At 43.8% G+C, this 576,716-nt stretch overlaps 1 protein-coding gene across 3 annotated transcripts; it reads left to right on the top strand.

Moving 5' to 3' along the window:
• The first annotated feature begins 291,692 nt into the window (after nucleotides 1–291,692).
• On the top strand, nucleotides 291,693–576,227 carry CCDC85C (coiled-coil domain containing 85C). 3 transcript variants are annotated; one of them, XM_069208292.1, is made up of 7 exons: nucleotides 291,869–293,574; nucleotides 455,007–455,083; nucleotides 469,636–469,674; nucleotides 518,650–518,754; nucleotides 547,719–547,814; nucleotides 555,710–555,808; nucleotides 569,183–576,227. In XM_069208292.1, the coding sequence occupies exons 1-7, from the start codon at nucleotides 292,875–292,877 to the stop codon at nucleotides 569,270–569,272; spliced, it is 1,206 nt and encodes a 401-aa protein (XP_069064393.1). In that variant the 5' UTR covers nucleotides 291,869–292,874; the 3' UTR covers nucleotides 569,273–576,227. The 3 variants fall into 3 exon arrangements, with proteins under 3 accessions (XP_069064394.1, XP_069064395.1, XP_069064393.1); XM_069208293.1 differs by lacking the exon at nucleotides 469,636–469,674 and having other exon boundaries at nucleotides 291,693–293,574; XM_069208294.1 differs by lacking the exons at nucleotides 518,650–518,754; nucleotides 547,719–547,814; nucleotides 555,710–555,808; nucleotides 569,183–576,227 and adding an exon at nucleotides 475,289–477,467 and having other exon boundaries at nucleotides 291,861–293,574.
• The last annotated feature ends 489 nt before the right edge of the window (nucleotides 576,228–576,716 follow it).

The following is a 576,716-nucleotide window of genomic DNA, read 5'->3' as shown; positions in this document are numbered from 1 at the left end:
CAGCTCATATTTCTCTTAGAAGATGCTGCTTATGGAAACATCTTCTTTCAGATCTTTACCTAACCACAGGTCTTCTTGCTTTCTCTGGCTGTCACTCTGTAGCAGGTCACAGGAAATGCTCATTCACTTCTTCTCATAGAAGTAACCTAAACAAATAACACAGAGGCATGTCAACAATGCAGCAAGAAGGGTATTTGCCATTGGCTGCTGGAGAAATAAAACCCAGAACCAACAACAGCTTAGAAACTGACTCTGAACACTGACATTCTTGAGCCCTAATAGTATCACGGTGTACTGCATCTATAACTGGAGCACAGGACCTCTGGAGGGGTGCATGATGCGATGGGTCATGTACAGCTAGAAGCGGAAGTTAAGTGATTACTGGTTCAGGATTCCATGAGAAGGATTTACATAGGCTGATGCTGAGGGAATATTAGGGTTTTGGCTGATGTGGTGTTGGTTCTACAGACTAGTGAAGTGCAGTCTGCCAAGAAGGATTATACCAGTTTGTAGTGACCCAGGATATTTTGGAAACAACTGTCATGCTGGTGCCCAGGATTGCCCGGTCTATAGTATTACATTTTTTGTGCATGTTCAGGATGGGGATTAGGGCTGGTCCTCCATTACCAATCAGATGCAGCAGGAGGCTAGAGAGGCCTATTTACAGTACCTCTCCTGGGTGCTTTTTCATGCACTGAGAAATTCCACTTCTAGAAAGAGGGCATTTCTTTGCTCTAAAACACTTTGGCCCTCATTACAACCCTGGCAGGAAAATGCCACCTACCACCGTGCTGACAGCCGCCAACATACCGTGTCTGCTGCGGTATTCCGTCTCGGGTATTATGACCCACTGAGAATTCTGCCACAATACAGACACCCACACAAGTCCGCCACACCAAAGGTCAGTGATAAAATGGTGATAGCAAAACCCACACCGTTACGCCAACAAGAATACGCCCATAGTATCACGACCCACGAATCACTGTAGCGGTCTTTCAACCTCGGTAAACCATTGGTGGTACACACCGCCGCGCTCAAAATACACACACTTACAAAACTACACCACATTGGACAATTCAAACTACACACACCTGACACACATCACACCTGTTGGAAATGGCCCTTTTTGCAGGGTTATCCCCAAACGTTTTGCCTTCTTCCACCTATTTTTCAGGTCTGTTTTTGCTGGTTTATTGTCTCTGCTCACTTTACCACTGCTAATCAGTGCTAAAGTGCAAGTTCTCCCCATACAAATTGTACTGTGGATTGGTTTATCCATAACTGGCATATTTGATTTACTAATAAGTCCCTAGTAACGTGCCCTAGAGGTGCTCAGGGCCTGTGAATCAAATGCTACTGGTGGGCCTGCAGCACTGGTTGTGCCACCCACATTAGTAGCCCTGTAAACATGACCCAGATCTGCCATTGCAGTGTCTGTGTTTGCAGTTTTAAACTGTCAATTCGACTTGGCAAGTGTACACACTTGCCAGGCCGCAACCTTCCCTTTTACTACATGTAAGGCACCCCTAAGTGAGGCCCTAGGTAGTCCCAGGGGCAGGGTGCAGTGTATGTTTAGGGTAGGACATATAGTAGTGTTTTTTTATGCCCTGACAGTGAAATACTGCCAAATTCGGTTTTCACTGTGCAAGGCCTATCTCTCTCATAGGTTAACATGGCGGTTGCCTTTAACTATCCTTAAAGCTCAGATTCTCTTTGAGAGCAGATAAAAATGTGGAGTTTAGGGCCTCTGAGCTCACAATTTAAAAATACATCTTTTAGTGAAGTTGGTTTTTAGATTGTTAATTTGAAAATGCCACTTTTAGAATGTAGGCATTTTCTTGCTTAATCCACTTTGGGACTCTGCCTGTTTGTGGAATCCCCGTCTGGGTCAGTTTGACAGTTGAGCTGTTCACACCTCTCCTCTAGACAGTGACACAAAGGGGGCTGGGGTGTAACCTGCATATCTTCATTAGCCATCTGTGCTGGAGGGGAGGGAAGGAGTGGTCACTCACACCTGAAAGGACTGTGCCTGCCCTCACACAATGCCGTCTCCGACCCCCTGGTGAGTGTCTGGGGCCTGGCCTGGACAAGGAAGGATCTTGAAAACACTTGAGACTTTGCTTTGAAGTTTGCCAACTTCAAAGGCAGAACTGGGTAAAAACAGAAGACCCAAAACCCCAGACTGGTAGAATCTTTCTGGAATCAAGAGGAACCTCTGCCCAGGAGAAGAGCTGAAGAGCGGAAGGAGGAGTACTGCTCCTTTACTGGGTTTCTTTGTGGACTGGCCTGCAGTTGCTGCTTTTGCCTGAAAAGAGTGCAAAGGGTGAACTTTGCTGTGTGTCCTGCTTGAGAAAATTCTCCAAGGGCTTGGAGTAGAGTTTGCCTCCTTTTGGAAGTCTCAGGGACACCAAAGACTTCAGTTTCCTCAACCTGCAGCACTGGGAACTGTGTGTTTTGTGCTGTTCAAGAGGAGAAACCACTGCAACGCCGCCAACGACACTGCTGGCCTGCACCGTGACCTGCCGACACCACACGGAGTCGCATTGCCCGCTTCGCACCGCAACCCTGGTCTCCCCGACGCCGTCATCGGACGACTTCACCGAGTCGCTGCTTGCACCGCGACCTGTGGGCCCCGCACTCTGGCATCGCCTGCTCACACAGCAGCCTGGGCAACCCCAACGACGGCACTCCTGCTGACACCGTCGCCGCTGCCTGCACCGTAGCCTGTGGACACCGCTCGTGAGGTACACAAAGCACCGTCCCGTCCCTCAGTCCTGGTCCACCGACACCAGCACCATCGACTTCTGTGTCATCACCAGACATCCTGCGTGCACCATGGTCTGTGGACACCGCTCGTGAGGGTCACGAAGCACCGTCCCGTCCCTCACCGCTGGATTGGTCCTACCGACGACAGCGCTTCAGCAACGATGACGCTGCTGCCTGCACCATGACCTGCGGACACAACACGTCGCACCGCCCCGCTTCACACCGCAGCCCTGGTTTCACCGACGCCGCTGGACGCCGTCACTGAGCCGTTGCCTGCACCGTGACCTGTGGGCACCGCACGTCACATCGTCCCACTTCGCACCGCAGCCACGATGCCATCCACGCCGGCGCACCTGACTTCATGAACCTGGAGTTTGATCTGCAACACGTGTGACTTCAAGGGCCCGACGACTCCTGCACCGCAACATCAGTGACGCCGCCCTCCGGAGCTCACCGCGAGGATCACAATGCCCTGCAAATCCAATGTACTGTTTGCGGGTGTTCCCGACACCATAGCTGTCCCACAACGCTGCGGCCGGCCTGAACTGTTGGTTTTGTTGATCACGACGCCGTGATAGTCCCAGGTGGAGCTATCGACCTCAAGGAACTGTAGTTTTGAGTAAATCTTGCATAATTCATATTTTTCTTACTGTATGTTGGGTTCTTATCGTATTTGGTCTTGTTTTATATAGATAAATATTGGCTATTTTTTCTAAAACTGGTGTGGTGTCCTTTTGTAGTGTATTCACTTATTACTGTGTGTTATGTGCAAATGCTTTACACATTGCTTCTTAGATAAGCCTGACTGCTCGTGCCAAGCTACCAAGGGGGTGAGCAGGGGTTATCTGAGCAGGTATCTCCTTTATCCTAACTAGAGTGAGGGTCTCTACTTGGACAGGGTGCAAACCAACTGCCAACTAGAGACCCCATTTCTAACAACACCCACACACTTACACCACTATAAAACACACACACATTACCCACAACTCCTGACAGCGAAAAATAAAAGATAGCTAGCAGAGAGATACAAGCCAGGAGCACCCACTCAATCAGAGGCACAGAACACCATCACCCATACACCATCCACGCACATCACAGCATACACCCCAACACATCACCCCACACATCACCCCACACATCCTCACACATATCAATCGCACCACATCCATGGCACCCCAAAGACACCCCAGGTTTTCAGAGGAGGAGCTAAGGGTCATGGTGGAGCAAATCATCCGGGTAGAGCCACAGCTATTCGGATCACAGGTGCAGCAGACGTCCATTGCAAGGAAGATGGAGCTATGGTGGAGAAGCGTGGACAGGGTCAACGCCGTGGGACAGCACCCAAGAACCAGGGATAACATCAGGAAGAGGTGGAATGACCTACAGGGGAAGGTGCATTCCATGTTTGCAAGACACCAGGTAGCAGTACAGAGGACTAGCGGTGGACCCTCACCTCCTCCCCCACAACTAACAACTTGAGAGGAGCAAGTCTTGGCGATCATGCATCCTGAGGGCCTCGCAGGACTAGCAGGTGGACTGGACTCTGGTAAGTCAAATCTTTACTACTATATCCACCCCACCCTACCTGCAAGCCATCACAAACTCCTACCCCTACCCTCACCCCATCACTCCACCACCTCACATATACACCACCATCACAACCCACCAATCCCAATACCAAGCCCTGCATGCTACACCAATGCATGGACACCCATCACAGATCTGCATGGACACATATCACCACAGCATGCCCAGTAGAGAGACTCACACAGTCCTCAAAATCACCACTCACACAAGGCCAAGCTGACAGGAAAATCACAATCATACAGGGAAACACACCCAGGCACAAGATGGCACTCGCAGATACATTAACAATGCATTTGCATCCTCACAGGACCCATACTCCACGTCACCGGAGAGGAAGTGCCAGCTAAATCCAGCACAACCCTGAAGAGGCCCACAGTGACAGCAGCAGCACGGCACGCCTGGATCACGATGACCAACCTGGCCCATCCGGGACCTCTGGACAGTCGGTTACCCTGCCACAGTCCCAAACCACCACAGAGCCTCCCCCCTCAGGAAACACCAGCACAGCACCCACCCAGCGGGCCTATGACACGTCAATCGGCAGTGTGTCGACCACTACAGAGACCCCAGGCAACCCCACAAACACAGGACGATCAGGGACCTGGGGTCAGTGGCAGTGGGCACACGGTTCAGGGGACAGAGGCACAGGACAACAGGGAAGCTGGGAGGATTGCTGTGCGACAGGGGGAGGACAGGCCCAGGGTACCCACTCTCCACTAGGCACTCTCCAACATCCTGGGAGCATACCACCATTCCCAGGAGACTATGGGCCAGATACTAGACAAGTTGCAGGAGACCCAGTGGCTGCAGGAGGGACAGTACCTGGGGATCAGGGATGACCTAACAAAAATCTACACCATCGTGGTCACCATTGCAGGGGTGCTGGCTGACATGGGCAAGACCATGAGGGAGGCAGTGGCACAACAACGGGCGCCTGACACTAGCCAAACCGAGGAACAGCCTTCCACCTCTGCCGGCGCTAGTGGACAGGAGGCCCCACCACAGGACCAACAGGCCACCAGCACCCTACCCCTGCAGAAGGAGAACCACCCCGCAAATGGTCCCTGCGATCCAGGTAGAAGCCAGAGAACATTGCCAAGACCCCCACCAGGAAATAAGACTCTCCTGATTGTCACCCTTCTGTCCCACACTATAACCCTGTCCACCTTGAACTGCCATTCCTCCCCTTCCTATGCCCCATTGGACAATGCACCTGTGATACCAAGAGACTAGACTCTACCCTGAACTTTTCTCCACCATCAGCCCAGCCCCTTGCAAATCCTCCTCTACTTTTGAGCACCTAAATGAACACCCTTGGAACAAATACCAATCTGGAGTCTGTCATATGATTCACAAATGTATTAGTACAACATTATCAAAGCATTGCAACTCAAATGTACAGTGAAATATACTTTAGGATGACTTTTGGTGGGCAGCAGTACATATAGCAGGAGCCAGAGTGGGGCACAGAGATCTGAAAATAGAAAATAGAGTTGCCAAAGGGTACAGTCAGTGTCCATAGACATAGGGAAATAAGGCTGCCTTGTACAATGTCCAACAGATAACTGAAAACTTTAAGTGAAGTTACAGTGTCTTACCTGTGTGTCATGGAAGTACTGCAGAATTATGTTGGTTCTGTTGTCAACATCTTCTTCCTCTGCCTCCTCTTCCTCACTGTCCACTGGCTCCACCACTGCCACAAGACCATCTCCAGGCACATCCTCCTGCAGAAAATGCACCTGGCGTCTCAAGACCAGGTTGTGCAACATGCAACATGCTACAATGATCTGGCACACCTTCTTGGGTGAGTAGTACAGGGATCCATCTGTCAGATGGAGGCACCGGAACCTGGCCTTCAGGAGGCCAAAGGTCCTTTCTATAATCCTCCTTGCACGCCCATGTGCCTCATTGTAACGTTCCTCTGCCCTTGTCCTGGCATTCCTCACTGGGGTCAGTAGCCATGAGAGGTTGGGGTAACCAGAGTCACCTGCAAATATCGAGGGACAACTGTTAGAAACACACTAACCCTTAGGGACAACCCCTTACCCAGACACCAACATATACTGGGTGCGGACCTTGGGCTCACCTATTAGCCATACCCGGTGCCTCTGCAGTTGGCCCATCACATATGGGATGCTGCTATTCCTCAAGATAAAGGCGTCATGCACAGAGCCAGGATATTTGGCACTCACATGGGAGATGTACTGGTCCGCCAAACACACCATCTGCACATTCAGAGAGTGATAGCTTTTTCTATTCCTGTAAACCTGTTCGTTTCTCCGGGGGGGAGGGGGATAAATGCCACATGTGTACCATCAATGGCACCAATGATGTTGGGGATATGTCCCAGGGCAAAAAAAGCAGCTTTCACTGTGGCCAAATCCTCCAACTGGGGGAACACAATGTAGTTGCGCATGTGTTTCAGCAGGGCAGATAACACTCTGGTCAACACGTTTGAGAACATTGGCTGAGACATCCCTGATGCCATGGCCACTGTTGTTTGGAAGGAACCACTTGCCAGGAAATGGAGCACTGACAGGACCTGCACTAGAGAGGGGGATACCTGTGGGCTGGCGGATAGCTGACATCAGGTCTGGCTCCAATTGGGCACACAGTTCTTGGATAGTGGCACAATCAAGTCTGTTGGTAATGATAATGTGTCTGCCCTCCATTGTCGCAAGGTCCACCAGGGGTCTGTACACCGGCGGATGCCGCCATCTCATATTCTGCTGTTGAAGCCTATGGAAGAGAACAGTGAGCAGAGGGTCATATTCACACATCTATTGCACTAATGATGATTTGTTTACTTTACAGAAAAAAACGTGAATCTGACAATCAGTTGCCGTGCCAATGGCTGCTGAGATGCATTTAGGTGCCATGGCCTGTGCCCCCCTGAAATGGCGGCTGCCTAACTTGTGAGGAGGGACAAGTAGAAATTAGGTAATTCCGCTGGCGTTGTGCGCCATTGCAGTAGGCGGTCGATGACTGCTGCGCAACTTCGCATTGGTTATCATTGGGCCCTATGGGTTCCAGGAGCTAATGGCGATGTACGCCAGCGGTAACGGTATGCACCGCCGCAGACGTGACCGCCATTTTTTATCTGTTCACTCACTTGCTCCCTGACCTTTAACAGGAGAGGACCTACACTGCAAGTGCTGCTGTGACCTGTGTCTGGAAGCGACCATGGGTCATGTGTCTAGGGAAAGGGCCCCTGCCTTCACTGCGGAGGAGTTGGAGAAACTGGTGGATGCGGTACTACCCCAGTACACGTTACTCTACGGTCCTCCAGACAAACAGGTGAGTACAGTGTAAGCATGATGCATGGGCCATGAATCTAGGGATTGCTGTGTGTGTAAGCCACATGTGGGGGGGGCAGAGGCGTCCTGGCCAGAGTGCAGCATGTATGGTGGTCAATGTATGTGCTTCAGGGGATGGGTGGGATCTGGTGGGCAATGAGTCTGACGGTCCGGATGGGTGACTAATTCCCTTTTCTGCTGCCTTTTCCCTGCAGGTTGCGCCCACCAGAAAACTGGTATTTGGCGTGCCATCGCCAAGGAGGTGCGGACCCTGGGGGTCTTTGACAGGCAGAGCACCCACTGCCACAAGAGGTGGGAGGACCTGTGCCACTGGGCAAAGAAGACGGCGGAGGCCCCGCTGGGGCTGGCTTCCCAACGAGGAAGGGGTGCCCGTCGCACCATGACCCCCCTGATGTTCTGCATCCTGGTGGTGGCCTATCCGGAGTAGGATGGGCGCTTGAAGGTATCACAGCAGTCACAAGGGGGTGAGTACTGAATCTGAAACCTGACTTTGCACTGTGTGTGCCCCTAGTCCAGGGCGGACATGGCAGGGTAGGTCCCTTGTTTGTCAGGCTCTGGAGCACTCCTACCCCAATAGTGTGATTGGGCATCTACTACTGGGCAGGGTCCTGTGGGTGTCTGGTGTGCAGCTGATGGCATTAGGCATTGTACCCCATGGGCTGGTGACTGTCTTAGTAAACGTTTGGGCATGGGCTAGTGCATAGGGCTGCTCCCTGTGTGTTGTGTACACCAACGGTAGTGGTGTTGCTGGCATTGACCAAGTCGACCCTCTGTCTCTCCCCCCCCTTTTTTGTTTTGCGACCTTGTCCTTGTGTGCATTAGCATCATCTGGCGGAGGAGCAGAGGCATCGGCAATGGAGGGAGCTGCATCCCACATGGGCCTGGAGGCCGAATCCACCGAGGGTGAGGGCACCAGTGGAACGGAGGAAGGAAAACACAAGCACCACACTTCATCTCACAGGGACTCACAAGCACTATACCCATGCAGACACACCAACATCCATTGCCTCCATTGTGTCCCCCTCTTCCTCGTCATCCACCTCCCTCCCAGTAGCATCTCCACTCACCTGCATGCACTACATCTTCATCTACTACCTCCATCACCAGCACGCCCATCACAACACACCCCTCACGAGCAGTCACCACCCCAACAACCATGCACACGTCCCCTGTGTCCTCTCCCACTGTGTCTGTGACCCCTCCTCCCAAAGTACACAAACACAAGCACCCACCCACCCAACAGCCATCCACCTCACAACAGCATCCAGCCCATGCACCTTCACCCAAACTCAGCAGACAGACACCTCCTACAACCTCTCCCTCTTCCTCCACTCCCAAACCCTCTCCATCTTCCCGCCCCAGTGTGTCTAAAAAACTTTTCCTGGCAAACATTGACCTGTTCCCTACCCCTCCCCCGTCCTTCCCCTCAGCCAGGGATTCCAGAACCCAGGCCAGCACCTCAGCCACCAAGTCGGCGTCCGCCATGGTACCTGCAACTCCCAGAGGCTCAAAGGGGGCACCCGTCAGGCAAGCCAGTGTGCCACCGACCCCTGCAAAGGGCCAAACCATTCCGCCACCTGCCAAGGTGAAGAAGGGGACAGTATGCGGCAAGGGCAAGGAGCACGACCCACCCAGCAAGGCCTCCTCCAAAACTCCAGCTGCCAGAGCCAAGGTCACAACAGCATCTGCCAAGGTGAGGAAGGGGCAGAAAAACCAAGGCAAGGCACTTCAGCCATTGGAGGCTGCAGGTGAGGGCCTGGTACCCACCAGCAGAACCGCCAGCCCTGCCACCCACACCGCGGGCAGCACCGCCAGCATCCCCGCCACTACCACCGCCGCAAGCACCGCCACCTGCACTGCCGTCTGCCACCACTACTGTCAGCAGCAGCATCCCCAGTGGCCAGCCGTCCGAGGCTGCAAGAGAAGGGCTGGTGCCTCCCTCCTCCACTGGCAGCACCAGCATCTGCACCACGGGCATCACCGCCAGCATCCCCGCCGCAAGCAACGCCGCAAGCACCGCCACCTGCACTGCTGACAGTGGGACCACTACCAGCAGCAACAGCCCCAGTGTGCGTCCGTCCGAGGCTGCAGGAGACGGGCTGGAGCCTCCCACTACCACTGGCAGCACCCCCACCAGCACCGGCACTACCACCTGTTTGGAGCCTTAGGCGCCGAAGGATGGAGTCTAGCCCTGCCTACATGGACTATCATGCTACCTCGTCACTGCATAGCTCGTGCCTCAGACACCCAGGTGAGGGAATGTTAACTGCCACACCCCAAGTGCTGCATCTCTGGGCACAAGGCTCCCTCCAGAACCAGAGGAGATATGCATCCACTCACCCTATCCTTGGCAGGATGAAGCAGACTGGGCACAAAGCCCCCTCCAGAACCAGTGGAGAAATGCATCCACTCACACCATCCTTTGCAGGATGTGGCAGACTGGGCACTATGAGACTGTGGCTTTCCACTCCCCAGGACCAAGCAGTGGGCACATCACCCACTTGAGAGACTAGAGAGACTGTGGCTTTGCATTCCCTAGGACCAAGCAGTGGGCAAACCACCCACTTGAGAGACTAGACAGACTTTGGCTTTGCACTCCCTAGGACCAAGCAGTGGGCCAACCACCCACTTGAGAGACTAGAGAGACTGTGGCTTTGCACTCCCAAGGACCAAGCAGTGGGCATGTAGCCCCCTCCAGGAGCAGTGGCATTATTCCATCTTCTGGCTGAGGTGCCCCCCCTTCCCCATCCCCCTGAGGTGCCTGTGTGTTTACGACCTGATGCCCCTGCAGTGTTCTCTCCGTATTGAGGCAGGAGTCAAGTGTGGGCTTGGCCCATGATTTCTGACCCAGTGGCCCACGGACATTTTGAAAGGACAATGTACGGCCTTATGTACATTTTGTAAATATTTGTAAATTCTGTTTTTATACTTGTTACGTATATCTGCCTATTTCTAATATACCACTGATTTGACTCTCTTCCTTTTGTCCTTGTGTTCTTCCAGGAGGTTACGGGGTGTAAATGTAATGTTGATGCATGTGTTTGTGTGTATGGTGTTGTGGGTGAGGGTGGGGGTGTTGCGTATGTGTGTCACTCTCTTTTTCCTTCCCCCCTCCCCTGTGTACTAGGTTCAGTACTCACCGTGGTCGTCGCCGCCTCCTTTGATATTCCTGGTAGATGAGGAGGTAGACCAGCATGGGCAGGACATGTAACACGGGCTCCATGGCGTCCTGGTTCTTCTTTGAGTGTCGAGAGGTGAGTGGTTTCCCTTCCAAACCGATTGATGGCATTGGTACCGCCCCGGAAAAGCTGGCAGATTGGCGGGTTGTAATGGGGTGGGCGGTACATTGTCTTCCGCCTGTCTGTTGGCGGTGACCACCGCGGTGTTTGTTGCTACCGCCGTGGCGGTCGGAGTGTTAAAGTGGCTGTCTGTGTTGCCGGTTTCCGACGTGATTAAATTTTTTTCCGCCAGCCTGTTGGCGGTATTACCACTGCTTTATCACCGACTGCCATGGTTGTAATGAGGGCCTTCGTGTGTCTTTTTTAAATTAGACTCTATTCAACACTGGAGGCTGGGGAGCACACTTGTGCATTCCCCAGTGACAGCCGTAAACCTTGGGCACGCAGCTGGAATGAAAGATCTCTGTCATTTGAGGGCCTGGCAGGATAGAATGAAGGGAGAGGTTTTTACACTTGGCCTCTAGAGGCCAGATCATGGCCCCACTAAAGATTAAGATCTGCATTCCACGGCCCCATGGCACACAGGACTAAAATTTAGGGTAGACATCTGTGGTTCAAAGAGATACTCTTTGAACCACAACCAACTTCAAAGGCACAAGGCAGAATAACTACTGGTGTCCACTAAGCAAACTAGAGATACACTTGCAGGAACGTGGGACCAGACCGCATGGTCAACACTGCCAGTGGAATCTGTTGTGCACAGGAGTATTTCCTGCCCTTGAAAGGGACCTCACACCCTCCCTATATTGTGGCTGGCCTTGGCAGACTGCCTTCTGCTGTGTGGCACTCTAAAGTGTGTTCTCCAAAGGCCTGTTAGGTTGCCCTCTGTTCTCGTTGGAGGTCTCAGGGAAATCAAAGACCTCCTGTGAGAGACCTACACATTCTACCGGTGTCATATGGAGAGCGGCGCCCTCCTAACCCTTACATCATCTGCTGGATTCCACCTGGTAGCAGCGGTGTTATCGGGGAACTAAAGTATTGTGCCTGGAGACCAGATTGCCTGCTGCGGACCCTTCAAAGTACTGCCTGCATTCAAGGAGTGTGGTCTTTCATTGTGGGGCCACGACATGCATAAGTGTCTTGTTGGTTGTGAGAAGATTCACCGGTTGCGGGACCCCACATGGCCCGTCTTGTCGATTATGCCATATTTCTCTCATGCGACACGCCAACTGCATGCTCATTGCGTGTGGTGTCCGATTCACTGGGTGCGACCTTCGGAGAAGGGGCATGCCCGGAGCAGTGCCACATTCCACCTCACGTGGCACCAATGAACTTGCGACTTTTGTGTGTGGCCGAAATTGTCTAGTGCAACTCAAGTCATTGTGCACCAGACATTTTTCCTAATTTCAACGAAGTGCGAAAGTTGGTAACTCTTCGTGTGTGTTTAGCATTGTCTGGTGCGACTCAAGTCATCACACACCAGACCTTCTGCTTCATTTAAAGGACGTATGAACATTGGTAACTTTCCATGAGCAATCAAAGTTATCTGGTGCGACTCCAGTCATCACGCACCAGACATTGTGCCTCATTCCAGGGAGATAAGAACACTGGTAACTTTCTGTGGGTGATTGGAATTGTCTGGTGTGACTCAAGTAATCACGGACCAGACATTGTGCCTCATTCTAGAGAGGTACGGCATTTGGTAATTTTTCGTGGGTAATCTGAATCTTCTGGTGCGACTCAAGTCATCACGTACCAGATGTTGTGCCTCATTCCAGGAAGGCCCAGAACTAGTGACATTTCATATGCAACCAGATTGTCTGGTGCAGCTCAAGCCATCACACAAGAGACGTTGTGCCTCATACCAGGGAGGTGCGGAATTCATAAATATTTGTATACTTGAGTGCATGGCCTGATTGAGAACTATTGTGACTTGTGTGTGTCCTACGGTGATCCTCCCCGTGCTTTGCAGACCTGGGCCCGCGCCGAAGGGCACAGAGTGGAGACCTTTGAGTGTACTTCCTGAGTGGTGGACAAACCTCAAGCTGTCGACTGTTGTCTGATTAGCCTGTTATCTTTCCTTACCCCCACTTTTCCCCTGGGACACTGAATAAGTGTGACATCGGCTGCGACGGCCTAGTATCTTGGGAAAGGTTTTTTCACCTCCAGCCTGTGGGGCAGGGTAGTAGGAATTGGTTGAAGGGAGGAGGGAGGTTTGGGCCCACAGAGTCTGCGAGTACAATGTCAACTGACCTGCTGGATATCACTGCACCGCATTAGGGTGCTGGGAGCGAGTGTGTGCGAGTCTGTGCTATTTGAGGCTGCCTGATATCAGTGATACCGCGTAGCAGTGTGGAGTGAGTGTGTGGGATTGATTGCCTGTAACCAGTGCTTAATTTGTAAATAAAAACGTGCCGGTGCCAAAAAAACCTCATCTTAAAAATGCGCCTGCTGCATTTAAATGTGCGAGCCCGGAATACTGAGGCAGCGTAATCCTGAAGCCATCTCAGGCCTCTTCAATCCATTTAAAGCTACTCCCTGCCCCTTCAACTCAGTCTGGAAGCTTTTTGCTTTCTCCCTTTGTGACGCTTTTTCGTTTTTCTCTTCCTCCATCTTTCCCATATGTGTCTTTTGGTCGCAGCAAATGCTTGAGACAGATGAATAAGCGCCAGCCCTGAAAAATAAGTGCACAAATTAAGAACTGCCTGTAACTAACTACACCGCACGGTGGAGTTGCCGTACACATTGTTTCTTTGCCACAAGACTATCACTTTTGACATTGGTTTTTACCTGTGCGGCCTAGGCCGTGGAGTTATTTAAAAGTGCTAGGATTATTTGTGTGTACACATTGCTGCTAACGTTGTGAACCAGGGTGCACCTTAGAAAAGTGGGATACTTGCTAGAGTGGCTCACGTGCTGACATTTTGCACTGCATGAGGATGCTCGGAGGGAACGCAGGATTCTTCCCAACTGTACATACTGCTAATATTGTGTTTAACATGGTTGGGCCTAGTACTGCAAGTGATATTTCTGAATGTGATTAATGCCCTGATTTACACGATGTTCATGTTGTGTTAACTAATGTGCGTGATGAATACAAACTTTCTTTACGTAAAACTTGTGTGAAGTCTTGTTTGTGACGCTCAGTGTATTTATTGTGTAAGAGTGCTGAGCCAAAGCTTTGCACATTGCCCCTGTGAGAAGCCTGACTGCTCATTGCCAAGCTAGCCAAGGGTGAGCGCAGGTTATACAGTGAGTGTAATCACCCACCCCTGAACCAGAGTGCTAAGTTCCGCATGGCTAGGACCTCAACTCAGCCAAACAGACTGTGCAGCATCCAACAGAAGGTCTTTGAGAACTTATGTAAGAAGTATCTACTGATAAAAATACAAGAATAAGAATGGTTGATGATATAAAAAGACTTTAGAAAATAGAATTAGAAATAGGTCTAGCTGAAAGACATACAGAGTTCAGTCCTCCACACCATTTGATTTTACCCTTGATTCAGAGGGCTCATGAAGGCTTCAGGAGATTTTAATAGAGATCCCTACCCTACTGGATTAGTGGATGCCCGAAAAGGCAACTCTTTTCATTTCAATTCAATTAGCTTTTTTAAAGTGCTCTAATCACCCGTAGGGTCTCAAGACACTGTGGGGTAGGTCCTCAAGATTCAGTTGAAGAGCCAGGTCTTAAGGTCCTTCTTGAATTGTGGTAGCCATGGCAGCTGCCTGAGGTGGAGAGGCAAGGTGTTCCAGCATTTTGCCGCAAGGTAGGTGAAGGATCTCCCTCCAGCCGAGGACTTCCTTATGCGAGGTACGATGGCAAGCCACTGCTGGGAGGAGCGGAGCAGTCTGGCAGGGGAGTAAAGGGTGATGCAGTGATTGATGTAGCTAACTCCAAGGTTGTGGAGGGACTTGTAAGCCTGTACAAGGAGCTTGAAGTTGATCCTCTTCTGGACGGGGAGCCAGTGGAGATCCCTCATGTGTCCCGTGATGTGTTCTCAGCCGGGGATGTTCAAGATGAGTCTGGAAGAGGTCTTCTGGATTTTTTGCAGCTTGCTCAGGCTCTTTTTGGTGGTTCTTGCATAGAGGGTGTTGGCATAGTCAAGTCTGCTCGTGCTCAGTGCGTGTGTTATGGTCTTGTGGCAGTCACTTGTAATCCATCTGAAGATCTTCCGGATGAGTCAGATGGTGTGGAAACAGATGTAGGCGACGGCGTTGACCTGTCTTGTCATGGTGAGCGTTGAGTCGAGGATGGTGCTGAGGTTGCGTGCGTGGTCTGTACGGGTGGTGGGGCTGCCAAGTGTGGAGGGCCATCAGGAGTCATCCCAAGCTGAGGAGGAGGGTCCCAGGATGAGGATCTCATTCTTGTCGGAGTTTAGCTTAAGGCAGCTCTCCTTCATCCAGGCAGCAACTGCTTCCATCCCGTCTTGGAAGTTCTTCTTGTGTACTCCTGTATACTGAAAACTTGTAGGCTATGTAGCTCAGACTGCAAAACTTTGCATCTATGGTTTTTGTATTGCTCTTGCCTTCGTGAGCTACAGAGTCGTAATAGGATGATCTAATCGTACTGCAGCTTATGAATTCTGTAATTCTGGTTTGAAATAAATAGAGTAGATGCAACACTTGCAAACTTTATGGAACTTGGAGCTAAATGACTTTTGAAAGATGATTTTTCCTAATTTATCATTATAATTTTTGTTATCAGTTCTGCACAAATTAACAAATTGGACCCTACTTCAGGCTGGACTTCAGTTAACTGTGTTACACAGTTTTTGATAGGGCGATTAACTTTTTTATAGGTTCTATGGCACTTAATAAGGTCTTGGATTACATTTTAGAAATGTTACCATTTAAAACTGTGTTGGTTCAATGTGTTTGTGCTTTTTTGGGTTTTGTATCCAATGTAGCAAACTCACAAGGAAAGAAAATAAATAAAACGTGCTATATACAGTACTTATTCACTTTTTAATTTCATGTAATTTTGATAAACTTGCTCAGACATTCATGAGATATTTCTCTTTGAAAAATATTTTGTGCGTTTTTTGTTTTCATACTACATTCATGTTGAATCTTAAACTCAGCAATAACATAGGGATCTCATTTTCCTGAGAACCCACTACCGGGCACTAGTTCTAAAGATGTTTGTGTAACCCACCAGGCTTTGGTTTTAATTCCTTCAGGACGTGGTTTATAGTACACTATGGAGATTGTTCCCTCTACATTCTCCCTTGTTACCATTTTTTCAATTGACAGTTTTGCTGCGGGTTTACACCCTGTTTAGTGGGAAAAAAACATTCATGTTTCGACCACAAAGAATGTTTAATTTACTATTTGGGAGTAAATTAAACTATTTTGTAGCAGATATTCTGAATAGTAAATGTATGTTTATACTGTTTAATGGAAAAGATCCTCACTCATGTTTCATCCACAAAGTATATTTAATTTACTATTTGGATGTAAATCAACGTATATTGCAGAAGATATTCTGAATTACAAATGAGTATACAGTATTTTAAAACAATGTGTTGGAAAACAAAATGAAGATACAATTAATTTATGTTTCAAAACTTACACAGCTTTAATCAATTCAAGATTCTTGCATACTGCCCATTTTGTTCTTGGATCTTAAGTTTCTTTGCTATAGTTTACATTTCTTCCATTGAGCTTCAGGATGTCAACATATGTTTCACACTCTTGTGGCCATGGACTCCCAGGGCTTTCTCAAGGATGTAGGTAAATTGGTAGGTATACAAGTTTTATCTTGATATGGAAAAAAACGATTTGGTCATAGGTACGCATAGCCTTTACCATGCAAATCGTTATCACACATATGCTTTTACTACTCGTGCCTTTACAACAAAATGGTAAGTATATGTCAGGTAAGTGAAACCCTTAAATGTAAATGTGTATGTATGTATACACATATACATTTAGGGGTTTATATCCAAACTGTCCTTTCACTTATCTAACGAAAGGAAAAGCCGACACTCCAGACTTATTTATCCAATTGATTTATTCTTCTTCCTTCATGGGCTGTATTATTTCGGCTGAAGATGATGGAAGAAGAATAAATCAATTGGATAAATAAGTCTGGAGTGCCGGCTTCTCCTTTCGTGAGATAAGTGAAAGGACAGTTTGGATATTAACGGGCCCTGCGCCCGCTGCTGAGCACCAACCCCGATGGCGGTAGCAGTCAGTAACTTTGGCTGACATAGATATATATATCTATATATATAGGAATATATATTGAAATATATCTATATATCTATATATATATATATATATCCCGGGGCCAGCAACATATTCCAAGGGGAGGGTGGCATGCAGCCCCCCTCCCCGAGCTTATTTCGACCCGGAGGACCCCATCCAACAGGCCTAGCAACATATTCTAGGGGCCAGGGGGAACGTGCCTCCCCTCCCAAAACCAATTTCAGCACCAGCGACCTCATTCTCTGGGGCCTGGCACCTTTAAGAGTGGGTGCCCTGGAACCCTCTCAGGGCACCCACCATACTGTTGTTTGGTGTCATGGGGGGAGCCTAAGAGCCCTGTGGCCCTAGCCATTTTCGTAAATCCTGTAGGCGCCGGCATTGCTCTTGCCCATAGGGAGCAGCTAAGAATGCTGCTTCTTGTGGGCAGGAGCAATATTTAGATCTATCTCCCTGCCGTATCACTGCTAAACAGATCTAAAGTCCACGCCCAGCAGGCAGGAGCATTTTTGAAGCCCCACCAGCTGTGAGTAGACTTGGTGTTTGCTCCTGCTTGGCAGGAGATTTAAAAATGCTCACGCAAAGCGAGAGCAAACACAGGCTTTCCCTGCCTGCACCGCGTGGGCAGAGAAACTGCTATGTCCCAGGGATGGGACTCTTGGACATAGTTACTGAGCCAGCACTGGCGATGGGCTTCCTGAACCCATTAAGTGCTTCGGGAGGGGGTGCCATGTGGCCCCTTCCCAATTTTGTGAATTTCCAGCCCTAGGAGAGGCATCTGCGCTGCCCCACTCCCTGGGCCGACTTTGTCCCCAGGGACAACATCTTCTGGGATCCATCGTTCTTTTTTGGGGAGGGGAGCACTTGGTTCCCACACTCTGACTGGTTTTGGCCCTGGGAACCCCATTCCCTAGGGCCCAGCACAATCTTTATGGGGAGGGGGGCACACACACACCCTCCCTGGGCTGATTTTGGCACCAAGGACCCCATCACCCAGGGCTAGCTGCAATTTTTATGGGGAGGGGGCCCGTGGCCCTCCCCCCTAGAGTCATTTCAGCCTTAGGGACACATTCACCTGGGCCCAGTAATATTTGTAGGGGGGCACATGTCCCCCCTCCCACGGCTAATTTTGGCCATAAGGACCCCTTCCCCTAGAGTCCAGAGCAATTTTTATTGGAAGGGGCAAGTGGCCGCCCTCCAGGGCAAATTTGGACACTGGTTACCCCATCCCCTGGTGCAATTTTGAAGAGGGAGGGGGCACATGGCCCCCCTCCCTGGGCTTATTTTAGCCCCGTAGACCCAATTCCCCAGAGCCTGGCACCATATTGAAGGAGCTTGGAGGACCGCTCCCCCTCCTCCAGGCCAATTTTGGTCTCAGGGACCCCATCACCTGGCACCATTAAGGGTTGGTGTCCTGGTGCCCACCCAGGACAAACACCACACTGTTGTTGGGGGAACCCCAAGGCCCTTGTGGCCCCAGCTCACTTCCTGCATCCAGCGGGAGCCGGTATTGCTCACGCTCACAGGGAGAAGCTAATAATGCTGCTTCCTGCATGCAGGAGCAATATTTAGATCTGTTTCCTTGACACTATGTCTTGGGGTGGGCACACTGGATATACCTGATGAGCAGACCTTGGACGTGGGTTCCCTCAGGGCATTAATGGCTCAGAGAGGGGATGTGTGCAGCTCCCTTCCCTTAAAGGAATTGGCCCTGAGGATGGGCTCCTTGGGGCTTCTTGAGGCATGGTGAGGGGAGCTGCACAGCCCCACTCACCATAAATAATACGATCACCCTGGGGGGGTCCCTTGAAACTTTAATGGCTTGGGAAGGAGTGCGCATGTCCCCCTTCCCCATACAATCTTTTTTGGGACGCAGGAGTGGGCTGTCTGGAGTCTCGTGGAAGCTCAGGGCGAGGCTCCACACAGCCCTGCTCCCCATTATGAACACAGCCCCAGGGTTAGGCTTCCTGGGGATTATAAGAGATAAAAGCAGTGCAACCCCTATTATTATTTTTTTCCAGTCCTTTGAGATTCTTGCAGGATCGTGGCATTTTTTGCGATTTTATTCTTGTTTGGCCCCTAGTGGGCTCCTTCTGGGTCCCCTCTTGCTGCCAAGGGGATCAGGGTATTCCTACCCTGCCCCCACATATCTTTTTTTATACTTTCAGGGCAGTGGAATATGGTTCTCATGTTCCTGGCAGCCAATAAGAGCACTCGCTGGAGTCTGACTCCCATGGGAGCTGGATGGCCCAACGGAAATAAAGCTCCCCCTTTTTAAATTAGCGCTCCCGCAAGATTCTCGGTGTCTCTCGTAAACCCAACTTCCAAAATATACAATTATTTTTTACCCTTCATTTGTTTGAAAAACTACTCAACCAATTTACCCCAAATCACAAAAAGCACAATCTATAGACCAAGATCTACCCTTCAGCTGAAGTTGGTTTATTTCCTTTCTGCAGTTTATGAAAAATGCATTGGCATTTTGTATTTTGAGACCCCCCGTTTTTCTCGGCCCCCACTTGACAAATCATTCCAGAAAAGTTTTGTGAAAAGTCGTTAAACAGGGCCAAAGTTATTTTATATGTAATATATATATATTACCTTATAGTTATAGTTAGGTCCTATCACAGGAAAAAAGCGTTTTTTGTTATGCCGATAACTTTGGCGCCGCTTGACGAAGCCTCACAAAATTTTCAAAGCTAGTTTGCTACTCACTTCAGTTGCAATTTTTGGGGGCCAAGAAAAAGGGTGGGTCCCAAAACGCATTTTCCCCATGCAATTTCCATAGGCATTTTTAGGCACAACTGCAGCACAAAACGATGGACAGAATTACACAGAATTTGGCAGAAAGCTACATTTTTGTCCAGAAATTGTGCTTTTTGTAATTTGGTGTACATACGTTCATTAGATTTGTAGGTATTAAAGCAAATACATATATAGATACCTAGGGATGTACATCTTGATGAGATCTGGTAAGTTGCCAACACTTCACTCAAGAAGTGTTGGCAGACATTTTTGGAACTTTGATTGAGCTGAGCCCCCCACAAAAAGTTTTAAAAAAGAAAAGGGGGAAGGGTAGGAATGCCCTTATGCCTGGTGGTGGGGTCCTCCAAGGACCCTACCAGGTCCAAAATACATTTGTTTAAAATTTTCGCTGCAATAATTGAAAAACTTTGCAAAAATTTCAAAACTAGTTTGCCACTCACTTCTGCTACTGTTTAGAAAGTTTCGGAATGATTCGTTAAGCAAGGGCCGAGAAAAAAGAGGGGGTTCCAAAATGTGTTTTCCCCATGCTATTTCCCATAGGGATTTTAGAAACAAATACAGCCCAAACAGCTGCATGGTATTATATCACATTTGGCAGAAAGATCTAGCTTTCTTAGATCTTGGTCCAGAAGTGTTTTTTAAGTAATTTGGTGTAAATCTGTTCAGTAGCTTTGAAGTTGTGGTGAGTTTGCAGATCATGGAGGAAAGCAAGGCCCTGATTGGCTGGTCACAACCTGAGAGCAAAGTTGCAGCTGCCCTTTTGTTTCCGGCATTGCCCTGGGGGTGTTGAACAATGAAAAACTGCCAATAGGGGGTCAGGATACAGGTATCCTGACCCCATAGGACAAATGGGGGGGTCCCTGAGGGATCCTTCGTGGGTCAAAATTGGACTACATTTTTTTGGGGCTAATCCGTGGATCCACCGGAGAGCTCAGCGTGGCTGCTCAGTGTAACTATGTGAAGGATTTGTGGATCCAAAATCCAATGGAAAAAAATACACCCACTCACACACCAAAACCTCCTTTTGGCTGTGCGCAGTGTGTGGTTGAAAGCATGCAGGGGAGTTGGCCGCAGGGACTGCCACCAACCCCCGCCACCCACTGCCAAATGCCGTGTGCAGCAGTGGTTGTATTAACGTACGGCAATTATATATTACTTTACTTTAAAAAAATACAAATTCACTGAAAAAAACAAAGGTTACATGGACATTATAGTTAGGATTATGTTTGACCCATACAAAACCATAGAAATTAGGCAGTAATCATTATACTTATGGTTATACTTATCTGAGAAAACTTTGGCTTCTGCAGTTGAGTAACTTTAGGCAACAAGTTATAGAAGTATTACTATAACTGGTGAATTTTTATGGTTTTGTACGGCTAAAATGTGAACCTAACTATAACATCCCAGTGACCTTTGTTTTTTTCAGTGAATATATATATATATATATGTGTGTGTGTACATGTGTGTGTGTATATATATATATATATATATATATATACATATATACATATGTGTGTGTGTGTATATATATATATATATATATATACATATGTATATATTCAAATTTGTATATTTCTGGCCGAGAAGTGTTCTCGATCAAAGAAGAGCTTGTGCAGGGGAATGCAGAGCTCTGATTGGGACTCAGCTTCAGCAGAGTCCTAGTAAAAAAGTTAAAAATAAATAAAAGGGTCAAGGTAGAAACATCCTGACTCTTAGCTCCAGTGGGGTGGGGGCCCAGAGGGGCCCCCCAGAGCAAAAAAATATATTTTTGTAATTATTTTTGTGCAGTAAATTTGCAGCAAAAAAATTATTAAAAACACCTTGTTTTTTTATTGGCCCCTGAGTGGGCCAGGTCCCGGGAACATTACAATTTTGTGTGGGGGAGGCTTCCTGGCACCCCCACAGCCCAAGAGACCATCACCTCCCCAGAGCTTACATTTTTTATTAGTGGGGGGGCCTGTGGCCCCCGCTGCCCCGGGGACCACCACTCCCGGGGCATCTATTATATGATATACTGGGGGTCTGCAGCTACCCGTGCCCCGGGGACCACCACCCCTAGGGCTTCCTTTAAAGTATATGTGGGTGGCCAGTGCCCCCCAGCACCCTAGGAACCACCACTCCCCAAGGCCTCTATTAAACTATATGCAGGGGGCCCACGGCCCCCCACGCCCCGGGGACCAACACCCCCGGGGATTCATTTAAAATATATGTGGGGGGCCTGTAGCCCCCACGCCCTGGGGACCACCACCCCCGGGCATCTATTATATCATATACTGGGGGTCTGCAGCTCCCTGTGCCCCGGGGACCACCACCCCTGGGGCTTTGTGTAAAATATATGTGGGTGGCCAGTGCCCCCCACGCCCTGGAGACCACCACCCCCCGGGGCTATGTAAATGTTGCAGGGGGGCCACACAGCCCGAATCATGGAGCCACCGATGGCCCTGGGGACTGCCATCCCCCAAGTCTGGCTCATGCTATGTCCTAACCCTAGGACATACCTGTTTGCTGTGGCTTGGCTGTAGCACTTCAGCTGCATCCAACCCACAGCAAACACTTCGGGTTTTGACAGCGGGACCTGTAAAGCAGGATTTGAGACATGTGTGGATGTAACAAATATAATGGATGTAGCCAACGAAGAATAATATTGACTTTCTTGTATAAAAGAACTCGAACTACATGATCCAGAATGCATTGGATCATAAAAATTTATTTATTGTCAACATGAAAGTAGGACTAACAGTCATGAACAAGACCATTGTGTCGAAACAACATTGACTGTTTATGAGTGAATAAACAGATAGTCCGCAACAGAGTGTTTCCCATTCTTCTTTGAGCTAAAAATAATTGGAGTTGGTCCATCCTCCCGGGGTCACCGGCAATGTGGAGTGCCACTTTGTGGTCTGTTTTTGTGACATAATTACGGTGTTAGTGGCACACCCGCCTCTCATGGAGGAGATCATACGCTAAACAATTTGCAAACGAGGAGCTGATTTTGAAGAGGAGGTCTTGAGAAAAAACACCAGACTTACGGGATTGGAGGATACCACAGGTACCTGAGATATTTTCATTGTTTATTCCTCCTCTGGCCTTCTATCTCCAAATTTCATGCACTAACGGTAAGCGAGGCATAGGGTTTGATCTTTCTCCGTGAGCTCATCGTTGCAGCCCCATCATGTAAAGAAACTTGCAATGAAACGCGGAGAGCTGCGCAGCAAAACAAGGGGCCGTAGAGAACATAGATTTGAAAGTTACATAGTAACGAAGAGGTTTAAGAAGGCTACATTCAAACTGTATGTGAAAGTCTTTGTCAGCAATTTAATAGAAGTTGGAAGTTAACCTGAAGTACAGCATACATATAAGATTTGTAAAAAAAAAAAAAAAAGCCAATCTAAATCGCGGACCGGATTGTGTTTAGAAAGTGGCTTGGAGCCCTCCTCTCCCCTCTCCCCTCCCCTCTGTTTTGGGACCTGTGACGGGCTGGTCGTATCCTGCCCGCACATGATCCGGACTTGTGCTGACGCTGCCGGGGCTGCTCCGGAACATCCCGGCGTCCCTACCAATGAGTGGCAGGCTTCGACACAGACGCGGGAAGACAGGAGGTCAAAAGGGTCGGCGTCAGGAACAGAAGAGAGAGAGGAAGACGGCGCGAGAGGAGGAGAAGACGGCGAAAGGACAGAGGATGAGGAGACCCAGCGAGACGAGTGAATTTTGAGGACCAGAGAGCAGTTCCTTCCCAACCGACGGGAAGTGATCAGCACAGTGGCAGACGGAGGCCCCAGCACCCCGGTAGCCCGGGAAGACGGAGCGCTGGATCCCGCCTCGCTTCTGGAGAAGCATGGCTGTTCCAGGTGTGTGAGGAAACTGCCCTGAGGGTCGGGAGGACGGGAGGGGGGAAGGATTGACGGGGGACATGATAACTGCACTGGGAAAGGTGGGGTGGTGTAAGAAAGAGCATTAAATTGTATATAATAGCACCAAGGCACCGCACACGGAAAAGAGCACTTAAAATATACAAAAGGAAGAACCAGGCATCATATAAGAAAGAATCTATTGTTGAATAAGAGAAGTGACAAGGACACAATAGAAAAACAGGGGAAAGCCGACCCTTAGGAGGCAGATCACAGAAGTAGAAAAGAGATTAGAGGAAGGTAAGATAGGAAAAGGCTGAAGCAGAATCATTGACAGAAAGGGGAAGAAAAGAGGAAAACACTGCAGTCCAAGAAAAACATAGGAAAGGAAAAGACACCAGGAAAGAAAAGAACGAAGCAGAAGAAGGAAAGTCAGGAGGAGATAGAAGAGGGGAAGATACAAAACGAGTGAATTAGAAATCACTTACCGTTATCTCTCTGTTTCTCTTCGCTTCCCAGGAAGCCTATGAGACAAAGGGAAACAAGGAGAAGAGTGAGAAGCAAGACCCTGTATAACATCATCAAACAAAATCCAGAACAAACAAAGAGGAGAAAACAATAACCACAAGAGCATAAATTCCAATATATATCAAATAAATACCACTTAAATACCTGACGACCGATTCCTGCGTGATTACTAACTGTCAATATCGCTACAGGACCGTAACAAATAAATTCATTTCAGAGAACAGGCGAAAGGAGAATGTGTGAATCCCACAGTTAAAAAACTAGAAAGCAATTTTCCTTCTCTCTCCTCCCGCCATCTGCCCGCTAACAACAAGTGGGGTATAATGTTTGTCCTTCTCCGGGAGCCGAGAATTGCAGCCTCACTAAGGAGAAAAGCTTCTAGCAAAACGCGGAAATCCACGTAGCAAATATAAGAGGCCTAGTGAACAAACAGTTACCAAACTTATTTTCAAGTGATAAATACAACAACAGATCACTTACACAATATAACACAAGATGCTTGCAGCAAGGAAATCTAAATGACAAAACGAGACAGAATCTTGTTTTTGAGCCATAAAATTGGTGAAAAAACAACAGCCAGTGCTCAGGATGCAATGGCAGAACTTACAGAAAGATAGTTGTTTTCCCAGATGGAGAAAAAAATCGAGAAAAGAGATTAATAAAAGTTGGGAAATTTTTACTTTGGAAACGTACTTGGAAGTAGATAGGATTCCAAGAGGTCTGAGAATATTTGTTTTGCCAACTCACCCGGAAACCCCTTCAGAATTATTACAGGAATGGGGACAGAACAACATGGAATGTTAAAAAAATATGCTAAGAATCCTCATTAAATATGCAAAAAAAGATTTGGAAATATTAGCTACTCAATTAAGAGATCTGGAAGAGAAGATATCACAATTAAGTTAGGATAAAGTAGACAAATGGAGAAAAGATTTAGACATGAAATTGGATAAACATGAAGATGAGGTCAAGAAACGCAAACAAAGGAAATACTTAAGAGATGAAAAAGACTATATAAAAGGGCAAATTTATACATGTTTAAGATGATTTCAAGCCCTAAAACAACAAAAAGATCAAGGCTATCTGGTGTCGGAACAACAGAGTAATAGTTCGGTATCATCATTCGAAGGTACAAGTGGATCAGAGACAGAAGGGAATGAACAAACATTGCCTTCATTGTCAAAGAAAACAACACTGGCGGAGGAAATGCAATTGGTTTTTGTAGACCGACAAATGAGAGGAAGAGGAAACAGAGGTGGCCAAGGGAGATACAAAGAAACAAACAAAAGAAAAAACAAACTGGAAGGAAGTCCAGGAAGAACGTATTCTCTCAGGAAGAGGAAAAACTAAACATGGAAAAGAAAGATTTAGTAGTAAATATATCAGACTACACCTTGACACCTATTGAGCACAAAGTACTGAATAAGGGCCTCTCCTTCTGCCTGGAAATACATTACAGTCATGTTGAGACAAAAATCGATTTATATAAATTCACCATAAAACTGAAACTTATGAAACTTCATATACAGAACTCAAAAAAAGAGAAAGATAAAACGGTGGAATATCAAACAAGGGAAATACATATTAATCAAATACCAGACCTCAGGACAATTTTGGAATTGCAAGATCATGAGGGAATTAGCAACAAAATTGTGATATAGATACAGATACACATAGACATAGTCACTTTAAACCGAAATCAAAACTCTGCTCAATGTTACCACCAGGAAATAAAATAGATCAATTTCATGAGCTGGTCAGAAAAGATTTGGAGAAACTGAAGAAAGGAGAAAATAATGAGAAGTTGGAAAAAAATTCTTGAGATGAAAGACGAGCAATCAAAACAATTAAAGATAACTCAACTATCATAATAAAACCTGCTGACAAAGGAGGCAACATAGTGATTTGGGATAATAAAGCATATAAGACTGAGGCATTGCGACAATTGAATGATACAGACAGCTATACTAAATTATCATTTAATCCAGTGATGACAATCAAAAAAGACATTGACAGAAAATTGAAACAATGGTATACAGATTTATTGATTAATGATGATGTGTTGAGATTTTTACAAGTTGAACATCCCATATTGCCAACAATCTACTTCTTACTGAAAATTCATAAGAGCTTGAAAAATCCTCCAGGCAGACCTATAATATCATCATGTGGTTCAGTGTTAGAAAATATTGCAAAATATATTGAAAACTATCTATCTCCCATGGTACAGAAGCTAAGTTTGTACATTAAAGATACTAGTGACTTACTACGTATTATAGATGGCATTACATGGCAGGAAGATTATTATTTGGTAACTATAAATCTAATAGCCCTGTATACATTGATACAACATGAAATAGGTGTGCATGCCATAGAAACTTTTTTGAAAGAGAGAAGGGTAGGAGAGTATGAACAATCGATGATGTTGATGGAAATGATAAATCTTTCCTTAAATAATAAAGTGTTTATTTTCGATAAACAAATGTACCAACAAAAATGTGGACCAGTGATGGGAGTGGCCTTCTCACCTAGCTATGCAAATTTAATGATGGGACGGTGGGAGAAAGAGATTGCCTGGACTGAACATTATGAGGAATATATGCAAAAGGTGGTACTATGGACAAGATATATCGATGATTTGTTCATCATTTGGAAAGGGAGTATTAAGGATTTTGAGAACGTCTTTAATATTTTAAATTGTAATGTTGTGGGTTTGAGGTTTGCATATGAAATTGACATGAAGTTAATTAATTTCTTGGACATACGTTTATATATGTAGAATAATCAACTACAGACAACTCTATATAGAAAGGAAACCTCTACAAATTCTATCCTACATGAATCAAGTTTTCATCCTCAACATATAATAAAAAAATACCCCACATGGGGAGTTCTTAAGATTAAAAAGGAATTGTTCCACCGAAAAATAATTTGAAAAACATGGGGAAAACATGAATAATAGATTCAGAGCAAGAAAGTGCAAATCAGGAGATATACACAGAGGTTTGAAAAAAGCGAGACAGAGAAACTGTAGTGAAATGTTAGCACAAATGCAACAAAATAAAAAGAAAGCTAGGACTAAAATGATACAAATATCTAAACCAAGGGTCATACTATCATATAGCAAGGAAAGTGGTAAAATCAGGAAACATTTTCAGAAATATTGGCACATATTGAGAGAGGACTCAGATATAAGTGAGAAGATAGGACCATCAGTATCCATTGCCTTTAAAAAGGCACAATCCATTAAGGATATGCTAGCACATAGCTGTTTTGAGGACACAAAAGATGGAGGGTGAAGAAATAATGATACATCAAAAAAATCACATGTGAAACTACATTTGTGGTATATGTTCTTGATTGTAAATGTCGACTAAAGTATTTTGGTAGCACCATCTGTCAATTAAAAAAGAGAATACTTGAACACATAAGAGCCTTAGAAAATAAAGATATAACGTATGCCATAGCAAGACACTTGAATAGGGGACACGAAGATTCTACATGGAAAAGTCTAAGATATTATGGGATAAACACAGTACCCCAACTACGCAGAGGAGGGTAATAGGATTCTAACATTAAGGCGAAAAGAATCGAGATATATTATGACACTGAGAACAAAATAGCCAAGGGATTTAAACCTTGATGAGGAAATATATGTACATATTTGATGATTAAATATTTATTGAAAAAGACAATTCAGCAATGATGTTTCAATGTGGTGAAATAGAGCATCAATGTAAATACCCATTTAGTGTTTTATTCATAATTCACAATCAATTAGAAACATGTGTGGATGTAACAAACATAATGAATGTAGCCAACGAAGAATAGTGTTGACTTTCATGTATAAATGAACTTGAACTACATGATCCAGAATGCATTGGATCATAAAAATGTGTTTATTGTCAACATGAAAGTAGGACTAACAGTCGTTAACAAGACCATTGTGTCAAAATGTGTTGACTGTTTATGAGTGAATAAACAGATAGTCAGCTACGGAGTGCTTCCCATTCTTTTTTGAGCTAAAAATATAGATATAGATATAGATATAGCTATAGAAATAGATATAGATATAGATACAGAGATTTAGATATATATATATATATAGATATAGAAATACAGAACCTTACATGATAAATATTTTACTATTTCATTGTAAAGGCATGCGTGGTAGAGGCATTTGTGTGATCTGCGTGGGAAAGGCAATGCGTGGTAAAGGTGTAGTGTGGTAAAGGATGCATGGTATGGGAATTTAATGGGAAATCTCACATTGTAAAGGCTGTTTCACCTTGGCATATATACCAGATAATGTGTTCAACATTGCACTTCTTTGCTGACTACTGCACAGTAATGATGTTAGGTGACATGCTAGTGGCAGGGGAGGTGGACTAGGCCAATGAAGACCCAACTGATCACAAGTGGGACCATTTTAACACTATCAGTAAACCAAAATCAACTATTTCAAAATATGTACAAGTAGTCCCCTAGCTACCGGATGCTATCCATTATCAGCTCTAGTACAGACCCAAGTCAGAATATTACTTTTCTCAGCACGTGCTCTTGGAATATCAGAGGTTACAAGAGTACGTACAAACCTTCAATATAGTTTGTCTACAGGAAACCTGGTAAAAAATACCAAATACCTGGCCTGATTATGCTGAGTATCACTCTCTGGCACTAAAGTGAGAGAAGGGTGGCTGCCCCATGGAGGAACAACCGATCCATGTCCAAAACCAGCTTGGGTTAACAGCAAACCTCTTAACTGAATCCAATGGAGAAATTATTATAGTAAAGTTTAAACCGCATATTGAGTAATATATTGGCATGAACCATCTCACCATCTGTGTGGTGCTGTCAAGCATATTTATAATATCAAATCTAAAAATAGAGCTACTATAGAGTATCTAACTGAATTCCTACATTTATTAAGACTAGCTAACTTACAATCTATCTGACTGCTAGTAGAGACTTCAATGCCAATATGCTTATTTGATCAGATGAAGAAGGCTGAATCGATACGGAGAACCAGCAATGTGGAATCCTAAGGATTGTTTTAACTTTACCAACCAAAAATACTAAGGACTGCTCCATATTAACCTTGCCTCTGAATAACCTAGGTCTTCAAACACTGAATGCCAGAAGTGTACACAATCAAGATGCCTCCTATACACATATGCTGCACCAAAGGTTGGCCACGCTTGACTGCCTGTGGGTATCAGGTCACTGGACCTTTATCATCTCAGTCTCTCAGACACCACCCCCAGGAACCACCACCATTGCTGCTGTTGACTACTGTAGGTTTCCAAAGGGGGTGGTGGGACCCGCTTTCATGGCAGCAACGTATTCTTCCACCTACTTCAAGGACTGTGTTATTCTGTCTGCTGGCTATCCATCTCTTGTAGGAGCTGCAGCAGCAGCTTGTGTCTGATGCATAGAGGCAGAATTACAGACCACAATGTCACTCCCTTATCCTGGGTGAAACAATGTCATCCTTCTCATCCCCTTCCTTCAGGATACTCTTTCCTTCGAGTGAGGTCGGTTGCATGGATGGTACATTCTCAGATGCACCTGTGGTGGTAGCTGGGGGTGGCAGGAACATTGGTAGTTGCATATGAAGGTGCAGCGGGCCTGAGCTTGTACCTCATGTGAGTTTTGTTTTGGATTGTAGATGACTTTTTTACTCATTCAGTATGGTTGCCATCTGTAAGAGGATTGGGTTGTAGTCAACTAGTCACATACTAGCTTAAAATTCTGCCCTACATCAATGCTGTATATTGCTATCTGTGGGAAATCACAAGTGGTCTATTGTTTAGCTGCATCATTCTGTCAATGAGTGGACATATGTACATATATAAAAATTCTATACCTATGACATATGCTGTACACAAGGTATAACACAGTGTATAACCAAGGCAGAGTGTATGCGAAGCTAACATTTACCATCTTTCCTGACTCAGGAAACCATGCTACATGAGTTGTTTTAGGCGATCAGTAAACCACTCACACTTGTATCTGTCAACTTACTGCATTTGACGCATGCCTCCTTACAGTTTGATGAATCCTTGACCTTAGTGACATGGTTTGACTGTGTACTGTGTTGGCAATGGTGTCATTCCTACCTTGTTATATGTGGCTAGGTGTTGTCCAATTTGACGACCCACTCACTGCACTTTGCATTATTCCTTGTGCAGAATGTGAGATTCATGGTAATGTTAATATTGCCATTGAAGCTAGTATCTCTTTATTTTGTTGTTCTACACTGTTGATACACCTATCTGTTTCTAATCCCTTCACCTGCTTCAGCTCATCCTTCAATGACCTTCAGGCTTATGCAATGGATATTGAAACTTGCTGTCTCCTCCCATGGTTGGAAGGTGCATTGTGGTCCATCCCCAGTAGCCAAGCTCTGCTGTCTGTGTTTGGAGAAGAGTTCACACAAATGCCTTTTGAGTTTGTTAAGCCATTTATTGCAGTCCTCAGCATCTTGTGGATTGAAAAACACAGCACTTATCTTGACTGTGATGTCTCTCCAGATCTTGCCCCATACTTTGACACTTGTCTGTCTCTTGATTGTGAGTCCCATGCACCTAGGCATCCCCTTTACAATCTTCTCTGATAGCACCGTAAGCTCCCTCTGGGTAAATCTATCTTTATTAAATCCTACCAACTCCATGGTGACAAGATGCAGTGGACTGCAGATCCACATTGTTGGAAAGTGGATTATTGGTAATGGCGGGTAAGTACCTACACTTAGCAACAGGCCACTAATGCCCACTTACATCCAGTTAGGTTTCAATAAATTATACCCAGGTCAACCGTTGGTAGCTTTGCAACAAGTATAAACAAGTGTATAAAGCATTTAAAAAGTACAAAACAGTAAATAGGTAAACACAAAACACAATAAAAATATAACACCAATTTTTAACAATAGATTATGGGGGTCATTCCGACCCTGGCGGCCGGCGGTTTGCTGGCGGGAACACCGCCAACAGGCTGGCGGCGTCCCGCCAGCTATTATGACCATGGCGCAAAAGCCACGGCCATACCGCCGGCCCCTCCACTTAACCGCCAGGTTTCCGCCTGCCGGTCATAATCCCCAGGGCAGCGGTGCAAGCACCGCTGCCCTGGGGATTATGAGTCCCCGACCGCCAGCCTGTCCGTGGCGGTAGACACCGCCATGGAAAGGCTGGCGGTAAGGGGATGCACGGGGCCCTTGGGGGCCCCTGCACTGCCCATGCACTTGGCATGGGCAGTGCAGGGGCCCCCAGGCGTAGCCCCATCGCGCATTTCACTGCCCGAATTTCGGGCAGTGAAATGTGCGACGGGTGCTACTGCACCCGCTGCACATCAACATTGCCGCCGGCTCTATTACGAGCCGGCGGCTAAGTGGATGTGCCATTTTCGCTGGGCCAGCGGACGGTAACGCTGTTACCGTCCGCTGGCCCAGCGGAAATGTCGGAATAGGGAGGCATGAATACCGCCGGCAATGGCGGTATTCTGTCTCCCCCGGCCTCGGCGGTCTGGAAAAAAGACCGCCGAGGTCGGAATGACCACCTATATTTTTTGTCTCTCAAATGACACCAAAACGAACAAAATCGGATAAGGGAAACCGGAGATCTACATTTTTAAAGAATGAATGTTTTTTAGCGCTTAGAAACGAATCTAGTCATCTGGTCACACCTCGATCAGGGCAAAGTCAAAGTTTAAGGCCGACCGTGATGGAGCCCTGCTTGGGAGGCCTCGGTCAAAAGTTTACCTTCGGACTTAGTCGTTTTCTTGAAGATTGTATTCAGCGGTAGGAAGTCACCAGTCTGATCCGACCTCCCTGGACCCCTTCCTCGGATATGCGTTGCAGGAGACCACGGTGAAGATTTCTACAGTTGGACTTTTTCGAGATGAAAATCTTTTAACAGGGCCAAACGTGAAAATTGATCTGACATCCCTGGAGCCCTCTTCGGATACACTGTGTGGAGGGTCCCGGTCAACTTTCTATGTTTGGACGTAGTCACTTTTCCGGAGATTTTCATCAGCAGGACGAACCTGCAAGTCAGGCCAGGTCGCAGCTGAGGCAAGCCAGCTAGAGTAGCTGCAGTGGGTCGGTCCCTCTATAGAGCTTTTTCCAAAAAGTTATTCAATTTTCTCCAAACTTCTGGATCTTCTTCCAGAAGGTCTTTTAAGGTAATTTCGGAGTTCACTGCTCACCCCAAGGTTCCAGAAGCTCTGAGTTGCTCCTTGAGGGTACGGACTACAACTCCAAGAATGCACCTGGCTCAAACTCCAAAACGGACACTGGGCAGTGGTCAGCTGGTCAGTTTCTTCAGGATCTGAGACAGGGGACTCTGGTTAGCAATTTTTCACCTGTAGCAAACAGGGAGTCCCTCCTTGAACCAGTTGAATCCAGGCAAAGTCCTTCTTGTGTTGAAGCCGAAGTGTGACGCTGGTGCAGTCCTTCAGAGTGCAGTGTCCAGGTGCAGGTCAGGGGTCCAGGAGGGCAGTCCTTCTTCTCCTGATGTTCTTCTTTGTAGGGATCTGATAGGGATCTGAGGTGTGGGTGCAGCTCTGCCATATTTATCCTTGCTCCTGGGTGAAAAACTGGGGGGGGGTGCTGGTTCTCTAATCAGATGAAGGGTGCTTCCCCCTATGATGACCACTTCCTGGGAAGTGTGGAAAAATCAATCCCAATGAGAAACATTCTTCAAAAATCCATCTTGGCTGAAAATGATTTTTGGAGGTTAGATATGGCTGAGCCCACCCACTGGTGTGGCTAAAAATCCTAAATACACCCCTTTCCTGCCTTCTCCTAATCTAATCAAGAGGGCACCTAATTGTCTAGGGTTGCAGGATGTGAGGGAGGTGTTGGGTTGCTCAAAATGTCCTTCCCTGCCTTTGAAGACCGGTTTGGCAGCCCTCCCCACTTCCTGCTTCCCCATCTGCTGAGGCAGATCTCCTCCCCCAGGCACATCCTTTGTGCTCAGCCCAGGCCACTTCACACCTCATCAAGGCAGCCTGGCCAGGCTGCCAGAGGCTCACCAATCAGAGAAGGGCACTACTGAGCTGAAGTTGGCAACTTTTCAGGTAGAGTTTAAAACTCTTTACATGAACTAGTTATGGTAACTCCAACAAGTGTAAGTTGTGGGATTTATTATAACAATTAATTTGATACCAAACTCGAGGTATCTGACACATAAGGGGGCTTTGTTAATTAAAATAAACTCTCCCCATTTGAGCCTATGGTGGCCATTTAGTACAGTGAGGGAAAAACAAATGTGGCTGTTTTACCTCACCAGGGCTTATAAAACTATTTTTATAAAGTCCCTGCTCATCGTTACATGGCACCCAACCATTGGGGCGCATAGGGCACTCCTTAGGGGTGACCTATATGTAAAAATAAGGTAGTTTAAGACTTTGGAAGTACTTTTAATTCTGAATTTGAATTTGCATATAACTTTAATTTAAAAGCATCCAGCAAGGAAGGCCTGCCTTTAAAATGACAGTGGACACCTCAGCAGTGCACCTATGGGTGCCCCACCTATGCTGGGGTCCCTAAACCTACATGCCCTACCATATACTAGGGACTTATAGGTAGGTTGACATAGCCAATTATAATTAGCCTAATTTGCATACTCATTTTACACAGAGCACAGGCCCTGGGACTAGTTAGCAGAACCCAGGGCACCATCAGAGTCAGGAAAACACCAGCAAAAAGTGAAAAATAGGGCTTAAAGGTTAGGGGGCCTCTACAATCAGCCCTGTTTTCCCACACATATGAAAGTCACTTGCCGTGGACTGAACTGAATGGACAAATCCAAACCAGCTGCTATAAGGAGCCCAAAACAGGAGCATTGTGGCTCTGTAGAGTTCAAACAGGCAATTGTTGTAGGGAAACTGATATATATAAAAACAGGACTCCTCTTGGTAAGGCAAAAACAGGTTTATTGTTATGACAGGGAGAGTAGCTATCCCCACACTGGTAAACAGCTGGTCTTAAATGGTTGTTCACAGACAGCGCCTTATATAGTTACATGAACAATGTTTTTTTACAAAAGATCAAATAATAGGTTACTCAGCAAGTACATACTTGTTACAAGGAAATCACATCACCTGTGTCCTTAAACTCCTAACTTTTTCTCTATGCATTCTTCATTGTAATTCTAACAATGCTTAGCAAATCATTTCTTTGCTTCTTTCATATGCCTGTGTGTGCATGTGTGTTTCATTGCTCTGTTCCCAAGACTTCTTATCAGATTCTGTGTCATTGGCTAACCATGTCTCCTGCTGACATTGTTACAGTCACATTTTCAGTTTATCAAGAACAAAGAATATGTGCTTGTGTGCTATGACCATAAATTTCTCTAAGCTTGCAAACACAGGTTTACCTCTAACTAAGACCTTGCGGATTATGCACACTATTTTCCAGTGAACTTTTCACTTGTCTTGCACCATTGTGGAACTTAGACCTACACATTTCTTTCACCAGGTATAACTCAGTGGCATTCGTCTCTGCAATGCAACTTCTTCACATTTCATTTCCTCTCTAACATTCCCCCATCTAGATGATATTTCAACTACAAGTTCAAATTCTAAGTCTGCACTTGGCACCAGATTATATGTATTACTCTGAACATCTACTATTCTTGTAGGTGTCCTCACTGTAAACATCCATCCCCCTTTATACTGATTCTTCTACAACATGCTATAATTAATTGAATACCACAACATTTCAACAACAGCGTCACAAGGGCTGGCAATAAAGCTTTTAACAGTCCCGACATCCAGGATGGTAGTAAAGTAAACTACCTGCTAAAATAGTTCTCTGGGGCACCTCCTTCATCTACGATTTTCTTCTGTAGATTGTGCAAAGTTTGTGTAGCCTCTGACAAAGTTACATTGTCCGCATCATTTGCTGGGACATAGGTATAATAAGCAGTTCCTATCTTGGCACATAACCCTCCTTCCATGGCCATCATAAGGTCAAGTACATAACGATGCTGCATAACCATCATTCATGTGGCAAGTTGCTCTTCCTTTATGGCATTAAATTAATCTTTTGGGGTATGGATTGTCTTCAGAAGTTCCCATCTAGTTATTTGTAGCCATCGGGCAGTTGCCTTTGCCTGAACAAATGGCAAATACTTCTAAGGAATAACTGAGCATTATTAAACAACCTGTACTCTTGGGGAACATCCTTCCAGGTGGTAGTGCCATAATATTATGCAAGTCTTCTACATCGGTGATGATGAAACAAAATCGTTGCACGTCTCATGGGGTGTTCATGTAGAATAGAAAGGTTGACTCCCGGGATTACCAAGGCAGGGGCGTGCAAAGTCACTAGTGAACAGAGCCCGCTCCAATTCAGCAGTAACTGAGCTTACAATAGTTATCCACACTGCCAATAATAGTCCATAATGCTGGAGGTGCCCCGCTGCATGTCAGTGTTTTCTATTGTGGCACTGCAGCTGATATTCTGTCCTACATTAACAATGATGTTTCCTCTGAAACATAAAGAAACAGACGTTAATCTCATGACTGTCTGAGAACTTACTCTACTATCCATCTAAGTGTATCATGCAACATTATCATTCCATATCCATGCAGACTTTTTTACTAGATCCTGACTAACATCAGTACCATTACATAAAGACATGGCCTTACAGGAAAATTCAATATCAGAATGCCATTGATCATGGGTATTCACTAAACCTGTAACTCAAAATCCGGACCTCTGAGTACAATCTGTGAGTAAAGGATTTAGTAAATAACATTTACACTTGGTGGGAGGCATGTTACTCCTAAAAACCCTAAACCTAAATCCATTTGTATCAATTCTGAAGTGTTAGGATGACCTGTTTTCTTCATTTGTGCTACTCACCCTTAATGTCTTGCCTGTCTGTAAGAATATATAAAACTTCTTTTAAGTAGTCATATTTTCTGGCATTAACTAGAAATGTTACTACTTTAACATGTTGGCTGCATTTGGGATTCAATCCTATAAAGGCATATATATAGACGACATAAAGCAGTGTTTAACGGTACTTCTTTAGTTAAGTGTAACCTATCTGATTCTGTGGCATGAGGAATTAATGGGCACACAAAACATGATGCATTGGTACTTTCTAATCCTATGTTTGACATGTATTGGTACCACATGTTATCTAACAACCTAGTATGAATACTATGAGATACATTAAGCAGTTCCCTTCATAGGTGTGTGATATTATAACTAAAATATATTTTACTACAAAGAAACAACAGTAGAAATGATAGTGTCAGAAGACAAAAAAGGAAAAAAGAAATCAGAAAACAGAAACACACAACTTTTATTTTGGTGGTTCAAAAAATTGTCCATAAGCAGAGGTGGAGGTGGTGTTTTTACAATCACAATCTTCTTCCCCCTCTGGTTTCATTTAAATCGCTGATGATGTGTGGTGTGATGCAGAGTGCATCCAAACATCCAATAGATTGATCCGTAGATTCCTGCCCTCTACCTTGAGGGAAGTGGGAGTGACCATCGTTACGGCAAAAAGACCTTCAAATTTTGGATCTTTCCATTTCCGGACAAAGTTCCTCACATACATCTTGTCATCTGTGTGCACAATTGGGAGGTCTACTGCAGCAGTGGCATACTTTTCCTCTCTTTTGGTTGCCTGTTTAGAAATGAACTTTACAGCTTTCATTAGCTTGGTGAGATAAACATATATTTCATCATTCAAAACTTCAGCTGTACTTTCTCCCTGTACCTTACTTCTAGTTCCAGGTATTTACACATTTATGACTTTTCCTGTCACCATCTGATGGGGTGTCAGGTAATGATCAGAGCTAGGTGTGTTTATAAGAGAGAATAGTGCTAATGCGAAGCAATACAACCATTTTTTGAGCAATGTGGAGCATAGCTTTCTGATCTTATTCTTCAGTAAGCCATTTGGGCGCTCTACAATGCTATTACTTTAGGGATAATAAACAGAAGATCATTTATGCTTTATCCCTAACATTGTTCTGAGATGTGTGGAAACTGCATTAACAAAGTGTGTGTTGCTATCAGATCTCTTCCCTTTTGGAATTCCCCAGAGGGGGACCACCTCATGAATCAGAAACATAGGAGCTGACTTAGCATCAAAGTGGATGCACAGTCATGTTTTGATCCATCAAGAAAAATGACAAACTACAACTATGAGATACCAATAGTTGTCACACCCTTCTATCATGTCCACAAAGTTGACATGGAGAGCCTTAAAAGGACCTTGTTGTCGTGGTATGTTAGAATTTATCACCTCCAATGTGGGACTTGTAGAGACTTGATGACAAACAGTACAGTTGTGAATGTACATGGTAAGCATATCATACAAGTTGTGAAAGAACCAATCTTGTTGTATTTGCATAGAAAAATTAGATATGGGCTGGTAAGTGCAATTGATCAAAAACTATCATAAGTAAAGACTGAGGCATCACTGGTTTACCTGTATATACTTGCCTATAAATTACATCGTTCCCTGACTGGGAGCATCCTCTAGTCTTCTATAACTGCTTCTCATGTGAAGGAGCAGCTTCCTGTAACTCTTGTTCAGCTGTAAAAATGCTGTCTCTGCATAATGGGGTGTAACATTATCTGTTGTAGATTTTGATTCAGACTCAGACGATGAGGAAGTCGGGGCCACTAAAACAGGGACATGTTGTGAACCTGATAGCACAGACAGGGGTGTGCGTCTAGCTGCATGTTTAGCTGCCCAATTTGGTAATGCACTTCCCCGTGACACAAAATACTGGATGTTTGTATGTGCTGAACATTTTACAACTGCCACTGCCTGTGATAAAGCAAGTGCCTCTATTAAAGCGTCTAAGTGATTCCTATGCATAACAGGTCTCCTGTCTGACTTCATGAAGCCTCTCCTGCTCCATCTCATAATGCTGGAATGTACAGTGGTAATTGCATAAGCTAAATCTGCTAAGATGAATCTGAATAGATTGTAATGACTTTTCGTACTCCTTGCTTAAGAGCCGCTATTAAGGCTATCAATTCTGCTGCTTGTGTAGAATAAGGTACTGGTAGTGTTAACTGCTCCATTATATGAATTGTGTCTGAGGAATCATGCTGTTGTGACCTTACTTCTGCTGCACCTGTAGAGGAACCATCAATAACATAGACAATACTACCAGGATTAGGATCTTCTGTTGCTTGACTAGATCAATTAGGAATATACATTGCACAGTAATGTGCATCATCCTTAGAATCTAATATAGGATGTGCAAAAAGTGTTGCAGGATTTACCATATGACACTTCACAACCTTCAAAGATGGTGGAGACAGTATCACTTCATATCCTGATACTCTCTGTGTAGTTGAAGTAGTCTTCACTTTCTGAGTGATGTCAAACACTACATGTTCTGCACGGAGTGTCAAAGGTGCCCCATGACAAATGTGGTGCTCTTCTGTACTGCAAAGGCTGCAATGGTAGGAGCTTGCTCACAGGAATAATGTCCTCTCATCGCTTAATCCAACGGTCCACAAAATAATGCAAAGGGTTTATAGCCTGGGGGATATTTCTGCATAAGAACAGCTGCAATCATTTGACCATTGCAATGACAAAAGAGATTAAACTCTCAGGAGTAATCAGGAGTCCCCAAAACTGGGGCATTCATTATCTCGGTTTTCACTTTTTTAAAAATCTCCCTCATTTCTGGTATCCACATTATCTTATCATCCCTGTCTTTTGCCTGTTTTAATAGAAGGCAGCAAGGTCCTATTAAAGTGCTGTAATCAAGACCCATCGTCGCACATAATTACAGAGACTGAGAAACATCTGCATTTCCTTAACAGTTTCTGGCTCAGTAATTGACGTACAGAGTCTGCTCTTTCAGGAGTTACTGGTCGACCAGAAGCTGACAATAACTGTCCTAAGTAATAGACCACCTCCTGACAATACTGAACTTTGTCTTTCTCTAGCTTGTATCCTCTCTGTGCGAGAATAACCAAAAGAGATATAGGCCCTCATTACAACCCTGGCGTCGGTGGAGAAATGGCGGTAATACCGCCAACAGGCCGGCGGGAAAAAATGGCATTACAAGCATGGCAGTGACCACCATGGTAAACCGCCACTTCTCCACTCCGACCGCCAGGGTGGTAACGACCGCTGGGCTGGAGACTTCGGTCTCCAGACCAGCGGCTGTCACTACACCGCCAGCAGTATCACAACCCCGCATACCGCCATGGATTTGGTGCGGTTCTGTACCACCACCAAATCCATGGCGGTAGGCACTATCAGTGCCAGGGAATTCCTTCCCTGGCACTGATAGGGGTCTCCACCACCCCCCTCCCCCACCCCTGAGTCCTACCCCCACACCCCTGACCCCCCTACCACCCCCCAAAGGTGGCAGGACCCCCCTCCCAAACCCCCAACATTGACACACACCCCCCCCACACACACAGACACTACTACTACACATACCCGCACACATACTAACAAACATTCCAACAGACACACACACAGTCATACACACATATATACAGACATATACAGAAATATGCACACATACAAACAGACAGACACGCACACATTTACAAAACACACAACACCCCCTGCATGCATACACGCACTCACACACCCCCTCTACACACTCACACCCCCATGCATGCACACAACACACAACACCCCCCCACCCCTCTCCCCTAACGGATGATCACCTTACCTGGTCTGGTGATCCTCCGGGAGGGAACGGGATCCATGGGGGCTGCACTGCCGCCAGCACCCCATCACCAGAACACCACCACAGCGAATCATGGGAGGTGAATCGGTGAGCTGTGTTCTGATGACGTGGCGGTGGAGATGGAGCAGCCTCCACTTCCCCGCCGAACGCCAGTATGGCTGCGGGTGGCTCTCCATCCGGAAAAGGATGGAGGGCTGCCAGCAGTCATAATACGCTGTGTGGAAAACCGCCTGCACTGGCGGTCTTCAGCACGGCGGTACCTCGGCAGTCCTCCAAAAAGACTGCTGAGGTTAAAATGAGGGCCATAGTATCTTTCTTACACTGTTGTCCTGTAGGACTGCAAATTAATATGTCATCGACATACTTCAAGAACGTACTGTCACACTGAAACTTTAACAGACTATTTTTCACATCCTGTTGAAAATGCTTGGGGATTCACAATACCATTGAGACAAGTGAGAATACAAATACTGAGTCCTGCGATAGGAAAGCGCTGTCAAATAATGATTGACTGGATGGAGAGGGAAGCTAAGGAAAGCCTTCTTGAGATCCATGACAGAGAAAACTTTAGCATCCTGAGAAAAATTTCTCAAAAAAATGAAAGGGTCAGGAACAATTGGAAATTCTAGTACCACTACATTGTTCACTGGACTCCGGTCCTGAATCATACGCCAACTATTACCCTTAGATTTCTTGACCTGATAAATCGGGGTGTTACAAGGAGGTACTCCAGGGTAAATTACTCCTTGCTCTAGCAATGCCCATATAGTAGGTGTGATGCCCTCAACTGCTTCTTTAGAAATGGGATACTGTTTCACTCTATGTAGGATAGCACCTTCGTTTAATGTAATTTTGAATGGAGTAGAGGTAGGAAAAGGCCTACATAATGGGCACCCTTAGTCCAGGAGGTGTCTGGTACTTGGGAAAGATCTGCATTTCTAACAGAATGAAAGGCACCACCTAATGTGTGTGTCCTCACTTCCAATATGTCCTTGACTGTATGTCACCCTGAAAGACTATAGCCATTTTCTTAGAGTCATCATCAAACAGTTGGTGATCCAGTATTTCCTTAACAATTTTACATGGCTTATTGAATATATCACTGAAGTAATCAATATATAAGAACCAAGGAAGATAAACTGTAATCGTATTTATTAGTCAAATTTTGATGGAAGGAAAGAAACTCCAGCCACTCCTGCTCTGCTCCTTCACCAACTGCCAACTCTCCACATTCCAGGCAGTACCGTTGTTGGAGCAGGGGCAGCTGGAAGATACCATGTTACACAATAAAAGTAAACAATGAGCAAGGAAAACAAGTAAAATTACACAAATTATATGATACATTTTAAATACATTAAAGTTTTATTTTTTTTATTTTTTTTATTCTTAACACAATACCACAATCACCTACCCATAAGACATGGTTGTAATCACAGGCTATCTGAGCACCATAGGTTGGTGTTATCTCTAAGGTCTCTGTTGCACGCCACTCACCTGAAACCCCAGGAGGTTCCGATGGGACGAAGATTATCCCAACTCCGTCTAAGGACTGCAGCAGATGCAGTGCTTAATTTGTGCTTGTTGTTTCCGGTGTTGAGCACCGGCACTTATTATTGAGGGCCGGGGCATATTCTTCTGCCTCAAGCATTTGCTGCGAGCAAAAGACACATATGAAAGACGGATGAAGGGAAAAACGAAAAAGCGTCACAAACGGAGAAATTAAAAAGCTGCAAGAGTGAGCTGAAGGAGCAGCAAGAGGTTTTATAAGGATTGAAGAGGCTCGAGATGGCTTCAGGATTTCACCACCTCAGTATTCCGTGTTCGCTCATTTAATTGCAGCAGCCGCATGTTTAAGAGGAGGGCTTTGGGCACCGGCAGCTTTGTATTTACAAATTAAGCACTGAGCATATGGCAGTCTTTGGTTAATTCTGCACCCTGAGAGGTCCCGAAAGGGAAGTGGGGAGGGGACAGAGAGAAAGAGAGAAATACCGTCTCTTCTATTGCTAACTCAGGATTGCATTGTTGGTTGTCTGGGTGGGTTATACGCAATAGGTGTTGCTACTGCTTGAGAATCTGTACATCAAGGTTCTGATAAGACCAAAGTCTAACAGAGCAGTCTATAGTGAGGAAACAAACATGGATTACCATTTAACTATTAACAGGATACAACTTTTAGCATATTCACAGAATTATTAATTGCCCTTGCTTTGTTCTTTTAAGGGAAGAAAAACACATAAGAAACATATTGTACCTGTATATGTTGTTTTGACAACCATGGGCGTCTTTATAAATTGCAGGCAGATGCACTTAGACCAATGGTTGAGTCTTAAATCACTATTTCAGTACAGATGGAAATTATGTTTTAAAAACAGACTTTCACAGTATCGTGCTGTAATCATTATATACTGGTTACTGTATAGCTCTGGTAAAACACATTCTGTCTGAACACAATCTCAATTGTAAAGGATGCTGCAAAAGTTGTAGTCTAAACCTGTAAATAATGCTGTCTCAATTGCAGTCGTAGGTACATATGACGCTGCCAAAGATGCAGTTTTATCTGTAAATGGCACTGCCAATTGCAGTCTCAACCCGTAAATGCAGTTGTCCAAGTTGACAGTTTTTCATAAATATCAAACTGGTTTTTACCTGATTGTAGAATGCAAGAGTACTAGAGTTGAGTCAGCCTTGGACTAATAATGTACTCAAACTGAGTCCATTTTCTCTGTTGTTCTCTCTCTTGCAGGAGCGTCGAAAGGAAGGAGTGGAGCTGAAGCTGCTGGGAGAGTCGGAAGGATCCGAAAATGGATGGGAACGCTGAGCCGCATCAGAAGCTGGAGTCTCAGGTAAGCGCTGGTCTCTAACGAGGCTAAGCAGTAATCTTTTTATGCGCACAGTTTAAAAAACCGCTGGAGGCACAGGTGCGGTTCTGCACTTGTAGGGTGCTGATGGCAGTTAACATGTGTTCAATCAAGGGAGACAGTGGCATGAGCCACTTGTACACGTTTGGCAAAATGTGACTCATGCCTTCTTCTTAGAAATACGTAACAGTACAATAGAATGTATATACACACCTAGCACTACCACCAGGAAATAAGGGTGCAGAATACAGCGTACACATAAAATATACAACAATAAGTGCCTACCACTGTCATGAGGGAATGGGGAGGCATAACTTAATCACTGTCCATAGGGAAACGTGATCAACAATACACATGGTACTAAATCAGCAATCTATCTTGGCACAGACTGATTAAAGGGAATGGGGACCACTATAATATTACTTATGAGCATCAATGGCGTTGGCTGTCCTGATGGCTAGAGGGCCCATGACAGTTTATTTTTGCAGTATCAACTCATTGTCTAATATTCAAGAATCTTTCCTTGTCGTCGGTAAAGAAACTTTGGGTAGCTGAACCTCCCTTCCCAAGAACTCTGGCGTTTTTGTTATTATTGTGCATACCTCCATGGTAAATGCTTTTACATCAATAAGTCAAGCTCTAATTTGATTTCCAGTAGAAGAATCTTCTGTTACATCCATGATCTTGGAAGGAGGAACTCAATGAGTAGAACAAACCATAGACCCATCAGGCTCAAAATGAATTTTCATGTTAAATTTAGCTATAACATGATCTCTTATAGATTAGCTGAGGCAGCCAGAGAGAATAGTAAAAGCCATCAATGTACTTCCCTCCTATTTCCATTTCCACTCATTTAGTAAACAGAATCCTCATTACCACCCCAGAGAATCCTTGTATGTCCATTGATCTGTTAGACATTGTAAGAGCTCCCTCTCTAACACAAGATCAGGTTGCTCCTGTGTCTATGAAGAATTCATACCTCTTATTATTGATAGCTACCATCACAGTGGCTTCCTCATATGGCTGTGCATCACTGACAATACTGGACACATGGGACTACTCTGTGGGCACATCCATTGCATATATCCTCCCACATAATTTGTTTTGAAGGGCTTCCCTTCACTTACAATCACACCTCCCTGTCCACTCGAGGTCGAGTTGCCATTGGGGTACTTGGCAACTGTGGTAGCATTTGTTGTACTTGAGGCATAACTGGTTGCTGCACATGTTGTCGTGGCATTTGAGGTACATATATTTTTTGCGGCTTTGACTGTGGCTGCACTACTGTATTCCCTGGCTGGCTGTAAAACCCTGTCCTTCCATTTTGTTCATTCATTCTCTTAGTCTTGCAGTCTTTAATGAAATGTCCATATCTACGACAATAATGACATGTTTGTTCCATCCTCTGGGGACCTATTCAGCCCCTTCATATACCTCCTCATCATCCTCTGCTACTTCCTTGTACCCTTAAACTATCCCGCTGTGGTGGGTACTGTTGTTGGGCAATCCCACAGACATTGTAGTCATCTCAGTGGTGGCTACTTCTAAAGCCCCTTCCATGTTTCTCTTTTTTTACCAACCTTTGCTGCACCACCTTGGCTGCTACCTTCTCTGTCACCTCCTGCTTGTTTCTCTCTTTTTCCTATTTTTTCTTATAAAAATGTATTATATGTGCCTATATCTCTGTCCAGGGTTTGGCTTCAAACTATATTACCAAGATTATCCTGCACATCAGAGCGTAAACCCATCTTCACCACATTATAAAACAACGGCATTTCCCTCTGTTACTTTTCAATCCTGACATATTTCCTGAATCTATTTTTCTTTCATCCTACTGAAAAACTGAACAAGGTCCTCATTCTGCTGCATTGATTGAGTCATGAGGGACCCGATACCTGGCCTTTCAGGTACATCTTACTCAGTTGATCCCAGACTACTGTCTGGACTAAATTGAATGGGGACTAATCACACCTAGTCTCAGTGAGGGTAACATTTCTCACTCCAGCCTTATGGAAAACAGTATCTGTCTCATCCCCTATAAGAAAGTTAAGTAAACTCTTTATGTCCCCTACTGCCAAGGTGAAGCCTGCAGTTTGTTTTTCAAAGGACTTAGTCCACTTCACTAAGTGGCAGTAACAACCTTTAATGATTCTTCCTGTCCATTTTTGGCCAAGGAACATAATGGGGCGGCCCAGGCCCCATATGTATCAGGGGCATCTAATATACAGGAATAACATGGTTTGGGGGTTGCGCTGTCTGGCATATTTTTCCCACACACGCAAAAATTTCTGCATATAGGGATAATCCCAATCTGGATCTCCCTCACCATAAACAATGCAATCCTCAGCATTTGCCATGTCACGTGGATCGAAAGACCCTTCCCGTGGCTATGGACTCATCTGCGGGACTAAACCTTTAGTCCATCCTGCTAAGTTATCCACATAAGGTACAACACTGTACCACCTATTTTCCCCTTCTGCAACTGTCTCACTAGGGTTGAGATCAGTGCAGCGTAGAACTGATTGAACACTCATCTGCTGCATTGGTCTATCATGTAATGTCAATCCTCTTATAGCTTCACATGATCCCATTCTGGGATCTGGTGGACCATGTGTTCCCTGAAATTGCAACCATTCAAGTTCTGTTGCTCAGGGTTTCCTAGTTTTAGAGAACACATCCTGCTCTCCTTCTCTGGTGTTGATATGATTACGCATCCCATAGTCCCTTGCATGGTTAAGATTAATAAGGGGCCTTTCTCAAGTGCTAATGTCATAAATAGGGTGCCTAGCCTCTGACAATTGGAGTATGTCACCCATGTTGTCTACACACCTATGTATTGAAACTACTCTATTTACCAGCCTCCCAAAACTTTCCTGAATCTGTCTTGACAAATTATCACAATATTTTTCTCTCCTTGCTTCCCTCACATTTCTTCTATTCTCACTTTGTGATAAACATTCCTGAATGTTGTCTGGTGAAACTATTAAACTCCCCTTCTACTTTTGCCAAGGTAGTAGTTTATCTTCAGTCATTCTAAAATCCTCTTCTCTTTCTTGGGGTACTGGAAGTCATGCCATACTAACAGTCCTGTCTACATATTCATTCCATCTAGCATCATCTACATCTCTCCGTTGCAGAGCAGACATCAGCTCCTTAACTACCCTTCCTGTTATATTTCTCTTCTGTAACAAATGCAAAGTTTCTGATGAAACACGCAACTGATCGTCACTGTCTCCTGGACCCTGCTCTTCATCTTTATCATGTTGGGGAGAGGGTGGGTCTAAATATAGTGTGAACTGTGCTTCTAATTGCCCAGAAAACTGAGAGTTACACACGCTTACTTGTTGTCTGGGAGTACTCGTGCATTTCGGTTTTGACATCTGTGGGGCAACAGTAGGGGATCCCTTCAGAGATTGTGAAATGGTCTCGATTTAAGGATTCTCAAATTCCACTGCAGTTTCCTGTAGCTGCACCAATGGATAAATACCAAGTACCTTGGGAGAAATATTCATAGAGTAAGATGGAGGTGGAGAGCAGACTGGGCACTAGATGTGTCGGCATTTGAGGAGTACTTAGACTTTTCACAAAAGACTCGCCTTAAGGCGAAGGTAGCTTCTCATTTCTGTAATTTAACTCCTGCATATTTACTCTTGAGCTATGTAACAATATATTCTAATATCTTGTCATCATTGCCCCTTCCTTTGGCCAAGTACACGTGTGTTTCTGAGTGGCCTTAAACCATTCCTTCCAATACTTTTGTAACCTTTTCTGATCACCTGAAAAGGTCTTTTCTTACACTGGTCCTCACAAATAAAAAAATCTGTCAATTTGTCTTTTCAGTCATATATTAAACATTACATATCACAAGAACATTACGCAACAACATCACTTTCAGGCCACCTTTCTATTTTCATGCACACAATCACATTCATCATCAACATATTTTAAAAATATAAACACTTCAACTACTTCTAAATGTTAATCACAATTGTTTTGACTATAAACTGTAAACTAAGTCAGTAGCAACTGGCTACTCCCCTAAAAAAGAGAGGATAACCCTCAAACCATGTGTCTCGTAGACGATAGACTGACATCAGGACATTAGGTCTAGGATGGTGATTTGAGTGTTCAGATCATATTTGTAGGTAACGATTACCGATCTCAGCCTTTCAGCCACCCCTCTATCTCAAAATATAGGATCATGTATTGGACTTCCAACTTCAAATAATGAATAACAACAGGAGTCTTCTTGGCAAGAAGAAAGTAGGCTTACTCAAGTGGCAGGGACAGTTGCTATCCCACACAGGTAAAGACCTGGTCTCAAATGGCTGTTCACAGACAGCCTCTAAATAGTTACATAAACAATTTGTTTTTACAAAAGATCAACCAATAACTTAGTCAACAAGTACATATTTTTTAGAAGGAAACCACATCACCTGTGTCCTCAAACTCCTAAACCTTTCTCTACTCATGTCACCATCACGTTTCTTTGAGACTTTGTTGCATGCTTCAGTCAACAGCATCAGTTGGTGTCACTGTCCCTGTGATGCTTGGTGGTGGCCCCCCCAGCATGGCTCCTGGAAGTGGTCAAATCTGTGTTCCTCTTTTCTGATGCATCGTGCAGCTCCTCTGGTGGCAGATGTTCATAAATTACTGGAGCCTCCGTCTCAGGTGCTGTTGACACAGCTCTGCATATTGTCCCATGAATCCACTCAGGATGTCTCTCTATTTTGACTGCAGTCCACATCAACAGGAACACGAGGTGGGGTCCCATCCATCTAGAAGTAAGAGTAACATATTTTATTTTTCTCACCATGGCCATGTCTCCAGCTTTAAAAGGGTGTGTGGGCTCTGAGGACAGATGTAAAAAGCTTCTTTTACCTGGAGATGGTGACGCCTCAAAACTGCTGGCAACTGTACAACATAGTCAGAAATGTTTTCATCAGTCCACAGCAGTGCTGCTTGGGACGCTGTGAAAGGCAACCTCACCCCCACCAACATAGGCAGCCCCATCAGCATTTCGTGGGGGGACAAAAAAGTTGTTCTGGATGGCGTCGCCCTTTTGGGATCCAGCACTAAAGGTAGAGAACAGGCCATTTAAGGCCTGTTGCATCAGCTGTCTTGCTAATCCATTTTCTATTGTGGAGTTCATCTGTTCTACCGGGCCTGAGCTTTAGGAGTGGTAAGCGGCATGCAGGTTCCACTCTATTTCCAAACAGTCACACATCTTTTGCACAACTGCAGCCAAAAACTCACCCCTCGTTGTTATTTATGCCCTGGGGGACCCCAAACCTAGGTATGATGTCTCTCATCAAGCATCGCACAACAGTTGTTGCATCATTCTACTTAGTGGGAAATGCTTTCACCCATTTTAAAAACTGATCCACACACAAGCAAAAATTTAAATCCATTCACTGGGAGTATATATGCAAAGTCAACCTGCAAGCTGGTAAAGGAACCCTGTGGTGCTGGCAAGTGATCTTGTTTTGCAGAGGACGACCCTTAGAATGTTGGGCACAGACAAGACATTGGGAACAGAATTGTGTAGTGAACACTGTTATCCTTGGTGCAGACCATTCCTGTCTAATTCTCACATTCATCTCCCCTTGTGTCATGTGTGTGGGTCCTTGCACATGCCTTGTAAGGGGAAGGAACATAGTGCGTGGGGCCACAGGCCTTTCATCACAGTGGACCCAAAATCCCTATTCAATTTGCTCACATCCAGCATCAGTCTGCACTCTTCCCTCATCAGGTGTTGCAGACCATTGTGCTTCCTTCACATCAACTAGCAGCAATTGTCTCTGAATGAACCAAATTTTCGGTATGCTTTTGGTCATTGAAGGCACCATCTGCACTGGTTGTAACATGCACTCTCATGCTGCTGTGTCGGCCATGGCATTACCTCTAGCTATCTTAGTATTAGCTCCACATGAGCATCACATTTTATTACCGCTATCCTCTGGGGTAGAAATATTGCTTTTAACAAGTTCTTTACTTAATGACCATTTTGAATGGGATGCCCTGCTGCTGTTATGAAACCATAATATTGCCACAGTGGGCCAAAATTATGGACAATTCCAAAGGCATAACGTGAGTCAGTGTAAATGTTAACAGTGTTCCTTTCAGCCAGGATGCATGCTCTTGTTACAGCATACTGCTCAGATTGCAGGGCAGATGTGCCAGGTGGCAGAGCTGTGCTTTCGACTATGGTGTCAACTGGTGCAACAGCATACCCTGCTCTGTAATCAGTGTCTGTTAGTCTGCTGGAGACACCATCAGTGTACCACTCATAGTCTGCCTTTTCTAATGGTGTCTGCTGTAAATCTGGTTTTGGTGTGGTGCATATTTCTACAACCTCAACACATTCTTGGTTAGGGGTATCATCAGAATTGCCTATTGCGGGTAGTAATGTTGTCAAATTAACAGGTGGGCATCTTTAAATGGTGATACTAGTGTTAGACAACAAGATGACCTCATAACCTGTGCACTTGGCAGCCAAAAAAAGTTGTATTGCTGCGGTTGACAGCAACAACTGTACTGAATGTGGCACATAAACAATATGGGAGCTACCCTCTCTGCCGTCACAGCTGCTGCAGTCACCGCTGTCAAGCAAGACGGATACCCAGTCGCTGCAGAAGGCAACGTCACAGAGTAGTATGCCACTGTTTTTTTACAAAGCCATGCTTCTGTGTCAGCACACCATTTGCAATGCCATTTTGCACTGATAGATAGAGATGGAAGGGCAGTTTGTAATCAGGCAGCCCCAATGCCGGCACAGTACACAATGTCTCTTTCAGTTTCTTGAAAGAGTCTGCAAGTTCATTAGTCCATACAATGTTGTTGGGCGCATCTTTTAATGTGCATTGTCTTAAGATAGCATCATAGGATCTGTATTCTGGTATCTACTGACAGCAGTAGTTCATCATCCCCAGGAATGACATCATTCCTTTCTTGGTGGAAGGGGGCTGCATACTCTGAATCATTTTTATTCTGTCAGGTGATATGTAGCATTTACCTTTGAATATCACATAACCCAGGTAAGTCACCTCTTTTTGGCAGTACTAGAATTTTGACAATGAGGCTTTGTGTCCTCTGTCCTGGAGGTGGTTTAGTATAGCTACAGTGTCTTTTTCACAGGCTTCAAGTGATGGAGATGCCACAAGGAGATCATCAGCATACTGCTATGCAAAGTTACCACCTTCCAGGTGTAGGCTGTCCAAGTCTCTCTTTACTGCCTGCGCAACGACCGTGGGACTCTCAGTGAAGCCTTGAGATAATTGTGTGAAAGTGTATTTAGTATCCTTTAGCATGAAGGCAAAGAGGAACTCATTCTCTGGATGGACTCTAATGCTGAAATATGCAGAGGAGAGCTCCATGATCAAAAAGTACTCTACAGGTATAGAAGATAATATAGTATTGGTGTCAGAAACAACAAGTGATAAGAGAACCACAATGTTGTTTATCTGGTGTAAATCCTGTATGAACCGGTATGGTCCTGTGTTGCCCTTGGGCAGTGGAATGATAGGACTATTACAGGGTCTAGTAGTCTTCTTAATGATACTTTGTTGTGAAAGAGACTCAGTCACAGGTTTTATTCCTTCTTCTGCCTGATGTGACAGTCTGTACTGATGCACATAAGGTAATTCTGCATTTTTCCTAAGTGCCACCTTATCGGGAGGGCGCGTTTTCAACAGTCCTGCCTCATTATTATGTTACGCCCAAACATATGAGTTCACTTGCTCAAGAACTTTGTTTTTAGTCAGCTCTAAAACCATATTCCTTCAAGCTTGCCAAAAACTGCAGTCCTGATCTTCCTGAGCATGCATTAGGTCCATCATCCCTCATCATCTCCCAACACAGACGCAACTACTAATGGAAATGTAAAGTCCTTAGTTCTAGGTAAGTCCTTAAGGCGTTTGACTAAGGGCCCCAAATCTTTAGGTTTGAAACCTGGTGCTACAGCTATAGAGTCATGTAGTTCTGAAGCTGGCACTTCCTCTCTTCCTGTGGTCCTCTATCAACATTCACTGCACACCCTTCCTTTCCCACATACAAGGTGTCCTTTAGTAACTCCATTGTCCAGTACACATGTTTGTCGGCCATATAAACATACCATTCAGGCACTTGCCTTGTGAAAAATGAGACAGTACATTGTACAGACCCAGGTACTAATGTTAATTGCACTAAATGAGTGACCAATTCACTATCAATGTCAGGGCTGTAGTTAGACAGTTCTACAAATATGTCATTATAGAAATTTCCCCGTAATCGAGTCCATTGATACTGTGTACACTGATGTGTAGTTGGAGAGATAGACAAGACAGGGGGAGCACATAACACAGAATCCTCACTTAGGCCCTTATCACAATCCTGGCGGTAAATCCCGCTTTCCGCCATGCTGAAGACCGCCAACATACCGTTGCAGCAGCGGAATTTCGCTACAGGTATAACGACCTTCATTTCGGAATCCGCCACAATACAGACACTAACACAAGTCCGCCACACCAAAGGTCAGTGATAAACTGGCGATACCAAAACCTACACCGTCACGCCAACAAGAATACACCCCACGAATCAACGCAGTGGTCTTACAAACGCAGGAATCCATTGGCGGTACACACCGCTGCGCTCAAAATACACACACATTTACAAAACACAAACACATTGGACAATTTAAAATACACACACCTGATACACATACACACACCACACCCACACACTCACACCACTATAAAACACCCACTCACATTACCCACAAACCCTTAAAATGACATTTTCTGGATCACAGGTGCAGCACACCTCCATAGCTAGGAAGATGGAGCTATGGCGGAGAATCGTCAACAGGGTCAACGCAGTAGCACAGCATCCACGAACACGGGATGACATCAGGAAGAGGTGGAACGACCTACGGGGGAAGGTGCATTCAGTGGTATCCAGACACCAGATTGCTGTACAGAGGACTGGCGGTGGACCCCAACCTCCTCCCCTACAACTAACAACATGGGAGGAGCAAGTCTTGGCAATACTGCATCCTGAGGGCCTCACTGGAGTAGCAGGAGGACTGGACTCTGGTAAGTCATATCTTATTTTCCAAATCCCCCCCCCCCACCTGCATGCCATCACATACCCCCACCCTTACTCTCACTCCCATCATTCCATCATCTCACATGTGTCCCACTATCACAACCCACACATCCCACACATCCCAATACCAAGGCCCTGCATGCCACACCTATGCATGGACCCCCATCACCAAAGCATGTCCAGTACAGATACCCACACAGACCCCAAACCAACTATCACAAAAGGGCAAACACAATTATGCAAGCACAGGAGTAGAGGGTACCTCACCCAATGCACAAAATGGCACAAACAGATACTAAAACTATGCATTTATACCCCAACAGGACCTATAGCCAACGTCACCGGACAGGAGGTGCCAGATTTATCCAGTCCCCCCACAGAAGAGGCCCACAGTGATGACAGCAGCTCTGCTCGCCTGGATCAAGATGACCAGCCCGGCCCATCAGGGACCTCTGGACAGTCGGTTCCCCTGCCACAGTCCCAACCCACCACAGAACCTCCCCTCTCAGGAAACACCAGCACAGCACCCACCCAGCGGGCCCAGCCCTCTGTCACCAGGATACGTCAATCAGCAGTGTGTCCACCACTACAGGGAACCCAGGCAAACCCACCAACCCAAGAAAATCAGGGACCTGGGGTCAGTGGCAGTGGGCACATGGTTCAGGGGACAGAGGCACAGGATAACAGGGAAGCTGGGAGGACTGTTGTGCGACAGGGGGAGGACAGGCCCAGGGAACCAGCACTCCACAAGGCACTCTCCAACATCATGGGAGCATACCACCATTCCCAGGAGACCATGGGCATGGTACTGGCCAAGTTTCAGGAGACTCAGCGGCTGTAGGAGGAACACTACCTTGGGATCAGGGAGGACTTGAAGTCCATCAATAACACCCTGGTCACCATTGCAGGGGTGTTGGCAGACCTTGTCACCTGACACTAGCCAGGACGATGAACAGCCCCCCACCTCCACCGGCGCTAGTGGACAGGAGGCACCGCCACAGGACCAACAGGCCAGTAGCACCCCACCCCCTGCAGAAGGAGAAACACCCCACAAACGGTCCCTGAGATCCAGGAACAAGACAGAGAACATTGCCAAGACCCCCGCCAGGAAATAAGACCCTCCTAAATGTCACCCTTCTGACCCACTTTGTCACGCTGTCCACCTTAAACTGCCATTGCTCCCCTTCCTATGCCCCAATGGACAATGCACCTGTGAGACCAAAAGAAAGACTCTACCCTGGACATTCCTCCACCATCACCCCAGCCCATTTCACACACACCCTCCACTTATTAGCACAGAAATAAACACCCTTGAATCACAAAACAATCTGGAGTCAGTCTGTGCTTTCACAAATGTGTAATTGCAACCTCTCTGAAATATAGCAATGTCAATTTACTTGTTCACATACCAATGTTACACAGTTGTAGGCTAGCAGTAAACATAGCAGAGGGCACAAAGTGGGACCCAGATCTGTGAAATGGAAAGTCAAAGTGACAAGCCAGGGTCCATACACAGAGGTAAAAAGGCAGATTTATGCTAGATCCTACAATAGTATGAGATGTGGGAAGCAGTTCCATCCTCTTACCTGTGTCTCACTGGAAGTATTGCATGATGATGTTGTTACCTCTTCTTCTTCTGCCTCCTCTTTTCACTGTCCACAGGCTCCACAGCTGCCACAAGACCACCATCAGGCCCATCCTCCTGCAGAAAAGGCACCTGGCGTCGCAAAGCCAGGTTGTGCAACATACAGCATGCCACGATGACCGGTCACACCTACCTCGGTGAGTAGTATGGGGATCCACCGGAATCTGGCCTTGAGGATGCCGAAGGTGCGCTCTATTATCCTCCTAGTTCGCCCATGTGCCTCATTGTAGCGTTCCTCTGCCCTTGTTCTGGGATTCCTCACTGGGGTCAGTAGCCATGACAGGTTGGGGTAACCAGAGTCACCTGCAAATATCGAGGGACAACTGTTAGACATCCTCCAAACATTAGGGAATCTCCCATACCCAGACAGACTTTAGGCTCACCTATTAGCCACACATGGTGCCTCTGGAGTTGACCCATCACACAAGGGATGCTGCTATTCCTCAAAATGTAAGCGTCATGCACTGAGCCAGGATACTTGGCATTCACATGGGAGATGTACTGGTCTGCCAAACACACCATCTGCACATTCATTGAATGGTAGTTCTTGCAATTTCAGTACACCTTCTCATTCCTGCGGCGGGGACAAATGCCACATGTGTCCCATTAATGGCACCCATGATGTTGGGGATATGTCCCAGGGCATATAAGTCACCTTTCACCGTGGGCAGATCCTCCACCTGAGGGAAAACAATTTAGCTGCGCATGTGTTTCAGCAGGGCAGATAACACTCTGGACAACACGTTAGAGAACATTGGCTGTGACATCCCTGATGCCATGGCAACTGTCGTTTGAAAAGACCCACTGGCCAGGAAATAGAATACTGACAGGACCTGCACTAGAGGGGGTTTTCCTGTGGGATGGTGGATAGCTGACAACAGGTCTGGCTCCAACTGGGCACTCAGGTCCTGCATTGTTGCACGATCAAGTCTGTAAGTGATAATGATGTGTTTGTCTTCCATTGTCGACAGGTCCAACAGGGGTCTGTACACCGGAGGATGCCGCCATCTCATCACCTGCCCCAGCGGATGTGCCCTATGGGGGAGAACGGTGAGCAGAGGGTCATACACCACATAGGTTTCACAAGGCTGTTTAGCACAATTGGTAAATTTTCTCTATGTGCCTTTGTCTGTCCGTATTCCTGGCCTAAATAGGTGTGACGCAGTTAGTTGGCCTGCCATGGCGGCTGCCTGACCTGTAAGGTGGGACAAGGGGAAATGAGGTAACTGCGCTGGCGTTGTGCAGTGTCGCGGTAGGCGGTCGAAGACCGCTGCGCAATTCAGCATTGGTTATCATTGCGCCCTATGGGCCAATGTACGCCGCGGACGTGACCGCCATTTTCTATCTGTTCCTTCACTTGATACCTGACCTTCAACAGGAGAGGACCTACACTGCAAGTGCTGCTGTGACCCGCGTCTGGAAGCAACAATGGCTACAGTGTCTGGGGAACGGGCCCCTGCCTTCACTGCAGAGGAGTTGGAGAAACTGGTGGATGGGGTTCTCCCCCAGTATACGCAACTGTACGGTCCTCCAGACAAGCAGGTGAGTAAACTGTGTGCATGGTGGATGGCACATGATTGTATGGAGTGTCGTGGATGGAAGAGACAGGGGTGGGTGACAGGCCAGCAAGTGAGGATGGTGTATGTATGTATTTCTCAGCCAGGGTTGGAGGTTTGTGGCCAATGTGTGAGAAGAAATGTACGGGGGAGTAACATCCATTCTTACTTCACTTTTCCTCTAGGTCAGCGCCCACCAGAAGAAGGGGATTTGGCGTGCCATCGCCAAGGAAGTGCGGACCTTGGGAGTCTACCATAGACGGAGCACCCACTGCCGGAAAAGATGGGAGGTCCTGCGCCGCTGGACCAAGAAGACGGCGCAGGCCCAGCTGGGGATGGCCTCCCAACGTGGAAGGGCTCGCACCATGACCCCCCTGATGTACTGGATCCTGTTGGTGGCATATCCTGAGTTAGATGGGCGCTTGAGCGCATCACAGCAGCCACAAGGGGGTGAGTACACTCTCATTCAGCTGACTCTGTGCGCTTGCTGAGGTGTCTGGGTGGGGGAGGTGGGCTGTGGGCTGTAGGTTCCCCTAGGCCAGGGCAGACGCGCAAAGGTAGATCCATTGATTTGCAGCCTCATTCCCAGTCCAACCTCAAAGGTAGTATTTGCCCTCTACACCTAGTCAGGCTCCTATGGGTTCCAGCTGTGCATGAAATGGTTCTCGACAGAGTCCCCCATGGGCATGTGCTTTTCCCCTGCCCTGTTAGTGCATGGCTTAGTGCATAGGGCTGCTCCCTGTGTGTTGTGTCTGCCAACGGTAGTGGTGTTGCAGGCATTGACCATGGGTCTTTTGTGTCTTCCCCCACTTTTTGTTTTGTCACCCTGCATCATCTGGCGGAGGAGCAGTGGCACCGGAGCAGGAGGGAGCTGCAACCCACATGGCCCTGGAGGGTGAAGTAACGGAGTCCGAAGGCACCAGTGGGACGGAGGGCGAGGGGAGCTCCACGATGGGGACAGGAGCAGAAACCAGCAACAGCCACTCCTCCTCTGATGGGAGCTCCCTTGCAGTGGCGGGCACCTCTGTGCCCACCGCATCAACAGGTACAGCCGCCACCCCCCCTACCAGCACCGCCCTCCCAGCAGCCCCTCATCGAGTTTCCCGTGCCCGCTCACCCAGGAGGATGGACATCTTCTTCACCCCATGCACCTCAGGCCCTGCCACAGTCAGCCCTGCTGCCCTCAGTGAGGAGGCTATTGACCTCCTGAGATCCCTCACTGTTGGGCAGTCAACCATTTTGAATGCCATCCAGGGTGTTGAGAGGCATTTGCAGCAAACAAATGCATACCTGGAGGTCATTCATTTTGGCGTGGCGGCCCAACAGAGAGCATTTCAGGCTCTGGCCTCAGCACTGATGGCAGCCATTGTCCCTGTGTCCAGCCTCCCCCCTCCGACTTCCTCTACCCAGACCCAATCCCCTGTACCTCAGCCTATCCTGTCGTAGTTTGTACTCTTGCTCTGAGCAAGACTGCTGGTTTAAGGATAATAGTACTTTTGTTTGTAGGCAACTGAGTCTTTTCTACAACAAGTCGCAACTGTTGTCCCAACCTTACCGGCTCACTAGCAGCACCTCACCAGAAATACAATAGTAAAAGGTGATTTACGGCAGTCGCTTACGCATGGACTCAAAGTAAGATATCTCAGGGTATGTCGTGGTTGAACAGAGATTACCCTTTTCTCACAGATATATTATGTCTCATACAAACACAGGCAATGACACAGATGCAGTAAAGTTATAATAGCTTTTTATTTAACATAACTGCAATTTGCGATAAGTTGCATGGACTGCAATGATTAGGATAATGAATATAGCTATTAACAGTATTGTGAGGAAGAGAGTCATTGTTATGAAGACCCCTACCATTTTGCAATACATGAAAAAGATATATAAGATGGAATATGCCCTATTACCCTCATGTGAATAGCCCTAACCTCCTACCTAAAGGAGAGCTTGGTTCGCTAAACCTAATCTGCCAAAGCCGTGTCCATGAGAGGAGCCCCCAACCCTCGTTACCTTGGAATGAGGTCTCTATCTTAGACTCCGTAGGGACACGAAGACTGGGTCAGCGTCAAGAAGACTGCAGCATCGGTATCAGCGATGGTGGTGATTCCCTCTGGTTTGAATCCCTCTGATTATCTGTCTAAAGTGTGATGTATTTATACAGATCTACAAGGTCCCCTGACGTAGGTGTATTCCAAAACAATAGATAACAGCCATGCTTGGGACGGCAATTAATATCAACAATCCCTCGAAAGTATAGAGAGGGAAAATCCCTAAGTGTGAACACCTACTGCTTGTTTGTCTTTGGTGCTTGATCTTGACGCCTTGGCACGGTGACACTGATAATGTAACTCATAACAAGTGGCCTAACTATAAACAAGGCAGCCATCTTAGAAGAAATAAATAATTTAATGGGCTAAGACAGAGCAAGCTAAGTAGGTTAGAAGTCACTAGGTGACGGGGGCACGAGTCTACAAGCCAGCGGCTAAGCTAACTCCTGCTATCCCATTAAAACAAACTAGGATTCACTACAATCCCAAGCACACCATCAGACCAGCATGCACACTCATCAACACACAAGAGTGGAGATGGCAAACCTAAGCACCACACATCCCACAGGCACTGACACAAACACCATCCCCATGCAGACACACCAACATCCACTGCCTCCACTTTGTCCCCCTCCTCCACGTCCACCTCCTCACTCCCTGTCTCGTCTCCACTCACACCTGCATGCACTACATCTTCATCCACTACCTCCATCACCAGCACACCCATCACCACACACCGCTCACGTGCAATCACCACCCCCACTACCATTCACACATCCCCTGTGTCCTCTCCCAGTGTGTCTGTGAGCCCTCCTCCCAAAGTACACAAACGCAGGCACACACCCACCCAACAGCCATCCACCTCACAACAGCCTCTGGCCCTTGCACCTTCACCCAAATTCAGCAGACGTACACCTCCTACAACCACTACCTCTTCCTCCACTCCCAAACCCCCTCCACCTTCCCTTCCCAGTGTCTCTAAAAAAATGTTCCTTACTAACTTTGACCTCTTCCCTACACCTCCCCCCGTCCTTCCCCTAGGGCCAGGCGGTCCAGGTCCCAGCCCAGCACCTCAGCCACCAGATCATCCAGCACAGTGGTCTCAGCAAGTCCGGTCACGTCGCGGGCGGCACCCATCAGGGCTGCCAGTGTGCCAACTAGCGAGGCCAAGGAGCAGGCTATTCTGCCACCTGCCAAGGTGAAGAAGGTACCCACATGCCGGAGGGAGAAGCCGCACCTACCACCAAGCAAGGGCTCTTCTAAGCCAAAAGGGGACAGTGGCAAGGGATAACAGCAACATCAAAGGTGGGGAAGGGACACAAGGCGAATAGCAGGTCAGGACACGGCATGGAGGCTCCGGCTGAGGGACCAGAGTCACCCCTTCTGTCAACCAGAACATCAACCTGTACGGCGGTGGACACCGTCACCTGCACCGCCACCTACATGTCTGCTGCCTCAACAACAGTCCCCAGCATCATCCCCAGTGGGCAGCCATCTGAGGCTGCAGGAGACGTCCTGCTGTGTCACTCCACAGGTGCAGACAAAGGCACCACCGGCAGCACCTCCGCCACAGACACCGCCGCAACCACCGCCACCAGCCCCGCGACGTGCTCAGGCAGTGCCACCACAGCTGACATGCCAATCATGCCCAGTGGCCAGCCGTCCGAGGCTGCAGGACACGTCCTGGACCCTGCACAGCGTACATGAGGCATGACACCCAGCACTGTTTGTACCTGCAGGTGGCAGGCGAAGTTGCAGCAGGGTGGAGTCTGTTTCTGCCTCCATGGAGTATCATTCTACCTGTTCCCAAGCAATCTCGTGGCACACACATCCAGGTGAGGGAATGGGACCTGCCACACTGCATGTGAAGCACTCTGGGCACAAAGCCTCCTCCAGAACCAGTGGGGATTCACATCCACTACCTCAATCCTTGGCAGGATGAAGCACTCTGGGCGCAAAGCCCCCTCCAGAACCAGTGGAGATTCACATCCAATACCTCAGTCGTTGGCAGGATGAAGCACTCTGGGCACAAAGCCCCCTCCAGAACCAGTGGAGACTGACATCCACTTGAGAGACTGTGGCTGTACACTCCCAAGGATAAAGAGGTGGGCAAACCACCCACTGTAGAGACTTGTGAGACTGTGGCTTTGCACTCCCCAGGATAAAGCAGTGGGCAAACCACCCACTGGAGAGACTTGTGAGACTGTGGCTTTGCACTCCCCAGGATAAAGCAGTGGGCAAACCACCCACTGGAGAGACTTGTGAGACTGCGGCTTTGCACTCTCCAGGACCAATCTGTAGGCATGGAGCCCCCTCGTGGAGCAGTGGCATCGTCCGTTCATCCAGCTGAGGCGCCCCCCTGAGATGCCTGTTTATTTTCCATCTGATGCCCCTGCAGTGTTCTCTCCGTTTCGAGTCAGGTATCTTGTGTGGGCTTCGCCCATGCATTTTGGGACACTGATCCACGGACAATGATTTCATTCATATCCAGACTTGTGTAGTTGGTGTACATATTTGTATATACTGATATTTGAATTTGGCCTATCTGATATTTCAATGATTACACTCGTTACAATCATTTAATTTGGTCCTTGCATTCTTCCAGGGGGTGATGGGGTGTATATGTAATGTTGCTGCATTTATTTGTGTGTATGGTGTTGTGGGTGAGGGTGGGGGTTGGGGTGTTGCATGTTGCGTGTTGCGTGTGCGGGTCACTGTCTTTTCCCTCCCCCTCCCCTGTGTGCTAGGTGCTGTACTCACCGTGGTTATCGCCGGCATCTTTGCTGCTCCTGATACAAGAGGAGGTAGACCAGCATCGGCAGGACCTGTAACTCGGGCTCCAAGGCGTCCTGGTTGTTCGTAAAGTGTCAAAAGGTGTGTGGTTTCCGTTCCAAGTACTGTTTCCGCAATGCTTTTGATGGCGTTGGTACCGCCCCGGAAAAGGTGGCGGATAGGCGTGCTGTAATACAGTGGGCGGAACCTTGTCTTCCGCCTGTCTGTTGGCGGTTACTGCTGCGGTGTTTGTCTCTACCGCCATGGCGGTCGGAGTGTTAAAGTGGCTGTCTATGTTGGCGGTTTCCACCATGGTTGTGATTCCATTTTTTTTACCGCCAGCATGTTGGCGGTATTACCACCGCTTTCACACCGAACGCCAGGGTTGTAATGAGGGCCTTAATGTACAAGCAGCCAGCACTCTATTTGCTTTTTCTAACCTGTATTCAGGCAATTGTAAGTAAATCCCTGTTGCAAGGTGGAATATTATGTGGTATGGCTGGGAGGTCTTACCATGTAATAGTCTCACAATACACATAAATGATCCTTGGATTCAACAGCAATAATCCTTAGTTCAGTCCTGGGAGTGTGTCAAAGAGCAGTCAGGTATTACTGGAGGAACATGTGTAAAGTATTTTACAGTACCATTATGCTGCATAAGCAATTAAAATGACACGAAAAAAATCCAACACCAATTTATAAAAATAGAGTATTTTATATACATTTAGGCACCCCAAAAAAACTTTTTATCATACATATAACTGGAGTTATGAATTTTTTAAGTTTTAAAAAGGGGCACATTTATCAGCCCCTAGCACCACTGGAGCGTCACTTTACATGACGTTCCAGTGGCGCTGTGCCCTGCACCGTATTTATAAGGTGTCATTAAGCCACTTTTTGTGGCTTAACACCAATTTGTAAATATGGACCCTTCACGCGTAGCACTTTGCGTGGAAGGGGCATGCAATGGAATTTGCTGAGGATGTGCTACAGCAGCACCCATTGCATTTTGACGCTGCCCAAGATTTACGTGTTTTGGTAAACCTGAGGCAGCACCAAAATCGAACACCATCCAAGGGTGGCATTAGAGTGGCAAAATTCACACCCGGGAGTGGGCGGGTCAAAAAAAATGACGTACGGCCGCTTTTGTGCCGTTTTTTAGCGCCTGGACAAGGCAGGCATTAAGGGACCTGTGGGCTCGGAAGGAGCCCAGAGGTGCCCTCCCATGCCCCCAGGGACACCCCCTGTCACCCTTGCCCACCCCAGGAGGACACTCAAGGCTGGAGGGACCCATCCCAGGGACATTAAGGTAAGTTCAGGTAAGTATTTTAAAAAAAAAAAAATTGTGGCATAGGGGGGCCTGATTTGTGCCCCCCTACATGCCACTATGCCCAATGACCATGCCCAGGGGACAGAAGTCCCCTGGGCATGGCCATTGGGCAAGGGGGCATGACTCCTGTCTTTGCTAAGACAGGAGTCATTTCTATGGGGGTTGGGAGTCGAACAAAATGGCGCAAATCGGGTTGAGGCGAAAAATTTGCCTCAGCCTGACTTGCCCCATTTTTTGACGCCCAAGCTCCATATCCCCCTACGCCGGCGCTGCCTGGTGTACGTCGTTTTTTTCCACGCACACCAGGCAGCACCGGCGGCTAACGCCGGCTAACTTCATTGATTAAATACGGCACCCGCATGGCGTTTCAGAATGGCGTTAGCCAGCGCTAATTTTTTTTACGCAAAACTGAGTTAGCGCAGTTTTGCGTCAAAAAGTATAAATATGGCCCTTAATATTGCGGTCGATGGTAAATGCTGCTTGTGACAAACTGTCACTTAGGGGTTGAGTTACTTTGTACCATCTCAGGTACAGGTCTTTGGGGGCCCTGGACCATGTTTTACTTGTACTCTGTTCCGGGACCCCAGGTGCAGAGGTAAATTCTGAACTGTCAGTGGGCTTTAAATCAGGGCATTGCGGTCAATGGGAAAAAGCACTCTTGTGACAAACGGGCACTTCTCGGTTGAATTACTTCTCCCCCTCACAGGTTAGAGGTCTTTGGGGTCCCAGGACCAGGGTTCAACAGCCAGTTCACTTTTACCTTGCTTGGTGGGTCCAGGTACAGAGGTAGCTGTGTGCCGTCACTCACTTTGAAATGGAGTCACAGGTGGTGTCAAAGTTTTTGTAGCACTTTACAATCGGTCACTTAGGGGTTGATTGCCAGTCTATCCTTGTAGAGTAGAAGTCTTTGGTGTCACAGGACCAAGGTTCAACAGTTGCATTTCTTGCTCGGTGACTCCAGGTGCAGAGGTAGCTTCAGCTGTCAATCACCGGGGACGGGTCATGCCAAAGATGCTTTTACTGCATTGTTGACCTCACCAGTTTGAGGATGCAGAAACACAGGAGTGGGGTCGTTGCTGAGGTCAGTTGCAGGTGCCGTGAAGTGCCCTCTTGCTGTAGATGCCAAATGAGGGGTCGGTTACCAAACTGGGGACCAACAAGCCTTGGTTGCAGTAAACGTAATCCAAAATTACTTCGCCATTTGGAGGTCCAAGGGAGTGCATTAGCAGCTCGAAACTTGGTGTGACCCCAACTACAACTCCCAGCATGCACTTCACCACTTTTCTTCGGGCTATCTCTCGGAGGGCCCAGTGGATGGTAATTCTTCTGGATCAGCACTTCCGTTTAAACCTGCAGTTTGCAGGGGACTGGTTACACCAGTCCAGGGGAGTCTGACTTGATTTCTAGCATCCACAGGAGTCCTCTTGCAGGGAGAGTCGAATCTTAGCCACGGACCCAAGTCGTTCATTCAGTTCCAGTATATGGTGCCACAAGGACTTAAGTATCCCTTCTCGAGCTTTGCGGCAGTGTCCTAATCCTGCTTTCGGTGATCACTTGCTTCTTGGTGTCCTTCTTTGTAATCTTGTACAAAACTGAGGTTCTTTTATCAGAGGTGCCCCTTAAATCCTAGATTTAGGGGCTTTAGGGGTGTGAGGGACAGTGACCAATGGGCTAGCTGTCCATGTGTATAATTCGCCCCTGGAGTGACAACATGCTGTGGGTGTATGTCACTATGTTACCCAGAATACTCTATTTCAGGGTACCTTCAAAATGTCAGAACTCTTCCTTGGCTGCACAGAACTCCTAGCCCACCCTAAAGGTGTGGCTAGCCTTTTGGGGGTGACACCTCCTGTCACCTGGGACAGGGCAGAAAGGGCTTTGCCCTCAACTGGGGGACAAGAGATTACATATCAAAGGCAGTGAAAGCCTTTGAGGTTTGCCATCTTGATTACTGTAAACACTAGCCATCCTGGGAGGGAGAAGGTGTGGCCTCCTTCCTGCCCAGGTTCTTTGTTTCCATCCTGGGGATGTGCGAGCATCACCAGCCGGAGGGTAGACTCTTGGCAGAAAACCGCTCGGGGGGACCCCGCCAAGGCACTGGGTCACTGTATCTTAGCGGGGCACTCATTGAGGCTAGCACCCCTGAGCATGTCAGTTCACCCTTGACACGAGAATCGTGTCAGGGATGAAAAAGCACAATATTTGTGTCCAAACATGACACAATTTGGTGGTACCATAATGGAGATGGCTATCTTGAATTTGCTTGGTAGCCAGCCCATGTTATTCTATGGACCGCCTGTCAATTACAGTAAACCTTGCTTTACAGGGTTACTGCAGGGATATATATGTATGAACATATATATCCACACCTTTAATATAATGAACTCTACCTCCTGGGCTTAGGACGACAACCTTAAGAGTGACTTACTTCCATTAAGGCAGTGGTGTGGCTCTGCAGCACATTGTGTGTGCAATGCTGTTCTTGAGCAGACAGGCTGTTCGGGCAGGGCTGCAATGGCAGTCCTGCAGTTGTATTTTTCCTTGGGTCACACAGGGCGGCACAATAAAAGGTTGTAGCCTGGGGGTCTCTCCTATCACCCCTGCCCTGGGTACCACTGGTACCATATACTAGGGACTTACATGGGGTGAGAAGTGCCTTGCCAATTGGGTGTACCAATTTATTGTTACCTTTTGAGGAAAGAGTACTGGCACGAGGGCCCGGTTAGCAGGTCCTAGAGCACTATCCAAGTCAAAAGCCAGCATCTAGCAGTTCTAATGGGGGCAAAATGTGTGTTGGGAGGGGCATCTGCAGAGAAGTCCAGTTTCCAATAATCCCATTTTGTGAAAAATATAGTGTTGCATTCACTTTACAGAAGAGGTCTCTCCCAGGCAAATTGATGGGACCATCTGGTGATAAAAGGAAATTATGGGTCATTTTATAGTCACCAACTGATATTGGTAGGGGTTCTGTTAACTCTTCATGCATCAGCATTCCATTCTCAGCTACAGTGGTCACTCTTTTGCCACTGCTGGTTCCTAACTTGTTTTGTACTGCTGATAGTCTCACTCCACTGTCAATCAAGAAATCAATCTCTTTACCTCCTACCTTAATAATCAGGTGTGTCTGACACCTTCAACATAAAGCACTGGGATGGGGTTTCTGCATTTTGGGTCACCATTCCTCTCTCAACGTTGTACTATGGTGATCTTTGTGGTACCCAGAAAGGGTTCCTCATGGAGTGCTGTGTCTGCTGGATGTCTCTGGGCATGGAGAGGGCTGATGGCTGGAGCTCATCCCTGCCAACCCTGTCATTCCTGTTGTTTCTATCAATTCATTTCCTGTCATTTCTCTCATTTCTGTCATTTCCCCAACTTTCTTTCCTATTATCTCTCCCACTATAACTTCAACAATTTCGTCTCCAGTGCCTGTAATTCCAGCAAACATAACACTGATCTCTACTCTTGTCTCTTCTCTGGTACCCATGTCATTCATCCTGTTTATGCTGCACCCCCATGTAGTTCATTCTCTCTGGGTTCTCCACTCTTTGTACTTGCTGCAACATCATCCCTTTGTCAGTTTTAGCTGTGCCCTTCTTAACGTTGAAAATACCATCCCTCTCCACATTTATCAGAAGGGTGCATAGCTCTTGATATCCTTTAGTAGACCAAGCAGGATGGTGCAGTTTACAGTTGTGGGCCACAGATGCTAACAACCCATTCATAAGGAACTGTGTGGCTAATACTTTAAAGGTCGCTGTTTTCTGCTGTACCCCTGCACTATTGTCCCATGCTTCATTATATCTTAAAATGTAATCAGCCACTGACTAACCTGTTTTCTCTAACATGGCATTAACCTGAAAAAGTCACCATGTTTCACTGCTAAGCCATTAGTTGTGTCCCCTATAGACTCTAACCAATTAATCATTCTACGTACTGTGATATCCATATCAGTAGTCAGTGTGGGCCAATCTCTTTCCTGTGGAATTAGAAACGCGCTTTTTACCAAAGACCACCTACTACCGTATCCTATTTTTAGTAGCATTTCTACATCTCTTGGAAGGTGGGTATAAGCACTGCATATTTTATGAAGCCATTCATAATATTTCACACTAGCTGCAAGCGGGCCCATCTTTAGTCATCTGAACCGCCTCTAGGGGAGTCCAAGGCTTAACATTGCTGTCTCACCCAAAACTAGTTTTGGTGCAGTTATTCTGGTGTTCATTAGTATTTCATCAGAAAATGTGATTTCACCCTTTCCTTTTTGCACCCGTGGGCGTGACTATGTCAGTAACACTCGTTTGGCATGTCAGACACCCTAGCTAAATCCCCTTCCAGGGATATATGAAAAAAAGGGTCACGTGTTTACTCTGGTAAAGCGAATTTCTGTGTGGGTGTTTTGTTCCTCTCATATTGTAAGTAAAGACCTGACAGAGATGGATTATTAGAAGTTGTTTGAGAAGGGGTTGAAAATGGGGTGCAGGTGGAGCAGCCCCTGTAGAATGCAGGCTTTGTCCCGGAGTCAGGTGATTGCTGTCATTGCTGTCTCTACAAAATGTGTTGTCTCCACCTGATATCCAAGAATTTAATTCGCCATTCACATTCAATCTCTGTCTTTTCCTTTCTTCCTCAACTAACAATAAAATCTCTCCTCAGTCAATGCATTTCCAGCTACTTGCTCACCATCTGTTCCTTCTCCTTGTTTGACATAAAGGACTTGAGGTTTAGAGGCGATGAACAGTCCTCAGTCAATGCATTACCAGCTACTTGCTCACCATCTATTCCTTCTCCGAGTTTGACATAAAGGCCCTGAGGCTTAGAGGCGATGAACAGTTTATTCAGTTTATGTCAATGTGTACTTGTCGGGGCATCCAAATACACAACAGAGCAACAGGAGCCCTTCTAGAAGTAGTGGCATTTGGAATTGCTTTAACCCTGCCTACTTCAGCTATTGTAAAGCCACAGTGTTTATACAGTGACAGAAAATGCTGCTCGGTTTGCACACAGTTACTTAACTCTAATAAACATTGGCTATCTGTTGTGAGCCAATAATTCTTCCCTAGTTGTAGTTCCTTCATGGGGCGTTGTGCACTCACTGTTTATCACTGTTACTGCGGAACAGTGGGGGCATTTCCCTGGCCTTTCTTCTTTGAAAGGATAGCTCTCTTACCAGCAGTTGAAAGCCACTGCTGCAATCACTCATATATTGTTGAGTCCCATTATGAGTCACCCGTAATTTTTAATATCATCTACCTCAAGAGAGCCAAACTTAGGCCAGTTCTCATTCCCAGTCCAAGTCCATAATAGCGCACAAAACGGGCTTGCACATTCTAGACAATTTGTCTCCTCAACAACCTGAGCTGCAGGGCTATCTGGTGGTAATTTAAAACCTTTCTCTTCTGCCAGCTGTTTAAACTTTTTTTTGTGTTTTTCTGCATACGAGGGCTAACTACCTTTCTGTTTCCTTGGAAATTGCCATTGCCTTTACTCACAAATTACATCCGGAAAAAAAAACACAACACATTGTATCCTACAAGAAAAAGGTTAGGCAGTGAAGAGAGAGAGAGAGAGAGAGAAAGAGAAAACCTCAACAGCTGTTGACAGCTCTGAGACAACACATAAACAGTTCACTTATCCAACTACTTCACATGTAATTCAAAGAAACATTGCAAGTAAAACACAGCTGCACATTACCATCAGCCAACATGTAATTCTAATACACAGTTATTGATCAATAACTTATTTCTTTTGTGCACATTTCAAAATAATGTCCCTGTGTTCTGGTGCAACCTGCCAATCAGATGGCTCCCCAACCACAACAGGTGAGGGTGCCTCTTGTGTTCCCAAAATCTCCTCCAGCACAGGGTCTCTTGCATGGGTTATGACCCCCCCTTGAAGGGATCAGCCACTCCCAATCAATTATTGGCACAGAGTAAACTCAAATTTTACTCCTCAACCCTCTGTTTCACTGCCAGAGAGGAGAAAAACAATCCTGTTTTACTCTATGCTTTGGAGGGCCACTGTGGCAAGGTACTCACCACACACCAGTGTGGCCCTCCACGCATCCGAGTCATGGCACCATTCATTGGGAAAAACTTTTCCAACCCTCCCCAGAGCAAAGAAAGAAAACCACCAGATACGGCAGTTGCCCAAGAACAGAAAAAATGTATTGGTATCAAGACCTGCTGGCCAGCAAGGAAGAAGGAGCACATCAGTGCTTTCAGACTCCTTCCTCTTGAGTGGCCAGCCTTTTTATTCTATAAATAATGCAGCACCAGCAGAAACCAAAAGAAGACCAATGCCAAACATGGGCAAACATATAGAAAATAGTAATGTAGCTGAGGCAAAATGAGCAAAAGGCACAGTGCCAAATATAACATATAGAAAATGTTGTACAAACAAAACATAAGAAACAGGTGTTACAGTGTACCCAGCTAAAAGAAGCTTTGACCTTGCTTGTGGATTGTCCGTTAGAGACAGGAAGGCCTGGGATTTTGGAGTGGTTTGTATGCACAGCTTTTGGAGGTGTCAGAGAGGTCGGTGTGTGAGCCTAAGTTCAGAGCTGGAACAGATTTGAGAAGGAGGGGGATGCTACTCTGAAAAGGGGACAGAGCACTTTGGAGAAGCTAGCTGTCAGCCCGTGAAGAGAGAAGTTTTTAGCAGCTGAGTGGATTGGGACAGTGTATGTGAGAATTGGAGCTAATCATGTATTACATACATAAATATCTATATGAATATATTTTCCTCCCAAAAGCATCTCTCTAGGTTAGTAAACCCGCCTGTGAACATTTCTGTATGTGTGGCAAGACAGAAATGAACACTATCCTCAAGATAAAGCATGTTGGGTTTATTTCTTATTTATCCAGTTCTTTAGGGTATCTATAAGTACTCTTCTCATTGCTTGGATTATGCCTTATTTGCATAAAGTGATGGTGCCATAGAGAGAGAGTGGCCTATTTAAAAAAATCACAAATTAACTCATCTTAGGTTTTCTCCTACAACTGGAGGGCATTCTCACCTTTTTGTCTATTCACAAAAATTCCCAGATCTACTTATGAAACTCTACTTAAATCACAGATTTCCATGAGGAGTTCCCTAGATTTACTTCAGATGATTGTTTAGGTGATAGACAGTCCACAAGAGAATATGAAACAAAAATGTGCACTAGCACATCAGTTTTATTGTACTTGAACACACCAACAAGAATCAGTTTTCCTGCGAGACAAACCCCTTTTTAATATCTCTAGAAGACACAGGGATATTTGGAAAACCTTCATACCCCATAAGTACTCTTCCTCCCTTATATTTTGGAGAAGGTAAGCACCTCAGTCCAGGTCAGTGTAGACACCCTCTCCAGTACTGAACTTGTCACCATTAAATAAATCATTAATTTCAGTTGTGTAAATTTAATGGATTCAAAACAAGAATACAACACCCTGAATGTATAAGACTATCACACAAAAGTCCAGGACTGGAAACAGTGTCCTTAATCACCTGGAGTGGTGTGATTACCCTGCATTTTGGAGTATGTCTACATGTGTAAATGGGATGGAAAAACATTGGGAAAGTATGTGAATACACACAAAATGTTGACTTTATGGGTGTTCAGTACTTTCCTAATGGGCACCCCTCTGGCAGCTATTGGGAACACCAATTTTCTACCTATAGATCTGCATTTACTGCAGCAGAAAATATGTCAGCCAGAAAATAATCTATACTATTATGTTCCACCTCTTCATCCTGATCCTGTGAATCAGGACATCCGGGACTCCAATGGATTCTTTTGAAAGCTGAGGTTGGACTCAGGAGAAGAATAGTGTCAATCAAACCTAGAATTTTCTGGGTGTGTTTGTTTGTATTTTTTTCATTGTCTCATTTGAATATAATAAGGCAAAACTATTTTATTGTTTCGTGCTAATCTCTTGATTGGTGTTTGTTAATCTGCTGTCTCTCCACACCGATATCTGAGTACTTTTGATTTGCATGATTTTCTTTTCTTACTCGGAGTTAGTGTCTCCAAGTTTGACATGTTTTGCATACACCCCATCACTTCATTCTTACATTAGTGCTTGATGGACTAATATTTTGCACTAGAACATGCACATCATGAGCTTCTTTCAAATTTGATGCACCCATTGCAAATTTCCCAGAACCACGACCACTGTGACACTTTGATCTCTGTTGGGCTACTCTCTTAGACCATCATCAGACTTTACCACGGGCTAGAACCATGGCAAGACTTGGTTTCTTAAATGCAAGCCCAAAACTGGAAACATGGCAGCCAGTTACACTGAGATATAAAATGTCTGCTGTCCATATGAAATTTGCATTTCTAGTCACAACAGGTTTGGATAACTGCTGGATTACCAAACACAAGGCCGATTTCTTGACCCAAAAGCAACCTAAGGTGCCTTATTTCTATATTCTACCTATGGTGCATAAAAACAAATTCCCTCCCCTGGGAAGACTCACGGTCCTGGGGATTGGCTCACTGTTGGAACCCATATCACAGTTTTAAGATTTGTTTCTTACGTCCTCTGGTGAGAAATAACCCAGCCTTCTTGGAGAACACCAAGGATGTTCCTAATCTGATAAGAAACTTTCCCTTTGATGATTCTAGTGAGTTGCTGATCAGTTTGGATGTTGAGTCCTTGTATACGAACATCTCACAGAAAACTACTTTGGCTGTAGTAGATAAAATCTTGGGGGACACAGAATGGGAATATATACCACCCGAGATTATATTCTGGAATTGGCCCATTTGGAATTGACAAGGAACTTCTTTGAATTCAAGGATGAGTTCTTCCTCCAGGTGCAAGGGCCTCGATGGGAAGAACATGTGCTCCCAGCCTGGCCTGTTTGTATATGCATGCGTTTGAGTCAGAATGTGTTCTAAAATATTCCAACCCCTTCAGAGAAAAGATTTGTCTCTAGAAAGATTACTTTGATGACGTCCTCCTCATCTGGAGAGAGTCAAGAGAAGACGCTGCGACCTTTGTGGGATGGTTCAATGCATGTAACCCTTTCCTACATTTCACAGCTACGATGAGCGGAGGAGAATTACCATTCTTAGACCTAATCCTAAGGGCTAAGGAGGGGTCTCTGAAGACTGAGGTTTTTCACAAGCCAGCAGTCTGCAATAGCCTCCTGAGGTTTTACAGCTTTCACCCACAAGCACAAAGGGAGAACTTCTTACCTGTGGGGCAGTTCCTGCTACTGTGATGTAACTGTTCTAATAATTATCCCAGCAAGTCGATCAAACAAGCTCTTAACAACACTAGGGAGCAGTTGCTAATGTCCTTTGAGAAGAGGGGAAAGAAAGACTGATCTGTGTGACCACCTTCAGTATCAAATAGACTGTAAAGGACTGTAGACAAATGCTGGGAGATCTTACAGCGGCCTTGAACTAGAGAGACCTACATTCTTGTTAGAGAGCCAAGAATATCAAGGACATTCTGGTTCAAACATGCTAGAGGAAAAAGAGAACATGGGGGGACCATATGACCCTTTGGAATTTACCTCCTCCGTGAGGTCACTCACCATGCTGTAGCTGTAGTGTCTGTCCCCTCACAAGAAGGATGAACAAGGTGGATGTGGGTCTGAGAACACCATGGAAGTTGAAGAATTTAACTAACTGCAACTCAAAAAATTTTGTCTATATGATCAGATGTCCATGCAGCTTGCGTTATATAGGCATGACTTCTAGGAATGTGAGGTCACTGATTGTGGAACATCGAACCCAAAAATACTGACCAGACCCTACGGCAAGAAAGGACATGGTGAGGATGAGATGCAGTGGTATGTGCTGGAGAACCTGGAGCAAACACACCTTGATATGGCAAAGCCCCTGCTAATTTTTGAGCACCGATTAATCTACTGCCTCTGGTCAGACCTATTTGGGCTCAATGATGGGTCTCATAGGGGGGACATAAAAACCTGACCATATGTCCAGAAGACTTTCCAGACCAAATAAATGGGCTGGAGAATCTCCTGTTCTTGGCTGCTATGGGCATTGGTGTATTGAACTGAGTCAGAAGAATGTTTGAGATCAGATGTTTGAGTAAGCCCTTGGTGCTCTAGTGATGATACCAGGAAAACCAGCAGGCAAAATTATTACAAAGTGTACTGTTCTGTACACCAATGTATGGGGACTTACAGCTTGGGGCCATTATTGTACTAAGCTTAGTGCATTTTAACAATTTAGCCGATGTGGAGATACAATAAAATTGCCCCCTCCCCCATCACTGGTAGATTTGATTAATATAAAGGTAGTGGTGATGTGCACAAAACATATGTTGAACTGCGTGTATCAGGTATATGTGTTGTTGAAATTAATCATGGTGGTAGCATGAAGTTAGTGGTGTAAATGCCTGTAAAACTAACTTTTTCAGAGAGAAGTGCTGTGGAGATCAATTATGAAACACAAGGTGATGAAATGTCTTTCTCATGTCGGTGGTGATCGTGAGACACACTATATATCAACTGATCCCCATACTAAGCTCTGGATGCCCCATATTGAAAAGGATCTGAATAGGGTATTTAGCCGCACTGATAAGGCATTTTGAGATTTCTCGGACGGCCAGGCGGCGGACTACATTGTCCGGCATCCTCTGAATGCACACATTGATGATGTGTATTACCAGGCAGCTGAGGGGAGTTGTTGCCTTCAGCATAGGGGACCATTTCTGGATAATACTTAAGGTGGGCACCTTGAGTTGCTCATTCCCAGTTCGGCACCGAGAGGGAATGGAGTAGGTCAACAGTACTGACGCACCTTTTGGAGTAGTGACTATAGGGGGCACTGTATATACAGCATGGTGGTGGAATGAGCACGGCAGTGCTTTTGGGGTGGGTGCCCTCAAGGTTGAGGATGTGAGCCTCTGCACTTTGTTGGATTGTGTTACACTTGGCACTTATATTACTATTACATGGTGCTACCTCTCACTGGGAGGTTGAACGAGCACGGTGGCCCGTCGGGAGCCACATCTATGGATCAGGAGTGTGCTTGTGACTTTTGGTCTGAATGGTTTGGATTTAATAAGATGTGCTAGATGTCGAATTAAGCATGTCGGGTGTATAAGAATTAGGACATGTGGTTGGGTTTGTGCCTGAATGTCTTACACTTAAATAAGATGTACTGGATGCCCACTCCAGAATATTGTGTCAAACACCATCATGAGGGCTTGTCGTTTTTTTGACCCTGTTGTTATTACTATTTGGTGCTTACCACAGTGGAACGCAATGCACTGAAAACAGTGGCGCTGGATAAGGGAATGTTTTGTGTGTGAAAAAACTTGGCTTTTGGCCATAGTCAAGACCAGGGACCATGCAACTCAGAACTATGTTGAGTGCATCATATACTTCTGTTCAAATAATCCTTTTTTCAGAGAATATGAAAAAAGGACCACTATGTGACATTCTTGAGAATCACTATTAATGCCTCTATTAATGCCTCTGCTTAAATGTTGTCCCGCAGGGCCATGTCCTTGGTTTGTGTCTTTGTCTCTCATATTACAGAGTTTGACTATAAAGGGCGTTGTCCCTTTCCTCGACCAGGAAGCTGATAGCCCCTTTAACTAGGGTAAGGGTGACTACCATGTGAACATCCTTATAATTAGGAGTATTATATGTAGTTGAAGGAGAGATATAATTCCTTCCAGTTGCTAGCAAGCATGTATATATAAAAACAAGGGGGGCATTACATGACTTGGGTCACTTGTCACTAGAGTTTCCAGTGAAGTGTGCAATGTCACATGTGGTCTGTTTGAGGGTACCCGACAATTAATAGAGATGGGTCCTCCAGATAGGTTTTTATGTTCCTACAGGTGGCTCAAGTAATTCTTGGTCTTAATTAAAGTAGGATTCTTCAGCTTTTGGTTCCCTTGCACTCAGTACTGGAGAAAAATATTCAGACTAGGTGCCAAGGTGGAGTAGGGATCCATCACCCGGATGAATGCCCAAGACCCATTAGGGCAGAATGGGCAGAAACATGTAGGCCTTACATTAGGTGACTTGAATCATAATATGCTGAGACATCACCTTCTACTGTTATTAACAATACCTGTGTTCTCCACTAATAAAGGTGCTAAGCCCAGGTAATACAAGGTATTTTTAGTTTAGTTGTCTGGATCCCAGTTTTTATCCAGTAGTTACCGTATTTATCGGCGTATAACACACACTTTTTCTCCCTGAAAATAGGGAGCAAATGATGTGTGCGTGTTATACGCCGATAAAATGTAATGGTTTTTTTTCCTGAAATGTCCTCTTAAAATGAGGTGCGTGTTATACGCCGGTGCGTGTTATACTCCGATAAATACGGTACTTATTAAGAACTACCTCCTGTGCTGAGTTATCAGGTGTTTGAGTCCATCCTGGTGACACTGTCCTACCAGGGTGGAGGGAGGAAGCCGATGATGAAGCATGACACTATTAGGTGTGTGAGGCTTTCTCTTCCATAAAAGGAATAACCCTTCTGTGGCCGTAATATGTACAATTAGACCTCGAGTGGAGGGGGGTTTGAAACAAAAACTACTATTGGGCTTCTCCTCTCTAGCAGTCACATCTGGTTGTGTGTTTTGCTGACCGTATGGCCCACTACTCACATTGTGAGGACTTGCATTGATGAGCATTGCCTACCTCTGGGAATGTAATTGTGATTCAGAATAAATCTATCCCTCAGTTCAATTACAAAGGGATTGGGGTACTTCTAATGTGGACACAGACAGCCGTGAGTCAGCATCCTATGCTTTCATTGTGGAGGGAAAAAAAATACTTTGCTTTTTTCACAATTTCTAGAGGGCTAGTCCTAAGCCCTCCAAAGCAACATAAGCATTATACAGCAAAAGATTAAGCTAATAAAATGATGTAAAACACTAAATATACACTCCTTAAACTGCACCAGACTTTCTCTTCCCCTCCGACAGACATAGCAAGAGGCCTATCAGGTGCGTTTCTGATACCATTTTTAGAAAGCTACACTGCGCTTTCACAATAGGGGCAGCAACACGGAGAATCATTCCACACAATCTTCTCTTTCATTATGTTTATTTTTTACTTCCAGTAGTGCGATTGATTCATGCTCCAGTGTGTCTAAGAAGGAGTCAGAAAATAACATCTGTGCTTCACAAAGGATGCTTCTGAGTCCTTTATGAAAACCAGGAAATAAAAAGAATATAATCTAGATTTTGGGAATTTTAATAAGAATCTTACAAGACACAGAAGAAACGCGTGTAGCAGAAAAACGCAACAATAGTCCCAGCAGCGATGCCATTTTAGAAATAAATGCACGCTGTCGTCTGAGGAAGTTTGGCTCCGTTATGATTCCGTCCTTGCTGCTCTGTTTCATGTCTTGCATCGTGCTGACTATGACCTGTGCTTCCAAAGGCAGGTCACAAATCACGTGGAACTTCAAACCCCGGCTCCCCTTTAGAAGACATGAGCCCTCTGTAAACTCAAATGGAGAATCCAAAATACACTTGAGCCACCTCAAAGTAACGGCCGAATTAATAATTGCCAGAGTCTGCCAGCTTAACAACGCACTAGATAGCCCATCCTCAGTTCCAATACGACAGGTACTACTAAGGGCATTCCTCCTACCAGCGTAAATTGCTGCAAACAAAGCCTTCCTGGTACAACTCAAAACAACAACGGAAAAACAGTAACTTAAAATGTATAAGAGGGTTTTCAGGCTACCCCAATATATCAGAAGCAGCATGTTCAGATTGGACTTGGCCTGGAGGGACAAATGTGGGATAACAATGGGCCTTCCTAAAATATTATTACAGGATCATCAAGACGCAGCCCAACACTTTAAAATCAACCATTCGATCCATTTTTGATTCAAAGATGAGCCCCTGGACTACTTAAAGAATTCACTTAATACCCTCCAAATAAATCACTCCATGCTGAATAAACTCCTGCTTTCACATGGAGCACTTAAAACCATCTTGAAAAAACAGACTAAATCACTGTCAATGTTATTTGACACGGTAAAATTAGAGTTCATTGGTGCTAGAAGCAGTAGCACTATCCTACGCCAACAACCATCCACACTGTTTGAATCCACAACCTTACCTTCGGTGCTCGATTGGGAAAGCTTGCCTTAAACAAATCATGGCTGCAAGGTTGATGGGCCACCAGATTAAATAAATTAACCCAAAATGACTCTCTCTTTCCATGATTTAATTGCAGGCTTTGTGGATACAAAACTGAGTCGTTTAACCACCTACTATATTGTTGCCCAGCATTGCAGAGTGCCCGAGGCACCCTGTTAAAACTGCTCTTTATAGGACAGGTGTAAGAACCTTCAATGAGGCCAGGACTTTTGTTTTTACAATGACGGGCCCATGTGACCTGGCCAAATTTGGCAAATATGTCAGCCTAATACATGAATTGCTTGAAGACTTCTATAAGACTGGCTAGAGCCCCATCCTCTGGCAAACCATTTGATGACAGGCAGTGGTTACTCCCAGAACTTGGGTATGTCAGACGCCGACTACTATTATTGCTTCCTAAATCACAGACTTTTATTATCTTTTGTATACTGAATCTTTTTTAATCTTCTGTACATGACTGGAAAAACGTATCTTTTTTAAATGTTGAGTCATCACTTGGCATCTCACACTTTTTGTGTGAGGGCACATGCTCCCTGTCCTCACCTCAGGCTTTTGTCAGAATAATTGCCCTTTAGGATCATCCAAGTCACTGTTAAGCACTTTATATGTCTGCTGCTAACTTTAGGCTTACTTTTTAAAGCATTAAATGCAATTGTTAAGCCATATGCTTTTCTTAGAAAATGGTTCATTTTAATGTACTTGATTCCTGCTCAACTCCTTTTGTCTTTCCACCAGTATTGTAAATATTTTAATTACTCATACGATAAAGAATGTTTACCATTGCCATTACTCAGTCACGGCTCGCACTTAACACAAGGGGCGAGGCGGGGCAGCATGCCAGCGGGGGGGGGGAATAATTAAATTAAATAAAAAATAGTAATAATAAAAAAAAAACACTTACCTCGTCCGCTGATCGCCACTCCATCCGCTCAGCTCCGTCTTCTCATTGCTGCAGGCACCGGCTCCCAGCCTGCCCTGCAGCCAATCCTGATGCTGCTCAGAGCAGCGTCAGGATTGGCTGGGAGCCCCCAGCTAGGGGGCTCTCAGGCAGACTGGGAGCCTGTGCAGGCTCTCTCCAGCCCAGCTACTGTGTTGCTGGGCTGGAGGGAGCCTTGTGCGCATGTGTGTTTGGCTGACCAGAGACAGCCGGCTAAACACAAATGCACTCTCCGAGGGAGTGCTGTGCACTCCCCCTCAGTGCACGTCACCCCGTGGCCCCGCCCCCTTTCCCAAAACACAATCATAAACACAGTTTCTGATCGTGTTTTGGGAAAAGGTTTGCATCTGCCGCTGCTGGTGGGGGGCGACGCTCCTCCGCCCCTTTGGAGGAGACGCCCCTGCCATTACTACCTTTGTAACAGTAATTCAACATTGGTAGTGCAAGAAAGATGGGCCTGATTTAAGAAAAGTGGCGCTGCACCGAGTACAGCTCCACTTTTCTTATGCCCATTCGCGCTCATCTAATGCCACTGTGTGTGCGCTGATTCTAAGATATGGTGCACCATGGTGGTATTTAGGGAAACTAGCATCAACATTTTTGATACTAGTTCGGAGCTTTGCAGGATTAGAGTAAACAAATGTTATGCTAATTCTGCAAAGCCCATTGTAAACAATGGTGTGCCTCCTTTTAACGCCTACTCTGAGCAGGTGTAAAAAGCGCTGAAAAAACTGATGCAAAGAAATCTCTTCGATTTCTTTGCGCCATTTTTTCTGTCCCCCTAAAAGGGGAATGCCCTCTTTGCATACATTATGCCTGGCGCAGGCATAATGTAGCGCAAAGGGTGACAAAGTGGCTCAATGTATGCATTGCACATCTTTGTAAATTTGGGGCAGCAATTTCGGCCTTGTTGGGCCACATTACTATAAAAAGAATTACGCTAATGTGGCAAAAAGAGGCGCCAGGGACTCTTAAATATGCCCTGATGTTTTTAAGCTTTCTTACATTATTTGTCTTACCAGGAATTCAGTGTCTCAGAAAGTTGGCAAAGATAAAGGACATTTCAAATTCATATATAGTTAAATGAGGGACCAGTTTATAAACTGTAAACTCCACCTTCAGATTCATACAAGCAAGTGTGGTGGATTATTATGGCACTTAGGCCCAAATTTATGCTTTTTGACGCAAAGCTGCGCCGGCGCTGGTTTGTGTCAAAATGTTACTGCCGGCTAATGCCATTCCTACGCGCCATGCGCGTAGGAAACGCATTATTTAAGGAATGACGTTAGCTGGTGCTGCGGACTGGTCAGAGTAAACAAAAATGTCTCAAACCAGGCAGCGCCGGCGTAGGGGAAAATGGGTTTTGTGCGTCAAATAATGGTGCAAGTCAGGTTTGAGGCAAAAATCATGCCTCAAACCGGACTTGCAACATTTTTTGATGCACAACCCCCATTGAAATGACTCCTGTCTTAGCAAAGACAGGAGTCATGCCCCCTTGCCCAATGGCCATGCCCAGGGGACTACTGTCCCCTGGGCATGGCCATTGGGCACAATGGCATAGGGGGGGGGCAAATTAGGCCCCCCTATGCCACTTTAAAAAAAGAAGAAAATAAATACTTACCTCAACTTACCTGTACTTACCTGGGATGGGTCCCCCCATACATGGGTGTCCTCCAGGGGTGGACAAGGGTGGCAGGGGGTGTCCCTGGGGGCAGGGAAGGGCACCTCTGGACTCCTTCCATGTTCAGAGGCCATGGAAGTGAGCCCACAGGTCCCTTAACGCCTGCCCTGACCCAGGCGGCTGTGTGCCGTTTTTTAAGGCCCGCTCTCTCCTGTGCGTCAAAATGACGTGGGAGTAGGCCTTAAAGTCATTTTTTGGGTGGGAACGCCTACCTTGCATGTCATTAACGCAAGGCAGTTTCCCGCATCCAAAAAATGACTCACACAGAGGAATATTGACGTCCGCTGGCTCGGGCATCAAAGTTTAAATATGATGCACGGTTTGCGCCGAATGTGCGTTCAAATTTTTGCCGCACATTTGGCGCAAACAGAGTGTAAATTTGCCCCTTAATATTTTAAAAATTCTGCGATATAGCATATTTGGCATCATTGGAGTATTGGTTTGGTGTAGAAAGGTACATGCTCCAGGAGGGTGGACCTGCAAAATGCAGTCGACACTCACAAATTCACAGGACTGAGGGACTCACTGATGTTTTGCAAGCTGCTTCCACCCTGTGTACATTTAGGCCCTCGTTACAACCCTGGCGGTAAATGCTGTCTACCGCTGTGCTAACGGCCGCCACATCCCATGACCGCAGCATTCACCCAAATCAACACACAGAAGTGGCTCAGGCAAACACAAGCACCACACTTCATCTCACGGGCACTCACACAAGCACCATCCCCATGCAGACACATCAACATCCACTGCCTCCACTGTGTCCTCCTCCTCCTCGCCCTCCACCTCCCTCCCAGTAGCGTCTCCACTCACACCTGCATGCACTACATCCTTATCCACTACCTCCATCATCAGCACACCTATCACTACACGCCCCTCACTGGCAGTCACCACCCCCACATCCATGCACACATCCCCTGTGTCCTCTCCCACTGTGTCTGTGAACCCTCCTCCCAAATTAGACAAAAACAAGCACACACCCACCCAACAGCCATCCACCTCATAACAGCATCCAGCCCATGCACCTGCACCCAAACACAGCAGAATGACACCTCCTACGACCACTCCCTCTTCCTCCACTCCCAAACATTCACCCTCTTCCCGCCCCAATGTCCCTAAAAAGCATTTCCTGGGAAACATTGACCTCTTCCCTACCCCTCACCCCCATCCATCCCCTCGGGCCAGGGTGGCCAAAACCCAGCCTAGCACCTCAGCCACCAAATCCACGTCTGTTGTGGTTCCTGCAGCTGTCAGAGGCTCAAAGGGGGCACCCGTCAGCCCAGCCAGTGTGGCACCACCCCCTTCCAGGGAAAAGAACATTCCGTCACCTGGCAAGGTGAAGAAGGGGACAGCATACAGCAAGGGGAAGGAGCCACAACCACAACCACCCAGCAAAGCCACCTCAAAGACTCCAACTGCCAGACCCAAGGTGACACCACCATCTGCCAGGGGCAGGAAGGGGCACAAACCACCAGCGAAGGGACTTCAGCTGTCCGAGCCTGCAGGTGAAGCGCTGGCACCTGAACCGCGGCCAGAACCGCCACCTGCACCACCGCAAGCACTGCCATCTGCACCGCCACCTGCACCGCCGCAAGCACCACTACTGTAAGCAGCAGCAGCCCCAGTGGGCAGCCGTCTGAGGCTGCAGGAGAAGGGCTGGAGCCTCCCCCCACCACTGGCAGCACTGGCACCTGCACTGCGGCCAGCACTGCCACCTGCACTGCCGCAAGCCCCGCTGCAAGCACCGCCACCTGCACCGCTAACAGTAGCACCACTGCCAGCAGCCCCAGTGGTCAGCCGTCCAAGGCTGCAGGAGAAGGGCTGGAGCCTCCCACCACCACTGGCAGCACCCCCACCAGCACTGACACTACCACCACTGTGCAGCCGTGGCCGCCAGCGGATGGACTGCTGCCCTGCCTCCATGGACTATCATGCATCCTAGTCACTGCAATTCTCATGGCTCTGACACCCTGGTGAAGGACTGTGACCTGGCACCCCCCAAGTGCTGCATCACTGGGCACAAAGCCCCCTCCAGAACCAATGGAGACAGGCATCCACTCCCCTATCCTTGGCAGGATGAAGCACACTGGGCACAAAGCCCTCTCCAGAACCATTGAAGGAAGGCATCCACTCACCCTATCCTTGGCAGGATGAAGCACACTGGGCACCAAGCCCCCTCCAGAACCAGTAGAGAAGGCATCCACATGAGAGACTGTGGCTTTGCACTCCCCAGGACCAAGCAGTGGGCAAGCCACCCACTTGAGAGACTGTGGCCTTGCACTCCCCGGTACCAAGCCGTGGGCAAACCACCCACTTGTGAGACATGAGAGACTGTGGCTTTGCACTCCGCAGGACCAAGCAGTGGGGAAACCATTCACTTGTGAGACTTGACAGACTGTGGCTTTGCACTCCCCAGGACCAAGCAGTGGGCAAACCACCCACTTGTGAGACTTGAGAGACTGTGGCTTTGCACTCCCCAGGACATCGCTGTGGTCATGGTGCCCCCACCGGGAGCAGTGGCGTTGTCCCATCTTCCGGCTGAGGTGCTCCCCCTTCCCCGTTCCCTTGAGGTGCCTGTGTGTTTTCGACCTGATGCCCCTGCAGCGTTCTCTCCGTATTGAGGCAGGAGTCAAGTGTGGGCTTGGCCTGTGTGTTTTGGCCCAGTGGGCCACAGGCATTTGTGAGTGGACATTTTCCCGCATTTTGTACATTTTGTATATTTTGTAAATACTGTTTTTTAAATTCTTTAAAAAAAAAAATGGGGATCAAGGTGAATTGAAACCGCACCTTCTTCCTTTATTATAAATATGCAATTTATGGCACTTTTCGGTGCACGGGTCGTGAGGGCCAACCCCCTAGACCTCAAATAGGCATGGGCTCCTAACATTGAATGATAGCTATGATGGATTAGATATTGTCATTGTGGATAAATAAAGAAAAAAAAGTTTTCATAAGAACTCTATTGAATTATGTGATTTTTGAAGAAATGTGATAATTTTGTGGATATCAATGGACACTTCGATGTGCTGGGTCTCCTTTTCACTGTTATTTAAATATTGACGTATTTCAAAGTCTTACTACTATCACACTCATTTGACTTCATTCCTTTTGTCTTTACGTTATTCCTGAGGGTTACGGGGTGTATTTGTGATGTTGTTGCATGTGTTTGTGTGTATGGTGTTGGGGGTGAGGGTGGGGGTGTTGCATGTTGCGTGTGTGTGTCACTCTCTTTTTCCTCTCCCCCTCCCCTATGTGCTAGGTGCAGTACTCACTGTGGTCGTCACTGCCGTTGGTACTCCTGGTATATGAGAAGGTACACCAGCATGGGGAGGACCTGCAGCTCGGGCTCCATGGTGTCCTGGTTCTCCCTTGAGTGTCAAGAGGTGAGTGGTTTCCCTTCCAAGTACTGTTTCCGCCGTGATTTTGATGACGTTGGTACCGCCCCGGAAAAGCTGGCAGATGGGCGGGTTGTAATGGGGTGGGCAGTACATTGTCTTCCGCCTGTCTGTTGGATACTGCTGCGGTGTTTGTTGCTACCGCCTTGGCGGTTGGTGTGTTAAAGTGGCTGTAAGTGTTGGTGGTTTCCGCCGTGGTCATGATTCCATTTTTGTTACCGCCGGCCTGTTGGCGGTATTACCGCCGCATTAACACCGACAGCCAGGGTTGTCATTAGGGCCTCAATATGGTGTGCCTTTTGTGTTTCTGCAACTATGACGTGGCATCTCTTTGGAATGATCCTACTGCATTCAATCTAGAAAGGCAGGGCCTACTAAAACAGTATTGCTACTTGCTATATTCTCCAGTGTGACTCCTCTGAGCTACTACTAAGTATGAGGGTTCTGGAAAACTGCATTTATTTTCAAGCTCACATGTCTCTTGCAAACAAGAATGTTAACCTATGCATTTGACAAAGTGTACGTCCATCAAACACTGAACTTCTCTCTTCAACTGTTTTCTAGGTGATCTGTTGTTCCAAAGACATTTACAGTCTTTATAACTGGAAACTGTTTGTTGTTATGTGGATGCACTCAACTTTTCAGTTCACTATTCATTCACTGCTTGTCACCACATACCATGCCCAGCCTGACATCCAACTGGCAGCCCTACTCCCCGTAGCTACTAAATTCACCCCTAAAGCAGGTCTTGTCCAGCGCAAACCCTGTTTCAAATTAAGGGAAGGGCAGAATCCACGTTTCACCAAATAGAAGGGTAGTATATGAAGGCAGTCTTCTGGCTTCCTTTCCTACACTAAGCTCTCTTCTCTTTAACATCATCCCCTTACCTCATATCTCACTTGCCCTTCCTGCCTCCTCATTTAATATCCAAGGTTTAACAACAATCAAGAGAGACCACCAGTCCATTTGCCCGAATCCGAATGTCAATTTTCCCATGCCCCCTCCTCTAGGTCACAGTAAGGGCAGGGCGTGGAACAACCCTCCCTGTTGTGCCCATGTTTCATTTTGCTTCAGCAGTATGTTTTCCCCTGATCCCACCTCACCACACGCATGTCTATTCTTCTCTTCAAGAGCAGTTGCTGTATGGTGCTTACCTTGTGTTTTATTTCCACATAAGTCTCTCTGTTATTGGTGCACTTGTATCATTGTGGATCCTCTGCATGTCCTTCCAGACTCCCTTCCACATCCTCCCAGACACTCACCTCCTCTTACTGGTCTTTCAAGTTTGTTTTTTATTTCACTTCCTGGACTTCTTTTTGTTTTTTTCACTTCTCAATCCTCTAACACAGTCTTTCAGCTCATGTGCCATATGTTTTCCACTCTGACTCCATTTTCCTTTTCTTTGTCACTTCTTTCTGCTCATTTCAATCCCATACTTCCTTCATGGTGGCGATAATTATAAGAGCATCCCTGACTCAAGAATCTAAGCATGGCCACGAGGATAAAAGTGTATATTAGCCCAATGTCCTTCGGCTTCCTTTTGACCCTTTAGATGGAAGAAGCTGTCCCTGGACCTGGGGGACCAGATCCTTACTTCAACTAACATGATATGTATGCCATTATAGTTCAAAGCAGCAGGTAATCAGTACACTCAAGAGGACACCCATAGGTTGCTATCTAGTCATGGCTCCATGGGCTTTCTCGACCACAATGAAAGCTGCCAACTTCTCAGAACCCAGTGAGTTACTCTTCCTGCCCCCCAGGAATCGTTCTCAATCTTTTCCTTCTTTATTTGCTGGAATGCCCATCACTCTTATGGTTTGTTTCTTTGATCATCTCTTTGTAGCTTTTGTTAGGAGCCTTAGGTGGTTTCTCTTGATGAAAAACTTTAGTCTGCAACCTAACCATCACTGTGGAGTCCTTAACCATGGAGAAATAAGCTTCCACTTCCTTCACTCTCTGAGGTATTTTTTCATCAAGCTCAAATCTCAAATTACTAAAAGTAGCCCTCATTGTCCCAGTCATCTTTTAGCCTCCATTAATCTCTGGTACTGCTTTTAGAGCCATTGCCATCTCCTCAGGTTCTTATGTTGTGTTGGATACTTTTTTTCCCTCCTTTCCTTGCTGTATAGGTGTATGATTGTCATCTGTTGCAGTGTTGAGTAGCATACAGTCACTCTAATCAGTTGGCAATGTATCCTGTTTGCTGTGGTTTACATGCCTGTTGATAAAAAATAAACTGAAATGTGGCTGACAGTAATTGCAAGTGGCAGACATAACTTGAAATATTCAACCCATCACTTAATTGTTTTTCACAGTGAGACAATGTACGTGTGTGTTTGATGCATGTGCCAGTAGCTCACTGATTGAGGTAGTTGGAAGAATGAGAGATAACTGTCTCAAACTAAACTCAGTCAAAACTGAGGTTCTTTTATGTCCTATCTCCTTTTGGAATCATCATGGTGGCCTTAAGACCTAGGCCCTCTTCCTTCTCCGGTCATAAAGGTTAGGAATCTGGGAGGACTTATGGATTCCTTTGAGTAACAGATTAATTAAGTTACCTCCTCATGTGTTTCTCCTTCTAAGAACATTGAGAAAGGTATTTTCTTTTATTCCGTTCAAGCTCCAAAATACAGTAATCACTGTGTTGTTGCTATCAAGGATAGATTACTGTAATGCCCTCTATGTGGGCTTTCAACAGTGGCTGCTGAATAAATTGCAGGCACTACAAAATGCAGTGGTACATCTTCTAAAGAGGATCCGTAAATTAAATTCAGTTTCTCAAACTACTGTTGAGTTGCATTAACTGCCTGGTAAAATAAGGGTTATCTTTAAGGCACTCTGTCTTGCTCACAAAGCCCTCTATGATACTGGTCCAGAATATCTTTGGAGGAAATTCCAGTGGCACACCCCAGGTGAATATTTTGCTCATCCCCTGCTAAAACTTTTGTAATGCCTAAAATCAACAAATAATCCTGGGGCAGCAGATGTTTTGTTGCTTCCACCTGTAAATTGTGGAACTTGCTGCTGTGTCACCCTAAAGCTCATCCTAATATTTTACAATTTGGAAAACTGCTCAAAACTCGGCTGTTTTCTTATTCTTTGTGTCAATAATACTCCTTTTGGATCAGTAAAAGACACTAGCGCCAAGATGCCATTGGGTATTAGCACAGTCTTTATATTATATCATATCATATCAAGTCTAGGGGTCACTCTCCACTCTTTGAGGATAGTGCAACAATCAGCAAAGGTAATGATTACTTAACTGCAACTATGAGTAAACACAGTGGCTGAGATTAAATTCCTTTGTTCACCCATCACTTTTTTGTTCTTCTGTTTTTTTGCTCATGCTTTGTACTCCCACGCAGTCTGCAGTTCAACTGTTGAGTGCAGAATACTACAGGGATCACCAATGATGTATGTGCACCTGATTAGTACAGTGCTCACTGTCTAGCTCACAGAAGTCTCATTTTGAGTGCTGCACACTGCACCAGGTCCCTCAATTCCTCTCAAGTACAAACCAGGAATTGTCCCAAGGTACTCACACTACTGATTCTTCCTTGGGCACCTCTTGCTCCAAATGCTGTCACCTGAAACAAAATTTAATACTACCCCTCTCTGCAGTTCCCTGATTCCAGGAAGGGTACAAGTATACTTATTTTCACCACCTGAGAACTGTACCTCATTCCCACCTCTGATTACTCCCCATGGACTCTGTCGCTGTGTGCTGTAAGTCCTGCCCTGCCACTGGCTTGTCCCAATTCATGATGTCTGAACCATCATCTGGAGGTGAATCTTTGATTCACGGAAGGAAGGCAGGTCTGGGGCGAGGTGACCTTTCACCTTCCACCTCTGGGGGGTAATATCGCACAACTACATTCCACCATTCCCCACACAGCTTCTTTCTTTTCTCTTTCCTGCCATCAGAGGCATTCACCTTTCAAATTGTATTATCGATAAGGTCAAGAGGAGATCCTTTTTGCTCCAGGTCCTTTATGTTGCTCCTGGTTACTGAACTAATTATAGGTTACTAGTAGCAAAGGAGAGCTTTGTGCTCTAACACAAACTCTGTTGGCGGCAAGCCATGATTCTCCCATTCCCTACTCTCTTGACATGTCCAGGAAGTATAGGGCACACTCGCCTAATAGCCATGCCTTCCAGTAATACAGACTTGCCATCTATTGTGAAACGCTGCTATGTCCATTATTGTTGAGTTATAGGTGTAGGTAGGACTCTAGGCAAAACAGTTGGTGATAATCACATAAACGTCACACACTACCTACACAGTGGTACTGCAATACCGTTTCCAACCACTGGGAATTTCAACATTTCTGCAGAACTTCGCATTAATTTGTTAAATTGTCGCAATAGCATGAAGAGGTTATGCGTTGGTGTCTTCTACTGAACATTGCTGTGAAATTTCATTTAATTAGAAAAACTTACTTGCATATGAGAAATTCTCTAATTTTGCCTTAGCGTTATTGTAACAGCTGACGCCCTCATGCTTGCTCATGTTAGCTATGGTTCCACATGATGTGCCACTTCTGACGTGTTGGCCTCACTTTTGTGGAATTTTCATTTCTCGTATCTATTTTTAAAGTAATTTGCTCCTTTCTCATGAGAACGCTTTTTATCTACAATGATCTAGTTGTTTTGGTTTCTATCACATGTTTTCCAATGGTGCTTGTAAGCAAAAACCCTATAAAGGTTCATTTTTGTTTTTAAAAAATTGCATTAGATGCTCACATGCGGCAGGAAAACTTTGTTGCTCAATCTTGTAAATTCATAGATTGTTTACTTTTCCTTGCTAAAATGTGTCCAGGGTTTCGTAGGCATGCAGGCAGATTTTCTTCCACATACAAAAAGGCAGACCTAAACGACCACACACACACAGACACACACGAGTGTGTGTACTCATGTACATTTACACACACATAAATATACACATATAAGCATTTGCATACACATACACACACACACACATATATATGTATATATATATATATATATATATATATATATATATATATATATATACACACACACACATCACACACCCTTAATCAATTAGTCTAAACCTTACATACGTTATAAGTAGCTGATTACCAACCTAATTGCATTAGTTTAATGTGTGCCTGGCCATGCAAATACCCCCACCCCATGTACTGTTCATGTTCATGCTGTCAGGCCTGAAGTAGAACTCCATAATTCAACACCCTTTCAATCACACCTCCCTCTGTGTCTAGACCTGCCTCTAACACTTTATATGACTTCCTAGGTCTGGAATGCATCACGGCTAAACACACATTTGTTAGTATGCATAAACTTGAATGGCTTTTGTTAGAAACGAGCACGCCTGTTTTATAGGCATAATGTTTCTTTCACGCACTCCAGTGTATTCAGTGCATGTATATTGACCACGTTAACATGCAGGAAGGATGGTTTTCCAGGTAACCTTATAGAAAAATATGGAAAAGACTTGCCAGATATGTCTATACAATTATATCACACTATGTTTACTTTGCATTTCGGCGTCAATAGAATGATTAGCTGTCTGTCCCTTAACTATGGCCTTGCTGCCATCAAACTTATGTCCGGCGGGATGAATAGCAGCTATAATTATTACTACCTCTCTTTACCACTTCTCTACGTGACATGGCGGGTGTGGACCATGCCTAGCTGGCCCTGTGTTTCACAGATGTGCACTAGCATGGCCTACCTCGCCCACAGAGCTCTCAGGTTTCCCCATTCTGCACGTGAAGAGCTCATTCAGTCCGTGTTAATTATTGTCCGTAATTTCTATGAGGGGTGATCTGGAATACGGGTACCAGAAGGCATAGTATAAACCTGGACTGGATAAAGTTCTCGAGCATGGAAGGGGAACTTGAGAACTGGTGCTGCAGTTAGGAATCTAATTGCGATACATGTCACGGCAACATGCTGTTCCCATATGTTCTGCTGCACTCTGTCCCTTGCACACCGGGTACACTTTCTCTAGGTTATTTATTGTAAGTGGATGTCAATGGCCTTTAGATGAGGGAGGGGCCATTTACGGGCCTGCAGGGGCAAGGTGTACATAGGCTGCAATAAAGCCCCCTTTCAAGCACATTCCCACTACGCTGAGGTCCTGGGGGTCTTGGGGAGATTTCATCTGAATGTTGCTTGTGTTTGTAGCAAAGCAGAGAAGATGAGGTGCATGTCAATTTCGACATAAGGCCAAAATGACTCTATGTTACCCGGACTTGTTTCCTAACTCTCACCCTTTTCGTACTAGTACCGGGTACCTACTTTGTATGGCCTAGCTTTACATGAGCCATGTATGAATTGTGCAATCTTGTTTTTTTTCTCTCTTAGCTCCAGGTGTTATGTGGGCGCAGCTGATACGTCCTTGTGTGATTGTTAACGTCCATAATCAATTCCACTTGTCTTTCTTGCGTCCAGCGCGCGCTGCACTGCGCAGGTAACATCTGCTGGCACCGTGTTATTTGGCAAGAATCTCAGTTAGGAAGTTTGCTTGTCTAGTACGTGTTTACACCAGGTGATGTGTATCAGAGCATTTAATGCTAAACCCACTGAGCTACTGGCTGTTTAAGGCATTCTCAAATAAATTACTTGAGAGCCCCTGATGGAAACGCTTGTGATGTAAAGCATTTGGGTCTTTTTGTGCGACATTTTATGAACGATGTGGACACAGCCGTACTTGAAGGTAGGAGTGGGAGTCGCAGGTTACACGGATCTTCGCAGAATGTGCATTAACCCACTAATGCTTCCTTCTAGCTAGTGCCCCTCCGGCCAGATTGATGCCTTTAAGGTCAGTGACATAGCGAGGACACAGTGGGTCCTGAGCAAACAAGAAAACAGGGCCTCTTACAACCCCCTTAATTAGTAAAAGACTGTCATAATTGGGGTGCAGCGGGCCCCTCACACTGCTGGGCCAAGGTGCCAGTGCACCTGCTGCACTATTGATAGCCACGTCCCTGAGGCGATTCTTCGCTTTTGTAAACACTAGAATCGTAAAATAATGCAACCTTTTTCAATGCAGCCCTCTGCAAATCAATTTGCGCATTACGCATGTCCACCGGAATGATGTACCGCACATTCAAGCGAAAACCAGGTACACAGATAAATCTTTTTTCGCTCTTCTCTTCCGCTTGACTTTGCCATCATTTCTCATTGTATTATGCAGCGCTGGGTGATTTAACGTTCCCTATCGGGAAGACAGTATTTTTCTTGCACGGAAACTAGAAATCCCAATACACAACTGCATTTGCAGTTAGATGCCAGCCCACATCACATCATGAATCACTCCCGTTTGCCTCCAGGCAGTGATCTTATAAATATGACATGCCAGCCATAAATATATACGAAGAAATATGTTTTTCAGATTTACTTGAGATACTGGGAAGCTAAATGTTGCTTGGATGGGGATTTTTTTAGCAACTGCATGCATCAACAAAAGGTTAGAGTCACAGAGACGTAGCTACCACTGGTGCAGCAGGTGCAGTGGCACCGGGGCCCGGAGCCCTAAGGGGGCAATTAAACTCTGATAATTGTTGTGTTTTGGTAACCCAACAGCAGTCAAAGGGACCATTTTCCTTGCCTGCACCAGGGCCCATGTTATCCTTGCTATGCTGCTGCAGAGCCACCTACTGTGTAACAGCTGTAACACATATGCCACCCTGGTAAATTATCCCCAGTCCCTAGTAATGTATATATATGTATACACTGAGAAAAACGGAGAGAAACCGAAGAAAGTTGGAGATAAAACATGTAAATCCCCATTATAAAAGCAAGCCCAGTGAAAGTATGGCGCACGGTGAAAGAGGTGGCCCTAATGTTCTACTTTATATTTGTTTATTGAGGACCTGGAACAAAGATGTTTTATTGGGCTTATGACTGCAGAGGAAGATAGTGATAATGTCGGAATACCAGAGTGCGTAAAGTGAGTCAGGTGAAACTGAAAGGCTGGTAGTGAATAGCAGCAAAAAATGTGTAGCGAAGGTTGACCAAGAGGACAGGAGACATTGTAAGATGATCACTGTGGACACATTGAACCTAACATGAGAGCCCAATGCCCACCCTGAGGCACCATGTGCACATGAGATCGACTGCGGAGACATTGTAGATGGGGCAACATTTTCAGATGAAGGGGTTGATGCTCGAGGGCTTACTACAAGTGCTTGGGCAGGAGGCACATCTATGGTTGGGAAGGAACTTCCAGCCTTGACAAGGTAGCACAGTAAAGGCAGCCAAGCTGGGTATTTGTGTCGAGGAGCTACCTATCCAATGTGAACCCGAGGCATAATAGCCGGTATCATGATTTGCCTTTAGTCTTGCAAGAGTGTTTTAAAAGTATTAAAAATTAATGCAATAACATGCAAAATTAACACGTAGGTATTAAGACGATAATGCTACTAAATTTGTAGAAATGTACTAGGCTGTCAAATTTACACATATTTGGCATGAATAGCTGGAGTAGAATTTTCTTGCAAAGCTGGCCAAGATTAAGGGCCTGAAATATTAAACTACTGAAATTTTGTAAAATCAATGGCTTAATGTAAAATAAGTTAGTTTTGACCTTCCCATAAGCATATTTTCATAGAATATAATAACAGTATGAAACATGTTTCTAGGCACACAAGGATTTAGTATATTACATGAATGAGTAACTTGTGTTTTAGGAGAGTGATGTAAAGTTTCAACATGATATTGTTGTTTTCTTAAGGAAAGTAATTAAGAACCCTCATGAATTTATGCAAAGTAGTTGATAAAAAATGAACCAATTAAACATTGGTGTCTATGGACTATTGTTCCTCTGGTGAGATGACGACAGAGTGTTCCTATTCCCATGAAGACACTGAAAGCTGATTGACTAAGGAAAGGAAGAAGCAAGTTGCTAAAGTCTAGAGATGTTGTTTTATATTAGTAAGTGTTCCTAGATGAGGCTGAGACTGTCTGTCTGCAGGACATTCTCTCCAGACCTGTTCACTTTCCTGCTCAAATCTATGCTGCTGTGAGACTATACTGACTTTCTTGACAATCTCTTTCTGGGAAGTTCTGGTTTTATTGATAACTGATATTTCATTTTGAAGCTTTATGTTTTGACTTCTCTAATTGGAGATCTTTATTGGTTCTGGCTGACACCTTTTTCTAGTCTTAAACCCATCTTTAATCTTAGAATAGGGATTCTTTCCTTTATGGAACACACTTAATGCATTTCAGCCCAGATTTACAAGGTTTTTGCACCACTGTAGTGCCAAAATGTTTGGTACAACAGTGGTAAAAAATTAGCACCCTATTTACAAAGTTGTGCTAGATCTGTCTAGCTCCACTTTACTGAACCTTGCACCATTTCTTTACATAGCGCCGCCTAACCCTGCACTGTTGAACGAAAATCATATGCAGGGTAGGCATTTCCCACTAAAAAGTGGCACTAGCCACCTAATGCCATATTTAGAAGCCAGCCGAAAAATCATGTGCGGATCAGAAAAACAGCGTAAATACCTACGAGCGCCAAAATTACAATGCCTGGTCAGACCAGGCGTTAAAATGGTGCAAAGGCACAGGTATAAAAGGAAAACAGATATTAAGCAAGCACTCTGACAACCACCAGAGAAACATAAACCTGTTACTGCTCCAGCTAGGCACGAGGAGAAGAAGACAGCAATGACGCTAAGCACTGCTAGCCTCAGCGCAGGACCCTCCATCACCACTACACCAACCACAAAAGCAGCGCAGGAGGAAAGAGCGAAGCTATCACAAACAGAAAACCATCCTTGGCTAAAGGGAGGAAACTGTCTTCAGATACTACCAGCTGAAGCCAGAGTCTATCGTGCAGCTGCTTCATGACATCTCACCTACAATTACACCCAGGATGCATAGGTCAACCAACATGGCACCCATGACAAAGCTCTTGGCTGTGCTGCACATGCTGGCCTCTGCACTTTCCAGTCAACTGTGGCAGAAATGGTTGGATTATCCCAGCCCTCCCTCTCAGCCCTACTGCCAAGTGTGTTGGATGCAATCATCTGCCCCCCTCCTCGCCATATCCTGTTTCCCAACACCAAGCAACTGCAGCAGGAGACCAAACAGGGAATTTATGGAGTTGCCGGCTTCCAATATGTGCTGGGTGCCATGAACTGAATGCATGTGGTACTTGCCCCTCCTGCCAAAGCCAAATACCTGTACAGGAACAAGAAGCATACGCATTCAATCAATATGCAGGCCATTGTGGACCACAAGGGATTATTCACCAATGTGCTGGCCAAGTATCCTGGAAGTGTGCATGATGCCTACATCGTCCTGTATTCGACCATCAACCAACACAATATGGAAATGGCCTACTAGTAGGTAATCAAACAGCTATCACTTAACACCTATAACATACAACACACATGGTGCAAACTATACACACACAACACTCTCCACACTTAATAGGGGCACATGGATCAACAATCAGCAACACACATGCAACATGCATCACAGGAAACTTCCAATACACATCTCCAACACATAAGGACCACTGTACAAGCCCCTAGTGCCACTTGAGTGTAATTGTCAATGATGCTCCCGTATAGCTGTGCCTACTCTGCACTCACAAGGTGGTGTTCAGCAACTCATTTGGTTCTTTAAGCAGGTGTGTCAACCTAACCGTATCACATGCATCCCTGAGTGTGTAAGGGCCTTATATTGTGTCATGATGTGGGTGTGCCACCACATAATATATTGCATATTGGCATTGGCAAACATATACAGCAATATGTACACCTGAGGCAAGACCATAAATTAAGCCCACCAAAGGAGTGCAAACAGTGTTGTGCAAAAAGGAGAAACACTCCCCCTTCAATTGTTTTGGATCTCCCAATATGTACAGCAGTCTACAGCACACATAGAATTAGCAAATTTCCAACTTTGATATGTCATGTGCAGTAAATGAAACATTCATAGACATAAGCAATCACCCCTGCAATGCAGGCATCATCGCATCAGGGTACTAGGGTGCCCATTTTGCAACTTGGCAGCTGAACAAGTGTCAGCACAGTTCCTGGGGGCAGCAATTCTCCCTATCTAGTAGTCACGGCTCACTGCTGATATGTCCCAGTGGTGTAGGGTGGGGCTGCAAGACAACTCCTGTCATATCCTGTGCCACAGGGGCTACTCAAAACCCACAAACATGCCAATACATCCCAGGCTACTATGGCACACTTTGCATGATGTCCACACACACACACACACATACCGCAGCATGTGAGTCAGGAAATATGGAAAATAGTCATTTGGGCAGGGAAAGAGTACCATGCTAAAGGCAGGTGTGCTTTGCAGGCTACACACAGGGTGCAACACCTGTCCTATGGCACAGAACACACACAAAGGGATCAAAATCACACAACATGGCTCTTTGGTAGGTCACATGTTACAAGAAAATTCATCTAAATAAATCTACATAACACACATCATTCATGAGTGAAATGTAATAGCATTCAACTAACACAATCCCCATGCCGCTGAGGCTGGACACTCAACTGGAAGGGGTTCCACAACACACCAATATAATCATGTATGCAAACAGGAACTCACACAACGTGAGAAGTAAGTCTGATCCTGTAATTCATGCACCAATACAGTGCGAGGCCAATCGTAAAGATTCACAAGGGCAAGTCAAACATTGTCTCTCCTCCCCCATTGACGTGAACCAGGGATATGGCATCCAACCGTGGGTGATGACCCCTTTTGCCAACCCACAAATGGACTCTGAAAAGACGTATATTAACGCCCACAAAAAAAGACCAGGAACGTGTTGGAGAGGACATTTGGAATTCTAAGAGGCTGCTTCAGATGCCTTGATTTATTTGGAGGCAAACTGATGTACTCCCCACCACTTGTGTGCAAAAGTATAGTTGTGTGTGCCATATTGCACAATATATTTGTGAGGACCAATGTCCCTTTGGAAGAACAGGTGGAGGTCCCCAAGGAGGAGGATGGGGAGAATGATGCCCCACCACCTGAAAGAAGACTTCTTAATAATGCTTCTGTGGCACGCAGAAGGGCAGTGTTAGTGCAGATTTGCCAAAATATAGCCCCTATGCACTGTTGCTGTAAATACATCAGTTTTCCTCACAGCTGTCTTGGAGTGATTTTAGACATTAGTATGCAACAGTAACACATCCACAAGTCTGAAACCATGACACAAAGACTCACATACTCTAGAAGTCCCAAAATACACACACAATGCACTGAGGAAGGAATGTGCAAGTGAAGGTGACGCTTCAACATCGTTATCACATAGCTATAATCATATCACACAGGTCTGGCAGAATAAAACATGACAGCAGAAAAATTTAAGATCAAAGTGATGAATACCATTCATAGGTTAGGCAAAGGTAGGACAGCAGTAGGCAGTGCCAACATCAGTGGGTCACTGTGAGCTATATGACAAATCAATGTCTGACTGGCACTATCACGGGTGAAAAATACCAACACACCCTCAGTGGCAACCACATGCGACAAATAGTGACTGAAATACAGAGGACACAACACCTCAAAGTCTAGCCCTTTCACACTCAAGTCAATTGTCATCTTTCATGTATGTAAAAGTATATTTAATGTTCCAAATCCTAGGAAATATGCAGGTGGCACACAGGACACAGACATATTACCACAGGCATGTTGCATTCATATCTGTCAGAACTAATCATACATGCAATTCACACTCATTGCGCATTTGACAAAGGATGTTGGCTGCAGCTGTGTGGGAGTACACATGTAAAACTCACACATTTTGAAGGACATCTGAAACACTCCTCTACTCAACTGGCCCAGCCACGTTGTAGATGTCACTCACAGACTGCACAAGTATCGTGGCTGAAGTCTGTAAATGTGTGGGAGTCAGCCGCCAATCCTGCGTACAATGGAAATGCCACAGCAAATAGGAATAGTCCTGGAGATTAACCAAAGTGTATGAGCAAGTTTTGTTTTAACAAAGTACTGTAACATGCATGAAGAGCTGGACAGTGAGGATGAGGAAGATGAGGAGCTAATTAAAAATCTGCAAACAGTGGCAGCCAAGTGACAACAGACACCAACAGTACACAAGGTAGCTGCAACGTGTGGGAAGCACAACAAAATGTCAACTGTGGTCTACAAATCAACACTCCTGCCATGTGAGCCCACACAAAAGCTTACACATTGTGTATGCTACTTCACATCACACTTCCATTGTTAGCAAGTAACGCAGTGTGATAGGCCAGCACTAACAAGTATGAGTGAGGCATGTTGGCACTGCCACTCTTTGTCCCCCAGGTTGCAACACATGCCCCTGTCCCAATGTCTACAAATGAAGTTTAACAGCACAGAAGGAAGACATGGAAACCACATATCACAGTATTATGTAAGTCCATAGTAGATAATAGGCCATGGCTAACACCAATTGACAACTGAGTCCCAGCAAATAATGGGTGTGGCTGACACCAATCAATCTGTAAGTCCCTAGTAAGTATTAGGGCATGGCTAACACCAATTGACCACTGTGTCCCAGTTGCTAATGGGTATGGCTGACACCAATCGAACTGTAAGTCCCTAGTAGTTAATAATGGGAAACGCCCTCAACGCCAAGTCCTAAACAACGAAGACCTGGTTAACGAAAGCGGAACAACGCTTTCCTTAACCACGACTTCGTTGTTTTGTGCCTTAACCACGCATGTGCTGAACAACGCACATGTGTGGTTAAGGCACAAACAAGGGAGTCGGCTGAGGAGGACGACGTGACGAGGCGACAGCTCAGGTAAGTGGGGTGGGGAGTCAGGTTTTAGTTTTTGGGGCGGGGTGGGGATTCGGGGTATTTTTTGGTTTAGGGGTGAGGGGCGGGGTGGGGAGTTGGGGTTTTAGGTTTAGGGCTGGGGGGTGGGGGGTGGGGGGTCAGGGTATTTTCTGGTTTAGGGGCGGGGTTGGGGTTTTAGGTTTAGGGCTGGGGGTGGGGGGTCAGGGTATTTTCTGGTTTAGGGGCGGGGTTGGGGTTTTAGGTTTAGGGCCAGGGGGCAGGGTGGGGGGTCGGGTTTTAGGTTTAGGGCCGGGGGTGGGGGGTCGGGGTATTTTCTGGTTTAGGGGCGGGGGCGGGGGTGGGGGGTCGAGGTTTTAGGTTTCGGGCCGGGGTTGGGGGGTCAGGTCATTTTCTGGTTTAGCGGTGGGGTGGGGGGCCGGGGTTTTAGGTTTAGGGCCGGGGGTGGGGGGTTGGGGTATTTTCTGGTTTAGGGCCAGGGGCGGGGGTGGGGGGTTGGGGTTTTAGGTTTAGGGCCGGGGTGGGGGGTCAGGGTATTTTCTGGTTTGGGGGCAGGGGCGGGAGTGGGGGATCAGGGTTTTAGGTTTAGGGCCGGGGGTCGGGATATTTTCTGGTTTAGGGCCGGGGCGGGGTGGGGGGTTGGGGTTTTAGGGGTGGTTTGGGGGGTCAGGTAATTTTAGCGGCGGGGTGGGGGGTTGGGGTGTTTAGGTTTAGGGGCAGGGTGGGGGGATCGGAGTAGTTTTAGGGTTGGGGGTACTTTAGGTTTCAGGGATGGGGTGGGGTTGGGGTTGTTTTACGTTTTGGGGGTAGGGTGGGGTTCAGTTTTACGGGCGGACGGGGTAGTTTTAGGGGCAAGAGTGGGGGGTTGGTGTGGTTTTAGGGGGGGTGGGGAGTTGCGGTAATTTTTAGGGGTGGGGTGGGGGGCCAGGGGAGACGCATGCAGGAACAATGGATGCCTATCACTAATGCCTTTACCAGGAATGCCTTTACAATGAAAAATCGTTGTTAAGGCATTCGTGGTAAAGGCATTAGTGCTAACAACGAGGTCGTTGTTCCGACCTCGTTGTTCAGGCATTCGTTGTTCCGGCAGGCATTGTTCCGACATACATAATAATGCATGGCTAACACCAAGTGACCACTGAGTCCCAGTATATAATGGGTATGGCTGACACCAATTTACCTGTAAGTCCCTAGCATATAATAGGGCAGAGGAGTGTAGACAATGGTTTTGTGTCACTGCACATCCTTGTCTGACAACTGCCCTGCCATACAGAGTGTGTGTCAAAACTAAGTCATTGAAATGACACAGGAAGAGCAATGCCACTGTCAAAGTGTATGTGTAAGGAACCGTTACACAAATTACTACCTAATTGTACTCCCTTGTTGCCCCCTGCATTGTGTCTATCAAAAATTTGAACATGTGCAAATGCAAAGATGCAGCAACGAACCTGGGCCCGTATTTATACTTTTTGACGCTAAACTGCGTTAGCCCAAAAAGTTTAGCGCCGGCTAACGCCATTCTGAAGCGCCATGCGGGCGCCGTATTTATTGAATGGCGTTAGCCGGCGCTAGCAGACCGGCGCTGCCTGGTGTGCGTGGAAAAAAACCACGTACACCAGGCAGCGCCGGCGTTGGGAAAAATGGCGTTAGGGCGTCTTAAAATGGGGCAAGTCAGGTTGAGGCAAAAAAATCGCCTCCACCCGATTTGCGCCATTTTTAACGACGCCCAGATGCCATTTACATGACTCCTGTCTTAGTTAAGACAGGAGTCATGCCCCCTTGCCCAATGGCCATGCCCAGTGGACTTATGTCCCCTGGGCATGGTCATTGGGCATTGTGGCATGTAGGGGGGCACAAATCAGGCCCCCCTATGCCCAAAAAAAATATTTAAAAAAAAAAATTATACTTACCTGAACTTACCTAAATGTCCCTGGGATGGGTCCCTCCATCCTTGGGTGTCCTCCTGGGATGGGCAAGGGTGGCAGGGGGGGTCCCTGGGGGCATGGGAGGGCAGCTGTGGGCTCATTTTGAGCCCACAGGTCCCTTAACGCCTGCCCTGACCCAGGCGTTAAAAAGAGGCGCAAATGCGGGGTTTTTTGCCCCGCCCACTCCCGGGCGTGATTTTTGCCCGGGAGTATAAATACGACACATTTGCGTTGCAGTCATTTTTTTAGACGGGAACGCCTACCTTGCATCTCATTAACGCAAGGAAGGCGTTCACGCAAAAAAATGACGCTCATTCCTCATACTTTGGCGCTAGACTCGTCTAACGCCAAAGTATAAATATGGCGTTAGTTTTGCGGCGAATTTGCGTCGAAAAAAACGACGCTAATTCAGCGCAAACGGAGTATAAATATGCCCCCTGGTGTATGGTGAAACCACCTCTACACACCTAGGTACAGGACATATAGTTCAACATTGGACAACATGTAATATACCGTTATGAGCAAAGACAGTACACAGAAGGACTGCATTGACCCATTATTGTATACATGGTTTGTTAAAGTGACAACCCAGAACACACTACTGTAGTTTGCAGAAGATGAAGATACACGAAGAACAATTGTCATTCACATGCATGTCATGTCATTAAAAAATACACCATTACAATTTTCCGTCCATCACATCCCCAAACATGTCTGTAGCACTAAATGAAACAACAACCTTGCATGATGGCATGCACTCTGTAATTTAAGACTTGGACATAATATGAAACATGTCCACAAGCCTACAGGTTAATGTAACAATCACATTCCATGTCAAGTACATGCCATCCACAGTTGTGACACAGGAATTTGATAACAACACAATGTCAGCACATGAAACAAATACCTGTAGTTTACATGTACAATAATATAACAAAATGTAGCCTTAGCATGTGCATATCCTTATAAGGAATGTATCATCACCCCTGTAAACAGTTGACATATACATTATACACGTATAGAGAGCAGTATATGCCATGTGAACGTACACAAGCAGGACATCTATCCATAAGGCATGGAAAATGTGACAATGTGTACTAAAAGACACCATACATCTGCAAACACCCATTACACACTTTTCTACCCCAAAAATGACTCATTAGTCAAATGTGTGTTTTTTACACATGTTGCACGTGAAAAATACTTTGCATACCATGCAACGCACATGTACTACCCTCTGTTTTACTATTGTGACAACATGGGAAAATTATGCTTTTGAGCGTTGCAAAAAAAATGACACATTCCCAAAAACATGCTGCATGTGCACAGGAAGTGATGTCATAGATCTGACATGATGCAAAGAAGGACTTACAAACTTAATTTTACTTTCAATTTCTACTCAAAGTCTTTTTGTCTGTCTTGGAAGGAGGTTGTTATTGTTTTGTGGAGAGATTTGGAGTGCATTTGGAGTGCTGTGTTGTGTCCCTGTATTGTTTCTTGTGTCCATTTGGTGTGTAATAATAGTTTTGTCTACTGTGTGGTCATTGTATTGTGCGGTGTTTGTATTAGGGGTAGTTAAGTAGTTGCGACAGTTGGGTTAGGGTAGTCTCTGTATTGTTTTGGGAGTATAGGGTACTGTGGGAGGGTAGATAGTAGGGGAAGGGTAGTGTAAGGAACTGGCTCCCTGTTGCAGTTACCCCCAGCGCTTTGCCTGATACTGATGCTGACTTGACTGAGAAGTGTGCTGGGACCCTGACCGCGACTGCCAGTAACAAGGGACCCGACGCCTGGAACCAACACTGCACCAGCAGCCCCCAGGACCTGAAGGAACTGAACTTCAGTGCAAGAGCGTTGCCCAGGTGACCCTCTGCTTAGCCCAGGTGGTGGCTGTCCCGAGAAGCCCCCGTGCCTGCCTGCAACGCTAGAGTGACCTCCGGGTTCCTCCATGGTTTTCAATCTAAAACCCGACGCCTGCTTTGCTCACTGCACCCGGCCACCCCTATGCCGCTGAGGGTGTACTTTGTGTGCCTTCACGTGTCCCCCCCCGGTGCTCTATAAAAACTCCCCTGGCCTGCCCTCCGAGGACGCAGGTACTTACCTGCTGGCAGACTGGAACCGGAGCACCCCTGTTCTCCAAAGGCGCCTATGTGTTTTGGGCACCTCTTTGACCTCTGCACCTGACCGGCCCTGAGCTGCTGGTGTGGTAACTTTGGGGTTGCCTTGAACCCCCAACAGTGGGCTGCCTATGCCCCAAACTTGAGACTTGTAAGTGTTTTACTTACCTTCAAAACTAACCTTTACTTACCTTCCCCAGGAACTGTTGATTTTTGCACTGTGTCCACTTTGAAAATAGCTTATTGCCATTTTTACAAAGACTGTACATGATATTGTTTTCATTCAAAGTTCCTAAAGTATCTAAGTGAAGTACCTTACATTTAAAGCATTACTTGTAAATCTTGAACCTGTGGTTCTTAAAATAAACTAAGAAAATATATTTTTCTATATAAAAACCTACTGGCCTGGAGTAAGTCTTGAGTGGGTGTTCCTCATTTATTGCCTCTGTGTGTACAACAAATGCTTAACACTACCCTCTGATAAGCCTACTGCTCGACCACACTACCACAAAATAGAGAATTAGAATTATCTACTTTTGCCACTATCTTACCTCTAAGGGGAATCCTTGGACTCTGTGCACACTATTTCTTACTTCCTACATTGGTGGATCAGCGATGGGGTCTAAGACTTTGCATTTGTTGGACTACTGAGCCAATACCTGATCACATGACTAAATTTAAAAAAAAATCATTAGAAACTGAGTTTTGAAATTTGAGCTATTTTTCGAAATTTTTAAAAGTCCTGCTAGGGCCTTGTGGGAGTCCCTGTTAGCATTTCTTTTAGAGTTTAAAAGTTTGTAAAAGTTTGGATTTGAGTTCTAGAAGTAGTTTTTAGATTCTTAAAAAGTAATCACAACTTTTAGAGAGATGTTTAGCACAGATGAGATGGTGGTGGAACTCAACCTCACCCCTTACCTGCGCCTAAGGATGTCAGAGTTAAGGACTCTCTGTAAGCTAAACAAGATAAAAATTAGGTCCAACCCTACCAAAGTACAGCTCCAGGAGCTTTTGGCAGAGTTCAAAAGGGACCACCCCTCTGAGGATAATCCTTCAGATGGGGTAATTAGTGAACAGGAGGATGAATTCCCCCCTCCTGTCCTAAATAGGGAGAACAGGGTCCCTCAAACCCTGACTCCTCAAATCATAGTCAGAGAGACGGGTTCTTCCACAGGGGAGACCAGTATCTCTGAAAGCATTGGGGGCAGCCTCAATGAGGAGGACCTCCTGTTAGCCAGGATGGCCAAAAGATTGGCTTTGGAGAAGCAGCTCCTAGCCATAGAAAGAGAAAGAAAAGAGATGGGTTTAGCTCCCATCAATGGTGACAGCAACATAAATAGGGTCAGAGAGAATACTGACATCCTAAAAATCCCCAAAGGGATTGTAACAAAATATGAAGATGGTGATGACATCACCAAATGGTTCACAGCTTTTGAGAGGGCTTATGCAACCAGAAAAGTAAACAGATCTCACTGGGGAGCTCTCCTTTGGGAAATGTTCACTGGAAAGTGTAGGGATAGAGTCCTCACACTCTCTGGTAAATATGCAGAATCCTATGACCTCATGAAGGCTACCCTGATTGAGGGCTTTGGATTCTCCACTGAGGAGTACAGGATTAGGTTCAGGGGAGCACAAAAATCCTCGAGCCAGACCTGGGTTGATTTCTTAGACTACTCAGTGAAAACACTAGATGGTTGGGTGATTAGAAATGAAGTGCATGACTATGTTGGGCTTTATAAATTGTTTATGAAAGAACACATTTTAAGTAACTGCTTCAATGAAAAGTTGCATCAGTATCTGGTAGACCTAAGTCCAATTTCTCCCCAAGAATTGAGAAAGAAGGCAGACCACTGGGTCAAGACTAGGGTAACCAAAACGTCCACTGGGGTGAACAAAAGAAAGGGGTTACAAAGCCTCCCCAGGAGAAAGTGGGTGACACTATAAACAAAGAAAGAGAGAGTCCTCTGTAGGCCCCAAAACCCAGACCAGGTTGGTGGGCCCCAAGACACAACCCAAAACAAAGGTAAGAACTAGGATGCCTCTAAGGCATGGTGCCAAAACTGTAGGCAGACAGGGCACCACACCAAGGACACTTTGTGTCCCAAAAACAAACCCCCTAGCAAAATCCCAGGGGTGACCAGTGTAGCCATTGGGGATGACTCCTCAGATGAGGAGGTCTTCATAGCCTTCAACTGGAAAAAGGGCCCAACAGATGACTTGGAGATTCCAGAGGGAAGTAGACACTTCCACCACATACTGGTGAATGGAATCCTAGCCACTGCCCTGAGAGACACTTGTGCCAGTCACACTATTGTGCAGGACATGCTGGTGTTCTCAAACCAGTACATCCCAGGTGAGACTGCCAGAGTAAGAGTTAGCCCAGACAGGGTCACTGATAGGCCTTTGGCTTTTGTGCCCATAGAAGTGGGTGGGACTTTTAGCTGGAGAAGGGTGGTAGTCAGTACAGACCTCCCCCTTGATTGTCTCATTGGAAATTACTACCCAGAGGTTAGTCAGAGCCCAAGAGGGGAACTGGTCCAGTGCCAGTCCTCTCCCAAGGATTCTGGAGGTGCTACCCTTGCAGTAACTGCAAGTAGGCCCCAGAAGAAAAAGAAAAGAAAACAGAGTAGGAAGGGTGGACAACCTTTCGACAAGGTTCCAGCAAGCCAAGGAGATTCTGCTCCAGTATGGGAGAGCTCCAAAGGTGGCACTGGTAAGGTCCAACTGACCCACAAGAAGCCCTGGCTAGTCAGGCAACTGTTAAACCTGAGTGGGTGGCTCCTCAGTTAACAGAAGAAAGAGTGGAAGAAGTGTGTTTACTACAAGATGTAGTAACCCCCCACTCTTACACAGCAGACAGGCACCCTGAACCCAAAGAAGCCTGTAACTTAGCTCCTTCCCTTGCAGGTGAAGAGCTAAAGGTGTGGTTCTGGGCACTGACAGCTGTCAGTGGCCTCTGCTGGGTGTTAGCCTTTATGGCTGCACTATCCTTGGCATGGTGATCTGACCCCATGCCAAATAACAAGTTAGGCCCCCTGACCCTGTTGGTCATGGTGGGGTTACTCCAGCTCTGGGTAACCTCTTTGGGTAAGCTAGGGGTGACCCTGGCTAAGATAAGATTAGCAGAGGTGGATACCTTTAACCCCAAAATAGAGAGAATGGGTGAAGAAATTAAAAGCACAGACAAGAGGCAATTCAGACTAGGTCCTATCACTTTGAAAGTGGGTCAGTTCCCCAGAGGGAATGACCTGAACAGGAGAATGTAAGGCAGAGTCGGCCCTGCAACAAACCAGCCTATTTCCCCTACTCTTCCTCGCCTGACAGACTAGGAAGACTCTCCCAGCTTTGGCTGAGTCTCCTGGCCTGTGGGCTTGTGTGAGGAAATGGCTCCCTGTTGCAGTTACCTCCCACTTTTTGCCTGATACTGATGCTGACTTGACTGAGAAGTGTGCTGGGACCCTGCTAACCAGGCCCCAGCACCAGTGTTCTTTCACCTAAAATGTACCATTGTTTCCACAATTGGCACACCCCTGGCACACAGATAAGTCCCTTGTAAAAGGTACCAGTGGTACCAAGGGCACTGTGGCCAGGGAAGGTCCCTAAGGGCTGCAGCATATGTTGTGCCACCCTAAGGGACCCCTCACCTAACACATGCACACTGCCATTGCAGATTGTGTGTGTTGGTGGGGAGAAAAAGGCAACGTTGACATGGCATCCCCCTCAGGATGCCATGCACACAAAATGAGGCCTGTGGCATAGGTAAGTCACCCCTCTAGCAGGCCTTACAGCCCTAAGGCAGGGTACACTATACCACCGGTGAGGGCATAGCTGCATGAGCAATATGCCCCTACAGTGTCTAAGTCTATTCTTAGACATTGTAAGTACAGTTGTGGTCATATTAAGTATATGGTCTGGGAGTTTGTCAAAAACGAACTCCACAGCTCCATAATGGCTACACTGAATTCTGGGAAGTTTGGTATCAAACTTATCAGAATAATAAACCCACACTGATGCCAGTGTTGGATTTATTAAAAAATGCACACAGGGGGCATCTTAGAGATGTCCCCTGTATTTTACCCAATCCTTCAGTGCAGGACTGACTGGTCTGTGCCAGCCTGCTGCTGAGAGACAAGTTTCTGTCCCCCAGGGGTGAGAGCCTTTGTGCTCTCTGAGGCCAGAAACAAAGCCTGCACTAGGTGGAGATGCTTAACACCTCCCCCAACAGGAACTGTAACACCTAGCAGTTAGCCTCAAAGGCTCAGGTTTGTGTTACAATGCCCCAGGGCACTCCAGCTAGTGGAGATGCCCGCCCCCTGGACACAGCCCCCACTTTTGGCGGCAAGTCCAGGGGAGATAATGAGAAAAACAAGGAGGAGTCACCCACCAGTCAGGACAGCCCCTAAGGTGTCCTGAGCTGAGGTGACCCCTGCCTTTAGAAATCCTCCATCTTGATTTTGGAGGATTCCCCCAATAGGAATAGGGATGTGCCCCCCTCCCCTCAGGGAGGAGGCACAAGGAGGGTGTAGCCACCCTCAAGGACAGTAGCCATTGGCTACTGCCCTCCCAAACCTAAACACACCCCTAAATTCAGTATTTAGGGGCACCCCAGAACCCAGGAAATCTGATTCCTGCAACCTGAAGAAAGAAGAAGGACTGCTGACCTACAAGCCTGCAGAGAAAGAGGAAGACGACAACTGATTTGGCCCCAGCACTACCGGCCTGTCTCCAACTTCGAAAACCTGCTCCAGCAACGCATCTGACAGGGACCAGCGACTTCTGAAGCCTCAGAGGACTGCACTGGACTACAGGACCAAGAAACTCCAGTGAACAGCGGCCCTGTTCAAAACCTGCAACTTCTTTGCAACAAGAAGCAACTTCCAAAGACTTCACATTTCCCGCCGGAAGTGTGAGATTTCACACTCTGTACCCGACGCCCCCGGCTCGACCTGCAGAAAACCAACACCTCAGGGAGGACTCCCTGGCGACTGCGAGCCTGTGAGTAACCAGAGACGAGCCCCCACAGCGACGCCTGCATAGACAATCCAGAGGCTCCCCCTGACTGCGACTGCCTGTAACAAGGGACCCGACGCCTGGAACCAACACTGCACCTGCAGCCCCCAGGACCTGAAGGAACCGAACTTCAGTGCAAGAGCATTCCCCAGGCGACCCTCTGCTTAGCCCAGGTGGTGACTGTCCCGAGAAGTCCCCCCCCCTGTGCCTGCCTGCAACGCTAGAGTGACCCCCGGGTCCGTCCATTGTTTTCAATCTAAAACCCGACGCCTGCTTTGCTCACTGCACCCGGCCGCCCCTGTGCCGCTGAGGGTATACTTTGTGTGCCTTCTCATGTCCCCCCCGGTGCTCTACAAAACCCCCCTGGTCTGCCCTCCGAGGACGTGGGTACTTACCTGCTGGCAGACTGGAACCGGAGCACCCCTGTTCTCCACAGGCGCCTATGTGTTTTGGGCACCTCTTTGACCTCTGCATCTGACCGGCCCTGAGCTGCTGGTGTGGTAACTTTGAGGTTGCCTTGAACCCCCAACAGTGGGCTGCCTATGCCCCAATCTTGAGACTTGTAAGTGTTTTACTTACCTTCAAAACTAACCTTTACTTACCTCCCCCAGGAACTGTTGATTTTTGCACTGTGTCCACTTTGAAAATAGCTTATTGCCATTTTTACAGAGACTGTACATAATATTGTTTCCATTCAAAGTTCCTAAAGTATCTAAGTGAAGTACCTTACATTTAAAGCATTACTTGTAAATCTTAATCCTGTGGTTCTGAAAATAAACTAAGAAAATATATTTTTCAATATAAAAACCTATTGGCCTGAAGTAAGTCTTTGAGTGTGTGTTCCTCATTTATTGCCTGTGTGTGTACAACAAATGCTTAACACTACCCTCTTATAAGCCTAATGCTCGACCACACTACCACAAAATAGAGCATTAGAATTATCTACTTTTGCCACTATCTTACCTCTAAGGGGACCCCTTGGACTCTGTGCACACTATTTCTTACTGTGAATTAGTATATACAGAGCCAACTTCCTACAGGTAGGGCACGTCATTTTGGAGCTGATGAGGTGGGGGGGTTTCATATGGTTGGTCCTGCACTACCTCCCCCACCTGGTGGCAGGGTGATCCAGGGTTACCGCACCAAGGCCACAATGCTGCGTTGGGGCAAGGTTCTGGCCTATATGAACCGGATCTTTCAGGTGGAGAGGGCAGTCTGGCAACATCGATGGGCAGACCTGACTGCACATGAGCATGACCTGCTGGTCTTCCTCTAAATTGAGTTCGGTAGAACAGTTAGTGAGTATAAGTACTTTGTGTGTTACTCCACTTGTGCGAATGCAACTGCATGGCTATTTGACATAGTCCCAAATTTACAGAGTGAAGCATCAGGGCTGCCTAGTGGGTGGGGTCCAATTTAAACATATGCAACCATGAAAAGGCCAGTGAGCAACATGGTTAAATAGCTCATCAATCACCTTATGCCCAGTATAGTATGTATGGTCTCTTTGACATAGAGATGATGTACAGAAGTGTTGGCACAGCAGTGTCATGGATGTATAGAACACATTCACCGGAAGATACGTCCTTGACCACTAAGGGATTGACAGATGTCTTATGTTGCATAGTCATATACATGTGATGATGGAAGTGATGCAGGAGTAAAGGAAACATGCCTGAGTGTGTCCCTTGAGTCACGTATGTGCTGGGTGACATGACAAGTGTCCATGATTGGTAAATGATGCACTGTTGAGACCTTTGCAAAATGTGGACAATGTGGCTGAGATATGCATGTATTGTCCCTGCACTAATGTTAGCATGTCAAACTGGCCTATGCAATTTATGTTACACAGAAATCTCATTTTGCCTTCATGGGTTATCACCATCCAAAGTCCCCTATGTACTTCAGGTAAATCTGTGTAATGTGCAATATGTAACCATGCTTTTAAGTAATCAGCATCCACAATACTATGGGGGTCATTACGACCCTGGGGGCCGGCGGTAAATTGGCGGTAACACCGCCAACAGGCTGGCGGTGTTCCGCCAGCAATTATGACCATGGCGGAATCGCCACAGCCATACCGCCGGCCCCTCCAATATACCGCCAGGATTCCGCCTGGCGGTCATAATCCCCAGGGCAGCGGTGCAAGCACCGCTGCCCTGGGGATTATGAGTCCCCGACCGCCAGCCTGTCCGTGGCGGTACACACCGCCATTGAAAGGCTGGCGGTAAGGGGACTTGGGGTGCCCCTGGTGGCCCCTGCACAGCCCATGCACTTGGCATGGGCAGTGCAGGGGACCCCAGGCATAGCCCCATCGTGCATTTCACTGCCCGAATTTCGGGCAGTGAAATGCACGACGGGTGCTACTGCACCCGCTGCACATCAGCATTGCCGCCGGCTCTATTACAAGCCGGCAGCAATGTTGATGTGACATTTCCGCTGGGCCAGCGGACGCTAACACTGTTACCGCCCGCTGGCCCAGCGGAAATGTCATAATAGGGAGCCAGGAATACTGCCGGCAATGGCGGTATTCTGTCTCCAGCGGCCTCGGCGGTCTTTTTGTAAGACCGCCGAGGTCGTAATGACCCCCTATGTCTCATGCTTACTCTTGCACGTGGTCCCCCTCCCTATACCATCAGAGAAGTCTCTACTTTTTGCCGACCCCGATTCTGCCAGTAAGTGTCAAAATGTTTACATCTTCTGTGGTGAGAGTGTGGTGTGAGCTATGCCATGGTCATCTGTGATGCTCTTGAACAATTGCATGTATGCCATTACAGTCCTCTTATGCAAACCATGGATGTGGACTGATCTGTTGCACATGTTTGAAATGTTAATCCCTAGTACACAAGGCACCGGTGTCAACATGTGCCAGTAGACACTTGTAAATATTTATCATGTTACAAGAGTCACAATAACAGTGTTGAGACACTATCTTTGTTATAGCAGGCACTAACTATTGTGAGCCTACATGTCGGTAGCACTCTTTGCTCAGATGGGTTTGGTACAGGCAATAAGAACAGGGGTCTATGGTGCATGAATGAGGGTCAAACAAGAGCTATCCCTCATGATAAGGATGACATACCATTATCGTACGGATGATGTGTATGACAATAGTTGTCAATGGTGTCATGGTTCTTAGGAGATGATAAAGGACAGTGATTTTGTATCAGTGCATAGTGGGTAGCTGTGAAACCTTGAACAAGTCCCATTTCTAGGAAGGTTGGAAATGGGCCAAATTGTTCCTATTTTGCCCATAAGAGCAAATTATGTAAATGTGTATATCGATGTCAGAGCTTTGCAGCTGCTGTTTTCACTGCATGCCTGCTTGTCGTTTGCCTGACAATCAGTAGCCTAACATGCCCTATTTTCCATGCAGTCGCCAACATGACCCCAGCTGAAAAAATAAATGTTGGTAAGTAGGCAGAACGTTATCCCCACATAAAGCAGGTCTGCAAGGGGTACAGGAAAATGGAGGCCATCTGTCAGGGAGACCAGACCCTAGGGGTCTGCACACGTTCCCAACATGTCCACCACAAGACAGCTGCAAAACTCTGATAGAAATATCACGGAGCCTAAGAGAGTCCAAGTGGGGAAAAGGAGATTAGGAAGGGAACAGCTGGGAAGGAGACCTGTAGGAAGCGAAGGTTAAACAACACAATATCAAGATATAATCACATTGAGGTTCATAAAAACTCTCTGATGAATCTAGGGTTCAATGATACTCAGAACATGAGTTAACACTCTGTTGAATCTAGGGTTCAATGATACTCGGAACATGAAATAACACTCTGTTGAATCTAGAGTTCAATGATACTCGGAACATGAAGTAACACTCTGTTGAATTTAGAGTTCAATGATACTCGGAACATGAAGTAACACTCTGTTGAATCTAGAGTTCAATGATACTCAGAACATGAAATAACACTCTGTTGAATCTAGAGTTCAATGATACTCAGAACATGAAATAACACTTAGACTGAAGAAACATGAATGGCCTAGAACTAGACTCTAACTAGGCCTCAAGAAATCTAGGTACCTGGAAAGGAATCAAGAATGGTTAATACAATGTTTCATATGAACTTTTCATGAGTTGTTACATACTGTCTGGGAATATAAGAACCTTCTAGAATAATGTTTCAGAACAAACATTGCATCTTTACATGAGGACAAAAGGTAATCTGAAACATTCCCTGGAAAACAATAGGAACTGTACTAAGGACTTAATATGCACAAAGAATGTAACATCTTGAATTTAGCACCTTTGCAGAAAATTCAAAGGCCCTGAATAACTGTGTGCACTTCAGGAAACACTACATATCAAAGTTTTAATTGCCATGAAATGATCGCACACACTGTAAGCGATCTGAACACCTAGGTTTAAATGCGGGAAATGAATCGCGCACACTGACGATTCCAACAAGTATATGCAAATGCCATGAAATGATCGCGCACTCTGTAAGCGATCTGAACATCAAGGTTTAAATGCGGGAATTAATTGCGCACACTGCCGATTCCAACAGGAATATGCAAATGCCATGAAATGATTGCGCACTCTGTAAGCGATCTGAATATCAAGGTTTAAATGCGGGAAATTAATCGCCAACACTGCCGACTTCGACAAGTATATGCAAATGCCATGAAATGATTGCGCACTCTGTAAGCGATCTGAACATCAAGGTTTAAATGCGGGAATGAATTGCGCACACTGCCAATCCCAACAAGAATATGCAAATGCCATGAAATGATTGTGCACTCTGTAAGCGATCTGAACATCAAGGTTTAAATGCGGGAATGAATCGCGCGTCTTGCCGATTCGAATGCCACCATGCAAATGCCAAGAAATGGTCGCACACAATGAGTATCAAGAGTTAAATACAAGGAATGAATTGCGCGTCTTGCCAATTCGAATGCCACCATGCAAATGCCAATAAATGGTAGCGCACACTGAATAACAAGAGTTTAATGCCAGGAATGAATCGCGGGTCTTGCCGATTCGAAAGCCAATATGCAAATGTCAAGAAATGGTAGCACACACTGTTGCCGACCCAAATCTCAAAAGTCAAATGCCAAGAATGAATCGCGCGTCTTGCCGATTCGAATATCAACATGTAAATGCCAGAAACCACGAGCACATTCACACGCACAAGGAAAATCTTTCAGCATGAAAGATAGGCCCAAAAACTCAAATGCCTTTGAAAACGGGGTCGGGGGCCCAGCCCGACCTCCGTCTTACCGCCCTATTCAAGGATCATCAATACAATGAAGGGCAAGGCCTGGAAGGTCAAAGTAGGCCTCCGGAACAGGAGCTCAGGAAGTTGCTGCTGCTCTGCACCGGGACCTCTGAATAGTGAGCACGTGGAGCTGGGCTGGCTCCCTTATATAGAGTCTGGCCCAGCCCACAAACCACACCCAGTCATGCTGCAGGGAAAGCTTCTAGAAGGTCCTAGAAAGGGACCACACCCTGGTACACTCTGTAAGTCTTTAGGCTGTCATTACTATTTTGGAAGTATGTCACCCTATCTAAGCAAAAACTTTATGTTGCTTTCGTAGATCTAAGATCTGCATTCGATTTAGTCCCAAGAGAGAAACTATGGGGAGCATTAAATAAAATCGGTATCCCAGGAAATTTAGTGCATTTAATTCAAAGATTACATGAAAAAACATTTGCACAAGTTAGATGGGGTAAGCAGGGGGAACTCACCGACAAAATAGATATCAGGAGAGGAGTACGCCAGGGTTGTGTTCTTGCCCCAACGCTATTTACATTGTTTATCAACGAGGTGGTGCAAGTCGTTACCAACTGCCAAAATGATGCTCCATCCTTGAACAACCACAAAATTCCAATTTTGCTATTTGCTGATGACTCCCTCCTGATCTCCAGAACTCCTATGGGTCTCCAGGTACTTGTGGATAAGTTTAGTTCATTTTGTGGTGACTATGGACTTGAACTCAACCATAGCAAAACTAAATTTATGACCCTGGGTTGTGGCCCCACTAAGAGATACTCAATTTTTCATGATGGTACCCCCCTAGGTATGGTAAGCTCCATAGATTATTTGGGGGTGAGAATTTGCAACAACCTGCATTAGGGGGCCCAAATCGATAAAAGTTTAGCTATTCTGGCACAGAGATCTGGGGCCATTTTACGCTTTCACAAGTCTACCTCTGAGAGAGTGATTACTCCATCTATTAAAATTTACTGAGCAAAGGCACAGAGCGCTGTGGTCTACGGGTCTGAAATTTGGGGGTCCTCGAACACTGGCAAGCTTGCAGTGGGGGAAAACAACTTTGTAAGGTCAACTTTGGCCTGTCCTCGCAGTACCCCACTGCTGCCTATGTTCTGGGACCTTGGCCTTTCACGCATCTCTGATGTAATTGCCCTACGACCATTGCTTTTCTGGGTCCGTGTATGGACCACCCCAGAGCTATCCACATACAAGGAGTCTATTCAAGACATTCTAGATAGACCAAATGTACTTACCATTCCCTGGTTTAACCACATCTCAAAATGGTTTCACAGATTGGGTCTTAGTGAGTTTTGGAGTCATCCAGAAAGTATAAGGAAGGATCAGAAGAATCATTTGAAAATTGTTTACTGGATATATGTCAGGGAAAACTACCTGCTGTGTTCAACACACGGCAGATTGACTTCACAATTTTTTTATTTCAAATGGTACCCGTATCTGGAACCATTTATGGACACAATTCTTGACCCATTAAGTAAGAGTCTATATATTCAGTTCAGATATGGTTGTCTGCCTCTTAAATCCTATGGCAGTACACGGAGCGCGACCCCAAGTCCTGATACTTGTCCGAGTTGTAATCACATTTCAGAATCTATTGTACATTTTATGTTTATATGCCCTGCTTATTTGATTGCGCGACGGAAGTGGTTACGACCGGTGTGCAGGAATATGGGGGTAAGACATTGTATTGTTGCCTTAAAGATCATGATGAGGGAAACTTCTCTCCCTCTATCTTGTGCGGTTAGCAAGTATACTGTAGCTGCTTGGCATATACGTACTAATTTTCTGGGGAAAAAATGATGATGAGGACCAATTTTTTTTTTTTTTCTAAAAGTGATTTAGTTGCTAAATTTTAACTATACACCTAGACTGAAATAAAACCCCATGTTTATTTTAAATGTTAGGTATTAGGGGGATAGGTGCTCTTTCTAAGGAAAATAATTTTATGTGTTCTAAGGCTGAATTATATGTTTTTATTTTATTCTTATCCTTTTTTAACTTAATTCCTATTTCCTTTTTCATTCAATTGTTGGTTGTTTTGCTTTTATGGTTGAAAGTAACCGAATAAAGCTATGTGTTGATAATGACTCTGTAAGCCAGCAGCAATACCTTGCAAATAAACATTATTTGCAAACATTATTAATAGTGGTTTCACTGTAAAACTCTGCAATGCAAAAGGTTAACAAACTGCATATAAACACAATGCATGAATTATGCTCTTGCATAAAGACTGGGTTTTTGCATTTTAGTTGCCCGTAGAGCGCGCACTGCCCTGATGTTGACACCCTCTATGACTGTGAAAAGGGCTCAAGAAGGGCATTCTTGCTTGAGGGACCAGGAAGAGACAATGATAATTCCACCACCCATCCAGCATGGAGATCAGCTACCACTGATGTTGTAGGACCATTAGGAGCAGGACTATCCTCAGCACCAATGTTACCTCCTGTACAACCACCACCTGCAGGATCCCAGCCAGGGCAGCACCATGTGGAGCCACCATACATCCAGGACCTGCGTACTGAACTGGCAGATCAGAAGTACAGGATTGTTCAGTTGGAGCATCTGGCGGAACAATATTTAACAATAGTGAAGGATATACAGGCCAACCAGAAGAGATATTGATCTGGAAGATCTGTGATTGTGACAGTATTCCCTTCCCCTTACTCGAACAGTTATTTTTCTTATTTGGGGTTTCATTTTTAGATAGTTAGTTTAGTTCCATTAGTTTACTGTAGGTATTTTTAGGCCATAGTTGTATATTATTATGGGGAGACTGATGTTTTAGGTTAATGTTCCATGTATAAAATACAAAAATGAAAAACAAATGTCAAAATTCCAAAAATATATATTTGTTTAGCATATATGTTTAGTTAGTCAGTGTTTAAGTTTATTCACTGTTGACCATGTCACTGGATGTAATTTAAGGGGGGTTTGGGGTTGATGTTCAATGGTGACGTCTGATGTTTAGAATAGGTTAGGCTTAGCTAAGAAAGTTTTAGTTATTAGATAGGATAAGTTAGTGTAGGTATGCATAGTTTAGTTAGGTAATTTATTTAGTGTGCACATAGAGTTCAGTATGTTGTTCACTAAATCTTGTGGTACTATACAACTTCCTCTCCATCATGTCTATTCTGTAAGTGATAACATGTCTATACAGGACATTCTTTCCACATTCCAGTGACCTGAGCAGCAGTTCTTTGTCACATATGTGACTGTGTGTATCACCTGTCCTGATGTTCCTGGCAGGTTACCAATAGTGTGATGTCAGCCATTGAAGATACATTTCTGCAAGGTACGTGGTACTCTGGCTGTGGGTGGATACACATCCTACCACAGGTCATCTAATTTAAGTTTGCTGTGTTGAAGGTATGTGACTTGCACGGTCAATGGAATATTTGTCAATGGATTCCCCCTACATCAAGTTTTTGGGACAGGGTCACTCATGCCTGGCCCTCACAATCTTACACATGCATTATGTCTTTGTCATATAGACGGTGTGCTGTAACTAACAGACTTGCATACCTCAGCCACATGTGTTGTATTTGGGATCATGTGTCACAATACATGCATGCTGCAAGACACATACCATGCTTGGATGCCTCAGGTATCACTTGTTCTCCTCACAGTTCTCAGTCCCCTTAATCATGTTGTAGTCAGTATATGTGTCATTGTTTCAGATACATAGACACACATATCCCTTTGGTAGGTACTCAGTAGCATATGTGCAATGCACTGACAACCCCATGCCGTCATTTATTGCAACAATGCAGTGATTATGATTTAATACACATACGTCCAAATAAGCACTGTGGGTGCCATAATGCAAATTTACAGGTGTAGATCCCCTGCAGCAGGGTGATGCTGTAGAGGAACATTTAATGGTTGATGATTCAGCCATACTCAAGCAAAAATCATGACGTTTGACACAGCATCAGCCATACCATGATACGTGTACCTAAGGCAATGGATAATTTACTGACACCAGGGCAGGGGTGTGGTTTGCTTGGCACAGTTGTGAGTAATACGATTATTGCTTCACAGATTGGCATTCACTATGTGTGCCCAATTTTCCAGCACACATGAAGAGTGCAAAGATACATTAGGGATTGTTGTCATTCTGAAAGGGACACCTTCCTGCACATACAGCAACTATTACCTGCAAGCCTGCCACACATTGCAGCATGGTGCTAGGATACCTGCATTGGGGATAGGCTGAAGAACATACACATGCTCTATTTCAGTAGCTGTCATCTGTGGGAAGATGTGAGGCATCGCTGCAGCAAAGAGAAACTGCTGGTTTCTCACTACAGCAGCAAAGTCATGGTGGTAGGTAGCAAAGTACTCATAGATGGATACCAGCTCCTGCTGCATGGACTGCATGACAGTGAGCATTTCCCCCACTCTGTTGGCAACCTCACTTGCAACACTTTGGTAGGGAATTTGTTCATGCCTCTGCCTAAGGACGCCAGGGATTTCGGCCAGGGACTGCTTCAGTCCATGTAGCAGGGAGTGGGTGCCCCTGATGGCAGCAGAGTTGTCCCCATTGGAACAGAGGCACCTCTGTACTTCAGCTAAGCTGCTTGCCATGGTCTTTATCCCCACCTGCACATTTTGTGCCAGCTCCCGCTGGACTCCCACCGCTTGACTTTGGAAAATGATGTCTGGTTTCTGGGAGTCCAGGGCTCTGTGTAAGATGACAGGTGGTGTGTGTGCTCTGTTAGGTGAGTCATCTGGAGACCCCGCAATGTTGTGTGTCCTCCCTGCAACCAGTCATGGTGGCCGGATGGAACTGAGGATCTGCTGGATGGTGTCTGGATTGATGGTTGCTAGTTGGCCTTCAAGATCGTCTTGGAAGTCCAGGGCAGGCAGCTGGCCAGGAGGGATTTCTTCAGTCTCTACAATGAGATGGAGATATGCTATTCTAGCTATTCTATTCAGTCCTAAGTTTTTTATTTTTTTTGCCTAATTTTAATGGCACTGAGTCACCCATCAAGTTCACGGGCCACTGGCTGCACACAGTGCCACCAGGACATGAATTTGGATAACCCTCTGTTGACGCCTCTCATTTACGCAGCTTATTATTTTCATCTGCATGTGACCCAGTTCTTGGTGTACATTGCATCACATTTGGATGCCAAGGGTGTTGTTTGTGGTGTACTCATGCAAGACCCATGGAATGAGGCAGAATCTAATGCATTGCCAGATCTGCATTTTATGGACTGAGACAGCTCCCTAGGCCACCTCACGTGTTGTAGAAGTGATGCAAGGGGGGCTAACTGGCAATGTGCATCCTCCATGTGATCTCTTGTTTTGTGTGCATTATCCTGCATCATCCATAGTAAGATGCACCCATCTTGTGTGTGTGTCCATACAAGGAGGTGTCCCTTCTTGCCCAAAAGCAATCATCCCCTTAACACAGGCCCCCTTGCAGTATGGTGCTGATGTGTCTGCATAGGCACTCGGCAGCAAACTGTGCAGCAGCCCAAGTGGTGAGGACAGTGGAGCCCCATCTGTTGTGTGCAAGTTGCATTAGTGCCCTTTCCCAGTGGTATAGGCAGGCCTTTCCCAGCCATTGGTGCTCCCCCATGTGCAAGAAGTCTGGTCCTTGGTGCCCATAGTGAGTCAGAAATAGCTAGATGGTGCAGCTGGCACAGTGAAGGTAGTGAAGTGGTCTATGCACATGGATGGAGGGGGGTTCAGTAGACATTACATGCAGTTGATGTTTAGCCATTAGTGTGCCCCCATGTGACCAATTAGCATGTATACAGTGCTTCTAAAGTGCCTCCCCCTTATGTCATTTGTGGGTTACAACATTGCCCCCGCTGCAACTTACCCTGTGTTTGTTGTAGCTTCTCAATTGCTGCAGAGTCCTGTCCCTGGACTTCTTCCACCACCTCATCCGGGATGAATGCTACCACCATCTCCTGCAGCTCATCCAGCTGCTTCTGAGGTGGGGGCATTCCTCCTCCGGTCGGCAGTACTGCCTTTCTGTTGCTGGCCAGTTTCTCTTTAGTACTGCGCTTGCAATCGTGCCAGCCCTTCTTACAGTCTGCCACAGTTCTTCTGACCTCAGCCACACTGTTGATTTTATCTACTATGGACTGCCAAATGGCCACCTTGCTACCCATTGGCAATTTAGAGGTGACAAAGTGCTGGTGTCGGTGCTCTGTCACCTCTGTGATTAGTATTTTATTTTCCTCCTGACTGAACCGGCATTTCCTCTTCCTTTTCCCCTTATACTGTGACGCTGCATGGGCATCCTGGCTAGTATCTGGCTCAATGGGATCACTCTGGGGTCTCTCCTGTCCAGAATTCTCCATATTTCTATTTTCAGACTTCTTTTTGATGTTTTTGTGGGCTTTTTCTGGATGCTTTTAGCTCAAAAGTTATGATTAGCATTACGCATGCCACAAATCAGGTTAGCTCCACTTTTCCGGCAATAGCACTGTTTGCTTTCGCGACACGTCACTTACATTAGCGCCATTCTTTGTGGCGCTAAGCTTTACTTACCACCATGTTGCGCCATATTGTAAATATGGTGCCTACATGTCGCAATAAAGGAAATGTCGTGGCGTGTTATATTTTTTGGCGCAAAACTGCGCTAGAGCAGTTTTGTGGCATTGCTTGTAAATCTGGGCCTTATTCAGTTATTGATTGGTTATTATGATATATTAACTATTGATTGAGATTGATGAGATTCTATGCAGGGATCAACAAAGATTGAGCAGATAAAACTACTAATAAATAAACCCTTTGAACTCACACCAACTCTCATCATTGACTCAAAATCATAATTGAAATTGTGATGGTTATTTGATTGATATGCAGGTCCTGGTTAATCTCAGCCAACATCTAAGGTGTGTCACCCTGTGCACAGGGATTTCTACCTTGCAGAGTTGGTAAACCTTACATCCTAAACCAATATTTAACTGAGATCCCTACTCCACCAGCCTAAATATGATTTCAAAACATATTTCTCATAGCTATGTGTTGGTGTGTTCATTTATGTGTTCAGTTATATCTTGTTCTGTGCATTTGCACTGGGGTCTGTCCGTGTGAATGCTGGGTGTGTTTTCACTCAGGACAATATTCTAGGGTCATCCAGAGCTGCAGAGTGTCTGTGATGACATCACAGAATTTTGAGGCTGATGTGACTGAAAGCTGTGAATGGCACTTGGCCTGAGAAGCCGGCTGTCTGAGATTAGTTGGGAGAGAGTTGTTTTAACTTTAGGTTTTACAAAGCCTTCATATATTTAACTCCCAGGGTAATTGTTAGTTTAAAGAAATGGAGGCCTCTTTCATTATTATTAGGAGGGAGGCCTTAACTCTTTAGCCCTTGGCACCACTGAGGGTATGACAATCCAATACATCACTGTGGCAGTGAGGGTGAGGGAGGGATCCTCCAATCATACTAATGTGGTTGAACCAACTAGATTCCAATTTTAGTGGTACATTTATGGTTTAAGTTCCTGTAAGGTGAAAAGATGGCAGCAGTAATTGCTGATAGACATGATAGTGTGAGTGTAGTCCTCTAAGAAGTCATTAAGCCTAAATACTTCACTTAATACCTAGCTAGTGTCAATGATTATCCTTGTAAGTACCACTCTAAGGGCAAAAGGAAAAGCAGGGCACCTCATTAAAGAGGACATCACTCATTAATTAATTTGGATTAGGATAAAAACAGATTGGAGTATTAGTTGAACATCTTGGTTGCATAGTAGTCCCTGAGTACTCTGTGGAGTACCCAACAATGAACTTTTTATCAGTCTAGTAGATGGAGGATGTGCTTTCCATGTCTGCTTCATTGGAACTTTTTTAGTTCTGCTCCCCTTTCATTTGCCCTGGTCATGCCACCTTCCAGGCCTAGCCTCTTTTTGCAAGGATGCTCTGCTCAGCAGGATAAGGTGAGAGCAGACCTCACCCAGCTGTTTACAACTACTCTTCATAGAGAGCAGAAAGAGAAACAAAGATCTATGCCCCATGAAAGAGCTAATTTCCCTAACAACTGATATGACACGCCTACCCTGCCAGCTACCTTATGGCAGCTGCAGTCAGAGTCATTGATAACCTAATGTATCAGGAAGGGCCCTGGCAGTTCTAAAGAAAGTCTGTCACCTCCTTCCTCAATATCGCATCTGGTGCTCCCTCTCCCATCTGGGAGATGACAACAATACACAGGTGCTGTCTGGAAAAAGCAACATCTCCTCCATCAGGTCATGGACTTCCAAAATGAAACCTGAAGACTTGTATCACTTGTGCATGGCACACTATCAATCCTAGCACACAAGCACATGTACAACACATGGGTTGTCAGTGTTCAGGATGCCAGAATCATCTTGAGTACAGGAACTTATTAGATGAATGGGGTGAGGTCATAGAGCACATTTATGCCCCACAGATAAAAAGACCTGTTACTTCAATTGATTAACACGATATGCTGCTATCATTATGCTCCATTCATGAAACCTCTACAGGATGGTAGCCGTTTGTTAGCATGAGGAGGCACTTGGTGCACCCCGTGTTCAGAATAAGGTCCACAACCAAGGATGTTCAAGAACCAGACCTAGGTCAATGGGTGCGTGCAGAATTAGTGGGTTGCACGACCAAAAATCTGAATCCAGGATCACCGGGATATGCAGTTTGGAAATGCATGGCAGGGTTCATAACTGTACATCATGCAGGGAACACCTCTGTTCCAACAGTCCCCATGAAGAGGTTTGCACTGGAGGGAGCAAAGTGGGACAGATAGATTGAAAGAGCTCATCTTGATACATAAAAATAATTAATATATTGGGGAAAATGTGTGAGTTCCATAAGATTTTTTTATTGTTTAAAAAGCAGGCTGATCTCACATTCAAAAGTGTTCCATAGTTTATGAGTTCATATCATGAATGCTGCAAATATATAGACTCTTCAAATCCATGGTCATTAGGGAATGCAAAGAGTCCCACTGAATGTTCATAAATTTGTTAGAAATATTTAACGTCTATAATTTTTGAAGTTAAGAAAAATAAATATGCTAAGTACTCTGACACTTGTCCTATTAGTGATCCAATGCCTAACACGATTGGTCTACGAGGTGGAAGTTACCAGACTTGTATCTTAAGTAAGAATTAAGCTTGTGAGTTCAAGGAAATTTAATATTTAAGTCCCCATACTCTTCTTTCAATAATATTTCTGAATGTCTCATGCTACCCTAAAGACTTATCGTTAACATAAATAGAATCCCTCTTTTAAAGGACCGTAGTTGTATTGTTACACTTACAGTTGTTAGATAGTAAAATTGTGATAAACAGTTATTTACGAGCTGTCACAGTCTCCTGGTTATCCTGTTGATGGAGACACATTTGATAAACTAAGATTAACACAATGAACCCTGCTGCATTCTGAGGTGTTATTATTAGCACTGATCTACTATACTGGAATGTTTGGTGGGTTTTCTTTTCTCTTGTGTGTTTTACATGGCAGGAGGTTGTATGTCGGAACGCCGCCTGCCGAAACAACGAGTGCCTGAACAACAAGGTCGGAACACCGACCTCGTTGTTACCACTAATGCCTTTACCACGAATGCCTTAACAACCATATTTTGTTGTGAAGGCATTCCTGGTAAAGGCATTAGTAATAGGCACCCATTGATCCTGCATGCGTCACCCCGACCCCCCAACCCCACCCCAAAACCTAAAACCCCCTGACCCCCCACCCCACCCCAAAACCTAAAACGCCCCGCCCCCCCAACCCCACCCCAAAACCTAAACCCCCCCACCCCGCCCCAAAACCTAATCGCCCACCCCCCAATCCCGCCCCAAAACCTAAAACGCCCCGACCCTCCACCCCCGCCCCAAAACCTAAAACGCCCCGCCCCAAAACCTAAAACCCCCCACCCTGCCCCAAAACCTAAAACGCCCCGCCCCCCCAACCCCGCCCCAAAACCTAAAAACCCCCAGACCCTCCACCCCGCCCCAAAACCTAAAACGCCCCGCCCGCCCCCCAACCCCACCCCAAAACCTAAAACCCCCTGACCCCCCACCACCGCCACAAACCTAAAACGCCCCGCCCCCCAACCCTGCCCCAAAACCTAAAACCCCACACTCTCCACCCCCACCCCAAAACCTAAAACACCCTGCCCACCAATACCCCCAAAACCTAAAACCCACACCCCGCCCCAAAACCAAAAACACCCCGCCCCCAACCCCGCTCCAAAACCTAAAACTCCCCCTACCCCCGCCCCAAAACCTAAAACACCCTGCCCCAACCCCAACCCCACCCCAAAACCTAAAACCCCGACCCCCGCCCCAATACCTAAAACGCCCCCCCCCAACCCCACCCCAAAACCTAAAACCCCCCCGGCCCTCCACCCCCGCCCCAAAACCTAAAACCCCCCGACCCCCACCCCGCCCCAAAACCTAAAACCCCCTGACCCTCCACCCCCGGCCCAAAACCTAAAACTCCCCCTACCCCCGCCCCAAAACCTAAAACACCCTGCCCCAACCCCAACCCCACCCCAAAACCTAAAACCCCGACCCCCGCCCCAATACCTAAAACGCCCCCCCCAACCCCACCCCAAAACCTAAAACCCCCCCGGCCCTCCACCCCCGCCCCAAAACCTAAAACCCCCCGACCCCCACCCCGCCCCAAAACCTAAAACCCCCTGACCCTCCACCCCCGGCCCAAAACCTAAAACTCCCACGACCCCTCACCCTGGCCCCAAAACCTAACACCCCCAGACCCTCCACCCCGCCCCAAAATCTAAAACCCCCCACCCACCCACTTACCTGAGTCGTCGCCTCGTCATCCGCGTCGTCCTCCTCAGCCGACTCCCTTGTTTGTGCCTTAACCACGCATGTTCGTTGTTCAGGACATGCATGGTTAAGGCACAAAATAACGAAGTCGTGGTTAAAGAAAGCGTTGTTCCGCTTTTGTTAACCAGGACTTCATTATTAAAGAGTCAGCGTAGAGGACGTTTCCGTGGCAGGAAATATACCATTTACTTTCTGTATCTATATGCAAGCTATTGACGTGTCGTCTAGCTCTGATGTACTATGTTGTGCCTGTCTATGCAAAAGCCAATAAAAAGATAATTTAAAAAATAGATCAGGGAGGGGGCGGAATGATGGGAGATGGTGCATCTTTTTGGAACATGGAAGAAGCTCTGGCTTGAAAACCGAAATTGGAAGAATTAAAATCACATCAAGGGATCTGTTTGTAAACAGCAACTGATAAGATTGCAAGTCTCAATACAGTTATTCCACCCACTCTGTGGGCATGGCCTTTGTGGTGCAACTTTGTGATACAGCAGCTCCAGAGCCCTGGGACTAGAGTTCTTTTGGAACTTTAGCAGTGTGCTCTTTTTGTCAAGATATAAAGAATATTAGCTTAGCAGGCCCTGTGCGATGTGCATCACTAGAGTGGGAGCAGCATTGCTTGTCTTTTCTTTCCATGATTTTGTGGAAATCAAAAATGGTAATGGCAGTCAGTTCCAGAAGATTGCAAATAGCGCCCCCTGACCTTGGCACCTGGTGCGGTGGCACCGGTTGCACCTCCCTAAAGCCGGCACTGCCCCACTCTATGCCATTTCACTCATGTACACTACTCTACACTATGCCACTCCCCTCTGTGACAATCTACTCAGCTCTATGCTTCTCCACTCTGTGACAATCTACTCTGTGCTATGCCACTCCACTCTACGACAATCTATGCCACCCTACTCTATAACTCTCTTCTCCACTCTATGCAACACCCTCTATGCCACTCCACTCTGCTCTACACCACCCCATGACACTCTGTGGCACTCCATGACACTCTATTCCACTCTGACACTCTATGCCACTTAACCTTACTCCACTACACCCTTCCACTCTATGACACTGTACTCCCTCAACACCACTCAAGGGCACTCCACTTCACCCCACGCCAGGCAACTCTGCACCACTACACACCACCCCACGGCAGGCAACTCTACACTACTCCATAACACTCACTCTACTCCACTTTACAACACTCCACGCCATTTTCCTTTACTCCACCAACTTTTAGCCATGTAGAACAGCAGCCACACTAGTGTACAACACTATGCTCTTGCATTGGCGAGACCTATTGGCTTTGCCAATGCTTGTTAAATGTTGCAATTTTATACAGACCGGGGCAGTAGACCTGGCAGCGTAGGTAATTTCATGTTGCAGTTTCTGAAACAATTAGTGGCTAATGGTGTATTCTAAAACACACCAGACACGATTTATTTCGTCTCAGCATAATACCTCTTATAAAATGGCTATTCCCCTCCTGTACCTAACAATGCTTTAAAAATTGGTAAACAATAGTACACTTTAAGCCCAATTGTTTAGTTCCTGTTCTATCCAAATTGTGTCTGCAAGCATGCAATATATTTACAATACTTAGGGGATGAAACGTTAGAACACAAGACCACTGTTTCTGTCAGGGGCAAAAAGCCTCGTTTCCAGGCGCTATACACATGGGATGCTAAATTTGCTTTTCTTGGTAACGCTCATAACTGGCTTCTATCAAATATTCTTGGTTTTGATGTGCTTGGGAAAAGTTAGTGATCCCAGATGGCCGAATTTAGTGAAAGGTGCCAAAAGGAGGCATGGGGTTGTCGTAAGGAAAGGGCGATGAGTTGCCAGGAATAGAGGATATTAAGGTACAACAGGGAAAGAAATCTGCAGGGGGGTAAATCGGTGTGATCAGAAAAAAATTACCTGGGGTAGTAAAATATGGCTACACCACTTTGATCGATTAGTAAGGGTGGGAGAAGAAAAAGGCAATGCAATATGTCAAGAAAATAGACAACGGTGGAATCTAGAAAGAGTAGCCAATGTCAAAGATTTTCGGAGAATTAATGTGTTTGTTTCTGTCAGTCTAAGTGGTGAGTGAGTAAAGTGCAGGGCAAGGCAGGACTCGGCAGATAAGGTGAGCATGATCAGGGAAAGTATTTCCCAGTCATTTTTTCTTGTTTCGAGAAAGTACTTTGCTTAATTATTGCTGATTTTCGTTTCCTTTTTCTTTTTGCATGAACATATTGGTTTCTGCGGGTGGACGTTGTTTTGTTTTGTTATGCTTGGTTTTCTGTCTTGTGCTGTTTGTTAAATATGGGAGATGTGTTGTGTTCTGTCCTTCAGAGCTAGGTATCCTGCCTGATTGCTTCTCTGTTGGTAAGGTTCCATATTGCATGCTTTAATGTTTTCTATGTGTGATGGAAAATATGATATAGTCAAACGATGCTGACAGTTGGACTGGTTTCTGTGCTACACTGATGTTAGTGGCTGCAGCGTCCCTGGATCTAACTAAAATATTTTCTTGCACATACATTCATTCTTTAACAGTTTTAGTAACAATTTAGGGATGCCCTGTTATTTGGCCCTTCGTGTCTTCCAAGTGAAATATTCCATGACAGATTTCCAACTCTCTAGTTTATGATGCTAACTTTTACCACTGTTGTATTTTTTTCCTCATATGTGTGTGCTGTGATAGAGGTGTGATGATGGGGGGTAACTGTGGTTTTGCTGTTTTTTTGTCCTCGGGAGAGAGATGTGGCCTTTTTTTTCTGCTCCCATGGGGTATGTAGTCATCACATAAAATCCTCATCAATGTCAGGCTGTGGAATAGGCTAAAGAAAAGTATTTAGGCCTGCGTTATGAGTACAGATGCTATTTATCAAACCTTATAAATAACATTACTATGGGTACATTATTTATTGGGTGCTTTAAATAGCACCTATTCCATGTTTTTGGAGACTAATGTGGATTTTGGTGCTCAATGCATGATACGGTGAATTCCGTATACTTGTCCCCTCTTAAATTCCCTACAGGTTTGTCCTGCCGAAATGTAACGTGGGTGAGGTATTTGATGCAACTGGTAACTACCAAGTGCTGTAAATATCACCCAACTCGAAATTCTGAACCCTGCAAAAACAGGGGTTCGCACAGGGGTTGGAAAACACTGACCCACTTAGAATAGCCTTAGACATTGTCTCCTCAACATCAGTGGCAGCTCCTCTGCTATGGGAGGAGCGTTGCACCTCCCCCGCCATCAGCAGAAGCTGCCAAGCTTTCAGACCAAAGGGATAATAAAGTATGTTTATTATCCCTTCGTTGTGAAAGGGGCCGGGCCATGGGGTGACGAGCACTGAGGGGAGTGCCCTGTGCACTCCCCTCAGAGCGCATGTGTGTTAGGCTGGCCGACCAAACACACTTGCACAGTGTGCTCTCTCCAGCCCGGCACTGTGTTGTCAGGCTGGAGAGAGCAGACACAGGCTCCCAGTCTGCCTGGAAGAGCCTGCACAGCAAGATAAGGAACAGCGGCGCGGGAGAAGCAGAGCGGAGGTAAGTGTATTTTTATTTTTTAAAGTTCATTAAAATTCTCCACCCTGTGTATCACCCCACCCCCTGTAACCCTGGCAAGCTGCAACTGTTCAACATGAAGAATGGGCAAGAGTCTGTACATGTTGGGGGTTGCTGTACATGAGCTCAGAGCTCTACCCTTAAGGCTTCATGAAAGATAAAAGATTGTCAGCAGAATCCGTGGATTTGATTGCACAACCAGTGGCGTAATGAAACTTGAGGGGGCCCTCCTGCAAAGTCCCTGGATGGGACCCCCTACACCCAGTCAGGGGCCTACTACCATGCACAGTGTAGTGTTCTGAGGGGGACCCGTGGGGCTCTGAGCCCCCCAGCATCTCACACGCCGTGGGGGGCATTGTTACACCACTGAGGACAACCTGAATCCTGAGTCTGCACCTATGTGGTAGTAAAGGGGTCGTTACAGGGCCTTTTGAGATCATTTCTTTTCAATGACTCTCCCAGTGGCCCTCTGCAACTCCCTGAACCAGGAGTCAAGCAAAAGAGCCTTTAAGGCATGATCTATTTCTGCAAGAGGATTTGTGCGTAGGTTTACCACAAGGCAAAAACTGTCTCTGTAGTGCCCACAACATACGAAAACATCCTTCACGGAATATTTTCTTTTTTCCATGAGCCTTATTTGGGGCCTTAGAGAGTTATCAGTGATAGCAATGGACACCTCCAACCCACCAACATTAGTCCGCACATATGAGCCCCCACCATTACCAGGGACAGGTGTGTCCCTCAGGAATGAGTACACCGACTGCACTTGCATTGGCTCAGCTGCTGGCAGGGGACTTTTTACAAAGATACTTTTTTGTAATTTAAAGGAAAAAAGATACTCTGAAAGCTGTTTCTGTTTCTAAATTACAGTCGTTTACAGTTTCAAACGACCTTCAATACCCTTTTTCGTGCATTGCTCTAATCTGTCCTTGATCGGACAATAGGGTAGAACGACTTCTGTCCCCAGGTGTTCAACATGTTGTTAATGTTGTTAATGCTTTACTCCCAGCCAGCGTTGTACTGTGCTAGGTCAAAATTCTGTTTAATTTGCATTAAGTGAATCCGAGTTACTTTGGACTCTTTACTACCCTGATTTAGTAACTGTTGGAAGTTACACGTATCCTATAAATCCCTCAGAGAAGTTACCAAAAGGTGCATTTTTCGATGATACTTTGTGTCATTTATACCGAGGTAAAAAGTAAAGACGCCTGATAAGTTTGCAGAAATGTCCCCCGAAACTGCATTCACCCGCATTCTACATAAGATGCGGAAATAAAGAAGAAAGTCAATGGGACATGTTCATATTTTGGTGGTTGGTTCTTTACTGCACGCCTCTCAACGAGACCCTTTGTGTTTTGTCCCAGCTAAGTATGTCCCCAACACTTTGTAGCCAATTAGCCAACTTTAGTAGAGTGCATCTTAGTCATGGCAGTGGGATTTCAGTGGAGCACCCAATAGTGAATGTTTGGACATTTCTGCAGTGAGCAGTATGTTGGTGCTACAAAGTGTAATTGCAGTCAGTGAAGGGTACACAGAGGTAAGTGGTTCCTGGGCTGCGACAGACAGTCCAGTGCCACCCAGTGCTGTATCAACTCCTGACAGCAGCGCTGGAAAGCAAAACACAGTGCTTTGAATAATACAAATAATTCTTGATAATAAAAAAGGGATGTGTGCAAAATCAGTTAGGTTGCACAATTTTATGAACGGCCTTTAAAAGAAAAATTACACAGTCAGACCATTTAATGCTGTTGTGTCACAGCAGATCAAAAACCATTCCAGCCTCTATGCTCATACCTATATCATAGGTTATACTTTGCTGCACATTACTCCAAGGCATGCCTAAGGAGGGATATTATGCATGTGTTGCCTTCTTGTGATGTCTCAAGAAAAGATGCACGAAAAAAGTGTAAACAAACCCACAAATGATAAACACTACTTCTGTTTTTTAAGGAAATTATGTCTGCCTGTTTATAGGGTTAAAACATGACTTTCATTTATTTAGAGTTGTGCAAGTGCACTCCAGTCAATGTGTTAGAGGACTTCTGTCCCCAGGTGTTCAACATGCTAATGCAGGAATACGGCAGGGGATCAGTGTCAATCAGTGCAGTCATAGCACAGTCCAGCACTATTGTTTACATACTGTTAAAAAGCTAACCTTTTCCTAAACACGTGATAAAATGTTTACCCGGCTATTGTTGTTCATTTAGCATGCTTCATTCCCGGGATAAGAGCATTATAATTCAGCGAGTTTAAGAGCTCCTGCCCACCAACAATGAATCATGCCTCGTCAGCAAGCTCTGAATCTTACACTGGCATTTAGCAGTGGAAAACATGTTTGCTCCATGCACGACATTGTTAATCCAAAATGTTCAAAACAAGCAATTAGTCAGCAGCAGGCATGAACAGTGAGCAATCCCATCTGAAACGGACCCCAGTCATATGTAAGAATAACGTTGAATTTGTTTGCCCATTGCACTTTTCTGTAAAAAATAGAACTTGTAACATGACATTATTGTATCTTTTATTTATATATGAAAAGTGTTTATATCATTCCAGCCCGCTGCCTTTTGGCCACCTCAGAATATTATGCATACATTTGCATACAATCGTGGCAGGGTGTTTCAAGGAGGGTTATTGCAATGTGTGCTGTTAGTAGCACAGGGAAAAGTTGAAACATCCATTCAGAAATGGTAATCTGTTAGTAGTGTCAGAGTGGTAGAAATGTTGACAAGTAGGAAGACCAAGAGGCAGTATTACTCATTTTATACACAATGCAGCACAATAATAACATTTGCTGTGCTGCATTGCGAAAGATGGAAAACACAGCTTTTTATCTACTATAGCTTTATATGGGCTATACCTCTCATTAAATGCCTGCTCCAGCATTAAAGGCAGGGGTCGAAGGTGAGGGGCTTTAACAAAGTTTAATAAGCTTTTGCTGTAAAGGACAAGCATTGGAATGTTAATGCTGGGCTTTTGCCAGCTATTAGAAACCCAAAGCTACTCAATTGTCCTCAATGGAGCGCTCAACATTCCAGTGTTCTAATAAGATATGTTGCTGCTGCTATCGTCCCCTGTGCTGGCACTCTAAAAGGCTGCCTTGTGTGATGGACTGCCTCGCAAAGATTAGTGTGCACTGCCTAGCAGAGGATTTGTAAGCACACTGAAAGCATACTCTTCCTTTTCAAATTCCTCTATATTGTCAAACCTAGACAAATCCACTGAACTGACTGGATGTGTGCTGTGAAAAGCAACACAAAGCAGTGCAAGAAGCACCAATCTCTACTTACAAAAACATCACTTGCACTAGAAAGTACCGGTCGAGTGACTTACCATGAAAATCACAGAAATCTAAGGGCTCATTATGAGGCTGGGGGTCTAGACCACCAGCCCCATGGTGATGGATGGACCACTGCACTCCAGGTGGTCTGACCGCCACATTACGACCCTGGCAGTCGGACTGCCAGGGGACTGCCATCACCGCCAGGGACAAGGTTCCTGACGGGCTGATGGCGGTCAGACTTGTGGTCAGCCACAGACTCCTGTTTCCACCAGCCTTTTGGCTGCCAGAAACACAGTACTGGGGGCTACAGGGGACTCCTGCACTGCCCATGCCCAGTGCGTGGGCAGAGCAGGGGCCCACCTGCCCAGCACCTGCAGAACGCACACTGTCTGCTTTGCAGACAGTACGCTTTCCAAGGGTGCTGGTGTGCTATGTTATTGAGGGAGCAGAGACCAGTACTGTAGCACTTTTTCCGCCAGTCAGCCCAGTGGGAACATCGAAATAAAATGTTTTTGACAGTCAGTCTGGCGGGTACATTCTAATATGACGAGGGATGCAACTTTGGCGGTCCTGTGGTGGGACCACCGACGTCATAATGAGCCCAGTAGTTTGTGTGTATAAGCCACACCCTTAATTGCACAGGCCACTCTCCTTTTAGCATACCACCCTACTTTTTATATCCCACTTAAACCACTATCTGAGGTCATGTATGTTTCATGGTGTTCCTACACAGGTCCTATAAGGCACTCACCTCAACCGTGAGGTAGGTACATTTGGAGCCACAAACAGGTGCTTCAGATCCCATTTGAGTCCCATAGCAGCCTCAAACTTCACTATAGTCTTCAGTCTACCAAATCAAAAGTCAAACGCTTTACATCCACTTCTGGTTTCGTAAACAGCAGGAATGTCATTCGTATGACAAAGGTGGGACAACTAATTTGTGGGAAACTAAATAAACATGGTACATTGCTATGTAATTTTATCCTTTTTTTCTTTTCTTTCTAGGCTTGCCTAGTTGGGAACCAGTACAGAGTTTTGTTTTACTGAAAGCTAATGAATAGTTGAATTAACTGGATCATGGTCAGGGACATTACGGTCTCCGGTCACAATGTCCACTGAGCAGGTGAGCCATACAGCACAAGAGACATAAAATATGACCTCAGTAATGGAGATGAATTGACCCATCAGCAAGGAGATAAAATGTTTACAGATCGTGAAAAGATTGATGTGTACAATGTGCCCAGTGTCCCACGTGCTTTAGTTGCACCTTCATCTGGTGTGCTGCACAGAAACCATGTGGATGAGGTATTGCCACTCTGTGCATATACACCCTGCTGCTCTGATTCCACGTTCTAGGGGGTTACCTATTAAAGGTTGTGCAAGGCTGTTGTGTGGCACTGCACAGTTTTGCACTGTGCAGACAGGTTTTTAGACAGCTTGTCCCTGAGGTTTCCTGTGACAAGTTGCTTCGCACAAGACACATTCCTTCCAGCACGGAGGCTGCCTTTGATGGCAGGCAGTGGAGATAGGTATGCTCAAGGGCTGCGATTCATATGACCTCTAAAGGCATGGCATTGAACATTGGTTGGTGCTCCTACTTGGAAGACAATTCCTGATGTAGGTGTCTTTATAATCCTGTTGTCAAGACAAGCACAGCAGAACGGCTGGTGGCAATCAAACGTCTCTAGGTGAGGGGGTATAGAACTGCTTCTTCAGCAATTTTTCAGTTCCAGACTTTCTACTTGGGCCTCTAGCCAGATCCCTCAGCGGCGCACTGTCTGTGTCAATCTCAGTGTAGGACCATGGCTGTGCTGGTGAGTCGATGGCTTCAGCATTGTTATCAGGATGTGAAGGATCTCATTTCATTTAGATGGATGGGACAATGGGAACAGTGATGGACAAGAGCTCAAATCCAGCACTTACCTCTCACTGACCTTGAGCAGTGCAAGATCACTTGCCCACTATCACAAGCGGAGTTGTATGCCTTTCTGCTTCAGGGTAAAAAATGATATGGCTTAGAATATGAACCGATGATGTTTATTTCTTCTGTATAAATAAATGCGAGATTTATACTATGTAGGTTTTTACTTTGGGATAACACTAAATATATTTATGTTTAATAATAAAAATATACAAAAATACAAAGGTGTACAAGCATGTTTACCATTTAGTTGAAAAGTTCAAAATAACTTTATAGAGTTGACCGAAAATATTTTAGTATGGTGCATTACCAAGTGGATTGTAGTCAACGCAGGGCCATCCATTCACCCAAATAATTGGACAGCTAAAACATTACTCAAATTATCCAAAATGACATATGGAAAAGAAGAAGGAATTATAGATTGGACAGTACACTTGTAAATATTTCCTGGAAGGATGTAGATTTGTTTTAACATAGATGGGGCGCAAAGATTTCCACAGCTTTATGTGCAGCTAATGAAAAGGATCTGCCTATATAGGTAACTATGCAAGACCTTGGGACAAGTGGACATTTCTGTGAGGCTGAACAAAATATACTGGTAGAAGAATAAAGCACAAAATTCTCCATCAGCAATGTAGAGTGTCTATTGCAGATGGTTTGTGGACCCAATATAAGGCTTTGAATTTAATTCTAGACTGTATGGCCAGCCAGAGAAGGGATCTTAGAACTGGGGTTATATGGGGCTTACCGGTGTATGATCAAACAGGTGGGACTGGTTTGGGAACCAATGGTCAAAGTGGTTTTGAAGCGCCCTCAATATGCAAAAAACAAATCATTATGGTTCATGCTACCACTTCAGAAGATTACATAGACATTACTTTGGTCAGGTGGAAGGAGGAAGGTAAAACATGCTTGGGGATGTATACTCCATCAGAAGAGATAGAACCTTTGAGGAGGCTTGAGAGCTTGTTGGCATTGGTATTGGCTAGTTTCTCCAAAATGCACTTTTAGGGAAAAGATCACAGAAATATGAAAAATGTTCCCAGATGCCCCTAGAGTTACGTTTTGCATTTGGCACAGAGAGGGAGACTGATCGCTAATATCTGCAGAGCATTGCTACAGGATAAAGGGGGCAGAGTGCCTCCAGATAAAGAAAAATGGGGCACAGATCTTGCAGAGCCTACTTAAAACAAAGAGAGGGGCAAAGCTTGTGCGAAAGTAAAAAAAAAAGGTTTTGAACACCACCAGATTTAAGTTACTACACTTTAATTATTTGCACATAACCTATCTCTCACCGCAGAACCTTGCAGAAGATCTACCCTGGCAGACCCTCTAATTCTCCTATGTGTGTGCAGCAGACTTTCTACATATGACAATGATCTGCTCACAAGTTCAGATGTTCCAGTCTGGAGTTGCAAAAAATCTGCAGACAATTACTGGGGGAGGAGGGAAAGTTGCTTTAACTTTTAAACAGAGCCTATTAGGAATTGTTCCCGGGACAAAAAAAGTAAAATGAAGCTGAAATGTGCAGGTCTAATGGCAATACTAGCAAGGAGATGTCTGGTGATACGTTAGCTCCAGCCACAAGCACCACCCTGACTATCTGGTTCAAAGACATGAGAGAGTGGACAGTGTAGTGTCCTCCCCAGCCAGGGTATCCGCTAATGACTACGCCACACACAGGGCTGAATATTACACATCTTTATTCTTCTGTGTGTAACTGCAAACTAAACATTGTAAATCAAGCTTTCATTGCATTCTGCTCAAGTAAGTACATCATACTTCTACCGGATCTATTCAGAGCCAAAAGGGTTCCATCATAAAACACGCAAGAGACTACATCTCCCCCTCTGTTTAATAAAAAATATATTTTCTTACAAAATCTGTATACATACAGATACACATGTACAATTACATCTCTTCAATGAACCTTCTTGGTGCTTTGATCAGTTAACCAAATCTAGTTACTGGACGCTGTCATCTAGAGTGTCAGAGATTTTTGAAGACAGTGAAGAGGTAACAGCAGTCCTGGAGTTCTCAGGTGCAGTCTCTCCTTTACCATCTCAATTTGAAGACCTATGAAGCAAAGGTCTAAAGTAAGAAGAGTCTTTGATAACAGACTTCCTAGGGTACTGGGCAGTCACCGTGTGTCCCTTGGTAGACACCATGAGGAAAGGTTCAGCATCATATGGAGGATCAGCATTCCTTCTTTGCATCTGTCTGGTGATCTCTAAATCTCCCCTCATAAAAGTGATATTTTTTGCTTGTTGCCCATTTTCCACACAGGCTTTCATTTTCTGCTTGTTAACCAAGTCCCTTGTACGAATCGTGTTATCACTTCTTTCTCTGTTGTTGGTCCGTATAGGTAACTTGGTTGTCATTGCTCTCTCGAACAACAGTCACAGGACTTTTGCCTGTGGTCGAGGAAGGTATTAAAAGATCAGCTCATAGGGTAGAATTTAATACACTTTTGAAATTTATCTTTTTAAGGCTGTACTGCTTGCTTTAGCATACTCATAAAATGCTCAACAAGTCCATTGGTCTGCGGCCATAAAGGTGTCTTCTTTTGATGTTTTATATTCAGATGGCACAGGAATTCTTTGAATTCTCAACTGCTAAAAGGTGGGCAATTGTCAGACTTTAAAATGGCTGGAATGCCTCATTTGCAAAGATGCCATCTAGTTTCTGAATGACTCGTTTGTGAGCTGTGGATGAGAGATCTTTGACTAATGGAAAACATGAATATTAGTCTAAAATCATCATCAGGTGTTATCCATTATCGAGCAGACCAAAAAAGTCAATGGCTATTCTCTCTCATGGATGCTTTGGAAGTTCTGACATATTCAGAATATGTTGAGTAACAATTGCACAAAGGCAGCTGCATAGATGACAGGCCTTGAGTTCTTTATCAACCCACTCATCTAAATACAGAAACCAAACTTGATGTCTGAGAGCTCTTTTTGTGGTGACGATACCACCATGTCCTCCATGAGCCACCTCAATTATTTTCTGTTGCAATCTCTCTGGAATCAGGATTCTCGACCTTCGCAGTATAAATCCCTCCAGAGTTACAGACAGTTCATCTTTGACATTTCTGTCTTTTTGATATTCAGCATTGTTGGTGAGAGGCCAAATGTGTTGGTTCGAAGACTGATGTGTAATTATGTCTTTTATCTTCAGCATATCACTGTCATGGGAGTGATAATCTGTGCTAACGAGATAGCAGCTGGCATATTTGATTTTACAAAGAAATTAATGTAGGCTTCAGCCGTCTTGGATGGAGTACCTTGACCTTGTATAGGCACTCTGGATAAGTAGTCAGCAGGTTTTTGATCCTTTCCTGGATGATGCACAATGGTTTAATTGTACTCTTGGAATTGTAGCTCCCATCATTCCATGCCAGGAAGCATATTAGCTTTTGGATTGCCAAAGATAGTGAGTAAAGCTTGATGGTCAGTTACCAGCATAATGGGATTTCCTTTTAGGAATACATGGAAAAGTTCACAATTCCGTACCACGGCTAAACGTTCTTTCTCAGGTTGTGAGTAAACTGTTCTATTTGGGACAAACCTCTACTAGCATATGCCACAATATGCCTTTGAGCATTTGGGTGTGCACAGTGCTGTGCAAGGATAGCTTCTAACTTGGTTCACCTAGAGTCAACAACAACCTCTGGATGACGCTACGGATTGAAGTATGCCATTTCAGCAGCATTTGCAATGGCTTGTTTGATTCTCTTGAAGCGTCTCTCACATTCTTGTGACAACTGAAATGAGACATTTTTCTTCATCAACTCTCATATTGGAGCACTTACAGTGGCAAAGTCCTGTATGTATCTTGAACAGTAACTGACCATGCAAAGCATGATCAGCATTTGACAGTGCTTGTACTTTCGCAGGATTGTACACCATACCCTCCATCAGAGAAGATATGGCCAAAGAATTTTAGCTTTCTCTTGTGGAACTCACACTTGTCTCCATTCAAAGTCCAACCTGCATCAGTAAGTAAAGAACATACTTGTGTGAGAGCTCTATTTTGCTCTTTGTGTATAGCTCCAAAAACTAATATGTGATCGCTATAATTGAATGCATTCACTGCAGGCTGTATGATATGTCAAATGACATCTTGGAAAATTTAGCCAGCCGATGGCACACCAATACTAAGGGCCTGATTACAACCTTGGCAGATCGGATACTCCGCCACAAACGTGACAGAGATCCTGCCTGCCGTTTTACAAGTTCCATTAGATCCTATGGAACTTGTAAAACAACGTGCGGGATATCCGTCACATTTGTGGTAGAGTATCCCATCTGCCAAGGTCGCAATCAGGCCCTAAGTCTTCTGTATCGGACCAGACCAACATGTGTAGAAAAGGTTGTAATGTACCTGCAATTTACTTTGAGTTCCAACTGATGATAACCTTTATTTAAATCAAGGCAAGAAAAGACCATTGCACCATTTAATTGCATTACCATGTCAGCAATGTGTGGGCCTGGATGTTGTTTTCATTGTCTTGTTTGCCTGGCTCATGTCAAGGCATATGCATACAGCTCTTCACTGTTCTTTTTGGGCAATAACACTATGGGAGAAACCCATGGTGTTGGACAAGTAGAACACTCAACAATGTCATGCTTGAGTAATGATTCAACTTCTCTTTTCACAGCTTCTTGTAAATGAAAAGCAATTTGTCTATGTCTCTGAGCAACAGGACCAATATCCTCATTATTATGCAGCTTTACTTTCATAGTCTTAAGCTTTTCTAAACCATGAAAAAACAAAGCGAATTGACTTACTAGTTTGTGATGAGCATGTATGTTGTAATTTACAGAAATCAGTGGCTGTGTTGAAACTGAGTAGACAGGCACTTGATGCTGTACCTTGAAGCACATGGATGAGTGCTTGCATGTTCAATTTATTGTGTTTCATTGTTGTTACAAATGAACCTTGATGTTTGGTGGGTGTCAATACTGCCAATGGATATGCTGCGGTTTTCCATGGCATAAGCCACTGTAATGGAAATAGTTCATTGTATTTCTCTTCATGCATTATGTTTATCGGTGCACCTTTGTGGATAATGAAGGGTATCGAACAACCATTTATCTTCAATGTAATCCACGGACAGTGCCTGTATCATTTTGGTGCTTTGGCGTGTCAACTTTTGTGAGAGAACAGGGCTGATTGCAGAGGCCCCCTAACTTTTTGCCCCCATTTTCCACTTTTTGCTGGTGTTTTCCTGACTCTGATGGTGCCCTGGGTGCTGCAATCCCAGGGCCTGTGCTCTGTGTAAAATCAGTATGCAAATTGGGCTAATTATAATTGGCTAAGTCAACCTACCTATAAGTCCCTAGTATATGGTAGGGCATGTATGTTTAGGAACCCAAGCACAGGTAGGACACCCATAGGTGCACTGCTGAGGTACCCAGTGTCATTTTAAAGGCAGGCCTGCCTTGCTGGCTGCTTTTAAACTAAAGTTATATGCAAATTCGACTTTGGAATTAAAAGTAGTTCCAAAGTCTTAAACTACCTTATTTTTACATATAAGTCACCCCTAAGGTGTGCCCTATGTGCCCCTAGGGCTGGGTGCCATGTAACTATAAGCAGGGACCTTATATAAAATAGTTTTATAAGCCCTGGTGAGGTAAAACAGCCAAATTTGTTTTTCCCTCATTGTAGTGAATGGCCTCCATAGGCTAGAATAGGGAGACTTTATTTTAATTTTTAAAGTCCCCTTAAGTAACAGACATCAGACGTTTGGTATCAAATTAATTGTTATAATAAATCCCACAACTTACAGTTGTTGGAGTTAATATAACTTGTTCAGGTAGAGTTTTAAACTTTACCTGAAAAGTTGCCAACTTCAGCCCTGCAGTGTTTTTGCTGCTGTGCTCTGATTGGGCAGCCTCTGACAGCCTGGTCAGGCTGCCTTGATGAGGTGTGAAGTGGCCTGGCTCCACACAAAGAGATGTGCCTGTGGGAGGAGATCTCCCTTCAGCAGATGGTGAGGCAGGAAGGGGGAGGGCTGCCAAACTGGTCTTCAAAGGCAGAGAAGGTCATTTGGAGCAACACAGCAACACCCTCACATTCTGCAAACCCAGACAATTAGGTCCCCCCTTGATTAGATTAGGGGAGGGCAGGAGAGGGGTGTGTTTAGGATATTTAGCCACACCAGTGGGTGGGCTCAGGCAGATGTAACCTCCAAAAATCACTTTCAGCCATGATGGATTTTTGAGTAATGTTGCTCCCTGGGATTGATTTTTGCCACACTTCCCAGGAAGTGGTCATCACAGGGGGAAGGACCCTGCCCCTGATTGGAGAACCAGGACTCCTCTGTTTTTCACCCAGGAGCAGGGATAAAACTGGCAGACCTGCACCAGCCCCTCAGTTCCCTACCAGATCCCCAGCAGATTCCAACAAGGAAGAACTACAGGAGAAGAAGGACTGCCCTGCTGGACCCCTGGCCTGCACCTGGACCCTGCACTCTGAAGGACTGCACCAGCTGCACACTTGGGCTTCACCACAAGAAGGACTTTGCCTGGCTTCAACTGGTTCAAGGAGGGACTCCCTGTTTGCTGCAGGTGAGAAATTGCTAACCAGAGTCCCCTGCACCAACTCCTGAAGAAACCAACCAGCTGACCACTGCCCAGTGGCCATAAAGGAGTTTGCACCAGGTGCATTCTGGTAATTGTAGTCCACACCCCCAAGGATCATCTCAGAGCTTCTGGAACCTTGGGGTGAGCTGTGGACCCCAAAAGAACCTTAAAGGAACATCTGGAAGAAGATCCAGAAGTTTGGGGAAGTTTGAAGAACTTTTGAAAAAAAGCTCCATAGAGGGACCGACCCGCCGCGGCAACTCTAGCCGGCTTGCCTCAACCGCGACCCGGCCTGACTTGCAGGTTCGTCCCGGTGAAGAAAATCTCCAAAAAAGAGACTAAGTCCGAACGTAGGAAGTTGACCGGGACCTCCCAGCCAGCGTATCCAAGGAGGGCTCCAAGGACGTCAGATCAAGAACCAGGTTTGCCCCGGTCGAAGGATTTTCACCTAAAAAAAACGACTAAGTCCGAAGGTAAAAATCTCCACCGAGAGTTCCCGCGATGCGTATCCGAGGAAGAGTTCCAGGGGGTCGGATTGGACTGGCAGGATCGTCCTGCTGAAGAAAATCTTCAGAAAAACGACCAAGTCCGAAGGTAAACTTTTGACCGAGGCCTCCCGCGGCCTGTAGCCGAGCCGGGCTCAATCGCGGTCGGCCTTAAACTTTTACTTTGCGCCGGTCGGTGTGCGACCAGATGACCAGATTGCCGCTTTTTGTTTCTAGGCGCTAGAAAACAATAATTATTTAAAAATTCATATATCCGGTTCCCCTTATCCGATTTTATTTGTTATTGTGTCATTTTAAAGATAAGAATATAATCGATTTTTATAAATTGGTTTTAGATTTTTAAACTGTTTCCTGTGTTTTATTTAATTACTGTTTTGTGACATTTGAATGCTTTACACCCTGTCTCCTAAGTTAAGCCTTGTCGCTCGTTGCCAAGCTACCAAGGGTTGAGCTGGGTTTAATTTACTGAGACCTAACTGGACCTAAGTGGAGCTTAGTGGCCTATTGCTAAGTGTAGGTACTTATCTGCCCTTGCCAATGACCCATTTTCCAACAACTTTTCTTTGTCTGACAATTTTCTTCACATGTGGACGTTTTTCTGAGGTAAACATCGACATGGCACAACCATCTTCCTTACTTTCACCTGATATTGAGGTGGAAGAACTGTTTGACAAAAATGTAGATAACAAGGGACTTCGTTCAGTGTTGATTTGCCTCAACTGATTTTGCCACTTGGCCTTCTGGGCAGGCGTTGAGTGTTGATTCTGGAATGCTCTGGCAGCCATTTTGCCTTCATGCCATGACACACTTATTTTTTCCTTCACTTTACAAACCATCACAAATATTTTTTTTCCCCACAACCTTTACGTATCTGTCCAATGATAGGACATTTACCTTCATGTGAAAGGAAACATCCATATCTGAAACAAATTATCTTTATTCATGTAGACATCACTTTGTGTCATTTAGTCTTTTGCCTTGCCTTACTGTTCACACTCATGACTGATTCACTCAGGGCATTTAATACAGTAATTTCAGCATCAACATACATGTGCAATAACTTACACGTAACTTACATAAAATAATCTGTATTTTCATCAGTTATCTTAATTACCAGACAGAACCTGTTCTAACATCCTAGTTTTTATGTGAGGATAACCACATATCACTTCCCCTTTGCAAATACATTCCTATCAACCTATTCTTACTTCAAACTCTCCCTTTGCAAACTCATTCCTATATTCTACCGCTACTCCAAACTCTACTAAACACGAATGAAATCAAGTAAACCTAACATGCATAAAAAAACAGAACCGTTTTTACTAACCTACTAACTACTAATCTTGAGTTCCAGAGTTGCATACTACTTGCTGTAAAAAACATTTCAGTGCCTCATCAGGTGTTGTAAGCACTATATACACATTTACAATTACAGTTAAAATTACATTATCTCATCATTTCTCCTTTGTGTGGTAAATTGCTGATAGCTGCAGGCCATAGCTGTGCCTTTCTGCAACTGGATTCTGTTAGAAGCCAGCGCCCAAGGGGCAAAATTAGTTACCAAATGTCCTTGCATTTAGAGCTGGGCTCCTTGGAGAGGGCCTGAGGGTTTGTTGGAGGTAACCAGCCCTAGTCCCTCGGCCTTACTGCTGGCAGCAGCTCAACACATGAATGTGAGGTACAGCCTTTGAAGCACTCTACGTTTGAACTGAAGCACTTTAGTTCATTTACTGCACAGCTGGAGGAGGCAGAACAGTAGCAGCAGGATCACTGAGGAATTATATGTCCTGGAGGCAAAAGAGACAACTGTGAAACATGCATTTTCCAGCACATTTAGAGACTTTTGAGGGACAAAATATGTATTCACCGTTTTTGAGAAATATTTAAGCAATGTTTGAATATAGTTAAGTTTTTGGGTTAGATTTACAACATTTTTTGTCCAGATTCGTACCATTTTTCTGAACAGTTTTGAATCACACCCTATTTCATATGTACAGAAGATGAATAAACAAGATTTATAAACTTAAAGATCCATAACTAAATCACCTCAAAAGGAGAGCTGAAGTACCTGTGGGCATGTCAGAAAATATTGTATTGTTGAACTTGATCATTTTAGAAGGTAATACAGCATTTCAACATTTCGGTGGGTAACATTTACTAGCCCAGTAAGGAGAACTATGGGCAGACGGTTTAGGTCGTATTGTGACCACCTGAATCTGTGGAAACTTAACCACAAAATACCTCATGCAAACTCTTACTGAGTGGCAGCCAAATGTGAGTTCAAAATTAAATTAATTATAATTTTTCTCTTTATTGTTTATTCATGCATCCAACAAATAGTGATTTCCAAGCTTTTTTGTTATTTTTTGTGAGATTTGTTATGTTTGCTTTTTCATGTTCATATTTTTATTTATATAATATCATGAAAGAATTAAATGATGACGATGTATGTTCAACAAATGCCTGTCAAATTGTAGATTCTCGATTCTTCATAAAATCCCAAAGCATTTCGCACAATTGCGCTTCAGAATTAAAATATTTCTTAAACTATTGAGAAATATAGTTAAGCCCAACGATCAATATTTCCTAAATGTAATATATCATACTGCTAGAAATATATCTATTTGATGTTGCCCAATAGTATTCAGCGCAAAGTGTGACCTATCTTGCAAGAATCCGGTTTAAGCACCTAGTCAACAACTTCTTTGCCATAAAAATGGACCCTGCAGCGTTCCTTCAAAATAGACTTCTCGGGCTGTATCACAATGCCCCTTTTGAGTAGTGCAAAAGGTCTGTGTAGCTTCTTTCTGGCGTCTTGAATGCATAAATTAACTCGAAATATTTCCGATGTAACGCATATTTTTCTGAGAGCAGAGCTTCGAAACACAGAGAAATTAAATAGCACAAAGTGTGAAACATCTTCAGTCTTAAAGAGTAAGCCAAACATAATGAATCACCACTTGATAACCTCATTTTGATCAGCATAGCCTTTTCATTCCACTGTGCTTTTTATGTCGCTTACTTTTAATTTCTTACTATTATGTCTAATGACCTGTGTTTGCTATGGGGCTATGGAGTGGTTGCCATTCGCGGCTTGCTGGGATTTCAGGGGGCGGTGTGGCGACGGTGTGGTGGTGCGGGGGGCAAAACATTTTAATAAACTTTTTTTTAAACTAACCTCCGCTCCGCTTCTCATTACGCTGCCGCTCCTCCGTCTTGCAGTGCAGGCACAGGCTCCCAGCCTGCCCTGTGGCCAATCCTGACTCGGCTCAGAGCAGCGTTGGATTGGCTGGGAGCAGCCAGCCAGCGCACTCGCAAGCAGACTGGGAGCCTGAGCCTTCTGCACATGTGTGTTTGGCCGGCCTGAGACGGCCGTTCAAACATACATGCTCACTGAGGGGAGTGATCTGTGCAGTTCCCTCTGTGGCTGTCGTCCCCAATGACCCCCCATTTTACTAAAAAACAATAATTAACATAGTTTATTTTTGTTTTCCATTAAAATGTTTGCAGCTGCTGCTGCTGGCAGGGGAGCAACACTCCTCCGTCATAGCAGAGGAGCTGCCACTGGTGGTTGTCACTCCCAAGTATTGTTGTGCAGGGGCACTAAAGTAAATGCAAGGGGGGAGGGGCAGCCTGCATCATTTCTAGCAATAAGGGCTGGGTGAAAAGGTTATATCTGTGACTGCGGGGTCAGTTAGTCACAGAAGACATAGTTAACATCTGTCCCCCAGGATATAAGCCATGAGCTGAGGATGTTCTGTAATATCATGAATTGGAAACTTAATTTAAGATATGTGTTGGACACTGCAAAAGCTGTGTTATGTGTAAAGCTTTGTTTAGCTCATCAGTCATGCTTATAATATGTTTGTCAACTTTCATACTATTCCAGCCAGCTAAAGAAACAGTCTAGTCACCATTGCCAAGAGTTCGGTAACTTAGGTATTCAAGCAGATCTATGTGTTTCTCATTTGCTAATTTAAATGACATCGGATCGGTGATCCCCAATCTTTTCAATAACAAGAGCTTCTTATGCTCATTGAAAAATCATCCTAACCTACTGCCACAAATTATCAGTGTTACAGTGGAGACTACGACAGACAAGACTCCATTAGTTGCCATTGCATACAGGATCACTAGCAGTGACCAGCACAGTGTATTAGGCAAGGTCATCAACAACAATGTCAAAAACGTTATCAAGTTTAAATGCCTCTACACACCCTAGCGTCCTATATACAATGCCCTCTGACCCCTAGGAAAAAACATCAGTAATAAGACTCTCCACCACAGCATCATTTACCATTTAATTATCAGCAATAAATATATTTGTTCTCTACAAATTAGCATATCAGTTCTGAAAATACACACATATTTCTTTTAAATACATCATTTTCAATTTTGCAAGCAAATCTAATTCAACCAAACAAACGCTTTTCATTTCCTTGTTTGGAATGCACACAGTAGAGCTACTCACAGGTAGTCGGAGTGCTACCAGTAGCTCCCAAGCCTCTCACTGTAGAAACCTGCAGCAGACCAACTTCAAATAAAGCCATGACATGTGGGCCAGTGCAACAGGAGGGGATGCCAAAATTCAATTTCACCTAGCAATACATGCATTCTTGCATCAACCCTCGCCTTTTAGAGTTGCTAGGAAAGAAAACACACTTCACTTCTCAAGGCTCTTGAACGTCAACTTAAATCTTGCCCTCCAAAAAAAAGTCTGCCCATACTAATCCAACACCCAAAGTACATGCATGTAACTAATTTATGATTAGTAAGTTCATTGTATCCGTGCAGAAAACTACTCTTAGACCAAAATTCCCACTATTCTCACCCAGCTAAATTGGGATCCTGAGATAGAAGATAGTTCTAAAAAAGGTAAAGACATTTACATTTAATTCAGAACTTTAGGTCTAAGTATTAAAAGCAGGGTAGTTCTGCTGCAGTGCTGTACAAACTAATGGGACACCACAACTCCATGATATGTTGGAACACTTCTCAGGGTTCATGATAAGTGCATAACAGGTAAACTATATATTTTTAATTCTTTGAATAACATTCCATTCTTTCTTTGTTTTGTCACTTGTTCAATTTGTTTTATTCAGTTTTAGTGTGTTTTTGGTGGATAGATACTTTTGGGGAGTTGGCAGACATTATACTGGAAATATTTTACAGTTCTATCAATTTACCACAAGGGCAGAGCAATTAGCTAGTATACCATTGTAAAGGTTTTTCGAAAATGTCATCTGACAGTATTAGAGCATGCATGTCTTTTAATGGCTTATAACTAAATATGTTTCACTTTTTTCTGTTTGGAATAGGATGGTGGGTGTCTAGTTTTGTTAAATTATTTCTTGCCAGTGGTATCATGACCTATACGAACACACCACGTCAAAACTGCTGGTTATAAAGGACAGCCAAAAACTGAATGGTTCAGGTTCTGAGCCCTGCTTACCAGTCAACTATATCTACCTGGTGTACAACCTAAGAGCGTTGAGGTCTGGAGATAGAACTTCATATAGAGATAGGCAAAGTTTCAACTTAGCTGTGTCAGACCTAGTTTTGAGGCCTGATTTCGGCTTCACTTGCTTTGGGGCATTGGACCCCAACTAGATAACCAAGTATTCTTCTCCTGGATTGCTCTCTTCAAGCCAGTGAAGAGAGAAATCCAAGGCTGTCACAGGGAGGTGGTGAGATCCAGAACTTCTGAACCCAGTAACACAGCCTTTACTGTTACAAAAATAAATTATTTTATTCACACAAAACTAAATGCTACACATACAGTAAAGATGAGGATAAACAAACTGACCTATCTAGCCCCTTCCTAGCATCAGTCCAAGTACCTTTAGGTTGTATGTACTAAACATGTGTCAATGTTAACTTAAGGGCAATGTTTTGTCTATGGTGTCCACAAAATTAATATTTATTAAAGGCACAATTGTATGTTTCACAATTTCAAAGATGGCAGTGTGTTAGACTTTACACACTCACTGGGGTCTACAGCTCTGGGGTACTTAAAGTGGTCCCGTGGCCTTACAGCAGCCCCCACCTCCGCTTCCAGGTGACCTAAGTAAATAAAGTACAATATCTCATCAACTGTCAATCACAGTTGCTTTTTTCCTTGCCAAAGGCAAGGCTGCATAATTGATGCTGTATCTTGAGAACTGCGATTATAGTTGAATTGTACCGTGCAAGAGAAGGTCTCCACAGCTTCAGGGTCATGGTCAGGGATCAAATTCAAGATCATGGCAGGGATACAACCTCTGTCATCTCCATAACCATGCAACTGATGTACACACTATATGTGGTGCTGACAAAGCCTTTCCTAGAAACCCCTCCAATGATCTCCAGACCAAGAGAGGAGAAAGGGGCTGAGGTTTTGTAAATGCACACCGGGGCAGAGTCAAGCGCAAACGGAGGGGGTCCCCACAAGCAGCTGTAGGTGACCATCCTGTCCAACGAACTCAGGTAGAATATCAAGGCTGTTCTCTGTAGGGTACAGTTGAGTTACCATTGCTCTCAACACGGTGCTCATTCTCTGGCAATCCAACAACACTTCCGACAGGAATCTTGACACAGTCTCTATCTTAGCCTAATAGGAAGCCAGTAATTAGCAGACCTTTTCTATGGAACACATCAGTTCTTCAAATACACTGATGTATAGCATTTTCCTTTGTAATAGAGTGATCCTGGAACACTGAAATGTGCATCTCACTAGCACCACTGCCACAACCCAGAAGCCCGGATAAAGCGGGCTGTCACTGTCTAAAAGACAGTGCACTTTTGCATTCCCTCGACCACAGACACGGCTTAGGATCTCAATCCATACAACAGAGAAGGCTTAAGATGAGCCGGCATGATTGTCAGGCACTCTGGGGAGAAAATCAAATTCCACAGCTACTACTAAACAGGGTAGACCAACATTGGGTAGCAGAACATGGACTGTCTCCAGAGGCAAGTAGGGTACTTCTTGTTACAACAATTTTTTCTCACCTGTATCAGATGGCTGGAGAGGAGCAGTTCCTGTGCACTCATTATTTTTATTCGCAGTTAATGTAAGCACATAGATACACATATATATGAATGACTGATGTATAAGCGAGCCACAGAGATTCCACTCATGCCACTGTGTCTCTATTACTGTGAAAACACTTTGCTGGGAACAACTAACACACTCATGTACGCACGTGCACTTAAATCACAGACTACCCCTGAGCACCAAACTTCACCCGTTTCACCCTCCTGCGCAAAAAGATGATCTTACCAAGTCAGGATAAACTGCGTTGCGAAGTCTGCCAAGGTTCATTTTGTGTGCAAGGAAGGATGCACTGCAATTTCATTAGTAATCTCCAATCAAGGAAGTTGGCGACTAATGTTTTCTACAATTTAATATCTCTATTCATCTGTAATCAACATGTCATGGCACAGTGCACTGAACTGCAGGTGGTGGAAGCTGGAAATCAAAATTCGGATTCCGAAGACTGGGATTCTGCTGTTTCAGGGAATGAGGAGGTTTTTTGTCACTAATAATTACTAATTAGCCATGTAGAAAATACAAAAAAATGTTTATCAGCGTTCTAAAACACAGACCTCCTTATGACTATATGTTTCAATTTTATAAACAATATTCATCCCAAAAGAAATACAACAAAACAAATAGTAGTTTTAAAACACGGCTCTGTCCCACACACTTCTCAGTGACTTAGAAAATGAGGGACCGCTGTCATATCTACACAGAAAGGGACACGTTTATACACAGAGATTTTATTCGCAACATTAGAATTATTATAGATCTTAAATTCTTTAAGTCCTGTTTTTGTGCTGTGTGGGTGCTTTAGTCCCTATACCTAGGTACAACCTCTCCGTGTCATTAATTTGAATTTTATACTGGTCCTCGGACCACAATTAGGGCTAGATGTAGCAAGCTTTTTGCATGGCACAAACAGCCAATTTCTCTGTTTGCCCCATGCAAAAAGCACATTGCGATGCTCATTCCCATTTTGAGAATTGGTAACCTGGTTACCGACGCGCAAAATGGGAATGCGACTCGCAAATAGGAAGGGGAGTTCCCCTTCCTATTTGCGATTCGCATCGCGATGTAGAATTTCTTTTTGACCGCGAACGCGGTCGCAAAGCAATTCGCAGTTACCACCAGTGTCACACTGGTGGTACCCCATTTGCAAAAGGGAAGGGGTCCCCTGGGGACCCCTTCCCCTTTGTGAATGGCCCTGTAAACATTTTTTCAGAGCAGGCAGTGGTCCTATGGACCACTGCCTGCTCTGAAAAAATGAACCAAAATGTTTCATTTTTTCGTTTGTATTGCAACTCGTTTTCCTTTAAGGAAAACGGGCTGCAATACAAAAAAAAAACTGCTTTATTTAAAAGCAGTCACAGACATGGTGGTATGCTGAATCCAGCAGGCCACCATCCCGGTGAGTGTTGCGAATCACAAGGGGTTTGCAAATTGCAACCCACCTCATTAATATTAATGATGTGGGTCTTTGCGACCCCCTTGTGATTCGCAGATGGTGTCAGGGACACCATCCTGCATCCGGGTTTGCGACTCTCAAATTGCAAGTCGCTCAGGCTCGCAATTTGCGAGTCGTAAACTCGGACGTTGCTACATCTGGCCCTTAGGCCCTTTTTGCGAGTTGGCCAGCGCAGCATGCTCAGGGGTTACTGATCCGAGCAACTACAAGTCTTCTGGTGTCTTCGGGCTCAGAATAATTACGTCCTCAAACTCCAGACCAGATCATTTCAGTTTCAGAGACACTGGGCCTTTGAAACTTGTGAGTAACAGCAGGACAGCACCCCTGGAGGAAGATGCCGCACTCAGCCTCCACCTCCCAATGTATTTCAGCATGGAGGGAGCAGAAACTGCTCCACCCAGATGAAATAAAAGAAATCCACTCTTCCGCTATATTCGTCCCAATCGACTAACTGAGGGCCTCACAGCATTTAAGGTTTGTTCCAAGCAGCTGGTGAACGTGTTTGGATTTGGGCCTCTTTTTTCCCCAAGACCAGGGGAAAACATGTGGGACTGGAGAGGGTATTCCCAGGTCCACATGTTCTTCCTCATTCTGAAGAAATAACTCATAATTCTCATTAATTTACCGGGATATATCCTCCATGATTATTAGTTCCAGCCCCAGCGTCTTCCTATAAAGTAAATGGGCAACCTGCAATAATGGCCTTTGTGGTAATGAAAAATCAACCTGTTTGTTGGGGAAGTGCCGATTCCAGTGAATAGTAAGCAGTGGAATTTCCTGCACTGTATTTTTCCTGTAACAGACAAAATCTGACAAATGGGTACTCCACTGGATTTAGCATTTCCTTCACAAAACAGAAGTTTCTGATACCACTCAAATCTAAATTAAGCCCACTGACTGGAATCCCATTATGGTCTTGAAGAAAATGGTTCTGGCAAATTTTTAATGTCAAACCTTCTTTGACATGGTTTTCTTTATTTATGGTGTATGAAACCAAGATGGAGAAACCCATTTTTGAAGAAATATGTTTTAGTTCTTAAAGGACTTTTTAACCAAGATTAGCCCCCCACCCCTATTCTTAAGGAGGTTCCACTTTATCCCCTCAATTCCCTTTCCCCTTCTTTAATACCGATAGGACTTGTATCCTCTTGCTTCACTCCTTTTTTTATTTTTACTACTTCCCCCACCCATTAATGTTTTCCCAACTTAAACACCCCCCCACTGTTATCATCCCCCTTTTACTCTCTTTTATTTTTTACTTCTCCTACCTTTCTTTAATACCCATATGTCTTCTACCCTTTTGCTTTAGTCCTTTATTAATTTTACATTCACTACTTCTGTTAGTGCGTCTGACCTTAATAAGTAAATTCACAAGGGGACGCGAATAGGTTGGTGAATCTTTTGACTCGCAATTAAGATGTTCTTACCATAGCTCCAATACATAATCAATAATCAATACACAATAATCTATAATCGTTAGCATTCAATAACATCAATATAAATAGAGTCAATAATTGTCACGCACCATGACCTTTAAGTCTTGAATAACCACACCTTTTAGTAAAAGTTAGAATATTTATTTCCCTATATTGACAATGCTAAGGTCATGTAGATTAATCTGAAAATCAAATGAAACACATACAGAATCAATACTGGCGGCGGAAGAAGCGTAATCCAATCTAAGCTTGAACTACAACACATCAAAGTAATTCCATATGTTAGGTTTAGCAGAGAAATTCATCAAGCATTAATCCCTATTAACATGATTTCATTAGTGAAGATCCTTAACTAACACGAAATTAGCATCAGCATGTTGGGATTCATGCACAACAATTTAGTGACACAAATTTGGAAAAAATATCTAAATATGGCTCTATCAAAACAGTGCAGTTGGTACCTAGAAAGAAGAAGCAAATTCATATCAATTCATCAGCCTAATATATTATACCTATACTCAATGTGGAACAGCAAGCAGAGCTAGTCTTCTTCCTCAGGACATCAGTCGACCAGCAAGGCATCAGGATTCAGCATCAAAGTTCAGAAAGCGCAAAGTCTGTAAGCATTAAAGTTAAGCACGTCTCTAATTGAAACACAAAGCACAATATGGGCAATAATGAGCCTTTCCGCCAGCAAGAAAATGGGCAATGCACTACGACAAATGCAAGGGCAGAATGTCTGGTGAAAAATGCATGCTTTCTTCCCAGTGTAATCCCGTTTAGTCAAAAATGCTAAAACTATCCCCCAAATCCCTATTGGTCAGTTAATCGTAGGTTCACACTCTGTCCAATAAAACTAAAACTCCAAATCTATGAATTCTACTATTACTCTGTTCACATGTAGTTAATTGGTTTGTCTTGCAATGTCCTCATAATCCGGCTCGTCAGGTAACGATATTGTTGGAGCTTCTACTCTAGTCAGTATCTTCATTGTTCTTGTTCTGGGAAAGTCAGTCTCACACACATTACACATAACATGGTGCATTAGAAGGAACATCATCTTCTAGCAGTCGGTTATCATGAGAAAGTTTTTGTTATGAGCACATTTAAGCAATACAATCGAAATCACAGTTTAACTCTCTAGGACAGCCATTTTATTAAACGCTAAGAAATACAGCTTTTACATGAGGTCTGGCAAGTAGGCCAAGACACTTGCTAAGTTAAGGCCTACAGTTAATAAAGCCATAGCTTACTGCATAGCCCTTAATATGACATATTACTACATTAGTCTAACAAATGCTCAATATTTAATATTATTATATAATTGATTAGTACATTTTGTTAACATTGGTGGCCATTCTTCGTAATCACATTTACAAATGGGTGCATTACTTTTCTACGTTATTTTCTTTACTACATAAACTTATTATTCAGAATACATGAACACTCATTAATAATTTTTATCAAAACACCTGTGCTAGCAATCCCTCCTCTGATGAATAAATATGTCATCACACTATCACCCACAAATCTTTGAATCAGCTAAAATTCTGTCAATTCAATCCCTTCACATTTTTGTTTACCCTTTGAATTTTGCCTGTTAAATTTTTCCCTTTTCTTTTCTTCCCGCCTCTGATTATTCTTTGACCTTTACAATTTAATTCTTTTGCATACTTTGCACAATCCCCATATCCCCAATAGACAAACCACAACAATTAATATTCCCTGTAATATTTTCAATAGAATCCCATTCCAAATGTTTCTCAGCCAATTTCCCACTGAAGCGAGCCCTTTGCCAACCTTGTCCCAAACACCTGGTTCTTTCAATTCAAATTAGCACTTGCATTAATCAGATTAGTAAGTAAGGGCCAGATGTAGCAAAGGTTTTCACCCATTCTGTGTCTATGGGAAAAAATGTTCGTACATATGGCCCTAAGTCTCTTATCTCTTTACTGTTATCTGGTATATACGAACAACAATGCCTACAACTAATAATTCTACAGACTCCACGATCCTTCGCTAAAAGAATGTCTAAAGCAAGATGGTTTTGAAGAGTCATAGCTCTATCAGCATCTAAATCAGTATCTATCAGGAGTATGGCTCCTGAAAAATTAGTCAGCATGTTATCCACAATAGTAGACATCTTTTGAATCTTTATCAAATTCAGAATGACTCCCTCTGAAGGAATCACTGCTCCAAATATATCTCTCACTAAAGCAGAAGAGGACTCCCTCATCTGTCTCTTATGACGTAATTCAGTCATTTTCGGAAATTTCTTCAAATCCTCCATTTGATAAATCTTTGGGAAAACTATCCCCAAATAACATGTCAGATACCATCCTCTTGGAAGATGGTAATAAGCATTAAGACCACAGATGTAATAAATCCCGGGAATCGCAGGGTCCTGTCCATTCAACATAAATGTCCATTTACTCTGAAACAAAAACACATACCTACATTCACTTGTTTCCACAAATAAAGGGTCAGTGCACGATTCAGGCCTATATATACAAAGTTTCCCTATGTTGTGCATCTAAAGCTAATTTCCCTTGCGTTTTAATTGCACTGTAAGCATTATCATTCTTGTAAGTCCTTTTCTCAAAGCCTTTTTCTAATTTCTCCTTTAATGCCTTTCTCCTGTCATCAGTGTGATCTAAGAAGCTTTTCTCTAAAGGTGTAAGCAAGCATGTCAGATTATTGCGGTGTGCATACGCTGTGCCAAACGTCAATGTAGGTTCAAAGAAACCTCTAACTATTACTATGTCGTTCTCCTTAGATACTCTTCTCCCATACTTAATTATAGGAACAAACGAAAACACAACATCATCATTTTAGTAAAATTACTGTATGTACTCCTGGTTACAAAATCTTGTTAGTAACAGACTGCAACTTATTCCGTAAGTTAAAGGCAAGCTATGGTAGGTGACTCTATCCTCGACAGATGAAGTAATCTGCATACACACATAACAATTCTTCGCATCCATTGTCTCAACATACTCACTCAATAAGCGATAGAAGACATTAGAAAAAAGTTCTCCTTGCGTATTAGTATCGCCATGCAAATATTTCTCGTCTAACCTAAACTATTGCTGTCAGTGCAGTAGTAATTTCAAAAGCAGAAGTATGGTTGAATTCACCCCTATCAGGAACAGACATACCCACAATCAACACCACAAACAATATCCCACACATAATCGCCAAAACAATACCCATATATTTACAGTGCCTATCATTCCTACCCTGTTGACTAATGTTACTCATGATCAGTAAAAAATCAGAAAGCAGAATAAATTTAGAAAAGCTTGCAGCAAAAATCAAAAATAGACAACTCTTCTTTCAACAGTTACTTACAGCTCTCAGTTTCACTTCCAGGATCCCTTGTCAAAATCGGTTAGTAGTTTTGTCAAAATCAGGTTTCAAAAGTCAAATCAGGTTATCAATGTCTCTTCGGTTACTTTTATCAGTCTCTTTCTCAAAAATGTCTCTCAGATTGTTTCAACAGTTCAGTTCATCAGCTTCCTTCAAGTGCCAAAATACTGACCTGGAATCTTTCTATCAAAACAAAAAGACAAAAACTCTTGTTGCCATTTACTCGTAGTTGCATACGTCCATTCAGGACCTGCGTATCTTCGACTTGTACATCCTCTTTCTTTTCAGTTTTCAATCACCATTCAGTTCTCCTTCACTTAGATCTTCTCTTTTTGTTTTATCTACTTCCTCCTCGATTGTTGGTTCAACAACCACTTCTTTCCCTTTCTCCACCTGTGACTCCGGACACTTATCTCCTTTCATTGGACCCTTTGCCAGTGTACTCTTCAGAGTCGAACTCGAAACTTCTTCTTGTTCTGCGGTGTTTTCTCTTGACGGACCTGCAATCGGTTCAGGAGGAGTCAGATCACAATGGCTTTGATCCACCTCAACTCCTTTCCCTTCTGGGTCTGGCAATTGCTCAGTGTGTCTCTCAAAATCATCAGCTTCTGGGAAAGCCCTCCTCTGACTAGGCTCTCTTGCTGCCTCAATTGAGATAGGCTCTCCCTCACCCTTCTGGATGTCTTCTCCTTCGTCTCTCACAGGAGTGACTGAACTGTCCTCAACAAGCTCAGATCCGGTCTCAGTTCCCCTTTGTTCTCCTACCGGCCCTGAGACTTGCCTCCCTGTTGTTGCTACTCTCAACAACGCTTCTTCATGATCCAGTGGACATGCCACTTTCTTCATGTGACTTGCGTGAATCCAGTTCGGAATTCCAGCACAATTCACAGCTGTGGTAGTCTTCAGAACTACCTGATAAGGTCCCTTCCAACAAGGTTCCAAACACATTTTCTTTACATGTTTCCAGACCCCTACCCAGTCTCCAGCTCTCAGGTTGTGCCCTGGGTCATGGATCGGTGGCAGTGTGGTGGCTTCCACCTGCTGAGAGAAAGAGTGAACCACATCAGCCAGACCTTTGCAGTAATCCAACACCATATCATCTGTAATGTTGACAAGTGCATTTGCAGGCACTGCTGGCAACCTCATTGCTCTGCCCATGAGGATTTCATGCGGCAACAAACCTGTCTTCCCGTCAGGTGTGTTTCTCATTGACATCAACACTAAATGCAATGCGTCAGGCCACTTCAAATTTGTGGATGCACACATCTTTGCAACCCTTGACCTCAAGGTACCATTCCTTTGTTCCACTAGTCCTGATGCTTCAGGGTGGTAAATACAATGCAACTTCTGCTCAATGTTCAATGCTGCACACAGTAATTTAATTACTTTATTGTTGAAGTGACTTCTAAAAAGATCAGAAATCCAAAACGCGGTATCAGTTCCCTAAGTTTCGCTACTGTGAGACTATTATTTCTTTGTGTATGGTAAGCTTCAATCCAGTGACTAAAAATAAAGACAATCACCAACACATATCTTAAACCTCCACACACAAGCATTTCAATAAAATCCATCTGCATTCTGCTGAATTGACCTCCCGCTCTTCCAATGTGGCTCAAATTAACCACTGTCCCTTTCCTTGCGTTTAGTTGTTGGCAAATGACACTACGATGGCAAACTGCTTCAACAACTTGTCTAAACTTTGGGTTGAACCAATCATGTTTGAACAAACGAATCACTGCATCCCTCCCAAAATATGCTTGACCATGATAATACCTCGCCTTTTGAGATAACAGGCTATTTGGCAAAACCAACTGACCCTCTTCTGAAACCCACAATTCATCTTGTCTTTGCACACTTTTAATTTTTCTCCATGATTGCTTTTCCTCCCTGTCAACATTATTCTGTAACGTTTTCAATTTTTCTAAAGTGTCAATTATTTTCAATGCATAGCTTGTACAAATTTCATCTTCTTCAGGTAACAGATCCCACTTATCTTTGAATGATATACAGTTCAATGCTCAAAACCTTGCAACTTGATCCGCATATCCATTTCCCAATGACACAAAGTCCTGCGACTTCAGATGTGCACTGCATTTCACCATGGCAGTCTTTTCAGGCATTTGAATAGCATGTAACAATTCTTTAATTCTCTCACCATTTCTTACAGGTGAACCAGAAGAGGTCAGGAAACCTCTCTGTGACCACAGCTGGCCAAAATCATGAACTATTCCAAATCCATATTGGCTATCCAAATAAATGGTAACTTTAATTTGAGAAGAAACATGGCACGCTCTAGTAAGGGCTACCAGTTCTGCTACTTGGACAGAATATACTCCTTGAAGCCAAGAAGCTTCCAAGGTGCCTGTAATTGGACACACAGCATATCCTGCTCTCAGTGTCCCTGTATAGTCTCTCAGACAAGAACCATCAACAAAGATAATTTGGTCATTTTTTTCCAATCGGGTATCTCTAATGTCAGGTCTCGGTTTTGTGCACAGATCAGTTACTTCAAGACAATCATGCTCAACATCTTCCTCTTTTTCAATTTCAAAATTTTTACTCAGAAGTAAGGTTGCTGGGTTCAGCACTGAACATCTTTTCAATGATACATTTGGTGACCCTAGAATACTCATTTCATATCTGGTCAACCTTGCACCAGTCAAATATTGGGTTTCCGTCCTTGTAAGTAAAATCTCAATAGAGTGAGGGACCATTACAGTCAGGGGATGTCCTATCACAATGCCTTCACACTGTGTGGAACACCTTATTGCATTACAACTGCAATCATCCAAGAAGCCTGAGGGACAATCTCCCGTTTGGGCAGTTTCTCCGTATTCGGAGGAACTGCACAAAAAAGTCAGATTATTTTAAAGAGTCAGATATTCTCATATTAAGACTTATTGATAGGGGATATCATAAAAGACTTGTAAAAAGAGCAAGAAAGAGAGCATGGTACAATCATAGGGAATGTCTTTTACAATCGAAACCCACTAAGGAAAGCAACAACAGATTTGCTTGTGTTACGACATTTAGCCCAGCCAGTAACGACATCAAAAAGATTATTGTGCATCATTGGGAGCTAGTCAAAGAACATTTTATCACACAAGATTTACCTCTCTTTTCCTTCAAAAAAGGAAGGAACATAAGAGACACACTGATAAGGGAATCATTACCACAAACACCAAATGCACCAACCAATACATTATGGGGGCTTCCAGCCATATTGGGACATTATAAATGTGGACAGTGTACAGCAAGCAAATTCAGTTTCAATAAAACTGATTTTAGTTTTGGAGACAATGCGTTCTCGCTGAGTTCATTTACAAATTATAATACAATGGATGTCATTTATGTAATCTGTTGTCCTTGCAATCTGATGTACATAGGAAAAACGACACAGAAAGCAAAATGTAGGATCTTGCTACATAGAAGCAGAATTAAATGTAAAACTGTGGGGGCTCCTCTAGTGGAACATTATCAGAGGTTTGAACACAATTGTGATGAGTTGAGATGGCAAATCATTGAGCAAATTATCTTGAGTCCGAGAGGAGGTGACAACAATAATCTCCTAATGAAACGTGAACTCTATTGGTTGGAAAGATGTGGAACTATAAACAATGGCCACAATACTCTAGAAGACTGGAGACAAGCTTCGACAATTTGATCAACTTATTAGTTGCCCATATGTCATGATAAATCCCTTATATTTACATTTTTGTATATACAGGGGCCTACTTAGTTCCTGTAACATACTTCAAGGATTAATAAACCTGAGATCCCCTTTTTTTTAAACCTTTTTTGAAAATGTATATGTGAATTTGATACCTTATTACACATTTGACATTGGCATAAAAAATATCTCTCTTTATTGAAATTACATGTCCATTATAATACAAAAGAGAGAAAATATACTGGTTGGCTATTAGAATCTAAAAACATTATCAGTTTGAAATAATAACCCACCTTCCCTTCCTTCCTTTGAATTTTGGGCAGACCCGAAATGACTTTGCGGTTTCCGTGCAGACCGCTCTTGTTCGCAAATCGAGGAAATAATAAAAAAACAGTTAGTCAATTATGAATAGTAGCATTGAAATGCCACCAGGCTGGCAAACAGTTTTGAAATATAGGAAGGATTCGAACTGTGCCGCACAGAATAGACAGATTTAGCACGTACGAATCCTGGGCAGACCAGAGAGGGCACTGTAACAATTTTTAACACAGTTGCTGTATACAATGAGCATCTGTAAAAGGCGCGGACTTAGTAACAACAGAAACACTTTTATAATTAATTTTTTAATTTTTTATTAATAAGACATGCAAGTTGTAGGAATATTATACTTCAATTGGTGTTGTTCAAGCACATACACCATTTGTTAAGCGGACCAGAGAGGGAACCGTTAAAGTAGAGGCAGATAAACGCTACGTACGACCGCATTCTATTCAAATCCAGCACGAACAAATCCTGGGAGGACCTGAAGAGGGAACTGCAACAATTTTGAACACAGTTGCCGTATACGAAGACAATCTGTGTATAAGGCGCTGACCTAAAATAAATACACTCTCAATAATTTCTTAATAACAAAACATGTGAATTGTAAAAATATTATACTTCAATCGGTGTTATTCAAGCATACACATCGTTTGGTATGCGGTCTAGAGAGGGAATTGCTATAGTGGCGACGTAAACGCCACGCACGACCGCCTTGTATTTAAATGGCGGTTTCCGACTCGCATTGAAGAACACAAATTTGTGTCCTGCAACGCGTCACTCCTATCATAAAAGAAGTAAGTTGATGACCGAACATAATGTTCCTTTTCCAGTCCACCTTTTTGATTGTATCAATACAATTTTGATAATATCCCTCATTGTGTTTCAGGGAATAAGAGCCTTAAAGTTACATTTCGCAAACAACAGCAAAGTCTAAGATAAACAGATTGCTGCTATGTAAAGCATCCCCTGTTTTTTCAGGGTGAGACATTGCCATCCTTAAGAAGATTAATTTCCAAATCTTGGATTTATGTAAGTTTTAAAAGAATTTGCTAAAAATAATTAAACCTTATAATCAAATTTCATTCTGTTGGTTGTTAGAAAATAATTCCTCAATTAACATTTAACTGCAAGAGGGTTAGCTCTCGCCAAAAGGAAACAATAATTGTTACCATTGCCTTAAGACAATATATCTCAACGATGGCAGAATATAGAACCTAATAGGCCTTTTTACTTTTTACTTATATCAGGAAAAGGATAAATATGGCTCCTAACTTCCAATAAGAAATATACTGGGCGCATTGCATTAGATGATCTTGGATTAAACAGGTGAGTGGTCTACTGCCTAGCATATTATATACATTTAAATAATATAAATTCTAAAATCCTTTCCACTTTGGCAAGATTATAATAGATATAATTCCCCTTGTATCTAGGTGCTACCAATTCAGAGAAATCCCCAGTCCTGATGATGACCCGTTTCTGATTTATGTCTCAATAAGGGGCGAAACGTCAGCAATGATTAATGTGGATTACTGTAGAAATGAGATAGAGACCTCAAGACTCCTGGATTGAAGGAATCTTATGGAAGCTCACCGTTTGTTGTTTTGAACCCAATTTTTGTATATATTGTACATAACACTGGCACTTTATGAATCACAATATTCACTTTCACTGTGTTGTTATTTTAAGAGCACCTAGAAATTAGTGATTAAGAGTTAATTTTAAGTTTATTTACAATAAAAAGGTCATACTGAATGTTGTTGCAAAGAAATAAAATGTATAGCAACTTAAGTAATACGATAGTGAATAGAATCACTTATTTTTTACCGTGGAAGTCTAGGTATATACTTCCCCCTGCTTGACCAAAAAATTTTATTTACTAAAATTCACACTGTGTAAGGCTCTGGCCAACTGCTGTAACTGCGTGCAAACAACCTGGTAAAGCTGCTGCAACTAGGTCCAAAGTAGCTGAAAAATATGCTACTGGGCGATTTACGCCTCCATGGACCTGAGTCAAGACAGACAAAGAACATGCATCACGCTCATGACAAAACAATGTCAAAGGTTTCGTATAATCAGGCATACCCAGCGCTGGAGCCCTGCACAAACTCTATCTCAATTCAGCAAACGCTTTCATTTCAGTCCGGTCTAACACTATAGGATCAGTGACTTCCTTATGAGGCAGTTTCTGCAATGGTCTTGAAATGACTGAGAAATTTGGAATCCATTGGTGACAATAGCCTACCATCCCTAAAAACATCCTGGCATCTCTCTGTGTGATCGGGGGATTTATCTGCAATATGGTTCTAATCCTTTCTCTGCATATCTTTCTAGAACCCTTCTCAATCTTCACTAACTTCTGACAGTGCTGCAATTTTAGAAGAGTCACTTTGTGACCATTCTTTCCCAAATGGTTCAACAGGGCAATTGTATCCTACTTGCACTCATCCCTTGTTTTGGACGCAATCAGCAAGTCATCAATGTACTACACCAAGGTCGACTGGAAAGGCAATTCCAACGACTCCAACTTCTTTTCCAAGATATGATTAAATATGGAATGTGACTCTGAAAACCCTTGAGGAATTCTGCACCAGCAATAAACTTGATCCAGGAATTTGAAACAAAATGAAGAGGCACAGAAAAGAAAGCTTGTGACAAATCGATGACAGTGAACCACTCAGCATCACATGGAATCTGGAACATTATGACAGCTGGATTTGGCACCACGGGACAACATTTGACCAAAATCTCATTTATTTTTCTCAAATCCTGAACAATTCGAACTTTCCCAAAGGGCTTTTTCAAACCCATTATCGGTGAATTACATGGACTGCTCAATACTTCCTTCAGAACCCCTTGCTTTACAAAGTCTGCAATTATCTGGGCTACTTTCATAAGGACATCTTGCGGCATATGGTACTGTGGAAGTTGAGGAAAAACTGCATTTGGCTTCATAGTAACTTTGACTGGCTCAACTCCCTTTATCAAACCTACTTCTTTTACTGTCAGATCCCATACTTTCTCTTTAACCGTTCCCTGCAAATCAGGATGAAGCTCTTTTCACTGTGAACATCGGGAAAAATTAAATCAAGAGGGTTTTCCTCATTTGTAGTTTCACACTCTATCTCTGGGGCCTGGTCATCTTCATCATCACTATTCATCTGAATCTCAATTCCATCATTTGAACAAGTTATCAAACACCTTGTTTTACACAGCAAGTCTCTTCCCAGTAGGGATACCTGAAAGGGGAAAATTTTGAACTTCTGCACTTCTCACTGTAGAGCGTGTTGATCCCATGTCAACCAAGAATAAAACTTTGTGACCCATAACCTTTCCCTTCACATAGGGACCCCTTTGATCTGCTTCTAAGGAAGTTGCACGCACACATGGCTCCTCATCTGAACTATCACTCGTCCATTCATCATTTATTCCATTCTCACTGTGTAACGGGAATCGGTGCATTGTGTTACTACTTTGGTTATGCCTCTAACCTGTGACCTGTTTAGAAAGCATAATCTGTTGCTGCTCCATCGGGGCTTGAGGTATTTGAATTTGCTGTCTAGGTACCATGGGAACCTGCTGTTGCATCGACTGCAACTGTGACATTTGTGCACGGTGCATTTGCACCTGCTGCATGGGCTGAAAATGTTGCATTTAATTTATATTATTCTGAAAATCTGGATTAGGTCCTCTCACTCTCGGTCCCCTCACATTCTGGAATGACTTGATGTCATTACTCTGCTGAATGAAACTTTCCTGCACTATCATTGGACACTCCAGTTTCCAATGTCCAACGGCTCCGCAGAGGTGACATGGGAATAACTTCTTCGTTCCCTCCACATCATTCTGAACCACTACAGTATTCAAGTCTGGACTACGATTCATATTTCCTCCATGACCTCTACCTCTCATCTATAGCTGAAACATCATGTTTCCCTGCTGCTGCTGTGGCAACTGCTGTGGAAAATGTCCTTGCCCTCCTGTTTGAGCTGCTTTAATCTGCATCACCATGGCCTTCTCTTTCAACTTTTTCTGCTTCAACTCAATCTCATCACTAGAGTATTTTGCATACTGCAACACCTCATCAATCGGCTTTGCTTGCCAGCAGATCAAATTACTCTTAATCATCCGGCTAATTCCAAGTCTCAATCATTCCATGAATCTGTACACAAAATGGAGCATGTCTTTCGCCTCAATTGTACGACTGTAATGCTTGAATGCCTGCAACAATCTGTCATAATACGCATGTATCAACTCCTTTGCTTCCTGAGTTGTCTTGTCAATCCTCTGCCAATCAATATTCTTGGGCGAAATTCTCATTTTCAAAAACTCAATCACCTTATAGTAATATTTCATTACATCAGGAGAAGGTGCACCTGTATTCTTGTCTCTCTCCAGTTCACTTGTTGGCCAATCTACACTCTCCTTACACTCGATCCACAGATCAACTGGAACATCTATCTCTAATACTGTGTTCAAGTCTTCCCACAGACACTTCGCAAGTTTCACAAATTTGTCTGTCTGCTGATACCATTCTACTGGCTTTTCAATCAATTTTGGATAATCATTTGTGAATGACAGAATGTCACTTCTGCTCCACAGAACACGAACAAATACCACCCCTGGAGTTCCTCTCTGTGGTAAAAAATTTACTGGATCTTTATCCTGCTGCACATTTGCAGTCAGCTCCAAAGAATCGTTTTTTCTCTTGTCTCTTTTCTTTACCCATCTGCCTTCCCATTTGTCTAATGCTCCCCATGTCTGAGCACTTTGTATCAATTCTTTAAGGTGTGCCTTCATTCCGGCAGATCTCATGTGTTCAAGATCTTTAGCATCAAAATCTAATCTGTAACTCCTTTTCAAATACTTCGTTTTCTCTATTTCTATGCCGTACTTCTCTGCCAAGTCTGCTAATTTCTGATGCACATTGCTCACCTCTCTCGTAATTTTGGGGCACAAATATCTCAACTCTGCCTCTGTGTAGGATTCTAACCTATTCACACCCATCGTTCCCTCAATGAGTTCACCCGCTTCCATGTTTAGCCTAGCACAATTCAAATACTCCTCTCCCTTAGCAGCACTCTGCAGGGAATTCAGCTTGTCTACCCATTCAGTCAACTGCCGAGCTGTCAATCCTTGCAGTGAAATGTTACTTTCTTGTACCGGTGGCACCTGCTGTACAACTGCATTCGGGGTCTGCGGTGTCAATAATTTAAAACTCTGACTAATGTCTAGTCCTGCCATAGTATCTGGAAGTGCTACAAATTAACTGAGGTCTAGCAATAATCATGATCGATTAAAAAGTCTGTCCCACAGGAGAGACTACTCGAGCATTTTTTTATTATGTCCTCCCCTCATGTTCTGGGACCTTGCCCCCTGCTCACCTACAATAGGTTTCCTGTGTGCAAATAATGGTAACGCTGGACCAACAGTACTAGGTAGCGATATAGCATCTCGGGCTGTTCTAGCACTTACGCTCTGTGGGAGAGTAACTCCCATATTCTGATTCTTCATCGGAGTCATGTCTGACTGTGTCCTTGTCACTGAAGTGAATCTTGGGATTAACCGCGGCTGCACTTGGGGCAATAAAAGTAGAGTTGGTTCTGTCTGAACCAATATCGGTCTAGGGAAGACCTGTTCTGTCAGCACCACTAAGTTTGAAGTTGTTTCCATAATGGGTACATCAGCATAAATTCTCTGACTCTGTGGCAGTTGCATCTGGGTCTGCACTACAGGAGTGGTAGGCACAATAAGAGCATTCTGCACCGCATTCTGTGTCAGACTAGCATTAACCTGCACCGGACTCACTGTCCCATTAACCTGTGTCAGGGCTGTTGGATCAGCACTGGCACTTGGACTACTGTCATGTACTGTATATGGTGGTGGTCGATCGTTCAACAACTGTGTAATAAACTCATCATCATACGATTTCTCATCCATTGTTGAAGACTTTCTAGCCTCCTTACTCTCTGACAGACTTTAATTGGTCTTCCTTGTAGCTTTCTTTCCTTCCTTCTCATTGCCCTGCATAATTGCCGGAAACAACTTAGGGGGTGATTCTCACCCTGGCGGGCGGCGGAGGCCGCCCGCCAGAGTTCCCCCCTCCAAAATACCGCTCCGCGGTCGAAAGACCGCTGAGGGTATTTTGGGATTTGCACTGGGCTGGCGGGCGACCGCCAAAAGGCCGCCCGCCAGCCCAGTGCAAATCATCCTTCCCACGTGGACGCCGGCTCAGAATTGAGCCGGCGGAGTGGGAAGGTGCGACGGGTGCAGTGGCACCCGTCGCGTATTTCAGTGTCTGCAAGGCAGACACTGAAATACAAAGTGGGGCCCTCTTACGGGGGCCCCTGCAGTGCCCATGCCATTGGCATGGGAACTGCAGGGGCCCCCAGGGGCCCCACGACACCCCATACCGCCATCCTGTTCCGGGCGGGCGAACCGCCAGGAACAGGATGGCGGTATGGGGTGTCAGAATCCCCCATGGCGGCGCAGCAAGCTGCGCCGCCATGGGGGTTTCCCAGGGCAGCGGAAAACCGGTGGGAGACCGCCGGTTTTCCCTTTCTGGCCGCGGCTGAACCGCCGCGGTCAGAATACCCTGTGGAGCACCGCCAGCCTGTTGGCGGTGCTCCCTCCAACACTGGCCCCGGCGGTCCATGACCGCCGGGGTCAGAATGACCCCCTTAATCCCTTGCAACGTCTCCATCCTCCAAACTTTCTGATCACAGTCCTACCTAGCCTCCCCTAGAGTTATTTCTGCCTTTCTCATCCTCCTCTCGAATTTCAGATGCTGTTGCTGTCTGGCTACTCGCTCCCAAATCACTAATGCCTCAAACTGTGCTGGTCTCGGAAGGGGCTTCAATTCATATAGCACCATCCTTAAATGCAAAAAAACACTCAAGTTGAACGTTCCATGTGTAGGAAACGCTAAGTTCCCATCTTTTTCTGTCAATTTGCACCATTGCTTTAGCCAAAGACATGGCACAACACCCTTCTTTTCCATTACAATGTAAGCTGGTGTGCCGTCTGGTTGTGTAGCCCTGCCTACACTCGTCATATACATATCTCCCTTTAGGGCACTTTTTACTGCTTTAAAAAATGTCATCTTTTCGACCTTTTTGTTATTCAAAATAATAATAAGGAAGTGACTTTTAATCCCAAGATTTCTTTCACCTACATTCTCAACCAATTGCCTCTCACGGACGGCGGCCAATCCGTGTGCGACCCTTCTCACTAACCGACCTATCCCACCACGGCTCCAATGACGTCACACTCACACGTACTGCGGCTGACAAAGTCTTGTGGCTTGTCCTCCCAAATTTCGATTCACACAAACTAATGCAAAACATTGCGAGCACTAATCAAAAAACAAAAATCAAAAACAAATCTGCTGGTTTACTCCCGGAAAAGGTAACACAATCGCTTCAGAAACTTTACGGATTTTCCACTGATTGCTCTTCCCGCACTTACAGCTACTCCTTCTTGCTCGTCTTCCAGATTTGCAAGAAAAATTCGACCTGCTAATTTTACTCTCAACTGATCAATGGGTCTGTCCTGGTGCACATAGGACTAGCCAAAATTTTTCTTTTACTCACTTTACTCACACTCTGACTTGTTGAATATGCCCAAAAAAACCTACTAAACCAGACAGATTACAACATAAAACCAAGTGTCTCATACACTTTTCAATATACTGCAGAGTCTTAGACCACGCAGGGTCCGTACATCAACAACCACGTGGACAATTTGTTAGCACAAAGACCACACACATGTGAAGTTCGACGACTTCCCTACTCTCACACTGCGGAGTACGAACACTCCTACTACAACTATATTTGGAGTACGCAAACTCCCTAAAACACTCACAACCATCACAATTTACCTGCGATTTGCATAAGCTGTACAAGTGCAACCTACTTCATTCACACTGTCACTAGAATGCCAAGAACATCCTCAAACAACTATTAGCAGGATCCAGGATCTGGGAAAGTCATTTCTGGACTTAAGGGAACATTTTCTCTAGAATTAGCACAATTGAAAAATAAAATCCAAATCTCAATAATAGTGAACTCTCAAAGGACCAATTCATCAAACTACTACCATCTCTGGGAACACCTGTTACTGTGTACTATACATCTGTGACTAGTTCTTGAGGAGATTAACCATCGGCCTCTCTTACCTTCTCTGTTTGTCTATTATTCTATACAGGACGTCTATGGTAAACTCTTAAGGAGACAAACCATCAGTCTGCTACCATCTCTGTTAGCGCATCTGACCTTAATAAGTAAACTTACAAGGGGACGCAAATAGGTCGATGAACCTTTTGACTCGCAATTAAGATGTTCTTACCATGGCTCCAGTACATAATCAATAATCAATACAAAACAATCAATAATCCTTAGCATTCAATAACATCAATAATCAATAGTCAGTAATTGTCACGCACAATGACCTTTCAGTCATGAATAACCACACCTTTTAGTAAAAGTTAGAATATTTATTTCCCTATATTGACAATGTTAAAGTAATGTGTACAGAATCAATACTGGCTCTCCAAAGCGGCGGAAGAAACGTAATCTAATCTAAGCTTGAACTACAACACATCGAAGTAATTCCATACGTTAAGTTTAGCAGAGAAATTCATCAAGCATTAATCCCTATTAACATGATTTAATTAGTGAAGATCCTTAACTAACACCAGATTAGCATCAGCATTTTGGGCTTCATACACAACAATTTAGTAACACAAATTTGGAATAAATATCTAAATATGGCTGTATCAAAACAGTGCAGTTCGTACCTAGAAAGAAAAAGCAAATGCATATCAATTCAGCAGCCTCATATATTATACCTATACTCGATGTGGATCAGCAAGCAGAGTCAGTCTTCGTCCTCAGGACATCAGTCGATCAGCAAGGCATCAGGATTCAGCATCAAAGTTCAGAAAGCGCAAAGTCTTTAAGCATTAAAGTTAAGCATGTCTCTAATCGAAACGCAATATGCACAAGAATTAGCCTTTCAGCCAGCAAGGAAATGGGCAATTCGCTACGACAATATGCAAGGGCAGAATGTCTGGCGACAAAATGCATGCTTTCTTCCCAGTGTAATCCTGTTAAGTCAAAACTGCTAAAACTACCCCCCAAATCCCTATTGGTCAGTTAATCGTAGGTTACACTCTGTCCAATAAAACTAAAACTCCAAATCTATGAATTCTACTATTACTCCGTTCACATGTTGTTAATTGGTTTGTTTTGCAATGTCCTTATCATCCGGCTTGTCAGGTAACAATATTGTTGCAGCTTCTACTCTAGTCAGTATCTTCATTGTTCTTGTCCTGGGAAAGTCAGTCTCACACACATTACACATAAAATGTTGCATTAGCAGGAACATCATCTTCTAGCAGTCGGTTCTCATGAGAAAGCTCTCGTTATGAGCACATTTAAACAATACAATGGAAATCACAGTTTAACTCTCTAGGACAGACATTTTATTAAACGCTAAGAAATACAGCTTTTACGTGAGGCCTGGCAACTAGGCCAAGACACTTGCTAAGGTAAGGCCTACAATTAATAAAGCCAAAGCTTACTGCATAACCCTTAATATGACATATTACTACATTAGTCTAACAAATGCTCAATATTTCATATTATTATATCATTTATTAGTACATTTCGTAAACATTGGTGGCCATTCTTCGTAATTACATTTTCCAATGCATGCATTATTTTTCTACGTTATTTTATTTTCTACATAAACTTATCTTTCAGAATACATGAACACTCATTAATACTTTTTATTAAAACTACTGCGCCAGCACTTCCCCCGTCTTCTATGTTTCTCCACCCTATTCCCTTTCCTCCTACTCCCCCTTTTACTTCCCCTTTTTTTCTTTAATATCCATACGTCGTGCACCCTCACACTTTACTCCTTTTTCTTTACTTTTACTACTGCCATCTGTCCATCTATGTTTTCCCATCCTATACACCCTCCCCATTACCTTTACCCCTTTTACTCCCTTCTATTCTTCTACCTCCCATTCATTATCTTTAATACCCATGCGTCTTTTCTCCGTCGGTTATTTTACTTTTATTACTTCCCACTCTTCTATCCACATTTTCTCCCATTCTATCCACTCCCTTCCTTAAATTCTTGCCTTTCTTTTGAAGACATATGCCTTACCCAAAAAACCTCTGGACATATTTATGAGGTCCATGTGCTTTTAGAGCGTCACTTTTCTCGATGCTCCGGCAGCGCAGATTACAAAATCATATCTATAAGGCCACGCAAAACCAGTTTGGTCGGCTTTGAATGGCCTCATAGATATGCAGTAAGGCAAGGCAGTGCAAGTCGCTGAGTTGCCTTACTCTGCATGAGGGAAGGATTTTGCCGCACACATAAAGGAAAATGCCTCTATGGGTTGTTTTTGTGCATGAAGGTGTCCCTTCCTGCACAAAACAATTCTGCTAACAGCACTGACACCCTTGCACTATTGTACACGGGTGCCTGCTTTGGCGATAGGCTTCGGAAACTCCGCTAACGCAAGGGGAAAGGACAGAAATGTACTATATTGCATGAATATGGTGCATTCCTGCCATTTCACTTTGGTGTAGGGGAGTGCAGCAAGGTGACTTGCTGTGCTGCCCTAACTCAAACCCAGATAAATTTAGCACCTACTATTTTGTCACTTTTGCACAATCTGACATGTAGTTTCATCAGCACGATTTTGTCAGACTTTCTTTTATCATGTTGGGAAAAATATCAAAATGACGGTAACCATTCACCTTTTTCCTCTAACCTGTGGACCTCCACCTTTTGGTCTGTGGATCCAGGGTTTTGCTCACATCTAGTGAAATCCTATACTTCAAAGTAGTTGGTGTATGTAGCTGTTTTGTCAGATGCAATAACTTTCTGTGTCCTGCTATTATCAATTCAGAGTTTTGCAACAAACCTCTCAACCGCTTACCACAGGAGCCTGTGTAGCTGCAGCCAGAGCATTCTTTTGAATCAAGGATGGAATACAGCATTCGCTTACATCTGGAAGTATGAGCAACCAAATAGAGGCAACTAAAATCAATAACAAAAATTAACAAAGCAACAGGTCCAGACTTTTTAACGCTTGTTTTGTTTTGGTATGGTTTTTTCAAACTGTTAGACCTGGCATCCTTGGCGTAGTCTCCCCTGTCTTTTTTTCTGCTTCCTATCATTTGACTGTGTGTTGGACTCTGTTTTTGCTATTTTCGGTACTCTGGGCACTTTACCACTGCTGACCACTGCTAAAGGGCAAGTGTTCCCTGTGTAAATTGCACGTGTAATTGGTTTTTCCATGATTAGCATATTTGATTTACTAGTAAGTCCATAGTAAAGTGCACTAGAGGCGCCAAGGGTCTGTAAATCAAATGCTACTAGTGGGCCTGCAGCACTGATTGTGCCACCCACAGGAGTAGCCCTATAAACATGTCTTAGACCTACCACTGCAGTGTCTGTGTGTGTAGTCTTGCACTGCCAATTCGACCTGGCAAGTGAACCCACTTGCCAGGCGCAAATCTTCCCTTTGTATACATATAAGGCACCCCTAAGGTAGGACCTAGATAGTCCCACGGGCATGGTGCAGTGTATGTTAAAGGTGGGACATGTACTGCTGTGTTTTACATGTCCTAACAGTGAAATACTGACAAATTCGTTTTTCACTTTTGCAAGGCATATCTCTCTCATAGGTTAACATGGGGGCTGCCTTTAAATAACTTATGAGTTCAGTTTTCCTTTGGGAGCAGACAGAGAGTTTGGGGTCTCTGAACTCACAATTTAAAAATACATCTTTTGGTAAAGTTGCTTTTTAAATTGTCTGTTTGAAAATGACACTATTAGAAAGTGGGTATTTTCTTGCTGAAACCATTCTGTGACTCTGCCTGCTTGTGTATTCCCTGTCTGGGTCAGACTGACAGTTGGGCTGTTTGTGACTCTCCACTAGACAGTGACACAAAGGGAGCTGTAGTGTAGCGTGCATATCCTGATGGGCCATCTGGGCTAGTGGAGGGAGAAGTGGTCTCTTACACCTGAATGGGCTGTGCCTGCGCTCTCACAATGCAGTCTCTAACCCCCCTGGTGTGTGTCTGGGGCCAGACCTGGGCAAGGCAGGATCTTGTGAACAACTTACACTTTCCTTTGAAGTTTGCCTACTTCAAAGGCAGAAAGGGGTATAAGTAGTGGACCCATAACCCCAGAATTTCAGATTACTTTTGGAGCCAAGAGAAAACAAGGAGAGGAGCTGAAGAGCTGAGAAGTGCTGCCCTTGCCTGTGACTGTGCTTTGGTGGGCTATCCTGCAATTGCTGCTTCTGCCTGTGAAAGAGGACAAAGACTGGACTTTGTGGTATATTCCTGCTTAAGAAGTTTCTTGAAAGGCTTGGACCGAGCTTGCGTTCTTTTTTGAAGTCTCGGGGCCATCAAAGACTTCCTGTGCCAGAACCTCGACTCTCTGCTCAGACTGCTGCCCTGCCAAGTGGTGCCCTATCCAGTCCCTGGGCCCTTGAAAGGTGATGCTGGTAGAGCGAGGACTAAAATCCAAGCACAGAAGGCCGTGCAGAAGCAATTTTGACGCACCACCTGCAATGCAGCTGTAAAAACAACGCACCACCCTCCGCGCACCTGAAATCGCTGCATCACCTGCATCGTAGCTGGAAAAATAACGAAGCAACACCCCCCTTGTAGCTGCTGAAAATGATGCAAACCCCACGTAGCATGGTTTTCCATCACCGTGCGGCCAGATTTCACAAGGATCATCGCTGGGTGTCAAAATCATTGTGAACCTGCGCAGATCCAAATGCCCTGTCTGGAAATTGACGCATTGCTCTCTTGCAGGAGAGAAAAACTACGCATCGCCTACCAGGCCTGAGAAGAAATGACACACAGCCTCACTTGCGAGTAAGGAATCAACACATCGCTGTCTTTTCTGACACATGTGGCTTTATTTTTGATGCAAACAATGTACTTTGTGTACTTTGTGTAACAACGTTTCCATTGTTTTCTATGGAGTATGATTCTTTTTACTTCAAAAATTCATGTCTTGACTCGTGTATGTTGGATTGTCGTCATTTTGGTCTAGATAAATGATTTAGATAAATATTGGCTATTTTTCTAAACTGGTGTGGTGTGCATTTTGTAGCGGTTTCACTGTATTACTGTGTGTTGGTACAAATACTTTATGCATTGCCTTTTAGATAAGCCAGACTGCTTGTGCCAAGCTACCAAGTGGGTGAAAAGTGGTTATCTCAGTGTGTATCTCCAGTACCCTGACTAGAGTGAGGGTCCCTGCTTAGACAGAGTGTAAACTGACTGCCAACCAGAGACTCCCATTTCTAACGCAAACCTTTATTGTTGGAGCTACCAGACCATCGCCAATATAAACAGAAAAGCATTGCTAAAAGCAAAATTATGTTTTTGGTCTCAAAAAGCAGACATTGTCATTTTAACCCCTGGCAGTGGAGTAACAAAACTTGAGCTTGCCATCCTGCACAGTACATGGATGGCTCCTCTCCAGACTCACTCAGGAGCTCTCAGGCCAGAGTTCTGTGCTAAAGGAGGCCCCTGGAGCTCCTGCCCCGCCCCCCCCACACACCACAGGAGCTGGGCGGTCTTTGTTACGCCACTGGTCCCTGGTACTTAAGGGAACTACTTTGTGGATGGGTGGTTGTGCTCCATGTGAAACAGCACAATGTTGTCCCTCACAGTTAAGTTAGCCAATGGGCAATCCCACTACCTCATGCTGTATGCCACACTGGGTGGAATTTAAAATGTGAATGGCCAAATAGTAGACCAATGGATGAAAAGGGCTTGATGAAAGTCACTATACATAAGTGTGTTATGTATATCATTTTAGTAAAATAAAAAGGTCTTGCTTAACACCAAACCTAAAGATATGTGCAGCTGTGGGCTGTTTGTAGCTTACCAGTACCACCTGAAAATATTACAATGTGTTCCCATCAACATAAAAGTGACTTTAGAACTATCTTTCTTGTAAACAGCACCCATTTACAGCTCTGAACCACAATTCATAAAGCAGACATTTTGTGCAGATTAATTCTAGAACTGTGGACTGTTTAGAAGTGTCTTCTCTGTATTAAGCTCTTACATCATCACTGTACATGTGGGAGATACTATGCAGTTCTTTCTCCATCTTCAGGAAACAATATCTTTACACAGTTTGCTTAAGTGGAATCAAAGTTCATTTTGGGTAGGTTTAAATACATCCTTATTTCCCTAAATAATTTTTGCGTCCGTAGCCTTTGGCACCTTCTTCATGAAACTCTAGGGTAAGCATGAGCGCTTTCTTAACAATGCCAAATAAATTATAGAAATTAATCCTGTTCTACTGAAATGAACCTTTTCCCCATTGTTCATGTGTAGTTAGCAGACCTCCTCAAGCTCACAGAACAATGTAGGTTTGATTCCTACCTATTCATTCGCAGTGGGTGGTGGAGACAAAGGATGTTAGTGATAATATACTCTGTACTGTGAGCCCTTTTCTCAGTTTTAATGCATATGTTCTTTATATTGCTTGCACAAAGAGGAGGTAGCATATAATCAGAGGGACATCACCTTATTGTTAATGTTTCTGTCGTCGTAGTCTTAGGTCTTCCTCCATTGTCCTCCTTCCATTGACTTCAATTCCGAGTGTCTCTTCTCCTCACTGTATTTTTCCTTCATCTTCTTTACAGCTTTTTTTCCCTTTGTAATGAAATGGTTGTCTTTCAAAACATTTTGAGGAGTACGCGTGCTCTCTCTTCAACAGCAGTGGAAAAATAATGAGCCATAATGAGGTGTACCTTTAGCTAGAATTTTATTGTGCAAACTCTTCTCTGTTCTGGGGTGTATGAACAGTTGATGTGGTCTGCACACCAATTCAGGGTACACAATAAAGGAGCTCCTTCTCGGGTATTAGGCCCACCCATACCTCACCAGGCAAGGTTTAGGGTCACGGTTACCCTAATTCAGAGAAGCACATACATTCTTAACACATCTTAGCACAGTGGTGACCTGTCCATAACCCTACTGGCCAGTGCCACACCTATTTATTCCTGAACGTATGTGTGTAGTGATCCTCAAAGTGACAGGAAGAAATACCAACTGCTCTTGTTTAAGGGCCAGACTCGAGACAACAGGCACGTATAAATTGTATTGTTTAAAGCGCTGGCAAACAGCCCTCTGTTAGAAAAGTGGGACCTAACATCATGGCAACACTGCTCTTCAGTAGGGCAATGTATGCCATGCTCTACACGCAACAGCAGCCCTGAGTCAAACTAATAGAGTGACTGATAGAATAGTGCTTTCATAGAACCAATCACCTCCTGGCTCAGGAGCACAACGATAGGCTGTATAGCAAGCCCTGCATGGTCAGTGTGATGCAGGAATTGCTATTTGCCGACAAGCAGAAGCGGGAGATGAGTTTTGAGAAGGACATATTGGGCTGCCTAAGTAGAACAAATTGCCTCAGGCCAAAAGGTCTTGAATGCTGTTGTGATGTGTGTTGGTGTGTGTGCAAGCAAGTAGGTGATTTGCTCTGTTTGCATATGATGAGTGTTAATTCTAGGCATATTGTGGAAATCTATGGCATGCAAATCCTTGGTAATGAAAGCCTTGGCATAGAGGTGGGAATTTTTGTCATCTTGTGGGCATTCATTGCATGATGATCCCCACACCCGGTACAAAGCTAATCCTGGCCAAATTATTTTTAATTCATGGCATGTTGTTGAAATTCATTGCATGAGGGTTGCCCCCCCACCCCTGGCACAATGTAGGTAATTCCTGGCTCGTTGTGGGCATTCATGACAAGCTTGTGTCCACCTTGGTATAATTATGACCCGGATATATTTTGGACATTCATGACATAATGATATCTGTTACTGATATAATGCTTGCCCCTACATAATGTGGTCATTTTTGGCATATTGTTGGCATCCATGGCATGAGATGTGATACAATGTCAAGCAAGACCAAATCTAACCAGATGTTCCAGTGCATGTGGGCACCTGATGAAAATGAAAAATTAATGTTTGGCACTAAACTTCTATTTACAAAAACTGAAAAGCTTGTATAATGATAAAAGTAGTTTTCCAAAATGGAAAGTGTTCATACCAAAATGTGCACATTCTCATTAACTGGCCAGCATATGTTTGACTACAAAATGATTTAATTCACAAATATGTATGTGAGCTGAGATAATTACTATTGCTGTCAGACACCATAGTCGGTAAGATTATGGTAACTGCATTCTGAACCTATAAGGTCGCTGTAACCACAGCAATACTACGGCTGTATGAACCTGTAAGATACGGCTAACGCCAGCCAGGACAGCCTTAGATTGCAAAATATGTGTACATTTTTAGGACAAAGATTACCAGCGAGTGCAGCTGTCTGGTTTGCTAATGACATCTTTGGGACATTCGGGAAGCTTCCCTGGGAATGCATTCCGCTTGTTGCTTACCATTGGCTTTTAGTGGTTTGCAACTCACATTTTCTTGTTTCTGTTTTCTGGCTTTATATGTTTTAGGCTGTCCAGCTTGAGTTTGTCCCTTCCCTGGCCCAAACCTTTTTTAAAGTATTCTTCTGAGTGCTCCCTTTCTGTAAACATTCCTTTACATCTTGTTTTTATCTTGTCACATTTGCTGTGCATTCAAAGACAGAGGTCAAATCTCTTCTTTGTCTTCCAGGGAGTCAGGTGTTTACTTTTGTTTCTCTGACTTCAAAGTGAGAGAATTTATGTGACAATCATGCTGGCTACTGCGGGTGTTTCTGAAGTGTGGTGGTAGCAAACATTTTACAATAAAAACAAATGAATACACTAGGGGCCATATGCACAAACACTTTTTCCCATAGACATTGAATGGGGAAAAACCTTTGCTACATCTGGCCCTAGGTGATGACATTTCAAAACATTATGGGGGTAATTTTGACCCTGGCGGTACATGACCGCCAGGGATAAAATGATGGAAGCACCGCCAACAGGCTGGCGGTGCTTCCTGGGTCATTACGACCGTGGCGGAAGTGCCGCAGTCGCACCACCGGGGCTGGCGGTTTTCCGCCACAATGGCCCTGGCGGTAGTAATCCACTGAGGTAGCAATCCACTGCTAGCAGCGCTGCCCAGGGGATTACGAGTCCCCGACCGCCAGCCAGGCTGGCGGTACGGGGAGTCGCAGGGCCCCTGGGGGCCCCTGCACTGCCCATGCCCTGACAGGGCCCCAGGCGGCTTTTCACTGTCTGCTATGCAGACAGTGAAAAGCGCGACGGGTGCAACTGCACCTTTTGCAGGGCCGCAACACCGCTGGCTCCATTTGGAGCCAGCTCCCATGTTGTGGCCCACTTCCTCGCTGGGCCCAGCGGGGATGTCGAAATGGGCACCACGGCGGTTACAACTTGGCGGGCGGCGCTTGCCGCCCGCCAATGTTGTAATGAGGCCCTATATTTTGTGTGTTGTGTACTTTTATCAACAAAATTGTATATCTGTGCAAATGTAATGGTAATTTCAATTGAAAATGTGTTGTGGTGTAGTGTAGAGTGGTGTAGAGTAGAGTGGGGTGACAAAGAGTGTTGTAAGGCGGTGTTGTCGATTGGCATGGAGTTGCATTGTGTGGAGTGAAGTCACGTAGAGTGGTGTAGAATAGAGGTGCTTTGTGTGGAGTGGCGTATAGTGATGTAGAATGGCAAAGAGTGGCATAGAATGGCATGCCATGGAGTGCAGAAATGGAGTGGTGTGGAGTAGCAGAGTGTAGAGTGGTGAACAATAGAGTGGCATAGAGTAGAGTGGCACAGAGTGGGGTGGCATAGAGTGGGGTGGAGGGGAGTGCCATGGAGTTCAGTAGTGTGTGACGCCACTTCACTCTACTCTGAAACAAACTACTCTGCGTCACTCAACTCTGCTGTATGCCACTGTACCATACCCTAACCACTGCACTCTATCCCAATGCCCTCTACCACACTTTACTAAAAAACAATGCACTCCGCACCACTGCACTCTATGCCATTATACTCTACTCTGCAAAACTCTACACCACTGCATTCTACATACTGTACTCTATGTCACTGCACTGTCTAGCTTTATGTTCTATGCTGAACCACTGTACTCTGTCACTTCACTCTACACCACTGTACTCTGCACACTCAACACCAATGCACTCTATGCCACTCTACTCTGTGCCATTGCACAGTGTGCCACTGCACTACTCCACTCTACACCACTTTACACCACTGCACTCTCTGCCACTTCACTCTAGACCTCTGTACTCTACTCTGCACCACTCTACACTATGCCAATGTACTCTACTTTACTGTGCACCACTGCACTCTTCGCACCTGCACTCTCACCACTCTAGTCTAAGCCACTTCCCTCTACGCAAGTGTACTCTACGCCACTACCCTAAGCCACAACGCTCTACCCTGCAGCACTTCACTCCATGCCACTTCACTCTACTCTCAAACAAACTACTTTACACCACCGTACTTAATGCCATTCTACTCTATGTTGCACAACTCCACTGCATTCTACAGAACCCTACGCTAAACTGCTGCACTCTACCCAATGTACTCTACACCACACTATTCAAAACCAAAGCACTCTACTCCACTGCACTGTATGCCAACTACTCAGCACTACTGCACTCTACGACACTGTATGACACTAATCATTGTACACCATTGCGCTCTGCACCACTGAACTCTACATCATCCTATTCTACTCTGCACCACTGCACTCTACACCAGTGCATTCTGAGACACTCTATTCTGCAAGACTGCACTCTCCGCCATTGACCTCTATGCTACACTGCACCACTGCACTATATGCCATGCCACTACACTCTGCACTACTTACCTCTACACTAATGCACTCTACACCACTACACTCTATGCCACTCTACTCCATCTTGTGCCATTCCACTCTGCACCACTACACTCTATGCCACTGCAATCTACTCTGTGCCACTCCATTCTACTCTGCACCACTCTGCTCTATGCTACTTTACTCTACATCACTGCAATCTACGCCAATGCACTCTACACCACTTTACTCACACCCAGAGCACTTTAAACCACTTCCCTTTATGCCAGTCAACTCTGTACTACTGTGCTGTTTTACACTTCAATCTAGGCCACTCTACTTCACTCTGCAACACTCCACTTTTTGATGCTCTACTCCATTAAACTCTACTCCACTCTATGACACTCTACTCCACTCTATGCTACTCTACAAAGCTACTCCTCTATACGATGGTCTACGTTTCAACTCCCTCTATGCCATTCCATGCCACTTTACTCCACTCTATTCTACAACACACTACTCCACTCTACTCCTCTCCACCACTCCAGAACTTCACTCTATGCCACTTCACACCATGCCACCACATGCCACTTTCCTCTGACATTCTATGCCACTCCACTCTACAACATTCTACTCCACTCCACACCACCCTCCTTTATGGCACTAACTTTTAGCCATGCTGAATAGCTGCCAAGCTGATGTACTACATGGCTAAAACATATTGGAAAAGCCAATAGCTCTTGCATAGGCGAGACCTATTAGCTTCGCCAATGCTTCTTTTTTCTCCCTGCATCTTCCAAAGAGATTGTCATTCATAATGTGATTGAGATCTTACTTCAGAACGAGTAAAAGATAAAAATGAAAGGAAGTGAAATGTATAAGTGAAAGAAGGCGCTATTCAAAATGATAGGCTTTGTCAAATTACATTTTCTGCCTGTATTGTCTACAGTAATATGGACAATTTTAGGAAATGATACTAAAAATAATATGAGTGAAGCCTAGCATTCCTGATGTGGTTCAGGCTGACAAGGATCACTATAAAAGTACTGGAATATTTCCTGCAAACAGAGGAGCATTTAGCCCACTCTTTGAGCTTTTCCCTGCACAGATTAATCCAAGGGCTGGAAGAGTTTAATATGACAACTACCCCAATCTTTCTCAAAGGCAAGGGTATTGCGGTACCATACCCCTACTTTGCTCAAGGTGGGGTGATTTTCCCATCATCCCCTTGCCTCTTCCCATCTTGACTTTAATTATATTTCACCGAAGCCCCACGGAACATGAGGCAGGCTCTTCATAATGGAGTTGTGCAATTTACTGTCATTACTGTCTGTTGCTGTTAATTGCACAATTATATTTTTATTCTCTATGATTATTGTTATTTCCCCAAAGTGCGCACTATTGGTGAGATGATGCGTAGGTTCCTGCTTATGCTGGTGGTTTCTCATCATATATTATTCATTTCTACATATTAAACCATATTTTTGAAGCTATTAAATTGTATGTTAATGCTGGATGTTTCATCCATCTTTAAGTGTCATTATATAAATTTTTAAAGATTACTGATGCAATTTAATTGATATTATACTTCAAAATATTTGTGCAAGCTCCTATTAAATGTAACCCAAAACATTGAAAAGTGACAAGTATGGATGGGTACCAAATTGCAATCTAAATAGAGTGCTGTAAAACGATGTTGTTGACAAATGTCACTTTTTTTCTACTTAGGTGTACTTTTGTCCCCTATTTACATTGGTTCTTTCATAACTGTTTTCATCTTCTACACAATGTGAACCTTCGCTCTGATTGAAAAATAAATGTACTGGACAGTTCAAGCTGGTCATCAAGTCAGTCGGAGAAGTGCCATGTTGGCTTTGTGCTTCAAGGCTACCAAGGTGTTGGTGATTTAGGAAACTGCTCAGGACGAGGGATCCTCCCTCCACCCCCCCACAAGCCAGGGTCTGTCAGCAAAACATTCTTAATGCACTAGCTTTATGTGCACACCTAGGGGCATATTTACAAGCCCCTTACGCCTCCTTGCGCCACATTAACGTAATTTCTTTTTACGCTAATGTGGCATTAAGGAGGCATTTTTATTGCACAATTTTTACAAACTGGCACAATGCATGTATTGCACGACTTAGAAACCCCTTGAGCCACAATATGGCTGTGACAGGCATTAAATATGCAAGGGGGATGTTTCTGCACAGGGAGGCCCGAAAAAAATGGAGCAGTGAAATTTACAACATTTCACTGCACCATTTTTCCATCGTTTTTAACACCAATGACGCATCAATTTTATTTAATGTGCCTCCCTGTGGTTTGGTGCACTAGTGTCAAAGTTTTTGATGCTGGTGCAGCAGAGTGCCACAATAGCATAAAAATTTTTGCCACTATTGTGCTAACGACTGCCATGGTGCACTGTATTGTAAATACAGTACAACCATGGTGTCGTTAGGTGCCAGTAGGTTAGTCGCCAGAAAAGTGGCGCATCATCGCTGATGCGCCACTTTCTTGTAACTATGCCTCCTAATGTCTTAAGGCCCTAATTTGAAAAAACATCTAACTACACTTCCAACCAAGATATAGCACTGCTGAATTGTAAAAAATAGTAAAATATTTGTAGAGTTAAATAAAATCTCACTGCTCAAACCTATGTACGTTAAAGTAGGTCCACATGGCACATATGTAATACAACACTTCTTTTCCACTGGAGCCTGTTGCAGGATTACCAACTTGCTGCACGTCATCAAGACACCTAGGCCCAGATTTATACTCTGCTTGCGATGAATTAGCGTAATTTGTTTAATGCTAATTCAGTGCACACTTAACTCCATATTTATATTTTAACGCTAGACTAGTCTAGCGCCAAAATATTAGAGTTAAAACATTTTTTGGATGTGTGAAACCACCTTGCATCAATGAGATGCAAGGTGGGTGTTTCATCCAAAAAATGACTCTAAGGCCCTAGCACCTTATTTATCCTCCCGTGCAAAAATGGTGCACGGGAAGGAGGCATGCCTAAATAATGGCTCTAAGCCTGCTTAGCATCATTATTTAACGCCTGGGTCTGGGCAGGCATTGGGGGACCTGTGGACCCATTACCATGGTTAAACACTATGGAAAGAGCCCACAGGTGCCCTCCCCAACCCCCCCACACCAGAGGGACACCACAGGATGGGTGACCCCATCCCAGGTAAGTATAGGTAATTATTTAAAATAAAATAAAAAAGTGCCGTTGGGGGCCCTCAAATGGGCCCCCCTACATAGCACAGGGTGAAATGGATATGCCCAAGGGACCCTTGTCTCCTGTGCTGGCCACTGGGGTGGTGGGAATGACTCTTGTCTTTTATAAGACAGGAGTCATGTGGTATGGATGGTTTTGCGTCATGAAATGATACTAGGCTGTAAAGAGTCATCTTTTTTTACTCTAACCAGCCTAACATCATCTTTTGGTGTAAAACACAATTCTCCCATACCGCCACCCCAACCGGCTAATATAATTATTTTTTGCACTAGCCTACCCCTTGCGCCGGATTGCGCCATTCCTTTAATATGGGCCTGGCTGGCGTCCTGGTACCGCGCAATCCGGCACTATACTTTTTGACGCAAAACGGGCTTTCATTTGACAACCTAATCTTTTCTGGGAGGCCTCGTCTTGGTTTGCTTCTACTAAACCTATTGGGCTAACTCTCACGATATCAATGATATGTAATAAAAAACCATGTAATTGGAAACAAGAAGAACCTAATCACAAAGCCATTTTGAGTACACAAAGAAGTGCTGCTGTGGTACTCTTTTATCTACTCTTACAGGTACTTGTCAATTGACCTCAAAACAGCCAAAATGAAAATAAAATTGAAAAATACAGACACTACATACAAATTATACAACTGGAAAGGGCTGTTTCCCTTTTCTACTTTTACTGATAGAGAGCTGGACGTTTCGGTACTTGAAGGCGTGTAAGAGTACTATTTTATGAATAGGCTCAGAAGTCTGAAAGAAATGCGCTAGGTGGAAACCCCAAGTAAAAATGTATATCATTCTTGGTATTTTTTATAGTACAGTCCAGGGATGCAGCTACCCACCCGAACACTTTTGCATCCCAGTAAAACCCTGTTTCACTTGTCCGTTTCAGGCACTGCACTATTAAACAGCCGATATTAATTTCAAGGTCTCTCCTTGGGAATATGTAACTCGTTTGCGGAAAAGCATATCCTGGCTACGGGAAAATAAAAATAAAACATTTGAGAGGAGAATTGCGAGATATAAAGGCAGCACTGAAATATGCAGTTGTCCCTGAAAAATAATGAATGTAGTAACTAATCTATTCTTGGGTCTGGAGGAAGGAACGCTCGTCTGAATAGTGAGTGGACCACTGGGATTTGGTAATCACCGAGTAGTCTTTGATTTATTGCTTGTAAATAATGTGCGTTTATTAACGTTGGTAGAAAGCCCATCTCAGCATGGCAGGGCCAATCTGTTCTATACAAGCATGTTAGTGCCCCCTCTACAAACCAACGGCCCTGTTTCTGCACGTGTGCGATATGAGGGGAGCTTACGCTGAAAGAGGGGGCGATAAAACCAGATATATTGCGCACCTTTGAATGCGACACTTTAGTAATGGTACAGCTGTTCCGGATAATAAAGGCATGAACAATAGGGATCATGTATAATAATAGGAATTCAGAACCATTTGACTATAAATAGGAAGGCGTGGGCTACCAAAATATGGTGGTACTGATAATATAAAAACACGCAGAACTGTTTATCTCTGACATTTAAAGCTTTTGTTCTGTGCAACATTAATTGTGATATGTTTTTTTGTTGTTTGCCAGCGAGTTCAGATAACATTATTTAAAATGCAAATAGTTGAAATCAGTGTCACTGGTGAAGTTGTGAAAGGCCATCTTGCTGAAAAGGGGTGAGGTAGGATTTTCCCTTGTTTCTCGTTTTTTCTGCACTGTTTCATGGTGTTCGATATCTCAAGTTCCACTTTGTACATCTGCCAGCTTTAATGCTTAAACAAACAAGCATTTGCAAAGGCACTAGGGCACGCCTATGTGAGAGCTATTGGCTTTGCCAATATCTTTTACCCATGTGGTACAGAGGCATAGCTTCTGTTCAGCATAGCTAAAAGTTAGTGGCTTGACACGGAGTAGAGTGGCATAGAGGAGACTGAGATAGAGTGGTGTAGAGTGGAGTGGCGTAGAGTGGTGTGGAGTGCAGTTTTGTAGAGTAACTTGGAGAGGAATGACATAGAGCAGATTGGCGTAGGGTAGATTGGCATAGATTAGAGTGGTGTGGAGTGGAGTTCCGTAGAGTAACTTGGAGAGGAGTGTCATAAAGTGGAGTGGTATAGAGAACAGTGGCATAAAGTAGAGTGGCGTAGACTGAAGTGGAGTGTTAGAGTGGCATAGATTAGTTTGAAGTGGCATAGAGTGTGGTGTATAGTGGAATAGAGTACAGAGGCATTGAGAAGGGTGGCATAGAGTACAGTCGCATAGAGAGGGGTGGAGTGAAGTAGATTGGCATGGATTAGAGTGCTGTGGTATAGAGTGGAGGGTGCATGGAGTGGCATACAGTAGAGTGGCCTTCCTATCCACCTACGACAGACACAGGACCTGCTTACCTTCAGGAGACACCTCAAGACCTGGCTGTTCGAGCAGTAGCAGCAACGTCTCCCCCCTCCTCAGCACCTTGAGACCCTCACAGGTGAGTAGTGCGCTTTACTAATGCTATGACTGATTGATTGATTGGCATGGTATAGAGTAGAGTAGATCATAGGGTAGAATGGCTTAGACTGGTGTAGAATGGCATTGTGTGGAGTGGTGTGGAGTGGCTTAGAGTAGAGTGCATAGTGTGCTGTAGAGTGGTGTGGTATGGAGTGGAGTGGCGTAAATTGGAGTGCCATTGACTGGAGTGGTGTAAAGAAGAGCAGTGTAAAGTGACGTAGCATGCTGTACAGTGGTATTGTGTAGAGTAGCATAGAGTGGTCTAGAGTGGAGTGGCATAGATTAGAGTAGTGTAAAATGACATAGAGTCGAATGGAGTGGCATACAGTAAAGTGGCATACAATGGTGCGGTGTGAAGTGCCGTAGAATGGCACAGAGTGGAGTGGCGTACTGTGGAATGGCATAGACTGGATTGGAGTAGAGTAGAGTGGCATGGAGTAGAGTGGCTTAGAGTTGTATAAAGTGGCACTGTTTGGAGTGGCAGAGAGTAGAGTGGTGTGGAGTGCCATGGAATGGTTGAGCGTGATTTGGAGTGGAGTGGCACAGAATAGAGTTGAGCAGAGTGGTGTAGAAAGAGTGGCATAGAGCGGGATAGTATTAAGTGTGGTAGAGTGGAGAGGAGGGGCACAGAGTAGAGTGGCATTGCATAGGCTTAAAGAATGAAGTGGCATAGAAGAGAGTGGCATAGAGTAGAGTGGTGTACAGTGGAGTAGCATAGAGTGCAGTAGAGTGGCTTTGTGTAGAGTGCAATTGAGTAGAGTTGTGTAGAGAGGAGTGGCGTATAGTACAGTGGTGTGGAGTGACAAAGAGAGGAATGGAGTGGCATAGAGTAGTGTAACATATAGTGGAGAGGTGGAGAGTGGAGTGGCGTAGAGTGTCATAGAGTGGCACAGAGCAGAGTGGCATGGAGTGGAGTGACATAGATAGGCGCAGAGTAGAGTAGAGTGAAGTAAAGTGCCTTTGAGTGGAGTGCAGTGGTGTGGCATGGAGTGGCATACATTGACATAGAGTGGAGTGGTGTAGACTGGTATAGACTGGAGTGTCATAGAGAGGCACAGAGTAGAGTGGCATAGAGAAGCTTGGCATCGAATAGACTCGTACAGAGTGGCGTGGCATAGAGTGAAGAGGCGTAGAGTAAATGTGGGTAAAGTAGAATGGCATGGAGTTGCATTTTATGGAGTGAAGTGGCATAGAGTGGTGTAGAATAGAGTGGTGTAGAGTGGAGTGTCATAGAGTACTGTAGAGTATTGTAGAGTGGCATTGCGTGGACTGAAGTGGCATGGAGTGGAGTAGAGTGAAGTGGCACAGTGTGGATCAGCATAGCGTGGCGTAGAATAGAGTGGCATAGAGTAGAGTGACAAACAGTAGATAGTGTTGACTAAAGTGGCATAAAGTACTGTAGAGTGGCATTGTTTGGAGTAGAGTGAAGTGGCATAGAGTGGAGTGGTGTAGAGTGGCATAGACTGGAGTGGAGTTGTGTGGAGTGGCATAGAGTAGACAGCAGCGTAGAGTGGAGGGGGACAGAGTAGAATGGTGTACAGTACACTGTCACAGAGTAGAGTGGCATTGTGTGGGTGGAGTGGAGTGCAGTGCAGTGGAGTGGAGTTGAATGGAGTGGAGTGGTGTAGTTTAGAGTGGTGTAGAAAAGAGTAGGGTGACAAAGAGTGGTGTAGGGTGGTGTGTAGTTGAGTGGCATGGAGTGGCATTGTGTGGAGTGAAGTCACGTGAAGTGGTGTAGAATAGAGTGGCTTTGTGTGGAGTGGAGTGGCGTATAGTGATGTAAAATGGCTTAGAATGGCATGCCGTGGAGTGGCACAGATTGGGGTGGCACAGAGCGGGGTGGAGGGAAGTGCCATGGAATAGAGCAGTGTGGAGTAGAATGATGTTGAGGGGAGCAGCATAGAGAGAAGTTGCATAGAATGCCAGAGAGTGACACTGTGGGATGGGATGGGGTGGAGTGGAGTAACACAGAATAGAGTGGCATAGAGTAGAGTGGCTTAGAGTGCTGTTGAGTTGCATTGTGTGGAGTGGCATTGAGTGGTGTAGAATGAATTGGCATAGAGTGGAGTAGAATGGTACAAAGTGGTGTAAACTAGAGCGGAGTGGATTGTCAAAGTGGTGTAGCGTAAATAGCAAGTAGAGTGGCATAGATAAGTTTGCCATTGAGTAGAGTGGCGTAGAGTGTAGTGGTGTTGAGTAGAAGGTGTAGAGTAGAATGGTATAGAATACAGTGGCATAGAGTAGGGTGGAGTGGCATTAAGTGGAGCGGAGTGGGGTACTGCAGAGTGACAGAGTGAAGTGAAGTGACATAGAGTGGCGTAGTGTGGTGTGGATTATAGTCGCATGCCATGGCGCTGAGTAAAGTGGCATGTAGTGGAATGTCATTAAATGGCATAGAGAGGCATTGTGTGGTGAGGAGTGGTGTATAGTAATGTAGAGTGGTGAAGTGGGAATAGAGTGGATTAGAGTGGCATGCCGTGAAGTGGAAAAGAGTAGAGTGAAAAACAGTAGAGTGGCACAGAGTAGAGTGGCATGTAATAGCCTAGAGTAGAGTGGCATGACATAGAGTAGGGTGGCATAGAGTGGCATAGATTGAAGTGGCCAAGAGTGCGTGGAGTGACATTGTGTTGAGTGGAGTGGCATGGAGTAGAGTGGAATGGTTTAGAAGTATAGTGGTATAGAGTTGAGTGGTGTGGAAGAGAGTGGCATGCAGTGGAATGGCATGGAATGGTGTAGAGTGGAGTGGCATAGATTACAACAGCGTAGAGAAGTACAGTGTAGTGTAGAGTGGAGTGGCTTAGAGTAGAGTGATGTTGAGTAGAGTGGTATAAAGTATAGTGGTATATAGTGGCAGAGAGTGCCATACAGTTGGGTGGAGTAGAGTAGCATGGATTAGAATTGAATAGCTTAGAGAGCAGTGCGTAGAATGGCATACCGAGACGTAAAGTGGCCTACAGTGGTGTAGAATAACATGGAGTAGAGTGCAGTAGAGTGACAATTTGTAAAGTGGAGTGGCATATATTGGAGTTGCTTAGAATAGAGGGGAGTACAGTAGCATAGAGTGGTGTATAGTGAAGTAGAGTGGCATAGCGGTGTAGAATGGAGAAGACTGGCTTAGAGTGGTGTAGAGTTAAATGGAATACCAAAAATTAGAGTGTCACTGAGTGAAGTAATGTGGAGTAGCATAAAGTAGAATGGCAGAGGGTGGAGTAGAGTGGCATAATATGGAGTGGGTTATTAGAGTGGCATAGAATGGAGTGGGGTGGCATAGAGTGGAGTAGCATAGAGTGGAGTGGCATATAGTAGAATGGCACACAGTAGAGTGGCGTAGAGTGGAGTGGTGTAAAGAGAAGTACCATAGGGTCGAATGGTGTAGAGTGGCTTAGAGTAAAGTGTAGTGGCATAGAGTGGAGCAGCTTAGAGTGACATAGAGCAGTACAGTTGTGGTGAAAGTAACTAAAGTGTCAATAGAGATGGCAGAAAGGGTGAAAGCAACATGAATAAGTAGTGTATGCCTAAGTCAAAAGTAGGAAAGCATGTCCAGGAATAATACCAAAAAGCTTATAAAAATATAGTGTGTTGCAAAAAGATAGGGAAGGACAAAGATGAGGAAGAACTCATGTACTTGGTCCATGTACCAGGAATGAGCTACCACAAGAATGGAAGGGAAGCATACAGGAACTAAGCAATTGAAGGATTGCAAATTACAGTGGCAATGACAAAAGCTGATAGTATGCTGTGGGTGGGTTGTAAACCCACAGAATTGTAAACAGAATTGTAAACAATACATCTTGCACCACAGTGAATGCGCTGTGTAGGTGAGACTTAAAATGTCATGTTTTATGTCTTTCCCACAGACAGCTTTGCTGAAGACCTAGTCTGTACAATATCATTACAATGAGCTGCTTTAATCTAGCCGACTGCTTACCAAAGTAATGTACTGTATTGCAACATTTATATAGCACATACTACTCCTATGTGGGGAACTGAAGCACTTGCCTACATGGATATCACCCTACGCTGTGTAGTGTGTGTGGTTGGAAGTGTGTTGTCTTTTTTTGATTGTGCGTGGGAAATGTTTACATGTCATGTGTGATTACCACCAAGGTACAGTCATCGTGTTATGGGATGTAGCCTATACCAGTGTAATGGATGAAGACTTATGAAAGATAGACCTGCAGTTTATGGTTTTCAGTACACTGTCAGCTCTGAACAGTTCTGCAGGGTCCCTTATGGGACTCTTTTGTGTTTGTAGTACACTTCACTAGTTACATGTACTGGGTTGTCCACTCTGAGATATTTTGTTTAAAGTTTATGGTCCTGAGCAGAAATAGATTAAAGGATGTAATGGAGGGATCTGCTGGGATGGACTTTGCTAATATCATCCTATATCTTATTGTTTTTGGGCGATGTCGAGAAGTGCTTGTAGTATGTAGCTAGTTGGGACCTGTAGTGGTGGACTAAATTAAACTCCTCCATTTTCCAACAGTATGTGAAATGATCTCTTCAGTTATCCCTCTCCTGCTCAGCTGTTAATGGTTGGTTTACTTCTGTGGACTAAACAGTACTGGATGTTAGACATAATCCTTAACAGTTTGAAGTTATTCAAGTGTAAAACTGTAAAGCAGTTACAAGAAATTACTATGGGGTTTGTATGAGCTAAAATCGACTGCCTGACTGCTGAGTGTTATGGTATTAGTACTAGTGTGGGTTCTAAATTATTTTGAGTTGTAATTGAATTTATATAGCACTTAATACCCCGATGAGGTGTTGTAGCACTGTACATCGGGCAGCATGCATTTTTGGTTATTGTTCATTGTTGGGATTAATCTTGCACGTCTAAGAAAACCATGCCATGTTTTTACTCCAGTTTCTATGTGTTTGATTAAATTAATAGGTGTGTTCTTTAGTGGGGGAGGATGCATTGGTTGGTGGTGTTATTAGATGAGCCACAGGAAATTTGCTATTGTTAGGTAGCAGAGATATGACTTTTAAGGGAGAGGTTTAGATCTTTGTGGTGTAGGCAATTTGCAGAGATATAATAACTGGGATTAAGGCAAACATGCATATGACTTAGATTAGGCTGTGCTCTTAGAGAAGAGGTATTCTGAGGATAAAAAAGGTACGAGTCATTTGAAAGACAAAGGAGAGTTGGCAATCATGCATTTTAAGTAAAGATCACTTTTCATGTAGGGTTTGTAAGAATATTGTAGTGGCTTTTTTAGACAACATGCAAAGCTTAAGATAGAAACTACATATCTTGCATATGTTGAAATTTCACAGTAGACAATAAAAATTAACAGCTGACACACACCACCATCACATACAGGGTAAATTAAATTAAAGGAATGAAGGTTTCATTCTCCCATAAATCTGATGGAAAGAAACCACAGAAACAGAAATGTCAAAGTTTGAAAAATGCTTGTACTAGACTGCTCCTCCCCTTTCCCTCTGATAATCAGGGCAGGAAGAAGAAAACAGTCTGTTTTAGTGAGTTTGAGTAAAGTAATACTTCTGAGGGCAGGCAGCACTGGAACTGTCACCAACCTGTAGCATCCTCAACACAAGCACAGTAAAGTGTGAGATTCTACATCCATCTGTCATTCATGCCTCTTCCAGCAGCAATCAGAGACATAAAAGGGAAAGCACCACCTGAAGAACAGAAATTGCAGCACACCACTTACACCCACCACCTACCAAACCTGCAGTGCTCAAGAAACACAAGTAATCAGCAGTCTCTCCTTGACAAGGCCCTCATTGAATTTCTATGATTTCTAAGTTGGGGGCTTGTCTCCATTTATTCCCAACCCAGTGGCTGGCCTCCACCATCAAGCAACAGGAATTCAGGCAATACACTTCCACTATATGGGAGGGTTGTCCTCCTCTTTATCCTGTGCCAGGCTCAATCACTTTGCAGGAGGTTTACTTTTATTTAGTTTTGCCTGCGTTGTTTTCCCTATTTTAATTAACATTATGTTCTTGTATATATTGGTGGCAGAATAGGTTTTCAAAGACTAGTTCAGCGGAGGAATCACCATATTATTCCCATTCACCATCATAATCTCCCAATAATGTATAGTAGTTTAATTTCTTAGTATTGATACTCGCGTTGAGCTCAGGCTTGAAAAAATCCTGACTTCTTGGACCACACCTCACAGCCCCCTCCATAGATTGGCAACTCATATTTTGCATTCCCAGGTCATGAGGCTGTCAATTTAGGATTAAAATGGAAAAATATGACTTTTAAATAGCTCCTGTTGTCCATTTCTGATTGCTTATTTAGAGCACCGGGCCCTGGTATGGACCAAAGTATTACTGAGAAAATCTTCTGCCCTCTCAGCTGTTCACAGCTGCCTGTCACTTGAGAAACCACCTGACCTATCTTAAATATGAAGCGCTTCTGACATAGACCAGTACTCCACAAGACTAGAGTGCTGATCCACTACTCAACAACGGCCAGTAGCAACAGCACCCAATCAGGGCTCCAGTCTCAAGGACAAGTGAAGAAGATGTTTTGAGACTGCTGTTTGGGGGGGGAGGGACAGGATTGCCTCAACACTGCAATGGATCAGAGTCTGATCAGATTCGGCAGAGGATTTAGAAAATATTTGATCTTTTCAAGGTTCTTTTTATTTTTGATGGTACAAGGCTTTGGAAGGAGCTGCATTTTTTAAGCTCTGACTAAAATGAAGCCGTACGTTTCTTCGGATTGATAAGTCCCATCTCTGGAACCAACTTTTAGTAAGGCACCAGAAGAATGCTGTGCCCATGGTTTGTAGAAAGCCCAACCCAGAATGCTCAAAATAAGAAGCAAAACTCACCATATTCTCCATCAAGTGATGGGGGTTAGGTTCAGATACATTTAAAGGTGGTCTCCAATCATAGCATACATTGATCTAGTGTTGGGTGAGATTAGGAGAAAGGCACACAAGAGGTCAAGTCAGGGATTGGAGTAGATAAAAAGCAGTTAAATCCCTGTCTGAATCTCTGACAGAATCTTGTAATCAATGAGAAGCCAGTGAAAAACATAGAAGGGTTTCCTTGATATTAATGTTTCCCCAGGTTATTTTCCATCTAAGATGTGAATCTCAGACATATGAAATTCCAGTTGACTGCGAACAGTAGTTAGTTAGAGTTAGAGTAGTTACGAGTGCATCTCTTTTATTGCCCTCTCCCTCAGGTGCTGCTTCTCCCCCAAATACCTGCCCCTTGTGCTCCATGTTGTTTCCTCCCCTCACCCATCTAAGTCATCCACTGCTTTCCAGAGCACTCCCTGCATAGCTTTGATTTGCTTTTCGTATTTTTATGTTTCACCTGCACACGCATTACTTACCTTTACTTACCACTGGTTGGTTCCCACGTCACTCTTATTCCCTCCCTTTCTATTGGTCAGCCCCTCTTTTTTACCTCTGGCTTCCATCTGGGTCTTCATCCGTGTCCCGAACGTGAAGCATGGACCAAGTACAGCTTCTTGTCTGCGGCCAGAGTCCCCCTGGTGGTTGCAGGCTCCTGCAGGGGAGAGCGCATTTTCTCCTCCAGGTCAGTATTCGAAAACGCTTCCACCAAGGTTGATGGGATCTTTGGACCCAGTGAAGAGTGTGGTTAACCATACACAATCATTTCAAACTCAATCAATACAACAACAACTTTAAACACCATATCCAATTGGGCCATGGAAACAAAACTCCAATCTTTACAAAATCTCCAAGCTTTATTGTAACCACAAAGTCAAAATCATGTAAATAGAGCATAAGACTAGATTATATAAGTAAATGGAAACCATAGTCTGGCCAAATCTACAAAACAAGTTTGATCTACTCAATATCACCACCATTAAACATTCCAGAAGAATTATATACACAAGTAATGATATAATGTGTGCAACAGAAACAGATTTCAAATCACTAGATGGTGACATTAGTCGATATCCAAATTCACAGATCATTACATAAAATGTTATGGACAAGGCTCTCCCTACTGCTATCACAAATTAGGACAAGAGTGTTTGGAAACAAAATAACATGTGCAGGCAAAAGCAAAAAGGAAAAGGAAGCCAAAAACAATGTGGAAGAATTATCTATCTCACGTTAGGTTAACCTAACCAAAATCAAAATAAACAGGTGTCAGCATTCTAAACTAATTAAAATAAGGAAAGGGGACAAATAAAACTGCAATTGTTTGTACCTCTCCTGGGATCAGCACACAATTCAGGTCCAATGTCAGAACACTTCAGATTCAGTGGAATTCATCAGAAGCATCATCAGAGTAAAGTGCAGAACATGAACTGTGCATCCAGAACACGCATGGGACAAGTTAACAATACAGAATTTAAGAGGGGCTTAACAAAATAAGCATCAAGTGGGGACTAAGTGATGACTGATGACTTAACAACATGAGAAACAAAAAGGGACTGATTAAAAGTTGCAAAAGCTGCCTAACTAGAAATATCCAATTCAATTTGATTGGTCAACACAGTACGACCATGTTTCATAAAAGAACAATATCCAATGAAAACTAGAACACTCATTAAGTTTGCAACATCTCCCGATTCTCTCAGGGTAGGTGTGAAGTCATCTCTCCCTCTGTGTGACACCGGCATTAACTAGTAACTCTGTACCTTACATTCCAAAATCTTCCCTTGGCTCACAACAGTCCAACATTTCACATGGGACCAATGGGGTCTGTCTTAACATTAAAATCTCCAGATCTCGATTACCAGTTCCAAGGTCAGTGGAAAAAGGCTTACACATAATACAATAGAACTCTTTGCTTGACATGTGAGACAACCTAATGTAACAATTGAGGTTAAAGAGAAATAAATGATTCAACATTTTAATTACTGTTGCATATATAAAACTTCAAGCCTAGTTCTGCTAACACAATAAATTAATATGACCATTAGTAAAACACACAAAATATGAAAAAGCATGAATTTATCCCATTAATAATATGTCATAAAATATGTAAAGCATTTCAATATTAATTGCAATCTTTGCTAATGCGTTACATTAGATATGAGTTAGAAGATGATTTTTTTTTTGTGCACACATGTAACTTTAAACGAATAACCCATATAAATCAACATAAATCATAATTATTTCTACTCATAATTCATTTTAATGATTAATTATTCTCAAACATTGTTATAAATCAAATTAGCATTTCCTTAAACACGGTTGGGCACAGCATCTGCCATGGTAAGCACAATGTCCACCAAAGGTAGGCACAATGTCCACCATAGGACAAAACGTGCAACTTTAAAATACATATTAGTGCATCTCAGTTAGGCTTTTAAATGCAAATATAAAGCCACATAATGCTGACTTCTTTGCCACTTAAGCATTACCAAAATTTCGCTTTAATGCAGGTACTCTTTAGTTACTTTATGGCATGCACTCTTATATACTGCATGTCTCTGCAGTCCTTCTCTTTCACACCCACCCTAGGTAATATTTCCCCCACAACCCCTCCTTCCATTGTTTTTCACCCAACCGCACTCTCCACCCACTCACTGTCGTTTCTCACCCACAACCCCCAGCCTCCTCCGGCTTGCCATTGTATGTCTAACACCCCCCTTCTCCCACTCACTGTTCTTTCTCAGTCACCCCTGCCCTCCTTCTGTTCACCATTGTTTCTCAGCCACTCCCCGCCGTCCTCCCACTTGATGTTAATTCTTATCCACCTGCCTCGCTCCTTCCGCTTGCCATTGTCATCCACCAAGTACCCTCCTCCTGCTCGCCATTGTTTCCCCCAAACAACCCTGTCCCACTATCTTGGTGTGTTTCCCACCCACCTCCTTTGTGTTGCTTGCCCCAACCCCTCCTTGTTTCTTTGTTACATTTTGCATAGTAACATGGACTGCTGTGCAGAATGGTTTTGACAAAGCCAATAAATTTAGCATAGGCAAAACGTACTGACTTTGCCAATGTTTGTTATCATTTTCTCATTCTCAGGCTCCTCCATTGTTCCCACTGCTCACCTGCTTAGTATTGCTACCACACATTGACTTTTTCCCCACACTTTCCTCTGTTGTTCCTGCCCCGTAGTTGTCTTTTTCTTTCACAAAATGCGCTTTTTTGTTCATTGTTTTTATTTACCACTTCAAGATTTTCATATTCCATCTTTATTTTTTAAAAAGCTAAACAAAACAGTGGCTGTGTCATTGTATTGTATTGTAATTGTATTGTATTGTAAATCATGTGAGGGGCGTATTCCGGTCGTAGCATTGAAGTGGTAATTTGTACTAGTGAGACGTAGGAACACTGATATCATACGTAGTAAAAACCACCTATCAACTGTCATGCTTATGTGCATCATGATGGTAACACATTCAAACATACATTATCATCATGCTGAGCACATGTAGCTTTAAGACGCATATGTGCACATGTGTGATAACCCATGAACATGTACACTTCATTGTACGTTTTTTTTCTTTTTTTGGCCAATGCTGCACACAGTCCTCAAGAAGCATTTCTTTTTGCAATGTTGAACAGGATCAGCAAAAAAAATTGACAACACCAATAGGTCAGCCAAAAGCGAAATCTATTGACTTTTCGAATGCCTGTTCTGCCATTGTGCAAAATTATTAACTATTTTGAATATATCTGTGTACAAAACCTCAGATTAAAGATGCTCCTGCCACAATGTTCATTGGTTATTGGGAAGTGCTATGTTGCTCCATCCAGCCAGAACAGTGTTTCATTAATACCAAGTGTACAGTTAAATATAATTTTCAAGACACATTTCTAAAGTGGTATATGTGAGCTCTGACATGTGCAAGGGATGATGTAAGCAATGCAGGTCACGTGTTATATCCACTGTTCCTTATTGATCTTTGATCACCAGTATCTACGTGCCAACATTGAGGCATGTGTCCAACGCCAGCAGTATACCTTGTGTCGCAGTACCACAAACCTATTACTTCAAGCTAACAAGCAGTGATGACCTGGGCATAACTTGTCAGTGCCTCACAGAGTGTCACTAACTGGAGCGTGTTGGAAGCTTATTCAGTTTATTTTATACATTTTGTTTATTTGTGTTCAACACCAAGGCACACTGTACATCTTATTTATGAGTAACTTGCTCACAAGGATGTATTTAGAGGGACCAATTGGGATGTTTAAGTGCATTTTCCCGTTGTATTTTAACAAAGTATAGTTACATTCTAACACTTAGGGAATGATTTAGAGTTCGGCAGATGAGTTACTTCATCACAATTATGATGGATTTCCTGGCCACCTTATTACAAGCACCATTGGATATAAAGCACTTGTAATATGACGGACTGGATATTTTGTACGTTTGTGATAGAGTAACCTATCCGACAAACTCTAAATTGGGCTCTTAGACTTTGAATGTGTGTGTGTGGAGTGGTATTATTGCTGTATGCATACCGTTTGGATTACTAGCCCTGTTAAAATGCCATCTAACTCAACTTCTTTGTGGCCATCACTGCTGAATGTGTAAAAGTGCTAACACGTTTTCCTCACCCTTTGCAGGATTTGAAAAACACCCTTTCCTTTTCCCTTAGGTTAATGGACCTTTTCACTCAGTAAAGAGTGTGGTAACTATTCACAATCCATTCAAACCCAAACAACTAATTTGAACACCATGACCCGTGTACCCAAGGAAGAAAACTCCAATCAATGAAATTTTCAAAGCTTTATTTTATAACCATAAAGCCAAAGTCACATAAATTGTGCGCAAAATCAAATTGTAAAGATAAATATACACCATAGGCTGACCAAATCTATGAAACATGTTTATTCTATTCAACATCAACACCATTAAACATTCAAGAAGAACAATACATATTATTAAAACAATCATTTGTGAGATAGAAACACAATTCAGGCAGTGAATACATTAATCAAATCAATTGCACAGAATTCAGGGATTGAGACATAGGTTCTCCTTACTACTAACCAAATTAGAACAAGCATTTGTGGGAGCAGGCTACACATGTGGGCAAAAGTCTAAAAGAAAAGTCAAAAAATAATTTGGAAAAGCATTTATCCTGGACCTAATTAAACTAGCTAAACAAAAGAGGCAGGTGTCAGCATTCTAACTTCTACTCAAAAAGTAAGTGAGGGAAAATAACATTTGTGTTACAATGTACCTCTCCCAGGTTCAGCATTCAATTCAGTTTCATCAGCAAAGCATAAGGATCATCAGCAAAGTCCATTAGATGCACCATCAGGGGGAAGGTGCAGAACACAGGCTCCACATGGAAATCAGGGAAAATCTAAGGGGACAGGTTAACAGTAAAAGATTCAAAAGGAGACTGACACTGAAACTTACAAGTCCGTCCCTAACTTGGAATTACTCAAATCAGTTGATTGGTCCATTCGTTGAGTCCACAATACTCAAAAGGGGAACTGTTCAATCAAATTATTACACAAATCAAGTTTGCAACAACCTCTTAATTTCCCAGGTTTGGTGTGAAGTCATCTCTCCTTTCCAGGTTTGGTGTGAAGTCATCTCTCCTTTCCATGTGACTTCAATAGTTTAACAATTTGCACATTACTTGTTGCAATCCACATTCCTTCCCATGACACAAGACAATTTTCTCCTTTCACAGGAGAACGGTTCAGTTAAACAATAGTACTACTATCCTCTCTGTCATCATGTTTCAATGTGAAACATTTGAGGATCCTGCAGTGTCAAAGTTACACAATAAGACTCTTTATTAATCATGTGAAACAACCTAGTGGAAAAACTAATGTTAGAGAGAAAGAAATTATTTAACATTTTATGTTGCTACAAATTTGATGACTTCAGGCCTAGTTATGCTAACACAGTTCATACAATGCATTAATATTGCCATTAATAAAACACACATAATATGCACTTATGAATTCAGCATTAATAATATATCATCAGAATATTCAAAAGCATTTCATTAATAATTGTAATCTTTGTTAAGACATCACATTAAGTATGCCAAATATGTGCATTTGTTTTTCAGCACACATGTAACTTTGTACTAATCAATCATTAATCATTATAAATCATCTTCATTTCTAATAATAGTAGTTCATTCTAATGAATAAAATACATTTTAACGTTGTTTTAAATCATGTTAGCACTTTGTCAGTTCTGGTAGGCACAATGTCTGACATAAAATATGAAACGTGAATTCTTTTAGAATAGATGTCAGTGCAGCTTTTTCTTTATGTTAGGCTTTTAAATGTGAATATAAATGTCACATAATGCTGCTGTCTGGTGCACTAAAATCATTACTAAAGTTTACCCTTCAACAAAAGCACTTTTAACTAAAGTTGGCTTCAGTTGCCATGAATAGGCCAAAGTCAGCCTTCTTTGGCATTCACTTTACAGAGCCAGAGAAAATATGCTTATAAGTTACATGAATAAGTTTCCTATATGCATGTGTCTCTTCTGTGCCTTTCCATTTCAGAAAATATGCTTAATAAAATTCATTTCAAGGTGCTATATACTTGCTGAGCTGAAATGTATTTGTGTTCCTCAAGTAGGAAGCCAAGTGCAGGATGCTTCTGGATTTGTCACAAATTGACGGCTCTTTGCCCGGGTCTGATCTAAGCAGTTGTACTGTCTATTGTTTTTATTTGTTGTACAAATACCGTGTTATTTTTTTAATTTCCTATGTATCCCTTATTATAATTATGCATGAGAGTTGGTGTTACTGAATGGTGTTTCTTATTTGTTGTACCGTATGTTCTCGAAACACTATTGGTTCACATAAATGGAACTTTATCGGTACAGACCCATGAAATCACCATACCAAGATTGTGCCTTTTATTGCCTGAAACATCTTTGTTAGGTGTGCCAGAACTTTTGTTTACTTCCATGAAGACACACTTCACATCTGCCTGCCTAATAGTTCGACCTATTTTGCCTTGCTGTTTCAGCAGACTGGGCACTAGTCTGTCTATTGACTCAATGCTTAAACTCTTTGAGCAGATTGTCACGTTAATCCTCTTGCTGAATTATACTTTGGTTCTGGCTGTGTACTTCCTTTGGATGTTTTCCCTATTTTGAGTCCTCTCACATTGACATTTTGTGATGCACCATTGATGCTGACGTGTAATGGCTGCTGTGTTATCAAGTTGGTGGTTGATTAGTTATTCTTTCCTAGTATGCTTTCTTCCAATTGGAACACTGAAGGACACTTGCAATTATATCACCCTCAGTCTGTGTGTCCTCCCTTACCTCAACCTATTCCTCTTCCTCAGCACTGTTTCATTGTCTGTTATCGCCAGCACTTCTACCAAATTTAACACACTGAACTGCCACTCTGAGTGTTTTAAAGACTGTTGTGTGTGTGTGTGTATATACTTTGCACCTGTCTATTGTTAAAATGTGTTCACTCACTTTTCTTTAATGATTTACACATTCGTGTCATTTGCATTTTGCACAGCATGAGGACTTAAATTAGCTTGTTGAAATGCTCACATTCTGATTTTCTCTACTGTATTTTCAGAGTGCAAATTTTGCCAATCCATACCCTTACGCATTGTAAATGCAGTGGGTATATTTGTAATTTGTTTTGACACTGATTACACATTTGCAGACACCTTTTATATCTGGGCTGCCTTTGTGGGATGAAACTGCCTATCACTGGCCAGTGGGCACTTGAAAGACAGATGGATAAGAACTTTTAAGTTCATGATAAATTTATTAGTGCAAATACCATACTCAAAATGTGATCATTCGCTACTATTTTGCCACACTGTCGGGATGCACAAACATTCGCTTCCCTATGTTTCTCGCTCCTTGCCTGGGTCTCCAGAGAACTGAAAATGTCCTTTGACTGGCTGATGGCAGCTTACCTTCTCACCTTGTTTTTGTCTCTTCTTTCTTGGGTCTCTACAGACCAGAGTCAGGTTGGAGAACGCTTTTGACAACTTGGCTTTGGCATCAGAATGGATGGTGCAGCATCAGAAGAGATAGAAAGGGGCAAAGGGAGATGGGGAGGTTGGCAAGATGTTAGGTATTTTTGTTGTTTTGAGTGGGAAAAGAGAGAGAAGGTTAGAGAGTGATGGGTGTTGCAGGACACATAAGTAATTTTAATGTATACATGGTAGGGAAGTGGGGCCAGGTAATTCAATGCTCTCCCATGACCCCTTCACCTCTTCCAAAGTGACCACAGAAAGACAAGTGGATTCGGTGGAGTATACAGTGCAAAGAATGGTAGAAAGGAAGTTTTCACTAACAGAAAGTGTTCCACCTCGGGGCTTCAAATGATAGCACAGAAGGCTCGAGCTTCACTTTGATTGTGTGTCTGACCTCACTTGTAAGCACTCGGTGGAAAAGAAGCATTGGTGAAAGCCAGCCATCTATAGTTTATATAATTGGGAACCAAATAATTTGCTCTGATTTGCCCCTTCTGTTTCTATGAAAGCTTAATAGAATTGACTGAACTTGCACAATGTAATTCCTCTTCAAGGAGTAATTCGACAGGTCTCTGAGAATCTGTTTCCCTGGTATAGTTCATGCAGGAAGAATCGTGAGAATGGATGAGATCACTGCCCTGTTCCATCGCATTGTAAAAGTACCATTTTCTAAACTGCTCAGATGTTCCAAGACAGCATTCAAAGGCCATTTACCATAAAACCAGTTTGAGAGAAACCACGTGGAATATGATCCATTTGTAGATAAAAGTAAAAGTGTTCCAGTGAACTCTAAACTAAAATGAAACTCTAAACACTATAAATGAAAAATGTAAACAATTAGGTAGCTGAATGTCTTCAAGCACATAACAAAAATACACAGGCTAAGCGGATTTATGAAATGTTCTCTACTGTTTATAGAGTGAAACAAGCTTTTTATGACTTTTCTGACGGTTTGAAATGTCGAACGATATGCAGGTGAGAAAGATCAAATGGGTCTTGATCTGAAAGGACTAGTCAGTGTCAATGTGCCAGACTTATTATAGAAACCAGAGCTGTCACCTGTTTATGTGATGACGAGCCATGATGACATGGGAGTCGAAGCCCAGGAAACTGAAAGAATCAGGTACCACGGATTGGAACAGAGTCCAGTGTTAAAAGGCCAACAAAAATAAACCTGTAAGATCAAAACATTTAACACAAATATCTAATGCACAAATATTTAGGTTTCTGCAAAATTCTGCAGATCTTTACACAAATGCATCTCTTTTCAAAAATGTTATGCCTCGTGTGAATGCATCAGGCACTCCCTTTAAATGAATTTTGCAAATCAATAAGTCAAAACCTGCAAAATCCACCAGGGATGGACAAAAAATTCTTCAGGAGTTAGAAATCCTGCGGACAAATCAAGATATTTGTGTGTATTTCATCATTTGAGATAGTGAAGGGTTCTGTGTACTCTTTTGTTAATCCACCAAAAAAATACTGGAATACCACAAAGTGGATAATTCCTAGCCGACTCCAGAAAAAAAACACAAAGAAATGTCCCTCCACCTCTACAATCTAGCACTTTAAAACAACCCCACCATAAAAATTTGATTTTTCGCCTTCAAAGCCCACCAATCTCTATTCAAAGAAAAAACTTTAGTGGCAGGTGCCTCTTTGTGCTGGGTTCACTGCTCAGTAACTCTCTTGATCAGTAACTTAAGACTCAACTGGAACACCTACATTATGCAAAAAGTTGAAACTAGCTTTCCTCAATCCTTCAGTCTAAATTGTCAACATTCACCATGAAAGCCTTACTCTGGCATGCCAAGGCTCACAAAACTACTTAACGGATAAATAAGTCATGCAAAAAATTCTTCTGTTTGAAAATCACAGGTGCTTTTGGATAGCAATCTTCCTTAGGAACCTCATGGTACCAACTGAATAAAGGCCTGATTTAGAAGTCGGCAGTTGGTAATACACCATCACAAACATGACGGATATCGTGTCCTCCATATTACGATCCCATTCTGTCCTACGAAGATTATATTACGGCAAAAGGGATAACCGTCACATTTGTGAGGGAGTATTCCCTCCCTCGACTTCTAAATCAGACCTTAAGAATGGCCTTCATCAACTGAAGTTTTTTAGGAAAGCACAAATTATTGTTCATGTTGAAGAACAGCCTTTCTTGATACGCACCCTTATTCTCGTTCCGGTTGTCAAAAGTGGACTATTTTTTACAGCATGCACATTTTATGGGTTACCGAGTGAACAGGCCTATTGACTGAAGTTCATTCAGAGCCATCTGCCAACTTGACTTGCCAAGGTGTCACGCCTCAATACAGTTGACACTACTGACATAAAGCTATATCCAGGTCACTAAGAGGATTTGTGAAAAGGACAAGATTAAATTTGAATTCCCACATGAATAATTATCTGTTCAGAAGATGCTCTGGGGAGGTGGGGAGAATGTTACTCGCCATGTCGGTAAACCCCCTTCTATCATACATCCCTACAAAATAGCTGTGCGGTCTACATAACGCTTCTTACGAGGGTCTATTTATTATGATTCTAGAGAACAACAGGCAGGGCCGGACAGGACTTTTTTTTTTCATCAGGCATTTCCCTGGTGGGATGGAGACTTTGGAGGCCGGTTTTGAAATCCCAGTGCCGCCTAATGTGCCTCTGTCACTTTCCATAGCAGCCAGAGATCAATTTCAGCAGGCACAGAGAGCTTCAATAGAGAGAGGGAAAGAGATGGAGGGGAGAGAGGAATGAGGAGAGAGTGAGAGAGAAGAAGAGTGAAAAAAAGATGGACAGGGAGAACAGGAAAGGAACGGACTAGTTCAAGCATGTTTTCCAGGGCTGCTTTTGGTACCCGAGTCCAGCCCTGGCAATGGGCTTTGAAAGATGGCTCTTATGAGAACGCTATGTTTACCAATGTGTATGTACTGATCGGAACTCAATTGCTTATGTTTAGAACACCTTGAAACCTTATTAAGATGGCCCTCATGTCAGTTATCAAATTATTCAGTAAGTGACATGTATGGCAAAGCACAGGTGTTTATCTCATGACTCTGACATGGGTGACAGATGTAGTCATTTATTGTGGTTCTAAATCAGCTTGGAATTAATGAAATTCATGTTCCCATTGCAGAAACACATTTCTCTCACAAAGTCAAAAACTTTGGGTTTCATTAAATGTTTAGTAGGTGGCCTGCCAGCTCACCACTTTGGCTGAGACCCGGGCCACCACAGCAGAATCACTATTGCGTGGAGCTCACTGTGAAGAAAGTACATCAGCGACTGCTGCGGACGCACTATCATCATTGTTGAATGCCAAGGCTGCCACCCTGTTTTTGCAGTCTGATAACACTCTTGTTGGCTATTCAGGAACAACGCATTTGTAGTTGAACTTTGTTGCTAAAAAAAAAGCAAAAATAAAATGTATCCGAGGCACAGGGAGTTTTCTCTCTCCACGTCAGGGATATTTTTGGATATTTCCAAGGACTCATATGACTCGCATGATATTCTAGGGAAACGAAAGTTACTGTGACCTACCGGTCTTGTAGTGAAAGGGTCATCAAGTCAATGATTTCTGATGGTGGAGCCAACAATTATTCTGCCATTGGAACCCCAGCTGTCCCCACTCCTAAATGAGGCAAGGGAATTAGCAGCATAGAAAGGACCCTTTGACCACTGCTGGAATGAAGGGGGAACCAGCCAGATTCAGCGGCGCCCGCACTACAGCAATGTGCAGGCTGTAAAGGGGCTTTTTTTTTATTTGCTCTTCCAGCTTGGGCCCAAACAGAGGGCGAATTTAAAGGGCCATCATCCCTCTTTTTGTTAGAGTATAACCCTGGCTGGGAGCTATCTGCAGCCTAGCACCAAGATGCCAATGCAGTGGGGAAACAAAGGCGGAAAGCCTGCTATTTCCTCACATGTACTTAAGAGAACCTACAATTTGGAGGGAGGTTTTTGACTTTGTGCAACCCCCATGCCTATGAGATCTGCATGCATGGAAGAATGTCAGATATATCAGTGAATACAAGTATTTTCATGAATAACAATTTAAATGGCACATGCTAATTTGTGTTATTTAATACTTTTATAGTGCCACTTATACTACTGTAGGGTGTCACCTTCTCACATTGTTCCTGACTTCATAGTGGATATCCCTAGGAATAACCCGCAGCTCGTTGTGCTGCTTCTGAGGCTGGCTCAAGGGTCCTACGCCAAAGATGAAAGATGGGCCACGGGACGCAGTAGTCTGTAACGAGCAGGCAGAGACAATACCGCCTTACTGGCCCCTACGACTATCCCAAGGTGTATGGGGCCCGTTTAGAGAGTACATGTTGGGGGAAAGAGGATGACACCCGCCCTCTGTCCGACATAGAGACTCTGGGAACCATGGGTGATAACTGGAAACACTGCACAGCACTACTGGGATGGGCTTTGTGGGCTGGATCTAGGAACGTCCCATAGGATTTATTGGGGTTCTTGATTAGGCCGCATATGTATGAACAGTTCTCTTTCCATATATCAGATGATTCAGAGTGCGTGCAATGTTTATTTGTTTCCCTTTTCTCATTCTGAATGAACATTTAACAAAAAGACGTTAAAATAAATTGAAAAGAAAGTGGCTTCGGTCATTGATAGAGACGTGTTTTGCACTTCTTAGGGCAAGGTGTAGTGGTGTCTACTGGAAATTAGACCTCACCATTTTAAAATGGATGTCATGTGCCGTGAGTGTTTTGCTATGCTTTTGGAAGTGCACCAGACATCTTGGCTGACTCTTTTGTGAGTTTACCTTCGCTCATTGTGAAGATCGATTCACACCCCCTTCAAGCCCTTTTTCTTGCTGCAATTACGTCTGATGGCATCACTGTCAAAGGACTGGTCACCTGTAGTCTATGAAATTCGATTGGCTCAGATAAGCATCCCCTGTTTTTTTCATTTTTCTTCATCACAGGTTTAGATCTTTGCTTCTATCTATCACCTGTAAAGCAGGCTTCAAATCCTTATGGTCTGCCTCAAATGACATTCCTATCACTTCCAATGCAGCCATTTTATTGGAGACCTCTAACAGGAGAATGGAGTACAAGGCAGGTGCTTTGGCGTGTTCAATATTTAATTTCTACACATGTTAGCTTAGAGAGGTTGTTGAGAATTTAGAAGAAACTGTAACTTATGTCCTGGAGCCTCATGTCAGCTTCAATTCAGACTTACATTTACTCAGAGTTTTTGTTTACCAGATGTCTGGTTCACTAGGAGCTCAACAAATGGCATATGACCTTCTGGAGCACAAAGCTTCCTTGCATTTTCACTCGTTTTTTTTTGTTAGAAATGGGGTTTCTGGTTGGCTAGGGCATTCACCTCAGTCAGGCAGAATCCACCACTCTAGTCAAGGTAAGGGAGGTACACACCCAAGATAACTCCTGCTCACCCCCTTGGTAGCTTGTCCAGAGCAGTCAGGCTTATCTCAGAGGCAATGTGTAAAGCGTTTCCACTACACACACTCTCCAGTGACACAATAAATACAACACACAAACAGACTCAACATGAGGATATATAAAAATATAAAATGTATTATGCATAAACCATAGACCAAAATACCACAAATCAGTGATGAATTCACCAACTAAACAATTGTCAAACCATCACAGTTAATGCAAGGAGATAAAATTTATAAGTTGCACGTGTCATGAAAAACACCCACCCTGTGCATACAAGACAGATCCTGAAACATGTTCATTGTCCTGACAAGGCAAAAATGACATATGCCATAATACCAGATCATTACTTGCAGGAAGCTAGAGAGAAAAAAACGGAATCACCAAACATCTCTGTAGCACCTAAATCACCTCTTTGGTCATCACATATCTTAGTAATACCTGCATTACGAATTACCCTCATAACCACATAGAAAAAGTGCACCTGCACATCTTTTATATGTTAGGTGGTAATGTGAGCCCCAACCGTAGGTTACAGGGACACCTCCACGCCTACCACAGGGAGTACAGTCATATAAGGGAAACTGTAATGCACAGGAGCACCTGCGTGCCTAAATTTCTCTGGATGTGGCAATATCCTGAGCAGGGGCCCTCTGCCGTGGTTTTGCCCCATAATGCCACCAACAGAGAATCAGTATCCCAAGGTATGTCACAAGAGCTGGGGGAGGGCACCCACATCAGTGGGGAGACCTCGCAGAGTGCCTGCATCGGAAGCAATTCAGTGCAGCTGCCTGCAAACATTTGGTGAAGTTGCCTTCACTGTGCAGCTCATCCTCCTCATCCTCCTCTCCCAACGGAAGGTATATGAATACAATGGAGGAGACCCTTCAGACTCCATGGGGAGACCTCGACGGGTCCTCCTCTCCATGCCAAACCAGGGTGGTCACAAACAGGCAGGTCAGGCACCCGTCGAGTCTGCCTTGAGGTGCCTCCTCCAGCACTGCTCACCACAACAGTGAGGCTACTCCGCCACTTGGCTGGCTGGTGGATGCTTCCACATGCTGAGCAGCATTATCCTTGCTCAGAAGGGTCAGGACCCCACAAGGCTGCTGCGCTCCACATGCACTGCACATGCCCAAAGGGGGTAGGAATGCAGCGGGCACCATGCACCTTTAGATTCAGGTGTGGGCCCCCAACAGCGCTCAACACACACTGGCAGTAAAAATCAGGTGGCTAGATCGCAAGCACTCCAGCATGACTCCCACTGTAGTTCACCCCTCTGCCGGACTCGCAGGCCACAAAAGTACCACATCAGAGGTGCACCAATGCCACTCATGATGACCCTGGAGTTGCCAAAAACAGGGCCTAAGGCAACAGGCCTTTGGATAACACAGGGGGTACACAAGCAGGAACATAAGCCGCAGGTCAGCACACCAGGCTCCTGTAGCAGAGAGGCAATCCTTTTTGCAACCCAGCAGGCAGCAGGTCAGCGCTACAAAGCAACTAAGTCCAATGGCGGTTCCTCCTGGCAGTCCTCCTGGCAAGGATTAGCATGTAGAGCCAGCAGCACCTAGTTACAAGTCTCACTCAGGGTATGCCAACATGGAGTACAACCCCTGTACTTATACTCAAGATGTCCTTGATCTAGGGGGCACTTCAAAAGAACTTTAGAAGTGCACAACACCCCATTTCAACCCCAGCCCTGGCTCCAGACATCAGTAGGGGGTAAACAAGTACTTTGTGTGAGGGTAGAACACAGCCTATACAAATGTAAGTATGCCCCGCCTCCCTCCCTCCCAGTCCAGGAAAACCATTCAGTGTGCACATTTAGTCCTGTTACACCTCCAACCGACCTGTGCAATGGCTGTCTGGAAAGTCTGCACAAAGCCCAGCTGTCATTCTACCCTAGACGTGGATTGGAGTCAGGCTGCAAAGCACAAGAATCATAAACACAGTGAAATGCCCACTTTATAAAAGTGGAATTTCCACAATAGTGATGAAAAATCCACCTACACCAATAAACAATATTTCTCACTACCATTCTTAACATGCTAAACATGTCCACGCTACTCCTCACAGATTAGAAATTACCACTTAAGTACCTTTAAGCGAAATCCCAATGCTAGCATTTGAGAGGAGCAGACCTCACAGCAGTGAGAAACCAGTCTGTCTGTCACTACCAGGACAAGCCACACAATGAAGGCATATGTCCTACCTTTTACGTACCCAGCACCCTGCCCATAGGGCTACCTAGGGCCTACCTTAGGGGTGACCTATATGTAGTAAAAGGGGAGGTCCAGGCTTGGTGTTCGAAATGGGGTCTCTAGTTGGCAGTGGATTGCACTCTGTCCAAGTAGGGACCCTACTCTAGTCAGGGTAAGGCAGCCACACCGCTAAGATAACCCCTGCTCACCCTCTTGGTAGCTTGGCAGGAGCAGTCAGGCTTATCTCAGAGGCAATGTGTAACACAGTGAAAACACTACAAAAAGACTCCACACCAGTTTAGAAACAAAGTGAATATTTATCTGAGTAAAACAAGACCAAAACAACAAGAATGCACCATACACAAGCAAAGATACAAATGTTCAAATATTAAATCATAGTATTGTTCTTAGAAACACAATAGCTCCAACTGGGGCTTTCACAAAATCTTGACAGAGTCGTTGCCAACATTCCGACACCACTCGCGAGGGAGTGCGGGCCAGTCACGAGGTCGCACAGACACCAGGTACAGTGCCTTGGAAAATGAGGAAACAAAGACATTGCACAGAGTCAAGGAGGTGATGTGTTGCTGGATCTGGTGCAGCGTCGGTACCTTACTGCTACCGGGGAGGAGAGGCATCTGTTCCTTACTGCTAGGCAGGGGAGGCGTGGCGTTGGTTCCTTACAGGTGCGGGGGAGGTGATGCTGCGTCGGTAGCAAAGCGTCAATTCCCTTCGACAAGGTGGGGTCGGTGAATCGAGCAGGTCAAGACGCAGGGTGTTGACTTTACGGTGTCGTGATCACACTATGGGGCCACAGGTGCTGCAACAGAGTTAGGTGTCACGGACATTGGGGACACGGCACTTGGGACTCACTCTATGGCGGGACTTTCTGAGCCGGGACTTTCTGAGGCAAGGCAGCGGCATCAGGCCTGTGGCGTAAGTCACATTCATTGAGGTCAGTGAGGACCATGACTCTGGCACAGGCAGTGGCGTGGAGTCGGACTGCGGTACTACTCTGGAGTCGATGTGCTTGATTTTTTCTTGGTTACACCAGAACTCGTTCCCAAGGGCCAAGGAAATGGATTTGGCACCACTTGGGAAGTCAGGACTCTCAGCAAGTGAGCCCAAGTGCTGGCAGATGAAGTCTTTGGTGTTTCCCAGATTTCTTAACAAGAGGCAAGCTCAGTCCAAGCCCTTGAAGAACCTTTGGAAATGTAGAAAGAACCTATTGGGATGTAGAAAGCAAAGTTCAGTCCTCTTACTCTCAGGACAGAAGCAGAAAGCAGCAGGCCAGCACAGCAAAGCAACAGGCAGAGTGTCAGTCCTTTCTACAGCATCCAGCTCTTCTTCCTGGCTGAATGTCCTCAGTCCAGAAGGATTATAACCTTGTGGTGTCAGAGGTCCTGTACTTATACCCTTTTCTGTCTTTGAAGTAGGCAAACTTCAAAGAGAAGTCTTTGCATTACACAAGACCCTGCCTTTCCCTGCCCTGGCCCCAGACACCCCAGACACACTCCAGAAGGGTTGGAGACTGCTTTGTTTGAGGACAGGCACAGCCCTATTCAGGAGTAAGTGTCAGCTCCTCCCACCACTCTAGCTCAGGAAGACCCATCAGACAATGCAGGGCACACCTCAGCTCCCTTTGTGTGACTGTCTAGAATGAATTCACAAACGGCTCAACTAACATCCGTTCTCAACCAGACAAGTATTACACAGACAGGCAGAGGCACCGAATGACCAAGCAAGAAAATGACCACTTTCTAAAAGTGGCAGTTTCAAACTTTAAATTCAAAAACCAACTTCACCAAAAATTGTATTTCTAAATTGTGAGTTCAGAGACCCCAAACACAGATCTCTATCTTCTCCCAATGGGAAATTACACTTAAAAGATATTTCAAGGCATCCCCATGTTACCCTTTGGGAGAGATAGTCCTTGCAAAAGTGAAAAACAAATGTAGCAGCATTTCACTATAAGGACATGTAAACAACACCAGTACATGTCATATCTTTTAAATACACTGCACCCTGCCAATTCAGCTGCCTTGGGCCTACCTTAGGGGTGACTTACCTATAGTAAAAGGGAAGGTTTGGGTCTGGCAAGTGGGTGCACTTGACAGGTTGAAATTGTAGTTTTAAACTGCACACACAGACACTGCTGTGACAGGTCTGAGACATGTTTGCAGGGCTACTCATGTGGATGGCACAATCAGTGCTGCTGTTTTTTATAGAAAAGGGGGGGGTGTTAATGACGAAACATGTGTTGCCTTGGAATATCAGGTGTTTGGACTGTTGGGACTCAAGTTCTTGAAGACTTTTCTCAATAAACTACGCAGACTGGATCACATATTCAAACTGTTCTGACTTTGATTGTTAATTCGTTCGTAGATTATCTCTGAGAAGTTGTTGTAACATGCATACACTTGTGTAGAGTGACTCACACTTTTGTTTCAATCAGTGCTGCTGGCCCACTGGTATAATTTGATTTACAGGTCCTGTGCACACCTGGCACGATATACTAGGGACATACTAGCAAATCAAATAAGCCAATCATGGAGAAACCAATCACCAATATATCTTAGACAGACAGCATATGCAACTTTAGCACTGATTAGAAGTAGTTAAGTGCCCAGAGTCCTAAAGCCAACAAAGACAGGTCAGAAAAAATAAATAGGAGGAAGAAGGCAACAAGTTTGGGGATAACTCTGCAAAAAGGGACAAGTCAAACAATTGGCAAGTAACTTTAAATGCCAAGTCAATGTGGCAGTAAACTGCGCATGCAGGCCTTGCACTGGCAGTTCTGAGTCAAGTTTGAAAGGCTACGTTTGTGGGTGGCGCAAGCTGCGCTGAAGGCCCACTAGTAGCATTTAATTTGTAGGCCATAGGTACATGGGATACTACTGTACAAGCGACATATAGGTAAATTAAATGTACCAAACAGGTGTAAGCCAATCATAACAAGTTTAAGGGAGAGCGCACATGCACTTTAGCACTGATCAGCAGTGGTAAAGTGCCCAGAGTCCTAACACCAATAAAAAGAGGGACAGAAAAACAGGAGGAAGAAGGTGAAAAGTTCGGGGATAACCCTGCAAAAAGGCCCAGGTCCAAAAGGGTTTATATTTAATTTGTATATATGTTAGCTTATAGAGGCAATTTAGAATTTAGAAGAGTCTTTAACACATGTCATGGTGTAAATAACTGTGAGTGAGCGAAGTTTGAGTAGAATGAAAGCTAGTGAAGATGGGTTCTGTGTAACTGGTTTCTTAGTCGGGAACAAACCAACAATCAGGGCCTTCATTGAACGGTGTTAATGAAAACATATCCTGACAATTTCAGAGGACTGATGAATTAACATTGTTGTACTAGGTGTCATCTCTTGACCCAAGTCACGGGCAAATTAATTTATATATAATCAACTGTGTCCCCGAGCTGAATCAAATTGTGACTTGATCCTGCTCATAAATTGTTTCACCAGAATCCTACAGTTGACCAAGGGCACTTACAAATTGTTGATCCTCCTGGAGCCTCATGTCAGCTTCAATTCTGACTTGGTCTTACTGAGAGTTTTTTTTTAATCAGATGTGTAATTCACTAAGAGCAATAATAACTGAGTGCACTTTTAAATTGTTTGGATCATCTGGAGTCCAAATCATCTTGATTTCGGTATTGGCCTCGCTTGATGGTTTTGTTACGCCACATATCTGTAGTTGACCAAGGGTGGCTGTAAAATAAACTGGGATATAGTGTACAGCCTACAACCCTATCAGGGTATGTTTTCAGTTTGGCCCTACCTGCAGTTTTTTAGGGTTAACATTGTTACATCATTATTTTCATTACAAATACTCAAGTCTACATCCCAGGACAGTCAGGGCCACAAACAAATGAGCAATGTTATAAACACAATAAAGAATACAAGGAATTACTTTAATTGTTGCTCAGCAAGAATAACTAAAAAAAGGACTGTTATCACTGAACCGTGAAAACAAGAACACGCCCTTTCCACCTGGCCCACCCACCGAACAACATACAGAAGTCCCTCTCCAATGCTCAAGCTAACAGACCTGAAGGTACACCCAATGACCTGTATGTAAGTGGAATCATTTAGTAGACTGCTGTCTCTGAATATGAACACTTTTTCCATTCCGGGAGAATATGCAATACTCACAGATATTTGGGACACGTGGTTCCTTAAATTCAGTTGATAGAGTAGTTAAACATGCATTCCAAATCTATCTACTCTGCCTCCCAATCCTAAGGAGATCCTCTTCAACCTCAAAATATCCCACAACGGGAATAACCAGATTCTGTAGGTAGGCATGTTCTCTCTACCTCAGTGACCCAGGATGTCCTGTTTAGCTTGTCTCAATGAATGGGAAATCCGACCTCCTCTATGTGACCTCAAAGGGTAGGAAAGTTGATCCGCTACTCCCAGTATAATATAGGCTGGGATTATAGCAACTTGACATTGTACTTCTATTGGTCTCATCTATGACTTCCTTCCAATATCGAACAAGTTTGGAGCAGTGCCAAAGCAGGTGGAGGAGTGACCCAGAGTTGCCACAATATCTCCAGTAGCGATCACTCCTAAGAGGAGCCTACTTATGAAGTCTACTAGGGATGTTATACCAATAGGTTGCAGTTTCCATGAATGTCTCCCTCATTAATATGCTGGAGGTATTTAATAGGTATGCTATATAGGTATAGCTATATAGGTTATAATAGGAATGTTTAATAGGTTATGCTAATAGGTATGTTAATCCACTCTCTATTTGTGAGCGTTTCCCTGCGGTCTTTCTACCACCTTAGTTCGGCAGGTATCCACATCCTGGGAAGTAGGGAGTTAACGGCCTTATAGAGGTCTGAAATGAGTCAACGGTCATCCACTTTAGGAAATATTTACCTCTCAAAGAAGGTCATGGGTCTACAGTCTCCAGGCTTCGCTTCCCTTTGGGTCACCCCATGCTTCACCTGAAGATATTTCAATCTCTCAGTCTCAGGGAGGCCGTAGTCCTGCTTAATTTTTCCAAAGGGATTAATACCCTTTAGATTGTACAAATCATCCACTTGCTTGCTGTTGGCTACCTACCATTCCAGAAGCCCGCCCATACTAGGGGTTACGTTGGGGTTCCCTATAATGAGAGTGAAAGGTGATGGTTAAGTAGAGAGTCTCCTCCTGACCATGAGGGTGAACCTAAGATAGAATACGGGCCCCACGAGTGAGAGTGCCTTCACTTGGGTCTCCTTGAGATATATTTATTTTTGACTGAGGTAAGCCACTCAGACTTCCCGACCGCTAGGTGGCTAAATTGGGGACACCATCCAAGTAAGCTATGGTTAACTTTATGGAAGTATTTTTTTTATTTTTTCAATATTCTTCATAGTTTTGATTTTTTATGAAACTGAAAGTTATTTTCACATTTTATAATATATTTGTTTTTAATTAATTTTGAATGCAATATATGATTGGTGTTGATTTTTAACTAGTTGGATTAGGATTCACAATAGTTCTTGCACTGTCTCCGAGAATGGTCTTGATACCTAAGTCAAGCTACTAAACCTGAGCCAAAGTTTCTTTCATCAAAACATGTTTTTCTCTGTGGGCTGAACAGCAAGACCTAGCCTAAAATATCAGTATCTCACATGTTGTGCATATCACAGCCAGAGATGCTTTTGATAAGATAAAACAGGTGTTACGTATGACTATCAAACACGGATAAGGTGGTGGGTCTTACCACAGTTTATGCAGATACATTATTTTGCTGACCATATTCCAAATAGAGTAAGGCCGTTCACGGATACCACATGCCTTTCAGTGGATCAGTGATTGTGGACAAAGTTTATAGTCGGTTCAGCTCTGTTCACGGTGCCTCCATTGTTTACGCTTGGGCATGTGCCAGACACTGTTGTGTGAGCCCTGACTTAGGTGATCCTGGGAGGCGAATGTTCTGGCTTTATTGTGAGGTCTGCCAGTACCAGGAATTACGTTGACGAATTACTCGCGGGTTCCACTTGGCTCGTCATGACATTTTCTAAGTCACTTTTGACGACTGGCTGGTAGTATAATGTATGAAATGCCGCGGCATCATTGTATTCTAAAGCATTAGCAAGTTAGGCTGTGGCAGCTCATCAATAGAAGTGTTAGGATGGTGCCCTGCCTCCTGTGAGCCTGCACATAATGTGCCCTGAACATGCACGCACTGCCTACTTATTTCATTTAACAGTGTCCAAAAAAACGCAGAGTTTGAGTTAAATGAGGAGGAAGAGGGCTGAGGTGGCTGAGCTACAACCTGTCTATAAAGTCCTGGTAAGGGTCACAGCGCTCTATAAGTGGATGTGGGACTCGCTCATATGTGACTGGCATAGATTCCTTGACACATGTACAATCTATATATTACTTATCAGATATGTTCTCAAATTGCGCCTTTGCGAGCACTAATTAGGAAGTCCCTGTGCTCAGGGTGAATCCACACAGAGCAGCCGGGGCGGGATCTCAGACACTGTCCCATTGTCTGATAGGGGCATGAGTCCAGCCTTATCAGAAGCTGGGAGAGGGCCTGAGACATGTCATACTCTCGTCAAACCTGAACCTCCTCAGCAATCTGCTCCTCATTTGATTCAAGTGAATCATATATTGCTCGTTCCTATGCCCAGTGCTACAATACTGCTCGTCTCTGTCGTTTGGGTCATTGTTAACGGAGGATCAGGGTAAGTGAAAAAATACACATTAGCCTCCAGAGTTATCTTACAATTATTATTATTCCCTAAGATTTAGGCCCAGATTTATTGCAGCCTAGCGCTATCCCATTGCCACATTAGTGTAATTTTTTTTTTTACGCTAATGTGGCGTTGGAAGGGCACAAATGCTGTGCCATATCTACAAAGTGGCATAGTGTATGCAAAGGGGGCCTTCTGGCACTTGGGGGGCAGTAAAAATGGTGATTCGTTTGCGCCATTTTTATCGGCAGTTTTTAATACCTGCTAATTGCAGGCGTTAAAAAGAGGCTCCCATTGTGTTCAATGGGCCTCTGGTGCTTTTCAGGATTAGCGTAATCATTTTTGACACTTTTCCTGCAAAGTGCCAGACTAGCGTAAAAAATTATGACACTAGTCCATCTGACTACCGCCATGGTGCGCCGTTTTTTAAATACAGTGCACACATGGTGGTGTTAGGGGGGTGCTAAGGGGTGCTAGAAAAGTGGTGCTGCGCTAGGCGCACTACCACTTTCCATAAATATGGGCCTTAGCTGTTACACAAAGATGTCTGCCACAGGTGCTTAACCCCCTAAAATATTTTAAAATGCAGACTTTGCAACTAAGCAGAACAGATTGACTGTCACCTTGACTCATGTATGAGTTGTACCTCTGAAGAAGGACATTTCTCTGCAATGTATAAAAACTATGTTCAAAACTGAGACTTCCAAGAATTTGGATCAAATAAACTAATGTGTTTTTGTTAATTAAACAAAACAAACAAACAAAACGCAACAATAAATATTCACAAGTGGAATACTGCTGAGTTTATGTTTATTAAATACCAGTATCAAGCTAGCGTCCAAAGAAAGAAGCCCAGGAGAACCTACTAGAGCACGGCTCCGAGGGGCTACAATTCATCTCTTTTGAGGAGTAGCTTGTTGTAGCTGTAGGGTACTAACAAACTGAAAGGCAGCGCTGCACAGGCTTGGTTCAAAGTGAAAGATACAGCCAACGTGTGGTTTGAGGTACAGTTTATTTCTAAGAGCACAGTGCACTGTTAATGATTGATGTAGTGTCTTTAAGGAGGAGTGTCTATAGCTTGTTTCTTAATTAGTGCATATGTGGTAATGGCCAGTTGCCTTGTTCTTCTTTGCACTTCTTCTGTACTCTTCTGGTCTGCAGGTTGTGGGTGCTGGTCCTGATGGTTTGTAGATGATATAGCAGGTTTTCAAGATGGTGTTGCCTGGAATAAGGAGCCAGTAGAGTTTCAGGTTGTTGGTTAGGTGGTCATATTTCTTTAGGTCCTTGATGAGACATGCTGCACAATGCAGGATGCACTTAATATTGGCTCTTACAGTGGTTCTCAATTAGTTCAACAGAAATCAGTCCAAAATGACTGTTACAGGGACCTTCAACACATGTGGAGACAGGAAAAGTGTTGTGGTGCAGGTAAGTCGAAGTTTCCTCATCACAGGGGCACTGTAGATTCTGGAAGGCAATGGAGCAAGGCATTGCGACAATCCAGATGAAAAAGAACAGCAGTTATGATGTCACTTTCTGGGATGAATGATTTCACTTTCTTTAGCAGAGAGACCTGCTACCAGGCCATCTTGTGTGTTTCCTGGGGGCAAGATCCATATCCTGCGTGAATGAAAATGACTTTGCTGTGGATGAAAATCGGGGTTTGAAGCCATCCAGGTTCATTCTTTTAACCATGGTAGTTGATGCTTTTTGCCTTGGTGATTAGGTAGAACTCTGTTTTGGTGGGGTTAACCTCCAGGTAGATGCTTGACATGCAGTGCTGGAAGAGGTGTTAGCAGTATTTGAGGCAATGGATCAGAGAAGAAAGGAGTCTTTCAAATATAGCTGCGTATCATTGTCACATTGGTTACATTTTATGCAATTGATGGTAACTACAGTCACAAGGAGCTCCATGTAGAGGCAGAAGAGAGGACAAGAGGAAACCCCTATTTGCTCTGCAGGTGATAATGAACTTTTGGGACGGTGAGGTGCTCATGGGAATGATCTGGGGTAGGTAGGAGTAGAAGTAGTGAAGGCCATTTTCAGTGTATCCAATTCAAGAGTGTTCAGTATGGATTAGAGTAGGGGATCTGCGGTGTTAAAGGCAGGTAAGAAGTCCAATAACATCAATAGGAAGGGTCATTGTTATCTATGTTAAAAAGGGTGTTGTCTATGATTAGTAAGGGAGCTGTCTCTGAGGTGCAGAGTGATCTGGATTGGAGTTGCATAATTTTTATGTTATTTTGGAGTTATGAGACAAGTGTAAACCAGCCATCAGCTGAGAACCACATTCACAAACAGCCTCCACAGCCTGCTTTGAAGGCCTTGTTTTGATAATAACTGCCCTTTCCTCTTTGTGCCTGTAAGCCGACTGTTTCACTGGAACCAAGCTGTACCTGGCTGATGAGCCCATGACTAGGAGAAAACCATTCCTGGGTTGTTCCAGATCAGGGAGGACCTGGCTTGTTAGTTCGGGCTGGTCTGTTCTGACTGGAGCAGGGGCAAGACTGATTTGCAGATAGTTGGGTCCAAACTGAGGTGACATGGTGTGTAAAATAAAAATGAGTAATTACCAGTGGCTGAGATTAATTCAGTGTTCCATTCATCACTTTTTTGTTCACTTTTTTGCATATATTAGTGTGTAAGACCACAGACAGCATCTGTAAACAATGTCTTACAAAATTCATTTCAGGATCATGTAAACCAGGGCCTCCCAACCTTTTGACTTCTGTGGACCCCCACTTTATCATTACTGGAACCTGGGGACCCCCACTGAATCATTATTGGAATCCAGGGAACCCCCCACTAAGTCATTACTGTACACCAGGGTTCCCGGCCTTAACAATGTTGATGATTTGATATGCAAAACAATAAACAAAAAATATAGAAACAAGCATTCATGAAACACATACACAAATGATAACACATTTAAATAAATTTGCAAACAAATATAAATAAATAATAAAAATGTTATTTTAATAGGAAGTTCATACTATATTCTGTTTGATGCACTTGCACTGCTCCCATGAATCAATCCAAGGATACTAATATAATTTTTAGCTTCCAATTTCAAATTCCTTGACATTTACAGTACCCCCTTTTTATATTCACTTTATTAATCTGCTAATATTATTTCATTTTCTAAGCAGTCACAAACCCCCTGAGAAAGCTTTGCGGACCCACAAAGGTCCCCAGACTACACGTTGGGAACAACTGATGTAAACAATATCTACTCTATAATCATCTACAATCACTTGCAAGCTCTCTTGTTTGAAAGCATATGTTTTCCCAGAAATCCATACAAAATGTTGTACCAAGAATACTGCATAACTCTAATGTTCCGATAAAGAGATGTGACTGTAGTTGTTCCTGTTCTTTCACTCAGGCCCCCCTTCGCATTCAAGCATTGGCTGAAGGTGAAGGATGCGCATAAACTGCATCTCTGCCCGGTACACAAACCCAGTTATAACTTAGCACGGTCTGAAGACGACGTACATCACAATCATAACACAGCTCATTAAACAAATGGAATAGCACACAGTCGCGCTACAGTCACTACATTAATATAAATTCCCTGAATGTGATGCATCAGCTTGCTGCCTCGAGCTGCCCACAACACTGCAGATGGTGATGAGAAGCGAGAGGCAACAAAGGCACTGATTACACGAGCCCCATTTTGTTAAATATAATGACCATCCTTACAAAAACTAAACCGATTTCACAGTCGCACACAGCCCTGCCAAGTAAGTGGCAGCTTTTAACGTTTCCCAGAACTGTTACTGCTAATGGAATAACCAGAAAAGCATAGCCCGTTAAATAACGACACAAGGTTGTCAGTCTAATAATGCTACACTTCTTTAGCGCACGCCACCCTTTATGCTGTCTCTAGGCGCTGCTTACAGGTGTTATTACCCAAGTCAATAGTGTCCATGTGTTCGATCTTTGACGGATGAATGGCTGAGTGCAACAGCCAGGATTCCAGCCTATGATCCTGAGATTACATGCAACATGCCATTGTTCTACAGTGAGTGCATTAGTCTACTGAGCTAACTTGCCAACATAAGAATCCTACAGAATGCAGAACGTACGGAATTGTGCAGTGTCTCAATCATTGTTTAATTTGATGTACTGAAGCTGTAGAAGTAACATACCGAAGAACAGCTGGGCCAAAGACCAAGCCGTACTGATTTGGCTTTATTTATTAGTGAACAGCTTTTGTGCATTGAGCACAACCATGTGTTTTAGGTGTAGTTCAAAGACTGTGGGCCTAATTTAAGAAATGAGTCGCCTGCATCCACTGCAGTGCCACTTTTCTTGCACCCCTTAGCGCCCCCCCAAACGCCACCATGTGTGCCGTATTTAATATATGGCGCACCATGGTGGTAGTTAGGGAACTAACGTAAAAAAAATTGACCCCAGTTTGGCGCTTTGCAGGATTAGCGTAAAAAATGATGATGCTAATCCTGCAAAGCAAATTGAGGCCCATTATAAATAGTGGTGTGTCTCCTTTCAACACCTGCTCTGGGCAGGTGTTAAAATGCCGCAAAAAATCTTTTAGATTTCTTTGCACCATTTTTTCAGCCTCCCCCCCTAATGGGGGAATGCCCACCTTGCATACATTATGCCTGGTGCAGGCATAATGTGGCGTAAGGGGTTACAAAGTGGCGCAGTGCATGCATTGCACCACTTTGTAAATCTGGCTCAGCAATTCTGGTCTCGTTGGGCCACATTAGTGTAAAAAAAGTGACACTGTGGTGCAAGCAAGCACCAGGCCCTCCTAAATCTGGGCCTGTGTGTGAAGAAATGTAGTGCATGTTAATGTGATAATTGTTTAAGATGAGTTGTGAACCTTCAATAAGTGTAATACTTGTTTGGTGAACAGGTTAGTTTAGTTTAGGAGATTTATAAAGCGCATAGCTACCCAAAGTCTTCCCAGCGCTAAACAGCTGAACAGGTTACTGTTCGCCGAATGTCTGAATGCTGTCTCTTTAGCTCTCTCGGAAAGCTGAGGTCTGCCTATGCTTCTCTCTGTCTTTCCCTCCTTTCTCCTTCTGTATACCACTCTCTTCTTCTCTCCCTGTCCAACTTTCACTCTCTGTAACCCCCCTCTTTGTGTGCCAGCTTCTCCTGTGCCCCTTCTCTCTCCCTACCCCACTCTGTGCTTCATCTTTGACTCTCTGTGTATACATTTTATACGAACTCCAGCTCCTCGTCCTCCTCATCTCTCTGTCCTCTGTTAAAGTCTGTGTCCAACATGCCATTGTTCTACAGCTGTCTGTCCACCTTCTCTCTCTTCTACCTCGCTTTGTTTGTCTCACCTCCTGACTGTTACATCTATTTCCATGCCCTATCTCTTTCTGTCCCTTTTACCCTTCACTCCATGCATGTCCTTATTCAACATATCTCTTTCTGCCACCTTTCTAGGCCACCTTTCTTTCTCTGATTGACCTCGGTCGCATGCCCCAACTCTGTGCAGATCACTCCCTGTGCCACAAGTTTTTTTGACCCACATCGCGGGATGCTGGGTCAGCTGCAACTGTTGCCAGTGCAGCAGGCACTCAGCTAAGAAGGCGCAGTGTTTTGAAATATCCTATGGATTTAAAAACACCTGCTGCAGAGTTCCTAGTATGTCCATCAATTTTCAGGCAACAATAAAAATGTCAAGGTAAACTCATGGGTAATGTACCTGCTGGAGAGAGATGAGAGTTTTGTCTAGTGGCAGTTTTGACCCATAATAAAGAAGTAGAGAGAGGTAATCTGCCTGATACCAAGAATGTCTACCATGCAGATCACAGACTTTGTTTTGTAGATAGCTCTGTGGGGTGCATCTTACTGATTTTGTCACAGAGATCCTTTTGTTCTTTGCAGTTCATAATTTCCAATATTTATCTAGCACAGTGAGCTATGAACTGTCATCAAGAGAGCTTTATGAACGTTATGTTTTGCCCAGTCTTTTATTATGTGAACATTATTAACAAAAGGGGTGTTTGCATAGGAATACATTTCTATTAGTAAAACCAAACTCAACCAGTGTGTTATGTTGTAAATTCTGAGTTTGTGCTTCTCCAAACCAAGCACTCTTAAAATATACTGCATACCACTGTGGATTACATGTGCCTCTTACACCTTGTGGTCCTCATTATATTCCATAACATATCCTATACACTGATTTACACATGTAGGATTCGTTGTCTCTGCATTATGTGTGTTTGAGGTAAAGTACTCTAATACACTAGACTGGTATGAGTAGCACTATAAACACATTAAATACATGTGAGAGAGGGGTTACGGAGAGCTGAGTGGCACTGTTGGAGGGTGGTAGTGAGGGAATCCATAAAGAAGTAGGTAATTGGGGCGCAAAAACAAAGATTGCCACACTGAGCCCCATCAGTGCTAACGCCAGCACTGTTAGCATACACTTGACCAATGTTTGCAAGCCCCATATCTCTGTGTGGTTGCATTCATGCTCCCACGTCCATCCACTTCTCTCCCCTTTTTTTGGTCCCTCTAAACATTCTATTTACAACTTCCAATGAAGTGTCAAGAATGGGGAGTGGTGGGGGCCATGCCCCAGTTCTGTTTGTATTGTTCTGCTTGTATTGGTCTGTTTGTATTCCCCCTTCTTGTACCCCACTACCACAGTAGTCAAATATGCCTGGAGACAACACAGGAAAAACAAACAGACATTGTACCTATTGGGAATTACCATCTTTTGCATGGTATTACCCCAGATTTGTTTTATGCCTTCACTTCCCTACTTTTGTTGATCCCGATTTTGTTGGCATTAGAACTCTGTGTGCTTTACTTCTGCTGATCAGTGGTAAAGTGCCTGTGTTCCCCTTTTTAAACATGGCAAAATTAGCACCCACCTAACTGACACATTTAATTTACTTTTAAGTCCCTCGTATATGGTCCTATATGTATCTATGGCCTGTAAATTAAATGCTACAAGTGGGATGCAGCACTCATTATGCAATCCACTAACGTAGTACCCAAAAACCTATATCAGGCCTGCCATTGCAGTCTAAAGTACAGTTTAAAACTGCCATTTAGACCAAGAAAAAAAACCTTTTGCCAGGCCTATACCTTCCTTCTTAATACTTATGAGTCACCCTTAGTGTAAGCCCTAAATCTTCACAGGGCAGGGTGCAGGCTATTTAACAAAGTAGGTAATGTGTACTTAAGTTTTACATGTCCCAGCAGTGAAAAACCTCCAAACTCTCTTTTCAGTGAAGCACGCCTGGCCCTCCCATGGAAAATGACTGGATTATATTATAACTCCCTCTAATGCATAAATTTAGTTTGGGACTAGTTAGAAAAATGATTCAAGGACTTAATATGATACTAATTCAAAATCCAAACTATTGGTCAAGTCATATTTTAAATTACTATCTTGAAAATGCCACTTTTAGAAAGTTGGCATTTTCCTGCTTAAGTCAAATGTGCCTTTCTGCCAGTGTTCAGGGTCACCTGACTGTCAATAGCTCTCTTGTGGTGTGATGTGCATTGCTCCCAGACAGTGGACAAAGGACCTGAGGTTGGGGAGGTGTAGATCTTCCTAACAGGATGGCTAGGGAGGAGCTGGGCCCCTGCCCCGATTGCACTTCAAAGGGTAGCATGGGGACGTACTCAGCCCTTCATGACGTCAGAAGATTCCTACCCTATCACTGGCATATGCAGCTAACACCTGGGCATGCTTGTCCTTAATTTACTTGCCAGCAGGAGCTAAACCCAGTGGGAAGGGAAGAACTGAACAGAACCAGTTTTAGAGTTAGATAAAGGAGCCAACAGGCTAGCACTAGGCATAAAAGTGTCATCCCCCAAACCTGATATCAGTACGCTCCAGGATCTGTGAAGACTCAGAAGAAGGACTGGCCTGCTACCTGAAACCTGAAGGAAGATTGGACCTGCATGTCATGGCTTGAACCCAGGAACTCAGTGTGAGCTACAGGGACACAGCAAGCTCCCAAGGACTTCTCCTCCTTTCCGCCTGACAAGCCCCAACTGGACCTGACCTTTTCCCCTCTGCTGGCCTCTGTGAGCAAACTTTGACCCCCAAGTTTTAGCTTCAAGGTCCTGGACTCATGGCTGGAGCCAGAATGGAGTCTTCCTGTCTAAGTGAGGCTTCACTGGATTTAGTGTAGAGCGACGCTGAGCCATGCCAGAAACTTCCCTCAGAAGGCTTCACTGGATCCTACACAAAGCGATGCAGAGCCTCACAGAGTCACACAGCTCCCAACAGAAAGCCTCACTGGATCTAACGCAGTATGATGCTGACAACACAGGTCCCCACAGATTCATGGCGCACAGTTCTTGCAACGATGTCAGAAGGTAAAGCTTCCAGGGGAAGGAAACATGTCCTGTTTCTGGCGTGCGCTCCATCGTGGTTGGCCAGAACATGTGACTTTGCCCTGGCCCAGCACAACCAGATACACACTATTGGCAGTTTGTGCGTTTTGGCTCTATTTTTTATCTGAGACATTAAAAACTCATAACTCCAGTTCTACTGGTTTGATTTTTGTGAATATGGTGCCATGTGTTTTAATAAAATGCACTCTAGTTTTCTAAATAGGTATGGGATTTTTCCTGTTTGTGTTGTTTTCTTACTTTATTACTGTTTAAGTGCGGCATAAATTCTTTACACATCCCATCTACGTTAAGCCTGACTTCTTTTGAGCCACGCTACCAGAGGGTTAAACACTGGATTATTTAGTGACATTTGTGGTTTAAACTGACAAGGACTGTGATTAATATTTGAAGTGGGATCTCACCACCTTGAACCAATAATCCCATTTTTTACAGGCACTGTTTGACAAATCTTCATAAAATTTTCCCCAAAAAATGTTCATGCACCTCAACTCCTTGGAAAGTTTCGAGGTAACCAGGGCAAAAAATAAGGGTGGTCCCAAAACATTGTTTTTCCCATGTTAATTCCCTTCTGAATTTTGGGAATCGAAACAAAAAAATGGCTGAACGGAATTACACCAATTTTTGACAGAAAGTCAAAACTCCAGCTAACTCCAACATCCACAACTGTTGGGGGGGGGGGGTGGTCACTAGACCATAAAACCTTCTCACAAAAAGCAAAAAAACTAGCCCACACACAGACCTGCCAGACCAGCCCTTCTGGCACTGAAAGATAGGCCAGTCTGACCCTGTCATTAATTACATCACAAATTACATCATTAGCAACATCTCTGATCATATCACTGATGACATCATTCAATAGTTATAACAGCTACAAGCTTTTCATAATGGAAGGTAACCAGCAAGTTAGCCACAGACACAATTTTCAATAACATCTGAAGTACTAATGAGTATAACCTTTCACAACAAGAAGAACAAGCAGAATATGAAACATATTTGTGCACTCACCCACAACACGTCTATATTATGCTATGTATAACTGCTGTTGAAGTGTTAAGAAATGTAATGGCTCTGTAGATATCAATGAGATCAGCAACTTATTAAATCTTGAGTACCGTTCAAAAGCAGTGTTTGGCTATTATTTACCTTGATGACATATGCCTGTTAAATATGTCATCAGAAATAGAATTTTAGGAGAACAGCTGCACATCTGTACACTAGCCAATGGTAAGGCATGCAATAAAGGCGCTATGGATAACCCTTCATAGTATGTAAATGTACCCCACACATCTTCCTGAAATGAGCAGACGGGTGTACATCTATTTGCAATTCTTACAATCATACAGATCCTTGGGCCTTCTGTAAGTGGGACACCGATAGGTTATAATTCCTACAACAATGAATAATGTTTATAGAAGTACATGACAATGCTTTAACAAGAAGATGTACAGAGAAATCCACAGGCGAATAATATATTGTCAGGAGAATGAATTGATTAGGTCACAGCCTATTTGAAACATGAGTCAGCACTTCACACTAGTTGCACTCAGATTCTCTCGTGTTTAAATGCAGTACTGCTTGCACTTAAAACTTAACTAGTAGCTAAAGTGTGCATCATATAGTGGTTACTGAACTGAATGAGACATATACGTGGGTGGGTCCATAGCATGGACATAGCATAAGCCCAGAAGGTAGGTGTGATTGTGCATGTTGAAAGTTATATAGTGCACTATTTATAAACGTTTGGGGTGCAAGTATTACTTCATGTTAAACAAGGTTGTTCATGTATTTATGCATCTATTCAAATTATGCATTATTAACAGTGTTCTGAGCAGTTAATCTACACTTGAATTTATATGTGTATATTGACATTAAACGAATGCAGCTGAAACACATTGAAGTGTGTTTTCCTGGGCTATGCTAACTAGGCCTCAGTTACTCCTCAATGCATCTTGTTCAAAAACTGGATGTCACAGCATCATGTTCAGTCTTTGTTTATAATTCTGCTTCATGTACTTCAGCAAGACATGTTTTGTTTATTTCTGAATGACGCTGTTCTCTAAGAAAGCCTCTTGATGACATGAGGTCAGAGAGGCAGAATCAATATTCATGTAGTAGGTTACTGCTAAGGTGGTAGGCTTATGTGAGTTTTTTTTCAAATGGAGTGAATTAATTTGTTGAAAATGCAATTCTTTCATCGCACCACAGTGAGTTTGTAGTTCCAACGTTCTTCTATGGGGGAAATGGCTATTTAAACCCTTAAATTTGAGTACGAGCCAGATGTTTTTGAGTCCCAACTAGGGATGCTACCCAATTTCTTACTGATTTTGCTGCACACTTGGGACTTAGCATTACTCAGTTTTTGTCACTATTTTGTATTATTCTGTATTGATAGCCTTTATGGTAATTGATTTCTATGTAACCCATCAGCATCTGCATTCAATTATTTCTGTATTGTACTTTAGAAATGTGTAATATACCTTCATGGTTTGCTCAACTCCACTACAGAACTCACTTTTTGAGTCAGTACTTTCTATATTTGACTTGTCTTTGCAATACTGATTTTTTGACCTTGTCGCTGGGGCACATTGCCTCATGAGTCAAGGTTAACATCATCCCCAATCCACACAATTATTGGGCATGCAATTGAGCTGTGAGATTTTGGGGATACAGCACACCCAAAAAGTAAATGTTAAGCACACCTGATGTCAGTTGCAGAAGTATGTTTGAAAGTAGGTTGAGGTGTAAAGCCAAATCCTGTTCCAAAACAATGTGGGAAGGGCCAAATATCTGGGAACATGTCCATGTTAAATAGTTGTAATACAGTGTTATAGACAAACTCTCTGTAGTGAGCATATTTATAAGATGTGGATGTCTATTTCCAGAACATCAATACCATTTTTGAGACATTGCAGATTGTTGAATAATTTAGAATGTGGGGTGTCCTACTTAGATGTGGTTTATCTCACACTGGTGTTGTATACATGGCTGTAAGGGTGTGTGCCATTGTGCCCATCTGAGGTATCTGTATAGTGTATTTTTACTAAAATATGAAGGGTTGTCCATAAGGCTTGACTGAAGGAGTCTTTTCATTGTAAAATGTATACCAGTAAACATCTAGACTTAAAATTAAAGATCATGTAAATGTTTGAAGATGGTAATCACCACTTTCCTGATCACATTCCTCCCACACCCAAAAAAATGTTCCCAATAGAAAATGTAGTGTCTCTATCTTAAGAGGTGTGTGGAAGGAGAGTCATATGTACTGCCCAGATTCTCCTTCTAAACCTGGGCTGTGTGTGCCCACATGTTTTAAACTGTACCACATGAAACAGAGTTATTCGGAGCAACAATGAGCGTATCAGTGAACTTACTTTTCTGTATAATTTTATAATTTTTGTTCAGATTTCACAGTAGAAATCAGTGTGATGTATTTAGTTAAAGCTGTTGTGTTTGTAGTTCTAGTTTGCACCCACTTCTAATTGGCTTGGGTTTTCTTTTTTGCTAAAAATAATGTGATGGGTGTGCGTGGACTGGCGCTTGCCTGGCGGCGTGCATGAACTGGCCCTTGGCTGGCAGTGTGTACAGACTAGTGCTTGACTGGTGGTGTGCATGAACTGACACATGGCTGGCGGTGTGTATGGACTGGAGCTTGGCTGGTGGTGTGTGTGGACTGATGCTTGGCTGACAGTGTGCATGAGCTGGTACTTGCCTGGTGGTGTAGGAACTGGCATTTGGCTGGCAGTGTGTGAGTAGTGGATTGCTGCTGGTCATTACACACACTGCTAGCCAAACGCCTGTCCACACACTCCATCAGCCGTCTGTCGGTGTGATTGTTGTGTCAGGCATGTGGGCGTATGAAAGTGATGGGCCCTTGAATGGGTGAGTGTTGTAATGTGCTGGGCCCACGGCTGGTGGTGTGAATGGTCCTGTGTGTGTCATGTATGAAAGGTGTGTGAATGGCCGGTGAAGCGGTTGGTGCCTTGTTGCGGCTTTACAGCTCACGAGCTGTGAGTTATTGGTTTAGTATTTTGACCTTTCAATTATTGACAGCGCATTTTATAATTTGTGAAATCTCTTGTTATTTAAATTTTACATTCTGAACCTCCATTCACCCTCTTGCCAAATCCAACCAGTATGAGTGTGTACTTGAGAAATATATGGTTGTGAAGTGATGTTTATATTTTCTCTGCCAGGGTGTAACATTGTCTCTACATTGTCTGTTGATGTAAGTGTTGTAATGTGCTAGGCCAGAGCTGGCGGTGTTAATGTTCTTGTGTGTGTCACGTATGAAAGGTGTGTCAATGGCCTGTACAGCTGCTGGTGCCTTGCCACAGCTTCAAAGCTTACACTTTGTGAGTCATTGGTTCCGTTTTTGTATTTTTAAATTATTAACAGTGTATTTCATTATTGTGAAATCTCTTGTTCATAAAATATGATGAATGTGCAGTAATTTTTGTCTTTTCTGTCTTTCTCTGCCAAAGTGTACATTGTCTCTAGGGAAAATCTACCAACTCTAGATATGTTTGTAAACTAGATACCCAGGGAAGTACAGGGTAGTGTGCCTCTCATGGATCCCAACTGCTTTCCTTACCCACAATGCCCTGCAAACCTCAAAATGTGATTAAATTCACACATTTCCCTTGCAGTTCCTTGCCATTTTCTTCCAGAAACAGTTGAGACATCAAAATTATCTATCCCAAAATGACCTGGTTTTGCAAAGGGGACACCTGCATTTTTGATCCCGGGCTCGACAGCCATCTATGGAAATTTAACAAACCTAAACATTTCTGAAAACTAGACACCAGCACTGAGGGAGTCCAGAGGGGTGTGGCTTGTGGGGAATCCCCAATGTTTTCTCACCCAGAATCCCCTGCATACCTGAAATTTAGCTAAAGAAATAAAATTTTCCTCATATTTTTGTGTGGGATCACCTCACCACCACAAATTTCCTACCACCCAGCATTCCACTCAATCTCTCGATAAAAATAATACCTCACTTGTGAGGGTGACCAAAGCAGAGTCAGCCTGAAAACGTATTAAAAAAACCTGCCCTTTTGGACCCACAGAAGAAGAAGTTTCCACAAAAAGAAAGAGGAAAATACAATTGCATTCTTTGGGACCAGAAGGAGTGGGACTATAGGCCTGATTTAGATCTTGGCAGTTACCGGTCCGCTGCCACTGACCTCCACATCTGAGTTGGCGGGTTGGGGGGGAAATGAGGTAAAAATGTACCTTTTTCCCCGATTCTACATCCGTTTTCAACTGGACACGACTGGACAAGCTCTTCCGTCGCTGCTGCCACTGGACCATGGAGAAAACAGGACCGCCCCATCGCCGGACTCGAAGGTAGGGAGCCAGCATTGCCTGTGTCATATACATGTCACAGTATTTTTTAAAATTACTGTGACATGCATATGTCAGGGAAACATTTGAGTTCAACATGGATGGGGACACACAGGTACAAGACACATACTGCACACACACAAAACTGTCATTATGGTGTCGGTATTCATTGCCAATGCGTGCAAGAGGACCTGTACCTGTAATGTTATGCTGCCTGTTGTGTATGTGCATCAGTACATGCATGTATGTGTGCAATTGTATTGACTAGGTGAGCTGGAGGGAGGTGTAGTGGGTGATGTGGTTGCTTCAGATTGTGTGTCACTTGCATGTAGCTCTGCTCTTGTTATGCATGTTGTGTTGTGTTGCTGCATGCAACATTCAGGCGAGTGTTGTTGTTTACGTGGTGGTCATTGTCGTGATGTGTGTAGTTGTGATATTGTGTGTGTGTAGATGAGTGTGTAGCAATGTTGGTTGTCGTGGTTGTGTCATGTGTGGGTGTAGTGTCAATAGTGTGTGTATGTTGTTTCATGGCTGTATGGCAGTGTGTGTTTTTGACATGTATGTGTTGTGGTGTAGTGGCAATGGCAATAGCTACATGTGTGTATGTGGTATGGTGTGTAGGGTGTTGTGCAGGGGGACACATATGGATAAGGTACAGTGTGTGTGTGTCTGACTTACCTCTATTGCACAGCCACAGCCACTGTCCATTGGGTCCTGAAACGTCCTCCCTCCATCAGAAATCCACCGCTAGTACACTGCCTTCGGAACTGTAACATCTAAATATGGACAGCGGGAACCCGCCTGCCTAACTGACAGATGGGAAGAGCACTCTGTTGTGGCAGTAGGCAGCTCAGCCGCAATACATCTAAACACAGCGGTCAGGACACCATCTGCTTGACAGATTATTCAGGCCCGCCCCACAGCAAATTGGCGGAAATACTGTTAAGATCTAAATCAGGCCATATATCAGCAAATAGAGAAACAACCAAGCAGGTGCTGACACTGATGTTTTCGGACATGCTTTAGAAAAGTAAGGCAATTATTTTACACCCTTCATTTGTAGATCTGTAGACAGATATAATTTCTTTTAAAGACATCAAGGTAGTGAAGAATCTACAGATGACTTTGTCGCTAATTTAAAAAACTGGCCATATCTTGCAGATCTGGAATTCTGCAAGATGATCTCATTCAGGATCAAATTGTCATCTACACTAATGACTCAAATGTACAAAACGATTATGGGCATATTGTGAAACTACTTGAAAAAAGCCATAGCTATTATTAGGAAAGTTTGACTATCTAAACGTTGCACCAAGCCAGCATTAAGCAACACAGAAAGGAAACACACTGTATGCAAAATCAATTCTTCATCTAAGGATTACGGGAAATCTCCAGGGAATTCAGTTCCTACATCTAAATCCTCTAAAAGAATAAACAAGAAGAAAGGAATATGAACAGTTGTAGAGCATGTTGCAGATGTGAAAGTCAGGATCATCCTGCATAGGACAAACATTGTCCAGAAATAAAGAAACTTTGCTATAACTGCAATAATTGGCCATTACGCCAGACTGTGTCACAAGAAAAAAACGATTTTATCACTGAAATGTGTGGGTCATAATGCGGACTCTTCAGAACATGATGATGAAGATGTGCAATGCATTTTGAGTACTGAGTACAATGTTCTTGGATTTGGTACTAACTAAAAAAATCTATATGCTCATTAGATCTGGATGGAATTCATCTTGATATTTTGGAGGACTCGGGTTCTCCATATACTATTATCAATTATAATGTGTGGGTAGAGAAGCTTAAAAACAACTTAGGCAGTGAAATATTAACCTCTAATATATATCCTGTAAGCTTCATGGGTAAACCTGTTCCAGTTGTTGGTTATTGCAGTTTGATCTTTGAGAAAAGGGAGAAAAACAGAATGAAAAGTATATGTAGCTAAGAATGGTCCATCTGTACTAGGTTAGAGAGATGAAAGAATTCTAAATAATTTGAACCCTAATAACCCAGAAAAGGTCTTGCTTGTAGATGGTGGCGATTCTGACAATATTGTTTTCTTTCAATCCTTATGGTCACAGTTTCCTGAAGTCTTTGCATGTAAGATGAGTAAGTAAGGGTTTCAACACAGGATAGTTTTGAAAGGGACTAATATACCTGTTTCACATAAAGTAAGGAATACTCCTTTCAGTATCAGGAAGGAAGTCAATCAAGAATTGGATAAGTTAATTCAATTGTGTATAACAGAAAGTATTGAGGCCATGAATGGTTGGCACCTTTGATTGTGACTTGCAAGGACAATGGAAAAGTCAGAATATGCATTGGCCTTCATGACTTAAAATCTAATATTGTAATTGATGAATTCCCGCTCCCCAATATTAATGAGATTTTAGCTGTGACAAGGGGCATTAAATGGTTAACCACATTGGATCTTACAGCAACGCATCATCAGATTCCACTACATATTAATAGTAACCATCTTACTGCATTCATGATGCCTTAAGGTTGTTTGCATTTTAAATGCATGCTGTTTGGTCTGGCGTCTGCCTCTGCAGTCTTTGTGCAATTGATGTTCCAACTACTGAAGGACCAAGAAGGTGTGTTTTTTTCAGGATGATATTCTGAAAATGGCCAGAAATAGGGAAGCGCAGGATCATACTTACTTATGAGTGTCCTAAGCACACTTTATAACAAGGGACTCACTGCAGAGTTTAATGTTTGCAGATGATTCTGTAACATATTTAGGAGATGAAGTTAGTGAGAAGGGCATTTTTTCACAAGAAGGAATTATTAGAGACTATTTGCGATTCTCCTCCTACCTCGAAGGATGCTGCCAGATCTTTTTTAGGCCTTGCGGAGTTCTACTTGAAGTTTGTTCAAGCTTTTGCAACTAAAACATTGAAATCGGGCAATTTTTGAAAACATGTAACAGGTTTGTATGGGATGAGGTGCATCAGTCTTGTTTTAAAAGTATAAAAGATAATATTTGTAAGGTCATTCCCCTTCAAGAGTTTGAATCCAATGATGTGCCCTTCATCACCACTGATGCCAGTGGGAAAGGCATGGAGACTGTATTGTTTTAGAAGAATAAAGGTAATGTGAAACATACCATATTGTCTGCACCACACTCACTCACTCCAGCTGAAGTAAAGTGTCCTTCACGATTGAAAGACAACTGTAGACATTTGTTTGGGGTATAAGCAATTTCATACAGCTTATGTGGGGATCTAATCTTGTCATTTGTACGGATTACAAGCCACTTACCAAAGTTCTGACCACTTCACGCATGAACACGATCACACTCAGATTATAGCATTGTTGTCACTACAATTATTAGATTATAATAAGGTTATAATTACAGAGTGGAGTATTTGCCAGGGGTGAATAAAAAAGTCACGGATTTTAGCAGAGGACAGTCGCAGCTTCAGTCACAACTTCTTCATGGAAGGTGAGATGAGTACTCTGTAGCGGTTGTGAACAAAGGGGAATGTGAAGGTATTTCCAGAACTGATTGTGTAGAAGGGTACAACTTGGATCCAGTATTATCGAAAGTACAATATATGTTAAGGGGTCGGAATCCCTCAGGGAACACCAGGTGTTGTTTGTTTCCATGGGCACAATGATGTTACCCGCAATACATTTAGAGTTCAACAACACTCATATCACGGGCAACACTGTTTAAAATGTAAAAGAGTTCCTAATATTATCAGCAGCACCCTCGTTCATTTGTGTAACAACCAAAATATATGATTACAACACTCTTATCAAACCAGCATGACCTTGGTGGCAATATTTAATATTGTGACCCATGGATTCTCAAGCAATGTTCTTTGGCACAAAAAATATTAACATTCACAAGCATTATGTTTTCTGGCACATAATTGAAACCTGTGAATCTCTTCAATCAAACATAAACATTTTCCTACAGGGCATCCATGATTGATCACATACATGTATTTGCCAATTTGAGAAATAATGTGCCGGTAAAAGTACCAGAGCTTGAAAGAAATGTGTCACTTGCTTTCCTTCCTTGCTCCATGACTGTGTGGAAGTTCTCAAGCATGTTGCTTAATTTGAACTGACGGTTGCCAATGTGGCCACTGGCACTCAATTTTGGGGCCTGGTACTTATTTTTTCTCATCAGATATTTCCTGAGAGTAAGAGGGTATAACACACAAAGGGAAAAGAATGAAGAAGAGAAAGATGGAAACCAGCAGGAAAGCAGGAACCAGCAACAGTGAGATGAAGGAGAAGGGAGTGTTTGGCAGTGGATTAAAGGGGCATGAGGTGAATTTAAGACTATGGAGCCTTGGTAATTGGCGCACTGACATTTAATAGTGCTGGGCATAGGCTTCTGAGCAGAGCTTTGGGCACCAGCTCTCATTCTTTCACAAATAAAGCACTGGCAAGCATTTGATATCAGTGAAATGATCCAAGTGAATTTACGCATATGATATATAATGAACTAACATAAATTAGGAGGACCACGATTTTGGAAGAATGAAAAAGAGGAGCATTTGCTATCGTCCTCATTACGTTTAGGTCTAACACAGTGTCGAACTAGCATGTAGGGTACTCTGGTAGTGCCAGAATGGTCTGGCAGGTCATTGTGTGGGCTGTTGTTTTTGGTCTGGTGGGCCTGTTCGTACTGCTAATTTACTGACATTATCACAAACATTGCCTGCAACAAGCACAATGTATTCAGTCTCCCGTACCTTGCAAAACATCTATACAGTGTGTCTTCAAGTTCAAAACTAGTCAATTTTGTTTTAGCAATCTGATTGGCTAATGGTGACCACTTTTATTTTGGTGCCCATGACTATTTTCTGACCCAATCCGACCTTGGCTCTAATGGAAACTCTCGCATTTCGAATCTACCACAAAAAAACATTAAACATGCGACAAAAAGCTCCAATAAAATTTCAGGAATTTTAAGTCATGCCAGACCTAGAAAAATACTTAGCATGCCACTAAGCGCCTCAATGGAGTGGCATAGGAAAGTTGCAGACAAATTAGCAGTACGAACATTTATTTTCCTCGGTGGGTCAAAGGGATATAATATTCATCATGGTTTGAACACAATGAGTTTGACTTGATCCACTTTGTAAACTAACTCTTAGAAATACAAGCAGTTTACCATTTGTAGTCTGTGCAGCGAGACATGCACGCAAGGATCCTGTTTAAGCCAACCATAGTTGTCTTCCATGCCTGGACTATTTTAAAGCTGAATAATGGCTGACAAGTAGTGTTATATTTCAGACTGATAGCTTTTATGGTTTTGAAGACATAAGAGAGAACCTTTGTAATCGTAACCCAGGCATCCAAAGGTAACAGAATATAGTCTCCAAGTGGTAATGTGATCTGGGTTAATGAGGGGTCACCTATAAAGGGAAAAATTACTGCCTGGTGTCAGAATTGCCAGATTATCTGGAACTAATGCCAAAGTGTAGCCTTGCAACACTGAAATCCCCTTGCCTTTTAAAGTTTAGGATTGGGCTGGAAAACCTATTAATACACTGAAACCGCATGAGCTTTCAACTTAGATACGTGCTCCATTAATTTTCTCCAAACGTTCGTGACAAATGAGAAAACAGAAATGTGCAGAAAATTCCTAGCAGTATGTGTCTTCATATTTTTAACTGATGTAGAGTGACATTAACAGTAGACTCGGTGAGGATAGAGGTGTACAAAGTACCAGCTGCATATACATGAAAATATTATGCCATGAGTTGTAACAATTAATCTTCCATCTAAATGCAGCGCTGCCTACTGAATTGACAGTATGTAAATACCCACATTTGCCTCACACTCATATGCAAAGTGCTTACTTTATATTAAAAGCAAATTAAAAAACATATAAGTGCAGGATCACATAGATTTTCTCAGGAGCCTTGACAGGCTGCCGAATTCCAAGGTGAGGAATACAAAGGCTCTGGAGTCTTTTAATCTATATTATGCCTCTTACTTCCACCACACGACTTTCCCTGTGTCTTGATGTCACTGTTGCTGGTCTTCTCTCATACCTGCTTTCTCTCTTTGCCTGATTGTGCTGAACTGCACCATTGCCATTCCCGATTTCATCACAGTGTCAGGTAGGGAGGCAGATGAAGCTGACCTAACAGAATATACATCTGCCTGGGCTGCCTACTTGTGGTGTGTCACAATGTGTGCATCCTTCCAAAGGTCAGTTAACTCTATTGCAGGTTGTGTGTTACCTAGCTGTTGCCCCTAACGGTGCTGAAAGGTGGGAGTCATCTCAAGACCTGTGGGTCATCTCCATAACTAGGTTCCCAAACCACATGGCACTTGAGACAGCAATGTTCGAGTAGCAACAGGCTGCATGAGATTTTGGCTTCCTTGACAATGTGCTGATTGTTGTCCGATGTACGTACAGAATCCTCGAGAAAGCCCTAGGCTTACTCATACACACACAAAACAATAAATAGGTCTGCAGTGTTATAATACTATGCATAATGTTTTTAAAATGTTTTCTATCTGCTGTGAGTTGCTGTCCCTTCATGAAAAATAGCTTATTTTCTCAAATCCTCAATCACAAGGCTGGGATATGTATTCTATTATATCTACTAAACAATATACCACAACAACCATGCAGAGAAATAAGAATGTGTGATTTACATCTCCATGTGTGGCCTAGTCATAATAAAAAAAGAAGCATACTGCTATTACTCCTGCCTGAGTCTTGATAAGAGGAGCATTGCGACCTCAGCACCAGTCTGGGAGACCCAAGAAGAAACATTGGTGTTGTACTCACTGAGCTGTCCAATCCTTGAAGTGGTATACCATCAAGCTGTCATTTGGTGGCTCAGAACAACTCTTGAGGACTCTATGCATGAACGGGATCTGATGGAGACCAAGGATAAGGCCAAAACTTCAAAGACTGTCCTGGATGACCCAAAGACTGAACCATAATCAGGCCTCAGTGAAGATGCAGATTCCCAGGGACAGTCGACAGCATCTGACACAGCACCACCCTCAACGTCAGCCACTCCCATTAATAGTTGCAATGCCGCTGTCTCTCTCAAATCACCACCACCATTCAACACTACCAAGAAGCAAAATATAGGTGATAGATGGAAGAGTTCATTGATGCACTTGAAGAGACTGATAACAGGAAGATTATCAAATGTCTCAAAAATATTGCTGATGGGAGTGTAAAAGTAGTCATGAAGAAAATAAATAACAAACAAGTCACATACCATCAGATCAAGAATGAGTTGAATCTCAAGTTTAATCCAGTACCAAATGTTGAATATAAATTATACGTTTTCAGTCAAGAATGTCAAAGAGTTGGTGAAACAATTTATGAATTTGTGGAAAGGTTTGACACTCATCAAGCACTGTAATTTTAATAAATTTGAAGAAGTCATGCTGCTTAGAGAGATCAATTGATGGTTGTCCGATTCGTTCAGTCGACAAATGTGGAGAGAAACTCATTTTCTGGAGGGAGTGTTAATGGCTGCAAGAACTGAGGAACGTGCTGAAAGACAAGCTGCCTACATGGAGGCTGCAGGTGCCCCAGAGCGAGTCACTCATGCATGTGAAAAGTAATCCGAAACATAAGATTGAAGGGCACAAAGTAGTGTCTACATGCAAAAAGAAGTTGTGTTTCAGATGCGGATTTGCGTTTCCGCATGAAGGAAAGTGTCCCGCCATTGGTCAGATATGCAAAGGCCGTGGTAAAGACAACCATTTTGTGACAATGTGCAGAGCGCAAGAAAAATTAAGTGCATCACAGCATGAAGACAAAATGTCCACCAGAACTTTCCAGAAGCAATGTTCAACACACGCCTATAAGGCCAAGCAGTGGAGGCAAACAGATACAAAACAAAGTTGGTCTGCATCTAAATCATCGCCAAACAGTTCTTCAGGCTCAATAAAAGTGAAAGTACACAAAAGCAGCACAATAGAGCCCTCATACAAATCTATCAATTACTCAAAGATGCAGGTTTAACCTTAAATACAGACAAATGTGAGATCGCCCAAGACAAAACTGAAATTAATTGGCCATATCTTTTCTGATGGGGGTATGATGCCTGGCACTGCAAAAGTCCAAGCCTTGAAGAAAGCTGAAACCCCACAAGATGTTTCAATGATACATTCTTTTCTCTGGATGACCAGCTACTCTTCACAATATGTAAAGGACCTTGGCACTGTCAGCGCTCCATTACGAGAGTTAACAACAAAATTGTTTAATTTAAATGGTCACGAGAATGTGAAAAGAGTTTCAAAAGACTCAAACACGCTATCAAAAATGTTACAGAAATAGCTTACTTCAATCCAAAATTCCATACTTAGATTATGGTTAACGCTAGCTCCATTAGTTTAGGCATTATACTTGCACAGCATCCCGGATACCCAAATGCAAGATGACCTACTGTGGCCTATGCTAGTAAATTTGTCTCAACAGAACATGCTTACTCACAGCCTGAAAAGGAATACTTGGCTGTAGTATTTGCTTGGGAACATTTCCATGCATTCCTGTACGGAACTCCTTTTACTCCTTTGACTGATCATCAAGCTTTGCTGACCATCTTCGGCAATCCAAAATCCAAGATGCCTCCTCAAATTGAACGATGGGGACTATGATTGCAAGAGTATGATTACACAGTTTTGAATTGACCAGGAAATGATCAAAATCCTTCTGACTACTTTTCAAGAGTGCTTACTCAAGGTCATGGTACTCCATCGAAAACAGCAGATGCCTACATCAATTGCATTGTCAAGTACCACTAGCTGCTGTATCGTTAGCCCAGATTGTCACTGCTACGAGTCATGATAGTGACCTGCTAAAGTTAAAAGAGATAATCACACATCAGTCATGGAACAAACATGTTCGACCTCTCAGTAATGATGGTGAATATCAAAAGCACAAGAATGTCAAAGATTATTTGTCCATAACTCAGGAAGGAGTTATACTGCAGAAAGGTGATAGAAGTGGCCCATGAAGGATATTTTGGTGTTGTTGCCACAAAGAGACCCCTCCAAGACCAAGTTTGGTTTCCATACCTAAATGAAAGAGGAACCCAAAGCCTGTCACATACGCAAACTGCCTGTCACCCAAAGATACGCAACATACTTGGAACATGTCAGAACTCCTAAACATGCCTGGAAGAGAATAGCCATCAATTTCTTTGGCCCACTTGACAATGGACATCACTTAATGGTGTTTGTAGATGATCAATCAATCAAAAAATGTATTAAGCGCACTACTCACCCGTTAGGGTCTCAAGGCGCTGAGGGGGAGGTGGGGGTTCGAGGGTTGCAGTTTACTACTCAAAAAGCCATGTCTTGAGGTGTTTTCTGAAAGTTCAGAGGTCCTGGGTCTTGCATAGATTGGTGGGGAGGGAGTTCCAGGTCTTGGCGGTGAGGTGGGAGAAGGATATGCCGCCGGAGGTGGTGCTTCGGATGCGGGGGACTGTGGCGAGGGCGAGGTCAGCGGAGCGGAGAAGTCGAGTAGGTGTGTGGAAGTTTACTCGTTCGTTAAGGTAGGCTAGACAAGTGTTGTGGAGGGATTTGTGAGGATGGATAAGGACTTTGAAGATGGTCCTTTTGCTGATGGGCAGCCAGTGTAGGTATCTGAGGTGAGAGGAGATGTGTTCGTGGCGGGGGAGGTTGAGGATGAGACTTGCGGCTGCGTTCTGGATTCGCTGGAGTTTTTTCTGAAGCTTGGCTGTGGTACTAGCATAGAGGGCGTTGCCATAGTCCAGTCTGCTGCTGATGAGGGCATGGGTGACCGTTTTTCTTGTTTCTAAGGGAATCAATTAGAAAGTCTTCCATAGCATGCAAAGGGTGTTGAAGCAGGAGGACGATATGGTGTTGATTTGCTGGGCCATGGAGAGAGATGAGTCTAAGACAATGCTGAGGTTGCGTGCATGGGTGGTGGGTGTTGGGGGTGGTCCGAGGGCGGTGGGCCACCAGGAGTTGTCCAATGCTGTCTTGTTGGGGCCAAAGATGATGATTTCTGTTTTGATGGAGTTAAGTTTGAGGTGGCTTGCTATCATCCATTTGGCGATGTCAAGGAGTCCGGCGTGCAGGTTTGGCTTGGCGGTTCCTGGTGAGGGAGATGATGAGCTGGGTGTTGTCTGCGCAAGAGATGATGGTGATTCCGTGGGGGCGGAGGATGTTGGCGACGGGGGCCATGTATATGTTGAAGAGGGTGGGGCTGAGGGAGGATCCTTGGAGGACCCTGCAGATGATCTTGGTGGCTGGAGATCGGAAGGGAGGGAGGCAAACTCTTTGGGTTCTTTCGGCAAGGAAGGAGGTAAGCCAGTCTAGGGCCTTGTGTCGGATTCCTGCTTCAAAAAGGCGTGTACGGAGGGTTTGGTGGCATACAGTGTCGAACGCTGCAGAGAGGCCCAGGAGGATGAGAGCAACGGTCTCGCCCTTATCCACTCTGGTTCTGATGTCGTCTGTGCAGGCTATAAGGGCGGTTTCAGTGCTGTGGTTCTTGTAGAATCTAGACTGGGAGGCGTCGAGTGTGTTGTTTTCCTCTAAGAAGTAAGACAGTTGGGTGTTCACTATCTTGTCAGAGACCTTGGTGGGGAAGGGGAGAGGGAGACGGGACAGTAGTTTGTGAGGTCTTCTGGGTTTGCTTTGGGTTTTTTGATGAGCACGTTGACTTCGGTCAAAGATCTCGCATCCATAGCACATGGGCGAACAGTTGAAAAACTTGATGGCATCTTTGCAACATGGAGCTTACCAGCTAGTGTAAAACCTGACAATGGACCACCTTTCAAAAACAAAGAATTAAAAGAATTTCTGGTGCATCTCAACAGAAAGCATCAAAAGATCACCCCCTTATGGCCACAGGCCAATGGGCTTGTTGAGAGTTTCATGAGCACACCAAAGAAAGCATTGCAGTGTGCAACTGTCAAAAACTTCAGTTTGAAAACAGTATTAAATTCTACTTTACAAGCTTATCATTCGACACCCCACTCAACCACAGCTGAAAGTCCTGCAACTTCGGGACTGTATTCGGGAGAGCAATGGCAACCAAGATACCCCAATGAGCCACAGAAAGAGATTGTAGTGAAAATCTGATTCATATAAGGGGCTTGGTGTAAAAGCAAAAAAATTGAAAGTGTATGCAGACAACAGGCAAAATGTGAAAGACCTCTCATTCAAAAAAGGAGATTTGGTGATCGCTCAACAGTTGCGGAAAAGAAACTCTGATGCTTCCTACGATGCTGAACCTTTTCAAGTAGTGTCCACCAAAGGACACAAGTTGACTGCCCAATGACCTGGAAAGTCCCTTACCAGAGACTCTTCTCACTTCAGCACTATGTTTCATTCTGATAAATTAAATGATTGTTGCTGATTCCTTACCATCATTGGCAATCTCTGACATTGAAGATGACTGTTTACAGCTTCTATTAACCATATCAGGTTGATAGATTAAAACACCAAGAAGATTCATTAAAGTGATATAGTTATACATGTTTCTATATGTAGATATGCGTGTGTGTGTGTGAGTAAATGTGCAATTTTAATTTGTTTTTATTCAACAGAGGGAGAGATGCAGTGTCTTGCATAATTTAGAATGGAACCTTTCTGTCTCCCCGACGACTTTGTGTCAGTGTGATGTAATCATTAGAATAGAGTGTAATGAGTATTTGGTTTAGAATGTGGGAGTTCACAGGTACATGCGGAAGAATAAAGTTGTGTGATTTACAGCTCCGTGTGTGGCCTAGTCATTTAGAAGGTACCAGGCTAGGGAAGACGCTACACATGTTTGTAAATGAGGTGCAGGCCCATCATTGCTGCAATTCTTATTTCTGACCTGGTGAGTAGGAAATATCTTGGTTCCTAGGATCTTTCTTAAAAACAAATCTATTTGAATGTATTTCCAAATTAAATTACTGACCTTTGATTGGCTAATGACTTCTTGGAAAATTATTCTTGGCTGTCATGATCCAGAAATCCCAACTATTTATGAAAATTATGTTCTCTATTTACCAAAAAATGTTTGCAGCTGCACTTCAAATGACATTGGTTTAGAAGAAGAATCTGTTCACATTGCGTTAATGGTCATTTCTGATCCATCTGAAGATGACTGTGGTGCTTTTTATACTTTCATGGGAAAAAAACTACTTTTTCACCTTCCTTAAATGTTGTCTCGACTCACGTGCTGCTTGCGCCTGGAGTTTGCAGATCTTGAGGCGTGGATCTTGAGGGTTCGACTTTGGCCCAAAAAGGGGCGACTCTTTCTGGTAGCCACGGTGCTGTAGGCGAGGAAACGCCAAGGACAGACCGTGACCGTGAGAAAGTAGCGCCAGAGGGAAAAAACCCCTTCAGAAGAAGAGGAAAAACCTCCCAGAAGATTCGCAGGGGATTCCTGGAACAAGAACAGAGGAACAGGAATCAAAGGAACTGACGTAACACAGAAATGGCAAAATCCAGAGCCAAGGGCTAGGAAATCAGGAGCGAGGACACTAACTGAAACAGAGAGTGTTGCAGCGCAAAGAGGAAAAGAAAAACCACCCTTAAATACCATAAAACAGGAAGTGACCCACAGGAAGAAAAAGGACACCATCTTGAATAGGGAAAAGTAGATAGAATAGACTGGAGCAGAAACCATAGAGAATAGGGAAGGAGGAATGCTGGGAAGACAGAGGTAACCTGGGAAGGGGAAAAGACATAAAGGACAGAGGAGAAAACAGACCCAAAAAGGAAGAAGGACAGAAAAGAAGAAAAAGGAGCCCCAAACAGGTAAGAGGGGTCAGGAGACCCCAACAAGACGGAGGGAGAGCGCAGCGCGAGGCCCCTAGTAAGTCCTGGGGCCTCGCAGGGTGCAAGAAAGGCTCGGGGCGCGCCGTGTCTTAGAGACGCGAAGCGCGGCCCGAGCCGAACGCGCGGCTTGTGCCGAACGCTCGGCTCGCGCCGCGCGGTGCGGCGCGACAGTAGGCCCCCCTCCCGAAGGCCCTGGTTTGAAAGGAAATAAACGGTGAAAGCGCTGAGTCAGAAGAGGAGCATGAACAGAAGATGCATCTTCCCAAGAACACTCACTGAGAGGATAACCCTTCCAATTAATCAGATACTGCAGACGGGTGTGAAAAAGACGAGAGTCACAAATCTCCTGAACCTCATATTCAGGAACATCATCCACTAAGACAGGAGGAGGACAGGAAAACTGACGGGAATACGGATCTGGTACATAAGGTTTGAGTTGGGAGACATGGAAGACTGGATGAATCTTCCATGTGTGAGGCAAGTGAAGACGGACAGTGACAGGATTAAGCAACTGGAGAATACGGAAAGGCCCGTAATAGCGAGGTGTGAATTTGTCCTGAGAAAGACGTGAGGGTAAGAATTTAGAAGAAAGCCAAACTTTATCCTGTGGATAGTAGTCCGGAGTGGCCCTACGTTTCTTGTCTGCTACTTTCTTCATATATCTCTTGGTGTGTAAGAGATTAGAACGAATCAGTCTATGGATTTGTAGAAGACGTTTGGAAAAATGAGTAATAGCGGGTAAGGGAGTGGGAGACAGAGAAGAAGTAGGAAAAGAGGTAGGATGAAAACCATAAGAACAGAAAAAAGGAGTGGTCTTGGAGGCACTATGGACTGAGTTATTATAAGAGAATTCAGCGATAGGGAGATAAGTGTTCCAGTTGCTTTGAGTTGAGTTGCAAAAACAACGAAGGTATTGTTCTAAGCCTTGGTTCAGACGCTCGGTCTGTCCATTGGTCTGAGGATGGAAGCCCGATGACAGAGCTCTATCGATGTTTAGTGTCTTACAAAAATACCTCCAAAACCGGGAAATGTACTGAGGTCCTCTATCAGATATAAGAGTATGAGGAAGTCCATGAAGACGGAAGATATGTTCAATGAATATCTGGCTTAATTCTTGGGACGTAGGTAGCTTTTTCAAGGCAGTGAAGTGAGCCATCTTAGTAAAAGAGTCCACAGTGACCATGATTACCCGGTTTCCTGCTGAGAGTGGTAACGAACACATGAAATCGGTGGAGATGGTGTGCCATGGAGTTGGCGGAACCGGCAAGGGCTGGAGTAAACCCGCAGGTCTGGTTCGGGGAATCTTGACTTGAGCGCATGTGGGACAAGCCTGAACGTATGTTTCAATATCCTTTTTCCAAGTAGGCCACCAGAAAAATTGTGATAACAGTTCTTGTGTGGCCTTGATGCCTCTATGACCAGCAACCGGTGAATCATGACACATTTGTAATGCCTTTTCTCTCACTCTGTTAGTGGGGATGAATAACAGATCGTGATAATAATAGTATCCTTGTCTCTTATGTAAAAGAGGCCTTAAGTTCTCTATTTCATCATCAGATAGATTGGGGTACTCCAGTTGTACCTCCTCCAGAAAAGACTGGGCTACCCCAATGATCTTACTAGGTTCCAGTAGGGGTTGAGCTGGGACAGGAGTACAATCTGGATAACGACGCGATAGAGCATCAGCCAGAATGTTTTGGGAGCCAGGAATATATGTAATGTAGAAATCATACTGGCTGAAGAAGAAGGCCCAACGAGCTTGACGACTATTTTGGCATACGAAATTTCGTAAACATTGTAAGTTTCGATGGTCTGTTCTCACTTCAAAAGGTTCCTTGGAACCCATCAGAAACTGCCTCCATTCAATACAAGCTGTTTTCAGAGCCAACAATTCTCTTTCCAATACTGAGTAATGTTGTTCTGCAATAGAGAGTATATGAGACAAATAGAAAACAGGATGTTCAAGACCATCGTCCTCTTGTTGTTGGAGTAGAACGGCACCAATGGCTTTTTCAGAAGCATCGGTGACGACAATAAATCGTTTGTTGGTATCTGGATGTCTTAAGATGGGAGCTTGTGTAAATGCCTTCTTTAATTCCTGAAAGGCTGTTTCAGCAGTTTTAGTCCAGACAAACCCTTTAATAAGATTTTCCTTCTTTAAAGTGTGAGTTATATGGCTAGTTTGTTTAGCAAAGTCTGCGATGAATTGTCGATAGAAGTTCGCCAATCCTAGAAAGCATTGTGTTTCTTTAATGGAAGATGGAGAAGGCCAATCTAGGATAGCTTGTACCTTTTCTTGATCCATGGCTACTCCGGTGGTACTTAAATGATATCCTAGATATTTGACTTCCGTCTGGTCAAACTCACACTTTTCGGGTTTGCAAAATAGTTGATGTGCCCGGAGTCGTTGAAGAACTTGTTTAACATGGGAAGAATGGAGTTCGGGATTTCTGGAATAAATAAGAATATCATCAAGGTAGATTACAACTGTCTGATTCAGGAGATCCGAGAATACTGAGTCCATAAATCTCTGAAAAATTGCCGGGGCATTAGTAAGACCGAAAGGCATTACCCTGTATTCAAAGTGACCAAATGGAGTCCTAAAGGCCGTTTTCCACTCATCTCCTTCTTTAATGCGTAAGAGGTGATAGGCTCCCCGTAGATCTAGTTTGGTAAACCGTTGGGCCCTCTGACTGCCTCTAAAATGTCCCTTATGAGAGGCAAAGGATAACGATCTTTAATAGTTATTTTATTCAGGCCTCGAAAATCCAGGCAAGGGCGAAGGTCCTTTGTCTTCTTGGGTACGAAAAAGAGAGGAGCCCCGGCCGGAGAAGATGATGGAACAATAAGACCACTTTGAATATTTTCATCCAAATACTCCTTTAGTACTTCCTTTTCAGTTTCCGTGAGGGAATACATCCTGCCAAAAGGAACGATAGTGCCAGGTTCCAAGGGAATAGCACAATCGTAATCTCGATGTGGAGGTAACACAGGTTTGGAAGGTTTTTGGAAGACATCTTGAAATTCCAAATAGTGTTCAGGAACTCCTTGGACTGTATTTATGGTCGAACCGGTGGTACCCTCCGTGATTATTGACCTCTTAGGCGACCAATACTTGTCTGAAGCAAAACAGTGCTCGTGACAGAACTGTGAAGACAAGGAAACCGTCCGGGTAGCCCAGTTCACATATGGATTATGTCTGATGAACCACGGGATTCCAAGAATGATGGTATGGTTGGGGGAAGTTATAAGATCAAAGGAAATGTGTTCCTGATGGTTACTGATCTGTAGATTCAGCATCAGGGTAGTTGTATCTACTGGACCCGATGATATCAAAGATCCATCCACCGTGTGAACTTGTTCTGGAACCTCCTTAGGTTGTATAGGAACTTGTTGAGTGGTGGCCCACTTCTTATCCATATAAATGCCACTAGCTCCACAATCTAGTAGTGCCATAGTCTTCTCTTGACGGCCATCAGGTAATTGTAACATTACTGGTAAAATGAACAAGGATGTGGTATTGTCGTTGAAAGAACTGATGGAAGGTATAGCTGCTAATCCCGTCCCCTCCCTTCTTACAGAGGACGGGAAGCGGCGTTTCCCGATGGCCTTGATGGACGTACTGGACAGGTACGCAGTATGTGGCCGGCAGATCCGCAGTATAAACACAAACCCTTCTTTCGTCTATCTTCTCGTTCGCTAGGGGAGAGAGGGCCTCGAGTTGTATCCACCTGCATGGGTTCTCCTTCGGTGTTTCTGACAGGAGGGCGGGGTTCCTCAGAACGATGCGGAAAAACTCGTGAGGTGCTTGGTTGAAAAGACCCTCTGCTCTTTCTCTTCTCTGTTCTCCGTTCCTGAAGGCGATACTCGATGGAGAGGGCTTGATCCATCAGGCCACGAAGATCTTCCACTCTGGTTGAATGTACTAGTTCGTCTTTGATTTCTTCTTTGAGTCCTCTACGAAACAAAGTCACCAAAGTACGTTCCACCCAGGTGGTCTCTGCCGCTAGTTGACGAAAGCGTGTAATGTATTGAAGGACATCTTGTGAACCTTGATGAATATCGCATAAGGCCTCTTCTGCTGAAGCCTCCAATCCCGGACGACTAAACATCAGCTTGAAGCGGTTCACAAAGGCGGAATAATCCGACAATACCGGATCGTTAGATGATACCATCGGGGTTGCCCAGGCCAAGGCAGGACCAGATAAGGCACTGATGAGATAACCCACCTTTGTTCTGTCATGGGAGAATTGGGTGGGTCGGAAGGCAAAGTACACTGTCAAGGAGTCAAGGAACTCTCGCAGCTTGGTTGGTTCACCCGAAAAACGATGGGTAGAGGCGGAGAGCGTCGGGACATCACCACTGCGGAAAGCCAAGGCCTGTCGCAGCGCAGCATTCTCACTGCGTAGTTGCTGTAATTCTTGAGCTTGTTGCTGAATTGTAGTTAGCAGAGCTTGATCCGGATCCGCAGCAGCTACCACAGTGTCTTCCATGGTGTTAGAAGACGTCGGGATGGTTTGGCGCTGCAATCTGTCACGACTCACGTGCTGCTTGCGCCTGGAGTTTGCAGATCTTGAGGCGTGGATCTTGAGGGTTCGACTTTGGCCCAAAAAGGGGCGACTCTTTCTGGTAGCCACGGTGCTGTAGGCGAGGAAACGCCAAGGACAGACCGTGACCGTGAGAAAGTAGCGCCAGAGGGAAAAAAAACCTTCAGAAGAAGAGGAAAAACCTCCCAGAAGATTCGCAGGGGATTCCTGGAACAAGAACAGAGGAACAGGAATCAAAGGAACTGACGTAACACAGAAATGGCGAAATCCAGAGCCAAGGCCTAGGAAATCAGGAGCGAGGACACTAACTGAAACAGAGAGTGTTGCAGCGCAAAGAGGAAAAGAAAAACCACCCTTAAATACCATAAAACAGGAAGTGACCCACAGGAAGAAAAAGGACACCATCTTGAATAGGGAAAAGTAGATAGAATAGACTGGAGCAGAAACCATAGAGAATAGGGAAGGAGGAATGCTGGGAAGACAGAGGTAACCTGGGAAGGGGAAAAGACATAAAGGACAGAGGAGAAAACAGACCCAAAAAGGAAGAAGGACAGAAAAGAAGAAAAAGGAGCCCCAAACAGGTAAGAGGGGTCAGGAGACCCCAACAAGACGGAGGGAGAGCGCAGCGCGAGGCCCCTAGTAAGTCCTGGGGCCTCGCAGGGTGCAAGAAAGGCTCGGGGCGCGCCGCGTCTTAGAGACGCGAAGCGCGGCCCGAGCCGAACGCGCGGCTTGTGCCGAACGCTCGGCTCGCGCCGCGCGGTGCGGCGCGACAAATGTGGTACATTCCTTTGTTACCAGATCATCTTTTGTCTAATAAACGAGTTTCTTCTTTCTTCACATATCTTTATGCTTCTGACCTGGAAGTTAGAATAACTGAATAGAAATGTGCACCTTTTCTGGATGACTTTCTTCTATCCATTGATCTTACAGGCCTGCTCCCTTATTGCATAATCTAAAACCCTCTAAATATTGAAGAAATAGCTCCCTTCTACATAAATGCACTAATTACTCAGAACCCTTGGTCTTCTTTCAAGGGGAACGAAGTAGAAAGATTTGTCACAATGCAGGGTATCAAGATTCAGCCAGTCCTTAAATACAAGAAAATTTAAAGACAAATCAAATATACAATATGACTCAAGAGGGGGGTAAAAAGAACATAGAGTAAAGTATTAGGATCATGATTATAATGAAGCCTCAGAATTACAAATGCTATAGAAACTCCTATTTGAGCCGGGATCAGTATCATATGTTTTGAGGAGTTTATCACCCTCAGGAATTCCTGGGTGAGATCAATTCCACCACCCCACTACTCTTCCCGCATACAATTCGACATGTGAAAACTCTGAAATATACCAGGGAAAAACTACCAGCAGATGCTGCTAGGAAACACTTGGTGGAATCTCTACCTGAGGAACATAGACCGAAAAAAGTCAAAGCATGTGACACTCAGTAGGGTAAACACCTATTTTGCATGTTAATCCTCATTTTCGCAACGCAAACTACGAATAGGAGGTGTTTACCTCTGATGAAACAATGTAACAACCTGAAGCCTTGCCCCTTGTTCATGTTCTGATCCGAGTTACATTTGGACTTTTTATTCAAAAACATTTGACCTAGATTAGTTTTGATCCTGTTGGAACTTGTTGAAAAACCTTGTGGCTGGGTGTGGTGTCTACACTGGCCAGTGGTTCTGATTCTGTAAAAGAAGGCACAAATTCTAAAATAGATGTGTTATGCATTACGCCTTCTTCTGCACCTTTCAAGAAATGTATCATTTGTCGTTTCTCGTCTGTGGAGCGAGTAAGATAGCTGAAGGAATGGAGAGAGTGTCCATTATATGTTTTCAATGTTTGCAGATGCTTGCGGAAGAAGCATGTAAGATCAACTGTTGTGATTGTTATGTACCTGACCGCTGTTAAACAAGGATCTTTCTTTGGCATCGCCACAATCCCTGCCTGTTGTAATAAGCAGGCCAAACGGGAGCAAGATGTTAGATTCTTGTGAATGGCTTGGATGTCCATAGAATGTGGAAAGATGGACGTTGGAAGTGATTGAGAAGCACAAGTCTGATGGTAGGATTTAAGGCTGATCTGGCAGATGCCATAACTTTTAAGGTTTGATGCAAGCAACAAGGTGCACCATAGATGTGTTTGCCATGAAAGCATGAGCAAGTAAAGAAGCTGAAGACGAAAAGGACCACTGACCTATACATTTTAAAGGTGTACATTATTTCCTGCGAAAGTAAGGAGGTTGGGCCAATGGATGGCTAGATCTACTTAAGTTTAATGTATGAGTGAGATGCGTGTGATGAACATAGCCATGTTGACTTATGGTATAAGGACTAAAGAAGTCTCACGAGACTCAAGTAAATACAAGTGTGCATCACGTTTTGTAACTGGTAACCGTATGCATGAACAGAAAGTTGCGAACGAGATGGAAAGGTAGGTCCAGGTTTGAGAGAAGAACAAGTGCCCTTTGTAGAGTGTGGGTAAAATTCACAGTTTGTTTGCAGCAGGTGCAGTTCTTGCAGATTTCTAGGAGCACATTCTTAAGGAGACCAAAACGAGGCTCAAGGAAGGATGAATGAGGTAATTAGTAATCACTTAAAGCAAATCTGGAGCGAGTGACAGAGCCTATGTCTATATGATTCCTGCACGGGAGTAGTTTCTGAACAAAAATGTTAAAGCTTTTGATGTTTTCAGACAGACAGCCTTTAACCTCGCAAGAATCAACTACGCCAGGCAGCAGTTTTGGAGGCCCTTGGCCCCATAGCTTAAACATTTGAGATAGCAGGGCGTAAAGCTCTCCCCTCAGGATGTTGCTGCAGGAGCAGGCCTCCTCTAACAGGACGCACAGCTGAATGGCCTGACACTGTTTCAGTTCCGAGGTATAGGTTTGCAAAGTCCCTAGGACAACCCAGTCTTGACCTGGAGGATGTGTGGAGGATTTCGATGGTTAAAGCAATCTGGACTTCGCCAGCTCGCAAGAGGGTGATGCACTTCGACACTTCGAAAGCTACCAAACACAGTGGGGCAGGTTTTTTTTAGATGTTCTGTGGAGTTTTCAGTTTCCAAACGAGGGCATGATGCTGAAATGAATGCATGTTCTCCAACATGCCAACTTCATGTTAGTGATTTAAACAGGGACATTTTACACTACGTTTGTCAATTGTAGTCTCTGCTATTTCCCTCTATTATAGTATGCACGTTGTTATTGATGATGTTCTGAAAAGTTGGTGCTAATGACAGGTTCCTGTTTGCTCATTAGAGGTGTACCAGGACATAAGAGAGGGAACTCCTGTTCTTGCCCAACCCCAAATTTCATGGAGTTTCAATGCGACAGTTTGGATATATTAAGCAAAGGTGTTGTGAAATTAGCATCATCATCTTACCTTCCCATCACCAGAAAGAAATGCAGCCTTCTTAACCCAATAGCTTCAAAGGATAAAAAGAACAGTATGATTGATGGAGCAGGACAGCCGTTTTTGCTTTCAACCTTGTATGTTGCTCTGAAGTTTGGTATGTTTGTAGGAAGGTGTGCCAGGCTCAGCCAACCCACCCATTGCCCCCTTAAACAAGAGACTGCAAGCTGGGAGAGATGCGGGACAATAATTGCCAAGTGACTCTCTCGCCTGATCTTAAACTACTAAGCAATTAAATCATGGCACAAGTCAGGGCTGGATGCGGGTGGACGGAGTCCCCCACAATTTTAAGATAGGGAACTCCGTTCCACTTAGCCCATGGTGAGAGGCGTCACCTTGTACCCCAGCAGCGCAGCTGCTCGCATTTGTAAACACCGAATGAAGTAACCTGGCCTCGTGATGTTTGTAATCCTCCGTCGCATTGGTAGCATCCATTTTTATTTGTGAGAATGGTCCAGCAGGGGATTCATCTTTAATATCTTATCCGAGGAACAGAGAGCTTGAACCCTTATATTGAGTAAAGAACTGCAGACACATCAACCAAATTTTGCTCGCTCATTAAAGCAGTTCAAAATGTAATTTCATGGTTCCTTATGTCCATTTCTGAGCTCAGTTACAAATTAATATGTGGGAACCTATATGGAGTGTATAAAAAGTAAATCCAAAAATGTTGTTTTCGCATTCCTTTGTAATTATGTTAATTTATAGTTTTGTAATCCAGGCCTTCGACCTTTTAAGGGATAATTATTATTTTGTCATGGGACAACTCCTTGTGAGATCACTGCTGTGATATCACTGTGGATTGCATATAATAATTACTCCCACACTGTTCTCCTTAGGACTTGTGCCCTGAATGAAGGGGATAATAGAATAGGCCAGCTCAAGGCTTAGCTCTGGAAGAAAGGGCATGAGCTGCTGTCTCATTATTATAAAAACAATCTGATGTATGGAAAATATACAACCCAACAGAGATATTGGCAGAGCTGCAGCTGGTGCTGCCCTGTAAACACAGACAGACCAGGGCAACAATATAAAATAGCAGGTATTTCTGCATCACTGACAGTTATGTGGTAGGCACTAAACAAGTAACCGACAATTATCTGTCACGGTTGAGTCCATGAGGTAATAGGCTAAATAAAAAGGTTGTTGTACGGCTCTGCAGGATGTCGATACAGCTACTGTACCTCTAACTCGTCAACTGCAGTGGCACTCCTGTGCACACCACCTCAGCTACTGACAACCCCCCCATTTCCCTGGATCAGAATGTGGGATATTATAAAAAGAATAAAGACGCCCACATCTCGGGTCTCATACGTAAGGGTAATACTGAAGCCCAAACAGCCTTTGTGAATTTGCATGTATATATATATATGTTTCCCCAACGTAGGCATCCACAGATAACACATTCTGATGCCAGCAGTCACCAGTCTCGTTCCTGAGGTTAATGGACAGCAGGGTTCTTCATAGTCGATCTGAACTTGGGATATCACCAATTCTTTTTCTAACCAACGTCACTCTGCCCCTGACCTCCATACTTGTTAAGCTATGGTATTACACATGCTTGAGCACTATGATTTTTATCACTGCAAGAAGAGTTTCAAAACTTTCGTTTGGGTTCATTGAGTGATTAATATCTGCGATGACATCCTGATTCATGCAAACACCATCACTGAAACCAACACCATTTCATATGCCTCCCGAGCATTGACTGCAACACAGCAACACTGCTTGTGTGTCAAAGAAGTGGTGATTGCTATCCTGTGGAGGTTCAGTAACTTTCATCTTTAACTCTTTATCCATATGGGCACCAATTTCAAGTGGGGAACATCCTTTTTTACTACTTTTTTTTCCCGAAAGTCGTGGTTAACGAAAGCGCAACAACGCTTTTTTTAACCACGACTCCGGTTTTTTGTGCCTTAACTACGTATGTTCTGAACAACGAACATGCGTGGTTAAGGTACAAAGAAGTGAGTTGGCGAAGGTAAGTGGTGGGTTTAGGTTTTGGGGAGGGGGTGTGGGGTCAGGGGGTTTTTAGGTTTTGGGGTGGGGTGGGGGGGTGGGGCGTTTTTGGTTTTGGGGAGTGGGTGGGGGGTCAGGGGGTTTTAGGTTTTAGGGTGGGGTTGGGGGGTGGGGCGTTTTTGGTTTTGGGGAGTGGGTGGGGGGTCAGGGGGTTTTAGGTTTTAGGGTGGGGTTGGGGGGGTGGGGCGTTTTTGGTTTTGGGGAGTGGGTGGGGGTTCAGGGGGTTTTAGGTTTTGGGGTGGGGTTGGGGGGGTGGGACGTTTTTGGTTTTGGGGAGTGGGTGGGGGTCAGGGGGTTTTAGGTTTTAGGGTGGGGTTGGGGGTTGGGGCGTTTTTGGTTTTGGGGAGTGGGTGGGGGGTCAGGGGGTTTTAGGTTTTGGGGTGGGGTTGGGGGTTGGGGCGTTTTTGGTTTTGGGGAGTGGGTGGGGGTCAGGGGGTTTTAGGTTTTAGGGTGGGGTTGGGGGGGTGGGGAGTTTTTGGTTTTGGGGAGTGGGTGGGGGTCAGAGGGTTTTAGGTTTTGGGGTGGGGTTGGGGGGGTGGGGTGAGGGATGTAGGGTGAATGGTGCCTATTGCTAATGATTTTATCAGGAATGCATTTACAACGAAATATCGTTGTTAAGGCATTCGTGGTAAAATCATTAGTAGTAGCAACGAGGTCGGCGTTCCGACCTCGTTGTTAAGGCAGTAGTTGTTTTTGAAGTCGTTGTTTCGTCGTACAGTCATTTCAAGTAGTTATTGACCATACACTCCTGACACAGCTCTTCCAGAAGTCCTAGTCGAAACTGAAAAATGGATCATTCAGCTCAGAAATATTAATCTATGGTACCCTAAATTCCAGATTCCCATAACACAACTACCTCTTCTTCCGACATTCCCAACTCATCACAGACCAGAAGCACTGCATGCAGAGGAAACAGGGGAGTAAATGAGGTTGTGGTAGTGTAGTCAGGGCTTCTGCTAATGTCTGCCCAAGAGACTTGCATCACCACTGGAGCAAATCACTATTTACAAGGCAATATTACTGCAGCTAAATTCAATTTGTGGTGGTCTTCACTTCAAGACCAACCTTGACGCACTGAAGCCTCCAGCTAGATAATTTCAGTGTGCCATCATATCTGCATGGATCTTTCAGTCACAGAAATTGGACTGCTCCTAAGCAATACCTTCCTTGTAATAATTTAAGAAAACAGGACCTACCTTATAAACCTTCAGGAACTAGGGAAAAGTATAATGAAAGAAACATTCGTTCATTGTGGTATTCATTTAATATAATTTGTCTTCCTTATAAAACATGAATTACATGAAATAATTGTATAGATGCAATTCTCCATTTTTATATCGCAGAAAACCGTTGTTACTTACATATCATAATATCTGTATCTCTACAGGACCGAGTCACACAACCATAGCCTGCTGAACACCAATATGTTGTAAAGGCCAAGCGTGCATCCAAGGGAAAGTGTGTTTTCCCGAGCTTGACACCAAAATGTAATCCCTTGTAACATCCGACAAGCAGCTGGAGCAGCTGATTGTCCAACATCAATCACTACAGAGGGCATTCTTGCTACTGCATGGGTCAGGGTCAATGCAAATTTAGGCAATTTGCAGAGGGATACCGATACCAAGATTTGATTGATGCTTAACCAAATATGCCCCTGTTCAGACCAACTCAGCTAATGAGGTCATAACAAAGACTGAGAAGCTTGCCACTCATGGGTCTGATCCAAGAAGTAGGAATTAAAAATTGGACACCATTTCAGGGTCACAAGATTGCAAGAACCGTGTCTCCAAATAGATCAAACTTTTCAGTGTGACCACTCAGTGACTGCAGGTCAGTGGAGAAGTGGGAAAGTTCATTAGAACCGCATCAATAAGGCCTTTCGGTTAGCAGGAGTATAGGACTCAGAGAGGAATGGAGCATTTGCTCTTTCTTAAAAGAGTACAGGCCTGCCTGCATGTAAGCACTGGTTTCGTACCTGCTCTATGAGCATGGAATGAGTCATACCACCATCCCACACCACCTGGCCCGGCACCCTGGCCCTATGAAGGCATTGCTGCAATTCTGGAAAAGAAACAATTTCAAAACCAGTCGTAAGAGAACTGCTTGTAAATGTGGCACAAGTGAGGGCTTCAATTGTTGTCCATTACTGTCATCTGGATAGAAAATTCCAGCCGTCTTTCAAGTCAGCCCCATCCATTGTCGAATAAAAGGAACACATGCCAAAAAGGCTGTGAACAAGTGTCAAAAAACATTTTCTTGGTTTGAAATTTTGAAATCCGTCAGTGGGAGCAGCACCTTGGAAATCCTCACATGATCCCATGTTTGTCAGGGAACCCTTAACCTGTATGACACCAGTTCCTCGATATCTCCAGAAGATACCCCTATATTACAATCCGTAGCTGATCTCTGCTCCAGTAAGAAACACAGAGTAACATTCAAACCCATAATACGATTGTGAGGCACAATCCCAGTATGGTCTGAGACCCTAATGAATGCCTTCCAAAAGACTTGGAGATTATGGAGGTCGTTACGACCCCGTCGGTCGGTGTAATAGTGGCGGTAGTACCGTCAACAGGCTGGCGGGACATACTGCCACTATTATGACATTGCCAAACCTCCAAGTTAATACACCGACCGCCACAGCGGTAACAACTGCTGGGCTGGAGACTACACGTTTCTGTGGTTTCTATACTGCCACAAAAACCATGGCGGTAGGTGGTATCAGTGCCAGGGAATTCCTTCCCTGGCACTGATAGGGGTCTCCTCTGCCCCCCTCCTGAGAGTCCTCCCCCAGCCTCCCCTCCAGAAAGCCCCACATTTACACACATACACGCACATACATACTGTACACACCCATACACACACACATACCCACATTCACCCACGCATGCATACATTCATATACACTCACAGCAACACTCACTAACATATATCCAGGCACACACGCAATCACATGACACAACATGCATGTGCAAACACACCCATTCCTGCATATATGCATTACACACGCATGCACGCATTCAAACACAGTCACACACACCCCCACACATGCACACAACACCCCCCACCCCTCTCTCCTGTCAGAGAACCCGACTTACCTGCTTGCAGGGGGTCCTCCGTCAGGAGACGGGACGCAGCGCTGCTGTCAGCAGCAGCATCCGCCAGCAAAATACCGCCAGGCTGTATCATGGCTCATGATACGGTCGGCCGTGTTCTGCTGGTGCGGCGCTGCTGCTGGCAGCAGCGCCACCTTACCACCGTCCGCCATCATGACCGTAGCCGGAATTCTGGCAGAATTCTGGCTACGGTCATAATTTGGTGGATGGTCATTAGCCACGGCGACGATATGTTGGTCGCCGTCACCGTGGTGGTAGGTGGCATTTGACGCCAATGTTATAATGAGGGCCTATGTCTTCTAAGAGTGATGATAGATCCCGAACTGCCAAACATGTTTTCTACACCATGTTTATAGTTGTTTGCTGTGTAAGACCTTATCCTTTCTCTGTTCATGTTTTCGGAAGGTCTATTAAGTGTTGCAAATGTGCATGATGAATGACCACTCCAAGACTTATGTGTCATGGCTGAGTCCATGACATTTTATTCTGAATACATGTTTGTCATATGGCCTCTACTGTCTGCGTGACAGAACTAGCAACTATGCTCAGTGTATTTCTTTTGTATCTTTTTACCACCTCAATAACAGCTGCCACCGCAAGTCTCTTATTCTACACCTCCCTCAGTACCATAATTAACAGCAAACTACCAGCCAGATGCCAATTCTAAAATTAGTTGTGTCTGAAAAATGGTGTAATTTTTTTGTCAGCATGCATGTGCAATATGATGGGTGAGGGGAGAAGCAACATGAGGAAGAAAACACGAGCGAAAGAGATCAACACCGGTGGCAGAAGAACATAAGTGTGGTTGGGGGAAGAGAAGCACATGGGTGAGAGATCAATGTGGGGAGGAGAAAAGCATACGAGATACACAGGTGTAAAACACATGCACTATCATGAAATGCTTAAGCATAAAGAATGTAGTTGTTCCTTTAAAGCGACCAAATGAGGAATAGAAGTCAGCCTATCAAAGAGATGGTAAAGAGGCTATGTTCCAGAGCAGGGACAAAAACAAGATGGGTAGCCTGAAACAAGGAAAGCCATCCAATAGAAAGGGCAAATAAGAGTGTCAAGCTAGCCAATTATAAGCAATGGGCAGAGTGCAAGCCCCTGTATGTTCTTGGCAAGCTCAGAATGTCTTTTGAAACCTTCAACATTAATTGGACAGGATGAATTGGTCACATGTGACATAGGGCAACACAATTTTTGGGTGTATCACATTGTCGCACATGCCACTGTATTTAACCATGTTCTGCATTAAGGAACACAAATGTTATAGAAATTTCAAAATCTCTCATTCTATGCAGGTATCTCCTGTTGTCATAGTCTCGTCTTTGCATTGTGGTCATCGTAATTCCTAATTAATTAAGGCTTAAGCAAAGGTGGAACTACAGTGTAAGTACACGAAAATAAACAGGACATTTTCCATTACATCTGCTCCATAGTTTACAACATAAGCTTACCTTACAGGTCTATACAAATATTGGTCTCTTTGTCAATTATGTATCAGTTGTCAGTATTTCAGTATTCCATGTATAGCAACCCTGCTTGGAAGATCTGGTGTGGCAGAAGTAAGAAAATATAATTTCTGTCGAGAAGTTGACGGTGTCACTTGAAAAGCACAGTAGCCATGCAAAATGCATTTACTGTCTCATTCAAACTATAACAATATTGCCTCACTAAGGGCCAGATGTACAAAGGTTTGGATTTGAGATTTCCTAATTGCAAATGTTTGCAATTCAGAATCAGGAAATCGCAAACATCCATGTACTAATGTGTCTCTTACACATTTTGCGATTCCCACTGGGTCACAAATAGATCTACCTCATTAATATTCATGAGGTAGGTCTCGCTTTGCGACCCATTGGGAATTGCAAACATCACAGGGATGGTGGCCTGTTGGGGTCAGCAGACTACCATGATAGTGATTACTTTTTCAATAAAGCATTTTCTTTTTTTGAAATGCAGCCCGTTTTCCTTAAAGGAAAACAGGATGTGTTTCAAAAATAAAAAAGAAACGTTTTATTTTTATTTTTCAAGAGTAGGTATTGGTCCATGGGACTACTGCCTGCCTTCAAAAAACTATTTTCACCCACATTCCCAAAGGGGAAGGGGTCCCTTCTGGATCCCTTTCCATTTGCAAATGGATTGCCACCTCTTTCAAGTAGCGGGTAAAATGTGAATGTTTTGTGACCTCATTTCAGTCGTAAAACATTCACACATACCAGTGCGATTTGGTATTAGGAAGGGTTGCCCTAAATACGCCCCTTCCTAATACCGAATCACAAAAGCAAAATGCAATTCTGTAACACAGTGGCATAATGAAACTTGAGGGGGCGCCCCTGCACAGTACATAGAGGGCCCTTCCTCCAGACGCATGCAGGTGTTCTGCGGTCAGAGTACTGTGCTGAGGGCCCCCCCGTAGAGCTTGGGGCCCTCCCTGCACTACAGGGGCTGCAGGGCCTTTGTTACGCCACTGCTGTAACAGGTTACTTAGTCACATTTTGCCTTTTGTACATTGGAAAAAGCATTTTTCCACTCACAACCGTTTCCACTGGAAAAAATTATTTGTACATCTGGCCCTAAAAATGAAGCAGTCCGGCTTGCATATTCTAAAGCAGATGCCTGTTGGGGAGAGCTGTTCCAGTGAAGGTATTGCAACGATGCTGTGAAGTAATAGTATTTCCCCATACAAAGCAGTGAATCCCATCAGATTTGCCCATACATCCCTTTTTAGAATAAATAACCCCTGCTACTAAGTGAATTAACAAATACAATTTAACAACCCCGCTGGAAAGTGCAACTACTCCCACATTAGTCTTCTAGTACCTTTGTTCGAATATGTTACTTCAGTCTGATGCAAAGTAAGGGAACTGCCCAGACTGTTCTGTTAAAAGCACAGCAGTCCAGCTAAGAAATGTTATCTCTACCAATATAAAGTAACAAGGTATAGCCACAATGCTCCGAGGTCAATGATCTGTTTCATTCAAAGTTTGGTAACGTTTCTAACGTTAGTGTATAGTAGCGCTCTTCAGAAGAAGGATGGCGTAACACTCTGCTCAATACCAGTGTGCACTACACCTGCTAAGAAGGGTTACATTGTATTTAATTATTTATTTGAAAAGTTTTGTAGGAGTGTAAATACTGTTCTAGAGGGCGTCAGAATTCCTCATATTTTTACAGATCAAAATACAATTTCTACAGAGAAAACATAGAGCACAGAAGTGATGTGTGGGTTACAGAGGGGCTTTGCATAGTCAATACAATAATCGGAATAATGAGCTAAATGGACATCGCATCAAGATACTTTTTTCATGTGTCTGAAGGCTCTACCTTGGTTTAGATGTACAGTATTTCCATACAAAATTAGTATAGGTGCATCCTTCTAAAGCTGTGTCTTGGTTTATTGAAGTTGCTACAAAAAAAATAAAGATAAAGCAGGTAAGATACCAAAGGAATATCAAACATTGAGGTACTTGACCAGGAAGTGAGATTAGAGGAAGCGTATAAATAATTGAAGGGCTCAGGCAGGCTTATGGATACTGGTAGATAGTTCCATATTGTCAGTACGCGCCTTGAGAAGGAAGGGGCAGTGGATGAACTTTTCTTTAAGGGTTTGCTCTGGATGTGAAGGTTGCCCAGATGGTTTGGAGCCATTAGTGAGAGGAAAAGTTTGTAGTGCCCCCTAATTACACCATGGTAGTACTATATTTACAACAGAGTGCACCATGGCTAACGTTAGGACAATAGCGTCAGAATTTTTGACACTATTGTGGAGCTTTGCTGGTCTAGCACCAAAAATGTTGGCGCTAGTGCAGCACAGCACAGGGAGGCCTATGGGCTAAAGCACTAGTGTCACTTTAACGCATGCGCTGAACAGGTGTTAAAAAGTAACACTAGAATGGCACAGTGAAATCTTGTAAATTTCACTGTGCCATTTTTTTGGGGCCTTTTCACATTCCTTCCCACGAGAACATCCTGGCATCTGCTCATTGGTTGTTATCTTTAAATTTCTTTTTTATGTCATAATCTCACACCTACCCTCCAGCACTGAGAGAAAATGTATATAAATGTGGACAAATTGTATGGAGTTTAGCATTACATGTTCCAGTTGATAAAAGGCAAAGCTTTGGTCTGTGAAATTGGGAATTGCCTTGCATCACTTTTGATTCCTTGCTGGCTATTTTGCATTTCATGTATGTTAGACTTTATAGTTTATATAGAGTATGTGTTTGTATACATATACCGTGGTGCGCTGTATCCCAGGAAGCATCTATTTTAGGTGGACAGGAGAGTGCCGGGCCAAGCTCCACATGATGTCACCAAGCACCATACGTTAGGGAAAGGTTTCTCCAGGGGACTGGTGTGAAAAAAGGCCCAGAGCGAGACGTGGTGATTGTCAGACAGTGTAAGCATATTAAACCAAATGTAGCTAAGGTCTAACTGTGCTTACCGTGTTCTGCTTGCTTGCATGGTAGGTATTGTCTTGTACATGTCTGAAATGTGTTAAAAGTGCATGAAAAGGTGTAGTCTGGCAGGAGATAATGGAACAGTAGAGTGGTTGGGTAGGTAGGATTAGGAGGGATCCAGAGACTGAGATTGCGTGTGTGCCAACCCCTGGTTTACAGCAAGCAGGCTTTAGAAATAGCGCAGAAGTGGGAAAGAAAGACAGCAGCACCAAGACCCATAGCAAAAACTCTTGAAGGATGAATGTGTGGAAAAAAGAGGACAGCCAAAGCAAGGAGAGTTTTGGGTGTCAGGACATGATACCTTTCTCCCCCCTAAGAGATCAGTTAAAAAAATAAATGAGGGGGTCCCTACCCCATCCTTTGTTTCCTTTCCACCCCCTATTATTGAATAAGCTGTTGGCACAAGGCCAGCACACACTTATCCATGTTTCCCGTGTCTGCATAAACAACAAAAAACAGTGATGGGGAGGAAATTTAAATAAAGGGAGCCCACCAAAGCAACTCTTGCTCACACCACACATCACCAGAACAGGAAAGACACATGCAGGTATTTAAAATGTGGGTGGGACTCACTAACAAGGAAGGGAATACGTCCATTCCTGAACATGGTACCTTCGACTTAGTGAGATTAAGAAATTTACAGAAGAAGTTGATAGACCCCAAAAAACATGATACTTAATAGTGGCTGTTCTTTTTACAATGTGATTGGGGGGTGGGGGGGAATAATAGAAAGCATGAATACTAAGTTTGTGGTATGAAAAATAGCTAGGAGAACATGCGTATCAAATAAGTCACCTAAGGGACAGAGTTAGGGCTCGTGCTCCTAGTACTTCCGCCTCTTCCCTCTCTTAAAATGAAAGGCAGCAAAGACCCAAAGAAGGATGATTTGTTGGACATGATCTCTATTCCTTCTGTGACGGCTGGGGATGCCGCTGTTGATGAACCTGGAAACTGAGAACTACATGACCGTAGATGAATGAGGCATAAGGAGGTAATGTGCTGGAATGCTACTGATTGACAACAAAGTTCCTAGTAGAGGGATGCAAGTGACTAGACAAGATGCTAATTCGTGTACCATGGACTGAGCCAAGCACACGTGATCTGTCTTGGCTGGGTGTAGAGATCCTCAGAGCAAAGCCTCAAAATCACTAGAGAAAGCTAAAGATGGACAGTAGAACGACTAGTTTGGAGACGCTTCCCTTTCCTCATTTCAGCCACATGTACGATTTCGACTCCTTCCTGTCTGCTCCCGATACCCTCCTTTGCCGGGGAGGTTTAATGCCAAGATGACAAGGCAGTTTAAAACTGCATTCAGGCTGGAGTGGCAGGCCTGAGAAAGGTTTTAATAAGTCACTTAAGTGGATGGCATAATATGTGCTGCAGGCCAACTGGTAGCATTTAATTTACAGGCCCTAGGTATATGGTTTACCATTCTATTTTTATTTTTTTTCAAATATATTTTTATTAACTGTTTGCTGTTTTACATATGTAGGTCTATTTACTGTAAAATTTTGTCCTTATTGTACATTTCTGCTAACTGAGCCGCAACTCTGTTTTGCTTTGCTTGCAATGTGTTTCACAATTACCTGTACATTTCAATAATATTATAATACTTATACATCATTATTTCCAGCTCTTAACCAGACCGTTTTTATGGTGTCAGTTCTTTCAGTGCCCCTTGTTACCTTTTGGATGTTGTGACCTAATAACAGACTTAACTCAACTTCAAACTGTAAATAAACTTATTGGCTTATGTGGGTGGATCTGCTTAATTTCTAAAAGGGAGAATTGTCAGGGCGTTTCTTGTTATGTAGGGTTGGCCTGTGTTTCGCTCCCCTCCCTCCTCTATCATTTTAGTTATTGTGTCCTGTCCCCCCGCACTCTCTCCCTCCGCGTCCGGCTTGGCGGGGCGCCTAGTATTCCTCCTGTCATGGTTACAGGGACCTTCCCCTACAATCATATCTGTTGGCCATTTCAGCTATTTCATCCCACCCCCTCAAGTGCTATTGGTCCCTTTCGTAGGTCGTCCCAGTTTGTCACTAGGTTTTCCCACTCCGAGGCGATGGGGGTCTGCCGAACTCCCCTGGCCTCCTCGGCTTTAAGGACCTGCAGCTCAGCCCTGGACCATCTTGTGACATCGCTTCTCCATTCTGCCAGAGATGGGTGAGCGGGAGACTTCCAGCCCTTCGTAATCAGTCTTTTATATAGGGCTAAGGACAGGTCAAGGAAACGACCCCCAACCCTGCTCCACTTGACGCCGGTTCTAAGGCCCAATAGACACATGGCGGGGGTTGGCCGGAGCTCCGTCCCGAACAGCTCCGTGAGGATTGCCATCGTCGCGCCCCAACCCCTCTGGAGCATCGTGCATCCCCACATCATATGATCAAAGTCGGCCTCACCGTCCCCACATCTGGGGCATGTCCTGGGCACCCCCCCATATATGCGGTGCAGTCGTTGAGGAGTGAGGTATGTTCTGTGTAGATAGTTGTATTGGATGTATCTCAGCCTCGTGTTGCGTGAGATCATCCTGGGATAAGCTAGTGCTCTGGTCCACTCTGACTCAGACAGCTCCCGCCCAACTGTCTTCACCCATTTTTCTCTTAGGGAATGCAGGGGGTCCACAGCTGCCTCTATTTGGGCCCGGTATATTTTTGCAATCAAGTGAGGTTCCTCTCCTGCTGTCAACAGGAGGTGCAACACCCCGTGGACAGTGGGTTCCGCGTTGATCGTGTCCCAATGATCTTTCAGGGTGTGCACCAGCCTCCTGAAGAGTAAAAATTGTCCTTGCGGCACTCCCCCCCTGCTACATCAGCGAAGCTCCTCAGCACCCCCTCCCTGAATAGCCCCCCCACTGTCACCATCCCTGCTCTCGTCCATGGTCCCAATCCCAGCCCCCCTCGCTCCCCCACTCCCGGGTCCAGAGCGATGGCCACCAGCGGCAGAGCGTGAGAGTACGGTGGCCCCACCCCTGTCCTTTTCTCGCACCGTTTCCAGCATTTCATCGCCACATTGCACATTATGTTGTCTCTTATGGGGGCAATCTTACTGCCCGCCATACTTGCTGCTATCCGAGCTGTGTCTATTACTCCGTGTGCGGTAGCTAGGTCCAGCCGTCCCCTGCCCGCCAGCCAGCTGGCCACCCATTGTAGCTGGGATGCCAAGTAATAAGCCTCGAAGTCAGGAGCACCCAGACCCCCCAAGTGTGTCGGTCTACAGATGGTCGAGAGCGCCGTTTTCCTGCGACCCTCATCCCATATCAGCTCTCTGAGCAGAGCGTTCAGCTCTCGGAACCATGCAGAGGGGACCTGTAGTGGTAAGTTAGCAAAGTAGTAGAGGAGGCGTGGAAGCATGATCATTTTTTAGAGCGCCACTCTGGCCATTATTGTTAGTTTCAATGATCTCCAGAACCCCACCGAGGAGCGCAGGGATCTGAGTGTCCTGCCAATATTGCCGTCTCTAAGGTCGTTCAATTCGTGAAATATTTGTATACCCAGGTATTTAAAAGTCCGCGGGGCCCAGTTTACATCCGCTGGGCACTCATCAGGGCGCGCGCTGTCTGACAGCACGGGGAACACAAATGTTTTCCTCCGGTTAAGTCGGAGTCCGGATATGTCTCCGAAGTCTTCCAGTATCCCCAGTGCCCACATGAGTCCTCCTGCCCCGTCCCTCAGGTAGAGAAGTATATCATCAGCATACAGAGAAACAATATGCTCAGTCGGACCCCAAACGATTCCCTTGCCCATGCCTTCACACCGCAATTGCGACGCCAGGGGCTCAATTGCCAGGGCAAACAGCAGAGGGGATAAGGGGCAGCCCTGCCTAGTTCCCCGGTATACTGGGTATGCACTGGAAATCGTCCTTCCGGTCTTAACTCTTGCTAGTGGGGATGAGTATAACAAGTCCACCCATTTCACCCACTCCTCCCCCAGCCCCATTTTAAGCATCACAGTCCTTAAGTAGTCCCACCTGATAGAGTCGAAGGCCTTCTCGAAGTCCACCGCGAGCAAGACCCCCGCTGGCGGACTCAGGTCCTTGGGCATGTGCAGAACAGTAAAAACCCGTCTCAGGTTCAGGGAGGTACTACGGCCGGGGACAAAGCCGGTCTGGTCAGCATGCACTAGCTTGGTCATAAGGGGGAGCAGCCGAGCAGCCATGATCTTGCTAAGAATTTTGAAATCGCTGTTTAGCATTGATAAAGGCCTAAAGTCCGTCACCAAAGCTTCCCTGTCTTTTGTCTTGGGGAGTGGCACCACCAAAGCCTCCCGCAGTGTGCGCGGTAGCTCTCCATGTTGCAGTGCGTCCGCACACATCTCTGTCAGTTGGGGAGCCAGCAGTGACCTGTATTTTTTATAAAAATCCATGGGGAGGCCGTCTGTTCCTGGGGTCTTTCCAGGTGCTAACTGCGCTATGGCTTCGTTTACTTCCTCCACCGACACTGGTCCCCCCAGGTTGTCTCTCTCCTCTGCACTTAGTGTTGGCAGTGGAGTTTGTTGTAAGTAACTATCAAAGGCCTCCGTCCGCAGTTCGCTGGGTTTCCCGTACAACTGCGTGTAGTATTCCCTGAACGCGTCGTTTATGGGGCCCGGTCTGAGCCTGCAAGATGCCTCCCCATCTAGCACACATGTGATAGGCTCACCCTGCCCCCCTGGGCGGACCAGCCATGCCAGCAGTCTCCCCGATCTACCATCCTCCGCCTGCAGGGATGCTATGTATTTTTGCCTATCATGGCATCTGAGCTGCTCTTCAATGCGGGAGTGTTCCCTGCGGGCACGGTTGTATTCTTCATTCTCCTGAACTGCCTTCCCCTGTCCCAACTCCCCCTCATGCATATCCTTCTCCAGGGCATTCAGTTCCTTTTCAAGTGTGCGCCTCACCCCCACCGACTGCCCCAAACAGAAGCCCCTCGTCACCACCTTGAGTGCCTCCCACTCCAAGGCCCTAGAGGGGGTGGACCCACTGTTCGTCTCAATATATTCTGCCAGGTGACAGTGTAGGGCCTCTCTATACGCCTGGTCCTCAAGTGCTGAGGGGGACAGTCTCCATGACGGTATGGGGGGGTCTATCCTCCGACACCCTCATCGTTATTAGCAAGGGATTGTGGTCAGACAAGGTGCGGGCTAAATATTCCGAGCGTGTCATGTTATTTATCAGGCCTGCAGTGCAGACTACTCTGTCAATTCTAGTGTGCACCCGGTGGAGACCCGAGTAGTAAGAGTAATCTCTAGCAGTTGGGTGATGCACTCCCCAGACATACGACAGCCCCCACGTGTCCAACCACTCGCCTAACCTTTTGGCTGTTTTAATTGTCGCTGACCCCTGTAGAGGCGGGGTGGATCTGTCCATATTTGTGTCTAGCACTGCATTAAAATCCCCCCCTACTAATAGTTCTCCGGCGCATTGGCATGTGAGGTGTCTCGATAGGCCCGACATGAAGGGTACCTGGTCTTGGTTGGGGGCATAAATGCAGCTCAAGACTATCGGTATACCATGTAGCCTCCCTTCTAATATCACGAATCTTCCCTCCCGGTCTATGTTGGAAGAGATCATTGTGAAGGGGACCCCCGCTCTGATCCATACTAATACACCTCTTGCGTAGGCTGAGTATTCCGATGCAAATACCTGCCCCCTCCACCTGCGTCTTAGCTTCTCTCCCTCTCCAGGCGCCAGGTGAGTCTCCTGCAGTAGTGCCACCTGTACACCCCTTCTCTTTAAATAGGAGAGTATTTTGTGCCTTTTAGCTGGTGTGCCCATCCCCCTAACGTTCCAGGTCAAGAGATTGTAATCTGCCATTTCGTAATTTCAGTCTGGTGACATTGTCCCCGGCACTCCCAAGCCTCAGAGTTGTTTTTCCACATATTCATGACTTTGCCACAAACTAATTCCGCCACCCACTTTGCCATATTAACTTTTAACTGTGTATCCCAACTCCCGATCCCCAGGGCGCCTCTAAACCTGTAGGTTGCCCAGCAAATTGTGCAACAGTGCAACTTGTTCAATCTCTTATCAGCAGTACTCGCCATTTTGTTAGATAGGCGAGATTCTGGTCCGGGGGGTGGCCAAGTCCGGAGGAGCCGCTAGTTCCCATGACATGCCCTGTCTCCGGTACCTTCTGCAGGTCCAGGCTAGCCAAGTTCGTCAGCCGTTTGTGGGGTCACCTTCGGAGCTCGGGCCGAGTGTTCCAGGTCTCCCGCAGAGGACACCAACGTGTCGTCCGTTTCATCCCCAGAGCCTTCCTGGGGTGACGCCTCACCACCCATGCGTGCCGCTGCTTCCAGTGCTTCCTTCCTTCCTTTCTCTTTCTGTGTTTGTGTAGGCGCCAGTCGTCTACGGTCTCTGGACTTCCTTCCCTTCAGAGCTCGGCGAGCCCTGCCCCCAGTCGCGCCCTCTCCTGTGGACCCTCCCGCCTGGGAGCTATGTGACTCCAGCCATTTCCACGCCTCCTCAGGGGATTGGAGGAACATTGTCTTCCCTTCCAGCATCACCCTTAATCTGGCTGGGTAGAGTAGCGAGTACTGGATTCCTTCATCCCTTAGGGCTCTCTTGACTGTCAGAAACGAAGCTCGCTTATTTTGTACCTCCAGGGTGAAGTCCGGGAATAGTGTCACCTCCCCGTTTGCCACTTTAAATGGGCCCGATTCCCTGGCCCTCTGCAGGAGGGTGTCCCTGTCTCTGTAGTGTAACAGTTTAGCTATCACGGCCCGGGGGGGCCTGCCCGGAGCGAGGGGTCTTGCCGGCACCCGATGCGCCCGCTCCAGCGTGTAGAAAGGAGTCAGGCACCCGGGCGCCACTGTCGTACTGAACCACTTCTCCAGAAATTCAACAATGTTCGCCCCCTCTGCCCCCTCCGGGAGGCCCACCATGCGTACATTGTTCCTTCTGTTCCTCCCCTCCGCGTCTTCAGCTCTCTTTTCGAGGCGCGTCACTCTGTCAACCAGGGAGGTCACTTCGGCCGCCAAGTCTTTCTGCTTTGGTGCAATGTCCGCCAGTGCGGTTTCTGTCTCTTTGACTCTGTCTACCAATTTGTGGTGGTCCGCTCTCAGTAGGCTCACCTCAACCGCGACCTGGCTGATCTCCCGCTGCAACGTTGCTTTTGTGTCCTCAATCGCTCCGAGTATTTTATCTAGAGTATCCTGGACTTTGACCTGCGTGTGGTCCTGTGTGCCCGGTTCCCCGCTCTCAGCCGGAGCCGCAGTGTCCATGGTTCTGGTCTTGTGGCGGCTCTTGGGGGACATCAGACCGTCTGCGGGCCTCGCTCCAGGGGCCCCAGCAGCGGCCCCAGCGATGTCTATAGTTCCTCTCCGGGACGTCACAGCCCACTCACCATAAGCCGCACCTTTGTTCCTGGTTGATCCTCAGCTGGGTCCCTGCACTCCGTCAGGACCCGCTGTTTTCGGGCCACGGCGCCGGGGGCTCTGCGCTGACACTTTCTGTTTAGCCGCTAGTCTCTTCAGCTCCGGGCCCTTTAGTACGTCGTAGGCTCACGTCTGTCACCCTTCTTCGTGGCTCCGATTTGCCTCCCACTTGCTTTCCTTGTTGCGCCAAAGACACTTCTGGGCACCCTAAGTCACCCCTCTGGGGCTATTCCCCTTTGTACTGTTCCCAGTCCTGCTCGTTTAGGGGTCTCCGGCCCTCCAGGGCGCCCGGGGGAGTCCGCAATTCCATCTACTGGGCATTCCACGCACCGCTCACCCCCAGGGCGCGATCCGCCACTCACCGGTTCCACAGACTGATCCTTTTGCCCCGCTGGCTTGATCCTGTCAGTTGGATCCTCCTGCCCCGGCCTCCAAGTCCGCACCCAGGGGGCTCAGGTAGGCGCGGTCCCGGGCCGCTCCTCTCCGGCACCCAACTCCAATGGACCACCAGTCCCGCTACAATCTCGGCAAAGTCTACAGGGGTTCACCCGGGTCCGTTTTCCTCTACTCACTCCGCTTCTTCAGTGTTTGCCAGGGCCCTGAGCTCCACCTCCAGTCAAACGGCCTTGTGGTTTGCTCCCGGGTCGCACCGTGCCCCCGGCGTCGCGTTGCTCCGACTCTCTCTCTCGGCCACGCGCCGTCCCCAATCCTCTCTGGGGCCACGCCCGTGTCCAAGAGTAGCACCACAGAGCGTGTCCACAGTTGGGCCACCGGGCCCCAACCGGCAACTCCGCCGCATCAGGGGGATTCCTCTGGCGTCCCCCGCTGTCCTCGGGCCGACCGCCCTCGAGCCGCCTCAGCCCGCAGCCCCGTCCGCGGCCACAACCTCGTTCGCGGGCCGGCCCCCGTATTCTCCTGGGGCCGCCCGCCTCCAGGAGCGCTGCCTCGCCGCACCCTGACTGGGCGCGACCACTCTCGGGCTCTCGGGCCCCCTCCGGCACCCACGCTGCCGCGGGGGGACTCGTCCGGGGTCCCCCGCCGCTCCACGCCGTCTGCCCTCACGCCGTGTCGGATCGCGGCCCAACGCGAGGCCACGGCTTCGGCCGCGCGCTCAGGCCTCCGGCCCCCGAGCTCTCCAACGGGCTGATTTCACCCCCCGGCACTCTCCGTGGTCGCCGCGAGGGCCCACGCACGCTCGGCCACTTCCTCCGGCTCAGCCTCTCCGCTCGGACCTCGATAGGCCTGGAGAGGGCACGTCTCCGAACACTTTCTCGCCGGCCCCTCCGGAGCGAGAAATTTAGGCGTGCGCCATCTCCGGGTCCTTGGCCACGCCCCCATGGTTTACCACTCTATAATGGACTTATAAGTAAATTAAATGTGCCAATGGAGTAGAAGACAATTTAACTATGCTTTAAGAGAGTGATCACAAGCACTTTCTCACTTGTTATCAGTGGTAAAGTGCTCAGAGTCCTAACGCCAACAGAATGGAGGAGGAGAGCAAAGAGTTTGGGGGAATAGCACCCTAAGGCTGACAGGTCTAACAGTTGGGGTGCAACATTTTGTGCAAAATGAAATGTATAGTGTTTTCCATCCCTGGTGGAGTCTACCTTAATATGCCCCTGCCTCACAAGAATGAAGTGTTATCCCTTCTCAACAACAATATCAATTGTCAACCTACTGTGAGTGATAATGAGATGTTTCCAGATTTAACTGATTTGCTTTCCCGTATACTGGCCACATTGTGGTCTACCACAGCCAGTGATGTGGGATTCATAGTCTCAATGGAACCCCTGAGAGTCAAGATTGACCCACAAAAGAAGCTACCTAGAAAACCTCCCTATCCCTTTAAACATGAGACAGAGGCAGGGATTTGTCCTATGATAGCCAGTGGCATAACGAAACTTGAGAGCCCCCCCTGCACAGTACATGGAAGGGACCCCCTTCCGGACTCACCCAGGAACTCTGAGGCCAGAGTACTGTGATGAGCGTGGGCCCTGGAGCTCGGGCCCCCTGCACTATGGGGGCCTTTGTTATGCCACTGATAATAGGACCTATAGTCAGCAGGTGTAACACCAAGATTTTGCATTCCTACAGCCCACAAATGGTTTTACCATTGTACACCTCTGTTCTGCTTCCTTCTCCTTCTCCATACACAAAGAGAGTCAGTTCCTCTTTGCATTCTCATTTGGAGGGTCTCCACTTTCATGGTAGAGGTTCCCACAAGGATTTTGGGGGTCTCCATCAATCTTTCCCAGGATATAATGAAAGAACTGGACAAGTTGATCTTCCCCTGGGGATCTACTTTGGTTCAAGGCTGTGATGATTTGCTTTATGCATCTGTCACCTTAGATCACTGCAATGTAGACTCACTCTGCCTTCTCACTGACTTTCTGTAAAAAGGGCACAACACTTTTAAAGGAAAAGGGTCTTTTTGCATGATCACCTCAATTTTCAGACTGATGCTACGTTTTTTAAAATCTGAAATCTACTCTGGACCCTGCTGAACAGGCATCCGTGCCTGTGCTCAGACCCCTTAAAGTGCATATACAATTGGATAACACCTGATTGGTATATTTCCATTACCTAAATGTCCCTAGTACACACAAAGTATGCTAGTAAGTTAAATGTCCCATGTGGGCTGCAGAACATATTGTACAACCACTGCAATGACAAGGTGAAAACAAGGGTCTAGGTGTGCCACTGAAGCCTAGTTGGGCAGCTTTTGCCAACCCGACGTAGCAAAATAAACCCTTTTGTCAAGTCAAACTCTTCCTTTTTAATATTTGTAAGTCACTCCTGGGACAGGCCTTAGTAGCCCACAAGGCAGTGTGCCAAATAATGAAAAGAAGCACATTTTTCTTTTTGATGCACGTTATGACAGTGAAAACTCAAAATTGTCCATTGGAGACCATTGAGTTTCACTAGTCCACATGCTAAGTACTAATATCCATTCGGGACTACCAAACATAGTGCTCCAAGGTATCAAATGAATTGTTACAGTAACCCCAACTTAATGCTGAAGTCGGATTTAAAGTAACATTTAATCTAAAAACAACTTTAGAAAGTCATTGCTTTCTTCCCCAAAGTTCTAGTGGCCATTTCTGATTAACTAAGCAGTTGTCACCTGAGACAGCCTGCTGCCTTCCTGCCAAGAGATGTGAAGTGCTCCCAGTAACGGGAAGCAAAAGGTCTGATACTGGGAGGCACTGTGACCACCCTGCAGCAGGCTGGCTGTAGGGCTTTGGCGACAGATGGCTATTAGAATTTTACTATCTAACCACTAACTAGATGGCACTCATGAAGGCCCTCTGGGTTCCTGTCCTTATCCCTGATGCATCATGCTCTCTAGTCCTTTCTGCCTCCAACCCATTCCCCAAAGACGTCCTGGTGGTGGTACTCTATTCTCTATCTTCATGCTTGGGTTATAGGGCCTTTCTGAAATCTTTATACCTGTCTTCTGGACTTTTCACTCTCTTGGCTTCAACCCATACTCCGTTCCCCGATTTGCTATGTCCTTTCTTGTGTATGCTGGTTTCCCAAGTCTTCCACTTTCTAAGTCCTAGTTCTGCCTTCCCTTCATTGGTGGTTCCCATTTCCTTGCACCTCGGTGATTCCTTGTACCCCTCTCTCTCTCTGCATGTGTGCTCCTCCCCTGAATCTCCTGCTATTCCTGCCTGGTGTCTAGAGTGTATTAAGCGAAGGGAAAACACAATATTCTGTAAACTAACAAATATTTGGAAGGCTTCCAATTCCAAGGGAAAGTGTACATGTGCGTTTTTGTATGTGTGCATGTCAAACTTCCTGGTGAAATCTGACAGATACTTCACCATACCCGACTGGAAGCACCTATACCCCACTATATATCAGAACATACATTTATTAGGGGGTGTAACACCCCTAATCCCCTCCTCTAAAGCTACGCCCCTGGCCAGCCTTCAGGTACTCTCTTGTTTATATCTAACATTTTCTATTGAAAGTTTTTGTCATACAGCAAGCACCCCCATTACCTTGTTTTTTCCTGGACTCAGCTTGCGACCCTGACAGATTGTTCTGAATTAGCTAGATCCCTGACAATTGCCCAGCTTCAAAGGGCTGCTGCCCCTGAAAGACAAATATGAGTCACTCTGCCACCAGCTATTCTCTTTCTGTAGGTAGTGAGACTGACATCTCTTCCATATGGGGAAAACCTGTTGCAGAACTAGTTTTCCAAAAAGGGGTGGCTAATTACATTGGACACACCTCAATGGGAGGGGCTGTCCATGGCTCTGTCCCAGGGAAGAAGGATTGCAACATCTTGGGTTTGTGCAGAGAGGTGCACTGTGGCACTGTTAAATGTCAACACCATAGGAAATTATTTAATAGTGGATAGGGCATATTGTGGGAATCATAGCCCCATTGGCTACTGAGTCCTCTCCACCCACCAACTCGAAAATGGCATAAAACACTCCTTAGAACACATAGAACACTCCTGGACTTGAAAAAGAGAAAAGAAGGACTGCACCTGCAGAACCTGTGGACCTCGGTAAGAAAGAATGCACCAAGGAAGACTGCACCTGCTGAACCATGACAGGACTTCAGAAGGGTTGCTCCTTTTACTGACATTGTGGCCAGAGACTGCAAGGGCTGGACGTGCTACCCCTCGAACCAAGAACCAGTGAGTGGACTCCAAGAGCTAGTTAGCTAGCCTTTAGTTAAACCTCTTGTTAAAGTTCAGTGAAAATGGCAGTTAAAATGTTACATTTTAACTGATATTTTCACCTAACTACAACATCACTTTTACCTTTGCTTTTTTCAATCAATTCTAAGGTTTCTTTTAACGTAAAGGAACAATATAAAGTGAAGTCAATTTAAGTAAAGCAGACCTACTGGATTTATCAAAGGGTCGGACACCAAAATATAAAAGGCTGGCCTATTAGTTTTAGCAAGTAGCCAGCACATCAACTTATATAAAGCAGACCTATTGGCGTTGAAAAATAGTGCCACAATAACTTATCAATAACCATATTCCAAAATAATCCTTATAAATACACAAATGGCAATGCATAATAATTATTGGTACACAAAACTTTTTAAAATAAAGCATTTAATTCAAAACAGCCATAAATGTGTATTTTTTCTTTCCTTATCACTTTACAGGATGCAAATGCAGCCTTAGAACCAACTAAAAGGAGTCCCCACACTAGAGCACACAGCTCCAACTTGGAGTGCTTTAAAAATAATGGTAAGCTGTCCTGGAGTTATGCATTTAGTGACCCAGGAGCTTCGAGATTGTTTTTACCTTTTCTGGTGTCCTCCTGTGCCCTCTGCAGTGCCACCAACACTTTCGTAAATTGTTGGCAGTGCTCCAGCTCCTACTTGGGGACCACAACAAGGACAATCTTAAAAGAAAAACATGACGGGAATTCTGGGGCTCTCCTGGCAGGGAGCAGTGAATATTGTATGAGTGAAGCAGCGAAGCCACACATATTTTTTTGTATAGTTTATGTGCCCCGGTCCTATGTGTGATACTCACAGCCTATCTATTTTATTATTTTAACAGCAGTGCTGGGAGCCCACACCTGAGCTGAGGTGCCATTTATTTATTTGGGTGTGTCCCTGTCCCACCGGTGGCACCCACAACTAAAACATTGGGGGCCATGAGGGAGGCCCATGTGGCGATGCCTGCTCTCCTGCCAGCACTCATCCTAGCTGGCGGTGGGAGCTGGCTGCTTTGTTTTGCTCCAGTTTCCTGCCTGTCCTCTCGTGGGCAGGGAACAATGGTGTCGCAGGGGATGGGAACACCAGGACAATGTTTTTCACTGGGCCCCAGGGAATGTGGCCCCCGGAGCCATAAGAAGGTGTGTGCAGGAGGCTTCCAGGGAACCCTTTCTAAATAATTATGCATCTGACCCCGGGTTGGCGGCGGGTGTTGGGGCAATAACTGCTTGGGGATGTGGACTCTGGGCCCCCCTTTCTAAAAAAATATGCAACGGGTTCCAGGAGATTGAGCCCCAGGGGCCATTTGAAACATGTGCCAACTCTCCTGGGCCTCTGGATTATAATGCTTGCCACAGCATTTTTGTAGGTGTTGACATCAACCAGTCAGATTATTATCTTTCGATCTACTGGTCCGCTGTACTGCTTCTTTACTAGAAACATCACTTTTGGGCCTTGATTTCTCCAAAACTACTGAATGGATTTACATCAAATCGCAAAAAGCATGCTTTCTGTTTAAGCTATTTTGGCTGTAGTGCTATTCAATTTTCCTAGGGGAATTTGCATGGGTAAAATGCGCTTTGGAACCCCCGCTTTTTCTTGGCACTCGCTTGACGGAACACTAAGAAACTTTCCAAGAAGGAGCTGAGTTGGCTTACCTGTTTTGTGGGACGTTGTGTGAAGATTCATCAAACAGCACCAAACTTATTAGCAAACCAAAAACTCAATTTCCTATGGAGACCCAGTCCTAACTATAACTATAAAGCATTGACTGCCACTGTGATATATATATATATATATATATATATATATATATATATATATATATATATATATATATATGTATATATATATATAATATAACATAATATAATATAATATATGTCCAAATGTAGCTCACATCTGGAACAGAGATGCAGGTACTTGCGGGGTTACCACTGCTTAGTGCATTCAAGGGCATAATCCGTGCAGGGGACAGAGATGAAAGCTCTGCTGTTTGACAGTGGGACCTGCTTTAAAGGTCCTGCTGTCAAACAACAGAGTGTTTGCTGTGGCTTGGCTTGGCTGCAGCACTGCAGGCAAGCCACTGCAAACAGCTGTGTCCCGGGGGTGGACCTCCCCGGGGCAAAGCAGAAGCCAGCCCTGGGGGTGGGACATCAGAGGCTCCAAGAAGAGGGCCGTGCAACCCCCCTCCAATGTGAAGATAGCCCCAGGGGGTGGTGCTCCCCGGGGCTATTGGGGGTCCGAAACAGACCACCCTTTCAATTGTTTTCTGTGTCCCCTGGGGGGTGATGGTACCGCTTTTGAATTTTTATATTATTTTATGGTAGATCAGGCCATAAAATTAAAACAAAAATGCTTTTCAGCCCTGTGGGTCCCCTGGGGACTCCAGCAATAGAGCAAAGAGGTCAAGGTGTCCCTACCCTGGCCCCTTTTGCATTTTTTTATATTTTTTCTGGGTCTCGGCTTCAGCCGAGTCCCAAGATGGCTAACAACACTTCTGCTGTTAAAGTGTTATCAGCCAGTCAGTTCTCTGCACAAGATCAGGAGGGGAGGCAAATCCTACACGTCCCTATATATACAAATTTGGATTTCCTTAACTTTCTCAAAAACTACTGAATGGATTCACACCAAATAAATACCCTTTCTGGACCAAGAACTACCTTTCTGCCAAACTTGATGTAATTCCGTCCAGTGGTTTTTGCGCTATTGCTGTTCAATTTTTCCTATGAGAATTAACATTGGAAAAGCTTGAAATTTCACCCCAGCTTTATCTCGGCCCCCGCTTGATGGATCACCACAAAAGTTTCCAGACAGAAGCTCAGGTGATTGTCAAATATTTTGGGAAATTTTCGTGAAGATTCGTCAAGCGACACCAAAGATATAGGCAAGGAAAAAAATGCTTTTGCTGTAGACACTAGGTCCTAACTATAACTAACTAGTGGTGACTGCCACTAGTTAAAATATATATATAAATATATATTGAGGGAGATGTACAAGAGAGCCGAAGAGAAAATGAAGGGCGATGATTCCCTTACAGTGATTAATCTCTCAGAACATTGTTTAAATGCAGCTGAACAGTCTTTATTAGAACTTGGTTTATCCTTTTGTCCTACAGCCGAGTTAGATTTTTGCAGGACTAGAATTGATTTGTTTCTCTTTGTACGTAAGTTAAAACTGAGGAAGCTATACTTACTACAAGAAAATAAGAAAAGATCTGATGATTCTGTTATTACCACAGGTACACGTGAATTAACATCCATGGAGTTGTTTTTGGGTGACATAGATGGGTTAATAACTTTGGCTGAATTGGAGGAAACTGAGATTACTGGTATGAGCGAACAAGAGTTTCTAGAGTCGCTACATTTAGAACTGAATAGGCCGGCAAATACTCCATTTCGACTGAAATCTGTTTTTAATCCATCTACTGTCCATGACTCAATAGACACTTTTCATGAGGTTATTGTTCAAGATCTTTTTGAGATTTGGCGCAAGGCCAGAAATAGTGAGAATGTATCCAACTTAAATAATGAACAGAAACATGCACTGAAGACCCTTATTGAGGATCAGAATATTGTCATCAAACCTTCAGATAAAGGTGGCAATGGTGCTTTGTGGGATATTAAGGAATACTTTAATGAGGACTGAGACAATTGGATAACACAGAAAATTATGAACATACATCTGTACAAGATTATAGCAGGTCTATAAGTCAATATCATGCTAAATTGTTTGATTGGAGAGATAGGGGATTACTTACAACAGAAGACTATCAGTTTCTTCTTGTTAAGGAACCTACTGTACCCTGTTTCTATATGTTACCAACGGTACACAAGAATAGTAAGAAGCCACCAGGTAGACCTCTTATTTCTGCCAACAATAGTCCGTACCTCTATGTATTTGGACTTTTTTCTTCTCCTGTATGTGTTGGCGTTACCTTCTTATTGTAGAGATAGTATGGACTTAATTTCCAAGATTGATGGAATTCCCTGTGAACCTCATATTTTGTTGGTTACCCTAGACGTAGAGTCCCTATATACTTGTATTGAGCATGGTCTGGGGATCCAGGCGTGTAGATATTTCTTTCGTGACAGACCACTCAGTAAATATGATCATTCCATGATGTTATTAGAAATATTGGAATTTTGTTTGCGTAACAATTTTTCCATCTTTAAGGACATTTAGTATTGTCAGTTGGTCGGGACAACGATGGGAAGCCGCTTTGCTCAAAGTTATGCTGGAATTTTTATGGGCTGGGGAGAAGCCACACAGGTGAGGGTGGGGGAGAAGGAGAAATGGGCTAGATATATTTCAAGATATATAGATGACCTTTTTATGATTTGGGAAGGTACACAACGAGAATTGGATGTATTTCTGGAACATATTTCTCGGAATCCCCTAAATCTTAGATTCACTAGTAAAGTGCATCCTACAAAAATGGAGTTTCTAGTTGTGTTATTGGAAGTGGAAGAAATGAGGTTACACACAAGACTATACGTAAAGACACAGCGGGGAATAGCATTTTGCATGCGAATAGTCATCATCCCACTAATTTGAAGTGGAGTATTCCTTATGGGGAGATGCTTAGAGCTAGGAGGAATTGTAGCACTCTGAAAGCCTATAAAGGGGAGGAAAGGAGAATGATCAATAGATTTAGAGCGAGGGGTTATCCAAATAAGTTTCTAAGGGCAGCCAGCGAGAAAGTGGTGAACACTCCTAGGGAAACTCTTTTGATTAAAAGAAGCAAGAAGAAGGAAGATATATCGGAGATGAGAGTATTAACAACTTTTAATCGAGAAAGCACAGCCATTAAGAAAATGGTGATGAAACATTGGCATATAGTCAAGAATGATTCTGTGATAGGGAAGACCCTTGCCCCCTGTCCTCGGTTCACATATCATAAATTGAGGTTGTTACATGATACTTTGGTTCATAGCTATTTGAGGGGACAGGATAATAAAAAGACTGTATGGCTTAGTGAACAGAAAGGTTTTTTCAAATGTGGAAAGTGCAAGACATGTAAGAATAGTAAAAATGTAAAAACATACAGGACGGCCTTGGGGGAGACCAAGGGGATAAATAAATTCACCTCTTGTGGCCTGGATTATTGCATTTATGTTTTACAATGTCCGTGTGGATTACAATATGTCGGTAGCACTATTGCCCCTGTGAAGAAGAGAATTTTGGAACATTACAGAGCGATAAAAAATAATGATGTTTCATACACTGTTGCTAGACATTGGGCCAAGGTACATAATCGGAATGCGGATTCCTTAGCATTCTTTGGGATAGACAGAATTGTACAGACTACACCTGGAGGTGATAGAGAGAGACTTCTGAGAGTGAGGGAGTCAGAGTATATTATTTTGCTTGGAAGTAAGTCCCCTGGGGGCCTAAATGAGGATTAGGAGCTTTATATGCATGTTGGTCTGATGGGACAGAGCTGACATGACTGTCTATATAATAAATTTTTTCATATACATATTTTTTCCATTTTTATTATTATTATGCTATTTCACAGATATATTCAGCATGAGATCTTTATTATGAAGATGTTTCCACTTAGCGCTTCCTTTAGATTGGATATTAGTAAAATGAATTGTGTATTCTTTCTTATTATGAATTTTATGTAATTGTATGTAATATTCTTTATTTGAATTGGGTAGGACATTCAAGAATGGCCACTTGACCAAGTTTTAGATTCTCTAAACCTTTGATAATAATTGGGTTAGTGGAATTGACATCAATAATTGGGGAGAGTAACTAATAGTGTGTTCACAGTTATTCAATTGGGCCATGATGAAGACACTTTGGTGTTGAAATGCATAGCCGACAATAAAGATTGGATTTGAAGCAGCAGACACGTTGGGTGCGACTTTTTTTTTTGCAGTCGGACAGACTGGAGGACTATAATTATATAAATATATATTTTTATATATACATTCTTTTCACTTAGAAAAACAAAGTTTACGGGGACCTTATAGTTAGGCTCACATTTTAAACGCACAAAACCATAAAATTCAAATATTATAGTTAGAGTTTTTTCAAGTAACTATTACTCGTGCACTAATGCAAATATAATTCTTGCCCCCACTGAGCACAGATATCTCATTAATATTTTTACTGCAAATGTTACAGTAACATTATCAATGGTATTCTAAAAGACGTCATGAGTGTTGTAATATCTGGGGTAATTAGCAGTGCATGGTTAGGGAGCGAGCTATAGTTACTTGAAATAACTCTAACTATAATAGCTGAATTTCAATGGTTTTGTATGTTTAAAATGTTAGCCTAACTGTAATGCCCCTGTAACCTTTGGGGCATATTTGAGGACAATAGCGCTGTACACAGTGCAGCGCCACTTGTCTTGAGCCCCTTAGCGCCCCCCTAACGTCACCACGTGTGCGCTATATTTAAAATACAGCACACCAATGCAGTAATTAGGGGACTAGCCTCAAAATGTTTGATGCTAGTCCGGTGCTTTGCAGGATTAGCAACAAAAATTCTGACGCTAATCCTGCAAAGCACCCAGAGGCCCATTGGAACCAATGAAAGCCTCCTTTTAACGCCTGCTCTGAGCAGACATTAAAAGTGCAAAACAAATGGTTTCCTTGGCCAAATTCTTTGGTCCCCCCCCTCCGACGAGGGAATGCCCCCTTTGCATACATGATGTCTGGCACAGACACAATGTAGTGCAAAGTGTTACAAAGTGGTGCAATGCATGCATTGCGCCACTTTGTCAATATGGCGGGCATTTTTGGCCTTCTAACTTCACATTAGCTTAAAAAAATGATGCTAATGTGGCATTGGAATGGCGTTTGAGGATCTTAAATATGCCCCTTGTTTTTTAAGTGAATTTCTATGTTGTTTAGAATTCTATTTCCTAACTATAACGTCCCTGTAACTTCTGTTTTTTTTTGTGAAGTTCTCTGTTTTTTTAACATTAAGTAATTTTAACTACTATATGTTAATCCAGCCACCTCCCATACACAGCCTAAACCCTAAAAACACCTTCCCACCCAAAAAAAACGTAAAAACCCAAAAAACATACGCACCCTAAACCCTAAAAATCCCCTTGCCACCCAAAACCCATTCCCACCCTAAGCCCTAAAATTACCGTCGCCACCCAAAAACCCATCCCACCCTAAACCCTAAAATTACCCTTGCCACCCAAAATCCCATACCCACTCGAACCCCTAAAATTACCATTACCACCTAAAAACCCATACCTACCTTAAACTCTAAAACTTCCCTTGCCACTCAAAAAACAAATACTAACCCTTAACCCGAAAATTACTTTTTCCATATACATACAAAACTATAACTTGTGCCCTAAAGTAACTATAACTCGTGCCTTCGCCATGCACAGCTAATTACTCAACATATTATATCATTGATGACATATTCTCTGCAATCTTTCAGATTATCACTGCAACATTTGCAAAAAAATTATTAATGAGACAACTTTGCATGCTGAGGGTGCGAGTTATAGTTACCTTAGGGTGTGAGTTATAGTTACTTGAAAGAACTCTAACTATAACTGCTGAATTTCTATGGTTTTGTAAGAGTAAATTCAGAATCTAACTACAACGTCCCTGTAACCTTTGTTTTTTTCAGTGAATTTATGTGTGTTTTTTTATGTATAGTTATTTTCATTGCTATATGTCAATCCAACCACTGCTGTGCACTGTCTTCAGGCCATCTCCCTATAAGCACCCAGCCTTGCACCATGCATGGCCTTTGCCTGTGCACAGCGGAGGTTGCCTGCAAGACCTGGTCTGCAGCCAGTCCCTGCAGCCAACCCCCCTAACTACCCAACCCCATGCTGTGCAAAGCCGCTTGGCTGTGCGGGGAGGAAGTTGGCCACAGTCTCTCTGGGTGTCAGAATAGGTGTCAGAGGATGTATCTGGGGGTGGGAGTGGCTGTGAGAGTGCATACATCGGTGTTTTAGTGGATGCGTCAGTGTGTGTACGGGTCTGTAAGTGGGTGCATGAGGTTGTCAGTGGGTCCATGAGTGGGAGCGGGAGAGTCTGAGTGGGTTTGTGAGTGGGTGCATAACTGTCTAAGTGGGTCTGTGAGTGGGTGCATATCTGTCTGAGTGGGTTTGTGAGTGGGTGCGTAAGGGTCTGATTGGGGCTGTGAGTGGGTGTGTGAGTGTCTAAGTGGTTCTGGAAGTGGATTCGTAAATGTCTGAGTGGGTGTGTGAGTGGGAGAAATCAATTGCAAGAGAGACAGAGACAGAGGACAGGAAAGTGAGAAAGAGAGAGAGAGAGGTTTTTTTAGGCTTTGATGTCTGCTATACTTAAAATGAGCTATTTCTCTACAATTTAAAAAAAAATTGTCTGTCATTTAGAAAAATTAAAATAATGTCTACTTTAAAAACAAAAAAAGAGGGAAGCAAGTCCGGCTGGACTCAAACCCTGTGTGCTCAGTGTGAAGATCTGTGACCTTAACACTGAGCTATTGCTGGCTTTTAAAAAAATCATTTTTAGTCCTTTATGGGCTATCTGGGACAGCGAGGGTGCCCTCAAGGGCTACCCCATGGTTCCTACATAATTTTTATTATAATTTTTAAATTTTTCAAAATGCTCTTTACGGGTTTTCTGGCACTGCGGGGTAACCGTCAATGCCTACATCATGGTGCCATAGCTTCAGCAAGCAGGGAGTCACTTGTAGTAGCAACTCGCTGTTGGCTGAAGCATTTCATCTCTGTTCCCTGCACAAATGCAGAGACAGAGAATAAAGCTTAATTTTTTGACAGTGGGACCTGTTTGACAGGTCCTGCTGTCAAACGCCAACGTGTTTGGTGGCTTGGGTACACCTGCAAAGCTACAACCAAGCCACAGCGAACAGCTATGTCCCGGGGATGGGCACCTTGGGACATAACAGGAGCCTGCCCTGCAGGTTGGCGGTCCCCAAGGCCATAAGTGGCTCCACGAGGTAGGCCACGCGGCCCTCCTCCAATGTGTTAAAAGCCCTGGGGAGGTGGTGATAGAATAGAAAAAAAACATATAAATTCACCTAAAAAAACTAAAGGTTACGGGGATGTTATAGTTAGGCTCATGTTTAAATGTACAAAACCATAGATAGAAATTAACCTGTTATAGTTAAGTCATCTCAAGTAACTATAACTCGTGTCCTAAGGTAACTATAACTTGCACCCTCACCATTCACTGCTATTTACCCCACAAATTACATCACCCATGACATCTTTGATAATATCATTGATAATATCAATGTAATATTTGCAGTAAAATGTTTGATAAAAAAACTAACTGTTCATGGGGGGCGCGAGTTATAGTTACCTTAGGGCACAAGTTATAGATACTTGAGATAACTCAACTATAACAGGTGCATGTCTATGATTTTGTACATTTACAATGAGAGACTAACTATAACATCCCTGTAACCTTTGTTTTTTTAAGTGAAAAAAAAAAAAAATATATATATATATATATATATATATATATAGTGTTTGGTTTTTTTTGGCTTCCACCAGCATGTCACATGGTATGCAGCTAACACTACGTCACCAAACATAGCTAATAGAAGTAGGTCATGCTCTGTAGGAAACCAGATTGCCCACTGGGGCAAATTCGTCAACCACAGTGTAAATCCAACTCCTGGTCAGGCAAATGCTGTTCCTCTAAAACCTCATCTACCCATTTGCAGTGCAGAACCAAAATGGAAGGCAACATCAGAGAATGTGTGTTTAAAGGTTAACAGTACAAGCACAACACTTGCATCAAGAAATCACTCAGCAAAGTTCACAGACCATTGTAATAAAACCAAAAATATTTTATGATTAGAATAATGCCAAACGATAAACATTAACTCAGTCACTGGAAAGTTAGCGCTTCATAAAGTGACAGTTGTATTTCACGTGGCTTCTCCCTTCTGTATGGACACTCAGTGAAAAGTTCATGTGAAATACTGCAATACGCAAGTAGCCACTGGAGGCTTTTTCTCCCTCCAGCCACAGGGGACTCTGAACTCCAGGCTGAATTTAGCTTTCAGTCAGGCTGTCTTGTGCAGGCAAACTTCCAAACTTTCCTGTGTTCGGGTAGTGAAGTGTCTGGCTTGTGTCTCCATAGCACACAGAATCCCTCCACTCCTTCCAAGTATGCCAAAGCCAATAGACAGAACCACCCTGCTCTCCTCCTCTGCTCCCAGGTCAGTCCTTGGTGCTGACTCCAAGGTCCTCACCTTTCTCTGGAGAGTCCCCTTCTGGATACCAGTTCATAATGAGTGCAAGTTATCTTTTCCACTCACTTTCCAGTGCCAAAAAACAAAACATCACTATGTCCACTACAAGACCAGTTACATCTGGTAAACTGGTCTGTTTCACCAGAAGAGCCCTATGGCACTCTTGAGTAGTATGGTGGAGCCTACTGGGGCATCAGCTGGCACTGAATTTTTTGTAGAACAAAAGACATGTCACACCGTTACACCCAAGGTCCACTATATAAGTTGTCATTTCTAGGCTTGGGTGGAAAACTCTGCTCCGCTCACAGAGGTTTTGGAATTCGAGCACTTTGCGCTACTAATTCTGTGCTATCATGTGCAAAGCAGAGTTTTTTTTCTCGTTGTGCGCACAAGGTTTGTTTTTGGCACTTGTTCATGCCACAATACTCTTAGGCCACTAGCGAGGAACGCAAGACTTTGTGCTTGCCTGTGCGGTTTCTGGCTGCAACAACTTCAAAAACTACTGCTCCCAAGTGTGACTGCACCTCATGTAGACTTTATACTTGAGATGCATCTAAATCTAGTCAAAATTGTTTTTGGGGTGGATTTTCTTCTCCAGTGGACTCTTCAAGTTGTTTTTAGTGTGCAGAGCCTTTTTTTCAACAGGAAGGAAGAGCCCCAGAGACTCCAACTTCCTGTTCTTGTATGGCAGGCTCTTCCCAGTGCGTTGTCCATCTCTTGGTCACTTTTCACTTAGATTTTGAGGTGGAAGGATCACTCTCTTTTTCTCCTGGATATATACCTTTGGATTTAAGTACTTTGTTTTGGTGTTATCACACAAGTAAGTCCAAAAACTATTGTATAAGGGTGTTGTTTGCTTGAGCATGCCCCAGTATTTATTTGTACTTTAATATGATTTTTAAGTTTTATAGTGGTTGGTGACCTGGAGTTTACATAGGGGTCTAGTTATTTATTTTGCATTTCATTGTTTTTTCACCTGTTGTAAAGCAAGTTTTTGCACAGCTCAGTACCATTTCCCCGTGTTTGTTACATTTGCAATATTCATTTATTTTACCATGTGGCCTAGATTTCCAAAGGGCCATCTTCCCAGTAGGCCCTGTATTAGTAGTCATCAGTGCATGAAATAAATGTTTCTGTGGTATATGGTTTTAAAACTTCTTTTAGGATAGGAATGACATTGAATTTCATCACAAATGTTGGCTATTGTTTGCATTTAGTTTTTTTATTTTATTTTTGCAAAAAGTGTATATGTTGCAGAGGAATATTTGATAGCATAGGAGGATGTGTGTTGTTGTAGAATTTTTATAACTCAGTTAATTTTTGTGTTTTGCATTGCTGAATTAATGTTAGTGCTTTCTTCAGTGTTACCGCCATGCCTCCTATTTCGGGCCTGTGTTTGTGTGGTTGTGTCTGATGGCAATAAAACGAACAGCTACATATGTATGTTATGTTGCCTGATTTGTAATGCACTTTTATGGCATGGTGCTGTGGTTTGACCTTACAATGTTTGGATAAATTGTTACTTCTTACATAAGTAACCAACCACACTAATATTGCATTTGCCAGTACTATCTGAACCTACAACAATGCCACATTGCCCTAACTACGTTTTTGTCTTACTTGTTGCTTTTACATGCACAAGAGAAAAAGAGACATTACCCGCAGTACTGCCAAAGAGAAGGCCTGTGCAGTCATCTCAATCCTCCAATACCTTCCGCTTGTGCAGCTTAGCACTATTGCCAACTGAGAGCTTTAAGATGGCCCCAAAGAAAGTTGATCCCAAGAAAGTGGTTAGTGAGAAGAAGCAGCTTTCCACCATTGGCATGCCAAAAGCAATCTTTTTCCGGAGATGTGTGCCTGCCACACCGGCCTCTGGGGAGAAACCTGGGAGCTGCACTCCTGCACCAACAGCACCACCCCAACCTAAGCCCAAGACCATGTTTTTCAGTGAGGCAGCCACTGCAATCATGGCAACACTGATGAGCAGTGACGCTGAATTCAATTTGTCCCTTTCGCAAAGTAGTACCCAATCATTTCCAGAAACGGAGCAAAGTGGACAGCAGCCACAGCCAGCAATAGTAGATCTTCCTGAAGTTGGAGCAGAGCAGGAGGTCAAGCTTCCTGCCGCGCAAGAACCTCTCTTTTTAGAATCATTGGCTCCCAGATCTCTAGCTAGGAAAAGAAGGGTACTACTCCACCATCTTCTCCAAGCACCACTTCTGATGACGATGACAGGGACATGGAGTGGACCCCGGCAGAGTCCGGGATATGCCAGGAGAGGCAAGGAAAAAAAAGTTCAAGAAAGCATTAGAATAATGGAAGGGGGTGATGAGAAGGATGGGTACGAAGAGCCTGTCATTTTGGAAGCTGGCACAGAAGAGTCCCACATTACTATCCAGCCTGCTCTGAGGGATGTGGCAAGTGTAGCACAACCCGTTCCCATATTTGTAAGGCCCGAGTTGAGACCTGCACCAACTCCTATCTCAGTAGAAGTATGCACTGCAGAGAGGCAATCAACTCACCCACCTACCTCCAGTTCTTCTTCAGGCGTTGGCAGTAGCCCAGTAAGAAAGTAACCCTCCCCAGTTTTGGAGTTTTTTACGATTAGCAAACAGGACGAGAACATTGCAATATGCTCCATTTGCCACACAAGTGTTTGTCAAGTTCAGCCTAGTTCTCACTATGGTACTGGAGTCCAGGTGACCCATATGATAAAACGTCAAGCAATCCAGTGGTAGTAGCACCTAAAAAAATTGTTGAAGGTGTTGATGAAGGTGAGGAGAGCCAGGAAACATCAGCTACAACTAGTCGAATCATGGTGGAAAGTGACAAAGAAGACACATCCTCAGGACATCCTCAGCTAAAGCAGCCCTGTCCCCAGCAGTGCTCCAGAATCACCTGTCTCAGCGACCTCACAATGGCACAAGTAGACTCAGGGTCAAATGGAGACACCAAGGCATACGGTGACTGCCCCATGGCTCACATTGAGTCTATCATTATCTACTTCTTGAAAGTCGCCTTCGTCAGTGGCCTCAGAAAAGAAGAAAATCTGGGCTATTATTATGGGCATGTTTCGGCAGGAGGAACCACAAACACCCACTGGCATGTTTATACAATAGGAAGCTGGCAAAAATGTTAGCCTTGACCTCTTCCCTTTTTTTTGTGCAAGGACTGCAAGAGATTGTTCCAGCACTGCATCATGATGTGCTGCAATTGATTGGAAAACCTTTCCAGCAAAGTGTTGTCCACACTATCCACCTGACGAGAGACATGTGGACCAATTGTCAGGAAACTGATTACATACCATCACTGCTCATTGGATCTCTTTTGCGGGGTAAAGCAAAAGCTATCTACAGGCTTTGGCCCTGAAGAAAGTATTAAAAGCGTTCAGCGACATGCAACAGTAGCCATGTTTGCCATGGAGAAATCAGATATAGCTTCAAACATCTTGGGCGACTTTAACAGTAAGGTGTCTGAGTGGCTGTGACCCATAGGTCTCTGAATTGGATTGGTTGCCACGGACAATGGCAGTAAAATAGTCAGGCCATGGCAGATGGTGGCTATTTCAGGGTCCTGTGTTTGGCGCACTGCATCAACCTGGTTGTGCAAGACTTTCTCAAAACCAAAGACATAGTCAGCAACATACTGATCATCTGCAGACAAATCTGCACTCATTTCAGCCATTCTATTAGAGCACGGAAGCAGTTGCGATTACTTAGCATACAAATACATTAGCAGTTAAATCTCAGATACAGGAGGTGGCAACACTTGGAGCTCAACCTATTATATGTTGCAACATCTGTTTAAGCAGTACAGACAGATCAATGACTAGGTCATTGTCAATTAAATGCAAATTTGGAGCGATGGCTGATGAAATAATATGACCAATTGATCGTACAGTGTTGAAGCAAACAAATGCAAGAGAGACTATCGGAGGCAAAAAATCCCACATTAAAAGATGCAATCGAAATAGCAAAGATAGTGGAGCAGTCTGAATATTGCGTGAAGGAAATGGAAAAAAAAGATAGAGGAGCTGAGGTTGAAACTGATGTTAATAAGATATGTACAGAGAGCAGTGATATTTTGGCAAGTACAAAGGGTATACGTAAAAGCCACAACAAGAATACATATGGCAATTCTTGCAAGTCTTCTAATACGGTGTGCACTAGGTGTGGAAGCAAGTTTCACAATTCGGACTCAAAAATGTGTTTTGCCGTAGGTAAAGAATGCATGAAATGTGGGAGAAATGTGCAAAATGTGCAAAACTGGATCCAAGTCTAGAATAGGTGCTGTTAATGAAGATTGTTTAGCATTAGAAGGAGGAACTGAAAGAGTCTTTTCAGTAAACGATGAGGTTTAAGGGAATAACTATTTAGTCAGGCCACCCAGACCAACGGCAAGCTTTATGGTGAGGTGGAGGAGTGTTCACTCAATGGTAGATTCAGGATCTTTGTATACCATTATACCTAAGGAAATGTTCACAAAAGAATGGTTTAACGTACGCCTTCTACCTAAAGACATTAACCATGGTGGATACAGGGAGAAAAGATATATAATTGGTTACATGCTAGCAAAGATTGAATTTGGGAAGAGACAGGTGGAAGGAAAGGTTTATGTAGCAACCAATGGACCACCAATTTTGGGTTGGCATCACCAATTCGATTTACACATTAAGGTGGATACAAGAGCACAGAATTGGGTTATGGCAGTAGAAGGCATTAACCTTGAGGACATTTTGGTGGAATATAAGGATGTTTTTAATGATAGATTAGGGGAACTCAAGGGATATGTACACAAAATTGAAGTAAGAAAGGATGCAGTTCCAATCCAACACAAGTTGAGGAGGGTGCCTATCTCACCTCGGGAGGAAGTACAAAAAAATGATCAGTGGTATGGTACAAGAAGGTGTTATAGAACAGATTGAGACATCTAGCTGGATCTCCCCAGTCGTTATTACACAAAAATCAGATGGTAGTTTGAGATTTTGTGTTGACCTTCGTTCACTCAACCAAAATATTGTAGTGGACAACTACCCATTACCCAATGTCAATGAGTTAATATTATTGTTGCAAGGGGGTAAATACTTTTCCAAATTACATCTTAAGAGTGCTTACCACCAAATTAAATTGCACAATGACCCCAAACACCTCACAGCGTTCATTACAATGGAAGGGATCTTTCAGTTCACCAGGATGCCGTTTGGTCTCGCGTCTGCTGCGGGGTGTTACAGAGAATGATGGGTGATGTATTTCAAGGTATAAGTAATGGTATTTATTTTCAGGATGACATCCTGGTTTTTGGTGACACAATATAGAACCATAACGGCACCTTAAAATGTGTACTAGATAAAGTCAAGAAGGCAGGCCTTACGTTAAAGAAAGAAAAATGCAACTTTTTGGTTGAAGAAATTGAGTATTTAGGTTATACTTTACCAGAACAAGGGGTGAAACCAAAAAAATGTTTACTGGAAGCAATGAGAGCGGCTCCTACACCCCAAGACAAAGGTCAATTAAAATCATTTCTTTGACTTATTGAATATATTTCAACGTTTATTCAAAACTTTGCAGACAAAAAAACAGAAAGTTTAAGGAAACTTTTGCACAAAGAACAGAAATGTATATGGGGAGAAGAACAAAGGATTGCCTTCCAGGATGTCAAAGAGGATATGTGTGGAGCACAAGTATTGGTGCCATTCAATGTGCATTCTAAAACGATTGTAACTGTTGATACAAGTGCTATTGGTTTGGGGGCAATTCTGTCACAAGCACATGGTGGGAAGGAGTAAACAGCAGCATTTGCTTCACGATCACTGACTAAGACAGAAAGGAATTACTCCGTAATTGAAAGAGAGACTCTTGCTGCCACGTGGACAATTGAATATTTTAGGACCTATGTGTGGGATAGGAGAGTAACACTTCGCATGGACCACAAACCATTGTTATGGGTGCTATTACCTGGAGGTACTAGCAAAGTGTCTGCACGGTTGGCTAGACTAGCACATTTGCAGGAATACCAATTTACAATTGAATACATTACAGGGTGGCGCATTGTTCAGGCAGATTGTCTATCCCATCTACCGCAAGAATGGCAGGTAGTAGACAAAGAACATGTGTAGGAATGTGAAAAAGAAGGCGCTGTGGCAAGTGTTGATGATGTAATTGAGTGTACTCAAAGTATAGTTTCACAAGAAGAATGGTGCAGAAGTATGGAAAATGATGCTGTCATTAATGCTGTGGCTAAAATGATAAAAGGGCGGAGAAAAGAAAGTACAGTGAGTGTTCAGATTAGACCATTTCTAAAGGTGTTGGAGGAATTGTCTTTGATTACTAAGAATATTGTTGTGAGAGGGGACAGATTTGTTCCACCCGAGGGGGTAAGAAGCAAGTTGTTTTTATTGGCTCTTGAAGGACATTTACGCCAAACGCTAACCAAAAGAAGATTGAAGGAAAACTGTTGGTGGCCGCGTATGGATGGTGATGTGGACGGCTGGGCTGAAAGATGCATAGTAATGGGATTGATATCAGACCCTGGAAAGGCTTGGTATACTGTATGCATGGATTTTATAGGTCCATTAAGTGGAGTAGCATCTCATTTGAAATGTGTGCTAGTAATGGTAGATGTCCACTTGAAATGGTTAGTTGTGAAATTCTTGAGGGATATCACTACTAGAAACATTATTAAAACTATGCAAGAAATATTTTGGGAGGAAGGCTGTCCTGTAAAATTGATTACAAATAACGGGACACAGTTGACTTCAATTGAGATGGAATGGTTCCTTAAGTCATGTGGGATATATCATTCTCACACCTCTTTTTATAATCCACAGGCGAATTGAATAGTTGAAAGATGTAAACGCATGGTGAAGGGTATCATTCAGATGGCTGTGACAGGTGGGAAGGATGTGCATACTATGGTGAATGACTTAGTGTGGGACTATTGCACGACTAAAAACGGGGTAACTGACAAGATACCTTTTGAGGTAATGAGAGGATGGAGGGCAAGCAATAAGATAAACCCTGCCTGGGTATCTGCATTATTGAATGGGGAAGTTGTAGATGTTGGAGGAGGTGAAGTGGGCATACCTAACCAAACTTTGAAAAAACATAGAAAAAGTAGATTTGGTGAAAATAAGATCTGGGCGCGTGAAAGTGGTCTTTTGAAATTCCGGGGACCGTACAAAGTCAAGGAAGTGCATGAATTTCATGTTGTGTTGCACAACTATGAACAATGGAATAAAAGAAGAGTAGCTTTATACAGCAAAGGGAAGCTTGGAGGAGGAAAGGAGTAATAACCGTGAGAAGTGTAGCAGTTTCTTACTTATGGGCGATGATGAATTCTTAAGTGGTAATGACACATCAGGAGAGAATTGTAGTCAGGTACCAGGTGTCAGTCATAGTATTCAAACAAGAGAAAAGAATTCAAGGTGTCATAAACTTCCAAAGTATTTACATGACTAGTTTATGTAATTCAAATTTATAAGCGCATTAAGTATGTTGTAAACTTCTGTAGCATTTACATGACTATGTTATGTGATTGTAATTTTTAATGGCAGTAGGCAAGGTTGTTTATTTTTGTTTTCTTCTTTAACATGTGTTTTTTCTTATATATCTTTTATGTGTAAGATGTAGTTTATTTATATAAGGGGAATGGATGTGCAGTACTTGTAAAATTCTCAGCGTGCGATGCGCTGAGAATTCCAATCATTGGAACGGCCAGCTGAGGGTTCTGTAACAACAGTTACCCGGAGGCTGGCAAGGGACTGGAGGCTGGCAAAGGGGGACTCCATGTTTCCTGTGTTCTACCAGCAAATAAAGTACGAGTTAAACTTCCATCCTTGTGTGTGTTGGCGTGCGGAATCCCAATCTTTACAAAAGGTTTGCACAAACACACAGACACGCATGCATTGCTTGAGAGCTTAAGCTATCGCATGACTTGTAATCCAAGGTTGAAAAATGGCATTATCTCATCCAAACAGTACATCTGTGCCATCCTACTTGATGCACTCTACAAACAATTATTCCCGCTTCAATTCCTTTTTCTGAAGAGAAGTTTCAAAATATAAGAGGTGGATTGTTGATCAAGCCAGACACCAGGAAGAATAACGTCTCATCACAGAAGCCAACACCAGCAACAAGAACACTGGTATCAACAGCAACAGAAGAATTTGATCCAACCTCTGCATTGGCTCGGTTTCAAATGGCAGGTCTTAAGTCCAGTGCAGAGGGGAAGACGAAAGAGGTTGAGCTAGTTCCAGCACTAATGACCATTCAGAGGATGTTCCAGGATTATCTGGATGACCCAAAAGAGGTGTATGTGTATCAAAACCCATTGGTGTACTGGTATAGGAAGATGTGCCAGTGGCCAGAGCTCTGTCTTGTCATGTACTCAGTGTGTCTGCTTAGCATGTGTTCAGTACAACTGGTGCAGTTGTTAAAGTGAGAAGGACCCATCTCTTGCCTCAAACATAGAGAGATTGACCATGATCAAAATGAACCAACATTTCATACCACCTGATTACACTGTTCCCAAAACACCACAGGAGGAGGATTGGTCAGAATCAAGTATGTTAGATGACCAACTTCTGGGTGAACCACCTGAGTTTGAGGATGAACTCTACTTCCCAGACAGAGTATGCCAGTGCCACCATAGAACTTTTTAATTATTTCTTATTTAACTTCTTTCTTTCTTTGCAAAACATAAAAAATAGCTAGGGTAACATTATATTTGTCTCAGATTTATGCTGCCCCGTCATTTTAAGTCACATACATGGCCGGATTGGAGTTGGACGCATGTGCAGTGAAGAAGCCTCCACATTCCCTTCAGGACATTCAAGACAATGCCTGCCTACGTACAGGCCATTACTTATCCTTTTTTTTTTTGCATCACCTAGCAGGGCTACCCCAGAAGATCATCAACTGAAAGACTGCCAATGCCAAATTCCAATGTGTTGCTAGCATCAAAGAGGAGATACAATTTTATATATACCACCATGCATGGATTGGAAGAGGTAACTACTAACTATTGCATCAATGAGTGATGATATATTGAGTGATTGTGATTGACGATTGAGGGTGTATGTGGCGCCAGACAGTGAGACAGGGAGTTCAACAAATTTGTAAACTTTATTTTGGTGATTTGCAATGTTTGGGGGCTAATGGGTGACCATTTTTTCCTGAAAGTTACTGGCCTTTCAAACTTACCAAAATTTACCTGAAGGGTCCACTTCTTTTTCTGGTTATTAAGAGTCCAGAATAGTCACTTGAGTTACCAAACACAAATCTTCACAAAATACTCCAATTCTGTTTTTTACTTGTTCTTCAACAGCAGTGCACAACACAGGTCTACCTTGCTGGGTTTGGGGCTGGGGTGGAGTTACTCAGAATCAGGAGGAGGAGGGTGGAAGGGCGGGACTACCTCAATAGCCAGAAGGAGAAAGTTATTGACTTCAAAGAGAAACCATGATGATGATGAAGGCTCTGAGGCCTAGTACTCACTCAGCTCCGTGGACTGGAGAGAGGCGCGTTGATCTGGGAACTGCTGCTGAGTGTCTGTTTGCTGCATTGTTGGCTCAAATGTGAAACTCCTCTTTATGTCCTTGCTCTGCCTTAGAGTCTTCTTGGTACACTCCTGAATCCTCATGAAGCTTACCTTGCTTTCTTCTGTTGTTCTCCTTTACTCTATAATACTGTTACTGTTTTCAATACACAGGCCTTTTTCTAGTCCTCTCCTGCGCAAACAAAACTTGGTGAAAGCTCAACACTCCAGCTTACCTACTGGACAGGTTCAGCCAGGCACTCAAGAGTGATGGACATTTCGAGAAGAATGGAGATGCACCGCCCAATTTGGAAATACAGTATCATTTTCCTTTTAACAATCATCATTTTTAGAAGTGGTGGGTTAACTTCAATCCTCCATTATTTATATTTTTCTAATCTAGAAGACAGACCAATTAGAATATAGTATCTTGAGTCTCTCCGGGGTTGAAGGTCTGTTTGCAATGCATTTAACTGAACTGTGTCATACTCATCCCTTCATTTCCTTACAGAACAGTTTGATGATAGTGTGCTGCTGAGCACCCTGATAAATATTCTTGTTGTTTCTTTTGTGTACTTTTTGTCTTTGCCACCCATTTCCTCAAAACCCCTTTCCCATCCATTGATGGAGCCCCTAACCCTCTTACCCTGGGCTGTGTGATTTATATTGAGGTGTGACTTAATTTTGCACCATAAATGGATCACACAGTATTATAGTAGTTGTCAGTGAGCAAGAGCAATCCTGTCCCTGCTGCCACCGGTTCTCCCCCACCGACCGATGCCACATCCGGTGCACTGGTTCTGCCACAGGCCCCTTCATTGGCTGTCAGTGCAGCTGGAAAAAACGTTACATATTTTAGATTTCAACAAAATACAACAGCTATAGATCACTACAGTTCTACTGTCTTCTTCTATCATTCACTTTAGGAATTTTGTCTGTTACTTATGTTAGAAAAGCCAGGCAGTCAAATCTACCACAAATGTTTCATAACGGAGGGGCAGAGCTAAGTCACTGAAGTGCACTATAGAGGTGGAACATTTTAGTTAATCCAGGAGGACCTATTGTGAGGTCTTAGTTGGCAAATGCAATAGGCATGACCAAGGCAAAGAAAACCTTACAAACATGACTTGGGCATGCAATTTTATCGGTAGAGTACCTGTCCTAAAAATCTGTCCTCTCAGCATTAAAGTACCATTCCACAAGATATATAAAGGGAGATGGGAACACTAAGCTTAGTAACAAAGCAGAAGAAGCTACATACCAGTACAGACAGGAGGAGGTTGGGTAAAGAAGCATTAAAAAGAGATAAATGCATGGATAACAAGAATTTTATAAAGCTTAGATAGAATGAAAATAAGTATAAAAAGGTAGACAGGCACAATAAAAAAGAAAAGAAACATTATTTGCTATAGGGAGAGGTGAAAGCAAGTGAAATAATATTAATAATAATAATTATAACAATAATAATAATAATATAACATGAACACTTACCGGGACCAGCAGATTCGCCAGCTTCTGCACTGGTGGTGGCACTAGCAGCCTCGTCTCCTGGACCTGCCTCGGATGTTGCCCTTTTCTTTCCCCCTGGTGCTGAGGTAAGAAATAAAGAAGATAAAAAAAATAGATAAGTAGTACAATTATTCTCCCCAAAATAATGTTGGCAGGCAGAAGCAAACAAAGTAACATTGTACTTTTCTAAATCATATCACCTAGTATCATCTCGACCCGAGTTGTCCTATCGATTTCCTAATTCCTACACCTAAGCCCTACTCCAAATTTCTTAAACCTAAACTACATTAACAACTATGTATCACTGCCAATGCATTCATATTGCAACAAATGATCTTTGGTTTTCACCCACCTTTGATGGGGCAACTCAGCCTCCAATTTTTTCATTGTATAATCAATCAATCAATCACTGCATTTAGGAAAACAAATTCGCATTGTGGAACACACACAACAAATAAATAACTATTTACTCACCGAGCCCTGACACCTCCATGCTCAGCAAGTCGAGCTGGTCCCGCTCCTAGTCCAGTTTGTCTGTCCAACTGCTGCTGGGTGCACTGGACCCCTGTGTGCCAACGCACCAAATGGTGCACTCTTCCCCACAGCAGTCAACATCCTCAAAGGACATAACCACTCCCAGGTCTGCCGTCTGCTGCCAGCTTGGAGGGGAGGTGGCCCTCAACAAAAAACACAAGTGCTGCCACCTCTGTCGCAATTTAACATGGGGCAGGTTGCACCGCTTGGCGATGCCAACATCCACAAGGTAAGCAGCTGCACTGGTGCTGCCACTCCCTCGGCGTCCCTGCCATGGTGCTGGGTGGGAAAAAGTAAGGGGAAGAAATAGAAGGAAGGAAGACAGAAAAAAATATAAAGAAGTAAAGAGAAAAGCAGCAAAAATATTAATTAAGTCACAAAAAACACACCACAAAAATGACAGAAACGTACCATACACAAACACAAAGACACACACTGATGAAATAAAGGAAAAATTTGGATAATTTAGAAAAGGGAAGGATTTCTTAGATTTAGGGAGGATTAATAGTTAGGCCAGCACCATGCACAGAGAGACAGAGAAAACACAATGGACATGCCCTTTCGAACTGCGTGGTGCTATTCGCATAATATTTTAAACATCAGAATGTGCATTGCACTCCTGAATGTGAAAAACATACCATGAACGGGTGCACCAAGCAATTCAGTCTGATTGTGGAATTCCACGGAGTTCGAGGAGTTTTTTTAGCCACTTTGCGGAACTGCACAGAGTTGAATGTCGCGAGCCCCAGCCACTCCTACTCAGTTCCCACTTTTCTTTTTTTTATTTACTCTAGCAAAGTTCAAAAACTGGGTGGCTCTTATTTAACCCATTTGCATTTGTTCCTTCCCAGTGAATCCCGAGGCTGGCCTTACCTAAATTAGTTTGGTAACCTCTGATCTTAGTCTCAGTATGGAACAGGGTTAAAATATCTATTTCCCCATCTCTTAACCCAGCTAGCCAGTTATTTTGAAGATTCATTGAAGAATATTCTACTCTTATGTCCTATCAGATCTCCTTTCCTCCTCTGCAGACCTCTGTGATGTTGTGCAAAGGTAAACCAGCTTGTCTGTAGCTGTCTCTTGCAAAGAACAGGGAGGTTGTTATACATCTGCAACTGAGAAACGGAATACAATCAGCATATATGCCATATTGGAAACACATATACTAAGAAACCAGCTAGTGGTTTCTCATTGCAAAGTCAAAATACCAGCAATGTCTAGAAGAAAAACGATTGGAAACATATGAAGAAGATTTTCTATAAGCCCTAATTTCAAACTTGCTTTAAACTATCAAACACCCAATACAACCTATTTGTGTGCCTAGCTACCTGAAATTAGGACATGCTAAATCCATGGACGTCAATTCACCGTAATGCCAAGGGTAGCAGAAGTTACATTACACGTCCTTTCACCTCCACTTTCACTCACATACACATACTGACACATACACACAAATTCACACTTACATACACTCACATAAACACACTCATACCTGCAAGCACGCACACAACATACATTTAAAAGCATTTTTCACTTACCTCTGCTGCCATGAAAGGACATTTCCAGCCAAATGCATTCCATTTTTATTACACCAATAGTGAATCATATATTATTATTCACTGTTAGTGTATTAAAAAATGTAACAGAAAACAAATAGAGTAGAGCCTTAACCGACGTCCATAAGGACGAGCTGCCCTTATATTCCTGGCACTGAATTTGCCACCTCTGAGGCAAGGGGTCGCAAAGGCAGTGTCAGGGGTAGCAAAGGGGAAGCCAGGGGTCGCAGCTGTGACCACTGTCAACCCCTAAATGATGTTCATGGTTTATTCCATGTGTAAAAAAAAAAACACTGCTAAACCAAACTGCTTGACAACATTCTCCCATCACATGATTATTATTTCTCATAGAAATCGTGGTGCATTGTGTTGCGCCCCAGCAACAGAGAGCTGTCTGAAAGACAACAATCTTACTGGGAATGTCGAATAAAGTTTCCATACAGGGCACATCACAGAACAACATCGATGGTGAGTGTGATGAATGGTACTGAATGACAGGTGCCTTCTGACTCTTTTAAACTTGCCCTTGGCCTTTGATGGAGTGGATCAAAAATAATCCACCAAAATATCAAAGAAAAGCTTAATATGACACAGCAATGAATACAGATATCAATGTGTTAAAATGTGGGAGTCTCTCTATAAACTGACCTCCAGTTACCTGTCCATTCAGACCCCATGTTTATTCTAACTCCTGCTCCTATGGTTGAAACAAGTTACAAACGTGCTTTTTAGAAAAACAATGTCATAAAACTTAGCATACAAAGCCTCTTCATATTCATTCCGACAAAGATATTTATAGTAAAAAGCCAGATTTCGGAGTCAGTCCCTCTTACAGATAACCCAGTAGGTCAACAACATATAATCAATGTATCAGAACATAGATTTATCACGACTTACAATACGGCACATATAGACGTAAGAGCTATTTTGAGGAGGCACCTACTAAGGAGTGACCCATTAGTAGCCACAGAGTTCAAAAGATGTCTAATGATAACTTATAGCAAATGTACGTTTCTAAGAGGCAAAATAGTGAGAAGTGACATTAGAAGTGGTAAGAATTGTTGGTTAAAATCAAGTGATGGATTCAAAAAAATGTGCCAAGGGTAAGGTGTGCAAAAATGGGGAGAGTAGCACTGAATTAAAAAGTGAAGGCAAAATTATACATAAAATCAGGGGACAATTTCCAGGCAAAAGTGAATATGTAGAGTATATATTAAAAAGCAGTTGCCCTAAAATCTATGTAGGGAGTGCGACATTACAGGCACATAAGAGGATTCTACAACATCTAAGAGCCATTACAAATGGTGATGAAACATACCCAGTTGCTAGACACGTCAAGGAAGAACACAGTGGAGATGTGAGGGTTTTAAAATATAGTGTAATTGATGGCATAATGGCCGATAATAGAGGGGGCAACAGAGAAACGCGACTAAGAATATTAGAGTCTAAATATATTATTGAAGACAGAGCAAAGGAGACTAGTATATCTTTCTAAATTAATTGAAAGGAAATGAAAATAATGTGTGTGATTAATAGTAATATAGGTATCTGAACTCTAGTGAAGTATTGATTGTTTGAGAATTCTGGCATAATGAAGGAGATAATGTGGACAATGTATCACAAGCCTGTATATATATATATATAATTTTCAAAAAGACGGTGCAATTCAGTCACACACCAAAGGGCTGCACAATATCCAGATGAGCTCGTGAAATGTAGAATTGAAAATCACTCGTATATAATATCTTCGGCTCCAATTTATTGAAAGAGTTCAAGTGCAGGTTAAATTAACACTGCATAAAAGAGTATAAATAAGTGAATGACACTTATAAAAAATCTCTCAAGTGCCTGCAAGGAACAAACACACGCTGTCCCATCCAAATGTCGACGCGTTTCGGCAATAGCCTTCAACTGGACACATATATATACATAGCCTACCTAGATTGCCTCTGAATTACATCCCACCAGGTGTCTTAAAGAATTGGAACGCACTATAAAAATGACACTGGAAAAAATAATAATACCGGAAAGCAGAACACATTTACATCATGCGTAAATTTATAAACAACTCTTCCTTTAGTTATGCCTCCCATTTATAAATTAATGTGAGGGTAACAAATACTGAAATGTAGGATTATATGTCCCAACTATGCAGCAGAGATACACGAGTGAGATAACTGTTTTACATTAAATTGCTTAAGGATTAAATCTAGTGTGCAAGGTGCTTAACCCAACAGTAGTTCTGGTTGAGCTTAAAGATTTTTCTTTTGTTGTTTTGCCGGTTGGCCAGCGACAAAAACTCCCCTGGAACAAGGATGGAAGTGGAGAGGCCGGTCCAGGAAAGCGAAGGCTGAGCAATACTGAAGGCGCCCAACAAAATGAACAACACAGCATGAGGACACGACAACACAAGGAATTCAGGTAAGTGAAGGGGAGAGTGATGCGATGCCAGGAAGCTGTGGCCAAAAGACTAGAACGGCAAGCAGCTTTGTGTGGACTGGTGAGTGGTGTGGGCAACACGGGCAATGGGAAGGGGTGGGGAACACAAAACGGGAGGAAGTGTGGGAGGCAACAGAACTGTAAAAAATCACTATGACACAGCGAGCACTGACCCTGTCACTGTGTATTTTTATCTTCTACTGGTTGGTGGAAACAAAAATAATGAGGGTGGAAGGGGAAGTGCAACACAGAGAAGGAGGTAGGAGGGAAAGAAGCAACACGGAGAACTGGGGTTGCAGAAGCAACATGGAGAACAGGTGTAGGAGTTTAAAAAGCAATACAGAAAATGGGGCGGGCGGGGAAGAAGCAATATAGAAAGCATGGGTGGTAGGGGAAGAAGAAATGTGAAGAACAGGAAGTAGGGGGGAAGAAGGCACAGAGAATGGGATGGGAGGGAAAGATGTAACATGGAGCCAGGGGGGTCGGAGGGATAAAAACAACATGGAGAATGGGGATGAGAGGATTAAAAACAATACGGAGAACAAGGGTGGGAGGATTAAAAGCGACACAGAGAATGGAGATGGGAGGGAAGAAGCGATACGGACACCGGGTGGGAGGTTAAGCAACACAACAGGAAGCATTTAAAAAGAAAAATGTTATCTTGATCGGTGCACAAGCAGCAGATGGACACTAATCGAAATGAAGCAAGCACTACTTGGTCTGTGCTCCACAGGAAAAAAGAGGAAGTGAAACTGGCACTCACTTGCTAAATAGAAGGCAGCAAATGTAGGTGACAGTGAAGCTAGCGAATAATAAGCAATGGGCAGGATCCAAGCCTCTTTTAGTAAACAATATCTCTTGCAAGCACACTGTGTTAGTTGAGTGTGCAAATATTGCATCGCTGTAACTTTTGAAATTGAATATTATGAAAGAATACAAAGTGTGTTCAGAAGTATGCTAACATACCAACATATGATTAATTGACTAGGGGAATCAATAAGTGTTTTAAATGGGCAGGTACCCAGGGCTGTCTTTTCGCATGGGCAAGCTGGCTCCAGGCCCAGGGTGTCAATCTTCAGAAGGGAGCACAGAGGGGTCTGCATTTGTGGTACTGCAGACTGCAGGTTCCCTCTCATGTGGCTTCAATGTTTCGATTAAACTGCTTGTAACTATTTGTTTACTCACTGCAGGTGTTAAGTTACACTCCTTTAGCCCCATTCCCTCTGCTCCCATTTCCCCCCTCAGCCCCTGCTGCCAAGCAATGGCATGCCTATCCACCACACCAACAGCTTTGCACCAGCGTAATGGAGCTACTTTGTGAATGAGTCAGGCTAGCTCAGGGGAGGTGTTTCTGTTCAGAGGCCCCTCACTGCTCTCATATAATCACCCTTTGACTGACCTGTGAGCATTAAATGGGCCACCTAATGTCTCATTTCATTCACGAGCAGCGGTGAGGAAAACAATTTCTATCTCACCAAGGACCGGCTCTGCCTGCACAACTTGAATTTGAAAGTGAGAGTACATGCACTTCTCAGCAGGGGTGCAATTATTTTAATGGGAAAGTAGTAGCACTTCTCAATAGCGCACAGATGGTCCTGACCAGTTGGTACCTACACATTTAAAGTTCCATTCAACCACTTGATAACATGACTCGGAAATGGAAAGTACGATGGAGGCCAGAGACATTTAAATATTTTAATGCATGGACAAAGTTGGCAATTGCCTGGGCCCCCTCCTTCCAATGGGGGGGTGGGGGTCCTGATATTGTGAGCATTCTTCCACCCTATATCATCTTTATCAGCTTCTCTATCAGGAACGCTCTTGGCATATGATTACCGGGGGCTTTAGGGCGATGTGAGTGGTATGGCCGTACTGGGCGCTAACATGGAAGGGGGGCGCTGACCTCAGGGGAGGGGGTTGTGTTCAGCAAGAACTTACCATTTAAAAGCACCTGCTGCAGACGTCCTAGTGCGTCCATGTGGTAATAAAAAAATGTAAAGATAACTCTTGTGCTTATCATTCCTGCTAGAGAGAGCGATCAGAGTTTTGTCTAGAGGCAGTTTTGGCTCGCCATAAAGTTCTGCAGAGAGTTAATGCGCATGCTGAAAAGAACAGATCTGTATTTTATTTGGACAGCTGAGTGAATTAGTAAAGCCAGAATTTACCAGCCCTTTAAAACAAATTAAATGTATGTGCGAGAGAGAGAGGGGTAATGGAGAGATGGGGGCACTTTTGCCCAGTGGTAGTGAGGGAATCCGAGGAGGAAGTCATGGGGGGAGGGGGCGCCGAAAACGATTGTTGCACAGGGCGACACCAGCTCTAAAGAAGACCCTGGTCATTACTTCAGACTCTGCCTCTCTTTCTCTACCCAGTTTCATTTTAAAGCTTTTTGGGCCCCTATGTAAGACACGTTACCGCTATTTTTGTGAGAAAGTTTATGTTTAATTGAACATTGCTTAGCATCGTGGGGGCCTAAATTAGCAGAAAATAAGTGATGTGAGTCAACGTTTTTCCGAACAAGGAGCCCCAAAATACGTCTTACATGTCCCAAAAAAACTAAGAGGACACTGTTGGGGGCCGCTGTCTGGGTACGGGTGTGTTTTTTTTGGAGTGGGATAGGAACTGGAAAAGTGTGACTTTCGACGAAAATACTTAATTGCAAGACCGTCGAGGCCACCTAGGAAAACAAACATCACGCAATACTTAAAAACAAACAGAACCCGCCATTCAGGACGGGAGAGCTGCGACTGCAGCATGACATTGACAGCAGAGGGAGGACTCCCGAGTGAGCTGGGAATGGCCGCCCCTAAGCTGCCGTATCCTGAGCGTCGAAGGAGGTACTTTCATTGAGCTCCGAACTCTGGGCCTCTACTCGGAGGAGGGGCGGGCACCCACCTTTGTACTACCTGCTTTGAAAACTGTTTCCCTGGCCCTGATTGGCCGCTGGCCCTCTAATCCGCTGGAGTAACGTGAACGGAGGAGGTGGAGGAAGAAGAGGGAGGCACGGGGAGGAGGGAGGGCGATCCCGACCTGATCTGAGCCTGCCCACTGCTGGGAGAGGCTAGGCTCCCCGTGTTCAACAGTGTGATCTGAGGGGCCGCGGAGGGAAGTTCAGACGGCTGCTGCCGAGGCTTTGTACGGCCACCACAAGCCGTAGGGGCAAGACACCGCCTCTGCCCGCACCTCTCCGGAACGCGCCCTCCTCCTGCCTTTTTTTCCTTCCCTTCAGAAGTGGCCAGAGATTTTCGAAGCCGGGCTGACACCACCTTCATGCTGAGGCACCAGGGAGCGCCTGATCAGCTTCACGTGAGATCACTGAGTAGCGGGGATCCCTTCACTCTTGAGAAAGGGGCTGGTTCAGACCCTCCCTCGATCTTCTGGCAGATCCTGCCCTATATCCAACTGCCCTCCGCAGCGGCAGGACTGGAGCTGAGCTGCAGCGAGTGCCCAGGAGATCACTGAGCCACACGGCACCCCCGATCTGAGAGTCGGGCTAGTCCTCTCAGCTGATCCCGGCGCTTCCTGACTCGGTCAGACTTGACACCAACTAGGAATCACGGGGATCGAGAAGAGGAGGCTGTGATCAGCTGCACTGGCGATCCGGAAACAGCGGTTACTCCCAAGGCTTCAAGGCGCCTCCTGGCCCACGCAGAAGGTTACTTTACCCCTATCCGCGTTCTCCCGAGGGCCCTGCGTGTGCGCTCAGTTCTCCTCTCACTTCTGCGCCTCGAAGGAGAGAGATGCTGAGGGGCTGCCCCGAAAGTGACACTCAGCCATGAGTGGGCATTTGGGCAATCTCTGCCACCCTCTCCTATCCAGGAAGGAGCCCGGGACCTGCTGGTGACCGTCAGAGGGAACGTGTGAACACTTTCTTACTATTTCTCCATTAGTTATTTCTTGTTAGTGGAGAGGCTCGCCATGGCCACCGGCTCCCTGGAAGTGGCCCCGGAGGACATGAGCAAGGTGCCGGACGAGGAGGCGCTGAGGTGGAGCAAGGAGGAGCTGCTCCGGCGGCTGCGCCGGGCCGAGGCCGACAAGATGAGCCTGATGCTGGAGCAGGGCAACCTGATGAAGGAGGTGAACCGCCGGCTGCAGCTGCACCTGCTCGAGATCCGCGGCCTCAAGGAGGTGAACCAGAAGCTGCAGGACGACAACCGCGAGCTGCGGGAGCTCTGCTGCTTCCTGGACGACGACCGGCAGAAGGGCCGGCGGCTGTGCCGCGAGTGGCAGCGCTTCGGGCGCCACACGGCCGCCGCCGTCTGGCAGGAGGTGGCCGCCTACCAGCACAAGCTCTCCGAGCTGGAGGCCGGCCAGCAGGCGCTGCTGCGGGACAACCTGGAGCTGAAGGAGCTGGTGCTGATGCTGGACGAGGAGCGAGGTGGGGCCGGCTCGCGCAGCTCCATCGACAGCCAGGCCAGCCTCACCAACCTCAACGGGGGCGCCCGCGACGTGGGCGACGGCAGCAGCACGTCCAGCGCGGGCAGCGCCGGCAGCCCCGACCACCACCATCACCACCTGCACCAGAAGGTGCTGGAGACCAAGGCCGGGGTCATCCGGAGGTCCATGGACGACCTGTCCGCGCCCCTCCACCACCGCAGCATCCCCAACGGGCTCCACGGTGAGTCTGGGACAACTTTTTACATACTTTGTGGACTTCCTGTTCAGGGTGCCCTGGGGGGCGGGGGTTGGAGATATCATGCAGCGCTGATGTATGTGTGGTGGTACCTGAATAACTGAGCCACTGCAGTATAATTGGCGGTAGTATGAATGTCTCTTCTAGTCCAGGTTGCTCTGAGTTAAATATCCCGCAGAGTTAGGGCAAAAGGCAAGAAAGTGTGTTGGAGTTCTCGTAACGCAGCGCAGTGTGTTCAGCCACAAAGACAATCTTGTATCCTTCACAATGTTCACGGTAATCTGGTGGTAGTAGTCCACAAGAATATCCACTAACTTGACATTACTATGTGAAAACGTGTCCATAATTCTCTCATTAACGTCTAATAGCGCAGGTATGTGTGTGTCGCAAAGAATACGTGTAATGCAGGTGGTTGTAGTATACAGGGAAGCCTGGCATCACTGTATAAAAATGGCAGTTGTGATTTTAATTAGTCATATCTTAAAGCATCGTAACTTTCATCACAGCTCGGTCCAGTAGACGATAGGGTTATGTTTTGTATGTGATGCGCAGACCAAACGCCACATAACGTGCTAGACTAGTGTCGGTAGTATCCAGTATAACTGTACTCCTCGCATAACATGCATAATTGTCTTTGATCGCTGCTCAGTAGTTTGTGGCCCCTTGCGAACAGATGATTCAGTGTGCACTGTTTAGTAAATACCGCAGGATCCTCCTAATGTCAAGCGCAGTATTCACCGGCATGCATCTGTTGAATAATATAACTTTCGAGGAAAACTGCTCTTCAGGGCAAAGTCCAGTTCCAATGATGATTTAGTCAATCTCTAGAGACATAACATTTATTCTCACCGGGAAGTAGAGGTAATGAGTTCTTTATTGCCTGCTGATAATGCCTCTCACGAGCAAGACTGTCCAAATAATGTGTCAACGTCAGTACATGTATTTTGAGGACTAAATAATGTGTTTAAAACGATAATGCCGTGCATCAGTGCCCAGTGTGATATGACATTGTGTCAAAAATAAGTCGAGGGATGGGATGCTTGAGTCATTGGTAGTTGTACCTTCCATATGTATGGTGCATCAGTACTCTCAGTAGTGAACACTGATGTTTAAATTTACTGTGGTATGCTTCTAAGTAAGGTCTATCGCTAAAAGTCATAGGGCGGAAGTACAATTCAGTACCCACTTTCTCCCCCCTCCCCCAGCAATTACTGCAAACCTGTTTACAGCCCAATAACACGTTTTTGTATCTACATATGAAATTGCTCTTGGTCAACCAAAGTAGCTGCCAAGGCTCCCATTTATCCAGCCCCATGGTGTATCCCTCAACTCCGCCTAGGATCTCTGCCCGTCTTCTTCGTTGAAAGGTTACATGCGTCAAGAAATATATTACTTGTGTATTTCCAACTCTTTTCTTATGCTTCTACCTCTCCCACCATGCTTGATTTGTACTTGTAACCCTACAAATCCCTGCAGCAAACCCACTTCTCTGTACCATTGACCGCTCCCCAGTACTCAGCAACACTATTTCATCTGCCAATCAAAGGGACATGCCACTCTCGTACAAACCCAACAACAATCACTGACAAATAACTCCTTTCCAAAGCCTTCAAGAACTCCAACCTATCACTGTCGCCTGAAAAAAAGCTTCCTGGACCACACAGTATGTGGCAACTGCTTCCCAATTCCTGGCCTAGCTTGTCGTCCTAGATCCTGAAATGTTTGTAGTAATGCAGCTTCAACTCTTGCTAGAATGCCACCACATATCATCACCTGTCAATCCTATTTCTATGTAAGTATGACTCAGATACCCCTTATCACAATCTAGGATGGCATTTTAGTTCACCCTGACTTGAACAACCTCATAATGCCTAACCTCCAGGTCGTCACCCAGAATCCATATTCTAATACCAGTGGTCCATGTCCCTTCTGTCAAGTGATTCAGATACTGCCGCTCAGCTTAGGCCCTAATTGTGAGTGCCCAGTAGGGGTATTTGGTATTGATCTCACACGATAAAATCCAGTTCCCTTAAGTTTGAAATTTATTAGGCCCGATAAATTCTATGTATCCAGATTTTTGCCCTTAACATTGGGCATGACATGCAAGTCCTCACATCCAAGTACTTACCAAGTCTCTCCCTCCCCCCGCTCCCCCCCTAAAATTTCAGCAGGTGTGACCTGCAGAAATTTAATGAGTTTGCAGGCTTTATGAACCCCCATAATTACTGGGTGCGGTACATTTTGCTCTTCTTTTAATTGTGATCCATGTGCACACAGATACTTGCACAAGGATCATAATCACCCAACCCACTTGTGATCACAACTAGTATTCCTTCTCACGATCTAAGTACTTTTCCAGGAAGAAGCCACAAATATCTCCTTATCACCTAAATGTTTCACCAACTGGTCCTTCTTTGACATTGCAGAAGTTTGTTGGTTATGGCATTATCGATGCGCTACAACACCTTAAAACTGAATGAGCACAGAACTAGGAGCTCAGAGCCAGTTGTCCAATTCACAACAATGGTGCCTGCCCTCTACTTTTTAATCACTGAGACACGGATGACTTATTATTATTGCTCCCAGATTTTAGGACAATCTTACACTCCATTTTGAATACCTCCTAATCTTCCACCGCATTGTTGAGCTCCTTAGACCCTAAAATTACTGTTTCTAATGGAACCTACACCCTGTGCATAGACCACCACTGCAAAATGATTATGACTTCTCCCAACTTTTGCTATTGGTATGCGGAAACTGCCCCTCGATTTGATTGTTTTTGCATTGTAAATACATCCAGTGGGCAATGTAGTCTCACACTCTGAAGCAAGCTACGGCATGCTTGGTTCTAGTCCTATTTTGTTTTTATGTTCGCTCCAACGCATACTGCATGCACACAAAACCATGCGTCATCCTTGTGTGGTCACTGGGGGCCTTGAAATGTGGCTTTCACTCCACCTCTGACAATAAATTTACGTTCTTCACAACTATACATTGGTATGGATCTGCCAGTTGTTTTTTTCCGAGCATTTTTTCTTTACATAACAAATTAATAAGTATTCTGAAAGATATTCATTTGTCTTATATCTCCATTCCATAACATTGTTCCATGTTTGGTGCCTTATTTATTTGTTTACACAGACCATCAGGAGCATATGTAGACCGTCATTTCTCTAAATTAAAGAGCGTGTGCGCTTATAATGCTTCCATAATCCATAGTTCACATGAAATCGACCTCCTTCTCCTTCCCTTTAGATAAAATATCAGTCTCACTTATGGGACATAATAAACACAGATCGTTTCTGTGTTCTCTGAGCGCGACTATTACCATCCTAGTCTTTACCTATGTCCACTCACTATCTCATCTAGAAATCATTCCCAAATGTCAATTAAGGTCACTAAGTGCACATATAAATAACTCTTCCACGTCCTGCCTTGACTCATCTCTTTGTATCAGTCCCCTTCCTCAATCTGACTGAGCGTGGTCTGCCAGTGCTGATTCTTGGGTACTAGGGTTGCGCCTCATTACTCCTGGTTCGCCCGCTGAGTTCTGAGTCACCGTTTTATCGACCTTGTAGTCTGTGTTGCATGGTTTGGAACTCACTGGTGTGGGGCGAATTAATATCCGCAGATCTCGTGGTTACTGCGAGTGATGGCCATATTTAATCATCTGTGTTTTTGCCAGCGTTGTAAAACGTGGGAGCGTTGCCCGATTCCCTGGAGCTTCGCCGATTTATAATTAATGATGACTTTCTGCTCACAGCTACAAAAAGTGTATTCAAAGGATTTTGCCTCCTGCTCGTAAATGGACCTGTTTAGAGTTGGTTGGTAAAAAGATCCCATAATTCTGGAGGTAGTGGTAAATCCCTAGGGGAACCCACATGCAGAATTTCTCCATAATACCATGTGGTGCAGGAAATTCCCCCTTAGGATTCACGTCTTAATTTAGCATTGCGCCCAGAAATCCAATATCGTCTGTCACTAACCAGCTCTGAATCAAGTAAATAGAGTGGCTAAAAGATTATTTTATGTTAAAGGTACCCAAATCATTTATAAATAAAGTTATTGTGCGCTAACCTTGACTCACCTATTTTCTGTGGTAGGCAAAATGTAAATAAAGGCATTTATATACTTTTTGCTTAAGCGCTTAAAAGTATTTTGTGAAAACGACTCAAAATCATAATGGTATTGCAGCCTAAGCTTTGAAACATCCTGAAGCTGAAGGGAGTAGGGGAGGTTTCGACAATGCCCACAGACTCCGCAAAGCATTCCAGTAGTGAGGCCATTACAAGTAAAACCATAGACAGGAGCATTGCGCCAAGTAGGACAGGACGGGACCAGGCTGAGGTCTGGTACATAGTCATCAACATGGACAAGTCAGAGAGAGGCACTATGTGGATATACATTTTATGAAAACAAGAACAATGCTGAGGGCCCAATTTATTTATTTACTTACATAAAGGGTTTTTTGTAGAGCAGTATGTGTAGTCCTGTAGTTACTCCAGAGTACTGCTGGCATACCAGTCACTTAATACTGAATTTTTAGGATGTACTTTTAAACACAGACGAAAGCCCTATGGCATGGTCCCGGGGTAGGAGCTGAAGGCGGCAGTCTGAAAGGGAAGGTAATAGCACAGTAGAAGATGCATTGAAGAGGAGCTGGAATAGCCAGAGATAGATGGTTAAGAAGAAATGAAGACGACAGAGTAGTAGAGTGGAGTTGACTTTTTATTGTCTGGAAAGCAAGGAACAATAATATTATGGGTGCTTTAGAGACGATATCTGGAAATTGAAGAAACCTAGGAGAAGTGAGCTCATAAGATGAGGGGAAAAAAACAGGGGGTTTAGATCAAAAGAGGAAGGACAAGAAGCCAACGTGATCCTTGGGTACAGATGAGAAGGGCTGCGGTCTGGCCTAGGTGAGGTGGCATTCAAGTGTTGGGGTTGGTTGTGTTGCTTAGGGCATGGTTGATGGGAAAGCTTGCAGTTTCCCCATGACCACTGAATTCTATTGCATTACGGTTGATGCCGCCTGTCAGCAGAGACTTTTCAGTATACTAAGCCAGGCTGTAGAATGTGATGCACGTTCCCTGCCGCAGGAACGCCTCCAAACTAGTTATCTGCAACCAGTCCCTCTGGGCTTTGTGTGAACAGTGTGACGTTGGTATCCCAATTCATCGATGTTGCCCGTTTAAATGTTGGACTAGCACTGCGCATAGCGAAAAGGCCTAATTTGAGATTGATTCCAAAATTACAAAATTTCTGTCTCAAAGGGATAAAGTTTTACTGAGATTGGCCACATAGCTCCTGACGGCATAGATTTTACTGTCGCTCATCGAAGAAGCGCTCTGCTGTGTTAGAAACAAAATTGCACTTCCCGTTTCCCTGCTTTATCAGCATTCTCTCAAAAACGACCTCATTTCGTGGCGTTGCATGGATGTTTTTTTTATTTGGCACAAAATGTATACATACTTCTTGATATCACTGACGGATCTACAGCTTGACATATGAAGCGCTGAGGCGAATTCTGCTATTCTGGCACATTGATCATAACCATGAAAGGCCAAAAAGTTAAAAACAGAACACCTCGTATTTGCCACGTTTTACTTCCTACGTTTGCTGTTCCTCAGGCGCGAGAGAATCCGTACGTTTTGATCCTTTAAACAGAAACTTTTCGTCTGTGAAGTTTGCATCCTTGTCTTGAAAATTATCGCGCTTTAAGCGCTGGCCTGAGGTAAACGTATGTCGAGAGAGACACGTTTCCTTCCATGGAGATAAACCTGTCTAACATTCGGGGCCCCGCCCAGTCCCCCTGCCCCGGGGAGCTGCCCTCCGTCACTCTGTTTACTTCCGGTCTCCGCTCGCGCTCATGTTGCCTAGGTGCGCCGGTGATGTAATCGCTTTGGAGTGAGGAAGCCAGAGACCTTGCTCCTTCTTACTCTCGGTTCTAGGAACTCCCTTGGGATGTGCTTACAGCGCCGAACACGCTTTGGTGTGGTTTCCTCTCTAGGGCAGTCACAAGAAGGGGCCTCGACATTTGTCACAATTTGGCTTTTTTTTTAATTAAAAGGGGTGGAAAGTTGTAAACCATCATTACCGAGAAGCTCCTGATCATACGTAGCTAGTCCGGGCCTGTATTTTTTTTAAACCCCACAGCAGATCACATTATGTAAATTGTAATTCCCTTTTTTTTTTTTTTATACATAAAACAGAAAAACAATGGATACTGATGCTATTGCAAGCGGGCGCTGCAAATAAAAGTAGGCGTTGAAGTATGCAGAGGAGATATTATAAATCAATGCCTACCGTTTAAACTATTTTAGAGGATGAATGGCTCAGTGCTTTGGGTCTGACATGAACAGGACTCTAAACTCTTGGGCACAAGAAGTTGGCAGTGACAGTCAGTCAAGTGATGGCGCTTCAACAATCGCATAACTTTGTCATTTCACTATTGGAATGCCATTTGTTTAGCGGTGTAGCCAGGTGTCGTCGTTTGGGTGGGTCAGCTTCAACCATCCAAGCCTTTTTTGCCGCAGTATCTTTCATTGTCCTGTAGTTCTGACTTTTGACATTGGTCCTTTGAGTTTAGAATACCCAGCGTGAAAAAAGCTGTTTCAAATCCCATAACTCGCTGAAATTGTTATACCTGGCATGAGGCCACATGGCAGCCAATAGAGTGATGAATATGGACGTTTCTAGTGACCTAAACATAGACTAAAGCTGGAGAAGAGACTAGGGACATTCTGCTGAAACGCGCGCTGTCCAGATGCAGACACGATGTTGCCGAAATTAGGAGGTGTCCATTTACGCCTGTAGTGCCGTCGCCGCTTTTATAATGCCTCCGGGTTGGGGAATGTCTGTAAGGGTGGGGGCCAGTCATTCACCCGCCAGCCTCTGCCTAGTATTATTTGGAGCAGGGGTGGTGTTGGGGGCGGGGTTCCCACTTTCTGGAGAGGTAATCTAGAACGAAGGGTACAGCTCTGCTGACATGTTCGTTTTGTGTGAAGGAAAGTGATTGTATTTGCTAAGATGGCATAACTACAATACAAAATCAATGTGTTTTATTACTATGGGTGGGGACCTTTCTTGGAAAGAGAGGAGTTTCTTCCTTGGACCACTTGTTTGCCTTTGAAACTCGATGCAGAAAGCGTTGCTTGCCCCAGCCCCTCCTTCGTGTTACACGTAGGAGCCTGACATTTATATGGACACATTTCTAGGACTTCCCTAACGGGATGCCGCCTCCCGGATCCTTTATTGGAAAGCACGGCCTGCAACCCCGCCCCCCCCCTCCCCCCTCCCCAATCCCTGTGGGTGGCGCTGACACCGTGTGGTAATAATCACGTGAAGACTCTATCTCACATCTGTAAACATTGTTGGAGCTGAAGGCCTTCGCCAGCAGCACTGCCCGCCCCGAAATCACTTTGGAGGTGCCAGCTGCAAAGCTGACGTGGTGGTAGTCATTCACTCCTCTTCAAACGTGATTGCGGCCAAACAAGTACATGAATCACTCTGGGTTTTTCAATCAATGGGGAGAAATGTTCCTGAGCTTTAAAGCAATATACAGCATGAAATATATTCACAGGATATGGAAAGGACAACCAAAAGTACCATGTGTTTTTTTCTCTTTTTAACGAGCTGGCCAGCTTTGTTCTAGTCAGAATGATTAATTTAGATGCTGGTAAGAAACCGTTTTAATTCAGTCGCTACTAGATGCGCCAAGAATGCGAATCAGAGTGAAAGAACTGACTAGGGCCGGCTTTAGCACTGGTGGCGCCCCTCCCCCCAATGACTTCCTCCTCAGGTTTCCTTATTACTGCCTGGCAAAAGTGCCCTTCACCTCTCCATAGCCCCTCTCGCACATATACTTCATTGGTTTTAAAGCGTCGGTAAAGGCCAGCCTTACTAATCCACTCAGCTATCCTCATAAAACACAGCTCTGTTCTTTGCGGGTAAAGCTGGTCCTGGAGCCAACAAAGACCCACATAATTTACTGTCTTTAATTATCCGGGGTACTACTGTTTTTCTGATGATTTATCAAAATGCTTACCCTGATTTCTTGAGAACGGGGGCCTCTGAGTGCATCAGGGATGTGGCCCTGCCACACTCTACTGACACCAAAATTCAAGGCTTGTATGGCCTGTCACCGTGCCACACCAGACATGGGCTACCTGCTACTGGGAATGATGCACTTCCAGGTATCGGGGCTATGAACGAGATCGCCTGGTTGTGCTGTGACGTATGTTCACCTGTGCAGTGACGTACATTCACAAGCAGACTCCATTCCTGGAAGGGTTTTCACCTGCCCTTTAAATTTCGGAAAGTCCGAGGGCTCTAGTGTGGGCACCAGAAGGGTTTCAAGGCGCTCTGGTCAGCTCCTCTAGTCTCATTATCTGAATGTGTGGGGGAGGGACTTCGGTCAGCTAATACTTAAGGCAGGTGGCACACAGCCAGTTGCAGGACCACAGGTAGAGCTTCATTGTCCCTGCCTTGAGGGGACCAGTAGCACAGACCTCCTGTCCAGAAAGTCTATTCAAGTACAGTTGAACATAGCTCTTCAAATGGCTTGAGTGGAGCTCCACATTACGTCCATAGTTTGTGGCAGTCGGGTTGCATTCCAGAGCCAAAGAGGTTGCCTGCAACTTTCAAAAAATTGGCACAGTCTGGTTGCAGAGAATCTCCAGGTGCGTTTTTTTCATTCACTTGGAGTGTTGCATGTTGCTTTTGATAAATCTGACGTGTATTCTGACTAGAGCAAAATTACTTCTTTAAAGTTATTTTCCTTTCTTGTAGCCCTTTGTCGAAAATCCCGCAGTTGAGCTATCTCACCCGTAGACTCGTGAATTCTTCCAGACAGAAGATCGAGGAGGCGAGAGGGTTGGCAAAGGGCACAGAAACAAAGGCCTCCACCTAAGCCTAGGAACCTTCATGGCAGCTTGGCGGCACCACACATGTTCAGTGAGGCGGTGTGCCCTTGCAGAGTGGGGAGGCTTTCTTCTCTCCTGCAAGCATTTAGTATGAAATCACTGTGTCTTTTTTTGCTCTCTCTCATCTCACTCTCGCTCTCTATAACTGTCTCTCCCTCTCCCCCAACCCCCGTCCTAGTTAATTTGTGCACTTTGTGTCCAGAGACAGAACGACCCATCTTTGAAATCGTGCTGGTCCATAGCATAGTCAATCAAGAGGTGTGGTCTAGCTCTTACCTGTATCTTTTGCTTTACATTGAGAAGCTCTGGAGCAATTCTTAGTAAATATGGTTCCGGATGGAGTTTCCCTACTCCATTCACTGACTAGAGAAGTTGCCACCAAAATTGGGAATCTCTGTGTAGTTTATCTTCATAAAATAAACCTCGTGTTGGTGATGAATACCTCTCCCATTGACTTCCTGATTTCTGTGGTAAACCCCCCCCAAAAGTGAGCCTCTTCTGTCACTGCTCTTCTATAGTCTTGCATTTGACAAAAATCAATGTGACAGGACAGCCTAGTGGGTTTAACTCTCAGATGTGACAAATACAGTGTTCTGCAGGTCATGAGTTTGCATCCCGACAAGGCTGACTGAGCCTTCCATCTTTCCAATGCCTGTAAGTTGGATACCATTAAATTGTGTAATAGTAAAACCTATTTTATTGAGCTTAGAAATGCAGATGCGTGGTGTGAAGTGGTATGTTTTTAATATTTGATGTTGTGCCAAACTCAAGAGTTTGTCTGTTTAATTTCTTGATAAGTTATAATCCTATGTGTATTGTCTGTTATCAAGCACTTGTGGATTTCACGCAAAACATGGACTTGTTAATATCTAGAAGTATTAACTTACAGCTACAACTTAGAAAATGCAGAATCCACTCACTACCTGTCATTTCAGAAGTTTACAAAATATTAAGTGCCTCTAGGGTGCCAATGCTAAAGGATGCCCTGAGATCCCATTTCCTTCATTTCTTGTGTGTTTGTTGTGGGTGAGTGTGCCAACAGGCCTTACCAGATGTCATGTGCTAGAACATTTTGTACCACTACAAACCTGCATGTTGCCTACCATTAAGGTCGTTCTGTTTTCCTTTGCCCTGATAAACACCGTTTGTAGATATTAGTACTTGCGTGAGCTTGTTGCTTGGTGCTTTGTGGCTATTTGATTGACCTTACCCTTCTTTTATGTTGGAGGGACCACATTTTTCAAGCGTTACCGTAGATGGACCATTAGATGTTATGAGTTTCAGAACAGGATGGTCTTGTCATTTATTTGTTTGCCCTCCGGGATGAGAACGTGCTATCCACAGTGTGTTAGTGGAGACATATCCCTGTGCAACGTTTCATCATACTGAGGTATCTCCTAGAATCCTTGTTCCCATGTTACTGTTCAAAATGTTGGACATGGATCATGAGGGTAGGTGATGGTTGTTTGCTCAAGAAGCTCAGCTGAAAAATGTGCAGGATCTATCTCTTGGGTGCTCGTTCATTGCTTTGAGGCACACATTCCAGTCTATCATTTCTGAGATGAGTGGCATATGGTTTCTCCGAGTGTCTGTTTCAGCCTAAATGGGAAAGCCTCTATTTCCTTGGAGGAGTGATGCAGGACTCTAATGCGTGACCTAATATCAAACTGCCATGAATACATTTCAACAGGTGCCCAACCTCCTCCTTCGTTTGAGACTTAAATTTGTCCAAAGTCCGGATCATATTTTTTTAACTGTCTGCTTTTGTTCAGGGCAGGGATGGAAAGAAGAGTTTTTTTCTGTTTCTTTTAATGAACTGGTGAGCAGGACTGACTGAATGGGACCACCATGATTGGGTATACACAGTGCTCAAGATCACCATTCCAGACTAATTCTGATCTAAAATCTTGCTCATTTGAATCACACTTTGAACACAATTTATAGATTCAGCACAGAAAGTTGCTCAGAAACATGTTTCTCTAAGCACCAAGAAAGATGGTCTTGTGAGAAAGTCCACAAGACGATGGAAGCCCGCCTCTCCTTTCTCACTAGTATTTTAATTTTGTTTTGAGATACTGTGACTCTTGATATGTTTATTAGACTCCTGTTCTATTCATAGCAGCCCTCCAGGGTTGAGAATCTGCTGTAAGTAAATGGTTGCTCTGTGGTCTTAATGGAAACGCCAAGCATCACCCTGGGGCGAAGTGAAAAAGACTGTACACACGGATTAATGTAAACTCTGCCAGGCTAATTAAATATTTATGATGAACCTCTTTAAAACCCACTTGGGATTCACGGTATTCAGGGCCCTAGTTGTAGTACATGTGCACAAAATAAATTTAGAAGCACAGAGGCGATGCAGTAGCGTGGTGGATCAATGCACCTACTCCGGAGAGATGCGTGCCGCCTCCTGACACCAGTGAGTTGGTCGACCCGAAGTCTGTGAAATGATTTCTTTTTTTCAATTTGCTCCACAAGATAAGGTAAAATCAAGATACAGAACAAAGCAAAGGACCGTTGTTATTTATTGTTGTAATTTTCTGTGGCTGCTCTAATTTCTTTTGAGGATTGACTCTTTCTGGATGCATGTTATTTTGTTCCAGAACTTTAATGCTCCCACGGCCGTGTGCCAAGCGATGGCTTCCGTGATTGGATCTATTAATTATTGCTTCTCAGTTTGCTGTGATATTAAACGTCTTTGTATGAAGGGGGAAAAAACCTCCTATGAATTGATTTTTCAATTTAAAATGCCCAAAGAGCGCCGCCGGGCCACTCCATTCTTCATTTCCAAAGCCAGCAAAATAAGATGATTAATGGAGAGCGAGGGCCGACTTCTGGGGATGTTATTTCACTAAGAGCCCATCTGAGCTAATCTTTTCTGTATTCGCCATCTCTATCCCTGCCTCAACCATCTTCCTTTTTTTTTTTTTTTTTTTAAATGTGTCCTAAATTAATCGATAAGGGACAGATTTCCATATGGTCTGGTTTTTATGAAATCTGTTATGGTTTCCGCTTTCATAGATCTATGTTGGACAGTACCTTGCAGTCCGACACCAAGCACTGTGATGCCCGGTGTGGTTTGATTGTTGTTTCAAAGCATCGAAGATGGCATTTTTCTACTTACTAGTTTTACAAAGAAGTCATATGCACTGTTAAATATACTCATTACAAATTGTGCCCAGGGGACTGGTGCCTGCAAATATGGCACCTTGTTTGCTGGGACGTTGTTGTGGAACGGACACACTGCCCACCTTATGCCCAGATTGTGGACCTGCATGGCACATGGGGACATGCAGGCTAGCGGTGTATTGAACACATTTAACCTATTTCTATAAACTAAGATGCCCTGGATGCCATCTATTTAGAATGTTGCACCTGGGGCGAGACAGTTGACCTCAACCTACAGAGCCTCTTATTACCTGCAGGGTTAGGCGCTGCAGAGGTGCCTTTGGTTTGGTCCTATCTGCCAAGGCACTATAGGTGGACTGCTCCAGTTGCACAGCTCCTGTATCATAACAAACCCTACACAAAGGCTAGTGTTTGTTCAGCTGTATTTTTGCCCATTGAAAGCAGGGACAATGAAGGATGTTTTAATTGCAGGTTTGCTAGTGCTGGTGTGGGTTGAAGTTACATTAAATCTTCCATTCACATATTGGCTATTTTGTGGGAAAGATCGTGGAGAAAGGGTGCGTGTTTGTGTAGTACATATGGGTTCACATAGCAGGACTCTGGAAACACGCTGATTCTGTGTTTCATGGAGTATTGGGGCCTGTATGTAAAGGTGTGTGTGTTATGTCATCTGGCATCGATTAGCAGAGACTGTAAGAAAGGTGTGTGTGTTTTATACGTGGGATTTGTCACGACCTATGGGTAAGTGCAAGCATCACCTATAGATAATGATGAAGTAGGACCTATGGATGAGGGCTCTGTATGTTGTTAGGTCTGGCATTGGACAGGAGAGCCTTTGGATAATGGTCGAGTGTTACACTTACATACCTGCAAAGGGTTCGAAGAGACCATATATAAGGACTGACTGCTCCTGTCATCATTGCTACGCAATAAAGGGGCATGTGAAAAATGGTAAAGTAGTGCCGTCATCTGTACACAATGTGCATAAGGAACTGGAGCAGAACACAATGTTCTGGCTGCATTTCTATCATCGGCTAGAAAGGGGAGGATCAGGTGTTCCGGTGGCAGTTCAGACCATGTGCGTGCTTTGGGTACACATCTCATTAATTAGCGAGAACCGTGGATAAGGACAGTGTGTCCTGCTCTCACACTGGCTTTGGGCTTGTAGGGCGTGTGATAAAAGGCTGAGTGTCATGTATCAGGTCTACCTGGGAAGAGGACGGTCTATGAAGGGCAGAGAGTGTTCATGTCCAACATTTGCTCCACAATAACGAGTATTTTGATGCTCTAGTAGGGTACCTGTCTGACTCCTGTCCAGTGTATGTACATCATGTATGTACATCAGCTACCATGGTGCGGAACACTGACATCACCCATCGCCCCACAAAAGAATTGCATGAATTCAATTTTTTAGAAAAACAATGGCAGAATTTTAATGCAGAATGCAAAAAAAAGTGCATTGTGTCAATGGCTTTGTGTGCCAAGATTTAAGACAATATTGTCAAAGCCGTGCCAGACAACCACATCTCAAAGAACACCTTTTAATCAAGAAGCATTCTATGCCCATTGAGGAATAGGACTGGACCATTATAAATCAGTACCTTCAGCCTAGATCTGCTGCCCCTGTTCATTAGACAAAGACCAGCACACCCGTGCCAGTATGGCAGAGCAAAACCCTCGTTCCCAACTGGGGGAAAAATACCGTCCGACATTTTTGGCTTGGAAACTTAAATGAAGCCTGAAATTTTGAGCGAGAGGTGAGACGAGGGAGTCGGTGGAGCATTGACTGGCAGGGTTTTTTGATGGCAATTGTTTTTTTTTAGGTTCAATAGTCAGTTAGAGATTGGAACAGATTACAAAATGCAGAAGTAGAAATTATCTAGTTGCAGACTTCACCTGCACTGGCATGTGTAGATAGTTAGCCAATATAATTATCTGAGCTGCGATTATGTGATCATGATGATTGTACAACTGAATAGCGAACACAGAAATATCGTCCTGTAAGAGTGCTGTGGACAAAATATCGAAGGCAAAAATATGAAAAAGTAACTGCATATAAAGGAACTATTATACATTTAATATTCCTACCTCTAAATGAGCGTACCTTGAGTGAGTGTGTGTGTGTGTGTGTGTGTGTATGTATATATATATATATATATATATATATAAATAATCTTGTTAGGGCATATGTACGGAGTTAAATATAGAAAATCTATTCTAACCCTTCGATATTTCATTTTAGAGCCCTTGATATTTCTATACCACAGTAGTCTGTCTTCCATTTTAAAGGGACGCACCTTCATAGCCATATTTTGCTTGTTGTAGATGGAACTCAAGCTGGCATACTGACGATCGCTTCATGTGGAGTGTGACTTGCGAAGCCGCTGCTCTCGTCAAGGCATGTCCTAGTTTTACAATTCGGTGTTCAGAAAAGAAGCTGGAAGTTGAATGCCTATTGGAAGACGCCATTCTGCGCCTTTGGGGCCAGAGGGTGGTTTTAGAGAACTAGGTTTTACCGAGGCTTTCCAATTGGAGATGCCCTCTGTTAGTTTTATTGCTGCTGAGAGCTGTGAAGGTCACGTCTTGGAAGAAATTGCGCTGTGCTATTACCAACTTAATGTATCTCGTATGAAAATAAAAAGAGTGTGTACCATTAAAAACTATTACTGCGAATAAGGCATGTTCAGACGTCAAGCCACTGAAGCGAGCACCACAGCGTCTAGCAGTGCGCCTTAGGTTTAACCATCCGTAAAATACTGTAGTTCAACGCACAAATTGCTGCAGCTATAAAATTGATTATTTCTAAGTAGGAATCATTTTTTGCTTTCTTGGGCTCCACGGTTTCCATTCATGACACATAGTTTATTTTTTATTTTTTTCGTTTGGTTATAATTGTAGGTCATTTTTTTCGGGAGTGTAACCATAAAAACGGATGTATTGAGAATTTTAAAGGGGACGATTTGGGGTGAAAAAGGTGTGCCAATTCCACCCTTAAAAACATGAAACAGTTGATCTCTTTTGATGGGGCAGGTTGTGTAAAGAAAACGGTGCCTTAAAATGACCATATCAGCATTCCAAGATCACATGACTGTCTAGCCTGGGGTCGCCTGGGGACCCAGTGCTAGCTACTGACGTTCTTTTGACATGTGAACAGACAGGTGTAACGATCCTGCGCTGTCATGATTAAAATCCTGCTCCAGAGATGCACGAATACATCTATTAGTATACTCTGTAGTTAGTTTTAACGCACCTCACTGCTCTCCCTTTCAAATGTGGGTTCTTTGTTTACAAATTAATTTATACTCCGCCCCCCCAACACCACACCTTGCTCTCCAAAACAGGTTGCAAGTGCCTCTTAAAACATCTGCAAGAGCCCCCCTCCACCCCTAGAGGAAAGGGTTGTATCCCACACTGTGATTAGTTCTCACTAGGCGAGGAGGTTCTCTGTGAGGAAGCTTGCCACCTCTAGGTGGGTGAGGGAATTTGTCCTACGAAGAGGATCTGTTTATCATGGCGAGGCCAGTCACAGACACGGTTTTTAGTTATTTACTTTCTCTGTTTTCTTCTCCTGCCTTTAATCATTCTGGCCGTAGACCTCGGGGTTTCGTAGTGATACACTTCATCCTTCGAGAAACAAGGCAAAGGCAAAATGTCATCCGTCGACGTCTGTGTTGGTCTTTTACCACGGCTTTTCATTCACCGTCCCTTGCTTGTTTTTATTTTTTTTTATTTTTTTATATTCATGTTTTTTTTTGGCCATTTAAATTGCCAAATTGTCGGAGATGGTCATTTTTGGGGGCCACGTCTAAAGTATAACTACCTTTCGAAAAAGAAGATGCCAGCGTTAAATACTGTTCCCTAGAAGTCTAATCCAGATATCCACAGTTCCATACCCCTTCCTCCTAAGCAGGCATTTTGAAAAAATATTCTCCAGAGTCATAGCAGATGCTTTATTCACGTACATTTTCACTTGCATCCCCCAGCCCTTCTTTTTTAGGTCTGCGTTTTGATAGCACAGCTGCCAAACAGACGTCTTGCTTACAGAAGCCTTTCTTAACCTGTGGTCTGGGGAACCCGAGGGGTCTGCAAAGACTGCTGAGTGGGTTTTTCGCAACTGCTTAGAAAACTAAATAAAGTTAACATATTCATAAATGGTATATAAATGAAGAACAACAAGCTAAAATTGAACATTTAAAATGTTCGGTAAATAAGAAGGAATTTAAAATTGTAGGGGAAAAATTAAGTTTATATCTTCAGAGTGATTTGTAGGAGGAATGCATCTGTGGTCGACATTATGTAATATGGACAAAGAGTGGCCTCAAATTAAATTAGAAAAATCTCCAAACGTCCTTCTTAAATTAATTTTTGTATTATTTTTAAAATGTGTTTGTGAATTAAATACAATTTTATAATTTGTGTATTTGGTTTAATGAATGCTTTTGTCTGTATTTTGTGCATTGTTTTGTGGTTTGAAACATCAAGATTGCTTAAGTCTGGGTGCCTGGCTTCCAGTAATAACTCTGTGGAGGGCACTGTATTCCAATAATGAATCTGTGGTGGTTCCCGATTCCAGTAAAGATTATGTGGGGGTCCACAGAAGACAAAAGTTTAAGGCCCTTTTAGCCACTGGCTTTTTTTCATGAGCCTCTTTTGATTGGCTTGGGACTTTGACAGTCATGTCTTGGCTCAGCCTAGTGCAGTAAGCTTCTCTCACTTACTACTGTTGCCTTCTGGAGTGTATTTTTCCAAATCCAATTGAGTACTTGCATTGAACTGCGCATAGGGAGTATTTTACAGCTGTTGCACACTTGGTCCATTCATGCGGGCTCCTTCCCATGTGTGTTGATCAAATTTGCTAAAGCTGCATGTAAAAGCACATTAACCCCAGATTTACTATCACAATATAAACCACTCATTTTAAACATGACTGTCTGATAACTATTGACCTCTCTCAAAGATTTTCAACAATCACATGCCTGTATAACTCAGCTTGTGTTTTTCCAGCCTGATGTAATTGGCAGACTTTGATAGTTATAAAGCAACCTGGTTAAGGCCTAGTGATGTCAGTGGTGTGGGAAGTGTTGATTAGACTGTGGCGTGCCACGGCTCTTCTCAATCCAGTTTAGTTATCTGCCTATGTTTTGAATGCACCTGATTTTTCAGAAGTTCACACTCCTGATGTTGGCAGTAGATGTATAGGGCTTTGAGTCCTGCTATGCTATGTAAAGAGCTTATTTTGAGGTTGAGTGAAAATTTAAGAATTGAGGCTTTGGCCCCCTCATGTTTGGAGTACCTTTGGAAGTTCCTAGGTGAAATTGCACAAAAGCTTTATTGTAAGATGTATCTGTAACAGCTTCACACACCGTGATTATCCTGTAAAGTGAGTAAGCTGTGGGCGGTTTTGACCCTATTTGTGTGTGTGTATATATATATATATATATATATATATATATATATATATATATATATATATTTATTTTTTTTTTTATTCATGCAGTTTTGCCTCTGTCCTTGAGGATGATATTTCTTTCTTCTCTGATATTTGCTGTTAATAGCTTGAAGAACATCACACATGCTCGACTCTCCATATCTCTTAACTTTGTAATCCATGGAAATGACACATTGATGTGCCCACGAGTATTCCCTGTTATAAGCTACCTTTGTGCGTGATAAGCGCCAATTCTTTCATTGCATCCTTTGATGTTGCAAAACAAAAGGGGGGCAATGTTTTTCATATCAGATCATTTATTAATCCCAATTTAATTCCTTACTTCAAAAACCCAACTAAGTCTGTAATTATAGCCTGGGTAATGGGCCCACCTGTGTTCTCTTCAGACGCTTACTTTTAATCTGTGCGTCCCAAATGTCTGGCAACACGTTGCAGGTGGAGGGTGACTTGAGACAGACAAAAGGGATTTGGCTTTCATAGGGGTCCTATTTTGGTTCTTGGTGGTGGAGGCATGGACCCCCTCCTGGTGGGTGGTTAGATGTTACATTTTGTTCAAGTATTCAAAGCAGTACATGATAGTCCTGCCCCTTTTGACATATTCAGTGGCGTAGTAAGTGGGCCACCTGCTGAAGTGTAGGCAAACAAGATCATCCCACACTGTTCCGTTTGGCATCCATAATTTGGGTGTAGTGGGACCCACACATCTTGGTGGCACTAACAGATGTAGCCCATTTGTCAGATATTCATTCAGTGTACTCTTCCTAGCAATGATAGGATGGGTGAGATTACCAATGACTCATTAGTTACTGGCATAGTGTGAGTACGTAGCTTTAATCGCAGGTACAATGTGAGTTGACAGTTCTCATCCATGTGTGTAGCTTTCAGACCAGCCATGTTTGTTTTTAGAGATATGGCACAGGCGAGTTCTGTGATCACCGTACGATAACACTCTACAAAAACTAGATGCTTGACAATGGGACAGGCTGAATTCAATGCATTTTGGCATGCGGTCTATTGTTAGGAACCCTTCCCTGACCCCTTACCTGAACACATTGTCTGATCTTTGATGTGGTTTGGTTTTGATGCTTTGCAGTGGGATGACTCTGTGATCACTCCAGTCCAGACTCAAAGGGTTGGAATACAAGGTCCAATGAAGGCCAGGAGGTAAGGGTTGGGGCTTTAGACAGCATATGAAGGCTTGAAGCACCAAACCCCGGGTTTGCAAGCAAAGAACAGGCACACATCCTGTAGGTACACACACTTCAATATACGTAATAGACCTTTTCATATGAGATCACAACAGTGGCATTGTTGTTAGGTCTAGTACTAGCCAAGACCTTTTGATTTTACTAAAGGTCTATGTATAATATCCTGTAGGGGCATTCCGTCAGCCCTCTTCTTTCATTGGACTGTTATTGTGTCATTCACATTTTCCATCTGCCCACTACAGCATACACAATTGGGCAGTTGGTCAGCCCTCTTAATCAATTGATTTCAGAGTGAGTTACTAAATTGTTCCCTTAAGTGCCAGGGATTTCTGTGGCAAAGTCTGCTTTTTGAGAAGAATTTTTTTTTTTTTTTTTTGTCTTTTAGCTAGTGAATCTATTTTTTAAGATTGATGAAGGCCTGGCAGCTTCCCCAACGAACGAAGTTTTGTATAAAAACATAACCAAACAAGCATTGAGGAGGCCAAAAGGCTGGAAGCCAACGCCATATGTATTGGTTTTGCCAAAGCTTGTCTAAAATGTGACCACACTGAAAAGTTACATTATACACGTAAAACTCCATCCAGTGTGAGAAATGTTTTCCTGAGATCCTAACAGACGCAGATCGGTTGTACTCGCTCCCACTTCAGAGTCTCATTTAGAAAGTTCATCCATTCATTTGTTTGAGTTCAGGAGCTGTAATTCATTGCATGCCAATGCGGCCCTTCATTAGTCTTGTGAAGCTGGTCTGTAATTGCTTTACAAACACTCTGCTGTCTTCCCACACTGCAAGCTGCTGCAAGGATTGGTTTGGACGGAGGGTGGTTTGTGTTCTTGGCATGGATGTTGGTAAACACTCCGGCATAGCATTTAACTCGAGGGCAGAGAATGTACCCGACCAGCAATCATTATAATATACCAGTCCTCGCCACTTAAAATGAGACAGCCATGCCACCAAATGTGACTTCATCCCAACTCGAGTCTTTTGAGATGTGAAAAATGTCATTTAAAATGTAGATTTGGCCTTCCGCTAAAAGTTGCTATTCACATTTCTGAAATGGGGCTTGCCTTTCTCCACCGGCTTCGAAACATCAACTTGGAGAATTCCCTTACCTCTTTTTATCACAATCTTGGATGGAAACTTAAAGGTAATACTGATTTTGTTTCTCTAATTTACCATATTTGAAATATGAGCAGCTTTGCACCCAAAGAACTGGAGAAGCTGCCCATGTTGAGTTTCTGAACCCCGCTAAAACAGCTTTTCAAACCGATTTGATTGGATAAACAAAGGAAAATTGGTTTGAAGATGTGACATTCTGAGGCAAGTTGTTGGAATTCCAGGGATCTCTGGGCAAATGGGTCGAGAGGTCAATTGTGAACTTCTGTTTAAAAAAAAAAAAAACGCCAATCCACCAGGTATATGAGAAGGAGTTATCCAGCATGTAGAAGAAAATAATTCTAGGCTTATTTATTAAACGTGAGCACTGAAAGAACCTAAAGAAGGCCCCAAATGTGTATTCATTAAACCTTCTGGTTGCTTTACTCTGACTGGATTGTGTTGGTTGTGCAGATGGAAGTAAAAATTAGGTAATTTTTAGCATCGAATAAGAAGACACATATTTATTTGTTTATTGTGTGTGTGCTTTGGAGTGTGGAATTTTAGCCATAGAAAAAAGGAAATATAAGTGTGTGTGAAATAGATAAATGCCTGGACTAATGTGATGAAGGCAAGTAATGGAAATATGTGAATCAAAAGAAGCACATTTGTGATGCTTGTGAGGCGTGCAGGTGATAGCTAAGCTTTTTTACAAATATTCCATCCAACCACCAGTGGCGGCCACTTGTCAACGGGGGTGGCGGGCAGGAGTTAAAAAAAAAAAAAAATATATATATATATATATATATATAATAATAAATTGCCTCTGTGTTGGGGAAAGACTGTTCCGTCTCTCACTCCGTCCTCCTCGGACTCCCGGAAGCACAAGGCTTCCAGACTCCCCTCCAGTCACGATGCTGCTGTCAACAGCACGACAGCAGCATCGTGATTGGTCTGACCACCCTGCTTCGGCGCCCAGGCAGGGAGTAGGGCCCTGTGCACTTTCTCCTCCCGGCTGTTCAATACAGCTGGGTGGAGAAATGCAAAGTGTGCATGACTGTTTGGTTGGGTGGAGAAATGCAAAGTGTGCATGACTGTTTGGCCGGCAGAATGCGTCCAGCTAAAGCGTCATGCGCACTTATGTGCACTCACCACTCTGCCTCCAGCCCCGCCCTAGCCTGGCTCCCCGTGAAAAAATAAAATGATAATAACGTCAAGTTAATATCGTTTTATTTTTCCCTTTTGTCTACTGCGTGAAGCAGTGGGGCGACGCTCCTCCGTCTTAGTGTTGGAGCCGCCGCTCCATCCAACCACCTCTGTGTACCTTCTTGCAGTCATTATGATTATGTTTTAGCTTTGAATATGTGGAACATGTTACTTACAATAGGTGGCGCGCTCTGGCGTCCTTGCATACACCCAGGACTGCACTGTACAAATACACAAATAAAGAAAGAAATACAGTTACATTACCTAAAAGCAGTGCTTTTAATGGGCAGTTACTGTCCCGTACTGAGTACCTGCACCTGTTTAGTTTCAAATGGAGAGTACCTGCACTTCTCAGGACTGCTACAATCCATTTAATGGGAGAGTACTGGCACGGTGGATAGTGAGTACCAGCACTTCTAATGCTGCAGAACTGCAGCTGTTGAGTTGTCCATATCATTCAAGATTCTTTGTAGTCTTAAGTAATGTTCTGTATATTTTGTAGACTTATGGCGCCGCCTTGTTTTATAACCAGTGCCAAACGAATAACTCTCTGTGGATTTGCATGGTTTCCTTACGGTTTCTATGAAACCGTTAGCCACATGGGACGGGGAGTGGGGGTTGAAAGATTCCCCTGGGATTCCCTTGCAGAATTTGGTTGCCAAAAAGGCCATTCGTTTTTTCCAGAGCTATTTGTGTTTTCTTTTCTTCTGAGGAGGCGCTTGAAAGGCCGCGCCGGGCCCTTTCAGATGAAAAGTGCCGCCTTGAATTTTAATTCCCGGTTGATAGTGAGTTTGTGAGGGATCTGTGACAGGGCAGCCGCTCCCTCGGCTTTCTCCCGCCATCGGACGCCCCGCGCCGCCCTGGTAATGGCCTGCGTGTGTGTTGCTGTTGACTGTGAAAAAGCGAGGCACACAGACGAGAACCAACTGTTTGTTTTAGGGCTTGCCTGATGAGCAAACAGTGTGTGGCTGTAAGTGAAATTCCTCTTTATTGAAGAAACTATCTGCGTGGCATGCTAATTATGTCATTAAAGCCCGATGTTTTTCTAAAGCGTTAGCCGTTCCTTCTGCAGTGAACTTGGAAATATGGCGCTAACTTTTTCGTTCGTGCCGAATGTGTGTGGGTTCCTCGTTCTAAACTATTTTTTGATACGTTCTGTTCCAGTATTGTCGTCGATGAGACCACTTTGGATCAGAATAAATCAATGAACGCATACTATTATTTAAAAGTTATTATTAATAATATAGTCAACTAATGTCCAGACTTTCTCAGAAATTTATCAGTTCTGTAATAAAAAAAAAAAAAAAAACGAGAAAGCACGCGAATTGGGTAATTTCATCCTTTCCAATTACGAAACCCATTGTTAAAATACTGTTTTCCTTTGCACAACGTTCGTTCTGATAGGAGCACAGCACGGTGGTTACTCGTCGTTATGTGTAAATCATTTTTTGGTGGTAAATACACTTTAAGCAATCAGAATCGTATCTTCAATCCTCAGCTATTAAATTGGAAAGAGGGAATGGACAGGACAAAGTCAATAAAATACGACTAGGAGAAGGGAGGACAGGATAAAGGATAGAGGGAACGCAGGACGGAGGAAAGGAGACCTAGCAAATCATTAATAACGCAGCACCAAAAAAGCTGATCGAGCTAAAGTCACGTTTTCCCCCTACTTCAGAGGGTGCAGTCCGTGTTCATCAAGTTTAGAACAGGTCAGCAAGGCTTCCGTACTGTTGTCCAAAGAAGTATCCCGACTTGAGTACAGTGACCGCTGCTTTCACGTTCCTAAGGTGTATGTCCTAAAGCTGTGTTGGAATCTCAGTCTGCTGGGCTCCAAACCATTCTTTGGTCCCCCTAGCTTCAAGCCGCTTCCCTATCACCTACGTTGTGATTAATCGAATAGGTGAGGATACAGGGGGGACCCTACGTCCCTCTGCCTGGAATTTGCTCTTCAGGGAGGCTTTTGTTCTAAGTCTTAAAGACCCCCACTTCGGAGCTCCTTCATTGTTGTACCACCTTTGAGGAGGTAGCCTCTGCTGTCACTGGAGACGGTGAAGCCAACCTTTGTGCTCCGTGCCCCAAAATCTCATCCTAGAAGTGCCAAACTATTGCTGAAAAATGTGCGCATTGCCTCTAGGACAGACTTCCCAGACTCACTCGCGGAACATTTTTCAATATTTAAAGTTTGCTGTTCATTATAACCATTGCATTCAACACCTTTTCTTTGAAGGCTGCGTTGCTTTGACATTCTCTATCCCAACAGATTTGCCCTCCAAGCTATGCAATCTGAAGTGATTTTTTTTTTTTGCAACTTCCGGCACCTGAGTGAGCATTAATTCAATTTTCTCCAAACAAGTCTCCATCTCGGAGGCAGATAGCTGTGATTATAACCTTTTTTTAAAGCTGGAATCCAGTGCTCCCTTTCCTTCTTCTTGGCCAGTTAACAATCTCAATCTCTTTATGAGCATCCTCCATCCGAACAGCTTTTTTGAAGAAGTCTAGTTTAAGTTTCTCTTGTGCCTTTCCTGCCATTATCATAACAATGCTCTGTATTACAAACCGTGAGGAGCAAGCCCTTCCTAGGGACCTAATGAAAAACCTGCTTCTCTCCAGTAGAAAGTGTTTCAGACTCATCAGTCAACTCGCCACATGAACAAACTCAGCTGGATCCTGTTGAATTAGCTCTCTATCCTCACTGTGAGCCCCCCCCAGATTGGGCCTAGCACACCTAGTCTCACCTCAGGCAATGATCCGACTGCCATCCACCCTATATTTTGCCTCTGTTGTCCCTTATGCTGAGACATTTTTTTCACCTCAGATTCTACCACCACGGCTCTACCTGCTTGCAGACCCACTTACGCTCCTTCTGCTCCACTCTACCCTGCCACCTCCGCCTGGCTGCAGTATCGCTGTGGCTTGCGACCAAAAACCAGGCCTGATGTGGGATCCCTCAGTGGAGGGCTGTCATAAAGTTCACTGCTCATCTCTGCATCCCCTGACTACTTTTTATTTATTTATTTTTTTATTGCGCCTAGTACAGGCTTAACCTGTTAAAGCATTATCAGTCTTGAAAGGGGTGTGGGGCACTGAATAACTGGATGTTGAAAGGGATTTGCTAAGAATCAACGGGTGGCAAAGGAGAGGAGTCAATGGTTGAACCAAACTTCTTGACTCTGCAGATAACATGAGTCTTTATTTGCAGTGTGAGTAAGATAAAGCTTTGAGTCTTAGCTGCTTTTAATTGTTAGGAGGGCAAGGGTATTCTTGGGATGTGTACATTTGCATTTTTAATTTGAACCAAACGAGTGCTTGCAGAACAATGTGTGTTTCTCAGTGTCACATGGCCAATGTTTGAAGGGTCACTGGGCACCTCAAAGGGCTGCATGTACGCCGTAATAGGCTTAGGCTTATGCTTCTTACTCCCTACCGCATCAATTTGTTTTTGTTTGAACTGGAGGGAAAATCAAGAAATCTTTGGGATAAATTTATATTGAGTTGTGATTGTAAATCCTAAAAATTAGATTCCGATAATAGGAAATTTCTAAAACTGTTAACAATGGAGAAAATTTCAGATATTTTTTTAACAAGGTACATGCACAAAGTGGTAAAGTTATCCACAATATGTTAACATGGCTCTTGTTGCAGCATTGCACAACATACGCATGTTTACTCCCTTTGGCTTGCAAGCCTAGGGCTTTCTCAAGGCTGTGGGTCGCAGTCTGTCATGAAGTGATTCACCTTCAAGAAAGAGCTGCAGAGTCTGATGTTCTGCCTTCATTTATCCCCTGAAGGGCCCATAGTACTTTATTTGGTTGCAGCCTGAAATGAGGGATTTTTGTAAAGAAGTGACAATTGCCCTGTAGATTGAAGTAGTTAGCTGTGTCTGGAAAGACCACAGCAAATGGGACCCAGTTCACTTTTGTGTTTATATGATAAAGTTGTGATGCTCTAGGTGTTGGCCAAATTTCCACCATTTCTAAGTATCATTTATAAGTTCATGGTGCCCATTGGTTCACAGCATTAGTAGCACGTCAGTTCACACATGAACCTTTAAATCTTCTTCACCCTGGTACAAAGAAACCAGATCTGAAGAGCTAGTTGGCAATTATCTGAATTGGTTTTAAAGTGGGTGTGTAGCCATTGTTACAACTTTTATGCGTGCTATATTTACTTTCAAATAACAGGCAAACTAGTATTTGAAGACTATGCTAGCCGATTGTCAGTGCTGATTCTAAGAAGACTGGGTCACGTTTAGGAAGGGTGAGGCTCTTTTAGGAAGCGTAGGACAAATATTCTGATGGGCAAGGCCCAGATGGGCCTACCTGAACAGCCATTTTTTGCATCTTACTGATGAATCTCCTACGCCGTGTCTAGATGGTCTCTCCACACCATGCAGAGCCTCGGACTGTTCTTCATTTTTGGAGTGAAGGGCAATCGCACACACAAATACTGATGCAACTGCTTCCAGTGGTGCTTTGAAGCATAACCCCTGCAAGCGATTTCAAATACTGAACTGCTTCACTTGCGTAAGGTTGCTGATGAGAAATTTTGATTCATTTGATCAGTGTCCAAGAGAATAGTGGGGGAACAAAAAAAGTAAAATATGGTCTTTGATTAAGAATTAGGATGTATGTGGAAGCTTGTTGAGGTTATAACAATTTCAGGCCACTTCACTCGATCACAAAAAGCATTAAAATCTGGAACTGAACACAATTCCAAATATCAAGAACCTTTCACAGATGGCTCCACCATCCTTCCATCTACCCTTTTTTGCTTTCATGGACAAGCCTGACTTAAAATACTGATAGCTTTTTATTGCAGAAGACAATCTTCGAGTGCATGCCCTGTACATGTCTGTGCTTTTCTTTGCTGTGTACATCCATTGTATTTCTGCCTAAGTGGATAGTGGTTTTGAGAATGCTCACATAACCAGGGCTGTCGTGTTTAGTTGCAGGTCTACAAAGGCTTTCTCACTTCGTTGCTCACCATAATTGATTCCTTGACTGAATGGTGGGGTTTTATGCTGAGTTAGCTGTCGATGATCACCATTCTCATTGGCAGCAAAGTGACACAGTCTGTATTTCCCCCTGGTGTGCAGTACCTTTTGCAAACACTACAGAACACACTATATGCACCTTTTTTATGCCCACCGAAGCAACACATTAACAGAATGTCACACACAGTTAGCAATGTGTTACTCTCAAAGCGGCATTAATTAAAAACCAAATGCATGACCCAGACTCTTCACCATCGTGTCAAACTTCCACTGCATGGTCAATGACAACGGGGAGGCATGATGACGGCCACACTATAGCAAACTCAGTGCACAAACCATTATACAGAGTGAGATACCTAGTGCTATACTGTGCATCAGTAGTATCCCATAAAGTTATCCACTCCTTATCACATGTATTGGGAGATTAGCATTTACTTCAAAGAACTTGAAACCAATCCGCACATATTTTTTTTTTTTTTTTTTTTTTAGGTCTGATACCAATACCTTAACTGAGTGGTGTCAAAATGCTTTAATGCCAGCGAAACTAGCAATAGACGCCTATGTAAACTGTGTACAGTTTGTCCTTGAAAACCAAAACAAGCATGAAGTAATATATCAAACTGGTTGCAGTTTCTTTTTCTCATTGAAGTTGAACCAAAACAGATACACTATGCAGACTGCCTCGCAAACTTTAATAAGGGGACAATTGTGGCCACAGACAGTAGTAGTTAATCATGTAAGAGGTACTTTTGAAAATCTCGTTGAAAGAGTAGGTGTCTTTAGTTCTTCTTGGATTCTCTTAAGAGAGCGGGATGTACTCTGTAGGGATGCAGAGCTATAGTTACCTAAACTTTCGTAGAGTCCCTCAGAACAATTGTGCTCCGGTCTTTTTGTTTCTTGAACTTCAAAGGTTCAAAAAGCCTGGAGTCCGAACTCCAAAGTGCACGCCCCCCATAAGTTAATCCAGTTTCTGTGCTGGGTATACTTGTGTGTCGGAGTGGAAGGCTCTGGGAGAGACACAACCTGTTTTGAAGAAACTCATGATCTTTTACAGACAGGGGAGTGGTGGTTGCGTATGTCGATTACAGGGATAGGAAGTCATATTCTGAATCAGAGAGTTTTAATTCTGTGAGCTGTTTTAAGTTGGTGTTGCACACATTGCTTTAGAGTTGGTGGTGGCACGTACATGCAGATTTTCGTGTAGTGCGACACCCATTGTTTTTGTGCATTCATTAATGGAAGATGTACAGTCCAGTTCAGTCAGCACTGGACTAGATTCAGGGTGTATGTGGAGAGGGTGAGGGAAGGATGATTCCATTTTGAAGCGGTTTAGTTTCAGATAATGATATGTCATCCAGAATGGAATATTTTTTTAAGCCTTCCAAAGTAAGAGTGTGTCCTCTGCGTAGAAGACTTTTAGATGGAACGATGTCTCATCAGTGAAGAAATAATAAGACCTGTGGGAATGTTTTAGAAGTGTGCTGTGGGAATGTTTAGGAAGTGTGGTCAGATGTTGTAAGTATAGATTGAAAAGGGGTTTGAGATACAATGGAGTCTTTCCCATAAATGAAGGTCACAAAAAATAGTGTCCAATTCATCATACTGTGCCATTTATTCCCATTGTAACCTTAAGTATGTGTAGGTGAGTGTTGTGGTTCGCCATATCAAATGGCACTGGTAGGCGCAGTAGGATAACAATAAAGGAATTATCCTGTTCTGTTTATGTGGAGCATTATCATGAATTGAAGGATAGCAGTTATCTTGTTACAACCTGATCTAATTCCAAAATGTAGGTCATCAAATCGTTTATTCTAGTCAATAGAAGGTGCATATGTATTATTATGGAAAATTGATGAGGTACTAAAGAACCTCGTGGTTAGCTATAGGTGTGTTCACTAAATTAGTCCATAGAGGGGGCAATAGGTAGTCTGGAAACTATTGTTGTGGTAGAAAAATCTATTGGCAACATGTTTTCCTAGCTTCCTTTTATTCTTAAGAGGGTATTGTTTCGAGCATGTGTTGAGTGTACTTAGGTGTTCCATAAAACACACACGGCCTGATTATCAAACGTTAGAGAAGAAAAAGTTAAACAGGTGCTTCAATAGAACTGCATTTATGTTTGGAGCACAGTTGTAACTTTTCAGCGATTCACTAAGGCCCCTGGAATACTGACACAGTCCTAGCTTTTTAGGGCTGCCCTCTTGTATGGAATTGTAACATAAAAAATGTTGACCTTGGAAGACAAATCGACTTAACAGAATTGTTCACTTTTATCCATCTGTACGATTTTACATGTTTCCCCCCATCCCCCCATTAAGATTTTTCTTTCAATGAACTATTACCTTACCCTACACTTCATTAAATATAGAGGAGTCCCCTCCCGAACCCCATGCAGGACAATACCTAATTCCCAATTCCTATCCATGATATGAGTGTTTACATGGTGGAAGGTCACTTGAAATAAATTTGTGAATATTGCAAGTCCTCTGAATTTGTGTATATTCACATACTTCTGCAGGTAGGAACCCTTAGGATCACACACAAGGCATCCCGCTGCTGACTTTGCAGTTGAGGAAATTCAACCAGATTCCTGAATTTGTAAACTGGATAATCTGATCTGCAAGAGAAAAATTCATCCATGCACAAAATTGAGATTGGTAGTTGACCGCTGCAAATATTTTTTCGTAACTGATGACCCTGGCCTGGCTAAAATGTTTAAGCATTAAGCTGCTGTGTTTCTACTATTGATAGCAGCCGGGCAGATATCCTTGAAAATGTTGATTAATGGTATTCAGGACATACAAAAAATGGATTTGGCAGAGATTGTCTTTCCGATCTGCAATAGTTTTGTAAACATTTGCTCATCTTTTAGAATACGTATTAAAGGCTCACATGCAATGTGGCTTGAATTCATACTTCTAAATTTAGCTGTGTGCACTCAAACATCTATAATGAAAGATATTTGTTATCTAAAGTTTGTCTATTTCCATCCCCAATCAAACTAAGTATTTACATTTTTTTGTAACACAAGCACCACCAGGTCTTCTGTAACAGTGTCACAATAGTCCACCATCCTATATTAACGCATGTACCAAAAGTGTAAATATTATGGTTAAAAATGTTTGAAATAAATATATTTTTCATAACTTAAGAGGATTGGTAGGTTTATTGCCGAGGTGATATTTTTATTTTTTTAGTGCAGAATAAAAAGGGGCATATGCTTTCTATAGTGCTTTCCATTATGGAGAAAAGACAATTTTTTGAATTTATTATATACGATAAGCTAGCAATTCAGAGTAAATCATTAATATATGATGTAATGAGAGTGCAAATAATACCAAGAGGTTGAAGTAGAAGCATGGTTCATGTTAGTTAGTTCAGTTTGTTTCCATACATTTCTAACTGTGCAGAACATTAACTAGTTTTGCCCTGTTGCAGGACATGCACGGGTTGCGCATGTGACATAACATAGACTTTGACCACTGATTACATCATAGGCTTGTATCCCTGTCCCCTCCCCCACAGCTCCTGAGCAGCCTCCTACCTACTGCTCTTGGGACAAGAAGTAGGAATTCCAGAAAGACGTGTTAAAAAAAACATATTTATTTTATGATTCTGCCAGTGTCTTTGTTGTCCCGTTGTTGAGGGGCACCAAGAGCTACAGCAGGGGCACCTGAAGGCAAGCAGGAGGTAGCAGCACTGCCACTAGAGACCACTAAATAACTTCCATGGTAAGAATCTTAGGGGTAAACATGCTGCCACTGGAAATGCAGCACTGTAGAGGTATACCAAGAGCAGCAGGTGGGGATTTCACCTCTGTTTTTTTTTCCGTAAAGAGCATGGATCCAGGCATGCCTTGAAAATTTGTGCATTTTCCCACCATGCTTCTAAATTTGTTGAAATGAAATGTATTTATGGGCATGCTAGATTTCTCCCTAATACTTGCCACTGTAAATTTTCAAATACATTGCCTGCAGGAGTGCATGAGTTTGGAGTAATTTGCTCTCCATCTCCAAGTTGTTTTGCAGTCCATCAAAACCTATAATCATTGGTCACGCAGTACATGCCTGGTCTTGATCCTGCACATAATTGGGCAACTGAATACAGACGCAGTCTCCTGAAGTAATAATATATCTTCTAATCATCGCCTTGTGAATGAAGATTGATTTATTGCTGCTGCCTCATTAATAATTTTTATGTTAATTATTGACAGTGTTACTTGGTCTGTTTTATAATCCACAGTTAATACACCGGCTTAAAAAGATTAAATGCAGACAAAGCCATGGTTTATGCGTAATTGTCTGCGGTTTGTTAATAGGGAATGGGTCCCTTCTTCAGATGCAGATTATGCATGTCTCAGTCAGCCCAAAACGAGTCGTAGGGCATCTGCTCCAAGTGCATGATAATCCCGTAATTTAACTGTCTGGTTTGTGCAACAGCTGGTGGAATATTTATTCGAAACAAGTTGGTCACAAGACATCTGATACAGATATAATAGAAGGTGCCATTTTGGAAAGGAACTGGAAATACCTTTTTGCTAAATTTAGAATAATAATTGGAATGTATACACCTTTTCAACATCTTCCTGAGTCCTAGGTGTTGCTCTTTATGGACATGCCTGTGGCAAAAGCACCATCTTTTCCTACACCCCACCCCCCCCACACATGCTACTATTGTTGTAATTCTACAGTGCTGCATTTCCCACTGGAAGCCATTTTGTTTTTTTACCCCTAAGGTTTTGCCCAGGGACGTCATTTAATGCTCACCAGGGGTAATGCTGCTACTTCCACTTTACCATTTAGTGCCCTGGAGGCAGCCCCCCCCCCCTTATCACAGGGGTAATCACACTGCCGGGTTCACAAGATAAATGATTAACGTGTTTTCTAGAATTCCTACTTTTTGCTCCAACAGCCATAGGTTGGAGGCTCTTCATGTGCTATGGGGGTGAGTCTAGGGTACAACCCTGTAATGTCATCAGTGTCAAAGGCTATATTACGTCACTTATACAACCCGGGGCCTTGTGGAGAATCCACGTCCATGCTTGTGCTTCAACCTCTTGGCATTACTTGCACTCTAAGTCCTATAACAATAATTTACTCTGAATTTCAAGCTAATCCTAATATAATAAATTCTGAAAAATCTTTATTTTCTCCACAATGCCAAAAACAATAGAACGCAAGCAAGTGTACTAGTCAAAACGCTTTCGTCTTGGTATTGTAAGATAAATGAATGGGCCTACCAGCCATTTTTGCATGTCCCAGGGCCTTATTCTTTGAAAAGGTGTAACACATGGGTAAAGGGCCCAGAAAAATGTGCTGAATCATGTTACATCAAACATTTAGCATGATGTTTAATGGACTTAAAGATTTTGCAAGTGGAACAATAAACACACACTCCGGCATAGATTCTCTTGATCTGTACCGCCCTCTCAAGTTCTGTGATGTGGCATGATGTGTGCATGTATTTGTAAAAGCACCTACAGTCCTCCCCACTAGCTATGCATTATATATTTATGGAGCGCAGGTGAAGGAATGTATTGGACTAGATAAACGCATGTATTTTTTCATTGCAGCACAGTCACTTTGAGGGGCTCAAGATGTTCCCTTCAGTCCACCTCAAGAGCCTTTTCCAAAACCACTGCCATATGCAATGTTTGAGCCCACCTCAAGGGTGGTTTTAGAATCTGATGAGATGATTATGTGCCCAACTACAAAAATTACTTTGTAATTTTCTGCAAGATATTTGTTTCACCTCTGTGTGCCATCATGGGCACATTAGCAAAGGCCCTGCCTAATGCTCAGAGACTCACATAGTGTGCCGAATATAAATTCCCATAAGTCAGTCATCAGTATCTTCCACTTTTTACAGCTGCATTCATTCTGAATATCCTCTGTTTTATTATTGCACCAAATTTGCAGAGGTTGGACGTCTAATCTTTCCACCAAGTTACAATGCAGACATGCCCCTTTTTGTGGTCCATAAAGACCCCTTCCACTTTGTCGAAGAGATCTTAAATAAATACATCATTTATGTCATGCATGAGGAGAGTTAGCCCTTGCAAAGATGGTGAACAGTTTCAATGCTGCCATCATGGTGTTTAAGGTAGTGCATGGGAGCAGCACCTCCTATTCCCTTTTAAAGCTGAAATACTGCATTGTTCATGTTAATTAGTTCAGTTTGTTTGCATTCATTTCTAACTGTGCAGAACTTTCACTAGTTTGCCCTGTTGCAGAAGTTTGCTCTTAAACATTTCACCATTTTTCCCATCTTGTGGAAGTGAGACTTTTTTTTTTTTCCCTTATTTCTGGAATTGATATATAAAGGTGGGATGACGCAAACATCTCTGTACCTTCCTACTACAGATCAATTATTTGAATAGGTATTTACTCCGTAACTACGTGTAAGTCGTGCATGTTTTTGAGACATTTGCCTTGACCTCTTCGTCTGGCTTTTTGTTAGATCACTTGACCAGTACTGTTTACCAGTGTTGCATAAAGTCCTGTGTGTCTCCCACAATACAAATAATGTGGTTTACTGCCTGTTACAAATGGGGGTCTGGTTGGCTGGGATATGGACCTCAGCCAGGCAGAACCCACCACTCTAGTCAGGGCGAGTAAGTCACACACCAAAGATAACCTCTTCTCACAGCCGGTAGCTTGGCACAGAGCAGTCAGGCTTATCCCCAGAGGTCATGTGTAAAGCTCTGCAACACATTCACCCCAGTGACACAATAAATACACAGCAAAAGAGACTCCACATGTGATTATATAACTAATATCTTTCTTTATTATGTATATATGTCATAGGCCAAAATGACATGAACCATAAATATGTTGTATATCAGATATATATTATAGAACCTTTGCACATTCTGCACGAGTCATGAATATTTCGCACATTAGGCATAATTTACATACAGTGTCATCACTTAGATAGTACTTGTTGGCAAGGCACAACCGACGTCTCAACAAAGGGCTTTGTACATAATTCAGATAAATCACACAAGGGGTACTAGATTAGAGGTACTTTGTGAAGCGAGCCATAGTCGGCATCTGTAAATACGGGTCAGATTATGCAAAGGGACATGAGTGTCAAGCAATCACTATTGAATCAAGAACATCTGCAGGCACAGTGCATAAGTTATCCCCAAATACTGTCACCCACATGTAGGGTGCAGTGTCCCTGCACTCCTTCTATCTGGGGTTGGGTATTTCTGACCAGCTTTCCAAAGAGTGGCAAAGCCAGGGGCCTCTTTTGAAGTCTCACCCCATCATGCTGAATTAGACAAAGGCAGCTGCCCGCAACCACGCGGTGCAGCTAAGAAAGAACCAGGGACACACAGTACCTGGCGCCAGGAGGGGGGACCACTGTGATACAGTGGCACCCATGAAGGAGTACAGGCAGCCGGGGGAACTCCCCTGGCCTCTCTCGCCTGTCTACATCCTGAGACCAGTCAGGTGAGGTGGATGCAGCATGCTGGATGAATTTGGTGGGCCTCGTGCATGGGTCAGTAGGTCAGTGTGGGTGTCCTCCCACTACATTGGCCAGGATCCCCAGTGGCATTCGACACTGCAGGTGCTGCATCTGGCCCGTGGGTGTGAGGTATCATTGTAGGTCAGGCCCCACCCACAAGAAGCAGGGGCACGGCGGCGGCTGCCGGAGGCTTCCTTTTTGCGGGGGCAAGCAGCCATGTGAGGTCAACGCTTCCCCCCGGTGCGTTGGTAACAGTAGTCAAAGGGCAGCGGGAAAACAACAAAAAAAGAAGTCCAGGTGAGTCATTTTGCAGCTCAACAGTCCATCTGGCAGTGGTTCAGTCAGTTCCTAAAGTGCTCTACCGATCATGGGGTGAGAGCCCCTGTACTTATTCTCCAAAAATGTATTTGTCTAGTGGGTAACTTCAAAAGAACACATTCAAGTGAAGCTCAACACCCTTTCACCCCAGCCCTGTCTCCAGACATCAGTAGGGGTAATCAGCCCATTGTGTAAGGGAGGACACAGCCTATTCACATGGAAGGTGTGAACGACCCTCCCTCTTCCCAGCCCATGAAGATTATCAATATGCAGATGCCTTTCCTGTCACACCCAGCCACTCCTGTGTGATGGCTGTCTGGAAGGTATGAACCAAGTGGAGCTGTCACCCTACCCCAGACATGGACCGGAGCCAGGCTGCAAAGCACCAAAGTTATAAGCACAGAGAAATGCCCACTTTCAAAAAGTGGAATTTCTAAAATAGTAGTGTAAGTTTCACCTACACCAGTAAGCAGGATTTCTCACTAGTATTCCAAATATACCAAACCTGCCCATGCTACTCCCCACAGATCAGAAATGACCACTTATACGTATGTCAGGGAATTCCCAATGCAAACCTATGCGAAGAGCAGCACTCACAGCTGTGAAAAACGAAATAGGCTTTTTGTCACTACTAGGGCATGTAATGCATATTATATGTCCTTCCTTTTACACACACAGCACCCTGCCCATCGGAGTATCTAGGGCCTACCTTGGGGTGACTTGGGTGTAGTAAAAATTGTGTTTTGGGCCTTTGCAAGTAGTTTGACTTGCCAAGTAAGTGTGGCAGTAACTGTGCGCACAGGTCCTGCAGTGACAGGCCAGTATCAGGTTGGAAAGGCTACTTCTGTGGGTGGTGCAATCTACCTTGAAGGCCCCCTACATAGCATTTAATTTACAGGCCCGGGGTACATGGAATACCAGTCTACAAGGGACTTACAGGTAAATTAAATAAGCCAACCCAGTGGAGGTCAATTATACAAAGTTTTAGGGGAGAGAGCACATGCACTTCAGCACTGATTAACAGTGGTAAAGTGCCCAGAGTGCTAATGCCAACAAACAGAGGATCAGAAAACTAGGAGGGGAAAGGCAAACATTTTGAGGATACCCCTGCAGAAAGGGCCATTTCCATCACTGCCTAGTTTTGATTCTATTTCCTGTTTGGTCTCCCACCATTGTTCTCTGACAGGAGAAGTCTATGGATGGCTCACCATGACCATTCGCAACGATTGCTCTTTCCTTATGGCATGGCATTACTCCTATCCACATTCCCACTATGGCCCTGAAGGACCATTGCATCACTTCCTGGGTCTGGTGGGTGGAGACCACATGTAGTGGAAAAAGAGAGAGAAGTTGGGGGAATGTTCCTGGTGACCACCTGTTCTCATAACCTTTAAAAGATTGTATTAGAATTGAAAAATTCCACCAGCGATTTCCACAGCGGGGTAGAATCTTAAATCGAGCGCACAAAAAAGTATAGATTTGAGATTCCACCCTTTTTGCATCATTGATTTTCTAACGAAAGCTAAGCATTCTGCCTGGGTTTGAGGCGCTGCCTTGTAGGTGCGCAGTCATCGGGGATGTTTTGTTAAAGCCGTACTGTGTATTTGTGTGTGGACAGCTGTCCCACTCTGGCGCTCTGTTCTGCGTTGCCGTTTAGCGTTAAGGTTGCGGTTGCTTGTTCATACCAGGGGCCTTTCTTGGGTGTGATGACAGATGTATTCATTTTCAGCCATCCTCTCATATTAACGCACACGCGCCATGATGCAGGAGCTCCCCTCGGCACGTGTTCCACTCAGTTTGTCTGTTGTGACAAGGTCAACATATTTTCCGGATTATAAAGGGCAGTTGTGGTGCAAGCGCCAGCTGAAAACATTAAAGCCATCTGTTGCGGTGTTTCTTCATCCCTGTCCTGTTTTTTGTAGTTTTCAGCAGCTGTTGATGTTAGCCGAGCCAAGTGGCCTGTGATGTTAGCAGCTTCCAGACTGCTGCCCATGCTATGTCTTGGCTCTTCGTGTTATGTTTTTGGTGGCTTTGTGGATACTTGGGAATGGTTTTGCAAGCCTTACTATGACTACTGCGTGGTCAGTGGTTCTCTTTAAATGTATGATTTGCCATCCACACTGACGGGTCACCAATGCATACACGCCTATAGACTCGATTCAGGGAGACGACTCAATGTTTTGTGTAAAAAAATGGCTTACTTTTGTCTATCTCCCTCCTGAAATAGCCTCTCCTTCAATGGAAACCAGTGGGAGAAATACCTTCTTCATCCCGATTTTTTTTTTTAAATCTTCCACTTCACTCTTCTAAAATGTTGGCATGCCTGCCATTAATTATTCAGAGTATAAGCAGGGCGACTGTAATTGCGATTCTGCGGTCCCAGCGCCTTCCGCATAATCATGAACTTGCTGCATTTGCCACATATTTCCTCATCTGCTGCATAATCAGTAGATATTAACAAAAAAATATGTGTAGCTCAGAAGGACTAGGTTGCTAAAAACGGAGGAACCCGCGTTGCTGTGCGGTGGAGCGCTCTTCACGAAGGGTCACTTGTCACCCTCCAGTTGCTTATTGGTGTGTTTGAGTGGTAATAGTACTATTAAGGTGAAACCTTTGCACATACAGTGTTAACGTGACTAAAAAATAATGATTAATGAAGTAATACTATCACACAGTGTGCTGCATTACACCACATGTTGCCTTTTCTCGACGCATAATAGTTAACCCTGCCACATAATTTCAGTGGCCCTGAGTTTAAGGATGGTGACTTTACTGTGGGGGTGACTGTACATTCAGTCTCCCACGAGACCCACGACCCCTGCAGTGGTTGAGCTGCGTTTTGTTGGCTTCTACCACCGCCCCCTTTGTTCGAAAGGATGCCCTCGCTTCTGAGCGCGCGGCGGGGACGATGGATAAAGCCCCCTTTTATCAGGAGTGCAGTAAAGCGAGAGAATCTCTGACAAAGGCGGGATGAGACAAAAGTAACGGTTGTTCAGCGCTCTTCAAGCCAGGAGGTCAGCTTGGCCGCCAGGTCCGGCGCGGGCTTTGGGCTCATTGTCCGGTTTAATTGGATTTCTGCTGATTGTGTCCGGCCGTTGGGGACAGGAGGTGGAAGGCAGGCGCACGGAAGGCACTCGAAGGCCTACAACAAACCCACGACTGGGCTGGGGCCAGCAGTGCGAACAAAGGGCATCGTGTTCGGTACTCGCCCCGCAACCTCACAGAAAACCAACATTCACCAAAGCAAGCAATTAACAGGCTTGCACTAATTAAAGCCGCAGAATGATAGGGCCCTTTGTTTACCGACTGTTCAAAAACTTTGTGTGGTTTGAGGTTTTCCTTCATACTTAATGGGGGGGATGTCAATCTAACGTTTGGCTCTTTCCCTCAAGGCAGAACTCTGGCAATTCGAGTTGCGGCCACTCCATTGCCACCAATCACTGCAGACCGGAAATATGAAAATAAATAATGCGCCTCGCGCCGGTCTGGGAGCCGGGAGCACAATGGGAGGGGGGGTGAGACGAGGATGTCCCTGGTCTGTCTGTTACATTGTGTAGGCGCGGATCAGCCCTAAGTAATATTTCTTGATGGTACAAGAAATGCTTTTGTTTGTGTTTGCATGTTTAAATAGCTCCACGGCCTTAGAGCGCTTTCCCTTAGAACCAATGACGTTACTTTTTTTTTTTTTTTATTATCCACAAGCCTTCATAGCAGTAACAGGCAAACGGGAGTTGTCTAGCGACACAGCCTGACATTTAGAAGACGGAACTCTTTGTAGCTGTCAAGGTGTATGCCTTAGAGTTAAAGAAGCGAAAAATACCAAAAGTTACAAAATTGCCCCTCCTCTGACCACTTTCAAAATTGTTCCTGTTTTCTGCAAGTTTAAATCGTAGGCAGCCCTGGACCTGCATTAATTAAAAAGAGCTTAGCCACAGTGATTCAAAAGGCTTTTCCCCCTCTTTTGTTGTCTCGAAAAGTAGACTTGCGTAGGAATAGGTTAAATGCACGCAATCGTGATGCATGCTTCTCTAAAGAGCTCTGCTCTGGGACCCACCCCCTCTCATAAATGCGCGTGCACACACAACTGGGAAGGATGGGGATGTGGACAGTGTGTGTGAGTGGGCACAACTACAGACTGATTTTGACTGAGGTCCACATAAGCCATACGTTTCATAGCATTCACATTCACGTTTTGAAACTCACGCTCTGGCTGAGGCGAGCACCTAACTTCATCAGACTGGACATTTAGTAAATTGTGCAAAAAGCAGTGGGTCTGTGCCTTATCAATAAGATGCACGAAACTGACTTTGGAAGAAAAAATATCAAGTTAAAATTTGACTTAAACCTCTCCACTTTTTTTTTTTTTTTTGGCAGTTTTATTTAACATGAACTCGAACCGAAGGTTTTGGAGCATTTTACATGAGTACCAGTTACATTACACAAGGACACATTCAAGCACACACACGCTTAACATGCATCCCTTACAATCAGGGGGATAGCTTGGTCAGTCAGATTGGAGGAAGAGGGGGTGATCTTCAGGTTCCCGTACAATCACGCCGGCACATAATGTTAAGATACAGTATATTACAAGAAGGGCACATGAGAGGGGCTAAACCGGCACTAGAAAGGGAGACGAATGCGTCTTGGTAAGAGTACTAAGTGAGAGAAAACACAATATTTTGTAAATTAACCAACATTATTGAAGACTTTAAGATGAGAGCGGGAGAGTGTGTGTGTGTTTTTGTCTGTGTGGATGCAAAAGTTCCTGGTGAAATCAGACAGACACCTCCATACCCTACTTGAGAACACCGGTACCTAACTATTTACCAGAAAATACATTTATTAGGTAGGGGTGTAATACCCCCAAACACACCCTGTAGCTACGTCCCTGCTTACAATATACAGATGTAGAGTTCGGAGTGTAGGTATTTTACTCAAATGGAGTTGCACTGTGCATACATTTCACTGCGATTATTAACTTGTGGTAGGGTATATATTGTAAATATGTATTTTCTTTTTGTTCCAAAAGCTTTATTAGCATATTAGTAGTTCAGTACAAAGATATCAACTTACTGTTATGACACAGAAAAATGCGTACAGGTAGACAAATGAAAAGCTTTGCAAAATATAACAAAAGGAGATATCGTAAAGCATCCAATCGAGGAACATGACTAATGAAGTTGCACCGTGCTGGTCATCCCTCACAAAATCCCCTCCATTGCCGAGAGTCAGTGAAATAGGTCGGCACGTAGGACAGGGGTGTGGAATTTAATAAAATATCTACTTGTCCAGATCTACTTGCCCCTTTGGTGCCATGCATTGCCGCAACATATAATGGCAGCAATCTCATTCTATAACGGCTCTCATATTAGCCAAAGGGTTTATGCTACAGACGGTTGGGCTTACTTGGCCCAAGGACAAAATAAACATGAAAACTTGTTGTCCTTGACCCTAAACAATATGTCTTGGGCATCAGGCTATATGAATTCCACATCCCTGGTAGATACTGGTCTTCCCTTAGAAATCAGCTTCCAGGGTCAATAGTACTGACCATCAACTAGAGAGGAGATTCAATGACTGCAATTGTGGAGGTGCGTCAGACAAAAGAAAAAGTGGGGGGAATTGGTCATCAGTTTGGATGCATCCGGCTTCATCCCCAGCAAAATAAGGAGGGGTGCGAACCCCACACCAAACAGAGGCCCATTAACAACAAACCGAACTCTGTGGGGGAGTGAAGAGGAGATGGGTAGGGAAGGGGGCGGACAGGAAATAGTGCCAGATTAGGAACTTGAAGCAGCCCTGGCAATTTTGTCAGATCAGCCGCCTCACGGAGGCTCGAAACAAGAGTGAAAGGATTACACTGGATTGCTGCTTTTGTCACAGGAGGCTGATATTGCAGCACCATTTCAAAATTGCCCCCTACCCCTTTGGCCTCCCGGGGAAACGCCTGATGCCCGCTATGGCCAGTCCAGCCCTTGCAGGCATAGACAGATAAAAGGTTATATACATCAAGGGGCTGGGGGCAGTTTAGGACAAAAATGTGCATACGTAGTTTAAATGTACGCTTTGCATAAGTTGTTCGTTGCTGCTATCTCATTGTGGGTACTACTTTACCGTTATTGTTTATCACAATGTAAAGCTATCAAGTTGATGACTTCATAGGTGGTGACCCACTGCTGAGGGCATGAGCCACACACAGTGTCACATGGTCAGAGGTGTATTAAACCACAAGTAAAGTGGGCAATTACCCAGGGCCCTTATCCTCCACTTCCTTTCGGAAAGTGAGCATTGTCTCAATTTGACATTTGTCTATTCTGTTTTTAGGGTTGAGCGTACAAGTGCTAATGCCTGATGTAATCTCTCTGTGGACTTTTAACCACTCCCACTGCATGCCCATTAGTTTAGTTTGTTCATGGGCTTGACTTTTAAAAATTGTTTGATTTTACTTGTGAAAGGCATGCATACGTCATGCCTTTTCCGGTGTTTAGCCCTCCTTGAGCGCACCAGCCAACTACTGAAAACATACAAGACTCCATGTTTTCAGCATGGTTTTGTTTCTTTTTATTTCCTGCAGCACAATCTCGCTGCACATTTGCTGATACGTTTGACTGCAAGAGAACTTCTGTTTCATTTTGTGTGCTCCTTCATGCTAATGGCGTGGTGCTTTAAATTGTCGCGTTTATGTAAAACTGTATTACTTTTCATTCTCATTTTATGGGGCAATAAAAGTCCGGTTAGGACTTTACAACGCTACTAGCTCTAACTCGAGCAAATGTGAGACCCACTGCATTACAAATGCTTGTTTATCCAAACATCTCTTCCTCTCTGCCAACAGCTGCTTCTCACTGCCTCTCTAGTGATATCACCTTAACGGGTTTTTGGGGTCCTGGGCAATTATTTTTGTGGGACCATGGTAAAGTTTAACATATAGTTTAATACTGCTTGGCGTCATGCAGACTTGAATTATGGGAAAATTCAAAGTTGTCCCTTGCAGTGGCCCCCAAAATATGCTTTGCCCAGGTACCCAAAAAATACTTAGGTTGAGGCTGCATACGGTGGGTCAAGATATACAGTGACCATACAGAATCGTACTTGTATACCCATTAAGACCTCAGTAAGCCAAAAATAATTAAACAAATCCTTGGTGGTTTCGCATTTAGATGATTTAGATGTGATTACTTTAAAAAAAAAAAAAAAAAACAGCTGCTGTTAAGTCTTAGGGAGGGGATGTAAGCCGTGTGTGCCATGTGGTGAAAAACAGCGACATGCCAGGATGAACATCCTCGACTTCAAAGCTTGTAGTCTTCTTAAAATTGTGGTTGGGGGGGTGGGTTCACAGTTAAGTCTGACCTCTGCCTTTTGTTTATCCTCCTACCTAACCCCTTGATAAATGTGCTTGTGACCCCGATGAACTGTACAGCAGAGCGAAAGCTCACGGGAGGCACCCTTTAAATCGGTAATTGTGTCAGACATTTTACGTTGCTTTATTAATCACTGATTTACAACCATGAGCCGAACACTACAGACCTCTGTGCGCCAAGAACGCTTTCAGCCGCGCGCAGCGAAAGCAGATTCATACTGGATGCCGGAGATGGCTCCGAAGCAGATGAAAAGGTTCACCTTTGACCTCGAGGGTCCATAATGGAAAAAACGGGCAACCTACTGTTATATCTTTTCCGGGCAACACCAGATATTGAAGTTTGGGAGCAGTTTGGATACGAGAAAGTTCTGCTTATCTCTCTCGTCTTTCACTCCTCTGTTTGGGCTTTTGTACTCATCTGGCGGTATATTCATTTGCAATGCCACGCAGGTGTGTAGAAAAAGCGGCGCACGTGCTCGCTGATGTCACGCAGTGATTTTTCTGCGTGAGGTGCCAAGTAATCAACGCTTTCCCATTTCTTTCGTGCGTTTCTGCTTGTATTTGACGCAACTTTGGTGTGCCTGTGTGTTCTCCAATTTAATTGGTTAATTTAAAGCCAGTGTTTGTGCATGGCTGTCCATTTTGTTTTATGAAGCGCGCAGTACTTTTAGGGGGCTGTACCCTGTTTCTAAATACCTCAAACTTTCCTAATAAGGGACCAGGGACATTGTGAAAGGCAGGTATGTGCCCAGGATCACGAAGTTTTGGCCGAGCGTGGAAGCTGGATGCCAGGCGGCCTGCCAATAAATGCATCTTATGTATCATGGCAGCCATGTGCAACTTCTCCTCATTAGGAATCTTAAAATCCCTGAAGACTCAGAAGCAGCAAAAAAGGAATGTGTACTTTCTGGTGTAAACTGTGTGCCATGCCCCAGTGGGCTGATGTATGAGAACCACTGGTCCATCCGATTTTGGGATCCCTGTAAGCCAAGAGTTCAGTGAACAATGAAAATATGGCTGGATACCTACCAGACTCCAGGATGTCCACTTAACATAAATCACCTTTATTTAACATAAGTAGAGCCGAATTGCATACAATAACACGTGATGCTGTTGAAAATCTAGCAGTATTATTTAAACGCTCCCAAATGTTGACCATGAGTTTAAGAACATTTTTTGTGTCCCATATCCCTTATTTCACCTCTGCGTGACCGAGAGTGGGCACTGAATTAGTTATTAGTATTTTTTTTTTTTTAGTAAATCAATTCAGGGCTTTGCTTGAGGTGTGTAGGCTTCATTGTGGTGGATATGTTTATTTGCGCTGTGACAGGATGAAATGTTTATCTTAATCCTTACCAATCAGCCTGTGGTTTGTCAGTTTGGGAGGTAAATGTTCAGGTTCTACCTGCGCTCTGCAGATATTATGATCCACTGTACAGTTAACTGATTTTTATGAAAAATGTAAACATCTTTATTTATTTGTCCACAAAGCCATTTTATCTGTGTTATTGCTCTGCTTATGTTAGAAACAAAAGACCAGTATTTTTCGATGCACTAAAGGATCCCGAGGACAAGAGGTATTTTATGTGTTTCTAGATCGGTTTATCTTTGTGTCTTAGAGGTTATCAGGAGTTAGTTATGACACATCAGGAGACCAGAGGATGTGTTGATTTTGTATTATCGTTGTTGCATCACTAAGCATTGTTGTATTTTACAGTTCAGTATATCAGTCATGTTTACATAATTTCCATTGTAAGGATAAGCATTCTAGAGTAAGAATGTTCACGCATGGACCTGCCTGAAATAATAGGTGACAAAGTAATAGAGGGTGTTCTAGAAGTGTGCCAGGAGTGGAGTGAATTTGAAAACGATTGCCCTAGCGGAGGTAGGGCTAGGCAGTGGAGTTATGGAGGAAGCAGAGGGTCACCCTGTCACCGTGCAAGATTAAACAAGAAGTGACTTCCCCAGCTTTGTATGTGCAGCTTAACACTGGCATTTAGCTAGCAGGACTAGCAAGCCTAGTTAATGGGGGAAAAGGGAAGTTGAAGCAGAAGGATATCCTGTAATTTGCAGAGGATCACACTATTTGCTCACATGGGGAAGCCAGGCCTGTAGGAGGCTGGACTGGCTTGTAGTGAGTACCAAGGGGTACTTACACCTTGCACCAGGCCCAGGTATCCCTTATTAGTGTAGAGGGGTGTCTAGCAGCTTAGACTGATATAAAAGGTAGCTTAGCAGAGCAGCTTAGGCTGAACTAGGAGACGAGTGAAGCTCCCACAGTACCACTAGTGTCATATGCACAATATCATAAGAAAACACAATACACAGATATACTAAAAATAAAGGTACTTTATTTTTATGACAATATGCCAAAAGTATCTCAGTGAGTACCCTCAGTATGAGGATAGCAAATATACACAAGATATAAGTACACAATACCAAAATGTGCAGTAATAGCAATAGAAAACAGTGCAAACAATGTATAGTCACAATAGAATGCAATGGGGGCACATAGGGGCAACACAAACCATATACTCTAGAAGTGGAATGCGAACCACGAATAGACCCCAAACCTATGTGACCTTGTAGAGGGTCGCTGGGACTGTAAGAAAACACTGAGGGTTCGAAAAATAGCCCACCCCAAGACCCTGAAAAGTGGGTGCAAAGTGCACCTAAGTTCCCCAAAGAGCACAGAAGTCGTGATAGGGGAATTCTGCCAGAAAAAACAACACCAGCAATGCAACAACGATGGATTTCCTGACGAGAGTACCTGTTGAACAAGGGGACCAAGTCCAAGAGACACGATCAAGTCGGGAGTGGGCGGATGCCCAGGAAAGGCCAGCTGTGGGTGCAAAGAAGCTACCACCGGATGGTAGAAGCTGAGGATTCTGCAGGAACGACAAGGGCTAGAAACTTCCCCTTTGGAGGATGGATGTCCCACGCCGTGAAGAGTCGTGCAGAAGTATTTTCGTGCAGAAAGACCGCAAACAAGCCTTGCTAGCTGCAAGGGTCGCGGTTAGGGTTTTTGGATGCTGCTGTGGCCCAGTAGGGACCAGGATGTCGGCAATTGCGTGAGGAGACAGAGGGGGTGCCCAGCAAGAGAAGGAGCCCACTCAGAAGCAAGCAGCACCTGCAGAAGTGCCGGAACAGGCACTACGAAGTGGATTGAACCGGAGCTCACCCGAAGTTGCACAAGAGGGTCCCACGAAGCCGGAGGACAACTCAGGAGGTCGTGCAATGCAGGTTAGAGTTCCGGGGACCCAGGCTTGGCTGCGCACAAAGGAAATCCTCGATGAGTGCACAGGAGCCGGAGTAGTTGCAAAACACGTGGTTCCCGGCAATGCAGTCTAGAGTGGGGAGGCAAGGACTTACCTCCACCAAACTTGGACTGAAGAGTCACTGGACTGTGGGAGTCACTTGGACAGAGTTGCTGAGTTCAAGAGACCTCGCTCGTCGTGCTGAGAGGAGACCCAGAGAACCGGTGATGCAGTTCTTTGGTGCCTGCGGTTGCAGGGGGAAGATTCCGTCGACCCACGGAAGATTTCTTCGGAGCTTCTAGTGCAGAGAGGAGGCAGACTACCCCCACAGCATGCACCACCAGGAAAACAGTCGAGAAGGCGGCAGGATCAGCGTTACAAGGTCGCAGTAGTCGTCTTTGCTACTTTGTTGCAGTTTTGCAGGCTTCCAGCGCGGTCAGCAGTCGATTCATTGGCAGAAGGTGAAGAGAGAGATGCAGAGGAACTCTGATGAGCTCTTGCATTCCTTATCTAAAGAATTCCCCAAAGCAGAGACCCTAAATAGCCAGAAAAGGAGGATTGGCTACTTAGGAGAGAGGATAGGCTAGCAACACCTGAAGGAGCCTATCAGAATGAGTCTCTGACGTCACCTGCTGGTCCTGGCCACTCAGAGCAGTCCAGTGTGCCAGCAGCACCTCTGTTTCCAAGATGGCAGAGTTCTGGAGCACACTGGAGGAGCTCTGGGCACCTCCCAGGGGAGGTGCAGGTCAGGGGAGTGGTCACTCCCCTTTCCTTTGTCCAGTTTCGCGCCAGAGCAGGGCTGGGGGATCCCTGAACTGGTGTAGAATGGCTTATGCAGAGATGGGCACCATCTGTGCCCATCAAAGCATTTCCAGAGGCTGGGGGAGGCTACTCCTCCCCAGCCCTGACACCTTATTCCAAAGGGAGAGGGTGTAACACCCTCTCTCTGAGGAAGTCCTTTGTTCTGCCTTCCTGGGCCAAGCCTGGCTGGACCCCAGGAGGGCAGAAACCTGTCTGAGGGGTTGGCAGCAGCTGCAGTGAAACCCCGGGAAAGGTAGTTTGGCAGTACCCGGGTCTGTGCTAGAGACCAGTGGGATCATGGGATTGTCTCACCAATGCCAGGATAGCAGCCAGGATGGCATTGGGGGGGCAATTCCATGATCTTAGACATGTTACATGGCCATATTCGGAGTTACCATTGTGAAGCTATACATAGGTAGTGACCTATGTATAGTGCACGCGTGTAATGTTGTCCCCGCACTCACAAAGTCCGGGGAATTTGCCCTGAACAATGTGGGGGCACCTTGGCTAATGCCAGGGTGCCCACACACTAAGTAACTTAGCACCCAACCATTACCAGGTAAAGGTTAGACATATAGGTGACTTATAAGTTACTTAAGTGCAGTGGTAAATGGCTGTGAAATAACGTGGACGTTATTTCACTCAGGCTGCAGTGGCAGGCCTGTGTAAGAATTGTCAGAGCTCCCTATGGGTGGAAAAAGAAATGCTGCAGCCCATAGGGATCTCCTGGAACCCCAATCCCTGGGTACCTCAGTACCATATACTAGGGAATTAGAAGGGTGTTCCAGTATGCCAATGTAAATTGGTGAAATTGGTCACTAGCCTGTTAGTGACAATTTGTACAGAGAGAGCATAACCACTGAGGTTCTGGTTAGCAGAGCCTCAGTGAGACAGTTAGGCATCACACAGGGAACACATACATATAGGTCACAAACTTATGAGCACTGGGGTCCTGGCTAGCAGGATCCCAGTGAGACAGTGAAAACACCCTGACATATACTCACAAACAGGCCAAAAGTGGGGGTAACAAGGCTAGAAAGAGGCTACCTTCCTACATAGGCATAAAGCACTTGTTTCCTGATTCCAGAGCTCTAATGTTCCAAAAAGACCCTATCTCAGTACTCCTCCCATTAAACTTTATGGGTCATGGAAGTTTACCATTGACACAAAATAGTGTCCTGTGGCCCAGCTCATCAAGGCTATTATTTGCAGCTGTTGGAGATGTTGGCTTGTGATCTCTGCAGGCTCACTCGAAGAATCTCTTCCACAGCTGTCTGGATCTGAAGACCGTACTTGACCCTTTCCCCTTCTGGTGCACTGAAAGGTAACAGGCGTATAATGTGCTTAAATTTGAGACTGTCTGGTGCTGTTGTGTAGCTGACGCCGTAAGATGACAAAAGCATACGTCTTCCATGGCAAGCAGAGCGGCCCCTAGGAAAGGAGATGGAGGGTCCTAGGTCAGCACTGCATCAGACTCGCTGGCTACCTGAAGCCAGGGCACCTTCGGTTCCCACGCTCTGAGCGGGGCCATGAATCGCCACCAGTGATGCAGGAATTGGCACCAGAGACTGCTTCAATTCTTCTCCCGGATAAGGCACGCAGGATCGCTTTCCCTCCAAACCGGGGCTGTAACAGTAAACCTTGGGAAAGTGACATGTTGAATGGATAGCCATTGGCTCGGAATCGTTTGCCGTGTGTGCCACTGGCCCTCAATTGAATATCGCAGAAAGGGCAGCTGTATGCCACCGGTGCTATGCTAATATTCCAAATATTTCAAGGACCGAAGGCACTGTGCTGACATGGCAGTGCAAAAACTGTAGAAATGTAGGCAGTAATTCCTCTGCTGGTGCAACAGCTCAGTGGGTTTGTCACCTGCACGAGAGATCAGGTGTGAAACCCAGGATGGTCAAATTAGCCGCTCTTCAACGTCCCAAATACAACAGTGCACCTGTAATTCAACACCAAGAACCCAGGTTGTGGTGTAAATGGCCAATACTATGCAAAACTAGCCTCTCATTCATAAATGTAACTATAAGTATTTTTTCTCGTTTACCAAAAAATATCACTGTAGTTTCCAGAAAAGAAGTAGTTGTATGTAGTGCAGTGGTTCCCAACCGGTGGTCCGGGCACCCATGGGGGTCTGCAAAGGCTCCTCAGAGGGTCCGTGACTGCTGAGAAAATTAAATAATATTAACAGATTATGTCCCCAGCTTTGGGAAATAACTCAGTGGGAAGTCCCCGATTCCAATAATGATTCAGTGGGGGTCCCCGGGTTCCGGTATTGATAAAGTGGGGGTCCATAGAAGTCAAAAGGTTGGGAACCACAGATGTAGTGCATTTACAGCTTGTTGTATAGATCTGTTTGCATTTCTTTGACAGACTCTTGCACCGGTGTAGCTGGTATAATAGCCCCATTTCATCTCAGAGATGTGGTATTGCATTTATCTGATGTAAGTGAATTTGGAGAAGCTGTGAGTTTTCGATATGCTTCAATCCACTGTTGCATCTACTTTGTGCTGAGTACAATGCTCAGCTGATTTTCTGATATTCTAAAAGTAACACAATAGAAGTTGTGCTATATGGAATTTCTAGCTCTACCGAAGATGGCGTTTCCTACTGACGCATGCTGGGCACTTGGTCTGAGATGTAAATGTGCCCCTCTTCACTCTCCTAGAGGGTGATTGGGAGCTGCAGTGAGAAGGCAGAGTCACACGCAGTATAACAGTTGTCACACACAAGAAATATAAATGTCGAGTCAGTTCTTTCTTACAAACCAGTAGCTCGTTCTTACACTGCAGTGAAAATCAGACACACGTGGTCCTCAGATCTCTAGCCCTAACTGTTCAGTGGATATTCAAACAAATACCATTAGGCGTAGAGTCCTGTTTCTACTGTCAAGCTCAGGTTCTGGTTGCATAGTTGGTGTCGGTGGGATCCCCATGATGGGAAGCAATGGACTCAGGTTCTGGATGCATAGTTGGTGTCGGTGGGATCCCCATGATGGGAAGCAATGGACTCAGGATCTGGATGCATAGTTGGTGTCGGTGGGATCCCCATGATGGGAAGCAATGGACTCCGGTTCTGGTTGCATAGTTTGTGTCGGTAGGATCCCCATGATGGGAAGCAATGGACTCCGGTTCTGGTTGCATAGTTTGTGTCGGTAGGATCCCCATGATGGGAAGCAATGGACTCAGGTTCTGGTTGCATAGTTGGTGTCGGTGGGATCCCCATGATGGGAAGCAATGGACTCAGGATCTGGATGCATAGTTGGTGTCGGTGGGATCCCCATGATGGGAAGCAGTGGACTCAGGTTCTGGATGCATAGTTGGTGTCGGTGGGATCCCCATGATGGGAAGCAGTGGACTCAGGTTCTGGATGCATAGTTGGTGTCGGTGGAATCCCCATGATGGGAAGCAGTGGACTCAGGTTCTGGATGCATAGTTGGTGTCGGTGGGATCCCCATGATGGGAGGCAATGGACTCAGGTTCTGGATGCATAGTTGGTGTCGGTGGAATCCCCATGATGGGAAGCAATGGACTCAGGATCTGGATGCATAGTTTGTGTCGGTGGGATCCCCATGATGGGAAGCAATGGACTCCGGTTCTGGTTGCATAGTTTGTGTCGGTAGGATCCCCATGATGGGAAGCAATGGACTCAGGATCTGGATGCATAGTTGGTGTCGGTGGGATCCCCATGATGGGAAGCAGTGGACTCAGGTTCTGGATGCATAGTTGGTGTCGGTGGGATCCCCATGATGGGAAGCAATGGACTCCGGTTCTGGTTGCATAGTTTGTTGGTAGGATCCCCATGATGGGAAGCAATGGGCTCAGGTTCTGGTTGCATAGTTGGTGTCGGTGGAATCCCCATGATGGGAAGCAATGGACTCAGGTTCTGGATGCATAGTTGGTGTCGGTGGAATCCCCATGATGGGAAGCAGTGGACTCAGGTTCTGGATGCATAGTTGGTGTCGGTGGAATCCCCATGATGGGAAGCAGTGGACTCAGGTTCTGGATGCATAGTTGGTGTCGGTGGAATCCCCATGATGGGAAGCAGTGGGCTCAGGTTCTGGTTGCATAGTTCGTGTCATCCCCATGATGGGAAGCAGTGGACTCAGGTTCTGAATGCATAGTTGGTGTCGGTGGAATCCCCATGATGGGAAGCAGTGGACTCAGGTTCTGGATGCATAGTTGGTGTCGGTGGAATCCCCATGATGGGAAGCAGTGGACGCAGGTTCTGGATGCATAGTTGGTGTCGGTGGGATCCCCATGATGGGAAGCAATGGACTCCGGTTCTGGTTGCATAGTTTGTGTCGGTAGGATCCCCATGATGGGAAGCAATGGGCTCAGGTTCTGGTTGCATAGTTGGTGTCGGTGGAATCCCCATGATGGGAAGCAATGGACTCAGGTTCTGGTTGCACCGTTTTTGTCGGTGGGATCCCCATGATGGGAAGCAATGGACTCCGGTTCTGGATGCATAGTTGGTGTCGGTGGGATCCCCATGATGGGAAGCAGTGGACTCCGGTTCTGGATGCATAGTTGGTGTCGGTGGGATCCCCATGATGGGAAGCAATGGACTCAGGTTCTGGTTGCATAGTTTGTGTTGGTGGGATCCCCATGATGGGAAGCAATGGGCTCAGGTTCTGGTTGCATAGTTGGTGTCGGTGGAATCCCCATGATGGGAAGCAATGGACTCAGGTTCTGGTTGCACCGTTTTTGTCGGTGGGATCCCCATGATGGGAAGCAATGGACTCCGGGTCTGGTTGCACAGTTTGTGTCGGTGGAATCCCCATGATGGGAAGCAATGGACTCAGGTTCTGGTTGCACAGTTGGTGTCGGTGGGATCCCCATGATGGGAAGCAATGGACTCCGGTTCTGGTTGCACAGTTTGTGTCGGTGGAATCCCCATGATGGGAAGCAATGGACTCAGGTTCTGGTTGCACAGTTTGTGTCGGTGGGATCCCTATGATGGGAAGCAATGGACTCAGGTTCTGGTTGCACAGTATGTGTCGGTGGGATCCCCATGATGGGAAGCAATGGACTCCGGTTCTGGTTGCATAGTTGGTGTCGGTGGAATCCCCATGATGGGAAGCAATGGACTCAGGTTCTGGTTGCACAGTTTATGTCGTGGGATCCCCATGATGGGAAGCAATGGACTCAGGTTCTGGTTGCATAGTTTGTGTCGGTGGAATCCCCATGATGGGAAGCAATGGACTCAGGTTCTGGTTGCATAGTTGGTGTCGGTGGGATCCCCATGATGGGAAGCAATGGACTCAGGTTCTGGATGCATAGTTGGTGTCGGTGGGATCCCCATGATGGGAAGCAATGGACTCAGGTTCTGGATGCATAGTTGGTGTCGGTGGGATCCCCATGATGGGAAGCAATGGACTCGGGTTCTGGTTGCATAGTCTGTGTCAGTGGGATCCCCATGATGGGAAGCAATGGACTCAGGTTCTGGTTGCATAGTCTGTGTCAGTGGAATCCCCATGATGGGAACCAATGGGCTCCTAATAACTCATCAGTTCCAGAGCTGTCCAAAGTTCCTTACATATTTTACATTGAAGTCCAAGATGAACCATGGGACTGCGGGGGATAGAAGAAACGGGTAGCAAAGGTGGGGAGCACCCAGAGGGATTTCACTATCTGACCCTTCTCTAAAATATAGCCTCATCCGTACAACTGTTTTCCATGAAATAAATACAAGCCAAATAAGGTTATTTATCAGTTGGATTAAGTTGGTAAATTTAATGCAGTTATCCCAGATCTTTCTGATAAGCCAACATATTTTAGTCCCATCTCCCAGGGTATTAGGGCCTCTTTGTACCTAGCTGTTGGAGCCAGGGTTCAGCTTGGGCTACTAGAACAATATCTCTGTTTCAAACAGTTGTTGAAAAATTCAACTGACTTCTTAAATTATATTAGTCTCCTTTTAGGGGTAGATGGCCTTAAGACTTAAAATGGTGACACTGGCAACTGCTGGTTACGGTGAATGCATTTATATGTTTTTGTTCTGCATGTGCACCTGATTGTCTCCCTGCTAGAGGTTTGGATTCACTGGATGTTCACACCATGTAGGTCTGGCTACACATTTTCTAGCTGTGCAGGGTCAACAGTTTTAGCTTCCAGAAAGTGATTCTTGATGATTGGCTTGGCAGTTCGGTCTGGACTGTTCCCATGAGGAACAGGGTCAAGACTGATTTGCATATGGCTGGGTCCAAACTGGGGTGGCATGGTGAGCAAAAAAACGATGGATTAAACCCAGATCTATGACTGGGGGTGAGTGTTTGACAATGTTCAGCATTCCGTCCATCACTTGTTGTTTTTGCTTTGTCGCCCTAAGTGGGAAGGGTATGCCCAGACGTGGGTCCCGTGCTTCCCATGCCACTGGATTCAAGCTAGCCTGGCTGATGAGGGGTGAAACCCTGAAACCGGTCCCAGGATGCTTGTTTCCGGTCCAGTGAGGACCTGGCTTGGCAGTTCGGTCTGGACTGTTCCCATGAGGAACAGGGTCAAGACTGATTTGCATATGGCTGGGTCCAAACTGGGGTGGCATGGTGAGCAAAAAAACGATGGATTAAACCCAGATCTATGACTGGGGGTGAGTGTTTGACAATGTTCAGCATTCCGTCCATCACTTGTTGTTTTTGCTTTGTCGCCCTATGCCCAGACGTGGGTCCCGTGTTTCCCATGCCACTGGATTCAAGCTAGCCTGGCTGATGAGGGGTGAAACCCTGAAACCGGTCCCAGGATGCTTGTTTCCGGTCCAGTGAGGACCTGGCTTGGCAGTTCGGTCTGGACTGTTCCCATGAGGAACAGGGTCAAGACTGATTTGCATATGGCTGGGTCCAAACTGGGGTGGCATGGTGAGCAAAAAAACGATGGATTAAACCCAGATCTATGACTGGGGGTGAGTGTTTGACAATGTTCAGCATTCCGTCCATCACTTGTTGTTTTTGCTTTGTCGCCCTAAGTGGGAAGGGTATGCCCAGACGTGGGTCCCGTGCTTCCCATGCCACTGGATTCAAGCTAGCCTGGCTGATGAGGGGTGAAACCCTGAAACCGGTCCCAGGATGCTTGTTTCCGGTCCAGTGAGGACCTGGCTTGGCAGTTCGGTCTGGACTGTTCCCATGAGGAACAGGGTCAAGACTGATTTGCATATGGCTGGGTCCAAACTGGGGTGGCATGGTGAGCAAAAAAACGATGGATTAAACCCAGATCTATGACTGGGGGTGAGTGTTTGACAATGTTCAGCATTCCGTCCATCACTTGTTGTTTTTGCTTTGTCGCCCTAAGTGCGAAGGGTATGCCCAGACGTGGGTCCCGTGCTTCCCATGCCACTGGATTCAAGCTAGCCTGGCTGATGAGGGGTGAAACCCTGAAACCGGTCCCAGGATGCTTGTTTCCGGTCCAGTGAGGACCTGGCTTGGCAGTTCGGTCTGGACTGTTCCCATGAGGAACAGGGTCAAGACTGATTTGCATATGGCTGGGTCCAAACTGGGGTGGCATGGTGAGCAAAAAAACGATGGATTAAACCCAGATCTATGACTGGGGGTGAGTGTTTGACAATGTTCAGCATTCCGTCCATCACTTGTTGTTTTTGCTGGGTACAACATCAAACACAATTTGTATTCTAAGTGGATGGGTTATGACTCGCAAAATGACCCTCCATTCTAGTGGAACACCCTCTCTGGTGGTATGGAGGGGCCGGACAGCTGTTAGACTTCTGCACAGAATGGCAGAGTTTGAGGGAGTATGGGTTGGGAATCGCTGTTCTGACACATGGGCTCATGCCTAGTGAAAGCTTGGGCTCACGCCACACCAGATGGTGGGCAACTAGTGCTGGGAGACAGGGCGTTGCAATTGGTCCCCATTCAAAGTCCCTTGATGGCACGGGAACTAGGTGCATAATTCAGAGTCACCACTTGTGGTGGGTCTGGTCACACTTGTGATTTGTCTATGTTGTAGGGCGGATCTCCACTGTGTCGGGCAGGGGGGCCTCTAGCTTGAGTTAGTGGTGATCTGAGCATTTTCCAAAGGCTGTTGGGGGACTCCTTGGGCAGCACGATAGGAAGGTAGACAGCAGGAGGACACTGGTATATTTGCAGACCTGGTCATAGCCTACGAAAAGCATGTAGCGTATAGCTACACGCCCTGAAGACCCTGGGGGCCAAGTGTTCGATGCTTTCAATTTATAGTTCAGGGTAATTGGGCAGAATTCCCCTTCCAATTGAAGGAGCCTGTAGCAGACAGTGTGTGTACCAGCTAATCAGCTTAAGTTTTATTTCCTTTGTGGGTGCTAGGAACTTGCATTGGTTGGATATGATGTGTATTTTCGGGCCAGACAGACGGGCAAAGAACCGTGTGATATCAAGAGTTTCCTTCCAATGTTGTTGGAGAGATCTCAGGGTTTCTTCCAGCACTGCTGCAGAGGGTCTGCCTGACTAGAATGTTAGTGGGTATCCACAGGAGGAGGAGCAGAAAGAAGGGGTGGGAGAGATAACCATGTCCTGTGCAATTTGGCCCTTTTCAAACATGCTGCTCTTAAATCCAAACAGGTAGCTACATATAAACCCCTACACTTCAGGGGTAGGTGGGGTATGGAGCTCCCTGTAACAGTAGATATTGGATTACTATTTGGATTGCATTTTGGGATGAGGGGTTGTCAGAGTGGCTGTGCGCTGAAAAACTAGAAAGTGACACCAACAGCAGATAGCCTCCTGGGAACGGCGAGGCAAGTGGCTACTCTTTCAAAGGAAAATTGTAGTGAAATCCATACAGTGTCCTCCCTTTTCCCATGCAGCAAGTTAGGGCTCTTCTGGGGTTCACAGGAATCTGTGTCCTTGGAATTAGGGGAAATAGGGAAGGCCAACAAATGTGGGCGATCTACTAAAGAAAATTAAAAAGCTGCAGTATGGAACAGCTGATTCAAACTGCTGTGGCTTTCCTCCCCGCATCATTTTGACTCAAAAGGCAGTTCTGCCCTCGTTCCATCTTTATTGAATTTGGAATACCACGATCAATGTTTTGATGTGCTTATTATCACTTTTACGTATCTACGTGATCCTCAGTGTTTCGCGCGGGCATGGTTTCCGAGACTCCCATAGCAGCTCAGTAAAGCAGTGGAAATTATGCTACGCAGCTGTTCTATGATATGATGGCCCTCTTGGGAGCAATCACCTTCGCTGAAAACATTCAACCGTGGTGTTTTTTTTTTGTTTTTTTCTATTCTTTTTTTTCACTTGCATCCGCAAGGCACTTCATTTTCGAGAACCCTTGGGAGACAGTGGCGCAGATCAATGTTGCTGCTTGCGCTCCATCCTACTGCGGTACCCAGGACACTACTTTTGTCATACCTGAACTTTAAGGATGCCGCAGAACGTAGAGATAATGGCCTCCGGAGAACTTAAGGATCCAATGGGACCTGTCCTCTATGCGTACTGGACACTGCTACACATGACCAATCAGGCTCTTGCTCCTAGGTGATCAATGGTGTGTCCTGGATAACAAGCATTGTTAGTTTGTGAAAATCATTGGACTGTTGCCAGTAAGCAATAATGTACAGGTCGACTACAACACCTTCGAGCTCATTACATAGATATCGAAAACCCAGGTACGCAAATGGGAAACTCTTGTGTCACACATAAATGACTAAACTAAGATCCCTTAGTATAAATACATTTTTATTAGGTGATAAAAGAAAGGAATATGTCATTTTCTATCAAAATGTCCCATGGACGTAATATATACATGTAGTGGTAACCATTATTTTTATTATTTTTTTGCAGTTTAATATATGGCGCAAACTCGGTTTAAGGGCATTTGAGCACTTTACAATGACCACCAAATTACATTACACAGCATTAGTTTTTTTTGGGGGGGGAGGGCAAAGGGGCTCCACGAAATTAAGTGATTTGCTCAGAATCACACGATCTTGAGTCAACGCCATGACTCGAACGTTGCCCCCAGTTTCAAAGTCGGCAGCTCCGGCCTTTAGGTCGTTCTTTCACGAGAAACCATTGCAGCGAGGAAAGAGAAGGGCCGCTCATAGCGGAAAAGATCAACCGGGAGAGGAGAAAAGATCAACCGGGAGAGGAGAGAAGATCAACTGATCTGTGTACCTGTGTCATCGAGACAAACGGGATGTGGGAGAAATCGCCAGTAGAGTCTCAGTGTTTGCCATGCATAAGAATTGCACAAACACGTAGGTGTATTGCAAAATGTGCACGTTTCTTAATTGCATGTATTGAACAGTTGGTTTTGGATGGTCGAGGCAAAGGGAGATCATGCGATCTGTACAAGATCACACAGTATTGCTGAAACGGTGAAGCCGGGATTATAACAGAAGTCTCCTTGTTCCAGGTTTGGTCATTCATCTGCAATTGGAAATCATCTCCCCGTGTCCCACTTGATGCGTTGAAAAGTAACTAACTGCACAAGCAGCCCAAAACGAGCCTTTAAATGGAGCCAAACTGGCAACTGTCATCCAAGAGAAAGATCACCTCAGCAAAACGTCACCCTGCCCCCAGCATAGTGGGAGCGACACGACGCCCATTTAACACAAGCTCCATCTGTCCACTGGGATGTGCGGGAATGTGACCCACACACTAAAGGTTAGCGGCAACACTTCGTTTTATGTTCCTGCCTCCAGGAGGGCGAGGGTTAAGCTGCATCAGGTTTCACAGCTTGCACTTGTTTACACAGTTGCTGCACAAGTTGGGCCTACCTCGTGCTGTTGGGCTCCTTTCTCCATGGACAATCCTAAAGCACTACGCTGAATTAGCAATTAAGTGAATGTGGAATGTCAGGGATGTGGTGCCATTTCCTTAAAATAATAAACACCTTCTTCCCTCTCTTTAAAGCTTGTGTGTTTTCCAGTAAACTATAATACAGTGTGAAAATGTGGATAATAAATGCTTCTAGACCTGTTTGAGTCCTTTTATTTACTGCCGTAGTTTTTAAGAGCCTATCCATAATGAATGTTTCCAAAGAAGAGTTGCTGTTGTGTCTGCCGTTTGGTGTGTCCTGTGCATTGTCACTGTAAGCCAGTGTAGCAATCCCACGTCTGAAGGCAGATGGGGGTTATTTGTTAAGTTAACCTATCTGCATTTGTGTAGCGAGTTTTGGCCTTATTGCCTGATGTAGCTCAGGGCAGTCTCGGCCCTTCTAATTTGGTTCTGGGGTTTTGCGTTGACTGTAGTCCCTATGGCAAGGTGTCATTGTGTGAAGTTTGTGTGGTGATCAGTATATTCAGACTTGGATTTTGTGAAAATTCCTTTTGGTTGAACCAAATAACCCCTGTGCTGGCATAGTTGGCACCTTTGAGGTCATTGCATCATAAGCTGTACCCCAAGTTGCGATTATGCATGTTGGACCATTGCTCGGTTAGTTCAGGTGCTGTTTCTGTAGGTGGTTCCTTTGGAGTGAATGTGTGAGCAGTGGGATTTGCTGTTAGTCAAACTTTACTTTGCCATCCGTATGACTAGGAAGCATTTTGTGCTTATCGTGGTGCAGATGGAAGTTCTAATCTGTTGTGTAGCTGTTGCTGATGCTAATAATCTGTTGTGTAGCTGTTGCCGATGCTAATAATCGATTGTGTAGATGTTGCTCGTGTGTAATGAGTAGTCTTTTGAAAGTTTGAGGTGCTCAATTCAATGTGTTTTTCAGTCCATCCCTTGGAAAAGCCTTATGTCTGTAAATTGTTCCTTTCAGTTTTGGGTCTGCGAGCAGCTCAATGCTAAAGAAGATCTGTAATTGTAACTATGTTTAAATCAAATACATTTCCTTCATTTTACCTATATTGAAAGGAGGTGTGACATTGTGTGCACCTATAATCAAACTGTATTTTGTTTTCTCACAATGTCAAAATCCCACCACAAACAAACGTTCGTGATTTGTTGGTGGGTAACTCTTCACAGTAAACATAATGCTTACCAAGCAGCATCAATTCTGCAAGGATCCGAGGCCAAATGACTCCTGTCAGAAGTTGGTGATTCGGAATGAATGATTTCTTTTATAGTTGCATAGATGCATGAGAGCAAACCAAAAGGGTTATCGAATTTCACGCCAGGTTGTTAAATGCTTGTCAGTGCAAGCTCTGTATTGCTCATTGATTATTTGACTTCACTGGCTTAACATAGACTATCAGGATTGCCGCAGGTGTAGCTGAAAAAGGAGAATAACTGCTCATCATGCATGTGTCCCAGTTACTGGGATGTCTGTGCTCTAGAGCCTTACGTGTTCCAAATCAATGAGCAAGATCGTCAGTGTAATTTATTTCAGAGGGACATTGGAATGGAAGGTTCCCCCGATCTCTCATGCCAACATCTTTTGCAAAGTTCATTATTCCAGGACTTAACTCCAGAACAGTGGGAGTGAATGTGCTTATTTCCGTTGAATGTGTCAAGCAGAAGCTCAGATCAGTGTCTAACCAGGTACTAGCCTGTGAGTAGGACTAACAGAAAGAAGAACCGCCTGGTAAAGGAGGACCACAAAGTCAACCCTTTGTAGAGCTGACAAGGGTCTGTCCAGGGTTGTCTCCTAACAGGAGCTCCACTCAGCTGAGTGTGCACGGGCTTCAGTAACTGGGATGTGTTTAGAAATAACAATGCAGAATTTAATTTACTGTTGCTTTTTCATATTGTATCTGAGCAACATATTCTAATTTTAGCTGCAGAGTAACAAGGTGCCTTTCCGACTGAGGTCTTACAATGCAGGTGTTGGTGAGGTGAGGTGAGGAGGGGAGAGGATCCATAGAGAGCAGATAGGAGAGAAAGTAGTGATTACAGAAAGGGGTCAATTACAGCCCACCGGGGTGGGCAGTATAATGAAAAGTGGAGAATCTTTGCCCTTTGTGAGTTAGCTGTCACTGAAACGTCCTGTCATGTTATCTTGGCTTGTCTGCCGCTAAGTGAGGGCCATAGTGGTATGTCGGATTAGGTTTTCCTCCCCAGACGTGGTTGCAAGGTTGGAGAACTGGATATGGTTAACCAATGGTTATTCATTTCAGTTAGAGAACTGGATACGGTTAAAAAATGGTTGTTCATTTAAGCAGTCTTTTATGTTGTTTCGCATAGTAAATGTGATTTTAAGTATTTGGGCAACATTGATGTAATGTTTTACTTTTTTGCTGTTTTGCCTTTGGTTTTAATTTTTATATGTAGTTTGTAAGCCAACTTTTGTTCAATGAACATGTATAAATAAGTGATGATAATAATGACAAAAAGGGGATAAAGCAGGGTGTCTGGGAGTGGTCTAAAGGTGATGTGGCCAGGTTGTTCTTGCAGTATGGACTGAAATTTATGAACTTGGTTTACATTTGGAACAAGGGATGGGAACAGCAATTGTAGGGAGTGGTGCTTGAGTAACCCAATGGGTGAGGGAGAGGGGCATGAGCAGGTAACCAAAAGGCTGCAAAGGGGTGAGTAATTCTCTTCTTGGCATGTCCTACAACTGGGTGGATACACTGGTACGAGCTACTGCATGAAGTGCTGCGTCTTTAGATTTTTCAGAACAGATGTGGCCTGGCAGATCTGGATGGGTATAGAATCCTTTATCTTTAAACTATAAATAGAGATGTCCTAGCATGGTGCCTTATCTTTACAGCAATTTCTTGTTGTCACTGTGGTGCTGCTTATACTGCACACCCTGCCTGTTCCTCAAAAGTTTTTAATCTTGGTCACAAGCTATCGTAAATGCTGAAATTGTCTTTGGGCTGCGCATTGGGACCCTTTACAGTTCATATGAGACTGGGTGCTGCATTTGAGACTCTCTTAAGGGAACTCTGGTGGGTCCCAAAGATACCAGCCAACATTGAGAGCAATTCTTGAATCGCACGTTTTTTACAGCACTATCAATGAGGACACATTCTGCATGAGTGGAAGCTAGCTTCTTTGGCGTTATTTACTGACATCTATGCTGGAATAGCTGTGAAGAAGGTCTTGACACTGTCTATTGAGCTTTGATGAGACCTTTGGGTAGAGCTGAACGTCAACAATGAGCAAGCTCCTCACCAACCCTTCTCCACTTAAGTGATCTACAAGTGAAAGAGCCCCTTTTCTGCCTTACATGCTGAAATCCCAAAGGCTGTGTTACCGCCTGTCTGTAGATGTTTAAGTGTCAAGAATAGAGCAGTACTAGCCAGGGAGACTTGCTGCTTGCCATCTCTGAATCCTCCTTCTCGGGCCAGCTGACCCAGGTTCTCCAAAGGCTGTGAAGCTGTAACCAGTCAGTGAGAGATACTTCCTTTTATCTTAGTGAAGTTTGGATCTGCAGAATGGTCTCCCTGCAGGAGTCATTAATGGGAAAAAGGTATTGTTTGTCAAAGAGTGAGATCCGGTAAGTACAGTGATGATAAATCCACCACTGCACTACACTTCTAGAGTGGATAGTGTTGGAACTGTTTTGAATGGCAGATAAATACAAAAAACGAAACCAGTGTCCATGGCAAGCTACAACGGAGAGTCTTAATGGAATCTCTATCTTTGGAATCCAGTGATGGTGGTACAAGGTGGCATCCACAAGGTAGTTGACAAGTTGTAGAATCTGAACTCCCGCACGTTGATTATGGTTGATATTACCAGATATTATAGCACTTTAGCAGGCATGGGCTCTGAACCTTCTTACGTTGAGAGTGTTTGATCCGACTAGATCAGATAATGTAGCGTTTAGCAGGCTTGGCGGGAAATGTTATTCTACCACCGCTCACACTGCACAAGACCAGTAAAGGTGAAGATGGCTGGAGGGTCTAGTGCTGCAATCTGGCAACTGCTGCAGGCTTTTAATAGGCACAACCATCTAGAACAGGCGAAGACATCCTATTAACAGCCAGCCAGGTACAGATGTGTTAATGAAATGACCCAGTAATACGATTATTATAGAAATCATGTCTGTTCTAGGAGCATACCATCTCCGTGAAAAAAGCAACTGTTGTTTACAAGGAAGCCCTTGACAGTTGCCAGTTCGCATAATGTTGTTGTCGCCTGCCAGCTTGCTGAATGCGAGCAGTGCAAATGTTTTCCTCTTATTATCTCTTCCGCGCTGTTTCCTGGATGATTCCAGCTGCACTTGGAGATGTATAATCAGAGCCCTTTTCATCAGCTCCCGAGCAAGCTCTGGCTGCCTGGATCTGAAAATCTCAGCCACAAGCTGAAGATGAGACAGACTGATGTAAACAGTAGCTTCTTGGTCTGTTCCTCTGTTGATCACTTAGATTATGCATTAATGATGGAACCTCTGGAACTTGTTTGTTTTTTGTGGATTTTTCGATAAGCAGTCCTCTTTTTGTCGTGAAATCATGGTTTTTGTGCTGAAAAATTAAAATCTTAAAATTTGTGCATATCTGCTTACTGTGGGGGATATTTCATCTCTGTGTGATCCTCTGAGTGGCTAGACAAGAAGGGACGGTCAAGCAGTTTAACCTGCTATTGATGCCCAGTTTCTTTGTCCGATGTCTAGTTTCCCTTTTCCCACCCTATTAGCTGGTTAGTGACTGATATTCCCTCCAATGGTATAGGTCTGTGGAGAATCGGAGGAGTGCAAAGGAACCGATTACATGATAGTGAAATAATGACGGTGATGTTATGTGGAACTTGCCATGAACTGAATTGCCTTTTGTGTTATGAACATACACTGATGTTACCCAGCTTAGAGGTGCATGCATAGGTAAGCTGTTCTTCCCATGCTAAGTTCTCCACTGGCCGTAGACGTTGATCGCTCGTATTCACCTCTGTGGCAAAGCTGGAAACTGGTATAGCAGTACCATGTAATTAGACGTCGGGGCCCACGCCGATGAGGGAGTGCCCATCCACCCTGGAGCTTAAAGGAATTGGAACCCATTTTCCAGGAATTGATGGAGCAAAGCTATCATTGGATTAATTGTTCCAGGAGAAGAGGCTCCATGGAGAAGTTTATTCTTAGGAGAATGTTTGCTGTGGGATGAGAAGGCTAATGTAGAAGACTCATCACTGCTAAGGAAGATTGTGGAATGAGATGGTCCCTGTAGAACTGCTGCTGCATGATGAAAGGATCCATGCACAATACTAATGCTAATGCTGCCCGATGGAAGAATCCCAGCAGAATACTTATCTGCGGAAATATTATTTTAGGAGTGCATTTGAGAATGCCTTCACAGTGGAAAACTATTGCACCACACGGTAACCAGATGACCGTCTCATTGGGGATGGTGTTCTCCAATCCTGGGTTTTTAGCTTAACAAACAGGTACATTCCGGGATTGTAGTTCTGGTTCTAATTAAATTATTGGAGTAAAGTGCGAGTCCATAAGGATTCATAGAAGGAAAAAAACAGTCTGAAAATGGTGCCTGTGATGTCATGGAGCCATCTCGCAAACTGAACTGTTCCACAATACATTTTTGTTACACTTAATCTCATTTGGGTCACAGGTTAATAGTGGTTGTATCTATGTACAAAAGTTTTAGCATCTACACCAAGTATAATTTTGGAGCAAACGGCTGTTTGCCATTTGATTTCTCTCCCCCCAGGATTAGTTTGCCTTTTAGAGTCTGCTTATTTGTAACTAAGTTCTCCTATTATAACTCGGTCTGTTATGTGCATAGCACGTCTAGCTGTGTTTACAGTTGCATTTAAAGCCATTTTCCATCACTTTGATTTTATATGTGTTTGTCACCCTTGTTCAGGTAAAATCCCACTGTTGCCCCGAGCAACGGCAAACAAAGGCCGACAGCTCCCTTCCACAGCGTGATGATGGTCTGTGAGATAAAGGAGTGACAACTGGTCAGCAGAATGAGTAATAGGGGCTGTGGGTGAAACGGGGGACGGCGCGAGATCTTTGAGACAATGTGGAATTAGTTTGTGGTTCCCTTAGAAGTTCCTAGTTGGCGTGCAGTAACATTTTATTGCATAATGATGCCTCCCAGATCTTTAAAAAGAATATCTCATAGTTTGGCACAATATGAGCGCTCAGGAACACTGTAGCTGGAAGAAGCAATCAAATTATGTAAAAGACCTCTCAGTCCTCTTGGTTAGAAAATAACTAGATATGGAGGGGGTAGGGAACTTACCGTTGCCACGGGATTTAAAAAAAATAATAATAATCGAGTCCATGAATATATATGAGGTACGTTCTTCTATGCTTTTGCCTGCATGCAAGAATCGCCCTCCCAAACACTTACGAATTTTTTTTAAAAAAAATTGACCATCATTCAACAGGTCTTACCCCTGGAAATGATCAACTATTTGGCCAGCCATGATGAAAACTATGTTCAAAATGCAAGCCGCCTGCGTCGGTGTGATTGTGGTAAGACGGCGGCCAGCCCGCAGAAACCACCATAACGTGTGGTTTTCACATTGGCAGTCCCAGTGATGAAGCAATCTTGAGCCTCAAGGGATTGCAGGGATGCGGTTGCCAAGATACTCGGATACTCTGGAGAGGTGGGTCTTCAGCAGCACAGCGTAGGCAGTTTGGTTGTATCGTGTAGGTGGAAACAGATGTGGTGTGTGTAAGAGATTGTCATCCTTTAAGTGTGGCCAATTTTGCACTTTTTCACTGATACTTCAGCTCCAGTTTAATCATGAGAAATAATTCAAAAGACTTTCTGCTAAAAGCAATGGATTTGGGTGACTGTATCTAGTGTCTAAATACTGTAATTGTAAATTGTATTTATACAGCACTTACCATCCCTGACGAGGTGTTGAAGATCATTGCAGCGAATAGCTCGCTGCTCGGAAACCCAATATTAGAGTTATTGTTGATGGAAGAGTATCTGAAGTTCGAATTAAATGTTTTCAGAAAAAAAGTAACCAAAAGCACTGGTTAACACAAATGGGTGTATTTTAGATCTTAAAATTTGAACCAGGGCTCTGGAAATCCCTTACTTATGTCTTTTTACCATGCATACATTAATTTGTCACACTTACCACATATTTCACCAGCTCATACATAATTTGCAGGTGTCAAAGTGTTTCTAGCTCACACAATTCAGAAGTGATTAACCCCTATCGCTCGGTCATCACGGACATAACCACCTCATCCTGCACCCGCCCAGGGGGAGTGCTAGCGCTCCACCGTGGGTCTCCCACCCCCCCTCCCATGGGCAGGGACGGAAGGGGAATTGCTTCCCCTTCTACCCCACCCACCCAGTGACATCTGATGACGTTGCACTGACCTCATCAGAGGCCACCCCCATTGCGCTGGAAGCTTAGCTTCCAGCATGATTGAAGAGCATTTATCTTCCAATTGGGGGGTGGGGGCAGGCAGAGAGGCATCAAAGGAAAGGAACGGCCTTTCCTTTTCTTTCATGTTTCTCTGAGCATTTCTGCAGCCCAATCGTGAAGCGATCAGGCTGCCGAAATGCCCACTAGACACCAGGGATTTTGTTTTTGTTATGTTTACTTATAAGGGGAGTGGCCCCTTGGGCAATGGTCGCTCTCCAGGGAGGCAGTTTATTATTAGGCCTTTTCTGCCCCCCCCCCCCCCGGGGGTAGATCGGGCTATTTTAATTGAGCCGATCTGTCCCCAGGGGGGCAGAACCCACTAGACACAAGGGCTAATTTTCTCACAAACTTTTTTACATGTGGGGAGCGACCCCCTTGGGCAAGGGATGCTCCCCTGGGGGGCAAATTTATTTTAGGCCATAGATCGGCCTCTTTTAATTAGGCTAATCTGCCCCAAGGGGGGCAGAAACCACTAGGCACCAAATACTAGATACTAGATACAGGCCCCTTTAGACCCGCATTGGTTCCCCCTCAATTTCAACATGTTTTTGGCTCTTCCCTGTCACAGGCACTTGGCTCACCTACGCAAATGAGGGATCACTTTTATCGGGAGACTTAAGGGAACGTTGGGTGGGCGGAAATTTGTGCCGGTGAGGTGATCCCACACAGCAATGTGGAAAAAATGTATTTTTTTTTTTTTTTTTTTCTGGGTAAGAAAACCCTGGGGTATCCAAGCAAGTCACACCTCCCTGGACTCCCTCAGGTGTCTAGTTTTCGGAAATGTCTGGGTTTGGTAGGTTCTGTAGATGGCTGCTGAGTCAAGGACCAAAAACGCAGGTGCCCCCCACCAAAAAAACAGGTTGTTTTGTATTTGATCATTTTGATGTGTCCACATAGTGTTTTGGGGCATTTCCTGTCCGGGCACTAGCCCTACCCACACATGTGAGGTACCAGTTTTATCGGGAGACTTAGGGGAATGCTGGGTAGAAGGAAGTTTGCGGCCCATTCTGTATTCCCCATGGTATCTAGTTTTAAAAAATGTATAGGTTTGCCTAAGTGCCGGCTGAGCTAGAGGCCAAAGGCACTTTGCAAAAAACAGGTCAGTTTTCTTTGGGAAAATGTGATGTGTCCACGTTGTGGTTTGTGGCATTTCCTGTTTCAGCCACTAGTCCTACCCACACAAGTGAGGTACCATTTTTACCGGGAGACTTGGGGGACTGTTGGGTGGAAGGAAATTTGTGGCTTCTCTCAGATTCCATAACTTTCTATCACCGAAATGTGAGGGAAAAGTGTTTGATTTTGCCAAATGTTAAGGTTTGCAAAGGATTCTGGGTAACAGAACCTGGTGAGATCCCCACAAATCACCCTATTCTGAATTCTCCTAGGTATCTAGTTTTAAAAAATGTATAGGTTTGCTAGGTTTCCTTAGGTACCAGCTGAGCTAGAGGCCAAAATCCACAGCTGGGCACTTTCCAAAAAACACGTCAATGTAAAAATGTGATGTGCCCATGTTGCATTTGCTGTCGCGGGCACTAGGCCTACCCACACAAGTGAGGTATCATTTTTATCAGGAGACTTGAGGAACACAGAATAGTGGAACAAATGTAATTGCCCATTGTCTTTCTCTACATTTTTTTCCTTCCAACTGTAAGACAGTGTGTAAAAAAGATGTCTATATGAGAAATTCCCTGTAATTCACATGATAGTAAGGGGACCCCGGAATTGAGAGATATGCAGATAACCACTACTTTTCAACACCATATCTTGTGCCTGTTTTGGAAATACAAAGGTTTCCTGGATACCTATTTTTCACTCCTTATAGTTCACCAAATGAATTGCTGCATACCCGGTATACAATGAAAACGCACTGCAAGGTGCAGCTCCTTTGTTGGCTCTGGGTACCTAGGGTTCTTGATAAACCTACAAGCCCTATATATTCCCGCAACCAGAAGAGATCCGCAGACGTAACGCTATATTGCTTTATAGAATCTGCCATAGCTGGAAAAAGTTCTAGAAGAAAACATAGACAGAAATTGCTCTTTTTTTAACCTCAATTTCAATATATTTTTTTCTTTTAGCTGTTTCTGTAGGAAAACCTTGAAGGATCTACACAATTTATACCTTGCTGAATACATAATTTTGTCTACTTTTGAGAAATGTTTAGCTATCCAGGATCCAGCATTGGTTTCACATCCATTTCTAGCACTAACTGGAAGGAGGCTAAAAAGCACAAAAACATTGTAAAAATGGGTTATGCACAGCAAAATGCCAAAATTGTGTTGAAAAATGTTTTTTCTGATTCAATTCTGTTCTTGAAAGCTGGGAAGATGTTGATTTTAGCACTGCAAACCCTTTGTTGATGTAATTTTCAGGGGAAAAAAAACAAGGTTTATTCTGCAACCCTTTTTTCCAATTAAAAAAAAAAACGAAATTGTTGCTGAATTTTTGCCAATTTCTTGGTCTCCTACAGGGTACCCTCAAACTCTGGTTACCTCTTTAAAAATGCTACAAGAGGTAAATAACCAAGCCCTAGAATATGTAACAATTTGCATTTAATTGCATATGTAGCATAATTCACATTTCCTTACAACATGCTCTAGACCACCGTGAGGCCCAATTTGGCCCTCTGCTGGAAACCTATTTCCAGTGGCTCTTGCCTTCAAATCCAGGTCTATTTATGATCTTCAGATGGTGGTCACACCATGATTTTTTGAATAATTGTTTATTGATTAAAGCTACAAGTTACATGGTTCTAGTGCACAGGCAGCAGCATGAATGAAGTACTCAATCACATGCAGTACAGCCATCCATTCATATGTGATGTACTTATAAACCAGAGCAGCACCAGTGTGCAATAACCATGTAATTGCTAGGGAATACGAAGAAAGGAGTACCAAGTACCCCAGAAGTGACCGTAAGCTGAGCCAAGAGCGGTGGGGTCAGGCGGTCCATCGGGCTGGGAGATGTATTCCACCTAGGAGGTGAACGTAATGGTAGCTTATGTGCATTATGACAATAATGGTTCTTCTCAAGAAGGGGTAGAGATAGCAGCGGAGGTTTGGGGATGAACGGTGCATGTAGTGTTTGTTTGGATATCAACAATCCATCAAAGCCATATTTGACCAGACCTCCCCCAGTAGAAGAGCTTCCTGAGCTATTACAATAACCTTTCTTAGGATCTGAATTCCTCACTGATTTGTAAGTTTGCTATAACCCTCTGTCATTTAAGCCAGTTAATCTGCCTATAAGATATATCGCTGATCAATTGAGACACATGCCTCTGCTGGGAGTTTGAGATCCATGCCAGTGGTCAGCAAATGGTTGGACTTCTTATTTGAGATCTATTTGTCCCATTCTATCAAATCAAAGTCTGCACTAACTTACACTGTTTATGAGTAGTGCAAGGGAAATGAGGCTGGGTGTGAAGCATGAGACCACGTAGGAAGGAAATAGTTCGGCTCGTTGCAAGTGTAATTATAAAGAATGATAAGTAAATTTTATCTTCAAGTTTTGCAATACTGGCATTCAGGAACAAAGAGGCCTGGGTTGTTATCATGGATAATAACCAAAGTGAGTGATTTTAAGTTTTTGTTCGAACTTGCTCTTGTGTGTCAGAAACCGAGAATACAGAGAGTAATAAAATATATAATGGCTGTTGACATTTGATATAAACAAAAGTAGACTTTACCAAACAGTTTGATAAATGATTAATACGGTTTGACCACCAGCTTTGCTTGCAGACTGTGCCACTGGAATTATGCCGCAGGGGATGTCCACATTATGCAGCAGGGTTGACTAAATTACGCGGCAGAAAAAGGCAAACTATGCTCTGTAATGCAGCACAGTTTGTGATGGCATTACTTCATTATTTTGTCATTTTTACATACATTAACACTGTCTAGGAACAGGTTTTACTTCATTAGCATGAGTATAACATCTAAATACAGCACCGAGAAATCGAAATTTGACCAATCAATCTTTGCGATGGGCCTTCCACTGTGCAGTCACATGTGTTTCTGTTTTAGTGACTTTTGATCCATTTGACCTAGACACAAATTTTTTGCTGAAATCTAAAGATTAAGCAGGCGATGGTTTATGTGGAGAATGCAACAAATCCATAGTTATACTGAAAACGCTGCTGCCTCAGAATCGCATAATGCCAGTTGCCGTAGTTATAATCATCTAACCATTCTGTAATTAATGATTAAACCCAGGCATTCATATTTGTTTTTGGCTGTACCTACGTGCACTGAGGTGTTGCATTGATGATGCCCTTCACAAGAAAATGTTAGCCCGCTTCTTGCAGTAAATCAAATACCCATCAGTTAACTTGGTGGGGTAAGGGGGGTGTCAGGAGCCTCATATGTTGGTTTGTGAAATCTGTGTCCTCTAACCTGAAAACAGATGTACTTCTTCTGGAGATCTCAAAACTGGACAGGGTCGTGCTTATTACAGAGATCTGGTGTGTCGTTTGGCATGCGTAGGTGCATCACTCAGTCCTCTTTAGCTATTTGGGTGGTGGATGACAAGGAGCAGTGGTTCCCAACCTGTGGTCTGGGGACCCCTGGGGTCCGCGAAGCCACCTCAGGGGGTCCGCGACTGCTTAGAAAATTAAATAATATTCACAGATTAGGTCCCCAGCTTTCAGTAATGACTCAGTGGGGGGGTCCCCAAATTCCAGTGATGATTCAGTGATTCAGTCCCTGGGCTCCAATAATGATAAAGTGGGGGTCCACAGTAGTCAAAAGGTTGGGTACCACTGGAAGGAGGATTCAAACTATAAGCTGCACAGCAGGCGAGCTGCAGTTACCCACGCAGGGCATCTTGAGGCCTCGGCTTTTCTTTAATTTCCCCCTTTGCTTTTCACACAGGTGCTGCTTGGCCTTTTCGCTGGGACTTTTAAATTTGGATCATTCTGAGCGTTTTCATCACACAACTGATTAAAAAAACAAAAAAAAATAGGAATCGACTAGACTGACCAGGGCGTTGAATCATATTAGCAAATGTATGTATATTTGTAACTATGTAGTATCATTTGTTTATTTGCATTGTGCAGTAATGATAGCAACCCATAATAAAAGCATAAAGCAATAATAACATTGGGCAAGACAGTTAAAAACAAACGTAGGTAAAAACCAATATACATAGTGGCACATTGCAGTAAGCAGATGGTAGTCCTATTTAAAATCAGCATAGCGGAAGAACACCAAGGGCGGTCTGACTACTGCTCCCCCGACAGCAATCAAGTTGATGCAAGCGTTAAGCATCTTGAAAAAACGTTGTTAATTTTAAAAAATGTTTGATTTTCTGCTACACACTGGGGCCTATTAAAGTTTTTTTTGGGAACATAAAGCAGTACTCTTGTAATGCTTTTTTTTTTTGTTTACCTACTGCTGCACACGTTATTGAATTGGCCCCAATGTATCTCAAATGGGGAAAGGAAAAATTCATATACACTCGGTACAAATAGAAAGGACTGTCCCCTCTTCGCACTTTTACTAATATAGAGTTGGATATTTCGAGCCTATTACCAAAGCATATAGGACTACATAAATGCAGTAGTAAATATGGGTAAATTGCAGTAGAATGTATGTGTACTGTAGTACTACTCCCCGATCTCGTAAATGATTTCATGATTCAAGGCACTGTGTTCATGAACATTAGCGTTGCCAGGCCCTGCTTGGAGTACGTCCCCAAACATCACTCACCTTAACCAATACCTCCTTAACCGCTGAACGTCAACTGATGTCCTACTAACCAGTCACACTGGATGGGAATCGTAGCGCTTCGTGGATGTGTCAGGGTTATGAAGCGCTGTGAGGACGCAGTAGACTTTGCAACGTCAAAGACAAATGATATATCTAGTGGAAATGCTGACTGGTTAGAGTGCTGCATAGAATGGATGCTTCTGTGGTGTGTTGGGAGGAATTGTGGGTGACTCTGAAAACTGAATATGACTCAAATCCCTGGCACGCGTACCCAGACTTGGTGTTGCCAAACCTGGCAAGCCTCCTGTGGTAAAGAAGTAGGAAAGCTCCGCACTTCCTGTCTTCTGTCAGGTGAACTGCAAGCAGCTTCTGTTTGATTTGCAAATGACGGGGACGGGGAGAGCGCGTGGAGGAGTGTGTTGTGAAACTGGGCTGGCGCCAGGAATGGGAGATGTGAAAGCCTCATCGATGCTTTCCGGAAGGATCCCCATTCACACGGGCGTTGTTTCCTGTCGTCGTTCAGGTGCCTGTGTTTTCAAACCGCGGAATCCCGTTGCTAATTGTGGTCTTCTGATAACTGAACTTGCAGTTACTTTACTGCTCTTTGTTACAGCGCTCCTGATCGGTGCCTCTGCCTTGTCTCCCTAATGACAGTGGGTCTTAAATACATGTGTCTACAGCCTTGATACCCAAGGTGGGCGGACAGAGATGTAACACTGGTTACACCTGTGAGTTGACCAGGATCCCTATGTAGGTAGTAAGTGTGGACTTAAAAAAAATGTGTATTCTTCAGTTACAGACGTTACTCGCCTTGGGCCCATATAGCAGCTACTTCCTGGTATGGAACAAAGTCCAAAGCTTTGTGGAAATGAAATTACCCAACTCGTGCTTGCTGGTATACAGCAGGGCCACTGGAAGTATGTGTCAAGGGCGGACCAAATTATGCAGCATTGGAGGACCAAGGTATGTGGTAAGATAAAAGCGAATTAAATGGCATAATGCAGCACTTTTTGGAATAGTGTTACAGACTTATTTTGTCGTTTTACACATAATAACAATGTCTGGGCAGAGATTTCACCTTATTAGTACCAGTTTACCAATCGGATACATCAATAAGCAAGTGAAATATGACCAGTGAACCTTTGCAAAGAGCCGTTCACTGCGTGGGGACACATCTCCATGTTTTTGGTAAACTTTGATCCGTTTGAGCTAAAACAATTTTTTTGTTTCAATTTGCAGATTATGCAGTGGATGATGCATTATATGGCAAATGCGGCAAATCCATAGTTAAGCAAAATCGCTGCACAATCACATAATTCTAGTGGCCCTGATATACAGTTCACAATAAACTGTATTTTGAAGTAATCTTCTTGTTCTGCTCTTTTATAATATTAGAGCCCAATTTATAAGGTCACAGCTCATTGAATCAAACACTGCACTGATATCCCTTAGCCAGGCACACACACGGAGTACACTGAATAAGTGCATTCAATTGATGAGTCCACAAGCAAATGATTGAGACCACACCAGTTTTGTTTGGAGAAAATTATGTTGCAAGATCACCCAAAGAAGACGACTATGTGTACATAAAGGAGGACCCTGCCCTGGAAGTAACTTTACTGAAGGGATTTAGCCTTTCTCCAAAGGTGTAGGCCTTCCCAATGCCCATCCATCCCATGGCAGGCAGCCACAAAACCACAAACTCAGGAATGCACCAGGACACAATACTTCATTGTAAGTCAAATTTCACTCCAGTAAGTAGTGGACCCTTCACAACGTGGTGAAAGCCTACCCCAAACTGCCAAAGACACCACTGTACCATGCAGTTGTAGATTGTGTGCCACAAAAATGCCAGTATCATAACATATTGCCAACATTCTATATACGTTCCTATACAAGGATCTTCTATCTAAGGTTCTGACTAGGTTAAGGTGGTTCTAGCGAAAGCACCCTAATGAAACACTGGTGGCTTACAACATTGACAAATGATAACAATGAAAACATTTTAGTAACAAAAAAGATGGGGTGTGACCTAGGAGAAAAAGCAACACACCACCAATCTCTTTAGAGCACTTGCATGTTCTTTTTCAACCTTCCTTTACCTCTTCTTTTTATTCCTCATTTCTCTCTTTTCTACCTTGCTCATTCTTGCTCTGAGCCACAGATTAATGTTGATAAGTGAGCCTCAGTTCCCAAAAATAAGTGTAGGCCCCCACCACCTGCACAAATTAAGTCCTGCTGGTCACTTAAGCCAAACTTGGGGAAAAAGGACACAGTGTAGTTCCTGCATCATAGGTGCTCAGATTCACTGCTTCCTCCCACCTGGCGCACAAACTCAAAGTCCACCACCTTGGAGTGCTCCTAAACTTCACTAAGCTGCTATTTTGACTCCTGGTACTGCCACAAGAATGCAAGCACCGAACATTCATAAACTTAATTCGCTCCTTTCCTTTCCACAATAGACAACCCTTCTCCAGTTTAGGGAAGAGTTGAAGTTGCACCTCTTAAAAGAACGCCACATCACGGTGCAGCGAAAGTACACTCCTGCTCCCAGGAAAGCGGCCTTTCCAGTCATTCGCTGACTATACTTACCTTTGATCCTATAAACCTTTCTACTGACATTTGGCTAGGTTCTGATACACAAATACTACATCCATACAAACATACCAGGTTGGTGAAGAGGACTTTAGCTGTGCAGGAAGAAAGATGTGCATGAATTTTGTGAATGTCCGTACATAGTTACAAGAAGAATCTTCTTATCAGTGGGCCTCAGTAGCCCCTGTCCTTAATGACAATATAATACATTTAACTAAATATTCTGCTTACACAATTCCCAAACACCCCCCAACACTTCCTATGTCACTATGTTGAATGGCTGCTCTATCCCTGAAGCATGCAGCTCTTTGAAAGCCTTTACTTCTAGTGTGTTTAGATGATCCTTGGCCCATCTCCATTGTATCTAAAACTAGCACTCACTAGATACTCTCCCACCTGCAACATGTTTGCTAGTCTAATCCTTATTGCTTCTAGTGGGGGCTCCATTCACATTTTGATCCTTTAGCATGCTAGGCCCCATCACAGGAATATCCTTTTCATTGATATGCGTGCCACTCTCCCAGTTTTAAAACCAGCACTCACTAGCTATCTACAGTCGATGCTTACTGATGACTAAATAACCTTGCTCATGTGCTCTGATCACCGTCTGTCACACCCCGTCTCATTCTTCAAGAAAATGTGTACTGCATTAAGGGTATTCCCAACTATAGTAAGAAAGCGAAACTGTCACTCACTGCTGGCAAAGGTGAGCGACGTCGAGCCAAGTTCAAGAAGGCTGTCATCACCCGGTATTGTACCTGAACAGATGACTCTACCGTAAGCACAGACAAACCAGTGCAGCCCTTGACTACTCCTCGAACACAGAATCCTACTCCTACACACGAATTGGATGCAGCAGCTTATGCAACTTGATCTTTTACTTCACTTCACTCCACACACAACCACAGCTACCAGTTTGGTGGTGCACAAAGGGAACACTCCTCTGGTACTTGTATACAACACACTGTAAACCCTGGCTTCTCCAGCAAATGGAGTAGCGTGCTGTCTACCCGCTGAGAAGTGGATTGTGGGTATACAGCGCTGTCAAATGTTCCCACAACAAAATAATCCAATGTAAATATGGTCTTTACTGTTGCATACGTCATCATGGTTTATATTTCATTCATCAACCATCAGTACATTCCCCCTCTTGTATGTGTCTATATCCCAAAAGTGAAAGCTCAATTTTACACCATTTCTGATGGAAAGGCTACTGAACAAAAAAAAAAACGGATTACATACTTGGTTTCTTTCCTCATTAGCATTGGTGAAAGTTTGTTTTGAACTTTCATCCGCGTTTCTGACACCACTCTGCAGTCTTTGTTAGAAGCAAGGATTCCCAGGAGCCGGGGGTCACCCTGAGTCGAAAGAGATTGTTAGTTCAGTAAGGGGCCTTACAGGGAGGGGGCTGCCATGGTGGATGAAATGCTCGAGTTCAAAGCAGACCCAGTGATTATGGCGCGCAGGCGGGGGTGCATAATCCCCCTACGGGGCGGGCTGTGCATTAGTATACCCTGCCAGAGCTCAAAGACGAGGCAACCTCTAAAAGTTCCGCAGCTGGAAACGTGTCTTGCGCGCGCGAGAGAAGCTGCGGCTGCACGGCCCAGTGCCTGCACCTCAAGCAAGTTCTTAAAAGCGTGAACTCTGGCGGCGCAGCGCGTGCGTCCTCCTTGGTTCTACCCAGGCCGGGAGGAGGCGGGGTGAAATTCCAGGCCCCGGCACCCAGTGTGCGCCTCTGTCGGTGGGCATCTCTCTGTGGTAAATCCTTTTTAACCCTTCCCTTGTACTGATTCACACTAAGCAGGATTACACACCGCACAAACTCCTTTCTACTTAACGCGCATAATGCGTGGACGCTTTAATGTGCATTTATTGTTTTCTAGAATTACTGTACATACGCAGTGGTCCATATACAAAAAAGTAGTACATATCCGCTGCTAACACTCAGAATAAAGGTCTTCTGGGAGAACGTTTTGAAACAGCAGAACAACTTGAAATGTGACTCATCCCGTCATGTTTGTGTCTGCACGTCATTTAGCAATCGTTTAGTTAAGCCCCTCTCCTTTATATTGAAATCAAATTATAGTTACGTATGCTATAGGGAGGAGAAGGGGCCTACAGCCCTGGCTGCCGACCTTGGAACTGTGGAACCAGGTTCCAGTGTCCTCGTCAGTTTAACATGCTGTGATTTTGTCCTGTGATTCTGGTCAAAACACTTATGTTTCCATACTTTAGACAACACGGAATCTGACTTTGTGTAATGTAATAAAACATTTCTAGCTTATGCATTAAGAATTTTCAATTCTATTAAGGACACCAAGACGAGGGTTATGCTTCTCTCTTTACTGACAGTTGACAGCAGCCAATTAAAACACTTAACAAAAAGCTACTTTTCCCATGAACCCCAGTAGTCCATATTGTCTGCCAATCACAGGTCTGCCCCCTGTATATCATCCTCTGCCAACACAGTCCTTCTTCTTTCTTTGCAATCAAAAACAAACAAATACTTGACTCCTAGGAACTGGAATCTCCCCGAAAAACTGGAACTTGATGTCTTCACCGTCGACTGTCCTTCTGTCTGAAGAATACCAAACTCTCTTCATCCTCTATCACCATATGACCTATCAGGTACATTTGTTCTCCACTCCTGAGGAATAACAAAAGAGACATACAAATAATATCCAATCTCTACTCATGGTGTAACTGGTGGGCATACAATAAATCAAATATTATGTATGGCCCCAACAAATTTAACAAGATAAATAACACAATTATCTGCCGGGTGGGATAATCCTCGCCTCTGTGTCCTTAATAGAATTGAAAATTCTTGATGCGTAAGGCAGACATTTTTTAATTCTATGTCAGGACCGGAGGCTTCAGATAATGGGTTCAAAGCTGATCCACCACTGCGGAAACAACATCACCAATAGACTTGTGATGGAAAACTTTAAATGTGGATTCTGAAGACCAATCAGCCGCTCTCATAATGTCCTCTATGCGAGAACCAGCAGAAAACACCTTAGAGGCCATAGCGCCACGAACTGAATGTGCCCCAAACATAGAAACATCTATTCCAGCCTCCCCCAAAATCCATCAAACCCACCTTGCCAGAGTTGCCACAGACACCGGACCAAAGGGTTTTTGTAAAGAAATGAGCAATTGCCAATGTAGACCGAAGCTCACGAGTACCCTCTTCATAAGTCTTCAAACATTTGACAATACATAATTTCTGATTGTGAGGAAAAGCTGGATAAGAAACACATCTAGAAGCTGTTTTTGTACGGTTTGAGATAGTAAATGAAACTCCAGAAGGAGTAAATACTCTACCTGCTAAATCCAATTCACGAGCACCTGATACTCGTTGACATGACGGAAGACAAAGCAAAACAGTTAATTTCACTGAGAGCTGCTTACATGAAAGATCTTCGTTGTATGGCCAAGCTCTCAAAAATCATAAGACTATATCTACATCCCATAGTGATGAGTATGTGGGTTGAGGAGGTTTAACCATTCTAATACCACGCAATAGTTTACATACTAACGGGTGTTCGCCTACAGGCGTCCCCTCTAGACGAGGATGACCCACTGAAATTGCCAATCTAAAATTGTAAATAGTTTGGTAAGCCAATCCTTGTGAGGCTAGATCAGAAAGAAAATTAACGGTCATACTAATATTTGTCCCAAAGGGATCAATACATACACCAATCAACCCATCTTCTCCATCTTCTCCATGAAGAGTCCTATCTTTTGTGAGTGGAAGGGGCCAAAGACTGGAGTTTTGGACAAAGCTTTGTTTTTCTTATCCCAAAGTCTTGGCCAAAGTCTTGCAATCGTCTCGGGAAATTCTCCACGCCATGAGCAATAACTGTCCCAGTACCATCAGAGGATGCGGAGATCCCACTGGGTCCAGCAATAGACTCGGATCCTTGGGATCGCAATAGGTTGTGCACATGACATTTTAATCGCAACTGAAAACCATGGTTAGGTTTTCCAAGTTGGCGTCACCAAAATCAATTCCTCCTCCTGCCTCCTCGCCCGAGGGAGTACTCTCTGAATCATGGAAAAAGGAGGAAACACATAAAGAATCTCCTTCTCCCATGATTGCAGAAATGCGTCCATTCCCAATGCCAGAAGATCCAGTCTCCAACTGAGGAAACAAGTCAGTTAAGCATTGAGTCTTGAGGCAAAGAGATCCATCGAACAAGGGCCCCACTGAAGATTCAATTGTTGAAATACTAGAGGGCTGAGCTTCCAAGAGCTGCCATCGCTGAGGAAGCGGGAGTTCCAATCCGATATAAGATTGGCAAGCCCTGGTAAGTAACGTCACTGAAATGTGATGTTCAAGGCAAAACTGCCAGAACTCCTTCGCAATTTCCACCACAACACAAGATCTGGTCCTTCCCAGGTGATTGATATACTGAACCATTGAAAATATTCTCCATACGTAGAAGAATGCAACATTCCGCTTGTCGAGGGGAAAGGGAGCGGATTACAAATGCCCCCGCTAGGGGCTCTAGGCAGTTGATATGGAGTTTCAATTACTCTGGACTCCACTGGCCTCCCATTTGAACTGAACCACAACGAGCCCCCCCAGCCCCATCGGCTGGCATTGGACTCTATAATCATCTCTGGGACTGATGCAAAGATGGCTCTGCCATTCCATGCATCCATGTGTGCCAGCCACCAAGCTATCCCCGCTCTGGCTTCCTCTGACAATCCAATCTGTTCCACATAGGATAAACCCTTACAAAGATGCATGATCTTCAGTTGTTGTAAGGCTCGGTAATGAAGAGGCCCTGGAAAAATCGCTTGAATAGATGAGGTCAACAAACCCACCAAGCGTGTTCATCAATATAGTTGAGAGGCAAGGGCTCTCCTCAACTCTTTCTTGATGGGACTCCTCTTCGTGGAATGCAATAACAGCTGGGCTTTCACAGAATCTACCTGAAAGCCTAAGAATTCTATGACTGATAAGGTGATAAGAAACCCTAGATCCAGGAGGAGATCCAGGAGGAGATGGACTGTCCAAGAGCGATGTAACAAGACTGACTCCTCTGTTTGAGCCATGATCAGAATGTCGTTGAGGTATATGAGGCGAACGCCCCTTTCTCTGAGGAGCTGTTCCACTGGTCATAAGAGCTTGGTGAAACACCAAGGAGCAGAAGAAAGACCGGAAAGGAGAACAGTATAATTGTACTATTGATCTCGTCAATGGAATTGGAGATATCGTCGATGAGGTTTGAATATAGGTACCATAAGATATGCGTCTTTGAGATCTAGTCGCACTAGATAGTAGCCTTCCTGAAGAAGATCCCTTAAGAGAGAGATACCCTCCATCTTGAAGTGATGGTACACCACCCAGGAGTGAAGTCCTTTAGATTTGAGTAGAAGACGTGAACCGCCGCCTTTTTTCTGCACTAGGAAAATAAAACTGAGAAACCCGGAAGGATGTGGTTTCGATCTGATGATGGCTCGCTTTTGTAGGAGGGCTTCTGCCTCTCTGTCCATGAAAGAACTCTCTATCTGGGGAAAAATGAATGGGCCGAGGAAGGGAGTTCTGCTGGGGGGAGGCGTAAAACTCTAGTTTGTACCCCTGCACGGTATGTAGAGCCCAAGGGTCTTGCGAAATGTGCTCCCAAGCCATAATATGTTACTTCAATCCCCCCCCCCCCCCCCCACCACCACCCCCCCAGAAAAACTTCTGAGAATGGAATAATTCTCACCTGTAGATGTCCCTTTGAAGGAGTTGAAACCACCTCAGTTGTTCTGAAAACCCTGACCTAGGCCTGTCCGGGCTCCAGTAGGGTAGAACCCTGATCTGTAGTAGGAAATTTGACCTTGCTTATTGTGTCCTCCAGAGGTTTGGTAGAATCCGCGGCCTGGCGCTCGACCTCTGTAGCATCCAGCCCTGGCAAAAAGATGCTGAACATCTTCTTCATTGGAGGTTGGGCCTTGTCCAGCACGGAAAAAGTAGCAACATACTTTCCCAAAGAGCAAACCATTCGTCAATGAACCTGCCTCGTTAGGGGTTAATTCCGCCAACTTAGGGTCAGTACTCATCAAAAACTATTGTCTGTGCTCAGTAGTCATAGCAAAATTTGCATTGCTCAACAAACAGATGGCCCGTTTTGCCCATTCCAATATAATTTGTGGATCCAGAGGTGTATTAGATTCTTTAGCCTGGACCGCCATCTCTAAAATCTTCATGAGTGGGCCAGATATATCTAAAAGTTTATTTTGACAACATTTCGAGGCTCGGTCTAAGCGGTTCTTCAGGTCCTTAGAAAACCTCTTGATGAAAGTTGCCATATTCGGATCGAGATCAGGCGTCGCCGCCACTTTGCCCAAAAACGAGGGTCGAGGGCATTCAGGGCACATTGTATTGCGCACGTCACAGTCAAATCCCTTTCTAAGGCGGTCTTGTACATAATGTGCTACCTCTTCACATGGGATCCACTCAGTGGATCTCAGATGGATTATGTTTTCTGAATCAAACGATAAAGTGCGGGGAACCAGGTCACTCTCCTCTGCATTCTGAGACTTACGTTTGCATTTACCAGACGGCAAGGCTCGTCATATTCCTGTCAGAACCCGTGGAGTGGAAGACTGATGAAGGAATCCCTTCCATGTGAAACGAGGATTCCATACCAGTCTCCGGGATCTCCAATGCTGGAAAGGAACCATATTCACGGTCCTTTATCACGGATGCAGCCATTTGTGCCAGGATTTCTGCAGATGAGGCTAGTCCCTTTGAGGCTCGCGGGGCAAACCCCACATCGAAATTCTAGTCATGCTTAGAGACAGATTCAGGAAGAGAGCGCCCTCTCAATTCACATTGACCAAATCTTGCAAGTGGTTGAGTAAAGGGTTTCAAAGCTTTTATAAGAGCCTGATTTACTGAGTCCTGGACATGATATCCCAGGGCTTCCACCAGTCACTGCTCCATATGATGCTCATCAGCTGCTTCAGGAAGATCCTGACAGTATTCATCCTCCTCGGCGTAGTACGCTATAATTTTTTATGAGAATGAATGAAGGAGTTCACAGATGGGGGGGGAGGACAGAACAAAACTCACAAGTAAGCTAAAAAATATATATATTGATAGTAGAATAAAAAGTGGCGGGAGCTCCTGCTGAAAAAACCCGAAAGGCTAATAGCCTTTACCCGCGCCATATCGGACGATTGAGAGGCCTAATAAATCACTTCACACAAGCGTGCAGCGTTCTCCCCAATCTCTCAGCCGACTACGGAAGAGATCAGCGAAAGCACATGCCTGCTATGGAAATAGATAGAGGACTAGTCCTCTTTAGTGACAGTCATGGTATAGGAGTCCCACAGACCCCTAAGCATCCAAAATGGGCAAAACCCCTTGCACATAAGCGCATCCTGAACAGTGACATCGCTTCAGTCCGCAGGCTAGAGACAAACTCACTTAAAGCCCAAACGCACGAAGCAATTGCATCTGAAGTGATTGGACGCTCACTCTACGCTGCTATTGTAAGTGTATTCTGAAATAATACCGTTAGCTATGTTCTTTTAATTAGAAAATGTAATTGACCATTTATCTGTTGGCTGGAAGCGGCAAAGAAAGAGAAAGGACTGTGTTGGCAGAGGCAGATATACAGGTGGCAGACCTGTGATTGGTGGACATTATGGACTTCTGGGGTTCATGGGAAAAGTATTTTTTTGTTGTTAAGTGTTTAAGTGGCTGCTGTTAACTTGCAGTAAAGAGAGAGAGAAGCATAATCCGAAGCCTCCCGTCCTGACATAGAATCCGGTGCTCAACTAGAGAGCTTCAGTGCCCTTGCGCCCAGTTGGCACTATCCAAAACTGTCAAAAATAAATGAATAAATACCATTAACGTGGCTCTGATGCAAGAGATACTGGGCAGTGGTACTACATGTTAAATAATAGCAGAAATGAGCTACGCAAAACCATGTAACAAAATGTACAAACGTTCCATGCTAAATGTCCTGCTATGAAAATAAAGGTGAACCAGTAACTTGTTCTTTAGAACACGTTCACATATTTATTGCCACAGTACAGCAAATGTGAGATGAGAAAAAAACTTGTTAATACATCACAGACTGCCAGAAACAATAACTGCACAAAACAACAACTAAATCGTCTGAGGGCCTCTTCGGCATGTCAGTTTGACTTAACCAAAATCAGAATGAAAGAAATTATAGTCATGTACTGAGGTTAAGTACCTTTTTTCCTAACAAATGTGTGGAAATTGTAATATTCTGTTAATTGTCTTTAAGTGTAGAGAGGGGCCCTCATTATCCTCTTGAGGCCCCCTCCACATTCAACAATATGAATAAATAGGATATTGCGCTATGTGCACCCTGTATATTTGTATGCTTTTATTACACAAAATTCCCATATTTAAAAAGGAACTGTGACATATGGGAAATATTTCACAATTCCCTGTGAAATGTTGTATCATAACAATGGCTTCAAAAACGCTCTGCGGAAAATTACCATTGCCAAAGCCACTAGGATTATGCAGCAAGGTAATAGAATTATGCAGAGCGGTTAACTAAACGCAGCAAAAACTCAAATTACGTAGTACATTCTCTGCAGCATTTTTATACATTCTAACTTGAAACAGTATTTTTTTGTTAAGTCTGCAAAATACGTGGCAGATGTAGTAAATGCACAGTTATGAATAAACTCTACAGACACAGAATCTCATCCGTCTGCTTGGTGTCACCAATGTCTGTTGTTTTGTTTATTTATATATATATATATATATATATATATATATATGTGTGTGTGTAGTGTGTGTGTACATATATATTTTTATATATATAAATATAGTCACCAGTAGGTAGTTATAGTTAGAACCATGTTGTCATAGGAAAAGCATTTTTGACTTGCCAATCACACACACACGCCCACTAACACACCTACTCAGGGTGTGTGCAACCACTCACAAACCTACTCAAAGCCTCACACAACCACTTTCAGACCCACTCACACACCTACTCGCAGACCCACTCAGACCCTCATGCACCCACTCACTAACACACTCTCAGACACTCCTGTACCCACAGACACTCATGCACCCACTCACAGCCCATTCAAACCCTCACTCACCCACTAACAGACTCACTCAGATCGTCATGCATCCACTCACCCATCCAGTCAGAGGCTCATGTACCCATTCACAGACTCACTCAGAGACCCATGCACCCACTGACAGACCCACTGAGGTACTCATTCACACACTCACAGGCCCACTCGGAGACCTATGCGTGCAGATTTGTATTGTTCTTGGGGGAAGGCAGTGCTTGATGCAGGGTTAGGTGCTTGTTAGGGGGTTGGGTAGTGATAGCGGGTTGGCAGCAAGGCCTGGCCATGTGGCCAACCCACATGATGCGGCATAGTTGCATTAACAAAGAGTAATATATCACACAAGACATTTTGATAACATCATTGATACTATCAATGTAACATTTTCAGTAAATTTGTATCCTAACTATAAAATCTCTGTAACCTTTGTTTTTTAAATGAATATATATCTATATCTATCCATATATATATATATATATATATATATATATATATATATATATATATATTACATCCTCCTTTGTGATTAGCCAGAGAGAACTTCCAGACTGCTGTGCACTGTATCTATGTTTATTTAAGGTTAATGTTACCTCTAAAAAGAATTCAGATAGACATAAAGGGCCCTTTGGTATGCGAGGTGCCAAAGGAATTGTAGAATACTGTGAGCTGGGCACTGGAAGGTGTGTGCCTGTGTCCACGTGTGGCATGCTAGTCTGTTAATAAGAGTAACAATCTGCCCAGTACCGCAGTATTGTATCCTCCTGAGCTAATGCAAGGGGCAGAGTGCTCCGTATTTTTCCGCAGTGTCTCAGTATCTGTTAAAGGAGGGTGAAATATGCCAACAGAATCTGGAGAAATAAAGTGAAACATGTCCCAGTGTTCTCTGTCCAGCTCTGGCATTATGGAAAGGATTAACTGGCCGAATGGCATTCTGTAATGTAGTAAGTAAGCGGGTAGAAAGGGAAACGTTCCTTGATAGCACAGTACACACATGGGTTTGTGAAAGGGGTGAACGGACTCAAGAATATTATGCACAGTCTGGCGCTTGGATAGTAGAAGAAGAAATTTGTTGCAATGTTACCTTGCAGCCTCTGAACAGGATTGAGGGGAAGGATTCCAGGTGCTTTACAGCACCTGGCGGCGCTTAACCTTGGGTTACTGGAAGGGGCAATGTTTTGTTTTAGATAAAGTTTATAAGAACCGCGGAGGGAGGGTAAAGTCAAAGCATTTATTTGTCATAGTTTTCAGCACAAAGTAAGGCACCAGACCAAGAATTAAATTGGAATCAGGGCGTTGTTGGAACCTGATAATGTATTTTCCGTGTATGCTTCCTGCTTCCTCCTCTCTGACCCAAAGGCAGCGCAGGAAAATACGACACCACAGTTCCCATCATCATGCGCAGAGTTTGGGTTGGTGGAAGGGACAAAGGGAAATGGCTTTAATCAACAGGAATGTTAGATGTGTGTCAATATTTTTGTTGGATTTCGCTGCCCCACCCGTGCAAAATATATTTTGCTTCACTGTTTAATTCTTGATCAGGAATAGTTAGTAAGCAAGAAATACTGAGATCTTTTTAGAAAATTGTTGGTAGGAAAGCCGGTATTTAACTTAGATAAATGTTCGCCATAGTGACTACTGTTTAAAGGGCAAATCGACTACCACTCGCTTGGCTTGCTCATTGGACCCACAAAAATGAATTAGTAGGCAGCCATTTGTGTTGCTAAATTAAAATTACGTTTCTTTGCAGCTGAAGTTGTCCTCGAGAAGTGCACTAACAGTCTTCAGTTGAAAATGTTGATACATTATTGCACCCTATCAAGTCAAAATGAACCTAAGCGATTAAGGGAGGTGGGTTGGCCGAGTTATATAAATGGATTCGGTTGGCGAAGCAGGATGCCCATTAGTCAACAAATGTGAGGAGTCCCCTAATGTCGACCTTATATGTCTATTATGAACAAAATTAAAGAGCACAGGTGCTTTTTATTGTCCCTCATTTTTTTTTCTCTTTTGTAAATGTAGTCGTTTGTTTACATTTGTGGCGTGCAAAGTGCCTTTTACGAGGCTGTAAAAAGTCAGAATGGCGTCTTTGAGAGAAATGGCAAACAGGGGGACACGAAACCTGGCAACTTGTCTTCCAAAAAAACCTGCTCCCCGTGCAAATCAAAGGGAGTCAAAATCGCCTTTCTTGGCTCTTCCCGGCAACGCTTTTGGAATACCTATTAACCAGCATTGGCCTGCAGTTCAACCACATTACCAAAGCTGGCTGCCAGTAGACGGTTTGCCAACATTGTGCCATTTGTTTAAATAAACAGATGACATTTAGGTCATAGACGAGACCACTAGTTCTCTCTAACAGAACTATCTGCAGATTTATAAATGAGTGCACCATTAGCTGCAAACTAATGGGCAGATGTATCAAACCGTTTTGCCCATTTTGTGTCTATGGGCAAATGTGTTCGTACATATGGCCCTACGTGTTTGACAATTTAATATTAGATCTTCAAGCACAAAGCATTGTAAAGTCTGGAATCAAAATGTGCTTTTGTTTTAGATGTTAAGGTTCGTCAATTGGATTTCTAGTGAAATGCATTTTAAGTGACGTGCAGCTAAAAGTAGGGAACAGAAGGAGATGTGTGACTGTATCTGGCAGAGTAGTAGTAGAGGTTGTTAGCTGGTGCTTAGGGCAGTTTCATGTTTGAGTGTTTTGTCCTCTGCCTAGTTCCTGTCAAACGTGGATGCTTCTTCGTTCCTTGCTGGTCTGCTACTAGCCACATGGATATATTTGCAGATTAGCTTTTGAAGGCCCACATGTATGCCCTTCAGTTTATATCACATTATATAATTACCTGCCATCCTGTAGTAACGTGCTTGAGAAAATTGTTGATACTCTCGAAGCCTGGAAGGAATTAATGCTTGCAGAACTCTTTCTCCGTGGATGCTTGCCACTACCTTGCCAGCTCTTCCATTTGAATTTTTAAGTGTCCAGCTTTTAGAAGTTAACTATTTGCTTATGATCATATAGGTAAAGTTGCGGGCCTAAGGGTCAAAATTGGATTTTCCTTTTTTTTTTTTTACAGATGACAATTATATTTCTGGTACATCCTTTCTATCCAGCACATTATTTAAAAATCTGCTTTATGGAAAAATTAGATCTCTGTATGCCTCGGCTCCCTAGGTTGAAAATATTCCAGTTTAAAGTGTACTCTTTGGGAGGTTTTGTGCGTAACAATTTTTAAAGATTAGAAGTGGACAGTTTATACTTTGCAGGGGCTTCTCATTGTGACTACGGGTAGCACCAGTGCCAATGTATGCTGAGCCACTGAAAAAATAAGTTTAGCATGCAGCACTCTCCTTCCATTTTTAATGGCCACTTTATGGCCTTTTGTTTCGAACTGGCACCCTCAAGTGACATTTTGTTCCATCACCTCAAAGCAATTGCTTCCAGTGACCTTAATCTAGCACTAACCCAGATAGGCACACCCACCTCTGTTCCTGAACTATAAATTTAGAAGTACTTGGGTCCCCCGCCTGCCTTAACGTGAAGTGCTGCCTTCTTCTCTCTTGCTCGGTCAACTTGACTCCTTTTTCACAGACTGGAGCAGAATGAAGACTGTGCCGGTCATATTGAATAGAAGCTATTCTGAAGATTTTCCCAACAAGTTCTTATTTTGCTGATAATTTTGTTGAATTTCCTCAGTATTGTTCTGCTGGTTTGACTAGTCCTTTCTTTAAATACTATTTTGTATCATAAAATGCTAACGCCTTGCACCAGAGTGGGAGTTGGCACCAGAGTGGGACGTGGCATATGCTCCTGCAAGTGACATGGCAGACACGCTTCCGATTAGACTACAAGGACCTGAGAAGTAGGGTTGGTAAAAGGGCACATGAAATATGTATAGGCCCAGCGTGCCAGTGTAACCTTGATGACAGGATGCAAGTTCAGCACTTTTTTCTATTCCCCCCCCTATCGATCTCCTTTTTTCTTTCGCTTATTTTACTTCACTTCTCCCACAATTCTGCAATCTAGGCTTCTCGAATCTTGCCATGCAGGAAAGGGCCTCTCTTTAACTTCTCCACACCATGATGGTTCTTTATGCATTACTCTGATCTCACTTAGCTATTTTTTTTAGGTTGATCGCTCAAATGCTTTGGCCTGTTGTAAGTCTTGTGGACTTTTAACAATGCCCATGACTTTCACTTGTTACTGGGCTTGTCTTTCAAAAATCCTTTGCTATGATTGGTAAATGGTTTACGTTTGTCCCTCCTTGGGGCGGTTTTGTTACCGCCTTGGACTCCGACCCTGTTACATGGATAACTGCACGTTTGCCGATACGTTGGACTGTGAGCAAACTTTTTTCCTTTTGTGTCTCTCCTTCGTGCTCATGGGGGCTGTGGCGGTTTGAATCGTCTTGCTTATGTCAACTGTTTTACTTTTCATTTTCAATTTATGTGGCAAGAAACGTCCAGCTTGGAATTTACTATGCCAATAGCTCTAACTCAAGCAAACACGAGACCCATTGCATTGCAAATGCTTGTTTCTTTAGGCCCAAGGGGTCGTTATCACCTAAATGTTAACGAGAAGGAGCTGGCCCGACGATAGCCATGTTTGACTTGCAGATCAGCTTTTAGCCCATCACTTCGTTATCACAGTCGGCCGACTCTGAGGTGGTGAGAGAGGCTTCCATCTTTGAAATGTCTGACCCTCCCCCCAGCTTCACATCTACCTTATTCTAAACTGACCGTAGATACAAACTAAGCCGCACCACCCAAGTGATTAGCAAACACACCTTCCCCATAGACCACTCCCTCCCCCAGAGACTCCCTTCTGATGCTCCGTTATGCCCCACTGTCGAGCTGCATATGGAAAGAGGGGCTGAAACTGAGGCTACACATACCTTCCCACTCTAGCTTGATGCCGTCAGCTTATTTCTTTTTTGAGCTATTCTATATAAACGTCTTGCATTTTGAAGTTCATTTGAATTATCAAGATTTGAAATGAAGGTTCTTAAGTTAAATCCAGATCTTAATATCGTGCCATGTTGTGATCTTGGGCATATCGCAGTTTTCTTTTAGTGATCTGTGAAGAAAGTGTCATCTCTCTGTGGGATGAACCATGATAGAGGCTGTATTGGATCTGTGTAGCTACCTCATGAGAGGATATATTGTGAATGGGCGCTGGCCTTGGATAAACAAATATCACTCTGTACAACTGAGTCCGTCAGTGAACAATGCAGCTAAAGTAAATGAGAGTGCAGGCTGGTTGAAGGTAGTCACACTAGATCTCTGTGGTTTTGATGCAGAGAAGTCCTTGGTACCCATGTGCAGACCTTTGGAGAGAGTTAGCCCCACTGGATTTATGTACCAATTTTCGATGATCTCATTGGATCAGTGAGCACCAGCTGATGATAAAAGCAGTCCTCGTGTGGTTCACAAAAAACAAAAGTTGATAAATGGAAGTTACTTTGGTCACACATTCAACTCTTTGTTCAAAGGTCAATTTGGATTCACGTTCTATCAGCGTTTGATTTTATAAAAAAAAATCCTCATTTGATCCATGTATCAGTGTTCAGCATAAGGAGTTTGCATTCGATCCACACACCCACCTATATGTGTATAAGTTCTCACTAGATCCCTCGCCTACTGTTAAACAATGGATGGTAAGACTACGGGCCTCATTACGAGTTGGTGAAGGTGGGACCGCCTCAGTCCAGGCTGTCCGACCGCCACATTACGACCCTGGTAGTAGGACTGCTGTCACCACAGAGAGCAAGGTTTCCGACAGGCGGATGGCGGTCAGATTTGTGGTCAAACACGGTGACGCTGTCAGCGCCGCCATGCTGACCACAACTCCTGTTTCTGCCAGCCTTTCCATGGCAGGCACCCCGTCATGAAAAGGCTGGCGGAAATACAGTGCAGGGGGTACATGGCATGGGTAGTCCAGGGGCCCCCCTGCCTAGCACCCTTGGAAATGCCCACTGTCTGCTTTGCAGACAGTGGGCATTCCAAGGGTGCTGGTGTGCTACTGTATGCTTCAGCTCCCTTAAGGGAGCCAAGGCCAATACCGTAGCACTGTTCCCGCCGGTCCGACCTGTGGGAACGTCGTAATACGATGTTCCTGATGGTCAGCCTGGTGGGAAAATCGTAATACGACCGGGGGTAGGCAGCTGGTATGACGGCTACCCCCTCCTTGTGGTTTTGGCTGATGGAGTTTTCCAACCGCTATAGTCGTAATGAGCCCCTATGTATCTACTCGCTCACAGTAAAAGGGTAATCTGTGGGAACTGGAGCTTGAACTTTTTGGAAATTGTCTTTGCAAAGTACTTTAAAAGTATTTTAGAGATGCCTAACCTATTCCTAATGAATATTAAGGGAAAGCAAGTCCGTATTTTCTGCGAGAAAAAGTTACATAGGATTTTACCTTTTTTTTTTTTTTTTTTTTTTTCAGAGGCTGATTCTTCCAGAGTCTCAAAACATACAAAAATATCCAATGTTTTTTTTCTGAGTCAATCCTATTTACAACACAGAGAGGGTATTTACCTCAAGTACAAAATCTTAGATTATCTATATTTTTTGGAGTAAGGTCAAGAAACTGCTTCTTTTCTCTTAAGTGTGAACTTCCAATATTCCTGTCACTTTCTTTACATAAATATCAAAGGATGTGAAAGAGACTTCTTGTCTGAATGGGCATCTTACTTTCTGTCTTTGAAGCACTCTGCCCTCTTAATATCCCCACTTTCTGTCTAGGTTTTGTCAACCTCACTGTAGTCTTGAAATAATTGGTTCCGCCAGAAATTTTCAACAGTGATATCCAGTAAACCTCCATCTTTCTGCATTTAATTGTTACAATTCTGTGCTATGTTATAATGAAATTTCAAAGCAAATGGGTCTCGGACAAAGGCCAGCAATACTATGCCTCCGATCTTGGTTTTGCTATGGGTTTGCCTCAGGTTAGGGCCGGTGCTCTAAATATTGCATGTACTTGAAGGTCCTCGCTTCCCGGAAGTAGCTGTATCTCTGTCTGTACTATCCTTAAAAAAACATGGCTGTAGGTTATCGAAATGGGTCCAAATAGCCAAAGAAGACGCAATTTACTATTATAACTCCTGTACTCAAATATTTGGGGAAAATGTGTTTTTCAGGCAAGAATGCTGAGTGAAAATATTGCGAAGTTAGAGTGCCTTTGCATAATGTTTTGTTAAAGAAAATCTGCGCACGCGTCAATCAAAAGCTTGTAAGGGTTTATAAACAAATCAAAAAATACTGGAGTCTTGTGAATCACAGTGTCAAACTGGAGGAGGGTCCACAAGATACCATTAAGTAAGCAGGCTCTCCTAAGCACAAGGAACAAAAATATAGAGTTTTGAATACAGGATTGTGTTGGGTATCACATGACCTCGTAAAACAAGGAGTACACGGATGCTGAAGTCTGAAATCATGAGAAAGGGGAAAGATGACCTTGAAATGTAACAAGAATGCAAACGTTTTGGAAGTGCAAGCAATCAACACGTTCTCGTCTTAAGAGCAAAGCTGTGAAAGATTTTTTTCTAAAATCATAGACTGGCACCTCCTTCAGTGACGGGTAAAGATGGCTGCATGGTTTCTGGTTACACTGGTGTGGAATGTACAGTATTCATTCAGTTTTCATGCTCAGCAGAGGCGGTGGGGTAAGCAAACACTGTTAGCATCAACACACTGAACGCAGTCTGTATCCCCTTGTGGAGAAAGCACAAGAGAAGGGTGTTGTCTGTGGTGATGGACCGGCATCAAATGACAGGAACCGTCAGTAACAGAAGCATTCGGCGTGTACGATTGCAGTCGATTTGCCTTTGAGTTATATGCTTGTGTTTTGGTTGACTTTCCCCTTCGAAAACGGAGTGACGTACAATGATGCGCTGCTGCTGTACGATCTCCCAATGTGTTTACTCTACCCGTGCCGCAGCGCGTGCTGCTTCTGCCCGGCCGCTGCGCGTGCTGTCTCACGCGCGTGATGGTGGCATCAGGTGTTGGTCGTTGAGCGAGCAACCCTTTCTCAGTTGTTATTAGGAGTGCGTTTCCAGTCTCGACTTGAGCAGCTTTAAGTGGCGCTTTTCAACAGGCGAAGAGGCGGCGTGCCTGGGCTTTAGTGACTTCAGACCAGTTATTAAAATAGATTTACTACTAATCCCTGGCTGACTTTTGGACCCAGTTTTTTCACAGGCCACTTTTTAACAATAAATTAAAAACTATCAAGCCGAATAACTACAAAGTGACATTATAAGACGAAGGCAAGATTGAGTATCGCCTTCGGCCGGTATGGCAATGCCGAAACTGTGACAGGTTGCGTTTGTGTCCAGTGTGAGCAGAGTTTTTTTTTTCTCTCTCGCGGAAACGAGACAGGCTAACACCGTTGTTGTATTCTCCTTTCTCTGGGTCTGCAACCTCTGACTTCTGGAGGAAAGATTGTGCCTCAGTTGGGATTTCCAGTTTTGTGCTACTTACTGCACAGCCATATTTTTACCGTCCGCCCCGCACCCCCCAACACCTTTCTCCAGGAAAGATCTGTGAAATTAGTCGGAGGAAAAACGGTTAGAAAGCGGCAAAACATGCGGTTACCAGACTCGCAAAGTGCGGCACCGCTTGTATTGCTGCGTTGCAACCCGTGGAACTCAAAGGCCTCATCTGAAAAAAAATCCGTGCTTAATGGTATCAATATTTGCAGGTTTCAGTATTTCTGTACTGAATAACTGAGCCATGAGACTGAGGTTACAAACTGGCCCAATATATCTTTAATATTGCGTGTTCTTTCTGGATTACTCTAGAAACATTCTCAAATTCTCTTCCTTTCCACGCCGTCCTGAAAACCCTTTCAAATCTCACTTTTGCTAACTGCATCTCTCCAAGTTGTATTACTAGGCAATGAAACCATTTTATTGTGTCAGCAGTTTTCTGTTGTTCTCATTTTTAGGGTAGGTCACGCGCAAGCGCTCTGGACCATGTTGTAATCTCTATGTGGGCTTCTAACCACGTCCTTGTCACACCCTTCACTTTCATTAGTTTATGGGATTGCCTTTTGAAAATCGATTGATTCCATTTGTGAAAGGCATGCATACGTCATGCCTTTTCTGATGTTTAGCCCTTCTTGAGCGCACCGATAAACTACTGAAAACATACGAGGCTTTGTGTTTTCAGCTGGTTCCTGGACTACTTTATCTTTTCATTTCCTGCGCAGGGCGATCTCACTGGGCAGATGTCGAGCACTTTGCTTGTCTTGGCGACCATCTGCTTGCCTATGTGAAACTGTTATACTTTTCATTATTAGTTTATGTGGCAAGAAAAGTCCGGTTAGTAGTTTACAACGCAAATAGCTCTAATGCGAGCAAACGCAAGACCCGTTGCATTGCAAATGCTTGTTATACATTCCCACTTTCTAAATCGCTGTACTATCCAAGTGATCAAGCCTGTCCTATAGCAGTATCTGAATAAATGATAACCAGTACGCTTCAAGGCCATCTTAGACCTGCACTTGCTGTAGCCCACAAAAATGTATTACATATTTCGTTTTTTAGAATGTATTATAATATTATAGTTCTGTCAACATGACTAGTTCTGTGCTGCTGATGCGATTCACATGTATGTCCCCCTCCTCTAAAATAGTGACAACTATAGCAATTCATACAATACATATGTGATTTCTAAGCACTAAAAATAACAGGTGTTGCAAGTTTAGCATTCCACAGTATATACTTCATATAGATGGCATGATGGAAAGTTCAGTCAGTCTTGCCAGCATTCAGGCAGGTGATTAAATGAATATCTCCTGGAACCCTCTCCCAGAACCCACCCATCGACACTGACACAGCAGCCCGCAACCTCAGGCAATGGATCGACGACTGTGCCAACACTCTCGCCCGATCAAAAATCCTTCCAACAGACGCACAGACAGAAAGGCCTTCTGGTTTACTGCCGACCTCCAAGAATCTAAGCAAACATGCAGAAGACTCGTAAAGAAGTGGCGCTAAGATCAGACACTGGACAACCATACAGCCTTCAAAAACGCCATCCGCAGACACCACCAACTTATCTGAACCACCAAGAGAACCGCCTTCAAAGAACGCATCAACAACAACGCACACAGCCACAAGGAGCTCTTCAACATCATGAAGGAGCTCTCCAACCCCAGCTCCAACGACATCTCGCCATCATAAGACCTCTGCGACTCCCTAGCCAACTTCTTCCACCGCAAGATTGCAGACATCCATGACAGCTTCAGTACTCAAACCCACCCCCGTCAACCGTCAACACCTTAGACTCACCACCCACAAGCCTCCTGCTCTCCTGGTGCCACGACATCAACGCCATCGAAATCATGAACACTATCCACTCCGGCTCACCATCCGACCCCTGCCCTCACCACATCTTCAACAAAGCAAGCTCCGTCATCGCACTCCAACTCTGGAAGATCATCAACAGTTCCTTCGAGTCCACCACCTTCCCGGAGAGCTGGAAACATGCTGAGATCAATGCCCTCCTCAAAAAACCTAAGGCAGACCCAAAGGACCTCAAGAACTTCCGGCCCATCTCCCTGCTCCCCTTCCCAGCAAAAGTCATAGAGAAAATTGTCAACAAACAACTGACCCGTTTCCTCGAGGAGAACACTCTGGACCCATCCCAATCCGGATTCCGTAGAAACCACACCTGCCACCGACGACATCAGAAGCATACTGAACAGCGAAACCGCGGCTCTCATCCTCCTGGACCTCTCAGCCACGTTCTACACCGTCTGCCACCACATCCTACGCATACGCCTCAGCGATGCAGGAATCCGCGACAGATTCCATGGACTGGATCACCTCCTTTCTCACCGGCAGAGCTCAGAGAGTCCGCCTCCCTCAATTCTGCTCTGAAGCCACCAAAATCATCTGCGGCGTACCTCACAGTTCGTCCCTCAGCCCGACTCTCTTCAACATACACATTGCTCTGCTCGCTAACATCATCCGATCTCACAACATCATCTCATACGCCGATGACACCCAGCTGATCCTCTTCCTGACCAAGGACACCCCCAAGACCAACCTCCACGAAGGAATGAAGGCCATCGCCAAATGGATGAAGGACAGCTGCCTGAAACTGAATTCTGACAAGACTGAGGTCCTTATCTTCAGCTTCACCCTCTCCGCATGGGATAACTCCTGGTGGCCTCCCAAACTTGGAACCGCACCGACACCCACCGATCACCCACGCAGCCTGAGATTCATCCTGGACTCTTCACTATTTATGACTCAGGAAGTCAACGCCATCTCCTCCTGCTTCATCACCCTCCGCATGCTTCGGAAGATCTACAAATGGATCTCCACTGAAACCAGAAGAACAGTCACCCAAGCCTACGTAAGCAGCAAACTCGACTGCAGCAATGCCCTCACGCAGGAACCACAGCCAAACTCCAGAAGAGACTGCAGCACATCCAGAATGCCTCTGCACGCCTCATCCTGGACATCCCCCGCCACTGCCACATCACAGCCCACCTGAGAGACCTGCATTGGCTTCCCGTCAACAAGAGAATCCCCTTCAAACTTCTCACCCACGCTCACAAGGCACTGCGCAACACCGGACCAGAATACCTCAACAGACGGCTCTCCTTCTACACCCCAACTCGACAGCTTCGTTCCGCTAACCTTGCCCTCTCCACCGTCACACGCATCCACAGAACAACCACTGGCAGCAGATCATTCTCGCACCTCGCCGCCAAGACGTGGAATACTCTTCCCACCCACCTGCTTCAGACCAAGGACCTCCTTACCTTCAGGAGACATCTCAAGACATGGCTGTTCAAGCAGTAGCAGCCCCCGTGCCTTAAGACCCTCATGGGTGAGTAGTGCGCTTTACAAATTCCCTGATTGATTGATTGAATATCACTACATGTTTCAGTCACTTGAGTTCAACCCACTGTGTCATATTTAACAATACTCTTTCCTCTTGTTGCATTGGCTAGGTTTTGGCCATTGAATTCATTCTCTCCCTTCTCTTGCCTAAATCAATCAATCAATCATATTTATACAGCACGCTACTCACCCGTGAGGGTCTCAAGGCACTATGGGGGGGGTCACTGCTGCTCGAAGAGCCAGGTCTTGAGCCGCCTCCGGAAGGCGAGGTGGTCCTGGGTGGTCCTGAGGTGGGCGGGGAGGGAATTCCACATCTTGGCTGCCAGGTAGGAGAATGATTTCCCACCTGCAGTGGTTCGGCGGATGCGAGGGACGGCGGCGAGAGCGAGGCTGGTGGATCGAAGTTGACGGGTGGGCGTGTAGAAGGTGAGGCGACGGTTGAGGTATTCGGGACCCTTGTTGTGGAGGGCTTTGTGTGCGTGGGTGAGGAGCCTGAAGGTGATCCTTTTGTTGACGGGTAGCCAGTGCAGGTGTCTCAGGTGGGCGGAGATGTGGCTGTGGCGGGGTACGTCGAGGATGAGGCGTGCAGAGGCGTTTTGTATTCGCGGGAGACGTGTCTGAAGTTTTGCGGTGATTCCTGCATATAGGGTGTTTCCGTAGTCCAGGCGGCTTGTGACGAGGGCGTGGGTCACAGTTTTTCTGGTGTCGGCGGGGATCCAGCGGAAGATCTTTCGGAGCATGCGGAGTGTGAGGAAGCAAGAAGATGAGACGGTGTTGACTTGCTTGGTCATGGTGAGAAGGGGGTCCAGGATGAATCCGAGGTTGCGTGTGTGGTCTGAGGGGGTCGGTGTGGTGCCCAGGGCCGTGGGCCACCAGGAATCGTCCCAGGCGGACAGGGAGTTTCTGAGGATGAGGACTTCCGTCTTGTGTGAGTTCAGCTTCAGGCGGCTGAGTTTCATCCATTCTGCAACATCTTTCATTCCATTCTGCAGGTTGATTTTGGCGGTGGCTGGGTCTTTGGTGAGGGAGAGTATAAGCTGGGTGTCGTCGGCATAGGAGATGATGTTGATGTTGTGTTTGCGAGTGATGTCGGCGAGGGGGCTCATGTAGACATTGAAGAGAGTAGGGCTGAGCGAGGAGCCCTGTGGGACGCCGCAGATGATCTCGGTGGGATCCGAGCGGAAAGGCCGGGAGGTAGACTCTTTGGGAGCGGTCAGAGAGAAAAAAGGCGATCCAGTCCAGGGCCTGTCCTTGGATACCGGTGGAGCGGAGGCGGGTTATTAGGGTGCGGTGGCAGACGGTGTCGAAGGCAGCCGAGAGGTCAAGGAGGATGAGGGCGGCTGTTTCTCCGTTGTCCAGCAGGTTTCGGATGTTGTCAGTGACTGCGATGAGGGCGGTTTCCGTGCTGTGGTTGGCCCGAAATCTGGATTGGGAGGGGTCGAGCAGGTTGTTGTCTTCGAGGAAGTTGGTCAGTTGTTTGTTGACGGCCTTCTTGATGACTTTGGCCGGGAAGGGGAGGAGCGAGATGGGGCGGAAGTTCTTCAGGTCGCTGGGGTTTCTTCAGGAGAGCATTAACTTCCGCGTGTTTCCAGCTCTCGGGGAAGGTGGCAGATGCAAACGAGCTGTTGATGATGTTCTGGAGATAAGGGGCGATGCTGGCGTCAGCTTTGTTGAAGATGTAATGTGGGCAATGGTCCGAGGGGGCACCGGAGTGGATGGTGTTCATGGTAGTTTTGGTCTCTTCTGCGCTGATGGGTGTCCAGGCGTTGTGGGTGACGGCTGGGGCTGTGGGTTCCGTGGTGGTCGGCAGTATCTGTGGACCGAAGCTGTCGTGTAGGTCGGTGATCTTTCGATGGAAGAAGGTAGCGAGGGAGTTGCAGAGTTCTTGCGAGGGCGAGATGGAGTTGGAGCTGGCGTTGGGATTGGAGAGCTCTTTGACGATGTTGAAGAGTTCTTTGCTGTTGTGGGTGTTCTTGTCCAGTCTCTCTTTGAAGGATGCTCTTTTGGTGGCGTGGATCAGCTGGTGGTGTTCGCGGGTGGCAATTTTGAGGGCTGACATGTTTTCTGCGGTGTGATCTTTGCGCCAGGTTTTCTCGAGGGTACGGCAGGTTTTCTTGGATTCTTTAAAGGGCGTCTGTGAACCATTGAGGTTTCCTGGTGTTGGTCTGTCTTGGGAGGCATCTGAGGGGGGCGAGGTTGTCAGCGGAGTTGGTGATCCACTATGTGAGGCTGAGGGCTGCGTTGTTGGCGTCGGAGGTGATGGTAGGTTGGTTGTGGTTGAGAGTGGAGAGTAGCTGTTCTGTGGAGATTTTGTTCCAAGGTCTGCGTGAGATAGGTTGTGTGCGAAGGTGGAGAGTCTTGCGTCTGAAGGTGAAGTGGACACATCTGTGGTCGGTCCAGTGTATTTCGGAGGAGTGGCTGAAGGATACGTGGTTGCTGGCGGAGAAGATGGGGTTGAGCGTGTGTCCAGCGAGGTGGGTGGGGGTGTTCACCAGTTGCTTGAGGCCGAGGTTGGCGAGATTGTCGAGCAGGGTGGTGGTGTTGGTGTCATTGTTCTGCTCCAGGTGGAAGTTCAGGTCTCCGAGGAGGATGTAGTCTGGCGAGGCTAGGGCGTGCGGGGAGATGAAGTCTGTGATGGATTCGCTGAATAGGGCGGGTGGTCCAGGGGGCCTGTAGACGAGAGTTCCTCTGAGGGTGGTCCTGGGGTCAGTGTGGATCTGGAAGTGCATGTGTTCGGCGGCGAGGGGGGTGTCTTCAGTGGAGGTAGTGACGTTGATTGAGCTCTTGTATGTGATGGCGATTCCTCCTCCAACTTGGTGCGGTCTTTCCTGGCGATCTTGTAGCCGTCGGGGATGGCTATGGCGATGTCGGGGGCCGATGAAGCGTTCATCCAGGTCTCAGTGATGAAGGCGAAGTCCGGTGCGGTAGTGTCCAGGAGGTCCCATAGTTCAGTGGCGTGCTTGTGGACGGAGCGTGCGTTGATGAGGATGCACTTGAGGTGGTTGTTGGCGCGTGGGCCGGTGGACGGGGTGCAGTCGCGGTGGAAGGTATGCTTGCAGGTTTGACAGGCGAAGGGTCCATGAGTGCGTTTCGGCCTGGCTTGGTAGCAGGTTGTAGTACGTCCCGGGTTGAGTGCGTGGAGGGAGGCGGCGTTGTAGCAGTGCTGGGGGTTTTGGGAGCGCTGGGGGCCAGGGGTTCTGGCGCTGCCCTTTATATAGGATAGATAAGGCCCGTTGTATTTGCTAGGTTCCAGTTTCTTAAGTGCATAGAAGCAAAGGGCACACTGCATTTTCATACTACAGCATTTCACAGTTCTCTTTTTAGGGGTTTGTATTATCTCTCAATTCGTTCCCACAAGGCGGGCTGAGATGGAGCGTTTTTTACTCACATATTTGCATTGCATTTAATTGTTCTCTGCACTTATGTTTTGATACATTTGCTTTGATCTGAACATTTTGGAATGCACTATTGATGTACCTTCTGTTTTCGTTTAAAAGTATTTTTGTACTCGTGTATTTCAAATAACAATGCATTTGACTAATTTTAAGTACCCTGTATCTCGGGTGGAGCAAAAGTATTGCTCCTATCGCGTCTCTGCAAAGAGGCCATTGATTGAATGAGCACCATGGCTTCTCGATCTTCTCGTCCGTCTGTCCGGCATGAGTTGCAATGGGGGACAGTGTGAGAAGCAGACTGTTAGTGGATCATGTAATGCCTTCACAAGTACACGGATTACAAGTTCACATAATTGCCGGAGGCAATTTTGCTTACAGTGTACACACTTTGTTAATGTAGAGCACTCTGTCTGACCTGTGGCTCGATTCACTCTGAATAAATTCCATTATATGAAAAAAATCTGAGTAATGTCCGCTTATGAGTAATGAAATATTTATTTTTCAGAAATTAGAATTGCAAAGCAATAAGACAGCGTATGATGTATATATCCTCCATTCATGTGCATTCTGTCGAGCATACATAGGTAAAATACATAGAAGGGCTATTTTGCTTTGTGTTGGCGTGATACTGGTCCCGAGCGCCTTCCAATTAAATTTCATGGTTTGGAGGCACATATGAATAACATTTTAACATAGTGAGCGAGCTTTACTTTTACATTACATAGCTCCGGGATACAAAGACAGTTTTTGGACGTTGATTTGTATGTTTTTTTTAACTATTTCCTCGGAGGCTGGCCTGTTATTATAGGGAATTAGGAGGAGGTGGGGTAGCCGGTTGCCGCATTTCCTATGGCCTGTGCCTACTGAGTTTTTAGGTCAATTACTAATGAGAGAGAAAGATTAACGTGCCCTACCTGGTGTGATATATTACACGTATGTCTCCCTGCGCATGCGTGTCCTGGGTAAGATGCATGGAGAAATGGCGGCCATGCCCCATTTGCTGCCGCTGAATACCGAGGCTCCCTGCTGTTTGAGCCGAAGACTGAACAAAAGTCTGGAAGAGAATGACTTACCACTCATGCCATCTGTGCAGCAACCATTGTCCACAAAACAAAGGCCTTTGAAAGGGTGGCGGGTCCGGGCTGACAGAAATAAATCCGAATTGGATCCGAAGATTGAACTCTCCCATTCTGGTCGAGTACGGTGATGGCCGCAGCAATTGTTGGTGATGATTCGCAGTGGTTTTAGACTCGTTTTATTGCAGGGACTTCATTTTTGTTCTCCGAATCCTTTGCCGGGTTGTAGTTGGGGCTCTTTGATGAGTGTCATTGTATCCCAAAGCCCAGCTCAGTAGGAAAGGGTGGGGGGGTTTATAAATAAGTCTGATGGTGTGCTCCGGTTTGAAGTGCTTTAACAGCTCTCCCTAGGCGGTGAGAAATTTGCGTATGAAAGTTGGTCCTGGAATTTACCCTTACTTGGCAGAGCTTCTTGCAGTCATGGTTTTTGGTGCATCTAGTATTTTGTTAGTGGATAGTTGTATAGTACAGCATTGATCAATTACTTGGCTTTTTGGTGCTCTATACAGACAGGTCTCAAGTTTAGATTTATTCAGTGGAGTTTTCCTCTCCTGGGATCCTACCCAAATCACAGATTGAGGTTTGTAGGTGGTTTAGTGGCTTGCGAGTTATCCTTATGGAGGTGTTCTGTAAGATGGCTGTTGTAATTCCATCCTAACTTGTGGGACGGTCAAGTGAGTTCTGGGTTGTCGGTATGGTGGTTCTGAGTGATCTGCTGGTCTTGTGGCTCTCTGCAAAACCTGTGTGGGCATCATTTGCCTCATCTCAGTAAGACTATTATCAACCTCATGCAGGCAAAGGTGATGGGTGGAATGCTTGAGTTGATCTAAGACACTGGTAACTACACTGGGCCACATTCCCATACATTGTCCTTTTGCCCTCTGCTCCTCTAGGAAGGAAGCACAGTCGTGCAAATCTGGCTTGGCCTTGCTCCAATAATCTCTTTCGGCCTCATGTGGGAGGTGCAGCTTGATTCTTGTGGCTCAGTGAACACAGGACCCAAGTCTAGACATACTTGTCACACTTAGGCGTTCACTTCTACTCAACTGTGTTACTCTAAGGGTAAGTATCTTGGTGATGGGCTGAGTTCTACAAGGATGGAATTGTGTAAGCATTGCACACTTGTGCAGATTGGACTTTTAGTGAACTGGGGGGGGCTTGGTGACCCCATTCTCACCCGCCCAAAAAGTACCCGCCCACCCGACAGATACACCCTTGACCATCCAAACAAGTCATGTATAATTCCCCCAACAATGCTGCAGCTGGTCCCACCAATGCACTAGTGGTAACAATGGGAAATTGTTTAGGGAGATTTGCAGTGAACATTGGTAAGTTTCCTAAATTTGCCAGTTAGTACTATTGCACGAATTGAGTTCTCATTAGTGAGAAAGTGGAAAAAATCTCCACATCCTAAATATAAACGGAGAAAAATGTAATGACCACCGCATGGGCAGGCATCAAAAGGTTTCACTGCATTTTAACTATTGGGTGTGGAAACTTAACGACATTTGCTTATGTGTAATTATGAACAATTTCGGGAAAATTAGGCAAAATTGCACAGTTATGCAAAATGCAAAGCCATCATTGCGTATTGTATTCTAATGTGAAACTGGGCCTCACTTCAATTTTTGATGCAAATACACGTTCTGCAGTAAAAAGTCTAGCATTAAAACTACAGCTGACATAAGCAACAGCTCTCAAGTTCTTGACACTTGCGCTATTCCCGAGCACTTGACATAAAATTTTGCTGCAAATTGGACGTACATTTTGTAATTTTGCGTACCAAATGTAACACTCATGTCCTGAAATTATGCAAATTACAACAGCGTAATTTACATTTCACCGTAATTTTAAACTTTGCAGCTTGCTGACCTGCTCTTTGCATCTCAGAACCCAGCAGTGGCGAAGGCAAGCTGGGTCCCAGAATGGAGAAAGAGCCGAGGAGAGCAGCGACTACACCACAAGGACAATGCCCCATAAAGATTACAGCCCAAGCATTGTGTGTGCCCTCTGAGCAGCGGTAAAAGGACTCCTTTTCAGACTGACAGCTGCTTGCGGCCGCTGTTTGTACAGTGGACGTTTCTTATCTTTGTTTATTTGTGAAGGGAACCAGTAATTAGCTGAGCTGCGATCCCTCTTTCGAACAATGTCTGTGTTCTCTTTCATTTGTTGTAGCAAGACCCCGAAAGGTCAAACTTCCAGGCAGGCCCATGGCATTGCTTTTAAATGTCAGATATGAGGTATCTCCCACGGCTTTGCCCCTAAAGGTGAGCCAGACTCCCACATTTCACTGTCACCAAAGTTGTGATACCCATGCCTGTCCCATGGCACTGTTGCTAAAGGTCAACTGGCTTCCCCCCCCCCACACCGCTCCCCGTGCACTGACACAAGAGGTCAGACAGACCCCCTCCCACCACCTCCACCCACATCCTCATTTCAGCACCTTTTACTGATTGTTTGTTTGGCAGCGTTTATTATCCCTTTCTAATGAGGTTATTCTTCTCCCAGAGGGGATCAGTTGAGATGTCCCTACACCTGGGAAACTTCAGGCTCCTATTTACTTTTCCCTCTCATGAAACCTTTCTTAACATTTAGTTCTCTTCTTAAGTGTCCCCTCCTACAAAGATGCCGAAATGGCCTAGAAAGCCTAGTGTTATCGCCAAAATCCTTTTAAAATAATACCACTAATGAGCTCCATTAGCGACTGAGTCCTGTGACGCTGGAATGCTGCAAAGCATGCTGGGAATGTCCTATAATGGAGCTCACTGGGGACCACCCCAGAAACGCCAGAGGCCTTTTTATGAGTAGGGTTTAAGTAAGCTAACCATGCCAGTAAAGCAATGTATCTGGAAACATCTTTTTTGTATTTATTTAGTAGGCTGCTAAGCACTGGTTTGTGTGAGCCTTTACTCCATTTATGCAAAAACTTTTTTGCTTCCAAGACAAACCAGAGTAAAGCACTGGAACTAAATATTGTAATAACCACACATCCAATGTAGTCAATGACGTGGAAACATTTTTTTGGGCTTTTAAGTCGTTACTTTGGCAGTACAAGGTGATTTGGACTCTGCTGTTGGCACAACCTTGTCTCTGACTCAATGGGCTTGACTAACGACATGTCAAGTCAACTGGATGCGCAAACAATCGGATTTTTGGAGGGGGGTGAACTGAAGGGAGAAGGGCAACATGACAGACAGCAAGAGTGGATAGAGCGCATCCTCTTAGAGTGAGAGAGGTAGAGTGGTCTGTGCTGGAAAGGTTAGATGGAGTCAGAGGCTTGGTCGTGAATGACAGTGTTCAAGAGCACGACCTGAGGGTGAAAGCAGGGTACAGTGTCATGGGGCTGCAATGGATCAAAGAGAGAGCCAAGGAGTGGGGGCCCTGTTACTGGGATTACAGTGGCAAGGAGGACAGAGTGTTGGATGTGATGGTGAAATAAAGATATAGCTGGAGAGGACTAGTCTAGAGTAGAGATGCAAAATGGAGAGGAACAATGATGGGGCAAAGTTTGCGAGTTTGCAGAATCACTGGTTCAAAAAGTCAAGGTGGGGACTGGCAAACATGCAGATATAGAAACAAAAGCTTAATAGGCTCTACGTTGAGTGGCTGTCCCTTGTTCTGCCCTGTAGATTGGTAGCCAATTTGATGGCACAAGAGTTGGCCTATCAAACCTGGCATGCTGGAATGCCAGTGATCAGCGCCTCTTCACTATGGCACCATCCAATGCTTGTTGCATTGGTTTTGCTGATGGGACCCCCAACCTGCTTCTCACAGGATTATGGTCACAGCATCATGTCGCAAAGATGACAATCGGTGAATGGTCACCAATGACATTCATGATTTGACCCAGTAACAACGAAAAACCATTTGTTGAAAAGAGGTGCCCCATTCAGTACTTTATATAGACCTGTGTAATTTATCTCTTTAAAATCATCTGTGTTTTCATACAAATATGAACAAAACAAATTGTTCTCTCTTCTTAGATTTTACCTGATATGTAGGTAGGTGCTGCATCTCGGAAAACGGGTTAAGCTGGTCTTCTCTTTTGTGTCCTAACACCCATAGAGTCCTCTTGTGTGTATGCAGGCAGCACAATGTCATGGAAACCTTTAGTTGTTCATTGATGCTGCTGTTCAGAGTGTTATTTTTTAGATGTGGGTTTGGTTTATTCACACAAATCTGGATTGCAGTAACAGCTCTTAGTGGCTTCTGTATGGGAAGAGAAAGTCTTGATCATACAGCTGAATTTTTAGTTAACAGCTAGGAACCATCTGACAAGCATAGGATCTAAAGCCCCACTAGGAGTCATCTGACATGGCACAGTATCTAAAGCCCCACTAGGGGCCATCTAGCATGGCACAGGATCTAAAGCCACATCAGGGATGCATTTGTTTGTTGTCACATTCTTTTGGTACTACATTTATGGATAGTGCATTTTAATATCACTGTTAAATGAAAGGTTTGATAGACTGATGTAGGTGTACAGATAAAGCATGTTTTCTACAATTCCATTTAGGTGCAGTTCTGGAAAACTATTCCAGAAGCTTTGACTGTGTTTGGGGTGCCTGTTGATTCCTCTGTTTCCATTTAATTTTTTTGCCTCTGTGTCTATGATCTCGCTCTACGCCACCTCTGTCCTACTCCAGGTGCCTTCTCGTTAAACACAGCCAGTCACTATCTCTGTGACTAGAACTTTCGTTACCTTAACTTTCTTATTTCCAGAGGAAATCTACCATATAACAATTTTTTTAAATGTTTTTATAGTGCAGCTACACATGGCTGAAAGGTTGCTTCTGAGTTCACGCAGTTGAACCACTAAAAATACGGTAGACCAAGTTCTCACTTTTGGCATAGAGACCAGCTTTTGATCGGTTGCCTGACTTGCAGAAAGACATTTTATGTAGAAATACCTGCTTGCCCACCTTCCTCCTTTGCAATAGCTCTCTAAATGTTTTCTACTCATTTTGGACTTGCCTGATTTACACGTGTAATTTTTTCTCTCATCCCTTTTATTTTGTTGATTTTGTCAAGTGGTGCTTTTATCTAAGGCTGCTTCAAAGCACTTTGTGCATGTTGGGTAGGATGCGCTCCAGAAGATCTAAGGATCATAGCGACTCAGTACATGCGCCAGTTGCAGTACTACGCCTATAGCCTCTGGAGATAATATGTGGGATGTAGGATACAGTTCACTATACCATTTCAGGATGTGCAAATGATGCATGTAGAGAGAACCTCTTCACGCTCCAGCCTTTCCTACCTCCGGTTTTGCTGCCTGAAAGAACACAATAGATTTGGGCTTTGGTATAATACTGTGGTTCTTAACCTGTGGTCTGGGTACCCCTGGTCCGCGAGTCCCACTCAGGGGTCCACCGCTCTTTTAGAAAATTAAAAATATATACAATTAACGCATTAGAATTAATAAAGTATATATGGATAGAGAAGCAAAAAAGTTTTCCTCCATTTGCTTGCGAATTAAATAAAATATTTTCATATTTGAGCAATTGTTTGGCGTGCACTTGTTTTTGTATTTTGTGTGTGTTGTTTTGAGGTTGAAATGATAGAAGGTGCTTAAGCAGCCCCTGTCCCGACTCCCAATGATGACTCAGTGGCGAGGTCCCCTGATTCCAGCAGTGATTTAGTTGAGATCCAGGGAAGTCAAAATGTTAAGAACCGGTTTGCCGCTGGATGACTAAATGGAAGGTTTATATATTGAAAAACTGTGTTTCCTTCCCACCAGGAAAAAACGGGCACTATGTCAATGCCACTGTTTCTGTCCAAAGGTTACACTTCAGGACAGGGGAATCCATTACCCACTTGTGTTCCCTCTAATCCATTGCAGGCGAGTGCCTGCGAATATTTTCTTTAAATAGAACAATTAGTGTTGGGGAAGTAAATTACTGCCCAGGGCTCGAGTGTGAAGTCGGGCAGATGGAGGCTTGTGGGAACTATATTAGGCCTGTAGCTGGATGTGTGTGGACTGCTAGCTGGAGCATGTTATGCATTAAAATTCAGTGTCAGACGGGGCATGGAGGGGAAGCTTTTCCTTTTCCCACCTCAGTGTCGGCGCGAGTGTCTTGGGAGACCGCATGCCCCCTGTGTTTAGTCTAAAACCGTCCTCGCTGGCCCTGAAACGCTGCCGTGCTTCATATGCAATGGTTCCTCTCAGACCGTGCCAGGCGAGCTGAGCTCGACGTCAGAACGTCTTGATGGTTTCAATCTGCTGCCTCTCTTCATTTGTGAGGGGAAGAAAGCGCGGGCTTTAAGCAGTTTGTTTTCAAAGAGGTTTTCAGGGGATCCAGCGTGGGGCCGTTTCGGGGGTTGAACCACACCGGCAATAGTTATCAGAAACACTGCAAATCATTTTTTTTTTGCGTCTGGCTAAATACAATACTGTTTTAAATGTGTGGCAGAATTCATCATAGGAAACATATATATATATATATATATATATATATATATATATATATATATATATATATATATATATATATATGTGTGTGTGTGTGTGTGTGTATATATATATATATATATATATATATATATATACTTTGAGAAGTTTTGGAATGTTGATTATCTTCTTTCCACGTGCTTACCATTTTATTGGTTATATCTGGCTAAAGACTGTTTTCAACTGAGCTCATGTCATAAACACAGACCATGTCAAAATACAGGCCAGCACTTGGAAAGCCCGTAGGTCTCACCTGCGACACTGGGCACTGAGCTATTTGTTTTGTCAGTGAAAGTTTTTTGCCATTGTGGCAACAGCTAATAAAATATAGCTCCCTTTATGTATGTATGTATGTATGTATGTATGCCTGAATGTGCATTCCCGGTGGTCATAGTTTTTTTTATGTTTGTGTTATTATTTTAACAAAAGGCACTCAAACATGACTCCCGGACAAATGCACACCAACATCTCCACATGCGTGCATTTTGGAACGGTGTTTGTTATAATCTAACAAAAAACATTAAGGGATGGTTGCCGTGCAAATGAACTAACGGGTAGCCATTTTGGATGATTTTTTTCCTCATGAACCACAGTAAAAGCTTTCCATTATGGCACTTTGTGCATACACATGCCCGTGGACTCATGGGCGGCCATCTTGTAAGATTTTTGTTAGACTTCATTTTTGATTTACCCGTTCCAAGATGGCTGTCCACCATTTACGAATTGTAAATTAATAATAAACTATATGTAGGATGCCGGCACATAAATACAAGCGAGTGGTCAGGCAGCAGTTTGCTGCAAATGGCCATTGCAAAGATTTGCAGTCCTTCATAAAAGACAAATCTATGCTGATCACATTGCCTATGGACTATTGGCCAAAATAGTTGACTGACCAAATGAACTAGGATCATTGGACCCACACTTCATTGCCCTAAAAAAAAAAAAGTGATAATTTGGCACATATTTTTTTTGTGATATCACTTTTTTTTTTTTTGGGGGGGCTCTTTTTAGTTTTTCTCATTCTTTCTGTAAAATAACTCAATGGATTGTCTGCTCTCTACTAATTTCTATGCAGCTTGGAGGCATGGATCGTCTTTATAAGAATGCTCACAGAATTACCACTGGGTTTGGTAACACAAATGTTTGCCACGCTCAGCAATATGAAGCAACAAGATTATAAATGCAAGCATTTTACTAAATGATCACAAGTTGTATTTTCATTAATGTGTAACTATAATTGTAACAGGTTCCCTGTGAATTGTAAATCTGAAAACTGGAGCACAGCCCACTTGATGACAGTCCTCTCCATTCTTTTGCTGAAAGTCGATCAAATTAAAACAAATTATAAAATAGTAACACATCATTCTAAAAGAGCATGCAGTTGCATTTCATGCCAGTTTCTGATAAAATATTGTAAAAAAAAAAAATGTTTACATCAATAATATAATCCAGAATTTCTTTTGAGGAAACGAGAGAGCTGTCTCATTTGTGGCATACCCAGAGAAGATAAAAAGTAAACATTTTGTGTGAAGAATGCCATGATAAGCCAGCTTGCCACGAACAATCATTTGAAGGAAAGTGGAAAGCGAATCGGCATCTAAGTAGGTCATTGTTTGGCATTAGTTTCAGCCTCATCAAGAATAAGCACCTTCATTCGTTCGCCAGCACCAATCTTTCATTAGTGACATCTACAGGGTCCAGTTTCCAGTCGGTCACCTGATAGCGTGTTGTGATGTTGCACATGACCCCAGCAATGCTTCTCAGTGGATTAGCGCGTCAGGTTTCATGTTTGATGAATAGATCATCGTGTCCAGTCTGTGGAAAAACAGCTAATCATATTTTATCTAAAGGCCTTCTCCAGGAATCTATTATAGACACAAAAGGTGCCCGTTCCAAAGCATGAACCCCCTGCTCATAAGGTAGAACAGCATATAGGGGGTCATTCCAACCCTGGCGGTCATGGACCGCCAGGGTGGATGACCACGGAAGCACCGCCAACAGGCTGGCGGTGCTTCCCTGCCCATTCTGACCGCGGCGGTAAAGCCGCGGTCAGAAAAGGGGATCCGGCGGTTTCCCGCCGGATTTCCCCTGTCTGGGCTGAATCTCCATGGCGGAGCTGCAAGCAGCGCCGCCATGGAGATTCCGACCCCCTTCCCGCCACCCTGTTTCTGGCGGTTTTTACCGCCAGGAACAGGATGGTGGGAACGGGTGTCGTGGGGCCCCCCTGGGGGCCCCTGCACTGCCCATGCCACTGGCATGGGCAGTGCAGGGGCCCCCTAACAGGGCCCCAGCATGATTTTCACTGTCTGCTTAGCAGACAGTGAAAATCGCGACGGGTACAACTGCACCCGTCGCACCCCTGCAACACCGCCGGCTCCATTCGGAGCCGGCTTCTATGTTGCAGGGCCATTCCCGCTGGGCCGGCGGGTGCTCCTTTGGCGGGCGCCCGCCGGCCAAGCGGGAAAGCCAGAATGGCCTCCGCAGTCTTTTGACCGCGGAGCGGCCAAATGGCGGTGACCGCATGGCGGGCGGCTACCGCCGCCCGCCGCGGTCAGAATGACCGCCATAATCTCATAAAGTTTGCTCTGTTTGATAACTTTTGTTGACTGGAGTTGTAGCCCCTTCACCTTTTACCAACTATTTCTTTTTTTTATATCTTTGGAGGGACATTTTTTCAGTATTAAAAGGGCGCGACCAAAGCATCCTTACTACTATGTGTTGCTAGTCAGCAATTCCCAATAGAGTTCTTAGAACAGGAGAGCTTCGAACAAGGAGTTACCTACTTATCTCAGGGTAATTAGAATTGTGATGGGCAAGAGGTTGTTTGCTCTTATACAGGGTCCCCGCTTGGATACATTACAAAGGAAATCCTTGTTTACACCATATGACAGAACAGTGCTGGTGGTGGCAGACTTGCCACAGACCTTTTCCAAAAAGTCAGCGTCTGTTCCTAGTGCGCCCTACTTTAGTAGTGCATCGGAGCACCACTCAGATTGTATGCTTACAATATGACAACATGGTTAAGCTCCCTAGGGTAACACGCAGTTCTAATTAAGAAAGGGCAGAAATACAAGTCAGCACAAATTAAATGAGAATTGAAGAGAAGATAAAAACACAGTGAACACATATATGTCTATTCTTCTTAGGCATGAGAAAATAAAATTTCCTTCTAGGATAAATTAGGATTTAATTCTAAAATGGGTTGATACAATTTTAGATTTCTGAAGCTAGTTTCCAGATGAAGAACTCTTAAGACTCCTACAAATTCCAGAAGTTCTAAGCTTGTTGGATGTCTATGTAGAGCATGCGACCCAGAGGTAAATGTGCACCTGGAGTTGAAGGATGCTAAATCAGGTACTTCGTTAAAATTCTGTGGTAGCAGCAGTAGAATCTTATGAGTTGGTAAATCGTTTGAGTCGCAATGGGTGAGTAAGCATTAAAAGGAGTTAATTAGAAAGCACATTTTCAGGGTGCCCAGCTGATGTTTGTGGTGGTGAGGATCAGCAGTACAAATGATCATGATCTTTAGTTTTTGTACCCATACAGTCCCGACCACTTGTATCTGTTTTTCCTCAGAACTCATTTTAAACTTTAACATTTTTGGTGAGAACTCCCAGTCTGCCATACTTGGAAATAACATGGAGCCTGCTCGGGATACATTTAGATGTGGGTCCAAAGATATTAATAGAAGCAAGAGGACGCGTTTGGGTATTTCAAGACATGGATTTCCAAGTGCTCTTGAATCCGTTCATTCATTCACTGCATTTATAAATGAAAAAGGAGCTTTTGAAAACCTAATTTTTGTAGGACCTGCAGAAGGCAACTTGGTTAATTTCAAAATGGCCACCACAACAACTTCTTTCAGCAGACCAAGTGTATCACCAGGCATTTTTATCAAGCATACTAAGCCCTTCTGATTTAAATAATAAATAGCTCACGTTTATTCAGACTTGCTGCTGAAAGATCAGTGGTCTTGGGGCAAAAAAGTGGACTGCAGATCATTGACCCTGTCAGCACCTTCATTTTCAGGGCTTACCCAAGAGTTCAGTCAGGTTCTGGTAGTCATCTAAAGGGCACACTCACTGTCAGTAAAGCAGTGGTTGGAGGCAAGGTTATTGTACCAAACGTTTGTGGATACGCTAACTTGCGTTTGCTGTTAAGCAAAAGTCTGGCATTTTCTATACAAATTATCCAATAGGTAGCCCTGCCTTGACAATTGTGTGACTTTTTTCACAGCTTCTAATGAAAAGTAAACACTGTAAGAATCTGATAGGCATGAAACAGAAGCTGCAAAAAGGAGCCAAAGAGACAAAGTGTATGGGTATGGCAACCTCATTATTTGGCTGGGCTGCCGATAGGTTTCTAAGAAATCCTTTCGTCCCCTGAACTTATTATTAGACGCATCTAAAAAACTGGATCAATGCGATTGTTTTTGGGAAGCATGTACACATAACGCCCGACCTAACTTCTCCCCCTCCTTTGCCTTGTTTGCGGGAAAACCGCTGCTGGCTCCTGATCAGAGCCCATGCGCATGTTTGTTGTACTCCCCTGACGCATGACATCCTCATACTTCCAATAGCTGGGATAGTCAGGTCGAGTGCTCAGTGTCCTGAAGCTGCTTCTAACCATCTTCACGCTGGCTTATCAGACTGCTGGAGCATAACAGTTTTCTATTAATCTCCATATCAGGCAAGTTATGACAGCTTAATGGAGCCATCGGCGGATGGCGTGACCTTCAGAATACAGGACATCAGCAAGTCTATTGTCCCCAACCTCCCTGAAAAATGGTACTTGCAGAAGCATTTCAATTTTACGGCTGGGTGATGTATCCATAATTCCAGGGTGTTGGCACGACCACAAATGTCTCATCTGCACCTTCAGCAGGTTTCCTAGAAGAGCCCTTGTGAATAACGCACAGCAAGTGTCGGCTTCTGAGACGTAAAGAGCACTTTGACTGCTGAGCTGACCGTGCAAATAAAAGAGATGTCGTTTTAACAGCATCGTACAACCTACTGGAGTAGAAATACTTCAAATGTATCCCTTATGCGTGGGACAGCTGGCCCTCTTCTATGTGTATGAGCACAACATACTGTGGTGCAGTTTCCACAGGGAACTGTGTGTGTGTGTGTTAGCATGATATTATGGTATGACCAATGTAGGGCTCATGCATTGTGGGTGTGTGTTTGTATTACAGCCCTCTTCAGATTGTGCAATATCACAGGATTCTAGGGTGCAGCCACTGTATTACATTGGAGACAATGATATTGGATTGAATTGGAATTGCATTTATATAGCGCTTTCTACCCAGGCGAGGCATTGAAGTACACAGTTCAAGGATCCTTGGCTGCCTCCACTCTATGCACAGGAAGGTGTGCATGTGTGTTTGGTATCAGGCTCTTGGGTTGCAGGCACTACATGCACAGGCAGCTGCATGTGTGCATGGTCACGAGATCTTATTGGGCTCTCACTGTCGGCACATGCACCAACCACGTGGATGTATGCATAGTTAGAAGAGCCTGTGGTCCGAGCAGCCAGCCTGTACGTGCCCACGGTCATATTATGTATTACAGGACCGTTTTCAAAGGCTGCCCTCGTGTGTGTCTCCTCACATGCTGCTGTGTGCGTCCGCGTGGACACAGGTTCGTTGGTTGCCTGCACTATTTGGACATGCATCTGTATTCATGCATAGTCGCAGGATGTTGTGTACACTGTATGCAGAAGCAGCAATCTTTTGGGTGTATAGATGGTTAGGGAATGCTCTGTACAGGCACTCCATGCGGAGGTACTGTGTCTCATGTATGTGCGCAGTTACAGGCTCCTGTTGTGGAGGGTCCACACGCAGAGTGTGTGCCTATATGATGGGAGGTCTATGATCCTGTGGACCCAGGTCTCCTGTAGGTTTATGCATGATTCCAGTGTACTGGGGTTGCAGGCAATGAATGTGTATAGGAGTGTGCGTGATCACAGGATCCAGGTTTACAGACTTCCGCAGAGATCAGTCTCCTCCCCAGTGTGAGGGTAAAGATCATTGAAGGTAATAAGGTACTTGCTGCTATTATGTACCTGTTGAGTCCTGTTCGATGAAACCCTCCCTGTTTAGTGCAGTAGGTAGTTCTGTTCCCTTGAAAATAACCAGTGACTGCGCTGCTTTGTTTAAATGTACACGTTCCTATTCTTTTTCCTTCGAACAAGATGCTTTTTTTTGTTTCTGGAAAGAAGCCTCGTCTTTCCGAGCGATTGCTGAAGTACAAGGCATAACTTAGTTAAGAGCCTCGGTTGGATTGGGTCGTTGATGGTTACAGGAGCTATTTTCAGTTTTTGTTTCTACGCCAGAACAAATATGTACAACTATAAACTCCCATTGTCTTAGCACGCTGCATACTACATGGCAACAGGAAAACGGTGACTCAAAATATGAGGATTTAATCATGTAGCTAAAAATAAGGTCTCTCTTGCTTGGCCACATTTTCATTTATTAACCCACGTTTGGCAGTGTTGTGACTCAGTCTTACTAGAGTGGCTGAGACTTCGATCCGGTCCCACTGGATGCCCCAATAATAGCCATATAATGGGCCACACTGGGGTCCTGGCGGGTGGGTTTGCAAAACTATGGGTTAAATGAATTCTGACAATAAATGTTTGATGGGAAAGGTAGGCGACATGGAGAAGGTTTGAGATGGTTGGGCTGGCTAAAAGTGTGGAAAGCACATGACAACTAATTGCTTCAGAGGGCTTGCCTCTCGTGATTAAGGCCGGATGTGTGTTGGGGAATAACAGGACTGGGAAGGAAAACTTCACAGCATATCAACCTGCCAGAATCACTCTATGTTAAACCCTAACGAGGAAGCAGGATCTCGCAGCCACCCTAAATCAAACAGTAGATGAGATTTTCACAGCTATAGAACATTTGCACTTGATTTTGGATTGCCTGATTTACATATGCTTACCAAATACATAATGAGTGACCGCTGGTTGGAAAATGGTAACTTATTGACACAAGTCTTTCCCGAAGCCTAGATAGCCCAGGGAGGATGTCAGACTGGACTAGTTAGGACTGAGATACCATTTCTTCTAAGTCTACTATAAAAGGAGAGGTTTGATTGACCAAGAACATACCAGCTGTGTCGGAGAATGCATGTTCACACGGTAATGGAGACTAAGGGGAATGCCGGGAAAACAAGTGGGTTTTGGGTTGAAGTTTTAAAGTCGATGAATAATTGTGTCAGGATATGTGGTGGTGTCACGACATGTCAAGGTGTAAGAATATGTAATGAGGAAGTCATATTAATGCCACCGTCCCTTAGAGTGCCCAAGGCCTAGAAATACTTTCTATAAATCACTTACTCTTTTTTTGCCTCCATAATGTGCCTACAGGGTATAGCAAGGTCATCAAAGCTGTGACCATCCAGTTCATACATTACAATTATCACTTTGAGAGTGCTTGCGTCAGGGCTCAAGGACGCAATGTGGTCTAGTATGTGTCCTGGCAGCATAACCTGGCATTAGAGACACAGATCACGTGATGCCTCAGAACCAATCACAGCTGTGTGTTTACCTCAGTACAAAGACACTCGGGCCTTCCGCAAGTGTGTGATTATTTATTAGGCACGCACTATCGCACCGGAACCCATGAGTGCCAACAAAATGATGGTGTCCAGGCTGTGAGGTTTATAGTTGGTTACAGCACAGCATGTTTTTTATTTTAAAAGCTCTATGCTGTCCTAACATTTTGCTTAGTTTATTTTCTTATTAAGCTGTATTAAAATGTCAAAATTAAAAAAGAAACAATCTGCAATTTGAAACATACAAAAAACAGCTTCATCAACTATAATTATGTCTAACTGTTTTAGATATAAAGACTGAACCCAGTTGGCAGCTTCAGTAGTCAGACAGAAAATCTTTATTTAGATCTTTGATAGAAATCCATAAAAGAGCATATGTACAAAGTTAATTAATAGGTTAAAAAGATAAGGAAAAAAAAATCATCAATAAATAGCAGTAGAATATGTGTACATAAAATGATCAGTACAAGAATTGGAGCCTCTAAAAATTTGCATACCTAATCAAATAGTCATTTGGTCAACTAAAATATTATTTGCAGAATTGTACATCATTAAATAGCAAATGGGATATATGGACATAAGAAGATCAGTACAATAATTAGAACCTCTTAAAATGTGCATACCTGATCAGATAGACATTTGGCCATCTAAAATATTGTTTGCTGAGCTGTGCAAATTTGTAGCAGGGTGCTTAGCAGTTAGAATCAAGATATTTCCTTTCTTTTATCGCTGCAGCAATAATGCGATCAATAGCTATACAGATCAATTTCAGTATTTTCCGTGATGAGTAAAAAAATAGAGCATCTTATCTGAGAATCTCCAACTTCTGGGATGTTTCAGATGGGTTAACACAGTGGAATAGTGTTCCTTTATTTCTTGTGGACTGTAGCACTATTTCAAGGTGAGTTTAACTGGCTGACAACTCTGCATTGTTGGCATGCTTTCAGGAGAAAACACCCCCACCCGCCTCCTTGCAAAGAGAGTGGTGCTAGCCTTGTGGTGAGAAATTTCATGTGAAATTGGGCACACCCCTTTAATTCCTTGGATCTTTTGAGTAAACTGACTGTAATTGGTAGTTAATTGCATCCTGCCTATGTGGTTTTGTAGCACGTTGCAAAACATATGATATATTGATGAAAGGCGTGTGGGTGCTTCACCACAGGCATGAGGCTCATGGATTTGAGAACATGGCAGGAAAGGACTATATGGGACGATAATTCAGAAAAACCTGCAGAGATTGGGGCAGATTCAGTTAACGTGTCAGTTTATATGGACCTGTGATCCACTCTCACAGCAGAACCTGCTGTTCAGATGCAGCAGGCTGTCTGCTAATCCCCTTATGACTCTGTTTCTCTTCAGAGCACACATCCAGGGTTGCCTATTCTTCTGGTGTGGACTGTGCCATTTAATGGTATTCATAGCCCATGTCTTGTATCTCAGCCCCAGCCATCTAAGGGACCACACAGGCATGCAACATACATCCAAAAGGCATGCACGCCCACTTAACCCCCTCGCTGCCAGGCTTTCCCCCCCCCCCCCCCTCAGGTGCCAGGCATTTTGTTGGCTATTTGGAGCAGTTTGTGCTTAGGCCCTCATAACTTTTTGTCCACATAAGCTACCCACGCCAAATTTGCGTCCTTTTTATAAACATCCTAGGGATTCTAGCTATAACCAGAGTTTGTAGGTTCCCCAGAAGAAGATTAAGAAATTAGCCAAAATACAGCAAAAATTTATTTTTTTCCCCCAAAAAATGGGAACAAAGGGTAGCAGAAGAAGGCTTGTGTTTTTCCCCCCCCTGAAAATGGCATCAACAAAGGGTTTGCAGTGCTACATCTTCCCAGCTTTTAGGAAGAGGCAGACTTGAATCAGAAAACCAAATTTTTCAACTCAATTTTGGCATTTTACTGGGACATGCCCCATTTTTAGTATTTTTTTGTGTTTTTAGCCTCTTTCCAGTTAGTGACAGAAATGGGTGTGAAAACAATACTGGATCCCAAACAGCTAAACATTTCTGAAAAGTAGACAAAATTCTGAATTCAGCAAGCGCTCATTTGCATAGACCCTTCAAGGTTTTCCTACAGAAAGTAAAAGCTAAAATAAAAAAAATATTGAAATTGAGGTGAAAAAAGAGAGCTATTTCTGTCCACGTTTCTAATATACCGTTGTCTCTGCTGGACTCCTCTGGTTGAGGAGGATATATAGGGCTTGTAGGTTCACCAAGAACCCTAGGTATCCAGAGCCAATAAAGGGGCTGCACCTTGCAATGGGTTTTCATTGTATACCGGGTATACAGCAATTCATTTGGTGAAATATAAAAAGTGAAAAATAGGTATCATGGAAACCTTTGTATTTCCAAAATGGGCACAAGATAAGGTGTTGAGAAGTGGTGGTTATTTGCACATCTCTGAATTCCGCGGCCCCCATACTAGCATGTGAATTACAGGGCATTCCTCTAATAGACGCCTTTTTTACACACTGTCTTACATTTCGAATGGAAAAAATGTAGAGAAAGACAAGAGGCAATAACACTTGTTCTGCTATTCTGTGTTCCCCCCCAAGTCTCTCGATAAAAATAATACCTCACTTGTGTGCGTAGGCCTAAGGCCCGCAACAGGAAACACAACATGGACACATCACATTTATACATTGAAATCTGACATGTTTTATTTGGAAAGTGCCTAGCTGTGGATTTTGGTCTCTAGCTCAGCCGGCACCTAGGGAAACCCACCAAACCTGTGCATTTTTTTAAACTAGACACCTAGGGGAATCCAAGATGGGGTGATTTGTGGGGCTCGCACCAGGTTCTATTACCCAGAATCCTTTGCAAACCTCAAAAGTTGGCCAAAAAAACTTCCCTCACATTTTGGTGACAGAAAGTTCTAGAATCAGAGAGGTGACACAAATTTCCTTCCATCCAGCGTTTCCCCAAGTCTCCAGATAAAAATGGTACCTCACTGGTATCTCACTAGGCCTAGTGCCCGCGACAGGAAATGCCCCAAAACACAATGTGGACACATCAAAATGATCTATTACAAAGCGACCTGTTTTTTGTAGGGAGGTCACCTGCGTTTATGGTCCCAGGTGCGGCAGACATCTAGGTAAACCTACCAAACCCAGACATATTTGAAAACTAGACACCCAGAGGAGTCCAGGGAGGAGTGGCTTGTGTGGATCCCCCAACATTTTCTTAGCCAGACTCCTCTGCAAACCTCAAATATTGCTAAAAAAAAATCACATTTTCCACACTTTTCTTTGTAGGAATACTATGCCTGTTCAAATTTCCTACCACTCAATGTTCCCCTCAGTCTGCCATTAAAAATTATATATCACTTGTGTGGGCGGCCCAGGTGCCTGCAGCAGAAAATGTAGAGATTGAGGGGAAAATGTTGGGGGATCCACGCAAGACACACCTCCCTGGACTTCTCCCGGTGTCTAGTTTTACAAAAATGCCTGAATTTGGTAGGTTTCCCTAGATGACTGCTGCACTGGGGACCAAAAACGCAGGTGCTCCCTCCCCGAGAAAGAGAGATCGTTTTATAATAGATCATTTTGATGTATCCACATCCTTCTGTGATGTTCCAAATTGTGAAAAGAAACACACTTAGGTTATGTTAAAAAGACCCCTCTCCCACCAAGCAAGTTGGTGGCATGCTCCATCATAGGGTTCCCACCTAAGACACCTAGCATGTCATGGGTGTGCTGCGACGCCTGATACCAGAGGAGCCGGTTTTGTCATTTTTACCACACATACTGGTTGGATTTGGCACGAGGGTGAGTGATGGTTTAGTAGTTCAAATTTTATTAGCAAGAAATTTTACAAAAATGAAATGCATTGTTAATAACTGAAATGCCAAAAAACTGAACAAATGACTCACAGCTCGTGAGCTGTAAAGCTGCATCAAGGCACCAATTGATTACAGTCCATTCACACACCTTTCATACATGACGTGCACAAAACCATTTACCCCGCCAGCTGCGGGCCCAGCACATTACAACACTTGCATCAACAGACAGCGCCATTCAAGGGCCCATCACTTTGATACGCCCACAGGCCTGATACAGCAATCACTAAAATAAAGAGAAACAACCCAACTTGATACAGCAATCACACCAGCTGATGGGAGTGTGTGGACTCGCGTTTGGCTGGCACTGCCAGGCAAACGCCACTCCAAGCACACCGCCAGGCAAGTGCCACTCCACGCAGACCGCCATCACTTTTTTTGTTTTTAAACAACAAAGAAACCACTAACTATTTATAAATAAGTACAAAACATTAAACATGACAGTAATGCTAACCGTGAAAGTGAACATATGAAAATATAAAATACCAGTTTACCCTCACAGTAGTTCCCAGTAATTCTTATGTGTGGTAACTCCTGAAACAGCCACCCACACACAGTCCAGACTTTGGAGGACAGTCAAGACAGTACATCCTAGTCTCCTTCTGGATACCTCTTCGAGCACAGACTCTACATCTTTTAGCTGGAAAGTCTTTTTTGGCCGTGTGAGGAATGTGCTCAGCCAAGTGACGATCTTTCAATCTAGCCACATCCTCCACCACTGCTTCTCTAGGAACTCTTGCCTGTTCCAGGACAACTAGGCTTGTCATGACAGACTCCAGTAATTTCACACATCTCACCCTTGGCTCTGGAGAAATATTCTTGAACACAAAAAAAGCATTAAAAGTTGCCAAGTGGAACAAGTGAACCGCTAATTTCTTATACCAAACATAAGACTTACGAACAGCAGTGTAATGTTCCAACCTCTGATTTACTCTATCAACACCACCCATATGCTTATTGTAGTCTAAAACGCACACAGGTTTGCACACTTCAGCAACTTGATCCCAAACAGCCACAGGTGAAGTACTCTCATTATGGATGGTAGTTAGCATGTACATGTCCCTCCTTTCTACAGATTTCAGAGCTAGCAGGCCATCATTCCGCAAGGCACTGCACTTTCCCTTCTCAAGTTTCTTTTTTACAGACAAGCTCTCTTGGATAGCCTTTCCAGTTAGAGCAGATTGTGCTACAAGCACCAGTGTCCACTCTGAACAATTCCTTGAATAACTGAACTCCAGTGTAGAAGTTATCTACATACAAATGATGACCTTTGTTAAACAGTTATCTACCAAGTTCCCACACAATTTTTTCACTAACTCCAAAAGTGGGCAGACAACCAGGAGGGTCAATACTGGAATCCCTACCAGTGTAGACCCGGGAGTTATACACATATCCTGTACTACTTTCAGACAGCACATACAGTTTAATTCCATACCGTGCCCTCTTGCTAGGAATGTACGGCCTAAAAACCAAACGACCCTTGAACAGGACCACAGACTCTTCTACCGATATTTATTTGCCTGGAACATAGATCTCTGAAAACCGATCTACAAATTTTTCAAGGACAGGTCTAATCTAAAGAAGACGGTCAGAATCAAGGTGATCTTGTGGCAAGGCTAAAGCATTAGCAACAAAATGCAACATCCGAAGAAGAAGCTCATACCCGTTACGACTCATAGTTGCAGGCAGGAAATATAGCAGTTGCCATCAAGAGACTAGTAGACCAATATGAAGACAGTGATGGCTTCCTTATCAGCCCCATCAAAAAAGTTAAACACAAGCACTTTTTAATCTCTTCCAGATTTGTGGGAATCAACCAGCTAGCTCTAGAGTGTGGCCTAAGTCTGGCAGCCTTGTCCCTCAAATACTGCCCTGCATACAAGTTAGTCTGCTCAACAGTCTCAAAAATACATCATCCATAAACACCTGATAGAAATTGACAGGCAAAAAGTTTTCCGTAGTCACTGTACACCCTGGGAGACCAATAAAGGCAGGCAACTGTGGCTGCTCCATGTTTAAGGCAACCTAGAGTTCAGGTCTTCCAATGAGAAACATTTCACTAAGAGTTATAAACTCAAAAACGATATCACTCACTTGCCTGAAAAAGCTAGACTCACCGGCAACTACTCTGCACAGCCACAGCAGCCACCACTGATATCCCACTCAAAAGAAAAAAGAAAAGAAAATTACACACAAGACAACACAAATAACATTGTGCACTAATCTAATGACAATTTCACCCACAATCCTGCATTTGGTACACCATTTACAAAATGTCATTCATGCATGGCAACAATAGTCATTTCGAGTAAATTGTTTTTTCTTACCTAAAACAAATGCAGGTCAACCACTGCCAAAACCGCAACGAGCCACAGCAAAGGAAGCAAAAGCTTTGAACTAGAGCAAAAAGGAGAAATAAACTGTTATAATCACAAATGCAAATACTTCTCCAGTTGACTAACACTCCGCCACCAAACATTTAGAAATGCTCACGCTTTTCTAGTGGTGTCTGTCCCCAAGGGGAGCAGAAATAGCCACCAGTACTGTGCTGAATCCCTTGCCCAAGGGCACACTCCTCACCAAAAAAAAAAAACTACAAAGAACCCCTGGTGCCTTAGTGGCTTCTGGGGCCCAAAGGTCCTAAAAATAATAGGCTGATCTGCCCCCAAATGGGGAAGAAATGGCAAAAAAATATATTGACCCCTTTGGGGGGCGACCCTTGCACAAGGGGCAACCCCCCCACACACAAAGCCACCCACACAAGATCCCTGGCGCTAAGTGGATGCTGCCCCCTTTGCAGAGATGGACCTAAAAAAAAAATAGGCAGATCTGCCCCCACAGGGGGGCAGAACTGCCCAATAGTGCTCTGTCCCCTTGGGGGCAACTCTTGCCCAGGGGGCCGCCACCACACAAAAAATAATCCCTGGTTTCTGTCCCCCCTTGGGGGCAAAACGGCCTAAAAATCATAGGCCGATCGGGGCAGAGACAGCAATAAAAACATTGCCCCCCCCAGGGAGAGCGACCCTTGCCCAAGAGGTCGATCCCTGACGCAATAAACACACACACGCACACACATAAACAAATCCCTGGTGTCTAGTGGACATTCCTGCAGGAATGCTGAAAGACATTGAGGGAAAGGAAAACCCTTTCCTTTTCCCTGTTTCCCCCGATGCCTCTATTCTAGCAATCCCTCCCCCACAACCCTCCCGGCCCGAGAAGAAACTCACCTCCTCTTTCAACGACATGCTGGAAGCAAATGGCTTCCAGTGCATCAGGCACACTCTGATGATGTCCGCTCACGATCGCGTGCTGACGTCATTAGAGGAGGGGAGGGGTCAGGGTGGAAGGGGAAGCGATTTCCCCTCCTAGCTCTGACCTGACTTGGGGGGGAGCTAGCGCTCCCTGTGGGCCGGTCCCAGGACGTAATGGTTACGTCTGTGGCGCCTCAGCGCCGTCCTACCAGACGTAACCTTTACATCCTTGGCGGGGAAGGAGTTAAGATGAAAAAATATTTTTACACATTTGATGACTGTTGTGTGTGTTCGAAATAACACATCACAGGCTTGCCAGAGGTACTGTTCTTTTTAGGTTGATCATAGCAGCGCGCAAGCGCTGCTTTTCTGACGTGTTGGTATGTATCTGGGCTTTAAACCATGCCCACAGCAAGCCCCTCACTATCACTTGTTCATGGGCTTGCCTTTCAAAAATCCTTTGACGACATTGGTAAATTGTTTAGCTTTGTCCCTCCTTAGGGCGGTTTTGTTACCACCTTGGCCATCGCCCCTGTTACATGGATAATTGCACTTTTGCCGATTAAGTTTGACTGCGAGCGAACTTCTTTTTCCTTTTTGTGTGTCTCTTCATGCTGATGCTCATAGCGGCCGTGGCACTGTGAATCAGCTCCCTTAGGTGAAACTGTTTTACTTTTCATTTTCAACTTATGTGGAAGAAAAGTCCGGTTAGGAGTTTACAAAGCTAATAACTCTAATTCGAGCAAATGCGTGACCCATTGCATTTCAAATGCCTGTTTTTGTTTGCGTTTATGCAAGACTTTGGATAGATTTTAGGTATGTTAGAAGTTTTGATGTTTTTTCTCTGATAGATGTTTTAGGTATTTATTCCTAGAAATATTTGTGAAAATCAGCATCCGAGAAACAAGATGGCGCCTTTGCGTCGGAAGACTTAGCCACTGTGAACTTCACCATTAAAAAAAAAAAAAAAAAAAAAAAAAGACTTGTCCATCAGCGTAGGTTTGGGGGGAAAAACTCTGGGCACCTCTCTTGTTTACTTTCTGTGCAACAAAGCAGATTCTACTGATTTTGCGACAACTTGAATCAAATGGCAGAAATTGTAAGAATTGTGTATTATTTCCACTTCACATCCCCCTTTTTAAAAGCTCGTTCTTTTTACGGCTGCCCCCACCCGAGGTGGTGTTTGAGCACCCACTGTTCCCCAGTTCTGTTTGTATTTTAATGCCGCCTTGGGCAAGAGAGATGGGACATAGGGCCCATTTCCATGCTTGCAGCGGGTCCATCGTAACCCAGGCTTGCACCAGTGCAGCTCAGAGCAGCTCTGCACTTAATCTTCTGTAAAACACAACGTTCATGAGGAGTAAGCAAAAGGTTGTGTAGAGTAAAGGACTGTTTTTTGCATGTTGTACCTCAATTATGTATAACATATCTGACAAAAGCATATCTGATCAAAAATAGATTGGCATGTCAGGTGGTTCATTGCTCTCATGTTAGATGTCTAGTTTGAAGGGAGATTAAATAGTGTTTACCTTTTTTAGGTCTCAGCCTATAAAAAGCCGTAGAGATCTGTAGTTCAAGACCTGTTGTCTGCAGAACTATATAGGTAGAGTGTCTTCAGGTCGCCCTGGCTTCTGTGTGGATGGATTTCTTGTCTATAACAAGTTCCTGCTCCTTATTCAATTTCTTGCCTCCCCATTTTGTGTTTTGTCTCTCTGTGGCACATTGGTGCTTTAACAGATTGGTTAACCTGTATCCTTCCACTGCTGACTATAGGGATTTTTTTCTCAGTTTTTTTATCACTCTTTAGAACTGTATTGCTTTTCTCACCCTCTTTGAACTTCCTGGATTTACTTATCGTTTATTTATGTAACGCTGACAGCATCACACTATTACTAGGCCACTTACATTTTTTCAAGCCTCCATCCCCACTCTCACAATCCACATTAGTTTCTCAACCCTCTTCCCAAGTTGCTTACATACCTCCCTCTCAGCTTGCAAGTTAACTTATTTCCTTTTAATTATTTTTTTTATTTTGCGCATCAGTCGTGAATATTTTTTTTAATGATTTTTTGGTTTGCTGTTCTAAAATGACCTTGGCTGTCTTGGAACAATAAATCGAGGTGGAAACAAAAACACACTAAATGGCGGTCAGTGCATTTGTGTGCATATACTGTAGACCCACAGCAACCATCCTGAAATGATTATTTTGGAGAACAAAAACATTTGAAGCTGAACGCTGCATGTATGTAAGATTCACATCTTTGAACTGATTTTCTTCATGCCAGACAACTTAATTCAGAAATGGCTGCTACACCTGTGTACGCATAATGCCCGCCATCAAGTTGGGAAACTAAGCGTTGGCAAAACAGTCAGGTTTCACAGAGGAGGACTGTTATCTTTGATATTGCTTCTTTTGTGATGATACCACATTTCTACAGTGCTGCAGATTTTCTTTACATAGTCTTACAACACGATGTAGCTTGTTACAGTGGAAGATTAGTCTGTGGGAGAGCAAGAGTCTTATATTCAGCGTCCATCAATCCAGTATATACAAGTGAAGGGACCAAATCATTATTCTTATTAAATTTCATCTGTTAATGCAGTAAAATGAAGTGATCTGAGAATCCCCTTAGTGAGGCACATGTCTTTTGGGTGCCTGAAGTTAAGCATACTATGTTATCCATATTGATGTAGCGCCATCCACCTTGTGAAGGCTTCTTAGAGCATTTTCTATCTTGGCACCCAGTCGAGCATCTCTAGGAAGACTTTCAATTGGACTGGAGAAACCATCACTTGTTGGTGTCTGCTGTCCTGGCTATGTGTGACTGCATATTTGGAAAAAAGTTATACAGCGTTAAGATGTGAAATGCTTGGTGTGAGAAAGCAAGTGAAGCGAGTTCGATCCAAGAACACGTTTGTGAAATTTTGTTCGTCTGGGAGGATGTTTTGTTCTTCTTATGATTCATCAGGATTTTCTGTAGCTGTTAACTTTCATTGTGCTTGTTTGAAGTCATGCAGTTCTTGAATCAAACCAAAATGGATGCTGTGTGTGAGCCCCACATATCCCCCCTAAAGCACACTGTGAGAGTTATCATTTGGAGTATAAGAAGTGCTGAGAAGCAGTTAAATCTGAATTGCTTCGGAGAGCTGTGGCAGAACAAGCTTTGCTTCCTTTGTGGATAAACACAAAGCAGTACCTTCATTCTTTATTTTAATACCCTTATGGTTGCAGCTTGGAGCAGAAGAGACCTTCGGATGCAGAGTATGCAAAAGTCTGCGGGTAAACACAGACAGCACAATAAACTATGCTTTTAAGAGTGTGTGTTCAATTTAAGCCTGCGGGGTGTAATGCATGCTTTTTCCCTCTAATTGCTGTGAAGTGAGAAGAAAAATCTGAAGAAGAACTATTTCTTTAAAATTATGTATGTAGACTGGGTGCATGTGCTTGTCTCTACCATGCAAAGTGCCCTTGGTGGAGATAAAAACATAAATCCCCATGATGCTAGCCATAATCTTTCCACTCGGTCATTTCCAAGCCAGAGTGAGTTAAATTGAAGCACGAGTGAATGCTTTCTTTTGTTTTATCCATTCCTGAGTGACTATCATCGACTAAGGACTGAACATAAGAACATGTTCCTCTCAGGACGCAGAGCCTGCAGTGTGTTGATTCTTCTTAGCGCTACTTCTTGGCCCCAGTCATGGGAATTTTACCGATCCAAGAATCTTGTCTGAAGGTTATTATTTTTTGCTCTAATGGAAATATATAATTGGCGTTTCTTTCGTGTTTGGCGAACCGGTTTGTCTTCTTTCTCACAGTAGAGACAAAAAGCCATGGAAAAACCCTCCAGTATGTGTTGCGAAAGTAGGAAGCAAGTAGAATGATAAAATAAGAACAAAGACAAAGGTAAGAATCTTCATCTAACTGGACAAATATTGAATTGGGTGGGACGATCGATTTAGGCCTGGAAGTAAGTGGAAAGTTGTTGAGACCACCATAGGTTTTCCTGCTTGTTTGATTTCCGACCCCCAAGTGCCACACTGGCATTTACAGGATATTTGGCCTAAATGCAGGTTACGCTCACACCGCTGATCCGAACAAACGCTCCTAATTACCTGCAAAATGAGGCGGTCATACTGCCCTTAAACGAATCTTTGGGCCACCACATCTATTCTTGACTATTTTATACTTTGAGGTCCGTGGTATTTGACCCAAAGAGTAAGTTGTATCCCTTATTCTCACTTGGTTATACACATTTTCTATACACCTTGGGCATCTACAAGGACCAGGGATTTGAGAAATTGGGCTCTCAACCATCTCCAGGTGTTCCTCAATTTTAGTCCCAAAGAGACTTCAACAATCGAATATACTACACACAAACTTAATGAACTGATATTCCTAAAGTAGTCTTCAGCAAGTACAATCCCCAATAAAACAATAGGCCGAGTATGTGTGTGTGTTTTCCTTTACACGCACTCTATAAGTTTCTTATGCACTTTCTTTTCTCTGTTTGTGATCACTAGGGGTACAAAACACCCTGACTGTTGTCACTTTGTGTATGCTGAATATGAAATGTATTGAGAATAAAAGCCTTTTGTGCTTTATAGAAATGTTACTTTTGATGTTTCAAGGACAGATATTAGACGTTCTGTGGTCACATATAATGTGTTCAGTGATTGATTCAACTGATAAAAGCAATTGTACTATATTAGGCTTAGAAGAACGACTATCTTTTATTAAAAAAAAAAATTGGCAAACCAAGAGTTTGAGTCACAGGAGCAGGCAGAGCTATAGTTGTAATGTAGACCCTCTTGCAGTTCGAGGGAATTGAAAGGAAACCCTCAAACAGCCAATACCAGTAGGTGAGAGAAAACTACTCCAATGCCAAGCAAAGATGATTTTGTCAAAGTTTCGAGACTTTGGCAGAGAGAGGCTGATGAAAGAAAGTCAGTAGCTAAAAGGGCGGGGACACTAAGCTGCTCCATGTATACTGTTAGCTAAAGGACTGTTTGATATTTGCGCTGCAGACCTTAAAAAAAACAAGCACTTGCAATGCAATGGGTCTCGTGTTTGCTCAAGTAAGAGTTTTTACCATTGTAACTTCCTAACTGGGGTTTTCTTGCCAAATAAATTGAAAGTAAAACAGTTGACATAAGTGAGCCGATTCAAAGCGCCACAGCTGCCATGAGCGTGAGCGCGAAGGAGAGACACACAAGGAAAAATAAGTTTGCTTGCTGTCAAACGTATTGGGAAAAGTGCAATTATCCAGGTAACAGGGTCGATGTCCCAGGTGGTAACAAAACTGACCCAAGGAGGAACAAACGTAAACAATTTACCAATGATGACAAAGGATTTTTGAAAGGCAAGACCATGAATGAGTGATAGTGAAAAGCGTGCTGTGGGCGTGGCTAAAAGGCCACAGATAGATTACAACAGGCCAGAGCGCTTGCGCGCTCGACCTAAAAACTGGGGTCCCAGACCTCAGACGTACAAATTCTTTACTTTTCCTTTGCACAGCAAGTAACCTGTTATGTATCTGCTCCTGTGCTCCTTCTGGTGTATGGAAAGGAGACAGTGGCATCTACTTTATTCATCCTGAGCTATAACCTTTTAGTCACTTCCGGATTCCCGTCCCAGCAATGATGGCAACAGGAGAGCTCCGAGGATAAACAGCAGTGAACCATGAATGGAACGTGAGAGCTGTAAGGGTTAAAAACAGTCACCTTTCGGGGAAAGAGGGAGTGAGAGAGGGACAGAGGCCATGAGGCGCAATAGAATTATTTGAAGATTAAACATTTAAAGCAAAATGGTGACGAGCTTGAGAAATATGATCTGGGTCATGGGAGGAAGATGGGGGGGCAGGGAGTGACTGGTTGAGTTAAGCAAAGAAGATATCGGGTGACTTTATTGATTTGTTGTTTTTTTCAATAGAACCCGTGTCTGACAGCATTCTCCTTTAGAGCACTGTGAATGCATTTTCTCAAACTGTCAAGGCCACTGGAATTATGCAGCCAGGAAGGACCAGATTGTGGAGCAGGTTGATTAAATTATGCAGCAAGAAAAGGGAAATCATGCAGCACTAAGCGTCACATTCCATGTCCATGATAATTCGCCTTTGGTAATTTTAAACTAAATTAATACTGCCTGGGTGAAGTTTTCACCTCATTAGTACCATTTAAATACCTGAATATGGCAAGCAACAACGGAACGGTGACAAGTCAACCTTAACAAGGTGTCTGCCAGTGAACAGCCCCACGCATGACACTTGTTTTAAAAACTTTTAACCGTTTGAGTTAGAAACTATTTTTAGTGGAGTCTGAAAATGATATAGCTGATAGTGGATTATATGGAAAGTGCACTAATTCCTTAATGATATCGGAATGCCACAGCTACAGAGCAGCTACTCTGAATATGGTGAATATAGGTCAGGGACACAGAAGAATCACACATGCCTCTGGAGCACGGAGGGTGGTTTAGAGTGGGACACACTTTTAGGTGGTACAGGCTTGCATAAAGGGTTTCGTGTTATCGAGAGAGGTCACGTTATAATGATCACTGGTGATTTGTGCTTCTGTTATTAGAGTGCCTTTTTTGGAACAAAGCTTTATATATGTTTCTGCAGATATCTCAGGAGCGGTTACTCAAGCTTGAAGAACAAGTCAGAACATATTGAAATTGTTTTGTTGTTCACTGTGATGATGTCTACAGTTCCCAGGGCCGGTTGTTCTTTAGGCCTATTTAAAATTAATTACTGGACTGGCTGCTCTACTTTTGACTCTCTGCAGTGAATAATGTGCGTTCCTTGGAAGAATTGTGCATTAGCTGTAACAGTGATCCAGTTTGCTGAGGACCAGGGAGTTTAGTAGATGAGGCTTTTAGGTGTCTGTTAGGCAAAGCGGGATTTTCTGCAGCGGTAGGCAGAAGCAGTAGGCTCCTTTGTTGAGTGTGTTTTTTTGAGCTTGAAATTCCTGGATTTGACTGCTTTTTGGAGAACCTATGTAGTGGAACTCCAGGAGAAGAAAGAAGATTTGGTGACCTGAAACGTTTTACGAGAATTGGAATTTTAAAAAGAAAATTGAGAAAGAGATAGTTATAAGATGTCCGTAAAGGGCCAGCACGCCTTATTAATGATAACATTGTTGGCACAAACTATCGCTACCAGCAAATACGTAAAAGAGAAGTAAGGCACACACAGATGAAGGTATTTGCCAAAAATCACTCAGTGGCGTCAATTTTAGAAGCCAGGATCAGTACTGCAGCGGTGATATTCATTCAGGAATTTTAGCAACTAGGCCACATCTCGTTCCCTGAGCCAAAGCTGGTGAGCGTGGAGATGAAGTGAAAAGATGAAGCAAAGGACCACGCTAGATGGTGTCCCATTATGTGCTTGATTGCAGTCAGGGAATCGATTTATTTGAACAGATTAAGTGATGCATTAGATACCCTAGATATGTTCTCTCATAAAGGTGCTTAATACAGTGTGTGTGGTCGTCCTTGCCTTTTGTCTTCTGCAGCTAATTTGTTGATTGTCACCCTTTGCTACCTTATATGACACAAACAAGTATTGGTGCATCGCCCTGCAAACCGTGGCGCTCCCATGTTCACTTGGTCTCTCAGTCAGGAGACAAAGGGAGTTGATGCTTAAGATGTGGGTAGGGTGCTGCTGCTCTGGGTTAGTTCTGATAGATATTTTGTATTGACAGTTGCTTTATCTAATGCATTGTTTTATTGTTTTGGAACATGCATTCTATTAATTTTGCACCCAGAGCCAAGCAGCATCCTACTGTAGACTGAAACTGGTCTAGGATACTTGTGTTCCCGTTCAGAGGGGACCTGGCCTGCGGTGTAAGATGAGCGTATGCTATTGGAGCAGAACTACGACTGATATGCATATGGCTTGTTCCTGTCAGAGGTGGTGTGGTGGGCAAAAATGATGGACTGGAATGTGTCCCCCAGTAATTACCAGTGGCTGAGATTAATTCAAGCATTCCACTGATCACGTCTTTGTTTGCCTTAGTTCTACTAAAATAAGGTCATGTTACTGCAGGAGATACACCATCATAGTGCGGCCACTTGCAGGCACCAAAGTAGTAGGCCATTACAGTGCGTTTGCTTACTGGATTGTGTATGCCTCTGAAGGGGTGGGGTCTTTGCGGAGGAAGGTACTCCCCTGTCATCAAACCAGTAGTAGTTGATTGTTACTGAAAACATACATTTTCTCTGCATTGTTTGTCCTGACTGATACTGTACCATGGTCCAACACAACACATTGTGACCTTTGGTTTTTGCACCATTATATTTTTAACCGGTTCCTAGGAAAATTCCTTTAAGTAATTTTGGCTCTAGAAAAAATAACGAGTGTTTTCGACCTTCTGAAGGTTATGGCAGAGCTCGATGTTGCACGGCGGTCAGCCATGCTGCTGGGCGTAGGGAACTGCATTCAGTGCCCAGACTAGCGCAGGCAAGATGTTTTCTTGTCACAATTGTATTGTCTTATAGGCCTTGATTTTCTCAAGGCCTAAATCTACCTGCCAGCGCAACAAAACGTTCAGTCTAATTTATATATTTATTTTCATGTCACCGCTTAAAGTGGCTGCTTTGAAAAGTACTAATGAGCTTACGTTAGCCACTCTTACACTTCTACTGACCTCGCTTACTCTGGTAATGCTCCACAAAGTGCCACTTTAATCAACCTCTAAGCCACTGTGTTTCCTTCTTATATCAATCTCACTCAATCAGTATTTGTTTTTTTCTTCAGAGACCATTAAATGGAAAAGGTCCTATGTGATCTGTCTGATTGTAGGCTTCTTATTTCGCACACTGTGTAAACCAGCATTATGAGTTGGTTTGTGTTACAATCTGTAGAAATGCTACAGATTTAGTCAGTCCTGAAGAAAGCCTGCTGACCTTGAGAGGCACTTGTAACATGCAGAAACATGTCGACCTCCCTGAATTATAGATGTTAGGGGTTATTGCACCCTTTACGCACCACACTGTTTTTATCCCAGCTAAAGTACCTTATTAATAAACAAGAATTAGGATCCTGGAGGATTTTTAACGTGCATCTAGGTTTTAGTAAGAGCCCCGCTTCCAAACTGCATTGAGCCCACCCACTCACACTGGATGAGGATCTAAAAATGAAACATGTCACTGGTAGTACTAGTGGGTGAAGCTCCTACTGCTATATCCATGTGATGCAAGGGGTTCACAGTTCCAAGCTGGGTGCAGATCCCTTTCCACTTTGGTATATATTGAGACCAGTGATTTTGAACTCTTAAAACATTAAGAGTTCTCCAGCTGCGAGGCTTCCCCTCGCTTGTGTACTGATGGTAATATTAAAAGGAAGCTGAGGGTGGCCCCATATTTTTTGCTTCTCTCTCCCTCTTGTGTTCCTACTGATACAAATGTTCCATCTGCTGGCATGCTTTTGATCTAAATGGTTGGCTGTCATGCAAAAAACACAGTTGAAGTAATTTTGAGTTGTCCACTCCAGTAGTAAAACAAATGAGCTACTTTGTTAGGCAAACCACCTATAATTGTAAATGTTTTTTTATTGTTTTTCTGATAATGCATATTTTTGTTGGGACTCAACACTTTTTCCAGTGTCCGGTCAAATTGGTTAAGTTAGAGATAATATGTCATACATATTTTTATAGGTGTTTCCTGTGTTTTTGTTGGAGATTACGTTTGATGTCAATGTTCCATGTGTTTTGCTTTTCATACTTCATGCTTTTTTAGTTTTCTGTGCTTAATTTTCCTTTCATTTCCAGTAACCCTAACTTTGCAAGTACGCGCCTTTCAGAGATGAAGCGGAAACTCATGTGATTAGCAAAATATGGAGAATCTACAATTGTTCCTTCTGCAACCGGGTGCATAGGGGTGATATAATTTGACTTGTACAATGGTTGAGGGGTGTACCCCTGGTTCAACTGCTTCTCGCTTCTTCTGCAAAAGTACCAAAGTGTATTTTCCAGATATATCTATGTTCAGTAGGACCAGAAGGCAAGATGACCATTTCAGAAACTTTGATTTGTGGCAGTGTAAACTGCTCTGGGTTTGTGGTCAGTCACTTTAAATATAAAGAAGTCACGGCTGGGCTCTGAAGTGCACTTCTTTTCAGGCGGTTGTACCTGGGAAATAAGCCGGTGGATGAAGGGTCTTTGTTACGTGCTCATGTTTCCTCATCTGTTCGGAGATATGCTGCGATGCCCCCAAGAATCTAGACCAATATCACTTAGCTCCACAGCCTGTGAGTTATCCGGGAAAATAGGCCTAGTACCCCATTGTTACTGCACCGTTTGTATACCCACAAAGCTCTGTACATCTCCACTACAGACAATGGTAGATCCTAGCCTCACACTTAATGTGGTTAAACATGCAAACTAACAGAAACGCAATGTCTCTCAAGCCACATTGTGAATGGCCACGTTTCAGGTCCTGCGATGTCAGTGACGTGGGTATTGTGCATGCAGCCTGCAATGCATGTATCAAGATCCAGAAGTATAGTTGTGACAGCAGAGGTGCACAATCTGGGAGGGGCGTAGCTGGCGGATCCAGAGCCTTATTTAGGGCATGTCTAAACAAAAAGTCCCATGGCCTGAAGTCTCCTATACTAGCGTAGACCTGAATCTGAAAAGCCCCCCCATCTTTTATGGGCATCCTCCACATGTTGGTGTCTATCCCTGTCATAATTATGGTATTCATCATGTATAGTGGCCATCCCATGCTCCTGATGGTGCTACCGAAATAGCAAGAAAAATAAGTCCAAGTATGTCAAAAGTGCAGAGGAGTACTTGCTGAGAATTAAAAGATGCGTTTAGGCAGCAAAGGTTCTTACTAGAAACCACTTGCTGGTATTTTAGAGCAATGTTTTATGAAAATGACAAGCTTATTATTATTGGGTTTTTTCTGCAGGATTAAGCTTCTGTTTAAGTGTGTGTTGCCCTAAAATAACACGCATTTTTGTGGGGTCAAAGTATTGAATATGCAAGTATATTTTGAAAGCGGATATGTGAATGACAATTTGAAGCTTGGGTGTCTTACTGTTGTGTTTTTGCTGGTGCACTTGCCGTTGTGGTGTGACTCGTGAGGAGGGTTTTCCTCACTTACGTCTTTAATGACATTGTCCCTACTGTTGCCTGAGACCTGCACCTGTAAACGTGGTGTGAACGCTCTGCTGCTAGAACCTGTAGGGACAGCCTGTCTGAGCAAGAAAACTGCTTTATGAACCTGTAAAGTATCTCAAAATGTTGTCACCGGCTTCATGGGATTACGTGATATTTAAAACTTTACATTTTATCAACCCGCTCCTGCATATGCCTGATAATCTGTGTGGACCATGCAGGATGTAAATATGAAACAAAGTGACGTTAAGAAGTTAAGATGCCACAAACATAAGTCGTGACTTGCTCGATTTTCTGAATTGCCTGTATCACTTGGCTCCTGTTTGACATTCTTCTGGGAAATTGTGCAAACAAATATGGCTAAAATGTATCTTGATTGTTTCACTAGCTCTGTGCAGTTATGGGCTGGATACTGTTCCCAAGCCTCAGTGGGCAAAAAAAATCCCTGTGACCAGTTTGTAACCTTGAGGAACCTTTGTTCATCTTTTCTTAATGTTTTCTCACATCACAAACATAAGTTTCAGTACATTACGTGTGTTATCAAGGATGACCAATACTCACTTCTGCATTGGAACTTCAGAATTGTGTGCTAGGGCACCCGATAACTAGAAGGCCACATGAAGTGCAGATTATTCCACAGTATTGGAGTTTGCCTAGTACACAGAGGGCCCCACTGTACAGCCAGGGTGTCCCTTTTAACTTAACATGTACAAGCAGAGTACTCCCTTTAGGTTTGGCTGAGGCCCAGCCCTTTTGATTTTACTAAACTTGTCTGTGTATATACTTAAAGGAGCTATCAGCCAGCCCTCTTCACCCATTAGTTTGTGGTTGTGCCATTCACATTTTTTTCTTATACCCACTACTGCATATTACATGGGGCAACGGGTCAACCCACTTCAGCCATTGGCTAACAACATTGTGAGTTCACAGAGAGCACATCCACATACAGTGGTTCCCTTCAGTAGCCGGGACTACTATGGCAAAGTGTCCATTGTGATGCCAAAAAATGTTGTGCCTTTAGCCAGTTTTTTTTTTCTCGTATTAATGGCGAGGGCCCAGCAGTACCCTTAAAATGAAGATTTTTACAAAAAACATGACTGATCAATCATTGAAAAAGCCAAAAGGCAGGCAGCCAGGGTGCGCCTTGTGACTTTGCCTATGCTTGTTCCAACCGGACTAACAGATTTGTGGTCTACACTCTTCTTTTGCAGTGTGTTGCTGTTCACTAGGCCTTTGTTGAGTTCACGCACGCCTTCCTGATTGAATGGGTGATCTTTGGACAGTGACAGGAGGGCTCTTGCCTCTCTTGTGCAGTCATTAAATGTCCTATTAATCCCAGGCCACCCTGCTCCCTTCGGCGTGTCATAATCTTCCAAGACATGATTAATTGAGGTAATCACCCCACTGCTGGCATCTCTGCATGGTGGATGCAGCCGCCATTATGCAAGAGATTTTTCATCCTCTCCACACAACGAACTGATCGCAGCCCTTCGGGGCGCAGGGGCAGAGTTAACATTTTCGTTTTTGGCACGGAAATAAATTTCCTCAGAAAAAAGCGGATGAGGGCAGCAATTTTGTTCTTCGTTTACGCTCTTGAATGGAAACGTATTAGGGGCCTCCCTCAAAAGAAAGGAATTCGGCATTCCTTTTGGGATCATGAATATGCAAACATTTTGTGTAATAGAGAGGGTGGAAATGGGTAGATAAGTTTGCCAAACATGTATAAAAGCATCTTGCAGTTTCTCCCAGTTTAAAGAAGGGTGCCTCAAATTCTACCCATATGTCCATGTATTTTCGTATGGATGGTTCTGTGTGATTTGGCAGCAGGACGGACCTTGATTTTGTTTTCCACATATGATTGTTGTGGGTGAATATGCTGAATTGGGCTCTTACGATGAGAAGATGAATTGTCTGTTGAAACACACGAAGCGCCCATCGGTTCTGTGTGCAGCGCAGAGGTTGACTTTGTCATTTAGCCTTGTTGATGTTGGTTCTCCGACAGGGTAATGTATGTCAGAACAACACATGCCTGAACAACCAGGTCGGAACAACGAACGTGTTGTTACCACTAATGCCTTTACCACGAATGCCTTAACAACAATTTTTCGTTGTAAAGGCAGTGGCGGCCGGCAGCTTTAGGAGGGAGGGGGTGGGCGGGGCGCACACACACACACACACACACACACACACACACACACACACACACACACACACACACACACACACACACACACACACACACACACACACTCACACACTCACACACTCACACACTCACACACTCACACACTCTCTCTCTTTCTCTCTCTCTCTCTCTTTCTCTCTTTCTCTCTTTCTCTCTTTCTCTCTTTCTCTCTCTCTCTCTCTCATTCTTTCACACACAGACACGCACGCACATCCATTAACAACACTCACACCATTCAAACATGCACGCATGCACCAAACATTCATTTGAAAACATCACACACATACACACACAGACACAAACACAAACTTACCTTCGGCCTCCAGGTCCCAGGAGGGTTGGGACTGGTGCCTAAGGTCAGCCAGTGAGGGAAGGCACCAGTCCCAGCCTCGTCACAGAGTGGGATGGGGTCAGTGAGACTGCTGACCCCACCCCACTCTGTGACAAAGTGTCACTGATTGACACTCGCCCTGGGCACTTCAGGGTTTAAACTGAAGCGCCCAGGGTGAGTGTCAATTGGTGACGCTTTCCTCGTCACCCAGGGGAGGGCCTCGAGGCACCTTTGCTGGGCTGAGGAGGTCACGCCCATAGGAGCTGTGATCTCCTCAGCCCAGCAAAGTTCAGCTCAGGCAGCCAGGAGTCTGCGCAAATCGCTCATGTCTGCTCCTGGATGCCTGACCTGAACATGAAGAGTGTCTGTCAGGCTGACCTTTGTTCAGCCTGACAGACCGTCTTCATGGGGGGCAAAAGGTGGGGGGGCGTGGCCCCTCCGCCCTAAAGGACAGGCCGCCACTGTGTAAAGGCATTCCTGGTAAAGGCATTAGTGATAGGCATGCATGGTTCCAGCATGCATCCCACCCTTGGCCCCCCACCCCTAAAAACTACCGTGACCCCCGCCACCCCCCTCCCCTAAAACCACGCCACCCCCCCACCATTGCCCCTAAAACCACCCCAACCCCCCCACCTCGTCGATAAAAGCAATTGTACTATATTAGGCTTAGAAGAACGACTATCTTTTATAAAAATTAAAAAAATTGGCAAACCAAGAGTTTGAGTCACAGGAGCAGGCAGAGCTATAGTTGTAATGTAGACCCTCTTGCAGTTCGAGGGAATTGAAAGGAAACCCTCAAACAGCCAATACCAGTAGGTGAGAGAAAACTACTCCAATGCCAAGCAAAGATGATTTTGTCAAAGTTTCGAGACAATGGTAGAGAGAGGCTGATAGAAGAAAGTCAGTAGCTAAAATTACTGCGACCCCCACCCTGCCCCTAAAACCTAAAACCACCCCATCCCTAAAACCTAAACTACCCCAACCCCCACCCCTAAAACCACCCCACCCCTAAAACTACCCCGAGCCCCCCACCCCACCCCTAAAATTACCCCACCCCTAAAACCTAAACTATCCCACCCCTAAAACCTAAAACCACCCTGCCCCTAAAACTACCCTGAGCGCCCCTAAAACCCCCACCCCGCCCCTAAATGTACCCGACCCCCCAATCCACCCCTAAAACCTAAAACCACCCCAACCCACACCCCTAAAACAATCCCAACCCCCATCCATCCCTAAAACCTAAACTACCCCACCACTAAAACCTAAAACCACCCGCCCCTAAAACTACCCTGAGCGCTCCCCTAAAACCCCCTACCAGCCCCTAAAATTACCCGACCCCCCAACCCACCCCTAAAACCACCCCAACCCTAAAATTACCGCGACCCCTCACATCACCCCAAAAACCTAAAACCACCCCACCCCTAAAACCTAAACCACCCCAATCCCCAACCCTAAAAACCTAAACCACCCCGACCCCCACCCCCAAATACTAAAAATACCTGACCCCCCACCCCGCCCCTAAAACTAAAAAAGCCTCGACCCCCGCCCCTAAACCACCCCAACCCCTAAAACTAAACATACCCCGAACCCCACCCGAACCCCTAAAACTAAAAATACCCCTCCCCCAAACCTAAACTTCCCGACCCCCCCCACCCATAAAACTAAAACAACCTCGAACCACCCACCCGCAAAACTAAAAATACCCCTCCCCTCCTTCCCCGCCCCTAAACCGCCTGACGCCCCTCCCCTAAAACTAAAAATACCTCGACCCCCCCACCCCTAAAACAAAAAAAATACCACGACCCTCCCTTCCCCCACCCCTAAACCGCCCCTAAAACAAAAAATAACCCGACCCCCTCCCCTAAACCACCCTGACCCCCCAAAACTAAAAATACCCCAACCCCCCCACCCCGCCCCTAAAACTAAAAATACCCGACCAGCCAGCCCCTAAAACAGCCCCACTTACCTCGCTGATTGCATCGTCCTCCTCAGCCAACTCCCTCCTTCTGTGCCTTAATCACGCACGCATGTGCGTGGTTCAGCACATGCGTGGGTAAGGCACGAAATAATGAAGTCGAGGTTAATGAAATCGTTGTTCCACTTTCGTTGTCCACGACTTCGTTGTTACGGAGTCGTGGTTAAGGCCGTTTCCCCTGACAGGAACATCATAAAACCCTCCATTGTCCCAGTTACCCTTTGAATCTGGTTTTCCCAGCAATCCCTGCAGCCATTTTTAGATTATGGAGGTTGTGAAGAAATGGAGGCATTTGGGAAAGAAAACAGGGTCGAAGTGTATTATTTAAGCACAAGGTACGTGCAGATGCAGCAAACTTTGAGCTACCGAATGGAGTGATCAAGTCTCCTCCCTTTGTAACTCAAGGGTGATAAAGGCAGAGTTTGTCCTTTTCTTTGTGGGTGCAAAATATTTTATAAGAACCCGCAATCTGACCTTTTAAAAGTTGGAGGAAAAATTGTGTAAGACTACAGTCAGCATCTAGAGTGTAGTCCTATTATTTGTTTCTAAAAATGTGATGACAAATATGGGAAGTATTCGTAACTTTGCCCTGGTTATCATTTACGTTCCCTTTCTAATCTGGGTTATGATGGTGGGCCTTCTTATGTGCATAAACTAGTGGCTTAGCGTGGATGCCATTGCCATGGCCTGTAGTGCAGACAATGAAAATTGCCCCTTTGACTGCTGTTAGTTTAGTTAACAGAGCAATCATTGGGGGTCAGTTGGCCCCTCGGGTCTCTGGATCCTGGCGCTCAGTGCCTGCTGCACTAATGATGGCTATGCTTCTAGCTTAAGCGGTCTCTGGCATATAGATACTTTCCTTACTACTATGTAACTGAGTTATTCAAAACATGGGAAAAAGAGTACGTGCATTATTTAGGTAACCTTTTTAGGTCTAGTCTACTAAATAGTGCATGTGCTGCCTGTTGCAATATAGGTTGTTAGGTTACAGCGAGCACATAGCCTTCCCATTGCTTACCTTTGGTTGGCTTTATTGTTACTGTCATTTACTTGCTTCATATTTGTTAACATGTGTGGCCTTTACTTCCCCTCATGTTTTTTCCTCTGCTGCAGCATGGATGCACTATTTATGTCTTTCCACTGCTTGATTTTCAAGCACTACAAGTGCTTTTCAGCCTGTTGTAAGCCTTCTGTAGGATTTTAACCACGCCCATTTTACACCCATCGCTTTCATTCGTTCCTGGGCCTGCCTTTCAAAAATCCCTTGATGCCATTGGTAAATACTTTACGTTTGTCCCGCTGTGGGGCAGTTTTGTAACCGCCTTGCAGACTGACCCTGTTACATGGATTATTCCACGATTGTTGATATACTTCAGCATGGGCAAACATTTTTTCTTTTGACTCTCCCCTTTGTGCTCCATGGCGGCCATGGCGTGAACAGTACAGAGCAGCAGCACAAACTCCATCGGCAGTATTGAAGTGCTGATCACATTGTTCACACTGTTACCTAATCAGAGTCATTTCTTTTGCCTCTCCTCTTCATGCTCCATAGCTTTCACAAAAACAGTTGTGATTGATAAATGCTTTATGTAAAAAAAATCCAAAATCCTCAAAGCGGCTCTCCCAACACAGTAGAAGAGCCAATACTACAATATTCACTGGAGTCGGGAAACTCGCCCCATAATGCTTTGCAGGCCATTACTTTTCGAATTTTTTTTTGCTCATAACTCACCCTGTGGTGGTCCTGGCATAATGGAACCACCAACAAAACGTTCACAGCAACGTGCACTTTCTTTCTACATCATCTCTGGGACCCCACACTAAGTTATTGGGGATCCCAAAATATTAACCCCTCCCACTATTCAATGTCTCTTTAAGCGCTCTCATGACTAGAACTTTTGTTATGCCGCTGGGAGTAGTTTGTGTTTTAAGGGTCTTGTTTGTAATATCATTGCAGTAGGCCTGCTAGCCCTGGAAATGTGTAATACACTTCACCTTCTAGGGGCTAACTATATGGTTACCTGACCAAGTTTCTTACAGGTGCTATTTTTATTGTGGTGTCCTCTTGGGGCTGTGCTAAGCATTACAGTCAGCATATCAACACAGCACAATATTCACAGGCACAAAAAGTGCCCCTTAATGCTTTGCAGGGCATACATTTTTACTCATAACTCAGCCTGTGGTTATAGGACAATGGGACCACCTTCTCAACGTTCACCACAATGTGCTCTTTCTGTCTACATCATCTCGGGGTCCCCACACTAGGTTAGTGAGGACCCCAAAATAATAACCCCTCCCACCATTCAGTGTCTTAAGTGCTCTCATGGTTGAAACTATTTTTTTACAGCTGGGAGTAGTTTGTGTTTTAAAGGCCATGCTTGTAATTTCATTGCAGTAGGCCTACTAGGCCTTAAAATGTGTAATGCGCTATGCCCTCTAGGGGCTAAATATGTGGTCACAGTGCATTACTGTCTGACATTTTTTCATGTGCTTATGCCCTCTAGGGGCTAACTATATGGGTACATGACCATATTTCTTAAAAATTGTATTTTCATTGTGGTGTCCTTTAGGGGCTGTTCTGAGCATTACAGTGAAATTCCAAAAGTGTATTTCTGATAAAGGTTTTTATTGGGCTTACAAAATAATTGTATATGTTTTATTAATCTCTCCTTATTCCAGTTACAACCGTGATTCTGGCCAACTTAACATCCTTATTCACTAAGATGGTTTGAAAACTCTTGATATGTTTGAGTGACTCTTCTGGTTTATTTCTCTCAATACTTCTCCATGTCTGTCCTGTGTCTGTTGTTTTGGGAATTATGTTAGCTAGCCAGCCAGCAACTCTAATGGTGGAGTGGTGAAAATGGTATTCTACTGGAATTACCATGGCAGATTTGAACTCAGATGCTATGTGGCAATGTTTTCATTTTTAGCTGCAGATAGAGGAAGAAGGTATATGGACGTGCTTTAGTTATATGGAGGGCCACTGGAATTATGTGGCAGGAAAAGACCTAATTATGAGGCAAGGTTGACCAATTTATGTGGCAAGAAAAATTCAGTTATGAATTGACATGTTGCATTGCAAATGCTTGTTCTTTCTGGTTTAATACTCCACTGGAGTACATGCGTTTTCCAGCTCCCTCCTTTGTGTACTTCTCTGCACTCATTGATGTTCTGTTGTCACTGTGCTGAGTCCCCGCTTCACTCCATGATGTGCCCACGACATATATTTTTCTCCACGTTCCTTTCTACCTCGTGTGTCCCCCATCTCCACATTGCTCTTGCATGCATTTGCTTTCTCCCCCTCACTACACAGTGTGCTCCACATTGCTCTCTGTTTCACTTGCTTCCCCCATACACGCCCTCTGTGTTGCTTTCCACCCCCCAACTGGCGCTGGCAGTATTCCTTCCAGTGCCCCCATTGCTTCTGCTGCCACCATGTAGTTTCCCCTGACCAGCTTTACAAATAATGGTTTTGCACATGTTTTTTTTTTTATTTGCCGATTGGCAAATAAAAAAAAAAACATCTGTTTAATTTTGTAGTTGCACACGGGTGGTGAAATCATAAGCTTTTATTTTTCTTATATAGCCATGCTGCACAGCATCAGGAATGCTGTACAGCATGGCTAAAAATCATTGGCAACGCCAATAGGTCATAAAGGTGACACCTTTTTGCTTTGTCATTGCTTTTTTTATACACTGTCGTATGCAACAGCTAGGAACTCGGATAGTACTGTAAATAATACAAGTTGTTACTTTTGCATGGTTTGTAGTTTGCAAGGATATTTTTGTAGCAAGTGCATGAACCAACTAATTCATATTATTAAATTCCTTTATTAACGTGGATGATTAGTGTCTGATTTCATTGCATGCTCTTGGAAGGCCCCTTGCGATTGGTGTTTGATCTGCCTTGATTTTGGGCAGCTTAGAAAAAATGTAGAATAAGGACTTTCACAAAATAACATTGTGGCTCTTGGTACTTTTCTGTAGAAAATGTAAATTAGCAGAGGCGATTACATCATTTCCGTTTCTTGGACTGATCTTGGTGTTCTGCAGAGGAAATGCATGAATAAGTAGAGAATACTGAAAGGTGATCCCTTGGTATCAGTAGGTGTTTAATCATCACTCAGCTGTAGTGCTATTGCGTGAATTTGACATGTTGTTCGCTAACCGTAATCACCTACATAATAATTAATTTGAGGTCTGCGTTCATTAATGTGAGGATATAATTAAAGCTTCGATTTTTTCCCCTGTTGCAAAGTCATGAATGAACTTTGACCGTTGTTGCAAAGAAAAAACATACCACGCTTAGTAGGAAGTGTATTAGTGTCAGATATAATAGTTTAAAGGTATGGCTGACTGCCCTTATCTCCAACAGCTGGCGTGGCTTGTTTATCTTCTCAGCCAGCATGGACTTTTAACAGGTGACTAAGAGCATATTTGACACTTGCAATCCAAAGTACTTGTTATGGTTAATATATGTTAATGAATAACTTGGGTAGGCTCATTATGTACACTCAATGCACAAAGTATGCATACTTCGAGTTATATGTGAATACTTTCACATAAGGTGCGTGGGAGGTAATAATTTTAATGCAGCTTTTATGTACCAGAGCAAGGCATGATGCATACTTGAGAAGTAGATTCAGGGCATGCAAGTAAATTCAACCAATAGCACTTTCCATGCTGGAATGATTGAGCCCATACTTAAAAAAGTTAAAGTTGAAACTACAACACCCAGAATGCAACAAGAGAAAGGCTATATGTAGCTAAAACTCATTATATCAGACCCTTTTCGTCAATAAACTGGTGGAACATCAGATGTTACCACTGTGAGGTACCTCAGGACTCAATTAGCCCCAATGCTTTCTAGTGCCTCCCTTGTTCTTTTTATGGGCGAGCGCAAAGCGCTCCGTCCCATTCTGTAATCTCTCCTTGGGCTTCCAACCACGCCCATGTCACGTCAGTCGCTTTCCTTGGTTCGTGGGCTTGCCTTTTAAAATCCGCTTGCTTTCATTTGTGAAAGGCATGCATACGTCATGCCTTTCCTGTGTTTAGCCCACCTACACAGCACCGCTAAACTACTAAAAACATACGAGGCTCGATGTTTTCAGCATGGTGTCCGGACTACTTTCTGTTTATATTCCACGCAGCGCGATGCATTTTTTTTCTTCACAACGCTAATAGCTCTGACTCAAGCAAATGAGAGACCCTTTGCTTTGAAAATGCTTGTTTTACTACTGTTAATCCTTACTCTTGGTCGACTGCTAAATTAACTATCATACGTTGGATTTTACACCAACTCCTACTGCTCAAACACAATCTCCTTTCTATAGTGTTGTGTTTTACGATGTTATTTCGGGATTACTATTTACTGTAAAGCCCCCTTATACTTCATAGCCAATGAATGAGAGCTACATAAAACTATCAAATAAATATATCATCACTGTGAGCATCATGTATTAACATGGCGCGTTAAGCGTGCTCCGGCTCTTACTTTTGGCGCATCCTGTGGATCATTGCATTGTAGCATGAGGCCTCTACCGGCAGTGGAAGGGTATCACTGCCTATCGAGAAGGTGCAGAAATGGCAGCTCCCTCTCGGATCCATCACATGTTGTACCCAAGCCGCGCCAAGACTCCCCTCAAGCCACAGAGACAGTAACCCGGGAGACTCAAGCCACAGAGCCAGTAACCCGGGAGAGAGCCATCACCCTACAGCACAGCTATTTGGCTTTCAGATGTTCTCATTGGCCATGAGGGGGCTGCAGATGGTGACCTTTAGATGCCAGAAATGAGTGGTCTTTCACAGCGGGATCCTGCTGAGAGGCCTGGGCTGCTCTGGTTCAAGGGAACATTACACATATTCGCACACATTGGCTCAGCAAGCTCTGGCTTTGAATTCTTTATTACTCGTTCTTCTGAAGTGCAGAAGGGTGTAAAACGAGTGTTTCTGTAGCCGACTCCTTCGTAGCCAGCTCTATTTTTAGGGGAAGGGGGAGAGAACACCTCTGGATTTTGTGCTGCTTTGATTGCTGATCTGATGATGGTGCTTACATTTCTGTACCTGTCTTGTCTACTGGGTACGTTTACATATTCATTTTTTTAAACATTGGTATAGTTTTGAGTAATATACCTTGTACCAAGTAAATTCAAGATTAATTATGTATACAATTATTTTTCCTGGTACATAATGAATGCTGCGGCTAATTTGATGGAATTAAAACTTGCAACCTTGTAACTTTAATGCAAGAGCCATCTAGGAAGGTTCACTTACATGGAGTGTGATCTTGTAATTGATGTGAAGCCAACTGAGCCATCCCATTGACCATAATGATACCCTATAGTCATTGTTGGAGCCCTCTGAGCTATCACATTGACTTGCATGAGTTGTGATCATAACTCCGAAGGATTGTTGTCTTTTAAGAGCTGTGAGGTGTGGACAGATAACATTTGGTCTTTGATATTCCAGCAATGTTTATCTTCATAATGGCTAAGAATGGTGAGTTTAAACTAGCCAGGCATTTCCTTATCACTGGACATTCTGTACAAGTTTGACAAGCTGAGAAAAACTGTTAGAAAAACTTGAATAAACTAGGTGTGAGCATTGTGTATTTGTGGAATGAAAAACCGAGCTAAGCTTGCTTTTGTGTGTGTGTGCAAGTGTTTGGTTCGAGGACATTTCAGACGTTTTTGAGGCACAATTAGCATTTTAGCTCATTTACATCAGACCATGAATATGACCGCTCTGGTCTTAGGTTTCCTTCAGAAAGACAGTGAGTTCTTGAGAGAAGTACCTAAGTCTGTGATGACTGGGTTCAATTAAGGCCCTGGCTTGGGCTTTTGTGGAAGTCCATTAACTGCATTGGGAGTATGTCAGTAGTTATCTTAATCTGAGTGTTTGTGTCAGAGGAAGAATCCTTTAATCCCCAATGATCTACGAACTGGGCTTCAAATATACATTGTGTGACGCCACTCCATCCCACTATTGGTACAAAACATCCTAATACCCTCATTTGATCCAAAATGTAATTGGAGATTAATGTTGAAGAGGAGATATTATGCAATTATTTTTAAATCTTTCTATTTTTCGTCTATGTTTTACAAAAGACGATGTACCACATGTAATCATTTCGGTGCCAGGCCTGTGCGGATCTTGACAAAGAGCAGTGTGGTCTGGATCTTGACCAGTGGACAGTCTACTGTCTCAGATGAGATACATTCCATTAAGAGACTACATGATCTTTACTGTGCCTTGTGTGAAATTGTTTGTTATAAGAGGTTTCAGTTCTCCTGCCCCCACAAAGTAGGAGGTGGATGCACTGAGTAACAGAAGTCACTGATCCAGTCAGTGACCAAGGACGTGTTACATGCGTAGATGCCCCACTTTTGGAAAAGAGAACAGATCACCAACATCCTGTTTTGTAACATTGAAAAAGGGCTTCAGTTGAGCTGCACCAAAAAGATGTGTCAATTTAGGGAGACATTGTTTTGAGGCAAGAGAAATGGGGTCTAAGCAAACTGTTAGATGATGACTTGGACCTGTTAAGTTGAATGCCCTTCAAAATGAGCATCATGTTTGTAAATAACCTTGCAGTGTACTAACAGCATGTTTCAGTGAATCAGTGAGACCATCGAACAATAAGTACCAAAAAATAGTTTTTAACCATAAGAGTGTTTGTGTGGAATTTGCCCTCTGGAGGTCTGTTTGATTGATGGCAGTGGAGACCAAATTCTGTCTTCGACCCTGAGTGTGCTACCACTAGTAATATTTAGTATTTACTATTTGTGGTTTAGTGTTTTTGTTAAGTAGATAGTTGCTCATTGGAAACGCAAATTAGGCCAGTACTGCATTTACTTTAGACCAGTAGTCACCCCCTCACTGTCCTGATTTTCAATCTCCACTGACTGGAATGCTTTCTAAATAATGCCTCGGAAGTTTGAGTCCTTCATTATGTCTCAGCCCAGATCTGGACAGCCGAGGACAGACACAGAGGAAGATATGGAGCAAAGGGTCATTTGTCCAAACAATAGCATCATCTTATAGTGTCTGAGTGCGGTTCTCAAACCTGATTGGTACTTCTCACATCGTGGTGTGGACGCACCTCAGTCTTCCTTCAGTCCTTAAAACGAGACATCTGAGCTAGAATTCCATGTACAGTGGCTGGTAGCCTCCTATTCCATTCAGTAAACTGCAAAGAAGGAACTTATGCAGAATTTCTTTGTTTTTTTTCTTAAAGTGTATTTTGTACTGGCACGGAGAGGATTTTCAATGAATACTTGAGAGACGAGTGAATATGTGTTTAAGGATGTGGTAGCCACACTCAGTTATGTATAATGCCTTGCGTTGTTCATTAAAACATATTGATCCGATTTCTGTGTAGGGCTGTCAAGAGCATGAAGGTTCTGATTGTATCTCCAGAGCGTCACTCCATAATAGTAGTAAGACTGGATTGTGTGCCTGAACCTTTGCAACGTATAAAATACGCCTTCGCTTGCGACTGAAAATCCTGTAATCGGCTTCAGGTTGTTTGATGGTCACCTGACCACATGCTGCTAAGATTAAAGTATCACGAGGACAGAAAAGAAGCTTACTAAACTGAGGGTAACCAACGGGTCAGTTGAACCTGTTCATATTTGAGAAAGCGGCCAGAGTAGGCGGGAGCTGGGCATTGGAGCGCTGCAGCAGCGGTTTGCTTATGGCTCTTCCCACTGGTTGAAGTACGCCAATCCCATGACGTGAACACTGTAGAATCAAGAATAGGCAAGAAGTAAAAGTGTTAAAATGAAGGCAACCCCAGCCCCGTTTTATACAGAAAGGCACAATTCGAACCTCCTAAGGGCTGCTCGGGAGAGAAGTCGTTCTTGTGTTTCTCACCAGAGTTTTGTGATTTCTAATGGGGCTAAACGATTCTTTTTACAGCGTAGATTCTGATGCTCCACCGCTCCACAGCAGTGGTTATTAACAGAATATTACACTAAACATATGCATATATTGGTTGTGCAATGCTGTTTTGTCATGTGTAGTAGTTACAAGCAAAGGCAGGAACCATGAAATACAACACTGTAAAATCCTTGCAGTTATTAGTAGAGTTATTTTTCGTGTGTCAGCCATTGTGACATGCATTCTAAAAGATGATAAGCTTTGTTTTCTTATGTCAGTAACACTACAATATATTGTGGTAATAAAATGGAATTTGAACTTTGCACTGTAATTGTGAATTAATTTGAATAGCACATCACACCAAATTGTGAAAAGCATGCGTTCTGGGTAAACAACTAGCTTTCTGCCAAATGTTGTTTAACACCTTTCAGCTATTTTGTCTGTAGCTTTGTCTCACGTTCCACCAAAGATCAATTTCCTGTGAAAAGGTGGTTCTAACTATAACTACACAGTGGCGATTACCACTGTGTAAATGCATGCATGTGTACACGGCCAACCCTCGCCATGCACGGCTGAAGGGCTTGTGCGGCCGTGGTTGGATTAACGTAAAGTAATTCAATTCACTTAACTTTAAAAAAAACAAAGAAATTCACAGAAAAAAACCAAAGGTTACAGGGACGTTTTAGTTAGGTTCTGAATTTACTCATACAAAACCATAGAAATTTAGCAGCTATAGTTAGAGATACTAACTATAACTCGCACCCTAAGGTAACTATAACTTGCCATGCACAGCTTTCTTATAAATAATTTTATTGCAAATTATGCTGTGATAATATCAAAAATGCCATACAAGATCTCATCAATGGTATAATGTGTGGAGTAATTAGCTGTGCAAAAGTGCAAGTCATAGCTACCTTAGGGTGCGAGTTATAGTTACTTAAAAGAAGTCTAACTATAACTGCTGAATTTCTTCGGTTTTGTACAAGTAAATTTAGAACCTAACTATAATGTCCCTGTAACCTTTGTCTTTTTCAGTGAATTTCTATGTTTTTTTAACGTAAAGTAATTTAAATTACTATACATTATTCCAACTCCAGCTGCACATGGCCATTAGCCGTGCGCTGCAGGGGTTGGTCACAAGGCCTGGCCTGCAGCCACATCTTGCAGCAAATCTCTTATAACCACCCAACCCCATGCCACGCACGTTCTTTGGCTGTGGGTAGCGCAGATTGGCCACAGGGCCTGTCTAGACAGTCAGTGGATCTGTGAGTGGGTGCGTGACTGTGTGGGTCTGAAGGTGGGTGTGTGAGTCTGAGTTGGTGTGAGGGGGATGCATGAGTGTCTGAGTGGGTGTGTGAGTAGACAAATGAGTCTCTGAGTGCGTCTATGAGTGAATGAATAAGTGTATGAATGAATGAGTGTGTTTTTTCTTTCAGATTTTTCCATATTTGCAAATAATTTGCAGAAATTCACGAATTTCCACGAATATCACGCATGCGGACGCGAAATTATTTTAAACCCATAATTTGCACCTGAAACACACCTATATCTCACCCCTTTGGTCAGGGTACCTTCACCCTGACCTCTTATGCCTCTTTCAATTTTGATTTTCACCCCTGGGGACTGTGTCCCGTGAAATAAAATGGCAGCCGTAACTTTGTAGTCAGGTTGCGGTCAGCCAATTTAAATGCTTCTTTTTGCACACGTATTCACGAAAAATTCATGTATTTCGCGAATTATTTGCAGCTAGAGGTATACAAATGTATTTTCCCTTCAATATCTCAAAAACTACTGAACAAATCCACACCAAATAAGCGAAAGCGTAGTCTGCGTTCGGACATCTAGCTTTGATCACATTTGGTGTAATTCCATCCAGTGGTTCAGCCTGTAGTTGTGTATAAAGAATCCTATGGAAATTAACATGGGAAACGCAACCTTTTTTGAGTCCCTTTTCATCTTGGCCCCCGCTTGACAGATTACCCCGAAACATTCCATGCACAATAGGAATCACCGCAACACATTTTTGGGGGGGAAGATTTCAGAAAGATTCGTCAAGCGGTGCCAAAGGTATAGGCAAGTCAAAAAAACGTTTTCCTATGGAAACATGGTCCTAACTATAACTACCTACTGGCAACAGCCACCAGATAATATATGTGTGAATCTATATATATATATATATATATATATATATGTGTGTATATACACAAACCTCTCTCTCATAATAAATTATGTATATATATATATATATGTGTATATATACATATATATATTATAAGAAACCAGTTTAAAAAATAAGTTTTACAGGCTCTTCTGATGCTAAAGTCATGAGCTATTCAGAGAGAAGAAAATGGCTTGCTCTTCGCACTCAGTATGTCCTTTGGTACCGGGTGGGCTTGGGTGTTCTCAGCCCATGTCACCCTGGAAACAGCCCCGTCGTCCAGCCCATATCCCTGTGGTAGCCGAGCCCTGGTAAAGTTTAAGGAAAGGTTCAGCTGCACTTAGACTACAAATATAGATTGCTGCTGACAGATGCGTGAGGGCTATCATCAGGACAGGAAATTGGTCTCTCTTAGTTGTAATTTTCCCACTTACGAGTTGATGTCTGGCAAGTCGCCTTGCTGCTGTTTGTCACTTTTCTATTTCAGTAATCGCCTCGGGGCGACCTAAGACGAGCAGGCAGGAGCTAAAATGCTTGCTTTGCTATGTCAGTAGTCAGCTTGAAGAACCTTTCTCTCTGCCACAGGTTCAGGTTTCTCTATTTAGACTGCTATAACTACAGGACGTGGCAGACGACGCCTACTTTTGTGGTGAATGTCATCTGTTTTCCAAGCGGCCCCTTTAATTGTTCAGGAAAATGTAACCGTTTCGCTGTTTAATAGAAAGAATAAACGTACACCTGGTTAATAAGCAGCATTTCCCCAGATCTACATGGGAAGTTTTGGAAGCTGTTTAATAACAACTGCTTCATTTTAACACTTAATATTGAGCATAAGACTCCTTTTACTTCAGTCCTGGTCAGTAATTGGCAAATATTCGTCTCTCATTGATATATTAGCTTCTGTCTGTATCCCAGGAACCAAGATTAGGATAGTGGAGCATTTGAACTAAAATCTGGTTGTTGCAAACCCTCAGGTCCACGACTGAACCACTGATGTGTTAAAACTTGTTAAAACAAACAGCACTAGCAGTTTTGTAACTGTAAACCTGACTCTTTACAGTGTGAATACAAAAGCTATACTTCTCTTTATTTCCAGCAGTTCAACTATTCAACTATTTGAAAAAAGCTACAGTGTGTCTATTGTGGCACCCAATGTTTTAAGTAACTAAAATATTGTTTACGAGACTACAAATATCCAGTAGATGAAACTGTACCCCTTGTGATGTTTTAAAGTTTAAGCATACAGAGTGGTTTTATACAAATGTAAGGCCAGTTCAGTGATTGGGAACCCTAACAACCTTTTCTGTACTACACTGGCAGAATAAGCATTTTAGCAGATTTCTACCTTATCCAGATGCAAAATAAATTCTTGGGAATGGCACCAATTTTATTAAATTGCTCGACTTTTATAGGGGTGCATGGACACCTTTGAATAAAGCTCAAAGCTGCATGTAGTCTTACTTGTGTTGATCATCATACGGAAATTTACTTGCACTTGATAAGCAGGTTGTGGAATTGCATTTTTCTGTTTTTGATTTTCTTTGCATAGGCGCACATAAATGTTTAGCACTTCCAAAAAGGAAACTCCAAACCGTAGGATTAAACCACTGCAAAGATATGAAGATGCAGCTCTGCTCTGGCTGGTGTTATTGATCTCTCCAGGGAGTCGCAGATTGTTGCATCCCTCCAAATTCAAGTGAACCAGTTTTCAGAATAAGCTCCAGCAGAGTGAGTGCTCTTGTGCCGTCTCTGCTGATCTAACGCTCGCTGTGATCATTGCACACAACAGATCATGGGGGTAATTTTAGGAGACTGGATAAGGTCGCAATTTGTGTTCAGATACGAGATTGCGGTGGGAAAGCAGCATTGAGGCATGGCATAAAATCTTGTGGTTCCTTTCGAAATAGTTGTATACTAATCAGGCAGGTTCTTAGGCATACAACACACTGGGTAGAGCCCCCAAAGTTTTAGAAGTGAAACAAGTTCCAGGACACATCCATGTCTGGAATATGAAATCGACGTTCCAGAAAAATGTCATGTCAATGGACTGTTGTTACCAGTTGAATGTAATTGAATGTTTCCAGTAGAAGTGTGGACCCCAGCACACAGTTCTTCACTATGTCATACATAATGCTCTGGGACCCTCTGCCTAATGTCTGACAAGTGTTGACAAGCTGGTGCCTTGAGGCCCGTTTGGCAAGGTCCCATGGACATGTACATTGCTTCACAGAGTGTAAAATAAAAGAGAGTGGCCCATAAAAGGTCAATATAGTGACTTCTGAGTTGCTGCATTGTGTGACTGGTTTATTCTGTTTATTATTGGGTTTCCTTCTCCACTTTTATGCTTTCACCCACGACCTGTTAACTAGGAGGTCATGCATGAAAAATCAACTCAAAAAATCGCTTTGAATTAATATATGGAATTTAAGTGAAATTTTAAGAAGAGCTGCAGAGTGAGGAATTGGAACCGTTACACGTTGCCTCATTTTGGTTTGTTGTGGCACTTTATCTTTCCCTTTGCTATGTTGTCTCTTCTTTGAGGGCCTAGAAAAGGGGCCCGCTGCCATAATTGGAAAATTGACAAGCACTAAGGATCCTGTAGAGGCTCACCTGGGAATTTTGGTTATTTTGCTAGATGTGTGGAATTTGTGGCGACGTAGTTCTGTGAGCTAGGAGCATCCTCGAGCACAAATAAGTACTTCATATTGAAAACTATTTTCATAGCTAGAGCAACAATCACCTACCAAAATCAAATTTAATATGCTACGTGCTCTAAATAAAGCTATTAGGTATTATCTAAAGAAGGCCTTTCTTTTATTAGTATCAGCAGGTAAAATTAGATTATTAACCCTTGCTTTTAGTTCGCTATATGATTTGGAAATGTAAAGTCAATTTCCATTTCTTCAATCAAATAGTCCAAGTCATGTTTTTGCCACAGCATATAGCACTCTAATGTTTCTGATTATCGCTACATTTTTTATACGTGCACACAATTTTCACTGCTCTTAGCCATCTTAGTTCTGCACTTGGGCATTAGTCAACAACACATTAAAAATTTGACTTGAGAGATTATAATTTGCGTAGCTAGGAATGAAAAGCTCATTAAAGAGTGCTAGTCCATGTTCCCTCACTGCAGCCTGTGAAAATATAGATCAGTAATGATTTTACCAGTTGTTAAGGAAACATTTTTGTTTTCCCTTTTGTTGCATGATCAAAAATGTTTTCATTCATTGAAGACCCTTACCTCATAAAGTAATTTATAAGATTCCATGTAACAAAGTACCTGTCTACAGACATTAGCACAGTATAAAAACGTTCCACCTTTAAATATCTATTGGCTTTAATGTACTTTTCATAATAAACAAGTCATGCCTTCTGTTTTTTCTAGTAACCTTTTATAATCATTATAAAGTAATCAGACTTATGGCATCATACACAAATAGTTCAAAATTAATCGTCAGGTCTATACATAGCCTTTAAAATTGGCTTAACGTTGTAACCAAGTCATGCCAGCACTTCTCAGCATGAGCTTTCCCACCGTCAGTCATCAGTTGGCCAAAGAACTTAAAGTTGGGTCAAATAAATGTTACTAAGGCAATTGATATATGGTCAGCGCCAGAGCTCCTCTGCTTAAACCAAAGGATCTAGAAAGTGCTGCAGTGTCAGGCCATGCCGAAAAAGAGTGTTGAAAGTGCAAAAAGACGGTTGAGTGGTATCGGACAGGCCTTTTGGGCAGACACCAACTCTTTGTTTGTAAATACCTCTTTCTAATTCTTTTTGGGAAAAAAAAACATGTTTTAGCAGTGCTTTGCGATATCCTTTTAGCAAGACCCAAAAAGGTACACTTCTAGGTTTCTCGTTCAATCAGAACCTGAATATTATTTAAAAGTTTGATTCTAGCTTGTGGTTATTACCTGACTCCAGTAGACCTGATGTACAAATAAAAACAGAGCCGAATGTTACCCAGAGACCAGAATGGAGAATGTGGCCAGGATAATTCAAGCATGTCATTCATCATTTTTGTGAAGTCTCAGATGATTTAGAATATGGAATTATAAGAAATAAGCACCATATTATTACAATTCACGCTGGAATTCTCTCTTCACCCGACACTAAAAAAGATGTCCCCGTTCCAGTGAACGTCGATATAGAACTATGGGGCTTGTTGCTATTGGAATCTCTTTTCACTGAGAACTTTCTGTGATACACTCTTATGGCCATAATTTTAGAATTTCGCCCAAAATGCCTCTGGTTTGAAATCTTTTGAACGTAAGTCTCATCTTGGCGGTTCTCGCATAATGATCTGCTTCCAGCTTCACCGTTTGTTTCATTCTTTCCTGACCCAGATGGACTCCTGCATACAGGATTTCCTGGACATCACTTCGCCTTCTGAAAATATTATTTTGTGTTCTAGATTCAGGCGCCTCAGGTTCCATCATGTGAATGAAATTTCCTGATTCTTTTGTGTTTCACAAAGGCCCTTTTGTGAATGCATGTCTGGGAGAAGTGACTTTTGAAATTCCTTCTGCGCTGAGTGCTCTGAAATAATAGACTCATCATGCTGTGCTGTATGGTGTTCAGATTATATTGGATAATGAGAAGCAAGCTATACATAATCAGGATATTTTAATAAAGTGTAGTTCTGGGGAGAAAGAGCAGCCCAGGGCTGCATTTAGAAGCTCACGAAGCTTGGAATTGGCTTGTTCATTGATTCTAAAGAGTTCAGGGGTTATAGTTCATTTGTGTCCCGCCAGCTCCTCCACAGTAACCCCATAGTCCAACATACGTTCTCCATCCAGCTCAAAACATACGTGTGTACCACACTGCGGTTGCCTATGTTGACTCTTGGTGGGTAAGTACAGTAATGGCATCAGTGACACCATTGCCTTACCACCTTTACTGAAGTACAAAGTTCTTGTAATACGCCCTCGAATTATTACAACCCTGTTGTAAAGACAAAACTAACCTGTATGGGAAATTAAATTTATGGTTTTTTTTAAAGGTTACCTCGTGTTATTTTTTATATCATCCCTTTTCTGACAATCCATACACAAAGCAGGAAAGAATCTATGGTAGCAGAATGGTAAGCCAGTGAATCATGACCCAAAATTATTGTACACAGATCACTTAATTCTAGTGGCATTGAGATTATGGTCAATGTTCAGTCATCTCCAGAAGATGGGGAAAACTACCTACGCTTCAAGGGGTCCCACTCATTGGCTGAAGTTTAATAGGAAGACATAGAAACTGAGCCCGATGCCAACTTAACTATCTAGCAAGGCATTTGATGTCCTTCGTGATACAGCCGTATAAATACAGATAGTGGTGCCCCAAGGTTAGCACCAGCATCAAACTTTGTATGAAAGTATGGCGAAGTTGCTATGGTCTGTTGCAGTTGTATTTTTATTCAACGGTAGTGTGTCAGGTACGGGTATATGATGAGGCATACATCCCCAGACTGCCATGGCACCAGGGAGAGGCTGCTGGGCTAAGGGGGATACATGGAGTGAGAGAAGCAGGCTGATAACTTTCTTACTGCTAATCAGGAAAATCAAAGAGCTTTTCCCCAGCAGTGGATTCACAATTGTTTAGTTGAAAGTCTAATAGGTCTTTCTTTTTTTTATTGCATTATTTTGTATTCTTTATGTATCATATTCTTTAGATGAAACTAAACTGATAGACTTTGCACATTTTATAGACTGATATAAATCCAAGCTAAACAATATTAAGTTGTGAAGAAAAAGAAGAAACATTTTGACTAGTAAATAGCTATCCAATCACTTCATTTCCAAGTGCTGGTTATGGCTAATTTCCACAGTGATCGATGAATGAGGCTGAGGGCTTCTTAACTAGCATTGGACCAAACTAGACTATCATTTTACTGAATGTCATGATCATAATTTGCCACATTCCCGGACAGGACATTGTAAGATTGTGATATAAATAATTGAAACTATCTGACAGGGTGCATACATTGTTATGATATAGGCTTTAGAGACTGCTCTTGACGTGTGTACGTATCAAACAACTCTCAAACTGGCCTCAACAATCAAGTCTGGGCTTGTGAAGTCCATTTTTCGGCTGAGCGTGCAAGTGCTTTACCTGTTGTAAGTATTGTGGGCTTTTAACAACGCCCACCTCACACCCATCACTTTCATTTGTTCATGGGTTTGCCTTTCAAAAATCACTTGATGTCATTGGTAAATGCTTTGTTTGTCTCGCCTTGGGGCGGTTTCGTTACCGCTTTGGACACCGACCCTGTGGACACCAACACTGAAGTATATCGGCAATTGCACAATTGCTGATATACTTCAGCGTGGGCAAACAATTTTTTTCTTTTGTCAGCGCTTCATGGCTGCCATGGTGCTCACATTGCTCGGGGCGCGATCTCGATCAGTGGTATCGTTTTTTACATTATATGCCCTCTGATCTGCTTAATACACGTTCCTTGCAGGAGGCACATTTAACTTGTGTGCTACCTTATTATGACTCTAAGCTTCCACTAGACAAAAGTATGTTCTCTCTCCAGAAAAAACATAAGTCACCAGAGTTATTTTGACATTTTTACACTACATGCACTTTGTGATTCGCCTAGTACACGTTCTTTGCATCAGGCACATTAACCCTGTGCGCTACCTTACGATGGCTCCAAGCTTCCACTAGACAAAAAAACTTTCTCTTGGCTGCCATGGCTCTCACAGCGTTCAGAGAGCGAACTCTACTGGCGGTATTGTTTTTTGTTTTTACATTATATACACTCTGATCTGCTCAGTGCACGTTCTTTGCAGCAAGCATATTAACCCTCTGCGCTACCTTATGATGACTCCAAGCTTCCACTAAACAAAAGTAATTTGACAGTGCAAAATCGATCAGTGGTATCATTTTTACATTAAATGCACTCTTATCTGGTTAGTGCATGTTCTTTTCAGCAGGCATATTAACCCTGTGTGCTACCTTATGATGACTCCAAGCTTCCACTAGACAAAAGTATGTTCTCTTGGCTGCCATGGTGCTCACAGCACTCAGAGCGTGAACTTGATCAGCTGTATCATTTTTACATTATATGCACTCTGATCTGCTTAGTACAAATGTATTTGCAACAGGCATATTAACCATCTTCGCTACCTTATGTTGACTCCAAGCTTCCACTAGACAAAAGTATGTTCTCTCTCCAGAAAGAACATGAATCACCAGTTATTTTGACATTACGTGCACTTTGTGATTTGCCTAGTACACGTTCTTTGCAGCAGGCACATTAACCCTGTGCGCTACCTTACGATGACTCCAAACTTCCACTAGACAAAAGTACGTTCTCTGTCCAAAAAGAACATTAATCGTCAGTGTAACTTTTACATTGTTACATTATATGCACCCTGATCTGCTTAGTATGCGTTCTTTGCAGCACACGTTCATTCCTGGACTTGTTTTATTTTTATAACGTGACACAAGCTGTGAATATAAAGCAAACACTTGAGTAGATGAACTACACGTTTGAGTCTGTGAAACTTGAGCTGTCTGTGCGTTTATAAAACTAACCTTGTGGAGAGATTACTGTTGATTATGCTGTACCAAGGTCAATATTTTATAACTAATATTTCAGCTCAAGACAGACAGAGGATCATTAATATTGTGATGTGGCTCTCCTCAAGCATGTGAAAAATCATGGGTGTTTTGTTAGACTCCCTAGACTTCAGTAAAGGAACAGAGAGCCAGTAAGCACACATTCTTGGAGTACAATTATTTATTCATTGTCCTGCCATCAATGTTGCTTGTACCAACTGCCAAGTAAATATGTTTTGCACCTGGGAGTAGTTTTTGTTTTAAGGGCCTTGTTTAAAAAAATTATTCCAGTAGGCCTACTAGCCCTTTAGTTATATGCAGGGCCACTGGAATTATGTGGCAGACAGGCCAAAACTATGCGGCAGGGTTGACCAATTAATGTGGCAAAAAAGTCCAGTTATGCAGTTATAATGCTAATACCTCTAACTCAAGTAAATGCGAGACCTGTTGCATTGCAAATGCTTGTCCACAAGGGTTTTATATTGCAAAGGAAATGGCAAAGTAATATGCAGGTTCCAAAGTTCATGCAACAACACTTTAAATGCAAAACGAAGAACTGATGTTTACTTTCTTGTGGCGAAAGTGAGACTTCTGATGTATACACAGCTCTTGACACTGAAGATCCTTAGTTAGGTGTAAAGTGGCTGGCCAGGGCAATTTTGTTGTGTTTAAGTACGCAAAGAAGAGAGGCATCTCTTCACACATTTGTTTTCGAGGACTTAATAGCAGACCACCATACTCAAGTCATATAGGGCTCAACAGAGTGGGCAAGCACCACGGCCTACCATTTCATATTTCCAGATATTCTCAAATTTCACGGTTTGTAGGACCAATGTGTGAAAACAATTTTCTCCAATGTTACCCCCTCCATGGGTACTTACTTAATGCATGTTATGCTGACTTAGGGCAGCAACGAAGGACCTCCACTCCTGTCTCTTGTGAAAGTCCCTGTACGGTTCCCCAGCTGTGGTTCAGGGTCTTCATTTCGGTTTACACAGTCTGCTTCCACATATTCTGTGGGCTGCTTCTCTTCCATTTACCTCCGGGGTTAAGTGGAGAGCTATTCTGAGTTTTGTTCTCTATTAATGGTGTATCCTATCCATCTCTTATTCATAATCATGCACTCAATTGCATCTGATAAGCATTTCCTGGTTGGAGATGGTTCGCGGTTAGTAAATGTGCAAGATTCTTCTTAAATTACTAGTGTGAAAAGTTGGCATTTTGGTGATGTTGTTGTTCCTCGTCCACCACACAAGAGTGTTGACAGAATGCAGCTCTGGTAAAGCCTCAGCTTGGTGTTGGTGCTGTACTGAGAAGACCTCACTCATTGTTTGGCATCCTGAATGAATTCATGGCCATGTTCAGGTTGCTCTTGATGTCTCTGCCCTCCAGGGGGTTCTTGGTCTAGAAGGTTGCCTTTTGCTTGGGATTTATAAGGTTTCTGCTGTGGGGTTGAATCAAATCCCTCATCTGTGAGTGATATGCGGATGAGATCTTCTGTTTTAAAAGTAATCACAAATGAGCATAGAACGTTCCCCTCTCTCCACTGCTCACCCCAAGTGTTCTTTGTCGAGGTGGAAGTACCATCTGTAAATAGGGCCTCAAGGGAGGCACAGGAATCCATCCACAGTGTTTGAAAATTAGCAAATGCAGCATTGAAAACTCTGTCATAAGACTTGGGAAAAAAGGCTGTTGTGGACCAGATATGCATGATATTCAAAATCTCCACCAGACCAAAATAGTTCCTAAAATACTTTATCTTCAGGTAAGTGGGTCCACAGTGAGGAGTCAAAGAACTGGATCTGTTTTTGGTGCCCTGGAGTCCCAAGAGTCTGAGTGATCCAGAATAAAAGACACCAGGAAACCGGCACGGGCAAGAGAGAGCGGGATCGGTGTAGACAGCAGCGTGACTTGGGCTCCAGTTCACCGTTGTGCGAGCACTTGCATCAGCAGCATGTTCTTTTCCTGATCATTTTCTAAAGATTTTTGTAGATTGGCTGAAGAACAAAACCATCTGAAAAGCTATGAACTAGAGGGAAAAAAACATTAGTTTTCCAGTTTATTGGTGGACTCCGTGCGAGACTAATCATAACAGAATGTCAATGCAACATGTCAGTTTTCCCAACATGTTTTTCAGCTTACTCTGCAGTTTGGGTCCGTTGGGTGTTTTACTAATGAGGGTGCGTTGAGCTGTCTCCGCACTTGAAGTTCTCCGACAGGCCGTCAGAAGGAGGAGATGTTCGTACACTTGAAGAAGATGTAATTTCACAAAATGGTTGCGTCGAGCAGTGACAGCTCCATGGAGGCCTCGTCAGACAATTGCGGACTAGCCAGGGAGTACCAGACTGGAGATGGATTTGACAAGCTTGAACCGTGCCACGGATTCACAGCCCTGTAAAATCCCTGTACAGGTATTCCTTGAACCTGTGCTGCAGGGTCACTGAGGCGACCCGGAAGCTAAATATCCGTTGCAGTGAGCAGGCCTGTCCCAAAGGCTGCACTTCGCAGAAAGTATAGCGATTTTCTAATGGAACCTAGAACTACAGGGAGTGCAGAATTATTAGGCAAGTTGTATTTTTGAGGATTAATTTTATTATTGAACAACAACCATGTTCTCAATGAACCCAAAAAACTCATTAATATCAAAGCTGAATATTTTTGGAAGTAGTTTTTAGTTTGTTTTTAGTTTTAGCTATGTTAGGGGGATATCTGTGTGTGCAGGTGACTATTACTGTGCATAATTATTAGGCAACTTAACAAAAAACAATATATACCCATTTAAATTATTTATTATTACCAGTGAAACCAATATAACATCTCAACATTCACAAATATACATTTCTGACATTCAAAAACAAAACAAAAACAAATCAGTGACCAATATAGCCACCTTTCTTTGCAAGGACACTCAAAAGCCTGCCATCCATGGATTCTGTCAGTGTTTTGATCTGTTCACCATCAACATTGCGTGCAGCAGCAACCACAGCCTCCCAGACACTGTTCAGAGAGGTGTACTGTTTTCCCTCCTTGTAAATCTCACATTTGATGATGGACCACAGGTTCTCAATGGGGTTCAGATCAGGTGAACAAGGAGGCCATGTCATTAGATTTCCTTCTTTTGTACCCTTTCTTGCCAGCCATGCTGTGGAGTACTTGGACGCGTGTGATGGAGCATTGTCCTGCATGAAAATCATGTTTTTCTTGAAGGATGCAGACTTCTTCCTGTACCACTGCTTGAAGAAGGTGTCTTCCAGGAACTGGCAGTAGGACTGGGAGTTGAGCTTGACTCCATCCTCAACCCGAAAAGGCCCCACAAGCTCATCTTTGATGATACCAGCCCAAACCAGTACTCCACCTCCACCTTGCTGGCGTCTGAGTCGGACTGGAGCTCTCTGCCCTTTACCAATCCAGCCACGGGCCCATCCATCTGGCCCATCAAGACTCACTCTCATTTCATCAGTCCATAAAACCTTAGAAAAATCAGTCTTGAGATATTTCTTGGCCCAGTCTTGACGTTTCAGCTTGTGTGTCTTGTTCAGTGGTGGTCGTCTTTCAGCCTTTCTTACCTTGGCCATGTCTCTGAGTATTGCACACCTTGTGCTTTTGGGCACTCCAGTGATGTTGCAGCTCCGAAATATGGCCAAACTGGTGGCAAGTGGCATCGTGGCAGCTGCACGCTTGACTTTTCTCAGTTCATGGGCAGTTATTTTGCGCCTTGATTTTTCCACACGCTTCTTGCGACCCTGTTGACTATTTTGAATGAAACGCTTGATTGTTCGATGATCACGCTTCAGAAGCTTTGCAATTTTAAGAGTGCTGCATCCCTCTGCATGATATCTCACTATTTTTGACTTTTCTGAGCCTGTCAAGTCCTTCTTTTGACCCATTTTGCCAAAGGAAAGGAAGTTGCCTAATAATTATGCACACCTGATATAGGGTGTTGATGTCATTAGACCACACCCCTTCTCATTACAGAGATGCACATCACCTAATATGCTTAATTGGTAGTAGGCTTTCGAGCCTATACAGCTTGGAGTAAGACAACATGCATAAAGAGGATGATGTGGTCAAAATACTCATTTGCCTAATAATTCTGCACTCCCTGTATGTCACGTTAAATGCACTTGATTAATTGTAGGTGGCGACTAACGTAGTCGAACAGATGACCACTAGCTACCTTTCAACATCACGTTCCCAACAGCCCTTCTTTGCTTATGGAAAGACCTAAAAACGTCTCCCTCTCTGCTGCTGTTTTGGCACCCTCCGGTCACGTCAAACTCAGACGCTTCCCGTATCATGTGAGTTTTATGCATAGCCAACGTCCTACAGATTCTAAGGGAGAGTGTTTTCGTGTTCTCAGAGGTGACGAGCTCAGATGGACAGGAGACTCAGCCGGGATTCAAACTAATGACCTGCATATCTGAGTCATTGCTGAACACTTAGCTCGCTGAGAAGTTAGCGTGCCATGGGCCAGTTGATGATTTCTCCCATTTTCTTGTGTGTGGCATTCAAACGTGCCTAATTGCTGACGATTTCCTTCTTCAAAACCAGTGCTTTAAATGGGCAAGTACTACCAGGTACTGAGTACCTCCACTTCCTAGCAAGTTTCCATTACCTTTAATGAAAGAGTACCTGCCCTTCTTAGTATTAAGCAGGTACTCCGGGGAAGTGCGTACCTACACTTTTCTGTTTTCATATAAAGCACGGATCAAAACCAACCGTTTGCTCTTCTGCTTCTCAAGGTGATTGCTTTGCGCGCGTGTTAACGAGTGTTTCTCAAAACCCATTATGGCTCTTTTTCGAACTTAGTAATGCAGATTGCAGGTTGTTTTCGTGGGAAGCCCGGCAGGGCACTTTTCATGTTTCCCCACTGGCAGATTGTGTGTATTAACCAAAGAGCTGCAGTTTATCCCCGCGTGGTTGAAGCATTAAAGGTTGTCTGCGCGGGGAGCTTCTGGCTGGGTTTCCTCAAGTTGTGATAACTGTGTCCACTGCTGTGTGCTGGTACAAACAAGCATTGGCAAAGCCAACCATTCTTGGCTTTGGGACCTATTGGCTTTGACAATGGTGTGGCAATGCTGTATAGCATCCTTGAACCTGTTCGCAATAGCTAAAGGAGAAGAAATATTAAGGGTGATACAACGTATCCACTAGCCTCATTTTGTAGGTGTGCGTAGCACGCTTGTGCGCAAATTCAAAATGATGCGGGCACCTATTTTCCTTTTTATTTACGAGTTTGAGTTTGAAGGGTAAATACATTTTTTTAAAGGGTTGTGTGAGTGCGGGTGTGAAGAAGTAAAATAGGGGTTCCAGTAGGGAAAGAATCAATACACGGTACTGAAGCAACAAGGAGGGCAGAAGCAACATTGAGGGTGTGCACAACATGGGGGATCAGGGAGTGTGAAACACAAGTGTGAGAGAAAGCAACAGAGCGTCGTGGAGAGTGGGAAGAGCAGTCCAGTACACGAGGGAATCACAATCATTTGGAAAACATGCACTCTTGTAGGCTGCTTAAACACAAAATAAATAAATAGTGCTTTAATAGTGACCAGTGGAAGGACAGAAGTAATGCGTCTATGCTCCAGGGGAGGGACAACACAACCAGAGGAAAGAAACGCTCGCACAAGGTGACAAATAAAATGCAAACAAATTAGTGACAATAAATGGTAAGAAGTGAGCAGCCCACTGAAAACTGACAATAGGTCTTTTCGCCGCCAACAGAGAGCCTGTGCTGTGTAGGCAAGGCCAAAATAATGTGTTTATTGCCAAAGGGAGTACCGCAGGTTTACGTTTATATTTATGTATCGGGGGTTGCAGGTTTCTGCGTACCCAGGGGCAAACAGTACTCTCGGCCACTGGGCATCCGAGTAGCAGCAAGAACTGAAAGAAATGTGCGTCCTGGGGAGGTTGAACAGGTTCCACCCTGAAGTTGGATGTGTGAGGCAAATGGGCCTCACCACCAAAGACACTGTCCCTACAACGGGGTAGGCGAGCTGGAACCACATTTACCACAGACTCCAATGAGAGAAGGCATCAAAAACACAGCACGGCCCTTGATACCAATCAACATCAACCAAATGACGCAAGCAAGTAGGGAACACACCAGAATAATTGACTGCCTGCACCTGGAAGCGGGCAGACAGGGCAGCAGTGCATTGAACTGTATTCAGGCAGACCACGGAGCCGAGACACGAGTCCCTCCGTGGCGTGCTCTTCCTTTCCCATTGGTGATGGGTCTTGTAGAAAAGGTCGTGTCCCTTTGGTTGAGGTGTGTACAAGATACGTTGCACAGATTTGGGCAGATGTTGGCTGTTCGCGGCATCACTTCACTACATATCGAGGGAGTCCATTTCAATGCTCTTCACAAAAGCACTCTAAATCATAATACTTTAAATTATCTTGTAGGGACATTGTATACAGAATGCTACCTTTTTTGTTTTGTTTTGACACCACATAGTGTTTTTTTTTTTTTTTTTTTAATGTTTTATCCGTGACTCAAAACGCAAGCCAGACCTATTGGTTTTACTAATGTCTTTTATTGCTGCTTTTTCATCCTGCCACTTTTGAGAAAGCTGTGCATTCCTGTGAGATGGCATCATGATGGATTTGGCGAATGGCGGCTCAGAAGTTTATTTAATTTCTGAAAATAAATCAGAATTACGGGTGGTGGCAGTCAACATTCCAACGTTGGCTGACTGCTGAGTTTTACTTGATGTCATCGCCTTTTTTGTTCGTGATGTTGCCCAGAAATCGCTATTAAAGACAGGTCACAGTGAGAATTTCTGGAATGTGACTCCTGACTGCGTGGGAGGAAACAAAAGGGGAAACCTCATTTTGCATTTAGCACTTCTTCTTTCTTGTGTGCTGCAGCTCTGCGAGATCAGAATCTTGCTGAGTTTGATTCTGTGTTTTTCAGTTCTTTGCTGGCACCTGCCAGAAGTGAAGAATATGTAAGGTATTCCGTTTCATCTCCTCGTGGTTGGATGTGTGCTTCCTGTTCTAACCGAGACAGAACATTAAGACATGTCAAAAGGAAAACCTGTTTCCGACATTCGGAAAGAATCTTTAGCTTGATTGAATTTTCTGGGGGGGGGGGGTTCTGTTTTTTGCTCGTCTTTGCCCTTGATCCCTGTTACATTATTTAATTTATGGCCTGGCCCTGCTGTTCTGTGCAGTACCGATACTTACAATGAGCTTTGGAACGGCCCGTTGCTTATCACTGCTTGGCTTTGTTCCCAGTCTCAATTGTTCACTTCTTATTTGGTTTCTTTGCTTCCCCTCCTTGTTTTTTCACCATCCCTGACGCATGACTTTTTTGCTGTACTTCTGACTGGATGACTTGTATCTCTCCGCTGCTTGCACTGAGCAAGCTGCTTAGGTTGTCTCTCTCTCCCCTTCTCCTGTGTGCCATACTTCATTCTTCCTATCCCGCTTCCTCTGTTGCTCTTAGCTCACCCAGTTCTTCCCCACCCCTCCCTGTCTTGCTCAACTTTTATATTTAATTTGATTCCAGCGTGTGTCCGAAGGCGTCACTCCCCCTGTGCCTTGCAGGCTGGGGCCCAGGCTGGAAGGCTGGTCTGGAGACCCAGGAGTTAACTTCCCGAGTTGTGGTCAAACCTCCTTTTGTGACTGTTGCCTGATCAGCCATTCTCTTTCTTCCCCTCTCCTTTGCCCCGGATTCTGAATAAGTTCAACCACCTGCCGCGAGCAGCCTAGTATCCAGGGAAAGGCTACTACATTCCTAGCTCTTGGGGGTGGCAATTGGTTGTAGAGTGGAGGAAGGTTTGGGTTCATGAGGGGTCTTCGAAATCATTGACGACTGACCTGCCGAACGTCAGAGCACTGCATTAGGTTGCTGGAAGTGAGTGTGTGTGAGTCCGTGTATACTAGCCTGCCTGATATCCCTGGCACCGCGTAGTGCGGAGTGAGTGTGTGGGAGTGATTGCCTGCAATTGACTACACTGCAAGGTCGAGGTGCTGTGCACTTTGTTTACTATTATAGTTGACATTGAAAGTTTACCTGTGTGACCTAGGCTGTGGAGTTATTTTAGAAGTGCTGAGATTCTCTGTATGTACATATTACCTCTATTGTTGGGAACTGGGATGCATCCTATAACTGTTTGATATTGAATTGGGGCGATCGCTAGAGTTGGTCTTTTGCTGCCAATTTGGTTACACTGCATGAGGGTGCTGAGAGGGAAAGTACTATTTTTTTTATGTGTACATACTGCTAATGTCATACTAACACTGTAAAATGTGATTGATGCCCAGAGTTACATAAAGTTCCCGTTATGTTAATTAATGTGTGTGTTGAATACAAACTTGCGATAAGCCTGACTGTTCTGTGTCAAGCTACCCAAGGATGAGTGCATGGTATACAGTGAGTGTAATCACCCACCCCTGACAGGAGTGGTAGGTTCTGCATGGCTAGGGCCAAGCCTCAGCCAACCAGAACTTGCTGACTCTAAAACATGAAGTCCGCATGTTCCAGGACACCGCCCACCATTGACATTCCTATGTTGTCCTACCTCTCAAATCCCCTCAGTTTCACTATCTTACTCAGGGTTTTCCCCTTCCAAAGGTGTGTGGCCCTGGTGATCCTGCGTGCCCACCCCATTGTCTCTGTAACCTTGTCCCATGCCTCCGGCTGCAAGCTCTGGGACCCCTTTACTCTGTACAAATAGCATAGGTACGTTTTCTGTTCTAACAGTGCCCACTGTAGGCTGAATGTCGGGTGATCCCGCGGTGCATAGTTCCAGTTATTAATGTTCATCATTTGGACCACGCAGTAATATCCACCAATGTCCAGAGGCCCACCCCACCATGTACTTAGAATTGTGGCCTGTTACACGTTTGACTGCTTCGTGTGCCCTGGTTGTGTATTTTTTCGTTGGAAATGTAGAATTTTTCACTCACTTAGGCAGTATTTCTGCACTTTTGTTTTTTTTATATAGAATATTACTTATGGTTGTTCATTTTCTCTTTTTTAGATCCTTCCTCGAGTTACATTCGGCAACTTGAAACAAAAGTTAAACTCCTGGAGAATGACAACAAACTTCTCTCACAGGTAGGCATAATTCTGCTCGTCCTCCTCTTGTCGCAGCAAGGTAGTATTTCTGCTTGTAGCGTGTACAGCAGCGCACTCGCTGGCCCGCCTTAATGCTAGCTAAGGCTTAATGGGAATTCCTTTAATTAAACCAGGGAGAATTGTTTCTCCCGCACAGCAGATTAAGCTTTTTTCCATCAAAATGTAATTTCCAGTTGTAATCATTATAATTATTGTTTCTAATGGCAAAGTTATTAACCCTTGAAATGGCGGAATACGGTAGTTTCCCACTGCTGCCTCGGCTGATTAAGACCACTGAATGATATCTAAAATCCCAAATTTTGCAGCCAAAAGCAATGAAACAAAACCTTCCTTATATCAGATGTCAATAAAAGGAGCACTCCTGTCTAGGGATCGTTTGACAATTTTTTTATTTTTTATGGCTCCCTCATTCCAGTGAATACCCTCTCTAAACAGTTTTCTAACACATTGTTAGAAGCACATGCTTCCCCTCGCTACCAAACACATCTGACGGGCAGTAGGCATGCTTACCGAATGAGAAGACACTTAGATGATCAGGTGCAGCACTCTGGCTTCGCCCTTTGAGCCCAAAGATTGTGCACTACTATATGTATGAAAAATGCCAATAAAGGGAGCACTTGATTGAAACTGTTAGTGAATAGATGGCTCTGTTGATCAAAATGGCCTGTTACCAGGTGACCAAGTTCTCACAAGTTGGATCCATGCTTGGGATGCCATGGCCTCCTAATGCATCTATAAATAGCATGAGTAAGTTGTTGATGTTGCATTCTGGAATCCAAAAGATATGTTTTGGGAATATTTGAAATGGACAGATGTCACACAAGGTACCGATTATGGCTCTGCTCCATCACTTTGTGGGTGCAATGAAGCAAACGCTGAGCCTCGCGGTACATAGAAAAGTGAGGAATCAGTGCTTAGCTAGAGTATCAACCACAAATAGTTTTATGAAGGAGAGCAATTTGTTCATCAGGAGTAAATTGCTACAGTGGAAACTTTTCTGAATGGGCCATTGCAGCACATAAAAGCTGAAGTAGGCCTAAGCAGTATTAGAACATTGGAAGTTGGCAGCTCCATTGAAAACAATGGAGTGCTGCGGGCTTTTACTGGCTGGTAAAAGCCTGCAGCGCCAACATTCCAATGTTCGCTTTGTTCACAGCAGCAGCTGTGAACAAAGCCTCACGGAGCCCGAGGGGATTTTAATCCCCTTGGGCTCCGTGAGCAATTTGTTTTTTTTAATAGAACATTCTGCCCTGAGTTGCAGACTGTTCTAATAGCCTTAGAACCCACCGTAGCGGGCTCTACTGGCTATTAAAGGCCCACTCCTGCGTTAAATGCCTCGGCTCGGGCATTTAACGCGGGAGCGGGCCTTTAATAGCCGGTAGAGCCCGCTACGGCGGGTTCTAAGGCTATAGTATGTTGTACTACAGGCAATTTTTAATAAGTCCTCTGCGCAGCATGTGTAGAGAAACAGAAAGACAGTTGTCCATGTTTGTCTTTTGGTTTGCAAAGAAATATACTTGGCTCTCAGTAGTCTCCAGTACTGTTGCTGTTCAGCGGTTTGTATCCAAGACTGGATCTAATCCACCTTCCAGATAGCAGTTACAAAGCTGTGGAACAGTATACCACAAGATATGTCAAATGCCCAGAGTGCCCTCTGGGACTACGTTTACACCCATGCAGGTCAGTGTTAGCCCAGGAGCCACCTCACGTAAATGTCATTGAAAGTCTAAACTCTAACTTGGTTAGTGTATTTCATTTTCACAAGTCAACTAACTTGTCTTATTGGTAGCAAGGGCATTGCTCACCAGATGGCTTCTCAGAGGCAGCCTGACGGACCATAAAGAAGACAGCAGTACAGCAGAACATGGCCTTGGATTAAAAAATAAGTGCAAAGCATTTTTAGTACACTAAAGATGGCGTATTAAACCGAAAGGGTCCTGCAATGTAAAAGTCCATTCTGGGAACTGCTGCTGGTCAGAAAAAAAGGGAGAATCTGGTTTAAGCGTAGAACTTACTTAAGTTTTTAATTTGGAAAAACTATGTTTTATCTGCAAATAGAAGCTTCAGAAATGTTTTCTCCATCACAGTTATTTTCAGTGTTTTAATCTGGCACTCTTGAGTGCCTACACTCAGTAGGCATGCACACTGACATTTGATCCAATCAGAAGGCACTGTTCTTGGTTATCTTAGTTCCCGGGGTCGTATCCGATAATTGGTAAGATAGATAGTCATGGGATGCCATGGTTGTTGTCACGCTTATCATAACAATCGGTGAATAAAGTAATTACTTTAAAAGTTATCAAATTAGTTCGTAGTTATGGATGTCTTTTGGTGATCCGAAGTAGATCTCAGTAGAGAAGAGGTTGGAGACCCCTATGTTAGAGTGGGCAAGGTTGCTGTCCGATTCCTATGGAGCAAGCAGAAGGCAGGGACGCACCAAAGAGAGAGTGGACACCTAGCCTGGGATTCTGAATATATTCATTTCTTTGCTGGCTCATACAGAACACAGATTATCAGCCGGTCCCTCCTTTATTGCTTCACACAGATGCGAGCAGGGGCCATTGTGGCATTCTGCAGAAATGAAACATCATCTCTGCAATAACAGGGCATATGCATTTTCCACACTCCAGTGCTTTCCTGGTTCAGACTACCATGGCTTCCAGCTGGCTGACCACTGAGTCCATAATGTCTACATTTGGCTGAACTTTTAATTGCCTTGTTATAGTTGATGTCAGAATCAAAATTCCTCTTTAACAGAATTGATTTTGCCCGCACATTAGAGGTTGTGGATCCAAGCAAGTGCCAAGCACATTATAGTTTTATCCAACAAAGGTAAGATGATGGATGTGCTGGCCGGAGGCCTCACGGTGCTTGTACTAATTATGGCTGTTCGAGATGTGAATAATCCAAGCTGGCCCGCCACCAGTTTCTTCTCATTTGGCATTGCTCAAGCGCTCCTTTTTTCATCCTTGATCAATAGCTTGAAATGTTGGAAAGTGTAACATTTAAGGCTGCCCGAGTGCTAAGATTTTTGAAATATGTCGTGCTATAAAAATAATTTGGAAAATGACTTTTGTTCTTTGCAGTATGTGATCTATCCATTCAATTTCTAATCCTTCCTAACCATGCCATGCTTTTGTTAGGCATGTAGTGCTGACGTTTTGTTCTAAGTGTGTATTATAGGTATAAAACATTAATACGCCTCTTATTAGTGATATATTGGGTTGTATCAACTATAAAACAGCTTTAATAGTTTTAGAAAATGTTTGAAACATCTAAACAGCATACAGAGATTCTACAATAAGGCAATGTTGCTCTGTATCAAAGGTATTGACGTCCACAAAGTGGTAAAATTCCTGCACCACACACAAACAGATTAAAGGCTTGTAGGGAGGAGAGATGGGAGCTGTGACATAATTCACCCCCTCCCCCGACTCCCACTCCCAGGCAAGGGCATTTCACGCTTCACACTCCGCCATCCGAAGCCATGCTCTTAGACACTTCAGCCTCATTCTAAATAAAAATTGATTACTATGTGGAATGGAACCACTAAGAGAATCTTGGTGTGCCACGCAGCTCTTTGAGAAACTTTATAATTGGAAGTCTTTAAGAATACGGAAAATAGAGTGAGCCAATAGCTGATTGTCTCATCCAGTTCCCTACAATTTACAGACTTCCATTAGGAAACAGATTTCATTTGACTGTTGGTAGGATTTGCCAATAATCACCGTTTTATTACCAGAAATTGATGAAGACTATTATGCGCAATAGCATGATGACAGCATTAAGGCATGATTCCAATAGATCACAGCAATAAAGAGGGTTCCAGCCCCTCATTATTGCTGTGCTGTATAGTCCTCTTGAACACATCGAAAAACAAAAGCAGTGTCCCTGTCTTCACAGGACTAGAGGCACGCTGCCAGCAGCGGACTGATGTGGCGGGCGCTTAAATCTTCATTGTGGTCCATGCGCTAAATCCTGACTCCACTAAATGATGCAAGCCTGTTCTTTTCAAGGGGCAAAGATTGACATCAGTACTTAAATAATAGTGTGCAGTAATGGGGCTGCCATCGCCAAATATTATTTCCTGTTCCTAGTACAAGCATTTTTGTATAGAAAAGTGTAGACCAATTCTTGCAGTTTCATAATTAGGATGCATGATTGTGGTTTTGTACTATGCAAAGGCATGTGCCATCACACTCCTGATGGAGGTTACAAATGAGCAGTGCTTTACTTGTCGAAAAATAAGTGCTGGGGTCCAAGGTTTTGCTCCGAAGCCTGCAGCCGGCATCATCTTAAGACCAGGGGACCAAGGTTGTATAGTCAAGGTTCCATCTCACACCTCTTTCATCCACCACCCTACACTCCCTGGCCCTTTATCTCACTTTTACAGGTTCTTATTCATACCTACTTCCCCTTGTCACTTTTTATCACCTCTCTCGTTTCCCTTCTTTACTTTTTTCCTACCTTTATCTTTTGTCTGAAGTCAAAATCTGATGATGAAGAATAAGTCTCGGTCCTTAAAGTGGTTAGTGGGAAGCAACACGGGGAGAAGCAACACAGGGTGGTGCAGGTGGGGCATGGAAGCATCACGGGGTGCAGGTTGGGTGAAGCAACATCGTACGTTGTGGATGGGGAGTGTAAGCAACACTAGGGTGCAGGTGGGAGAAAGCAACAATTGGGGGATGGGTGGCAAGATCAAAAGGGCAAAAGAGCAACATGTAGCTGGTGTGGAGAAAGCCTACAGGCGATAAGGCAACAGGGGTGCATGGGGGAGAAGCACATGGGCAAAAGAGGAACACTGAGCACGAGGGAGTGGTTAGAGAAGTACACAATGGAGACAACGGGAAAACACATGCACTCTCATAGAGCGCTAAACAAAAAGTAAAAAGTAGCTTCAAACAAAAATTCAAAAGTAGTGCCTGAAAATCTGTGCGGTGAAAGGACATAGTTATGTGTCCATCCTTCAGAACAGCGACAAGCACAAGAAGAGGCAGGAAAGTCACTCAATGAACAACTAAGAAGCAAGCAAATGAGAGTCACAACGAAGTCAGCAAGTGGTAAGCAGTGAGCGGGCTGTAAGCCACTGTAGGGTAACAGTCGGTCTCAGGACAGTGTTTGCACAGTCTTAGGCAAGACCTAAGAAGGTCCGAGCCATTCCCAAGCATTAGACGGGCATTTCAGAAGAGTTCATTAGACTGGGCCAGCAAGCTGAAGGCTGCCCTTCAGAGGCTCAGCACCCGAAGCAGCCTGACACACACTGCACGTGCTATAATGGATGTGCCACCACTCTTTGTCCACAATACAACCTCCTGACTTGGCCTCACTATTTGCATCACAAACTCGCAAGTATTAAACAATACCAAGAACTTTAAGAGAACATGTTGCCCCATAAAGTAACATCAAGAGCTGTATGATGAGGCTCAACATGGAAAAGCATCATGCTTAATATAAGGACTTCCACTAGGCATGACATGAACACAAAAGGTGGGCTCATGCTCTATCAATAGTTGAAATCCAATCATTCAAAATGAGGAAAAACAGTACTTTCTTTGTACAAGGTGGCCATCCTTGTCCCAGATTCAGTAGTCTGGATAGTATAAAGCAGTTTCGAATAGGATGGTGTGTGTTGTCCAGTGTGACAGGTACTTGGCCTGCAATGGGTAAGCAAGGCGTCGGACATTTTCTACAGATGTTATGGCAGCCATTGCTCATAGGGCAGTTTTAAAATAATTAACTATCATGTACAACAGGAGTTCCAGGGCCTCAAGTACTGTTACACTGCTTAAAAGTGCTAACAGTGGGGGAATGCAGAGCTTATGGCTGATTTTCTCTGCAGTGCCGAGGTAGACGGAGCACTGCGATGGGCTTTACTGAAATTGTCTTTAACTATAGTTCACTGACATATGAGAGGAAGTCCGTGCATGTCACTTGTAACACAGATCAAGTTTCTTAGCAACCATGACTTCAAGGACGAATTGCCACAACTCTCTTCTTGCTGATTTCCAGCTAAATGTAGTTGGGTAGCTCAGCAGCCAGGGCTAACAATACCGCGAGCTTTTTGTTGTTTGTATGCATCCCAGATCCCGCAAAACACCTGCCAACCAGAACAGAACTGTCTCCACAGCTCCACCAGTGGGAATTTTGGCACATTTAAAAATAACTTGCATTCGTTGTGCATGAGGTATGGAAATCGGCAACTCGGCGTATTTTCGAGTCAGCACATTAAGTTTGGTGCAAATGCGTTTCTGGGTCAGGCGCTCAACTTTTCGCAGATTTCGAACTCTTGTTAAGCACACATTATGCATTTTCCATCGCCTTCTGCATATATCTTGTACATCATGTGTGAAGAGAGACAGCTCTAATTGGGAACGTCTCTTCTCCTTCAGCCACGCCGAGATGCTAACTGCAAATATTCCACGTGTCTTTCCATGCAGGCGTCTCGTGCCAACTCCTTATTTCACAGTCTCGCGCTGCTGGTGACACCGCCCACACAGGCCTTTCTTCTCCTCGCGACGTTCTGCCGTTAGTACCTGATTCAGAATACTTCATGCCTGCGTGTTTTCCAGGGCCGTCACGATTTGCATCTTTTGTGTGTGTGAGAGAACTTAATTTGTAATACATAAATAAAAATAAGTGCAGGAGCCATGTCGGCTGCGCTTTTAAATGCTGTGGTTACTGAATAGCATCCCCAAATAGTATTGTTTGCATCATACCCGTTTTGCGTTCGTTACCCTTGCCCCTCCTCTTTCTTCATCTTACTCTTGAAAGTTCATTTTTATCCCTGTTTATACTGTTTTCGTTTCTCCCTCCTTTTCTGACCCTCTCTCTTGCCTTGGGTCAGAGTATGACAATGAGTAATCCAGATACCAAAAAATAGCATCGACGTTCTGATGAAATCACGCAGTTGGTATTGCCAAGTTGATGTATGGCTCTTTACGCCCAACCAATTAAAATGTCGGTGTCCACCGGTGTCCCTGATTCTTTGGCGTTGAAAGCCAACTCCAGAATTTTCATCAAAGGACCAGACATGTCTATCAGTTTGTCTTGGCACTTATGCCAAGACCTGTCCAGGCCCTTTTTAGGGTCCCTGGTGAATTTTTTCATAAAGGTCACTATAGTGGGGTCAACTTCTGGTGTTCAGCAACCTTGCCTTCTAGGTCTAGTCTAGAACATTCTGCTCCAAGGCGGGACCGAACCTCTTTATCAAAACTCTTGTGTATGTGGGATTGTACATACTTCCATTTCTGGAGGTGGAATCCAATTGGACACCCTGGGGTGAATAATCTCAGTGGGATCAAAATTGAGTACCTTAGGAGGGGAAACTTGTTTCTTAGGCTTCTTGCTTGGACCAGGTTGATCAGATCCATCAGAATCCTCAGATAAGGGTAAAAACAAGAGTCTTTTTTGACGCCATAGTTATGCTCATTGGCACTTTTGCGGCAAAGTTTTTCAAAAGCATCAGCATGGGCATCCGCAGACACAGAATCCTGTACCTTTCCTTTGTTTCTAGATTTAGACCCTTCGCCATGAGTCTGGTGCTCCTGCATCCAACCCTGGGTGCGAATGTAGTCAAACAGCTGACCAGAAAAAGGTCCCAAAGCCCTAAGTAGGGCATTGTTTACAGATTGTTGGACCCTACAATCAAGGGCTTCTTCCAGGTTCATCTCAAATTGATTACCAGTATCTTTAGGGAAATACCCTGATGCGTTCTCATCCCATTGAGCCATTCTCCTGATATATATTTTTATTTAGATATAGAAGTGACAGGCAGGAGAGATCAATATAGGGGGAGTGTAAAGTAAAAAACAAACAAAAAACAGGCCAATAAAATGTGGAGGGTGCAGCCTGTGAAAAAACACTCTAGGCAGAGCCTTTTCATGGGCGAGCACAAAGTGCTCTGTCCATTCTGTAATCTCTCTTTGGGCTTGAAACCACGTCGGTCACTTACATTGGTTCGTGGGCTTGCCTTTTAAAATCTGCTTGCTTTCATTTGTGAAAGGCATGCATATGTCATGCTTTTTCCGGCATTTAGCCCACTTACACAGCACCGGTAAAGTACCAAAAACATACGAGGCTCGATGTTTTCAGCCTGGAGTCTGGACTACTTTATCTGTTTATTTTCCACACAGCGTGATCTTTCTGCATTTTACAAAGCGCGATCAAGCTGCGTGTTTTTTTTTTGCTTTACAACACTAATAGCTCTAACTCGAACAAATGCAGGGCCCGTTGCATTGAAAATGCTTGTTAATTGATTACAGCCTGAGCTCTAAGCAGCAGGGCATATTGGGAGCACACTACTAACACAGGAATACCTCCACATGGTCGCATCGTAGAGAAACGAGCCGGCCTCTCAGAGAAAAACTCTGTTAAGGATCAGCTCGTAAAACGCGACGCGACACGGAGATTAAAAATAAAAATAGGACTACGCATGATAAGCGTAGTCCGCTCCTCCTCCACCAAAAGGCCTGACTCGGAAAGGAAAGCCGATAGCAAAACAGGGCGTGAGACAAGCGCAATGAGCAGTTAACAAGAACGCGGGCTGAATCGCTTCACCAGACACAATGAAAGAAGATAATGCAATGCCTGCAATCAAGAAAAAAAGTAAACAAGTACTTACCTGCTGCGGAGCAGCAACGAAAGAGGAAGTGACTTATGGGGTCATGGTTTATATAGACTGGGGTCTTGAGTCATGAATGGGACATGTGATATACTATAAAGCATCATGGGTATTGATGTTTTTTGTTTTAACGTTACTTGATTGGCTGCTGTGTTGAGACAGTAAAAGAAAGAGAAAGCATAATCGGAGCCTCCGGTCCTGACATAGAATTTATTATTTAAATCATCCTTGTTTTATGAAGAAGAGCGAATTGATAAACATAAACAAATTCAAAACTGTATAACTGATGTTTCGGCCTGTCCTTTTATATTGATAGCTCTGTAAAGGGAAATACAGTGATGCTAGACAACCCATTTACATGGGCAATAGATATGCTTAAAGCAAGCATTGGCAGAGCCAATAGGTCTTGCCTTCAGAACTTATTGACTTCGCCAATGACATTTGGCAAAGCTGTGCAGCACAGCTAAAATACAAATGGAAATAATGGAGCGATGACGCACCAGCATCTACTGTGTCATTTGGTAGGCACACATGTTTGTGAAGATCCATACACATGCATGCCCACAGAAACAAAGGAAGAGAGACAGATTCTCCTAAGCCTAACACAGGAGGGGCTCACCTTTCAAGTTTTGGTTGGAAAGGATTAAGCAGGTGTGTCAGAGGTAAAGCTGAGGTTCTCACAGAATCTTTTTCCTCATACAACTTGAAGTCCCTACTTTGGATTGTTCCAGACTGATGTACAGGACGTTTGCGACATAAGTAGAGTTATGATGTGGCACACTAGTCACGGCCAAGCTTGGTTTTTAGAACCTTCCACCTCTACTTAACAAAAAACCCTGCGCAAGATAGAGAGAGCTGAGAAGACACCAGATGTGGAAGTGACGATGATGGAAGGGTACCCGGAAGGAAAAAGATGCCACCTGAAGACCTGCAAGGATGAATTTTGGGACTTTGATTCCAGCTGACCCCCAGGACTAGGATGGGTCTCTCCAGGACCTACACCACTGGCCTCGAAACATTTGAGCAAATTAACCTGCTTTTGGACCCTGGATGGTTCCCCTGGATCTTTTGTGGACTGCCCTTTGACTCTGCTGCTGATACGTAGGTGTCCAGCAAGAAGGCCAGAAGGTCCTGCATCTTACGGACTGCAGCAGGGAAGTTGTGTTGCTTGCTGGCTGAAGTGTGGCTATGGAACATATTCCTCAAACAGAAGAGTCTCAGGAGTGCAGACGGAGGACAGGTCTGGCACAGGGAGCCAGAAAACCCTGCTCACTGCAAAAAGCGCCCTTTAAGGGCCAGGAGACCTGAAGAAAATGCTCTTGGTGTTTAGAACTGGCCCCAAGGAGCAAAAAAAGCCCTGAACCATCAAACTCCGTCCTACAGCCTGGAGTGATCTACCTTTAAAGCTTGGTACCATTGGGGGTACCAAGCAGCGAATCAAGTGTCTGGTGCTTTGTGGCGAGTTCAAGAAATTTCCCCATGGTGGGCCAGGGCACACCGGATCACCACAGCAGGCATCTTTAATTTGTCCTGGGAGAAGTGGACGTGCATAAGGCCCTCTCCCATCCCCCGGGCCTAACACATTTAAACTTTGTTCATTGGGACCCCACATCCCCGGAACCAAAAGCAGAGGCAGACTGGAGCCCTAGGAATGTGACTGATGCCCTTCCTGCCCCCTTGCTCCCTTGTCTGGAGGGAGGCAGCTGCACCATTCAGCTCATGGGGCACAATAAGGAGAAAAGGTATGCCAGCTCTCATGAATGCACAGTGTGTGTTGGCTGTCGGGGAGTCAGCCAGTCAGAGCAAGGGTGTGCTTCCTGCACTGTCCGTCTGGCAACAAAAGGTGAGGTGCCCCATACAGGAACAAGGGCACCCAGCCTACCAAAAATAACAAAAAGGAAAGATGCTTAACAGAAGGCCTTAGCTGCTCATTCATTATGCAAGCCCTGTCCATGGAGTACCCCATAATCCCCTACAAGGGGGTACAAATTTGCATAGTTTCCCTGTGTTGGCCTCAGGACCCACTAACTGTCTAAAACTATGCTGTGCAGGATTGCATAGAGTGCAACAGCCTCCCAGAACGTTTTTTAAAAAAACACACCTTGCCTCTCCTGGGGTAGTTTTTTTAATTTTAAAGCACTTGTGGAGTTGCAGCTTTTGATCTTGGGCTCTGGAGTGCAGGGACCCCACGTGGTTGGTCCTAAGCCTGCTGCTGTGGTCCAATTAAAATAAATGAAAAGCAATGTAGTGCTCTTTGATAATGGTGATGGGTGACAATTCAAAGTTTTACTCTATGATGAAAGCTATTTACTATTGATACTACCCCCCATTGACTTAATGGTGGGCCATAACATGTATTCTGTATTGGTACTTAATTAGTGTTACATTGGTGACTTATTTGAGGCTGCTTTTACTTCTGTAGTGACAACATGACAATGTCAGTAGGTCTACCTACTTTATAATAAAACTCCTTTATATTGTGATGTTTCATCTAGTATAGGTGGGCGGTATTTAGGTAATAAGGTTCAGGGCCCCTTAGGAGCATAATGTGTTATAAGGGTTTCACTAAAGGTATTTCTATTTAACTGAATGTATATAATTGTAATTTAATGCATTGTATTTAGTAGGGTGTGTTTAATAAAAATACTTTTCCTTTTTATATGAAAACGCACTGAATGGACAATGATATTTATCACATGTTGTTGCGTACCATCAAGCTGCTGTTAATAACTCACACCACATCCCCTGAGTAGGTCTTGGACTACTCTACCTTGCTACCCTGAGAGAGTCTGTTGCAACAATGAGGTAGGTACTTGGTTCCCAGTAAAAAGACAATTGCAGACTTATTACTAGTGAAGTACACGCATCCTACACAACTAAGAATTCAGGGCCAGATGTAGCAAAGGATTTTACCCATTCTGTGTCTATGGGAAAAAGTGTTCGTACATATGGCCCTCAGTTCCTTACGTTCTTAAATGTATTGGGGCTATTACATCAAAATTATTAACTGTAGGAAGAAGGAGCATCTATTCTACAGGTTTCAAAAGCAGAAGATAGTACCCTAGGTTTAAAAATTGGAAGACCTGCCGGTGATTGCAGGTGAGGGCCACCAACACTCATTTTTGGGGACTGGGACTTATTGTTTAACAGGACTTGGGCCTAGAAAAAGAAAAAGGCAGAGAAGGAAGAGAAAGAGAAAGAATGGGAACCAATGACAAAGAAAGAGGACTGGGATGAAAAAGAGCATGCAAGAGTGGGGTAAAGAGACAGCGTGTAGGGTGGTGGGTACAAGAGGCAGAAGTTGAAATCAAGACTCTGCAGTTTTGAGATTTGGCTACCCCAACCAGAGTTGGCCTTCGTTTAGGCAACACCAAATTTGGTGCCCCCTGCACTTGTCCTCTTTAATTGTTTATGTATTGAAAATTTAGGACAAGTGGGAGGAACATTAGGTGGCTAAGGTTAAGAAGCACCCAAAAAAATAAACGAAAGCGAACAAGGGCTCCAGCAGCCGTCAGAAAAAAGTGTTTACACACACATTTCTTTGGACTTAACTCATAAGAAGACTATTGGCAGGAGCTCCTGCGCCCCGCTGGAGGTCCGTACCCTGGGCGTGGGCCCAGCTCACACATGATGAAGACCGCCTTCACACCAACATTCAGCAGCTCCAGAAGCTCGTTTTTGAGAAATACTCCTATTCTTTTACAAATTAGGCACTTGATTAAAAAAGTAGAAGTTATACCATAGCTTTAAAAGCAGAAGATATATCATAGGTTTAAAAAGTGGAAGTGATAGCATAAATTTAAAAGCAGAAGTTTTACTATAGATTTAAGCAACTGAACACATAGTACAAGTTTTAAAACGTGAACACGAAAAAAACCAGACCTGCAAGCAACGTTTCTGCATGTGATTTATGTCTGGTGGAAACGCTTCTAATAAATGTTAACTCTGCAATCATTTAATGTCACAGGTACGCTGGAAAGCGGCTATTTGTTCAAGATGGTATTTAAATTAAATCTCTTCTCATTGAAATAATAGACCATTAATAACTTAGTTCAATTTCGCGTCACTGTTCAGAAAAATTTAATTTGGAGTATGTCATCTTTTTATAATTGATGGAGGATGCCTTAAAGTCGTATTTCTCTGAGATTTGCAGTTCTTTTTTATGGCATTTGCTGTTCTAATTTTTCCAGGAATTTAAGTACTTGAGACTTGCTTGAATAAGAGGATGAAAACCTCTTACACAAAATTATCATAACACACATATTCCATCACTAGCACGGTCTCTGGTGTGTAGCAGAGCCTTAAACAACTCATCGCTTTTTTTGCATGGGAAGATGCACTTGACAGGTACAGGTCCTATGTATAGGGACCAAAACACAAAGTTGATATCTACCTTTGCCCTGAGTAGGTCTGCTTTTCATCTGGTGTTGGCCAAAGGAGTGAATTTAAGAGTAAAGTCGGGGGGGGGGGGGGGGGGCATTTCACACAGGGACGTAGCTTGGTCAGTAAGATTTCAGGGGGGGGGGTAGAGCTTTTAGTTTTCCAACAATAAGATAGGCATATACTGTTAAAATACATTACACGACAAAGAGGCATATAGTGTTAAAATAAATTATAGGACAGGCAGGGTGCATGAGAGGGGCTTAGGGGTCAGTGGAAAGGGAGAGGAGTGCAAATTGGGAGGGGTACTAAGCGAGGAAAAACACGTTAGGTTGTAAATTAACCAACATTATTTCAGACTTTCAAAACAGAGAGAGGGAGAGAGTGTGCGCTTTTTTGTCTGTGTGTGTGTGTCACAATTCCTGTTGAAATCCGACAAACACTTCATCATACCCGACCAAAAGCTCTTGTACCAAACTATTTACCAGAAAATGCATTTAACGGGGGTTGTAACACCCCAAACAGCCTCCCTGAGGCTATGCCCCTGATTTCATGTTTACATTCATTTTTGTTTTTTGTTTTTACTGATTTAGCTTTTAGTCCATATCCCTTAGAAACAGAATGATGTAGATATCATTTAGGGGCCTTGGGTTGAAAGTGGCCTAGCTCATATGTCTAAATAAAATATGAACACTTACTTACCCTGCAGTGCTAAATTCCTGGAAATCCGTGCCTTAACTGCTTAACGGACTAATAATTGATAGGTAGGTTCATACTTTAATGGTACTACAGAAGCAATCTTTATCAGAATCTCTAATGTTAGCCAAAGAATTATCATAATGATTTTTAAGAGTAATGCAATCTCTGATATTGGTAATTTTAGCCATGTGCTGATGTAGCCTCAAAAATATTTGTTTACAAAAGAAAATGTTCTAAAGTGTCTGAGTGTGTATATATATATCTGTAAACATTTTTTTAAATATATATATATATCAATGCACAAGTTGGTCCTTTCACAGCGAGCTCGTCAGTTGGTGCCCGCGTCAGGGAAGGACCACATCCCTGTATTTATTTTTAGCAAAACGACACAAAGTCAAACTCGGCACTCACAGGATCGCAATTGTTCTCCTTTAATGTATATGAACCAAATACACCCGGCACTGACGCGTTTCGACCACCAAGGTCTTGATCACATCATATACATATATATATATATATGCGAGTGCGTGTGTGTCAAAGCAATTTCCAATTTTATGTTGTTTAATTCTTCCCCTTGTTGCCGTTTTTTTTCTCCATTTTCCTTAATTTCTTCAGTATGGTTACTTTGTGTTTAGAGAAAAGGTAAACGTAAAAGTATATAGCAATTAAATAAATAAATAAAACCATCATCAGTGTGTTGAGGTGCATTCCTGTGTTTTGTAAAGTGTTATAAATGTTGCAGAGCTGTATGAAGGAGTATTTTTCTGAGATGAAACATATTCCTATCATTGTGAAATGACAATCACTGCTTTGACTTTTTTGTTCCCTTTAGCTGGCTGGCCACAACAGTTTGCCACGATATTACTCTAAGGTATACATATTTATCTTACATCGGCACACCTTTCAACCCTTGTTTCTGGGTTTGTGTTTCCTATGTAATGGTGTTGGGTTTTTCGGGCAAACCAATGAGCAATTTGTCTTTAGTTCTAGGAAGGCGATTGAAAGCAACATTCACACATGATTCCAAGATCAACAAACATGTGTTGCAAATTTGTAATAAAAAATACAAATTTAAAGGATGGAAGATATGCATAAAAATACTGATCTTGGCCCTGTTTGTCATAAAATGTATTTTAGCCAAAGTTATAAAAATCTTTGGATAAAATGTTGACTTATGTGTTTGTGTTGCTTTCATTGCCTGATTAGCACCTATATCCAGAATCTTTTTTGGTATGGGAACTGTATTGTGATTGGTTGGGATGGAATATTCTCAGGTATTGCTTTTTTCATACTTGCAGTCATCCCCATCTCGATCAGTCACCATGCGGTTGCCATGTTGAGTGTAACCCAGGTGTTCGATCTTTTCTTATTAAAAGTGTCTATCTTCTTGTTCAATGTTGGAACCCCTAAGCAGAAATGAGAAATCTAAAGGGCTTAATTTAACCCCACATGTTATCCCACTTGGTTCTGCTTCTTTTCAGAATACTTAAAGCCAAAATACTGCTCATTGACCTTAGATGACAGTTAAAAAGTTAGAAGTAATTTTCATTTGTAATGACAGGTGCATACAGATTACATCATAAGCTGAAAAGATCATAATATTGAAACAAAAATTCACACACCTCTGATTAAGCATTTCCAGTATGCCCTAAACTAGTTTGACAGGTCTTATCACCCTAGCGAGTGTTAAGAAAATGTTAATCATCACAAATTACTATGCATTTAGAGTCACAGTATAACCAATGTGGCCACACAAGGAAAACACCAGCACAAATCAAAGTTAAAGGGTTTTATTTCAAACTCAGACTCAGGTCAATGTACACAATTCCGAAAACAAGACTCAAAAGATACAAAATAAGCATTCACTATCCGAATCATTGGAACTAACAAACTAAACACTCTATCAATGCGATGCAGAACAAAACTACCAAAACGTGATGGTCAGAGAATAGATACTGATCATTTCTTCTAAACGTTTGCAATAGATTCAGGGCCATATGTACGAAAGCTTTTTCCCATAGACACAGAATGGGTAAAATCCTTTCGTACATCTGGCCCTCAGTCATCTAATTAGTTCCTTAAGCAGTGGGGTTCGGGGATCTCTTAATATGTTCAAAGTTCAAATTGACTAGTGCTGGGCTATAAGACATGGGGCCAAAAGGTAGAAAATAAATAAAGGGCAAAAAATAATTTGGGAAAATGTAATCTGGGGCAAAATTAAGCTAACTAAAGTTGGCAAACGTAGGTAAAAAGAGAAGGTGTCAGCATTTCAGAAGCTTGGTCAAGAGTCTTCTCATGGGTCAGTAATAATCTAAGTCTCTTCAGATAAGCTTTAGGGGAAGCAGGGCAAGAGCAAAAAGATCTTTACCTCTCAAAGTCCGAATGGTGTCTGCCTCAAATACAACCAGGGAATGGTAAATTAAAGTCCAAAGTAAACGATGATTTGTCTATTATTCACACCATACAAATCAGAGGGGTGAATGTCTAGTTATAGGCATCTTACGACATGCATCTGAAACATCAGGAAGTGTTCCCAAGTTCATTATGGGTAAGAATCCATCTTTGCTCCCCTGTACAACTTTGCAACAAATAATAAATTGAGTCTATCATTACATTCCCTGGTTCTCGATGTACCAATTTCAAGGTTACTTTCTCAGACTCTCTGTGAATGAAAACTATAGCACATCTGTTTCAAAACTAACATTTCATGTGAACGAAATCTGAAACAAATGATGTTAGCAAAAGGAAAACATTTTCTCTCACATTTTATGAAACAGTGCCTTTCACACCTCATATAGGCTAACTAAAGCAAATTAAAATGGCACATTCATGTATGTTAAATAGAGCACATAAAACATCATAATCAAAGTACATAGCTGTTCTTTTGATAAAGCCTCTATACCTCATCACATTAGATCACTGGCCTACAGTGAATGCACTTTAATATAGGCTTTCAGTGTATCACTTCACAATTAACTTGTTAGAACTGCACACATTATAATGTCAACATGGTCATGTATAGGTCAACATCGTAATGCTAGATAACTGCAAACACTCCGCTGTATCACCTGTGAGATGGCAGTTTTCTTGTCCTAAATTGTTAGCCAGCTACCAGCACGTCTTTATCTTAACAAGAGGCAAAGCCCTTAATACTTTGCTAGATTTTGGTGGAGTGAAAATTGCCGAAAGCACATTCTTCAGAAACAGGGTACCGCTGGACTAAAATTTAACGTGCTAGACCTGAAAATGGAAATTATGCACCTTTTTCTGTGTTCAGCGGTGAGATTGATGTTCTCTGCTGTAGCATGTGCCTGGCTGTCTCCATAAATTATTCTGGACAGTTATTAAAGGACACAATGGCGGACTGTATTTTTTTAATTTTAAGTGGTGCACTCTTTGGTGTGGTGGGTTTATTTTCTGTATGACAATGCAAAACAAAGCATGCAGTTGAATGGTACTAACCGCTTTTAAAGGGTAAATTTAACACAGTGAGCCCACACTCCATTTAATGCATGTTCTTCTTTACAGTGCATGATTGTATTTTGTGCTGTTTCTCTTTTTACTGTGGCATCTCTCTTTGCTTGTTTGCCCTCTGTGCTCTTTCACCCATTATTTGTACTGACTCTTTCTTTACCTTTCCCACATGCATCCGTATCCATTGTGCTGTCTCTATCCTGTTTATGCCTCTTCTCTCCTCTTTACTTGTCACCCTATAACTCTGCTGTCTCATCTGTTTTCCACTATGTCTTATCCTGCTTTGTGCCCTTTCCTGTATTGTGGTACCTCTCACCTCCTTGCTTTTGAGTATCTTACTCTTCCCATTTTGCTTGTTCTTGGTTTATGTTGTCTAATTCTCCTCATTGTTGTGTGTCCCTTGTGTGTGGTCGTCAGTTATGTGGTTCCCCTTTCTGCTTTCTCTTATCGTCTGTGCTTTTTCGCTCACCATTTATACTGCTTCTCCACCATGTGTTTTTCTCATAATTGGTCCTATCTTTCTTCATACTTACCTCTCACCCATTGTGCTATCTCTCCATGCCCGTTCAGTTTCTCTCTCGTTCTTGTACTCAGTCTCTTGTGTTTGTTTATTTTATTTTTCGGACTCTCTTCCACTAATCCTTTGTGCTGTTTCGCTCGTTCATTGTAATGTGTCTCGCACTTTTCATCCTCCAGGTCTTTCATAACTTGATCACCAAGTTTTGGTCATTACCCACGACATTCTGTTTCTCGTCATATGTACGTGATTATAGATAATCGCCAAGTCTGTTACCTCTGTATTTTTCACACACCCCCATCACGCTAGGAAGAGTCACACCAAAGCAATCCTTTGAGTTGCTTCAAGCATCTATAGGAACTACTCTGTTCCCTAAATCCTGCTTACATTTTGAAATGATGCAATTTCACGTGGAACACTATTTATCTCAGGATCTACTGCCAACCTACAGCCATCCTAATGAGAAAGGAAGGTAGGATCTCTGAAGGATACTTGGGGTTTTAGGTACTTGGGGCTCTTCTCAGGAAAAGATGGAGAGGACCCGCATATAAGGCTCAAATTGTAATTTACCTTGGGGGGCCAGTTTGTAGGAAGGCTTCAGTCAGTGTTACCTCTAATATCTGTGGCGTCTGGGTTCTGCGCTTCCATGCGTTACGACTGGCTCCCGGTTCCTCAGCCTCCCTCTACCAACTGCCTCACGTGCTCTTCCCTCAGCACCAATATTGTGTCAATTTCATCAGAGGCGCTTCCACAGTGTCCGACTCCAGAAGCCTGTCTACCACTGCACTGGTCGGTCATTCAGACAGGTAGATGAACAAATAGAGGGAAATCCTGACTTATATAGCTTTTTCTTTGGCACAGATTCCAACGCTGTAAAAAATCTGTACAGAGTGAATATACTGATGCACATTGTGCACCAGTATTGCCCCGACTGTGCCAGTTACTCCCTTGCCAGCACTGGACTTGTTTCCATCAAAGAATGTTAAAATTAACACCCTCCCAATCAGGCCATAGGTTTTACTGTTTGTGCAAAATAGTAGAAGATGCATGATTGATTTTTTTGCCACCAGAGGTACAGTCGGAGTACTCGTTTCCTGTCCAAAGTCTACTGTGCCTTACAAGAAATCCTTTTATTGGAAACATCCTCATCCTAAATTTGATATATGGGGTTTGCTTAATTTCCGGATAAGTTAGGTAGGGTAGCCTAACAGCAGGTTGCCTGCTGCATTACTAGAGGTTTTTTCAGTTTTTCCTCAAGTTTGAGGCACCAATACAGTTCCTTGGCAATTTGCTAACTAGGGTGGGACTTTTTATTTTTAAAGCTAATCTACCTGTAAAGCTACCAGTGCTTAATTTGTGCTTCTTGTTTCCGGTGTTTGGCGCTTTATTTTTGAGGGCCAGCACTTATTTTTCTACCTCAGGCATTTACTGCGAGCAAAAGACACATATGGGAAAGGCGGAGGAAGAGAAAAATGAAACAGCGTCACAATGGGAGAAAGCTGCAAGAGTGAGCTGAAGGGGCAGGGAGTGGCTTTAAATGGATTGAAAAAGCCCGAGATGGCTTCAGGATTACGCTGCCTCAGTATTCTGTGATCCCACATTTAATTGCAGCAGCCGCGTGTTTAAGAGGAGGGCTTTGGGCACCAGCACGTTTTAATTTACAAATTAAGCACTGAAAGCTACTAAAGGTTTGTTAATCTATGACAACCAATTGCTGTCTCCCCATAGATTTTATGTAAACCACAACATTTCTGCTTTCACCCTTTGTCACTGTTTTACATCTAGCTCTTCATCTTTATTTCTCTCTTGCTTTCGGTTAACGTCTGTTGAAAAATAATATGTCCCATTCTCTAATAATGTGTGCCAGAGCCCTGCAACCACTGGGATTGAGCACGGTTGCTCACTCAGAGAAAATGAGTGTATGCAAACTATGTTCAAAGTCTACCAACACAAAACAATACATCGAATATTTCTCTTTTTACTTTATATGGAGAGAGAAACCACCAACTCTTGAGGTTTTGAGATGGATGTTTTAACAAGCATTGGCAACGCTGAATGTTTTGCTTTTGAGAACTATTGGCTCTGCCAATGAGTTTTGTTGATGTTATGCAGCACGGGATGACTTATGTAACTCATATACGCGCATATATTATGACGCATGCGCAGCCATCATTTTTCTTTACCTACTGATCCGAAATTGATGGGTAAGTAACAGAAAAAAAACTATTTTATTTCTAAAACAGAAGGGCTGCAGGAATATTATACGTGGCCCTCCAAAAAAATTAAAAGCACAGGACAGGGAGGAGGTGGCAAGGGAGGGGCAGGGCCAGGTGGGGGAGTTAAGAGAATATAAATGAAGGGGGAGGGAGCAACAGAGAGGGCGGTAGAGAATCAGTCGACAAAGATACCAACAGAACAGCAAGGTAAGAAAGAAGAAAAAAACAGATGCCTCCGTGTGTTACAGCCCTTCAGTCACTCTACATTTTTTCCTCAGAACACAAAAGCGACTGCCAGTAAATGGAAATAAAAAAAAGTTAAAAGATGGCGTGAGAGCTGCCTTTACAAGATGTCTAAGTGCACCAATGGGACTGATGGGACCAAGTCCGTTTCCCTGGAAGTGGGACATGGCAAATGCCAATCTTGACAAGCTGCAAGAAAGGAACATGCCCAGGAGGGAAGCCACAGCAAACACCAAGAAAGAAACAGCCACGCAGCCTGGAAAAAGCAAATACCGAGCTTTAATTGGACTGTGAAGCAAAACTTTGATATAGATATTAGTCACAAAAGTGCATCATGCTGAACTGTTGTGGGTTTTATGCTTTTGTAAGGACTAACCACCAGTTTTTCTCACTATATTAGCAAGATATAAGTTTGCTTTGCTGATGGTTTGGTGGCGGATGGCCACAAATACATTTAAGATCCTGCCGAAACATAGCCGATGGGTGGGAGAGTGAATATTGAGCACTGTTTGCATCAGTCCCCTGCTTGCTGTATAGGTAACTTCATCCTTCCTACTCTGTAGTTGCAATTAAGTTCTCGCTTATGGATTAGGACCAAAATAGCCCAAAGTTTTTTTTTGTTTTTTTTTTAAACTAGGATTTAACACATTTCTAAAAGTATATGGCACTATACGTGTGCAGGTCTCAGCACACTTGCATATTTGTTGCTGCAGCATCCCAATTAGCCAATTGATGCGTTGTATCGTTCTGTTGCCTTTCTGTGTGATATGGTACAAAAGAGTAAATTGTTGGTTTTGAACCCTAGAGTCTCCATTATGGCTTCGCACTCGACCCATCAGTGGCGTCCTAAGCGTTGAGTTTATGCTCTAGCACCCAGGGACACTAACGTGCTCAACTTAACATTTAAAAACCGTAGCAAGTGGTATAGAAATAGGGGGCGCTCATTTTGATGTACACCCTGATTCATTATGCAGTTAAGGAGCCAACATATTGAGTCAAAATCGACAAAAAAGAATCCTTTTAAGTTGTGATACATTTTATTTGTTTTAATCGAGAATGAAAGGAGGAGCAGCTCGTTACCTTCTACCTTTCTTTCGCCTTGTTGCTGCAGTAGTCTTTTGTTCACCGAGAACGGGGCACACAAGCACATCCTTCAGGCATGGCGTCCAAAACATGATTTATGGAGCTAAGCAGAGCTTAATTTGTGCTTGTTCTTTCCGGTGCTGAGCACCGGCACTTATTTTTGAGGGCCAGGGCTTATTCTTCTGCCACAAGCATTTGCTGCGAGCAAAAGACACATGGGAAAGACGGAGGAAGGGAAAAACGAGAAAGCGTCACAATGGGAGAAAGCACAAAGCTGCAAGAGTGAGCTGAAGGGGCAGGGAGTGGCTTTAAATAGACTGAAGAGGCCCGAGATGGCTTCAGGATTAAGCTGCCTCGGTATTCAATGCTCACTCATTTAAATGCAGCAGCCGTGTGTTTAAGAGGAGGGCTTTGGGCACCGGCACCTTTTTATTTACAAATTAAGCACTGGAGTTAAGTGGCCGTTCCTAATCTTCTCTTGGCTGTAAGACAGCAGGACATTTTTGTTGTAAATCGAAATATCTACAATATTTCTAGTTAAAGAGGTAAGCCACTCCCTTTTCGAAAATATTGTCTGCAAGCTCGCTAGCTCCATTTTATTGCAGCCTTTTCCCCATGTTAAATATTGGTCGAAGTGGACCAGTCATTTAGCAGCTGTACTTTAGCTCGGGAGTGACTAAGTTATTATTAGTTGGAAGTGGGCGTGGTTGCTGCCAGAGGCCACACTTTAAGTGCGCTAATTGAAGCCTGCATTTATTTGCTCAAATTGGTTGATAATTGAAGTCCAGCATTCGACTGTGGTTCCTATGTGTTTATAGCCAGGAAATAGCCACTGAGATTGGCACCTATTAATATAGGTGCAAGAAATTGCTTCTTAAAGAGGTACTATTGTGAAACTGCTTCTCTAGCACATATAAAGTTATATTTGGCAAATATCTATGTATTGTGGAAAAAAAGTAATAATCGCTGTATTTCTGAAATATAAAATGTCTTGTTTTCCCACATTTTCCTTTAATCGATCCTGTACATACAAATAAGATTTGCCTTTATATTTTACTCACTGTTGTTTTTTAATCTCCTTTTTAAATGTATATCATTTATTTAAGAATAAATAAATCCTCCGTTATTGGTCATAACATGCACAGTAAAGAAAATCATTGCATTATGTTGTCACTTCATTCCATCTGACTTAATTCAAAAACACATTGTTTCAAAATTATTTACATGAATTTGTTCAGTCTAAAGAGACTACTATTGCCTGCCTTCATGAACAAATTGATGATTCATCCTTTCGGCTAAGATTGACGTCACTCCATACATGTCTGAACATTTAAGTGTGTGGACCTCTTCCAGTGAAAGGGTTTTAAATAAACTGTACCATGTGGGTTGCACTTTATCCATGCACCGTTGTTCAAACTTGCCTCATACAGGCTCTTCAGTACGTAGGCCCATTTTAACCTGCAGCTCACAGTAGTTTTTTTTTCTCAGTGAAAGCTTTGTTCGTAGGACTTTTGTTACCATACTTATATCAGCTTCCACAGAGCCTGTTAATGCACGTCACTTGCGCATTTCCACTCCACATAGCATGATTTCTATTACAACCTTAATGAGGCTGTCTTGTGGAGCCCAGAGGATCATGTTAAGCTCTGTCCATATTGCTGCACTAGAAACCATGCAGTGCAACTTCAAAGTCAGTCAACATGGTATCTAGAATATCTTCCACCCAGGACCACCGTACCGCATCTGCGTGTACAAGGCCAGCACCAACCTTGACAGAATAAGAAAGAAGAGGGGCTGTTGTGCAGAAGGCATAATTTCAAATTTAAAAATTGACACTCATTTTAGTGCTTTACTGGATTTCTTTGCCAGATCACTCATCTGCTCAAGAACTCTGAGGGCAATTCGGATCTATCCAAGAGACACTTTTCAAGATGAATCATCCTGAGCCTCCTGAGAACTCTACACAGCAGTAGATCATATGGGAGGTCTGGTCTATTGGTCACATCTTGAAAATGATTTGTAAAAGTGATGGGAGAACCTGGAAAAGAGTTGCGTCCCAGGCAGCAAATCAGTGGAGGATAGCCAACTCGCTAGCACTATTAGCTCGCTATGACAGAGCCCATTGGGGCGAGATGCAGGACATAATACAGCATCTCCCCAAAGAACACCAAAAAAGGGCACAACAAGTAGTGGAGGAAGGGCAAGCCATTACAGACAACCAGATAAGATCTGCCCTAGATGCAGCAGATACTGCTGCTAGGAGTGTCAACACTGCAGTCACTTTACACAGACATTCATGGCTCCGATCTTCTGGATTCAAGCCAGAAATACAGCAGGCTGTGTTGAACATGCTGTTCAGCAAAAAACATCTTTTTGGGCCAGAAGTAGACACAGCCATAGAAAATTGCGAAAAGACTGACACAGCAAAGGCAATGGGTGCACTCTACTCCACACCATATAGGGGGTCCTTTTGCAAACCTCAGTTTAGAGGTAGTTTCAGAACACAGCCCTCAGAGGCATCCACCTCTCAGACAAAGCCAACCTACCAACTGCAATACCAACGTGGTAGTTTTAGAGGCACATATAGAGGGCAATACCCCTAAAATAGAGGGAAATTTCAGGCCTCTAAGCAGCCTCCACAGCACCCAAAACAGTGACTTCCCTCATTCCCTTCCACTCCTCTCCTGTGGGGGGGGAGACTACAAAAGTTCCACACAAATTAGCAAAATATTACCACAGACAACTGGGTGCTGTCAATTATCCGCAATGGCTAGTGCTTGGAATTGATAAATACTCCTCCAAATATTCCACCAAGGTCACACAAACCACAGAACACACAATTCTGTTACAAGAAGAGGTCCAATCTCTACTACTCAAACAAGCAATATAATTGGTTCCACAGTCTCAAATAGGAACAGGAGTTTATTCACTATATTTTATAATTCCCAAAAAAGATGGGACCCTCAGGCCAATATTAGACCCCAGGCCTCTCAATCTTTACATCCTGTCAGAACATTTTCACATGGTAACTTTACAGGATGTCATCCCACTACTGCAAAAGCAAGATTCCATGACAGCCTTAGACCTCAAAGATGCGTATTTTCACATACCGATCCATCCTGCACACAGAAAATATCTCAGGTTTGTCATTCAGGGAAAACAGTACCAATTCAAAGTGTTGCCCTTTGGAATAACAACAACGCCAAGGGTATTTACAAAGTGCTTGGCAGTAGTGGCAGCCTACCTAAGACAACATATAAATGTCTTTCCATATTTAGACGATTGACTAATAAAATCAAGCTGTCATACACAATGCCAAAATCATACGCATTATGTAATACAAACCTTACACACACTAGGCTTCTCAATAAACTACAAAAAATCACACCTTCAACCAGCACAAATACAACAGTATTTGGGTGCAATACTAAACACTCAGAAAGCTCTAGCATATCCAAATACACAAAGGATACTAGCGTTCCAAAGTATAATCACACAAATACAACCAAATCAACAATACATTGTCAGATTTGTCTTGAAAATTTTAGGAATGATGGCATCATGTATTGCAATTGTACCACATGCAAGACTAAACATGCGGCCCTTACAACAGTGCCTTGCACTACAATGGTCACAGGCGCACGGTCATCTTCAAGATCTAATGTTGATAGACCGCCAAACATACATGTCCCTTCAGTGGTCGAATTCCATAAATCTAAGCAAAGGGTGGCCATTTCAAGACCCTGTGCCTCAGTTGGGAGATATCCTAAGAAGAAATCACCAACAAACTCATAAATGGGAACTTCATCCTCAAGTACTTCAAAAATACTTTTAAAAGTGTGGAACTCCAAACATAGACCTGTTCGCAACAAGAGAAAACACAAAATGCCAAAACCTGGCATCCAGACACCCACATCCCCTATCTGAGGGGAATGCTCTATGGATCAATTGGTCAGGGATATTTGCATACGCTTTTCCCCCTCTCCCACTCCTTCCGTTTCTAGTCAACAAGGATGGGCACGTCAACCGTGGTACACAATGTTATTAAATCTGTCCGTAGTACCACACTCCAAACTCCCATCCAAACCAGATATGTTGACACAAAACAGAGGCCAAATCAGGCATCCAAATCCCAAGACACTCAATCTAGCAATTTGGTTCCTGAGGTCATAGAGTTTGGATACTTACAACTCCCATCAGAATGTATGGAAGTTATTAAGCAAGCAAGAAACCCCACTACTAGACAGTGCTATGCAAACAAATGGAAAAGGTTTGTATATTACTTTCAATCCTAAAATATAGACCCTCTTACAGCATCAATACATGATATCGATTACTTCATTTACAAAAATCAAACTTGGCATTCTCTTCAATAAAAATCAATCTTACTGCAATTTCAGCATATTTACAAAATATACAACATAGCTCTTTATTTAGATTTCCTGTCATTAAAGCATTCATGAAAGGTTTAAAACGCATCATTCCACCAAGAACACCATCAGTTCCTTCTTGGAATCTTAATATAGTGCTTACAAGACTCAGGGGACCACCATTTGAGCCTATGCACTCGTGCCAAATTCAATTTCTAGCATGGAAAGTTGCCTTCCTAGTAGCAATTGCTTCTTTAAGAATAAGTTAAATCCAAGCCTTTACTCTTGAAGATCCTTTCTTCCAAGTACACAAGCATAAAGTTGTACTAAGAACAAATCCAAAATTTCTACCAAAAGTGTCATATAAATCAAACAGTGGAACTGCTGGTCTTCTTCCCACAGCCAGATTCTGTGGCAGAAAGAGCTCTATATACATTAGGCATCAAAAGAGCTTTAATGTACTATATAGACAGAACTAAACCATTTAGAAAGACTAAACAACTATTTGTCGCTTCCCAAAAACTTCATACAGGCAATCTGATATCAAAACAAGGTTTAGCACGATGGATTGTAAGATGCATCCAGACATGCTGTATTAAAGCAAAAAGACAGATTTTAGTTACTCCTAAAGCACACTCTACAAGACAAAAAGGTGCAACAATGTATTTTTTTGGGAATATACCAATCGCTGAAATATGTAAAGCAGCCACATGGTCATCACCACATACATTCACTAAACACTACTGTGTAGATGTATTATCACAACAAGAAGCCACAGTAGGTCAAGCTGTTCCAAGAACATTATTTCAAACAACTTCAACTCCTACAGGCTGACCACCGCTAATTTATGGGAGGACAAACTGCTTTGTAGTCTATGCACAGCATGTGTATCTGCAGCTACACATGCCATCGAAGGGAAACTATCACTTACCCAGTGTACAGCTGTTCATGGCATGTTCTGCTGCAGATTCACATGCACCCTCCCTCCGCCTCGGAAGCCTGTAGTCGTTTAAGTTAAAAACATTTGTACATATGTATATACATTAGCATGAACATCCCTTACTTTATACCTATATACTCTATTACTCCTTCCTTTACCCTCTGCGGGAAAACAATCTAACAATGGAGTCGATGCCCATGCGCAATCAAACCAAAGAGGAGGAGTCACTCGATCCTGTGACTCGAAAATACTTTTTCAAAGATAAACAACTTGTAACACTCTGAGACCAACACTAAATGGTGGACTAATGCACAGCATGTGAATCTGCAGCAGAACACATATATTATAGCAATTGTCTTTCAATGGTGAATTTTAGGTTGACCAAATTATGGCCAAAAACCATAATCTTCGTTTTTCCTCAGCTGATCATGACGTTACGTAGCTTATGGTATTTGAAGACTGAATCCAATAAACTCCACCTGCATACATCTACATAGATGTGTGCGCTACTCCCTGCTTCAGTCAGTTGTAATGTAGAGACTAAACAGCAAAGGGCCCAAACACATCCCTGCTCGACACATCTGGTCGTTCAAACTTTACAGGAAAGTCATGTGTTTGGAGGGTTAGTAAGCCTACACTGGCAGATGCTTCCGTCTGCCAGATTGAGCCCTCTGATGTAGTGTCAAATTAATTATTATTAATGATTTTAGCCTAAGCGGACCCTTTGCATTTCAACACTTGATATTGTGTTCTTTACCGGGCACCAGTCACTTTAGTATATGCCCATTTTGACATGTTTTGCCTCCACAAATATACCTAAAAAGGTACTCAGCAAAGAATTCTTGTAGTTATATAGTCTGTTAGTACCAAAGGTTTTTTATAATACCAGTACAGTTGATTACCAGAAACTAGAGTACAACTCAGCAACGAATTGAGAAAAGCACCATGACCATATATGGCAGAGCTTTTGCATGAAAATCAATTTGGCTTCATTCCACTGTAAGTTTAAATCAGTGTACTACAAATTGGAAGTGCAAGAGACCCCAGCTGAGACCACGCTTTTAACTTTATAGTCTTGCAGCATGACTCTTCTCTGGATTCACAAGCTGTCCATTATTCATGCCATTTAGTGATTGTGTCCTGAGCTGCACATAGTCCAAACTCCACCTTCCCCTGCCATTTTGGCACTGACCAGTAGGTGGGCAGTGCCATCCCCTAAGACGTTACACATGAGCCCATAATGCCCCAGTACGTGGTTGCCATCTTAAGATTCTTCTTCCCCCTTTTGGAGCCGTACCTTCATCAATGCTAATTTTGTGTACTTTCCACTATTTTATTTTGGTCTAACCATACCCCTTCCTTCATTGGTGAGAAAGGCGGGTCGGATGTGAATAAAATAAACTCTTCTAGCTGCAAAAGTATTATTACAAGTGAGTAACCTCTTCATTACTCCCAAGGGTAGGGCCTCTCTTTTGTCTGAAACAATCCAGTAATGAAGATCTTGAAAATGGAGATTGTGCTTGGATCTCCCTCGGTCAGTACATTTATGCAAATTGATGTCTGAAAAGCTTGTCGTAAGGGATTAAAAAGCATGGATGTAACATTCAGTTGTGAAAATCCTGTGAACTAATTGCGTCTAGCCCCCCATCCCCCAGAAAAAGGGGTAAGGCAGAAGATTATCTGTATGACACCTTTTTGAAGTACAAACTCCGCCCCACCCCCTGGGATCAGTAGGAGCACTGTACATAAAAACGCATATTTTACATTAATTCATAGACAAAACATAAATTAACACATTAAAGCACTTTGTGCACTACATGAATTAACTACAAATGACACAGATATGCAAAGAACCATTAACTTAGCCTTGAATTTAATATCCAGAAACTCCAGAGAAATTCAAAGTAATTTCTTGTTCACTGCAGATGAAAGGCACTACCACACTAGTTGGGTATGCCATTCTTTGAAGTGAAACCGTGGGGAAGTCTTATGTTCCTTAAATGTTAGTTTTCTCAAGACTCTCTATATGATCATTCAGAAAGCTTAATCATTTCTGCCAGATCTCGGGGATGCAAAGCATTGCATGCACGCCAGTCAAATAAAAGCACATTTAGTGACGGTCATTGAAGATCTTTCTAATTAGGGCAGGTACCACCGTTGTTAGCCTGGCTGGAACATGAATGGCAGATTCGAAGGGAACTAGATTCGTCTTTTGAAGGCCAGACGGTAAATCTTTACCTGAGTCCACTTGTGTCCGTATCACTCTTCTAAAATAATTTTGCACTAAAATAATTTTGTGCTTCAAGTTCTTAAATACATCTAAGCATTTGTAGCAAATCAGAAGGTATTAATGTTTTTCCATAGATACACCCGGGACCAGAGAGACCCCAGAAGACAATGGTATGGAAGAAAGAGGTACAGACATGCCATCAACAGTCAGCTTTTGGAGCCAGTGCTCAATGGGAAGAGTACAGTCAATTCCCCAAAAGTGGCACGCTTTCAATCTTCCATAGATTTAGTTAAAGAAAAGTGATGGCTATCAAAAGCTGAACGCATAATTTGGCATATAACAACCTTATGTCATCCAAGATGGTGGTTTATAAATTAATATTGGTACCATCTGCATACGTGTTCCTGCAGACACCCATCTGACTCTCAGGATGCCAACTGGACACTATGGGGTGTATTTAAGATTCTGTGGGGAATGGGATAATGCACAATGTGGATGCCAATGTTTCCGCTGTTTGTTGCTGACTCGAACATGTTTGCACAAACTAAGTGTTATTTTAATTTCTAGATAGAAAGCCATCTTCTCCTGCATCAGAAAGAGGGTGGGGGAGGTTTTAACAGAGGAAGTAATAACTGCACAATACAGGGCAGTGGTAACGAAGATGGGCAACAGAGGGATCTTGAAGAGGCAGTTGTGTGGGCTCAAGTGATATTATTGTAGAAATATCAAACAGTTTGAAGTGCTACGAAATAGTCCTAAAAATGAAGTGAATGACGATACTATGTCCTATTTCACTATTTTTTTCAAGTCTGTTATCTAAACAGTATCGTGATATATCGGTGCTCTAAAATGGAGTTCAAATGCAAAAATCTGTAACCTGCAGAAAATCTGGATGTGTTACTAGCACACAATATATTTTAGCTGTGCTCAAACACAGGAGAATGTGTGGTGATGCAGCAGAACAGTAAGGTGCTCTGCTGACTGGTAAAAAAAAAAAAAAAAAAATCCAGTTTCGGGGCAACTTCTGTTTTTTTTATCCAATGATTTACATGTATTTGATTTTGTAGTGAGCCTCCCCTTCAACTTGAACAAACCATTAAACACATGTATAAGGTGCTGAAACACTTTGACACTTTGTAAATGTTGATGAATAACAGCAATAGATACAAATATAAATTAAAGTAGTGCTTCTAAATAATGTTATTTGACTTTATAGACTCCACTTCAAGGAATAAGAAATTGTCTATCCAGCATTATCAGGATGGACAGTGTCAGACAGATTATGGGGGTCATTTCGACCTCGGCGGTCTTTTGACAAGACCGCTGAGGGACCGCCGTGCTGAAGACCGCCAGTGGTGGCGGTTTTCCGCTCGGCGTATTATGACTGCTGGTAGCCCTCCGTCCTTTTCGGGACGGAGAGCCGCCAGCAGCCATACTGGCGGGCAGCGAGGAAGTGGAGGTTGCTCCACCGCCACGTCAACAGAACACTGCCCACCGAATCACGGTCTGTGATTCGGCGTGGCGGTGTTCTGTTGACGGTGTGGTGGCGGCGGAGCAGCCCCCATGGATCCCGTCCCCTCCCAGAGGATCAAAGGACCAGGTAAGTTGATCGTCCGTTAGGGGAGGGGGGTAAGGGGGTGTTGTGTGCGTGCATGGGGGTGTGCGTGTGTGTATGTAGAGGGGGTGTGTGAGTGTGTGTATGCATGCGGGGGTGTTGTGTGTATGGAAATGAGTGCGTGTCTGTCTGTATGTCTGTATGGATGTGTGCGTGTATGTCTTAATGTGGGTGTGTGCGTATGACTGTGTGTGTGTGTGGCTGTTGGCATGTATGTTGGTGTGTGTGCGGGTATGTGTGTTGGTGGTGCCTGCGTGCATGTCGGGTGTGAATGTGTAATATAATGTTAGGGGTGGGGAGGGGGGTCCTGCCACCTTTGGGGGTGGCAGGGGTGGTGGGGGGTGTATAGAAAGGACTCAGGGTGGGGGAGACCCTATCAGTGCCAGGGAAGGCATTCCCTGGCACGGATATTGCTCACCGCCATGGATTTCATGGCGGTTCCAAACCCAATGAAATCCATGGCGGTCATCCGGGTCATGATACCGCCGGCGGTTTTGTGACGACCGCCGTGCTGTAGACCCAGGTCTCCAGCCCAGCGGTCATCTCCGCCCTGGCGGTCGGATCGGAGAAGTGGCGGATGACCATGGCGGTAACCGCCATGGTCATAATTCCAATTTTTTTTTCCACCAGCCTGTTGGCGGTAAGACCGCCGCTTCTCCGCCGACCGCCAGGGTTGTAATGAGGGCCTATATGTGTTAGAGAGAAGACCAGTAAACACAAAAATACAGCGTTGAGGGCCAAGAATAAGAGTCAAATAGATTGTTAATCCAAAATATAACATAACCTCATGCTCGATTCACACATGCACCAATGATGAGGACCGGAGGACATTGATGATGTTTTTCTGTATCCGCTCCATCAGGCCTTGAAGTGCTTTTCCATTTTCCATGCATATATGCACCATTGAACACAACCAAGAATGCACTGGGAATGGGAATGCATTGGGTTATAGGGCCCTGTACTGGTTGTCAACAAGCCATCACCTGGGCCACAGGAATTCAAAGATAGTGGATGACCAAATTATGCAACAAGAAAAGGCCACTAATTCGTCATAATCTGGCACATTTTGTGGCACTGTTATTCTGCTCTTTTGTCATTTTACCACACACTAAAACTGTCTGGAATGTTTTTTTGCCTCAGTTCCAGTTCAACACCCGTGTGCTGCAACTGAAAGATAACCAGTTAATCTTTGCAAGGGTCTCCCAATGCGCACACCACACGTGGAACTGATTCTTTGTAACTTTTGATTCAGTCCTGCTAAGAAAGATTTTTTTTTATCTTGAATACGGTAAGTTATGGAGCAGATGGCGGATTGTGTGGTATGTGCAGTAAATCCTTAATTATGTGGAAATGGTACCGAGTTGCAAGTTTTTTGTGGCCTTGGCTGTAGTGTTTGCAGTGCAACTGTACTTCAGACTTTTACCTATTAGAATAAGGGTTTCTTGCTTAGATGCGTTATGCAGTTGAGGTTACCCCACTAATGGAACTTTTTGTACCACCCCTACACTTTCACTTGTTCAAAAAATATAAATAGACTTTCAAATCCTATCTAATATAGTACTACATCGGGTACTCTCCCAAACATTTTGTAAAACCAGGATTATACTTTCTTAATGAGTTAAACGCAACAAAGCATAAGGTACTGTTATAGTATCAAGATTTAGGATTGTTTCTGCCATTCGTAGGGCAGCCGAGTGCTCTACACGTATTATTAACCCTTGTACAAATCGTTGTTTTTTATTCCGCTCATCTGTTCCCACTGCCCACATTGTCGTCTGATACAGTAGTTTTATTGATTAATCTGTGTGTGTGAGAGATCACTGGACAAAAATAACAGATCCAGGCTTTAATGAGCTATCCGTGGTAAGCTTTGATGAACTATCAGTCCAGCTGTGTTGATTTTAGGAGTTAAATCCCAGTTAGGTTACGCTTCTTAATATTTTGCCAAATATAAGGTGCCGCAGTTTTACACTGGACCATTTTCACACTCTCAGCACTGCTTATTGCCAACTTAAATGCAGTTAATATCACAGGAACTTAAGTATACATGTGTTACACTCTGTTTCTCTGAAATTAAAAATATGTCGACAGTGTGGCTGTTCAAGGTCACCTGCAAAATTACCACTTTAATGAAGATGCATTGTGGCAATTTAATTTTAAACACGTAAAATGCTGTTCATAATGATATGTTAGTAGAAGTTTCCTAAATAACAATATAGAGCAATTTGTGGTGTTAAGTAGTGTTAATTGCCTTCTTTAAGCATGCCTCAGTTAGTGCAGGTGATTCCACAGCTCTGTCCTGTAAGTACAATAGAACGATACCGCTAACAAAGGAGGGTAGCTTGTTAGAGCACTTTTGAGCGATAATCGTGATGGGGAAAAAAAATCCACTAAGCAAATTTAGACACCTAAATATGGCCATGAAACAATCGGCCAGTTCACCATCAAGCACATACCCACCAAAAATGTTAGTCTAGAGTTAAAATAGTAGATTATCTCAGTGAAACTGACAGCGGGCTGCAGAGATTGCTAAATATTGCAGTAAAGACATTATATTTGGTTGAGATGGAGTGTGTTTTGGTAGCAGATATGATTTAGAAATGATTGAAGAGCTAGTTGCTTATGAAAGTGTCTACACATTTGGATGGATATCTGTGATCCATGGTTGAAATTAGAATGTGTTCCATACTGACACCTACCACCAAGGCGAGTGGTCCCCCGATTGTTTTCTTATGCTGAATGCAGTAAATGAGAAGGATACCTAGGGGTGCCAGTTGGAAAACGAAGGTTGCAATTTCTCCCCTATTTTTTTTGCTGCTGAGAATAACTCAACATAAACAGTGAATAGAAAGCAGTACAAAATAACTCAACTCGGGAGGTGGTGATAAAATGGTTATTAGGAGTATGGATATAATTATGATAGCTCTACACAAAACATGATTTAACAAATATCAATTGGGTGAGAATGTTTCTGGCTTTTACAGAATTGACCATTGAACTGGGATGTACTGCCACTAATCTCTTCCAGACGGACAAGCTGATTGGTTATATTCATTTTGAAGGCTGGCAAGAGTTGAGTAGACATTTGTTTAAGTGGCAGGAGCTATGAAGGCAATTGATATACATCAGGAGTCAGTGCCTTGGAATTGGGAGTGGTTGTGGTTGGTTGGCGAGAACAGAGAGCCGAGTCTTTGGGGTGCTGAGGAAAATGGTGGAGCCGAGGTTGAGATCCATGAGCTGACTTGATGATAAAAGTGAAGAGTTTGTAGGTGGCACAGTTGTGAGCACAAAGCCCCTTGATTTCCGGCCTGACGAATAACGTGAACTGTGTATGTACTTGTCAAAACTAATAGATCAATACATCGGATAACGCTTCGTAAATCAACAGTAACACGTGGCTTAGAAGCTCAGATGCATCTACAATTTCATCAGCAATCAGTTGTTTTGAGAGACATCCTGTTCCTCTTGCAAGTGTTGCAGGCTGAGGTTTGTGGGAACCCCTTGTCCATCCCGCAGTTAGTGCAGACCTAAAGCGCTGCCGGCTTCCACGTATTTCCCCCACTCATAGACTATGAGGATAAATCGACCCAGCGGACGCAGTAGCTTTTACTGTGGAAAAGGAAACTGAGCACAGAATCCTAAGGTGTTTGTAAGTAAGCGGTGGAATATTTCATATGCCATTTTATTGAGATCACCGCCCAATGTTGCTTTTGTGAAACTTTGCAAAGCATTTTAAAGTGGTTAAAGTATTTTTGACCGACCTATAGCCTTAAACACATCTTGCTTGCCACACTCGGATATTTTACCTTTTCGTGAAAGTTAGCAATGCTCGTGAAGGTGCTGCTATTTTGCTTCGTTTTTCGAGAGATGGCCACATGACCTTATTTTGCAGACATCAAAGGTAACCAAAACATCTGCATCTCTGGTATCGTAATTATGTGTTTCTTAGACATAGTTTTCTTTTGAGGTCTCTAAAAAACTTATTTTATATGGTTCATGGCATCCGCCAACCCACAGGAAAAAACAGCCGTGTCTTACTCTCTTGTGCCCGGGAGAATTACATCCCATGTTTACAGTGTAATACTTACGCTCTCAGTGCTGAAAGCCGTCCCCCATGTTTCGTTAAAGCCAGAGTGACGCCGATCGCTGCAAGATGGCGCCGCCTGCCTCCGGGGGAGCTGGATGAGAAACGTTTCTGCACGCGTGGTTCATGGATTATGGGTTAGTGGTCATGCCCCTAGGTACTACTTACGGTGAGGTGATTAATGAAACGTTGATCTCACTTTAGTGGTTTGGGGTTTCTTTGATGTGAATTGTGGGAGAGAAAACGTTCGTATTGGATGGCCAGAGAACTTGTATGGCGAACGACCAGAAAGAATGTAACCAATTTCTCTCGAAAAATAATAAAAGTTACAAAGAATATTAAAAAAAGCATGCATTGACAAAGCCAGTAGGTCTTGCCTTTTCAAACTATTGACTTTGCCTATGGTTTTTAGTAATGCTGTAGAGGATGGTTGGAGAAAAACAACAAAGAGCGGGGTGGAAGCAATACAAAGGGTGCTGGTGGGTAAAGAATCACAGAGGATGGGTGTCAGAAACGTCACTAAGGGTGGTGGGAAAAATGCACAACACTAGTCAGAGAGCAACATAGAGCTTGGTGGAACCAAAGCACATTGGTGAGAGAGAGCAGAAAGTGGAGAGACACATGGGTGAGAAAGCAATGTAGGGGGAGAAGAATAAAAGGGCTGGAAAACACATGCACTCTCATGGAGTGCTTAAACCAAAAAGAAAAAGAGGAGTTTATGAAAAGTAAGCATTGGAAGGAGACAAGTAATGAGGTCATGCTCAAGAGGAGGAACAAACAAAAGAAGAAAAGCCCAAATAACCAGCCTTTGAATCAGGATTGACCGTGTTTACAGGTTTCTTTAATAAAAGCACACCACATAATGAGATTATCTCTACATTGTCTTATTCCCACTACGCAGTAACTAAAATGTACTAGAAAATCAAATTGAAAGTTTATGAAAATGTTAATATAGCCAGCAGGCACTCATCCTAGAGTTCAACATCCTACCACAGAGTTCCTTCTCAAAGTTCATATATTGATTTCCATAGATAAGGCCAACAGGTCTTTGATAAAAATAGTCAACATGTACATTTTTATTAATCTTTGCTAAGACTTTGCTTTACTGTATAACTGGATGCATAGTTTTGAGTGTAAACAAACATAGGGCACAACTTCCCATGAAAACAACAATCAAGTAACAATTGAAAATGGTTGTTAAAAATGAAAAGCTTTTAAAGGCATTAAGAGCCTTATCTGATAGAGACTTCTAGTTGCAGGTTCCTTACCTTAGAATTTTCCCCCAGGCGTCAGACTGGATCCGGAGATTTTTCTTCGAGCAATACCCTTGCGCGTCGGTAGTTGGCGTTGGTCGACTCCGTAGGTGTCGTGGTCGCCATGATGACATCGGGAGTAGTACATAAACGCCACCCTCGTGCAGTGATGTCAATTCTTTTCTTTCCGCGCCACGCGCTGATCCAGAGAGAGCTACCCTAGGCTATTTTTGGGCCGAATTTGAACCGTTTTGTCAGAGTTTTCAGTACGACTTTGGTGCGTCGAGATGTCCCCGAAGACCAGGTTCAAGTCTTGCGAGGACTGCCATCGGACGATGTCGGTGACGGATCCTCATCAGGTTTGTTTGTGGTGCCTCGAGCGCAACCATGACCCGAAGTCGTGCTCCGAGTGTCGGGCCATGCACCCGAAAGCTTTGAGGGAGCGGTCCCTAAAGCTAATGGCGGCCCGGCACTCGACTCCGCGTAGGTCCCGGTCTCGCTCGAGAGGAAGGTCTCAAGATCGGTGGCGGAGCCATCACCACTCGTCGTCTTCGAAGTCCTCAGGTCAAGGTAAGAAGAAGAAGTCAAAGAAGTCCCATCGCTCTCCGACTTCACCCTGTCGTTAGGCCGACGTGACGCGGGATGAGCGTACGTGCACTAGGCCTCCATCCTCAGAGCCTGCGTCTGGGTCGACTCTGTGTTTTCCCTGCCCAACTTAAGGAGTTTTACGAGGCCATGCGCCTCATCTTTGGGCAGGCCGACCCTGATATGGCGTCTTCGGGCCCAAGGGGTTTGGCTGAGGGGCCTGCGGGTTCTGCACCGACTGCTTTGGCCCCGGCGTTAGGCCGACGTGACGCGGGATGAGCGTCCGTGCACTAGGCCTCCATCCTCAGAGCCTGCGTCTGGGTCGACTCTGTGTTTTCCCTGCCCAACTTAAGGAGTTTTACGAGGCCATGCGCCTCATCTTTGGGCAGGCCGACCCCGATATGGCGTCTTCGGGCCCAAGGGGTTTAGCTGAGGGGCCTGCGGGTTCTGCACCGACGGCTTTGGCCCCGGCCACCGAGGTCGCCTCCGGATCCGTGCGCGGATCCGCACCAACACTGGTCGCACCATCGAGACCTTCCCTGCCGCCGGGTCAATTAGCGACGCTCCTGACCTTGGTAGTGCCCACTATCGACGTCAACCCAATTCTTATCCCCAAAGACTCAGAGTCGGAGCGTCATCGGCCGACGCCGCCATCGGCTTCCGTAGACCCTATTCGCCAGAGGTCAGATTTAGATCCATTTTCCTATGGTTATGAACACGGGGAGGAATTTGAGGGGTCCCTAGACCCTTATGAATATCAGGATGACCCTACTATCGGCTGGGCACAGGACTTGGGCGAAGCCAGTGGTCTGGATACTTCTCCTGATGCTGACATGCTGTCTCCTCCTACCGTGGCTATGGCAGAGGGAGCTACTTATAGTATGGTGGTTAGTAGGGGGGCTTAGGTCCTTGGCCTTGAGCTACCTACTGTGGAAGTCAGGTCTAATCTCCTGACTGAGGTGCTTCAGCCTGGGGCTTCTACTTCGGAACCCCTTCTCCCATTCAGTGAGGCCCTCACTGATGTCCTTTTGGGCACATGGTCCAAACCCAACACAGGGGCTCCTGTGAACAGGACTATTGCTCGCCGCCATCGGCCTGCGCCGAATGACCCAAAGTTCCTGTCCCAACATCCTACGCCTATGAGTCTTGTAATCCAGGCTTCCTCTTCTTCTGGCGCATTCCCTTCCGCACCTTCGGATATGGAATCCAAAAGGCTGGAACAATTTGGTAAGAAGTTGTTTTCTTCCTCCAGCCTCGCAAAGTGGTCTGTGAACACCGCATGTCTTTTGGGCCGTTATTCCCACTCACTGTGGGATACGGTTGCACAAGTCCTGCCGCAAATGCCAGAGGAGGCCCGTGCTATCGTCTCCCAAGCAGTGAAAGATGGGAGAGACGTGGCAAAGTTCACTATCCGTTGTGGGCTGGATACGACCGACTCTCTGGGCAGATCGGTTGCGAGGACAGTGGCCTTATGGTGCCATGCCGGTTACGCACTTCTGGCTTCTCGGGGGATGTCCAACAGTCCCTCATGGACATGCCCTTTGATGGCACTAGTCTCTTCGGAGACAAAGCGGACTCAGCCTTGGAGAGATTCAAGGATTCCTGGGCTACGGCTCGGTCCCTTGGTCTTTCCTCCACCACACGCCCACTACAGTCTGCTTTTTGTCCCTTTCGTGGACATGGAAGGGGCGCCCTGTCACGTCCTCTACCCAGCCACCGTGCCATGCACGCTGGACAGCCCATGCGTGGCCGTGGACACGGAATGCCACGTGGCCGTGGGACAGGGAACCAGAGGTCTGTCCAGTCCGCCTCTGCCCCCCCTGCAGCCTCCAAACCCTCCTAGTCTGTCCCCTCACTCCCACCGAGTTGGTGGCAAGATCCACCATCACCTGCCCCACTGGGAACATATCACCACGGACGGGTGGGTTTTGCAGAACATTCAGAAGGGCTACTCCCTCCCTTTCGAACCTGCACCACCACACATGCCACCATCCTTCCATCATCTTCTGGAGGATCATTTGGTGCTTCTCCGCCAGGAAGTCGCGGCTCTCTTGGCCAAGGGAGCTATAGAAAAGGTCCCTGTGCCAAAAGTAGGTCGTGGTTGTTATTCCCGCTACTTTCTGATACCAAAGAAGGACAAGGGCTTACGTCTAATCCTAGATTTTCAGGACCTGAACTACTTCCTCAAGAAGGAGAAATTCAAAATGCTCACCCTGGCTCAGGTGCTGTATGCCTTGGACCCAGGAGACTGGATGGTAGCGTTGGTCTTGCAGGATGCTTATTTTCACATCCCCATCCTGCCTGCCCACAGACGTTACCTATGATTCATGGTAGGTCACAAGCACTTTCAGTTTACCGTGCTCCCTTTTGGCCTTACCAGTGCCCCTCGGGTGTTCACAAAAGTGATGGCGGTGGTTGCAGCTCATCTGCACAGGTTAGGGGTCTCAGTCTTCCCCTACCTTGATGACTTGTCATTGAAGGCTCCTTCGCCCCTACCACTTTCAGACTACGGCGAACCTCCTGCACCAGCTGGGGTTCACTATAAACGTGGCGAAGTCACACCTGACTCCCTCTCAGACGCTCCCTTTCATCGGAGCTGTTTTGGACACAGTGCAGTTTCGGGCTTATCCTCCCGAAAAGCGAGTCCAAGACATTCAGGCTATGATTCCGATCTTTCAACCTCGGTCTTGGGTTTCGGTGATGCTGTCTCTGAGGCTGCTGGGCCTCATAGCCTCCTGCATCCTGCTAGTAACACCTGCAGATGGCATATGCTGGCACTGCAGTGGGACCTGAAGTTCCAGTGGGCACAGCATCAGGGAAATCTCTCTAACATGGTCCAGATCTCGGAGGGGACTGCGAAAAACATGCAGTAGTGGCTTTCAAATCCTGATTGGGTCAACGGCAGATCCCTCTCCCTTCCCCAACCAGATCTCTCTATAGTGACAGATGCGTCACTTCTGGGTTGGGGCGGCCACATGGGGGAGGTGGAGATCAGATGGCTCTGGTCTCCAGGCGAGTCAGGACTCCACATAAATATGCTGGAGCTCCAGGCAATCAGCCTTGCGTTGAAAGCATTCCTTCCCCCTCTCAAAGGGAAAGTGGTGCAGGTGTTCACGGGCAACACTACCACCATGTGGTACTCCAACAAACAAGGCGGGGTAGGGTCCTGGACCCTTTGTTAGGAGGCACTACACCTCTGGGCATGGCTGGAACATCAGGGCATTACCCTGATGGTTCAACATCTGACGGGCTCTCTCAACGCCAGAGCAGACTAACTCAGCCGCCGACGCACAGTCGATCATGAATGGCGTCTCCATCCGGAGGTGGCTCAAGGTCTCTTTCTCAAGTGGGGAGAGCCTTGGTTAGATCTGTTCACCTCCGCAGAGAACACGCAATGTCAGCTATTTTGCGCGTTGGAGTTTCCAAGGCGGCACTCGCTCAGCGACGCTTTTCGTCTCGAGTGGAGCTCCTCCGTCCTCCTTTACGCCTTCCCGCCTATCCCTCTTCTGCCCAGAGTTCTCAGGAAAATCAAGTACAACCGGGCCCAAGTTATCTTGGTGGCTCCGGACTGGGCTCAAAGAGTGTGGTATCCAGAGCTATTGAGCATGTCCATCGATCCTCCACTCAGACTGCCTCTTCGGGAGGATCTTCTGTCACAGCAACAGGGGACGGTTCTCCAGCCGAACCTGTCCAACCTCCGCCTTCATGCTTGGAGATTGAGCGGCAACAGTTGATGGCATTTGCCCTTCCACCCGAAGTCTGTAATGTTATCTTGGCAGCTAGGCGTCCATCGACTAAAACTGTATACGCCTGTCGTTGGAATACATTTGTGGCATGGTGTACCAACAAATCTGTTTTCTCCCTTTCTGCCCCTCTTTCAGAGGTTCTTCTATTCATTCTTTCTTTAGCCCAGCCGGGCTCTGCCTTGGGCACCCTTAAAGGGTGTTTGTCTGCCATTTCTGCCTTTCCTGATCAGCCCTCACTCTTTAAATCTCCTATTGTGAGTAGGTTCTTAAAAGGGCTCACCCACTTATTTCCTCCCACTCCCTTCATCATGCCTCAGTGGGATCTTAATCTTGTATTTACCTACTTGATGTGTACCCCCTTTGAGCCAATGCATAATTGTCCCTTGCGGCTCCTCACATTCAAAACTGTCTTTCTCATCGCGATCACCTCTGATCGCAGGGTGAGTGAGCTTCAGGCCTTTTCTTCAAAGCCTCCAAATTTGTCTGTACACCCTGACAGAGTGGTGTTATGCACTAGAGCTTCCTTCCTTCCTAAGGTGTTTACACCATTTCATGTAGGCCAGTCCATCACTTTGCCTACCTTCTACGCACCCCCACATCCTTCCCATGAGGAGGAGAGACTCCACCGTCTGGACCCAAAAAGAGCGTTGGCATTCTACCTCAATCATACTAAAGATTTCCGGGTGGACAATCAACTCTTTGTTGGCTATGTGGGTGCGAAGAAAGGGAAGGTGGTGCAAGAACGTACCATCTCTCGATGGGTGCTTCTTTGCATCAAAATGTGCTACGCTTTGGCTAGGAAGCAACTTCCTGAAGGCTTGCGTGCTCATTCCACCTGAGCAACTGCTGCATCCACTGTGTTGGCACGCGGAGTTCCTGTCCTGGATATCTGTCAGGCAGCCACGTGGACATCCCTGCACACGTTTGCTAAGCATTACTGCCTGGATAGTCCGGTCCGTCGAGACGTCTACTTTGGTCGTTCGGTCCTGCAGGACTTTCTAGTATGATCTTGGTTCGCAGCCCACCACCGAGGATGGCATTGCTTGGGTATCTATTCTAAGGTAAGGAATCTGCAACTAGAAGTCTCCATCAGATCTACAAGTTAATTACCTTCGGTAACAAAATATCTGGTAGAGACATATTCTAGTTGCAGGTTCCTTACCGCCCACCCATCCTCCCCGCTTGCGAACTGATTTCTAGGGACAGGGATTCCCTCTTTCAGGTCCTTAGCTCTAGCGCACCAATCTCAGTGTTCTTAGCGGCTGTGTGCTCTGGCGTTTAAAGTTGTTAAAAGAAACTGACGTCACTGCACGAGGGCGACGTCTATGTACTACTCCTGATGTCATCACGGTGACCACGACGCCTACGATGCCTGCGGAGTTGACCGACGCCAACTACAGACGCGCAAGGGTATTGCTCGAAGAAAAATCTCCGGATCCAGTCTGACGCCAGGGGAAAATTCTAAGGTAAGGAATCTACCAGATATTTTGTTACCGAAGGTAAGTAACTTGTACGTTAGTTAAAGGGTGGTGGTGGTGTTTAGGGTAGGGTGGATGGGGTCGTGGTGGTGTAGGGTGATGAGGATGATGAAGGTGGTTGTGGTAAACTGGTGAGGGTGGTGGAGGTGAGGGTAGTGGTAGGACTGTGATGAGGGGTGTGGTTGTGAATGTGAGGGTGATGGGTAGTGGTGGTTGTGACTGTGGTGGTAGTGAAGGTCATGGTTGTTAGGGTGATGGGTAGGTTGGTGGTAAAGCTAAGGTGGTGGTTGTGAGCATGGTTGTGACAGGTGGGCAGTAGGGGGTGGTGGGATGGTTACAGAGGTTGTGGAGGTGTTAGGTGCTGGTGGTGTTGAGGTTGGCAGTACTTTGGGTGGTGATAGAGTGGTCGTGGTTATGGCCAGGTGATGATTAAGGTAGGATGGTGGTAGTGTTGTTGGTGGTTAGAGTGGTGGTGGTTAAGGTAGGGTAGTGGTGGTGGTTAGTGTAGTGGATAGGGTGGTTGTGGCTAGGGATGGGTGGTGAGTGTGGTGAGGAGGATAATTGTGGTACTTGTGGGGGTGGTAGTGGCTAGGGCTGGGTGGTGGTGAAGGTGGAGTGGTGGCGGTGATTATGGTGGTTGGCTTTGTGTAGGATGGTGGCGGTTAGAAGGGTGGTTAGGATAGAGTGGTGGTGGTTCGGGTGTCCTAGTTAAGGTGGTGGTGGTGATGGGGTGGTTAGCATTGTTGTTAGGGTGGTTGTGGTTGAAGTAAGGTAGTGGTTAGGATAAGGTGGTGGTGGGTCGGGTGGTGGGGATTATATTGGTGGTGGGGGTTAGGTTGGTGAACATGGTGGTACAGAGGATGATTGAGGTAGATGTGGTGCCAGAAGGTAAGAATGATGAAGGTGGCGGTGCTTAGAGCTGGTTGGTGGTGGTTAAGGTGGTGGTTTTAGAGTGTTGTGGTTAGGATGTTAGTTAGTGGTGTGGTGGAGGGTAGGGCGGTGGCAGTTAGGATGTTGATGTTTGGGGTGGGTGATGGTGGTTAGTAGGGTAGTGGTAGGTAGGATGGTGGTGGTGGAATGGTAGTAATGGTGGTTGTGGTAGAGCGACGTTACTCAAAGTACGGCCCGCGGGCCGCCAGCGGCCCCACGGACCTACCTTGGCGGCCCGCGAGCCGTGAATAGAGGAACTTTGGCCCATAAAAGCTTTTCAACCGGACCAATTTGTTGGGACCTATAAAAACAACTATTGAGTTGAGCTTGAGGCTGCAAAAGATCAAAATGGTTTGAGTGGGCATCAGATCAATGCGGTCATATTCTCATCGTCTATGAAACACATGGGGGAAGATTTACACATTTGTCATGTAGCGCAGCTCGCTAACCAAATCTACGGTGGTGCGCTGCATTGTACAATGGGAAACACACCTCTAGGCCTCATCTACTAAGATTGGCCTGTTGCTCTTTCCTCCGCTGCTCTGGTGCTCTGTTTAAGCTGCCTTGAGCAACACACAGCATAACACAATGGTACAGAGGTGAGTGGGCACAGACTAGCATACGATTTGTACTAGAAGCATGCCCTTCCTGTACCATTTCCTATGCCTAGACACATTTCATAAGTACCCGAAATGTGTGATGCGTGCTGTGCATTTCAGCACAAATGCAATGATTCAGTTTTTCTTTGAAAATAAAAACGTTTCACGTTGTTAACAGCTGCTTTAAGGGGGTGTATTTTTTTTAATACAGAGCCCAGTCTCAAACTCTTATTAGATTGGGCGTTGCATCAAAAACCTATTGATGGGTGTTTGCTCTGAATTGCCAAAGCAGTTCACACAGCACAAAGATTTTTTTATACACAGAGAAAGTGCCACCTTTCTGAAAGTAGGCATCAACGCATCACTTTGCATCAATTTACTTACTTCAATGCAAAGCTTAGTAAGTCTGGGCCATAGCCTTTTCTCCAAGGTGTAGAAATGTCTGTCCCACCCCTATACTGAAAGAAATAGAAGGGCTTTGACTGCAGACAGGTATCATAAATGTTTCTACTTGCTGATTCTTCTCTGCATGCCAGAGGTTTAGCAAGGACGATGCTACAGTAAAACCAATGGATATTAAGTGTCATTAGTCAATATGGCTTAATCTAATTCTAATCTAAAAAAAATTAAGACACTTTGATTATGGTCAAGAACAATTAGCAGTTCCACAACTTTCTTCTAAAGAAACTTTCTTTTATTATTTTATTTTCATTTTAGACGAAGATACAAAATACAACTACAGTTGTTAAAACTTTGCACGAAAGATGGCGCTGTGTGCAGATGGCGCTGTGTGTGTGTTACTGGGGTAGGGGTGAGAGCAGATGGCGCTGTGTGTGTGCGCTGTGTGTGTGTTACTGGGGTAGGGGTGAGAGCAGATGGCGCTGTGTGTGTTACTGGGGTAGGGGTGAGTGCTGATGCCGCTGTGTGCAGATGGCGCTGTGTGTGTTACTGGGGTTGCGGAGAGTGCTGATGGCGCTGTGTGCAGATGGCGCTGTGTGTGTTACTGGGGTAGGGGAGAGTGCTGATGGCGCTGTGTGCAGATGGCGCTGTGTGTGTTACTGGGGTAGGGGTGAGAGCAGATGGCGCTGTGTGTGTGCGCTGTGTGTGTGTTACTGGGGTAGGGGTGAGAGCAGATGGCGTTGTGTGTGTGCGCTGTGTGTGTGTTACTGGGGTAGGGGTGAGAGCAGATGGCGTTGTGTGCAGATGGCGCTGTGTGTGTTACTGGGGTAGGGGTGAGTGCTGATGGCGCTGTGTGCAGATGACGCTGTGTGTGTTACTGGGGTAGGGGAGAGTGCTGATGGCGCTGTGTGTGTTACTGGGGTAGGGGTGAGTGCTGATGGCGCTGTGTGCAGATGGCGCTGTGTGTGTTACTGGGGTAGGGGTGAGAGCAGATGGCGCTGTGTGCAGATGGCGCAGTGTGTGTTACTGGGGTAGGGGTGAGAGCAGATGGCGCTGTGTGCAGATGGCGCTGTGTGTGTTACAATGTTTTGAAAAAGGGGGCGGGGTGGTTGTTCCCCCTCTAAGCCCCGCCCCCTCTAAGCCCCGCCCCCCACCCCCCGCTGTCACTTCAGTGCGGCCCTCGGCCGCAAACCATACTGCAATTTTGGCCCCCGAGAAAAAGTTTGTGAGTACCCATGTGGTAGAGTGACACGGGTGTTGATTAGAGTAGTGTGGGTTTAGGGTAGGGTGTGGGCTTGGGTAAGGTGTTGGTTAGGGTAGAGTGTTGGTGGTTATGGTAAGGTGGTGGTGGGTAGGGCTGTGGTTCGATTAGGGTAGTGGTGATTAGAGCAGGGTGGTGATGGGTAGGGTGGTGAATGTGATGGTGGTTATGTTAGGGTGTTTGTTAGGGTAAGTTTCTAGTAGTTAGGGGCTAGTGATGGTAGGGTGGTGGCAGGGCCGGCTTTAGCGCTGGTGGCGCCCTGTACAACAATCTTTTTTGGCGCACCCCACCCATGACCACCTTCTCGGATTCCCTCACTATTACCCAGCAAAGGTGCGCCTCATCTCTCCATAGCCCCCTCCCTCATACATTTCATTTGTTTTAAAGCGCTGATGAAGGCTGGTTTTATTAATCCATTGAGCTTTCCACATAAAATACAGATCTGTTCTTTGCAGCAGGCACATTAACCCTCTGCGCTACTTTATGGTGAGTCAAAGCTGCCCTAGAAAAAAATCTTTCCTCTCTCTCTCTCTAGCAGGAACATTAATCACAAGAGTTAACTTGACATTTTTATTGCTTCTTGAAAGTTGGAAGCACAAGGAACTCTGCAGCAGGTGCTTTTAAACTGCATGTTTTGTGAATTATTGCTAAACACAGTGCCCCCCTGAGGTCAGCACCCCATCTAGGTCAGCACCTGGAGCAGCTGCACCGGTCACACCGCGTTAAAGCCGGCCCTGGGTGGTGATGAGGGTAGTGGTTTTTAGGGTGGTAGTGATGGAGGTGTTAGGGTAGGGTGGTGGTTTTTTAATGTGGTAGGGAGTTGTAGCATTTAGGGTTGTGGTGGGTAGGGTAGTGGTTGTGGTAGTTGGCGGTGTGGTGGGTGTTGGTACACATACTGACATGGGAGGGGTCCGGGGGAAACAAGCAACAACAAGGACAAAGGAGGGAGAAGAAATAAAAGAAAATACCTCACTCCTAGCACTAGCAGTGGAAGGAGAATAATCAAAAAGAAGCAATCAGTACTTGGTCCATGCTCCATGGAAGGGAGAAACAAATGAAAAGAAAGTGAAACCAGACACGCTGACCAATCTGGAGCAATGAAATAAAAGTGACAGTGAATCCAATGAATGGTAAGTATTGGCCAGCTCCAAACCCCTTATATTATGCAAAATGTCTTGGAAGAGACAATGCATGCACTGTCTTAGGTGACACTAAAAAATCTGACCATATTTATGGGGCCCTTGGATGCATATCTCATGACAGCGGCAATCCCACGAAGAAGTGTTGAAGAATTTCAGAAGACTCTTTTAACTACCAAGGACAGGTGTTTTCTGTTGCTTGTGTTACTTTTACTGAAAATATACTTTATATCTTCCCTACACAGCACACAGTTTGAATGTAGTCAGGTGGACTGCTGTTCCAGGTCCTGGGTGCATTAGTGAAGAAAGCATATTACATATTTCTTTCTTGCCTTTCTTCTATCTCCATACTGAATGTGTTGAGGTTGCCAGTCTGCAGAGAGCTGCTGGAGCTGGTGCGCTTGTAATCCAGATAGGAAGGGTGCCTGTTGTGATGGCTTTGTAAATGATGCAGCCTGCTTTACCTGTGGGGAATTCTAGCTTTGGTAGTAGTTGAGCTCATCAAGTTGGGGGGTGATGATGTTTTAATACCCAAAGACCTGGAGCGAAATGAGGACATTAGGAGTGATTATCGGTTGTAAACATTTGCAATGCCTTGTCACGGATAGTAAGCGCTATATAATATATAGAAATTGGGGAGCCATGAGTGAAGTCCTGTGACTATCATGAGGGCTACTGAAATTCACTTGGCAAGTGAGGCTAGACATAGTTTTACCTGTAGGCGGATCTCTTTACGCCTTCCATTTTGTGATGCTGGGCACGGTATTGTACCCTGAGGTGCTTCCCATTTTGTGAGATTGGACACAGTATTCTAGCCTGAGATAGGTTCCTTTACATCTTCTATTTCACTTATAAATTTGAATACACCATAGTCCTTTCATCCACCATTTTTCCATTTTATGACTTGCATACCATCACTGAATGTTTTAACAGTGACATTATTCTAAGCATGTAAACTAGTTATCAGGTGCAATGTTCAGTGACACCTACTCACCTTGTCTGTGTAGATTTATAGGTGTTTTATGACCATTTGGACATACGTAAAATGGTTTAGCTTGCTTTTGTGAAAGGTGGCTTTAAATACTGTTCAGAATGGTCTTACCACAGCGCCTAACATAAGCATTTTGTGTTGACCGTGCCACATAAATCTACAACCTGCACTTAGTGACCCCAAAGAGTGTGTAGATTCTGAAGAATTGTTGAACTGTAGTACTAACATTTTTAACAGCTCAGTGGTGGAGCAGTGACATTACTGTGCTCAGAACCTGAGATTTTCTCTGTGTAGCTGCATACCCACAAAGTACTGCAATGTTCTTTGGTGTCTGGTCCCTGAGTCCAAATAAACCACTGCTTCCAAAACAATTCTGTTTTGAAAATGTTTGCTGACTTGCCTTGCTGAAGAGTTGCCTTAGTATTGTGATTTCTGATGCGAGTTTTCAGGTGTGCGCCAGTTTTGTGAGCATGGAAAGCCTCCTTTTTTAATGCCTGTATTTGAAGCATTCCTAGTGCCATCAAGAAATTTAGTTACTACTAAGTAAGCACTTGGAGCCTCATTTTAATCAAAATGCATCTCTTTTTTTATGTATCGGTGGACAGCAGGTACTCGGAGTGTTCACTAAGTTCCCTTCCAAGCCATGCTAGAATGCGCATGGAAGCGGTGGTCAGTCTTCTTCTGGATCTTTTCAGAGTGCTGAGGGACAAAGGAGTTAGCATCAAATTTGCATTTACAATTCTGTGAGCCCATTTGGCTACACAAAGAGGACCAGGAATCAATATTGAAGTTTAGTAGGTTTATCACAAATTAGAAATCACTCCAATATATGAGCATATCAAAATCAAATTATAAAGGTACAACATTGGAATCAGCAAGTTGAAACACTGAAGTAAATAACAACTGAGAATTGCCATTCTATAAAAGAGTTCAGACAGCTTCTATGCAGTTGGAATAAAAATAGAGACATTTAGGTAAGTTCCAGGCTAAAAAGGATTAAATTGAAGGATTTCAGGATAGAGCAAAAGCGGGTGTCAGCATTGTAAAGACCACAGTAGAAGTCTTTAAAAAGTAAAGAATCCAGTGTTCGCATGAAGCTATACACTATGAGCACAAGGGATCTAACAGGTCTGCACCTCTCCAAGTCTAAGGAATTCTTCTGTAACTCTAACGTTATGAGCAATAAATTAATGAAGAAGGTTCCAGGACCATCCATGTCTTCTGGCCACGTCATTGGAACACCAATTATTTCTCCTTCTCACTGAGCATACTCGCAACATGGAGTGATTCTCCAATCCCATAGAACACTAACGAACGGATCGACCTTGATTTTCTTCTACCCAGATAAACAATGAATAGTAGGCACACCAAATCATCCTGTCTGTGCCAAGGTCTTCTTGCTCGGCCTCCCCATCTCTAAGACACAATACTGCTTTCACTAATTAAGAAATAAATAGTGTGCACCTCCAAAGGAAATTCATGCAAAGTAAAGAGAATATATTTCACACGTTAAATGTAGGCCTGCTTATGCTAATTTAACAAGCCACAACTAATATGCACTGTTAAAACATTTGGGAATGATTGTATGCATAACATAAGGAAAAAAAGCAAAGCATGAGCAGCAAATGGTGAACACATGAGCAAGGCTCTTTTCCATACAGTACTTCAAAATACAAGTGTAAGTGAGAATGAGAGCTACAATTCCACATTAAGGCTAAACATTAGAATTCATACGTATAAATGAACAAACTAATTTCTACTATGAGTACACTTCCAATACTGTAGTTTGATACTTCACTTTACATTAATGAGGTTAAGACACACATTATATATGATGTCCATTACATTGTTAGAACACTTTTGTTATGTGTGGGGGGAGGAGGGCAGCCAAAATTAAGCTGCTCTACCCATTAATGTTTAATTACAGCCTACGCCCAACAGATGTGGATTAGGAGGCACTTATCACTTGATCCTTCTACCTTGTCCACAAGAACTCAATCTACATACTACCCAGACTCGTAGTTGCCAGTCCCTATGAAAATAGATCCTTGTGACTAAGTTACATGGATTATATTTCTTTAATAGGGCCTAAAGGTTAGGTATGAAAAAGTTATGCTCCTCACAGCAAAAATATGAACAGCGTCATTTAAAAGTGGTGTTGGAACAATTTTCAGAGTGGGGTGCTGGCCTTTTGAGCCACAGGAGGTAGTAAAGCCTGCGTCCCAGTTTGTAGAGTACAGCAAAGTTCCTAAGCCTGCCGGGACCTCCCTTATTGCATCAAACATCCCTGCCAAACAACCCATCAACCACACACACTTCCAAGTCAGTGTGCAGACTTGGGCCAGCAACTGAAGAAGGCATTTGCGTTCATGGCCGCACCCAGTTATATAGAAAATTCTATAATACCACTTTGATTGTTACAAGCATGTTATACAAATGCTTAATGAAAGTAAGACGCCTGTACTGGAGCGTCCAAACACAAGTCTGTCATTTTGAGTCTCATACCCCATGATCTAGTAACTCTGGATTGTTTGTATTAATGATTACATGTGAACTTCTGTACAGGCAGGTGTAAAATTGTAGTGCCTCCCCTTGAGGTGTATTCTACATGCAAGGCCTTTTCATACCGCAAGTTTCTAGTGCGAGCTGTCAAGCACCTACGACAAGGAACCTTTGCCATGTCTGTCTTTACAACTGTTACATTACCATGTTTGAGAACTTTACTCATTTACCATTCCTCAACTAGGTTTGTATACTATTGGTATAATATTTCCTTGTAAAATTGCAAAGTTTCAGAAAATAATAATGTTTGTGATTAAAACAATCTACATATGAGAACCTTCGACGGACACGTATGGCTTTGGTTCTATACGAACGGTAATGCACCGTGGACAGAACTGCAGTTCTGACAGTGGCGACCCGTCATTTAGGGCGGAGGGGCCACGCCCCCCCACCTTTTACCCCTCATGAAGAGTGCCTGTCAGGCTGAACAAAGGTCAGACTGACAGACACTCTCCATGTTCAGCTCAGGCAGCCAGGCGCAGACAAGAGCACACTCCTGGCTGCCTGAGATGAACTTTGCTGGGCTGAGGAGGTCACCGCTCCTATGGGCGTGACCTCCTCGGCTCAGCAAAGGTGCCTTGAGGCCCACCCCTGGGTGACGAGGAAAACGTCACCAATTGACACTCTCCCTGGGCGCTTCAGGTTTAAGCCCTGAAGTGCCCAGGGCGTGTGTCAATCAGTGACACTTCGTCACAGAGTGGGGTGGGGTCAGCAGTCTTACTGACCCCATCCCACTCTGTGACGAGGCTGGGACTGCTGCCTTCCCTCATTGGCTGACCTAAGGTCAGCCAATGAGGGAAGGCAGCAGTCCCAACCCTCCTGGGTCCTGGAGGCTGAAGGTAAGTGTGTGTGTTTGTGTGTATGTGTGTGATGTTTTAAAATTAATGTTTGGTGCGTGGGTGCATGTTTGAATGGTATGAGTGTTGTTAATGGATGTGCGTGCGTGTCTGTGTGTGAAAGAATGAGTGTGTGTGTATGTATCCCGCCCGCCCCCTCCCTCCTAAAGCTGCCGGCCGCCACTGCCTTTACAACGAAAAATTGTTGTTAAGGCATTCGTGGTAAAGGCATTAGTGGTAACAACGCGTTCATAGTTCCGACTTGATTGTTCAGGCATGCGTTGTTCCAGCATGCGTTGTTCTGACATACATTACCCTGTCGGAGAACCAACATCAACAAGGCTAAATGACAAAGTCAACCTCTGCGCTGCACACAGAACCTGAAAAACAACGTTAAGACTCATTGAGTATAATGGAAGAGCTCCCTCCTCCCTTCTGTGTGTCCTACGTCCCATCTTCCTTGTTTCCGCCCTTATAATAGCTCGGATGAGGCTAGTTAGTGAAGCAAGACCTGGATTTAACATTTATATTATTTTAACTCGGTGACTTTTTTAAGTAATTTAAAGTGAAAAGGGCCGAACTGGGAGCTATAACCAACTTGGCAAAACTCCTTTAAAGTTCTGTAGGACGCCCAGAGCTTGGGAGCTCCTGCCCTGTAGACGTTTTTTTCATTAATTGGGGCAAATGATTAATTTCAGACCACAGCTTCAAAAATACACTGCCCAAAAGCTACCCTGAAAAAAATGTGAAATTTTGCAGTGCTTGAGTGACTGGACAGTGCGGCAACAACCATTCTGGTGCTTGTAAGGAGATTGTGTGCGGCCTCCTATGAAACGAGCACTTACCCCACCTAGGATTTCCCTGTGTCCTTTAAACCAGTCCAGCTCTGTGGGTACTTACCTGTATTTAGTGTGTAAAAGTGAACAGTGGTGCCCATATGTGGATGGATGGGCATGTGCACAAAATCTATTCAACTTGCTTTTCAGTTGGATTTTGTTAAATGGCGTAGAAACTCGCAGATAAAACCATTTACATGAGGGTTCGTTTCTTTTGTTTTGACTTTTTTTTCTGTCGGCTATTCTTGGTTTCTGAGAAAAAATAGAAACCAAGGTTGGTGACCCCATTCAACTAACACGTTTCCATAGAGATAACATATGAAGAGCTGGAAAATGGGCTATGATTAATTCAGTGCCCATCCTCGGTTCTCTGCAGGGCCCTCCAACTGTCGTCCTCAGGCTCCAGCACTTCAAAAGCGGGGTGCTCAGTAGAGAATATGCTTGCTTGGTCGCATTAAATCTGAACCATTCCTCTCGCCTAAGGTAACTATGAGTCAGCCTGTATCTTTACAGGAAAAATGACCTACACTAGCGGTTCTTTTGATTTCGGTGGATCTCTACTAAATCATTACTGGAAGCCAGGGGCCTAAGCAATTTCGATGGCCTGAACTTAAAAAACAATATATACAAATACAGAAAAAAATATACATCACAATCCCAAATTAGGAAATATGTTCTTTAGTTCACCAACAAAAAAAATAAACCAGGACAGACATCTTAATTTTAATGAGAAGGTTCGAGCTTTTCAAACATTTGCTGTATTTCTAAAAGACAAAGTGATATCCTAGACTCTAGCATATCACTTTGTGTTTTTTTCTTTTGCTCCTCACTGACGCTCTCTTTTTGTTGGGGAAAACCATTGCTTTACCTTTTGTCCATACTAGATTCCATCTGCTCGCCTTGCACTGCTCCAACGAGCCCTGCCGAGAAGACGGACTTGGTTTTTAGCCTCCAATGTAATTTTTCTTTCACATTTTCAGACGCATTACTGCTTCTAATTTTACATTTTGGTTGTGTGTGTATGTATATTAGCCAGTGGCAGTTGCAACTGGGTAGTTATAGCTAGAATCATGTTTCCATAGGAAATGCATTGTTTGGTTTTCTTATATCTTTGGCAACATTTGACGAATGTTCCCGAACCTTTCCAAAAAATAAATAAAATAGCTCATTACTAGAACATTTCAGGGTGATCGGTCAATGAAGGGGGGAGAAAAAGGGGGTTCCCCAAACAAGTTTTCCCCCATTGCTTAGGTTTCCTGTGCACAGCACTTGCGAATAAAAAACAAAAAATCTTAACAGGGTCTTACAGCCCACCCATTACTTTCCATTTGTTAGCTTACTTGTCATTCTGCGTTCCTTGCTTTTTACTAGTTATTGCATGTAGGTGTCTGACTTCTCTTCTTCTGCCCTCCTGTGTCTCTCGTCTGTGGAGCTTGGAACAAGTACTTGTTCCTTTTCGAGTCTCCATCCGCTTTATTGTTGTTACTGGAGCTACACTTTTTACTTTGCAATGAAGGTCTTTTTGCAACTGCATACATCCATGCTGTTTGTTTTTGTCACCCTACCTGTGGTAACACTGCCCTTCCCCCCCCCCCCCCCCAATTTGTTTTTATCATCCTCAGCGTGATGTCACTTCCCCCCCAACCCTCCCTGCGGAAAATCCCTTCCTTCTTTTTGTTTTAGATAGCGCGATCGACCCCAAGCTACTGGAGTGCTTTACATGAACACCAGTTATATTAAACAGCGACACATTCATTTTTTCACAGGGAGATTAAGTGATATGCCCAGGATCACAGGATGGTGAGCCGATACCAAGACTTGAACCCAGTACCCCAGGTCCAAAGTCTGAGGCTCTGGCCATCATCTATCCTCATCTTGCTTTCTTCAGCTCTTTGAATAGAGGGCACTTTAAGCACATCCTACTGAGGCGTGTGCCTGCTGGGTGAGGTGTCTGTCTCTAACCTTTTGCTGACCTCCAGCACTTGAAAATTACAGGGGAAGGCTGCTGCTTTCAGAAGGAATAAACCTTTTAGGGGTCTCATACTATATGTTTGCAAGTCGTATAATGCACTTCCTTGTAATTGTCATACTTCAGAGTGTTATGCCCCACGAAGGTATAGCATAAACTATAGAGTAACTGCATAAAATCCAAGAAGTTCATTATTGTGCTTTCAAGCTCTTTGTTTTAATTAGTAAACATGAAAATCATGAATTATATGACCACTGTGGTCTATATGGAGTTTGATGAAAGTGAAGAAATTATGGCAGTGTGCTCTCATGGGACAATTGATTTAATTGTATAATTAATGAAATTATGCTTCACAAGCTATTTATTAATGTGGTGAAATTAGAACTGAAGCTTCATATAAATGATCATGAGTAAAAGTATTGAATATGATTAACTATTTGAAATCAAAAGTATTGCTCTTGATTTGTAAGCAGATGTTTTTTTAAACAAATTTCACAATTAAGGAGTATGGTAGAATGCTACATTGTAGGCAAGGCTGGCTAATTGTCTAAATATTGAAATGGAAAATGATCAAGGTTTACCTACAGTAATCAAGACCATTTTGGTCGAAACGTGTCAGTGTTGCTGTCTGCCCCAAATAATTGTGTTTTGAATCAGCATGCGCAGGGAGTGCAGCGGTTTTCTTTGACAAAAATATGTTGGAATACTTGGTCTGTGATCCATGCGGCACCTCTCACCAGAGTACCCTGCCATCAAGACCGCATTGGAGTTAATAGTTATTTATATATTTTCTGGTAGTCAAAGCAGTCTGTGTTTCCAATAAAAATTGGCTGACCTGGATGTCATGCACTGGGAAGCACCTTACGTCTTGATTTGGTGCACCCTTCACAAATTTATTTAAAGTTACAGTCCCAAATTAATATTATTACTTTAGTGTTGTAAAGTTGATGAGCCTCATAAAAGATGTGGCTTGTGTTGTCCTAACATCAGCTTTCAGAGAGTGGTACCATGTTGACATCAACCTGAAAAGAAGGCCAGTGATTTAATAGAACACACACAGTAAACTAAGCTCTTGCTGCGTGTGAATATTTAGTGACTGAATGTCATGCCCGTAGCTGGTGCCATATTGTGAGTGCTGGCTTGGGGAGTCGTGTATAAGTGCACATGTTTCCTGCACTGCTTACAAGTTGGAATACGCTTCTCAGCTGTAAAGAATATTTCATGTTCCTTCCTTATGCGATCTTTGACCTCTCTGAGGAGATGGACAGCTAGAGTGCCAGTTTTGTGCTTATGGTGGTGGAGATTTTGTGATAGTCAATTTGTAGTCGGAACAAAGATTATTGAAGCTTTTAACCTTACAAAAATCAAGAAGCCACTTTTTTACTGTTAGTTTACTTTGATTCCATACTTTCTAGAGTGGTCTTTACAAATAAACTAGATTTCGCTTTCTACACTGTACAGCTGACCAAAAAGGCTGTAGGCAGTTTGTTTCAGAGTTCTGTCTATCCCTTTGGCCTTGAGGTGCCTGGCCTGCCTACATGTCGCTGGAAGGTTTAAGCTTGTTCTTAAACCACAATTGTGGAGAGATTGTCTATGTCAACAAACCAGTTTCTAAATTCAAGTAAGTACCAGTAACTCAAATTTTCCAAATTAGAATTCAGCACTGCTTCAAATACATGGTTGGCGTGCCTCATGCCAAAGATCCATCTAATTGCCCTCTTTGAAATTAGATGATCTTGAGAACAGATTTTGTAGGCATTGGATTGACTACCATATATTTTTGCACAGGAAAACACTTTGGACTTTCTTCAAATCCAGAGTAAAGTTGAGCTGATTTGAACCTCTGGTAGCATATATTTCCAGTGATTGGAGGCACCTAAGAGAAATGTGTTTAAGGTTTGGGATCTCCCGCTATTCATCTTCCAGTCAGAAGGAGGATTTCTGAACGATCTACCATCTTCTCATTTGATCTTCTGCAGCTTGGGGATCTATCCGTGCTCTTGTTCCTAGTATAGCTGTAACATGGAAAGTGGTTCTGAAAGGATTCTTCTGAGTAGCAAGCTGTCAGGTGTTTGGAATGTAGGAAACCATAGGTGCGATGAGGGTGGCTGCATTTTTAAATACCTTTGGTACATGCATTGAGCTGAATGGCATGAAATTCATCTTACCTGAATGCATGTTCTCTTATTCTATAGATTCATCTGTAGTCCATAAAAGGATACATCATGGACTTTTTTGGTGCCATGTTTTAACCAGCAGCGTTACTGCTGATTAATCTTGTGGTGGGCATGTGTAGTCCTGGTGTGTATATTCAGTACAAGGAATTACTGCAGCCACAGTTGTGTCCTGTGAGACCATTTTCCAGGTTATTTAGCAGATCACTTCTTTACAGTATTCTCCTATAATTGTATTTAGTCTAGTGATCTCAAGGAAATCACACCATGCATTTACTCCAGTGTCTTTGTGGTGGATTAAATTAGTAGGAGTTAGGTTTGATCATTAGTGGAAGAAGAGGTATGTGTGGGTTCCTGCAGGTGGTTGGTGGGATTAGTAAATAAATTATAGGAGACAAGATTCTGTTGGGTTGCAGGTTATGACTTTCAAAGGACAGGTTGTGGTCTTTGACGAGAGGAGTGACGAATTTAAAGAAATACAATAGAGATTATGGCAACTATGCACATGATTTAGATTAGTCTGTGCTGAGAAAAGGCTTGCTGAAGATGGAGAGTAAGGAGTAGATTACTCAAACAAGAAAGTAAGCTTTATGTCAAGGTCAAAACTTTAATGAAGGGGTTTAAGGAAAAAGAAGAGACGTCATGAGATAACACGATTTGGGGATGCAAAGACTGTAGAAAGAAACATCATTATTCCATGTGAGATAGTGCTGTATACTTCACTCCAGCAAGATCAGCAAGGGCAGTTGATCAACTGAGGGGATGGAAAGTTAAAGCAATTGCTCAGTGTGTGTATATGTATATATGTATATGTATATGTGTATGTATATATATATATATATATATATATATATATATATATATATACACATACATACACACACGCTCCACCTTAATTGCCTTTTGTATGCCAATGTAGGTAATCCAAGGTCTAGCTGTGCCAACTCCTGCATGAAGGCCTCGAGGTACCTTCGCCAATTAAAATGCTCCTTCTTCCAACATTAAACTCAACTATCTGGAAGTTGGTAAGTTGTACATACAGCCGTACAACTGCTCTCCGAGTTATAAAGCCCCCTTCTCTCACTTAGTCCTAGAACTAATGCACCCTTACCAATTCATGCACAGCAGTCCTTTGTTACCCCAGTTTATATTGTTGGGCCTGCACCTCCCCCTAAAATCCTAAAGGACCAGATTTATCTCTGAAGCCCCGGCCCACAGCCTTCAGTGGCTCGGGGCACAGCTTACCCTCCGCTGGTAGAACTGCAGCACCCCGTGAATGAAGTCCTGGTTCTTGATGAAGCTGCTGAAGGCCACAACGTGCAAGTCACGCAGGCCACGATGGATGGAGATCTCACGCTCATATTCTTCTGGCGCTGCTTCATCAGCAGGTCTTGGCCATGTTCTTCCCCTCTAACACTTGGCTCGTCTCCATATCTGTGATCTCGAAGCACTTGGCGAACCCGGCCTTTCCAAGGAAGTGGCTGTGCTTATAGATCTGCTGTGTGCGGGGTTCAACTAGTGTTTCGAAGATCTTCAGCAAAGGGCCAAGGGGCCATGCCAACTCTGGTTGCTTCATCTTGGCCAAAGGGACACCTGCCTTCCTGGAGATAGTGGACATTACAGGTGTAGGCACACAGGGGTGCTGTCTGCGTGGTGCAATTGTGCTATCCATGCTATGGAAGGAAATGGAGGACCACAATATTCCGTGCGGACTTTATCCATTGAGTTAGTGTACACATGCTCAGACTGGGTCTCTGACTTTTCTTCCCAGCTCCTTCATCCTCTCGTCCCCCTGTAGCTCTCTCTGACTCCATCTCACTTTCAAACCCAACCCATGAATGTCAACCAGTAGGATGATGTTTTTTCAATTGGTATGCCAGAGCAGTATCCACATTGAGACCTTCCTCTAGCATGGTCTGACTGAATTTATTTTCTTTGATTTGAATCATCTAACTGGAACTCGCCATTTTGGCACTAGAAAACATTTCGTCAGCGGGATAGCTTCGTTTGAAGTAAAGAGTGGAGCGCAAGGAGCCTTGCCCCCATACTGTTACCCATTTGCACTCACTCATGTAAGCAGTACTTCAATGGTTTTCCGAAGCAAAGTATGTTCTTGGCTTCCAAAGTACATCACTACTTATTAATTAGGTAGAGCGGTTTATTCAGTTGAGATGTCCTGCTGCTTATTGTCAGGTGCAGTGTTCGGAGTATAAACATTATCCAAAGAGTTTCAGATAAACTTCAGAAGCATAGAAGGTCAAAATTGATCAAGGTTTAATTTTTAGAGAAGTTGATGCCATTCAGTCAGAGTTCTGCATAGTTTGGACCATAATGTGGAATTTGTGCTAGCAAATGAAACACTACCTATCACATGAACAGGGCATACTTACTACAAGTAATACAGAAGGAATCTTTGTACTGGGAAGAATGCTGCTTATTAACAAACCATGTACAGAAAGTAATTGTCTTTTGTGTTAAAATAACACTGCACATTTCAAATTTCCACATCGCCAATATATTGCTTACGGCTGGATAATCGTTACCTGCAGAGTGACTTCCACTGTGGAACAAGATGCTTGACTACTTACACAGACACTTTCAAAAGCTTATTATCATTTGACTTGAACCTGATATCGATTAGCTGCTTGCTGTACCCCCATTCACAGTTACCATGGTCTATTTCGTGTCAACGGTTGGTGCACCCAAAAGGACTGCCAAAAGCCCTTACTTCAGTGAGAGTCCTATCTCTAAAATCTTTTTTTTTTTTTATTTTGACACAAGAAGAAAGCCAATTTAAAATTGGTTGGTGTACACTATAGACCGTATTGGCACCACAAGTCCAACCCTTAACATTCAGAGTGGTGCAGCATTCTCCCAGGCACCTGCTCAATGTGCTTACAGAAGGAGGCGCAAAACACGCCTGCAGTGTGTCACACATCTCTCGTGTGACATCAGACTTGTTTGTGGAGGCACAGGCCATCTAAACTCTGCTCCTATACATTTCCAGAACACTGATGGGTACACACGTTAGTGACCCACCACACCAGCATAGTATTATTTGTAGGATCATATCATAGGAATACATAAAAAAAAGACATAAAAAGACATCTACCCAGCAACTGATTTTCTTCCTGTAAGGGAAAAGTCACAACATCTGTTTATCTAGATGGTCTACAAGGATCTGCATTCAATCTTCATTAATTATGCCGGTCACCCCAGGGACAACTTTAAAAACACCTCACTCTCACACTTGTTTGGTTGACCTTCACAGTGACCTTCTTGTCCCTTGGGATGCAGGGATAACCCAACTTTCACCACAACACAACATTCACTGTTATGGGCATGGTCTGTCCACCAGCAGCTCTAAGGATGACACACTATGGGAAGTCCTCCACTGCAGACACTTGTCTACAAGTAAAGGTGCTAGTTGGCCAAGTGATTAGTAGACAGAAAAAGTGTCTTGTAGCTTGTGTCCACATTCCTTACCACTGACCAGGTTATTATTGGAAGCTTTCTTTGCTGGCTGTCAGCCTGATATTTCTTTGGTAACGCACCTCAATATGAATTTTTCTCCTCTTCTATGACTTTGGGGAAACAACCAGAAAAGGTAAGAATGAACACCGATGTAAGGTGGATGTTACTGACTTTGGTAAGCTGAAACAGAAATGAAACTGTAGTCTTCAAAATACATCGCTCCCGTTTAAAAAAAAAAGCTGACATTTCCGAGAAAGAATTTCGTAATGATACAGTGAGGCTTTGTTGTGAAAGTGTGAGATTCTTGTAATTGCAGAATAAATGCCGCTTCACAGGAAGCACAAGGCGGCCTCCTTGGCATACTGGTGAATATTTCATGCCTCGCTCCCAACTTCAAGGTGAATCTGTGTATAAAATCTGAAAGTAACAAGTGTGAATATTATTTAATTGAATCAATTGGATTGAAACAAATTAGTCCGAAAATACCAATTTTTACTGCCATTGACATTGGTGTGGGTCATTTGGTTCAAATGATACGCATGAAACGTAATATTATGCATAAAACAAACTCTAACTCTAATTTTCACACTATCCCCATAACCATAACCCCTTCACCCCTAACATTCTGAAAACTTCCCTGGGAATGCATTTCGTCCATTGCTTACTATTAGCTTTGTGGTTTGTACCACACCTTTCCTTGCTTTCTATTTGCTGGCTTTGTTTTAGGTTGTCCAGCTTGAGATCATCCCTCCTGTGAGCATCTCTTGTTTATTGTAAACTTCAGAGTACTGACTTTCTGTAAACATGCCTTTAAATCTTGTTCTTATTTTGTCACTTTGCTATATATTCAAAGACAGAGGTCAAATGTAAAGCTCTGTATTCTGAGGGAGCTTAGTGTTTACTTTTCTTTGGTTGTCTTCAAAGTGAGAGAATCTGTGACAATCCATCCTTCTGGGTACCCATGTCAAAGGAGAGGCTGTAGGATGTTATGTTGTTTCTATCACACCACAAAAATGAACTGTTCTGATATTTCAAAATACATCAGAATTAAAAAGTAGAACTGTGGAACTTTGTTTTGTAATTTTGAAGTGTGGTGGAAACAAATATTTTAATACAATCTAAACATATCAGTACACTTGGTGATGACATTTCCACACATTATTGTTTGTGAGCAATAGAACTGTATGTCTGTGCAAATGTGATGGTCATTTCAATTGGAAATGTGTTGTCTGTAATTGCATTGCACTGCCATAAAATGCATACTTCACACAATGCCAGTCTACCACTCCACTCTATGCCATGCCACTCTATTCTACAACACTCCATTCTATGCACTCCACCAGTGCTTAATTTGTGAAAAAAACTATAGGTTGGGCCCTTGTCAGGAGGCCATTGCAGCGTGCATTATCTATTGCCCCTGCCAGTGCTACCAATAACAGTACGAACACAACTACATCACACTCCTACAAGTGTGACAATTCAGACTATTCCAGGCCCTCAAAACTATAAGAATGGCTTAGGAGGCAGGTACTCATTTTAAGGTATATTGAAATAACAAACAACTGTTGTGCTCATTTCTAGATTAGACAAACATTGCTACCATGAGGCAGACTAGCATAAGAGCCAGTGTTGACAATTAAGTGCCAGTGCTGAGCACCGGAAACCACCAGCTCAAATGAAGCACTACCCTCCACTCTAAGACACTCTGACACATCATGCCACTCCGATCCCCTCCACTCTTTGCCACTTACCCCACTCCACTCAATATACCCCAGTCCACTCAAATCTACCCCACTACCCCCAAATCTACCCTACTATCCCCAAATCTACCCCATTCCACCCAAATATCCCCACTCAAATCTACCCCAAGCTTTTCTACCACAGTCTACCCCATGCCACCCCATCCCATTCTACTCCAATGTACCCCACCCCAGCCTACCCCACTCCACTCCATTCCAGTCTACCCTACTCTGATCCACCCAGTCTACCTTACTCTAATACACACAATCTGACCTATTCCAAACTACCCCACTCCACCTTAGTCTACCCTACTCCAATTTACTCCACTCTTCTCCACTGTACCCCAATTTACCCTACTCCACCCCAATCTACCCCTATCCAAAACACCATACTCCATTCTACCCCACGAAAATCTACCCTATCTAGCCTACCTCGCTATATTCCAGTCTACCCTGTTACAATCTACTTCCTACAATCTACCCCACTACAGTATACCCAATTCTACTCCATTCCACTCTACCCAAATCTACTACACTCTGCCGCTGTCTACCCCACTCTGAGCTATTCCAAACTACCCCATTCCACTCTACCCCAATTTACCCCACTCCAATTTACCCTAACCCACACAACACCGCTAATTGTTACGCATGCTGAACAGCAGCCACACTGGTGTAGAGCATGACTGAAACACATTGCCAAAGCCAATAGCTCCTGCATAGGCGCGATTAATTAACTTTGCCAGTGCTTGTTTTAACTTTGAATAAGAGCCGTTGTTGCTTCCCTTAGACCTACCATATGATCTGTTGGTTGCACAAAAATTGTACGAGCAGATACTTATACCCCTTGACCTGCACTTACCTACTTCAGTGGTACAAAAGTTTTATATTCGATAAGTTTTGTTCCTTTTTCTTTTAGCAAAACATTGTGTTTTGTTTCCAAAAGTAACACCAAAGTGTGGGACATTGATCAGGAGTGTAAGAAATGCAACTTTGCATAATTTGTAAAGTCGGCATGTCTGCAACATCGCACTTTTTGTCAAATGCCTAAGCAATGATCAAATACCTGTTTTTCAGATTTTAGTGCCAGCAATTTACCCACAACGCAATGTTGTCTCCTTTTCCACATTATTCAAAGGTTGACCGCACATGAATTGTAATTTGAAACAAACCATAGATAACCTTGGCACACTTACCTGGCTTCAGAATGTGAACCCATCCCACAGTTTCATCTCTCTTCAGATTAGTTTATATTGCATCATATTGTTATTTAATCTTCGCTTTCTGTCTCGATCATAACATGTTGCCTCTGGAGTCTTGAGCAATGAGAATGTTGCACGTGGGATTCTTGAGCTTTCAGATCTTCTGCCCATAACGTCTTTGTCAGTCCTCTAGAAGAAAACTAACCCCGTACAAAAATCCATAACGTTTTACCATTCTTCTCCAAATGTTTATCCCCAGGTCTTTATCTACCCAAAGCTTTTTTCACTAATGTCACCATTGTGTTCACGAATGTGATTTTTTTCCTACCCAGACAAACCAATAGAGTGGGGCTATTTCCTATACCTTTGCCATGTTACAGCTCAACAATGCCTCAATAGAATATATTGACATGTACTTCATTGCTGAACCTCACAAATGTCCACATGAGTGTGAAGTGAACGCCGGAAGCTCTTGTCAACTTGGGGTCTTCCTAATGTTAACCTGCTATTACCAGGAGCAATTCGTCGATTATAATGGGGTAGATTGGAGTACAGTGAGGTAGACTAGATTAGGGTAGAATTTAGAGGGGTAGATTGTGGTAGATTGGAAGTGGGTAGATTGGAAGTGGCTAGGTTGGAGTGGGGAAGAGTGCAGTGGAGTGGGTTCGATTGGAGCGGGGTAGAATGGAGTGCATGTGGAAGAGCAGAGGACTCGCTTTGGAATTACTATGAATGATCTGAGCCATAGAGTGATTTAGAGGTTCATCTTCAGCAAAGGCTAATCCCAAATGTACATCGCACATGCATAGATTAAGTTTGTTTGGTATACAGAATGCTTTTGCTAGTCCTCCATCTCGACTCCAGGTGCCAATTTGTATCTCTCAATGGTAGTGCCGAACCAGATTCTTGGAACCCACCTCTGCTAGAAACCTTTCTCTCACATTATTTTTATGTTTAAATCGTTAGACTTCTTTTTATAGACGCACGCTTGGTAATGTTATTACTTCCATATTGTACCAAGCAAAAACCCATCCATCTGAAAGAGCTGTTTATCGATTTTTGTTGTTTGAAACTACAGCAAATGTTGCTTTTTCATGTGGCTCTGCAGATTGCCAGAGTTAAATCACCTGCATCCCAGGATCTATCACAGGATAGTATTCTTTCCGCCTGTCGCTTTCAATCTGCCAGGCCTGGGGTCATTGCTTCATTTGTTAAAGAATGGGTACCAATGCTCAAAACTCTGCTTAGAAGCACGGGTTCGGCGCTATTGAAAATTGGCACGAGGAATACAAGGGTGCGTGACTTGAATCCCCTTCATGTCTCTTCAATCCACCACCAGATACTGCCTGCCCATTCATCCTACTCATGCAGGTTCTTGCTTTCTCCCTTTATTAAGTCTTTTCCGTCTTTCTCTTCATCCTTCTTTCCCCTTTGTGTGTTTTTCACTCTCTTGCCCTCAGCAAATGCCTGATCAATAGGGTGTGCCAATCCCCACTAATGAGTACCGGTAAGCTCCAGCAGCAACCAGTGGAAGTGAGTAACCGGAGATATGCCTACGGGATGCCTGGAGTGAATGAGAAGATCATGCACGCACACACTCATATGCTCTCCTGCACTAAGTTGTCCATCTTTTTTTCTCGTGGAGAGTATTCCTTGCAAAAAAATCCAACTTTACATTATTTTTTGGCATTTATACATTGTCCTTGAAGTTTGCTCTGCTACAGCTTAAGAGAACCAGTGTGAATTCATTGAGCAGCTTGACTGGTGTGTTCCTTTCTAAATGATTGCCTGTGGAAGCTGCAGGTTTCATGGCTTCTGCTAACAAGGAGTATGTTGTAAAGATAGTTGTTCATTCCAGCTGCTTGTCTTGCTCACAGTTTTCTTGTTCACTACTTTATTTGCAGCACTCAAGCACTGGGGACCTGAGAAATGTACGAAAAGGCTTGTCCCCATACCACTCCGAAACACAACTCTCGTCACTGCCGCTGTACCCGGACCCAGCCCAAAATGTAAGTACTGTGATTGAAATTTTCTTATCTGTTTTCTAAAACTGTGAAACTATATAAAAAAACAAATCCAAGCAAGAAGACATTCTACCATTAACTGTATCTACTAATACTACTCTCTTTTGCATCGCTTCAAGCCACTTTTCTGAGAAAATAATCTCTCTGGCCTAACATTATACCTTCATGGGCACATGATATTGCTATATTGACGTTTTTAAATCTCGATTCTCAAATAACCACGTGACAAGCCACCATGTGTACAGTAACACAGCATCTGAGCACGATTCTGTCAAGATGTACTTCTTCGTCAGTGATACCAGGTGTAAAGACTGATTCGACAATGCATTCCTGATTCCTGAACTTGATTTGGGAAGATCTATGTATTTGTGGATCAGAATCTTTGTTGTTGATATCAGAGACTACAGCAAAATATTTGTAACTGTAGGCCCGAGTCTCAGTAGTTTAAAGCAGTGCTTGCAGTAGACATAGAAAAGTGCAGGTGATTACCTATTTGCTATATGAAGTGTCAGAACTATCCCATATGTATTAAAGATCCTACTGACAACTGTTGGGACTTTCTCTATTCAATTAAAAAGTGCAAGTACTCAATGTACCACCTCCCCACAGAAGCACTAGTCTAGAGAGGATGTGATTCTCCTTTAGAAGTAATTGGACAGAGTTCTTAGTCTCCACCTCAGATTACTTACAGTCAGGCATGCTTTCATTTTGTACAAATCTTAGGCGATATGATAGCTATTGGTTTAACTCTGTGATGCCACCTCAAACACAGGACAGCGTAGCTGGATTTACCTACTTTTGCATAGATTTTATGATTTTCTGGAAAACATTTTTTAGACCTCGTGAGTTATGTTGAAAGGTCTAGTTAAAAGCAATTAATTTGTTGTGTTTGGGAAAGATGTTAGTGGCATGTGCTTCACATAAAAGTGACGAGAAACATACCTGAAAGAAGAATGTACCACGGTATTTGGAAACATAAGCAACTCAAGGAACGGGTCATAAAACACTTGTGTAGAGTATGACGAGAGATGTCTGTGGTCCAAAGATAACTCGTAGGATTGTGAGATGTAAGATGATTGAGTAAATGCAAGATTTTAAACGTTTTGAAGATGCTGGTGGTTGTGTTTAACCACCACTTCATTTTTATTGTATTTTTAAGTGTTCTTCTTTCTGTTATTTATATTTTCTTCTATTATGTGTACTAGTTATTCTTCTTACCTGTCTGTTGAACACAGACAACCCTATGCAGTGCCCATTTGGGTCCATGATTGTCTAATCATTGCAAATGCCCTGTATTTTTTTTTTTTTTTTTTAGTATTTTGGTTAACTCTTACCTTCATATTCCCAGCACTGGCACATAAGAGAACAGATCTACAGAGAAAGAATGATTTGACCTAGATTACCAAACTTCATCAAATGGGAAAGCCACGATCAGAATTCAATTTTTTTTTTTTTACCTGCCAGAGGTGTAGCTATGTTAATCATGTGTGCAGCCTTCCACCCCTACACTAACAAGCTCAGCATCTTCATGCCTTTGATGACTGCGTACTCTAATTATGGGCACAAACAAGTTGCACACAGTAGTAATAATGTAAAATTGTGGATAAAGTCTGCATCAGACAAGGGGTCATGTACTACACAAGCCCAGTAGGACTTAGGACTTGATTACGAGGTTGGTGGCATTGCCACAAAGACTGCCAAGGCGGGGGTGTGGCTGCTGTAAAGCTGGCAGTCCCACCCCTTGTAGTATTATGATGTTTCCTCCGGGCTGGCCGGCGGAAGTGTTGTTTTACAATGTTTCAGGTGGTCAGACTGATGGAAACAGTGCAGCGGCATTAGCCTTGGCTCCCTTAGGAAGCTAAGGCCAATGCTGTCGCACAGAAGCACCCTCAGAATGCACACTGTCTGCACAGCAGATAGTGCACATTCTGAGGGTGTTGGAAGGAGGGCCCCTGCACTGGCTTTCTGTAAGCCTTTTCGTGGCGTGGACCCCACCATGAAAAGGCTGTGGAAAGTGAAGTTGTTATGGGCACGGCGGTGCCAAACTCTGTAACGGCGTGACTGACCACGTAGTCGACCGGTTCCAATCCGTCTGGTTCCTGATCATGACAGGGACGGTGGTCTCCTGCTGGTCCGACCACCAGGATCATAATCTGGCGATCAGAGCTCCAGGAGTGCAGCAGTACATGGACCTCCATATTCATAATGAGGCCCTTAGTCTTCAGTTTCTGGTATGCAGCAATTTCTCACCATCCCGTGGTAATTTCTGCTTCAGAGAGCTGTTTCTAACAAAATCAAACTTGAGCAAATACTTCCCTTTCCTTTCGAATATTATGTGAATTGTTATTGTTGTATCAACGAGAAGTGCAAAATAAGAAATACAGGACAATAAGCCTCTTCCATGCAAGCATCCAGGGTCAGGAAATACACCCCCATATCAATTGTGGATCAGGATTGCCCCGGCCATGCCTGTTCCATTTCAGGAAAGAGTTGAAGATATACGTTTTTAAGAACACTACGACATGCAATAACAGTCTATTAACCAGATACCACTCTAGTCACTTGTTGACTGTATCTTTGCCTTTGACCCTGTACAGTGCTCCGCTGCCTTTAGCTAGATCTGTGCTATACATATACCACATACTTGCAATTAGTCCACATCAACTGTATTGATTTTACTATATTCATAGCTGGGCCACATTAGGTGAACTCAAGCATTCATGCCTGTGGTCCATGCTTAGACAGCCTTGTATACCATAGTGTGGTGATAATACATTCACTACCTGGAGAATTGGTATCACCCCTGAGTTTGTTTTTTTGCCAATAAACATGAAATAACAAGTGCTAATGATAGCAAAGGTTCTACTGAACTTGTGTGTGGTGAGGTATCATTTTTTTAATGCTGTTAGTAAACTGTGCTAGTTTATTGTTGTGCCGTATTCCCAGCAGCGTTTCCTCTATTAGGGCTTATGAGTGCCCCCCCCTCAGATCAAACATGAAAAATAAAATAATAATAAAATAAATGTATTATCATTTTATTTTTCATGCTGGCAGCAGAGTTTGAGGTGGGGCCATTGCTGCTGATTGGCAGTAGAGGAGGAGTGGTGTGCACTTCAGTTTAAAGTGTGCATGTCACTTTGGCCAGCTGTCTTGGGATGGCCAGCTTGACATGCACACTTCAAACCTCTCCAACCCAAACTGTCTAAGATAGTTGGGTGGAACGCAGGCACAGGGCTCCTCTGTCTATGGGAGTGTGGAGCCAGTCCACTCCAACCAATCCTGGTGCTTCCCTCCTGCTGCTTAACTTTACCCACAGCTTAAGAGCAGCGTCTGGATTGGTAAAAGGGAGTTAGCTGAGGCTCTGGGAGCCTGTGCTGGAGACATGGACTGCCGAGATGAAGTGGTGCACCAAGGCAGTAGGTAAGTACACATTTTTTTTTTTTTTTTTTTTTTTTTGCATAAAGTTAATTTTGATTCACTGACAGGCAGTTTGAGAAACTTGCACTGTCTTCAGCCTCAACTCCAATATGTTCAATTATGACCCATTATAATCACTTTTTAAAGCTGACCACAATTGAGAGCTTAGACATTGAGATAAGGGCAATGCTTGTTTTTAGCAGTGCCTGTCAGTGGGTCAAAATATTCACCCCACCACTTAAACTTCTCAGCAGCCGCCTCTGCGTATTCCTGCATGTCTTAAGATGCACAGGAAGAGTTCCCATCGGCAGTACACTGATTACTGCATACTTCTCCCTTTAATGCACTTCTGTAACTGAAATGCTGTGCACCAAGTGGTTGTATAGTATCGGGACACACCCTGAAACGGTCTTGACAGTTCAGAAATATGCTGAAATCCTGGCCAATCACCATGAAATCTCCTTAGTACTTGCCTACGTGGATATTTTTGGGGGTCTGACCCACTTTCATGAAACGTTAGTGCCACTGCAAACTTTAATACTTTGTTGAACGCTGTGCATAAGCACAATGTGCTTCCACTGTGATATCATCATTTTATTGGTAAACGTTACATCTCGCGCTGCTTGGTTCAGCTCAGTACAAATATAACACTTTATAACACAATAACATTTTCTGGCCGAGTTACATAGATTTGTTTGTGAGCAGACCTTACTCCGGATTTTAGTAGGAGGTACTACTAAATTTTCAAAAGTAAATTTGCATGTCCATTCAAAAAAGTGAATCAGATCTTCTGTGTCTGTGGAGAATGTAATTGAATTGTACTATCACTGAAGGCATGGCAGGAGGCAAAGTCTACATGCATGTCCATAGACAAGGAAAGTGTGGCCTAAGTTAGGGAGTCCAGGTGTTCAGTATAAGAGAAGGGAGCGTAAAGATGCTTTGGGAAAAGATACGACTAACAAGAGGCGGTGAAGAGATCAGACTTGAAGCTAGATGTATATGCTCTGGTCAGGTAGGCAACTAATCCTTTAAAATAGAAATGAGTTCTTGGAGATGCTTGGTTGCACCGAGGACACTTCGCAGATTTGTTCTAGACCAGTGAATTAGCTACAATGCTTTGGATCAGTGAGGCTTCGATTGGGATGGACACAAAGGTAATTTCTCTATTTTATGCTGATGAGAACACGGTGACCATTCAATGTGTTAATGAAGCAGGTCAAGGAGAGCAGCAGGCAATGGCTGATCTAGTGCAGATTTAAGTGGGGTAGAACTGATGTAAAGATTTTACTTGCTGGCAGGGCTGCTGCCTCTCTTCATGATGACTTTGTAGAATTTGCAGTCCTGGGTTTCTCAGCTGAAGCAACCAAGACTAAAATTGTAGAACTCATTAGGTTATTCAATTAAAACCTACGACGCGAGCTAGGATGTTGAAGTGGAACTAGCCCTTTCTGCACTCTGTACATTACAGACGTGTCCATTGGCCCCGACTCTGCTGTAGCCTCCTTCATGGGGTGTCCATTTCCTGACAGTAAGCCCAGACCTTACTAAGAGTGTGAATTATTTAAGCATCTCAAGAACTGAATCTCTCTGTAATGCTAAGTATAGTTAAAAAAAAAAAAAAAAAGTTTTTCATTATCAAATATTCAGCCTTTTCGCTTATCTTTTGGGATGAAATAGTTATAGTTCGGATTCCTCTGGCGTCGGCGAGTGCGGTTTGCCTCCATTGATATCGTGTCATAAGACATTGAAGGCTCTCCTGTGCATGCAGAGCTGCCCACTCAGCAGTCAACTTCTGAGAACATGGTTTAGTTCATTTTGAAAAAGGAGGCTAAGGCCGAAGATGTTGAGAATGATATTTTTGCCACGCTAGCTCCTCTTCTGCTGACTAAGGTAAGGATTTGAATGATATTTAAAGTTTTGGTGGCCTGTGACAGCTGTCAGGATTCACCGCTGGCAGAGCTTCTGGGAAAGTGAAGAGAGGATCACTTAAGGACTCCTGATGCAGGAGTGGGACCGCAGTGCATCTTATTACAAGATGGATCAGGCTTAATGGAGAACGGATCATTCACCTCGCAGCTTTACATCCGCTAAGATATGACAACAGTAATTTAATAATGATATTTCTCCTGGCAGACTTGCAGTCTGGCGTTGTCTGGCTCGTTTCTATTAAAACACTGTCTCTGGTGGCTCGAACATGTAAAAATCAATTGGGTCTGATAGAAAAAGTGAATTAAACGACTGCCTAATTTAGTTGGAGCCCTGAACGTTTAATCAGGATGAATGCACGCTATTGTAATGCTTTTACCGCGGCTTAGGAGAGATGGCTCAGGCCTGTAGGGGGTCTGACCATGGTAGTGACTAAGGCCCTGATTTATACTTTTTTTGCGCCGCCTTTGCGTCATGTTTTGAAGCAAAAGCAACGTAAACTTACAAAATACAATTTTTTTTTAATACGTTTTCACTGCTTTTGAGTCAAAAAATGACACAAATCCGGTGCCAAAAAAGTATAAATCATGGCCTAAGTTTTCTCACTTTTTTTTTGTAACGTCCTTGTGTTTATTCTTTCCACTCTACTGATTGCTCCTAGTTACTGCTGAAGGATCTGCATTTGAGGTGGCATCAGTGATGTCATAGAACATGTCATGAGTGATGCAATATGTGAGGTCAGAAGCAGTGCATGGCAGGGGTGCAAGTTATAGTTAGCTCAGCTAACTGTAACTGGTGAATTTCTGTGTTTTTTTTTTGTTTTTTTTTAGGTCAAAACGTTAATGTTGTCACTGATGTATTCACCTAACAATAATGTTACATTAACTCTTGGGTTTTTTCAGTTAATTTTTAAAAAAATTTGTAAACAAAAACAAATCTTTTTATCACACCTATCTATAATGTCAATTTAGCCTTTGTGTTTATCAGTGAATGTCTAGGGTTTCTGGTTAACATAAAGTAATACTTTATTGCCATATGTAAAGCCACCCCCCTGGTGCGCACTCCCTTCATTTGATTAATTGGATCCCAGTGGATGCGGACTCGGGCTTAATACATCTCAAGGACTGGGTCTACATGCCCCCTCCCCACAATAATGAACCTGGCCCCGGGAATGGAGCTCTCAGGGCTGAATATGGCTCGAGAAGGAGCAGTGCACCCCCTGCCTTCACACAATTAAATAATGCAGCCCCGGGGTTGCCATTTTTTTTTATCCCACAGAACTCCTGTGGGATTGTGGCAAAAATTGCCAGTTCTTTTTTTCTGTATTTTGGCCTTAGCGGGGGTCCTTTGGTCCCTCCCCCCCGCCCCTCCCCATGGGCCTAGAGGGAAGAGCATGCCTACCCTGCCCCATTATAACACTTTTTCTTCATCTTTAGGACAGAGGACAAAGTCCCCAAGTCATGTAATGACTGCCAGCAACATTTTTATCATGATGCTGGCAGCTAGTCAGAGCGCTCGCACCTGCGGGAGTCTGACTCCTGAAGGCGTGAGATGGCCCTAGGGAAATTAAGCTCCCTGGGCCAATCGGATAACCATGCCTAAAGTAAAGAAATCTATGGAAAATGCATGGGGATTTTGCATTTTGGGACCCCCTTTTTTTCGGCGCCCACTTGATGAATCACCCAGAAACAGTCCATACAGAAACTAGGCACCTCTTTGAAACGTTTTGTGGATATTTGCTAAATTCTGCCAGTTATTAGCAATACAAAAAATGTGTTTCCTATGGACCAGCTGACCTAACTATAACTAATCAGTTGGGACCGCCACTGGGTTTTTTATATATATATATATATATATATATATATTTATATATATATAATCACTTAAAAAAACAAAGGTTACAGGGACATTTTAGTTAGGCTCACATTTTAAACGTACAAACCATAGAAATTCTCCAGCTATAGTTAGTTATCTCAAGTAACTATAACTCATGCCCTAAGGTAACTATAACTCACGCCCCCCATCAAGTGGCTTATCTGCTTTGGCAGCGCCTCTTCCCTGGCAGAATGTTTTCTGTAAAATGGATCTCAAATTGGTACGTGACGAACGGATGCGTTTTATAAGGCTTTGCATTTTTCTTTCTAGATGCTAAAATGCGAAATGGGAATCTTGAAAATCTGCAGCATTTACTCAAAGTGCCCTTCTACAGGGTGTAAGTTGACTTAATATTGTGTGTTAAATGCGAAGTGAGGTAGTGGAAGCTCCTGGGTCAGATGTGCTCTAGACTGTTCCTGGTGGACTCACCTCAGCCTGCTTTCCAGGCCATCTAGAATCTCTTCTGTTGCTTGCAGCTGAGATGGTGCAGGTTTCCGGAGATGGGAATGTACAAATCCAACAAGGCTGAAAATCTATGCAGAAGTCAGTCTATGCTATTTATAACCTCCAATGCTTCTTTCTGAGCCATGACCATGGCTATTGCTGGCGCCGCTTGCTCATTTGTAAGCCTTGCTGTCGAAGTCAGTTGATAAGTTCAGATGCTTTGTGAACGTACATCTTCGGAGTGACCTACATGTGCAGTAATCGATGCGGAATTAGAACTCGGAACAACTGACTGTAAAAGAGTATGGTAAGGAAGAAAAAAAGACAGCCCTATCCCTGTCCCTTCAATTCCGCCCTGGGAGCAGCGCTCATTATAGCCTGCCTTTCAAAGAACGCCACAGGCTACAGAAAGCAGCAGTCTGATTCGCTGCCGTCTTATCCCACTGAAGGCTACCACACATCTTTAGACTGAAACAGGTCAAGAAGTACTAATTGGAAGAAGCATGGGCCCAGACGTTTACGCTGCAGACATTTATAGCAATGCGCTGTTGAGGAGCGGTGCTCTTCGCAATGCAATTTTCCCCAATTAAAATGATCTTTCCTCCGGGGTGCGCACTGTTAGAATAATGTAGCACTTTTTGGATAGGGGCCTTGATGCCAATGTGCTGTCAGTATGAATTAGAGCTGGGAAGCTATCTTAATTTAAGGTGCGTTTTCCCCAGTGCTGCATACTGACAGCCCAAGTGTCAGCAGATATCGTTTCACCATTTTTACAAGGATACAAATGAACGTTGCAAGAGGGAGAGTTTGGAGCCTGTGCAGGCATGAATTAAAGGGACAGTGTATATTTTACAATTAGTGGAATTTTCATTTGCTTATCGAGAATTTGAATGTGTCCTAAATTTTTATCAAGTTGCAGAAACTGCTGCCTGTCCAACCAGTAGTTCTGATCACTAATACTGGCTCTTTTACTGACCAAAGTGTGTAATCCTGGCCAAACCACAAAGTTTCTAAGAGCAGCCTCTTTTAGTTCTCTGCCGTGATAGGGAAGTGCTGAGGAAACATGCATTGCCCTCCTAGATAAAGCAGTATTTTGAAAAAGACAGAGCATTTGCGTGGGGTTACAAACGGATTTGTCACACTTTTAACGAAATGCTGAAAACTTCTGTGAACATGTGTGAATTTAGTACATGTGGAGTCAAAGGCAGTGTTGCACAAGGAACATTATAAAAAAAAAAAAAAAGTGTAACTTGCTAGCCTACCTAGGTAGAGAAAATGTGGAATAATAAAATAAAGGGAACACATCTGAAGAATTAATGTGTTGAGGTGTTTAATGGATCCCACTTCATATAACTGAGATAGCACTAAAGCCATTTTCCAATATGGCTGTACTTTTGTCCAGTGTATAAATGCTAGCAGTTGTGGCTCGCTGCACTGCGAAGGGGCGGGTGGCAGGAGGATAAATATTATTATTATTATTTTTTTTTAAACTTACCTTTCTCACTTCGTCGTGCTGCCCCTCCTTCTTCCTGACAGGAGGCACGGGCTCCCAGCCTGGCCTGCGGCCAATCCTGACACTGTTCAGAGCAGCGTTAGGATTGGCTGGGAGCTCCCAGCCAGGTTGCTCCCAGGCAGACTGGAGAGCCTGTGCCTGCTCTCTCCAGCCTGGCAACACAGGGCCAGGCTGGCGAGGGCCCTGAGCGCATGTGTGTTTGGCCGGTCCAAGACAGCTGGCCAAACACATATGCACACTGAAGGGAGTGCTCTGTGCACTCCCGTCATTCCTGTCATCCCCAGTGCCCCGCCCCCTTAACAACAAAATGATAATAAACCTGGTTTATTATCGTTAGTTGTAAAAGGATGGCAGCGGCTGCTGTTGGCGGGGGCGACGCTTCTCCGCTATAGCGCAGGAGTCGCCGCTGAATGCTAGCCATTCACAACTAAAATCGCCCAATAATAAGAGAAAACTAACTCCCAAGTAGAGAGAGAGATATCGGAGATGAGCCACTAGGCTCAGAGTGCAGCCTTTAGACCTCGTGTTGACCATTCTTTGGTACCAGGCAGCAATGAACACTCCTGCTTTAAAGTGGCATCCTAGATCTTATGGGACCCAGGCCTCAAATATGAAACTGAAGAGGGCTTGGAGACCTGGTTCCTGAATACCCCATTAAGTCCATTGTTTGAAGAACAGAATAAAACAAGGAATGATGATGCCTCTAGGTCTGGCATCCGTTTTTTGCTCTTTTGAGATAGATTTTGCTCTTCTTTATTGTTAGGAAAGGTGTTTGGACCTCATCAATTAAATAAACATTGTCTAAAATCAAATCTATTTTTTTGGCCTCAAAACCGCACATTGCTATGGTAGTCCCTGGCTGAGAAGGGAACTCCTTTTTAGGTGGATATGCTCCCTATGAAACAGCAGAATGCTGTCACTCACAGTGAATTTTACCAATGGCTGAAGTGGGCTGAACCATTTTCCAATGCTGTTTGCTCTAGTGGGTGAAAGAAAAATGTGAATGAAACGGTTAACAGACCAATTGATAAAGTGGGCTTGTTGAAAACCCGTACAAATAAGTATATCACAGCATCCCTAGGAATAAAGTTCTGAAAAAATAGCATGGTAAAATAAAAGAAACATTGACAAATTCAAAATGCTTTTGACCAACGGTAGACCTGTTGGCTTTGCCAATGATTGTTTAGTGACAGGGGCAAGCGCTGCAATGTTTTTACGGTGCTTGGTGGTCAAGTCTGGGTGTGGAGAAGATGCTTCAAAATTTCACTTGGACTTGGGTGGTAAGCACCTTGTGCCAGACCTGTCTGCCTTTATAAGAAGTTGCTAGAACAACATCTGTAAGCAGAAAGTGTGCTCATGGAAGCATTTCCAGCTCTGCCTTTCCCAGGGAGGGGTACTGGCTGAAAATCAGAGCAGCTGTGAATAATTAAGACCTGCGGCTCTCAGGCTCAAATAATACATTCCATAATGTAACTTCCGAAAGTTAATGAAAACCCAAAGTAAAATTGAAACAAGACAGGCTCCACGCTTGAGATCGTGTTGCAGGTAGCGTCTCTGCAGGACCCCCAGCAGCACTGCCTCATAGAAGGATGACCAAATCCTCGCAATGACCTTGCTTGGGTCACAGTTGTGATTTAGTTGGTCAGGGCTGTTATGATGTGCAGACCAGACCCCCTGACCAGGTGCACACACAGCACTATGTCCAGTGGTACAATGAAAGTGTGAGCCGACTTGCGTACATTTTGTCTGTTGCCTCAGTCCTGTTGAAGGATTGGGAACAGGTTCTGTTTGAAGACATCTCTCTCTCAAAAGCATTTTGAGGTCGAGCACAAGTGCTGCTTTTCCAACGTGTTGGTATGTATCTAGGCTTTTAACCACGCCCACCGCACGCCCATCACTACCACTCGTTTGTGGTCTTGCCCTTCAAAAATCTTTTGCTGACATTGGTAAATGGTTTATCTTTGTCCATCCTTGCGGAGGTTTTGTTACCTCCTTGGCCATCACCCCCGTTACATGGCTAATTGCACTTTTTCTCGTAAGTTTGACTGTAAGCCAACTTCTTTTTCCTTTTGTGTCTCTCTTCACACCGATGCTCATGGTGGCCGTGGCGCTGCGAATCGGCTCGCTAAAGTAAAACTGTTTTACTTTTCATTTTCAATTTATATGGCAAGAAAAGTCGGATTAGGAGTTTACAACGCAAATAGCTCTAACTCGAGCAAATGCGAGACCCATTGTATTGCAAGTGCGTGTTCTTAATATTAAAGTGGTTGTTACAGGGAGGACCATGTTAGGAGGCAGGTTGGCAACATTTGAGGCATGGAAAATACAAATTATGAGTCGTCACATGTCAGTATTACTTCACTGTTTGCCATTTTTAGCTGTGTTAAGAGTGGGTTGATTTTTGACCTTATAATTATAAGTTTACAACCTAAATGCTGCATTCAATGCAATGGTGGCCATTTAGCCTTTTTCAAGGCCTGCCACTGTGTGGTAACACACGTGGCAGCAGCTTTAGTGACTTTTGAGTCAGAGACACCTTTTTTGGTTGAAATCCGAAAGTATGCAGCAGATGCTGGGTTATTAGCAACTGTGCAAAAATTAATAATTATGTGCAAAACGCCGCATAATCACATAATTCTAGTGAACCTGTTTACAGGGCAAATACAACATCTCAGTGCCTCACTTTAAATTACTCAACACCCCGCATTTGAGAATATGTAAGAGTGGATTGTAGCAATATCTGATAACGAAATTGATATTATTACTCTTGCAGTTTATAGAACAGATGTTGTTTTATCTCTTTGGCTAGGCTTTATCATTTATTTGCTTCTTTTTTGTTTTGCAGCAAGTATGTAAAATAATCAATGTAGTTATCGTGCCTCCAGTGTTGTTAAAGTGCCGTTTGCAAGTGACATGGTGCTTTATGAATTATTTTTGATTTGGCGTTATTTGCATTACTTTTAGCCTTTCCACAAACTTATCAATGTTGTCATTGTTTTCAGGTCGAGCCTACTAAGCAGGGCATGCACTGTCTAAAGCAAGACATATTGTGGGCTTACTAAGAACATACACAGACTTGAAGTCCACCCTTTGCTTATCATTGTTGTCTTTCCTCTTACTCTCATTTGCCAGCTCCTTATTTGTGTCCCAGCTTGTCAATCTTGTTTTGTTTACCCTCCCAGGGAGCATAGCCTCCTTACCATATTTTTGATTGGCTGCCTTCGATGCCTCCACTGCTTGGTTTTCAAGCACTACTTTTTTGGGTTAAGTATTCCATAGGAGTTCCGTTTCGTTCCTGTTGTCTCCCTCAAGTACTTCTCTCTCCTTCCACTCCTTGTTACTTTGTCCTTTGTCACCTCTGTGCTTCTTCCCACGCCATCCATGTTGGTTTGCTATTGTGTCCTCCCTCATTGCTTTCTTGCCAGGGTGCTTCTACCCCTGCCCACCCCATGCTGCTCTCTCCTGTTTCGTCTCCTCCTCACACCCACCCACTTCTGCCACTTCTGTCTCCCTGCCCTCCATGTTGCTTCCCCCACCTGTCCCCCTTCTCTTTTGCCCATTGCATCCACTCCCCACACCCGCCTTGCAACTCCCCACCCGGGTCCTCGATGTTGGTTCCCCCACTTATGCCCTCCGTATTCCTGTCCCCTTAAACGTACCATCCAAGCTACTTATGATGCAAACTCGCTTTAAAAAATAAAAAATAAAAAGGCAAAGAAAAGTTTTCATGCACTTTTTCTTGTTCGAACCAACTCTAATCTGCAAATAAAATGAAAAGAATCATCTGTGTCATTTTGTAGGCACATGTGTATGTGATGTGACGGGCTGGCCGTGTAATAGGCTTTTTGTCTTCTTAATTCAGCATGCAGCACAGCATCTGTGATACATACAGCATGGCTGAAAAACATTCTGGCTTTGTGCAGTGCTTGTTTAACTCTAGAGATAAAGTAACATATACTAGTTCTAGATTGTGATGCAAACCTTTGAGCTAACCTAGCCGTTTTAATTGTGAGTAATGTATTCCAATGGTGGCTTAAAAACGGTGTCAGAAATACACTCCCTCAGGCTTAGGCTTGCATTAAAAAAACATTTTCCAACTTTTTCTGGAATTCTAGAGAATTCCAGCACTTATTCCATGTTGGAAATGGCACTTCAAGATTGAATAGTACTGTGAGCTCTGCATAAGAAAGTATTTTCGTGAAAAATGTTCTGTGCCCACACAACGGTTCACTGTGCTAAGTTTTCCTTTGCTCTCATTTTCAGTGAACCACTTTGTTAAGGAAAGCTAATTAATTTAGACTAATGCCATGTACAGCTTTACCACGCTGGACGATTGAACTTAGTGTACAAATTCCTTTACTGTAGCACTCCATACCTCATTTCTGCCTTTGTTAACTGCGGTAAATACCGGCGTTGCTAATAACCACTTTGCCATCCACTGAAGGATGAAAGCCGAAGTTGCCCTTGCCCTGATACAAATATGTAACTTGCACATCATATTAGATGTCAACAATGAGCATTAACTGACTTTGCAAACTTTCGCACAAATTCTATGAGAATATTTGGAGGGAAATCTATAACTAGTTTGAAGCACCCAATTTTGCTGCAAAATTATCAATTTTGTATAGCATTTATGGTGGTAAGATTTCAAGAAATTGCATATTTTGCACGTTAGTGTAACATAATTTGATTTAAATTGCTTTGTAGTTATCCCTGTATCAATTATAGCAGTTATTTATGCATGACTTAATAAATAAGCTGTAAATAAACAAATGGCTAAATACAGGATGACCTTAGAAGCAACTTATTACTTTTGTTGGTGTGTTCTTTGCTCTCAGGTCTCTCCTGATGTAACCTTTTAGCAATATAATTGTATTTTGAGTGTTATGGTAAGCCTGTCCTTGATGATAGATTTCCTGATATGTTATCTGGATTTTGTCTGGTGGTGAGTGCACATGAAGAAAATAATCTGGAGGCCACTAAACCAGGTGTGTACGATTTTAAACAATTACCAGCTCAAAATGGAATTCCAAAGCAGCAAGGCTTTACGTTCCTTTAAATTGTGAACTAACCTTGCTATTTGCACATATTTTTTGCTGCTCTTGTGACAGTTGCACTTTTGTTTTTACGTTGAGCACCTAATCTTACGCTCCGGGGAGGGGCATTGCTTATAACTGTGACAGTATTGGTGCTCGTGGGCATTATTCTGGGACTGTAATTTAACTCGCAGGTTACAGTGCCAGGTAGTCACTCGCGAGCACATAAACAGGTGCCATTTTGGGTTGGCGGTCTAGTCTTCCTCCCTGGCCTCAGTCTTTAATGAGGGCTGGAGCGCGAACACGCAGTGGGTGCACCAAAGGCAAGCCTGTCGGCGTTCGTCCGGCCAGAGGCCAGGACCCTGTCCTTTTTGACACAGACAAGACAAACTACTCCTCAGAGGCCATGAAACGCCTCAACCGCTTGGCCAGTGAACCCTGCCATCACTCCCTGGACCCGGCAGATCTACCTAATAAGTGTCCAACCTATAATCTTACCTTAAGGTTTGTTGAATTAAAGGTGTTTGGTGAATCATCTGTGCTGCAAAGGAATCGTGGTCAGGACACACAAAGTCAGCTAGGTTACCTGTGGCATATGTTCCTAATTAAATAAAGATCCTTCCAAAAGCACAAATCAGAATTATTATTCTTTTTAGATGGCAGTTGCCCAGAAGCCCTTTTCCTGTTTGAAAAATGGTTTAAAGACAGTTGGCCAGACGTAGCAGTAGCACTTCCACCCAGCTACTCAATCGCAAGAAGTGACTGAGCTGATAAAACTGGGGAGGTGGAGTGTTGCATATTTTTTGAAAGCCACAATGCTTGCAGGTTCGCCCCAGTCATAATCCTAGGCTTCAGAAGTCTTTAATTTTTTTATCAAACTTTCACACACATACATTTTTGGGACTACTCTTCTATCACCTGCCAGGGGCTGCCTCAGAGTTTGTTCAGGCCATGCCAGACATTCTTGCCTCATACGGTCTTCAGACAGCAAACTTTACGCTACTAGGCAACCTAAACATTCATTTTGAAGACAAAGCATGTACTCACGCTGTAAACTTCCTACAGGACCTATCAGTGATCACATCCCTCACACACAATAAGGGTCACATATTAGACCTAATTTTCACCAACTGTTGTAACATAACAGCAAACATCCACATGCCAATGTGTTGGTCCGATCACTTTGTGATTCTGTTCTCCATTCCTAGAATAGGAGAGACAAAATCCAAGATACTGCAATAAAGGATTACCTGGCAATGGTCCAAATTAGACACTACCAGTTGGGAAATGGCCTTGGGTAACTCAGCCCCAGAACTAGATGGAGACATATCTACATCCTACATAGTGTTTAAGGATGTGATGTTCTAACCACCCTAAAAACCAGTAAGAATTCCCAGCTCGGGATAAAGTTCAGTGAACTAAAAAAAAAAAGGATTAGGAGAGTTAGGAGAACTAAAAAAAGATTGCAGGAGATGCGAAAGGAAGTGGAGGGTCAACTACGATAACGCATGTAAGCAGGCCTATAAAAAGGCCCTGAAAAAATATCAACATGCCATTCGTAGGGCTATGTTGGATGATTTTGCCGATAAGATCAGTCAGTCCTCAAATTCCTGTAAGGAAATCTACACCATTGTCAAATCCTTTCTAAAACCCAATACCTCAGGTGCAGGCCTTTACGTCTCTGAAGCGCTTTGTGAACTACTTGCCAGTCACTTTCTTGGTAAAGTCAGGCATATCTATGACACTCTATCAGGATCACCAGGCTATAATAACAGGACTAACAAAAACTCCATAGCCAGTAAACTCAAGGTCGAGCTCTCCAATTTCATGCAACTGGGTAAAAATTAAATCCTAAGTGTACCAAACATGGTGAAATCGGGCTCTCCGCTTGACCTTGCACCCTTAGACATCCTCCAGAAATGGGGGGGGGGGGCAATGTTCTCTCAGCCCTCACAGACATGTACAATTCTTTCTTGGATAACAGCAGCGTCCCAAATGCATAGAAACTTGCAGTTATACGCCCCCTATTAAAGAAACCATAGATTGACCCTGAGCCGATTGAAAATTACAGACCTATTTTGCTACTTCCAGGTGTCAGTAAAATACTAGAAAATGCGATAAATCATCATTTCTTCAAATTCCTGGAATTGAATGACATACTTCACACCATTTAAATGGATTTTCAACCAGGCTGCAGTACAGAAAGTGCGCCTCTGATGTCTACCGAGGATCTTAAAAAGGTCCTTGATCAGGGCGGGTCAGCTGCACTTATTCTCTGTGATTTAAGTGCAGCTTATGACACTGTCTCCTATCCCACTCTACCCTGCAGACTGGAAGAAGTCGGCATGACAAGTAGCACCTTAAAATGGCTTTTATCGTTCTTTAATAATAGGAGCTTCCAAGTCAGCGAGGGGCCTTTCCTCTCTACGAACCGTCAGCTAAAACACGGAGTGCTGCAGGGCTCCTACTTGAGTTTAACACTTTTTTAATCTATACGACCACCATTTTTCTGGCATCCTCTGCTCTTTAGGCCTCATCATGATATCCTACGCAGACAATATGCAGATTATCGTCTATCTCCTAACATAAGTTCTATATCTTAAAAACTAAACTTGTGTCTAGAGCAGGTCACCAACTGGATGGCAGTTAGCTGCCTTAAGTTAAACAGGGAGAAAATGAAGGTCCTGCTAATTGGCAGCAATCCTTCACTATGGGACCAACTTTTAACTGGCTCCCATCCATGGGTGATCATCCACTCCCCAAACCAGAAGTCAAAAGTGTAGGTGTTAAACTGAATAGTCATTTCACCATGGCCTCCACGGCAAAGAAGGTTGCAGCTAGTTGCTTTAGCCTTCTCAGAGCACTGAAGAAGACTCTTGAAGGGCTTCCTATGGATGAGCGTAGAATAGTGGCTCAAGGTCTCATACTATCTTGCCTTGACTACAGCAATTCCCTTTATTTAGGAAGTCCACTGTCTGTAATCAAAAAGCTAAGTCATTCAAAATGCTGCTGCTCGAGTACTGTTAGGTATACCCAAAACTCAGTCTGCCCGTCCAGCTCTTACCATGCTCCATTGGCTGCCAATAAGTAGAAGGATAGAATTCAAAGCACTTTGCATCGCACAACTGGCAAAACACAAAGTAAGCCTGTGTATCCATCACTACCTCATTTACCATTATCATGCCAATAGAGAACTTAAGTCTAACAACTTATCCCTTCTCACCGTCCCCAGAATTAGGAGAGCCAGATGTGGAGGACGCTCATTCACCTATCTTGCACCAAAACTCTGGAACTCCTTACAGGCCAGCCTTAGGATAAGCAGCAACTAACTAAGCTTCAGAAAGCAACTCAAAACCTACTTGTATGTTTAAACGCCCGCTACTCAAGCAATGGCTGTTAGTACTGGGAAGACCGTTTCGGGTAGGCATGCGCTTAATAAAAACATGTGAATAGAATACAGTTGTGGAATTTATGTGATGCTGGTCATATGAGACAAGTCATATGGCAGTAGAAGTACCACCACAGAAAGAATGCGACCTCCTCATTCTTTTTAATATTAACTCTATTGCTTCCAGAGTAATTTTGTTTGGAAAACAACAGTGGCTGGGTTGAGCGATCCCCATTAGCAACAGTGGCATGAATGAGATGTTTGTCACACTCCTTACTGAATAGATCTGCAAAGTAGTTACATGGTTGTCTCAGAACATTTAGTACAGAATTTTATTAAAATAACTAGAAAAACTGCCTTGCAGAACCTCCTTGTCCTGTTTGCTAAGGTCTGTTCCCTGGTAGGTAGAGGTCTAGAACACATCATATGAGAGAAGAGTAAGTTACATACACCATAGGTGTAATTCTTCTCATAGGTACACTTCATATATCTATACAGTGTCCTCTATGCTTGGCCTATTAATACTTTTGTGGAATGACAACACCGCACCAGGACGCACAAGCCTGTACAAGAGGTTCCTGCCCTTGGTTGTTTTTGGATTCAAGAGTTTAGCTCAACATATGTTTCCCTTGAGGTGGACACGTGTGTACCTTTGCCTTATTGACCAGTCTACTTGGGTACAAATTTTGGCATGCATTTTGTAATGGAAATATACCCGGATTTACTTAACAGTCTGTAGAAAAGCTTGGCTTGTTCAAGAGGTGACATATTTAATGCATACATTTTACCAGTCACATGATATTCATGCAACCGCCTGACCAGAAATATTTTGAACGTTGGAATGGTAAGTTATGTAATTTATTTCATATAAGGATTGGAAGCGGATGTGAGTACAAGGGTGGAAATAGGTTTCAAAGCACAAGGAGCCAAGCTCATGCATCAGCGTCAACTGCTGTATGTTTTGGCACTACATTTTAGACACGTGCGATGTTAGGTGCCAGCTGCTATGATTGCACGCTGAGAAGAATTCTCTCCTTTCAAGCAATGCCTTGTAGGAGAAATTCCAAAATAGAAGTTCTTTATAGTTCTGCAGCATTTATCAGGAAAACCACGAGAGTTCCCTTTTCAGCATTATTTTCCTTTAAAATAGTAGTGTAGGTGAAATAAGCACATAGGCAAATACGACAGGGGGGGGGGAGAGGCACTCATGAGACAAAGTAACAAGGAGTGGAGGGGAAGAGAAATACATTGAGGAGACATCTCAAACACATGCACAGTCATGGAGGGCTGAACACAAAATAAAAAAGTAGTGCTTGAAATAGAAGCAGTGGACGCAGAGATACCCGCCAATGAAAGAGATGGTGAAGTGGCAGTGGTCCGTTGGTGGGACAAACACAGGATTGGCAAGCTGGGGCACAAATTTAGAAGCAGGCAAATGAGTAACTGGAAATTCAACCAATGGTAAGTAATTAGTGGACTACCCTAAAGCCCTCTGTGTTCTTGGTAAACCACAATATCATATTATCAGACAGTGGATGTGTTGTAACCTGGGCTTGGCTTAAAAAAAGCAGAAAGGAGGAACATAAAACTAGGAAAACTGTGTCAAAATGAGGACTGGGTGTAGAGGAAAACCTGCAAAAGTGAGATAAAGAAACAAAGAAGCACGTAGGGGAATCAAGTCTAGGCAGACGTTTTATTCAACAGAACAGAATGCACTTTTTTATCATTAATATTAGTAGAATCATTACTGTTTACATATTTAATGCTGTTGGTGGTCAATGGCATGATCCAGGAAAGCCACCTGCCTCTATGTATGAAGATCATTTGAGCCCCCACCTCCGCTTCTGTGGTTTTCGCCTTGCTATATACTAGCCAGCAAATTTAACTGCCCTTTATGGGGCTTTTTGACCATAAGCATGTCATGTTTTGTTCAAAGATGGTGGCCTCCATGATGAGTTAATAATTGGTTCGAAACAGTTTTACAACCCAGCAAGGCCTCAAATAAAATGGTCCCGATCGTGCTGCAAGCTGTTTATAAATACTTAAAGTAGATTCTGTTTTTAAATAATTGTAGTTAACCTTTTAAAATGCAGGACAAATGAGACAGATTAGCCCAATTGTTGTTTTGAACTTTTGAAGTAGTATATTTAGCCCGTAGTTATTGAATTTATATTTTTATCTCGAAGTTACTTTTTACTTTTATTAACTTAAAGTTGTGGTTACTTCAAGGGCAACGGCGCCTCTCATATAGGTGCTCCGGTTTTCCAACAAGTAGTAGGCGTTAGCCTGTGATCCATGCTGGCCTCTTTACTCAACACTTTACTGTGCTCACTTCCTGAGCCTTCAATGAACAAATGCGCAGAAGACGTATTCTGAGGGCATCTTAGTCATACAACGTTATTTCTGGTTCATTAAGATAAATCAACAAAAACCGACAAGCCTCATAACTTTTGACCCACTTCTCAGGCAAGCCGAAGACATAAACCTGTAAGAACCAACAATGTACTGGCTTATGTTTCTCATAACAGCTGACAGAAGGGGGCTTTCATGGAGTGCACACACTAGCCGACAGGCCGGGAATGAGTAACGTGCGCATTGTGTAGGTGGGCGGTTCCTGTTTGAATGTTGCAAGCCACTCGGCGACTGATTTGTTTCAAAGGGATAATTCTTGGTGCTTTCCTTCTGAAAGGGTTTCGAGAACCGACGGGCTGCTTTATGAATTAGTCCATTGTGCGTTTACTCTTTTATTCAGAATAATGCAGAAGAATGTAGTCTATGGAACGGTTGTGAGAGGCCCAACCTTCTTGAATTATTCTCGAATAAATATTATTTTCAGGGGCGTAGCTTTAGAGTAGGGGGGTTGTTTAGGGTGTTACACCCCCAGTAAATGTATTTTCTAAAGAGTAGTTGGGTACTGTTGATTGCAGTTGGGTAGGGTGAGGTGAGGTCTCTGTCGGATTTTACCTGGCATGTATTCACCCACACACTAACAAACACACGCACACACACACACACACACACACACTCTCTCTCTCATCTCTTGAAAGCCCTAAGAAATGTCCATTGTTATGCAGAATATTGTGTTTCTCTCACTTAGTGCTCCTACCGTTTCGCATACCTTTCCATTTCCGCTGCTTCTAAGCCCCTCTCATGCACCCTGCTTGTGGTTGTCATATAATGTATTTTAACATTATATGTCGGGGTGATTGTCGGGAAATCTGAAGCACCCCCCCCCTAATCTTACTGACCAACCTATGCCCCTGATTATTTATTTTATGATTTGAAAGAGGAACACTTAAGGCAAACTGTGGAGTAATTTTTGGTATGGCTGGGTGAGTTCTCATATCTCTCCAGAGAGCAGGTGCGGCGTGTAACTGTGCGCTCGCTTTGCTAGCACAATGAATGCATGACACATGCAGAGTGGGCTAATACTCAGCTACTGCCGGGGTCAACAGCGCTCGTTTATTATAGACCTCAATGGTGAGCGCAACCCCCTTGACCTCAATTGGCAACATGTTATGGGAGAGCCCGGGTGGCTCTCTACATCCCTCCCAGGCTTTAGTCAAAATAAACCACCCATAGGAAAAAGCCACCCTTAGAGCAGATAGTGGTAGACCTTGAAAGAAAAAGGGAGAAAAGTACAAAGAAATGAAATAGAAACATTCACACCCCCTTTTTTTTTTTCAACACAACAGCACACATGCCACACATGCAAAATCCCTCAGTCTCTGGCTGGGTGCTGGGTTAGGCTGCAAGTGACACCTCTTACTCTGACCGGCTGTCTCCTCGTGACCCACGTCACCTGTTGCTGGCAGGAGCTGGTCCGTGAGCTTGCCGATCACCCAGTTCCTCCTCAGCCATAATTTCATCACCTCCTTCTTCATCCTCATCACTAGCATCGTCTCCACCATCCCCATGGGAAACTTCCACCCGCTTGAAACAAGATATGTTCCATGTGACTTGCCGCTCTCCTCTTCGGGCGGTCACCATGGTCCCATTTACCTAGTCCACCTTCCACATCCCGGACTCATAAGGGGTCGGGAACTTCCCACCAGGTTGTTGGTCCTTGACCACCACTAGGTCATCCACTCGACGATCAGGGCACCTTGTTCTTCTCCGATTTCTTGCTTTCTGATTGGTCGTCCGTCGCTTTTGTTGAGCGGCTTCCACATCCAGTTCAGTCGATTTCCAATGCAACCCAGCCGGGATACTGTCCCGCGGGGGCTGCCTGAACATCAGTGCTGCCGGAGCGCAGCCAGTGGTAGTGTGGGGGCGTTTGCTGATAAGCCCGTAGAGACTTGTGCATACACCACTCAACATCATCCCCTTGTTCCACACCAATTCATAGGGCTCTATTGAGAGTCTGCATGAATCTTTCAATGTCACCGTTGGCCTGTGGCCATTAGGGCATAATCTTTCGATGCCGAACTGCCAGATGACCTAAGTAGTCTTGGAACTCTTGGCCCTGAAACGGTGGACCGTTATCTGTTCGGATCTCATCAGGGAGGCCAAACAGTGCAAACGTTTTCTCCAGGCTGGCCTTACGTTTTCAAATGCAGTTGATGTAACTAGTTCCACCACTGGGAACCAGGTACAGGAGTCCATCATGACTACTGTCAGCCGCCCATCAGGAAAACTCCCAAAATCCATGCTGACCTTCGACCATGGCTTTGAACTGGGTGATTCCTTGATCACCGGAGTGGTGTGCTGATCGATGGTGGTGATGGCACAGGAGTGGTACCTCCTGATAAGGGTATCAACCATGGCGTCTATACCATAGAACCACACCTTGGCCCTGAGGCGAGCTTTGGTCTTAGTGACCCCTTGGTGTCCTTGGTGAGCCATTTCAACCATCCGGTCCCACAGGCATCGGGGAAGTACTGTCTTTGGGCCTTACAGTAGAAGACCATCACTCCCAACCGACAGTTCGTCCCTCACTTCCAGGCTCCTTGCATGGCCATACGTTCCTCTTGGTCAAGCGACCGCGTGCCCTCCAGGAAGTGCTTCCACTCTTGCCGGTTCAAGGCATCTTTGGCACGGCCTATGACAGGGTCTCTCCCCGAAGCTTCGGCTATCTCCCCTAGTGTAAGGGCCACAGGGCAGGCTGCCTACACCACCATTTTCACAAAACTTTCCATCTTTTCCCCTTCATCCTCTGTCACATTACCTGGTTGAGACAAAGGGGAATGCCTCGACAGATAGTCTGCCAGGTTGTTTACCCCCTGCCGGGGGTACCTTAAACCTGTACGGCTGAAGCAAGACAGCCCAGCACACAATCCTCGCGGGAGCCAGCCGTGTGGATCCCACAAACATCGACACAAGGGGTTTGTGGTCTGTAACCACCTGGAATTTTTCTCCGTACAGGTACTGGTGAAAGTGCTGACAGGCCCAGCGGATTGCCAGTGCCTCTCTTTCGACCTATGCATAACAAGCCTCTACTGCTGACAGAGCTCTGCTGTAATATGCCTCTGATGCCCACACCTGGTCACGCTGCTCCAGGAGTAGAACTGCCCCTAGCCCTACGGGACTAGCATCCACCACTACCTCAGTCTTTCTCCTGGGGTGGAAATAAGCTATAGTCACTTTATCCAACAATGCCCCCTCACATGCTGGAAAGCCTTGCTTGCTTCGGGACTCCAGTCCCACTTGGTATCAGCCTTCGTTAGTTGTCTCAGAGGTTCGGCCATTGTAGCCAGATCAGGGATGAAATTACCACAGTACATTGCCATACCATGGAAACTCCTGACGTCTGCGGTGTTTCGTAGAATTGCGGCACTGCGAATGGCATCCACCTTCTTGGGGTCCACTCGCAACCCCTCGCGAGAGAAAATGTATCCAAAGAAATCAACTGAGTTTTGGTAAAAGTGTGAGACCTGCATCAGACAGCTGCTGAAGCATGGCCCTTAACCGACGATGATTGTCTTCCAACGTCTCAGAGAAAATCAGAATGTCATTGCTAAGGTTAAGCACACCCTCAAGGCCAGACAATGTCTCTCTGATAGCATTTTGAAAAACTTCAGCAGCCAACGACACACCAAAGACAACCCTTTTGAAACGCCGTAGCCCCACATGCTTGGAGAAAGTAGTAATATTCCTGCTTTCAGGTTCTAGTTCCAGCTGATGTTAGCCGGAATTCAAATAAAGTTTTGAGAACTATTGCGCGCCTTTCCAAACTGCAATGATGTCGTCCATCATAGGTGTGATGTGTTGTTCCCTCTTGATAGCATGATTCGGCAACCGCATATCCACACAGAAGCAAATGGCACAGGGCAGCTTGGGTTTTGGTGCGATCACCAATGGCGACACCCAAGGGGTAATCTTCTCGATCACCCCTTGGTCTTCTAGGGCTAGCAGCTCTTTCTTAACCGCCAGCCAGAGATGGTGCCGCAATGCCATGGGGGTCACTACAGAGTCAATATGCAGCTTGAACTGTTTCCCATTGAGTTTGCCCAGTCCTACAAACAACTGTGGGAAGTCGATAAGTATGGACTCCGCATGTGTGTGTGTCATGGATCTGACGTGCAAAGAAAACAAGTTCCAGATCCTCCGCTGTGTGGCATCCGAGAAGGGTACTCCTGTTCCCCTTCACAACATAAAACTTGGCTTTTGTCGAGCGATCTTGGCTGACCACCTCCATGTCAATGGCACCTTGCAGTGGGAGCGGGTCACGAGCACCATAGGTGTAGATTTTTGTGTTGCAGGGCATTAGTTGTGAGCTCAGCGACAGCTGGTCGTATAGCACACTTTCCATCACATTGATTGAAACGCCAGTGTCAATCAACAAAGTCGCTCTGACACCCTTGATCTTAACATTGCACATGGGGAGCGGGCACTGTTTTTGCTTCCTCCATCCGGTGAATGAGATGACAAAAATGTCTTCCTCATCATACCTCATTCTTCCTGTTCCCGCTGCACCAGCATCTGTGCCCTCCGCAGGCATCAGTCGCCTCACTGTGGCCGTCTTTTCTAGTGCAGTCTTCTGCTTGAGCCATCTGGTTCGACACACCTTGGCAAAATGATTCACATTCCCGCACTTATTGCAGCTTTTCCCTTTTGCTGGGCAAACAACAGGCATTTTGTGGTCATATCCGCAGCTACTGCCTTCTCTTGCCCCTGCTTTTGGGCACGTGGCGAACGCTGGGCTATTTGACGTGTTTGCAGAGCGTCAACCTGATCTTCTTTCACCACCAGCTGTTTAGCGGCACTGGATGCCGCTGACGCCTGCCCTCTCGCAGCGGCCATAGCATCCGCCCGGGTTGCTGAGAGTTTATTCGAGCGAGCAAGGATCAAAATCTCGTCCAACGTAATGCCAGGCTGTCGCAGAATAAGTTTCCGTAACATGTTTGAATGGCATCCCTGAATGACCTGCGCACAGATCTCTTCATGCTGGTTTAGGCCTACACAGGTACTTGCAAATTTCCTCAACCAAGCGTAAAACATGTCCACTGACTCAGTGTCAGTTTGTTGCGCTCTGCGGAGCCTGAACCGTTCATAATCAGGATTCAACTGGGGGTCAAAGTACAGGTTCAGTGCGACCACCGCTGCGTCAAAGTCATTGGCAGCACCTGTATTTGGGAGTTTTCCAAAGAGCTCATACAGTTAGTCACCACCCATGTGCAACATAAGGGACCTGCGCACCGCACCACCCGTCTCTCTGGTGGCACAGAAATAGTTGTCTAGGTGGCCAAGCCAATGACGCCATTGCGGCACCATTGTGGCAGGATCTGCCAGCTGGTTGAAGGGGGCAGCGCTGCCACAGACGAATGGGCCCCCACATTGGGTGGTGGAGGCTGCTGGTCACGGTTCTGCTGCGCCAAGCCCATTACGCTTGTCTAGCTCCACTCACTTCCTACACAGACAAAAACTGTTCTCTGGCCCAGCAGGCCTGTGTCTCTGCCGCTGGCGTCCCCACTTGAGGCAAAAGCCTTATAGTTTGTTTTTTTCTTTTTTTCCAATGATGTCTCTTGTGACCTCTTTTATCTGTATATACATGTATATCCTAACACCACTCTGCAGTGAATTGTCTTTTCCTTTCAATGGGCTGTATCTTCATATTTTTTTTTTTTTTTGGAGCTGAGGCCTCCTCACGCGGCAGGCGACCCCTCACACTCAATGCAGGGTCAGGAGTCAGAAGGACGCGCCATCCACAGCCTGGCAGGCACACGCGGGGTAGCCATTGGACGGGGTCCTTCCCCTGCTGACAGCATGGAGGGAAGAGCCGTGCACCCGGACTGGCACGGTCAAAGAGCAGCATTGCCGTAACAGGAGGCGGACTTCGGCAGACGGGCCTCTTCACCGTCCCAGCGGTGCTAACGAGCGCAGCAGCACCGCAGGAGGAGGTGGGTGACTGGCCCCAGTGCGAGCACACACCCACGGCAACAGGACAGCAGCGCTCCACCAGGAGAGCGGAGCGCCGAGGTAAGCGCCGTCAGGAATCAAATCGCCGGAGCCGACATCTGGGTAGGGGCAGTTCACCCTCGTCGCCAATGTGGCGCGTGACTAGGTGCTCGCTTTGCTAGCTCAATGAATGCATGACACACGCTGAGTGGGCTAATACTCAACTACTGACAGGGTCAACACTGCTCGTTAAGTATAGACATCGGTGGTGAGCCCAACCCCCTTGACCTCAGTTGGCAGCATGTTATGGGAGAGCCCGGGTGGCTCTCTACAGCAGGGCCGGTGGCCATCTTGTGTACGTTGCTCAGAAGATCCTGTCGAGAAAGTCCCATCCCCATGCTCTCGACCTTACTTGGTGTTTCAGTTAATGGAGTCCCATAGACTCTGAGATGTTAATGAGCTGAAATTACCCTTTTCCTAATTTATAGACGTAGCCGAGGTTCAGGCTGACCATATGGTTGGAAGAAGAATACTGAAAAAGTAAATGTTCCAAAAAACATAGGCAATGAATGATTATGATCTCAGAATGAGAGATAAGCTAAGTACCAGAGGCATTTAGCTTCCCCTTGTCAGCCACGGACCCGTAAACTTACATTATCGGTTTTTTAAAGTAGCCCTGCAAAGTGGCCACGAGGCATTGTATAGACACAATGCAAGAAGAGAATAAATAAACGCATGTATTATTTTGCACAGTGATGTTTTGAAAAAAGTAGCACGCTGATATTTTGAAAACAGTATTTTTGCATTTGACTTTTTTCCCCAATGGGCCATCAGAGAGTTTAACTACAGCTGACCTCTCGGTGAATGAACTTTTCTGTTTCAGTTTGAAACGTCGCTAAGATCCATGCAACGGCGCTGTTGATGCTGTACTAAGCATGGGGGAATGCAAATGTTTCTGATTCTTGGATACAATTCAAATTCACCAGCTGCAAAAATGGATACAATTGTAAAATACTGTTTTTTGGACTCTAAATACTACGCCTGGAGCAAGGAAGAGGCATACCACTGATTGGATGAAAACACAAGGCAGAATTAGTAACCAATAAAAACAATGTTGGGGATTACAAACCAGCTAGCGAAGTTCAAGCATACGCCTGCTCAGCCTCTGGGCTCTAATTGTCTATTTGATGTTACTCGAACACCCTCTGTGAAATGCAAAAGTTATTGGTGGTTTCTCTTCTATAATTTTTTATGTTCACCACTGACGTCAGGTCACCAATGTTATGAAAGGCGTGGTAGAGTAGCAGGTGTTTTGACAGAAGTGTATCAGTTTACTTCGGTATGATAAATGTATCCAGCACTTATTATGAAAGCTGCAACTTGCTTTCTAATTTTAGCGGAAACTTTGCATACTGTTGTAACTTGAGGGAGGTGGGGGTAGCTACACGACAACGTGACAGGTCTGGTATTTGGTATTTTTTTTTTATGATGATGTGGCTTTTATATAGCTGGAGGGTGCACAACATCCATTCAAGCATGTATATCTTTGAGACGTTGACCTTGCGTAGAGTGATGAGGCTGCGGAAGTTTGTTATACTGGGTAATAGAGGATGGCCTCCGGGCATCACTTGTCAATGTAGAATATTGGTGGGTAGAGTGTGTTTTACGTGGCATGTTCCTTGGCATTCTCAAATGGAAAAATACGTTTTCTGAGCCAGTGGGCCTTCAGATACTTTCTGAATTGTTTTCAGGGTTGAAATCTGTGGTGTTTGCTGGAGATTGTTCCAACGTTTTGAGGGCCTAGAATGAGACCATTAGCTTTCTGTCTCTTTCTTTGCTTCTGAATCTCCATTCTCTTCCAGATGTGGTTGCAAGCAGCTGTAATTGTCTGTAGATGAACCGCTTGTTAACAAAATCTTCTGGTTATTTTTATTTGGGCCTAGATTGTCTTGTAAATAATGTATATTTTGAAGTGGATGCAGGTTTGGAGAGGTGAAAATATGTGCCTTTCTCTCAAGGCGAGGGAGCTGTGCTTGAATTTTTTTTGGGATGCAATTAAGCAGTCAGCATAGTAGAAAACATCCTTAAGTAGATCTGTGGAGGTGTCTTCTTGCCCCTGTAGATGTTGGATAATACCAATACATGTATGGAAGACAAGATTTGATTTTGCAGAGTAAGTTCAGATAATGCTAAGGCCTGTGTGACGTATTGCTCAAATGACCTTTCACGTACTATGGGGAGTTTAACAATTGAAGGGACATAGTACATTGAGTGTTTAAGAAGCCACTTAAAGCTGTGTCTGCAAGACTCTATCGTTGGGTTAAAACAAACTTTTGCTTTGTTCAAACTCTGTAGATCGAAGGTTGTGTAAGAATCTAATATGTCTCCAAACTGATGGATGCTATTGACTTATAACACTTTACTTACTATTAGGCTGTTTGTTTTAATTATGTCAAATATTTTTACATCAGTATTTAGTACAAACAGTTCAGCTATTTTATATCAAAGGTGTAGAATTGTAACACGGTGTGTGTCTGTGTGTGTGTATGCATACACATGCGTGCAAAGAACATTAAACCTACATGTAAGGAACCATTTTGATGATCACAGTTAACTTGTTTAAAAGCCTCGATTTCAAGAGGGCACTGATCAAATCTGTCTGGAGCTACATTACAATGCTGGAGAAATCTAGGCCTACGATGTCTTATTACCTCAGTGTCTCTGTTTTGTAGGTTATCTCTGAAACACTTACATATTTGTGGTTGTTTAAGTGCAGCAGAAACCTTTGTTTGTTCAGCTTAGTTAATTTTGGAGTGGAGCTTATCCAGCTTGTCCTTCTACCCACTTCCTTTTCACAGGATGCATGCATACATTATGCTGGGTGACCTTCACCACTTCCCTCACTTTCCATTCAGTGTATTATTGAAAGCATAATTATTTTGCCTGCTGTAAGAATGCCTTTCCAATTGCTAGAGCCACAGAGGCAGTGATTTTTCTTGTATCGTTTATACAGGGTCCTGCGCGCATGACCCCTGAACTCGCGTCTACACCCCCTGCGGGGTATGTCCCTGGGGTGCAGAAACCAGAGGCTGTTGTGCATGCTATGAAGGTAGGTCTGCCTTTGTTTTATTACAATAAGCACAGTTTGGGCTCTGCATTTGCTCTGCCCAAATGGTTTATCAAGACGTAATTTTCACAGACTCCATAAAATAGATGAATACCTTTGCAAACAATATGTAAATTTGGATACATTTGCACAGAGTCTTTCCTGCCCAAAGATAAATCTCCAGGTTTCGATATTTTGGGCAAAAACATGCCAGAGTCCTTCACATTACTGTGTGAATTAGAGATGTTCTGCAGAGATATGTGTCTGTGTACGATATTCCCATTGTTGTGTTTAGAATAAACGATGTAAGTGTTCTTATTCAAAGTCTATAGTTGAAATGTGTTTTAATAGAAACTTTTTGGATTGGAATATGTTTATTAAAATTATGCTCTACAGAACAATTAATAATATTAGTTGAATTATGTTATTAGAAATATTTATGTGAGCGTTTATCTAATTTTCCTCAACAGCATTCTGATGCTACATAAATTACTTTTATATCGGCAGTTCTCGAATATCTGTTGAGAGGGTTTTTTACAGATCGTAGGCATAGTGTTTCACAGTACTGTAATGTACAACACCCATTTGTACTATGCGTATTAATGCTGTGGTGGTTTAAGCCAACATGATTATATAAATACTATTCCAACTCTAACCCCAGGCAGTTTTTGGTGTACCGTACTTGTCACAGATCCTGGTCAAGGTAATCCTTGAAATACCATAGTGCATATTAAAAGTTATACTTCATTAATAATACTCTAAAAGGCTGAATAACGTTTCTCTAAACGGTGTTATCTGTCTTGAAAAAACCCTTTCAGACAAATTGTTTTACATCTAAACACCTTGTCAGTCAGCTTTTCATTATAGTAGTTTTGTGTCAAAATGCCCAATTTTAAATAGATTACTGACTTCTCAGGCATTCTTCCGCTCAACTGATAAAACTATTCAAAAATAGCATTAAGATCTCATGGTTGTATTGATCCGCAAAACGTCTAGCAAATTAACCATTCTAAAACGATTTGGTTGACAAGTACTTTAAATATCTGCGTTTGCTTCATATGCCCATTTGTAGGATCATTTACCTGCACAGAATCCCAATTTCCGATCAAGAGATACGTGGCTAAGAACATTGTGCTTGCAGTTGGGTATTGGTTCCAGGGAGTGTGTGCCAATGCAGTGTACATTGGTGCCATCGTGTATGGAGGGCAGATGCATCGCTGGTATCCATCTGGCTTAAATGGACATTAGCTTAGCATCTATCATTCAGAGAACACCTTGACTTACTGAGTGCCTGCTGTGACACATAGTCCTCACTCCTAAGTAAGACCATTTTTGTGGTATTACCCTTGTTTGCAAAGATTGTATCCCTGCCTGCCAACGTATTGCATAGACAAATCACACATTGTATTTGAGGTTCTAGCTCTTGAGCGGTTGTATTGTCATAAGTGTCACATTAGTGCTTGCTGAACTATTAAAGACTACAGCACAGTGAATGTCATGGGACTACCCAGGAAGGAGGATTGCAAATGCATTTTGTAGATATGAAAGGGTTATTAATCTGATGCGGACAACACTGGTAATAAGGGAGTAAGACAAGGAATGTAAATGATAAATAAGGCTGGGCAGCCATCTTTGCACCCAGATTTGCTGCCTGCTCTAAACTTAAAGTTTCATCCAACTTTTTAGATCTCTTGTTTATGTTCATTATATGGTCTCTATTCTGTTTTACATCGAAAAACAATCATCTTGGTAGTTTCATTGACCCACAACAATACCTTTATTTCTTTTTGCTATGACTACCAAATTGATTGAACAACATTTTTTTTTTAAATGTCTCTTTCATTTACTTTACCTATGAGCCATTGACAGTTCAAGCCAAAGGAGCCCAGCTAAAAAACACATTTTTTCTCTTTTGTGATTTATTACTTCTGAGAGCTGTATTCCCTACTTTGCAAGCCAGAAATCGTACCCTTGATAAACCACAAACACCCATCTAGTAGCCCTTTTTCATTCCCAGAACACTCAGTTGTCCCCTATCCCACCTCCTAACATCCGCGGTTCACTCTGTCTTCTACCCCAGTTCCCTCAGTGCAGGCTTAGTGCAGCTCTGGAAACAAACTGCATGATTGCTGCTCATTATGCAAAACAGAAGTGCATTCAAACATTTTATATAGCTGCATGCTGAAAGTAAACTTTTAAATGATGTGGTGAAGAGGAAGAGAAGAAACCTTGGAGAGATGAGAAAGTGAGGAGAAAGGGAACAGTGGACTACTAACAATGCACATTACCAGGCTACCCACAAGTAGCTGATGTGCACTACAAATACTATTCATAAATTCACAGGCTGAGAACGGATGAGGTAGATATAGGCAAAGTTTACTGTTAATATTATATTTAAATAAGGGGCCACAACAAAATACATAAGACGATGTATCTGCACTTTCAGAGCATCATTTGACATGAAGAATAGGATGAAGTAAAATGTGTCAGTAGACATTTAAGGTAAAAAGAAATGAATGACTGGGACTTCCCTTAAACCTAGCAAGCAAATGCAGTGTAGAATGTAGTAGGGGTAATTATTTCCTATAACAGTCACAGGAAGAAGTTATGCATATTGACAGCACTCATAGCTGACTCCACAAACTGAATTGTCTCACAGTGCTTTCGAAAACAGCTGTTATTACTTGGGTAAGTGTAGCTCGTTTGTTTTTGACCTTCTGAACCATAGAGCACAGAGTTTTCTGTTCACATACAAATCTTTGAAACAGGGATTACACAAACATTATGAAAGATACCTTAAACTACTGAGTTTTCTTACTTTCGACAAATGCACTTGCTTACCTGTCAAATTTTTAACACTTCTCCAGTCTCACCAAGAGTCCCACCATTCCCTATTTCTTCTCACCTTCTACTATCATGTCCATTTCTCCTTTCTGTCATTTACCTATCTTTTCTCCAGGCACTTTGACCAAATCCAAAACTACTGCTAAAGATTCAAGACTCTGGATAATTTTTCCAACTTGTCTGATTGTTCAAGGGAATTGTTGAAGTTTGAGTGTTTCACAAAGGCCCAGAAACTTTCATGAAGAGAATTATCACTTTCTTTTTGACATCTCAGTAAGAAAGTTGCCAAGCCTGAATAGAAAAATGGAGCAATTAGATTATAGTATGAAACCAAGAGACCACTTGGGAGACCGCTGCTTTATGAATTTTTAGGGCATCAGCAAATGGCATTTTAACCCAAGAACACAACAAAGTCGAATATGTTTTATGTAGGTAGAATTGTACTCTGGAGGAAGGCATCCACAATATGAACAATTAGATTAGGTCTCTTCCCATACTTCATTTCATTCTTTGGTCAAACTGACTGTTGTAATATTAATACAGACTTGGTCATTTTTATTTTTTTTAAATTACAAACGTATCCCCTTCCAGTGGAAAGCCTAGCTCTAGCTCTATAGATAATGCTTTAATACTGGTATGTTGGGGAAGTTCACATGCGTTAAACCTCGCTGCCTCTTGCCTGGAGACCTGTCCATTCACTCAGACTAGCAGGTCTGGCTTGGATTCTGGAGTTCTGAGCAGTTGTCTAAATGCCGAAATTAACGATCCAAATTGCTTGTGGCAATAAAACATGTTCTTGGTAAATCTTCCTAATTTATGGAGAAAATAAACTGTTCCCCAACTTCCTTCCCATATGTGGAAATATTAATTCAGAGCTTCATATCGGCTATGGAATTACAAGACTGGCGTCATCCTGCCACTTAGTAGTTGAGTTGACAATTTTGTGTATTTTTTAACAAAAGTTTGAAATTACAGGTGATGACTCTAGGTGTATCTGTCATCAATTTCATTAGTATGATAATAGGTAACCCACCGTGTTCATACCATTCTTCATATTGATATTCCAGTCATTTGGAAAGGCCATAAACTGTGGATTAGAACCTCTCCTTGGCCAGAATTGCAATTCACCCTAAGAGAATCCTCACAAAAGAAAACAGAGATGTGCTCAATCAGTATTAAAGATAATAATTAAAAAAAAACATAGCCTCATACAAACTCCATTCTAGGAAGACCTCATACCTTGCCTTCTAAGGGATTAACAGTCACTCTCCCCTTATTCTATTTTATTCTGTTCTTCGGTATTTATAGAGAGCACGGCACCCCAATGGGCCTCCCATCACTGGTAACAAACATAGCCAACGGTAATGCTACCATGCCCTGAACTGAACTAGACTAGGGAGGGTTTCAACTTCTTTCTAAAGCTAAGTTCCGATTGGTTTAGTCTAATATATGCAAGAAGAGCGTTCCAAAGCTGTGGTGCCAGATATGTAATGGAGCTATCTCGGCATCCTGCTCTCTTGATCCTTTGCACCTGAAGTAGAAGGAGACCCTCAGAGCATAGTCTTCTCTGAGTATGAGGAATCACTAGATGCTGAATTAGCTGAGAACCTTTCCTAGGAATGGCACAATGGACCAAACAGAGTGTTTTGAAGTTAATTCTCTTCTGCATCTGTAACCAGAGCAAGGCTGCTAACACTGGTGCAGCTGATTGGTGCTTTGGAATTTTGTAGTGAATCTGCGCAGCAGCGTTCTGGAATACTCGAGGTTGTCTTGTCACATACCCGAGTCTGCCCAAGTAGAGAGAATTGCTGTAGTCCAGACATGAGTTGACCCATCCCTACACAACCACTATTCTCAATTGGGCCGGGATCAAACTTAGCAATTTTCTCAGGGTTCTCAGAAGTTCAAAACAGCAGGCAGCCAGTTTCTTGTCCTAAATCTCCATGGTTAACCTATCATCGATCCAAAATCCAAGGCTCTTAACTGCGGGGGAGGGTGAAGGAATTGGACAGAGGCAATCAGGCCAGTTAAGTTCCATCCACTGGGAGAGGTTGTTCCTTACAACTAAAACCTCTGTTTTTTTCCTGTTCAGTTTCAAACAGCCAGTGTCCATTCAGTTTGTTACCTATTTCATAAAGGTGTTTAATTGATTGAAGGTTTTATTTGTGTCCAAGGTGAGTGAGATGACTATCTGTGTGTCATCTGCATAGGATACCCGTGCAAGACTGTGTACGTGCAGTGGGAGTACATATAAGTTGAAGAGCATGGGGCTTAGGGAGGCGCCCTGTGACACTCCACACTTTAGGGAGTAGATTGTTCAAAGCATCAATTCCTCCTCAACCTGAAAATTCCTGTTTTCAAGAAATGCGTCAAGTCATTTGAGATAGTCTCCCGCAATTCCTACCTCTTCCAGCTTCTGAATTAGAACAAGGTGTGGCACAGTGTCAAAGGTCATGTTCAGATCCAGCAGAATCATTGCTGCTGAGCTGCCTTGATCGAAGATGACTTTTAATTCTTCAGTTACAACTAAGAAGGCAGTTTCCGTGCTGCTGCTTAGTCTGAACCCTGTTTTGGTTGGATGTAAGATTTCATGCACCTCCAAAAAGGAAGACAGGCGCCTATTAATATACATCTCAAGGGGCTTACTGAGCCCTGGAAGGAAGGAGGTGGGGCGATAGCTCTCCGCATGAAGGAGATCTGCTGAGGGCTTTTACAGAAGAAGTCTAACCACAGCGTGTTTCCATGCAGAGGGAACAGGGCCGCTTTGCTTTGGGTTGTTAAAAATGTCCGTCAGTATGGACAAGATTGTATTACCTCATTTCCTGAGTATAACGGGGGCCTGGGTCGAGCAGTGATTTAATAGTTCTAAGAATCTCCTTAGTGACCTCATTTTTAATTGGTGGGAAGATCAGCAGTTTCATTTTAGCCCGGATTGCTGCAACTGATGTGTTAAGAGTACCATCTTTGGGTAGAGAGACAAAAATGTTATTCACTTTTCCTAGATAAGTTTGCAAGCATGTTGCAGCACTCTTCTGAAGGAGGGCGGGCATGTTTGGCTCTTGTTTGGTTTTGTTAGGCTGTTCACTAGCTTGAATAATTCTTTTGATGAGTCGAGGGCATTTTCTATTTTAGCACTAAAATAAGACTCTTGCTTCTCTTATTGCATATTAGTATCTTTTCATAGCTTTCTTGATTGATGCCTCACTAGGCCCATCATATGTTTTCCTCCAAGCTCTTTCAAGCTTTTTATCTTCCTTTTTTAGTTCCAAGAGTTTAGGTGAGAACCAAGGGATGTGTCCTGTCAGACTGCTAAGCCCTCGAAGTTTCATGGGGACCAAGGCATCCAGGTAGCTGCGGTGCCAGCTCTCAAAATTGTTATATCTTTTTCCAGTTACGCTTCCATTGTGGGGATGGATTCCACTAGGAAACTTTCCCACCATGCAGTGTCGAGTTTAGACCAGCATCGACTTTGCTTGGTTGAAAGGGTCAGTTTAGGTTTGTGCATAATTATGTGCAAGGATAATGGCACTATGTGGTGGTCGGACCAGTATATTGAAATGGGAACAGTTTTTGTCAAATCACTGCTGTTAGAGAGTTTGGGATCTAGCAGGTGGCCCAATTCATGGTTAGGATGTCTCACGATTGAATCACCTGAATGCCGGCTAGATCTTGAATAAGGTTTTTTACACTTTCATTACTGTCATTATCGAAGTGTAGATTGAGATCACCCAGTCATGTGAAATTAGCCTTCTGTAGGCTACGTTTTGCTATTAGCTCTGGGGGTGCTTGACTAAATTCAGTAGCTGGCCTGGGGTGTGGTATATCACTATATCTGAAAAGGTAGAAAGCTTGAGAGAAAAAGAGCACACTTTAACTTCCAGGAATCTTTATTGGTGTTAATTGTCCTTTTAGTTCGACTTTGAAGAATATGGCTAACCCCCACCCTTTTTTCCTTCGCAGCCACACCTTGTGGTAGCATATCCTTGTGGGAGAAACGTTGCTACATCCAGCATGGAATCTTCTCTTAACCATGTCTCAGTAATAAATACAACTTCTGGTTGCTAATCTTACAGTAGTAGGAGCTATGTTTTGGCAGTGACCTGAGGTTCAGAAGCAACATCTGCCACTCACATTTGCCCCTGATCGTGGTGGGTTCTATGATGTTATTAGTTTGAAGTTTGATGTTTCCTACATCCTGTTTGCAATTATACCAAATTAAATAGATACCATCAGGCCTGATCGAAGGCTCACAATGCTTACTTGGAGGTGGGTTAAGTAGCTGGAGTTGAGCTATGGAGAATGTGATCTGCATTGTCAGCAAACAGGCAGGGGTTCTGGCTGAGGACGGGAGCAGATGGGCTGTCCTTTGGTGCACCCACTGCACATCTACGCCCCCCATAGACACACTTTCACTGCCATGAAAAGCCTGGCGGAAAACAGGTGCAGGGGATCACAGGGGGGCCCCTTGCCCTGCCCATGGCCACAGCATGGGCAGTACAGGGGTCCTCCTGCCCAGTACTCTCGTAACGCGCACTGTCTGCTGTGCTGTGCAGACAGTGCTCATCGCGAGGATGCTGGTGCCCCCTGCGGGTGGCAGCATTGCCACCAGCTCTATTATGAACTGGTGACAATGCTGCGACAACTTTTCCACTGGGCTGACCGGTGGAAATCTTGGTTTCTGCTGGTCAGCCCAGCGGGAAAGTCATAATGGGGCTGGCAGAGAGGTCGCCGGCAAGGCGGCAACCTCCCCGTCGGAAGTTCAGCCGACAGATCTTCCTGTCTGCCGAACTCGCAATCAGCCACAAAATCTTGATGTGTTCGAAATCCTCAGAATTTTAATTATGTGCTGCAGAGTACATCATCAGTAACAATGGAGTGAACCTGTGATGAAAGTACTTAAAAAAATTCCAATACTGTCATCCTTCTCTTCTCACCCTAAATATGCATGGTATTGATAGTGCACCTTAGTTACTGATATAATTTTTTACCATTTTCTGTGATTAGAATATGTGTTTAACAATAGGTGATTGTGAAATATATTTAATTTTACATAGGTCCTTGAAGTGCATGAAAATTTGGACCGGCAAATGCAAGACACATATGAAGAAGACCTCAGTGAAAAAGAAAAGGCAATTGTTCGAGAAATGTGCAACGTAAGGACACTGATGGTTTTCATTATGTTTATAAATTGTCTGTGTAGCTGCAGAATAATCAGTATATTCTTGTCAATGAGCATTACAGTAAACTCTCTTTTGACTGCAAAAATGGGTTTGAGGACAAGACAGCTGGAATTTACTCTCTCAGTAACACTTCCTGCCTATCATACTGCAGTGTCTTGGCTATAATGGAAAATCTCACATTTGGTCTAGCATATGGATTGTTGCTCACACATTTGGAGGATCTTCTGCTGTTTTCATCTGAAGGATATTATTTCCTGGAGAGTTCTTTCAAGTATCCAGAAACTTATATACATGTCCCATTTTAAATATATGTTATGCATGTACAAGCATAGTATTCTGCTCTGAGCTGCAGTACACAAATCTCCCAGTGAGTGCCCAGGGACTTTGGTTGTCATAGCTTGTGGTACTGGGAATGTGGGCTGAAGGTTTAGGGGCATTGTGATGAGAGCTGTGGGCATCTAGTAGGTTGGTTGGTGGGGTTGGTGCACCCTCCACCACAAGTGAATCCCCCCCTTTCATCTGACAGCAAGAGATTTTCTCTGTGCTAGTAGTGGCTACCTCTTTGGTCTTAGGAGTAACCGGAAGCAGCATATTTCACCATGTTTGGGCTGTTAATCTTTGATAGTTGGTCTCTGCTGCACACTCCTGCCAGGAGTGCCACAAAGGTAGACGCATTTTCCTGTGCTCCCCCTATGTACTAACAATTCTCTATTTTTGGACCCGTAATGGTGCCTTAAAAAGTTGTTTCAAACTCATTTGCAATATTTTTCTTGTATTGTTTCATAAAATTGTTCATTATATTCAACTTCTGTTTTACCCCTATGGGCACAGGTTGCCTGCAGAAGCACCTACAAGTAATTACATTAACAATACATTCTAGGAATTATTCTGTGTGGTTTTCTACAAAGCAGTAATATTAATGATAGGAAATGGCTTAATTCTAGATTCTTTCTTTCATTTTATATTATTATTTGTTTTAATTGTTTTGTTCACCTTAGTTACCATTTTAGTGTTATTGTTTTAAAAAAAATATATATATTTTGAACATTTTTGGTTTGGTTTTTTCTTACGCAGTAGGAAGGGATGTTTATTTGAATTTTTTTTTTAATTTGAAAATTATTTTTGTATTTCATTTTGTTTTGTCAATTACATTATTTTAAATATGTTTGAATAATTTTATGTTGTTGGGTATAATTTTTTTTTTAAATGGTTAGGAATTGGAATCGTAGATATAACTTTCCAAATATTTTCCCTCCTTTTGCTTGCGTTGAAGTGGGAATTATATCAAGCCAAAGTCCAACACTTTTCCTTCTTTTGCTTAAATTGGAGTTACCGAAGTCAGTCTGACTCCTTTCACAAGTGTTATGTCTTTTTTTTAACATTTGTTCTTAAAAATGTAAGGCTTTTATCATGTATTTTATTAGATATTTTTTAATTAGGTTTGATGTAAGTTTTTCTTAATGTTAATTAATTTTAAATTTAGATATTACCAATATATTTTATTTTAAACTGTTTATATAATACTTTATATTTGAGTGTGTAAATATAGTTATTACTTATATATTTAGTTCACAACAATAACTATAACTATTTTGATATTGTAATATTTAAATAAGATCCTTTTTTTGTTTTTTATGTTTAATTTTTTATTTCAAGCTATTCTTCATATTTTCAATGTAATGTTTTTAAAAATGTACGAACATTTTTATATTTTTAAAAGAATATATCTAAATGACTTATTAAAACGATGTCTATGTTTCATTATATTATTTAGTAATTAAATATTTTGAATAAAATATACATAATGGTAATAATATTGATTTTTCAATATATTTCCCTTATTGTTTGTTGTAATTCTGCTCCACAGCATATTTCACTCAGTTTTGGACTTTACATACAGTCTTCATAATTTTGTAGGCGATATTCTTTACACATTCTTTTTTCTTGGAATGTTGATATTTTTAAACTCTATATTCTGTCATACAACTGTTAAATCCTTTAATTCAGACCAAAACCAGGGTTGCATTCTCTGCATGTAAAAAGCTGGCACACATGAATGACTTAATCTGTTGCTTCTTCATTGGATACTGTTGGAGGAACTCTGGCACCTGGGTTGCACGTTCCAGTACTGGACACACTGGTTTGGACTAGCCAGAAGCAAGGCAGATGCTATAATTTGCGCAAAACGAAACACAATTAATATTTTCCTTGCCTTTGTCTGGTGCTGGGACCTTATTCAGGGCTCTTGGATAAAACAGCCTCCCCATGCTGGTGGCACTAGAGAAGCCAGTATAGTATTCCCATGTCATAGCACCAGAGGGGTTTTCACACAGGCTTTAAGATGTACTTTAGGTTAGACAAGGGCAGTGCAAAGTATGTTTTCCAACTACAAAGTTTTCAAGATTCTTTCTGTACTTGGCTTGGTGATTTACATTGGCTTTTGTCTGCTCATAGTGTTTTTTCTGTAAAGAGATACAATTTTCATGCAAATAGAGCCCGGCAAAGCCAAATGTGACACGTGGAGTGCTTTTCATGTCATGCACATTTTTGCAGCACAATTGTTTGTTGGGCATAGAATGCATAATTTTTCTTTACAAGGCAATTTTTGTGGAGCTTTTCTACGCACAACTAACTGCTTATCCGAATGTTCTGTAGCGCCATTTTTTTGTTACCCTTAAATATACATGAGATCAACTCTGAGAAAAATATTCATCTGGATGGCAGGGGAGAAGAACTTTGCATAACTGTAAAGAAGTGAAGGATGCAACAAAACTGTATGTTTGTACACCTGTTTAGAGAAATCTACTTAGCACACATTTAAGACTCTATTCATACTTTTACTTTTTCCCCCATTCACAAATGGTCCCAGTTTTATACCTGAATCACTGCACTAGGCCCAGGTTTCATGGTATAGTACTGGGAGTGTCAAGTGACAATTATTTCAGGCTCCTTTTCCTGTTGGGCATTTCTTAACATAGTGTAGAATACTACACTGGAGAATAGAGGCTATTGTGTATGTTGGACATGTTTTTTCTACACTCGAAAACATTTTTAACCTGTGGAGAGAAAGTTTTCCCCTACACCCCTACAAATCTGGGGGACATCCAATCCCCTTTTCATACTGAAACTTCAGTTACTCCAGCCCTTGGCTGGAGCAAATCTTTGACCTTTTCAAGGGTGCAAAGACTTTTGGATCAAAGTATGGAAATGCCCTGCAAACATATATATTTGTTGGACTTCCAAAACGTCCTAGTCACATCATGCTTAGGAACACCCACTTCTCAATCCTTGATGGGGATTTGCTAATGCAGATTTCTCCATAGATATGGCGAAAACATTTGCAGTTGTCAATGTATTAAAAGCTACTGGGAATTTCTGGGAATTCCTGGCACAAATAAGATATTTTCGCCCATAATTTACATTTATGAATATGCCCTATACCGATTCTCTGACACAAACGTAAGGGACCTAAATATGTTTTGGTCAGTCTCATGCTTATTATCCACAGCATAGGCAGCTAGACATACATACGATTTAAAAAAAAGAAAAAGCAATACTTATTGTGATGTATGGAAACGTCTTACTGTACATTATAAAATTCCCTGGCAAAACAAGGACCATTGTTGCTTTGTAGGAGGTGTCGCAAGGTATCTTGGACATACTGACGAATGAACTACAAGTTTCAAATGTAGTTTACCTGAAATAAATTGTAGCAGACACTCTCGTATACAAAAAGCATCACTTATTCACAGAATGATTGTTCCGTGAAGCATAGTGAAAAAAACATTACCCATCCTAAAATCCAACCGATCCATCGCCTAACATCGCTCTTAACCAATGGATTCAAGCTGCAAAGTCAGTGGATACTCCACTGAATAGCAAATTAATTAATATTTCTCTATAAGTAGTTCCTTACTCCTTACTCCTTATAAACTAAAAATGTTGTCTCTTTTTCTTGAGGTGATGAGAGGAAGGGATACGATGTTCCCGTCTCCTAATGTGTTGATCATTGATGTGGCTTTGTGCCACATGCCGAGGCTGTTCACATAAGTAATCTTTACATGCTATCCCATAAACCACTTGCATGGCTTTGCAAGATTCTTTTTAAGACTTTTGGTTGCATCATTGTAGCTCTGAGGACTGTGCAGGAGGACCTGGTTAATAAGTTTCCTTCTTTTTCTAGTTGACCTTAGTGCATGGGCACATCTCTCAGGTTACTAACAAGTCAGATTTGGTGCAATTTCTGGATGCCGTTTAATGAGTTGGTGGAGGTGGTTTGTTATTCTTTGACTCAAGTTTTTAAATACCACAAGAAAACAAAAGCATATTAACGGTGAAGAAAATTACTAATTATATTACGATACTAAAATCCTAGTCTTTTTAATGCATTTATATGCCAAGCCGAGTGCACCGAGCATTTAATACAATTTTAATGGTCGTTATACTGTAGTACTTCTAGCCATTAAGTGGTCCCATGTAACTTGTTAAACTGTAAGCATTCCTGTCCTTTTTTTAAAATAGCACTTTGCAGTTTTATGTTTGTAGTTTGTCACTTACTGTTGACAATATAGTCAGAGCTGGCTGGAGGTATCGTACATGACATGGCACAACTTTGCAACCTCAGGCGCTCATTTTGGACTGCAATATGCTAAGTTAACTCTGAACCTGTGAACTGTATGCTGCACAGAGCTCTCAGCAATAAATACCAAACCCACTGAGCTTTGCAGGTGCAGAGTGCGTACTCTTACCCATGGCTTCTGCAAAGTGCACTTGGTGCTGCCCAGATTGCAGTAGCGTAATCACTGCAAGAGATGCTAGCACTTATGCTGGCATTAGTTGACCTATGATGTTTGGATGGACCCCTGGAATTGCTTGAATGTGTTGAGCTCGCATGAACTCCACCAACACAAGGACGAACACTAACCCTGGCCATAATTCATGATCATGGAATGAGCTCTCTGTTCGTCTTCGCAGAAAGAGAAAAATACCTCCATCCTCAGAGATACCAGTGAATCTTTGTGTATGGAGGCGGGGCTGCCCTCTTCCTTCTGGATTGATGTACATCGAGTTGAAGGCATTTGAAAACACTTGTTCCATGAATACTGATGTTGGAGAAATAAAGTATGTCATATTCTAGAACATTCTTATGACCGGTTGTTCATGGAATTTTGTCCTAGACCACCCTGATCAAAACCAAGTGCACTGTTAATCGTGTTACATTGGATTTCGACTGTGTGCAAACACATTAACTTAACTTTATTAACAACATTGTTAATGCCATGATTCAAATGCAGAAATCTTTTTAACTGCATTTAAATCAAGCCACCTAGAAAAATACATGCTGGTGCAACTTGACCAGCTGGAAACTCGCATCGGGGAAGCAGCAAGGTTATATGAAGCTTATTGGTTCGATGGATCCGAGGGGTGTGATGATGAGCTATAACTGAGAATGAAGCAGAAAATTAGAAGTCAAGAAGAGCTTCTTTGAGTTTGGGGAGTTGAGGTTGTGATAATAGAATTTCTCGGGTTCTGCTCAAGCTCAAGAGAGTTGAACGAAAGAAGAGATGTACAGACAGACTGATTAACCATAAGATTAGATATCTACTGTCCGCACACCAGCTTGCTTCAGTGCAGGGAGCCATACTAATGAATTCAGAGACAGATTGCCAGGAAGGCAGGAGTGTTAGGACAAGGTGTAAAGTGTACAGAGATGAGATGAATGAAAAAGTTGAGAACTGCACTGTCAAGAAAAAGGTAGTACTCAGCCGAGGGAAAGTGGAATGTCTGTAAGCGGTTTGTATCGTGTGAGTGAACAAAGGGCATGAAGGAGTGTCAGAAGATAGTGTAAGGGAGATTTTAGAAACGGTTATTGGAAGCTGTCCTCACTCTCCCCCTTCAACTCCCATCGCAAGTGAACAAAACGGGAACCAAAAATGGAATAATACTTTTCCTATCAGTTAAAAGTAAACTTCAAATGATTGTGACCCATATGTACAACATTAAATGCAGGTGGATGTTGCTTAATGAGTAGCAATGAACCCACAGAGTGATAGGGTAGAATTTCCTTCGATATTTGGAGAGTGTGAAGCAGAAGGGATCAAGAAGGCAGTGTATGTGAAGCAGAAGGGGTGTTATTGACAAGTCGTGAAGCAAAGGCATCAGAGGGATCATGCACGAACTGGAGTGAAGAAGACATGACTGGGAAAATGTGCCAGGGTGAAGGATGGATGATGGTAAAAGTGTGCCCTGAGAAGCAAGGATGATTGAGGAAGTGAGGTACGAGACATTATATGGAAGCATTTTTACAGAACAAAAATGTTTCTGTTTGTGCCTGCACTTTAATCTGCTTTTATAGAAAATTGTTCTACTTATGATTCTGTCATGACAGCTTATGTTGGACGGGTCTCTTTCTGCAGGGTATACATTTGTTTGCCTTCCTTTACTGAAGCTGTTTTGTGGGCTTTTAAGACTCAGCAGTTTTTCACTGCTAACCAGTGGTAAAGTGCTTTGGTTGTCTCCTTTAAGCATGGTAAAATTGTCATAAACCTGATTGCTCTATTTAATTTCCCTAGTAAATGTTACTATATACACCCAGGGTCTGTAAGTTATATGCTATAAGTAGGTTGCAGCACCTAATGTGCCACTCCCTAAAGTAGCACTGTAAAACATGCCTCAGGCCTGCCACTGCAGCCTGTAGTGTGCTTTTAAATTTGTGAACTGGTAAAATAACCTTTTAACAGGCAAAACCTTAATTTCCAATACTTATAGTCACCCTCCAAGGTAGGCTCATTGGGTAATGTGCATTATATTTCAAAAGTAGGCCATGTGAGTTTGTTTTACATGTCTTGGCAGGAAAAAACTCATAATGTTGTTTTTTACTGCTATAATGTAATGCCGTAATGTTAGCTCTCCTATAGACTAACATTGGTTCACCTTATTTCACTGAATAAGTTCCAACTTCAGCTTGGGGCCAGATAGATAAATGCTGTTTACATGAAATGAATTGTAAGTTAAAATCCCCTATAGATGTAAAGTAACATTTTAAGTTATTATTCTGAAAAGCCGGTTTTTGAAGGGTAGCATTTGTCTGTTTAAACCAAATGTGCCTCCCAACCAGTGTTCAGGGTCACATGCCCATGAGTGGTTCCCCTGTGGTGTTTTGTTTATTCCTTCCAGACATGTAGGCAAAAGTGCCTTGGGTGTGGGGCAGGGTGTTGCTCTCCAGAGTATGATGAGCTGGGGAGTTGAGGCTTGGCCTTCCTGAGCTTCAAAGGGATGGCCTCAGGGGTTACCCTCCTTTTTCCTGAATTCTAAGGACTACCTTCCCTGCCCCTCAACTGACACATACAGCTCACACCTAGGCATGCCCTTTGTTACCCTAGACACTGTAGAGCCAAACCCAGGAAAGGGGGGAGGTTAGATAAAAGGGACATCCCCCTCCTATAGGCTGGGGATACAAATGGCACCTTCAGAACCTCTCATGAGGATAGGAACACTCCTGGACCTGTGGAAGATTCAGAAAAAGGACTGCCCTGCTGTCTGAAGAAGAAGGATTGGACCTGCATGCCTCGAGCCCAGGCTCCCCAGAAATGACTCCCAAGTTTCAATGGGCTGACCTTCTCAGCCCGTTGAAAGTTCGGAGTACAGGAACACATGCTTCCAGAGGCCTTCCTGCAACTACTCAGCTGACTAGCACCAACTGGATCTGCTGGAGCCCTGCTGCTTGCCTCTGCCGGAGTCAGTCCTGAGAGAAGCCTGCCAGGTCCTGGGCCCTTGGCTGGCCACAGTGTACTCCTATTGAAGAAAAGGTGGAGAAACAAACATTTTGGGCTCCTTGTGATCGCAAAGTGACCTCTTCATGGCAAGAATTGGCCACCTGCAACAACCATCAACATGAAGCTCTAGTAGGGACCTGCTTGTCGTACCAACAACGTCCTCCTCATGGCCCCTGCCAACGCGAATGGTACTCTTCACACTGATTTTAGAAGGTAACTCTTCAGCGTGATGAACTAATTCCATGTATCTGACCAGAATTCCATTGCTGTTGGTCCAAACTAGTGAATTTTCTCAAGTCCATGCAACTAGACAAACACATGTGACACTTTGTCGCTATTTTCACCTAAAATTTAAAAACTATGATCTCTGGTTCTACTGATCATATTTGTGTCTTTCTGTTTCTATTTTTCTAAATTGATTTGGGATTTTTCTTGTGCTGTGTTTTCACTTTATTACTGTTTGGGTGCTACATAAATACCTTACACGTTGCCTATAAGTTAATCCTGGCTGCTTTTTTTGCAAACTTCCAAGGGTTAAGCATCGGAATATGTGGTGAAGTTGTGGTTCACCCTGACAGATATTGTGTTTATTATTTGAGTGGGTGTTCCACCTCTCGCAACTGACAACCCAGTGTCTTACAGATTGCTGTTCAATTATAGGTAGAACCAAAAGAGTCCTTCCACAATTTTACTCTACTGTATAGGAAAAACCACTGGTTAATGAAGAGAGTAGGTTTTGAAGGAATGTCACCACTGATTCTGATAAATCTTGCTAGAAAAATAACTGTATGTTCATGAGGTTGAAAAAAAATCTCTTGTGGCACCTTTCACATGCTAATAACACAACAGCTAAACTATTTAATAACACTTCTGTATTTAAAACCTTTGAGTGCCTAAATGTTTCTCATTCTCTCTGGGTTTTCTCATGTCAGATTATACTTTTCACCAATTAACTTAAATTTGAAGAAAATTCCAGAGTCCTGAACTTTTTCGTTCATTGAGAGAGCCCCTAATGTTTCCATCTCCGAAAACTCTTATATTGTTATTGCCTTTCTGGGTTTAGTTTGCTAAATTTCCCAAACCCCTTTCTTATTACAGACCTTTGAACTGAATTGCTATTTTTCTATAAATGTTGTAGAGTTCAGTCCCCCACTTGTAATGTATTCTTTATTTATAATATTACTTACATCAGAAGTCCTGCTATCTAGCTTTTGCCAGTTGTGAATCGCCGCTTTGTGGCTGATGATGTAGAAAGAGTGGGGATGATATAGCTGGAAGGATACTTTGAATCAAGTGATTCTCTAGACCACTTAAATCGTGGTTCTTCACCACCCACAATACTTAAACTGCTCTTTCTAGAGAATAACCTTCTCCCTTTGATGGTTGCTCCTTATGTGTCCTGGTGTACCTATTTGCGATCTGAGCACCACATGATTCAATCGGAAAGTCTTGCTTTTGTGGTTTGGGTTGCCTATTGGATCATTCAGATAATTCCTAGACCCAAGAACTTTCTAAAGTAAAGTTTTAGGCTCGGGTGTTTTAGGGTTATCTACATATATTTGGAAATTAAATTGGCATGGTTGAAGTAGACATTCCAATATATATTAAGGATTCTCGTGTTGCTATGTGCACTGTCTAGCATCAGTAGTGAAAAATGGAGTAGAGTCAATATAGGGATATGACAGTGATCACTTCCTGCTGTTTTACTAAGAAGGGCAGATTAAAATCCGGTTGTGATTCGATATATTTATTAGGTGAAAATGCTTCAAGACTTCGTAGATGACTTTTTGAAAAAAATGTAACCAGATTTAAAAAGAGCAATGTCGTGTGTGTAGATTGTAGGAGCATGCTGAGTCCAAAGGACAACAGATTCGGTGGGCTGAAGATAAAAATTAAATCAAGGCGGGAAGCTTGAATAGGGTATGTTAGTGGCGAAACTTTGAATAACAGTTTAAGAAAGAAGGATTTGACATTTTCGTCATGCAATAACGTGCAAATGTTCTGTTTCATTTGGTTTCTTATCTAAAAACTTGCCACTACAATTAATACGTAAAAAGATACAACTGACAAGTTAGCACATTCTTACAATAATGCTCTTAAAATGTTTCTTATTGGAGTACTGTAGCCAGATGGAAGAAAGTAAAACTTTATACAAACAAACATCTTAAAAGCCAGCAACCAGGCAGGTGTTCCCGATAGAAGCCATGTCTGGAGGCAATAAAGTGATTCACTTTCATCTGTGAACAACCATATTTAAAAACATTTTTTCCTAGAATATCTACTTCAGCTCTTGAAGTGTTACTCCTGGAAGAGCACACATGCTTGTAGGCAACGTGAAACCCGGTAGATGTGGAAGTTTCCACAGATAAACAACGTACTTAAAGGGCTGTCCGTTCATTGGCTGGCTCCATTATGACAAGGAGCACGTGAGCATGTTTAACGGCTGGCACTGATGCAGTAAACCCTCACTGGCTAGTTTATAAACACATTTCAAAATTGTTTTGCTGGCATTTAACAAGAGTATTTAATTTATTTTCGTTTCTCTCTTTTTAATCCTTATACACGAACTGTTATGAACTGATACTTTCAATTACTTCACGTTGAATCCACCCAAGGGCAAAGCAACTATTCTGTAGCCTTTTGTAAGGAAAGGAGGCTTTGTGCCAAAAACTTTGCTCCTCTGTTGCCACTGCTCTCTGGGTTTTAACAAAGACATACTAGATAAACTAGAAAATCAACTTGGTATGTCTGGCTTACGATCACCAGGCTCAAGTTTCTTCCAAGTCTTGGAGGAGTCTCTGAGAGTATATTTTTTATTTGTAGTTTCTGTCAGTGCTGAAGGTGTGTAGGTACTGCTGCTGGAACAGATTAGCTGAGGCAGAGATTATAGCCCGGGCCACTGTAAGGGAGGGCCAAATTACGCAACGTGTTTGACTAAAGTATGCAGCAAGAAAAGATACATTATTCAGCGTAATGTGCCACATTTTGTGACAGTAGTACAACATTATTTTGTCTGGACAAAGGTTCCACATCGTTATTAACAGTTTACACTCAAATATAGCAAAAGGCAATTGAAAGTTGACCAGTGGACGTTTGCAAAAAGCCTTCTACGGTGCAGTTAGATGTGTTGCTGTTTTTGTGGTAACTTTTGATTCATGTGAGCTAGAAATACTTCTGTTTTTAAAATACAAATTCTGCAAATTATGCAGCAGATGATGGGTTATGTGGCAAATGCGGTCAATCCGCAATGATGTGGAAAACACAGCAGACGCAGAACCACATAATTCCAGTGGCCTTGATTACAGAGTGCTAAACTGATTACATTCTGAAAGCGTTGCAATTAAACCATAATTCTAATATGCAGTTATTTTTTTATTTTTTTAAATATTGAGATACTGAGAGAGAGACACCCGTCTCCATGCAAATACCAGTAAGTTGGAATTCTCAGCCCATCTTCTCAGATCCAAGCATGGTACTTTTGTGAATCCTGTCCTGGCTAGTAGTAGCCATCATGACATTTGTAAGATCTTCCGTAGTAAAATCCACCAGCCCCACCCATTTCATTATCCTGTCTCTTCCCTCTGCAGACCCTGCCATAGTCACTGTTTGTTGACAAGCAGCCCTGTTGCTCCCTCTAGGTTGATGGGCTTGCTTCTGTCTTTCCAGGCGCAATGCACAACAGGATATGCAAGGACAACACATTTCTAACCCTATACCCACATGTGTAGCATACTACTAGTGCGAGTATGTGCTTCAGCACCCCACATAGGGGGTAACAAGCGATGTACAAATGCTATGAAGAAATAGAGTACACAGGCCTGTTAAATTCAGGCTCAGGTGGGTGTTGGCCACTGACACGCATCCCAACATCAAGTGAGTGGGGAGATCTCTGCGGCATAATAAATAAAGATACATGGCGTAGCAAAGGTCTCATGTTTCCAAAAGCAAGCAGGGAAAATAGGCCTCTCCACAGCTGGTTGGGTGGCTGAAGAATTTGTTCTGAGCCCTTGTGTCACTGCACCTTCTGTATGAGTTGCACTCCTCCTGAGAATCCAGTTTGTGACACATTGACGAACTGTGGATTGTTTAGTGCGTCTTGTAAGTATCTCCTTGATGCCCTACACTTGGATAGCCAGAACCCTCCTGGACACAATCTTCTGTATTTGGTTTGTTTCTACTGTCACCTGTTGAGCCAGAGTTCTGTAGTGAAATTTCCAGAAACCATCACCCTGCTTCCACCATACAAAGCAAACTCCCTTGTGCACGACCTGACCCTCAGTTATCAATATTTATGTCCAGCCATAATGCATGTAGACTAGGGGAAAAGAGGGTGTGCGCCCTTTGCAGATATTCTCTCCCTGCTTAAAATCACCCCAGATCTCGCCTACCCCAGGCCTATAGGCAAATGTATAAGTCATTTAACAAAGGGCCTGGCAAGAATCTGTCTGCATACATTCTGCTTGCATGGGATCTCTTGCAGGCTCAGTTCCTTCCACACTCTCCTAACTTTCTGACTCATTGTCACTCCCCGATTCCTCTTTCATCCTTATCCTCCTAACTGCTGCACTTTAGAAACAACATAAACAATTAATTTCCTTCAAACCCTCCTTTGACCCCTGCAAAGTACTTCCCATATCTACTGCAATTCTCTTCTCCTACCTTCTACATTACCACAGTGTGTCAGTCTTTCTGTCCACAGATTACGGAAGCACCCTGTAGGGCCTACTTCTCCCTTCTCTGTTTAAGTGAATAAACCTCTTCCATCTGCTTATTCAGTGTGCTCCATATTTACTTCCACCTCTTCACTTTATCATTTTACACTAGGTACTCAAATTGCACTAGAGTGCCTTAAGAGCAGCATGTATGCACTGCAAAGACCAAACCTGCCCAGACATCCTCAACAAGGGACCATACAATGGATCGTCGCAATCCTCCTTAGGTGGGGACACAAGGGTGGCACCACATTGGGAAGACTGGCGGGGCAAGGATGCAGACCTTTATTCTCTTTTCTCCCTGCCTTTCGGATTCATTGATGTCCCTGTGCCCGCACCTTACTTTGTCCCCTTTCATCCATGTTCTCCAATTCATGGAGCATGAGGGCCAGGACCACAGGAAGGCAACGGGAGGGTGGACATATGTCCCTGTGACATGAACAGAAAAGAGCAGATGGTAAGCGAAGGCCATGAATTAAAAGAATCAAACTGTAGTGAAGGGCAGGAAGAGCCTTTGAGCTTCGAAAGGGGTAAAATTAGAAGTCATGTTTCCCAGAATTTTTGGGATCAAACCCAACATGTAGAACTTTCAGCTAAGATAAGGGTTACCACTGGACAGACACAAAAAGATTCTGTAGTCGTGGATAAATACTGTTGTCATTACAGAAAGAGGAAAAGGTGAAGTGCACCACCATCTGTTTATCGCTTTCTTGAATGGCTGTGCAGCTCATAGGTTTCTCATGGCTCCTCCTATTACTGTCCTGTGATTGGCTGTCTACAGAGTTACTATTTTGATGCTTAGAAATTGTTAGGCTACCTTATTTTCCCTGTCAGTGACGTATGTATACTTCTCTCCACAGGTCGTCTGGCGAAAATTGGGTGACGCAGCAAGTTCCAAGCCCTCCATCAGACAACACCTGTCTGGAAACCAGTTTAAGGGCCCGTTGTAGTCCGGACTTTTGAAGACTTTTAGCAGCCCAGCGGAGGCGAGTCTCAATGTCCTGTTTGTTTGGACAAATTCCGTTGTAAAATGGCAACTATTGGCTTGGTTTCTACAAGTCTGAACATCATCTTGGGTACATATTTAGTGAGGGCATATGTGTACATTGGGGCAGATATTCCTGAATGTAGATATTCTGAGCTTCTGAAAACTACACGACTTTTATTGGTAAAAAGTCGACTTCTTCTGCAAGGCCATCTGATGGTTCGTGATGTGGGTAGCCTTACCCGGATACTGCCAAGAGCTTTTAGAAATCAAACGTAAAGCAGGCGTTAGAGGATCACTATGGCTGCCGCAGTGTACCGAATTGCACAATTCAATTCTCCACCAAGGGACTTGGTGAAACTTAAAGAAAGTTTTCGACCGTTTTAATGTGAATAATTTGCCAATATATCAACAATCGAGTATTGCATCTGGACATTTTATAGGGAACAGAACAGTTTGTTAGAAAATTTCTATTGTTTATTCAATGAAGTGGATTATACGCATCTGGCTCTTTTTTTAAAACTTTCCACTAAAAGAACAGTCATCGCTACAACAAATTTCCTCCTTCACTTTCAAGAGCATGGAATTATAGATGGACCTTTTTTCTGTGCATAGCCGCTTTACTAAAATGTTGTAATTGTGGACACTCCCAAGCCAGAGTAGTAGATCGCATTAACATAGGCTTTGATGAATATTGCTGCTGTATAAGCTTTATTTTTGTTACTAAGATACCATGATGACGAAAATCTTTCTCTTCTAGAAACTGTACATAAAAAATTATGAATTTATATTTTGTTACTGTTAAGTACATTATATTGTTCATATAGAGATATAGCCTATTCTATTTGTTGTTTTCACTGGTTACTGGAGTAAGTAGGCCTGAGTGGAGATAGAACAAGTATTATGCCCCTGTCTGTAGAACTGTATTTCACTTTACAAAGGAAACAGATGTTTTGTTGCTGGGCTGAAAAGGGCATTTTGTGTTAAAACTCCTAGCACTCCGGCCAGTTGTGCTGTGGAACTGGTAGAGGGGACCCCAGCTCTGCGAGTGCTGTTCGGTGCCGCAGAGTTCAGGGACACGGGTGACATTGTGAATAACTTCTGTGTCAAAGGCAAAGACTGGAGTCCGTGTCTCCTCCAAGGAAGTTGCCACACAAGGTGAATGATCTTTTACTTGAGACAGGTTGTTTTGCGTCAGAGGGGACAACTACTTAAACCTTGCCCGGTTAAGACTGTGACGGGGACACATTCAAGAGAAACGTGGTCTGTATTGTCACTTATATCTCACACAGGTCTGCCCAACTGTAAACGTCAGATTATTATTTACTTTTTTTTTTTTAAAGAGGGGGGTCAAAATACATATACTCAGAAGAAATTAATAGGTCAGTTAAGGAGAGTTTGTGGGCATATAGATATAGGCATATTAAATCTACACTGCCAATTTGCACAATGAAATCAGAAGCAATTTAGCAGCCTCAATCCTGGTCTTTGCTGGGTTTGGCGAATTATACTAGTTTTATTACTGTTTATGAATATGACGTTTTATTTGTGTTTAGCTGCTAAATTCTGGCCAGGGACCGATACGTTACTGAATAAACTCCAAATCTTCTGAAATAATGCAGCATTCTGCACAGGAGGAGCTTCAAAGGACCACTTTTGTCCCTTTGCTGTTAGACCTCAAAGTGCAAAGGAGGGTTGGGGGTGGCGGGGGACACCAGCAAAAGTGTCTAAGGTAGTAACGTTATGGGGTCATATATTCATGTTTAAAGATTTTATGGAGTTTAAAATGCAATTTGTTAATCCTCCAAAATGAACACTGAACCCTGTCATCTTTTTCCAATTTTAAATTCCTACTATCCTGTACCCCATAAAATAAAAAATTGCAGATATCGGTTACCCGGCACAAGGTATCGCACAGGGATCAACATGGCAAGACACACAGCGCCCCATGTTTTCAACTTACATTTTGCATGTCGTCTCTGTTGCACCACTTCCCTAAAAAGCTATAAGGACATTTTTTCCTGCATTTTATGATAAGGGAATTTTTACTAGTTTTTTTAATGTGATTTATTAATCAAATCCATGAAAGTAAGTTAATAGCCTGGGGTTAGCAAACTGAACCACCTGCTGGATGTTTCATGAGAACGTCAGGTATTTTATGGGTAGGGAGCTGGGAACCACACATCTGCTTTGGAATCATGTCACACGCATGATTGATAGAAGAGGCATAGGTCAATTATTAGGTACTCTTTATCTAGTACCTTTCATAGTCCCTAACAAAAATACAATTTCAAGAGCAAAAATATCACTGTTGTTAGTTAAACCTGCCTTGGTAACAGAGAAGTCATTTGTAATGGCAGTCTAACACAGGCGTTTTTATTTTAAACCTAAAAATCTGTCCTGCAGTTCACAAATGTTTCTTTAGTAAACCTTGGTCCAGTTTCCCTCAAATGCTTATGTAGTTATTTCCCCTACTGTATTGGTCTCAATCCATTTTGATAACAATCTAATAGCACGTTAGAGATATGGCATTTGGATAAGACCATATTTAAAAATAAAAAAAAAAATCATTTTCTACATAATATTCAGAATTGCTTCGGGACAGGTAAAGAACATGCATGCATGAATATACACTGTGAAGTCATCCAGAGGCACCAGTTATGACTGCCTTGATGGTATATGAAATGGTTGGACCCAACTGAGTAGTGTTTCAATGCTAGACACAATAATGCACAAATATACAAAAGTAAAATCAAAGCACTATGCGCCAAACTGCTGTGCTATGCCTTTCATTAAATGCATATTACTTGTCTGGGTTTCTGGTGCCTTTTCTTGTACACTCGCTGCCGCCATGTTAGCGGAATTCCCACCACATTGGCATTGTTTGGGGAAAAGTGTTTCTGATTCCTCAATGTGCCCCTCCAATATAATGAGTCCCTCACCATCTTGGGTTGAGGAAAACTCCTTCCCCCAACAGGCTGACTGCCATTTGTATGAACCAAGGTGGCCTGGTGGAGTGCCCAGTGTAATCAGTGTTTGACAAAACAGTAGAGTGCTGAAAGACTGCCTCGTCTGTCTCCTCCTAATATCCTGGAGTACAGACAGTTGCTGGTGTGTGAAACATCGTGGACTTTGCCACCCTCTTCTTTATATTCTTGGTCTAAACCATCATCCGCTTTCTAATTTTGGCCCATTTCAATACTTTCTGTGGCTACAATATTTTTGGAAGATGTAATTGTTAATCTACTCTGGAACCACATTGAGTAAACTAACTGCCTTGTCAATTTCGAGGTGGGTTTATAGACTCATTGCATCAGTGAATCCATATTGGTTCTAGATGGCCACAGATTAGGCAACTGTATCTCAGCAATGGTCCTTTTGGCTTGCCGGCTATAGTAAGCACCATCAGCCATATGTTCTTGCTCAGCAGCCTATGAAAGCCATACCCAGGCCAACAAGTCTAATTGGTTTTGCTCATGTTTGACAAGGAGGAGGTGTGGTGCAATCATATATATATATATGTGTGTGTGTATATATATATATATTTACACCTGTTTTTTTGTTGTAACACATCTTTCATTGACACTCCATAATTTCGAGGGTGTTCTGGTTGCCCTAGCTGTGAATTTCTACATGTATTTTGGCAGCCTAGGACAGGACCTTTGGAATCTGAAATTGAGGTTAAAGGATGAAGCAGGGACCTCTGGGACAACATGTTCTAATTTCGGAATATGATCACCTGCCCTATCCAGTTGGCGTTGGCAAGAACATGGGATTCAAAACCCTTCCAGGGTTTCTTTCGGTTTCTAACATCTCAAGTTCCTCAGCTGAACATACATGGGAGCTTCCTAAAAACGAAACGTTTGGAAATTAATAACAATACAATTAATTAAGAGTAGCCTGCATGCTTGACTGGACCTCAGTGCTGGCACTTTTGACCAAACCACTTTGATTTTGTGGAGCTTGCGTCGGCTACCTGTTGCAACACACATATTGCGTACAATGGGCCCTGATTTCCAAAACTGCCAGACAGGTCTTCACCCTGGAGCCTGGGGCCTGGATGGAGAAATCCGTTATTGCAAGGAACGGCTGGTTGGCATTACCTTTTCCGTGCCGCTCCCTTTCTTCTGGCACAATCTGTTCCAACTAGAATTTCAATTTGCTTTCTTTCAGGAAGAATTTGAAATGCAGTTTTTTCAAAGGAGTTCAGGGCCAACATTTTTTTTGCGCTGCAGGAGGAAACTGTTTGGTGTCAGTGTTTTACGAAAGAAATATAAACATGAAAATGTTGTAACATAATGGGAGTCTAGTAGTCAAGGAACGCTGTAGATTTGAGTTATGATTTGTGGATTTGAGTCAAAGACATTAGTGAAAAGTGGAAGTAGGTAAATGCATAGACATGATAATACCAGACAGAAAGACAACTTATGTTCAATTAAACAAACCAGAAAGCCTTGCTGCATTCAATATACTGGTAATTCAGTTCAGCAGCCCACAGGTAATTAGAAATGCATTTCTGGTCTCTGACGTTAGTTTGCCTGCCAAACTGATCTAAGCTCTTATGTCTTCTTCCACTTTAAATAAGGTGCCTTGGTCACTGAAAGTGGTTGTTTCAATCAAATATGGTCATCACTATTCCCACTCACCCTAGTAAATACATCTTCCGTTTTTTATCAAAGCAATTTACTACAGCAGTTAACCAAAAAATACAGAACTTCTGAAATGTGGAGGTACCATGCCGCACCACTTATATATTATCAACGGTGATATTCCTGTGGCATCTGGCTCAAAGCAATGTTATCTGCTTGTTGGTGGTGTTTTCTGTTTTCAAACTGCGCATCCGGGGCACCCACAATGTGAGGCATCTTCTAGCACTGGTGGGTGGCTCTCATCAACTTGGCATTTTCACTCGGTTAAGTAGCTACTGCAGGACATCTTCTCACAACATATGTTGAAAGGTGTTCATTTATTTACACACTCTTGACTGGAGATCTCTGTTGGTTTAATTGGTTTCCGTATTAGACTTCTCTTGGACTCTTGTCATTACATCTAATGTGTAGTTATTATACAATTCAAGTTATCCATTGGACTCATTCAGTGCAAAGGTGATACAGCCCTCCACATACCAGAGGCTTTTTGAGTTTGGTCGTTTGGTTGAGATTCTCTCAATTAGCTTACCTTAGTGTGCTTGTAGCGACCGAGATACGTAATAGAGCATAAACTAATTCAGCCTAAAGTGTTCCACCCTTGAATACCCTGGTCATTTTGAACTGCTGCTGGCATTACCAATATGGGGCACCCACTTTCTTTTAAAATAAGAGAGAGATTTCTGAACGTTCAGAGTTTTACTCTTTTCTTAGTATTTTTGTTATTGAGTGACTCTTAGATGACTATATAGAACGCTACAGATGAAACTTTATTTTAAAGGTAAGATTCTGATATTTTGGCTTCACTTCTATGCCTCATTTACATGTAGGGTTTATTGTTCTTCTCTTCTGCTTTGGCTTCTTCTGTCCTCCCAATATGCTGACTCAGCCAACATCTGCTTTCATGTCTCACAATTAACCTTGTTGTAGTTCTCGGGTGCAGTCGCTGCATAACAGCGCATGCCTGCACCCAGGACTATTGTGCTTTGCCACCGTGCTCATGACTGCCTGCATTACTGCATGAACAAATTGGATGGATTCACTGGAACAGACTCTTTCCAACGCAGCTGATTGGGTGAATCTGGTCACTGTCAGAGATGCGTAGGGATGTACATTGTAAGATTAATTCAGGATTCTTCTCCATGTGCATGTTCCGGACACAAACTAAAAAAAAAATGGTCTCGGATTGAATTCATGACTTCGTGTAGTACTGCTGCCCTCTAAGCGTGATGCTCTTTGAGATATAATGTGTAAGTTGAGTTTGAGCATAATGATACTTTTAACAAAACGTTACTGTTTGGAAGTCATTACTGATTACATTTGTTTGTATGGTATACAGGAATACCACAGATGATGTGATCCAAGCCCGAGAGGCATGGTCTCAAAACGTGATTTTCTCCAGGTCGCAAAAATACCACGGGGCTCTCAAATCCTAAGCCTCTTTAAAAAAAAAAAAAAAAAAAAAAAAAAAAAGAATGGCACTTCTCAGAATTCCTGGTTGCTATTTATTGTTCGCCTTTTTTGTACCCACGACAGCCCCTTCATAATCGGGACTGTTTAAAAACAAAAGCACTCCGATTTATAAACATACATGATGTGGCATTGAAATATTTTATTTTGCTCATTTTGCTTTGACCGAAAGTCTGACAAGAAGGTACTTTCCTCAGCCTTGCTCTAGTTATGCATGACATTCAGACATGTTGTAGAAATTCCTCAAACCTTGTCTTTTCTTCCACCATACAGCATAATCTTATTCTAGTATGATGCAACTTGACCTAATATTTTTGATTTATCTACTAAGAAATGTATATCATTTGATACAAAGTAAGTCACCTTTTTCGTTTCTAAATGAAGGATAAAAATGTACTACTGATCTTTTTTTTCTAAACCACAAAATCTTCTATGGTTACAACCTGCAATAAATATATTTTTCGTAAGTGTGGTTGATAAATTCAGTTGAAAATTATTTTATGTGGTAAATCTGTGAATGCACAGCCTGCTGTATTTTCTGTATAATGTGATTGAGTTAAAAACTGGAAAAATACTGCACCTACGTTTTTGTACAGTAGAATTAAGGTCCAGCCTCTTGCTCGTCTTATCCAAACTACTTTTATTTTTTGTCCACTGTACAAAGTAGAGTAAGGAAAACCAAGAGTCTTCTTTCATAATGTGGTAAAAAAAGATCTAAACTATTTTAGTACATGAGGTCAGAAATAAAATTGTGATGATATATACTATGAGTTGAACAAAATAAAGTGAATTCTTCACAAGCAAGCCATGGTGTTTGTGTCTTTGGTGACAGCATAGTAGCTCTCTTTGTGTTTCCTCTACACAACTACAACTGTGGGGCTTTAAAAGACGCACACATTCATATTGGAACAATCTTGAAAAGTGTCACAGTTTTAGCAACGCAGGTTGATGTTTATATTGGTAATTGTGTTTGACAAAAATATATGGGCACTCGGTCTAAATTGTTGTTAAATAAATAGTGATCATATTGGCTGAGCCTGGCACAACTTATGGGTCTCTGTCAATGAGGACATGGGCTGGACAAAGCGGAAGCTGTCGTTTAGCCCACTCGTGCTTCAGGGAGTCCTTTTGCCCCCCCTACCCTGCCCCCCGCCCCACCCCATAGTCCTTGCAGCCTCTGCGGCTCCCCTGCCTCAGTTCTGGAGACACCTGTCTACTGAGGCGAGACATGTCACTGTACTGCAATTTGTGGCCATGATTCCCCATCTCCTCCCATAACATTGTAAGGGCCTC

This window comes from Pleurodeles waltl, chromosome 9, assembly GCF_031143425.1.
Source record: "Pleurodeles waltl isolate 20211129_DDA chromosome 9, aPleWal1.hap1.20221129, whole genome shotgun sequence".
Taxonomy (NCBI): Eukaryota; Metazoa; Chordata; class Amphibia; order Caudata; family Salamandridae; genus Pleurodeles; species Pleurodeles waltl.
Note: the sequence above shows the minus strand (reverse complement) of the source record. Positions and strands in the feature narration are given on the sequence as shown.

Excerpts from the sequence above, each read along its gene's own strand:
- CCDC85C (XM_069208292.1), top strand. The coding sequence starts at position 292,875 with ATGGCCACCGGCTCCCTGGAAGTGGCCCCGGAGGACATGAGCAAGGTG. Across the intron at positions 293,575-455,006 it reads CATCCCCAACGGGCTCCACG|ATCCTTCCTCGAGTTACATT; the intron begins GTGAGTCTGGGA and ends TCTCTTTTTTAG. Across the intron at positions 469,675-518,649 it reads TGCCACGATATTACTCTAAG|CACTCAAGCACTGGGGACCT; the intron begins GTATACATATTT and ends CTTTATTTGCAG.